The 566,331-nt window shown below is 51.7% G+C and overlaps 10 protein-coding genes, 1 long non-coding RNA gene, 1 other non-coding gene and 2 pseudogenes across 38 annotated transcripts; 8 read left to right on the plus strand and 6 right to left on the minus strand.

Moving 5' to 3' along the window:
• Positions 1-29,520: 29,520 nt before the first annotated feature.
• On the plus strand, positions 29,521-99,826 carry ZFYVE28 (zinc finger FYVE-type containing 28). Of its 2 annotated transcripts, XM_060089462.1 has the most exons (13): positions 29,521-29,595; positions 40,560-40,700; positions 48,798-48,935; positions 50,222-50,424; positions 51,542-51,631; positions 52,881-52,970; positions 59,717-59,818; positions 66,425-67,663; positions 93,877-94,010; positions 95,580-95,696; positions 96,743-96,847; positions 99,025-99,128; positions 99,695-99,826. In XM_060089462.1, the coding sequence occupies exons 1-13, from the start codon at positions 29,521-29,523 to the stop codon at positions 99,824-99,826; spliced, it is 2,670 nt and encodes an 889-aa protein (XP_059945445.1). The 2 variants fall into 2 exon arrangements, with proteins under 2 accessions (XP_059945445.1, XP_059945455.1); XM_060089472.1 differs by lacking the exons at positions 29,521-29,595; positions 52,881-52,970 and having other exon boundaries at positions 40,566-40,700.
• A 10,324-nt stretch (positions 99,827-110,150) lies between these two features.
• Positions 110,151-124,489, plus strand: MXD4 (MAX dimerization protein 4). Its single transcript, XM_060106900.1, has 6 exons — positions 110,151-110,306; positions 110,411-110,510; positions 114,089-114,118; positions 119,591-119,705; positions 120,725-120,887; positions 121,199-124,489. The coding sequence occupies exons 1-6, from the start codon at positions 110,243-110,245 to the stop codon at positions 121,351-121,353; spliced, it is 627 nt and encodes a 208-aa protein (XP_059962883.1). The 5' UTR covers positions 110,151-110,242; the 3' UTR covers positions 121,354-124,489.
• Positions 124,490-129,139: 4,650 nt separating this feature from the next.
• HAUS3 (HAUS augmin like complex subunit 3) lies at positions 129,140-141,569 on the plus strand. Of its 3 annotated transcripts, none has more exons than XM_060106926.1 (6): positions 129,140-129,168; positions 129,820-129,877; positions 130,252-131,302; positions 132,286-132,725; positions 134,272-134,500; positions 141,250-141,569. In XM_060106926.1, the coding sequence occupies exons 3-6, from the start codon at positions 130,397-130,399 to the stop codon at positions 141,481-141,483; spliced, it is 1,809 nt and encodes a 602-aa protein (XP_059962909.1). In that variant the 5' UTR covers positions 129,140-129,168; positions 129,820-129,877; positions 130,252-130,396; the 3' UTR covers positions 141,484-141,569. The 3 variants fall into 3 exon arrangements, with proteins under 3 accessions (XP_059962909.1, XP_059962917.1, XP_059962924.1); XM_060106934.1 differs by lacking the exon at positions 129,140-129,168 and adding an exon at positions 129,261-129,286; XM_060106941.1 differs by lacking the exons at positions 129,140-129,168; positions 129,820-129,877 and having other exon boundaries at positions 129,886-131,302.
• POLN (DNA polymerase nu) lies at positions 129,262-322,112 on the plus strand. The gene is made up of 26 exons (XM_060106912.1): positions 129,262-129,286; positions 129,820-129,877; positions 143,325-143,469; positions 155,691-155,770; positions 157,718-158,221; positions 171,887-172,083; positions 175,501-175,613; positions 185,732-185,889; positions 188,454-188,522; positions 189,756-189,816; positions 190,510-190,574; positions 204,369-204,452; positions 204,763-204,858; positions 213,216-213,272; positions 214,170-214,223; positions 214,836-214,901; positions 246,477-246,534; positions 247,486-247,560; positions 248,706-248,820; positions 298,180-298,262; positions 303,501-303,632; positions 308,582-308,692; positions 311,174-311,252; positions 317,409-317,476; positions 320,818-320,879; positions 321,933-322,112. The coding sequence occupies exons 3-26, from the start codon at positions 143,331-143,333 to the stop codon at positions 322,110-322,112; spliced, it is 2,706 nt and encodes a 901-aa protein (XP_059962895.1). The 5' UTR covers positions 129,262-129,286; positions 129,820-129,877; positions 143,325-143,330.
• Positions 322,113-328,346: 6,234 nt separating this feature from the next.
• NAT8L (N-acetyltransferase 8 like) lies at positions 328,347-332,683 on the minus strand. The gene is made up of 3 exons (XM_060089485.1): positions 332,308-332,683; positions 330,794-330,958; positions 328,347-328,714 (listed from the first exon to the last, which is right to left on the minus strand). The coding sequence occupies exons 1-3, from the start codon at positions 332,681-332,683 to the stop codon at positions 328,347-328,349; spliced, it is 909 nt and encodes a 302-aa protein (XP_059945468.1).
• Positions 332,684-339,139: 6,456 nt separating this feature from the next.
• NICOL1 (NELL2 interacting cell ontogeny regulator 1) lies at positions 339,140-340,995 on the minus strand. The gene is made up of 4 exons (XM_060089499.1): positions 340,923-340,995; positions 340,479-340,643; positions 340,191-340,279; positions 339,140-339,247 (listed from the first exon to the last, which is right to left on the minus strand). The coding sequence occupies exons 1-4, from the start codon at positions 340,993-340,995 to the stop codon at positions 339,182-339,184; spliced, it is 393 nt and encodes a 130-aa protein (XP_059945482.1). The 3' UTR covers positions 339,140-339,181.
• A 9,387-nt stretch (positions 340,996-350,382) lies between these two features.
• Positions 350,383-350,853, plus strand: LOC132483782 (small ribosomal subunit protein uS17m-like; annotated as a pseudogene).
• Positions 350,854-360,618: 9,765 nt separating this feature from the next.
• Positions 360,619-362,815, minus strand: LOC132483791 (uncharacterized). 5 transcript variants are annotated; one of them, XR_009531117.1, is made up of 5 exons: positions 362,528-362,815; positions 362,287-362,369; positions 361,909-361,992; positions 361,506-361,666; positions 360,619-361,228 (listed from the first exon to the last, which is right to left on the minus strand). It is a non-coding gene; the product is annotated as an uncharacterized LOC132483791 (long non-coding RNA). The 5 variants fall into 5 exon arrangements; XR_009531118.1 differs by having other exon boundaries at positions 360,619-360,931; positions 361,142-361,666; XR_009531114.1 differs by having other exon boundaries at positions 360,619-361,666; positions 362,664-362,815.
• A 150-nt stretch (positions 362,816-362,965) lies between these two features.
• Positions 362,966-386,652, plus strand: NELFA (negative elongation factor complex member A). Its single transcript, XM_060106954.1, has 11 exons — positions 362,966-363,252; positions 378,408-378,579; positions 379,924-380,085; positions 381,517-381,606; positions 383,086-383,216; positions 383,306-383,375; positions 383,563-383,651; positions 384,455-384,566; positions 385,334-385,617; positions 385,706-385,805; positions 385,916-386,652. The coding sequence occupies exons 1-11, from the start codon at positions 363,043-363,045 to the stop codon at positions 386,098-386,100; spliced, it is 1,605 nt and encodes a 534-aa protein (XP_059962937.1). The 5' UTR covers positions 362,966-363,042; the 3' UTR covers positions 386,101-386,652.
• Positions 386,653-387,204: 552 nt separating this feature from the next.
• NSD2 (nuclear receptor binding SET domain protein 2) lies at positions 387,205-464,403 on the minus strand. Of its 7 annotated transcripts, none has more exons than XM_060106997.1 (23): positions 464,297-464,381; positions 440,210-440,758; positions 438,279-438,320; positions 437,487-437,649; positions 430,156-430,322; positions 429,174-429,656; positions 420,875-421,019; positions 418,421-418,539; positions 416,133-416,214; positions 414,903-415,027; positions 404,939-405,070; positions 404,660-404,783; positions 404,054-404,254; positions 403,048-403,227; positions 402,513-402,669; positions 402,176-402,381; positions 401,128-401,231; positions 399,467-399,736; positions 398,335-398,451; positions 392,846-392,987; positions 392,451-392,557; positions 391,450-391,654; positions 387,205-390,707 (listed from the first exon to the last, which is right to left on the minus strand). In XM_060106997.1, exons 2-23 carry the CDS (start codon positions 440,738-440,740, stop codon positions 390,454-390,456), a joined length of 4,056 nt encoding a protein of 1,351 aa, XP_059962980.1. In that variant the 5' UTR covers positions 440,741-440,758; positions 464,297-464,381; the 3' UTR covers positions 387,205-390,453. The 7 variants fall into 7 exon arrangements, with proteins under 7 accessions (XP_059962980.1, XP_059962949.1, XP_059962986.1 ...); XM_060106966.1 differs by lacking the exon at positions 464,297-464,381 and adding an exon at positions 463,704-464,004; XM_060107003.1 differs by lacking the exon at positions 464,297-464,381 and adding an exon at positions 463,690-463,742.
• Positions 393,094-393,221, minus strand: LOC132501748 (small Cajal body-specific RNA 23). Its single transcript, XR_009534306.1, has one exon. It is a non-coding gene; the product is annotated as a small Cajal body-specific RNA 23 (non-coding RNA).
• Positions 464,404-472,940: 8,537 nt separating the features above from the next.
• LOC132483804 (small ribosomal subunit protein uS12-like) lies at positions 472,941-473,427 on the plus strand (annotated as a pseudogene).
• Positions 473,428-479,594: 6,167 nt separating this feature from the next.
• On the plus strand, positions 479,595-510,325 carry LETM1 (leucine zipper and EF-hand containing transmembrane protein 1). 4 transcript variants are annotated; one of them, XM_060107043.1, is made up of 14 exons: positions 479,595-479,888; positions 483,817-483,877; positions 489,967-490,378; positions 494,170-494,313; positions 494,988-495,125; positions 495,785-495,988; positions 501,102-501,221; positions 502,603-502,734; positions 503,049-503,192; positions 503,613-503,747; positions 506,741-506,875; positions 507,708-507,889; positions 508,910-509,048; positions 510,029-510,325. In XM_060107043.1, exons 1-14 carry the CDS (start codon positions 479,810-479,812, stop codon positions 510,188-510,190), a joined length of 2,187 nt encoding a protein of 728 aa, XP_059963026.1. In that variant the 5' UTR covers positions 479,595-479,809; the 3' UTR covers positions 510,191-510,325. The 4 variants fall into 4 exon arrangements, with proteins under 4 accessions (XP_059963026.1, XP_059963016.1, XP_059963006.1 ...); XM_060107033.1 differs by having other exon boundaries at positions 479,596-479,888; positions 503,616-503,747; positions 507,699-507,889; XM_060107023.1 differs by having other exon boundaries at positions 479,597-479,888; positions 507,699-507,889.
• Positions 510,326-516,137: 5,812 nt separating this feature from the next.
• FGFR3 (fibroblast growth factor receptor 3) lies at positions 516,138-531,586 on the minus strand. Of its 11 annotated transcripts, none has more exons than XM_060107120.1 (18): positions 531,490-531,586; positions 530,910-531,120; positions 525,271-525,441; positions 525,057-525,110; positions 523,273-523,445; positions 523,066-523,189; positions 522,799-522,989; positions 521,841-521,991; positions 520,388-520,578; positions 519,893-520,041; positions 519,422-519,543; positions 519,234-519,344; positions 518,970-519,160; positions 518,766-518,888; positions 518,616-518,686; positions 518,268-518,405; positions 518,001-518,106; positions 516,138-517,886 (listed from the first exon to the last, which is right to left on the minus strand). In XM_060107120.1, exons 2-18 carry the CDS (start codon positions 531,019-531,021, stop codon positions 517,740-517,742), a joined length of 2,325 nt encoding a protein of 774 aa, XP_059963103.1. In that variant the 5' UTR covers positions 531,022-531,120; positions 531,490-531,586; the 3' UTR covers positions 516,138-517,739. The 11 variants fall into 11 exon arrangements, with proteins under 11 accessions (XP_059963103.1, XP_059963093.1, XP_059963085.1 ...); XM_060107110.1 differs by lacking the exon at positions 521,841-521,991 and adding an exon at positions 521,024-521,168 and having other exon boundaries at positions 519,893-520,038; positions 523,273-523,442; positions 525,271-525,537; XM_060107102.1 differs by lacking the exon at positions 521,841-521,991 and adding an exon at positions 521,024-521,168 and having other exon boundaries at positions 523,273-523,442; positions 525,271-525,537.
• Positions 531,587-566,331: the final 34,745 nt, after the last annotated feature.

The raw sequence follows: 566,331 nt of genomic DNA on the forward strand, positions 1-566,331 counted from the left end.
AAAGGGGCTTCACACCAGGGGCCTCCGCTGTGCCCACGTTGTTTCATTCCATTTCTAGGAGAGAAGGTGGGCCCTTCTCCAGCTGGATGAGGTTGGATTCTGAATGGGAAGGTCAGAGAGGTCAGGAGGCTGGCCTTGCCCTGGGCATAGAAGAGTTTCCCAATCTTCACTGACCAGTGCCCGCCTGCTGGCACCTCGGCTGATGTCAGAGCCGGGACACCCAACGTGTGACTATCCCCATGACTGCAGATCCCGTGTGCCACCGTCCAGACACCGGGCCCCTCTGCGTGTGGACCGTGGGCTGGAAAGACTCGCCTTTGTTAGAAAGACAGTGTTGGTACATTGAGAACCCCAGGTGCACCAGCTGGAGCTCCCGTGACCTGCATGCAGGTCTGACCTGCTCAGGCAGTCAACCACTCTGTGAGGGGAAGCTCAGCACCGAGGGGTCCTGGGTCCACAGCGAGATGCCACTCACCCCATTCAGCTGCCCCGCGAAGCCATCCTCCGCCCGGGGGGTTGGACAAGGTGGTCCTGGGATCTGAGACTCGGCTGCTGGGCGTGAATTGGGGCGACCCAGAAATGCCACAGAGAAATCGGGATCTCTAGAATCTGGAAGAGGCAAGGAGACATTCTCTCCTAGACCCTCCAGAAGGAACAGCCCTTCTGACCTCTTGATTTTAGCCCACTGAGCCCCAAGATGGGATGCTGCCCTCCAGAATTTTCTGTAAGATACTACGCTTTGTTGTTCTAAGCCACTGAGTTTGTGGACTGGTTAGAGCAGCTGCAGGACACCGATCCCTGTGTCCCGGGGCTGTGCCCACCTGGCCGGGACACTCTGCTTACCAAGCGGAACCCAGAGGAATCCGTGTGGCTGAGGACCCTGGGGACAGACTCCACACGTGGGGCCGTGGTGGGACTGTCCACGGAAGGGCAGAGCGCACAGGATGTGACAAATCAAAAGCCAGTCCCCAAATATCACATACGCGTGACGTCCTTTTTATAGAGTTAAGAACAACCAAAAATATATTTTAGGACAACGTATGGCAACAACAAGCTGTGTTAAAGGGGCCCTGTGAGTCAGCAGCCGGGTGCAGGTAGCTTTGTGGGGAGGCGGGGCGATGGGGCTGCGGAGCTGGCGGGGTTCTACCTGCGTGTCGGGCGTCGGGCTCCTGGGTGCCTCCTACTGCACTGCTTACCTTTTGTGCGTAGTTGAGAAATAGCCCATCTCTGGGGCCTGTGTGGCTGGTGGCTTGCCTCCTTCTGGAGAATCCCAGCCCAGGAGTGTCACATAGCATTGCCAGTAGCATTCTGTGTGACCAAGCGCGGGCTTGGTCAGATGGTCTGTGCCAACGAGGGGAGGGCGTGTTCTGGGTGCAGAAGACAAGGTGAACCAGGGGCCCGTTTCTGCAGCAGGGCTATGAGATTTGAGTGCCCGCCCTCAGCCTCCGGAGCTGCGCGGTCTCCCCGGACTCTGTGAGCGAGAACCCATCCACTCCTGTGGTCAGGATGACGACTTTGGTGGCGAGAAGGACACAGACTTTGTTCCTTTTAGGGCAAGCTTTGCAATTTTGCTTCCTTCCAGGATAGGAGCAAAAGACCCCATCTGTTTTGCCTGGATCTGGAAAGGGATAAAGCCTTTTCTTTTCCGGGAACAGCAGGGTCGAATCTTCGTTGCATTTCTGGAAATTCCTCACGGCTGAGGTGTGTGCCAGGCGGTTCTCATTACACTCATGGCCAAAGTCTTCTCCGCGGTGTCGGCTCAGTGGCGGGTAGGGAGGAGGGGGTGGGAGGGTGACAGAGGAATTAGGAGAGCATGATGTTCCCTTTGATAACGTTTGCTTTGAGTTACGTGAGGAATTAAGTGAAGGGAAGAAAGGCTATAAAGGATGCATTGTGTGCAGTAAAATGGAGTTGTATTTAAGTGACCCTGTAAGGTGAAGGGTCAGTAAGACGCCTGGTGTAGTAGTCCTCTTAGTAGCCCTAATTTACTTTCATTCACCAGAAAGGATAAATCTATCCAGACTGGCTTGTAAACACTGGCTTTGAACAACCTCTTGCCCAAATTACACACACGATAAGCCTGATGAAGAAAAAAAAAATATGAACTTAATGCACTTTTTTTGAGAGTCCTGCCTATTTTATACATTTCAGCCATTTTTAACGGTCATTTGTTTCCAGTGTAGGAGATACTTAGGCATTAGATTCTAGGTCTGGCCAGAAAGCAGTCGCTGAGTCCTGGTTTCTTAGGGGAGAAGCTAGAGGTCTGCAGCGTTCGAGTTGGTGCGTGCGGTGCTGGGCCAGCCTAGCTGCAGGTGAGGGCTTCTCCCTAGGATGCACTGTGCCGAGGTGCTGCTTTTTTCCCTCAGGGACGTCCTTTTTTTTTTTTTTTAAATTAAGTTGAAATACAGGTAACATAAAATCACCCATTTTAAAGCGAACGATTCAGTGGCACTTCATTCCTTCACAGTGTCGTGCAGCCACCACCTCTGTCTCATTCTTGAACCTTGCCGTCATCCCAAGGAGACCCTGTGCCCACCACCCCTCCCCTCTGCACTCCTGCCCCCGCAGACACCGGTCTGCTGGGGAGCTGCCGTGGAAGGTGAACACGGAGCTGCTTTCAGTGATTAAATTTGGTTTTGTGATGACTCATCGCTAGCAGCATATTTAAAACAGTGAAGGTGCACGGCACTGGGCGCTGGGGCCTGCAGCATCACGTGCTGCTCTGTGACCTGGACCTGGCCTCTCTGTGCCTCAGCTTCCTGTCCTCCGGACGATGCAGGCTGGCATCGTGTTCAGGGCTGTGGAGAGAGGAGGGGGGACGGTGCTTACGGAGCAGGATGGAGCCCTACCCACCGCAGGGGCAGGGAGTTCAGCGCGAGGACTATGGCTGAGATGTGGATAAACCTATACTGTTAGGTGCCCAGCCCAACAGCGTAAAGACTGATAACCTGGGCTTCCCTGGTGGCACAGTGGTTGAGAGTCCGCCTGCCGATGCAGGGGACACGGGTTCGTGCCCCGGTCCGGGAAGATCCCACATGCCGCGGAGTGGCTGGGCCCGTGAGCCATGGCCGCTGAGCCTGCGCGTCCGGAGCCTGTGCTCTGCAACGGGAGAGGCCACAGCAGTGAGGGGCCCGCGTACTGCAAAAAAAAAAAAAAAAAAAAAAGACTGATAACCTGCAGCCAGGACTCTTCTTGGCTGGAGAGCTGAGTCACAGGGGGTTGGTAGTCTGGTTCGAAGAATGGCCCCCTAAGCTTCCCGGTCCCAGACCCCCAGGATATGGTGGGTTTCACGCCCTCGATCGTGTGTGTGGCTGTGAGTGTGGCTCACAGACCTCAAGGCAGGGGGGTGTCCGGGCAGGCCTGGGCTGGTCTCGGCAGCCCTCGAAGTAGGACTTTCTCTGGCTGGTGGCAGGACAAGCACTCGGATGGGGATTCCACGTGCTGTTGCCGCCTCCGTGATGGAGGGGCCGGGGCCACATGCCAAGGATGTGGGCGCCCAGGAGCGGAGAGGCAGCCAGCAAGGATACAGGGCCTGTATCTGCCAGACCCTGAGGAGCTGGGGCGCCTATTCTTCCCAAGGCAGAGGCTCAGCCAGGCCGACGTCGGGGTTCCAGCCTGGAGAGCCCCTGGGTAGAGCGCCTTGCTGGGCTGGATGTCTGATCACACAGCTGGGGGCTGTGGTTCTGAGCTGCTAAACTTGGGCTAACTTGTTTGCAGCCCGGAAAACTGACACTGGGGTCACAGGGGAACTGAGCTCCCAAGGAGACCAGCCCCCAGGGAAAAGCAGGCCTCTCTCCTAAGCTCCTGGGCGGCTGCAGCCTTCCTGGGCTCGTGGCTGCATCGCGCCAACCTCTGCCTCTGTCATCGCGTGGCCTCCTCTGCTGCCTCTCTTGGGACACTTGTCACTGGATTTAGGCGCCCCCCCTGGGGGGGGGTCTGATAATGCAGGATCTCATCACTGGATCCTTAACCTAATTACATCTGCAAGGACCCTTTTGCCAATAAGGTCACATTTGTAGGTTCCGGGTGGACCCGTCCGGGGGGCCACCATTCAGCCCATTACAACACCACTGTGGGGCAGGGAGAGGGGGATCTGCTGTGGATGGCAGGGTGCACATCTGAGGCTGGAGGGGCAGAGGGGCTGGGTGTCCCAGTGCATGGCCTGCAGTGCTCAATGGGGGTGTCTCAGTGCCACCTCTCCGTGTGGACTCTGGCTGCTTTGTCACTCTGGTTCAGTTGCTGGGGTCCCCTGAAGAACAGAGGTGTCCTGAGGGGGCTCCCAGGTGCAGTCACACCCTGAGAAAGATGGAGGATCCAGATGGGGGAGGTGTGTCTGCGCCACGGCTGCCGGTGCCCAGCGTCCCCTGTGAGTGCTGCAGGGAGCAGCCTGCAGCTTCTTCTGGGTCATGGGAGACCGTGGGAATCTAGCAGGCTGAGGTCCCCGTGGGGCTGGACGCCGAGGCCAGGGAAAGGTCGGGCAGTGCGTCTGCAGGCACACAGCACAGGGAGCCTCAGGCGGGCTGGCCGCATAATGCACGACGCTGCCCCCTGACCTGGCAGCCTGGCGTGAGACCCAGTGGGCCCTGGGTGCTCCAGAGCCGTGGAGGCCAGAACGCCCTCTGGTAGGCGTGTGAGCAGCCCCTGGCCTGATGGCCTGGCTGGGCGTGGATTAGAGTGGGGGCTGGCTCTGGCCGCTGGGACTGTGGGGCACGGGAGCCATGCTCTGCAGGAGGAGACAGTGCTGGTGGCGGGAGATAATGGTGATCCCCAAGGAGGGATTCGTGGTCTCCCGGTTCCTCCCTGCAAGAGCGAGACTGTAGAAAGGGAAGCAGCACGGCTCCCCGAGGGGGCCTGGGGCCTGCCTGCCCCCACTCCTCACTCTGTGGCCACTTCCTTTGCTCTCCACGCATATTTTCCCAGGATAAGTCCCTTTCCTAAGTTGGAAATTGAAAACCCTAAGCTCCCTGCTCCCACCGGGGTGAATCCTCTGGCTGGGCAGGGCGGGGGGTCTGGGTTCCCCTGAGTTGGCCCCCCCGGGAAGCCGAGCCCTGAGACCTTCACTGCAATGTGTCAGCATCCAGGCACATCTCAGCAGCAGCGGCATTTGGTTTCCTAAGTGTGTTCCTTCCTCCAAAGCCTTCCTCTCAATAAACTCCAACGGTCCCATGAGCAGAGGGCCAGCTTTGGCGTGACGCTTCCCGGCGATGCTCTGGACTGTCCCTCCTGCCTCTTCTGTTCCGGTGTGGAGACATCGCGGGGACTGGGACGGAGATTTCCAAGCAATGTGGGAGCTGTCCGTTGGCAGGCGAGTCCTTGGCTCTTCCTTTGCCTCTAGGATAGGTTCCGGTGGGGTGATTGTGCTTGGGGTCAATGTTACTAGGAGTGACCTTGAGAAGCTAATTGGGAAATGGACGTTTTGAAAGCCTTTAATTTGCCTCTCCCAATGGGATCCATGTCTAATATGGTCGTAATTGCCAGTTTATGTGTGTCTCGATGTCTTACATTTATGCTCAGGCTTTGGAGAGAATTTACGGGAGCAGCACTGTCAGATAAATTACGGGAGGCCTGCAGTGAGGACGGGGGCCCCCGGGCGGGTCAGTGGGTGCCGGTAGGAGCGGTGGGTGCCGTGTCCTTCAGGGGTCCCATCCTTGCTGTGCCCAGGGTGGCCTCGCGGCCGTCAGCTCACACTGCAGCAGAGCTGCGTCCAGGCGGTGGGTGTCCAAGGGGCCTCTCTCCTGTGGGCACGTCGGTTCTGCTAACACCAACACCCCACTTCTGTTCCTGGGCAGCTCTGAGGCCGAGGTGAGTGGGGAGCCAGGTGCCCCCGACATGACAGCCTGTCGTGAGGGACACTCACAGAGCCATTCCTATTATAGCAGATGTGGGAACTGTCAGCCCAAGGTGTGGGGGGGTCCTGGCCCCGGTGCTTTGCTGTGTGGGGTTCTTTGAGGATGGCCGGCCTACCCTGACCAAGACCCTGACGGGTGCTCCCAGGATGCTAGCAGACCCCTCCCCAGTGGGCCTGGGCTAGACCCAGGGGGCAAGCAGAGGGGGGGCCAGAGAAGGGCTCATCCCAGGGGGGGTTGGACCCAAAGGGGGAGGGGGAGGGGACGGGGAGGGGGAATGACTCAGGGGGCAGAAGGGGGAGGAGCCATAGGGGACGGGACGAGGGGAGAGCAGAAGGGGGGCTGAGGGGCAGACTCGGAGGAGGCCAACGCAGGAAGACCCGGGGAAAGAACTGGGGACAGCCCTGGGGGTACAGGGGGAGGGGAAGTGTATGCTGCGGTGGGGTACAGCGCTGTGGGGGGCCTTCAGGGAGGTGAGCCCCACCCCCAGCAAGGATGTACAGACGCTGGGCTGCTGCTGCTTCATCCTGGCTTGGTTCTTCCTCTGCCCGGTTGCCAATAGCTGTCCAACCCGGCTCTGTGCCGCAGGGCCCAGTGGATGGCTGGTGGCCTCAGCTCTGCTGTATCTGTTCCGAGACTCTGAAGCTCCCTCTGGCTTGTGGTCCCCACAGTTTCTGTTGAGACGAGACTGGACTCTGGGGGCTGCTTGGGAAGGTGAGATGGGTCCCTGCCAACTCCTTAAAGGAAAATAAATTCTAGGAAGGTTAAACATTTTACTGTATGAAAGAAACCATAAAGATGCGGGGTGTAGACAGATGTGTCTGTATCCTGCAATAAGGAAGGCCTTGGAAGGTGTGGCATTAGGGGCAGGAGGCAGAGGCGGCTGCAGAAGTGAGATTCAGCATCTTAAGAGCTAAAACATTTCCCCGTGGAGAAGACTACCATCAAGTCAAAAGACAGGTGCCAAAGAGGGGAGTGTTGGTGATGATACGGCAAGCAGCTTGTTGGCTTTGGTAACATACAAAAGCTATCACAGCACATCCCACCCACGGGACGGCCGCTATCAAAAAACAGAAGACAACAAGTGTTGGCAAGGATGCAGAGAAAGTGGAGTCCCGTGCACTGTGGGTGGGAACGTAAAATGGTGCAGCCTCTGTGGAAAACAGCAGGGAGGTTCCTTAAAAAACTAAAAATAGAGCTACCGTATGATCCAGCAATTTGATTTCTGGCATATATTCTAAAGGATTGAAAGCAGGGTCTTAAAGAGACATTTGTAGATCCATGTTCACAGCAACACTGTTCACAACAGCGAAGACGTGGAAGCAACCTGGGTGTCCACTGATGGATGAATGTGGTCCATCCACGTGATGGGATATTATTCAGACTTAAAAGGAAGGAAATTCTGACACCTGCTACAACATGGATGAACTTTGAAGGTATTATTAGGCTGAGTGAAATGAGCCAGTCATGAAAAGACAAATTCTGTATGATTCCACTTATATGAGGTACTTAGTTAAATTCATAGAGACAGAAAGTAGACTGGTGGTTGCAGGAGGCTGAGGGGAGGGGGAATGGGGAGTTAACTGTTTAATAAGTATAGAGTTTCCATTTTACAGGATGAAAAGAGTTATGGGGATGGATGGGTGGTGGTGATCACTGCACAAAACGTGAATGTACTTCATACCACTGAACTGTACACTTAAAATGGTTAAGACGGTAAATTTTGTTGTATGTGTTTTAACACAATAAAATGCATACTGAATGATAAAACAAAACAAAACAAAAGCAAAATCTTACCACAAATCACTTAGAGGAAGAGAATTGCTCCAGGGAAATATGGACAAGGGACACCGCACCCATTAAGGTTGGTGTGAGTGGCACACCACACCAAACTGGAAGGTAACCCAGGGGCAGTCGGGCGGTGAGGCCCACATGGTGGCCCTGCTCTGCCATCCTCAGTCTGTGCCTTACATTTCCTGAACCACGATGACTGCTGAGGGCCAGCCATCACATCTGCACTCCAGCCTACAGGCAGGAGGAGAGAGGAAGGCAGGCTTGCTCTCCCTGCTTATAACCCATTGGCCAGAGCCTACATCTCAAGGTGGGAAATGCTGTGTTTCTTCCAGGGCACCATGCGAGCCTCTGAAGATTGGAGGGCTTTGCTCCCACAGGAAGAAGAGTGGAAGAAAGGTTATGGGGCAGGTATAGCCTCTATCATAGACACAAACAGGCAGGTAGTACACGGTGACGACCGCCAACCTCACCAGCACTCGGGGGATCACAGAGTCCCAGCAGCCTTTTCACCTGTTGGTGACTGTGTGGGTCCCGGGCCGTGTCCTCTGACCCCTTCTCAGCCCGCCCCCTGCCCAGCTGTGCGTCTTGGGTGGGGACGCTGACCCGCATCAACTGTTTCTCAGGCTCCTGGGTTGGTGGGCTCCCACCCGGCTTCAGCCAGCGGGAGGCTGTGGCGGGACGCGGGCTGGTGGGGAGGGTACATGTGCCCCTGTCTGGGTTCCACCTCCGGCCGAAGCTGCTGTGGTTCCTGCCACCGCTCCAGCCCCCATCCCCTCCCCCGGCTTCCTCTAGTGACCGCCCCACCCCACCCCCTGAGCTGCCCCTCCAGCCTGGCCAGATCTTCAGCGGGGTTGTGCATTTCTGGGTCTCAGCCACCCTGAGATGCTCTCTGTCCGTGTGGCCAGCCAAAAATAAAATAAATTTTATAAATAAATAAATATTGATGGGTGATCAATAAAAGACTTTGAAGCATAAAAATATAGTCCCTGTGGATACATCACACGAGGAAGTGGGGTGGAAATGGGCCTTCAGGAAGGCAGGAGAGCCGTTTCTTGCGCAGTGCTCTGTCTGTCTGCTGACCAGGGGCAGTCAAGTCAGAGCTGTTTGGAGGCCAGGAGTGATGGGCTCATTTTACTGCTAAATGTCAACAGTTACACTGTGCTGGCAATCCCAACCTCTGGACTCTCGTAAACTGTAGCAGCAGTTTTAGCTGTCGGCTTGGTTTTTCCTGATTCTCTTGAGAGGAGAGATCTTCGAGTTTGAGGCCCTGGGATGGGGGGCCCCTGCCCCTCATAGCTCCTCCTGTCTGGACAGAGCCTGGGGTTCTGAGATTATCTTTATTTGGTCGGCGAGGAAACTATAGTCCCATTGTGGCTGCTCTATGATCTTTGAGGGTACTGCCTCTCCCTGGAATTCTCCCCCCACCTGCACAGCTGCCCACTCTCTGCGTAGACCTTCAGCGGGGTTGTGCATTTCTGGGTCTCAGCCACCCTGAGATGCTCTCTGTCCATGTGGCCAGCCCTCATCCAACCCCTTGTCCTTCTGGGACAGCTCAGCAGCCTCCCAACATGGGCCAGATCTTGCCAAGCAAGTGGGGCAGGTGGGCTGGCCATCTTCCCAGTGGCTCACCAGGACATCACCTACCCCTGGAGGAAAAGCCCTCTGCTCAGAGCACCCCTGCACCGGCTCCCTCCCTCGTGGGGGCCCAGGATGGGGTGGGCAGGGGCAGGTGGACCAGGCAATCTGACTTGGTTCAGCTTGTTGGATAATCGGGATTGATGGTGCTCTTGGGGGAATGAAAGGCTGGGTGTAGAGTCTGCGGCTCCAAAAGGCAGTTGTCTGGCTGGTCCCAGGATGCAGGGCTGAGTGAAGGGATGGAGCAGGGGTGGGGAGGAGCTGTGGGAGCTTTGCGGGGCCTTGGCTGGACCTGCTCGTTCAACAAACGTTTCCTGAGCTCCTGCCACGTGCCCGGCCCCGAGACAGGGGCGGCCTGGCCTTCTTGGACCTTGCCATCAGCTGGGCAGAGACCCGTGCTGCAGTCAGTCCTGGGGAGAGCACAGAGGAACGTGGTGGGGGGGGCCTCCCGAGGACGTACAAGGGCCCAGGGGTCGGCGGCTGCCCTAAGGTGGACATGGAGAGATGGAGCCCCAGCTGAACAGAGAGGCTCCAGGGAGTGTCTCAGAGGAATCGGGACAGGAAGGGGGAGAAAGGAAGGTGGAAACAGTATTTGAAGAAGTCATAGCTGAGGATTTCCCCCAAATGAAGAGAGGCCACAGTCCTCAGACCTCAGTCCTAGACTGTGAGTTCCAGGTGGGATAAATAAAAATAGATCCAACTGAGTTGTGTGGGAAAACTGCAGAACATCGAGGTAGAGAGGAAACCTTAAAAGTTAAGAGAAAAGACAGTGTAGCTCCAGAGACAGGAAAAGTCGGGTGGACTCTCTCAACGACCCCAAGTGCCACAGGACATAGGGAGGAAGAGCCTCAGTGCAGAGACGGTGACCGCAGCCCGGCTTTCATGCTGATGAACCCCTGCAAAGGGTGGGTTTCACCTTCTGTGGACCCTCCTTATAAGACTCATCATCATCGGATCTGTGTCGGCAAAAGGAAAAGAGAACTCAGGGTTCTCCCTCAGTGGAAGGGACAGCAGAAGCAGCCACGAGGATGGAAACTGGCAAAGGGTTGACAAGTGTCATCAGGTGTTGATGGTTTGAGAACATGTGTGTCTAAAACAGAGGTGACAGTAAAGCTCTAGAAGCAGTGTGAGCTCCGGGCACGAGCACATATGAATTGTAAATTTTCTAGTATCCACATTAAAAGAAATAGTAAAAAGAAACAGGAGAGGAGGACTTCCCTGGCAGTCCAATGCAGGGGGTGTGGGTTTGATCCCTGGCGGGGGAGCTGGGATCCCGGGTGCCTCCCTGCCAAGAACCAAAACATAAACAACAGAAGCAATACTGTAACAACTTCAATAAACACTTTAAAAATGGTCCACATCAAAAAAAATCTTTAAAAAAAACAGGTGAGATTAACTGTAATAATATATTGTATTTAATCAGCTAGATTTAAAATATTATGCTTTCAGCATATAATCAACATGCAGACTACGGGACCCAGTACCTTCACGCCACAGGCTTTGATGTCAGAGTGTTTTTCGCGCTGAAACCTCTCAATTCCAACCGCCCCTTTGCAGAGGGTCTCCAGCCCCTGGGGCAGTGGCTGCCGCTGTGGAAGGGGAGCCTGGATGGCAGGACCAGAGGGAGGGTTCCGGGCTGTCCGCGGGCTGCCGTTGAGCCTGGGGATGTGCTGGCCTTGGCCTGTGACAGCAGGTGATGGGGGCACAGGCGTTATTCATACCTTGTGGATTTCCAGGCAGATCTGAAGGTCTAGTGTTGGGGCGGCCGCCGTGCCCCACCTGGGGTGGCGTCTCAGCCCACGGGGGGATTCGTTCCACACGGCCTCCAAGCCATGACTTCATCTGGGGCCCAGGGGTTGGGCATTGGCTCTCCGGCTTGGGGGAGAGTCAGGCGGGTCCCTTGGGAGGTGGCCCTGGGGTGCTCCCTCAAGGTCAGCCAGGGTGACCGGGCCTTGTGGGAACTTAACCCTCCGTTTGATGCCAAGTTGCTTGAAATGAGTAGGAACGACTTGATTCTAACATTTTCCTGTAAAATCAGTGCTTGGGGATGAGAAGAGAAAGCCACCTTCCTGGAGGCTTTGGAAAAAGGCCGGGACAAGCCCCTCCTCATGCTTTGCCACCGCAGCAGCGAGGGCAGGGGCCGCGTGCCAGGGGCCTGGCATGGACGGCGGTGCCAGGGAGAGGTCACCCGGCAGACAGCTTGGGACAGATGCGCTTTGTGGATGAATACTGGTCGTCTGAACTCATGTTCATGTCGTTTGAATTAACGTTTTCATAAGCAATAGAGAAAGACAAAGGTTCTCGAGGAGAATTCCCTTCTGGAAGCCCAGAATCTCCTGTGGGAAGAGTTGGGCCCTGTCCTCGGCCACCCTCCCACCTGAAGCCTGTCCGGCTCAGCAGACGCTTCAGAGCCCCACGTGTTCGGTGCACGTGGCCGTCCGCTCCTGACTGTTGCTGAGACCCTTGACAGAAAGGGGTTCAAGTGCCTGCCGGGATGTGAATACAGCTGCTGCATCTGCCGTCTGGGTGTATGTGGGTATATTTAAATTTCAGGTCTGTGCATAGATACTTTGGGCGTCTTTCCTCCTGAGCAGACAAAGAGTTACTTTAAAACATAGGTTTCTGACAGTTGTCTGTTCCTGTCTTAGCAGCTCTCAGCTCCTAAAAAATTAGAAGGCTTTTCTTTTTTGACAGATCTTTGCATCAGTTCTGGCTCTTTCTGTGTAATTGCACTCCGGTTATCCCTGTGGCTTTTTCTAAACGGAAGGGGCTGAACTACAAACAAGAAGGGCTACACGTGACTGCATATATCGTAATTGTAGGGTGAAAACACTGCCTTCGCTCTTGACGACCTGTGGGCAGGAGGGGCCCTTCACAGCCTTGTTAGAATCACTGCCAGTTTTTAGGATGAATCGAATACATCAGTGTTTTTGAGGGGTTGTGTAAGGAACATGAACTTCTTTCTTTTTTTAAAAAATATTTAATTAACTAATTTATTTGGTTGCGCCGGGTCTTAGTTGTGGCATGTGGGCTCCTTAGTTGCAGCAGGCGGGCTCCTCAGTTGCGGCTCACAGGCTCCTTTAGTTGCGGCTCTCCGCCTTCTTAGTTGTGGCATGCGAACTTTTTAAATTGCGACATGCATGTGGGATCTAGTTCCCTGACCAGGGATCGAACCTGGGCCCCCTGCATTGGGAGCACAGAGTTCTAACCACTGCGCAACCGGGGAAGCCCCAGGAACGTGAATTTCTGCCAAGACATATGCATTTGCATTTACCACTGCGTGGGTTTGAGAACCTCTGCTCGGGGTCTGGGGTGATGAAGAATTAATTATATTCAGTTCCAGGAGGTATTTATTTTCCTCTTTTTTTTTTTTTTTTTTTTTGCGGTACACGGGCCTCCCACTGCCGCGGCCTCCCCAGCCGCAGAGCACAGGCTCTGGACACGCAGGCCCAGCGGCCATGGCTCATGGGCCCATCTGCTCCGCGGCATGTGGGATCTTCCCGGACCGGGGCATGAACTCGTGTCCCCTGCATCGGCAGGCGGACTCCCAACCACTGCGCCACCAGGGAAGCCCCTATTTTCCTCTTTATATATTTCAGAGCTTCTGTACTTTCTACAATCAAAAATAATATTTAAAAATCATTTTGTGGGCTTCCCTGGTGGTGCAGTGGTTGAGAATCCACTTGCCAATTCAGGGGACACGGGTTCGAACCCTGGTCCCGGAAGATCCCACATGCCGCGGAGCAACTAAGCCCGTGCGCCACAACTGCTGAGCCCACGTGCCACAACTACTGAAACCCACGTGCCTAGAGCCCGTGCTCTGCAACAAGAGAAGCCTCCACAGTGAGAAGCCCACACACCGCAATGAAGAGTAGCCCCCGCTCGCCACAACTAGAGAGAAGCCCATGCGCAGCAACGAAGACCCAACAGTCAAAAATAAAAATAAATAAATAAATTTATTAAAAAAAATCATTTTGGGTTTAATACACTCTATCAAGGCATGTCATTCCTTAGAAGGTTGGAGCCTGAGTTTAAGTGGAATTTTCTAGTTCACCTTTTTTTAAATTAAATTAAATTAAATTTATTTATTATTTTTGGCTGCTTTGGGTCTTCGTTGCTGCGCGTGGCCTTGCTCTTGTTGCAGTGCGTGAGCTTCTCATTGCCGTGGCTTCTCTTGTCGGGAGCACAGGCTCTAGGCGCACAGGCTCAGTAGTTGTGGCTTGCGGGCTCTAGAACACGGGCTCAGTAGTTGTGGCGCACAGGCTTAGTTGCTCCGTGGCATGTGGGATCTTCCCGGACCAAGGCTTGAACCTGTGTTCCCTGCATTAGCAGGCAGATTATTAACCACTGAGCCACCAGGGAAGCCCTACCTTTTTTTTTTTTAACTTTTTATTTTATATTGGAGCATATTTGACTAACAATGTTGTGTTAGCTTCAGGTGTACAGCAAAGTGATTCAGTTATACATATACATGCATCTATTCTCTTTCAAATTCTTTTCCCATTTAGTTGTTACATAACATTGAGCAGAGTTCCCTGCGCTATTTGTTGGTTATCCATTTTAAATACAGCAGTGTGTACATGTTAATCCCAAACTCCCTAACTATCCCTTCCCCCCCACCCCCCCACAACCGTAAATTCCTTCTCTACGTCTGTGAGTCTATTTCTGTTTTGTAAATAAGTTCATCTGTATCATTTCTTTTTAGATTCCACATATGAAAATTTCTTTTTCTCTGACTTACTTCACTCAGTATGACAATCTCTAGGTTCATCCACGTTGCTGCAAATGGCATTATTTCATTCTTTTTAATGGCTGAGTAGTATTCCATTGTATATATGTACCATATCTTCTTTATATATTCCTCTGTCGATGGACGTTTAGGTTGCTTCCATGTCTTGGCTATTGTAAACAGTGCTGCAGTGAACATAGGGATGCATGTATCCTTTCAAACCATGTTTTTCTCCAGATTTATGCCCAGGAGTGGGATTGCAGGATCACATGGTAGCTCTATTTTTAGTTCTAGTTCACCTTTTGGTAATCGGAGAATGCTGCCGCCCATCAGCCACCCTAGCCAGAGCCTCCGGTCTCTGTTGGGGGGCTTGTCTGGGGGAGGCACTAACCTGGGGGAAGCCCTGAGTGTTGGCCCGGAGGTGAGGCTCGATGCTGCCCTCAGGGGGCCAGGGAAGCCTGGGACATGCGACCTTTGGGCAGAGCCCTGAATGGAGGAGTGGGCCAGGGGTTCGGGGACGTGAGGGCAGAGGTCTGGAGGCTGAGGAACAGAAGGTGGGCCCAGCGGGGGGAGTGGGCCCGGGGCTGCAGGCAGGGGTGGGGGAGAAAAGGGGACCAGCGTTGGCTCCAGCCAGAGCAGGCAGGTGGTGTCTGCCGAGTGATGACAGGAGGGTGGCTGAGGGTGGGGCAGGGGTGCTGAGTGGGCAGCACACTGAAGACACAGCCCCTCGGGTTTGCTTGGGGAGGGGCAGCCATGTGGGCACAAGAGGAGGTCACAGGGCAGTGGGCCTTCCTCTGCCAGCCCTGCTTCTTCTTCTTTTTAATTGAAGTATAGTTGATGTACAATATTATATAAGTTACAGGGCACAACACAGTGATTCACATGTTTTCTAGGTTATACTCCATTTATAGTTATTATAAAATATTGGCTGTATTCCCTGTGATGTACAATATATCCTTGTAGCTTATTCTGTACATAATAGTTTGTGCCTCTTAATCCCCTACCCTTATCTTGCCCCTCCCCACTTCCCTCTCCCCCCTGGTGACCACTAGTTTGTTCTCTGTATCTGTGAGTCTGCTTCTTTTTTGTTATATTCACTAGTTTGTTTTTATTTTTTTGATTCCACATATAAGTGATATCATGCAGTATTTGTCTTTCTCTGTCTGACTTATTTCAGTTAGTATAATACCCTGCACATCCATCCATGTTGCTGCAAATGGCAAGATTTCATTCTTTTTTGTGGCTGAATAATATTACATTTTATATCTATTTCACATCTTCTTTATCTATTCCTCTGTCGATGGTTGCTTCCAAATCTTGGCTATGGTAAATAATGCTGCTATGAACATTGGGGTGCATGTATCTTTTCAAATTAGTGTGTTTTCATTTTCTTTGGATATATACCCAGGAGTGGAATTGCTGGGTCATAGGATAGTTCTATTTTTAGTTTTTTGAGGACCTTCCATACTGTTTTCCACAGTGATTGTACCAATTTACACTCCCACCAACAGTGTACGAGTGTTCCCTTTCCTCCACACCCTCTCCAGCATTTGTTATTTGTATTCTTTTTGGTGATACTCATTCGGACAGGTGTGAGGTGATATTTCACTGTGGTTTTGATTTGCATTTCCCTGATGGTTAGTGGTGCTGAGCATCTTTTCATGTGCTTCTTGGCCATCTGCATTTCCTCTTTGGAAAAATGTCTATTCAGGTCTTCAGCTCATTTTTTGATCGGGTTGTTTGTTTTTTTGGTGTTGAGTTGTATGAGCTGTTTATATATTTTGTATATTAACCCCTTATCTGTCATGTCATTTGCAAATATTTTCTCCCATTGAGTAGGTTGTCTTTTCATTTTGTTGATGGTTTCCTTTGCTGTGCAAAAGCTTTTAAGTTTAATTAGGTCCCATTTGTTTCCTTTTGCCTTTTGCCAGCTCTTGTTATAACCAGACACACCATTAAGGCTGTCCTTCCCAGTCTGAGATCTCTGTGCTTTGGAGGGCTCTTTTGGTTCCTCTTGGTCACGAGAACACGCGACAGCAAACGAAACGGTCGCGTCCTGTTCTGCCAGGACACATGGCCTTTTTCCTGGGCTTCCTTCTCTGCATAGGCAGTGTCCCGCCAAGGTCAGGCCTCACCTCAGAGCCCCCCCCTCCTCCTTAGGCCCCCCCAGGCTTCTGCCGCAGGTGACCAAAGGGTCATGTGTGGTTTTGTACCCTGCTGTCCCCCTGCCCCAGTGGGCTAAGGGCTGGGGTCTGTGGTCGCTGGGTTCCCGTGTGGCTGCCCAGACCTGGACAGCCTCCTGCTCTGGACCATGCCAGGACATCCTCAGCCGCTGGCCCGGCAGCCCCACCTGTGGCCCTGTCACTGAGCAGGCCTGGCTCCTGGCTCCTCACCCTGGCGGGGGGACGGGCAGGGGCTGACAGCTGCTGGGTCGAGGACTAGCCTCCTGGCACGGCCTTCCCGAGTGACCATCAGCAGCTCGAGTGCAGCCTCATCCCATTTCCACGTGGGCCCTGAAAGGCGGTGACAGCTGCCTGTCTCCCTGCCCAGTCCTGCCTCCTGTGCCATGGTGGTCAGCCCGCGGTGGGCTTGGGCCATGGCCAGGGACCTGCCAGTGCACCCCCAGGGGCATTCCAGGCATAACTGCCACAGGGGTTGGCCCTCTTCCTCACAGAGCTGGGGGCGTCCCTGGCAGAGGGGTGGCAAGAGCACAGGGGCAGTGGGTGGGTGACCTCTAGCCACATTGTCACGTCCTCTCCCTGGGCCTCCTGGGTTCACCCCGACTCTGCCCCTGGGCATTCTCGCTGACCCCAGGCTGGACACCCAGCCCCTCACTGAGATGGTGCACTGGCCTGTCACCTCTGTCCCCAGGCAACCCCTGATCTGTATTCTGTCATTACGTATAGATTGCATTTTCCAGAATTGTGTATAAATGGAATCAGTCTATCTGGGTCTGGCTTCCAGTCAACCTAAATATTTTGAGACTCATCCATATTGTAGGGTGTCAGTAGCTCACTCCTTTTTATTGCTGAGGTGTGTTCCACTGTGTGGACGGAATGCAGCTTATTTGTCCATCGCATGTAACGGACGTGTGGGTTGTTTCCAGGTTCTGACTGTTACAAATAAAGCTGCTCCAAACATTCGTGTACAAGTCTCTGTGTGGACGGGGGCTTTCACTTCTCTTGGGACAACTGGGTGTAGAACGGCTGGTTCATATGGTTGGTGAATGTTTACCTTTTTGAGAAAACTGCCAAACTGTTTTCCAAAGGTTGGACCACTTAGCATCGCTACCAGCTGTACAAGGTTCTAGTCGCTCTGCACCCTTGCCAGCACTTGGTGTGGTCAGGTTCTAAACTTCAGCCCTCCTGGCGGGTGTGAGGTGGTAGGTCACTGTGGCCTGAATTTGCACTTGCCTGATGACCACGTGTTGAGAATCTTTTCGCGTAGGTCTTCTTTAGTTGTGTCTGTTCAAATCTTTTGCCCATTTAAAAATCCAGTTTTCTTCTGACTGAGGTGTAACAGTTCTTCTGTATCTCAGGTGTAAGTCCTCTGAAATAAACATGTTTGACAAATATTGTCTCCAAGTCTGTGGCTTGACTTTTCATTTTCTTAACAGAGCAAACTTTTGAATGTTGGTGAAGTCCAGTTTATTTATTTATTTGTTTGTTTGTTTGTTTGAATAGTTCATGCTCTTTCTGAACTAGTTAAGAAAACTTTGCCAAGCCCAGGGTCACTAAGATTTTTCTGTTTGGGGGTTGATGGTTGTGTGTGTGATGAGCAAGGTTTGAGGGTCATTTTTTTGCACATGGCTGTCCAATTTTTCCAGCACTTTGTTTTTGTTTTTGTTTTTTTGCGGTACGCGGGCCTCTCACTGCTGTAGCCTCTCCCGCTGCGGAGCACAGGCTCCAGACGCGCAGGCTCAGCGGCCATGGCTCACGGGCCCAGCCGCTCTGCGGCATGTGGGATCCTCCTGGACCGGGGCACAAACCCGCGTCCCCTGCATCGGCAGTCGGACTCTCAACCACTGCGCCACCAGGGAAGCCCTTTCCAGCACTTTTTGTTGAAAGGATTCTTCTTCTCCATCGCATTGCTTTGGTGCTCTTGTCAAAAATCAATTGGCCGTGTATGTGTGGGTTTATTTCTGGACTCTCCATTCTGTGGCATCCCCAGCCACGGTAACAGCCTAGACCATCCCTCTCTATACCCAAACGCCCACTTGGGTGGGCACTGACTGTAGGCTGGTTCTAAACACGGGAACCCAAAGTGCACCATTCACACCGTTGGGAGGATGTAACCAGGTAATGAGAAGAGGAAACACCGCCTTGTGACACTAAGTCTGTGCCATTGAGGAAGAACATTCCAAGCATCCAAGGAGAAAAGGACTCTTCTTTGGGTAACCATTCTGGTCTGGATGGCCCTGTTTGCCCTTCCTCCCTGACTTGGGCCACCTTCTCACCTGATCCCTCAGGTGGCCCCTTGTGGACACAGGCTGAGGGCTTGTCCCAGATGCTCTACCCTGCCTGCCTCCCAGATGGCCCAGCACTTATGACCTGCCCTGCCCGGGCCCCCACTTCAGCCCAAACCTTCAGGAGATGGCCGCTGACTGGCGGGTGGGCCAGCCTGTCTGCAGGAGCTGCCCAGGCTCCTGCCTCTCCCCACCTCGAGGGAGTCGGGGTGGGCACACGGCGGGGGTGGGGCGTCCAGAGTGGGAGCCCACGGGCTGTTCAGCTTTTGCCACTGTTGTGGATTCACGTGAAGAGTTTTAATTATCTGTCCACTATTGCTGAAGGGAGTCTTTTTATTTTGTGTGGTGTGCGGTTTTGCCCTGACCTGAGAACCTGCATCTGAATTATTTCGCCGCAGACCCTGTCCTTGTTCTTCTCTGAGCAGACACCCAGTTGTTTCTCTTCTGCCATATGTCAGAACATCCGCCTGTATTTTTTCCTCTAAAAATGCATAAAAACCAAATACAGGCTCTTGCTGGACTATATTGCAGATAATTTTTATCCTCTGGGGAAACGGCACATTGGTGAGAACAGGTGTTCTGTTAGGATGGCTATTTTTAAATGGTGAGAGCTCATTGTCTCTGATCCGTGCTTTTAGTGATGAGCAACCTGTGAGTCAAGTGCTTCTAAGTTTTATTTGATAAGCTCAGCAGCAAGCATAATAAAAAGGAGAATTTGCCAAGGGAGCTCGGTGTGGGCCCCGGCGAATCTGCGAGCGGACTGGACGGCCTGGAGCTAGCTGCGCCCACGGGTCCAAGGGCCCCTCTGCCCTCTCCCTGCCATCACCCCATTCCCCACTCCCTTTTCCCCACTCAACACCCCAGACCAGGCCCCTCCCCCTTCTTTCTGCTCCAGGTCGCCCCCCTGCTTCTCCCATAAGGAGTGGGATCCCAAACCTAACAGGTTTGAACACGAAGACCCAGACTCCAAATCCGTGTTGCGAACACTTCCCCCCGTGTTATGTTCCATGTCAAGACCCTGTCGCCTTTCCTGTGCAGCACTTTGGTGGAGAGTGGGCACCGTGTCCTCTTGTGGAACCATCTGGAACCCTCCGCATCACACAGAAAGGTCGGCGGTACTGACACCAGCCCTGCACGGACACAGGCCAGGGCACGGTGCCCATCCTGCTTCCGTGGGGCCGTCAGAGGAAGGCCATCAGAGTCAAGGGCGGGGCAGGGGGATAGCCGCCAAGGGATGTGAGCCGGTGCCCTAGGCAGGCACACCACAGGGGGCCCACAGTAGCACCACCATGACGAACAGAGGCGAGCCCTCCCTCTGGGCGAGCCGTTCACCAGGCCCCTCCCGCATCCCTCGGGACTCGGCCAGCAGCATTCGGGTCTGGGACCGCCTCTGTCCTGCAGGTGTGTCCCCTGCATTGACGGAAGGCTTGTGGGAAGAGAGTGTCCAGAACATGGGGTGAGGCTTGTTCTCGGAGGCACAGGAGGCGAGTGGGGAAACTCTCGGCCCCCTCATATGACCCAGGGCGCATGAACCTGACTCCCTGTCTGCGGCCTGGGGCATCTGGGCATGCTCTGGAGGACCCAGAATTGTGATCATTTTTACCTCCGTGTGTCCGTAGGGCCTTGGGCGGAGCTGCTGCCCAGGGCAAGTTCACACAGTAAGTGGACAGAAGCTGGAAAAAGAAGAGGGACTTCCCAGGCCCCCCAAAACAACCGGGACACGGTGGTCCCCTCTCCTGCCTGCTTGTGCTGTGGTGCACCTGGTAGTCAGGGTGGGGGCAGGGAGGGTGTGTTCATTTCTCATGGCTCCTGTGACCACAAAGTAGGTGGCTGAGAACAACAGGAACGTATTCTTTCACAGCTCAGGAGACCACAGTCTGAAAGCGAGGTGTTGGCAGGGCTGGTTTCTTCTGGAATCTCTGAGAGAGAGTCTGGCCCTTGTCTGCTCCAGGTTCTGGGGGCTCCAGGCGTTCCTTGGCCTGTAGATGCGTCACTCGGATCTCTGCCTGTTTCTCCCATGGCCTCTCCTCTGTGTGTACGTCCCCTTCCCTTGTAAGGACACTTGTCATAGGAGGTGGGGTCACCTGGGTAATCCAGGAGGGTCTCATGCCAAGACCCTTACCTTCCTTCCATTGGCAAAGACCAGTTTTCCCTTTCAAAGAAGGTCACATTCATAGGTTCCGCGTGGACTTTTGAGGGCCACCTATCCCACCTGCTACAGGTGAGTAGGGAACACCTCGGGGGTCCCAGCGCAGGTGATGGGGAGCCCCTTCGTCTTGTCCCAAGGACTCTCTGTACAGCAAGTTGGGTCCTGATCCTGGCAAAGCTGCTGCACTGCACAGTCCACACCTGCCCACGGCTTTGGTGAGGTCGTATGGCGGTGGCAGAGACGACCCTCGTCCCTCCAGACAGTAGGCCCAGTGTAGACCGTGCGTTTGTCTAAGGGGCTGTGGAAGAGTAGATTTGGTCAGACCCGAGAGCGCCTCGGCAACTTCACTCATGTATGGAAAGATGGGAGCAAAGGACACTTACAGATAGACGAATGGCAGCACACAGAAGGATGCTCCACAGCGTCGGTCACCAGGGAAACGCAAGTCCAAATGACATAGCACTTCACACCCACCGGGACGGCTAGAATCAGAAAGCCAGACGGCAACAAGTGTCGGGGAGGACATGGAGAAATTGGACCTTCAACACTGTTGTTACATGATCAGTTTTATTGAGATGTAATTGACATGCAGCGCAGCATGAGTTAAGGTGCGCAGCATGAGGAATTGACTTACACACATCCCGAAATGGGTATCAAAGTAAGTTCAGTGAACATCCGTCTTCTCATATAGATACAACATTAAAGAAATAGACGACATTGTTTCCCTGTGATGAGAACTCCTAGGACTTTAACTTTCATGTATAACACACAGCAGTGTTAACTGTATTTATCATGTTGTACGTCACATCCCTAGTACTTCTTTATCGTACAATGGGAAGCTTGTACCTTTTGACCCCCTTCGTCCAAGTCCCCCTCCCCACACTGTCCCGCTTCTGTAACCACAAATCTGATCTTTTTTCCTATGAGTTTGTTTTTGAAGTATAATTGACCTACAACACTATGTTAGTTCCTGTTACACAACATAGTGATTTGATATTTCAAAATGATCACCAGGATAAGTCTAGTTATGATCTGTCACCATACAAAGATATCACATAGTTATTGGCTATATTCCCCACACTGTACATTTCATATCCATGGCTCATTTATTTTGCAACTGAAAGTTTGTCCCTCTTAATCTCCCTCACCTATTTCTATCCTCCCCTCATCCCCGTCCCCTCTGGAAACCACCTGTTTGTTTTCTGTATCTGTAACTCTGTTTCTGTTTTGTTATGTTTGTTCATTTGTTCTGTTTTTTAGATCCCACATATAAGTGAAATCATACAGTATTTGTCTTTCTCTGTCTGACTTACTTCACAAAGCATTATACCCTCTAGGCCCATCCATGTTGTCTCAAAAGGCAAGATATCATTCTTTTTTATGGCTGAGTAATATTCCATTTTGTATATGTACCACATCTTCTTTATCATTCATCTATGGATGGGCTCTTAGGTTGGTTCCATATCTTGGCTGTTGTAAATAATGATGCAATGAACACGGAGGTGCAGATATCTTTTTAGATTAGTGTTTGCATATTCTTCAGATAAATACCCAGAGGTGGGATGGCTGCATCATATGGTAGTTTTATTCTTAAGTTTTTGAGGAAACTCCATACTGTTCTCCACAGTGGCTGCACCAATTTACATTCCCACCAACAGGGCACAAAGGTTCCCTTTTCTCCACACCCTCGCCAACTCTTGTTATTTGTGTTCTTTTTGATGATAACTATTCTGACAGGTGTGGGGTGATATCTCATTGAGGTTTTGATTTGCATTTCCCTGATGATTAGTGATGTTGAAAATCTTTTCATGTGCCTGTTGGCCATCTGTATGTCTTCTTTGGAAAAATGTCTATTCAGATCCTCTGCCCATTTTCTGAGATGTTGAGTTGTATGAGTCTTTTGTATACTTTGGATATTAACCCCTTATCAGATATATCGCTTGCAAATACCTTCCCTCATTCAGTAAGTAGCCTTCTCATTTTGTTAATAATTTCCTTCACTGTACAGACATTTTAGTTTGATGTAGTTCCATTTGTTTATATTTACTTTTCTTTCCCTTGCCTGAGGAGACAAATCCAAAAAAATATTACTATGACCAATGCCAAAGAGCATACTGCCTAGGTTTTCTTTTAGAAGTTTTATGGTTTCAGGTCTTACATTTAAGTCTTTAATCCATTTTGAATTTATTTCTGTAGATGGTATGAGAGAGTAGTCCAGTTTGACTCTTTTACACATAGCTATCCAGTTTTTCCCAACACCATTTATTGAAGAGGCTATCTTTCCCCCACTGTATATTCTTGCCTCCCTTGCCGTAGATTTATTGCCCATATAAGTGTAGGTTCATTTCTGGGTTCTCTATTATGTTCCATTGATCTGTGTGCCTGTTTTTGTGCCAATATCATACTTTTTTGATTACTATAACTTTGCAATATAGTTTGAAATCAGGGAGTGTGATACCTCCAGCTTTGTTCTTCTTTCTCAAGATTGTTTTGGCTATTCAGGGTCTTTTGTGTTTCCATACAAATTTTAGAATTGTTTGTTCTAGTTCTGTGAAAAATACCATTGGTATTTTTTTTTTTTTTTTTTTTTTTTTTTTTGCGGTATGCGGGCCTCTCACTGTTGTGGCCTCCCCCGTTGCGGAGCACAGGCTCCGGACGCGCAGGCTCCGGACGCGCAGGCCCAGCGGCCACGGCCCACGGGCCCAGCCGCCCCGCGGCACATGGGATCCTCCCAGACCGGGGCACGAACCCGCATCCCCTGCATCGGCAGGCGGACTCCCAACCACTTGCGCCACCAGGGAGGCCCACCATTGGTATTTTGATAGGGATTGCATTGAATCTGTAGATTGCCTTGGGTAGTACGGTCACTTTAACAGTATTAATTCTTTCAGTGTATGAACACGGTATATCTTTCCATCTGTTTGTGTCATCTTCAGTTTCTTTCATCAGTGTCTTATAGATTTCTGAGTACAGGTCTTTTACCTTCTTAGTTAAATTTATTCAAGTTATTTTATTCTTTTTGATGTGATTGTAAATGGGATTGTTTCCTTAGTTTCTCTTTCTGATAGTTCCTTGTTAGTGTATAGAAATGCAATAGGCTTCTGTATATTAATTTTGTATATGGCAACTTTGCTGTTATATGATCATTAAATGGTGCAGCCACTTTGGAAAACAATCAGTTCCTCGAAAAGTTTAACACAGTTACTACATGACCAGGAATTCCACTTCTAGGTTTATGCCCAAGAGAAAACATATCCACACAAAAACCTGTTCATAGTAGCATTATTCATAATAACCAAGGTCGAAACAAATGCTCACCACTTGATGAATGGATGAACAAAATGCAGTCCATCCACATGGTGGAATATTATTCAGCTATAAAAAGGAATGAAGTACTGACACATGCTACTACATGGATTAACCTTGAAAACACACTATGTGAAAGAAGCCAGACATGAAAGGTCACATCTTGTATGATTCCATTTACTTGAAATATCCGAAATAGGCAAATCCATAGAGACGGTAGATTAGAAGCTGGTGGAGGGATGACTGGAAATGGGTGTGAGGCTTCTTTTGGGGGCAATGAAAAGGTTCTAAAGTTAGATCCTTGTGATGGTGCAGACTCTGTGAATATACTAAACCCTCTGCACTGCATACTTTAACCAGGAGGATGTTATGGGATGTAAGTCACATCTCAATAAAACTGTTTCTAGAAGCCAGGATTACACTCTTTGGAGACAGGGTGGCTGGGCTCCTCTCAACCCGTTGGAGCCGCCTGTCCACAGAGCAGCACCACCCAGGTGGTCCTGGGTGAGGTGCGGTCAGAGGGTCTGGGCCCAAGGTGGCAGCAACCACGCTGGGTTTCTAAGTCCTTGGGTCCCTAAGGGGTCTGGAACTGTGCATCACCCCCTCCTGCTCACCAGGGGCCTCCCTCATGGTGGCTTCCAGTGACGTCCAATCTCTTAGGTCCTCCCATCGGGACATCCCTTGGGATTCCATGTTCCTCCCCAACCAGCGTGTCCCTAGGACCCAGGCAGGAATGGCCTCTGCCAGTCCACTTCATCCCAGCTTGGTGGGGTGATGTGCCCAGGAGTTGGGGGGACCCTCATGGGCCCCAGCCTGGGTCGGCAAAGCAGAGATCAGGGTGACCACCTGCAGTAATCAACGTGGCCCGGAACCCAGGACCCCTGTTCGGGCCTTTTGATTGCTCCTCTGATTAAACAGATAAGTTCAGTTCACATGCATTCTGATTAAGTCACTCAAATCCTTTTTGAAGGAGAGGAATAATTCACAATAAGCAATTTAAATTTCCACTTCCCAAGAGCGGATTTCCATCCGTCCTAGAAGCTGAGAAGATTGCGACCTCCCCTCGGCTGTTTCCTGGGCTGCTGTCAGCCAGGCCGGGTCAAGCCCAGGACTTGTCCCCACAATGGGGCATGGCCAGTGGCACCCCGAAGGCCCAGGGCCCCTGGGACAGTGTCCTGTGGCTGTTAGCAGAATGGGAACAGAATTGATTGGCATCCTAACAGGTTTACTATGTAATAGTCTTAAAAATAAAGTGCTTTTTAAAGAATCTTAAGCCTATTGAAATTCAAAGACAAGATCTCCTGCAGTGTGAAAGCCCAACTGTCAGATACCATTTGTTCCATTTGGTGCTGCGGTGACACTCCCCCTCGAGGTCTGTTGCCACCCTGGGCTCTTTTCCTCTGTAGTTACGGAAGAGCTTCTTTATGACCCACTGCAGCTGCTGTGGTTAAATTTCTTGCAATCAGTGTTCTTGGCGTGTCATTATACGGCACTTGATTGAGAGTTTTATCTAAGAATTCACTCTCCTGAAAACCCTTCGTTAGATGCTCAGTTACCTCCAGGCATTGTGTCTGCAAATACTGCAGCCAAGGCAAGTGTGGTCACCTGGGGGTGTTGCAGGGCCCCGAGCCCAGGTGCTCCCCTGGAAGGGGGGTGTCCATCCCGATAGGGGACACCTCATCCTCACAGGGCCAATCCAGCCTCCTCCCAGGGGGCTTGATATTCTGGAGAACTTCCTCCCATGGTGGGGGTCCGTCTCCAGACAAGACTAGAGCAGAATTATAAAGGGGCTCCTCGCTGTGCCCCACGGGCAGGGACCCTCTGCAGTCAGAGGGTTTTCTCCTGAGCTGTTGCTGGGCTGCTCTCCAGAGTGGCCGGCAGTGAGGAAGCTGCCCCCTCAGAGCTGGCTGTGGATTTCACTACAACTGAGACCAAGTCAGCTGGGAGGAGCACCGCTCGGTGAGATAGCAGGTGCAGGGAACTGACTGACTGGATGTCTAAACTGGTCCCAGAATCTAAAGCTTTCAGGGTACTAATTTAGCAGCCCATCTGGGAAGCTGCAGAAGCCTGGGCTTGCCTCAGGGCAATCCACGGTCAGCTCTGCATAACAAGGTTCTTATAAAACATCATTTTCATTTTGGACAACACTGGTTATAGCAATAAAAGTATTTGAAACAAAAATTTAGTGAGGTTTAAAACTGTCTCAGGGCTTCCCTGGTGGCACAGTGGTTAAGAATCCGCCTGCCAATGCAGGGGACACGGGTTCCAGCCCTGGTCCGGGAAGATCCCACATGCCGCGGAGCAACTAAGCCCATGTGCCACAACTACTGAGCCTGCGCTCTAGAGCCGACACACAACTACTGAGCCCACGAGCCACAACTACTGAAGCCCGCCCGCCTAGAGCCCGTGCTCTGCAACAAGAGAAGCCACTGCAATGAGAAGCCTGTGCACCACAACGAAGAGTAGCCCCCACTCGCTGCAACTAGAGAAAGCCCACACGCAGCAACGAACACCCAACACAGCCAAACATAAATAAAATTAATTAATTAAAATAAAATAAAACTCTGTCTCAGAATTTACGTGAATCTCTTAGGTGTGGATAAGATTTCAGGACCATTTTTTGCTGGAGTAACTGGACCCTAGATGTAATTACATTTTGCATCTCCCCCCTCCCCCCAGATCTCTCTGAGATGTGGTGCCTTTTGGGTGTCCACGTTCAGCCCCAGGCTGTGTTGGGGGAGTGGCCTAGGGCAGTGTCTGAGCTCACTGTGAGGCTGGGTTACTTCCACTCACCTGGGCTTCCTGAGTACCACTCGACTGGTGTGGTGTTTAAGTCCTTGCCTTGCCCTGCTAAGGAGGAGGTGCCCCTCCCACCAGAAAGGGACTTGCCCTCTCACAGGCACCCCTCCTGTGGAGTAGCGGGGAGCATCCCATTCTGTGTCTGGACCATGTGTGTCCACTTTTCCTCCCAGAATTCATTCCACAGCTGGGTCAGTGAAAGTTTTCTGGAGTGGAGGTGCCTCTCCAAGCCCCCTAACCCAGACTCCAGCCCAGGCCCTGAGCTGGAGGGCTTGGGGAGGGCCTCCCCTGGCCCACTGGAAACCAGGCCCATCCAGCCAGCGCTGCGCCATTTTTTTTTTTCTTTTGTGTGTGTTACGCGGGCCTCTCACTGTTGTGGCCTCTCCCGTTGCGGAGCACAGGCTCTGGACGCGCAGGCTCAGCGGCCGTGGCTCACGGGCCCAGCCGCTCCGCGGCATGTGGAATCTTCCCGAACCGGGGCACGAACCCGTGTCCCCTGCATCGGCAGGCGGACTCTCAACCACTGCGCCACCAGGGAAGCCCGCTGCGCCATTTTTGAGTCTGAGTCTGGAGAAGTGCTTCCCACCAGCCAGGCCTGGCGCTGGCCATGTGTCCTCAGGTCGGGGCCAGGGTTCGGGGCTCTGAAGGGTCAGAGACTAGGGATGGGCCTGCTCTGGGTGCTGGACTGTGGGCCAGGGCTGGCAGGCCGAGGGGCCAGGTCCACTTCTGCAGGCGGGCGGTTGAGCGGCCCAGACCCCCAAGCCCGTGCCGGCGTGCACACACACACACCCCGCAGGTGCACACAAGGGCAGTGGGTGGTTCAGCGCCCCCTGGCGAGCCCTGGAGAGGTGCCGGCGTCCTTACCCTCGTGCTCGCCTGCGTTTCTGGGGCTGCTGGTCCTTCGACTTCCCCGCCTTCAGGGGCAGCAGCCCCGAGGACCCCCTCACTGCTCCTTCCTGGCCGTCGCGACTTGGTCCTGCCCTGCGAGATGTGGGGGGCCCTGCATTTGGGGCCCCAGTCTCTTCCTCCTTCCCCTCCCGCGCTCGCTCTTCCGGGCTCACCTGGACACCTGCGCCCCAGGGCCCCTCCGTGTGCCCCGCCTTGTGGGCAGGGGCACGCGCGGTGGCTGCGCCTGTCCCCGACCTGGGACTCCGGGTGGAGGGGTCGCTCGCACCCTCGCTGTGGGTCACGCCGCCTCCTGGGGTTGAGGCCCCCTTGGGGCTCTGCCGGCAGGACGTCGGGGCGTGTTCAGCCGAGTTCTGGGACAGGGCGCTGGGGGTGGCAGCGATGCTCTCAGGAATGACGTGGTTCCTTAGCGTCTCATTTCTCACTTATCACGGTCAGTTGACTCCACCGCCGCAATGACCGCACCAGGTGCAGACCCCCCGGACGCCATGCGAGGTACCCCGTGTGCTTTAAGCCCACTTTGCAGATGATAAACTGAGGCTGGGATAAGGTCACCGCCGGGAAGGTACTGAGCGGGACTTGAACCTGGAGCCCACCCTGGACCCGTGCCCAGCACGCATCCTCTATATTCGGTGCCCATCTGGTTCCTCTTGCCACCTGAGCCTCAGACTCTGCTCCCATGCTCTGGAGGGCCCTTGATTCCTCTAACCAAAATGGCTTGTTTTGTTATTATACCATATGGGTAAAATATTTATTGATGCAAATCGAACGTAAAGCCATCAGCCTTTCCTGGGCAAGCACTTGGGAGTGTTTTGCGGCAAAGGGCTGTGCCCTTGAGGCAGCAGGGTTCACAGTGGCCTGGCTGGCCTCCGCACAGCTAAGGACAGGCCACCTGTGGTGCCAGGTCAGGCTGCAGGCAAGTGTGGGGCCAGCTGACTGTCCACAGGCACCTGCCCAGGGTGGGTGGGTGAGTCCCGGGGTTCAGAAGTGATCTGGTCTTCAGCCCAGGACAGGGCAGCCTCCTGGGGGGATGGATGCTCCCCGGGCATACAGAGTTGACACGTGCTGTCTGTGCAAGCTGACCCACTGTGGGCCCACGAGCCTGAACCCTGAGCCACAGAGCCTGAGGCCTGGTGGGACCGGCCGGCTCTCCCTCAGGTCCACACGGTGCCAGCTGGGATGATGGCTCTGTGCTCTCTTGTCCCCATCACCCAGCAGGAGCCAGTAGGGAAACTGAGTCACGGGAAAAGGCCTTCCTCTGTCAGGGAGGCCGAGTGACAGGTGAGACTGCTTATTGGGTATGGGATACTGGGTGGATTTATGAATCTTGCTCTCTGAGTCTGAGTTTTCCCTTCTGTAAATTGTTGGATTAGGGGAGTTAGATGACACACATTCAGCGCTGGGTGGTTATCGTTGTGATTAAACTGCACCCGAACCCTGCCCACCAATTCCTACAACCACCAGGGATGGGCCCCCCTCGAGTCTCGGTAGGAAACAGCTGGCTGCCCCAGGGGCTCCCTGATGGGGGGTGCTGGGCAGACTAAGCAAACTACGGGCGTAGTGATGTGCCTCTGGTTGGTTCAGTACCTAGGCCTGAAGGCCACAGGGAGGGCAGGTACCTGAGTCCTGAGAGAGAGCAGGGGCTGGAGGGGCACCCAGCGGGAGCCCTGGTGGAGGAGCCTGGGCGGGGGAAGGCGGGCATTTGAGTGGGGGTGGGGCAGGAGTAACCAGCCACCAGCCATCCACGGGCCAGATGGCAGGGCTGCCACCATGTGACTACAGGAGTGTGTGCCTATCTGGGGTGCCAGATCCGCTGACAGTGGCTGGTGGTGCCGCCAGGTCAGCGCCGGTGTACTGATGCACTGATGTGGACAAGGCCAGCCTTGGGGATATGGGTCATGGCCACCCGGGCACTCCAGAACTCAGAGGGGACAGAAGGGTGGTGGAGACTTGCAGGAGGGTCTGGGTGAGTGTTTGGAGGAAGTGAGGGGTCCCAGCCCTGGTGACCAGTGGTCAGTGGGTTTCCTTGGCAGTCCAGTGTGGCCTGGTCAGCTTCTCCTGTGCCCAGGGCCTGAGGATCAGCAGGTGGTCGGACACACAGCACAGCGAGCAGCCAGATCCAGAGTGTGTGTGACTTGAGGCTTTTCTCTGGTTTCTCTGTGATGCTCTTGGATTTGGGTGTTGCAGTGGGGAGTCTGAGGCTTTACTGGAAAACTGGTCCAAGCAAGGCCCAGGGCCTGGGCTGGCCTCTTAGGCACCCAGCCCTCACGCCTGAGCTCCCTGCACTCTGTCCAGCTGAAAAGCCCACCTGGGGGTCCAGCGAGATCCGCAAGGCTCTCTTCTGCTGAGTGTCAGGGTGGTGGGGGTCCCGTGAGGTAGTACATCTCGGTAACCAGCGTTCGGAGCCCAGGTCGTGTCCTGGGACAGCTGCTGGGGGGCTGCTGGCGGGGCAGGGGGTTGGGACTCTGCGCAACCGGGGCTGCACTCCATTGCTGAGCTTGCGAGGCGGGTGTGAGGGGGCTGGTCCTTTCTGACCTGGCCGTGCTGCCTGTCCTGCCATCTGTCCCGCCCACCTGTCCCACCATCTGCCTTCTCTTCTTGTTCCCTTCCTGGAGCTTGGCTGCGACTGTGCTGCTGCCCTGCAGTGACAAGGCATCCTTCTAAGGTTCTTCCGCTGCAGTGTTTACTTCCTATTTGGGAAGCAAGATGCGTGAGAGGGATCGTGCCCTGGTCACTCTTACCTCCTCCTCTCTCCTACATGGGCTCCTGAGTATCCTGAGAGGAAGACCTGGGCTGGCTGCCAGCCCTGCCGTGTCCATTGATGTGACCTTGGCCATTAGTCTTCTACGTCTGGGTCAGTATGGGGCCACCTCACAGAGGGGTCTGGGTGGTACCTGCTGAGGCACAACCAGTGCTCTGCACCGGGCTAGGGACACTCATGGTTCGTGCCACATTCTGCCGCAGCCCAGTTGGCCAGCCTCACAAAGGCTGGGTCTCTCCAGCATTGTCACATGCCTGGCTCAGACGGGCTCCTGAGGGTGGGGCCTGAGCTCACACCCAGCTGCATCCTGTATCCCACATCTGCATTCACATCTGCATCCCCATCTTGCATCGCAGAACAGGTGTTTGAATGAATGGATAATTTCATCAGCTTTACAAAATTAGTTCTGAATTAGTCAACTTTTGCACTTTGGATTCAGTACTGCTGTGTTTTTGGGTGTTTGAGGCTTCTTTGGGGCTACTTGTTCACTACTCTTCTAACATCCTAAGCTAAATGCTACCTTCATTAATTTTATTTTTGTCTTGTAACAGTGAAATCTGTCATTGCTATGAATTTATTTTGAGAAAATACTGACATCGTGTGCCAAAAAAGACATTACTACTGGGCTCTATTTTATTCTCTCATAGTTTTTATTTCAAAATTGCGTGAGTACTTCTTCGTATTTATATCAACTGATTCTCTTTGCTGTGGACATTTTACTTAGGGACATTTAAAAGTCTAATTTAGGGGCTTCCCTGGTGGTCCAGTGGTTAAGACTCTGCGCTCCCAGTGCATGGGGCCCGGGTTTGATCCCTGGTCAGGGAACTAGATCCCACATGCTGCAGCTAAGAGCCCGCACGCCGCCACGAAGATCCTGTGTGCCTCAACTAAGACCTGGTGCCGCCAAATAAATAAATAAATATACAATAAATAAATAAAAGTCTAATTTATAATTTGATTTTAAATGTTGTTGAATGAGGCTGGCTGATTCAAACCAAAGAGAAAGAGTTCCTGTTCCTGATCTTTACCTTCCTCCAGTCGGCAGGCCTTCGAGCTGGCCTGAGGGTGACCCTGCCCTGCTGGACCGATTTAGTTCTGAGTGCTGAGCCGGCTGGAGACTGCTGTGTTTGCTTCATTCTCTACATACTTAGAAATGGAAATGTAGCACCAAAATTTTCTTTTGGATTCTGTTAATCAGCACAGATTGAGTTTTGTAAGTTGTGTTCATTCATTTCCTGGACTTCTGCCCGGAGGTTCTGTCTCCCTGGCGTCTGGGGTTTCCGGGTGAGTATGACGGCCGCACTCAGTTAAGATTCTCCTGCTGCTCCTCAGCACCCCCGGGAGAGACAGGGAACTTTTGATTCTTCTTTGGAAATACCAGTCCTGAGGGGGCTGGAAAGCTGGCTCGGAATATCACTTAAAATTTAAAAATCACACAGGTCTTTTGTGTCTCAACAAAATAAAGATAATTGTTAGGTTTAAAAAAAATTTTTTTTTTATTCTCTAGTTTCTGCTGTGTGTGTGTGTGTGTGTGTGTGTGTGTGTGTGCTCAGCTCTCTTTTTGCTAATGGTCAACACATTCGTAGGTCTGCTCTTAAGGTCTTTGATTTACTGAAAGCAAAGCAAGGTGAGCCCAAAGGGTTTGTCTCTGTGCATCGGTTCCAAGGTGGCAGATTCCACCACGCCCACCCCGTGCCCTTCACAGGGAGAGTGGGAGGCTGTTCGTGGTCATGGAGACGTTTAGCCCACACAAGGCTTGTGGGGGTTGGCTGGGGTCCTCCAGTACTGGGTGCTGTTGTTTTCTTCCCTGGCCTCTCCCCAGGCAGGCAGGCCCTTTCCAGTTCTCCACAAGCTCCACTGATCCCTTTTGTCTTCTCCCCCATGTAGGTGTCCGCCCGGCCCTGAAGGCACGAGATTGAACCCTGGTTGGGGGGTCAGAGGGCAAGGGTGTCTCTCCCTCCTCCCAGCTTCTGAAACTAAGAGGAGGCTCCAGGGTGGGAAATGGGTCCAAGTGAGCCTTAATGGAGGGATGTGGGTCGGGGTGGGGGGAGCTTGACTCAGCGTGGCAGGGACAGTGGGTGAGGGCACCATTCAGAGAGTCAGCCGGCTCCCCACCTCCTAGACCCTCTCCTCCCGTCTTTCCTTCCGGTCAACAGGAAAGGGGCAAAACTGTACTGCCAGCCCCTGACCCCAACGTGGTTCCTGCTCATCACAGAGGGGTCACTGGTGGCCGCCCTGGGTGTGAGTCAGCTGAGCCCATGGAGGGGGCCAGGGTCTGGACCTGCCCCATTCCTGGCCGTGTCCCCAGCCCTGCATCCTTGGCAGTGGGTGCTCAGGTGCCTTTGCTGGGTGTGTGCACGGATAAGTGAATCCTCGCCACTCTCCTGTGGAAAGTCCCAGAGAGGTCTCCCATTGGCCCTGCCTGGGTCACATGTCCGCCTCCTGGGCCAATCACTGAAGCCCCCCTCCCCCCTGCCCGAGGTCGGCTCAGCCTCCCTGAGGGCCTTACTCACCACCCCAGGGGTTTGGGCCAGCATTGCGAGTGACCCAGAGTCAGGCACTGATGAATGACCAAGACCCCTGAGCGGAGGAAGAACCATCCTGGGACGGGCCATGTAGGGGGAGGGCGCGGAACACGGGCTCCATCGAGCAGTGAGCTGAGAGAAATTACAAAAATAAGTTACCTTATGTTCAAAAAAATGTAGGGCGTGAGACTTCCGGGTAAGATGGCGGAAGAGTAAGACGTGGAGATCACCTTCCTCCCCACGGATACACCAGAAATACAGCTACACATGGAACAACTCCTACAGAACACCTACTGAACGCTGGCAGAAGACCCCAGACCTCCCAAAAGGCAAGAAACTCCCCACATACCTGGGTAGGGCAAAGCGGAGAGATTCCCGCACAGAGGATCGGTGCCGAGCGGCACTCACCAGCCCGAGAGGCTTGTCTGCTCGCCCGCCGGGGCGGGCGGCGCTGGAAGCTGAGGCTCGGGCTTCGGTCAGAGCGCAGGGAGAGGACTGGGACTGGCGGCGAGAACTCAGCCTGAAGGGGGCTAATGTGCCACAGCTAGCCGGCAGGGAGTCCGGGAAAACTCTGGACCTGCCGAAGAGGCAAGAGACTTTTTCTTCCCTCTTGGTTTCCTGGTGCGCGAGGAGAGGGGATTAAGAGCGCTGCTTAAATGGGCTCCACAGACGGGCGCGAGTCACGACTGAAAGCGTGGAGCCCAGTGACGGGCATGGGACGCTGGGGCTGCTGCTGCCGCCGTCAAGAAGCCTGTGTGCGAGCGCAGGTCACTGTCCACACCGCCCTTCTGGGAGCCTGTGCAGCCCGCCACTGCCGGGGTCCCGGGATCCAGGGGCGGCTTCCCTGGGAGAACGCACGGCGCACCTCGGGCTGGTGCAACGTCACGCCGACCTCTGCCGCTGCAGGCTCGCCCCGCACTCCGTACCCCTCCCTCGCGCCCGGCCTGAGTGAGCCAGAGTCCCCGAAGAGGCTGCTCCTTTAACCCTGTCCTGTCTGAGCGAAGAACAGACGCCCTCCGGCGACCTACACGCAGAGGCGGGGCCAAATCCAAAGCTGAGACCCAGGAGCTGTGAGAACAAAGAAGAGAAAGGGAAACCTCTCCCAGCAGCCTCAGAAGCAGCGGATTAAAGCTCCACAATCAACTTGATGTACCCTGCATCTGTGGAATACATGAATAGACAACAAATCATCCCAAATTGAGGAGCCAGGAGTCAGTGCTGTGCCTCTGAGGTGGGAGAGCCAACTTCAGGACACTGGTCCACAAGAGACCTCCCAGCTCCACATACTATCAAACGGCGAAAATCTTCCAGAGATCTCCATCTCAACACCAGCACCCAGCTTCACTCAACGACCAGCAAGCTACAGTGCTGGACACCCTATGCCAAACAACTAGCAAGACAGGAACACAACGCCACCTATTAGCAGAGAGGCTGCCTAAAATCATAAAAAGTCCGCACACACCCCAAAACACACCACCAGACGTGGACCTGCCCACCAGAAAGACAAGATCCAGCCTCATCCACCAGAACACAGGCACTAGTCCCCTCCACCAGGAAGCCTACACAACCCACTAAATCAACCTTAGACACTGGGGACAGACACCAAAAGCAACGGGAACTACAAACCTGCAGCCTGCAAAAAGGAGACCCCAAACACAGTAACATAAGCAAAATGAGAAGACAGAAAAACACACAGCAGGAGAAGGAGCAAGATAAAAACCCACCAGACCTAACAAATGAAGAGGTAATAGGCAGTCTACCTGAAAAAGAATTCAGAATAATGATGGTAAAGATGATCCAAGATTCTATTTCCCAGATCCAAAATCTTGGAAATAGAATAGACAAAATGCAAGAAACAGTTAACAAGGACCTAGAAGAACTAAAGATGAATCAAGCATCGATTAAAAACACAATAAATGAAATAAAAAATACTCTAGATGGGATCAATAGCAGAATAACTGAGGCAGAAGAACGGATAAGTGAGGTGGAAGATAAAATAGTGGAAATAACTGCTGCAGAGCAAAATAAAGAAAAAAGAATGAAAAGAACAGAGGACAGTCTCAGAGACCTCTGGGACAACATTAAACGCACCAACGTTCGAATTATAGGGGTTCCAGAAGAAGAAGAGAAAAAGAAAGGGACTGAGAAAATATTTGAAGAGATTATAGTTGAAAACTTCCCTAATATGGGAAAGGAAATAGTTAATCAAGTCCAGGAGGCACAGAGAGTCCCATACAGAATAAATCCAAGGAGAAATACGCCAAGACACATATTAATCAAACTGTCAAAAATTAAACACAAAGAAATCATATTAAAAGCAGCAAGGCAAAAACAACAAATAACACACAAGGGAATCATTAAACAAGATGGACTTAATTGATATTTATAGGACATTCCATCCAAAAACAACAGAATACACATTTTTCTCAAGTGCTCATGGAACATTCTCCAGGATAGATCATATCTTGGGTCACAAATCAAGCCTTGGTAAATTTAAGAAAATTGAAATTGTATCAAGTATCTTTTCCGACCACAATGCTATGAGACCAGATATCAATTACAGGAAAAGAGCTGTAAAAAAAACAAACACATGGAGGCTAAACAATACACTACTTAATAACAAAGTGATCACTGAAGAAATCAAAGAGGAAATTAAAAAATACCTAGAAACAAATGACAATGGAGACACGACGACCCAAAACCTATGGGATGTAGCAAAAGCAGTTCTAAGAGGGAAGTTTATAGCAATACAATCCCACCTTAAGAAACAGGAAACATCTCGAATAAACAACCTAACCTTGCACCTAAAGCAATTGGAGAAAGAAGAACAAAAACATCCCAAAGTTAGCAGAAGGAAAGAAATCATAAAAATCAGATCAGAAATAAATGAAAAAGAAATGAAGGAAACGATAGCAAAGATCAATAAAACTAAAAGCTGGTTCTTTGAGAAGATAAACAAAATTGATAAACCATTAGCCAGACTCATCAAGAAAAAAAGGGAGAAGACTCAAATCAATAGAATTAGAAATGAAAAAGGAGAAGTAACAACTGACACTGCAGAAATACAAAAGATCATGAGAGATTACTACAAGCAACTCTATGCCAATAAATGGACAACCTGGAAGAAATGGACAAATTCTTAGAAATGCACAACCTGCCAAGACTGAATCAGGAAGAAATAGAAAATATGAACAGACCAATCACAAGCACTGAAATTGAAACTGTGATAAAAATTCTTCCAACAAACAAAAGCCCAGGACCAGATGGCTTCACAGGTGAATTCTATCAAGCATTTAGAGAAGAGCTAACACCTATCCTTCTCAAACTCTTCCAAAATATAGCAGAGGGAGGAACACTCCCAAACTCATTCTATGAGGCCACCATCACCTTGATACCAAAACCCGACAAGGATGTCACAAAGAAAGAAAACTACAGGCCAATATCACTGATGAACATAGATGCAAAAATCCTCAACAAAATACTAGCAAACAGAATCCAACAGCACATTAAAAGGATCATACACCATGATCAAGTGAGGTTTATTCCAGGAATGCAAGGATTCTTCAATATACGCAAATCAATCAACGTGATACACCATATTAACAAATTGAAGGAGAAAAACCATATGATCATCTCAATAGATGCAGAGAAAGCTTTCGACAAAATTCAACACCCATTTATGATAAAAACCCTGCAGAAAGTAGGCATAGAGGGAACTTTCCTCAACATAATAAAGGCCATATATGACAAACCCACAGCCAGCATCGTCCTCAATGGTGAAAAACTGAAACCATTTCCACTAAGATCAGGAACAAGACAAGGTTGCCCACTCTCACCACTCTTATTCAACATAGTTTTGGAAGTTTTAGCCACAGCAATCAGAGAAGAAAGGGAAATAAAAGGAATCCAAATAGGAAAAGAAGAAGTAAAGATGTCACTGTTTGCAGGTGATATGATACTATACATAGAGAATCCTAAAGATGCTACCAGAAAACTAATAGAGCTAATCAATGTATTTGGTAAAGTTGCAGGATACAAAATTAATGCACAGAAATCTCTGGCATTCCTATATACTAATGATGAAAAATCTGAAAGTGAAATCAAGGAAATACTCCCATTTACCATTGCAACAAAAAGAATAAAATATCTAGGAATAAACCTACCTAAGGAGACAAAAGACCTGTATGCAGAAAATTATAAGACACTGATGAAAGAAATTAAAGATGATACAAATAGATGGAGAGATGTACCATGTTCTTGGATTGGAAGAATCAACATTGTGAAAATGACTCTACTACCCAAAGCAATCTACAGATTCAATGCAATCCCTATCAAACTACCACTGGCATTTTTCACAGAACTAGAGCAAAAAATTTCACAATTTGTATGGAAACACAAAAGACCCCGAATAGCCAAAGCAATCTTGAGAACGAAAAATGGAGCTGGAGGAATCAGGCTCCCTGACTTCAGACTATACTACAAAGCTACAGTTATCAAGACAGTATGGTACTGGCACAAAAACAGAAAGATAGATCAATGGAACAGGATAGAAAGCCCAGAGATAAACCCATGCACATATGGTCACCTTATCTTTGATAAAGGAGGCAGGAATGTACAGTGGAGAAAGGACAGTCTCTTCAATAAGTGGTGCTGGGAAAACTGGATAGGGACATGTAAAAGTATGAGATTAGATCACTCCCTAACACCATACACAAAAATAAGCTCAAAATGGATTAAAGACCTAAATGTAAGGCCAGACACTGTCAAACTCTTAGAGGAAAACATAGACAGAACACTCTATGACATAAATCACAGCAAGATCCTTTTTGACCCACCTCCTAGAGAAATGGAAATAAAGACAAAAATAAACACATGGGACCTAATGAAACTTAAAAGCTTTTGCACAGCAAAGGAAACCATAAACAAGACCAAAAGACAACTCTCAGAATGGGAGAAAATATTTGCAAATGAAGCAACTGACAAAGGATTAATCTCCAAAATTTATAAGCAGCTCATGCAGCTCAATAGCAAAAAAACAAACAACCCAATCCAAAAATGGGCAGAAGACCTAGACATTTCTCCACAGAAGATATACAGACTGCCAACAAACACATGAAAGGATGCTCAACATCTTTACTCATTAGAGAAATGCAAATCAAAACTACAATGAGATATCATCTCACACCAGTCAGAATGGCCATCATCAAAAAATCTAGAAACAATAAATGCTGGAGAGGGTGTGGAAAAAAGGGAACACTCTTGCACTGCTGGTGGGAATGTGAATTGGTACAGCCACTATGGAGAACAGTATGGAGGTTCCTTAAAAAACTACAAATAGAACTACCATATGACCCAGCAATCCCACTACTGGGCATATACCCTGAGAAAACCATAATTCAAAAAGAGACATGTACCAAAATGTTCATTGCAGCCCTATTTACAATAGCCCGGAGATGGAAACAACCTAAGTGTCCATCATCGGATGAATGGGTAAAGAAGATGTGGCACATATATACAATGGAATATTACTCAGCCATAAAAAGAAACGAAATTGAGCTATTTGTAATGAGGTGGATGGACCTAGTGTCTGTCATACAGAGTGAAGTAAGTCAGAAAGAGAAAGACAAATACTGTATGCTAACACATATATATGGAATTTAAGGAAAAAAATGTCATGAAGAACATAGGGGTAAGACAGGAATAAAGATACAGACCTACTAGAGAATGGACTTGAGGATATGGGGAGGGGGAAGGGTAAGCTGTGACAAAGTGAAAGAGCGGCATGGACATATATACACTACCAAACGTAAGGTAGATAGCTAGTGGGAAGCAGCCGCATAGCACAGGGAGATCAGCTTGGTGCTTTGTGACCGCCTGGAGGGGTGGGATAGGGAGGGTGGGAGGGAGACGCAAAAGGGAGGGGATATGGGAACATATGTATATGTATAACTGATTAAATTTGTTATAAAGCAAAAAAAAAAAAATAAAATACACTTAAAAAAAAGAATAGGAAGAGATACATATTAACAATCAATATTATTTATAAAGTCATAATAATATAAATAATACATGTTAATTTAATTAAAATGAGACAAAAGTTGCTGCTCTTGGAAAACAAGACTCAAGAATTGATCTTGGTTGTTGTAATAATAACCCAAAAGTATTGTTTGGCCTCATATGCTGTGTTCATGCATTACAATGACAAAACTGAAAACTATTTTAAAAAATTGTCCTTCAATTATTAACAATAGACAAGACATGGAAACAACTAAGTGTCCATTGATGGATGAATGGATAAAGAAACTGTGGGGTTTATATATATATATATATGCACAATGGAATATTATTGAGCCATAAAAAATGAGGAAATCCTACCATTTGTGACAACAAAGATGGATCTTGAAGGCATTACGCTAAGTGAAATAAGTCAGACAGAGAAAGACAAATACTGCATGATCTCACTTATATGTGGAATTAAAAAAAAAACTCATAGAAAAAGAGATCAGATTTGTGGTTACCAGTGGGGAGTGAGGGGACTGGAGAAAGGTGGTCAAAATGTACAAACTCCAAGTCATAAAATAAGTAAGTATTAGGGATGTAATGTACAAATGATGACTATAGTTAACACTGCTGTATGATATATAGGTAAGTTGTTAAGAGAATAAATCTTGGGTTCTCATTACAAGGAGAATTTTTTTTCTTTGTTTTTTTCTTCTTCTCTTTTTATTGTACCTGTATGAGATGAGATGAGAAGATAATAGCTGAACCTATTGTGGTAATCATTTTACAATATATGTAAATCAAACCATCATGTTGTATGCCTTAAACTTACACAGTGATGTATGTCAATTATTTCTCAATAAAACTGGGGGGAAAATTGGGCTTCAAAAAAAAAATGTAGGGCGTAAAGACAGCCATGTGCTGATTCTTAGGTAGAAGAAGGAGGGAACCGAGTGTTGATTGGGTGTCTTTCCTTCTCTTCTGTCTTTCTCTGTCCCATGAAGGGCACCTTTTATAAAAACATGTTTGAGGGCTTTGCCACCCTTCCCGTGGGCTTGTCCTAATCCTGGAGACTCAGATCCAAGGGGACAGCCCTTGGCACCTCGGCTGGAGGGGGCACAGCGCGGAGGCCTGGGGTGGGCGTTAGCCTGTGGACAGGACAGCACGTGGCCGGCGGGGCTGGAGCTGGGGACAGACCGGGGCAGTCAGGTGGCCGGCAGGACGGGCGGAGGCGCACGGAGCTGGGCCTTCGCTCCAAGGGTGGGGTTACGCCTGAAGACCCAGAATTAGAAGAACGCCCCGTGCCTTTCGTGGGAGGTGAGCCTCTGGGAGAAGCGTTTCCCGCCACGAAGCCCCGCACCTCCTGGGTCGTGGAAACTGGGCTGAGCGCTGGGAGGAGGCTGGGGAGCGGCCGCGCCCTTCCTGCAGCGGCCGCCTTCATCACTTCAGTTTAGTTTAGGACTAAAACTCTTTTCTGAGTGCTGATTCCACCGTCCCGCGCCCCGGCCCCTCCCCAGCCCTCGTCTGGGGTCCTTCTCGCCGCCCCCGGGGCCTCAGGGGAGCCGGTGGGGTGACAGGCCCCGCCCACGGTGGGGACAAGGCCAAGCCCCCCCCGGGGCGGCGCTCACCCCTCTCTCCTCGCAGCGGTCGGACCCTCAGTTGCTGGCGCAGTTCTACCACGCGGACGAGGAGCTGAGCCAGGTGGCCGCCGAGCTGGACAGTCTGGACGGGCGGAAGGACCCCCAGCGCTGCACGCTGCTCGTCAGCCAGTTCCGCTCCTGCCAGGTGAGCAGCGGGACGGAGGGGCAGGAGGGCGCGGGGCCAGGGGAGCCATCTCAGGGAGGGAAACCGGACCGGAGTGGGGCGGGGGGGGGACATCCCGGGGACAAGAGCAGGTTGGAAGGGGCGGGTTCGCGCGACACCCTCGGAGAGGAACGTGGGAGGACGAGGAGCCGGCACGGGGAAGGGGACGACGGCCCGCGGGGCCGCCGCAGAGCTGGCAGGGTGGCGACCTCCTGCTGTAGGGTTCAGCTGGTCCTGGACACCATGCTGGGAATTCCTCTCGGTTCCCTGAACCCAGGAGGCTTCACCAGCACGGGAACACGTGGATGAAGCAAGTTTTGTCAAGTGACCGTCTGGGTCGTTCACCAAGTTCCAGAACCTTCTCGGTGTATTCAGCCCACCAGTCTGAGTCTCTCCACCGGGGAGGTGAGGGCTGTGCGTCCTAGATCACAGGGGCGGGTCCGGGGAAGCAAATGTCCCATGGTGTGTTTCAAGCATCAAGGGTTCTTACAGAATCCTTGAGGGGGCAGGAAGAGCACACCCCATCCCATTCCCATCTCTCAGGAGGGTCCAGGGACCAAGGGGACAGGAGGGTATCCTGAGTGGCTGGCTGTCGATGCCCTGCTTCCCCACTGGAGGATGTCCTTCCTGTGCCCTCAGCTTGCCCACCGCTGGCAGCGAGGAGGCCTCTCTCTGCCTCCTCCCCCCACCACAGGGTGGGGCTCCCTGCAGGGGACTGTGTTTACTCCCAAGGCCACTTATGCCCGCTCACTGGCTATTGTAACTGCATGTTACACAGAGTGACCGAGTGGGGTGACACTTGGCTTGTGCCTTGCAGAGCCTCGGCAGGGAAGATCAGAGAGGGAGGATGGCCCTGGGACTGGATGCGGGTGAGGCCGCTTTAAAAAGGTCAAGAAACGAATCATAAAAATCAGCTAAAGTAGTTCACGCTCACATAGCGACACAAGCATCTTTCACTTCTCACTCCTCTCTGAAGACCCCTGTGTCGGGGTCCCCAAAGCCACCCTGGGCTTCCAGCAGGAGGACACACAGGGCTCACATATACTCAAGGCTCTGATCCATCACAGTGAAAGGCTGTGAAGCAGAACCACCGAAGGGAGAGGGCCTGGGGTCAAGGTCCAGAGGAAACAGGCGCCAGCTTCCAGAACCCCGTCCCGTGGTCACATGGGCCGCATTCCACCCCCAGCGGCACGCTGTCCCCAGGGAAGCTCATCAGAGACGCAGAACCGGGGCTCTCACTGCAGGCCCGCAGGCTCCGCAGGCCCCTCTGCCGGGCACACACTGAACTCCAGCCCCGGGGAGGAGGGAAGGGTGTCAGCACAGACACAACAGGGGAGGCCCAGGGAGCCCCCCATCCCGACACCCCAGCTCCCGGATGCCAGCCCAGGGCCAGCCTCACACGCAGGCCTCGCAGAGGGCAGCAGCCAGGCCCGCTGGGAGGACTCCTCTCCCCACAAACGCATGGCTCAAAGTTATGGCTGAGACATCCTGGGTGCTGGCTCTGTACTCAGCTGCCCGCCCCAGGAAAACGGACTTAGAAGAGGTGCCAAAGTGAGCCTCCCCGTGTGTACCGTAACTTCATAAAGGCTTGTCACTGTCACATTTGTTTCACTGGCCAGTTACTGGGGCTCCTTGTTTTGTCAGGGGCTCCCACTACAGTGAATTTCTACAAAGCTCAGCTATTTAGGTTGGAAAGTCACTTTTATTTCTAACATCTCTCTTGAAACAGGCTTTTTTTTTTTTTCTTGGCTGTGCCGCTTGGCTTGTGGGATCTCAGTTCCCCAACCAGGGATTGAATCAGGGTCATGGCAGTGAAAGCCCGGGATCCTAACCACTAGACCACCAGGGAACTCCCCAAAACAGGCAATTTTGCCATTTCTAATTTTCATTGACCTTCATGATGCTGCCAGTTCATTTGTTCATTCATTCATTCATTCATTCAACAGTGCTCACTTGCAGAGGTGCCCCTGGGCAGAGGGTGGATGATGTCATAGGAGGGAGCCAGGCAGGCGCAGGGGAGGTGGGCATTTGGCAGGCCGTTGTGGTCAGGGAGGGGCTTCAACAAAGGCCCAGAGCACGGGGTGATGTGTGTGATCACAGCACGAGAACCGAGATAACGTGCAAGTCTGACGGAGGCGGCTGGCTGCAGCCCACTCTGCCGGGTCACTTGCTGGCCTTGATTTTAGAGCACGGTTGCCCTGGGGAGGTCGGTCCCTCATCCCCTGAAGTTCCCAGCACCTGTGAGTCAGTTCTAGAGGATGTGGATGCCCCTGCCAAGTACCCAAAGGTCATGAATTTCTCGGCCCTGGGTAGTGGCTCAGCCCCCTGTTGGGGGCACCTCAGGCCTCCCAGGTCCCATCAGACCAGGTGGACCCTCAGCTGAGCAGGGGGCATCTGTGCAGAGCGTGCATGGCAACACCAGCCTGGCCCGGCTCTGCTTTCCGGGGGCCCCTGCGGGTCCTCACGTTGGTCTCAGGGCTGCTCAGGTCATACCTTCTGGCTGGGGTCAGCCAGACAGGCTGGTGCCACGCTGGGTGTGGTGTTTTGAACCTTCAGGCACTGTGGAGGGTGAGGCAGGTGCATTGCTGTCAGCCTCGCTGGGCTGACTCTCATCCCAGTTAGAAGGAATCTAAGTAATGCGCCTTTACATAAACTAAACTTTCTTCAGGAAAATTGTGGACTAGGGCACACATGAGTATGCAGGTGGTTTCTGATGACTTTTGCACGGGTTTTCGTTTTCCTTCTTGCTTCAGAAAATAATAAAGGATTTAAGAAATCATGCTGATGGCGCAGTAGGATGAAATGAATTCTGGGTTGTTGTTATGCACTGAAGTGTGCCCCCCCCCCCGCGCCAAATTCATGTGTTGAAGCCCTAACTCATAGCGCCTCAGGTGTGACTGCATTTGGAGATGGAGCCTTTCAAGAGCTGATTAAGGTAAAATGAGGTCACTGGGGTGGGCCCTGATCCAATCTGAGTGATGTCCTTACAAGAAGAGGCAGTTAGGACACAGACAGTCGCAGAGGGATGACCATGTGAGGACACTAAATCCCTTATCAGACGATGATTTGCGAACATTTTCTCCCAGTCTGTGGATTATCTTGTCATTCTCCTAGCAGTTTTTTGAAGAGCCTAAGTTTCAAATTTTGATGAAGCCCAATTTACCTACTTTTTCCTTATATAGATCATCCTTTTGGTGTCATATCTAAGAAATCTTGGTCTAACCCAAGGTCATCAAATTTTCTCATTTTCTTTCAGAAAGAAAGAAAGGTTTTATATTTATTTATTTATTTGGCTGTGTTGGGTCTTTGTTGCTGTGCGAGGGCTTTCTCTAGTTGCAGCAAGCGGTGGCTACTCTCCCTTGTGGTGCATGGGCTTCTCACTGTGGTGGCTTCTCTTGTTGCGGAGCACGGGCTCTAGGCACACGGGCTTCAGTAGTTGTGAGGTTTTATATTTAGGTCTCTCATCCATGTTGACCTAACTTTAGTATATGGTGTGATCTTTCAACCAACATTCATATTTTTTTTGCAAATGAATTTTCAATTGTTCCAGCATCATTTGTTGAAAGACCATCCTTTCTCACTGAAAAGACTGTCCTTTTTGTACTAAATTGTTCTTGCACCTTTGTTGAAAATCATTTGTCCATATCTGTGTGGGTCTATTTCTGGTTTCTCTAGTCTGTTCCGCTGATCTGTCTTAAGGCCAGTATCACACTGTCTTAATTATGGTAGGTTTAAAGTAAGTTGTAAAATCAGAGGGCGTCAGTTCTCCAACTTTGTTCTTCTATTTCAAAGTTGTTGTGGCTATCCTAGGTTCTTTGCATTTCCATATGAAACTTAAAAACAGCTTGTAGATGTCTACAAAAAAGCCTGAGTTTTTGATTGGGATCGCATTTAATCTATAGATCAATTTTGGGAAAAGCATTGAGTTTTTCACCAGTCAGTGTGATGTTAGCTATCATAGGGTTTTCATAGATGCTCTTTTTCAGGCTGAGGAAGTTGCCGTCTATTCATAGCTTGCTGAGAGTTTTATCAGGAATGGATGGATGTTGGATTTTTTTCAAATGCTCTCTTTGTGTCTGTTGAGGTTATCGTGTGTTTTTCTTTCCTCTTAGTTTGTTGATATGGTAAATTACATTTAGATTTTATTAACTATTTTTATTACTGTCCGCCCCATCACCCACAGCAACAGCAGCAGTAACAGCAGCTGATCCGGAAGGGACAGATGGGATAAAAGCCCCTGTAAGGTTCTTACTGTATGTGTGAGGTGGTATTGAACTCTTTAAAAGTAGTCTATGTCTTTATGTCATACATGTTCGTCTTACATGTGTTTAGACTCACACTATATTGTCAGTGTTTTTGTTTAAACAGTCAAATTTTTTGTAAAGAAAATTAAACAATAATAAAGGATCTTGCATTTTTCCCATGCAGTTGCCCTTTCTGGTCTCTCTGTTCCTTCATGAAGATCTCAGTTTCCATCTGGTGTCTTTTCCCTTTTGCATGAAAGACTTTCTTTAGCATTTTTTTGTAGTGCGAGTCTGCTGGTCATGAATTCTTATCTTGCCATCAATTTTGAAAGCTATTTTTGCTGGGTTTAGAATCCTAAGTTATCATTTTCCCCTCAATACTTGAAAGATGTTCTTCCACTCTTCTCACTTGCATTGTTTCCAGTGAGAATGCTAATGTCATCTTATCTTTGTTCCTTGTATGTAAATTTTTTTCTCTTGCTACTTGTGAGGTTTTCTCTTTTTATTAGTTTTCATCAATTTGATTATGCTGTGACTTTGTATCACTTTCTTTGTGTTTCCTGTGCTTAGGGTTCATTGAACTTCTTGGATCTGTGAGTTTATAGTTGTCATTAAATTTGGGGAAAAAATTAGTCACTATTCCTTCACATATTTTTTTCTGTTTCAGTTCTCCTCCTTTTGGGTCTTGAATTATACATATTTTGACATGTTGAGGTTGTCCTAGAACTCACTGATGGTCTTTTCTATTATCATTATTGGTATTTTCTCTCTGATAAATTTGGAAAGTTTCAATTGCTATGTCTCCAAGTGTATTGTTCTTTTTTTTTTTGACCTGTCTAATCTGAGGTTAATCCCATCTGGTGTATTTTTGTTTTCACCTCAGATACTGTAAGTTTTGTCTCTGGATCAGTTTGAGACCTTTTTGTTTCTTCATTGAGTCTACATAACTTTCTGAACACACAAAAGTCAGTTATGACAGCTGCCTTCATCCCCTGTTCTATCACCTCTGTCAGATCTGGGTTGGTTTCGATGGGTTGCTTTTTCTTTTCATCATGTATCATATTTTCTTAATTCTTTGCAAGCCTGGTAATTTTTAAAATAATTTTAAATTTTTTATTTATTTATTTTTGGCTGCGTTGGGTCTTTGTTGCTGCACACGGGCTTTCTCTATTTGCAGCGAGTGGGGGCTACTCTTCCTTGCAGTGCGCAGGCTTCTCATTGAGGTGGCTTCTCTTTGTTGTGGAGCACGGGCTCTAGGAGTGCGGGCTTCAGTAGTTGCAGCGCGCAGGCTTCAGTCGTTGTGGCTTGCAGGCTCTAGAGCGCAGGCTCAGTAGTTGTAGTGCATGGGCTTAGTTGCTCTGTGGCATATGGGATCTTCCCGGACCAGGGCTCAAACCCGTGTCCCCTGCATTGGCAGGCAGATTCTTAACCACGTGCCACCAGGGAAGCCCAAGCCTGGTAATTTTTTAATTGGATGCCTGACCTTGGGAATTTTACCTTGCTGAGAGCTGAATATTTTTGTTTTTCCATAAACTTTTTTGAGCTTTGTGCTGATACAGTTTGGTTACTTAGAAATGGTTTGATCCTTTTGCATCCTGTCTCTTTAAGGTGTTAGGCAGGATCAGAGCTGTGTTTAGTCTGGGGCTAGGAATAGTCTGCTACTGAGGCAAGACACGTTCGGGTATCTACCCAATGCCCTGTGAACCGTGAACTTCTCTACTCTTCGGTCCTGTGCCCAGCTGAATACTCAGGGGCCTCCCCAGAGGCTGTCTCCCTGGGCAGCTCACTTATGTCTGCTACTCTGTCCTCCAGATTCTGGCTGCCTTGGTCTCCCCAGGCTCTCAGCTCTATCTCTTCAACTAGGGAGTTTGCTGGGTCCCCCGTGGGTACCCTGTCTGTGCCACGACCTGAAAATTCCCTCCAGGCAGTGAGCTGGGCAGTCATAGCTCCCACCTCATTTGTTTCTCTTCTCTCTGGGATCACTTATTGCCTGACATCCAGTGTCTGGAGAACCGCTGTCTCATTTGCTTCCATTATTGTCGTTTGAAGAGGTAAATTTCATGCATGTTGCTCCACCGTGGCTGGAATCTGACGCCTCAGTAAACGTCCGCTGAGGGACACTGTATGTTCAGCACTGCTCTATCACTGGAGACCCATCAGTGCAGGAAAAAAGACCTCGCCCTCAGGCAGCTGCCGTCCTGGGGCTGGGCAGGGTGGGATCACTGCCACTAAAAGGCCACACAACTTTGGGTAAGCCCTGCCGCCTTGCTGGGCTAAGATTCCTGGCTCTCAAAACCAGCTGACGTTTCCTGAGCACTTGCTGTTATTTTTGCCATTATTTGTTCATTACTTTGCTGAATCGTGAGAAAGAGACCTGCCCACCCAGAAAACCTTTTAAGCAGAGCTGACAGTAGGACCACTTGATGTTGGTTGGATTTATTTTTATGTTTTGTGCGATTTCCTTATGGTGCAGAATTTCCTTCAGAGTTTAGTACATCAGTTGTTTGCATTAGAAAGTCATGCTTCCCGCTCACATCTACTGCCTAAGAAAAATGAAACTCAAGCCTCAGAGGGTGGAGAGGAGGACTGTTGAGATACAAAATTGCTGAGGGTGAGGGTGTGCTGTCTTTTTTTGGAAAGCAATTTGGTGGAATGTAATTAAGGCCTATAAATGCACTTAACACTCTTTTAACTTTGTAGTGCTACTTCTAGGGATGAGTGGATTCTGAGGGACTAACCCAAAATTCAGTGTCAGGCACCACAGTGGTGATTACGTTACTCACAGTAAATTAGAAATGACGTAAATGTCCAGCAGAAGAGGAAGCAGGGAGTTAAAAGGATGGTCCATGTGCTGGAATCTTAAGTGGCTCCCTGTCACAAGGTGGATTTGTGGAAAGTGATAATAACACGTCCCAACAGTACATGACAGCAGCAGAGTACAAAATTACGTCCACAGATGATCCCAACCGTGCTGATGGGAAGCAGCCCACGGGGACAAGAACTGGAAGGAAGCGTGCCACCTGCAGTCACTGTCCCCACCTGCAGTCACTGTCCCAAGGACGTTCCCTGCCCCTCCACTTTCCCATGTTTCCAGTTTCTCTAGGATGAATGGGTATTAATCTTACCTTTAACAAATTAAAGAAACAAACTAAACTTTCAACATTCTCACAGTTCTACTGAATGGATGGTAGACGTTTAAAGAACAGGACAATTTTGAGAAAAGAATGGGATGTAATTTAAGATGCAGTAAAACAGGTTTGAGAAGACCAGTCTTACATGTGGTCTCCTAGTGATGTCTGTCCTGACAGCCGGTCTTGCCTGTGTCGCGATCATGCCCAGGGTGACACAGGCTTATATGTTAATCAAAGCAGCACAGCAAGTGGGCAGTGAAAATCCACTTTTTGTGTGTCTGTCCACCTAGCAATTCCATTTCTCCAGCTCTCTCCTAAGAAATTTGTGTACGGGAGTTCAGAGAGATGCTCGGGGCGGTCATCGTGGCTGAGGCTGCAGGGAGCCCAGGTGCGCGGGTCAGCAGGGAAAGGTACAGCCGTCACAAAGGGCGAGGCACCATGAACTTGGTGACTGATGTGGGAAGCGCCCTCAGCCCTCATGGCGGGTGCTCTAGACACCTGGACGTGGGGAAGGGTGTGCTCTTCACTCTGGATACTTCTGGAAAGTTTGAGTTCCTTGTAGCAGTTGCAGAGCAGGCCCACGTGTGCTACCACATCACCTCGTCATCCTAACCTGCACTGGGCTTGCCTCTCCGACTTTCCAAGCAGTCCTGCCAGCCGCCAGCTGGAGCTGCATCTTAGCGCACTTCCTGTTTCTGTTTCAGGACAACGTGTTAAACATCATTAACCAGATCATGGATGTGTGCATCCCCCAGGACCGCGCCCCACGGGATTTCTGTGTCAAGTTCCCCGAGGAGATCCGGCACGACAACCTGGCCGGCCAGCTCTGGTTTGGCGCCGAGGTAGTGGGTGGCTGCTGGGATCCGGGGTCACGATGCTGGGCATTGTCCAGCTGTTTCTCTACGATGCTCACCTGTGTGCACCTACAGGTGCAGGGCCTGGCGTCTCCTTCTCCAAGGGTTACAGATGGTGCTGAACCTGTAGGGTCGCGGGGAGGCGAGAACACGCTCCCTGGAAACTATACACAAGCAAATATAGACACGAGGCCTAACATGTGATTTCTATGAGGTTCTCAGGCCCCCAGACACGTAGGGCCTAAAAGCAGTTATTACAATAATGCTGGTATTCGGAACAGCACTGCCCGTCCTGCACCCCCAGGACTGTTTCTTTTTGTGGGGCGGGGCGGCTGCGCCCTGGCCCACACTCCAGCCGCCACTCACATAGCCCCTCCGATCTTGGTCTTCACCTCCCGAGGAGCCTGAGACACGGGAGGGAGGTGCCCGCCCGGGGAGGCAGGACCAGCCTCACCCCAGCCAGTGGTGACCCGTGGGACACCCAGACGACCCCTTGGCCTTGCTCTCAGGACCCTAGGGGTGTGCACTGCTCGGTCCTCCCCGCCTCAGCTCTGCAGGACTCCTGGAATGCCCCCTCCCCCACACTGCCAGGCCCTTGAGCCCACCGGCTCCCCCGTTTCAGCCCATTCCACCTGGCTCCTCTGAGCCGCACCTGGTTGGGCGTCCCTGCTGGGGCCCTGGGTAGGCCGTCTCTCCCCCCAGCCTCAGTGCTCAGCTCCGCTAAGCGGGTCCCAGGGGCAGGGGCAGCTGTGCAAGCCATGAGGTGATGCAGGGAGCCTTTATGGACACGAGGCGTCTGCTTCCTAAAACGCCTGGATTTCCTGGGGAGCCGCGGTCAGCCCCGGTGCGGTGGACCTGGAGTACGGCCGGAACCTGGCGTCTGTGGGCCGGGTGGGGAGGGGACAGGGGTCACATGGCCCGGAGGTCCCTGCATGGAGCCCCCAAAGCCGAGGATATTTGTTCTAACCGCCATGATGGCTCTGCATCTAAGAGAAACCAGGAGGGAGCAGGATCCCCAGAGCAGATGGGGGAGGGGGGCAGGAATATGAGGGAGGGGCTCCCGGAAGGGAGGCCTGGGAGGCGTCTCCGGGATGAGGCGCCCCAGCCCCGCCGTTGTTCTGCCCTCCGGTCCCACCTCTAGCTGTACAGTCTTCTCGGGCGCCGTTGGGGGGGGCCTTTCTCAGCGCCCGCTGTCGTGGGTTCCGGAAGCCCGCAGGCTCCGGGCGCCGAGGACACGCGGGTGGGGCCTCCCTGACGCCCTCTGCCGCCCGCAGTGCCTGGCCGCCGGCTCCATCATCATGAACCGCGAGCTGGAGAGCATGGCCATGCGGCCGCTGGCCAAGGAGCTGACCCGCAGCCTGGAGGACGTGCGCGGTGCCCTCCGCGACCAGGCGCTGCGGGACCTCAACACCTACACGGAGAAGATGCGGGAGGCGCTGAGGCACTTCGACGTGCTGTTCGCCGAGTTCGAGCTGAGGTGACCGAGGAACCCTAACCCTTTGCCCCGTGGGGAGGGCTGGGGGCGGCCAGCTCCGCCGGGCTCTGCGTCTGCAGCAGGAAAACTCCGCCGGGGGAAGGTGCGGTCTGGTTCCGGGCCATCGCCGGCCGGGGGGGGGGGGTGGGGCGGGCAGAGGCGACAGAGGGACGCAGGGGATGCCGGTCCCGCCCAGCACCTCTGCCGCTGGTGGTCCTGCGGGTGAAAGTCACGCTCAACACAACGCCCCGCCCCCAGCACGTCTCTGTGCCCGGACGTGGGACGCTGCAGGAGCCGGGAGAAAGTGGAGGCCGCTGGGGGGCCTGCTGGCACCCCCAGCTCCGTGGGGTGAGGGGGGCGCCTCTCCAGCTCAGCGGGTCTGCCCTCCGCACCCCCACTAGCTCCCTGGGGCGTGCCCGCCCCCCCCCCGCAGCAGAGGACATGGCGTGGTCCCTGGGGCCCTCACAGGACGGGCTGTGGAGGACCCGGGACTGCGGGGAGGGGCCTGCGCGGTGTCCACAGACACGGAGACGCTGGAGGTAGATGAGGAGCAGGACCCCAAAGTCCGTACACAGTGGCCCGGTGAATGAAAACTGTCCGGCCTGTGCCACGTGGGCCCCAGGAGGAAGTCAGGCATTCCAGCCGGTTCTCTAGGGAGTGGGCGCCACAAATGAGCTTTATAGCTTCGGCCGGTTCTGTCTGCTCCACATCTTTCCAACTGAGCTTTCGTAACAAGAAAAACTAGTTAGTGATAGAAAAATGTTCTCACCTGGGAGTGGGTGGAGCCCCCTGGCCCTGCCCTGCGTGGGGGCCCAGGGGTTGTCCGCCTGCCCTGCACAGGGTCATTCACTCCCTCGAGGCTGGGGACCATTGCGGCAGTGGGCAGTGGCGGTTCCAGGGTGGGCAGGGCTGTGGGACCCAAGGAGGTGCTGGTTGAGGCCTGACCCTGGGAGGAGCTTTGGCTCAAAATATAAACGGTGATGCTGGGTGGGGGTGTGTTCATGAAGCTGCTGAGATGCGGCTGGGCTGCAGTTGGAGGGACCATATTTGGTTGCCAGTTAAGACACCCTTGGTTCCGGGAGACACCAGGTGGCCTTCACTCCCTTCGCTCTGTTTGCAGCTACGTGTCGGCCATGGTGCCCGTGAAATCCCCGCGGGAGTACTACGTGCAGCAGGAGGTCATCGTGCTGTTCTGTGAGACGGTGGAGAGGTGAGGCCACCCGGGAATGGCAGGGCTCCTGCTGCCCTGGGCGTGGGTGAAGGCTGCACCGGGACAGGGGCACCATGTGCATGTGCCACGAAGCCTCCACACACACAACTGTTCCTCAGCCCCAGCGTCCCCTTTCTCTGGGCCCAGACCCTGCAGGTGGAGCTGACGTGGTTGAGAAGGGCTCCATGTTCACCTCCCTCACCTCCCTCACCTCCTCACCTCCCTCACCTCTTCACCTCCATCACCTCCTCACCTCCATCACCTCCTCACCTCACCTCCTCACCTCCCTCACCTCCTCACCTCCTCACCTCCCTCCCCTCCTCCCCTCCCTCCCCTCCCCTCCTCCCCTCCTCTCTCCTCTCTCCTCCCTCCCCTTCACCTCCTCACCTGCATACCTCCTCACCTCAACTCCTCACCTCCCCACCTGCTCATCTCCTCACCTCTTCCTCTTCTCATCTTGGTTCCAGGAGACACCAGGTGGCCCTCACTCACCACCTCCTCCTCTCCTTTCCTCTATTCTTCTTCCCTACTGGCCAGAATGGAACCCTTGCTGAGCTGGGTTTTGGAGGTGTATCATCAGTATTCTCATCATGGCTTGTATGGGGCGTGTGGGGTCAGATTTGAAGTCAGATTTTCTGAATAGACTTTGGGACTAAGATTTAACTTAAAATGTTCCTTGTATGTGACTTGTGCTTCAGTAGTAGATAAGTTTTGAAGCTGTCTAATATCACATCGTCAGTTTGTTAATTTTAAAGACAGATTATTCACTGTTATATGCCGAGAGATATTTCAAATCACCCAAGAATAAGATGACAGGAAATACCCTTTATTTAGAACATGATGATGCCAGCAGCGCTTGCTCACGCAGGTAGAGAAAGCGTTTCGTATACCTGCAAGAGGAAGAAATCCAGGAGAGCAATTCGGGTTTCTTGGCCGTGTTAAATGGTTCAGAGCAGTGTTTCTGCTCCACGTTTATTCTCTGCTTTGGGTGCCGGACAGCACAGCTGTCCTCACCAGCTCCCCTCAGCAAGCACCTCTCACTCACCCCTGCTTCTTCCGTCAGCCATGGGGTCGGGAAGTGGGAAGATGGGGCAGGCTGAGCATCAGCCACCTGCGCTGGACCTTGCAGAGTAGGGCTCGTCCAGCAGCTGGCCGCCAAGCGCCGACGTGGGTGAGGGTTGTGCAGCCGCCTTCCCCTCCCCCGTCTGGCCGTGGGTCGCCCCTGCTCACTCTCTCCCTCCCCTGCCAGGGCCCTGGACTTCGGGTACCTAACCCAGGACATGATTGACGACTACGAGCCAGCCCTCATGTTCACCATCCCCAGGTTGGCCATCGTGTGGTGAGTGTCCCCCTGCCTGGGACTGTCGTTTCTCAGAAACCTGGCAAGATTGTCGGGTCCGTGGTGCCAGGCCCTTCTGGGTGGCGGTAAGTGGTACTTGTACCCCGAAGGTGGCTGCTCAGCCACCCCAGAGCAGCTGCCAGGTGGTCCTGCCCTTGTCCCAGCAGACGAGGAACCAGGTGTTCCGAGTGCCTCCCGCTCAGCCAGCCTAGATGGTGCGGTGCGGGTTAGCATGACAGCCATGTGCACTCCCAGCCCTGGGAGGAGGCCCCCGCGCTTAGGCACAGGGGACCCAGCAGGGGCTGTGGGAGCGGCTCTGTAGGGATGAGAGGCGAGGTGCCCCTGGTCCCCGCAGGAGGATGTGTTGGGCGCGTTTGGAGGATTCATGGGCTGGCAGGGAGGTGCAGCCTGTTGGGTAAGGGGCAGGCGGGCGGCAGCCGGCCTTGCGATGGGGTGGGAGCACGGCTGCTGAGAGCAGGGGAGCGCTGGGTTAGGCCTCTGGGGTCTGTGGCCTCAAAGGTGTCACGGCAGCACGTGGGGTCGGTCGTCAAGCACGCTTGACGGGAAGTATTCGGTCATGTGCTGAGCCTTGCGGAGCCTCTCAGAGCCAAGGTCAGATCCCAGCTGTTCTGGGCTTGGTCCACTGCTGCTCAGCTGCACCCGGACTCCCAGACACAGACTGCCTTCCCTCCCGCCAGGTGAGGGAGCGTGGGGCGGGTGGGCACGGGGGCCTGGGGGGCAGCTGGGGTGCAGCTAGGCAGGGAGCCAGTTGTAGGTGTGGATGTCAGTGGACTGGCCTGGGGAGCGTGGTGGGGACACAGAGGCACAGGCCCTGGGGAGAACTCGCTGTGGGTGAGCACCTCCTGCAGCAGGTCCATGGGGCAGTGGCAGCGCTGCAGAATGGGCCAGCCTCTGGGACGGAGGGGCGTCCCTGGACCGCAGGGAGCTGGATGAGTCGTGTGCCGCGTGCAGGAGGGGTGGGGAGCAGGCCGGGCAGACGACCCTGGGCCGGGCCAGAAGCGTCTTCCACTGCCCAGGACTGTGGAGGTGTAATGGCAGGGAGCCTGACGTGCCGTGAAGCGCAGAGAGGACTTGGCGACGAGGGCCCGGGCAGGCGGGCAGGCGGGGTGGGGCTGCCAGTGCCCAGCGTTTTGGGGAAGCCTGAGCGGCCGCCTCCAGTGTGCAGGGTCAGCTCCCCACCCTTGCGTCTTCCCTTGGGCTTGGGGACCGGCCTGGCCCCCACCTCGCTCTTCCTGGCCTCACTGCTCCACAGCTGCCTTCCCTCTGGGAAGTTTCTGCAGTGGTCTTGGGAGGAACCAGAACCTTTCCAGAACCTCCCATCAGTTTCCACTGTCTTAGAGGGAACCTGTTCTAAATTTCAGGGGGGAGGGCCAGAGACTCTTAGACAGCATGCCCGTCTTAAGATAAAAGCGAGGACGTTGAACAGAAACACATGTTTCTGGGTTTCCGTGCTCGAGTCCGTGGTGTGTGCTCAGCTCCTTGCGGCTCCCCAGTGCCGGCGGCCCAAGGCTAGGGTGTGCAGGATGGTGCTGTCTGGCCTCGCCATGCTCGCCGAGCTGGCCTTCCAAGGCCACTTCTCCCTGAGTGGGGTCACTGGGCCCTCTCTGCTGACCTCAGGCCACCTTCTGACACCTGAACTTGTCTGGGTCCTTGTCCTGGGAGTGCCCTGGGCAGGGCCTTTTTCCTGTCGGGCACCTCCTGGAGGTCTTGCGTGGGGTCCTCTCCAGCTTAGGCCGGAGGGAGGCCTGGAAGCAGAGCCGCGGGACCTCCGAGGTCATGAGGGGAAACTCTGAGTCACAGCAAGAAGAGGCTGGGTCTGAAGTTGAAGTGGAGGTGGGGCAGGAGCCCAGAGTCTGGGGGGGCTTCATTGCAGCCACTGAGAAGCCCTCAGGCCCCCTAGGGCCCCCAGTCCCCCATCAGAAGCAGGTCTCCAACCTCGGAGCCAGGCTGTGGGTCTGAGGATCTGAGGAGCTCCAGGCTTAACCAGAAGGAGCGGGGAGAACTGGCTTATAAGCAGCTGGTCCTGGAGCCCGCCGCCCCCTTCAGGGACGCTCACGGGGTCCCTGTGAGACCCACAGTGCAGCCACCCGGCTCCCTCTCTCAGTTCCTCATTGTCCACAGTGGCCACTGTGGGCCGGGCAGGCAGAGGCCACTGCTGCCCAGGTTGGGGCCCAGACTCACTCCTTCCTGGATTCACCTGTGAGCAGGTATTAAGCGCCTACTGCATGCCAGCCCTGTGCTTGTCCCCAGAGATATGGGGATGACCGTGAGGGAGGCGCACACGTACACAAGATAAGCAGTTGTTATGGAGTATTCTGGATGCTGGGATGCAGTTGGAGGTTTGGTGCAGGGACCCTCTGGGGTGGATCTCTTCTCCCAGGCCAGCGAAGGTTCCCGTGCAGTCCCCTGGCCCACCTGCTTCTTGGCAGCCGAGGGCTCGGGCTTTCCTGTGGCTCCAGCCCGTGGGAGCAAAGGCGAGTGTGGACAATGCCCCCTGCCCGACCCTCCGCAATCTCAGGGTCCCCTCCAACCTTCTCTCCCCGCCTCACCTGCAGCCCACTCCCTTCCTTGGTGCTCACCACTTCCTGCACAGGGTGTTCCCATGTTTCCTCCCAGGAGATTACTTGTAAGCCATGTTATTGAGATAAAATTCACATACCATATGACTCACCCATTTGAAGTGTACAATTCAATGGTTTTTAGTCAATTTGCAGAGTTGTGCAACCGTCACCACTAATTTCAGGGCATCGTCGTCACTGAAAAGATACCACTTACCCCTCAGCCATCACCTCCACCCCTGTAATCCCATCTCTCTGTAGATTTGCCTGTTCGGGATATTTCATGTAAATAGGATTTGGGTGACTTTTGTGTCTCCCCCACGGGCCTATAAGTGTCATGGGGCGGGGTGCTCACCTGCACTCGCTCACATGTCCTTAGTGCCTGGCAGGTGGTAGCACGGTGAATTTTTGCAGAGTTTTGTTGTGCTGATCTGACAGGGCACAAATATGAATTTGTAAAGTTTTTCACTTAAGTTTTAATCATAAAAATTTGATGGGGGGGTATAGACCCAGAATTAAGGGATTGATTAAAAATGATACTCTAGCTGTTTAAACAACATTAAGGATGAATCCCAAATGTCAGGGAAGAATTTCTAGTGTATCAAGTACAAAAATCGCCACCAAACAGTGTGTCTCTACTAAATTTCTGAACATGATAGGTATAAGTTTTGTAACAGAATTCAAAGCAATAAATGTTACTTTTTTTTTTTTTTTTTTTTTTTTTTTTTTTTTGCGGTATGCGGGCCTCTCACTGTTGTGGCCTCCCCCGTTGCGGAGCACAGGCTCCGGACGCGCAGGCTCCGGACGCGCAAGGCTCAGCGGCCATGGCTCACGGGCCCAGCCGCTCCGCGGCATATGGGATCCTCCCAGACCGGGGCACGAACCCGTATCCCCTGCATCGGCAGGCGGACTCTCAACCACTTGCGCCACCAGGGAGGCCCAATGTTACTTTTTTATTGTGATAAAATATGCATGACATAAAACTGACCATTTTAACCCTTTCTGAATGTGCACAATGGCATTAAGTACATTCACATCGTGCAACCGTGTGTATGTGTGTGTGTGTGTGTGTGTGTGTGTGAGAGCACGCGCATGCGCGCATGTGTGTTGGTCGCGTTTCTCTGGAGAACTCTGACCAACACACAGGTGAATCTTTCTCTTTTCTTTTTTTTCTTATTTTTAAATTAATTTTTATTGGAGTATGGCTGATTTACAATGCTGTTTAGTTTCAGGTGTACAGCAAAGTGAATCGGTTACACATATACATATATCCACTCTTTTCTAGGTTCTTTTCCCATATAGGTCATTACGGAGTACTGAGTAGAGTTCCCTGTGCTCTACAGTAGGCCCTTGAGTTATCTATTTTATATATAGTAGTGTGTATATGAGGAGGTGAATCTTTGTCTTCTGAGATTTGGTGGTGGATTCTTAGATTTGACACCAAAAGCATGAGCAACAAATTTTTTAAAATAATACATTGGGGGGCTTCCCTGGTGGTGCAGTGGTTGAGAGTCCGCCTGCTGATGCAGGGGACACGGGTTCGTGCTCCTGTCTGGGAGGATCCCACATGCCGCGGAGCGGCTGGGCTCGTGAACCATGGCCGCTGAGCCTGCGCGTCCGGAGCCTGTGCTCCGCAATGGGAGAGGCCACAACAGTGAGACGCCCGCATACCGCAAAAAAAAAAAAAAAAAAAAAAAAAAATTATACATCGGACTTTATCAAAATTTAAAATCTGTGCATCAAAGGACATTACCAAGAAAGTGAAAGACACCTAAAGAGTGGGGGTGGGGCGGGCCCTCCCTCCATGCCTGGCGTGCTCCCCCGGCCCACGCGAGCTGGACCTGGGCCGACCCCTCACCGTCCCCCACATTATGCCGGGGCACCCCCGGGCCCAGCCACGTGCCTGCCAGGCTCCACTGTGGGGCTGCCTTGCATGGACGCGGGCTGTGTGGGCTGAGAGGGCGCGATGCCTGGGTCACCAGCCCTGTGGGGCTGAAGCTCTCCCTCTGATGGCTTGTTTGCAGGCCTGGTTCCCCCCATCTCCCCTCCCCACCCCAGCCCGTTGCATCAGCACCCGGGCCAGCTGGACACTGAACAGGTGTCTGCTGAGCTCCTCCTGAGACACGAAGACCAGCCTCACCCTTGTCCGCAGGGGTGCCCGTCATGGGGATGCAGAAACGTGGCCACCCCACGACGTCCTCTCTGCCTGTCCTGGCAGTTGGCGTCACTTCCCGGAGCTGCTGAGCGGGAGGCAACCCTGGGTGCTCTGGCGTGTGCGAGCACTGCTGGACAGAGCCGCGGGGACGGCCTAGGTCCCCCGGTCTCCCACCAGAGGGGGTGGGCACGGTGGCTTTAGGGGTCTGTGCACGGAGCTCTCCTGCTGAGTGGATTCTTTTCCGGGGCTCACAGCTCCATGGAGGCCGTGCTGGGCAGAAGGGCCCCTGCTTGCTCATTGGGGGGCAGCCCAGGCCTCCACAGGACCCAGGAGAGGAGACAGGGTCCCTCCCTGCACCCGTCGCTGCTTTCTGAAAGAGGAGATGGCCAGGATTCCCCAAACTCGCCTTTCTTCTGCCTGTTTTCACTCTGCCTTTGCGCTGAGACCACCGCATTTACCCACCAAGTTAAGGCTCTGTCTTGGGAAATCGTCCCTCAAACATGGTTAATTGAACCATGACCATTAGCTCATGGGAGATCCGTGAAACAGCCCAGAAGGAATGGAGGCCGGCCGTGCCCTCTGCCCTCTGCTGGCTCAGGACACAGGCCCTTCAGCTGGCCTCTCCGCGGGGCCTGGAGGCCGCTGGTCATGCTGGTCACGGCCAGGTGTGCCCCAGGGGGGCCTCACAGCCCATGTTTTTCCTGTTTTTAGAAAAAAAGGAAATCTGTTTGCCCATGAAACCAACCTTTTCTTAGGGGAAAACAGTCTCCTCATTCAACTTTGTTTATCAGTTTTTCTCACTGAACTGGATGTTTTCCAGAACTAATGGCGGCTCCCAGCTGGATGGGTGACCGGACCCTGAGGCCTGAAACAAGATCCTGTTTATCCTCAGAGATGTGCCAGCGGCTCCTCATTTACACAAAGAAGCCCCCAAGGCGCCGACCTATGCTCCATGGGGCCGTGAGGGGACAGGCCCGTGTTCATGGGTGGACGGTCCCTGGGCACCCAAGAGGTGCAGGAGGCATCCAGAGAAGGGTCCTCAGGGATAGGTCCTCTCTCTGAGAGATGGGTCTGGAATGATGGTCACGCGCCTGGAGATGGGTGGGGCTGTGGCTACGGAGGTGAACACGGGACCCCGCCCCCATGGAATTGGGGCGCCCGGAGCTGGCATCTGGGCAGAGTCAGACAGGCCGTGGGACCCAGTCCTGCAAAGGGGGTCCTCTTGAGGCACGGGGACGCCCAGCAGGAGGGTCCATCCTGCCTGAGGGGTGACAGGAGGCTGCTCCCATCTTGAAGGGTGCCTGACCATGGGGCAGAGTGCTGGGAGGGGAAGGGGGCTTTGGAGACAGCCTGGAAAGGGTGGGAGCGGCCAGGACACGACATTCACAGCCTGGCTGGGCTGGGAACCGGGAGAGCCTGTGGCCAGTGTGAGTCGGAAAGTCTCGGGCAGCCCCCGGACCTCGGGCGTGTGGACGGAACAAGGGAGAGGTGGGAGAGCTGGGAGGATAGCCTGTAGGGCGCCGTCTGGAAAATCTCGCCCTGTCTGTGCCGTGCTCCTGCAGGACCCACACCCCCAGGGGCCAGCCCTGGGGTCAGGGCTCCATGCTGGTGGAGGGCTGGGCTGGGCTTCACCTCCAACTCCTGTTTCCCTTTTGGAGTAGATGGTTCCAGGGCCAGTTCTCACAAACCTCTGCATCTGTGGTATATTTAAACACAAATCCAGTATTTCCATTTTCAAGGAGGCAGATTTTAGCAGCAAATCTTGATGCTGATTTATCTGATTGCAGCTGGGAGGTGTGCAGCCATATTTTTATCATTATTTTATGATCCCTCAAACGAACATAGGCTAATCAACTTCGAAAGAGGATAAAATCTGGGAAATAACTTTCACTGCTTTTTTCTAAACTTATTTACGATTTGATCGCAGAGGGGAAGCCTGTGCGGGATGTGGTCTGGGCTGGCCACGTGGCTGCAGGACTTGACGTCAGGCTGGCTTTCTGTCTTGGATGCAGTGGCCTTGTGGTCTATGCGGATGGACCCCTGAACCTGGACCGCAAGGCAGAGGACATGTCCGAGCTCTTCCGGCCCTTCCACACGTTGCTGCGGAAAATCAGGTTGGCGGGGGGTGGGGGTGTGATGGAGAGAGGGGAGGGCCTCTGAGTGTTTGCCTCTGAGCCCCCTCCCTTCTGTGACTGGTCTTGGGGGTTGGCAGTGACCTCTCTGGACAAGGCTGGTCTTGCTTTGCCTTTACTGGACACATCAAGGGTGGGTAGCTTGTCCCTGCCGAGCTTTAGAGGGTGGTAAACCTCACACTTCTGTATGAGCTAATTCTTTACCTTCTGTCCACCTCGGGGGTGCTGGGACCTTGGTCTCTGTCGTCGGCTCCTGGTTTCTACTGTTCGGAGCTCCTTTAACCCCACACCCTTTCTCCCTCACAGAACAAGTTCTTTGTTCTTGGCGTTAAGACCTTTACGCAAATGTCCGGTCCTAAGACAGCAGCTGCCCTGGCTAATAGCCTGGAAAGCAGGCCCTCTTCTGGTTTCTCACAGAAACGTCTCTGTGGCCCCGTGAGACAGATGGGGCCTATCTTACAGGCGAGGCCCTGAAACTGGGGTGGTGTGGGCCAGACCAGGGCCACATAGCCTGCGAGGGGAGGATGTCCCCCTGGGCCAGGCCATGCCCTCCACATTGGCTGGGGCTGGTGCCCAGGTTGGGGGCTGTTACTAGTTCTTTGACTAGTTTAGGGGGTGAAGTGCTCAGTTCTCTTGAGTGACCAGTGGGCACCCGCATGCTGTGGCTCATCCTGCCCACCCCCCGACCATCCCTGGGTGGCGTTGGCACCATCTGTGCTGTCCTGTGGGCTTGTGACATCTGGCCTGGGTAATCGAGCTCTGTCCTGAGGGCCTCCCTTGCCCTTCAGCAGCCGGCCCTCCAGCCAGCACCCCTGACCTCAGCCTTCCCTTGAGAAACCTCACGTCAAGTTGTGTGGAGCCCTCACTGCTGGTGACCTCTGTGAGCTGACAGGGCTTGGCTCCTGCGGGGATGGAACAGCAGGGGGCTGTGGCCGCATGTCCTCTGAGCACCACCCTGGCCCCGTGGTCTCAGTTGCCAAGGTCTTTCCTACCATGGTCCCTGGTCTCCGAGAAGCCCCCTTCCCAGGCTGTCAGTCCAGAGCTGACCCCGTGGACCCCTGCCACGCCCTTCCTGGGTCTGGCAGGACTTCCCAGCCCAGGGTGGCTTTCCTCTGCTGGTGCCTGTCCTTTCTGGGGGCCAGAGAGCACAGAAGCCTGCTCCAAACTGCCCTTTGCCCCATCACGAGCCAAACGTGCTCTGAATCCAGTGAGGAGTGACCCGAGGGGTCCTTGGAGGGTCAGTGGGCACAGGGTGGGCGAGCCACAGTTGAGTGTCCCTAGCAGGACCTGACCCTGGACCCAGAGGCCGAGGCTCCTGCCCTCTCTGGGTGTCCAGCTGGGAGAGGAGACAAGGAAGGAGGGGAGAGGATGGACGATGCTGGGCCAGGAAGGGAAGCGTGTGGCCTGGGCCATGGCTGGGAGTGGCCATGGGGGGAGGGGGAGATGCCACATGCTGGGGGCTTGGGCAGGGGAAGAGTCCAGAGTGTCAGAGATGTGTGACATACTCAAAAGGCTGACGCACATCACTGGAATCGGAAGGAATGGAGAAAATGGGCAGAAGCAGTATTCAAATAAATAATGGCCAAGAATTTTCCAAAATTGAAGAAAAATCTCTGTCCACAGATTCAGGAGACTGTTAAAGAAAACTACAAGCAAGATGAACACAAAATACATCTGGGTATATCACAGTAAAATTGCTGAAAACAAAGAAAAAACCTTAAACACAGCTAGAGGAAGAGGACATATTACTTTGAAAAGAGTGTACATCAACAGCTGTCTTCTCAAAAACAATGGAAGCCAGAAGGCAATGAAATGATATATATTTAAAGTGCTGAAAGCGGGACTTCCCTGGTGGTCCAGTGGTTGGGACTCCGCACTCCCAATGCAGGGGACCCAGGTTCGATCCCTGGTCAGAGAACTAAGTCCTGCATGCATGCCGCAACTAAAAGATCCTGCACGCCACAACTAAAGATCCCTCATGTCGCAACTAAAGATCCCCTATGCCACAACTAAGAAAAAGATCCCACATGCCTCAACAAAGATCCCACATGTGGCAACGAGGATCCCTCGTGCCACAACCCGGCGCAGCCAAAATAAATAAGTAAATATTTAAAAAATAATAAAGTGCTGAAAGAAAATAGCTGCCAGTCAGGATTTTACAACCAGGAAAAATATCCTTCAAAAATGCAGGTGATACAGTGGGTTATTCAGAAACACAAAGCTGAAGAAATTTGTTATGAGCAGATTGCACATAAAGAAAAACGAATTGGAATTCTTCCTGCAAAGGAAAAAAATCTCAGATGGGAATATGGAAGCACAGGAGAGACTTAAGACCCTGATGTGAATGAACATAAATGAATCTGGGCTGTACAAAACAATAATTGTCTTGTGGAGTTTAAATTATATACATCATAGTTTAACATTTGAAAATCAGTTTTTCTGTATTTTTTAAAAAGGAAGAAAAACCAAATCATTTTGAAAGTTACAGAATAATAATTTGAAAGATTAATGCCTATTTTATGATGAAAACATCTCTTAGCAAATTAGAAATAGAAGGGAATTTCCTTAATCTGATAAGAGATACACACATATGCACACACATATGAAGCTGGACCCTTACCTAACACCATATAAATATGAATTAACTCAAAATTAATCAAGGACCTAAATGTAACAGGTAAAACTACAAAACTCTTAGAAGAAAACATAGGACAAAAGCTTCATGAGATTGCATTTTGGCAGTGATTTCTTGGATGTAACACCAAAAGCACAGGTAACAGAAGAAAAAAATAGACAAATTGAACTTTGTGAAAATTTCAAAATTTTTCCATCAGCAAACACTACAATAGAGTGAAAAGGCAACCCATAGAATGGGAGAAAATATCTGCGTATCATATATCTGGTAAGGGGTTAGTATCTAGACTATATAGAGAACTCCTAAAACTCAACAACAAAAAGCTTAACAACCTGATGCAAATGGGCAAAAGACTTGAATAGACATTTCTCCAGAGAAGATATATGAATGGCCAACAGCACGTGAAAAGTTCCTCAACATCACGATTGTCAGGGAAACGCAAATCAAAACCACAGTGAGACACCACCTCACACCCATGAGGAAGGCTACTATCAAAGAAATAGAAAACAAGTGCTGGGGAGGATATGGAGAAATTGGAACTCTTGTGCACTGTTGGTGGGAATGTAAAATGGTGCAGCTGCTGTGGAGGTTCCTCAAAAAATTAAAATAGAACTACCATATGATCCAGCAGTTCCTCTTCTGGGTTTATACCAAAAAGAATTGAAAGAAGCATCTTGAAGAGATATTTGTACACTCGTATTCATAGTAGCATCGTTCACAATAGTTAAGACATGGAAGCTGCTATTGACGGCTGGATGGGTAAGCAAAACATGGTCCAGCCATACACGGGGATATTATTCAGCCTTAAAAAGGAAGGAAATCCTGATGCATGCTGCAATGTGGATGAACTTTGTGGACATGCTAAATGAAATAAGCCAGTCACAAAAAGACAGATAATGTATGATTCCAATTACATGAGGTCCCTGGAGTCCTCAAAATCATAGAGACAAAAAGCATAACTGTGGTTGCCAGGGGCTGGAGGAGAGGAGAACAAGGAGTTACTGTTTCATGAGGACAGAGTTTTAGTTTTACAAGATGAAATTGTTACAGGGATGGATGGTGGTGACAGCTGCACAACCGTATGAATGTACTTAATACCACTGAACTGTCACTTAAAATGGTTAAGATGGTAAATTTTATGTTATAAGTATTTTATCACAATAAAAAAATTTAAATATCATCTACAGTGGTGTCAATAAATATTAATTAACATAAATCTGAGATGTCTAAGACCTCTACTGAAAGTTACAAAATGTTTTTGATACAAAATTTTAAAGACCTAAATAAATAGCTATTCCATATTCAGGGAGTGGAAAACTTAATATTGAGAAGATATCAGTGATTCTTAAATTAATCTATGAATTCAATGCAACCTCAATCAAAATGCCAGGAGGTTTTTTCTTTTGCAGAAATTGACAAACTAATTCTAAAATTCCTATAGAAAGGCAAGGGGCCTAGAATAGCCAAGAAGAAAAAGATTGCTGGAGAAAAAGGACAAAGAAGAAGAATATTATTTATCTGTTCTGCTCTTGATGGTTTTTGGGTAGTTTCCAGACGGTGCTGGTGTGACCAAGCTTGTGAACGTATGTGTGCATTTCTGCTGGGTGTGCTTCATTAAAAAAATGAGCAGAGTTGGAGACACTTCCTGCCATATAGCTGTTGTCGTACTGGCAGAGATGTAGTGCACGGGGCGTTCAACGGAACAGAGGGTCTGGAGCGACCAACACATGATTCATGACAGAGGTGACAGAGCAGAACAGTGGAGAATGGTTGGCTTTTTCCAGTGAATGGCTGAATCAGTAAATATCCATATGAGGAAAAAGATCCTTAATACACTCATATGAAAACATCAATTCTAGGTAGACTGCAGATACAAACGTGAAAAGTAAAAGAACGTTTTCAGAGGGAAAAATCGAGTACATCTTTGTGATCTTGGAGTAGGCAAAGATTTCAACAGGGCACAAAAGCACTAATCACAGAATAAAATGACATTTTGAACTTTACTGAAATTTAAAACTTCAGTTTGTCAAAAGACACCTTTGAGAGAGTGAAAAGTCCACAGAGTTGGACACAACATCCAATAAAGAACTCAAATCCACAATACATAAAGAACTCCTGTCAGTCTGTAAGAAACAGACAGTTAACCCAATAAAAAATGGGCGAAAGTCCTGAACAGGCACTTCAGAGAGGCTGTCTACGGGTCCATCAGCGTATAAATGGGTGCACAACCTCCTGAGTGAGCAGGCTAAAGCAGTTAAACCACAACGAGATACCACTGCACACTCACCAGAGACGATGAAGTGGAAAAGTCCAAGTGCCCATGAGGGTGTGGGGCATGCAAAACTGTCAGCAGACCCTGTGGGCTGTCGGCGGGAACACACCCCTCACCAGCACTCAGCATGCGTGCTTGCAGAAACACACCCCATGCTCCCCAGGACAGGGGCTCAAAGATGTGGGTCCCTGGCAGCCAGGGCCCCTCCAGGGTGGAACAGCTTCAGAGGTGAACTGTGATGCGTTTCCACCAGGAGACGGAATAGATCTACAACGACCGTGAATCTCACCAGAGAGGGTTGTCAGAGCTGGCAAAGGGAAACAGAATATGCGATTAAGGGGAGTTCTCTGGTGGTCCAGTGACTCTGGACTTCGGCTGCCAAGGGTGCAAGTTCAATCCCTGGTCAGGGAACTAAGATCCCACAAGCCGAGCAGCCAAAAAAAAAAAAAAAAGCATAGGAAAAATAAAATGTAATTGCACATAAAGGTTAAAAAAAGAGTGTGCAATTAAATTTAGATTTCAGATAAACGATAATATAGTGTAAATATGTCCCCAGTGGGGGCCATTTGGGACATACTTACTCTAAAAAGTATTTGCTGTTTATCTGAAATTCCAGTCTAACTGGGTGTCCTGTGTTTCATCTGGCATCTCTGCACAAACATAGCACTGGCAGACATGCCTGCCACGGAGGAGTGCAGACCGCAGATTGTCATCTATCTAGAGAAGGAGGACAGGGGAGACCACCACTGTGGTGACCAGGAAGGCACGTGGGGGGCGCCTGGGAGCCCAGGTAGCGCTGTATTTCTTGATCTGGGTGCTGTTTGCAGGGTGTGTTCAGTGTATGAAGATCCACAGCTGAGCAGTTCTGAGAAGTGCACCTTTCCATGTGTTTCCCCGACTGCACTGGGATGTTGAACCAGGCGCTGAGACCTCGGGCCTGAGCTATTCCCAGTGGAGAGCAGCATATACACCGGCCTGTGGGACCCGCTTTGGGCTCATCCCCGTCATTGTCATTAGAGTGACTCCACCTTGGATGTCGGTTCAATGCCGCTTCCCCCAGGGAAGGCACCCTGCTGTGCCCTCCTTCTGCTGGGCTCCTTCCTTTGCTGCTGTTGTCATCATTGGACTTCAGTCTTCCCTCATAAATATTTGTTTATTTAATCTGTCTCTTCCTACGGAACCTGCACAGCAGGGACCATGCCAGTCTTCCTGTGTGTCACCCAGGGCCTGGCACATAGGCAGTGCTCAGTAATATTTGTTGAAGCAAAGGATGAAAATCTATATATAAACCAATATATATCCTTTCACTCCTGAAAATTCTTATTAACTGATTTAATAATTTATAATTTTATTAATACAATTAATTTTGTTTTATTTATTAACATTATTATCACGAAGAATCAGGGCTTTCTTGTTTTCAGCAAGAGAGTTCAGAGTCTCATTTTTAAGGCAGAGCACATTCTAGAACCACAGTCAGCCACCCACATGCCTGTTGTCCTGACCCGCGGCACGGCACGGGGTATCCCTGGAGACGCACCTCTTTTGGTGGAGGAAGCGACATGGTGGGAGGTTAATTGCAGGCTGTGGACACCGTGTTGCTCTTCTGCTGGTGCCGAGCGTACTCGGCCTGGGGGCTGGTGTGGCCTCTGGGACCCACACTCTTCTGTCTTGACCCTTGTAGGGATTTGCTGCGGACCCTGACCGAGGAGGAGCTTCACACGCTGGAACGGAACCTCTGTATTTCCCAAGATGTGGAGTTCCCCATCCGGGCGGACACCCCGGTGCCCCCTGCCCTGGAGCCCGCTCCGGCCGAGCCCAGGCACGCGGAGGCGGAGCTGGCGTGCTCCGTGCAGAACGACGACCAGGAGCTGGAGCAGCTCAGCCGCATGGTGCACAGGGCTGGGGACGCGATGTCCTCCCTCCTGTCCCCGCCCAATGCCTGCCAGTCCCCCGCTCACGGGCCGGGCGCCGAGGGCGGTCCCCTCGGGCAGGCATCCCCGGGCTGCCCACGGCTGCCGCCGGGCAGCGACGAGGAGGAGGGGAGGGTGTTCTTCATGGAGGATGTGGACGGGGCGGCAGCGCCCCCGGGCGGCCGGTCTGGGCGGGCGGGCGACCCCCAGGAGAGAGGGCGGGGCGGGGAGAGCCGAGGGGCGGGGGTCGGAGCAGCCGCCGCAGCCGAGCTGGAGGACTTGAGCAACAGCAGCACCGAGCAGGGCGACCAGACGCGGGTAGTGGGCCCCGGCTCCTGCAGCTGCCCGGACTCCCAGCCACAGCTGGATGGCTGGGAGGCGAGTGCGGAGGACGCCCAGACGGCCGAGCTGATCGCCCACCGGACGGGGGGCATGAAGCTCTCGGCCACGGTCATCTTCAACCCCAAGTCGTCCACCTCCCTGGACTCTGCCCTCGCCAACCCAGAAGTCCCCGGAAACGGCGTCTCCCCAGGGGAGCCGGTGGCCGAGGGGACGGAGGGCGGCCCCCACAAACTCAGCGCCACGGCTGCCAACAGCCTCCTGAACTCCTGTGTGTGCTGCAGGGGCTGCGCGGGCAGCAGGGAGGACGCGGCGGAGAGCCTGCGGGGCAAGTGCGGCTCGAGGAACGTCATCCGCTCCTCTTACGTGGGCTCCACCAAGGCCTGCGCCAAGGGCTCGGCCGCGGGACTGCTGGAGGCCCGGCCTGCTCCGGAGGCCTTGCCCACGGCACTGGGCGCCCCGGACCCCCGGCCCTCGGAAGACGCCCCTGGCGGGCAGGAGCCCAAAGCCCCCACTTCCGACAAGTGCCTGGCACACACCTCAGGGCCCCAGGTGGACGCGGCAGACGGGCTGCCTGGAGGGGGCGGCGGAGCGAGTGAGCAAAAGGAGGCTGAGACCGGGCAGCCCTCGGAGGAGGCCGGGGAGGAGCCCCAGCACCTGCCGGGCTCCAGGTAAGAGCCGCTCTGGCCCCTGGACTCACCTCTAGTCGGTTTAGCTGCTGGTCAGGCCCTCCTGGACCCAGTTGCCACATCCAAACAAGAAGCGTCCCCTGTAGCCCCGACCGCCCTGTTTCTGGCGTGACGGGCACCTTCAGGTGAGTGGGCGCAGCGCCAGGCCCTCGGTTCGCCACTTCTCACTGCTGTGGTGTGACCGGCGTGTGCGGACCGGCCGGGGCTGGGGCCCAGCACCCACCTGACCGGCGTGGCAGCTCCCGTGGGCCGCGGTTAGCCACACAGACCCTCAGCCCTGCCCCGGGGGCAGCGGTGGGATCCCGAGACCACCCTGGGGCAGATTCTCGGTCAGTGCCCCCAGGACCCTGTTCTCTCCCCCAGAGGCAGCTGAGCGGGCAGGGCGGGCTGGGCCCTGTGACACCCTGGCTCCTACACATCTGCCTCACGGCAGCTCTTCCTCCCCTGCCCCACACCCGGGGCTTATCCTGAATGAAGCAGATTCAGCCAGCACTGCCCCGGCACCCACCACATGTCCCCGGCCCCCATCCTGGACATGGGAAAGGAGGAGCCGGGCCCAGCCTTGGGGCTTCACACGCGACTGTTGCACTGTCCTCTCACCAGACCCTGCCTCGCAGGCTCCTATCCTGGCTTCACTGTGTGCAAAGGGAGGTGGGAGGATGGAGAGGGGAGGGGGCTCAGCCCGGAGGCTGGACAGGTCCCTGCCCGCAGCCACGGGAGCTGTGCACAGAGGGGCGGTCAGCAGGGAGGGGCCATCTGGGTGCAGGGGCAGACGCCTTGCAGGCCTGTGCAGCCACTGCCACCTTCTTCCTGGAGCAGCGTGTGGCCAGCTCCCCCAGCAATGGGCAGGGGCTGGCCGGGAGCCCGTGGGGTTCAGGGCTGCTCTTTCTTCTCGAGCTGAACTCCGAGGCGCCACCGCAGCCTTTTCTGTGTGGGTTCTGTAGGCACTCCCCAGCCTTTCGCAGCCACGAATCTACTTTCTGGCTCCGTGAATTGCCTATTCTGGACATTTCATATAAGTAGAATCACTCATTATGTGACCTTTTGTGTCTGGCTTCTTTTGCTGAGCATCGTGTTTTCAAGGTTCACCCACCTTCATGCAGGTGTCAGGACTTCCTTTCTATGGTGAATAATATTCCACTGTACGGATAGACCACATTTTGTTCATGTGTCGATGGGCGGGTGTGTTGTTTCCACTTTTTGGTTATAATTGAGTAGTGCTGCTGTGAACACCTATGCACAAGTTTCTGTGTGGTTGTGAGTTTTCAGTTCCTTGGGTGTCTCTCTAGGAGAGAATTAGTGCTTCACATGGTGCCCCTATGTTCTGAGGAGCTGTCGCCGGCAGTTTTCATCCCTGGTTGTGTGCGAGGCTCCTGTTTCTCCACGTCCTCACCAATACTTGTCATCATCTAAGATTTTTTTTAACAGTTCTTTTGACCTTCGGGCATATCCCACTAGAATATACAGCTGAGTGACTGCTTTCAACTCACTTGAAATCATTCTGTTTCTGAGGTCATGCCCAAGTTTTACCCACAGCAGGTTAAATTGTTCCATTTAGCATGAGCTGTATAGAGATTGCCATTTGCATTTAATTTAATTTTATGATTATGTGAAAAATTTGCATGGTTCCTGGCCAAATCTACAAAATAAGATATTCCCAGAGAAATCTGTCTTTCTACCTTATTCTACTCCTCTGCTAAAGTTACAGTTTTCCAATTTTTTATAATTTATCCTTCAATTTAAAAAGTAGAAGCAAGGATGTACACACACACACACACACACGGACACACACACGAGCACACACACACACGGACACTAAAAAGTAGAAGCAAGGATGTACACACACGGAAACACACACAGGCACACACACACGGACAGACGGGCACACACAGGCACACACACACGGACACACACACGGGCACATGTTTTCCGCTCCCATTCTTTGGCAGAGGACCTCATCCTTCTCTGCCTTGCTTTCCTGACCTTCTAGCCTGAAGGCCTGTGGCCTGTCCATGACAGTTTCTAGAGATGTCTCCACTGTCAATTTCAGCCACGTGGGACTGCACTGTGTGGCTGGACCACCATGCAGTCAGGCCCTGCCACCTGCCTTGTGGCTGTTTCCAGTCTTGCTCTTACAGACGTTGCTGTGATGAGCAGCTATTTTTTTTTTTTTTTTTAAATTTATTTATTTATTTGGCTACGTTGGGCCTTAGTTGCGGGACGCGGCATCTTCCTTGCAGCACGCGGGATCTTTCGTTGCGGCGAGTGGGCTTCTCTCTAGTTGTGGCACGTGGGTCCAGAGTGTGCAGGCTCAGTAGTTGCAGCACGCAGGCTTAGTTGCCCCATGGCGTGTGGGATCTTAGCTCCCTGACCAGGGATCGAACCTGCGCCCCCTGCATTTGAAGGTGGATTCTTAACCACTGGGCCACCAGGGAAGTCCCAATAAGCAGCTCTTTTTGATGAGGCCATTTTTTAGGTGCAAGACCAACATCATAATGTCCAGTGGAATGAATTATTGTCCACAACCTAAGGAGCGGCTTCCTCCCTCAGGGCCTCCAACTCAGTGGCCCAGAGTTGATTGGTAAGTGGATCATTTTCCTACAAGGCTGATACGAAACCATCACAAATTCTTTGACCAGATACTTCGACTTTCAGCTTTTGACCTGCCCCCCTTTTCTTGCTCTGTGTCCAGGTGACAGCCAGTGGACACTTACTCTGTCTGGAACCCCCTCCTGCTTTCCTGACGTGTCCCGCCGTGGACACTGTTCATTCACGTCAGGCCGGCAGCTTCCCAGGCCTCCTCTGGCTTAGCACAAATACAGAAGCTGAGCTGAGAAAAGGAAACAGCCTCCGTGGAGGCCTCGGGAGATGCTCCCATCTCCCAGGGAAGCATTTCCAGAAGGTGCAGAGGGTCTGAGGGTGGCCAGGGGATCAGGGCAGCCAGGCCTTTGGGCCAGGACCGTGGACAGCGGCGCCCGGGGCCCAGCACTGCGCCAGGAGCAGCTGAGAATCAGGTCAGCAGGTGGCGCCCATGCCCTCCGCGGGCAGCGCAGACGTGGGGAGCATCATCCCTTCACATCGCACGTGGGTTCCTAGGTGGCTGAGCAGGGTGCGGGAGAGGCGGCCCAACTTTGCAGAGCGTGATCTAACACGAATGGAGGGGCGAAAGCAGCCTGTTGAAACAGACACAGAAGACCAGCCTCACACAGGCAGCAAGTTCACCAGAACTCGGACGGCGAGATCCCGGGCATCGGTTGGCATTGTTAGTATCATCTGTGCGCAGCTTCCCATGAACACAGCCAGGCTTGTGTCGGGTGCAGGTGACCCCCCGCCCCTGGCAGACGGAGAGACGGACCCCGGAGAGGCTGGCACCCGCCGTGGCTCGAAGTGCCTGGAGGGGCCGGCATCACCCTTGACCTGCCTGAGCGAGAGCCCGTCTGTCTGGTGACGTGCTTGGTCATCACTTGGCCGTGACGAGCCGACATCCTGAGCTGACCATGAGGCCTGCCTGTCCAGCAGGTCCCCCTGTGGCCCCTGTCATGCGTGGGAGGAGGAGTGACCGCACGTGTGGCCCCATGCGTGAGTCAGACGGGTGCAGCCTCAGACCTCTGTGCCACCTTTGAGTCGGGTGCCATGAAAGGGACGCACCAAGCTGCGACCACGAGTCTGCTTTTGGAGCCACGTTCCCCGGGGACACCTGGAGTGTCACCTCCCACTCAAGCAGCACACAGCCTCTGGGTGGAAGGACGGGGCTGCTGGGGTACGGCGCAGGCCGGAGGTGGGTCCTGGAGCAAGGGCCCGGGCAGGAAGAGCCCTGCACGTTCCCCCAGGCCCAGCCTTCATCCCGCTGTACGCAGGCCGGTTCCAGCCGTGCTGTTGCCCGGGGTGGGGGACGTCGCCCCAGCACAGTCCTGGGCAGAATGTTTCAGAACCAAGTGTCCTTCAGATTTTTTCTTTCTTACCTTTTCAGTGCTTGAAGATTAACCTTTTTTGGGGAAAACTTAGCATTTTTAAAAGCTTCCTGTTTTTTGCCTAGACTCACCTCATCATCCAAAACTGTCCACACTCTTGAGGCTGGCTGGAGAGCTCACTTGTCTAGAAGACAGAAACTCTCCCCCTCTTGGGTCTGTTTGGTCCTTTCTGTGGACATTTTACTAAAGTGTGTTTCCAACCTTCTTGAAAAAAATAACACTGACTCTTGCTTTTTTCTAATTATAATTGTGGTCCCCATTCATTGTAGAAACTTATGAAAACATAAAAAAGAGTAAAAGAAGGAAATAAAAACCATCCCAAATCTGATGAGCAGTTTTATTATTTTTTTCACTTTTATTTTTTTCACTGAATATTATTTAATGATCATTTATCTGCAAAATTCATTAAAACACAGTATTCGTAGGACTTAAGGCTAACTTGCTGTACGTTTTCCCATTTCTGTATTTTGTCGATTAGCCTTGTGGTCCCTCTCCTTATGGTTTTGTGTCTGTCTCTGGGAATCCACCCTTAGGAGTAGAGACGCCCCAGCGAAGGCATGACCCTTGCCGTCACACTCGCTTCCTCAGCAGTAACCACCCCCCCACCCCCACTCCCACCCACCCCCCACCCCCCCCCACCCCCCACCCCCCCGCCTGGGCAGCACTGGCTGCATTGACTCATCTGGGAAGCAAAGTGGAGTACGGCTGCTCTGCTTTGTGTTTCTCTGGTGATCGGTGTCCCTGGGCATTTCCTCCTGATTCTTCTGCAAATTGACTCTGCCTGTCTTTTGCCTGTTTTTCAGTTGGGTTTTCGTGTCTTTCTTGCTGACTTGGAAATGTTCCTTCTGTCTGGTGTCTTTGTTGCAGGTAGCTTTCCCCAATTTGTTATTTGCCCTTTGGTCTTATTTGTTGCCATCTTCTGATTTACAGGTGTCTTCGGTTATGTTTTGTGTAATTAAATTCATGAGCATTCTAGAGACTCGGGTCCTCTGCCTCTCGTTTCCTCCAGTCGGTCTGCGATGCTGTTCCTCCCACCCCAAGGCCAGGAAACATTCCCCTCACTGCCTCCTGGTGTCCCAGGGTCTCCTTCTTTGCCGTTAACTCTGCTCTGCCCTGGTGCATAGTGAGAGGCCCAGGCCGGCTTGCCTTCTGAGGCTGTCTCCGCCCACTGGAGGGGGCCGGGGCCGGGGCCAACGGCCGTCGTGACGCATGGGCAGGCCTGCCCTGGGCCCTGGCTCAGGGATCAGGAACCGTCACCACTTGTGCCAGCGGCGGGCTTGGCCTGCTCTGTGTTACTCAGCTCCGCGGCTGGCCGTGCCTTTGCCTCCCCACTCGGTGGGCCTCCCTGGCTGTCGTTTTGGTTAGAATGATAGGAACCTGGAAGGGCACGGGCCTCTGAGCTTCTGCCCTTAAACTGGTGACCTGTGCTCGACCACGTGCTCCTTCCTTGCTGAGCGTGGTGGTAATGGCAAAGGGGGGACCTTGGGGACATCTCCTTGAGGGGACTTTCCGACGTGCGGTGCTTCCTCTCCTGCCTGAGGGGTGGCACTGGAGCATGTGTTCCTGCCACGCGAACGCAGCGGGAGGGGGTCCAGGGGAGGAAGGGCGCCCGTGGGCTGGTGGCCACTTGAGGAGGAGCCAAGGGGCCTCTTGCTAGCGCGTGCCTCCGTTCCTTGTGGCTCCTCCACGTCTCCCCCGCCCTGGCCCTTACTCACCACTGCTGTTCGGGGCTGGTCCTTGCCTCAGCCTTTGCCGCTACCAGTCCTGAGCCGCCTCCCTGCCCCATCACCGGTCTCACTGCTTCCTGGCCTCACCTCCACTTTCTCACTCCCCACGCGTGGGGTGGCAGCTGGACAGGGTGGTCGCAGACGTTGCAGCGTTGCTTAGTCCTGGGCCGACAGCTCTGTGCTTCACTGACTTTGCTCTTTGCCCGCCTGGCTCCGACTCCAGTGGACGGCCCCGCCTTCCTGCTAGCCGCGGCGCTCCGGTGCTTCCACCCAGGCTCCACTGTCCTTTGCCGGGGTGGGGACCCCAGGGACCTGGGGATACCCTGGGTCCAGCCCTGAGCAGCTGGGGCTACAGAGAGGAGGCCACATCCTCTGTTCCTTGGAGCAGGGCTCTGGCCCCCCGAGGCCACTGACTGCTTCCCTGTATGGAGGGGGCTGCTGGAGATCCTCCTGGGCCCCTCCAGGCTGCACCACGAGTGCCCGTGGACCTCAGCCTGGCCTTTCTGCCCAGCGGGGGGAGGCCGGATGCACTGGCACTGCTGAGCTTCCTCGAGCAGCATGTGGTGAACGAGTCTCTGTCACTGGGAAACCTTCCCAGAGGCCCAGGACTGCACTTCTGACCTGCTCTGTCCACACTTCACTGAATCCACTTTCCCTCCAGCAGATGGAGTCAGGGGCCGGTCAGCCCCTGCCCTGTCCCAGGACCACTGCTGTCCACCAGCCTCCATGACCTGGAAGGATGTGCATCCTTTTCCAGTGTATGATCAACACCCACAACCTCTGGTGCTGGCCGTCAGGACTGTGTGGGGTGTCCTGGGGTGTGCGTCCTGAGCTGGCACCCCCAAGGGTAAGGGGGTGTGAACCAAGACATGGGAGTGACAGGGACAGGGCACTGCCTGGACTGACTGACTGCTCAGTGAGCCGAGACTCAGGAGCCGCTGGCTGGCCCCGCCTGCCCCGTTGCTGGGGGCTGCTGGGGGCTCCGCAGGGGACCACCTCCGGGATTCGGTGACAGGGTGGGGCTGGATCTAACCCTAGCCCCTTCCTGGTGGCTGTGTGACCCTGGGCACCAGCTCCTGCCCCACCCCCGCCCCTGCCCGGTGCCCAGTTCCCTCCCCATCGGGGTGGACACATCGTGTCTGTGTCACCAGAGCCTTTCTGGGGCCAGGCAGTGGGCGCAAGCCATTGTCCCCGTGACAGTGTCCCGGCTGCCACATGGAGCCCCGGGGTCTCCCACCCATGTCCTGCCCCAGGAAGGAAAAACGAGAATGATTGAGCGGTTTAAAAATAGAGGAGAGGGCTTCCCTGGTGGCGCAGTGGTTGAGAATCCGCCTGCTGATGCAGGGGACATGGGTTCGTGCCCCGGTCTGGGAAGATCCCACGTGCCGCGGAGCGGCTAGGCCCGTGAGCCATGGCCACTGAGCCTGCGCGTCCGGAGCCTGTGCTCCGCAACGGGAGAGGCCACAGCAGTGAGAGGCCCGTGTACCGCAAAAAAAAAAAAAAAAAAAAAAAAGAGGAGAACTTGGAATTAATGAGACGCTTGAAAAACAGATTAGGCCTAATGACTGTCATCAGATCAACCGTTCACGAGTGACGGGGCTCCCGCAGGGTGAGAGAGAAGCCAGGCTGAGTACCGGCTTGGGGTCAGAGGGCAGGGCTGGGTCTGGGGGTCCTGGGAGGGGTGCTGCCCTCCTCCTAGATGGGCCTCCCCAGCGTCCAGAGTCTTTCTAAGTCACAGCTGGGTGTTGAGCTGCTGTGTTCTGGGCCGGAAGGACGGCTTGGCCGGGGCAGTGGCCACTGTTTTGGGCAGGGGGGCAGGTGCAGGGGCGCTGAGCCCAGCACCCAGGACAGCTCCTGGCCCGGCTCTCCCCCAGCGTACCCACCCCACCTTGTGATCCCACCCAGTGCCGGTCTTCAAGGCCCCTGGTCCCGGAGAAGATAAACTTGACTCCTGAGACGCAGAGTGCGGGCTGGGTGCAGGGCGGCTCCTTCAGCGAGCACCTGCCCTGGCAGTGACTTCACTGAGACCTGAATAGAGGGGCCGAGGGGCCCACGTGCCAGAAGGAGCAGAGGGGGCAAGAGGAGGTAGGGGTGGGGAACCCCAGAGAGCTTTGGAGGGCAGCAGGGCAGGTGATGTTTTTCTGGGAGGAAGGCCCAGCATCTGAGGCGGTAGCATGTAAGCACAGTGAGAACACAGTCTGGTATTTTAAAGTTGTTTTAAACAGCTTTATGGAAGTATAATTGTCATACGATAAACTGCAGCATATAAGAGTTCCAGTTCCTCCACAGCCTCGCCAGCCCTCAATGTGGTCAGGCTTCTTACCTTTAGCTGTTCCAGTGGTGTGAGTAGTGTCTCATTGCAGTTTTAATGTGCATTTCCTTAAGGACTCATGACACTGAGCACCTTTTCATGTGTTCACCTGCCATCGGCCTGTACTCTTCAGTGAAGTGTCTATTCAGATCTTTTGCTGTTTCTTTTCATTGTGTTGTGTCCTTATTGAGTTTTGAGAGTTCTTTATTTATACTGTATACAAGTTCTTTATCAGATATATTATTTGCAGATCGTTTCTCCCAGTCTATGGCTTGTTTTTTCATTCTAAGAGTATCTTTTGAAGAGGAATATTTCTTAATTTTGAGGAAGTCCAATGTATCCATTTTTCTTTCATGGATTGTGATTTTGAAGTCATATCTAAGGGTTATTTTCATAACCTAAAGTCACAAAGGTTTTTCTTGTTTCTTCTAAAAGTTTTATACTTTTAGGTCTATGATCCATTATGAGTTAATTTTGTATATGGTGTGAGGTATGGATCAAAGTTTTATTTTGTTTTTGCATAAGGATAGCCAATTATTCCAGTATCATTTGTTGAAGACTACCCTTTCTCCACTGAATTGCCTTTGCACCTTTGTCAAAAATCAGTTGACCATATATTTCTGTATTTTCTAGTCTGTTCAATTGATCTGTTTGTCTATATTGACACCAACATCACACTGTCTTGATTATGGTAGCTTTATAAGGAGCCTTAAAGTCAGGTAATATAAATCTACAACTTAGTTCCTTTTTTTCAAAGTTGTTTTGGCTCTTCTGGGTCCTTTGTGTTTCACATGAATTTTAGAACTAGGTTGTCAATTTCTACCAAAAAAATAAAAAATAAAAAAGCTTGCTAGGACTTTGCTTGGAATTGTGTAATCTATAGATCAACTAGGGAAAAATTAACACTTTAGTAATACTGAATCTTCAAATTCATGAACACAGTATATTTCTCCATTTATTTAGGTCTTTAATTTCTCTCAGCAAAGTTTTATAGTTTGTGTTGTTGAGGTCTTGCACATCTTTTGCCAGATTTATCCCTAAGTATTTTATATTTTTGATGCTATTGTAAATGGTATTGCTTTATAATTTCAGTTTCCAATTGTTCATTGCTTATATAGAGATACTTGATTCTTGTATATTGATCTTATCTCCTGCAACCTTGCTAAACTCAGTTTATTAGATATGGTAGTTTTTATGAAGATTTCATCAGAGTTTCTACACAGATGTTGTCATCTGTGAATAAAGCCAGTTTTATGTCTCCTTTCTAATTAGATGTCTTTTACTTTTTTTTCTTGCATTTTTGCACTGGGGAGGACCTCCAAGTACAACATTGAACAGAAGAGTTGACACAGGACATTTTTGCCCTGTTCCTGCTCTCAGAGGGAAAGCATTCAGTATCTACCGTTAAGTGTGATGTTGGCTGTAGGATGTTTATAGATGCCCTTTTTCAGGTTCAGGAAGTTCTATTCCCGGTTTGCTGGACTTTTCTCAAGTACTTTTTCTGCATCTTTTGGGATTGTCATATAGTTTTAATTTTTTAGTCTGTTAATGTGATAAATTACATTGATTGATATTTAGGTGTTAAGCCATTGCATTCCTGGGATTAACCTTACTTGGTCACTAGGTATTATCCTTTTTATGTATTGTTGGCTTCAATTTGCTAAAATTTTGTTAAGGATTTTGCATCTGATTGTGAGGAATGTTAGGCAGTACTTTTCTTTTTTTTGTAAATGTCCTTTTAAGGTTTGGGTATCAGAGTAATGCTGAGATGCTCAAATGAGTTGGGAAACATTCCTGCTTATTCAATTTTCCAGAAGATTTTTTGTATAAGTGGTATTATTTCTGACTTAAATATTAGGTAGAATTCATCAGTGAAGCCATCTGAGCCTGGAGTTTTCTTTATGGAAAGGTTTTTAACTGCAATTTCAATTTCTTTACTAGATATAGGTGGTGGGTGTCAGCAGCTGCTTTGGGGCCCTGCCCAGCTCTGCTATACCCCCCACCCCCTTGAGCCCTGGCAACATTGTAGCCTCATGAGTGGACAAAGCTGGAAGAGGCAGATGTGCCAGGGACTGGTAGACACGTAGGACCTGCCAGGGCAGCTGTGGGATCCATGGAGGGGTCGCCATAGCAACACAGGAGGCCACCTGCTAGGGCTGCCACCCTCCAGTCACATGGCACCATTGCATCAGGCCCTCCCCAGCCCTGGAGGAGGAGCTGCCCCTTGTCTCACAGACCCACCTCTCGGGGGGCGGGTGGCCAGCGGATGAGATGGACCTGGGAGCCGCTGGCTCTCCCTGCCTCCGGACTCCAGGGGGACCAGCCTGAGTGGCCTCCCTCCTCTGAGCACAGCCTGTGGCCTGTGACAGGGGAAGTGGCTCTGACGGAGCCCAGGTCCACCCTGCTGGCTGAGGCCATGCCATCAGTCAGTTGCCAGGCCAGGATGGCTCAGAGAGGACAGCAGTCACCAGGCAGGGTGTCTGCTGTCTGTCCTCCCCGTCTGGGGAAGCCGCAGGTTCCCAGAACTTCCTCAGCCCTCAGGGCTCTGCAGAGTGTCCCTGGTGACGAGGGGTGGCTGCGGCTCCCTGGCTGTTCCCCACAAGTGTCGCAGGGAATGTTCCTTCTGGATCACCACAGTGATGACCAGAGACTCCAGGTGGTCACAGTGGGACGTGTGCCCACAGACCAGCCTGGGGCAGACCTCGGGCACTCCTGGACTGGGCCCTGCTTGATGCCCAGCTCCTGCATGACCTTCTGGGGCTGGCTTCTTGGACCACGGTGGTGGTGGGAGCCTGTGGCCCTGAGGCCACTCCCCCACCCCCAGCCTCACAGCTGGCACCCCCGGCCCTTTGCAGAGGCTGTGATTAGCCCCGCGTTACAGACCCAGGGCCACACAGCACAAGGCAGACACGCGCACCCACCGTCCCACCCCCACTGTGAGTCCTTCTCCAGAGGACCGTGGGTGGTGGTACTGTTTTCCCATTTTACAGACAAGTAAACGGTGGTTCTGGGAGGTTACATTCTCCTGCCTAGACAGCAGGGGACTGATGCCCGAAGGCCCTCAGCCTGAGCTGTCTGACCTCTCCTAACTTCCCAGCCCCACCCTGGGAGCCCTCCCCACGGCAGGGCCTCCCCTCCCTGCCACCAGCCCAGGGCCCATCGAGGGCAGGTGCACCCAGCTAGGGCCTCATGTGCCCCCACCCCCAACCCCGTAGCAGGTGCTCACCTGACTTCACAGACAGGGGCCTGACCTCCTCAGAGCCAGGCCCTCTTCCAGGCTCCCGGTTGGTTTTCCTGAGCGCTGGCCCTGGGGCCAGGATGGGGGCCGGGGAGGCAGAAGCCCTTGCCCCTGGGGAGGGAGGCCTGCACTTCTCGGATGCTGTGATCAGCAGCTCTGTGGGGAAGTGGGCCCTGAGGCCAGAATCTGCGAGAAATGCCCCGCCCGGGGACAGGCAGGGCTACTGGAGCGTGTGCAGTGGACAAGCACTGCGCCAGGAAGGTGGCGGGAAGGTGGGGAGGCAGGGCGCCGTGAGGGTTCCGGTTCTGCAGGGCTCGCAGGCAGCGGAACCAGGTCGGAACTTATAGGTGGCAGGCGCCGGGTGGGGCTGCCCAAGGCTGGGGAGGCCGAGTCCTCGGGCACTATGGGCCCCATGTGCGGGGCGGCTGGGGTCTTCATGGACTTATAGACGGTAGAGTCACACCTCTTGCCAGGCCGTGCTTCCTCCCCCAGGAAGCCTTCCCTGCTGCCTGGTGACTGTCCCCAGCTGGCATAGGCACTGGTGTGATTCTGATGACACTATGCTTCTGTCTCCCCAGATGGGAGCCCTGATGGGTCTGCGCAGGGCAGGAGCCTGTGGGCTCAGACAGAGGTGGGCAGGAGACAGTCTGGAGAACACAAAGGATGCTTGTTCCCTCCAACCGGCTCATCTCACGGGACATCCGTGGTCGTGCTGCTTAACTAGAGGAAACGGGAAATGAGCTAGTTTTCAATGTCTTGTTTACATTTAGTATTTGGAACCAAACTGCAGTCTTTGCTCTTGTCCTTCAGTGATCTCCCTGGGGGCCTCAGAGGTCCTGCTGACCTTGTGGAATGGGAACAGCAGCTGTGAGGGCCCCAGGGAGGGGAGGCAGGGGGGTGGGCTGCACCCCAAGCGCCACGGGATCCCACAGTGCAGATCTGTGTGTGACGGTGCCTTGTTAAAACCCTGTGTTGTTGTTTTGGCTGTGGACTCACTGCTCTATTTCCTTAATCTCCAGTCTTGTGGGAATCCAGTGGGAAAGTACTGCAGCTTCCGGAGCATTTGTCTTAGGCCAGGCACGTCCGCTTTCAACGCACTGTCCCTAGTCCTTGCCATGTGGGTGTAATTATTCCCCCCCCTTTTTTTTTACATCTTTATTGGAGTATAATTGCTTTACAATGGTATGTTAGTTTCTGCTTTATAACAAAGTGAATCAGTTATACATATACATATGTTCCCATATCTCTTCCCTTTTGTGTCTCCCTCCCTCCCACCCTCCCAATCCCACCCCTCTAGGTTGTCACAAAGCACCGAGCTGATCTCCCTGTGCTATGCGGCTGCTTCCCACTATCTATCTACCTTACGTTTGGTAGTGTATATATGTCCATGCCACTCTCTCGCTTTGTCACAGCTTACCCTTCCCCCTCCCCATATCCTCAAGTCCATTCTCAAGTAGGTCTGTGTCTTTATTCCTGTCTTACCCCTAGGTTCTTCATGACATTTTTTTTCTTAAATTCCATATATATGTGTTAGCATACGGTATTTGTCTTTCTCTTTATTCCCATTTTATAGAAGAAAATGATGAGGCCTGAAACCATCCCTCGAGGGACAGCATGTGAATGAGACCCCGGTGTGCACGAGTGCGGCACGTGGAGACCACTGCTGTTCCTGTGGTCACGGGAGCCTGAGCGTGTGTGCTCTCGTGTCACACTCGTCCCCACACCCACACGTGCCCCGATGGCTGTGCAGCCCTCCACCCTTAGGGGCCTGCCCACTCTCTCTCTGTGTGCATGTCACTGTCCTGGCCCCCACCTTGTGGCCACAGGGACTGACCAGTGAGGACCAGGCTCCTTCCCTGGGCCTCCCAGGGGCCTGGTGGGGGACCCCAGTGGTGCAGGCCACTGGCTGCCCTGCCCTCCCCAGGACAGATGGCGCTGGCCCGCGGGGAGGAGATGGCTGAGGGCACAGCTCTGCTCAGTAAGTGGATGGTCCAGCCTGACAAGTTACAATGCTTTCCCATAACAACGGTCTCTCTTTAGCATGTAACACACCTGGGATTTCATTTAAAGTCCTTTTTGGGACTTCCCTGGTGATCCAGTGGTTAAGACTCCGCACTTCCATGGCAGGGGGCGCAGGTTCAATCCCTGGTCAGGGAACTAAGATCCCGCAAGCCACACAGAGTGGGCACCCCCCGCCAGAAAAAACCTTTTCACTTTTAAAACATGACAGAATTCATTTTTAAAGGAATGCACAGATAATATGCAAATAAATTATATCTTCTAAAAATATGAGCTCTAGCGCAATGTGTCTAGAAGTGGGTTTGAAAAGCACCGTAGAACCAGGTCTGGTTACAGGTAGGCGGGGCTGGAATATGTGAACTCGAGGTTGCAGCTGGTCCTCAAATGAGATGAAAGTCAGGGCTTATCTGGGCAGAATACGTACTGGGTCGCTCTTAGGGATGGTGAGCCCTTGGGGTTGTCCTTGTGAGCCCCATGGTCTCTGCTCGGAACTTTGGGGAAGATGCAGCTGTGATCTTCTGGGAAGCTGTCATCACGGTTCTGACCAGCCCCCACCCCCCTGCCAGTTCAGGGCCCACTGGCTGAGGGGAGACCCGGGTGGGGAAGGGCCGTCTCACTCCCAGAGACCCCTGAAGGTGCCCCATCCGTAAATTACGTCAGTGTGCCCGCTTCTTTGGACACTTTGTCACTCGGGCCCCCTCGCTGTGGCCTCACACTCCCCCACCAGCACTCGGGCACCGAGGCGTCCGCGATGGGCCCGCCCTTCAGACGTGGTCGTCCTTGTCCTCACTGCACCCACCAGCGATTATTTTACTGCCCGTTCTGGGCCTGAGCAGCAGGGTCTGGGCCACGTCACCCCTTGGGTCGCCCGGCGGGTGAGGGATGGACTCAGGACTAGACCACAGCCTCCCCTCTGGACTGGTGTCCTGTGGTCCCATACAGAGCACTACACACTGGGCAGCTTCAACAGCAGAGATGTATAGTCTCACAGTCCTGGAGGCTGGAAGCCAAGCTGCGGGCTGGGCTGCACCCCTGCTGGAAGCTCTAGGGATGGTCCTTCGTCACCTCTTCTGGCTCCTGGCGGCTCCGGCTGTTCCTGGGCTCGTGGCTGCGTCACACCAGTCTCTTCATCATCCTCGCGTAGCAGCCTCCCTGATTCTGTCTTCTCCCCTTTCCCTTGTCAGGATGCTTGTCATTGGGTTTAGGGCCACCCAGATAATTCAGGATGATCTCATTTCAAGATCCTTAATTTACTTACATCTGAAAAGGCCTTTTTTCCAAATAAGGTCACGGTCACATGTCCTGGGGATTTGATGTGGACATGTCTTTTGTGGGGGGGCCCTCGCGAGGAGTCGTTCCGTCAGACACATTTTCTGGATGCAGCAGGAGAGGAGGAGAACGTAGAGACAGAAACCTCCAAAGCTGTGAGGCTTCAGGAGGCCCTGCGGGTTGATTTTTTCCTGAGTCCGCTTAGCACTCGATCACAGGAGAAAGCCTTTATTCCCACAGACAGCCCGCACCTGGTTTTCCTCTGCGTCTAAGGAATTTGTGCCATGTGTTCAGTGGATACAGATTGGAAGGCTCGCGGGGTGCGGGGTGGGATGTCTTTGATGCTGGGCGCAGAGCAGTGAACAGACAGACAGAAGTCGCTGCGTGGCCGGCCCCGCTTTCTCCGGAGCGAGACTGCTAGTCGGCACACACGTGCTGCGTCAGGGAGACAAGCGCCCCAGGAGCAGTAACGCAGGGTGGGGGAAGGAAGTGGAGGTTCTGTTGGTGGCCAAGGAAAGCGTCTCTGTGAGTGGATGCTGGGATGGATCAAAAGAATGGGGGCCTCTGGGGGTGTCCAGACAAAGGCATTCTGGGCCTAGCGATGTCCATGCAACGCCCTGTGGCCGTAGCGCGCTTGTCTTGTCTGTGACAGCGAGGGCACGGCTGAGAGGCGCCTACAAGCAGAGAGTGGGAGAGGAGGTTGACAGAGAGAGGTCCAGAGCACGCTGGGCGTCTCGAGCCTCAGGAAGGCTTTCTGGCTTTTACTCCAAGTAACCTGGGAAGCAGGGAGTGAGACGTGTCTGCAGAGGAGGGGTATGGTCTGAATTTCGGTTGAGAAGGTTTTCTGTCCAGGGCCTGTGGGGCCTTGGTAGGAGCTGCAGCTCCTGTGGCAGCCCCTGACAGGGTCAGGGGAGTTGTGCCTGGCGGGTCCTGGGTGCTGGGCTCCCCGCCAGGGGCCGCCCCGTGTGCACACCGCACCGGGAGGGGCTCTGTAGCAGCCCTGGGGCCTGGCCTCTGAACAGCTCCCCCTCTGGCGTTCAGTCCAGGTCTGTGGTCAGAAGCGAAGCCCCAGGCTGCCTGGGCCTTCCCCACCCTCAGGCCCTGCTCAGAGGTGAACACGCCCGCACCCTCAGAGTCCCCAGGCTGCCTGGACCCCCAGCAGCCCTCATCAGCCTCCTGCCTCGGCTGGGGTGGGGACAGGCCCCGGCAGATGGTGGCGCGTGTGGAGACCGGGCGTCTCCCTGTAGATGTGAGCGCCCCTCTGTGTTTAGCTTGCGTGGTGGCCACTAGAGTCCTGTGCCTGCCATCGGTCAGCAGTGGGGGTGGCTCTGAGACCAGCCCCTGTCCCCCAGTACCACCCTGCAGTGCCCTGAGAGGGTGTCTGGGTGGCGGCCACACTTCCTCCTGCTGCTCCACAGGACCTGGGCTCTGGTGTGGCGACTTGCACACACTCAGGTGAGCCCCGGGGATGCCCCGAGCCTCCCAAGACAGGAGCTGTTACTGGACGTACCCGCCAGGTCAGTCTTCTCTGCACCAAAGTGGTTTCATTTTGCTTTCAGTCCTGACTCAGTGTGCCAGCCTCCACTTGGTCACTCAGTTACAACATCTGCCCAGTTGTATTAGTCAGCCATGCTGCATAACAAATTACCACACACTTAGTGGCTTCTGACAGCACCCGTTCATCATCTCACAGTGTCTGTGGGTCAAGTGTCTGGTGTGGCGAGATGGGCTCTCGGCTCAGAGTCTCACCAGCCAGGTGTCGGCCAGGCTGCGTTCCCATCTAGAGCTGTCGGTGTTTCTGTTGGCCGTCCCTTGGTGAGAAGAGACTGAAACAGCCCCTTTGGGTTGTTTCCTGGGTCGGCGCCAGCCCTCCTGGTCCCAGTCATTTCTTCTTGTTCTCTTGTTCCCTCTGTGGACCTGAGCCGTGTGCTGTGGTCTCCTTGGGGAGAGGGGTTTATCCTACCTCCCCCTCCCTCCCAGCCTGTGCTCACCCCAAGGGGATGTTGCACTGGAGTAAGTTGTCTTCCTTCCAAACGCAGAGTCACTCATTAAAACCACTAGAAGGGGGCTTCCCTGGTGGCGCAGTGGTTGAGAGTCCGCCTGCCGATGCAGGGGATACGGGTTCGTGCCCCGGTCTGGGAAGATCCCACATGCCGCGGAGAGGCTGGGCCCGTGAGCCATGGCCGCTGGGCCTGTGCGTCCGGAGCCTGTGCTCCGCAATGGGGGAAGCCACAACAGTGAGAGGCCCGCGTACAGCTAAAAAAAAAAAAAAAAAAAAAAAAACACTAGAAAGACTTTGCAAGTGGCTGGAGAGTAGAGGAAACAGGGAGATCTGGTCTGTTCACAATAAATTAGCATATTTGCTGCCCCAAAGATATTTGTGCAGACACCCCCTGGGCAGCCTGGGCCTGTCAGCTTTGTGCCATCACGTTTGCATTCGTTTGTAGGGTTGCTGTAACAAACTACTACAAACTGGGGGGTAAACCATAAAAATTGATTGTCTCAGTTCTGGAGGCCAGAAGTCCTGGATCAGGGTGTCAGCAGGGTGGTTCCTTTTGAGGCCATGAGGGAGGATCTGTCCAGGCCTCTGCCCTCTCACTTCTGATGGATGCCGGCAATCCTTGGGGCCCCTTGGCTTGTAGATGCTAAGCTCTGATCTCTGCCTTTTCTTTACATGTCATTCTCCCTCTGTGTGCACCTGTGTCCAAAGTTCTTATTTTTTGAAGGACACCAGTCATATTGGATTAGGACCCACCCTAATGACCTCATCTTAACTAATTACATCTACAGTGACTCTATATCCCGATAAAGCCACGTTCTGAGGTACTGGGGGTTAGCACTTCAACATATGAATTTGGGGAGGCACAATTCAACCCATATCAGCACACACATACACCTCCCTGCTAAATCGTCACCATACTAGGATGAATGGACGGATGGATCAATGGATGCATAGATGGATACATGGATGATTGGGTAGATGGTTGGATGGATGGATGGATGGATGGGTCGATGGATAGATGAATGGGTGGGTGGTTGGGTAGATAGATGGACAGATGGATAGATAGATGGATGGATGTGTTTCGTAAGAAGGAGCTAGCAGGGCCAAAGCTGGCTCATTAGACTTGGTATGTGGTTGTGCAAATGTCCAGACTCCATTTCCCCACATCCAAGCATAAACCTTGCTTCTGGATTCCATCAGTCCCTCTTGTTCCTCCTTGTTTTTCTCTTACTTAGGCCTTTACAAAAGGTTTCAAAGGCTCACAGATTCATCCATGTGATGTCATAGCCAGAAAAACCTTGTGATGCTATTAGTTTTTCCAAGTTGTATTATCTCTTATTTCACAGACCCCTAGAACTTCAAAATGACAAAGTCCTTTTCCTGTCTAAAGGCCATTTTTTCTACTCTGACCATGGAATCAGATACTTCGCCATGTGTGCCTTTCGAGGATGCCCTTTGGAAAGTTTGCCACTATGCCGTGCCCTGACATGGACCGTGGCCAAAGACACAGGCTGGACAAAACCTTTGGTATTAATGTAACTTGAGAATTGCATTGTCTTTTGCTACTAGAAAATTGACACTTCCTAGTAATTCAAACCTAAGTGGAGTTGTTACGGGGAATATGTGTTGCCTTCAATAAAAGAGAGTGGCAGGAAACAGAATCCAGTTGGGCATCGGTCACAGAAGGTGCTGGATTTTTCGACATCCAGGTGACCATGCAGATTTGAAGTTGAGTGCCTGTGTAGATATGGCTGGTGACAGGAGCTCAGACTGCTTGGTGAGGCAGAGGGAGCCCTTGGCAGGTGGGCGCCCCTCACGCCTTCACCCTAGCCTCTCTCACCCACTTTCCCTCTGCGTCTCAAGTTCCGGCCATGTCTCACCCTCACTGTTCCTGCCTTCACCATAGACCTGGACCACTGGGCGCCAGCCGGCCTCTCAGCTCTGTCTTGTTAAAGCGTGTGGCTCCCCCACTAGACTGGGCTCTTGGGGGCCACACACAGGGTCTGATTCATCCTTGGGCCCCTCTTCCATGTTCCCAGCCTGCTGTGTAGCAGGTGCCCATGGAGGACCAGCACCCTTCCAAAAGGGTGGCCCTGGGCAGTGTTCCTGGGGCCCCCGGTGCCCAAACAATGCCCATCTATGTGGCCCCTAGGACTGGGCTGACCCGGCCGGGCCCCAAGCTCAGGCCCCAGGTGACATTCCAGGCCCCACCCCCAGTGTTCTGTTCTTTTGCTCCCAGTGGCCCTTCCAAGCCCAGCTGGGTTGCCCGTGGGCAGCACCTTGTTGGTTCTTCTGCCTAGGACCAGGCTCTTTATGGAGCCTCTGGCTCTCTTTCCATCCACACCCGCCCCCAACACACACACACACAGACACACACACACACACACACACACCCCACTCTGCAGAGCAGCAGGAGAGGGCTTGAGGGCTTGGGGTTGAGACCATGGTTGCGATCTGACCCACCCACCACCCGTGAGCCAGCCTCGGTCTCAGTCTGCTGGGAGGGTTCACTGCTCTTTTAAGGCACAACATGAACCGCAGGCTTCATAGCTCTCAACGCTCAGCTGACAGTCAGGGCCCTTCCCCTGGTTTCTTGCAGGCGAGCTGCCTGCCAGCCGCAGCACCTTGTCCAGAAAGGCTTCCCCACTTTCAGGGCTTTATCTGAGGGGCAGGGGCTGCGGGGCTGAGCCCCAGAGCATGCGTTCCCTCCACTAAGAAACAAACTCTGTGCCTCAGGAGGGCTGTGGGCGCTGCCTCTCCTCAGCCTAACGGTTATTCTTCTGGTCGTAGAAGTAATACTCAATCTTAGAAGATGCTCAGAAAATAATCCATCGTCCTACTATTCAAATAAATGTAATGTTAATGCTTTGCCTTGACTATATTTCCCCAAATCTCATTTATGTACATATGATAGCTCTAATTTTTAAAATGCTACCTTTTTATTTAATATTTTAGAACTTCCAGCATCATTAACTGTCCTTCGTGGAAACTATGACTGAGCTAATTTACTGAATCAACCCACTATTGACGGGCATTTAGCTTGAGCTCTTTCTTGAATATGGGTTCTCTAGATGATTACAAGGAAAACATCCTTTTATTCTTTTTAAAGTGTACAATTCAGTGGTTTTTAGCATATTCACAGAGTTGCGCAACTGCCACCAGTATCTAATCTCAACATTTTCATCACCCCATAAAGAAACCCCAAACATCCTCCCCTCCCTTCTGCCACTGGCAACCATTAATCTACTTTCTTTCTCTTGGGTTCGCCTAGACTTTTCTAGACTTTTTAAAGAAATGGAATCATACAATAAGTGACCTTTGTAACTGGCTTCCGTCACATAGCCTAATGCTTTCGAGGTTCATCCACGCTGTAGCACCTGTCAATACTTTCTATGGCCAAAAATGAATCCCATGTGTGGCTAGACCACATTTTGTTTATCCCTTTATTTATGACTGACATTTGGGTTGCTTCCATTGTTTGGCTAGTATGTATGAACATTCACGTACAAATTTTTGTGTGAATCTATGTTTCAGTTCTCTTGGGTAGATACCTTGAAGTGGAATTGCTGGGTCACACGGCACGAGGAACTGCTGAACTGTTTTCCAGAGTTCCGGTAGCATTTCAGATTCTCACCAGGGATGTACAAGGTTCCAATTTCTCCATATCTTCATCCACACTTGTTATTTTCTGTTTTCTTTTTAAACTCTTATAGTTAACGTAATGGACATAAAATAGCACATTATCATTTTAATTTGCATTTCCTAAATGACTAATGATGGCATCTTTTCATGTGTTTACTGGCCATTTGTATATCTTCTTTGGAAAAATGTCTTTTCAAATCCGTTGTCCATTCTTTAGTTGGGTTATTTATTTTTTTATTGTTGAGTTGCAAGAGTTTTCTGTATTCCAGATACTATACCCTTGACAGATACATGATTTGCAAAAATTTTCTCACATTCTGTGGGGTTTTTCACTTTCTTGAAGGTACCTTTTGAAGCACAGAAGTTTTTAATTTTAATTTTTGTGTGAATATGTGTTTCAGTTCTCTTGGGTAGATACCTCAGAGTGGAGTTGCTGTGTCATACTGTTTGAGGAACTGCTGAATAAGATATTTGGTTTTGGTTGCTGTGTTTTTGGTTTCACACCTAAGAAACTGTTGCCTAATCCAAGACCACAAAGATTCCTGTTCTTTTCTAAGAATTTTTAAGAATTATTTTAAAGAATTTAAAATTCTAAGTTTAAGAATTTTAGAATAGATACAGGCCTTTGATCTATTTGAGTCAATTTTTGTATATGGTATAAGGTAAGGTCTAACTTCATTCTTTTGTGTGTGGAAATGCAATTCTCCCAGAAAAAAAAAATTTTATTGAAGTATAATTGATTTACAATATTGTATTAGTTTCAGGTTGTACGACATAGAAATTCAATATTTTTATAGATTATACTCCATTTAAAGTTATTCTAAAATACTGGCTGTATTCGCTGTGCTGTTACAATATGTCCTTGTAGCTTATTTATTTTATACTTAATAGTTTGTACCTCTTAATCCCCTATCCCTATCATGCCCCTCCCTCCTTCCCTCTCCCCAGTGGTGACCACTAGTGTGTTCTCTATATCCATGAGTCTCCTTCTGTTTTGTTATATTCATTTGTTTGTTTTATTTTTTAGATTTCTGCATGTAAGTGATAACAAATAGTATTTGTCTTTCTCTGTCTGACTAATTTCACTTAGCATAATACTGTCCACGTCCATCCATGTTGTTGGAATTGACAAATCTTCATTCTTTTTTATGGCTAAGTAATATTCCATTGTATGTATATACCACATCTTCTTTATCCATTCATCTGTTGATTGACATTTAGGTTGCTTCCATGTCTTGGCTATTGTGAATAATGCTGCTATGGACATTGGGGTGCATGTATCTTTTCTGTTTTCAGTTTCTTTAGATATATACCCAGGAGTGGAATTGCTGGATCATATGGTAGTTCTATTCTTAGTTTTTTGAGGGACCTTCCATACTGTTTCCCAAAGTGGCTGCACCAATTTACATTCCCACCAACAGTGTGGGAGGGTTCCCGTTTGTCAACATCCTCAGCAACACTTGTTATTTTTGGTCTTTTTGATTATGGTCATTTGATGGGTGGGAGGTGATATCTCGTGGTTTCGATTTGCATTTCTCTGATGATTAGCGAAGTTGAGCATCTTTTCATGTGCTTTTCATCTGTATGTATTCTTTGGAAAAATGTCTATTCGGGTCTTCTGCCCACTTTTTTTTTTTTTTTTTTTTTTTTTGTGGTACGCGGGCCTCTCACCGCCGTAGCCTCTCCCATCACGGAGCACAGACTCTGGACACGCAGGCTCAGCACCCATGGCCCACGGGGCCAGCCGCTCCGTGGCATGCGGGATCCTCCCAGACTGGGGCACAAACCCGCGTCCCCTGCATTGGCAGGCGGACTCCCAACCACTGCGCCACCAGGGAAGCCCTCTGCCCACTTTTTACTCTGTTTTTAAAAATTTTTTTTTATTGAGTTTTATGAGCTGTTTATATATTTTGGATATTAACCCCTTATTGGTCATATCTTTTTCAAATATTTTCTCCCATTCAGTAGGTTATCTTTTCATTTGGTCGATGGTTTCCTTTGCTGTTGCAAAAGCTTTTAAGTTTAATTAGGTCCCATTTGTTTATTTTTGCTTTTGTTTCCTTTGCCTTGGGAGACAGATCCAAAAAAATATATTGCTATGGCTTATGTCAGAAAGTGTTCTGCCGGTGTCTTCTTCTAGGAGTTTTATAGTTTCCAGTTTTCCATTTAGGTCTTTAATTCATTTTGAGTTTATTTTTATATGTGGTGTGAAACAAATGTTCTAATTTCATCCCTTTACATGCAGCTTCCAGTTTTCCCAGCAGCACTTATTGGAGAGACGGTCTTTCTCTATCTCAGCACCATCTTTTGCAAAGACCCTTCTTTCCTCATTGGATGATCTTGGCACCTCTTTTGAAAATCAGTTGCCCACAAATGTGTGGGTTTATTTCTGGCCTCGCAGTTCTCTTCCATCGTCATGTGTCCTATGCCAGTGCCTCAGTCTTATTTACTGGCATTTCATACTAAAGTCCACGTCATGAGTGTGAGTCCTCCAACTTGTTTGTTTCTTTTTCAGGATTGTTTTGGCTGTTCTGAGTCCTTGCATTTCCATATGAATTTTAGGATCAGCTTGTCAACTTCTGCATGGAAAAAGAAAAGGCGGCTGATATTTTGATACAGATTGCATTGAACTTATTGACCAGTTTGGGGAGTATTGCCATCTTAATGATATTAAGTCCTCAACCATGAACATAGGATGTCTTTCCATTTATTTAGGTCTAATTTATTTCAGTGATGTTTTGTAGTTTTCCGTGTGTAACTCTTGCACTTTTTTGTTAAGCTTATTCCAAATATTTAAATCTTTTTGATGCTATTGCAAATAGGGTTGTTTCTTAATTTCATTTTCAGCTTGTTTATTGCTACTATATCTTAATATAATTGGGTCTTTAACAGTAACTGCTTTATTGATATATAGTATATATACCATTCAGTTCACCCTTTAAAAGTGTATAATTTTTGCTGTACACCTGAAACTAACACAACATTGTAAATCAACTATACTTCAATTTTTTAATTATTAAAAATATTACTATAAAAGTGTATAATTTAATGGTTTTTAGCATGTATTCACTCTTAACCTGTTGTATTGATGCCAAATCCATCAGCTCTCTTCGCTACTTAGACTTTTCAGTTCCCTTTCCTCTGCGCTCCCCTGTCCTAAATCTTTTTTTTCCCTACTTTTTAATTTTGGCAAAATACATATAACATAAATTTTACTATTTTAACCGTATTTAAGTGTACAATTCAGTGGCATTGTACACATTCACAATGTGGTATAACTACCACCACTCTTTATTTCCAGAACTTTTCATCATCCCAAACTGAAACTCTGTCCCCACTAAAGCCCCCTTTCCCAGCACCCGGAGCACCCGGCACCCACCATCTGCTTTCTGTCTCTGTGAATGTGACTCCTCCAGGGACCTCACATAAGTGGAGTCACACAGTGTTTGTCCTTTTGTAACCGGCTTCTGTCACTGGGCATAATGTCCTACAGGTTCATCCGTATGGTAGCTGGTGTCAGAATTTTCTTCCTTTTCAAGGCTGGATAATATTCCATTGTATGGAGGGACCACATTTTGTTTATCCATCATCTGTTGATGGGCACTTGGGTTGTTTCCCCTTTGGGCTCTTGCGAATAATGCTGCAGCGAATATTGTGTATAAATATTTGCTTGGGCTCCTGCTTTCCAATCTTTTGGGTGAGGCTGTGAACTGAGACTGGGGGTGTTGATGGAAGTTGACACCCTGGACAGTGATGGTCCATCCCCTTTCCTTACTCAGCTCCCAGGACAGGGGCCGCCAAGTCCACACCCCCCAGGCAGAAAGTCAGGGGCTTCGTCTCTGGAAACCTGGCAGGTGGTCTGGGAGGGCAGAGATGTAGATCATCACGAGGGTCCCAGCCTCGCCCTCAGCCTCCCACCACTCCTCCACGTTCTGGTGAAATAGTACTTATAAGGGCACTTCCCTGGTGGCGCAGTGGTTGGGAATCCGCATGCCAATGCAGAGACACGGGTTCAAGCCCTGGTCCGGGAGGATCCCACATAGCATGGAGTAGTTGGCCCCTGCGCCACAGCTGCTGAGCCTGCGCTCTGGGACCCGCGAGCCACAACTGCTGAGCCCGCATGCCACAACTGCTGGGGCCCGTGCGCCTGGAGCTTGTGCTCTGCAACAAGAGAGGCCGCCGCGGTGAGGGGCCCGCGTGCAGCAACGAAGACCCAATGCAGCCAAAAATAAATAAATAAAATAAATAAATTTTTTAAAAAAAGAAATATTACTTATAAGCCAATGTTCACGTCGCTAGGGTGTGCCAGTCAGACGTGCACTCGTGCATCTCTGCTTGGCTGAGCAGGGGGAGCCCATGAAGCCAGTCTGGGGCCCTCTCCAGCCCCAGCTCCCCCTGCACTGAATTCTCAGGCGCGTCACATCTCCGAGCTTCCTGATGGTTTGACACCAAGGGACGTACCCCTAAGTGAGACATCGGGCGGCTGTGTGCGTCTCTCTGCCGTGTCAGCGAGGGTTGTCCACATCCCCAAGGGGCCAGGGCTGCTCACCCCCTACGATCAGGCGGGCCATGGCGTGACAAGATGACAGTGGATTCTCCTCCTCCATCACTGGTGGATTTTACTGGAACTTCCAGAACTGCCCTGAAGATTCTGCCACATTTGCAGTTGCACAGGGCAGGGTCTTGGGTGTGTGCCGACCATGGCCCCTGGGCTGAGGAGTGTGCCAGCTTCACTGAGATGGTGCCAGAGCACCTCCCCAAAGTCATCCACCAATTTACACTCCCACCAGTGATGCGAGGGCGTCCGTTATTCCAGCCATGCCAGGAGGCCACTCCAGGGCCTCTCTCTGACAGGGGTCTCTGCATTTGAGGCAGGCATGAAAAAACCCAACTCCCCCACAGAAAAGCAGAAACAGAGATAGGGCAGGCCACTGAGGGCAACTTTTAAAAATTATAATGAGGGACTTCCCTGATGGTCCAGTGGTTAAGACTCCACCCTTCCACTGCAGGGGGCACGGGTTCAATCCCTGGTCGGGGAACTAAGATCCTGCATGCCTTGCAGCGCAGCCACAAAAAAAAAAAAAAATCAGAAAAAAAATTATAATTAATGTTTCTAGATAGATAAAATATTTCACATCCATGAAACAACAGAGAGAGCAGGAAATTAAAAACCTGGTAGCAAAAATGTCAAGGGGAAAGTCGGAGAAAAAAAGAGGAAATTTCCCAGAAAGTGGGACAAAACGGCCCATAGAAATAGAAGATGGGAGATAAATAATTTAAGAACAGGACAGTCAGTGGACGCCCTAACAGTCTAGGCTCAACTGCGGCCACTACTTAAGGCCGCAGGGTGACCCCTGAACAGCAGAGCTAGCAGCACCTGCAGCAGGACCCCTGGGCCGTGGGAAGGGAAGTGCATGGTGGGGACGAAGGACGGGTCTTAGTAAAAGGAGCACCACGACCTGGGGGCTTAAAATAGCAGAAATCTCTTCTCTCACAGGCGGGAGGCCAGAAATCTGAAATCTGACAGGGCTGCCCCTGCTCCGGAGGCTCTGGGGGAGGGTCCTTCCTGCGTCTTCCAGCTTCTGGTGGCTCCAGGCACCCCCAGGCTTGTGGCCACATCACCCTGATCTCTGTGTTGTGGTCACTTCGCCTCCTCCCCTCCCCCGTGTGTCTGTGTGTCCTCTTCCGTCTCCCACAAAGACATTTGTCCTTAGTTTAGGGCCACCAGATAATCCATGATGTCTCCTCTCAAGATCCTTACCTTGACTGCAGCTGCAAAGACTTTTCTTCCAAACAGGTCCTGCTGGCAGGTGCAGGGGTTGGGGTGTGGACACATCTTTTGGGGGCCCATCAGCCCACTGCAGAGGGTGTGAGTAGGGGCAGTGACTCTCCCACAGGAGGAACTCAGCACGTGGCGTTAGCCCCAGTGCGCTCCCGCAATGAGGGGGCCTCCGGGCAGAGATTTTGCCTTCCCTCGCCCCTCCACCTGTGCTCCTTTGTTTCCTTCTCTGCACAGCGGCTTCACAGCTGGCTCCTGCCCCTCAGACGAGATGGGGCTGGACGCAGGCCCCGTGGCCATCAGAGAGAAGATCCGGTCCCGGTTCCACGGCAGCCACGACCTGATTCACCGCCTGTTTGTCTGCATTTCAGGTGCCACTTCTGGGCCTGGGGCGGGGCGTGGGCTTGGGGACACACGGGGGCAGGGGGGCGTGCTTTAGGGGAGCGGCTGGCCCAGGTGCGGGAGGTTCCCCACTGATGCTGGGTTGCTGGGGTGTCGGCCCTGCCTGGGGCCTTCTTCACCGCGTCACTTCATCGTTCGCCTGCGAGCCCTGCCATGAGCCCGGCCCGGTAAAGATGCAGGCGTCGTGCTTCGCCAGGCCCTCCCGTAGTGGGTGGAGGACCCCATTCTGGTCCCAGTGGCCCCTCGCCGCCCACACAGGGAGACTGTTCAATTTGTAGGTCAGAGTTCATTGTGCGTCCTGTCCCGACTGATGTTGCTTCCTTTCCTCTCTTGGGGTGGCAGACAATGGGGATGATGACTGTTTTGTCTCCCTGGGGAGTTCAGTGAGGGGAGTGAGCACAAATGGTGTCTTCTTAGCAGCGCTTTCCCTAGGTTTGTGTGTTCTGAATAGCTGCCGCATTATCATGGTTTAAAAGTATGACAAGTGTGCAGTGAAGTCCGCCCTCTGGGCCTCCTGCCTGCCCTTGCCCGACACCTCCCCGGGGCAGCCGGGTTCAGACAGTGCCCGTCCTGCAGCCCAGCTCCCCTGGCCTGGAGTTTCCGCGGCACTCCCGGGCCCCCGGGTGGAGGGGCAGCCACGGGGCAGCCTGTGGACTGGCGGATGCTGCAGAGTCAGGGTCATGATTCCCCGGGGTCACTCCGCACTGCTGAGGGCCCCTCAGGCACAGCCCCCAGCCAGGCCAGGTGGGGGCACGAGGACCTCAGAGTGACTCTGAGCTTCGGTTCAGACATCTGCTGGAATCCACTACACGGGTTTGTTTAGAGGTCTGGGGAACATCATGCCAGCTGGTACTCAACACGGCCGCTGGCACGCAAGGAAGCCCCCGGAAGCACCGGCCACGGTATCAGTGCAGTGATGGGTCCCAGGGCGCCCATGTGCTGCTGGGATGTGCACGGTCACTCCCTGGCTTTGCTGTTAATGGCAGCCCCTCGTGCCCATGAAGAGCTAGCAGCGCTCTTCACTGAGAAGGGCCGAGTCCACCTAATTGAGGGACAGAGGAAACCTCTGCAGGTGAGGGTGGGAGAAGCCTTGTCCTGCCAGGGAGCAGGGGGCGGCTGGCGGGGGGTGCCGAGGAGCCGGCGCTGGGCCCCATGTCTGGGCAGGGTCCACCCTCGGCCCCCCCAGCCACGTGGAACCTCACTGCATCCCCGCAGTTGAGGTGGCCGTGAGCGGAAGGTGCTGCCATGTGGGTGGGCACAGTTGGGGGCTCTGGGGTCGTCCCTCAGTGAGGGGCCAGGATAAAAGCCTGAAGGCGAATAACTGACCCCTGGGGGAGGGCTGCTGGGTAGTTTGCCCCCCTCCGCCACCTTCCCTTGACTCCTGAGCTTTTGCTTCTGCCAAAGGAGATGTCACGGGGGCGGGGCAGCCTCTTCTCGCGCCCACTCACCCGAGGACATGTTGGTCTCTGACCATGAGTCCTGGCTGGGTTCACCAGCTGCCAGCACCTAACCCCCCCTCCTCGGGCGTCCTCACCCAGGCGTGGCCGACCAGCTGCAGACCAACTACGCCAGCGACCTCAGAAGTATTCTCAAGACCCTCTTCCAGGTCATGGCCACCAAGCCGGAAACGGACGACAAGGAAAAGCTAAAGAAGGGTGAGTGCCAGCTCGGGACAGGCTCTGAAGCCTAGGCTGACCATCGTGCCCACCGCCCCCTGGATGTGGTGGGCCTGTGGAAATCTGCACCCCCAGACCTGGCATGGCACCGCCACCCGCCTTTTGTGGGCAGAGGGGCACAGGCCCCGGATACCCTGAGAGGTGGGCTTGGGGACGCATGGGGGTCACAGCCCCATGTGCCCACGCCCCAGCCAGGCCACCCCACTTCCGACAGCTGACGGGCCTGGAGACGGGACCTGGAAGCGGTACACTGTCACTTCTACCAAACTCCGTCTGTCAGAGCAGCCAGAGGCCAGCCAAGAGCCAAGGAGGGGACGTGGGTGCCCTGCTCGGGGGAGTGGCCGTCTGTGAGCTGCCTCACATACTCACACACGCATGCACACACACACGCACACAGAACAGAGTTACTTGGTGAGGGAGCAGGTGTCAGGGAGGGAATGCTAAGGCACAGGGAGCTTGGCCCCTGGCTCCCTGGAAGGAGGTGGCAGGGTCCGAGCGTGGGGAAGGGGCCCGACCCCTGCTCTCCCACCCTCTGCTGGGCTGAGGCTCCCATTCTGGGCGAGTGGCCTCTCATCATAGGGGCTTCTGCTCAAGAATGTCTGGACACACAGGGCAGCCGGCCCAGCCCTGGAGGGCACGTCCTCGCCCACAGGGAGGAGAAGTCTGTACTGTGTGTCGACCCAGCTGTGCCCCCCAGGGTCCACACCACTGGACCACACTGCCCCCATCTGCCAGGGAATTCTGGGCGGGGCTGCCTTCTGGGGCTGCCTTCTTGCTCTGCAAGCAAGGACGGTGGGCCCTGGGGCCAGGGGCCCATAGGCAGAACCAGCTGCACACCTGAGGGCACTTGGACGGAAAGGCCTCCCGCGGGGTCAGCACCCAGCCTGCAGGGACGGTGGGTGAGGGCTGCGGTGACCACTCCGCATGCAGGACTATGGGTTGTTCGGGGGTTACTCCCTGCTGGCGGCACCTCCCAAGGACAAGCGGTGGCCCATTGACCCCAGCGGCCACCCTCTCTCTTCTAGTCACCCAGACCCTGCGGAGCGCGGCCTTGGAGGACTGCGCTCTGTGCCAGGAGACCTTGTCATCCTCCGAACTCGCAGCCAAGACCCGAGATGGAGACTTGGAAGGTGCGTGAGGTGCCGGGAGCCGGGGGCCAATGCACTGCGTGCTGAGCAGAGAGCAGTAGCCCTGTCTGGATGTTTCCACCGCTCTACCCTGGACTGCAGGCTTGGGGCGGGCAGCGCTCCTCCAGCGGGGGCCCCTCCCCAGAAGCCTAGACGTGCCGCTTCCCAGGGGGTGCAGCCTCTTACTCCAGCTTCCCTCCTGGGCTCCCAGGTTGGGCACAGGTCTTCTGAGCCGCCGCCACCTAACCTCAGGCCCGTTACTGAACATCTCAGCCTGGGGGGCAGGGGGAGGGCGTGAGGAGCAAGGAGATGCTGGGGTCCAGGCTGTTGGCCACAGCTGGAAGTGGCTGGTCCCAGGCCACAGGCACACTGCCGACCCCCCAGTGTTCACCTGCCCCGCAGGAAAGGCCTCCCGTAGCGGCCTGCTCCCCCATTAGCCTGGAGGTCGGCCGGCTGCAGGACCGGTGGCTTGGCAGTCAGGGAAGCAGCGTCCAAGGTGGGCTGGGGGCACTGGCAACACATCTGTGGGGAGGGGGCCGCCCAAGGCCTTTGGAAGGGGCTGGAGGCCTGGAGAGATGCTCAGACGGGCAGTGGCAGATGGGCCTGAGCGAGTGTCGAATGCGACTGGAGCTGAGAAGGAGGCGGCTAGCCCCGGTGTGCCTGGCCGGCGGCGCTGGTCCCGGCTCAGGGCCTCCCTCGCACTGCCTGGTGACCCGGGTGTGCAGTAGGGCTGCCTTGGCCGGGATCCCCTGGGGGCAGCCGCACAAGCTTCCCTGCTTCCTAAACGCCCTGAGCCCTGGTCTTCTCTACCCTCCTGTGAAAATCGCACACGGTGCCATAAATAGAACGCCCGCCGGGAACTCGAAACCCCCTGCTCGAGGAGCGTGCGGGTGGTGAACTGCGAGGTCTGGAGGGGCCCAGCCCACAGCCAGGGCCATGTCCCCCCGTGGGCCGCCAGTCCAGCCCCCTCCTGGGAGTGGCTCGCAGGGCAGGGCCTGGACCCAGCAAGTCCTCAGGACCCTCACCATCCTCCTCGGGCAGGGGTCTCGACTTGTGTGTTGGAGCTGGCCTCTTGGCCCGGCATGGCCCCGGAGCTGCCGGGCGCCATCCAGGGCGTCACTGGGGCCGGCCAAGGATTTCACACGGGGGCGGGGGCAGGTGGCAAGCATGAGAAGCCATCTCCCTGCAGTTAGGGGTGAGCTGATGGGGTCTAGAGCAGAAGCAGGAGAGCTGGGTGGGAGGGGTCGGGGGGAGGGGTGGTTCTGTGTGCAGGCAGGGGAGGGGCAGGTCCTCAGGTGCAGGTTGGTGAGGAGAGGGGGCGAGAGGGAGGCGAGGAGACCCCGGTCTCTGGTGGGCGGGCGGCCTTGCTGAGTTCCCTTGGGGGTTGTGTGAGAGTGGACGGGAGACCCCTGAGCCCACGCTGTGGCCCCAGGGAGCCGTCCAGTTGTTCGCTCCCCCTCTGGGCGGCGGTACTGGGCTCAGGGTTGGTACGCAGTGGGCATTTTATGTCTGGGGTGGGAAGAAAGGCATGTCCCCCCATGCAAGATGGCTTCTCCCAGCGCCGTCACACACCCTCCCACCCAAATTCCAGAGCAGATGCCCAGAGGCTTCCCCCAGTGATCGCCTGGAGAAGTGACATGGGACAGGCCCACAGGCAGCTGCCGGGCTGCACAGGTGTCAGAAGAGGCCAGGGCCAGCCTCGGGCTCTATGAGACGCCCTCAGCACCCTCTCCTCAAGAACCCAAGAAGAGCTCTGGGGTGGGCGGGGCTGATTGACGGAGGGGTCCACAGGGGGGGCTGATTTCTTCATTTCTCAGCCCCCGTTTGTGCCCAAGGGCCCTGCCAGGTTGGGTGCCGGCTGGGAGAGGGTTGTCCGGGTGGACGCTCCCTGCCCATGCCCCGAGTCCTGGGGCGAGGTGCAGGCCTCAGCTGGGGTCCGATCGATGAGCATGGCCGACAGCTGCAAAGACTGACCCGTCCATGGGACACCGTCAGTTTCCTGAAACCGCAGCCGGTACCGAGCCTCAGGGAGGACCAGAAGGGGGAGTGGGGGACAGGCTGCCCCACTGAAGGCTCCTGCACACCCGCCAGCCTCCAACCCCCACCCCAGCCACCGGTCCCCACTGCTGCCACTGCACGGGTCCCTCTGGCTGACATGTCCCCCCCTGTCGTTGTCATAGACCCGCCCGAGTGGGTCCCGGATGAGGCCTGCGGCTTCTGCACCGCGTGCAAAGCCCCCTTCACCGTCATCCGCAGGAAGCACCACTGCCGGAGCTGTGGGAAGGTAGGTGGGGCGGCCAAGGTCGTCTCGCGGCCCCTTGGGCTGTTGCTGCGGGCATCCCAGGGGCCGTCACAGACGTGGCGCCTAGGTCCGGGAGTCTGGACCGATGCCCCGGGGTCCTTGTGCAGACACCCCTGAGCCCTGGGCCCTGCTCTGCCTTGGCACAGGGTGTGGACTCCAGGCACTCCGCCCACTGGTTGCGATGGTGCAGTGCCCAGTCCCGGCCACTTCAGACCTGGGGACGGGGAGGGGATGGAGGGTCTGAGTAGGAGCCTGTGGCAGCCTGGGTATGGGGCCAGGACCCCCTCCATCGGCCCAGCCTCCTGGCCAAGACCTGCGCCAGGTTTTCCTGAAGGTTCCAGCCCCACAGGGGGGCCGGGAGACACCCACCCGCACGCCTGGGCTGCTCTGGGTGGGAGGAAGGGCAGGAAAGCCGGCGGCGCCTGGGGCTCCGACTCTGTCCTTGCTGCGCGCCCCTGAGAGGCCAAGGTCAGGAAGGGGTGAGGCGCAGGGGCTGCTGGGAGCCCTGCCCAGCCCACCGGCCCCGCCTCCCACCCCTCGCCTTCCAGATCTTCTGCTCCCGCTGCTCTTCACACTCAGCGCCGCTGCCCCGCTACGGGCAGGTGAAGCCCGTCCGTGTGTGCACGCACTGCTACATGTTCCACGTCACGCCCTTCTACAGCGACAAGGCGGGCATCTGACATGGTGCCCCAAGCCCGTGAGGGCCCCAAAGGACACCAGGGAGGAGGTGCCGAGGAGGAGGCCTCCGGCCATGGGAGGGTCTTCACCGCATTTCATCCAGCTGCCGCCACCACCGCTGCCAGGGCTGCAGGCCGCCCTGACTTCCAGAACGTCCAGGGCCTCCGTCCCACCCGCCCTGGCCTCCGCATCCGTGGGGACCTCAGGCCAGCCGCAGGGGCCAACAGGAGGTCACTTCAGCCAGTGGGGGGACCTGGGGGTGCCAGGCGGCTGCCTGGTCAGGGTGGGCTTTCCTCCTGCCCATCCGCCTGCCCCCCTGCCCTGCTGAGATGCGGCCTTGAGGCTGAACTGTGGCAGAAGGTCCGCCCTGGAAGGGAAAAGTGGGGATGGTGTCTGAGCTCAGGGCAGCCTCGGCCCCTGGGGCTGAGTCTGGGGAGATGGTGGACACCTTTGGGGGGTGGCGGGGGGCGGGTCCTGGGGCACTGCAGGGCTTCCCCACATGCTGGCCAAACCAGGAAGACTAGGCTGTCCTTTCTCTCTCCAGGGCCCTGAGCCCACAGCTGCCCACCCCCTGCTCCCCTCAGGACCTTGTCTCAACAACATGAGTCTCATTTCTTGTCGGAGAGGGGACTTGCAGAAGCAGGCCTGGTGGTCCTCTGGGCAAGCAGGCGTGCCCCTGCTGCGGTCTGCCCACCCTGGTCTGCCAGCCGACGGCGGGGTCAGGCGGCAGGCAGAGGTTTCCCAGCTTCCGAGGCCAGGGCTCTCCAGGGAGCTGAGGACCCCCGGATGTTGCCCGCTTGGCTGCCACTTCCCCCTTCCCTCTGCACCCCTGGGACCCTGGCACACCTCCTCAGACCCCAGAGTGGCCCTGGGCCCCAGCACGGACACCTCCTCAGGCTTAAATCTCAGGCTTCACATTGCAATGACGATTGCAGTTTTATTTTTAGAGAGATGACACACCTACTGCTTCTTTTATAGGGTAAAATCCAATTACTATTTGACACTGGAATACACACGCACAAAATCAGCTTCTGTGGGAGAAGAAAAGCATATAATGGAGGGTATATTATGTATGGAGATTATTTTTATTTTCTAAATGCTGTAATTCAAAACCATTTCCATAAATCTATTTAAAGATTGCAGACACTCTTATTCCTCATGTCAACATGGATGGACTCCTTTTTCTCTGTCTGGCAGGTGACGGGGTTCTTGCTAAAGTTCATTGTCCTCTAGGAAGCTGGGGGCTTCTGGACTCCTGGGGCAGTCGAAGGGCAGGACTTGACTTCCCACCAGCCCCCAGGAGAGGGGTGGCCGCTCCCCGCCAGCTCCCACTGCCTGTGCTGGCTCCAGCCTCCCCACTGCCCACCCACCCTGCCCAGCTCCTCTCCTCATGTGTCTTCAGCTCAGACCCCTGGCCTCTGCGTGCATTGGGGTGGGCAGTGCTCTTGGACACCCCACCTGGGGCCCTGGAGAGAATGCAGGAGGGCAGACCAAACCCTGGGGTTCCCAAGGCGATGGGGCCTTCCTTTGGGACTTGGGTGCCCAGTCCCTCTGAGGTGGGCGTTGGGAGGCCAGAGAAATGGGGGCATGGCTGCAAGGGGCCCCAATGGCCACCACACCCATTTTCTTTCTGGTAGGTGAGAAAGTGTTTCAGAACACAGGGGCTCCTCTGAGCAGCGCTGAGTCCTTTGGGAGCAGAAGAGAAGTGGCATCCAGGCAGACCTGTGTTCTTAGCTGCCCAAGACCAGGCCTGCCCACCTGTACAGAGTCCCTCCCACTCCTGTGGATGGCGGTGCCTGTATCACTGGCTGGACAGGAGTGCCTTCAGGAAGTCAGCCCCCTGCAGGAAGCCCCCGTGAAGCTACACTCTGGGGGTCCCCCTCCCTCTACTCTAGGTACCCACAGTTGTCACCTTCCAGACCTGGGACGTGGTGGTCCTCCTCACTCACCAGGTCGGGGTGGGAGAGGGAGTGGAGACCCAGGAAGGAGGGTCTGCCCCGATGCTCACCCTCAGCCCAGACACAGCTGCCCTCCAGAGGGACGGCCTAGACCCCAGCGAACAGAGGGGTGGTCTCCAAGCCAGCCTTGGGCCGCTTTTGTGCAGTGGGAGGGGACGGCAGCCCACACCCCAGCTGTCCTGCAGGAAGGCCTGTGGCAATGAGAGCGCCAACGAGGGTCAGTAGCCGTCCCACCTGCCCAGAAATTGGGATTTTCCACGCTCAGTGGGGGACGTGTGGTCACTCTACCCTTCTACAGGGCTGTCCCCACCCCAAGGGTAGATCCAGGACCTGGGGGTGGGGAGGGGTTGGTCCAAGGCAGAGTTCCCCACTCAGGAACGATCTAGAAGGAATGACCTGCTGCCCACCTACAGCAGGGGCTCGGGACTGGTGGGGGCAGGGGTTTGGGATCAGCCCTTGGGAGCCAGCCTTGGACCTCGAGCAGGTGCCCTTCCGGAGCCTCAGCTTCCCCGTTGTCACCATCGTTGTCCTCGTTCCTGTTTCTGTTTCCTGAGGGCCGTCCCCTCCACTCCCCATGACAATCCTTCGAGTGACACTCCCTTGAGGGGGCAGGATCCCATGTCACAGATGGGGAACCGAGGCTCACGGAAGTTAGCAGGCGGCCCATCTGGGCCACGGGCCTTTAGGAGGGTCACGCGAGAGGCAGAGGGAGCCCTGTGACCTGGGGGTGCTGGGAAGCACCGGCCCAGCTGGCTGGTCCTGGAGGGCCATCTCCAGGGAGGGCAGCTTGGACACACAGCGCCCATGGCACACCGTGGGCTGGTGGCAGGAGGGGGGCTGGGGAGCTGCCAGGACCCCGCCCCACCCCCTTTCGGGGCAACACACAGGTCTGGGGAGAAAGCCACGGGAGCGCTCCAGCACCTCCCCCCATGAGCTTCCGGTGACAGGCGGGGGCTCCCCCACAGGCTCTCAGGACCCAGACGCAGGCTGCAGCATCCCCGCAGGGCAGGCCACCAAGTCCAAGGAGGGAGGGTGTAGGGTGGGAGCACCCAGAGCTCTCTGTGTCCCAGCGGTCGGGGAGGCCCTGGGACAGGAAGAGCCCCTGAGCCTGGTCCCCGGGGAGGTGGGGAGAAGGCCGCCTCCTCTCCCGGTCCTGGTCCTGCCCCCTTCCACCGCAGGCTCGGCTCAGGCCACTCCCGCACCCACACACCCTGGCCTCTGGAGGTGCCCCTGCTGCCGGCCCCCACCCATGGCTCATCTGCCCCACAAATATGCCCGCATACAGCCTCCTGCCCCCAGGCCCTGTCCACCCCACCAGGAAGGCAGGCAGGCGGGCAGGTGGACACCCACACGGGGCTGGGGCGCGGAAAGGAGAGGAGAAAGACTGTCAGTGCCCTGGAGGCTGATGATGCTGGTGGGGCACTATCACCCCGGAGGCGGGTGGGTCGGGCAGGGCTGGGGGACACTACCCTTTCCCCACCAGGGCACCGGGTGGGTTCCTCCAAGGTCCCTGCTGCAGCCCCTAATGGCCACCAGGGGGCGCCCCGCCCAACGCCTCCTCCCCCACTGTGGCCCGGCGGCCAAGGCGTTGGGGCAGCTGGAGCGCTGCCTGCAGGAGCTGCCCCACTGTGGGTGGGCACTCCAGGTCCAAGCAGGGCCCCCCGCACAGACGCACCCGGCGGCCAGGCCCTAGTCCTCCAGAGAGCGTCCTGGCCCAGCAAGGACCACAGGCAGGGCAGACCACGCCCCAGACGGCTGGGGGAGTGGGGAAGATGGGTCCTGGTCTGAGCTGGGCATTCCAGACCACCGGGGCTGGGGGTGGGGACTGACACCCCACGGCGGGGGGTGTGGCTTCCCGGCCATTCCCAGCTCTTCCTGTTCTCTGGACTCTGCAGTGGAAGCTGGGGGAAGGTGAGCAGGACCCAAAGTGCCCACCCTAGGCCACCGCCACGACCTGACCCAGAGTCCTGGCGGCTATTGTCTCCTCTTAGGCCCACCCAGAGCCACCTCCTCCAGGCAGCCTTCCCAGACAGGGGCGCCCCCCAGCCCACACCCTCACACACATTTTCAGAGCAGAGTCTGGGACCCTTTGCAGGAGTCAACGAACCTCTCAGAGCCTCTCCTGCCTCTGAGACTGGGGAGGGGCGGATTCCAGGCCAGCACAAGCTCAAACTTAACCTCACCCCAAAGACTTAACATGTGGCTTGGGTTCTGCTGGTGTGTTCATTTGCTTCCAGGAGTTCAGGACAGTTCAGGGCTGGATCCTGCACCTGAACTGGGCAAAGATGAGCACCCAGACCCTCTAGACCTGCCCTAACCCTAACCCTGGGGGGCTGAAGTTCTGGGAGCCATGCAAGCTGGCTGAGCTGACTGGGCCTTGGCGGGCGGGCAGGATGTCAGTGGAAAATGGGGTACCAGAGCTACAAAGACACAGCTTACTTAGAAATGGTGATGATCCCATTGGTGAGGGTGAGGGTGGAGCGCAGATGGGGAACAGGACTGGGTCCCTTCAGGCACCAAATGCTGGGCTTTTGCTGAGCAGGGGAGGACATGGTCAGATTTGTGGTTTGGGCCCCTTGGAAGGAGGATGAGTTGGTGGGGCCGAAGCCAGGGCCCCACTGCTCCATCAGAGGCAGTAACACGGCTTAGCCAGGGTCACTGCTCTGACCTTGCCATCTCCCCCACCCCCATCACTCAGGACCCTGTTGAGCCACGTGGGCTATGATCTGAGAGGCCTCTTCACCCTCCGACGGAGGCGGCTCAGGGCACACTCGCCAGAGCCTGATCTGCTGCCCTCTGGGTCTAGAAGCAGCTGATGACTGACAGAGGGCCTCAGCGTGGGGGGAAGGGGTGGGTTTCCCGGGCTCAGGCCCTCAGGGCATCCAGCCTGAGACTAGGAGGTCTCCAGCGTATGATTGTGTGTAGCAGCCAGGGACAAGTGAAGGCCACCTGGGCATGGCCTGGAAGGCCCAGAAGGCTTCCTGGAGGAGGTAGGGAAGCAGGCCAGGAAGGCCTAGGCCAGAGAACCCTAGATGGTAGGACTGGGAGAGAGGTGTTGGGGTGAGTCCCGAAGCACCTATTGTTCAAGGAAGGGAGATCTGCCCATTTATTCCAGATTCATCCTCCCCAGGCCTCAGGGAAGAAAGGGCCCTTAGAAACAGCCATTAGGGCCCCTGGAGCAGCAGCAGGGCCAAGCTGGGCCCCTTGTCCTGCCCCACCTGAGCCTGGGTCCAGTCCCTGGGAGTGGAGGAGGCCCTGAGCTGTCAGAGGTCCAGACCCTCTCATTTTTGGAGGCCACACCTGACACCACAGCAAATGCCTGAATCTGCATTACATCCCTCTTCCATAACTTTTTTTCCTGTAAAAAATTTTTGAAAGAAAATTTCATTGTCTTGCTTTTGGCTACAAGAAATTAATTCAATTTGTCTAAATTGTCTAAATTGTTCCAGGGTCATTGAGTAAAGTGGGAAAATCTTGTAAAGTGAGAAAAAAATCTACCCCACACATTGTTCACAAGTATAATGAACTTTTTTCTTATTTTAAATTTAAAAATGGTATTGACATTATGTTGACTATGCAGACATTTATTACATCTTCATGTATCCTGATTTTGCTGTCTTCTTGTATTCTGGAGACAATTTTTCCTGAGTGTTAAACTTTTTAGAAGGCCCCCAAATGCCCTTGGCTGGGTGGCTTGGGCGCTCTTTGACGTGACTCTGATGCTGACCGATGGTGACTGGACAGGCCCTGCCCCACTTCCCCATGTGGAGGGCCCGGGTTAGAAGCACTTGCTGATTTGGGGCTGACATTAATATCCCTGCCACTTCCTTCCCCCACCCAGGGCCCACTGCTCCCCAGGGCTTAATACACATCCTTCATCACACCCCACAACCACCCTAAGAGGTCGCTACTGCCAACTCCATTTTGTAGCTGGGGAAACCGAGGCTCAGGTTTAAGGGACTTGGCCAAGGTCTTGTGGCTAGACTAGAATCCAGGGCGGCTTTGGGGGAGGAACCCAGTGACAGAAGCCCCCAGAACTACCCCTGGTCCTTGCACACACCAGGCCATCTCAGTGCAGGGGAGCCAAGGCTTCTGGGATGCCGGTCGCAATGCTGAGCTAGGCCCGGCCCTCTAGCACCTGATAACCCGAGAAGTCATCTGTCCCCAGGCTCCACAGACCCAGAACCTGCCGGAAGGGAGCTGTCTGAACCTGCCACCGCCCCGGGTCTGAGGAGCGGCAGTGTCCGGCTGGGGGAGGATTCCAGCCCTGACCCTCACTCCCAGCCTCCTGCCGCGAATGCTGGGCCTGGGGACGCTGGTGGCAGCAGGAATCCACCCCAGTGACCGACGACGGGGCAAGAGAGGAGGCAGGGCCAGGGCCAGGTCATCCCGGAGGTGTGAGGGGCGTTCTGGAGGAAGAAGGGCCTCACACACCTCCTCACCCTGGGTAGTGGCGGGGGTGCTTCCTGACGCCGCTTGGAGAGCCACGGGCGTGTCCCCAAATCAGCGTGTGTGGTGGCCAGGTGGGCGGGCGGGGTGGGATACGGGGTCCGGAGAAGGGAGCCCAGGCCCAGTCAGCATGGGGGAGGCTAGGAAGTAGTCTCCCAGAGGTTTCCTTCCCTCGGGCCTCCTCAGAGGGATCCCTGGCAGGCTCCTGGGGGTGGGGAGCAAGTCAGCCTTTCCCAAGCTTCCCACCAGAATCCTTCCCCCAGTGCCCGGAGCTGGGCACTGCCGTTCTCATTTGAGGGCCAGGGAAGCTGAGGCTGGGGTGGGCGGGTGGAGGAAACGCCGGAAGCAGACCCCGCCTTCCCCCAAATCCCTAAGTCCCTTCTGGATTCAGGCCCCACCCCTTCTCCCAGAGCCCCTGGCTGGGAGCTCGGGGATGAGTTGGGCTTCCCCAAAGGTCAGTGAGGGAGAACAGTCCGGGAGGATGGGGCAGTAAGGGGAATGCGGGCTGGTCCAGGAGGGATGCACTGCAGGGGGGGCCCTAGGAGCCTGGGTGCACGAGAGGGGATTCAGGGCTGAGTGCAGGAGCGGCCCAGGCCCTGTCTTCGGCTCTAAAGGAAGGGAAGGGTGGGGTCCTGGGCTCCCAGAGGGAGGATGCCTGAGATGCCCGTCTCCTCCCGCCCCGGCATGGCCTTTGCCGGTTCCCACTCGGAAGGTCCCCGCACAGGAGAAGGGGCAGAGTAAGAGCGGGGTAGGCGAGGGGGTAGGCGAGGGGTCAGCAGGCCCAGCCTGGGCTCCGAGAAGTCTTCCTGGAGGAGGTGATTCGGCCCTGTTGGAGACCTGCCCTATGGAACAGGTCCTAGGGGCGGTACCTCGCGCTGTCCTCGGGCCTGGACCAGCCAGCGCCGACCCAGGGCCGGCAGCGGCGCCCACGTCGCCCCTCCCACCTGGGGGCAGGGGCTCACCGAGGCTTCGCTCGTGGAGACTTGACGGGTCCCGGGCAAGGCCATCACCCCATATATCCTCCCCCCTCCCAGCACCCCAACCCGCGGTTCATCGTCCTCCGGAATCTCCCCGGGAAGCTCTGGACTCGCTCACAGCTGCGCGTCGGGCCGGAGCGAGGTCCAGCTCGAGGACACGCCCGCTGCTCCCGCGGCCTCTCTCTTCCCCACATCCGCCGTCCGGCCCACGCGGCGCCGCAGGGCTCCCCTCAGCGCCGCAGGGCTCCTCTCGGCCTGGGACCCCGACGCTTCGCTCACGTCGTCGGCCCCGCCCACTTCTCCCCGCACTTCTCGCGGCGCGGTGGTGCCCCCACACACAGGCAGTGTGGACCCCGCGGGCACCGGGAAGTGGCCCGTCCCGGGTGTGGCTGGGGGAGGGGTCCCCCTAAAGGCCCAGATGTAGTCGGAGGCAAGGTGGGGACCACTCCCCTCCCCTGCAGTCACACCTCAGCACCAGCACCTGTGCTGTCCGCTGTGGCACAAAGCGCACCTCCTGCCCCGCGGCAGGAAGGACGGTGGGCGTCCAGCAGGTGCACTCACACCGGCGTAAGTGCAGGCCTTAGGACTGGGGCCAGCAACCCACCCCTCACACAAGCAGGGATGGAGTGACCTTGCAAACACCAAGTGGTGAGCCAGGGGTCCTGCCGCCCACACCCCAGAGCCCAGAATGCACCCAGCCCTCCCCAGAGCTGGGCGCCCTCCGTTACCCGCACAGCCCTGAGCAGCCCTCCAGAGTAAGCTGGATGGGCACAGCACCCAGCCCTTCATAGGGCTCTGCCCTGGCCCTGGGGTGATTGTGGAGCAGGGGCAGAAAGGGCCAGGGTTAACGTCGAGGTTTTTGTTTTTGTTATTTTTATTTATTTTTAAAATTTATTTCATTTATTTATTTTTGGCTGCGTTGGGTCTTCGTTGCTGTGCGAGGGCTTTCTCTAGTTGCGGCGAGTGGGGTCTACTCTTCGTTGCGGTGCGCGGGCTTCTCATTGTTGTGGCTTCTCTTGTTGCAGAGCACGGGCTCTAGGCACGCGGGCTTCAGTAGTTGTGGCCCGCGGGCTCTAGAGCGCAGGCTCAGTAGCTGTGGCGCACGGGCCTTGTTGCTACGCGACATGTGGGATCTTCCCGGACCAGGGCTGGAACCTGTGTCCCCTGCATTGGCAGGCGGATTCTTAACCACTGCACCACCAGGGAAGCCCTGGTTTTGTTTTTGGGTTTTTTTTGGCTGCGCGCGGCATGCGGGATCTTCATTCCCCGACCAGGGATTGAACCAGGGCCCTCTGCAGTGAAAGCGCAGAGTCCTAACCCCTGGACCACTAGGGAATTCCCTTGAGGTGTTGTTTTAATGTCCACGCAGAGCTGTCTAATGCAAGTTTCCAAGTTCCTCACTGGGTCCTGACACCCTAGGGGGGCACACATTCCTAACCCCATTTCTCAGATCAGGTTGTGCTGGTCCAGGAGGTGATTTGGTCTCCACGCTCCTGTGTCACCAGCCCTGGGTCACGTGTATGACAGCACTAATCTCCATTCCGCTGGGACTGCTGGGAGACCCTGGTGAGTCCCTAAACCTCAGGATTCCCAGCTTCTTGTCTGTAAATTAAGGGTGTGGAAACCCAAATAGAGCAGTCAATAGGTCCTAGAACTGAAAGTGTTTGATTTTTAGTTTTCGTTCTGTTTTGTTGGCAGCAGCAGTGGGGGTGTGGTGTGGTGGGTGGGTACAGTCACTTATACCCTGCACTCTCCAGCCTGAAGGTCCCCTCCACAGGAGCCCCCAGGCCATCAATCTCAACAACCTGTGAGAGGGAACATCAAGGGGGACTGAGGCCAATCCGGGGCTGCCCCCAGGCTGCCAGTCCTGCTCCTATGGGCCAGCTTAGGGTCAGGGGTCACCAGGGCCAATGGCCAGCCAGCCAGCCGGGAGCTTGATGAGGAGCTCTCTCCCCTCCCAGGAAGGGCAATTCTCTTCCCTAGAAAGCGCTTCTGTGGCCAGAGGGGACAAGTGCTAGCCTCTTGGAATGTCTCCACCCTTCGGGCCAGACGTGAGCACGAAGTCCTCCACTCACAGGAGCCCTTCTGGACTGTGGCGGCAGATCTCTGTCCCCTTCTCTTCTCAGACCCTTCCTTCCACTGGGCAGCTCTGAGGCATCCCTCCTGCTCTGGGCCTCAGTTTCCCCACTGAGATCCTCAAGGAGGCCTGGCTCTTAGGCTCAGACCGTCTACGCCCCTTCTCCAAGCCCCAGCCTTTCCTGGGGTCGCGCTGTGTCCGGCGGGGAGGGTTGTAGTTTTGCAGCCCCACGGGAGACCCCGAGCTTCCGCGAAGCCAGTGTGGCAGCAGGCCCGGGGCGACAGGTTCCTGCGTAGAGGGTGCAGACCCGGCGGACCGACGAGGGTGTCCGGGACTCTCCCAGCGCCCTAACGGGCCCTCGCACAGGGCCCGGCGGCGGGCTGTCCCACCGCGCTCCGCTTCCTCTCGGCAACGAGTCTGGCCGCGGAGCCCTCATTGGCCGCGCGCCCCGCAGCCGGCCATTGGTCCGCCGTACCTACTTTACATAGACCGCTCTGGGCCAATCGGCGCGTGTCGCCTACTTAACATGCACGCCGGCCGCCAGTCAGCGAGCGCGGGGGCCGGGCCACCACGTGCTGTTGCTAAGCTTGCGCTTCTAAATTGTTACTACCGCGGCGGGCCTATTGGAACCGAGCTTCGCATCTGTCAACATTCTCGGCCCGGCCCGAGACGTTCGGCCAGCTCCCATTGGCCCCGGCCCAGCCGAGCGCCCGCCCCCGAAGCCGGAGTGCCGGTTTCCATTGGCTGCACCGGCCGTCGCTCGCCCTTATGTGTCAATTTGAGAGCCTGAGGCGGAGGGTGGCGGCCGAACGCACAGCGAGTCCGCGGGAGTCGGGGAAGTGGGGCCGCCGGGCGCGCACGGCGGGCGGCGAGCGGAGCCGGCCGGAGCGGGCCGGGCAGCGGCCGCCGCCGTCCCGGAGCGCGCGCGTGCGCGCGGTCGGGCTGGTGGGCGGGAGGATGGAGCTGAACTCCCTGCTGATCCTGCTGGAGGCGGCCGAGTACCTGGAGCGCAGGGACCGAGGTAGCTCCCGCGCCCCTTTGTGCGCCGGGCCGCGGGCGGGCGGGCGGGCGGCGGCGGGGCCGGGGCCGGGGCGGGGGCCCGCTGATCGCGCCGTCTGTCCGCAGAGGCCGAGCACGGCTACGCCTCGGTGCTGCCCTTCGACGGCGACTTCGCCAGGAAGAAAACAAAGGCGGCCGGCCTGGTGCGCAAGGCCCCGAACAACAGGTACCGCCCCCCGCGCGGCTTCCCCCGCCCCGGCCCGACACCAGGGGCTTACGCCCCCGGAGCGCCCTCCCCAGCCCAGACCCCAGCCCGTAGCCCGGCTGCCGCCGCGCGCCCCGGCGGCCAGCCTGGAGGAGGAGGCGCGTCCGGGCCGCGGCAGCCCCGCCCGGCCGGCCCCGCCCGCGCCGTCGCCATCTTCCCGCGGGCCGCGCCTCCTCGGCCTCTCGCGTAAACAGTGCCACGCGTACAGCGCCCGCCGCCCGGGGTCTCCTCCCGCAGCAGCTCCCCGCCCCCAAGTTGTTCTGGACTTTTCCGGGCAGGAAAAGTGTTGTCAGGGGCGCTGGCCGGTGCCCCGTGGGTCTGGGTAAACTGAGGCTCGGGGCAGAGCAGCATGGAGCCGCCCGCCCTGACCTCTGCTCGCCACGGGCGGGTGGGCTGCATCTCTCCGACTGTCTCCAAGGGCCGAGACCCGCTACTGGGCTGAGTCCACCCACCACCAGGAGTTTGCACGAAGAAGGCAAGAAGGAGCGTGGAGGCCCTGCCCTGGGCCCCCACCCCTCGCATGGTGCCCACCGCTCCCACCCAGCCTCCTGACACAGTGAAACTCCAGCGACCAGTGTAGGGGCACCCTTCTTTGGGTCAGAAGGCCTTTTCTAAGGGACCGGAAGAGGCTGCAGGCTGCTGTGCAGCAGCCTCTCCTGGTGCCAGTAACCCACCCCTTCCTCTGGCCTTGTACCCAAGCTGTGGAATCCCGAAAGCCGGCGTGCACATCCCTGGGTGGGAGAGAGGACCCTCAGCTAGGGCTCCCATGGGATTCCACTCTCCTGGCTGCCGTGGGGCCCACAGCACACCTGGCACTGCACAGGGGCCCACTTTGGCCCTGGACCATGTCACCAGGCTGGGAGCTGTACTTTCAGGGGCTTTGGGGCCCCTTGGCAGAGGGTGTGGCTCATTCCTGTGGCCTACTTGTTCTTGGGAAACAGAAAGGCTGGCACAAAAACCCATCTCCTGTGACGTCCTGGCGCCCTGGGCCTGGCAAGGAATTGGTTTAGTCTCCATCTGCTCTGGCTGGACATGCCTCTGAGTCCCAGCCCTTGGTGCCCTGCTGGGGACAGTTTGGGAAAGGACATGCATGGGTGGGGGGACACCACTGCCTCAGGCGTCCTTAGTGAGTGAGCTGGGCCCCTGCTGTTGGTTCGCACTTGTTGGTCCCAAGTGCCCTGCCACCCGTGGAAAACTTTGGGCTGTGACCTTTTACTTCCGTAGTATAGGGTACCCAAAGCTGATAACCAGAATCATAGCTAAGGTTTTCACACGTGTGCTAGTTAATAGTCACCCCACCGCCTGAAGGAGATGTTATTTTTATCTCTACTTTAGGGCTGAGGCACAGGGAGATTGAACTACTTGCTAGGGCCACCCTCCCATCTCTAGGGCTCCTGTTCTGAGGTGGGATCCAGGCCTCCTACATTCTGCTGGGATGGAGACCTTGAGGGCACCGCGGAGGGACCGAGAGGGTCTCCCAAGCCAGGGTGCACCTCCCTGCTGCTCCTCTGGGTGGAGCCCGGCTCCCCCAGTGCTTCAGGAACCCCACGGCTCACAGGCGGCCCTGCGCGGCTGTCCTGGCCCAGCGGGGCCTCAGCCAGCCCAGCCCAGGGTCCAGGGTGGTGCAGGGTCCAGAGGATGCAGAGCCCTGACTTGGCAGGGCAGCTCCACACCTCTAAGGCTCTGTGTCCCCCTGCGGTGAGGGGAAGGAATGGGCACAGCAAGGACCAGGATGAGGCGTGAGTCACGGGGCAGAAGGGCGACCTGTGTTGGAGGAGACGGCAGCCTCCACGGTTGCCAGGGCTTCAGCAAGGGCTTTTGGGGGGCAGTGGTTCAGCAGGAGGGGGCTGGAGCCAGCCTGCCAGGTATCAGGTCCTGCAGGGAAGTGGGCAGAAGGGTGCCTACTTCGAGGGGTTGAAGGCATGAGTGAACGGTGAAGCTGGGAACCCACTTAGCACGACCCTGGCCAGGGAGTCCCTCCCCTCCCCAGGCCACTGTGCTCCTGGGACCTGAGTGACCATCTCCCCACAAGGCTCTATGAGTGTCTGGACCAGGGGAGGGCTTCAGGAGGGCTCTGGCCCCTCTGCGTCCCCCGGCTGCCTGAGCAGCGCCCCGTCCATCCAGGATGGGGTCCAGCCCAGCCGTGAAGGGCAGGCTGGCAGGCTTCTCTGCACTGAGGGACGCTCGCTGCCCCTCATATGTCAGCGCTGGGCTGCGGTTCAGGCCAGTGAGGAGCCTGATGGCTGTGCCCCCTCCTGGCCCCAGCCAGCGCTGGCAGAGGTTCGGAGGCTCCTTGCCCAGCCCATGTGACCAGCAAGGCCCTCGAGGCCCTGGAACCTGGGTCTGGAGGTTCTGAGGCTGCACAGGGCAACCCGGGAGCCGGCCGCCCTGCTGGGAGGAGGGGAGGCCTCGGGCCCCCCTTGGCTGTAGTGGGACCGTGAACCGTGGCAGGTGCACAGGCAGGCAGGATGGGCAAGCCCGAGGTAGGGATGCGAGACACCTACTCCTAAACTCCTGTAGCAGGAGAGAGTGAGGGCAGGTAGGCAGAGGCGGCAGAGTCTCTGGGAAGGAGTGCGGGGTAGGGGTCGCAGGGCCTGCTCTGGTGTGCTTGAAGGGGGCCTGGGTCCTCTGCTCCCATGTGAGGCAGCCTGGGAAGCCTCAGAGCCCTGGCAGGCCCACAGGATTCCTGCCTGGACGAGGAGGGTGACCTGGAAGTGGGAGCTGGGCTGCATTGCCTCCCTGTCACCGTGCTCCTGCTCTCTGTGGCACTCAGACTCTGTGCTCCTGTCTGCAGGTGGGCAGGGCTTGGGCAGCAGGTGGGGCCGCCGCCCCCAGAGAGGCCAGTCCTGCCAGGCCCTGGCCCCTTAGGGAAGCAGAGGGGCCAGCCTCGGTCTCCCCACTGGCCCAGAAGCATCCCTGTCCCAGAGGCCCCCTTTGGGGCTGATCCCTCATGGGCCGGGACCACTCTGTTGCCAGGTGTCCCCGTTGGCATGGTGGGCTATGATCATGCAGGTGTATGAGCCGGATGGGGTGGGAATGGTGCTCTGGCTGGTGATACTGGGCCAGGACGCTCGTGTTCTGAAGTCCTGGCCTCTGTGGTCACCTACCTTTGGCCTTCTGTGCCAGCCCAGGTGGCTCCCAGGACACCACTAGCCTCGGGGACTGGGGAGCTGAGAAGGCAGGTGGCTCAGTGCCCAGGCAGCCTTGGAAGCACTGGGTGGCTCAGCCCCAGGACCGGCTACTGCGGCTCCTCGGGTCCGGCCCACCCCTTCTGAAAGGGAACTGGACCCTCCTGCCAGCCGGGCACCCCTGGACACGGCTGCACCTCTGTCTCTCTCATGTTTGTCATTGGGTGTGAGGTCCTCCAGCTTTTGGTCAGTAACTACTCACCTGCCCCAGCCCTGCCTGTCTTGGGCCATCCTGGGGCCCAGACCCTCCCCACACTGTCTGCAGGTCCCCGGGCCCCTGAGTAGGGCCCTCATCCTGTGCTCTGGTGGTGGGCAGCGAAGTGAGCTCTGTCTTTGTGTCTCTCTAAACAGGTCTTCACACAATGAACTAGAAAAGCACAGGTAAGTGATCTCCTGTTCCCCACGCTCCGCCACATGAGCCGCCTGATACATCCCACCCACCCTTCTGCTGCGGGGATGCTGTGGCCAGCCCCCACCCCCTCTCCTTGCCTCTGTGTCCTGGCTATGGCTCAGCATGCTGCTGGGCTGTGCCCTCATCTTGGGAAGGGGCCTTCTTGACGGAAGAGGCCAGGCTCTGCTCTCAGGGACTCCCATGCTAGCAGGCAGGGGTGGGGGGGCCAGGCCCTGCTCTTGGGAGCTCAGCCTGGGGTCTGGAGCCAGGTGGGGGTCAGCGACTTGGGGCAGGGCCCCTTGTGCTGTGTGTCATTCAGGGCCGGCTCCCTGGAAGAGGGGCTCCATCTGTTTTGGGGTATCTGAGCCCTTTTGGGAGCAGGTCCTTAGCCCTTAGGATGCTGGCCTGCCACCGGGAAGGTTCAGCCCTCTTGGTCTGGGACCCCTTGTGCCCTGGGGCCTGCCTTCCAAGGAATTCCCAGTAGAGTCTTGTCCACGAGCAGTGGGATGGGCAGCCAGTGCCTGGCCACGTGGGCCTGGTGGGAAGCTCTGGCCCAGGGCAGGATCCAGGGGAGTCCACTTCATGCCCACCCATCGACCACAGGGATGTGTCCATTCTGGTCCTCCTCTGAGGAGTTGGGGGGCTTGCAGTGAGAAGGAGGAGGGGCAGCATGGCTGCCCGAAGAACCTCTGCCCTCCAGCCCTAGTTCGCCCCAGGGCCCTGTGCTCTTGACTGCCGTCCTCTCTCCCTGGCTGGCTCAGCCTGCTGCTCTAGCTCCAGGCCTCCCTCTGCAGTGGGGACAAGGTACGGTGGACAGGTGTCCTCATGGCCGATTGCAGCCAGGCTGGTGGGAGCTGTGTGTGCGTGCAGGAGCTCTGAAGCCAGGCCCAGGGGTGACTCCCAGAGGGATGCTCTCGGTAGCTTTCTCCTGACCTTTGCTCCCATCTCCAGAATGGGCCAGTTCTTTCCTCCTTTCTTGGCTTGGGATGGGGTGGGGAATGGTGGTCTGCACACAAGGTGAACTCTCCCAGGCTGCCCTGGAGCTCGGCCAGCCCTGTGTCCCCACCCCCCATGTCTGCACCCACGGCAGCGCCAACTGCTTCTCCCTTGGGATCAGGGCCTCTGCTGGGCGGGCGCTGAGCGGGGACAGAACGCTCTGTTCTCTGGAGGAGCCGCACTTCCTGGACTGTTCCTGTGCGTTTGGGGGGTTCCTGAGAGAGCATGGAGGTGGGGCAGGTGCAGGGGCCTCTGTTCCTGGCTGGCCCATAAGCAGGTGTGGTCCGCCCTGAGGAGCCCACAGACCTGGGGCTTGGGACCCCGTTGGGCCCCTCGGTCACGGCTGTACCTGTGGCTGCCTGATGCTGATGCCGGACGCTCTTGGTTGTTGGCTACAGGAAGGGCCGTGTGCCGTCCCAAGGAAGGAAGGAAGCACCTGGCTGGGTCACCCAGCCGGCCCCAGGGAGGTTGGCCCTGGATGTCGCCTTCCCCGGGAGGCATGCCATGTTGGGCCTGCGGGACTTCCCCTTGCCGGTGCTCGGAGCTCGGAGCCAGTGGCCCACCCTAGGCCCACCCTAGCCTCCCCTGTTCCTCCTCCCCTCCCTCCCCTTCCCCTCAGAGACAGCAGCTCCAGCTGGTCTGCTCAGGCCAGTGCTTGGCTCCTGACCCCTGGGGTTTGTGATAGCCATGTGTTCCTTGGCAGGATGCTCCTGCCCAGGCTCAGCTCCAGGCTTTAGCTTTTGTAGGGGGGAGGGGGCCCTCAGCATCCCCCTGGCGGGGCAGGACCTATCACAAAGGCCAGCCCAGGGCCCTCAGTGGAGCTGCCCACCTCTCCCCAGCATGGAGATGGTTATTCGGGTCCTGGGTGGATCCTTCCGAGGGAGGCCTGCGGTGCAGCTGCCCCGTCTGCCTGATGCAGCCACACGAGACCTCACAACAGCCAGGAAATACAGGGGGACAGGGAGGACCGGGCTACCTCGCTCCCCATCCCACCCCCTGAGGAACCATGGGTGGGTGTCCTTGTCGCCTCTTCCCCGAGGCCAGGCTTGGGGAGTTTCAGAGCGTGGTTTTGCCTGACGGCTGGGGCACCTGGTGTGGGAGCTCTGGGTCCTCTTCTGAGGAGCAGGGGGCTCTTGGTGAGAAGCTGGGTAGGCCTGCGTCAGGGCTGGGCTGTGGCCAGACGCACGGGCAGGAGCTGCCATTCACAGCGATGCAGGTCTGCACAGGGTGCCTTCAGGAAGTGGCGGGTTTTCAAAGCTCCCAGGAATGCTGGGTGCAGCCGAGGGGCACTGGCGCAGGGCTTGGGCACTGTAGCTGCTTCGGAGGAGGGCCGAGCGAAAGCCTAGTGTAGCCTGGGTCCTTGGCAACCCCCTCCAGCTCCAGGGAGGTGGTGGCGATGCCCACTCCCCACAGGGGTGGGACCCTGGGGCTCAGATGGGTGGGGGCCTGCCCGGGGCCCCACCGGAGCTGGTTCCCAGCCCTGCAGCCCTGCTGGATGCTCTCCGGGAGTTGGCTTGGCGTGTGGTCCGGTTTTGAACATAGCAAGGCTGCAGCCGGCGGCCTCTCTTTGTCTCTTGAGAAGCCTCTGCTTTATGACTTCTAACGCGGTCTGTTCATGGACGTGCGAGGACCCCCGTGCCCCACCCCAGCGACAGCATCCTAGGCAGCTAGGGGGCCAATCCTGCACCCTCCTCCTCCTCCTCCACGCGGGTACTGAGGGACAAGAACAGAACTTCGTTACCTGCTATTTCCTAACTGGACCTTTCCCCGGACACCCCACGGGCCCCATCCGCCTGTGTCCATGCATTCTCCTCGTCTCCTAGGCCGGGTGCCTGCACAGGACATGCAGCTGTACCGCAGGGTTCTGAGTGATGGCTCTCCAGTAAACACAGACGGTGCTGCAGTCCGCTGGGTCTGGTGCTGGCGGGTAGATTTGTGGGGCCAAAATCCTAGACCTAGAAATGCCGGTTGAGGGCTTGAGTAGCCTTGGTGGCACTTCAGAACTTCCATCCCACCGGGGAAGCCGGAACTGCCTGCTGGCCAGCACAACAGCTAGTCGCACCTTTTCATTTCAGCCCAAATTACCATCTCCTCAGTAAGCTTTCCTTTTCTAGATCGCTGCCAGATGGAGTTGGTTTTGTGTTAGGTTAGCTGTTTGTGTTCTGCAACTTGCCTGTCTGTGTCCTTTGCCTGTTTTCACGTTAAGACACTCCTCTCTTTAATTTTGGTGTGTATGAACTCAAAATGGCATGAATACTAACCATTTGTCTTTCATGTGTATTGCAGATTTTTTTTGCTGTTATCTGTCTTTTACCTGTGTTTTTTCTTTCATGTACAAATACGTCTTTTTCTGATTGTAAAAGTAATATGTGGCTTTTTTAGCATAGAAAATCTGGAAAATAGAAAAAACGCACAAAGCTAAAGAAATAAACGTTGCCAACCACGTCCCGTGGAGACGCGTGCTTCCTGCCCTTCATTGTGTCCTGTGGAGTCTCTTGTGTGCGTGCGTTTGTTGCTTTATTTTTGACCCTATCTTGGGTCAGCTGTCACATAGGTGTTTTGTATCCTGATATTTTCACTTCTGTTCGTGATGTGAAAATGTGGAATATACTGAAACGATGATATGCTTGCCTCTGGGTGGTAGAATTTGGGGGGTACTTCTCATTTATTTTTTTCTTTTGATTTGCATCTTCCAATTTTCCACAAAGATCACGTACCGTGTATGTACTCAAATGGTAGATTGTAAGAATTGCCACTCGTAGATGAGTGGACAAGGGACCCCCGCTTGTGAACTTGGTGCAGGTGGTGGGTCGGGGGTCTCTAATTGTGAGCTGTGCTTGAGCACATAGTGCCATTCGCTGGGGGGGGCTTTGCGCCTCCTGCCCCACAGTCCCAGCACCTTGGAGGTGCGGGGGCTGAGGCTGCCGGACCCTGGGGGCCACGCGGCAGTGAGCCCCCTGGTGTGCCCCCTTCCGCAGCCCTGTGTGAGCGTGGGGCAGGGCTCCTCTCTGAAGATCCTCCAGCCTTGAGGTGGACCCTGGGTCCTGCTCGGAACGCAGATCCCTGGTGTTCAGGCTTCAGGCCCCTGCTCTTGCCTGGCCTGGTGGCCGAGTGCAGCCTCAGTCTCGTGTTCTAGATGTTCTTTCTAAGGTGAAACTCAGGTTCACCAGGAAAACTCTAGGCCCCGGGTGCCAAGGGCTGGGGTGCCGGGTGGGGAGGAGCTTCGTCAGCAGGAGGGTGCTGTGTGGACGTGGGTGGCAGACGTAGGGCCCTCCTCCCGTCGGGTGGGGCTGTTATCGCTGCTCTGCACATGGGCTGCTGCCCGGCACTGAGCTGCCCACTCCCTCCCTGCGCTTCGGGGGGCCCCCTCTGTCCTAGGGACATGGCCATTGCTGCCCGATTTCCTTCCAGAGTCTAAGGGAGACTGGATTTGCCAGGGCTTTGGAACATGGGGGATGACGGGGGCCACCAGGGTTGGCGCCCTTGCAGGAAGGAGCGCGCCGACACTGGTGATGGGGTGCAGCGGTTCGTCAGAGCCTCGTGGGGAAGCCTGCCGTGTGCCCTTGGGGTCCTCTTCTAAGAGCTTCGCCTAAGCAGGGCATCTTTGTTTGGAAACCACCTGGGCAGCCTGCAGGGGCTCCAGTGGGTCACATGCCATCAGCATGCTTTGAGGGTGAACCTTAGCCGCCCTGTGCCCCCGGCCCCCGTGGCCTCTACCACCCACTCTCCCCAGACCAGATGAGCCAGGGAAGAAGGGCACATCCAGGTCACAGCTCCTCGCCCTGTATGTGAGCAAATGCTGTTGAGTCTTATGGTTCCAGTTCCGTGGGAAAACTGCATTCATCTGCGTGGACACGGGGACTAAACCTAGAACGAAGCAGTTTCCAAAGGGGTCCCAGACTCGGGTAGGAGGGGTCTGTCCTTGGCCTTCCCTGACTTGGATGGGCTCATGTTTCTGTGGTGACGACAGTGAGTGACCAGAGAGCACCCTGCACTTGGTGAGGTGGGGGACGGAAGGCTTGTCTGGGGCGTCCCTGATCTCTGCCTGGGACAGCATGACAGAGCCCTGTGCCTCTCCCCCTCCAAGTTTCCCCCCACCGCCTTCTGGACCCCACTGGAGAGGGTGGGAACAACAGGGTGAGCTGGGGCTCTGGGAGCCTGGCTGTAGCACTCGGAGGCTCTGGGGGCCATGATGGGCTGGCTGGCCACACGGGCCCAGCCACAGGCCCCACCCTTTTACTGGGGCTTCTGGAGGGCCGTGGGTACCAGGCTGCTCCAGGGGGCTGGGGGCGCTGCCTGCCGGGCTGGGAGGGGAGCCCGGGGAGGGACCCTCAGCAGGTCCGTGCGGGCTTCTGGCTGGCCGCCCCCTGCCCCCGCTTCCCGCAGCTCTTGGGCTGCTCTGCCGCACTGCCACCGTGCCGGGCTGTGCCACCCCCGCCTGACCGTTCTGTCTCTGGTTCTTTCAGACGAGCCAAACTCCGGCTCTACCTGGAGCAGCTCAAGCAGCTGGTGCCTCTGGGCCCTGACAGCACCCGCCACACCACGCTGAGCCTCCTGAAGCGTGCCAAGATGCACATCAAGGTGAGCAGGGCTGCGCCCCCATCCCGGCCGGTCCCCGTGCACCCTGAGGAGTGGCCAGAGGGCCTGAGGGTGGGGTGGGGAGCCTGCCCTGCAGGTGCACAGCGGGGCCAGGGTGGGGGGCACTCTGGTGGGTGAGAGGCACGGCAGTGGGAGCAGCTGAGGGTCGAGGTAGCGGCAGGCGCAGGCTGGGTTTTGTGGGGTGGGGGTGGGAGGTGGGGGTGGGCTGCACGTCGCCCCCCGGGCCCTGGGGTGTGAAGTGGCAGCAACTGGAAGGAAGGCTGAGGGGTGGGTGGGATGGGGCTCCCTCCATGCCGATGCCATTGTTGGAGGCTGGTGGGAAGCAGACGGCCCCGGCGTGTGGGGAGTTTCTGGGGCGGGGGGGTAGGGGTTGCTCTCCAGGGGCTGGCGGTGGGGTGTAGACTGAGTGAGACGCTGCCTGGGGCTGGCCCCCTAAGTCTTAAGACTGAGACCTACTGGCTTGGGGGTCTAGGGACACTTGGGCCAACCAGGGAAGGTCTCAGTCCTCCCGCCAGGCCCCCCTGAGCCTGCACAGGTGTGGGCTCCCCAAGGCAGGGCGGCAGGAGCACTGAGGCGACACAGCCAGTGCCCTGGGCCCCTCACGGAGAGGCCGCAGCTCAGTCCCTGGGAAGGTGTGGAGCAGTTGGGCAGGCAGGGCGGCCGGATTGTGCAGGGAAGAACCCCTGTGGGCAGGGCTGTTGTCTGGGACGGGTGCCAGGCCACGGCTGGGCGGCGCTGTCCCAGGGCTTCAGGCCCACACGTGACTCCGTTTGGCCAAGCTGGCTGGTGGCTGTAGGCCTCTGGAGCTGGTCAGCAGACGCAGAGCACGAGGCTGGGAGGTGGCACCTACATAAACTACCGGTGGGCGCGAGGAGGGGGTGCATCAGGCCTTTGGGGCCCAGGCCAAGTGGGGGATGGGAACCTGCCCTGGCCCTTGTGCCCTGGCGCGTCCCGGTGGCCGGGGGTGCCCCGCCCCGGGCTCACAGCTCCCGTGCCCCCAGAAACTGGAGGAGCAGGACCGCCGGGCACTGAGCATCAAGGAGCAGCTGCAGCGGGAGCACCGCTTCCTGAAGCGGCGCCTGGAGCAGCTGTCGGTGCAGAGCCTGGAGCGCGTGCGCACGGACAGCACAGGCTCCGCCGTCTCCACCGATGACTCGGAGCAAGGTGGGGACGTGGGGGCCGCCTGCAGGGGCTTTGGGCATGGGTGTCGTGCAGCCCTGGGTGGGAAGCTGGGAGGGTGGGGCCGGCCTGGTGGAGGCCCGGGGGAGGATGGGTCGAAAGTCCCCGGCATGTCAGAGGCACATCAGGGCCCCTGTGTGAGGTGGCAGAGGGGCTGGGATGAGGAGGGTGAGGCGTGGAGGCCAGGTGACCTGCCCACATGAGGGCCAGAGCTAGGCTCGGGCCCGGCAGTGTGCCTCGGGAGGCCTGGCTGGCACTGGCATGGCGTCTGACCCCACCCCGTCTGTTCTCTGCAGAAGTGGATGTAGAGGGCATGGAGTTTGGCACCGGCGAGCTGGACAGTGTTGGCAGCTGCAGTGACGTGGACGACCACTACAGCCTGCGTGGCGGCTGCAGCCACGGCAGCTACGGGCCCCCCTGCAGGCGGCCTGGCCGCCCCGGCCTCTCTTAGGCCCTGCCCTCTGCTCCTCGGCCCGCCTGCCCGCCCAGCCGAGCGTGTCAATCCTCCGGTCCTTGAAGTCTCTCCACGGGCCCACTGCAGTGCCATTCTGGAAGCTCCGGCTGCCGCCTGGGCTGCCCGCCTCCGCCTGCCTGCCGGTCAGGGCCTGCCGCGCCGCCCGCTCCTCCCACCTAGGCAGGGACCCCTACGGGGAGGCGGGGCCCAGCTCCCACGTCCTGGAGCCCAGCATAGCCGCCCACGGTCTGTTCTCAGATTCCTAATCATTCCAGAAGTATTAAATGTCATTGCTGCAAATCTCGGCGGGCGCCGTGTGAGGGGCTTAATGACCACCACGGGGAGCTCAGACCCCAACCCCGGATCCCAGGAGAAAGGAGTGGACCGAGGAAGGAAGGAAGGCGTGGCTCTCCGTCCATCCGTCCATCTATCTGTCGGTCCACGTAGGCTCCTGAGGCGTGGACAGAGGGATCCATGAAGGGCGGGACTCGGGTGAGCACCCTGGGGCAGGTGGGCGGACGGGGGCCTTGGCACCCCCAGGTGTCAGGAGCCAGGGCTGGGCTTCTGGGGGCTGCCAGGCTACCCCACTCTGATCTGGGCGGCTTCTGCTCTGTCGTTAGATCCCTCAGATGTACACACGCATGCACCTAGGCACACACGCCTGCCTGCACACACGTGCACACATGCAGACACATGTGGTCACTGGACCCAGAGGTCCTTGGGAGCCAGAGGGCACATGTCCTGGGGCCTTCAAGGGTCAGTTGGGCAAATGCTGGCCCGCAGCCTGTGCCTGGCTCCTCCTTCCACACCCCGGTTCCCCTGCCCAGTCTGGCCAGGGAAGGGACCTCTCCTCCCAGCAGGGGCTGAGGAGTGCTGGGGGCTACGAGTTGAAACCATTGGGTCCTCAGAGGGCTTGCTTGTCTCCCTTTAAAAGACAAAAACAAAACAAAAAGTTGCTGCACTGCCCAGCAGCCCAGAACGAGGCTCCCGGGAGAGAAGCTTTTCCCAAAAAAACAAGGAGAAACATTTTTAAAAAGAGAAAGAGGCCGTGATGCCGGTGTGTGCCGCCTATTTCCTGTATGAGATTTTTCTACTCTATTTTCCTAGCCGTTATCGCGTCCTTGTTTGCTGAGGGGTGGGAGCAACCCAGCGTCTCAGGGACTCGTCTGTCTGTCACCGTTGTCCAAGCGTGCCTTGTGTCCCGTGTCTGGCTCCACCCGACCGCCACCACCAGCATCTCCCACATGGCTCACGGGATGCCCCCAGGTGCCCTCCTGGCCTCCTCCCCATGGGGCACCCCTCCTGGCAGCCAGGCCAGGTCAGGTCGGCGGCTGTGCAGCAGCAGGGCGGCGCTCTGTCACCTGGAGGGAGGGGCAGTGACCCGTGCAGCCTGGCCTCCTTGGGGCCGGGGGTGGGGCGGGGGTGTGGGTGCGTCTGCTACCAGAGAAATAGGTTCCTCCCTGCACCTAGCTTGAAGCCTGCCTCCTCCCGACCAGAGCAAGGGCTCCAGGTGTCAGGCGTCAGCAGCTGCTGAGGACAGCCATTCACCCTGGGCAGTCCAGCCTGGGCATTAGGAGGCTTCTCCTGGCCTTTTGTCCCTGAGTCTTTGTCCCCGAGGACCACACAGCAGCGTTCAGGTGGAGGGCTGTTGGGCTGACTCACAGCAGCATCGGCCTCCCTGTCTGGTGCATTGCAGACGATTTCCAGATCGCAGGGGGAAGATTTGTGTTTATCTTTGTCACGCCGACGGACACCCCAGGTGGGTGGCCTGCTGAAGCAGAAAGGGATCCCTGGAAACAACTCTGGCACAGAACCTGCCCTCCACAGGCCGGGGATGGCGGTGGAGAGCAGGCTTGTCGGGGGGCGGTGCACGCGGCCGGGGAGACCATCTGAACGTTTTGCTGGTGGTTGCAAGGCAAAGCGTTGTGTTGGCACCTCCTTCCAGTGCCCTCGGGGTCCCCTGGGGTCCAGCGTGCCCAGAAGGGGCTTCCGCCGTCTGCCAGAGCACGCCCACTGAGCGCTCCTTGCGAGGACCCCGCACCACCTGAGCAGGGCAGGAACACCCACGTTTAAGAGCCTTCTTCAGGAGATACAACTCCAGGTCCCCGGGATGGTCCGTGTTCTGAATTCTTAAAGCATCCGTTCTCCAGCCAGCCCCGACACATTGGGGAGGTCCTGCTCCCCTCTCTGGCCGGCAGAATCCACCCAGGTGACTAGCTGTGGTCCTCAGCCGACCTTCCGGGCAGCTCAGCCCATGGCTTTTCAGGCCTCGGTTCCCATGTGGACCGGGGAGTTCGCCTCACTGGCCATCCAGAGGTGCTAGGGTCCCAGATGCCACTCCTCGCCACCAGCAGACACCAGTGAGGGTCTGGTGCTAGAGCTACTCGCATACCCACACCCCCCTTCCCCGGCCGTTGGCACAGCCCCTGCTGCTGGCCAGGGGGACCCAGAGGGTTGTTAAGAGCAAACCTGAGTGTTGTGGGGTCCGTAGAGAGCCAGCGGGACCAGAACAGGGCCCCGGGCATCCTGTGCCCTCTCTGCGTGTGCCCTCCCATGCCCACCTGGGCCTCGGTGGCCGAGAGCTTGGAAGCCCAGGCTCAGGTTTGGGTCCGCGCCCTCACTGTGAGGCGGCCCTCAAGCCTCAGTGCAGGCCCAGCCGGCTGGGGCGGCTGCAGGAAGGCTCCTCCCCACCCCCACCCCACCGTGGGCCCTGACTCTGCCCGGGCAGAGCGGGTCTCAGAAACACGGCGCCCAAGCTCACGTCCTCGGGCGGATGGAGCCATGAGCCCAAATATGGCCCCGAGGGCCCTCGCCCTTGTGTCTGCCCCAGACAGTCCCCACCTGCTGGGTGGGAAGGCTCCTGCACTCTCCCACTCTGTCTCTCTGGGCCAGCCCACCGGGGCCCCGCCACTGCCCTGCACAAATGACTCTGACCACACGCAGCCACGTCTTGGGCGGTAGGGCAGGTTCTGCGCCAGAGTCTGGGGCCGCCCAGGGGGCCTGGTGCTGGCCAGGTGGGCATGTTACAAGAGCCACGCTGGACAGAGGTGGGCCACCCACCCGCCTGTTCACTGGGAGGGACTGTGCTGTACCGTTCTGTCTTTGTAACATAAATACAGATTTTTATACCTCACCTCTCTGGCTTCTGGTTCTTTCCATTACCGTGTTGGGCTCCCGTCCCCTCGGCCTCCATAGGGAGCCTGAGCCCACTGGCGGCCTTGGTGGTCCTCAGCACCCTGCCCATAGCCTCGGCTTTCTGGGAGTCCCAGGAGACCATGGGCTTCCCAGAGGGCTAGGTCGGGTCCCAGGAGACCTCCTACTAGTCGGCCACCAAGACCCCACCATCACAGCTGCCTCTCTGGACAGTCACCTGGAGATGAAGGTGGGGGTCAAGGTGGAAGCCCTGCCCCTCCAGCCTTGGCCTGTTTGCCAAGTAGGAGCTCTTGCCGGCCTCAGACTTTGCCTCTGGGGCTGGGGCACTGCCCCATGAGGACAGCTAGGCCCTCAGTGAGCTCCGTGCCAGCCAGGTGTCCTCTGCTGGTGCCCGCAGCCCACCCGCGTGTGCCTGTTCCCTTTCTGCACAGCATCTGCTGGCTCTGAGGGCTGCAGCGCGAGAAACCCTCCTTGTCCCCACAACGTCCTGTTGTGCAGGGTAGGGGTGTGAAGCGGTGTGGCCCCAAGGGAGCGCAGCCTGGGGAGGAAGTGCCCACCCAGAGAGTCGGGCAGCCAGGACGGGGCTTTCCTGGGAACCGGGACTGCCATGCTGGGCTCAGGCACAGCACACACAGGCGGCTCCACGAGACCTGCCAGCGGGTTTGGTGCACATCTGTGGGAGAGGACCTAGAGGGACCCTGGGGCCTCTGACTTCGTCCTCCCTCCCCCAGCAGGAAGCAGTATTCTGGCCTCTTGAACCTTTGTGACTCCCCTGGGGGGACCTCTAGAAAAGAAGGGAATCCTACTTGGAATGGAGCTGGGGCCTTGAGCTGCCAGGACTTGGGCATGAATGTAAGTGGGAGTATTTGAATCTAAATATTACTGTGGCTTTAAATCACCATCACTTTTTATTGAGGGCGTCAGGGCTAAACACTTGAGGTAGTTAGCACCTGAGGTCCTCACCCTGGGCCTGTCTCACAGGTAGCTGAGTCTCAGGGAAGGTGCCTGCCTTCCTCAGGTCGCTCACTGGAAGGTGGTGGCCCTGGGACCCGACCTAGCCCTCTGGGAAGCCCTTCCACAGCCCAGTGCCATCTCTGAGTGTCAAGCCTGGATTATAGCAAGCACCACTCACGCCCCAAGCGGGAGGACTCCTGCCTCAGTCTCACCCTTCCCGCCCACGCTCTCCTTGGCAGCCAGAATGGCTTCTGGTGGTCCTGTTGCCCCCATCGCCTCCAGGATCAAACCCAGGTGCCCTGCCCTCTCCCCACCCACTCCTGTGCCTTCATCTCAGCCCAAGCCCACGCCGGCTCCCTCCCCCGTCCCTCCACACTCACCAACCCCTCGGCTCCCAACTCCTCTGGGAAGTGGGTCTTCCTATCACACAGCCAGGCCCTTTTCAGGCTGTTTCCTTCCCTCCTTTCCCAGCTCCTCACCAGGCCAAGCCTCAGGGCTCACTAGCCTCACAGGGATCTTTCCAGAATGTCAGTGGGATTATCCTCTTACCTGTCTAGTTTGTGGTAGCTCTCAACCCTTCTGTCCTCTTGCCTGCTGCCTCCTCAGCCTGTCCTGGTGCTCCTTAGGAACCGCCAACCCCCTCCAGGTGCCTCGCTGCTCCCCTGCTGGGCCATCTCGGTCACCTCCTCACCCCCAGCCACTCCGGAGTTTGAGGACTGAGTTTTCACCTTCGCACATGATTGTCAACGTGATGGAGGACAAACACGCTCTCCTCCCACCCTCCTCCAGCCCCACAGTGTAAGGTACACAAGTGGTGTTCTTCTGAAGGGGAAGGACCAGGAGGGAGAAAAGGAACAAGAGCCACTTCTTGCTCAGCTGCACACGGACAGTCATCCAGACTCTGGCTCTCCCTGGCCATCAGTCTCCAGGCATCTGCCCTCCAGGCTGCTCTCTGCCCTACCTGCCCCCCCACCCCCCGCCAGTGCACAGGATGCTCCCAGCATCTGTCTCTTGCCACCGATGGTCACTTTTGTGACTGCAGAATCGAGCTTCTAGCACTGAGAGTGTCACTTCCCCACCTGAAGGATGGACTCCCACCGCCTTCACTGAAAGCTATCCACACATCTGAAAACAAAAGATCTTCAATATCAGACTGCAGTTTAACGTATCTGAAAAGAAATCGTCCAAAACCTAAAATTCTTTTTAATATCAATAGGGGAAAAAAGATTTCCACAGGAAGGAAGGAAATAACAAACACACTCACATTTTGGTCTGTTTAGTCCAGCTGAGTCTCACGGGCTTTCTCAGGGAAGAATCATTACCGGTTCCCTTTACCTTTTGACTCCCTAGGTTCCCCACTAAAACCCCAAATGATTTTGATTGGAGGAAAGAAGTAAGTAAGCTTACTTGTAAGCTTACAAGTAAGCTTGTCCTGGAAGTAAGTGTAACACCCTTGCTTTCTTAAATTCCGAGTGCAACCTCAAGTAAAGAAGTGCCCTAATAAGTCAACTTCCCAAGGAAAACTTTCTGAGTCTGGGTAGCTAACCCTCTAGTATTTGTCATTTGTACCCTGGAGGCTAACACCGTTGTGATTTTCACTTTATATTTTTAGGGCTTTTTATTTTTTATTTTTAATTTTGCTCCACGAACTTCTTCCAGGCAAATAACTGCGGTCAGCAATTCAAAGTCATATGTGGAATTTTGTGGGCCCAGGAAACGACGCAGGAGTCACTAGGAAAAGTGAGCTTAGAGTTCAGCCTCCGTGTGCTGGGGTCTCACCCTCCCACGTCCCAGGAATCTTTCATGAAAGCAGCCCTTTTCTTTCTGCATCCTTACTTATGTCTCCTCTGAGTTCCTCCTCACAGTCTATAAATATCCCCAAGTTCCTCCCATCTTAAAACAAAACAAAACCCAAGCCCTCCCGCCAGCTCTGCATTCCCACCCCCTCATCTCCTGTCGTCCTGCTGCTTTCTCTCTCCCTCAGTCTTTGCCTCCTCAGCAGAACTTCTTGAAGGCGCTGCCTCCACAGCCTGCCCTTCCTCCGCAGAAAGCTGCTCGGTTCCTCTCCCCGCAGCTCGCCCACATCCCCATCGCCATCCCCATCTCCATCCCCATCCCCACGGCTGGGCAAAGGAGTGAGTCTTCCCGGTCCCGGGGCTCTAACCCAGCCTCCCAGCTCACACCAACAGGACCGTTCCCCGCCCGCCGGGGTCCAGGCCCCTGCATTCAGGCCGGGCACTGCTCTGTGAATTTTTTCTCCTGTAATGCTTGTTTTTCCGATCACTCTAGGCTTTATCGTCTTTTAGAAGAGGAGGATTAAAAAAGTAAAACAAATGAATTAATAAATATGTTCAAGTCAAGATTAATTTCATGGTATCTGCCCCAGAACATTATTCTTTTTTTTTTTTTTTTTTTTTTTTTTTGCGGTACGCGGGCCTCTCACTGTTGTGGCCTCTCCCGTTGCGGAGCACAGGCTCCGGACGCGCAGGCTCCGGACGCGCAGGCTCAGCGGCCATGGCTCACGGGCCCAGCCGCTCCGCAGCATGTGGGATCTGGGGCACGAACCCGTGTCCTCTGCATCGGCAGGCGGATTCTTAACCACTGCGCCACCAGGGAAGCCCTATTCCTTCTCTTCTTAAAAATACTAAGAAAAATTATCCGGAAAGACTTTTGCCCTTCCGATGTCGCACTAGACAAGGACATTGTCTAACAAGCCACCTTAGGGCCATTTGATGCTGGGGGTGGGTGGGGGGGTATTGACTATGTAGTAATGACCAGGGCCCCAACCTTGCACATTTAGATGTTAATTTGTAGAAGACTGGTAACTTAAAAATGATTTGTGTCTGGTAGAGATGCAAATGAATTCTGCCCAATACAAATGATAACCCCCAAAAGTCTGGTTTCATTGGACGGTAGGGCGTCAACCAGATTTGCATCAAACTCGGCAATCTTATTTGAGCACTGCTCCTTTCGCTGACCATACATCTTCCGTTTCCGGCATCCTCCTTGGAAACTGTCTCCATCCCGACACATATCCACTGTATGTCTATATGAGTTATAGTTTCCACTTTTATTTAAAAGTCGTATGTGGAAAATGGGATTGTCAGGTGAGGGCTTGGTAACTAAGCGCTCTTGCAAAACAGCGTTCATCATAAAAGGCTGTGGGGCGAGTAAGTCCGCTCCGCGAGCTCGTCCACGCGCCCTCCGGAGTGGAGCGCGGCCCCGCGGCCGGGGAGGACGGGACACAGAGGCCACGGGGCCGGGGCTGTCCGGTCACGGGGCGGCCGGCAGGGCAGGGCAGGGCGGGGCTGGCTCCGGTGCGCGCTCCCGACCCAACGAGGCTGCGGCTGAAAGCCCGCTGCTCAGACGGTGCAGACGGGGTACTTGCGTTCGGGCCCAGCGACTGTGCGAGGCCGGACCTCCCGCCTAGGAGACCTCCAGACCCCACCTCACCCCTCCCCCTCGAGCGCCCCGGCCCCGCCCCTGAGGCAGGGAGTCAATCAGCTCGCTCCCTGCTGGTAGACGTCAGGCCGGGGGCCCGCCCCAGCCAGCCCCGCCTCTTCCGACCCTGCGCCTGTGCAGAAGGTCGCCCCGCGACCCGGCCTCGGCTTTCTGCGCGCGCGCGCGCGCGCGGGGCGGTGTTCCCGTGAGGCTGTGCGAGGCGCGGCGGCGGGTTGTTGAGGGGCGTGAGGCGAGTTTTCTGAGGTATGTGGCGGCTGCCACGCAGTTCTGTCAGGCGGGAGGTGGGGCTGTGGGAGCGGCGCGGGTCAGCGGGCTGCGTCTTTCTTCCGGGCTTCCCTGGGGACGTCCTTCAGGCGCGCAGGTACTTGCTCGCGCGGCGCAGTCGCTGTCCGCAGGGTGAGGGGCCGGGGGTGCGAGTGGGGGCCGGGTGGGCGAGGGGAGCGTCCGGAGCTTGGCGGCTCCAGTGCGGTCGGGGGGCGGCGCCCCGAGGGTTGAGGAGAGCGGCGGGACACTGGGGGCTCCCTCCGGTGCGGGGGCGGGGGCCGGGGGCGCGGCCGGAAACGGGGGGCTCCAGTGCGGGCGGGAGTGGGGGCGCCCGGGGCTCCGTCCGTCCGGGCCCGACCCTGAGGCGCAGTTAGGACACGGGGCGGCGTACCGCGCGTACCAGTCATCGCTGAATGCATCACCCCAAATCACCGAGTGCCGCAGATGTGTTACTGGGGCCCTCCTCTGTGCCTCCTGTTTCCGTCCCCGGAGTTCGCAGCGTGGACAGGTGGTCCCTGTGCTGAAAATAATAATGCCTGAAGTACCTTTACTGAACGACTGCTCAGTCCTTTGGCTCTTCTCAAGTCGGGGGTGGTTCTTAAACCTTAAGCCTGATTTTCTCTGCACTAGGTTCGTCGTATCTGACTTTGGTTCTTGCGTGAATGCGGATGCTGACTGAGTCATTCAGGTAAATATTTAGTTTACTCTTCCTCAGAAATCTTACCATATTTATTTCTATATTCTCAGGAAGAACAGGGAAAAGAGGCTGCTTAGCCGCGTGATGGCTTGGACATATTTATATCCATGTATTTTGAATTAAAAACTGAACTGCTGCTCTATAAAATACAACGTATTTTAAACCGTGTTATCTTTGGAAAAAATAGGATTTCCTTGTTAATTAGGTTTTCATTACTGTTGCATTGTTCTAAGTAATACCCTAATTGTTTATCTTCATCAGACTTTCCAGCTACAACTTTATCTTGTGATGTTTAGCTGTATCATCCTTTCAAAGATATAGTAGCCCTATTTGTGGTCTAATACTTGTTTTTTTTCCCCCCCCAGGAAAAATTATTATAGAGTCTAAAAATATCTTTCTCCCTTCTCTATGGACTTAACATAAAATTAGTTTTGTATGTATTTGGATTCATTTTCTAAATATCAACACCATAAAGCCTTATCAGTTACAAAAAATTTGGGTAGTTAAACCATGAGTTGTGGAAAGGAGTTTGTGGAAACGTTAAAAAAAATTGATTATCCCAAAGCTGATATTCTTAATGGGGAAGATTTTGACTGGTTGTTTGAGACTGTTGAAAATGAATCATTTTTGAAGTGGTTTTGTGGGAATGTGAGTGAACAGAACGTATTATCTGAAGAGGAATTGGAAGCTTTTAGCATTCTTCAGAAATCAGGCAAGCCTATCCTAGAAGGAGCAGCGTTGGATGAAGTTCTTAAAACCTGTAAAACTTCTGATTTGAAGACACCTACCCTGAATGACAGAGAGTTGGAGAAATTAGAGGATGAGGTTCAAACTCTGCAGAAATTAAAGAACCTGAAAATTCAGCGACGTAATAAATGCCAATTGATGGCTTCAGTAACTAACCACAAATCTCTGAGGTTAAATGCTAAAGGAGCAGCCAATAAAAAGCTGAAGCAGAGTCAACGAATTCTAAATGCTGCCAATACTAAGATCAGTAATGAGCTTCACGCTCTTACTGATGGAGTTGCAAAATTACTGGTGTTCTTCAGACATTCGAATTTGGGTCAAGGGACAAATCCACCGGTGTTTTTATCTCAATTTTCATTGGAAAAATATCTAAGCCAAGAAGAGCAAAGCACAGCAGCATTAACCTTATATACCAAAAAACAGTTCTTTAAAGGTGTACATGAAGTAGTTGAAAGTTCAAACGAAGAAAATTTTCAACTTTTAGATATACAAGCATCCTCTATTTGTGATAATCAAGAAGTTCTTGAGGAGAGACGGCTAGAGATGGCTAGGCTGCAGCTGGCATATATTTGTGCACAACATCAGTTAATTCACTTGAAAGCAAGAAATTTGAGCCTGAAGTCAAGTATAAAATGGGCAGAGGAGAATCTTCATAGCCTCACTAGCAAGGTAAACATGAGAAATGAGACTGGATTCATATTGAAATTGTTGTTGATAATGGAGTAATACTGATAGTAAAGTCTTTAGAAAGGGGGATATAATAAGGAATCACAGTCTTTTATTTTCTGTTTGTTCAGTGTTTAGTTGTGATCTGTGTCATTGTTTCGTACAAATAGATCTTCATAGTAGCCGAGGGCAGAAATAGTAATTATAACCCGACCACATTATCTAGCTCATTTTAAACAAAAGTACTTTTGCATTCTGTGTTGGTTCAGATACAGATGACCCTGACATTTCCTTTTTTATGATGAATGGGTAGAGCCTTATTGCTGTGCTACGGGTTTTCTGCCTTGTTTGTGCTGACCAGAGGATGGTGCTAATGAAGTTAGAGATCCAGTTCAGTGGATTGAAACCCTGATTCTTTTCTAAGAATGTATAGATGTATTATAGTTAGCCATCTGCACTCTTGGGAAGCTTGCTTTCTTGGTAATGTAACCACTAGATAGTTGAGTAAAAATAACAGCTTTTCTGAAGCTGAATACCTACAACTGACACAGACTTTGGAATGATGTGTGAAGTCCTGTTATTCTGTAGAAGTGCTGAAATCAACAGGCAGGCTGGGAGAATAGCTACTGAGATTATTTTAATTTTCAGAAAAACTTAAATAGTATACATTAGCATTCGGTGAGTAGTGTGATTTTTATCAAGACAGACATGACAAGATGTCTGTTTTGTGTCTGGACAAGATGTCCGTTACTGTGTCTAGTATTTTACATGGTAGTAATAGCATTAAAAGTTAGCAGTTCATGATGGCTTTACCCTTGGCTTAGTCTACACTTTTCTTTTTTAAACTGTGATTTTGGCTTCTGCTAATATGAAATAAGTTTTTATTAGTATGTTATCTGATAACCTAAAATGGAAAGTGAAAATAATTTTAAAACTATTTCAACTTTATACTTACAGTTTGAAATGTAATTGTTTTCTTTGTGTAGGCTTTTGGCAAAGATATTTTGGATGCTAAAATTTCTAGCTTGAACAGTGAGATTCTGAAACTTGAAGAACAAATCACTCATATAAAAGACAAAATTTTGCCTGCTGTGGTAAGAGAGAATGCCCAGTTATTGAATATGCCAGTTGTAAAGGGAGATTTCGATCTGCAGATTGCTAAACAAGACTATTACACGGCAAAACAAGAGTTAGTTTTAAATCAGTTGATAAAGCAAAAGGCATCATTTGAACTTGTACAATTATCATATGAAATTGAATTGAGAAGGCATTGGGACATATATCGTCAGCTTGAAAACTTGGTTCAAGAACTTAGTCAAAGTAATTTGATGCTCCACCACCAATTAGAAATGCTGACAGACCCATCTGTATCTCAGCAGATAAATCCAAGGAATACCATTGATACCAAGGATTATTCTACTCATAGGTAGGCTTCATTGTTTCTTTAGTGAATAATTATTTTTCCATTCGTTTTTGTAAAATACTAGAGCTTGAACTAAAATTGTGGATGTTTAAAGAATTCTTTGCACTCCATTTTTGGCCTTTGTATTCTTTTCTTCCACCTTTCTGTTATATTCTTATATGTTTTTCCTTTTTAATTCTTGCTCTCTTTTTCATTTATGTTAAATCTGGAAGTAGCTGGTTTAGAGGTGAGGTGGATGGGTTGGAGGATTGAAAATATACAAGGTCTTTTTTCATGTTTAGGCACTATTTATTGATAGATGTTTTTAGATTTGGGGCAGGAGTTTAACTTACAGCAGGAAGTTTGAATACAGCTGGGTGTATAGCAAGAATTGCAGAGCAGAGAATTGACTTCATGTGGAGAAGGCAGCAGTAGAGAGGAGAGAAGACTTCATTTTTGCGTCTAGTCAGGTGAATCAGCAAGAATGAATGCTAGCTTCCAGTCTTTTCTGGATGTCTAAGCAATTGATGGTATGGGGATACTGAAATTGGAGGGCTAAAGTAGTCAAAGGACTCAAAAATCTCGATCCTACTCCTGATTTTTCTCTAGGCTAGAAGAAAATCATCTAATACTTTGTGTTCTTATTAATGAAATGAAGGGCATGGATAGGGCTGCCTCACTGCACACTTTCAGAGGTGGCATTGACCTCATGATTCTGTGTAAATGGTGCCCCCTGGAATTGTGTAGTGATATTCCACAAGAACAGAATTAGCCTTAGGCTTTAATCTGTTTTAGGAAACCTGTTGCAACTTGTTAAAATAATTAAAATAATACATTTTTTAAAAAATTCTAAGAAAAAGAGCAGACACTTTTTGTCATAAATATGTAGAAGGTGCTGCCTCACATTTTTTCCATTAGTCTCGTAGGATATTTCTGCCATTAATGTTTGAAGTGTTAAAGTGACCTCATGGTTCATTAGGAATTGAATTTGTCAAGCAAATATGGACATGACTGGAGTAGCAAGTTTACTATTACTATTTACGTAGCTCTTTACTGTTTACTTTTTTAAACACTTTACGTTGTTTTTATTTTCCGTTTTTCTCTTTTAAGTTTACCACAGTCCTTTAAAATTAGGTAGGTATTATGATGTGAAAATTAAGTCTCAGAGGTCGACTTGACTTAGGTCTCACATGACAGCCAGAACTCAGATCTAGGTCTTCTGTTTCAAGTTCTTTCTGTTTCTACTACATCATAGTTGTGTTCTGTGAATTGTTTTCTAGGGAGGTATCTCTGAAACGTTTGTTTGAAGCAGGTTAATGGCAGTTAAAGTCAAAAAGAATTTTTTGTCTAAAACTTGGAAGATGGGAAAACTGGGGATTCAGATACAATAATTAGAATACATATTTCTGTAATGAGGTAGTATTTTAGTTGGAATGTTTTTAGTTGTTTGATTAATATTTATAGGTTGTTAGCTTTCCCCAAAGATGCCCCAATATATAGTGGATTATAATTTTGAAAACTGTACTGACTTGAGAATTTTTTTCTATAATTTTTAATCTTCACATTTTAGGCTTTATCAACTTTTAGAAGGAGAAAATAAGAAAAAAGAATTGTTTATAACCCATGGAAACCTGGAAGAAGTGGCTGAGAAATTAAAACAGGATGTTTCTTTGGTACAAGAGCAGTTAGCAGTATCTACTCAAGAGCATTCTTGCTTTCTGTCCAAACTAAATAATGATGTGGACATGCTTTGTGATGCTTTGTATCAAGGAGGAAATCAGCTTTTGCTTAGTGATCAGGTAGGTGCTTGCCATAGTAATTAAAAATACTTTAAAAAATAATGTTCAGGTCTTCCCTGGTGGTGCAGTGGTTGAGAGTCCGCCTGCCGATGCAGGGCACACGGGTTCGTGCCCAGGTCCGGGAGGATCCCGCGTGCCGCGGAGCGGCTGGGCCCGTGGGCCATGGCCGCTGAGCCTGCGCGTCCGGAGCCTGTGCTCCGCGGCGGGAGAGGCCACAGCGGTGAGAGGCCCGCGTACTGCAAAAAAATAAAATAAAAATAAAAATAAAAAAGTGTTCATTGTACAAGATGCTAAAGAAAATGTTAACATGAGGAAAATATTACTCCATATCCCATTGCCCTAATAATAACATTTTCATATCTCATTTTTATTCATATAAAAACATGTAAATATATTTTTCAGATAGTTTTGATCACTGTACACAGAATTTTAAAAATTTATGAAATATTTCAGATGTAGAAGGATATGTAATGTTTATGCTAAGAATTAAGAAAAATAAAACCACCCCTGTATTTTTTTCACCTATCTTAGTAAATAGAGGTTTGCCCTTATATCTCTAAAATCCTGTGTACACTTAGTAATAGCGGGCTCCTCCTAATAGCATTCCCCTCTCTTCTTCAAGGAGTAACTACTATGCTTAATTTTGTCATTTGCTTTCTTTTATTTATAATACAGACCATGTGTTATTTGGTTTTTTATGTTTCTGAACTTTATATAGATTGTATTCATGTATTCTTTAGTAACTTGCTTGTTTCTTAATATGATTTTGAGATTCATCCATGTTGATATTTGTAAAGCTATAGCTCATTTATAGTTTTCTCTTTTGTATAGTTAGTATTCTCTTATGTGAAATTCCACAATTATCTGTTCTGTTGACAGACATTTAGATTATTTCCAGTTTTTGCCGTTGTAGATCATACTGCTATGTATAGTCTTGTTGCATGTCTTATAGATGCTTGCCTACACACACACACACACACGCACACACACACTCACACTCACACATCACTCGCTGTCCCCTCACACAGGCGTGGAATTGCTAGATAACAGGTTCAGTTTTACAGTGTACATCAAACTGATTTCTAAAGGGGTTGTACCATATTGTACCAGCGGTGTTTAAGAGATGCTATGTATCCCTATCCTTTTCATCACATAGCACTGTCTGATTTATAATTTTCTCTCACTCTGTAGAGATGTAAAATAGCATCCCGTTGAGATTGTAATTTGCATTTCTCTGATGGTTAGGGAGGTTGAACCCCTTTCAGTAGGAGTTATTTATGTATTTCAAATGCCAGTCCTTTGTCAGTGATGTGTGTTATGTATATTTGCTCCCTATTTGTGGCTTGTTTTTTTCTTTTTTACTGTTTCCTGTTAGTTTATTTTTGGCTTTTTTTTTTTGAGATTTTAATGTCATGTCATTTATCACTCTTACGGTTTGCCCTTTTTTATATCTTGTGCAGGTTTGCCCTTAACATCATAATGATAGTCCCCTTTACTTTATCTTAAAGTTATGCTGTTCAAGTTCAGTTCTTTAATCCACCAGTAGTTTATTTTTATGTATGACATGAGAGGTAGAGTTCTCATTTTGTTTTTATTTTTTCCCTATGAATAACCAAATTGTCCCATCACCATTTATTGAGGCATACAAATTGAAAATCAGTATCTTTCTGGTGAAGGGACCCTCTTACATTATGAGATAAAGGATCCTTAAATGCCTTCTGCCTTCATGTATGTTTTGTTAGATATTTTGGGCACCACCACTTCTGAACCATAAACTGGGTTCAAACTCTTTTCGGAGGACCCAGGTGGCTCCTCTCTGGGCTGTAATTCTAACCAAGGGCTCTTCCACCTCTGGCCATCTTGATCTTAAGATTGTTGGTGTCCTTTGAGTCCTTAGTTTATTATGAAGAGAGTCTCCTGTTTGACTTCCCACCTTCTGTGGACCTTGGACTTTGATTTTTCTCCCACTCATCTTGTGAGTCTCAGGAATCATGGATTCTGATTTTCCAATATTGGCAATTGAGTAAAGCACCTCCTGGGCTCCCTTACCAATCTGCATTGTTTTATGGACTTGTAGTTTCTTTTAATGTCTTGTTATCTCTTTGTTGCTTTTAGGAAGCTTTTGTTTTGTTTGACTCTTTAAGTACTTCATTTCACCTTTCACATTTTTTCCTATGGAAGAATTGACCTGAGTAACTAGCTTACTTTTCTTGAAATAAGAAGGCTTATGAATCGTTTTTTTAAGTAGTTTTTTTTACTGTGGTAAAATACACAAAGTGTAAAATTTACAATTTTAACCACCTTAAAGTGTGCAATTCAGTGACATTAAATACATTCACAGTGTCGTGCAACCATGACACCATACATTTCCAGAACTTTTTCCTCATCCCAAATGGGCCAATCTCTGTGCCTGTTAAATATTAACTCCCCATTACTCCTTTCCCCCATCCCTGGTAACTCTATTCCAGTTTGTCTCTTTGAATTTGCCTACTCTAGGTACTTCATATAAGTAGAATTGTATAATATTTGTCCTTTTGTGTTTGGCTTATTTTAGCATAATGTCCTTAAGTATCATCCATATTGCATGAGGTGTGAGAATTTTATTCCTTTTTGGGGCTGAGTATTCCATCGTGTGTATACATCACATTTTATCTGTTCATCTGTTTAATAGACACTTGGGTTGTTTACACCTTTTGGCTGTTTTGAATAATGCTGCTGTGAACATTATTGTACAAGTATGTGAGTCCCTGTTTTCATTCCTTTTGGGTATATACCTAGGAGTGGATGCTGAGTCATGTGGTAAGTCTGTGTTTAACTTTCTGAGGAACTGCCGAACATTTCCACAGCAACTGCACCAGGGTTCCAGTTTCTCCATGTCCTCGCCTACACTTGTTATTTTCCCTTTTTAAATATATGTAACAGTCATCCTAATGGATGTGAAGTGATATTTGTGATTAGTTTTTTAAAGTCTCCTATTAGTGATTTTTATCTTCTTGATCTTTTAAACAAGTATGTAGAAATCCCATGATGGTGGATTTGAAAATTTCTCCTTGTAGTTCTGTCATTTTTTTCTTTATATTTGAGTTTATTTTATAAGTTACATCCAAATTTAAAATCGCAGTGAATTATTCTGGTAGACTTAAATTGCAGTGAATTGAACCATTGAGCATTATATAATGACCCTGTGTTGTGTTTTTTGTCTTAATATTCTCGTCTGATATTAATATTCCTATGCTATCTTTCTTTTGGTTAGTATTTGCAAGGTGGATGCTTTTTTCCTTTACTTAATGTAACTTTCATGTTCTTCCTTTATACTTAGCATTATGAAATAAACATTTCCATGCTAAACGATTTTAATTTTTAATGTTTATAATACTCTTGATTTAATTACTGTGTCATAATTTGTGTAACCAATCCACCATTTTTGAGTATTTTGATAGTCTTCATTTTTTTCTTTTGTTTGCTCTTGAATGAGATCATGTATATCTTGTGTATATAGCTTTTTATTGTTGGATACTTTCTTTTTTTTTTGATACATTCATTTGGATGAACTCTTAGAAGTAGAATTATTGCATTTCTTGGGTATACACATTGTTTTTTGGCCTTTGATACTGCCATATTGCTTTTCAAAGGAGTTGTACCTACTTACAATGCCACCAGCACTATTAAATGTCTGCTAGACACCACTTGTCATATGATATACCATAATTTCATGAATTTCTAAGAAAGAAAAAACTTTTTCAGTTAAACTGACACAGTACTTCCTTATTTAGAATTTTTATTTCATGCCTATTAGAAGATACCTTTTAGGTGTGGGTACGCATAGGTTTTTATCATATCACTTTTGAATATACATTAAAAGGGAAAAAGCCAACTAAAATGGTTAAGGTGTTTCTAAAGCTTCACATTTAGTGTCCACTTCTATGTTATTTCTTGACTCAAAGTACTTTTAATATTTTTCCACATTATACATCAAGAATGTTGGTGATAGCAGAAAACTTAATAACCTGATTTTAAAATGGGCTAAGGACTGGAATAGATATTTCTCCACAGAAGAAATACAGGTGGCCAACAGGTTTATGAGTAGATGTTCGATTATCTAATTATCAGGGAAATGCAAATCAGAACCACAGTGAGATAACACCTTATGCCTGTTAGGATGACGGTTATCAAAAACCAAAAGACTAGGATTGGTGAGGATGTGGAGAAATTGGAACCCTTGTACGTTTTTGGTGGACATGCAAAATGGTGCAGCTGCTGTGGAAAACAGTATGGAATTTCCTCAAAAATTTTAAAAATAGAACTACTGTTATGATCCTGTAATCCTACTTCTGGGTATATATCTAAAGGAAATGAAAACAGGATATTAAGGAGATGTCTGCACTCACATGTTCATTGCAGCACTTACTCATAATAGCTAAGCTGTGGAAACAACCTAAAAGTCCATCAGTGGAGGAATGGATAAAGAAAATATAGTATACACATACAATGGAATATTATTCAGCCTTAGAAAAAGAGAACTGCAAAATGCCACAACATGGGTGAACCTTGAGGAGATTATGCTAAGTGAAATAAGCCAGTCACGAAGAAATAGTGCATGATTCCACTTATATGAGCTATCTAAAATAGATTTATTAGAAGCACAGAGTAGAATGGTGGTTGCCAGGGATGGGAAGTTGTTGATCAATAGGTATAAAGTTTCAGTTATGCAAAATGAACAAGTTCTAGCAATCTGCTATACAACATTGTGCCTGTAGTTAACACTACTGTATTGTACTCCTGAATTTAAGAGGGGAGATGTCATGTTATGTGTTCTTACAGTAATATAAAATTAAAAAAAAAATTGGTGAGGGAATTCCTTGGCGGTCCAGTGGTGAGGACTCGGCGCTTCCACTTCAGGCAGCACAGGTTCAGTCCCTGGTTGGGAGAACTAAGATCCTGCAAGCCTAGTGGCATGGCAAAAGTAAAATATTGGTGATAAAGTGCTTCTAATGAGTGTCTGGTCAATAACAGTTACATGATGCTCTTGATTGTACAGTGCATGTTGATTTCAGTCATATTAAAATGTGAAAGATTCCATCCTAGAATCACTAAAATATGGTGATTTCACTATAATGTCATTGGGTATCATTATTTAATGTTTTTCTCTATCCCAGTGAGGTATAAAGTATCATCCGTATTAATTTTAACTTGCATTTTTACTAATGAAGTTGAATATTTTTCAGTATTTGTAGGAGTATTATTTTAGTAACTGTTAAGGTCTTTAGTACCGAAACTAAAGGTTAGATATTTCTCATTGTATTCAAGTTTACCGAGTTTTTCCTCAAAGAGAGACTGCTTAATGTGGATATTACTTGATTTTTTTTTTTAATGTAGTTAGTTTAAGAAATACTCTCTGGAACTGGCATTTATGACAGGTGTGAAGCTGTTATTCATGAGCTTGTACGTTAGAATCACCAAGGAGCCTGTTGAAATGTAGCTTCTGGCCCTGTTGCAGAGTGATTTAGTGTGGAATGAGGTGCAGGAAACTATTCTTAACAAACTCCCCCAGGTGATTACCATGCTGTGGACCATGCTGAGAGGCTGTGGAAGGTTGAGGTGTAGTTACAGCTACAGATTTTCTGAGAACCTCTTTGGTAATACTGGCTGAAAAATTATAGGAGTAGAATACATGACTAGAAAGCCATGGAAACGTGTTAATAAACTGCTTTTAATGTTAAGAAGTGAAGAATTTCAGTTATTAAATGTGAAGGGTCCAGCATGTCTAGGTTTTTGAGAAGAATTACATGGTAAGCCAGGATTGTTGAATGTCACATATAGTTCCATCTTCTGTAACAATGTGAAAAAAGAAAAATGAGATTTTTGTTAAGGTAATTCTTTTATATTGGTAATTGCTTCATTTCAAGGTTTTCTCAGTACCTGTGATGTCTAGAGTAAACACCTTAGGCTAAAACAAGGTTTGATTACTTAAGCAGAATGTAAGTTCCAGGAAGGAAATGGTGCTCATTCTTCTATTTGTAGACTCTAAAACAGTGCTTGGTGCGTGGTGGGCATTCAGTAATATTTGAATGTATAAATATGCAGAACAGTTTACATATCAAGTACTCTTCAGGGAGTAGGAGTTTGCTTTGAATCACTTAAAATTGCCTATAGGAAGTTGTTGCAATGGATCTTATCAATACATAGACTTTTTATTAATCCTGCTATGGATTTTTTTTTTTTTTTTCCCGGGGCCCATGGCATGTGGAATCTTAATTCCCCGACCAAGGATCGGCCCCCCGCACCCGCTACAGTGGAAGCTCGGGGTCTTAACCACTGGACCACCAGGGAAGTACCCCCTGCTATGGATTTTTTTTTTTTTTTTTTTTTTTTTTTTTTTTTTTTTGCGGTATGCGGGCCTCTCACTGCCGTGGTCTCCCCCGTTGCGGAGCACAGGCTCCGGACGCGCAGGCTCCGGGCGCGCAGGCTCAGCGGCCATGGCTCACGGGCCCAGCCGCTCCGCGGCATATGGGATCCTCCCAGACCGGGGCACGAACCCGCATCCCCTGCATCGGCAGGCGGACTCTCAACCACTTGCGCCACCAGGGAGGCCCCCTGCTATGGATTTTTAATTGAGGTTCATTTATTGTTGAGATTGTGGGAATAATCATTATATCATTTAGATTCCTCTTTTGTAAATTACATTTTAAATTTATAATTGGTAGTATGAATAGAGCTCTTGAATTAAAACATTACTATTTTCCTTTTAGGAGTTAATGGAGCAGTTTCATCAAGTTGAATCTCAACTAAATAAGCTAAATCATCTTCTTACTGATATTCTTGATGATGTGAAGACAAAAAGAAAAATTTTGGCGTCTAATAAACTGCATCAAATGGAAAGAGAATTATATGTATATTTTTTAAAAGATGAAGATTATCTGAAAGATATTGTGGAGAATTTAGAAAACCAGTCAAAGATTAAGGCTGTTGGTCTTGAAGATTGAAAATGAAATCTTTACTGCACGTGCTGTGTTTTAATATTTTATATATTAGGAGGAGAATATAGCTAATAAACACTGAAAATTCTAAATTCGAGGTCAATGGAACATTTCATTTAATGAATTCAAGTATTATATCAATTTGGTTTATTATATGTTTGTTCAAAGTACCAGTGCTTTTTATGACTTGAATGTTTGCTTGGTGGCACTTAGTCCTGGTAACTTTTAAGTTACAGGGAAAAAGCATTATTATATAATGCAGATATTTTTTACAGAGTTAATTGTGTCTCTCATTTTTTTTTAGAGATAGAAATTTCTGCTGTTAAATATTTTAAAAATTTGTAGGACTTTGAATCAACATTGTTAAAGCTGTAGACCTTAATAAATGGAATAGTTAAGTCCCCTCATATTTGTCTATGAAGTAAAATTCTGCCACTCAAACTGTATTCACCCATAATTCCCTGCTGTAGACTTCGAGACTATTTTAATGTTCCTGCTTGTACCACAAAGAATGTCAAGTCTCCATTGGCCACTGCTCATTTTAGCGGTTGGGTCCTAGGGATTCAACATATCTGCAGGACAGATCTCAGTAGTGCTTTGACTTCAGTCTGCCTTACATATAATGAATGTCTTTCAAAATGAAATTTCAAAATTCCATAGAAGTGGTGCTCAGATGATGTATAACACTATTTTAAATCAATTTCTTAGGAGTGAAAATACCTAAGTGTTGGATTCTATTGGTTGGGATACAAATGTAGTATTTGGGCAATTAGAAATTATTTTAAGAGTTGAGGTAAAATAATTTGAAGTAACTTATTTATCAGTTATTACATCAAATGATTCTTGAGTGCCTGGTTTATATGTGACCTCTGTCACATACTAAGTAAGCTTTATGGAGAAAAGAGAAGATTTAGACACTACTTTCAAGAAATATTACTGCTCCAAAAATGTATTACCTGCTTGTAATGTGGAATGCCTGTCTAAAAACTTCACATTTTAGGTGATCTTTATGGAGTTTTTTAGCTATAACCATCAGAAAATGGGTATGCTTAGGTGACATATGGGCCTTGACAATTTTGAACAAATATGTTTTGCTAATTATTGTATTTGTACATTTTTCAAATTTTGTATTTGTTAAGTAGATCTTAATATGCTTGAAAAATTTGTAGCAATACGTTTTGCCTAAGATTTTGTTATTAACTCTTCACAGGTGACCTTTGTTTGTTCCTGTTTTTCCCTCTGCCCTACCTTGGAATTGAGAATTTACTTGAAATTTTTCTCCTCTCCAGTAATGTAGGAAAATGTCACCTGGTTTTCTGGTTCATGAAACAGCAAATTCTGTTTAGATTAGTGCCAAATACGTTAGATGTATTACCAGCTACTCAATGATTTGTACTGTCCCTTCTAGACCTTCACCTGCTCAGCCCAGGGGACCAGTACAGCCCAGCAGTGCAAGTGAAAGGATGTTAGGTTATGTGTCTGTCATAATAACCCAAGTCAGTTAAAAATAATTTTTATGTTACTAGATCTGTATGTTTGAAGATTATAATAGCCATTTGTTTCAAACCTCAGGAAGTAGGAAATGTTTGAGTAGATTGCTTGCTTCAAATTGGAGATACGTTCTTTACTTTGTTGTCTATTTACCATGATACCCAGTTGAGCCTCTAAATGTTTCACTTTCTTCTTACTATCTTATCTATATTATGGGGACAATTAATACCTATTTCCTGTAGTGGTGAATATAGTAATTTTTATGAATGTCTCTACATAAAAATTTTTACATGACTTGTTTCTTTTTTTGAAGTCTCAAAATTAATATATGGGTATTATGTTTATCTTATGTTTAGGATTTTATGAAAATGGAAAATTACGAGGCATTTGTAGGCTTTGACCTCTGTAAGATACCACTCTCCAGTGTTGCTCAGAAGATTATGTCTGCTATGCATTCAGGTGATTTAGTGGAGTCTAAGAATTGGAGAGAGAGTGAAAAGAGTGAGTAATTTTTATGAACCTTCATATTTTTTGTTACCTTGAGTCTTAATTATTCTTAAGACTAAGTTTTGAAAATCATTGACCTTAAAAATGAGAAAGAGTTACTGTACCAGCAAAAATGGGTTTACTCGAGAATAGCAGAGAATTGCAATTTGGGACAAGCATGCTATACAAAGGACAAAGGCAAGTCTAACAAAGGAGAGGAACATTATTTTATAGAGAAAAAGGTGGATGTTGGCAGGGGTTGTTTTGAATCAAAATCCATTGGAGAAAAGTGAGAGTTCAAAGTGCTGGTGGTTTCTGGCTGAGTTGCTGGGGAAGTGGTTTTCTTGTAGGAGATGCCCTGTACATCTTTTCCTGTGGGGACCTGTAATTGATGATTCTTTCCTGTTGATTCTTCCTCCTGCTGACTTTGAGTGGTACTGCATGAGAGCTCCCCCTTCTGGCCTCCCAACTCCATTTTAGTGAGCCTTCTTATTAATTTTCACAAAACAAAATGTAACAGAGTTTTTCTATAGAACTTTTTATTGCGTAGGGAAGTTCCTGCCTACAAACAGTCCAGCTTCCCCTTGTTTTACTCTCATTCAGTGATGACTGAGCTTCTGCTCACTAAATTTTATATTCTCTTAGCCCTTACTGCTTTGAAAATGTGATACTCTCTTCGTTGTTTCAGGCATTTCTGCCAAACATTCCCTTAGAATCTGGATCAGCTGTTTAAGTAACTTCAGAAGAGATGGGCTCTTTCATAGTGCCGGTTTCTAAACCCTTAGCTCTCAGGTCATTGAACCTGTATTTGCTTATTTGTGGTGGACAAGAGAAGTGTTCTGGACAGTATGTGTATTATACCGCTGTAGAAATGTATAAACTGTTACGTGACAAATCAGTGGATCTGTGTACATATGTTTATGACATATGATATAATAGTAAAAGCAGTGACATATGCTCACAAGTGTGACTGAAATGGTTGGAATACCAGATGTGTTTTTTTGTTTTGTTTTGTTTTGTTTTACTAGCAAAGCAGTTTTTATTTTAAATTGTAAGTCTGGACCAATAATTTGTTTTTCTCTTCTACAGAGTAGGTTATAAGTGAATGAGATATAATTAATTATATTGAGATGAAATAATTGAGAAGTATTAACAAATAGTGCAAAAGCTGTTATAAATGCAGTTTGTTGATTAAGATACAGTAACGCTTAACATTTAAGTCTATTCATATTCAGGCATCTGTTGCCCTTGTTATGGAAGTCAATAATGAAGAGTAAGAATTTTGGGGTATGGACTACATACCTAGCAATTGATAGTGTTTTAGGGGGAGTGTTGGTGCTGGGGGAAGTAGTAAAGAAAGTTAACATCAAACATCAAAGAGCCGGGACTTCCCTAGTGGCACAGTGGTGAAGAATCCGCCTGCCAATGCAGGGGACATGGATTCGATCCCTGGTCTGGGAAGATCCCACATGCCGTGGAGCAACTAGGCCCATGTTCCACAACTGCTGAGCGCACGTGCCACAACTACTGAAGCCCACGTGCCTAGAGCTTGTGCTCTGCAACAAGAGAAGCCACTGCAATGAATAGCCCATGCACCGCAATGAAGAGTAGCCCCCGCTCGCCACAACTAGAGAAAGCCCGCGTGCAGCAACGAAGACGAAGACCCAACAAGGCCAAAAATAAAAAAATTAATTAATTAAAAAAAATCAAAGAGCCTTCTCCTTTATTCTGTATACTTGCTTTCCAAAATAAAAGAGCAGTGTGCACTTGACAGAGTTCAAAATATACTTACCTTCAAAAACTGATAAAATAGGGGCTTCCCTGGTGGCGCAGTGGTTGAGAGTCTGCCCTGCCGATGCAGGGGACATGGGTTCGTGCCCCGGTCTGGGAAGATCCCACATGCCGCGGAGTGGCTAGGCCCATGAGCCATGGCCGCTGAGCCTGCGCGTCCGGAGCCTGTGCTTCACAATGGGAGAGGCCACGACAGTGAGAGGCCTGCATACTGCAAAAAAAAAAAAAAAAAAAAAAAAAAAAAACCTGATAAAATAATAAAATGCCTCTGGAAGCAGTAATGTGAGTCTCTGTTGAGAAAAATTTATGGCAGTCAGCCCCTGTCATGAACTGTCTTGTCATGCTCTTAAAATACCCTCTTAATAAATTTATGAAAACTAGGATTTTAAGAAGATAAGGTATTTTCTGTCAAGTGTTCTTGGATTTGGAAAATGGAATTTTCACAAAGATTCTATCTGTTCCTGTGTCACACTCTTACTATGAACTTAGTGAGTTAAAACAACACACATTTGTTACCTCATAGTTGCTGTGGGTCAGGAGCCTGGGAACAGCTTCGCTGGGTCCTCTGCAGGGCTGCAGTGCAGGTGCCAGTCAGGGCTGGGGTCTCATCTGAGGCTCGAAATGGGAAGCATTTGCTTGTAAGCTCATGGTTGTGGGCAGAGTTCAGCCCCTTGTAGGCTCTTGGACTGAGGGTCTCGGTTCTTGGTGATGGTTGGCTAGAAGCCACCCTCAGTTCATTTCCACGTGATTCTCTCCATAGGCAGCTTTACATTATTGCAGCTTTTTCAAAGCCGGCAAGAGTGTGTCCCTGGCAAGACTGACATTACATTCCTATGTAAGGTAATCACATTCTGTCACCGTTGCTGTATTCTTTTGGTTAGAAGTAAGTCCCACCCACACTCAAGGGGTTACACAAGGGCATGAATACTAGAAGGCAGGGGTCGTGGGACCACCTTAGAGTCTGTCTGCCACACAGTCCCACCAGTTTTATTCTTATTTCATACAAATCTGAGTTATAAAGTTGGATTGCTGGTGGGTTGTTGGTGAATGAATGATGCTGAACCTGAATTGATTCCCAGACTCTTGTCCCATGCTGAGCTGTTATGTCAAATCCTTCTCTCTTATAAATAAAATCGTAAATCAGCATTTCATTTCTGAAAGCCCATTTCATACCAGATAAATAGTGAAATTGAACTGAGAAATCAATGGAAATAAACTACAAATATTTGCTTTTACAAAAATGTATTAAGTAAAACCAAACAATGTTATATGTCACTTAAGGATCTAATTTTCTGATCTGCTAGACTGACTGAGGTATACACACCCAGTAAGAATTGGACAGTGTGTATCTTCTTGCAGCAAGGTTGGTCTTTATTTAAAAACCCTTTGCTGTGAAAAGAAGATGCAAAAACTTAAATACAACTTAATGAGTTAATATAAAGAGGACATCATGTAACTACCACGTACATTGCCAATATCTCAAAATTTCCTTCTCAAAACTCTTCCTGCTCACAGGTAACCATTATGCTGACTTTTATGGCAGCCACTTCCCACTTCCTAATCATATGAGGGAGTTTTACATTGCTCCAAAGGCCTTTTTGGCAGAGATTACTTGTCCGCCACACCAGAGTCCATCCATCCTCCTTGGAGGCATGCCAGCAGATGACGTGGCTCAGTGTCCTTGCAGCCAGGTGTGGCCAAGTGGCAGGTTCCTGTCAGCAGGGTGTGCTGTTGCCAGGGCAGTCCCAAAGGCACCTAACTTGCTTCGCAGCTGGCCTCTTTCCTTCCATCCAGTTGGAATCTGAAATGACTCCTTTCCAACCTACAAATGATAAAGTGTCCTAGAGGACTGTGGACCAACTGGAGGGACCCCGGGTCCAGAGTGACTTCATGAAACAGCTGCTCCACCAGCTGAGACCACTCACCTCAGAACAAGAGAGAGAAATAAACTTTTGTGGTTTATTTTATTATTTTTATTTTTTTCGGTACGCGGGCTTCTCACTGTTGTGGCCTCTCCCATTGCGGAGCACGGGCTCCGGACGCGCAGGCTCAGCGGCCATGGCTCACGGGCCCAGCCGCTCCGTGGCATGTGGGATCTTCCCAGACCGGGGCACGAACCCGTGTCCCCTGCATCGGCAGGCAGACTCTCAACCACTGCGCCACCAGGGAAGCCCACTTTTGTGGTTTAAACCATTGTATGGGTGGGTCTTTTGTGACTGTGGCTTAGCTTTTTACCTTAACTCTTACACCTTTAAACTAGATTCAGAATTGGGTTCATCTGACTTGAATTTACATTGTCATTTTAGTATTTAGTAATGCCACTGAAAGTCTTTGGGAAATACTGGGGGAGGAAGATTTTTCAGGGTGATTTCAAGGTTGTCAGCTGACCTGGTGCTATGTATAACATGCATTTGATTAAGCACATGTTTATTAGACTACATCTCTATTTTGCTTAAGTACCTATAGAAATCAAATAACGTTTTCTAGTACACATTTATCCAAAACTGTTTTTAACTTAATAGAGCTTAGGGGTGAATATGGTTTTTTTCTAGTAAAATAAGAATAGTTTTATAGACATTACATATTTTTCTTTAAAAGGCCATTTTATTTAATTAATTTATTTAATTTTTGGCTGCGTTGGGTCTTCGTTGCCGCACGTGGACTTTCTCTAGTTGTGGCGAGCAGGGGCTTGTTGTGGAGCGTGGGCTCTAGGCACACGGGCTTCAGTAGTTGTGGCATGTGGGCTCAGTAGTTGTAGCCCGTGGGGTCTAGAGCGCAGGCTCAGTAGTTGTGGCGCACGGGCTTAGTTGCTCCACGGCATGTGAGATCTTCCCAGACCAGGGCTCGAACCCATGTCCCCTGCATTGGCAGGCGGATTCTTAACCACTGCGCCACCAGGGAAGCCCAAACATTACAAATTAATACAGGTGTTAGACTCCTCAAGGTAAATATTTGTCAAAATCCAATCCATTAATGTGAAGTGTGTCTTTAGTCCCACCATCTAGTGGAAATCTTTGCAATTTCAAGGACAGATAACATAAAGCTAAATGACAAAATATATTTATTTTGATTATATTCATTCTAATCAAGAATAATGTGGATAAACATTTTTATTTCTATCAAATAAACATAAAATCCTTATGTCCAGTCACTTAGCAAACCCTGCCAGGTGTTGGATTCCAATTCCCACCGCTCTAATTCAAGCCTTCGTTCCTTCTCACTTGAAAATTTGCAGAAGTTTTCTAATTGCTGTTTGCCGTCAATTTATTGCCACTTTGCTCCTGCCTTTGCACTGTTGCTGGGATTAGCTCAGCTCTTGTCCTTGCTGTCTGCAGAATTTATCTGTAGAAACATCCCCATGTGTTCCTACAATGCAGCCTGGCCCTTGCCTGCCCTTTAAGTCTTAATGTCCCATCACTTTCCTTCTCTTTATGCCCCATTCAGATTTTTAAAAATTAATTAATTTTACAGCAGGTCCTTTTTGATTATCTATTTTAAATACAGCAGTGTGTACATGTCAATCCCAAGCTCCCAATCTATCTCTCCCCCCACCACCCTTCCCCACTGGTACCCAAGGCAATCTACAGACTCAATGCAATCCCTGTCAAATTACCAATGGCATTTTTCACAGAACTAGGTCAAAAAATCTTAAAATTTGTATGGAGACACAAAAGACCCTGAATAGCCAAAGCAATCTTGAGAAAGAAAAACTCAGCTGGAGGAATCAGGCTCCCTGACTTTGGACTATGCTACAGAGCTACAGTCATCAAAACAGTATGGTACTGGCACAAAAACAGAAATATAGATCAAAGGAACAGGATAGAAGGCCCAGAAATAAACCATGCACCTGTGGTCAATTAATCTATGACAGAGGAGGCAAGACTATACAGTGGAGGAAAGATAGTCTCTTCAATAGATGGTGCTGGGAAAACTGGGCAGCTACATGTAAAAGGATGAAACTAGAATATTCTTTAACACCATACACAAAAATAAACTCAAAGTGGATTAAAGACCTAAATGTAAGACTAGATACTATAAAACTTAGAGGAAAACATAGGCAGGGCACCCTTTAACATAAACTATGGCAATATCTTTTCTGATCCTTCTCTCAGTAATGGAAATAAAAACAAAAATAAACAAATGGGACCTAATTAAACTCAGGAGCTTTTGCACAGCAAAGGAAGCCACAAACAAAACAAAAAGACAACCCACAGAATGGGAGAAAATGTTTGCAAATGATGCGACCGACAAGGGATTAGTTCCCGTTCAGATTTGACTCTAACTTCCAAACACGCGTCGTTTCCTGACTTCATCCTCTGCTTACCTTTTCTTTCTCTCCTTCGTACATGACTCTGAGTGGTGAAATCAGCATTTTACAAATTTCTGCTCAAATGATACTTCATTACCAGAATGCATTATTGGAAGTAAACTGCATTTGATTCATTTGCAACTCAGTTTAGAGAATTTCCTGTGTTGTAGTTTTGGGTTATTTGCATAATGCTTTAACTCTTGATATGTTTTGAGCTTTTTGAAGGCAGGCAAAGGTGGTCTCATCTTTGATGCTGCCACAGGTGTGTTGATCTGTGAATTCAGCTCTTACCGATTTGTAAAAGCTTTCTACAGACATATAAAACATATATGAGGGACTACTATTTCATTATTTATGTTGTATTTTCCTCAACATTTTGGGGAGTCTTTTTTTGTTTGTACTACTTCAGAAAAAGTTTTTTTGTTGTTTTTTAAACAGAAAAACCAAAAACAAAGTCCATAATCCCACATTAAAAAAAAATTGGGGGTGGGGGACTTCTCTGGTGGCGCAGTGGTTAAGAATCCACCTGCCAATGCAGGGGACATGGGTTCAAGCCCTCGTCCGGGAAGATCCCACATGCCGCGGAGCAACTAAACCTGTGTGCTGCAACTACTGAGCCTGCACTCTAGAGCCCGCGAACCACAACTACTGAGCCCACGTGCCACAACTACTGAAGCCCGCATGCCTGGAGCCTGCGCTCCACAACAAGAGAAGCCACCACAGTGAGAAGCCCGTGCACTGCAACAAAGAGCCCCCACTCGCTGCAACTAGAGAAAGCCCACACGCAGCAATGGAGACCCAAAGCAGCCAAAAATAAATAAATTTATTAAAAAAAAATTTTTTTTTTACATATTCACACACACACACACACACACACACACACAGCGAAAGGGTTTATATGTACATTGTTTTCTTAGTTCAGGCTTTTTGTTTGTTGAAACATCTCCCCTTATTGCTTCCCTGTGTTAACAACTTAGCGTATGCCTTTTATGTTTTTGTTTTCATGATAGTAATTATAGCTTGTGTGTGTGTGGCTATGTTGTGCCACCCAGACCTCCGCCTCCTTGGATGGGATTGGCTGAGGGCTTTGTTGCAACTGTATCACATTTGAGCTTCCACTCCCTCAGTCCTTCTGCTCCCCAAGAGCATCCCCAAATAAACGTTTGCAGGAAAATCTCAGTCTGGTCCCCAGGGAACTTGATCTGTGCAGTGGGTGCCAGTAGTGGTCTGAGAAAGCAGACATGGCATTTTGGAATTGGTCACCCTTAGGTGGGCTGGCACTGATGACTTCATCACAAGTTGTAGGTGAAATACGGATGGCAGCGGTGCAGTTAAAACTTTTACTAGAGGTGGCTGGTCTGGCATACCAGTGCAAGCAGCTGTGCAAGCTGCTGGGCAATACTATGTATTTGAAAAGAATAGGGCAATGGAATAGAATGGCATGGGTGGCTGTGGCTGGGTCCTTTGGAAAAAGACAAAGGCCAAGGGTGGTTAATTAGCAATTAAAGGGTAAATGTGATAGCCAGAGGGCTCACCTGCTAGCCTGTGAAGAGACCACCTGCAGTCACAGCCCCCCACCCCAACAGCCTAGTAAGGCTGGTGGAGCTCCAGAGGAGGTTGGATGCTCAGCCCTGGCGGGTGTTCTACCTCAAGGTCAGGGCCTTGACCAGGAAGAGGGACCTGACCCTGAGATGCAGGATGGGGACGTCTCGATTGGTGCATTCAAGTCTTGAATCCCTGGTACCTCTGGGACCTGCAGAAGTAGCTACTCCTCTCTGTTAAAGGCCAGCCCCCTTCTCTCTACCCGCCAGTCCCCCACCTTGAAGACAGTGCAAGAGGGTTCTATCTTGAGAAATAACACATCCTCCCTCAGGAACTGCCACCTCCTCTTTTGGCCATTAAGTCACTACATAACCTGGCCAAGAGGTACCAGGGCCTGTTAAGGGAGTGGATGAGACACAGGCTGGTCAGGGAACAGAAACGCTGTAGCCATTGGAACAGGGAAAGTTTAAAGCATTATTAACTAGTAATGGGATTAGCTGACAAGAAGTAAAGAAAACTGAAGATTACAATAATAGCAGACGCAGAGAGCATCTACCTGCGGCAGTGTCGAAGGAAGGAACAAAACTGGAATGACCTGGCCAGGTGACGTCCACCAGCCTCTGTCATCTGTTGTCCCTGTACGGGCAACTTGGGCTCTTTAATGGAGTGACCATGGGGCTGGGGTGGAGGCTACGTGTGTGCCCAACAGCATGGCGCTCCCACTCACCAGGGCCGATCTCGCCATTGCCTCTGGTGAATTTCCAATGACACACTGAACTCTGGGTCCACAATAGTACTGAACTTTGAGAACAGTCACTTGGGGGCTAGTTGGCAATACTGGACCCCTTGTACCCCCAGAGGTGCCGGGATTTGTCTTGACTAGAATCCACACCTATTCCAGGCACGGGTTTGCCTTTCCCATACGCAGGGCCTCAGTGAGCTCCGTAATACAAGGCTCACAGAGCATTTGATCCCCTGACACAGAATCCTGTATAGCATCGCCCTGGATATAGGGACCCACTTTACAGCAAAAGAGCTGCAGTGGGCACATGATTGTGGGACCCACAGGTTCCGTCACGGCCACACACCCAGAAATGCCAGCCCAACAGAGTGGTAGAGTGGTGGGTAACAGGCTGAGCTCAGGTGACCTCCAGGCTGCAGTATACACTGTACATCAGTGACCATTGCAGGATGCAGTGTCCCCAGTATAGATAATTAAGGGCTCTGGGAGCCAAAAGGGGGCAGTGGGAGTGGCCCTGCTTACCATCACTCCCAACGCCCCTCCCAATAAATTTGTGTTTCTCTCCTGACACCTCTGGGTTCTGCAGGTTTAGTCTTGACTCCCCAGGGGAAACCCACCAGGGGCAAAGGAAGAGTACTGTTCGATTTGAAGCTATAGCTGCTGCACAGTCATTTCAAGTTCTGTACTCCAAGAGACTGGCAGGCAAGTGAGGTACTCTCCATCCTGCTAAGGGTGACTTCCTGTTCACCAGAGGTCAGGGATGCTGTTACGTAATGGGGCAGGAAAGCATCTACGTGGCATCCAAGTGACGTGATTGGACACCTCTTGGTCCTCTGATCAAATTTGCTGGTAAATGCAGTGGCCATGGCCTGGGAAGGGCATGGTGACCAGGGACTTAACACCCCTCAGGGATGAGGGTTTGGGTCACGATCAGGCAAGCTACCTAGACCAGCAGAGGTGCCAAACCAGGGTAAGGGGACCTCAGAATGGGTAAGAGAGGGAGGTGAACAGCATTTGCAGCTTTGAGACCAGCTGCAGGACAAGGACAGGCAGTTCACCCCATTAACCTTCCTCTTAAATTCCCTCAGGAAGAGGCCGAGCAGAGTCCCGAAGGAGCTACTCCTAGAACATATCTGAGCTGCACAGTGTAGTGAACCGTAGGCAGGACTGTAGTGAACACTGTGGGTGCCCCGAGCCCCCCATTCATCACCCCAGCTGCTGCTCACCACACATCCCCTCCTGATGGTTGCCTCAGCTGCAAAGAGCTTCTTTGCCCAAGGGCACACCCTTTTCCCAGAAGCAATCAGGTAATGACTGGTGGGTGCTGGGGAATAAAGGCTCAGCTCCCTTGACCCTGTCGGGGACAGCTATACAGGACCATGTCAGGTCCAGAGCAGGCCTTTGTAGCGGCTGCATCTTGGACCAGTCCTCCCTCCTTCACTCCCCTACAGACGTTGATCCTGAGAGCACTACCCCCAAACTTTTCTGAATGCAAGCCTTCTTCTCAGGGTCAGCCTCCCAGGGACCAGACCTGTGCCAGTGTATGGGTGTAACATACTTATGTACCTAAATGGGGAGATTTGGTCATTGTTTTAAAAAATAGGATCATATTTTCACAGACCTCTGCATCTTCAGGTCAACTAATACAGCTCATTCTTTTCAATGGCTCTGTGCTTCATGGTGTGGATGTTACATAATTTATTCATCGACTGCCCTCTTGATTGGTATCTCCTTCGTTTTCAGTCCTTTGCCATAAAGCAATACTGTCATAAATGTTTTGCTTTAAACCTATTTACTGTTCCACGTATTTCTATGAAACAGATAGCCAGCAGTGAGGTGGTTTGGTTAGATGATTTATATATTTATATCTCTTTGTTTTTACTGAGGTTACAACACACACACACACATACACACACAGAGCACAACTATCCTAAGATTATAGTTCAAAATTTCACAAACTGAACACCCGTATAACCTTCACCCAGACCAAGAAACAGAACATTGGTAGCATCTCGGAGGCCCATCTTTCCTCCCTTTGGGTTCGTCCTTTTCTTCCCAACTCCTGAGAGTGATGTGTGTATTTTTAATTTTAATAAGTATTGACACTGTGCTTTCCAAAAAGATCCTAACCATTCACATTTTTACCAGCAATGAGTGAGACTACCTCTTCTCTTCCATCTCCAATTATATTTAGTTTGTGTTTCCCTGACTACTAGTGAGTTTGAGTATTACATCATGTTTGTTTGCTTTTTGGATTTGCTATTTTGTGTGTTGCCTCTCCCTATCTTTTGCTCACTTTTCCATTGAATTGTTTCTTTTTTGGTCAGTGTAACTTGTATAATAAAAATATTAACCCTTTGTCTTTTTTGTCCCCAATAGTTTTCCCAGTGTATTATTTTCTTTCAGAAGTGGTGCTAGCTGTACTATCCCTATTCATTAATCTGCCCTTCTCTACTGCATTAAAATACCATCTTCGTTGTATATTAAATTCTCATAAGTCCTGGGGTCAGTTTCTGGATTGTCTGCTCTGTTTTAGAGATCTTTTGTCTATTCCTATTCAAATACCTTGTGGATTTGATTACAGTGACTTTATAGTATGTTGTGATAATCTGGCAAAGCAAGTCTTCTTTTATTTTTTTAAAAAACTTACCTTTCTGGGTCCTGCCTGGTGGTCCAGTGGCTAAGACTCCACATTCCCAATGCAGGGGTCACAGGTTTGATCCTTGGTCAGGGAACTAAGATCCCGCATGCTGCACGGTACAACCAAAAAAACCCCTTACCTTTCTTCTCTATTTTCAGACATTTAATATTTCATATGTACTTTGAAATTATTATTTTTTTCAATTAAAAGAACCCTGTAGGGTCTCTGATGAAAATTACATTAATTTAAAAAAATATATTTATTTATTTATTTGGCTGTGCCGGGTCTTAGTTGTGGCACACGGGATCTTCATTGCTGCGTGCAGGATCTTTTAGTTGTGGTATGCGGGGTCTTTAGTTGTGACACACGGACTCTTAGTTGTGGCATGTGGGATTTAGTTCCCTGACCAAGGATCGAACCCAGGCCCCCTGCATTGGGAGCGTGGAGTCTTAGCCACTGGACCACCAGGCAAGCCCCTGCATTAAATTTATATTTAGGAGAATTAAAATATTTTGTTCATATCTCAGTGCTATGTTTTTCCATTTGTATAGATCATGCTTTATGCCATTTTATAAGATTTTAAGTTTCCATCATTGAGTGCCTTGTGCTTTTCTTGTTAAATTAATCCTGAGTATAACTTTCCTTTATCGTAAGTGAAAGATTTCCCCCACTTGCATTTCATCGTTGTTATTGTTGCTATAGAGAGAACGTACATCCCAGAGGTTACGAGCGGAGACTTGAGTCATGTTGCCTGGGGTTGAACCCAGGTTCCATCACTTCCTGTCCAGCCCAAGCTTATTAAAATTAAAACAAAATCTAAATGAGAAGTTTGTATTAATGATATTTTACTGAAGTTGTAATTGTTCCATTACAATATTATTCAGTCTAAGAATTTCTTCACCTTTAATACTTACAAGCTTTCTGTAAAATGGTGAACTTGGGTTTTCAGAATCAAGTATTCAAAGGCAAACACCAAGTATACTTGTTAATAAATACTTCATGATTACATAGATCTGTCTCCAGTTAATTTGAAGATACTTTGCATAAATGTTTATTACAATGGTAGTATGCATTTTGGTTGTAAATTTTACTACATTGTTTTAATTAAGTAAATAATGAGTAAATGATTATAGAGGCTATTTTCAATGTTTAGCTAATTATATGATTTAATTTCTTTATTCCCTCATGCTTCCTTTCTGTGTCTTTTAAAGCTGCAGAAGTGGTGGACAAATCCAGTGTTAGGTATTCAGTACTACTTGAAGATGGGAAGAATCAATCACTGGAAAAAAAGGTGAAACCTTGCAAGTATGACTAATTCTAAACAGATAACTTTCATTCATTCAATAAATACTTATCAAGTGTATACTATATGCTAGGCACTGTGGATGCAACCGTTAAAAAACCAAAAGGAGTTCTTCTCCAGAAGCTGATAGTTTAATTTGTATGAGGGGACTAGGAAGACAGAGAAGCACAATATTTCTCTATGATGAGGTGAATTAGTGTCACAATAGGAGACAGAGCCAAGTGCTTTGGGAACGATAGGGGAGATGGCTAACCCAGTTTTTGTGCTGTTTCGTTCTGCTTTTTCTGGGAGGTGGGGAGAGGAATCTGGGACATTTGTCTGAAGTATGAACACTCTGACTTGAGGTCTAAAGGATGACTAAGAAATGGTCAGTTTAAAGATCCTCACCTTTAGAGAGTGGGGGAAGGACTTTGGGAAATTTTTTTAGGTTAGGGGAAGAGAGCTTGGAACTTTGGGGTAGTGGAAATAAAGAGAAGTTCAGAAAGAAAGGTATAAAATTTACAATGGGTGAGTTACGTGGTTTGGGCTTGGGAGAGAGATGAGAAGAGGTCATGTTATTACCCAAGACCTTCTATAGGAAGCAGTGGTGGAGGTGGCATAATAGTTAAGAGAGTGGGCTCTGGAGCAAACTACCTGTGTCCAAATCCAAATCTAACTTAGTCTATTGTAAGCTCCCTTAGTAAATCCCTGGATTGAAGGGATGGTTATTTGCCCCTGAAGTGGAAGGAGCGGCATCTTTGACAGGGAAGGGACTGTGCAGCCCTTTGAAGGTGAATGGAAATTCTCTCTCCCAAAGGTGTTCAAACTGTGCTCCTTCGATCCCTAAGGCAGAGGTCTTCAAATCGTTTTGCTCCCTTTCTCACAAAAGACTTTTGAAAAGCCATGTATCTCCTGACATATTTTTAAGTTGACGTTTAAAATATTTATCACAAGTTTAAAAAGTTTCATAGGACGTGATTTCTGGTGTATTAATAATATTGACGTTTAAAAAACTGTTATATCACAGTTTAAAATACGTCCACTAATATCTAAATACTATACTCCGATAACCTGATATCTACAATCATTCCTTTAAAAAATACATGAGCAGGATATTCTTCAACAATCTGAATTTTTATATTTTCCTTTTCCTTCTTGACTCCTTTTCTTGTATCCTCCTCCACAGAATTTTTATTGTGATATAATTTTATGTTTGGAAGTCTTTTCTTAAAAAGCATATAATATTTCTCTGCAATAAAAATGACTATAAATTTCAATTTTCTGTGATCCTGTGACTGTGTTAAAACATCTTCTTTCAAAATTATTTTTAAAGTATTATTGGTATACGTTTGTTCAGAATAGCATAAATATATCATAAAATCTGAAAAATAGACATAAAAAATAAAATTTTATTGTAAGTGAATCCTACAATGAAACGGAGAAATGCTTTTTCCCCCTCAGTCTGTGAACTGATGAATGAATATTGTACATTGCTAGATTGAAACAGGAAGAGGATTGCTGCCGAGCTGTATTTTTTAAGAAATTTTAGTAGGTAGATTAACATATTATCGACTAGTTGTGGTGATTTAATTTTCTCTATAAATGGCCTTTGGTTGGAAGTTATCAGTGATTCATCCTCACTCTTATGCACATGTGCAGCACACTCCCCTCCACAGCATCTCCTGTTACACGCATGGTGCCAGCGCAGGGCCGTGGTGGGAGACTTTCTAAACTAACTCTTGCCTATTCCAGCCCAGGATGCAGATATGCACTCCTACCTGGTTGAGAAAAACCACTGCTCTGGAAGACACTCCATAGTTCATTAGAAAGTTGGATCATAGTTAATGTGAAGCTGTGTTTCCACTTTACCTTAGATGAGTTTTATCAGATTTTACTTTGGTTTAGACCTGTCTTATGAATCCATATTCTAGTGAAATATTTTCCATTTTTCTATAGAATCTTAATTCTCTTACGAGCCAGACATCAAGAGTTTCCATCAAGTTCTCTTCTCAGTCCTCCAGTATCAGACTCACAGATCAACTGTCTACTGACCAAAACCAGAAGAATATCAGCTCATTGGCTTCTTCCAGGTGTTTAATTCCACAGTGTGACCAAGAGGCTTCAGTTCTACAGAAAATGGAACATAAAAGAAAACACCTACCAAAGGAAAACATAAATAATGAAAACAATGAAGAAAGCATGAGTCTTAAAAGAAAACATATCACATGTAATAATTCATCAGAGAAAACAAGTAAACTTACGGCATTGGAAGAAGATGCTGATGAGGTTGAAACCTACCTAAATTCTAGGAACTCAAAAGCATTCACAAACAATTTTTGTGATATTAGGTATTTGGATGCTTTGGAGAAAAGCCAGCTGATTGAAATGCTCAAACAGGCAGTAGCTCTGGTGGTAACTCTGATATATAAGGATGGCTCAACTCAGCTGAGAGCAGAACAGGTTAGTAAACGGTGTTGGTTTTTGTTTGTTTGTTCTATTTTGTTGGCACCATAAAAGAAACCCATTTTCTTAGTGTCTGATTTTGATAGGAGAGCAAGAAGTAAGATTTTAAGCCTTCCCCTTACCCCCAGGGGTGAGTGACTGATACTGCATACTTCTCATGAGGTTGTTAAGAAACTGCTGAATGTTTTCCAGAGTACTTGTACCATTTTATATTCCACCAGCAAAGTGTGAGTTTCCAAATTCTCCACCTCCTTGTCAATACTTGTTGTCTTTTTTATTTTAGCCATTCTGCTGTGTGTGAAGTGGTATTTCATTGTGATTTTAAATTGTATTTCCCTAATAACTGGTGACATTAAGCATCTCCTCATATGCTTACTGGCCATTTGTGTATCTTCTTTGGTGAAATGTCTTGAAATTCAAGTCTTTTGCGCATTTTTAAATTGGGTTATTTGTGTTTTATTTTGGATCTGTAAGGGTTCTTTATATATTTTATTTTATTTTATTTTATTTATTTATTTATTTTTTTTCTTTTTGCGTTAGGCGGGCCTCTCACTGTTGTGGCCTCTCCCGTTGCGGAGCACAGGCTCCGGACGTGCAGGCCCAGCGGCCATGGCTCACGAGCCCAGCCGCTCCGCGGCATGTGGGATCCTCCCGGACCGGGGCACGAACCCGTGTCCCCTGCATCAGCAGGCGGACTCTCAACCACTGCGCCACCAGGGAAGCCCCTCTTTATATATTTTAATACCAGTCTCTTGTCAGATATATGGTTTGCAGTTCTCCAAATCTGTGGCTTGTTTTTATCAACTTCCTGACGGTGTCTTTTGAAGCACAGAATTTTTTAATTTGATGAACTCCAGTTTACCAAGTACTTTTTTATTGCTTCTGCTTTTGTTGTTAAATTTAAGAATGCTTTGGGACTTCCCTGGTGGTCCAGTGGCTAAGACTCCTCACTCCCAATGCAGGGGGCCCGGGTTTGATCCCTGGTCAGGGAACTAGATCCCACATACTGCAACTAAGAGTTCGCATCCTGCAACTAAAGGTCCTGCATGCCGCAACGAAGACCCCACACACCTCAAGGAAGATCTTGCATGCTGCAACTAAGACCTGGCACAGCCAAGTAAATAAATAAATATTTTTTTTTAAAAAAAAAGAATGCTTTGCCTATATCAGGTCATGAAGATTTACTGTATTTTCTTCTAACAATTTATAGTCTGAGCTCTTACATTGAAACCTGTGACCCGGGACTTCCTTGGTGGTCCAGTGGTAAAGAATCTGCTGTACAATGCAGGGGACATGGGTTCGATCCCTGGTCAGGGAACTAAGATTCCACTTGCTGCGGGGCAACTAAGCCCGTGCACCACAACTACTGAGCTCGTGTGCCTCAACTAGAGCCTGCGTGCCGCAAACTACAGAGCCCATGCACTCTGGAGCCCGTGCACCACAACTACAGAGCCCATGTGCCCTGGAGCCTGTGTGCCACAACTAGAGAAGAAAAAAAAAAAAAAACCCACACGCCACAACTAGAGAGAAGCCTGTGCGCCACAACAAAAGATCCTGCATGCCTCAACGAAGATCCCGCATGCTGCAACTAGACTAACTATGGCATACCCCACCTTCCAGGTTTCCATCTCTAGAAAACTGCTCCCATCAGTAAATCACTCAACCTCAGGGCTGTCAAGAGGCTCACCTAGAAGATCAGGCCTGCTGGAGTAAGTTTGCTCTCTGGTCTCTATACACTGATGCACTAAGTCTCCATTCTTGGCCACTGGAAGCAGAGTTGCTGGGTTCAGGGTTTGGCACACCTTTAAGGGAATGTCGGGTGTTCCATCAGGAGGGCCTGATATCTTGTTAACCTTCCTCCAGTCAACTAATGATGTCCTTTGACTTCTAGCACAGATTGTACCTGATGAAGGGTTAACACATCTAAGTGTTGTCCTAGGGTGAGCTTGGAAGCCTCATTAACCAATAGAGCCATGGCTGCTACTGCTCACAGGGAGTTTGGCCATCCCAGGGCCACTGAGTCCAGTTGTTTTGAAAAGTAAGCCACCAGTCTTTGATCTGGCCCCAGCTTTCGGGTCAGAACTCCGAGCGCTATCCCTGACCTCTCGTGGAGTATAGGGTGAAGGGTTTGTCTGACGTTGGAAGCCCCCATGCTGGTGCCCGACTCAACTCAGTCTTTAGAGTCTCAAAGGCCCACTGGTGGCCCCTATTCCCTTTCTTTCTCCTTCAGAGCCTCATATAGGGGTTTTGCTGTAAGGCCATAATTTGGAGTCCAGATACAATAGAACCCAGCCATCCTGAGAAAGCCTTGGAGTTGTCTCTTCGTGGTTGGAGATGGTAGTGTGCTAATTGCTGTCTTTCAATCCATGGCCAGGACTTGCACTCCTGGGGTCAAGATAAATCCTAAATACTGAGCACTGTTGTGAAATCTGAGCCTTTGTCAGAAAATTAGGACCTTAACAGTATTCTGATCTGAAACTTGCTTTGTCTCACTACTTATTAGCAGATCATCAATATATTGTAATAGAGTTCCATTTTTCAGTCTTAGTTCCCTCAATTCTTTTGCTAATGAGTTTCCAAAAAATGGGGACTATCCTGAAAACCCTGCGGAAGCACTGTCCAGGTGTATTGAGTAGCCTCCAGAGGGTCAGGGTCCCTCCATTCAAAGTCAAAAAAGGTATTGAGGGACTTCCCTGGTGCTCCCTCTATATATATATATATATATATATATATATATATGTATATATATACACACACACATATATATATGTATGTATATATACGTATATATATATACATACATATATATATACGTATATATATGTATATATATACACTTTCCTCCCTTTCCAGAAGAAATTTTTTTAAAAATGGTATTGAGATTCTGAATGTAGAGAAATACAGAAAAATGCATCTTTGAGGTCCAACACAGAAATACTGAGTGCTTCCTGGCACTTGGGCAAGGAGGGTGTGTGGGTTTTGCACCACTGGGTGAATAGGGATGACTGCCTAGCTCACTGCTCATAAGTCTTGCACAAACCGATACTCCCCATTAGGCTTCTGAACAGGGAGGATCGGGGTGTTACAAGGGGATTGGCAGGGCCTAATGACTCTGTGTTTTAGGAATTTGGTGAGCAGCTGTTGGATCCCCCTCAGGGCCTCAGGCTTTAAAGGATATTATCGCCAGGAGCTGGAGCCAGCTGGGGTTGTCGTTTGGGCATCCCACAGGAGGGTGCTCAGGACATTCCCTTTCCCAGTGCCCCTCCTTCCAGAAAAAGGCACACTGATTCCTGCCCATGTTGTTCGTAGGCTGCTGGTCTGGTCTTCTCAGCTGTCTAGTGTCCCCTCAAGATGGTGGGTGAATCAAAGCAGCTAAGAGCTGTGTTTTCTTTGTTAATCTCCTATTCGTGTTGGCCTCCTTTGCCATGTCCTCGTTGTTATAGACCTTGAAGGCCTCCTCTACCAAGGTTGACAATGGGGTTTGGGGCCCAGCTTCAAGCTTTTGTAATTTCCTCCTGATATGAGGAGAGGACTGGGTGATAAAATGCATGGCCAATAGTGACCTCCCTTCTGCAGACTCAGGGTCTGTATTGGTGTACTTCCTGAATGCCTCTGTCACCCGACTCAGGAAGACTGCTGGGTTTTTATCTTTTTCCTGTGTAATCTCTTGGACCTTATCATAATTTACAGGCTTCACCATACGCCTTTTCATTCCTTCTGATAAACAAGTAATATAGTGTCTCATCCTGGCTTGGCCTACATGATCCTTACAATCCCAGTGGGGGTCCTGTTTTGGGATTGCGTCACCAGTTCAATAAATCTGGTGCTGCGTGTTGGTGGCCACTAGGCTGTCTGTGTGTTCCCTGGCCTTTCTTAGTATACATTCCTTCTTGTCCAGGGGGCAACAGTGGTTCAGAATAACTGTAATTCTTGCCGTGTCAGGGAAAACATTAACCCCAGCATGGTAAATTTGTCCCTAAACTTGTCAGGGTTCTATGAGAACCTGCCAAACCCCTCCTTACGGATTCATAAGTCTCCCATCAAGAAGGAGACATGCACTCTAGTAATTCCCTATTCCCGTCAGCTACTTTCCAGAGGGGGTAAAGGCCCTGTGGTGTGAAAGTGGGGGCTAATTTTGAACCTGATCATGGCCCCACTGGGGACAGCACTGGGGGCTCTGGTTTCAGGGCTCCTGGCTAAATGGGGTAAGGTGGGGGTCGAGGGACTGAAGGTGATGTTAAAGGGGAAGAAGCCCAATGAGAAAGAGGCCAAATGTGCCAATGACTAGTTGGCGGTTGAAAGGGGATCTGTGAGAAAGTCTGGCTCTAAATCTTCTGGGGACAAAACAGAAATAGAGGCCACACACACAACAGGGATCCCTCAAACCGGGGTCTTGATAAAGTTTCATAAAGGCCTACACGTAAGGGACCTCCCCCCATTTTGGGGACTGCTTACAATATTTTGGTCCAGTTGTAAAATGATGCTAAAGTTAAGGGATCCATTCTGTGGCCATTTCTTCCGGTCACCCAACGCATATTGGGGCTAGGCTGTGTTGCAAAAGAAGATGGTTTTTAAACCATCTAATTTAAACTGTCCCGAATTTTTAAGAATTTTAATCTTTGGGGGCATTTCCCATGTTTACATATAAATCTGGCGGCTAACAAACTGAGATCCTGGAGCTGGATGGAGTCCTCAAGACCCGGCATAACAAAACCAAAGGGTGAGATGACAAAGGAGATCTCAGAACTCCCTTCCCCACAGTTGAACACACAGGACAGAGAAATACTGGGGGGTTGTGTAAAGTTCACCTCAACAGGGGCCTCGGGGGCTGGGGGTTTAGATGTATGAATTAAGGAAAAAGAAATAGGAGAAAGAGAGAGAGCCTGCTGTTTCAGCCTGCCCCTCTGCGTGTGTCTATTCAGGCAGTTCCAGTCAGCCGTGCTCTTCCATAAGGGCCAGTGGAGGGAGGCACTCCATCCACCACCCACCAGGGTGATCAGACCCAGAAACCAGTGCTAGTGGGACACTAACCCACAACTGGGACTTTAAACCAGGAAAAAGAAGTTGAGAAGTTTGTGACAACTGGGCTTCCAGCCACTACACAGTATGAGGATTGAAACTCTGTCAGTCTCAGAAATCTCCCCTCAAGGAAAGCCCACCGGACCAAGATCTGCACGGTATGAGGCAAGCCTCTCCCACCTCTGTCACCTCTCGGTGAGCCGGTGCCAGCCAGAGGGAGCATGGTCTCCCCAACTAAGGAGTTAGGTTGTAGTTGCCCAACACTCACTTCTCAGAAGGATGTGACAGAGAAGTAGGAGAGGACAGAGAAAGGAGTTGTAGAGAGAGAGAAAGAGATCAGAAGAGGGAAAATGGACAAAGGGAAAATGGAAAGTTGCCTGAATGAGGATAGTGAGACCCCTGGGGCAACGAAGGCAGACTTACCAATCCCTGCAGCACTGAAGCAAAGATTCAGGTGACCACTTGTCAGCTGCAAGGAAGCTGCAATCAGCTGTACCAAATGGGCCCAGATCCTCTCTCAGAGGGGCAAGGAAAAAAAGAAAGCCCCACAGGTCCCAGCAGAGTTGCCAAAAACTGTTACCAACCTGGGCCCTTGGACTCTTTAATCAATAGAAATTGACAAGAGGCCAGATGAGAATTTCAGGCAAGGCTTTATTGGGGCTCATGCTACAGCACAAAGGAACAAGAACAAGAAACAGGTTCCCTTGCCTGCCCCTTGAGAGGACCTACTTGGGTCCTTAAATGGGGTAAAAATGGGGGTGGGTCTGTGGGTTGGGCATAAGGCACAGCTTAGGGGTCTGTCCACCCCCTTGGTGGTGCCATGTGCAGAGATCATGCACTGTGTGCTGCTTTTGCTCCCAGCACCTCAGAAATGGCAGTTTGTTTGTGGCCTTTTTGTATCTTATTGCTTATTATTGTCCCAGCTTGCCCATGCATGCAGTTATTTTTAGTCACTTGTAGTTTCTTGGTATCCTGTTGCTCAAGGAGACATTTGTCCAGGTGCAAGCACTCTGGTAGAGGACCCCAAGTCCCGGCCTGGCTCAGTTTTGCCATCTTAGCAGTATTGAATTTTCTGATCCATGAACAGGGGGTGCCCTTTCATTTATTTAAAACTTCAATTTCTTTTAGCAATGTTTGTAATTTTCAGTGTAGTGTATAAATCTTGCTTTACCATTCACTTTTGAAAGGCATTTTTATGAGATAAAGAATTATAAGTTGATAGTTTTTTTCTTTCAGTAGTTTCAAGATGTTATGCCACTGTCTTCTAACTTGCTTTGTTTCCCATAAGAAATCTGCTATCACCCTTATCTTTGTTTCTTTCTAGGTAATGTGTCCCATCCCCCCTCCCCAGCTTCTTTTAAGGTTTTCTCTTTATCACTGCTTTCAAGCATTTTGATTATGATGTAACTTGGTGTAATTTTTTTCATGTTTCTTGTACTTGGAATTTATTGATCTTCTTGGTTCTACAGCTCAGCTTGGGAGAATTGACATTATTATTTTGAGTTTTTTAGTCCTTAAACATGTATGTGTCTCTGTTATGGAGGTCTTCTCTGATTTCTTTCATCAGTATTTTATAGTTTTCAGTATACAGATCCCGTACATGTTGTATTGATTTCTATCTAAGTATTTAATTTGGTGGAATAGTTATTATAAATGGTAATTTCTTTTTTAAAAAGTTTATTTGGGTGCAACAACTCCTACAGAACAACTACTGAACGCTGGCAGAAGACCCCAGACCTCCCAAAAGGCAAGAAACTCCCCACATACCTGGGTAGGGCAAAGCAGAGAGATTCCCGCAGAGAGGAGCGGTGCCGAGCGGCACTCACCAGCCCGAGAGGCTTGTCTGCTCCCCCGCCAGGGAGGGCGGCGCTGGAGCTGAGGCTCGGGCTTCGGTCAGAGCGCAGGGAGAGGACTGGGACTGGCGGTGAGAACTCAGCCTGAAGGGGGCTAATGTGCCACAGCTAGCCGGGAGGGAGTCCGGGAAAACTCTGGAGCTGCCGAAGAGGCAGGAGACTTTTGCTTCCCTCTTGGTTTCCTGGTGCGCGAGGAGAGGGGATTAAGAGCGCCGCGTAAAGGAGCTCCAGAGACGGGCGCGAGTCGCGGCTGAAAGCGCGGAGCCCAGAGACGGGCGTGGGACGCTGGGGCTGCTGCTGCCGCCGCCAAGAAGCCTGTGTGCGAGCGCAGGACACTGTCCACACCGCCCTTCCGGGAGCCTGTGCAGCCTGCCACTGCCGGGGTCCCGGGATCCAGGGGCGGCTTCCCTGGGAGAACGCACGGTGCGCCCCGGGCTGGTGCAACATCACGCCGACCTCTGCCGCTGCAGGCACGCCCCGCACTCCGTGCCCCTCCCTCCCGCCCGGCCTGAGTGAGCCAGAGTCCCCGAAGAGGCTGCTCCTTTAACCCTGTCCTGTCTGAGCGAAGAACAGACGCCCTCCGGCGACCTACACGCAGAGGCGGGGCCAAATCCAAAGCTGAGACCCAGGAGCTGTGAGAACAAAGAAGAGAAAGGGAAACCTCTCCCAGCAGCCTCAGAAGCAGCGGATTAAAGCTCCACAATCAACTTGATGTACCCTGCATCTGTGGAATACATGAATAGACAACAAATCATCCCAAATTGAGGAGCCAGGAGTCAGTGCTGTGCCTCTGAGGTGGGAGAGCGAACTTCAGGACACTGGTCCACAAGAGACCTCCCAGCTCCACATAATATCAAACGGCGAAAATATTCCAGAGATCTCCATCTCAACACCAGCACCCAGCTTCACTCAACGACCAGCAAGCTACAGTGCTGGACACCCTATGCCAAACAACTAGCAAGACAGGAACACACCACCACCCATTAGCAGAGAGGCTGCCTCAAATCATAAAAAGTCCGCAAACACCCCAAAACACACCACCAGACGTGGACCTGCCCACCAGAAAGACAAGATCCAGCCTCATCCACCAGAACACAGGCAGTAGTCCCCTCCACCAAGAAGCCTACACAACCCACTAAACCAACCTTAGCCACTGGGGACAGACACCAAAAACAACGGGAACTACGAACCTGCAGCCTGCAAAGAGGAGACCCCAAACACAGTAACATAAGCAAAATGAGAAGACAGAAAAACACACAGCAGGAGAAGGAGCAAGATAAAAACCCACCAGACCTAACAAATGAAGAGGTAATAGGCAGTCTATCTGAAAAAGAATTCAGAATAATGATGGTAAAGATGATCCAAAATCTTGGAAATAGAATAGACAAAATGCAAGAAACAGTTAACAAGGACCTAGAAGAACTAAAGACGAATCAAGCATCGATTAAAAACACAATAAATGAAATAAAAAATACTCTAGATGGGATCAATAGCAGAATAACTGAGGCAGAAGAAAGGATAAGTGAGGTGGAAGATAAAATAGTGGAAATAACTGCTGCACAGCAAAATAAAGAAAAAAGAATGAAAAGAACAGAGGACAGTCTCAGAGACCTCTGGGACAACATTAAACGCACCAACATTCGAATTATAGGGGTTCCAGAAGAAGAAGAGAAAAAGAAAGGGACTGAGAAAATATTTGAAGAGATTATAGTTGAAAACTTCCCTAATATGGGAAAGGAAATAGTTAATCAAGTCCAGGAGGCACAGAGAGTCCCATACAGAATAAATCCAAGGAGAAATACACCAAGACACATATTAATCAAACTGTCAAAAATTAAACACAAAGAAATCATATTAAAAGCAGCAAGGCAAAAACAACAAATAACACACAAGGGAATCCCCATCAGGATAACAGCTGATCTCTCAGCAGAAACTCTACAAGCCAGAAGGGAGTGGCAGGACATACTTAAAGTGATGAAGGAGAAAAACCTGCAACCAAGATTACTCTACCCAGCAAGGATCTCATTCAGATTTGATGGAGAAATTAAAACCTTTACAGACAAGCAAAAGCTGAGAGAGTTCAGCACCACCAAACCAGCTTTACAACAAATGCTAAAGGAACTTCTCTAGGCAAGAAACACAACAGAAGGAAAAGAACTACAATAACGAACCCAAAACAATTAAGAAAATGGGAATAGGAACATACATATCAATAATTACCTTAAATGTAAATGGACTAAATGCTCCCACCAAAAGACACAGACTGGCTGAATGGATACAAAAACAAGACCCATATATATGCTGTCTACAAGAGACCCACTTCAGACCTAGAGATACATACAGACTGAAAGTAAGGGGATGGAAAAAGATATTCCATGCAAATGGAAACCAAAAGAAAGCTGGAGTAGCAATTCTCATATCAGACAAAATAGACTTTAAAATAAAGACTACTAGAAGAGACAAAGAAGGACACTACATAATGATCAAGGGATCAATCCAAGAAGAAGATATAACAATTGTAAATATTTATGCACCAAACATAGGAGCACCTCAATACATAAGGGAAATATTAACAGCCATAAAAGGAGAAATCGACAGTAACACAATCATAGTAGGGGACTTTAACACCCCACTTTCACCAATGGACAGGTCATCCAAAATGAAAATAAATAAGGAAACACAAGCTTTAAATGATACATTAAACAAGATGGACTTAATTGATATTTATAGGACATTCCATCCAAAAACAACAGAATACACATTTTTCTCAAGTGCTCATGGAACATTCTCCAGGATAGATCATATCTTGGGTCACAAATCAAGCCTTGGTAAATTTAAGAAAATTGAAATTGTATCAAGTATCTTTTCCGACCACAATGCTATGAGACTAGATATCAATTACAGGAAAAAAGCTGTAAAACATACAAACACATGGAGGCTAAACAATACACTACTTAATAACGAAGTGATCACTGAAGAAATCAAAGAGGAAATTAAAAAATACCTAGAAACAAATGACAATGGAGACACGACGACCCAAAACCTATGGGATGCAGCAAAAGCAGTTCTAAGAGGGAAGTTTATGGCAATACAATCACACCTTAAGAAACAGGAAATATCTCGAATAAACAACCTAACCTTGCACCTAAAGCAATTAGAGAAAGAAGAACAAAAACATCCCAAAGTTAGCAGAAGGAAAGAAATCATAAAAATCAGATCAGAAATAAATGAAAAAGAAATGAAGGAAACGATAGCAAAGATCAATAAAACTAAAAGCTGGTTCTTTGAGAAGATAAACAAAATTGATAAACCATTAGCCAGACTCATCAAGAAAAAAAGGGAGAAGACTCAAATCAATAGAATTAGAAATGAAAAAGGAGAAGTAACAACTGACACTGCAGAAATACAAAAGATCATGAGAGATTACTATAAGCAACTCTATGCCAATAAAATGGACAACCTGGAAGAAATGGACAAATTCTTAGAAATGCACAACCTGCCAAGACTGACTCAGGAAGAAATAGAAAATATGAATAGACCAATCACAAGCACTGAAATTGAAACTGTGATTAAAAATCTTCCAACAAACAAAAGCCCAGGACCAGATGGCTTCACAGGCGAATTCTATCAAGCATTTAGAGAAGAGCTAACACCTATCCTTCTCAAACTCTTCCAAAATATAGCAGAGGGAGGAACACTCCCAAACTCATTCTACGAGGCCACCATCACCTTGATACCAAAACCAGACAAGGATGTCACAAAGAAAGAAAACTACAGGCCAATATCACTGATGAACATAGATGCAAAAATCCTCAACAAAATACTAGCAAACAGAATCCAACAGCACATTAAAAGGATCATACACCATGATCAAGTGGGGTTTATTCCAGGAATGCAAGGATTCTTCAATATACGCAAATCAATCAATGTGATACACCATATTAACAAACTGAAGGAGAAAAACCATATGATCATCTCAATAGATGCAGAGAAAGCTTTTGACAAAATTCAACACCCATTTATGATAAAAACCCTCCAGAAAGTAGGCATAGAGGGAACTTTCCTCAACATAATAAAGGCCATATATGACAAACCCACAGCCAGCATCATCCTCAATGGTGAAAAACTGAAACCATTTCCACTAAGATCAGGAACAAGACAAGGTTGCCCACTCTCACCACTCTTATTCAACATAGTTTTGGAAGTTTTAGCCACAGCAATCAGAGAAGAAAAGGAAATAAAAGGAATCCAAATGGGAAAAGAAGAAGTAAAGCTGTCACTGTTTGCAGATGACATGATACTATACATAGAGAATCCTAAAGATGCTACCAGAAAACTACTAGAGCTAATCAATGAATTTGGTAAAGTTGCAGGATACAAAATTAATGCACAGAAATCTCTGGCATTCCTATATACTAATGATGAAAAATCTGAAAGTGAAATCAAGGAAACACTCCCATTTACCATTGCAACAAAAAGAATAAAATATCTAGGAATAAACCTCCCTAAGGAGACAAAAGACCTGTATGCAGAAAATTATAAGACACTGATGAAAGAAATTAAAGATGATACAAATAGATGGAGAGATGTACCATGTTCTTGGATTGGAAGAATCAACATTGTGAAAATGACTCTACTACCCAAAGCAATCTACAGATTCAATGCAATACCTATCAAACTACCAATGGCATTTTTCACAGAACTAGAACAAAAAATTTCACAATTTGTATGGAAACACAAAAGACCCCGAATAGCCAAAGCAATCTTGAGAACGAAAAATGGAGCTGGAGGAATCAGGCTCCCTGACTTCAGACTATACTACAAAGCTACAGTAATCAAGACAGTATGGTACTGGCACAAAAACAGAAAGATAGATCAATGGAACAGGATAGAAAGCCCAGAGATAAACCCACGGACATATGGTCACCTTATCTTTGATAAAGGAGGCAGGAATGTACAGTGGAGAAAGGACAGTCTCTTCAATAAGTGGTGCTGGGAAAACTGGACAGGGACATGTAAAAGTATGAGATTAGATCACTCCCTAACACCATACACAAAAATTAGCTCAAAATGGATTAAAGACCTAAATGTAAGGCCAGACACTATCAAACTCCTAGAGGAAAACATAGGCAGAACACTCTATGACATAAATCACAGCAAGATCCTTTTTGACCCATCTCCTAGAGAAATGGAAATAAAGACAAAAATAAACACATGGGACCTAATGAAACTTCAAAGCTTTTGCACAGCAAAGGAAACCATAAACAAGACCAAAAGACAACCCTCAGAATGGGAGAAAATATTTGCAAATGAAGCAACTGACAAAGGATTAATCTCCAAAATTTATAAGCAGCTCATGCAGCTCAATAGCAAAAAAACAAACAACCCAATCCAAAAATGGGCAGAAGACCTAAATAGACATTTCTCCACAGAAGATATACAGATAGCCAACAAACACATGAAAGGATGCTCAACATCTTTACTCATTAGAGAAATGCAAATCAAAACTACAATGAGATATCATCTCACACCAGTCAGAATGGCCATCATCAAAAAATCTAGAAACAATAAATGCTGGAGAGGGTGTGGAAAAAAGGGAACACTCTTGCACTGCTGGTGGGAATGTGAATTGGTACAGCCACTATGGAGAACAGTATGGAGGTTCCTTAAAAAACTACAAATAGAACTACCATATGACCCAGCAATCCCACTACTGGGCATATACCCTGAGAAAACCATAATTCAAAAAGAGACATGTACCAAAATGTTCATAGCAGCCCTATTTACAATAGCCCGGAGATGGAAACAACCTAAGTGTCCATCATCGGATGAATGGATAAAGAAGATGTGGCACATATATACAATGGAATATTACTCAGCCATAAAAAGAAATGAAATTGAGCTATTTGTAATGAGGTGGATGGACCTAGAGTCTGTCATACAGAGTGAAGTAAGTCAGAAAGAGAAAGACAAATACTGTATGCTGACACATATATATGGAATTTAAGAAAAAAATGTCATCAAGAACATAGGGGTAAGACAGGAATAAAGACACAGACCTACTAGAGCATGGACTTGAGGATATGGGGAGGGGGAAGGGTAAGCTGTGACAAAGTGAAAGAGCGGCATGGACATATATACACTACCAAATGTAAGGTAGATAGCTAGTGGGAAGCAGCCGCATAGCACAGGGAGATCAGCTCGGTTCTTTGTGACCGCCTGGAGGGGTGGGATAGGGAGGGTGGGAGGGAGACGCAAAAGGGAGGGGATATGGGAACATATGTATATGTATAACTGATTAAATTTGTAAAAAAAAAAAAAAAAGTTTATTTGTACATGTTCATTGTTAGTGTATGGAAATATAATTGATTTTTGCCTTTTGATCTTGTATCCTGCAACTTTGCTAAACTCACATATTAGTTCCAGGAGGTGTTTTGTTTTGTTTTGTTTTATAGATTACTTTGGGTTTTCTACACAAACATTTATGTTATCTGTATATAGGGACAATATAGTTCTTCCTTTCTAATTTATATGCCTTTTATTTCTTTTTCCTGCTGTATTGCATTGGCTAAGACTTCCATTATGATGTTGAATAGGGAGGAGACCAGATTTAGAGAGTGGGATCATGGGTTTGGCTTTTGACCTTGATTGTCATTAAAAGAGGTATCCATTTTCAAATTTTAATTTTAGGCCTTTTCTTTCTGCTTAATTAAAAAACATGACAGATCTTTCTTGAATAAATGCATTGTTTATGTTTGATTTAGAACTTTATTTTATTGTGTATTCACAGGCTCTGGTTTCCTCTGTTGAAGGCATTGTGATGTTACCAAGGAGCCATGCAGAGAAAGGCAGTGGTCCCCTGGCTGCCCCAGCCTCTGACAGTGTTGTGGAGAAAGGCTTCATGCCCAGTGATCAGTGTATCTACATAAAAACTGAGCCCTCTTCTATTTGGGGCCAAGAACAAGAGGCACATCATCAATTTGCCAGGTAAGAAATCTTCATTAATTACCTTAAATCCTACTTATTCACCTGCTTTATCCTAATTTAGATTTTCCCAAGCTTCGGTTTTAGTTATTTAAACTTTCAGAAGTTTTGTATGAGCACATGAAAATAAAATGGATCTAAATGACAGAAACCGCTACAAACACCCTCTCTCCCTCAAAGAGCTTCTGGAATGGAGGGTCTGTCCATGGGAACCTGCTCCGGGATTTGAGTCAACATCGCCTTGAGAGGTTGGTGAGAAAAGCATCATCTTAAGGCGTGAAAACCTACTGTCGCTGCTGGAGCCCTGGCTGATTTCCTCATTACACTTGTTCTCTCACTCACGGCCTTAGAAAATTAAGTTAACACTGCCTTCAAAGAGTAAATAGTCCTCAATACCACCAAGATATTACTAATTTCAAAGCTTCATTCTGTGAGAATAGACAAGAATTGTCTCACTTGTATTTGCCTTCCTAGAATCTTCGAGTTTCAGAACAGGCAGGGATGCTTCTGCTGCCCCTTCTCAATCCTGAAAAATCTTGTCGTGGGTTGGAGCCTGTGCCTCTCATCACTGTTTGTTTGCTCACATTTGTCAGCCTGACTCACTTCTGCTTTGGGTGGGGGCATCCACTTCCTGTTTGCCCAACCCTCTGAACTCAAGTCAGTTAGGTGCCTGGAAGGAGCTCCTTGAAGCCACTGCCCTGAAGAGGCGTTCAAGGAGGTTCGGGGTGAGAAGGTGGGGGACTGGTCCTGGCCCTTCCTGCCTAATACATTCTCGCTGGGCTCTGGGTGGGTTTTAGGTAGTTGTTGTGTTGGTTCCAGCCTACAGATAGTGATGCTCTCTAGGCTGGGAGTGCCTGAGGCACTGGTTCCGCCTATATTCCTCACACCAAGCCCCCACAGACATTTCCTCCATAGGGGCCAACTCTGTAGCTGGATCAGCCCTTGTGGTTCTTATGATCATAGGACACGCTTCAGCAAAAACTATTAGGGAATTTGAGGAACAAGATTTATCACTCACAAGTTCTGGAGAGTACACAGAGAGGTTATGGGTAGAAAGAGAGAGAGAGAGAGAGAGAGAGAGAGAGAGAGAGAGAGAGTGCATGGACCTGGGCCTCTGCCTTTATTCGGGTTTGAAGGTGGGGTGTCTAGGTTTTCACAGATTCACTCTTTACTGACTAATTTAAAGCATAAGAGCAGGAATTAGAGCACAGGAAGGTTGAGAAGCTGTGTCATCACACAGTTATCTGGGTTACCCAGGGCTTTCTGGAAGAGGGAGCTTCATCTGGTTCCTTCTCTGGTGGTTTTGCCAGCAGCTGTGTTGCATAGCTGGCAACATGTCTATTCAGGATGGATGTCTTTGAAGTGGATGCCTTGGCAATCAAAGCATGATGTCAGGCATGTACACCATAGTGTGTACATGGGGTGATGTTTGACAGTAGAGCACTCTGCTCCCAAGAACCCGTAACCTTTTTTTTCCATAATTTTCTTTTGAAAGAACAATCGGGCAGGCTTTCTATGGAAGACCTCTGTGAGAATAGGGCCCTAATATTTGGACAGCCCTTTCTGAATTCTGGATTTATGTATTCTACTCGACATCCTCCACTTGGACATCTGATGGTCACTTCAGCTCCGATCCTTCCTGTGCCTTTTGTTTAGCAGATGTGGCATAATTGACTTCTGTAACTGACTTAGAAAATAGACTGTGTTTTAGCCACTTTGTCTTACAAGGTATTCTTTGTGTCGCATGTCCTTTCTTATTAAGCTAGAAATCAGCTAGGGCTTGTCTCTTAGTGGGAGAGACCATAGTTGTTAGATGTCCTTATTGAGAACTTCTGGGTTTCCAGCTACAAGAGCATCAAAGTGGGAGGATGCTCCAGTAGTCCCAGCTTAACTCCCTCATAAGCTGTCCCCACTCCTACACACCTCTCCGGGTCCAGCAGAGGCAAGACCTGAAGCTGTGCTGTCAGCAGCGGCCCTCTTCAAGGAAAACCAAAGTGAAAGCACACAAAAAAATGCAAAAAGCCTGAAAATGTCAGCCTGTGGAGCAAGCAGAGCTAATCGGACCCCAGGTTGAAGACCCTCATTGATGTATTAATAAGCAGTTACCATAAAGGGGGATTAATACCTTGGGCCCTGGCAGCAGCAAGATCGGGTCTCACACCTCAGCTTTGCCACTTCTCAGTTGTGTAAGGCTGGGAAAATTGTTTCATCCCTCCAAGCCTCAGTTTCCTTATCTGTAAAATGGATCTAGTGCCTGCCTAATGGGATTATGATGAGGTTTCAACACAACAATCCTCGTGAAGTGTTTAGTGTGGTATTCACACATGGTAAGTGTTTGATAAATGTCAAGTATTATGAATCCCATATTCAAGGAGCTCATGATTTAATGGGCCAAGATAAATTACAGTATCGCAGATGTGGTCCCTGCTGTAGCATGTGTGTGGCCAGGAGTACTAAAGGAACCGGGAACCAGGCAACTCCCTGCCCAGGGAATCAGGCACCTGCGCAGTTTGTAGAAATTGTGGGAGGGAAATTTTAGGCAGGAATACAGCATGTGCCTGTGGCCCTGGAGTGTGAGAGGACGTGCACAGTCTGGTGATGGAGGAAGGAGAATCCAGTGTGGGCAGAGGGTAGACTGGGGGTGTGCTGGGAGCACAGGCTGGGGCCAGCTGGGAGGAGTCCAGGGTGCGTCAGCTCTGCTCAGGAGCTGGAGGCTGAGTCTGTAGGTGGTTGTACTGCACCCAGGGATTGGCTCTGAACAGTTGTGTGAACTTCAGTTCATTACTAGCCTCTTTGTGTCTTGGCTTCATCATCTGTAAATTGCAGATAATAAGTAACACCTACAAAAAACGTAGGAGACTGCATATAAGAAGTTTATTTGGGGTCTTAAGAATTGCAGTTCAGGAGACAAAGATTCAGGAAACCCCAAAAGAGTGTTCTGGGGAAGAGAAAGAGTCAGGGACCTCTAAAAACAAAAAGCCACAAGATTGTCAAAAGTTGCCTGGCAAGAATTGGGGATTGACTCTGATACAAGTCAGAAAACATTTGTCCTTAAGGAATCATGAATTGTTTCAGGGTAGGGGTCTGACAAGTAGATAGGGTGTCCCGGGTTTCTGGAAGAGGTTCTGGATACCCTCACCAGGTTGAAAGGTCAGATTCCATCCAGGCTAAGACACACGAGTCCCACTTCCTCAGAGGCCTCCTGGCTCCATTCTGAGGACTGAGCAATACCGTCCCTGTTTCGATTTTCCTTCCACACCTCTTAGAATTTGAGTTAATCTGTGGAAAGCTTGCAGAAGAAGAATGTCTGCCCATACAACCGCATAAGTGACAGCTGTTAGTGGAGTAGTAATAATACTTTCCCAAGGTGAAAACCTCCAAATTACTGTGTCAATCAGTGAATGTCTTTTCATCTTCTAGGAAGGTGCTGCTTCAAACACTGAAATGTAAATGTCCTGTTATTTGTTTTAACGCCAAGGATTTTCTGAGAACAGTGATGCAGTTTTTTGGTGATGATGGCAGTTGGAAGTGTGGTATGTTTTAGTTTTTATAATCTCCTAAACTTAACTTTCCAACAGTGATTCCTCCTGGGAATGGGAGCACGGCAAGGGCTGCCGTGTTGCACAACTCGTGGGTTGGGGGTGGAAGGGAGGTCGCACAGCTGCGATGCACTACCTGTGTGGCCACGGGCCCTGAGCGTGAGAGGCACTTTCCCTGTGTTTAGATTATTTGAATTTTTTCAAGTATATGTTACTTTTGTAATTTAAAACAAGAAAGAAGTAAATTATGCAGCATGGGCAGATGGGATTTGTTGTTACCACAAATAGCTTATATATAAACTTTCTAAGAAACTAAAGTCCAGAGTAATTAACATCAAAACAATATAAAACACGTTTTTTATCTTTCATTTAAAATTGTAAATAAGAATTTTTAAAACCTTTTTTTATTAGATGGACAGATATGTAATAAAGCAAGTATTGAAAGAATGTTCATTGTAGATTCTAGGTAGTAGATATATGAGTGTTGACTGTACAATTCTTTTCAAGTTGAATGTTTGAAAATATTCATATCAAGATACTGGAAAAAATCTTTTTATTGTACAAAATTTCCAACACATACAAAAGTGCCTGTGATACGACAAGAAATGTATATTTGGTCTTTGTCCCTGGTTCCCAGCACTCAGCTCCCAAAACTCATATGGTCTCCAGAGTGAAGAGTGTCTTTTGTATGCTGATGGAGGACTGGTGCCTCGAGGCCCCCATGGCTTTAGGGTGGGCGTGGTCAACAGGAAGAAGAGGCACCATTAGAGGAGTGGTGCTCTCCGTCCCACCTGAGACCTCCAGGAAGGGGAGCAGGGCTGGAGAGCAAGTTAATCACCAGTGGCCAGTGACTTAATCAATCATACTGATGTAACGAAACCTCCATAAAATCCCCTAAATGGTGGGGTTCCTAGGTGAGCTCGTCAAGGTGCTGGGAGCGTTGTGCACCTGGAGAGGGTGTGGAGGTTCTGCACGCCCTCCCTATGCCTTGCCCTACGCATCCCTTCCACCTGGCAGTTCCTGTGTTGTAGCCTTTATGATAAACGGGTGTTGTAAATAAGGTGCTTTCCCGAGTTCTGTGAGCCATTATAGCAAATGATGGACCCTGAAGAGGGGTTGTGGGAACCCCCTAGTTATAGCTGTTTGGTCGGAAGTACAGGAGGCCCTGGACTTGGGGCTGGTGCCTGAAGTGGGGCCATCTTGTGGGGCTGAGCCTTGACCTGCAGGGTCAGCACTAACCCCAGGTAGTTTGTGTCAGAATTGAATTCAGTTGTTGGACACTGGCTGGTGTGTGCAGAGAACAGCAAGTGTGTGGTGGGGAAAACACAATAGAGTACACAATACCCAATTTCAACAGCTATCAACCATGTCCAGTCTTCTCTCCCCTATAACTTCCCACATTTCCAAATCTCCATCCCCTGGGTTATCTTGTAGCAAATCCCAAGCGTCATATTATTGACCTATAAATATTTCAATTAGATGAGTAAAATATGAGGATTTCATTTCAGATGATGCCGTCATCATCTCCCCACAAAATTAGCCATAATCTTTTCATATTATTAGCTATCCAGTCAGTGTTTGTACTTCCCCAGTTGTCTTTAAATATTTTTGTTTGTTTGTTTTTGTTGTTCACAGTTTGAATTGGGATCCAAACAAGGGTTAGTGTTATCCTATACTTGGGTTGGGTGTTTCTTTTACTCTGTATTCTCTCCGTCTGTTGTATTTTCTTGCAATTATTTCGTCGTTTTTAACATACCAGGCTTTTGTCCTGTAGGATTTCCCTTTCTTGGCATTTAGCATGTTCTCTCTCTTCTATTTCTTGTAAATTGGCAATGAGATTCAGTGGCTTGATCAGATTCAGGCTAGATTTTGGGAGCGCAAGACTGCTTCATAGTCCTGACCCTAACTCTGAGTGGTGTTGTGTCCTTCTGTCAGGAAATACAGAATGTCTGGTTGTTTATCTTTTTTGTGATGTTTGAATTGTTATTGTGACTTTGTATGTTGAATCTTCTCCATCTTTCCTATTTATCACTTTATCTAGAATGCATTTTCAATCTCTTCATTTTTTTAATTTAAAAAAATTTCCTCTTTCCCATCTTCATTTTAAGAAAACTTAAGGGAGTTCCATGATGCTCTAGTGGTTAGGATTCGGCACTTTCACTGCCATGGCCCAAGTTCATTCCCTGGTCAGGGAACTGAAATTCTACAAGCCACGCGGTGTGGCCAAAAATTTAAAAGAATGAAAATAAATTTAGGAACTTCCCTGGGGGCACAGTGGTTAATAATCCACCTGCCAATGCAGGGGACATGGATTCGAACCCTGGTCCAGGAAGATCCCACATGCCATGGAGCAACTAAGCCCGTGTGCCACAACTACTGAGCCCGCGTGCCACAACTACTGAAGGCTGAGCGCCTAGAGCCTGTGCTCCTCAACAAGAAAAGCTACCACAATGAGAAGCCCGCACACCACAATGAAGAGTAGCCCCCACTTGCTGCAGCTAGAGAAAGCCCACACGCAGCAACGAAGACCCAAAGCAGCCATAAATAAATAAATAAATATTTTTTAAAGAAAAAAAGTTTTAAAAAACTTTTTTAAAAAATAATAAAACGTAAGGCATTATCTATTGCACTTATTTGCTTTTGTGTATTGCCAGTTTAGTTTTTATTTCAGAAATTTTGTTTTGTTTTGTTTTACTTTGCTTTCCTGAATTCTTTCATTTCTTCATTAAGCTTTTCTTTTACTAAGTCACCTAATCTCTAAGTATTTCTGAGTTCTTTGTTTTTCATAACTTCTATCATTCTCTTAATTTTTCTTAGCTCATTTAAAATCTGTTTTGTTCGCACTTCTTTTTCAGTTACTGCCATTCTCCCCAGTGTGAGGCTTGTCCTGGTGGCTTCAGTTTATTAGTTATAAGAGTTTATAGAGACCAGCCCCCAGACCACTCCAGTGCTATCAGAACTTCCTCACGGATTTTTCAAAAATATATGTTGAGTGGGAGTTCTTCTCGCCCTGCCCTGGACAGTGCCCCTGGAGCATCTAGGTCATCCCTCAGGTGCCCAGGGCTGAGCAGCAGCATCATTTCCTGTTCCCAGTGAGCCCCTTGGATCCCCACTGTGGTGGTGCATCCAGTGAGCAGCTTTCTTGGGGATCAAGATGAAATGTGGCTGACAGGGTCTTGGTGCTCCAGCTGGGTGTCAGGCCTGAGCCGCTGAGGTGGGAGAGCCGAGTTTAGGACATTGGACCACCAGAGACCTCCTGGCTCCAGGTAATATCAATTGGCGAGAGCTCTCCTAGAGATCTCCATCTCAAAGCTAAGACCCACCTCCACTCAACAACCAGCAAGCTCCAATGCTGGACACCCTATGCCAAACAACTAGAAAGACAGGAACACAGCCCCACCCATTAGCAGAGAGGCTGCCTAAACTCATACTAAGTTCACGGACACCCCAAAACACACCACCGGACACGGTCCTGCCCACCAGAAAGACAAGATCCAGCTTCATCCACCAGAACACAGGCACCAGTCCCCTCCACCAGGAAGCCTATACAACCCACTGAACCAACCTTACCCAGTGGGGGCAGACACCAAAAACAACGGGAACTACGAATGTGCAGCCTGTGAAAAGAAAACCCCAAACACAGTAAGTTAAGCAAAATGAGAAGACAGAGAAATATGCAGCAGATGAAGGAGAAAGGTAAAAACCCATCAGACCAAACAAATGAAGACGAAATAGGCAGTCTATCTGAAAAAAGAATTCAAAGTAATGATAGTAAAGATATCCAAAATCTTGGAAATAGAATGGAGAAAATACAAGAAATGTTTAACAAGGACCTAGAAGAACTAAAGAGCAAACAACAATGATGGACAACACAATAAATGAAATTAAAAATTCTCTAGAAGGAATCAATAGCAGAATAACTGAGGCAGAAGAAAGGATAAGTGAGCTGGAAGATAAAATGGTGGAAATAACTGCCAGGGAGCAGAATAAAGAAAAAAGAATGAAAAGAATTGAGGACAGTCTCAGAGACCTCTGGGACAACATTAAACACACCAACATTTGAATTATAGAGGTCCCAGAAGAAGAAGAGAAAAAGAAAGGGTCTGAGAAAATATTTGAAGACATTATAGTCAAAAACTTCCTTAACATGGGAAAGGAAATAGTTAATCAAGTCCAGGAAGTGCAGAGAGTCCCATACAGGATAAACCCAAAGAGAAACAGGCTAAGACACATACTAATCAAACTATCAAAAATTAAATACAAAGAAAAAATATTAAAAGCAGCAAGGGAAAAGCAACAAATAACATACAAGGGAATCCCCATAAGGTTAACAGCTGATCTTTCAGCAGAAACTCTGCAAGCCAGAAGGGAGTGGCAGGACATATTCAAAGTGATGAAAGGGAAAAACCTACAACCAAGATTACTCTACCCAGCAAGGATCTCATTCAGATTCGATGGAGAAATTAAAACCTTTACAGACAAGCAAAAGCGAAGAGAATTCAGCACCACCAAACCAGCTTTACAACAAATGCTAAAGGAACTTCTCTAGGCAGGAAACACAAGAGAAGGAAAAGACCTACCATAACAAACCCAAAACAATTAAGAAAATGGTAATAGGAACATACATATCGATAATTACTTTAAATGTAAGTGGATTAAATGCTCCAACCAAAACACACAGACTGGCTGAATGGATACAAAAACTAGACCCATATATATACTGTCTACAAGAGACCCACTTCAGACCTAGGGACACAGACAGACTGAAAGTGAGGGGATGGAAAAAGATATTCCATGCAAATGGAAATCAAAAGAAAGCTGGAATAGCAATTCTCATATCAAACAAAATAGACTTTTAAATAAAGATTATTACAAGAGACAAAGAAAGGCACTACATAATGATCAAGGGATCAATCCAAGAAGATATAACTATTGTAAATATCTGTGCACCCAACGTAGGGGCCCTCCATACATAAGGCAAATGCTAACAGCCATAAAAGGGGAAATCGACAGTAACACAATAATAGTAGGGGACTTTAATACCCCACTTTCACCAATGGAGAGAAAAACCAAAATGAAAATAAATAAACACAAGCTTTAAATGATACTTTAAATAAGATGGACTTAATTGATATTTATAGGACATTCCATCCAAAAACAACAATACACTTTCTTCTCAAGTGCTCATGAAACATTCTCCAGGATAGATCATATCTTGGGTCACAAATCAAGCCTTGGTAAATTTAAGAAAACTGAAATCATATCAAGTATCCTTTCTGACCCCAATGCTATGAGACTAGATATCAATTACAGGAAAAAAAAACTGTAAAAAATACAAACACATGGAGGCTAAATAATACGCTACTAAATAACCAAGAGATGACTGAAGAAATCAGAGAGGAAATAAAAAAATACCCAGAAACAAATGACAATGAAAACACAACGGCCCAAAACCTATGGGATGCAGCAAAAGCAGTTCTAAGAGGGAACAATACAATCCTACTGCAAGAAACAAGAAAAATCTCAAATAAACAACCTAACCTTACACCTAAAGCAATTAGAGAAAGAAGAACAAAAAAGCCCCAAAGTTAGCAGAAGGAAAGAATTCATAAAGATCAGATCAGAAGTAAATGAAAAAGAAATGAAGGAAATGATAGCAAAGATCAATAAAACTAAAAGCTGGTTCTTTCCAAAGATAAACAAAATTGATAAACCATTAGGCAGACTCATCAAGAAAAAAAGGGAGAAGACTCAAATCAACAGAATTACAAAAAAAAAAAACTACTGGCCAATATCACTGAGCAAAATCCTAGCAAACAGCATCCAGCAGCACATTAAAAGGATCATACACCATGATCAAATGGGGTTTATCCCAGGAATGCAAGGACTTTTCAATATATGCAAATCAATCCATGTGATACACCATATTAACAAATTGAAGGATAAAAACCATATGATAATCTCAATAGATGCAGAAAAAGCTTTCGACAAAATTCAACACCCGTTGATGATAAAAACTCTACAGAAAGTAAGCATAGAGGGAACTTACCTCAATACAATAAAGGCCATATATGACAAACCCACAGCCAACATTGTTCTCAGTGGTTAAAAACTGAAACCATTTCCACTAAGATCAGGAACAAGACAAGGTTACCCATTCTCACCACTATTATTCAACATAGTTTTCGAAGTCCAAGCCATGGCAATCAGAGAAGAAAAAGAAATAAAAGGAATACAAATTGGAAAAGAAGAAGTAAGACTGTCTCTGTTTGCAGATGACATGATACTATACATAAAGAATCCTAAAGATGCCACCAGAAAACTACTAGAGCTAATCAATAAATTTGGTAAAGTAGCAGGATACAAAATTAATGCACAGAAATTTTATCTTGCATTCCTGTACACTAATGATGAAAAATCTGAAAGAGAAATTAAGGAAATACTCCCATTTACCACTGCAACAAAAAGAATAAAATACCTAGGAACAAACCTACCTAGGGAGACAAAAGACCTGTATGCAGAAAATTATAAGACACTGATGAAAGAAATCAAAGATGATACAAACAGATGGAGAGATATACTATGTTCTTGGATTGGAAGAATCAACATTGTGAAAATGACTAGACTACCCAAAGCAAACTACAGATTCAATGCAATCCCTATCAAACTACCAAGGGCATTTTTCACAGAATTAGAACAAAAAATTTTACAATTTGTATGGAAACACAAAAGACCCCAAATAGCCAAAGCAATCTTGAGAAAGAAAAATGGAGCTGGAAGAATCAGGCTCCCTGACTTCAGACTATACTACAAAGCTACAGTAATCAAGAGAGTATGGTACTGGCACAAAAACAGAAATATAGATCAATGGAACAGGAGAGAAAGCCCAGAGATAAACCCACGCACATATGGTCACCTTATCTTTGATAAAGAAGACAAGGATATACAATGGGGAAAAGAAAGCCTCTTCAATAAGTGGTGCTGGGAAAACAGGACAGCTACATGTAAAAGAATGAAATTAGAACACTCCCTAACACCATACACAAAAATAAATTCAAAATGGATTAAAGACCTAAATGTAAAGCCAGACACTATAAAACTCTTAGAGGAAAACATAGGCAGAACACTCTATGACATAAATCACAGCAAGATCCTTTTTGACCCACCTCCTAGAGAAATGGAAATAAAAACAAAAATAAACACATGGGACCTAATGAAACTTAAAAGCTTTTGCACAGCAAAGGAAACCATAAACAAGACCAAAAGACAACCCTCAGAATGGGAGAAGATATTTGCAAATGAAGCAACTGACAAAGGATTAATCTCCAAAATATACAAGCAGCTCATGCAGCTCAATAGCAAAAAAAGAAACAACCCAGTCCAAAAATGGGCGGAAAACCTAAATAGACATTTCTCCAAAAAGACATACAGATGGCTAACAAAGGCGTTAGGATGCTCAACATCACTAATCATTAGAGAAATGCAAATCAAAACTACAATGAGGTATCACCTCACACCAGTCAGAATGGCCATTAGCAAAAAATCTACAAACAATAAGTGCTGGAGGGCTTCCCTGGTGGCGCAGTGGTTGAGAGTCCGCCTGCCAATGCAGGGGACGCGGGTTCGTGCCCCGGTCCAGGAAGATCCCACATGCCGCGGAGCGGCTGGGCCCGTGAGCCATGGCCGCTGAGCCTGCGCGTCCAGAGCTTGTGCTCTGCAACAGGAGAGGCCACAACAGTGAGAAGCCCGCGTACCGCAAAAAAAAAAAAAAAAAAAAAGCCCCCAAACAATAAGTGCTGGAGAGGGTGTGGAGAAAAGGGAACCCTCTTGCACTGTTGGTGGGAATGTAAATTGATACAGCCACTATGGAGAATAGTATGGAGGTTCCTTAAAAAACTAAAAACAGAACTACCATATGACCCAGCAATCCCACTACTGGGCATATACCCTGAGAAAACCATAATTCAAAAAGAGATATGTACCACAATGTTCACTGCAGTACTGTTTACAATAGCCAGGACATGGAAGCAACCTAAGTGTCCATCGACAGATGAATGGATAAAGAAGATTGGCACATATATACAATGGAATATTACTCAGCCATAAAAAGAAATGAAATTGAGTTATTTGTAGTGAGGTGGCTGGACCTTGAGTCTGTCATACAGAGTGAAGTAAGTCAGAAAGAGAAAACAAATACCATATGCTAACACATATATGGAATAATTTTTAAAAAAAGGTTCTGAAGAACCAAGGGGCAGACAGGAATAAAGATGCAGAATTAGAGAATGGACTTGAGGATACAGGGAGGGGGAAGGTTAAGCTGGGACAAAGTGAGAGAGTGGCATTGACATATATACACTACCAGATGTAAAATAGCTGGTGGGAAGCAGCCGCATACCACAGGGAGATCAGCTCGGTGCTCTGTGACCACCTAGAGGGGTGGGATAGGGAAGGTGGGAGGGAGACGCAAGAGGGAGGGGATATGGGGATATATCTATACGTATAGCTGATTCACTTTGTTATACAGCAGCGACTAACGCAACAATGTAAAGCAATTATACTCCAATAAAGATGTTTTTTAAAAAGTAAATTTTAAGTCAAAAAATGTTGATAAGAACCCTTAATTTTGGAACATTAGAGCTTTGAAAAGGCAAATAGAATGAAATAATCTGGCTCAGTCAGTGTTGGCAGACATGTTTACATGAAGTCATGACGGCTGACTTGGGCAGCAAGTAGCCAGAGTGCCTACAGACTTCCTGTCAACCCAAGTTCCATATCTGCCAACATAGGAAACGTCCCATGCATCAAACAAAAAAGCGATGATACTGGCTGCTTTAGTAAATATAAATCTCTTAGACTACTATGATTTAAAGATGCCAGAAAATATATTTAGTGTGATGTGATCTAAGATTACAGTTTTATTTAAAGTCAGAGTCCTTGTTTTTTGTAAAGCACACTTCAAAATGTTAAAGTAACTTCAGAAAGCAGTCACTTAGGATTCAGACTTACATCTTAATTTATCAGCCTCCCCATCCTTTTATAACTCCTCTCCATGTCTAAAATACTCTGGTACTAAAATGTATTTAGCAAATATCACTTTATTTTTTTAATAATAGTAGGACATACTCTTATAGGGCTCTTTTTTTTTTTTAATTTGGTTGCACCAGGTCTTAGTTGTGGCAGGTGGGCTCCTTAGTTGCAGCTTGCCAGCTCCTTAGCTGTGGCTCATGGGCTTCTTAGTTGCAGCATGCATGTGGGATCTAGATCCCTGACCAGGGATTGAACCCGGGCCCCCTGCATTGGGAGCGCAGAGTCTTATCCACTGTGCCACCAGGGAAGTCCCCATCACTTTTATTTTTTGAAAAGCACCTTCATATGTGTCCCATGGATACTTACAGTGATTTTTCTCCCAGTTTTCAGATGAGAAAAGTAACACTTAAGGAGTGATGTGGCCTCCCAGGCTCACGGGCAGCCTTCTACCACCACTCTTTTCACACATCACGGTGCAGCACACGAGCTTCTCACAGGGTTTCCTCACCTCAGGGTGACTGCACAGAATGTCTGGTATCTTCACCCTCGCGTACACTGCCCACCAGCCGCTGTGTGCTCAGGCGGCTCCACCGCTCCTCCTTCACTCGAGAGATTTTTTTCCTGACACCCCGATGCAGGTTAGGGGTGGCCTGGGAGGCAGCCCAGCAGGAGGGTGGAGGAGGAGAGGCTTGGAAAGAGTGGACACGGGGACATGTGTGGTTGAAAAGAGAGGTGTGTGGGGCAGAGAGAGGCTCCAGAGCAGGGAGAAAAGTAGGGAAGAGAAGACAAGGGTGTGGCTTAGGATTCTGACTTCCATCTCTTTCAACATTTTTGAGAGAGTTACTTTGGGATGGATTCCCCATGGAGATTGGCTGTGTGGGACCCGGTTTGTGGGGGCCACTCTTATCAAAGTTTCAGCATTCTTTAGGAGTGAGGGAGCATCACTTTGGCACTTAGGTCTGTGATTTGAGGGGATGGTAGTACCATAATTATTAATTTGAACCTTGAGAACCTTGTTAAAGCAGGGAAAAGTATAACTATTCATTTTTCTTAGAATGATTAAATGATCTTTTTCTCTGTAGTTGCTGGTTTTGTAGGGCTAGATCCCAGAATTGCTGCATGGCTTATAGACCCTACTGATGCTGCACCCTCTTTTGAAGATTTAGTGGCAAAATACTTTGGAAACTCCATCACAGTTAAGGTGAATAGCACATATGGAAATTCCTCAAGAAAGACTGTGGTGAGTTGTTTTAAGATAAGGTTTATCAACCTTAATACAACCCAGATTTTCCTCTAGGAACTTCTACTTCATAGACAGTCCAGTAGTAAAAAGAATATTGCTGTCATTCATTTTTACTTATTCAGCAGAAATGCTGTTTACCCTGATATTTCTGGTAGAGTATACTGAATAAAGATGGGTGATTTCTGTCAACTGTTCCTGGGAGGTGCCATTCACAGTGTGATTCTTCTGAATGGATTCTTTGTGTCAGAGAGTCGCCAGCTCTGTGAGCAGAGAGCTGCTTGTTTATAAATTCTTCATGCTGGTGACACAGCTGCTGTGGCCGAGGACTGGGAAGGCCTCTCCTCAGTCCCAGCGGGGAGAATCGTAAGACTGCCCAGGTCTGTCTCTCTGAGCCCCCTCTTTCAATATGCACCCAGTTGTTAGGAACCACTGTCTGGAGAAGCACGGGTGCTTGCAGCTCCAGAACCTGCCTGGAGCCCAGCGAGAGGGAGACTTGACATGGCCGCACAGCAGGGCCAGAGGAAGCGTCCCAGCGGGAGCAGCGCCGGCCACCATCAGGCCACTCTGTTCAGACTTCCTGGGTGTGAGTTAACAGGCACATGTTTACAAGCACGACTAGAAGGCCACGCAGGAGGCCACATGAGCCTGCCCTGCGCGCCTGGGCTGAGCTGGGGCTGGTCGCTGCTTGGGGTGCTTGATCCTACAGACCTGCAGCTGGGGAGGGATCTGTGTCAGACAGGGGCTTGGGGTTGGAAATACAGAAACTCATTCTCCCTTAATTCAAAAAGAGATTTGTCAGAGGAATGTTGGGTAGCTCAGAGCCTCAGAGGAAAAGCAGAACCAAGCTTTGGGAAGACAGGCGTCAGGCGGGTCTGGGGACCCAGGCAGCAGGAGCCCACGGGCCGGGGGCCAGCAATGAGCAGTGATCATTTTCTCTACACGTCACTTTTGTCCAAGATTCAAAGTTTTAGCACTTAGAGTCTCCTTTCCACGACTGTGTCACATGTCCGCCCCTCGGCAGGGCAGGCAGGGCGTGGAGATTGGCAGTCTCCCCAGATCCATGCTGCTGGAGTGGGAACTTCCCCAGACACAAGCCGAGATATCATTGCTGAAGGAGGGAGCTGTCTGCCTCTGTTAGCCCAGGTTTACAGAGGAGAACCCAGGTGCAGAAGGGTTCATGTACATGCACCTTGCCAAAGCTCATGGTTCAATTCAGAGTTTGGACTCTAAAGTATAGTTTCTTTCCAGTATACACACGTGCAAGTTAGGGATGGGAGTGGCTGCACGGAACAAAGCACCAGCTCCAGCGGGTGTGTTTTCTGCCTGGTGAGAAGTCAGAGCCCCTCACCCAGGCCGAGCAGCTGCTCCCAGAGCTGTGCGACTCAGTCGCTCCCCAAGCGCCCTTGCTTTATGGTCCCACCGGGAAACTTCGCCCGAGGCCCTCCTCCACACGCCAGGCGGGAAGGAGGCTGCCTGGGATGAACTTCGGCTGGTCTCTTGTTAAACAGGCCAGCAATGCGTCTGCTGGAGGTGGAAGGCAGCCGGCTGCTCCGCAGGGTCTCCTGCTGCCCTGGAGCAGTGGTATGAAAGGAGGGGAAAGGAAAGCGCGGTCCCGGTCTAGGAGCAGCAGGGAAGCAGTGAGGACTCATGAGAGTGTGGCTCCTGTCGGGGAGGCCGTAGACCTCGGATGGCGAGAAGGAAGATGAGACCGTGGGGAGACGAGCTGCGGTCGGGCTGAGCCGCGAGGGGCCGGAGCTCCGCCACCGAGCGCGAGCCGTCCCAGGGAAGCCTCGCGGCTCAGCGCTGCCGTCGGGGAGGCGCGTTCAGGCAGCAGGGCGGTGGCCGTCTGCCGGACACAGCCGACGCGTTCACGTGGACGTGCTCGTGGTGCCTCCCAGCTAGTGGTTCCCGGGAGACCCAAGACCCGGGATGGCGGCAAAGACAAACGCGGGGTGCACAGCTAGCCGCCGATCATCGTGGCGTGGGTGGCGGTGTGTGTGTCTCTAAACTGAGGCCGGGCGCCTGGAGTCTGGGGGGCCGTGTGGCAGCGGGAGGGGTGCAGTGGGGACGCAGGGCTCCGCGCAGGGGGGCAGAATTCGACTGACTGTCGGGAAAGCGGCTCACCACCGCCCTCTTGGTCAGCTGGACACAGACGCTGTTGGCCCACCTCCCAGGATCTCTGTGTGTGTCTGGGACGGGGACCGGCGGTGAGTGTGGGCGAGGCACTGGCTCCCAGACGCCCACGGTGGGTAGAGGGGCAAGCCGAGGGGCCAGGTCTGTCTCTACCACCATGCGATCTTTGCACCTTGGGCACTTAGCTTCTTTGTGGGTCATTTCCTGTAAAATGAGGAAAACTGGGTTGGGGAGAAAGTAAGAAAGCAATAGGTAGCTTGAATTTGCCTGAAGAGTATCTTCCGAAGTGTGGGGACTGCTCTGCTTGAGGCAATGGGTGGTGGCACCAGACGTGTGCTCTCTGCCGAGCAAAACACTGCCGCCTCCTAGACTGTGATGACCGTTGCTGCCAAATGCGCCTAATGTTTAATTCTTTTGATCTTTTAAAGAATCAGAATGTACGTGCGAACCTGAGGGTGCTCTACAGACTTACGATGGGCCTTTGTTCCCAGCTCAAGGCAAGGCATTTCATTGTGACTTCACTGTCCAAGGGCTGTCTTTCATTCACAGCCATGCTCACAGGAAACAGTACCCTCAGTGTCTTTGTGCAGGAAACGGGGTTCTGAGGCCAAGTGAACCTGCGCAGCACTCATAGAAGGGCAGTCCAGATGATAAGACCTGACATTTTTAAAATGTTTTCTATAGGTTGACAACAGTTGTAACATTTTTTTTAAAGACTCAATTCAATTGGAATGTTTCTAACTCTGCAGTTAACATAAACGCTAAGAGTTTATTTCAGTTAGTAGTGATGGACACAGCTCCACTCAGAGTCTTATTGGGAAGCAGAGGTCATTTGAAGGACCTGTCAAGAAGGGTTGAATGAAGGGACTGTGAACCACAGCAAGGGCAGGAGCCAGGGGGCCAGAAGAGACGGAGAAACCTGCAGGGGCAGGCACTGGCTGGAAGCTTTTCCACCCCTGGGCTCAAAGGGTGGGCTGTTACAGGGACCCTGGGAAAGCAGTGGCCCTGCAGGGGGCTGCTGGCCAGGAGCTGGGTGCCAGAAGTGGTGGATGCAGGCCAAGGACAGGGGCCAGAAGTGCACTGTGGGCTGGCGCAGGGGAAACCCGCTTCCCTCTCCTCCTGCCCCTGAATGGGCATAACCAGCCCGAGGGCAGAGAAGGAGCCCGGCTGATGTGGCCTGGAGGGCATCTACCCTTCTTCCAGGGCCAAGAGCAGGACAGAGGATGGGTCCTAGGGGCAGCCGAGAAGGTGAGGGCACAGCAGAAGGACAGACGAGGCAGAGGGCTCTCAGATGGAAACCCTGATAAAGAGCGTGGGAGGTGATCCGAGTAGACGAAGGTTGGTGCACTTCTCCCCACATTAATTTATAAAGTCTGTGCAAAATCGATGAAAATTCTAGTTACATTTTTGGGAATTCAGAAAACCTATTTTGAAATTAAAATGGGAGACTAAAAGTCCACAAATACCTAAATCACACTTAAAAATGAGAAAGATTAAAGAAAAGTGGGAGTGGGACTTGTCCTACCAGGTATTTCTGAATATCTCTACTAGGGCTTGGTAATAAAATAGGATACTTGACAAAAATAGGAGCTTTATTAGGAAGGAGGATAGGGGAACCAACCATGCCCACCAGAGGAGTTGCTCAATGAAATTAAGTAGGCTGTTCAGCAAATGCATGTAGAAATAATAGTTTAAAAGTAACACTGATGTCATTTCTTCCTACGAAACAGGTTTATGGTTTATGGCAACTGTTTTGTACTTTGGAGCTTCCTCTGATACCAATTTTGGCAGGTAAGGTACGCTAAAGATGATGCCCAGTCATCCTTCTAGAGAGTTCTTTGTACCTTTTGGGAAGACTGTTTTCTCTTGACTTAGTTTGGGGCGGGCAGTGCATCATATGGGCACCGAAGAGGTAGTGAGCCCTTAACTTTCCCTTTCTCTAACAAGAGGGATTGGACCGCATCACCTCTTGGTCTAGAAAGACTCTAAGGTTCTAACATCTGGGTCACGTGGTATCGCTTCTGTACTGCCTGTTCTGCAGGTGTCCTGCCGGACTCCCACAGCCCTGAGAGCAGTGGTGGGGGGAGGAGGCCTGTCTGGATGTTTTCCAGGTCAGCACTTGTCCTGGTCCTGGTGTGATGGACCCTTCTGCTTTGTGAGAACGCCCTGCAAGCACTGTTGCAGGCTCTGCTCTGCCTTTGCTCTTAGCCCCTGACCCGCCCTGTCCTGCTGGGCACCTGGGAGAGCAGAGCCTCACCCAGCGTGGCAGCTGAGCGGCCGGGGGTGACTCTCCATCCAGAGTGTCCCCATGCCCACTGCCACCATTGCTGGGCTCCAGTACTGACCCTCATGGACACTGCCGAGCTCGCAGTGTCATCTTGGTCCTCATCGGGGGGTCAGGCTTGCTCCTGGCACTGCAGTCTTTCTCAGAAATGATTTGTTGCTGCAGTACAGATTTTTATCTGCTTTGGTTTTGAATCACAGTGATGGAAAGCCACAGCATTCAGGTGAACAAGGAAGAGATGAAGAGGACTTCAGCACTTCTTGGGGTACATTCTTCTGTCAGACTGTTTGCATGTGTTAGCTCTCTCCTGTCTGATGAGTCGGTCCCCTTGGCAGTTCTAGGGTGACTTTCCTTTTCTTCCCTTCCTTGTTTGCCCCAGACTGATGTTGGCACTGTTCCTCCTATCTCTGACTCCTGCAGGGGAGTACCACGCTTTGAAAGGATTGAAACAAGCATCACATCTGGGTGCTCTCCATGTGGATGTGTGCATGGTTTAATGGATACCCACTGACCTTCTCCAAACTTAGATTCTTGCAAGGACATTGCCCCTTGTAGTTGGTGACGTTTCTTGGATTCTTTAAAGAAGCAAAATCAAAGTTTTCTAACTGAAAAATAAAAAATACTGAGCGATGCATAAAGATGCATGAAAAAGATGCATTAAATGTTCCACTTAAGTTATTTTAAAGGAAACTCTGGTATAACCATCACTTAGGTCAAAGCAGAGAATTTCCAGAAGCCCTGCTTGCCCTCCCCTATCAGAACCCTCTTCCTGCTGCCAAAAGCAACCCCCGTCCTGACTTTTATAGTCGTTACGTTGTTGGTTTCCTTTACAGTTTTCCACTTCAAAACCTAAACAATATAGTCGTCTCTCCTTTTGAAGGAGCTGTAAGTTAACGGTTGTGTCTGACCTCTCTCACTCAGCCCCTGTGTCTCAGCTTCTAGTCCATGTCCTTTGGTGCCTTGCCTCCATTGAAGGACTCCATCCCACTGTTGATGGCATCAGGGTCATTTCCAGTTTGCAGGCATTACAACTGTGCTGCACCCTTGAGCACATCTCCTGGGCCCGTGGGCACATGCTTCTTGGGGTACAAGGCAGGGTGGGCTGCTGGTGCAGCTTTGTCAGACAACACCGAATTGCTTTCCAAAGTCACAGCTGCCAGAAGTGCACACGGGGTTCTGTCTTTGCGCATCCTCCCTCGCACGGGTCCACCAGCCTCTTAGTAGAGCCATTTTGGTGAGGACGTAATGGTATCTTGTTATGATGTTGGTTTCTATTGTCCTGATTACTGAGGAGGTTGAATAGCTTTTACTTCATCATTGGCTATTAGGAGTTTCTCTTTGGTAAAAGATCTGCTCAAAATTTTTACCCTTTTTTTTTTTTTTTTTTTTGCGGTACACGGGCCTCTCACTGTTGTGGCCTCTCCCGTTGCGGAGCACAGGCTCCGGATGCGCAGGCTCAGAAGCCATGGCTCACAGGCCCAGCCGCTCCGCGGCGTGTGAGATCTTCCCAGACCAGGGCACGAACCCGTGTCCCCTGCATCGACAGGTAGACTCTCAACCACTGCGCCACCAGGGAAGCCCTTTACCCATTTTTATATTGAGTTTTTTGTCTATCACTTTCTGATTTTTAGGACATCTTGATATATTCTTGTTACAAGCCAGTTACATATACCTTTGCCCTCTCTGTTTTACCTTTTTATTCTCCTAATGGGGTCTTTTGACCAACAGAAGTTCTTAACTTTTAATGTAGTGCACAATTTATCAATCTTTTTCTTTATGGTTAGTGCTTTTTGCATCTTGTTTAAGAAAGCTTTCCTTACTTCAAGCTCATGAAATACTCTCATGTGTTATGTTTGAAGCTATTTTCATTAGCCTTCACACTTAGGTTTATAAACCTGCAACTGATTTTTTCTTTTTATGTAATTTTTTATTGAGAAAGAAATTACACACAATTAATAGTGCAAATCTTTTAAAATTTATTGTGATAAAGTACACTTCACATAAAATTTATCATTGTAACCATTTGTAACTACACAGTTCAGTGGTATTAAGTACATTCATGTTGTGCAGCCATCACCACCATCCGTCTCCATAAATGTTTTCATCTCGTAAAACTAAAACTCTATACCTATTAAACAATGACTCCCCATTCTCCCCCCCATACCCCCACAGCTTCTGGTAAGCACCACTCTTCTTTCTGTCTCTATGATTCTGACTACTCTAAGTGCTTCATATAAGTGGAATCAGACAGTATTTTTCTTTTTGTGACCAGCACATTTCACTTAGCATAGTGTCCTCAAGGTTCACCATGTTGTAGCATACTGCAGAAATTCCTTCCCTCTTGAGGCTGAATAATACTCCATTGTAGGGACTTCCCTGGTGGTCCAGTGGTAAAGAATCCGCCCTCCAATGCAGGGGACGCGAGTTCAATCCCTGGTCAGAGAACTAAGATCCCACATGCCACGGGGCAACTAAGCCTGCGCGCCACAACTACTGAGCTCGCGCGCCTCAATGAGAGAGCCTGCATGCTGCAAACTACAGAGCCCACGGGCTCTGGAACCCGAGCCACAACTAAAGAGAGAAAAACCCCATGCCACGGCTAGAGAGAAGCCCGCGCGCTGCAGCGAAGATCCCGTGTGCCGCAACGAAGACCCGATGCAGCCAAATAAATAAATATTAAAAAAAATACTCCATTGTATGTATATACCACATTTTGATTATCTGTTCATCTGTTGATGGATGCAACCTAGGTTTTTTCCGTATTTTAGCTATTGTGAATATGGGCTATGAAAATGGGTATACAAATATCTCTTTGATATCCTGCTTTCAGTTCTTTTGAGCATATAACCTGAAGTGAATTGCTAAATCTTGTGGTAATTCTGTTTTTAATTCTTTGAGGAACTACCATACTTTTTCCACAGCCCCTGTACCATTTTACATTCCCACCAACAGTGCACAAGGGTTCCAATTTTTTCTATATCCTTGCTAACACTTACAGTTTTCTGTTTTCTTTTTTCTTTTTTTTTTTTTTTTTTTTTTTGTGGTATGCGGGCCTCTCACTGCTGTGGCCTCCCCCGTTGCGGAGCACAGGCTCCGGACGCGCAGGCTCCGGACGCGCAGGCTCAGCGGCCATGGCTCACGAGCCCAGCCGCTCCGCGGCATATGGGATCCTCCCAGACCGGGGCACGAACCCGTATCCCCTGCATCGGCAGGCGGACTCTCAACCACTTGCGCCACCAGGGAGGCCCCAGTTTTCTGTTTTCTGATAGTAGCCATCCTAATGTGTATGAGGTGGTATCTCATTGTAGTTTCGATTTGCATTTCACTAATGATTAGTGATGCTGAGAATCTTTTAATGTGTTTATTGGCCATTTGTATGTCTTCTTTGGAAAAAATGTCTATTCAAGTCCTTTGCCCATTTTTGAATTGGGTTTTTTTTTCTTACTGTTGAGTTTTAATTCTTATTTTGAATATTAATCCCTTATGAAGATAATATGATTTCAAATATTTTTTCCCATGCTATGGGTTGCCTTTTTACTCTGTTGATACTGTCTTTTGATGCACAAAAATTTTTAATTTTCATAAAGTCTAATTTAAAATTTTTTTCTTTTATTACCTGTGCCTTTGGTGGTGTATCCAAGAGGTCATTGCCAAATCCAATGCTGTGAGGCATTTTTCCTCTCTTCTTCTAAGAGTTTTATTATTTTAGGTCTTACATTTAGGTCCTTGATCAATTTTGAGTTAATTTTTGTATATGGTATTAGGTAAGGGTCCAGCTTCATTTTTCTGCATGTGGACATCCAGTTTTCCCAGCACCATTTATTGAAAAGACTGTCCTTTCTCCACTGAATGGTCTTGGCACCTTTATCAAAATCATTTGACTATATATGCAAGGGTTTATTTCTGGGCTCAGTATTTTATTCCCTTGGTCTGTATGTCTGTCTTAACGCCAATATCACACTATTTTTTATTACTGTAGTTTTGTAGTAAGTTTTGAAAGCAGGAAGTGTGGGTCCTGCAGTTTTGTTCTTCTTTTTCAAGATTGTTTTGGCTACTTGGTGTCCCTTAAGATTCCATATGAATTTTAGGATGGATGTTTTTATTTCTGAAAAAAAAGTGTCTTTAGGATTTTGATAGGGATAGCATTGAATCTGTAGGTCACTTTGACTAGTACTGACATCTTAATATATTGCCTTCCAATTCATGATCATGAGACGTGTTTCCATTTATTTATGTCTTTTTAAATTTCTTTCAGCAGTGTTTTGTAGTTTTCATCATATAAGTCTTTCACCTCCTCGGTTAAGTTAATTCCTAAGTATTTACTCTTTTTGATACTATTGTGAATGGAATTGTTTTTGTAATTTCCATTTCAGATTGTTCAAGTGTAGAAATGAAACTGATTTTTGTGTGTTGATGTTGTATCCTGCTATTTTGCTGAGTTCAGAAAGTTCTAACGGTTTTTTTTGTGGACTCTTTAGAGTTTTGTACATATAAAATCATGTCATCTGCAAACAGGGATAATTTTATTCCTTCCTTTCCAATTTGGATGCCTTTTATTTCTCTGTCTTACCTAATTGCTCTGGCTAGAACTTCCATACCATGTTGAATAGAAGTGGTGAAAGCAAACATCCTTGCCTTAGAGGAAACATTTTCAGTTTTTTACTACTGAGTATGATGCTTGCTGTGGGTTTTTTATTAATGACTTTTGCTATATGGAGGTAGTTTTGTTCCATTTCTAGTTTTTCTGAGTGTTTTTATCATAAAAGTGTGTTATATATTGTCAAATGCTTTTTCTGTGTCATTTGAGGTGATCAAGTGTTTTCCCCCATCCATTCTGTTGATATGGCATATTACATTGATTAATTTTCATATGTTGAACCATCCTTGCATTCCAGGAACAAATTCCACTTGGTCATGGTGTATAATCCTTTAAATATACTGCTGAATTCTGCTTGCTAGAATTTTATTGAGGAATTTTGCATCAGTGTTCATAAGGGATACTGATCGGTAGGTAGTCTTGTAGTGTGTTTGTCTGGCTTTGGTGTCAGGGTAATGCTGGCCTTATAAAGTGAGTTGGGAAGTGTTTCCTTCTCTTCAATTTTTTTGAAAAAATTTCAGAAGGATTGGACTAGTTCTTTCTTTAAATGTTTGCTGGAATTCACCAGTGAAGCCATTGCATCCAGGGCTTTTCTTTTTTGGGAGAGTTTTGATTACTGATTCAGTCTCCTTACTAGTTACAGGTCTATTCAGTTTTTCTGTTTCTCCATGATTTAGTCTTGGTAGGTTTTATGTTTCTACGAATTTGTCTATTTCATCTAGGTTATCCATTCTGCTGGTGTACAGTTGTTCATAGTTCTCTCTGATAATCCTTTTTATTTCTGTAAAATTGATAGTAATTTCTTTTTTTTTTTTTTTTTTTGGCCTCACCATGAGGCTTGTGGGGTTAGTGCCCTGACCAGGGATTGAACCCAGGCCCTTGGCAGTGAAAGTGCAGAGCCCTAAACACTGGACTGCCAGGAAATTCCCTGATAGTAATATTTTTCACTTAAATTTCTGATTTTTGTAATTTGAGCCTTTTCTTTTTTCCTTAGTCTAGCTAGCTAAAGGTTTGTCAATTTTGTTGATCTTTTCAAAGAACCAAATTTTGGTTTCATTGATTTTCTTTATTGTTTTTATATTCTCGATTTCATTTAACTCTGCTCTCATGTTTATTATTTCCTTCCTCTGCTATCTTTGGGTTTAGTCTGTTCTTTTTCTAGTTCCTTAAGTTGTGAAGTGAGGTTATTGAGTTCAGATTTTTCTTGTTTTTTAATATAAGGATTTATAGCTATAAATTTCCTCCTTAGCACTGCTTTTGCTGCATCCCATATGCAGGTATGTTGTGGTTTTGTTTTCATTCATCTCTAAGTAATTTCTAAATTTGCTTTTGATTTCTTCTTTGATCTTTTGGTTGTTTAAAAGTGTGTTGTTTAATTTATACAATTTTATGAATTTTTTAGTTTTCCTTTTGTTATTGATTTCTAACTTCAACTTGCTGTGGTCAGAGAAGATACTTTCTATGATATCTGTCTTTTAAAATCTCTTGAGACTTAATTAGTGGCCTAACATGTAGTCTATTTTGGAAAACATCCCATGTTCACTTGAGAAGAATATCCCATGCGCATGTTATTGGTTTTTTTTTTTTTTTTTTTTTTTTTGCGGTACACGGGCCTCTCACTGCTGTGGCCTCTCCCGTTGCGGAGCACAGGCTCCGGACGCGCAGGCTCAGCGGCCATGGCTCACGGGCCCAGCCGCTCCGCGGCATATGGGATCCTCCCAGACTGGGGCACGAACCCGTATCCCCTGCATCGGCAGGTGGACTCTCAACCACTGCGCCACCAGGGAGGCCCCATGTTATTGTTGGGTAGAGCGTTATGTACATGTCTGTTAGCTCTAGTTGGTTTATCATTGTTTAAGTTCTTATTTCCTTACTTACCTTCTGTTTGGTTGTTCTATCCATTATCATGAGTGATGTATTCAAGTCCCCAACTATTATTGTAGAACTATCCATTTCTCCCTTCAATTCTGTTAGTTTTTCTTCATATATTTTAATGGTCTGTCATTAGGTATGTAAATGCTTATATTATATCTTCTTGCTGTATTGAAAATATAATGTCATCCTTTGTCTCTTGTAACCAGTTTTTTTTTAAAGAATATCTATTAGAGAAATCTATATTCTTTTTTTTTTAAATTTAGTTATTTAGGGCTGTGTTGGTCTTCATTTCTGTGCGAGGGCTTTCTCTAGTTGTGGCAAGTGGGGGCCACTCTTCATCGCGGTGCATGGGCCTCTCACTATCGCGGCCTCTCCCGTTGCAGAGCACAGGCTCCAGATGCGCAGGCTCAGTAGTTGTGGCTCACGGGCCTAGCCGCTCTGCGGCATGTGGGATCTTCCCAGACCAGGGCTCGAACCCGTGTCCCCTGCAGTAGCAGGCAGACTCTCAACCACTGCGCCACCAGGGAAGCCCTGTAACCAGTTTTTATTTAAGTTCTATTTTGTCTGATATTAATACAGCCATCCCTGCTCTGTTTTCATTAATATTTGAATGGAATATCTTTTTCCATCCTTTCAATTTCAACCTGTTTGTCTCTTTGAATTTAAAGTGACTCTCTTGCAGACAGCATATAGTTGGACCATGTTTTTTATCCATTCTGCCAATCTCTGTCTTTCAATTGGAGAGTTAATCCATTTTTATTTAATTAATTACTGATAAGGAAGGACTTACTTCTATCATTTTGCTATTTGTTTTCTATATGCCTTATAGCTTTTTTGTCCTTCATTTCCTGCATTACTGTCTTCCTTTGTGTTTAGTTGATTTCTTGTAGAAATGTTTAAATTCCTTTCTCATTTCCTTTTGTATATATTCTATAGCTTTTTTCTTTGTGGTTACCATGGGGATGACATCTAACATCCTAAAGTTATAACACTCTAATTTGAATTTATATGAGCTTAACTTCAATGACATACAAAAACTGTGCTCTTTTACAGCTCTGTCCCCCCACTTCCAGTTATTGATGTCGTAAAATTACATCTTTATACATTGTGGGTCCCAAAATATAAACTAATAATTTTTTAAAATTATGTAGAAAGGAAGATTTGGAGTCACAAACTAAAGTTATAGTACTACTAGCTTTTATACTCATAATTGTTTTTTTCTTAAATCATATAGAAAACAAAAAGTACAATTACAAATTGTTATAATACTGGCTTTTATAATTCACATATTTACCTTTATTGAGATCATTATTTCTTCATTTGGCTTTAGGTTATTGTATAGTGTCCTTTCATTTCACCTTGCAGGATTTCTTTGAGCATTTCTTCCAGGGCAGGTGTAGTGTTCACATCTCCCTCAGCTTTTGTTTATCTGGGGATATCTTAATTTCTCTCTCACTCTTGGAGGACAGTTTTGCCAGATAAAGATTTTTGGTTCACAGTTTTTTCTTTTAGCACTTTGAATATATTAACCTACTGTCTTCTGGCCTCCAATGTCTCTGATGAGAAATCTGCAGATAATCTTATTGAGGATCCCTTGTATGTGATGACACTTTTCTCTTGTTGCTTTCAATATTCTCTTTTGTCATTGTCTTTTGAAAGTTTGATTATATTATGTCTTCATGTTCATCTCTTTGAGTTCATCTTACTTGAAGTTTTTGAGCTTCTTGGATGTTTGTATTTATGTATTTCATCAAATTTGAGGAGTTTTCATCTTCAGTTTTCTAAAGATTCTACCAGAAAACTACTAGAGCTAATCAATGGATTTTGTAAAGTAGCAGGATACAAAATTAATGCACAGAAATCTCTTGCATTCCTATACACTAATGATGAAAATTCTGAAAGAGAAATTAAGGAAACACTCCCATTTACCATTGCAACAAAAATAATAAAATACCTAGGAATAAACCTACCTAAGGAGACAAAAGACCTGTATGCAGAAAATTATAAGACACTGATGAAAGAAATCAAAGATGACACAAACAGATGGAGAGATATACTATGTTCTTGGATTGGAAGAATCAACATTGTGAAAATGACTATACTACCCAAAGCAATCTACAGATTCAATGCAATCCCTATCAAACTACCAAGGGCATTTTTCACAGAATTAGAACAAAAAATTTTACAATTTGTATGGAAACACAAAAGACCCTGAATAGCCAAAGCAATCTTCAGAAAGAAAAACGGAGCTGGAAGAATCAGGCTCCCTGACTTCAGACTATAGTACAAAGCTACAGTAATCAAGACAGTATGGTACTAGCACAAAAACAGAAATATAGATCAATGGAACAGGACAGAAAGCCCAGAGGTAAACCCACGCACATTTGGTCACCTTATCTTTGACAAAGGAGGCAAGAATATACAATGGGGAAAAGACAGCTTCTTCAATAAGTGGTGCTGGGAAAACGGGACAGCTACATGTAAAAGAATGAAATTAGAACACTCCCTAACACCATACACAAAAATAAATTCAAAATGGATTAAGGCCAGACACTATAAAAGCCTTAGAAGAAAACATAGACAGAACACTCTATGACATAAATCACAGCAAGAAATAGATAGCTAGTGGGAAGGAGCTGCATAGCACAGGGAGGTCAGCTTGGTGCTTTGTGACCACCTAGAAGGGTGGGATAGGGAGGGTGGGAGGGAGGCTCAAGAGGGAGGGCACTTCCCTGGTGGTGCAGTAGTTAAGAATCTGCCTGCCAATGCAGGGGACATGGGTTCAAGCCCTGGTATGGGAAGATCCCACATGCCACAGAGCAACTAAGCCCATGCACCGCAACTACTGAGTCTGCGCTTTAGAGCCCATGAGCCACAACTACTGAAGCCTGTGTGCCTAGAGTCCGTGCTCCGCAACAAGAGAAGCCACCATGATTAAAAGCCTGTTCACTGCAACAAAGAGTAGCCCCCACTCGCACAACTAGAGAAAGCCTGCACACAGCAACAAAGACCCCACACAACCAAAAATAAATAAACAAATAAATTTATTTAAAAAAGAGGAAGGGCTTGGGGGACATATGGATACATACAGCTGATTCACTTTATTATACAGCAGAAACTAACAGAACATTGTAAAACAGTTATACTCCAATAAAGATGTAAAAAAATTTTTGAGGGGTTTTCAGCTATTATATCTTCAAATAGTCTTGCTATCCTTTTCTTTCTCTTCTCTTTCTGGGGCTCCCACAGTGTGTATATTGGTCTGCTTGATGGTGTCCCACAGGACCCTTAAGCTCTGTTCACTTTTCTTCAATATTTTTTTCTTTCTGCTCCTCAGCCTCAATAATTTTCATTATTATCTCTTCAAGTTCACTGATTCTTTCTTCTGCCTGCTCAAATCTGCCTTTGAACCCTCAAGTGACTTTTTAACTTCAATTATCATACTTTTCAGCTCCAAAAATTTCTTTTTTAGTTTTTTTACATTTTCTGTCTATTAATATTTCTATTTTGTCCACACATTGTTTTCTTGACTTTCTTCACACCTTTCTTTAGTTCTTTGAGCATCTTTAAGTTGGCTGTTTTAAAGGTGTCTGGTATATATCTGCCATTAGGTCTTTTTTTTCAATGATAGTTTCTGTTGGTTTTTTTTCCTTTGAATATACCATATTTTCCTGTTTCTGTTTGTCTTGTGATATTTTTGTTGAACATTGGACATTTGGATCTAATAATGTGGTAACTCTGGAAATCTTTCCCACAGTTTGCTCTTTCTGTGTGTTATTGTTTCTGTTTATTGTTTTGGGTTTTTTTATTTGCTGTGGGTTGTCTCTATGTTGAGGATCAACCTAAAGTATAAACCTAAGGTCTTCACAGTTCTTTTCTGAGCCTTTTCCTTGGCATGTGCAGTCACTTTCTAATTTTCCCCATGTATGTGAAGTTATTTTTGAATGTCCTTGTCTTTAATATCTGGCTTCAAAGGAGAAAAAGCAAAAAATGCAGAGGGGTTAAAAAGGGCACTGGCCCTTTAAGTCCCCTGGAAGTCAATTCAGCTGGAGGGGGGAGGGTCTTGCAATAAGGGGGGAAGTGCAACAACAATGGCCTGTTCATCTGCACCTCTGTGATCAGAAGCAGCAATCAGTGATCAGAGCAGAGGCCCCCAGTATCTGTACAGGGTTTTTTTTTGCCCCACCGTTTCCTGCAAGCTGTGGTCAGGCTGCTCCAGAAACAGGTGCATGGCCTCCTGGCCTCGGGCCTCCTGTCTGGGGGAGGTGGGGTGGGTAGCTTCTATGGTACTAAGAGCTGAAATTGACCAAAATGAACTGCAGTTTACCATCCAAGGCTTCCCCTGGAAGCCATCAGCAGACTCCAGAGTTCCCAGATGGTTACATCAGAGGGTTCTTCCCCTGCAGTTGTTGTCCAGGTGGGAGATGGAGTCTCACCTCACAGGTGCCTCCTACTCTGCCATCTTCCCTGAATCTGCTTGGTACAAATCTTAAGTGTACAGCTTGACGTATTTTTATATATGTACACATCCATTTAACCTCCACCCAGATCAAGGTATAGAATATTTCCAGCACCCGGAAGTCTCCTTCCTGTCCCCTCCCAGTCTGTACCCCCAGAGACAGCCATTCATCTGACCCTGTCCTTGGTGATTCTGAGCTTCATGTAAACCACACAGCATGGGCTCTTTGGTTCTGGCTCCTTTTGCTCACATTCTATCTGTGGGATTCACCAATTTGGTTGAATGTAGCAGACGTGCATGCCAATAAAAATTGCTTGTAGCACCTATTGTAAAAAGGTGCCATAATGCCCTTACACCCTCTCCCATTGTTGGGCACTGTGATCGCAGTGGCTGCGACTATTCATGTGGTGTAACTATAACCTGTGGTGGATAAGAGAGCTCTTGTCTCTTGGTTTTTTCTATCCAGAAGTGGAATTGCTGGGTTACAGGGTATGCGTATATTTACCGATAGTAGGTACTTCCAAATAGCTCTTCGAATTGGTTATAACATTTTCTAGTCCCATTTGCTACATCCTCACCAGCACAGTACTGTCAGTCTTTTTCACTTTAGCTATCCTGGTGGGTCTGTAGTCGCATTTCATTGTGGATTTAATTTGCATTTCCCTGATAAGTAATAATAGTGAGCACCTTTTCATATGCTTGATGGTATTTTGGATATATTCTTTTTGTGATCCAATTTTTCAAAGAATTTGCATATTTAAAAGTTTGTGTCAGCTTTTTCTTATTTACTTATAGGAATTGTTTATATATTCTGTATGTGGGTCCTTTGTAAGATATATTGAAAGTACTTTCTCCCAGTCCAGAGTGTGACAAACAGTGGTCTATAGGCCAAATCCATCCTGTGGCCTGTTTTCATATGGCCTGAAATTAAGAATGGTTGTTACAATTTTTAACAAACAAACAAAAGTAGAGAAGAATATGTGACAGAGACCATATGTGACCCATAGAGTCTAAAGTATTTACTGTCTGGCCCAGTCTTTGTCTACAGCTTGTCTTTTTACTCTCTCAATAGCTATGTCCTTTGATGAACAGAATTTCTTCATTTTCATGAAGTCCAATGAACCATTTCTTAAATGTTTGAGAATTTTTGTGTGCTAAGTACTCTTTTTCTTCCCTCTAGTAAAGATATTTTCTTGTATAAGCTGTATTATTTTAAGCCTATTCTCCACTTCAAATTAATTTTTCTGCATGGTATAAAGTACAGTTAAGATTTTTCCCAGATGGATTTCCATTCATTTAAGCACAATTTATTAAAAGTGCCACTGTTTCCTGCACTAAGAATTACAGTAGTGTCTTTGTCATAAATCAGGTCACTGTGTATGTGTGGGTTTTTTTCTGGACTCTTTTCTGTGTTTTGGTTTTGTGTGTCTGTCCCTGTGCTAATGCTCCCCTGGCTTAGTTACTGTAGGCTTATAATATGTCTTGATATCCTACAGTCTTCCATCTTTGTTCTTCCACATGGTATTTATCAATCCAGGTTCTTTACATTTCCATATAAAATTCTCTGATTTACTTTTTAAAAACCAGCTGGGATTTTGATTGTACTTTCAATGCATGTGATAAAGGACTCATATGCAGACTATATGAGAACTCCTGTCAATAAGAAAAAGCCACTTAACACATTTTAAAAATATTTTATTTATTTGGTTGTGCCAGGTCTTAGTTGTGGCAGGTGGGCTCCTTAGTTGCAGCATGCGAATTCTTAGTTGCAGCATATGGGATCTAGTTCCCTGACCAGGGATCAAACCTATGCACCCTGCATTGGGAGTGTGGAGTCTTAGCCACTGGACCACCAGGGAAGTCCCCATTATCTGTCTTTTCTTTTCATCATTTGTTCCTTTGACAATAGAAGTCTGGCATACCTTAACTGAGGCCGTTGTCTCTGGGTTCTTCTTTTTGCCTAGTGCTAGTTTTTTGTATTATACTTGTCCTGCTCCTATTTGTAAACATCTTTCAGTATTCCAGCCGAAAGGCAGTTCTTGTCTGATAAAGGTAGAGTGCAGATGATGTTTCCTCAGAGTTGGTTGAATCAGACTCTGCTCTCTCTTTTCTTTTATAATAATTTTTTTAAATATATAAATCTGTATTTATTTTTGGCTGCACTGGGTCTTCGTTGCTGCATGCGAGCTTTCTCTAGTTGCAGCGAGCAGGGGCTACTCTTTGTTGTGGTGCACGGGCTTCTCATTACGGTGGCTTCTCTTGTTTTGGAGCACGGGTTCTAGGTGCGTGGGCTTCAGTAGTTGTGGCTTGTGGGCTCAGTAGTTGTTCATGGGCCTAGCCGCTCCGCGGCATGTGGGATCTTCCCGGACTGGGGCACGAACCCGTGTCCCCTGCATCGGCAGGCAGACTCTCAACCACTGCGCCACCAGGAAGGCCCTGGCAGGTGGATTCGTAACCACTGCGCTACCAGGGAAGTCCCTATAATAAATTTTTTAAAGTCCTGGTCATGTTCTACTTTTCTTCTGACCAAAATGGTGAGAGGGTGAGGGGTTCATAAATTCAGCATGTCCTACTGCTCTGCTCAGCACCGTATTTATCAGCTGTTTCATAAGGTACCTTTGTCTTTTCCCACCTGGGCCTTCCATGCCACCCACCCCTCGCCCTGGGCTGTGCCCCAGTTCGTGTGGTTGTTCAGAGAGTTGTTGCTTGTTTCCACTGCAGCTGCTCCTCTTTTGGGAGGGAATGTCCTACATCATGATCACTGTGGTCACCATGCAGTTTGGTCCTAGCTCTTCTGCCTTGGGATACTTTGGAAGTTTTGAGGTTTATGGTTTGATGCTGGATCCGTTTACTTGTCATAATGTTGCTGGAGAATTCCTTCTTCTTTCCCTCCTTCATTTTGGTGTGTTATTTCCTATTTTTACTTCTTTAAGTTTGTTTCCTTGTGTCCACTGCACTTAAGAGAGTGATTCTGAGCCTGAGTATTGCATCATGAGTCAAAATATGTATTTTGTAATGTCGATTTTGGTAAATTTTAGATTATTTTTATTCTTACAAGATCTCATGTTGAGAAAAATAATCTTAAGTTGTGAAAAATATTAATAAGATTGTGTCTGTCACATTCATAGTCTCGTCTCAAGGAACTGGAACAAGAAGCCCATTTTGTTGCAGGAGAACAGTTTCTTATAAATAGCAGTAACCAGCTTCAAGAGGTAAAGCTAAATTTCAGTTCTTTTATAAATATACTTTCCATTCAGGGGTTAAAGGGAGATTTATTCTGATTTTATAAACATTATTTTATGTGATCATCGAAAATTATGTAACTTGTTCATGTCTCTCACACTGAGATTCATTACTTCAAAGGCTTTACATCTAAGAAAAGTACTGAATCAGAATCTAAGCATTTTGTCACAACTAGCCAGGTGTGTCCCCTCTGGCTGGTTGCTTTAACTCTGTTATAGTGATGTTCAGGTCCTCTCAAATCTGGGACCCGTTCATCACGTGAAATGGCTTTTGTTGCAGATCCTGTTTGGCAAACTGCAGCTGCACCTGCTGCGTCCACAGGAGACTCTTCCCAAAACTGGGCTCCGGAGACACCTGTCCACATCAGAAGCCGTGGTAAGGGTCGACAAGTGTCCCCTCACCCTCCAAGACAATAGCACCTCCCACCACGTGCGAGTCCCTTGCAGAGCCCCGTGCTCCTTGTGGTGGCACAAGCCGGCAGCAACCGCCACAGAGCATTTCCGTTCCATCACTTCTTTTCTGCGGCAGGAGAGGTCCCCCACCCCAAGGTTGCCCTTCAGTTATGAAGGAAGGACAAAGAGGCTTATGGTACAGTTTTCCAGAGGCAATAAATTGCCTTGATTTCCTGCAGAGGATAATTTGATAGAATTTTGTTCTGGAAACCAAATTCTTGACAACGTAGTCATGACTTCTTTGTTTCATGCCCTCATAAGAGACTGGAAATAGGAAAAGTCATCAGTCTTCTCCTTTCCCCAAGTTTGTTTTAGAAAAATTTAGCTGCCCTTCCCTTGAGAGGAATGCATTTTTTAAAAGACAGGGAGTAGTGAGATGCTGCTTTAACCAAATGGCAGAGTGTGAATAGATATTCAGAACCCCGTGAGTATAATGATACCGCTGGAAGCCTGCAGCGAGGAGCTTGGCCAGTGGGCGAGAGAACACGTGTTGCTCTGGTGAGGGCCAGCTGTGGAGGCTCCAGCTCATCCTTTCTGTGCCTTGTTCAGCGTTGGATTTTGCAGCCGAGGAAAGCTTCCCTCCAGACTCCTCTGTGCACATCGCCCTTCCAGCCCTGCACTTCCTGCTCGTCTCAGCCCTGGCGGGGCACCACGCTTGCCAACTGTCCCCACACCTGGCCCTCAGGGGGCCCAGGCATCAGTCACCAAGTGAATGCCCACCCCTGGGGAGTGCTGCTCCCTGAGAGGGACTCGCATCTTCCCTCTTCCCCAAGTCTTCCCCACCTTGGTCAGTGTCCTCCTCCTGGTCCTTGGGAGCCAGCAGTGAGCTTACCCCTGCTGGTGACTCATCACATCCAGGCAGAATGATCTTTTAAAAGTGTTAGAAAAATCTTGTTGATCCCCTGCCTTCAACTTCAATGGCTTTCTTTTTTTCTTTTTTTTGTTTGGCTGTGTTGGGTCTTCGTTGCCGTGTTGGGCTTTCTGTAGTTGGGGCGAGCGGGGGCTACTCTTGGTTGCAGTGCGTGGGCTTCTCATTGCGGTGGCTTCTCTTGTCGTGGAGCATGGGCTCGAGGCTCGCGGGCTTCAGTAGTTGTGGCACGTGCGCTCAGTAGTTGTGGCTCGCGGGCTCTAGAGTGCAGGCTCAGTAGTTGTGGCGCACGGGCTTTGTTGCTCCGTGGCATGTGAGATCTTCCTGGACCAGGGCTTGAACCCATGTCCCCTGCATTGTCAGGCAGATTCCCAACCACTGTGCCACCAGGGAAGTCCCCCAGTGGCTTTCCATGCTACTTAGAATAACATCCAAGCTCTCGAGTGTGCCTCCCCCAGGCTCTGGGTCTGGACTTGGCCCTTCTTTGACCTCCCTCGCTCCTCACTCCCAGCACCCCACTGAGCACACTTCTCACAGGCTCCTTCCTCAGTCTGAAAACTCTTCCCACAGAGTATGCTCAGCTGGCTTCTGATTGTCAGCTTAAGTATTGCTTCCAGAAAGGCCTCCTCTGGTCTCAGGTGACAGTAAGACCCCCAGCCACAACCTATTCCTTCACCTCGATTTGTTTTCTGCACACAACTTGCCAAAATGCTGGAGAGGGCGTGGAGAAAAGGGACCCCTCCTACACTGCTGGTGGGAAGGTAAGTTGGTACAGGCACTGTGGAGAACAGTATGGAGGGTCCTTTAAAAACTATAAAGAGAACTACCGTATGATCCAGCAATCCCACTCCTGGGCATCTATCCAGAGGAAACCATGGTTAGAAAAGGTGCATGCATCCCAGTGCTCATAGCAGCACTGTTTACAATAGGCAGGACATGAAATCAACCTAAAAGTCCATCAACAGAGGAATGGATAAAGAAGCTGTGGTACATATATACAATGGAATATTACTCACCCATAAAAAAGAGTGAAATAATGCCATTTGCAGCAACATGGATAGACCTAGAGACTATCATAATAAGTGAAGTAAGTCAGACAGAAAGGTATATATCACATGATATCACTCATATGTGGAATCTAATTTTTAAAAAATGATTTAAATGAACTTAATTTACAAAACAGAAACAGACTTACAGATATTGAAAACAAACTTATGATTACGTGGCGGGGAGGGATAAATCAGGAGCTTGGGATGAACATACACACACTACTATATATAAGATAGAAAACCAACAAGGACCTACTGTATAGCACAGGGAACTCTACTCAGTATCCTGTGATAACCTATACGAGAAAAAAATCTAAAAAAGAAGGAATATATGTATATGTATAACCGAATTACTTTGCTGTACACCTGAAACTAATGCAACATTGTAAGTCAACTATACTCCAATAAAATTAAAAAAAATAAAAATAAAGTTACCTAGTCACTTGTTTGCTTGTTCCAGTAGGATGTAGGTTGCACAGATCAAAGACTTCATCTGACTTGTTCACTACATCCCCAGAACCAAATGGCCTAGAACTAGCACTTGCTGGGGCTGAACTGTCAGCTGTGTGTTCACAGAGCACAACGAGGGCAAGAGGCAGGACCCACCTTGCTGGAGAGACTCTGGAGTGGGCTTCAACACCACATGGCAGTGTGCCCTCAAGTCCCAGGGGTGGCAGAACCTGGGAAAGCACACATTCCCCCTTGGACTGCACCTGAGCTGGGGGTCTTGGCCTGATTTATTCTCCATCTGGACACCAGCTGGCAGTGTTGCCCTTCCCTTTGCTACTCCTTAGCTCTCCCAGACAACCAACAACAGAAGAGAGGAAATTTGATTCTCCTCTGGTGTCGAGGTGCTTCACTGTGCACAGAATTCAGACAATGCCCTGAATTTTTCTTCACAAAGACATAATCAACATGAATCATATTATATTAACTTTAATCTCTTACTTAGCTGAACCAGTCACACTATTCTGTACATTTAAAAAGATGAACCTGCACTAGGCAACATGTGCACATGGTTCTCAATTCAAAATTAAGACTCCTTCTTCCTACTTCCCTTCACCCTCCCTGTTCCCCTCCCCGCAGGAAGGGATGTGGTCTTCTGGTGAGATGGACAGCCTGGAACAATTCAAGTAAGGGCGCAACTATGAGCTTAGATATGATTTTATTAGACTTTGTTTTTTAGAGTAGTTTCAGGTTCACAGCAAAATTGAGCAGAAGGTATGGAGAAGTCTCATATACCCCCTCCCCAGCCCAAACACACACAGCCTCCTCCACCATCAACATGCCCCACCAGGGGCTACATTTGTTACAGCTGATGAACCCACACTGACACATCATCATTGCCCAAAGTCTGTAGTTTGCATTAGGGTTCCTTCTTGGTGTTATACAGGCTATGGGTTTGGTCAAATGTGTAATGACATGTATCCACCATAAGAGTATCGAACAGAGTGGTTTCACTGCCCTAAAAAGCCTTTGTTCTCCCTATTCATCTCTCCCCTCAACCCCTGGCAACCACTGTTTTTACTGTTTCCATGGTTTTGTCTTTTCCAAAATGTCATATAGGAATTACACATTATGTAGCCTTTTCAGATTTGATTCAGCTAGCAATATGCACTTAAGTTTCTTCCACGTCTTTTCATAGCTCATTTCTTTCTAGCACAGAATCATATTCCATTGTCTGGATGGACCACAGTTTTGTTTTTTTTTTTTGTTTGTTTGTTTTTTTGCGGTACGCGGGCCTCTCACTGTTGTGGCCTCTCCCGTTGCGGAGCACAGGCTCCAGACGCGCAGGCTCCAGACGCGCAGGCTCGGCGGCCATGGCTCACGGGCCATGGCTCACGGGCCTAGCCGCTCCGCGGCATGTGGGATCTTCCCGGACTGGGGCACGAACCCGTGTCCCCTGAATTGGCAGGCGGACTCGCAACCACTGCGCCACCAGGGAAGCCTGGACCACAGTTTTTTTAATCTATTCACCTATTGAAGGACATCTTGGGTGCTTCCAAGTTTTAGCAGCTATGAATAAAGCTGCTGTAAAACATTTGTATTTAGGTTTTCACGTGGACATAAGTTTCCATCTTATTTGAGTAAATAAATAGCCTGATTTCTGGATTGTATGGTAAAAGTATATTCAGTTTTGTAAGAAACCACCAAACTGTCTTCCAGCGTGGCTGCACCATTCTGCATTCCCACCAGCGGTGATGAAAATTCCTGTTGCTACACATCCTCGCCATCATGTGGTGGTGTCAGTGTCCTGGATTGTGGTCGTTCTGACAGGCGTTAGCTGTGTTTTAAAAAGACCCCACTCGTCACTGGTTGGAGAATGGAGGAGTCCAATTAATAGGCTGTCACTGCAGTGTGGGCACTGCTGGCTCAGTGTCCAGGCGACGGCAGTGAGGATGGAGCAGAGCAAACACATGCTCAGAGCATTTTGAGAACAGAAAGGAGCTTCTCTGAGTGTGAGTTCACATGAGTGTGAATGCAGAGTAATTCCTGGTTTCCTTAGTTGTGCACCTGAGCAGATAGTGATGGCTGCTGTCCAGGGAAAACCAAGAGAGGTTTTCCTGCACCGAGAGAGGAACAGTTTACGGGGGCTGGGGGTCAAGTGTTCAGCCTTGGACATGTGAAGACAGATGTGTGCACAAAACATCGATACAGAGCAGTTGGGTCTGTGAGGAGAAGTCCTGTGCTAGAGATGCACACCTGGAAGTAGTTGGCCCTGGGATGGTGGTCCTCTACCCTGGCAGGAGCTTTGGAAAAACACTCATGCTCAGGCCCACAACTGATCCACAAAATCAGAGTTTGTGGGCTGCGTGGCCCAGTCTGGACATTTTTTTTATGGATTAGTCTTGCTTAATAATGTCTTATTTATTTATCTATCTATCTATTTATTTATTGCTGAGTTGGGTCTTTGTTGCTGCACGTGGGCTTTCTCTAGTTGCGGCGAGTGAGGGCTACTCTTTGTTGTGGTGCATGGGCTTCTCATCTTGGTGGCTTCTCTTATTGCAGAGCACGGGCTCTAGGCGTGCGGCCTTTAGCAGTTACGGTGCGTGAGGGCTTCAGCAGTTGTGGCTCATGGGCTCTAGAGCACAGGCTCAGTAGTTGTGGCACATGGACTTAGTTGCTCTGTGGCATGTGGGATCTTCCAGGACCAGGGCTCGAACCCATGTTCCCTGCACTGGCAGGCAGATTCTTAACCACTGCGCCACCAGGGAAGCCCCGGACATGTTTTTGAAGCTCCCCCGCTGATTCTAGAAGCAGCCAGCACTGATAACCACAGAACTGAACTCTGAGAAACTGACATTTAGGGGTCAGAGAGAGAAGAGGTGCCAAGCAGAGGCTATGGAACGACCACAGAGAGAGAAGGGAGCTGAGAAGAATGTGGGGTCAGGAGCCAACAGAGGGAGCGTTTGATAAAGCTTGTAGAGCGGCAACGGCCACGGCACTCCGCCTCTGATCATGAACCAGCGCGGCAGGGCTTTATCCAAAGCGTTATGAGATCAAACACTTCATCCTTTTCAAGTGTTCTCAGACAGCTCGATTCGAGATATACAGGGAGACTGTGGTTAGAAAGTTATTTTGTGAGTAAGGTATCAGGATAAAGAGAGTTAGTTGATCTTAAGCAGTTTTCTTGGCTGAGTATTTTCGTGCCCTTTCATCCCACTAGGGATAGCTTTTCTGAGAAACTGCAGTTCTGGATTACACTGAGGCAGGAGTCCTCCCCCTGGGTAGAGCCCTGCTCCGAGGACACCAGTGTTGTCCCTCCTGCTTATGTTCCTATGGCTGGACAAGGCTCCATGACCTCAGTCTATTAAATAGAGAGTGATGCAGTTCCGTGGCTCATGCTAGTACATTAAAGTTATGTCATCAGTTCTCCCCCAAGTTGATTTATAGATTCAAAATGATGCTAACTAATACCCTAGCAGGAACTTTTGGTAGAAATTGGCAAGCTGAATCCCAAATTTGTAGGGAAATGCAAAAAACTAAGAAGAGCCAGGATAGTCTTGGGAAAAAGCACTGTTGAAGGACTTAGTCTATTGGATATCAAGACTAATCATGAAGCAATAGAAATTATGAGGAATTAATTAATCAGTACAAAGTAGTGTCAATTCAAGGATAAGCAAATAGACCAATGATCCAGGATAGGGAATCTACAAACAGACCTGCACATGTGTGTATAAAGTGCATGTTCTCTGAGAGGGAGGGCTCATTACATAAGGGGCCAGTGCATCTTGACCCCTGTTTCACACCATATACAAAAATAAATTTCAAATGAATTGTATATCTAAATATAAAAAGTAAAACAAAGATTGTAGAAGATACCATAAGAGAATATCTTCAAGGCCCTGAGGTAGTTAAACATCCTTAAACAGGACACAAGATGCATCAACCATAAAGGAAGAGATTGATCAGTTGGGCAATAGTAAAATTAAGAATTTCCATTTATGAAAAGACACTATTGGACTTCCCTGGTGGCGCAGTCGTTATGAATCTGCCTGCCAATGCAGGGAACACGGGTTCGATCCCTGGTCCGGGAAGATCCCACATTCTGCAGAGCAACTAAACCTGTGCACCACAACTACAGAACCTGCGCACTAGAGCCCACGAGCCACAACTACTGAGCCCGCGCGCCACAACTACTGAAGCCTGAGCGCCTAGAGCCCGTGGTCCACAACAAGAAAAGCCAACGCGATGAGAAGCCTGTGCACCTGCAACGAAGAGCAGCCCCCACTCGCCCCAACTAGAGAAAGCCCTTGTGCAGCAACAAAGGCCCAATGCAGCCAAAAGTAAATAAAAATTTATAAAATAAATAAATAAATAAGACACTATTAAACAAATAAAAGAGCAAGCCACAGAGGGGTAGAAGATATTTCCACTAAATATAGCCAACTAAAGAAAACCTTGTCCAGAAAAATGAATTCCTACAAATCAAGAAGAAAAAGACATACAAACCAACGTTTTAAATGACAAAAAAACATGAACAGGGTTTAATGAAAGGAGATGTACAATTAATCAAGAAACATTTGAATCATGTCTGACTTTATTAGTCAGGGAAATACACACTAAAACTACATTGAAATGTCACTTCACATTTGCCAGAATGGCTAAAATTAAGACCTAGGAGAACATGTGTTGGCGAAGATGTGGAACAAGGAGAACTTTCATGCCCTGCTGTTGGGGACAAAAACCATTGTTTACCTTGGAGAACTGGCTGGTATCAGCTCTGCTACAGGTGATCCAGCGCCTCTCTCCTCTTTACGTACATGTTCAACAGAACTGTGGACGTGTGTTAACCAAAATTTGTGTACCAGAATGTTCACAGCAGCACTCTTTGTAATAGCCCTGCAGTGGAAACAGCACACATGTCCATCAGGGGTGGAATGGATAAATAACTGTCCTGCATTCAAATAATTCCATACAGCAGTGCAAGTAAATCATACAAGGACCAACCTTAAAACCAGAATGTTGAACAAAAGAAGCCACACACAAAGAGTACCTATCCTATTCCATTGATACAAAGCTCAAAAACTGGAATAAGGGCTTCCCTGGTGGCACAGTGGTTGAGAGTCTGCCTGCCGATGCAGGGGACACGGGTTTGTGCCCCGGTCCGTGAGGATCCCACATGCCGCGGAGCGGCTGGGCCCATGAGCCATGGCCGCTGAGCTTGCGCATCTGGAGACTGTGCTCCGCAACGGGAGAGGCCACAACAGTGAGAGGCCTGCGTACCAAAAAAAAAAAAAAAAAAACTGGAATAAGTGGTCTTGCTGGTGGAGGCCAGGGGGCTGGTTACCTCTGGGGGAGGGCCAGAGGCCTGCTTGGGTACCTGGGATGTTCCCTCTGGGTGGCAGTACCCAGGTGTGTTCATTTTGTGATAATTTAACAAACTGTGTTTACATGATCTTGTGCTTTATGTATGTTGTATTTTGACTTTTTAAAATTAAATTTAAAACCCATAGTCATATTCCAGTGTTACCTCCCCGACTTTATGCTCAGATAACTGTGATTCAGATGTTGGGTGTTCCTAAACTATTGAGTTACACATTTGTAGGCATTTTCCTAGTTTACTGTCCTACATGGTATTCTACATGCCCTGGATTTAGATTTCAGGAATTTAAATCTCAAGAGGAATCTTATTTCCAAGCTCACGTGAAGTGCCTTTAGCTCCCAAGTGTACCATAATGATTCTGTAAGGGATTAAAATTAAGACACTTGATAAACTGAGTTTATTATGAGTCTTCATTTTGGAAAATATGCTCAAGATAGACCATTTATTATTAGGACTTTTCCAGCTGAAAGTAAGTGTTTGAAATGTTAAAATTAAATGAAGGAATTATATTGGTGATATTTATTCTTATTTTTTAGTTAAATGCTCTGCAAGACCTTCATCCATTACCCAAAATAATTTTGGAATATAGGCAGGTAAGTTAGATTTTTTTTTTTGTCAGTAAGTTGGTAATGAAGGGGGCCCATATGGCACCGTCTCTGTTCACAAAATCCATCATCACTGAAGTAGCCCTGACAGTGTCCTAAAGGGAATGCAGTTTGTTCACGTTGACCTCATATTAGCACTGCTTCTTGTACCCAGACATGATATTCCTCAGGTCTACAAGCAGCCCTGCTGTGAATCAGAGGAGTCGTAAATGGAAGAGGACAAACAAAAATTCTGAAGGAAGTATTTGGTGTGTCATCCTTGTGTGGCCACAATGTGACTTAGGCTTCCATCAGCGCCGAGTTCAGAAGCCTGTCACACAAGCCTCCTCCCTCTCCCGGCCTGGTGGTGTTTTATCACCTCGCATTGACACTTACTGACTTATGGACATGCCCCTCTCTCTAGCTATGCTTCTAGCTCCTCCTCTTTTCCCCGTTCACATACCTGCCATCTGTTCACAGGTATGACTTGCTGCCGCTCAGACCATCGTTATTTACTGCTGTCCTTGTTAGGGCTGGGCAGCTGTGTGTGCGTGGGGTTGCGGGGGTTGGGTGTGTGGGTAAATGGTAGCACCTGAACTGAAAGAGGCCCCATGGGGGACACTGGGTGCCGGGACTCGGGAACTCTCCCTTTATCTTTGCAACTTTTCTGTAAAAAGTATTATTCCAGGACAAAGTTTATTTTAAAAGAGGTAGGGTGATGTCTTTCTCTGTTGGTCATTGTTATTTAATTCTGGGCACCACATAAGGCCATTTCAGGGCCTCCTGGAGTCACCTGAGTTGACATCAGTGACACTTGCCCAGCAGTCTGTGAGACACTGCTTTGACACTTGTTCCTAATTTAAACACTTAAACACTGAAAGTGATTACTTTTGTCTTGTAATCTAGGTTCACAAGATCAAGTCAACCTTTGTAGATGGATTACTAGCTTGCATGAAAAAGGTAACTAAAGCTAAGAAAAAAGATATGATTGGGAATATGGCTTACACATGGGTTCAGATACATGTAGAATTTCTTTAAATAATCTAATATTCTTGAAACTATGAACCATGATTTTGTTATCATTTAGGTCTATAGCATAAGTTGACATTATACCTTAAAATCTCATATTCATGTGGAAGCTCTACTGCTGACCACGTGCTTTCACATCTGTTATTGCATCTCTTTTCCGTAGTCATTTGAGGGACATGTTGTTTTAGTTTATGCATGAGGAGTCTGCAGTCAGAGGTGTTCTGTGACTTGTCTGCGGCCACACAGCAAGTGACAGCCCCGGTCTGGGGTGCACAGCCCCACCTTGAGTCCACGCTGAGACCCCCACGGCACGTCAGCCCACGTGTCCTACTCCAGCTTCTTCACAGCCTGGGGGAGAATCTCCTTCACCCTGATCACGTGCAGGAGTTTGTAACCCCAAGGATATTGGGTTGGGAGTGTAGGGCCCGTGGCTCCTGGTTCTCTGGACGGGAGCAGTGAGCATTGTGTGCTGAACGGGCCAGCGTGTTTGTGACTTCACACGGCACTGTCAGAGCATAAGCTGATTCTTTCCAACTGATAAAGGGCTCCGTTTCCTCCACGTGGAACCAGACTGGAACTGTGACCGGAAGACTGTCAGCCAAGCATCCTGTAAGTTAGCTCTTGTTAAATGCCTGTTTCTGTGTTGGGACTGCAGTTTTGCCTAGATGTGTGTTTGTGTACTTTTTGTTTGTAAGAGGAGACCCCATACTGATAGGCTGTGGAGTTTTTTCTGTTTATTTATTCAGCCAATGTTCATTTAGCACATACTATGGGTTTTTTTGTGGGTTTTTTTTTTTTTTTTTTTTTTCTTTTTGTGGTACGCGGGCCTCTCACTGCCGTGGCCTCTCCCGCTGCGGAGCACAGGCTCCGGACGCGCAGGCCCAGCGGCCATGGCTCACGGGCCCAGCCGCTCCGCGGCATATGGGATCCTCCCAGACCGGGGCACGAACCCGTATCCCCTGCATCTGCAGGCGGACTCTCAACCACTTGCGCCACCAGGGAGGCCCTTTTTTGTGGGTTTTAAAAAAATTTTTTATGGTAGTGTATATATGTCCATGCCACTCTCTCACTTTGTCCCAGCTTACCCTTCCCCCACCCCGTGTCCTCAAGTCCATTCTCTAGTAGCATATACTATGTTTTGGGCATTAGGTGGGGGATCAGGACACTACACATGTGAAGTGTTGAGTTAGTGGGGGGGTCTTCACGACCAGAGAGTCACGCACTCTGGTGCTGAGGGCAGGAGGGATAGACACCTCTTCCCACCCCATTCTTCATTTTCAGATCTGTACTGGACAGGTGGCTTCCCCAGATTATCTCTCTTTTTTTTTGGCTGCGTTGGGTCTTTGTTGCTGCGCGGGCTTTCTCTAGTTGTGGCGAGCGGGGGCTACTCTTCGTTGCGGTGCGCAGGCTTCTCATTGCAGTGGCTTCTCTTGTTGCAGAGCACGGGCTCTAGGTGCACAGGCTTCAGTAGTTGTGGAACACAGGCTCAGTAGTTGCAGCTCACGGGCTTAGTTGCTCTGCAGCATGTGGGATCTTCCCGGGCCAGGGCTCAAACGTGTTCTTTCCAGATTATCTCTTGCTGAGCTTTATTCTCTTCCAGAAATTTCTCACGTCTCTGGCTTGCAGGTAGCACTCCTCCCAGGTTTTCTGGAATGCTGTAGTTTTACTTATTTATTTTTCTGTTATTTTAATTGAATTTTTTGAAAAAGGAGATAAACATCATGTGTGCATTTGGCCTTCACCTTTGACTCAAAGTGTACATCATCATTTTAACAGCTGCATTGTACTCTACTTAGTAGCTGTCCCTATTGAGGGTCATTTAGATCGTTTTCAGTTTTAATTATTTTATATGTGCCATAAACTTACTTGTACAAATATTTTTGGTATTTTTTTCTGTTGATTTCCATAGCATAAATTCCTGGAGATGGAACTTCTTAGTCAAAGTATATGTGTATTTTTAAGGCTTTGCATTGCCAAATTGTCCTCCAGAGAAAAAAATAGTTTTACGTTCCCAATCAATTTGTAAAATGTTTGGTTCCCTACGTCCTTGCCAGTACAGGGAGTCTTCATTTTGATTACTAGTTCATGGCTTGATCTTTAAATATCTGTTCCTTTAAACATTAAGTGAGGTTGACTATATAAAAGTTATTCTTCTGTGAGTTGTCTGTTCATGTCATTTTGCATGTCTCTGGAGGATGTATATTTTTTTCTATAGGTATGGAAAAGCTCTTTATATAATAAAGATCAACCCTTTGTAAAATACTGAGTTCTTTTTCTCTGTTTTTCTTTTGCCCCTTAATTTTTAAAATATATAATGTTTGCTATACTTAAAATGGCTTTTTCATTATACAAATAATATATAATTCTAAAGAATTCAAACAATAGATAAAAATATAAATAACAAAGTAAAAGTTACCTGAAATGCCACATCATTAACATTTTAGTGACCATATTTAGAGTCATATTTAGTGACTCTATTTCTTTATGCACACACGTATGTGCATGCACTCACACGTGCACATACATTTACATGACTGGGATTATATATGTTTTTTTAATTGCAGACACTCCCTCACCACACCCATATCTCAGCCCCTTACCCTCAGGCCCAGTGCCATTGGAAGCTCATGTTAGCAGCCTAGAGTGTGTACATCCGTATTTTCCTCCAGATTTATAATAAAATCTTATACAGACCCATATGTATCTATCTATCCTTTCTGGTCTTTATGATTTGTTCGGCAGGCCTATATATATATATATATACAGGGACATGAAATGACTTTGTCATTCTTATTTACAGAATTAGATTTTATTTTTCTGCCTCTCGCTTTTCTCTCTCAGCAACAGCTCGTGGAATCCCTGCAGTTCCTCTGACAGGGTCCTGTTTCACCTTTTTGTTAAATTGAAGTATAGTTAACTTGCAATATTATATTAGTTTTAGGTGTACTACATAGTGATTTGATATTTTAACATTACACACCATACAGCGTTATCAAAATATTATTGACTATATTCCCTGTGCTGCACATTACATCCCTGTGAGTTATTTTAAAATAAATGTCCTGTTTCTCCATGTCCCGCTTGGAGTTGGGACCATCTTTCTTCTTTCCTGATGTCAATGGAAATAATTAATTAACAATCTAAAATAAGATAGAAAAGAGTTTTATTTGACCCAAACTGAGGACTATAGCCCAGGAGACACCGATTCAAGAAGCACTTGAGTTGTGTTCTGTCAGACTACAAAATGGGGGAGGTGTATGAAGGCAAAAAACTCAAGGTTACAGTAGGTTACATGAGTTGTCTATAGGGAATTATAATTGGATGTGACAAGAAGTAAGGGTGCTTGTTACACACGGATTAGTTGGGGTCTGAAATGGTTGCATAGTTGCAAGCAGGGGTAGGGGGGGACCTTGAGACCATAAGGTTGCAGCTGGCAGCTGCTAGCAGATATGGTTTTGAGGATGGCTGGTGGTGTCCTTGAGCTTTATACAGTTCAGGAAATTCACATTCTCAGTGATGTAGGAATGTGTCTGAAACCACATCCACACTGGCCACCCAACTTCATCTTGGATGCCTGAACCACAGTTGCCCCATTTTGATTTCTAAATGCATTCTTTTCTGTACTGGTTAAAGCAGATGTACAATGCCTATTTGACAGGCTGTGCTAGTTAGCATAAAGTTCAAGCCAAATCATGTGTAAGCCAGGATGACTTCTTCAAACCTCAATATGTGAAAATTTCTTCCATCACCTGATATAGGCATTCAGTGATATAAATTTACTCCCAGGTACTGCCTTCTGGCATTCAGTAAATTCTGATATGTTGTATTTCACTTTCATTTAGTTCAGAATCTTTTCTAGTATGTCTTCTTTGACCCATGGGCTATTTAGAAGTTTGTTACTTAGTTTCCAAGTAATTGGTGATTTTCCAGTTATCTGTTACTGATTTCTAATGTAATTTCACTGTGGTGAAAGGATATACTCTGCATGACTTGAATCCTTTTAAATTTATTCAGACTTGTTTTCTTGGCCAGAAAATGGTCTATCTTGGTAACTGTTCCGTGTGCACTTGAAAAGAATGTTCATTCTGTTAATGTGGGTGGAATGTTTTATAAATACCAATTAGATCAAGTTGGTTGATGGTGCTGTCCAAGTCTACTATATCCCTGCTGGTTTTCTGTCTGATTGTTCAATCCATTGTTGAGAGAAGGGTATTGAAGTCTGCAGCACAATTGTGGAATTTTCTTTTTCTCCTTACAGTTCTACCTCTTCTATATCCTTGTAGTTTTTGCTCTTTTATAAGGAGCAGAAACATTAAGGATTTTGTCCGCCCGATGAATTTACCCTTTTATTTCTATGAAATGCCCTTTTTATACCTGGTGATATTTATTTGCTCTGAAATATATTTTGTCTAATATTAAAATATTAATTAAAAAATAATTAACAAAATACATCAAAGATAATTTTAGAAATAATAAAATTAATAAAAATGTAATTTAATATTAATGTTAAAATAACCACTGCAATTTTCTTTTGACTAGTGTTAGCAGGGCATTTTCCATCCTTTTACTTTTAAACTATCTCATTATATATAAAGTACATTTATTGTAGGAAGTATGTAGTTGGTCTTGCTTTTTTATCCATTTTGATAATATCTGCCTTTTGATTAGGATGTTCAGTCCATTTACTTTTTTTTTAATTTAATTTAATTTTTTTATACAGCAGGTTCTTATCAGTCCATTTACATTTATTGTGATTATTCATAGGATTAGATTTAAGTCTATTATCTTGCTATGTGTTTTATATTTATCCCAATTGTTTTGTCCCCCTTTTCCTCTTTTTCTGCCTTCTTTTGGATTGAGTTTTTTAATGATTCTCTTTTATCTTTTTTGATGTATTAGCTGTAACTCTTTGTTTTGTTATTTTAGTGGTTAATTTAGGGTTCACAGCCTACAACTTTAACTTACCACAGTCTATCTTCAGGTAGTCGTGTCATCCCACATATAGTATTGTATAAGAACCTTACACTAGTACAGTCCCATTTCTCCTCCTGGCCTTTGTGCTATGATTGTCTTTTATTTTACTTTATACATAAGTTATAAATTCCACAATATATTTTATTTTTGTTTAAATAGTCCATATCTCTTAAGTAGATTTAAATAATAAGAAAAATCTTGAATATTTGCCCATGTAAATTTCCAGTGCTCCTCATTTCCTTGTGTACATCCAGATTTCTACTTGGTATCATTTGCCTTCTGCCTAAAGGATACCCTTTAACATTTCTTATACTGTGGGTTTGCTGTTGATGAATTCTTTCAGCATTTGTAGGTCTGAAAATATCTTTATTTCACCTTTGTTTTTAAAAGTTATTTTTGTGAGGTATAAAATTCTCAAATTCTCAGTTGAAAGTTTTTTCTTTCAATACTCTGAAGATGTTACTTCACTCTCTTCTCTCATTGTTTCTGCTGAGAAATCTGTCATCATTATCTTCGTTTCTCCATCTGTAATGTGTCTTTTTTTTCTGGCTGTTTTTAACGTTTTCTCTTAATCACTACTTTTGAGAAATTTGATTATGATGTTCCTTGGTGTAATTTTTTCATGTTTCTATGTTTCAGTTTCTTGGATCTGTGGGCTTATAGTTTTAATCAAATTTGTAAAATTATTGGCAATTATTTATTCACGTACTTTTTGTGTTCCTTCTCTCTCCTCTCCTCTGGAAACTCCATTTATAATTACATATAGTAGGTCACTTGTATTTGTCTCAGAGCTCACTGAAACTCATTTTTCCTCTTTTCCTTGGGTATTTTTCCTGTTTCAATTCGGATAGTTTCTATTGTTATATCCTATAGTTCACTAATCTTTTATTTTGTCATGTCAAATCTGTTGTTAATCCCATTGAGTATCTTTTCCACGTTAATTATATGTTACAGTTTTCATTTCTAGAAATTTACTTTGGATCTTTTTTATGCCATCCATGTCTCTACTTCATCTTTAATATATTGGATACAGTTGTAATAACTGTTTCAATGTCCTTGTCTGTAATTTCAACATCTGTGTCCATTATAGGTCAGTTTCAGTAGATGATTACTCTAATTAGGACTCCATTTTCCTGCTTCCTTGTATGCATGGTCATCTTTGTTTGGATACCAGACATTGTGGATTTTACATTATTGGGTGATGGAACTTTATGCATTCCTGTAAATATCCTGAGCTTTGCTCTGGGTTAGGTTACTTGGAAACAGTTTTTTCCTTTCTGGTCTTGGTTTTATGATTTGTTGGGCAGGCCCAGAGAAGTGCTTCTTATAAAACTAATTATTCCCCATCCCTGAGGAAAGACCTTCTGAGTATTCTACCTATTGTCTATAGATTATGAGTTTTCTAAGAATGGCTGATGGGGGACTTCCCTGGTGGTCCAGTGAGTAAGACACCACTCTCCCAATGTCGGGGGCCAGGATTCAATCCTGGGTTGGGGAACTAGATCCTGCATGCATGCTGTAACTAAGAGTTTGCATGCTGCAACTAAAGAGTCTGCATGCTGCAGCTAAGAAGTCCACATGCCACAACTAAGAAGCCTGTATGCCTCAACTAAAAGATCCCACGTGCCACAACTAAGACCTGGTACAGCCAAAGTATAAATAAATAAATAAATAAATAAATAAATAAATAAATAAATAAAAGAGCTTAAAAAAAAAAAGAATGGCTGGTGGGAACAGGAGACTTTCCTGTCCCTGTGTGAGTGCTGTACACAGTTTCCAACCCCTTTAGATGGCTTTTTCCCAGCCTCTGGTAGTTTGCTCACAGGCGTGCACTCATCAGTTCTCTGCTGGATACTCAGCTCTCTGCTGGGCTCAAGAAAATGATGATTTTATAGATTATCTGTCTTTTCTAATTATTAGGGTGCATTTCAATTGTATACTTCCCAGCTGAAAGTAGAAGCTCCCATCTAATAATTTTTAATCCATCTAAAACCCTGCATTCTTTCTGTCCTCTTCACCTCGGAGGGTACATTAATCAGTATTTGTTTTATCAGAACCTCAGTCTTGTGTCCCTCTGAGATGGTCCCCAAACTCCCCCGTCGTGATGCTTATGACATTGTGTTTTAACTGCCTGTTTACTTCTGTGTACCTCACTGGACTGTAAATTTCATGAGAACGGGGACCTTTCCCGCCTGCTTCACTGACTATTTCCAGGCCTGGCTCTGTACCTGGAACACGGTAGGCGCCAAGTTTTTATTGAATGAAAAACTGGATGTGTGATCCACTCTCAAGTCGTCTTCCAGTGTCTCAGGGTCACCTGGTTCAGGACATCATCGAGATGGCAGCGTGTTGACGATGGGGGCCAAACCCTTCCCCGTGCTGGACCATCATGCCTTCATCCCTGGCCTGAGTTGGTCATGGGTCTCCTGTTGGTCTAGATTCCCCTCTTCCCCTGACTCCGATACTTCAGGGGTCACTCCTGTCAGTCTGTTTCGTGCATCCCTCTCATGCCTATTGTGTTTTTACAAGACCTTCTCCTGGGAAGGTGCCGAGCACCTGCCAGGAGCCACATTCTTACCATCTCTTCATCATCTAATACCTCCTTATCAGGCATGGCTTTAGATGTCCCTTCTAATGTTTCCACGTCGACAAGGCCAGTTTTTGTCAATGCCTTCATTTCACTGCAGTGCCATTCGCGGTACTGGCTCAGAATTTATCAACATTTTGTAATTCAAAATATCTGACCTTTCACATTGTATTTTTATGAATTCTCTAGTATCCAGAGTCCTCATTCTTCTTCTAGGTTAGTGTTTAAAAAATTTTTTTTAATGTTACAGTTTTAAAAATGTATTGATTGGAAATGTTAAAATCCAGCCATTATTTAGCTAGATTTTTGCTTTAGTTCCTTTGTGAAGCTTTTTCTTTTTTCACATCTTTATTGGAATATAAATGCTTTACAATGTTGTGTTAGTTCCTGCTGTATAACAAAGTGAATCAGCTATACGTATACATATATCCCCATACCCACTCCCTCTTAAGCCTCCCCCCCACCCTCCCTATCCCACCCCTCTAAGTGGTCACAAAGCACCGAGCTGATCTCCCTGTGCTGTGCAGCTGCTTCCCACTAGCCATCCAGTTTACATTTGGTAGTGTATATATGTCAGTGCTACTCTCTCACTTTGTCCCAGCTTCCCCTTCCCCCATGTGCCCTCAAGTCTGTTCTGTACATCTGCATCTTTATTCCTACCCTGCCACTAAGTTCATCAGTATCGCTTTTTAAAATTCCGTATATGTGTGTTAGCATACGGTATTTGTTTTTCTCTTTCTGACTCACCTCACTCTGTATGAGAGACTCTAGGTCCATCCACCTCACTACAAATAACTCAATTTTGTTTCTTTTTACTGATGAGTAATATTCCATTGTATATATGTGGCACATCTTCTTTATCCATTCATCTGTCTATGGACACTTAGGTTGCTTCCATGTCCTGGCTATTGTAAATAGTGCTGCAATGAACATTGTGGTACATGTCTGTCTCTCTTTTTTTTTTACATGTATCTTTTTGAATTATGGTTTTCTCAGGGTATATGCCCAGTAGTGGGATTGCTGGGTCATATGATAGCTCTATTTTTAGTTTTTTAAGGAACCTCCATACTGTTCTCCATAGTGGCTCTATCAATTTACATTCCCACCAACAGTGCAAGAGGGTTCCCTTTTCTCCACACCCTCTCCAGCACTTATTGTTTGTAGATTTTTCGATGATGGTCATTCTGACCGGTATGAGGTAATACCTCATTGTAGTTTTGATTCGCATTTCTCTAATGATTAGTGATGTTGAGCATCTTTTCATGCATTTGTTGGCCATCTGTATGTCTTCTTTGGAGACATGACTATTTAGGTCTTCCACCCATTTGTGGACTGGGCTGTTTGTTTTTTTGCTATGGAGCTGCATGAGCTACTTGTATATTTTGGAGACTAATCCTTTGTCAGTTGCTTCATTTGCAAATATTTTCTCCCATTCTGAGGGTTGTCTTTTGGTCTTGTTTATGGTTTCCTTTGCTGTGCAAAAGCTTTGCAGTTTCATTAGGTCCCATGTGTTTATTTTTGTTTTTATTTCCATTTCTCTAGGAGGTGGGTCAAAAAGGATCTTGCTGTGATTTATGTCATAGAGTGTTCTGCTTATGTTTTCCTCTAAGAGTTTTATAGTGTCTGGCCTTACATTTAGGTCTTTAATCCATTTTGAGTTTATTTTTGTGTATGGTATTAGGGTGTGTTCTAATTTCATTCTTTTACATGTAACTGTCCAGTTTTCCCAGCACCACTTATTGAAGAGGCTGTCTTTTCTCCATTGTATATTCTTGCCTCCTTTGTCAAAGATAAGGTGACCATATGTGCATGGGTTTATCTCTGGGCTTTCTATCCTGTTCCATTGATCTATATTTCTCTTTTTGTGCCAGTACCATACGCTCTTGAGTACTGTAGCTTTGTAGTATAGTCTGAAGTCAGGGAACCTGGTTCCTCCAGTTCCGTTTTTCTTTCTCAAGATTGCTTTGGCTATTAAGGGTCCTTTGTGTTTCCATACAAATTGTAAAATTTTTTGTTCTACTTCTATGAAAAATGCCATTGGTAATTTGATAGGGATTGCATTGAATCTGTAGATTGCTTTGGGTAGTATAGTCATTTTCACAATATTGATTCTTCCAATCCAGGAACATGGTATATGTCTCCATATGTTTATGTTATCTTTGATTTCTTTCATCAGTGTTTTATAGTTTTCTGAGTACAGGTCTTTTGCCTCCTTAGGTAGGTTTATTCCTAGGTATTTTATTCTTTTTTTATTCTTTTTGTTGCGATGGTAAATGGGATTGTTTCCTTAATTTCTGATCTTTCGTTGTTATTGTATAGGAATGCAAGAGATTTCTATGCATTAATTTTGTATCCTGAAACCTTACCAAATTCATTGATTAATTCTAGTAGTTTTCTGGTGGCATCTTTAGGATTTTCTATGTATAGTGTCATGTCATCGGCAAACAGTGATAGTCTTACTTCTTCTTTTCCAATTTTTATTCCTTTTATTTCTTTTTCTTCTCTGATTGTTGTGGCTAGCACTTTCAATACTATGTTGAATAAGAGTGGCGAGAGTGGACATCCTTGTCTTGTTCCTGATGTTAGAGGAAATGCTTTCAGTTTTTCACCATTGAGCATGATGTTTACTGTGGGTTTGTCATATATGGCCTTTATTATGTTGAGGTAGTTTCCCTCTATGCACACTTTCTGGAGAGTTTTTATCATAAATGGGTGTTGAATTTTGTCAAAAGCTTTTTCTGCGTCTATTAAGATGATCTTATGGTTTTTATTCTTTAATTTGTTAATATGGTATATCACATTGATTGTTTTGTGTATATTGAAGAATCCTTGCATCCCTGGGATAAATCCCACTTGATCATGGTGTATGATCCTTTTAATGTGTTGTTGGATTCTGTTTACTAGTATTTTGTTGAGGATTTTTGCGTCTATGTTCATCAGTGATATTGGTCTGTAATTTTCTTTTTTTGTGATATCTTTGTTTGGTTTTGGTATCAGGGTGATGGTAGCCTCTTAGAACGAGTTTGGGAGTGTCCCTCCCTCTGCAATTTTTTGGAAGAGTTTGAGAAGGATAGGTGTTAACTCTTCTCTAAATGTTTGATAGAATTCTCCTGTGAAGCCATCAGTACTGGACTTTTGTTTGTTGGAAGATTTTTAATTACAGTTTCAATTTCATTACCTGTGATTGGTCTGTTTATATTTTCTAATTCTTCCTGGTTCAATCTTGGAAGGTTGTACTTTTCCAAGAATTTGTCCATTTCTTTCAGGTTGTCCATTTTATTGGCGTATAGTTGCTTGTAGCAGTCTCTTATGGTCTTTTGTATTTCTGCGGTGTCAGTTGTAATCTCTCCTTTTCATTTGTAATTTTATTTATTTGAGTCCTCTCCCTGTTTTTCTTGATGAGTCTGGCTAAAGTTTTATCGATTTTGTTTATCTTCTCAAAGAACCAGCTTTTAGTTTTATTGATCTTTGCTACTGTTTTCTTTGTTTCTATTTCATTTATTTCTGCTCTGATCTTTATTATTTCTTTCCTTCTACTAATTTTGTGTTTTCTTTGTCCTTCTTTTTATAGTTGTTTTAGGTGTAATGTTAGATTGTTTATTGATTTTTGTTGATTGAGATTTTTCTTGTTTCTTGAGGTGAGCTTTAATTGCTATGAACTTCCTTCTTAGAACTGCTTTTGCTGCGTCCCATAGGTTTTGGATCGTCATGTTTTCATTGTCATTTGTTTCTAGGTATTTTTTGATTTCCTCTTTGATTTCTTCAGTGATCTCTTGGTTATTTAGCCTTCATTATATGTGGTTTTTTTTTTTACTGTTTTCTTCCTGTAATTGATTTCCAATCTCATAGCGTTGTGGTGTCCTTCCTTATCTCTTGTAACAGTCTTTATTTTAAAGTCTATTCTATCTGATATGAGTATTGCTACTCCAGGTTTCCTGTGATTTCCATTTGCATGGGATATCTTTTTCCATCCCCTCACTTTCAGTCTATATGTGTCCCTAGGTCTGAAGTGGGTTTCTTGTAGACAGCATATATAAGGGTCTTGTTTTTGTATCCATTCAGCCAGTCTGTTTCTTTTGGTTGGAGCATTTAATCCATTTACATTCAAGGTGATTATCGATATGTATGTCCCTATTACCATTTTCTGAATTGATTTGGGTTTTTAAAAAATAAATTTATTTATTATATTTGGCTGTGTTGGGTCTTCGCTGCTGAGTGCGGGCTCTCCCTAGTTGCAGCAAATGGGGGCCACTCCTCTCTGCAGTGGCCTCTCCCATTGTGGAGCATGGGCTCCAGGCACATGGGCCTCAGCAGTTGTGGCTCACAGGCTTCAGTAGTTGTGGCTGGCAGGCTCTAGAGTGCAGGCTCAGCAGTTGTGACACACAGGCTTAGTTGCTCCACAGCATGTGGGATCCTCCCAGACCAGGGCCTGAACCCATGTCCCCTGCATTGGCAGGCAGACTCTCATCCACTGAGCCACTAGGGAAATATCTGGGTTTGTTTTTGTGGGTCTTTTCCTTCTCTTGTGTTTCCTGCCTAGAGAAGTTCCTTTAGCATTTGTTGTAAAGCTGGTTTGGTGGTGCTGAATTCTCTTCGCTTTTGCTTGTCTGTAAAGGTTTTAATATCTCCATCGAATCTGAATGCGATCCTTGCTGGGTAGAGTAATCTTGGTTGTAGGTTTTTCCCTTTCATCACTTTGAATATGTCCTGCCACTCCCTTCTGGCTTGCAGAGTTTCTGCTGAAAGATCAGCTGTTAACCTTATGGGGATTTCCTTGTATGTTATTTGTTGCTTTTCCCTTGCTGCTTTTTTTTTTGTTTGTTTGTTTTGTTTTTGCGGTACGCGAGCCTCTCACTGTTGTGGTCTCTCCCGTTGCAGAGCACAGGCTCCAGACGTGCAGGCTCAGCGGCCATGGCTCACGGGCCTAGCCGCTCCGCGGCATGTGGGATCCTCCCAGACCGGGGCACGAACCTGTGTCCCCTGCATCGGCAGGCGGACTCTCAACCACTGTGCCACCAGGGAAGTCCTCCCTTGCTGCTTTTAATATTTTTTCTTTGTATTTAATTTTTGATAGTTTGATTCATATGTGTCTTGGCCTGTTTCTCTTTGGGTTTATCCTGTATGGGACTCTCTGCACTTCCTGGACTTGATTGACTATTTCTTTTCCCATGTTAAGGAAGTTTTTGACTATAATGTCTTCAAATATTTTCTCAGACCCTTTCTTTTTCTCTTCTTCTTCTGGGACCCCTATAATTCAAATGTTGGTGTGTTTAATGTTGTCCCTGAGACTGTCCCTGAGACTGTCCTCAATTCTTTTCATTCTTTTTTCTTTATTCTGCTCCCTGGCAGTTATTTCCACCATTTTATCTTCCAACTCACTTATCCTTTCTTCTGCCTCAGTTATTCTGCTATTGATTCCTTCTAGAGTATTTTTAATTTCAGTTATTGTGTTGTTCATCACTGTTTGTTTGCTCTTTAGTTCTTCTAGATCCTTGTTCAGTGTTTCTTGTATTTTCTCCATTCTGTTTCCGAGATTTTGGATCATCTTTACTATCATTACTCTGAATTCTTTTTCAGGTTGGTTGCCTATTTCCTCTTCATTTGTTTGGTCGTGTAGGTTTTTACCTTGCTCCTTCGTCTGTAACACATTTTTTTGTCGTTTCATTTTTTTGTTGTTGTTTTGATGGGTGGTGCTGTATTCCTGTCTTACTGGTTGTTTGGCCTGAGGTGTCCAGCACTGGAGTTTGCAGACAGTTAGATAGAGGTGGGTCTTGGTGCTTAGATGAGGACCTCCGGGAGGCTTCACTCCAATTACTATTCCCTGGGGTCTGAGGTTCTCTATTAGTCCAGTGGTTTGGACTTGGAGCTCCCACCACAGGAGCTCAGGCCCTACCTACAACATGGGAACCAAGATCCTGCAAGCCATGTGATATGGCAAAAAAAGAAAAAGAAAAAAAAAAGGAGCAATACAGTAACAAAGAATAAAAATAAATAAAATTAGAAAGATAAGAACTATACTAGGAAAAATTAAAATATAATTGAAACAATTGCAACAAGGTAAAATAAAACCACAACAGAAAAAAGAAAAGGGGGGGAGAACAAGCCAAAAGGAGCAGAACAATAACGAAGTATAAAGAATAAAATAGGGGCCTCCCTGGTGGCGCAAGTGGTTGGGAGTCCGCCTGCCGATGCAGGGGATGTGGGTTCGTGCCCCGGTCTGGGAGGATCCCATATGCCGCGGAGCAGCTGGGCCCGTGAGCCATGGCCGCTGAGCCTGCGCGTCCGGAGCCTGCGCGTCCGGAGCCTGTGCTCCGCAACGGGGGAGGCCACAACAGTGAGAGGCCCGCATACCGCAAAAAAAAAAAAAAAAAAAGAATAAAATAAAATTAGAAAAATAAAAGATTTATTAGAAAAAATAAAAATATAAATGAATCAACACCAGTGAACCAACAAGGTAAAACGGAACCCCAATCTAAAAGAGGAAAAAAGAAAAAACAAAAGAAAGCCTTGGTGATGGGGGCGGAGTTTAGGCAGGGTTTTAACTTAGGCAAGGGTGGGCTTTAGGGTGGGGCAGGACCTAGGTGGTTGGGGGGTGACGTTCAAGCGTGGGGTGGGGCCTCTGCTTAGGACCTGCTCATGGAAGGGGAGAGGCAGCATGTGGAAAGGAGGGCCTCTGAGTGTGGAGTTCTGGAGTTTGGAGGTAGGGCCCTGAGTGAGGGTGTGTGGGTGGGGTTTAGGCCCAGCCGTTCTAGGGGGTCTCAGAGGGGGTCTCCGAGTGTAGACGTGGGGCCCCGGGTGGGGGTGTAGGGGCGGGGCTTGGGCTCTGCATGTGGGAGGGAGGCTTCGAGGGCAGAAGATTAGTCCCTGGTGCCCAACAGGCTCCCGGGTGCCTAAGTGGACAGGGAAAGCTCAGGGCCCCGTTCCCTTCCGTTCCTTCACGCCCCTCCCCCACTGTCTCCCCTAGGGTCTCCCCCGTCCCCGCTGGACCCCTCACCGTGGGTGGGTCCCGCTGGGTGTAGGAACCCCTCCCCTCCCCCAGCCACCCCTCAGGGGTGCTGGTCCTGGAGGTCTGGCCTTTACTTTTGCTCCCCCTTCCCTCCCTCCCACTCCCTCAGGATTTGTGTGGCTGGGGGGGGGGCCTTGATGGGCAGAGGATCAGGCCCAGGATCTCAGCAGGCTCCTGGGGGCCCAAGTGGGCAGGGGAAGCCTGGCCACACTCCCTTTGGACCCTCTGCCCTCCCAATGGTCCCCCAATTTCCCCCTTCAGGTGTGGGATCCCCTCCCCTCCCCCAGCCACCCCTCAGGGGCACCAGCCCCCTCCTGCCTCCACTTCTCCTCCCTCCTCACTCCCCTTCATGTCCCACATCCTACCTGGTCGCTGGGGGTTCCTCTGCCCCCTTAGGTGTCCATGGTCCCCCACCAGTGCCTGGTAGGTGCCCTAGTTGTGCGGAGACGCATCCTCCTAGTCCACTATCTTGACTCCACCTCTCCTTTGTGAATCTTTTTTCCTCTTAGTTTTCTTTATTTTTCTAAATATATGTCCAATATTTTATTAGCACATTTGTACTAGCCTTTTGGTATGTGAGTCGGAGCCAAATTAAGATTTTGTCATACTGTGGGTAATAACTTCAATATGGTTGATGGTTGCTTGACCCCTCATGCTTCCCCCTGCCTTGAGCCTTTGTTCTCGTTACCTCTGTTAGATACCTTTTCCACCCCTAGATCCCTCAGCATATCCTCCTCCAGGTATGAGTGGCAATTTAGTTTTTGGGGTTTTTTAAATTTATTTTATTTTATTTTTTTGGCCGCGTTGGGTCTTCATTGCTGCACTTGGGCTTTTCTCTAGTTGTGGTGAGCGGGGGCTACTCTTCCTTGTGATGCACGGGCTTCTCACTGTGGTGGCTTCTCTTGTTGCGAAGCACAGTCTCTAGGCGCATGGGCTTCAGTAGTTGTGGCACTTGGGCTCAGCAGTTGTGGTGTGTGGGCTCTGGAGCGCAGGCTTAGTAGTTGTGGTGCATGGGCTTAGTTGCTCCATGGCATGTGGGATCTTCCTGGACCAGGGCTCAAACCCGTGTTGTCTGCATTGGCAGGTGGATTCTTAACCATTGCACCACCAGGGAAGTCCCAGCAATTTAGTTTTGAAGACATCTGTGGTTTTCCTTTTTTTTTTTTTTTTTTGCGGTATACAGGCCTCTCACTGTTGTGGCCTCTCCTGTTGCGGAGCACAGGCTCCGGACACGTAGGCTCAGCGGCCATGGCTCATGGGCCCAGCCGCTCCGTGGCATGTGGGATCTTCCCGGACCGGGGCACGAACCCGTGTCCCCTGCATCAGCAGGCGGACTCTCAACCATTGCGCCACCAGGGAAGCCCTCCATGTTTTGGCTATAATAAATAAAGCTGCTATAAGCATTGATGTACAGATTTTTGTGTGAGCTTAAGTCTTCATTTCTCTGGGACAAGTGTCTAGGAGTGCAATTGCTGAATCATATTTTTAAAAACTATATGCTGAATTTTATGTGCTAATATTTTTAAAGGATTTTTGTGTGTTTATTCATGAGGGATATTGATCTGTTCTTATCTGGTTTGGTATCAGAATAATACTAGTTTCATAAAATGGGAAATGTTCCTTCCTCTTGCATTCTCTTGAAGATATTGTGTGGAATTGTGTTAATTCTTTCAATATTTGGTAGAATTTGTCAATAAAATCATTTGGGCCCAAAGATTTATTTTTGGAGAGTTCTAAAATTATGAGTTCAATTTCCTTAATATTTATTGGCTTATTGATATTATGTTTCATATTGGATGAATTTTTATTGTTTGTACTTTTTGAGAAATTGGTTCTTTTTTTCTGAGGTGTGAAATTAATGTGTGTGTAATTGTTCATTAGCATTTCCTTATCCTTTTGATGTCTGTAGGGTCGGTAGTGATGTTGCCTATTTCATTCCTGACATTGGTAATTTGTGTCTTCTCTCTTTTTTCTTTGTCAATCTAGCTAGAGTTTTGTCAATATTGTTGACTTTTTCAATGAAGCAGCTATTTGTTTCATTGGTTTTTCTCTGTTTTCAATTTTATCAATTTCAGTTTTTCATTATTCCCTTTCTTCTACTTGATTTGGGTGTGTTTTGCTTTTCTTTTTCTAGGTTCTTAAGGTGGGATCTTAGATTATTCCCTTGAGACTTTTCCTTTTTTCTCATGTATGCATTTTTAGTGCTATAAAATTTTCTTCTCAGCATTGCTCTAGCTGTATCCCACAAATTTTGATATGTTGTATTTTGTCAAAGAAAAAATGCACCAGACAGAGTTAAACAGGCAAGGAAGAGTTTATTCAGGATTATTGCAATAAGGGAGAGAGATTGAACTACTCCAAATGCAGTGAAGACAGCTGGAGATTTATAGCTAATGGGGAGGGGAAGGGGTCAGTGGGTGGAAAATTACTAAGAAGAACTTGGTGAGGTACAAGGGGTTGGGGGGATTCTTGCTAAACTGCTTGCTAAGCTTGCTAAACTCAGCCACAGTTTTTGTCTGTGATATTTGAAATAGTACAGTTCTTGTCTAAAAATTTCCTATCCTGCTAGAGAGTGCAGGCCTTTGTTGGGGCTTTTGGTCAGTGGCCATCAGCATGTCTAGGTTACTGGCTTCTTCAACACCCAGTCTGAGACTTGTGAAGCAAAAAGAAACCCTGGGCCTCACCTTCGTGTAATCCTTGGTCCTGTGGTCCCTAGCCAGTCTGCCTTACTCTCTCCACCTGCAGAGCTATCTTGTGTTTGTTTTACACATAATGGTTAGGGTTTTAGTTGTACCAGTGGGGGAATAGGGAGAGTGTCCATGCCATCTTCCTGGAAGTGTAGTCTCCTTATTGACAGCTTTAATGGAACAAAAGACTTGGTTGTACAAGGATGGTTTCAAAACAGTGTCTGCTGTGTATTGCATTCCCAGCACCCCTTGCTCCTATGAGACTGCCCACCCTTGGGGCTGAGGCCTCTATTTCTTCAGAAGGAGAGGGGGATACAGCTAAGGATAAAGAAGTCTGTGTTCAGCTCTGGCTTTCAACACAGAACGTGTGAAAGAGCACAGCAGAAACAAGGAAGTATCAGAAATGAAGATCAGAAAGTGTTTGGGGTGTGTTTTTTCTTTTTTTTTTTTTTAAATTTCAGAAGCTTCCCTTTAAATATCAAGGCTCAGAGACTTGTATTTTCAGAGTTTATAAGGTAAGGTATGCAAGATATGCTGTATGGGCAGGTCCACTTCACTGGGAGGCATAAGAATGACTTGTGGGCTTGGAGGAAATGCTGAGAGGGAGACAAGCACTAGTGAGTATCTCCAAAAGGGCTCTGGCCTGGCCCCCTGGGGGAGAAGCCCAGAGGAGGGAATAGACCCCTGTAGACTATAACCCATGGGGATGAGGCTTGGCTTCTAGCCCAGAAACCTGGGAGTTCCGAGCCAAGACAGGGCATGGGCATTGAGCAGGGACCCTGAAGTGGCTTTCTCCTGCCAAGTCTCCATGGACCCCAAGGGGCGTGAGTGAGAGCTGGAAAGTTCCCATGGCCCCTTGGTCCTGTGGTCCTCTGTTGTGGAAATGCAGGACCACCATATTTGTCTTGGTCTGACTGGGCCACAGAGTGGGGCTGTGAGGTGGACAGTCCAAGGTCAAGTCCACACGGAGGAGGCATTTGAGTTTCAGCGGATCAGCAGTGTCCAGCAGAGCCAAGGCTAGGACCAGGTCATCAGGGGAGGGGCCGTTGGATGCTGGCCATGGTGTGATAACAGGCTTCACCAGCAGAAGCAACAAGGGCAGCTGGCCCCAAGCTGGTGACGTAGGACCCACCCCTTCCTGATACCATGGCGTTTGTGGGCTCCTCCCTGCAGACACAGCCTGGGGAGGGAGGAGCATGACTGAGAGGGAAGAAAGGCTGGGCTTTGAGGACTGTGGGTCCTACACTGACTGAGTGCTTTCCCCCAAGAGTCTAAACTGGTGATTAAAATACCTCTAATCCACATATTCATTCAAATACGTTCAGCTGCAAATGACAGAAAATCAGACTAAATTGATCTAAACAATTAAGGTATTTCTTAGCATACCTGACTTAGAAGTCCAAGGAAGGGCTAGCTTCAGGCAAGGTTTGATCTATCAGTCAAGTCATACAGGCAGGTGCACCTTCTGTCCCCCATCTCTCAGCCTCTCTTCCTCAGCTTCCCATCAGGTCTTGGGGATACCTGCTTAGTTTCTCTCCATGTAGCTTCCATGAAAGGAGGGGGAAACATCTTTTGCAGATGCCCTCAGCAAGCATCTCCTTGCATCTCTGTCTGGAACTAGGCCATCCTTGAACTAGTTGCATGGCCACAAGATGGGCTCTGCTGGCTGGCATAAAGAGGGGAGAGCCGTAGTGAAAATCTGAGTGCCATTTTCTAAGAAAAAAGAAAAAGAGCATGCTTCAAGGCCCAAAACAAATGGCAAGATTATGATATTTTTCATGCTATCAGCAGAAATAAGGGTTACAAATTTTAAACCTACTATGTAAGATAAATTTAACCAATATCTCTTTGGATGCACTAAAAGAGGGTAACGGATATTTATTACATATCTTTTTAGTTCTAGCAGCAAATGTTCTATTCTGTCTTCCTCTGTGCCAGCCGTCCTTACGTTGTTACTTGGAAAAGAGCCTTAGGAAAATTGTCTTCAGACTCAGACTGTGCCACCAAGTGTAGAGGCCTGGCTTTCCTGATATAATATTTAAGCCCTATATTCATCAGTACCTACATAATGTTACAGTAGCTAATTTGGAAAAATTCTAATCATGCTCTTTACATTGTTGGCTTGTGAATTTTTCAGCTTTGCTTATGAATATCCCTCCTACATGATACCATTTAAATATCAAAATATTTATTAGCAAGATTTTTATAAATCAAATAATTATTGCTAAATCTGTGCCACTACTTGAAACCCAAATGAGATTTTTAAACCTCTGTACTGTGTCATTTTAGTGATGTATTACTTTCCTATTTCTATTTAGAATAAAATGAGCAGTCCCCTCGTTGTCCACGGACCACGTCACAGCACTTTTCGTGCATCTCCTTTTGATGGGGACCTTAGCAGCTAGAGGGTACCAGGAACGAGTACCACTGTGAGAAATGCACAGCGCTTCTTTATCCTATTCAATTTCATCTTCTTTTTAAATATTTATTTATTTAGTTAGTTGCACCGGGTCTTAGTTGCAGCAGGTGGGCTCCTTAGTTGTGGCTCGCCAGCTCCTTAGTTGTGGCACACATGTGGGATCTAGTTCCCCAACCAGGAATCGAACCCGGGCCCCTGCATTGGGAGCATGGAGTCCTATCCACTGCACCACCAGGAAAGTCCCTCAGTTTCATCTGTTAAAGCACTGGTGGTGACCTGCAGCTAAACAGACCATCAGAGCTCAAGAGCCAGCAGGGAGAGGAGCCTGTTCCTGAAGCCACTCTGCCCGGACTGCATCTCGGCCCCACTGGGCCCAGCCTCCTTCCCTGCTTAGCAGAGGCTCACCCTTTCTCTGGCGGCCTCTTGCTCCACCTGCACGGTCCCGCCGCTGTTGCTGGGCCGGGCTGCTGCCTAGTTCTGTCCTTCCTCCTCGCCTGGCTTGGTCCTCCCACATCTGTCCCCCCTCCTCCAGGGTGGCCCCTCAGGGGCCTGTTTCCTGCTCCAACCCCCTCCTCCTTGCTGCTCTCATGCAGCCTGGTGCTCCTCCCTCCTCTGAGCCCACCGCACATGCCACTCCTTCACCAGCAGCTTCCCACTTACATGTTTATGATGCTTGCATCTCTCTCTTTACTTAGCTCTCCTTCAGGTCTCTCAGACAAACAGTCACAGTCCCTGTCTCGGCTCCCTGGTAACTCAGGCAGGACCTGCATGTCTAGCTGATCACCAAGTACGTGGGGTCTGCCTCCTGGTCTCCTCTGCTCCCCACTGCCTTCTCATTCCCCCTCCTAGGTCTCCACGCTCTAGTCCGTCCACCAGCTGCCTGTGCAGCAGCCAGGAAACCTCTCAGATGGTAGCCTGATGCTTCTTCAGGCTTCAGCCACTGCCAGGCCTCTCGGGGAAGTCTGGAAACCCTGCCTCCTTCTCAGCCCATTTCCTGCTGCTCCCCACTCACTGATTCATTCATGAGCACGTCCTGTGTGCCAGGCTGTTCATGGAGCTTGTGCTGAATGGACCAAAACCTCTGCCCTTGTGGAGTCTGGGGGGCTGGAGGGCATGAGCCAGACAGCAAACATATTAAATTAGTCATGATGTGGAAGATGATAAACACTGTGGACAACACAGAGTCGGGAAAGGACCCAAAGCACAGGGGAAGGTGGTGTTGGCCAGGGCAGTCAGAGCAGGACTGATGGAGTAGGCTGCGTTCTGAGGGAGCACAGCTGTTCATTTATTCCCGACGGCCCAAGGTGTCTCACACAGCACTCAGAAGATGCTGGAGCTGCTGTCATGTAGCGACCAGGACAGAGGAAGCCAGCACGCTGGCTGTGGCCCCACTGGATCATCTGAGGACCCACCAAAAAGATGGGGCTGCCGTCACGGTGCCTGTCCGTCTGCAGCCTCCTCCGTGTTTTGCCTCCAGTGTGGCGACTTTGGCCAAACTGAAGGTGGCTGATCCCCGGACCAGCCATTCTGCCCAGGCCACACATCCTGAGCAGAGACGCTGTGGACCAGGGCCCATGGGTGCACCTCCTTCCCCACACTTCAAACTATTGCCTGCTTGGCATTTTCACTTACAACTATTGACAATCAAGCAGATGCCAAAGTATAGACTTAAAACGTCACCTCTGCACCTTGCCTTTTGCTGAATGTGAAGCGAAGGCCGTTAACATTGAATTTTTCCAGATCAGTTCTCTTATTTTTTCACACATGCCAGAGTTCACCATGAAAACGAATGCTAGGAGTGTGCCCAGTCTTCATCACTCCAGACACCAACGGAGCCTTGGGCTGTGCAGAGCAGTTGACGGAAGCTGAGAAAAGGGGCTTGCTGCAGAGCACAGCACATGTCCTGCAGTGGGTCTCAGCGTCCTGGAGAATCTGGCTGAGTTTGTTACACAAAGGACTTGGAAGTGGTTTTCATACGTTTAAGTGTCCACATTAATGGCAGAAAATTTTATAGCCGACAATTTGCTTTCAATTTCCACAGTTTGAGTAAGTCTCAGAACAGTCCCCCTGACGTGTGGTCACATTGCTGTGTGCCCACACTGATGCTCACTCTAGAGAGTCCGAGAGGCTCATGGACCTGGTCCCGCCCACTGCACCTTGGACCCGGGAGAGTAACGTCATCACTGATGATGGAGCCAGGTTTCTCATGTTGCAGTAGAGGAGGTTAGAACGACCCATGTGGTGGATTAGAGTTGGAGACAGCAGTGTGGACTCATGTGTGGCTTCACACAGACACAGATGGCTATACTTAGAAACGTTTATAGGTACGGCTACACACACAGGGCAGCGTACATGCACATATCTCCTTGCTCTGTCAGCCGAGAGGACCTAGAAGCAAGGACACCCCCTAGCACCCAGATCTTGGCTTCTGATACCATCTCCAGTAAAAGCAACCAGGGCTCCTTGAGAAACGGCTGATTCTAGGACTGTGGCAGGAAACACACAAGATGAGCCTGGAGCATCCTGTAGTGCCAGAGGGTAAGGAAGTGATAAACACACACACACACACTGAAGAGGTTAAGTCAAAGGAACACAGGAGCCAAGTGAAAGAGCTCCTACTGGCCAAAGCCGGAATAATGTGAATAACAAAATAAATAACGTCATGTTGGATTATAACCCAAAGGATAGAATAATTGTCCATGAGTTCATACGGATATAAATAAGTGACTGAATAAATACATAAATAAGGGAGAAAAGATGAATCCCCCATGTAGAATAATTTATGTAGGTATTAATACTTTGCCCTCAAGAAGATGGAGCATAACTCCCCACTCTCTAAGCATAGGGACTCTTTCCAAAGAGCATTGTATGAAAAGAGGAGAAAAAGGTAACTTTACAGTGGAGAAACTGAACAAACACACCTCAGCCAAGTGATCAAGGTCAACATCAAAAGTGATGTCATACTGCTAGTAAGAACCCTTGTTATTATGATGTGATGAAACACAATTTACCTCTCCAGCCTTCCTCCTCAAAACCCATATCCCCATTCTAATCATGATAAAAACATAAGACAAACCCCAATTAGGAATATTCTACAAAACTACCTGACCAGCAGTCCTCGTTTTTGTCAAGGTCATCAGAAACAAGGAAAGTCTGAGAACCTGTCACAGCCCAGAGGAGCCTAAGGGGACATGACAACTAAATGCAGTGTGGGATCCTGGAACAGAAAGTGGACATTAGGGAAATATTGAGGAAATATAAATAATTTATGGACTTTAGTTAATTATAATGTATCAGTGTTGGGTTTGTTAACTGTGACCAACGTACCATACTAATGTAAGATGTTAATAATAGGGAGAACTGGGTGTGGGATATATTGGCACTCTACTAGCTTCACAATGTATCTCTAAATCTAAAACTTCAAAAATTAAAATTTCATTTTTTAAAAGGTCAATATTCATTTATGATAAAAGCTCAATAAAGTGAGTATAGAGGGAATGTATCTCAACATAATGAAGACCATATATGACAAGCTGACAGCTAACATCATACTGAGTGGTGAAAAGCTGAAAGTCTTTCCTCTATGGTCAGGAACAAGACAAGGATGCCCACTCTCACCACTTTTATTTAACATTATATTGGAAGTCCTAGCCAGAGCAATTAGGCAAGAAAAAGAAATAAAAGTCATCCAAATTGGGAAGGAAGAAGTAAAACTGTCATTATTTGCAGATGCTATGATGTTATATATAGAAAACCCTGAAAACTACACACACACACATACACACACACAAACTGTTGGAAGCAATAAATGAATTCAGTAAAGTTGCAAGATACAAAATCAATATTAAAAAATCTGTTGTTTTTATACACTAATAACAAACTATCAGAATGAGAAATTAAGAAAATAATCCCATTTACAATTGCATCAAAAATAATAAAATACCTAGGAATAAATTTAACCAAGGAAGTGAAAGACCTGTCAGTGAAAACCATAAGATGATGAAAGAAACTGAAGAAGGCACAAATAAATGGAAAGATGTTCCATGTTCATGGATTGGAAGAATTAATATTGTTAAAATGTCCATACCACACAAAGCATTCTACAGATGCAGTACAATCTTTATCAAAATTCCAATGGTATTTTTCCCAGAAATAAAACAATCCTAAAATTTGTATGGAACCACAAAAGACCCCAAAGAGCCAAAGCAACCTTGAGAAACAAGAATGAAGCTAGAGGCATCATGCACCCTGATTTCAAACTATCTTACAAACCTAGAGTAATTAAAACAGTATGGTACTGGCATAAAAACAGACATATAGACCAATGGAACAGAATAGAGAGCCCAGAAATAAACCCATATATATATGGTCAATTAATCTATGATAAAGGAGCCAAGAATATACAGTGGGGAGAGGATGACAGTCTCTTCAATAAATGGTGTTGGGAAAACTATACAGCTGCATGCATAAGGATGAAACTGGACCACTATTTTACACCATATACAAAAATTAACTAAAAGTGGATTAAGACTTGAATGTCAGACCTGAAACCATAAAACTCCTAGAATAAAACAGGTGGTAAGCTCCCTGACATCAGTCTTGGCAATGATTTTTTAGATCTGACACCAAAAGCAAAAGCAACAAAAGCAAAAATAAACAAGTGGGACTACTTCAAAGTAAAAAGCTTCTGTACAGTAAAGGAACCATTAACAAAATGAAAAGACAACCTACCAAATGGGAGAAAACATTTGCAGATCATATACGTGATAAGGGGTTAATATTCAAAATATATAAAGAACTCATACAACTTTATAGTAAACAAGCAATTCAATTTTTAAAATGCACAGAGGATCTGAATAGACATTTTTCCAAAGAAGACATACGGATGGCCAACAGACACATGAAAAGATGCTCAACATCACTAATCATTAGGGAAATGCAAATCAAAACCACAATGAGATATCACCTCACACCCGCTATGATGGCTATTATCACAAAGACAAGAAATAACAAATGTTGGTGAGGATGTGGAGAAAAGGGAACACTCATACATCTTTTACTGGGAATGTAGATTGATGCAGCCACTATGGAAAACAGTATGGAGGTTCCTCAAAAAATATTTTTTTTTAAGATTTAATTTTATTTATTTTTGGCTGTGTTGGGTCTTCATTGCTGCACACAGCCTTTCTCTAGTTGCGGTGAGCGGGGGCTACTCTTCATCACAGTGCACGGGCTTCTCATTACAGTGGCTTCTCGTTGTGGAGCACAGGCTCTAGGCGGGCAGGCTCAGTAGTTGTGGTGCACAGGATTAGTTGCTCCGTGGCATGTGGGATCTTCCCAGACCAGGGATTGAACCCGTGTCCCCTGCATTGGCAGGCGGATTCTTATCCACTCTGCCACCAGGGAAGTCACCCTCAAAAAACTAAAAATAGGGCCTCCCTGGTGGCGCAGTGGTTGAGAGTCCGCCTGCCGATGCAAGGGACACGGGTTCGTGCCCCGATCCCGGAGGATCCCACATGCCGCGGAGCGGCTGGGCCCGCGAGCCATGGCCGCGGGGCCTGTGTGTCCGGAGCCTGTGCTCCGCAACGGGAGAGGCCACAGCAGTGAGAGGCCCGCGTACAGCAAAAAAAAAAAAAAAAAAAAAAAAAAAAAAAAAAAAAAAAAAAACTAAAAATAGAACTACCATATGATCAAGCAACTCCACTGGGTATTTATCCAAAGAAAAAATTAAAATTAATTTGAAAAGATATCTGCACCCCCATGTTCATTGCAGCATTATTTACAATAGTCAAGACAAGGAAACAACATAAAGGTCCATCCATGGATGAATGGGTAAAGAAAATGTGGCATATATATACAATATAATATTATTCAGTTATAAAAAGAATGAAATCTTGCCATTTGTGACACATGGATGGACCTTGAGGGCATTATGCTAAGTGAAACAGATTGGGCAGAAAAGGATAAATACCATATGATCTCACTTATATGTGGAATCTTAAAAAACAAAAACAAAACAAACGAACTCATGCATATAGAGAACAGACTGGTGGTTGCCTGAGGCGATGAGTGGGAGGTGGGCAAAATGAGAGAAAGGGGTCAAAATGTACAAATTTCTAGTTATAAAGTGAGTAAGCCATGGGGATGTCATGTACAGCATGGTGACTATAGTTAATACTGTATTGCATGTTTGAAAGTTGCTAAGAGAGTGGATCTTGAAAGTTCTCATCACAAGAAAAAATGTCTTCAACTGTGTGTGGTGATGAATATTAAATGGACTTTTTGTGGTGATCATTTTGCAGTATATACAAATATTGAATATGTTGTATACCTGAAACTAATATGTTATGTCAATGACACCAAAATTTTTAAAAGGAGGGGAAGGGGAGCCAGGATCACCAAGGGGGGCAGATAGCATGCTGCACTGAGGAGACTGCAGGGAGCTCGGGTTGGTTGAAGCTGGCGTGTCTGTGGGGCAGTGGTGAGAGATGGAGTTGGCAGTGGTGATCAAGATCAAATCCTAGGGGCACGAACTCTACCTCTGGGATAGTGGAAGACCACTGAGATACTTGAAGCCAAGGGGTGAAAAGGTTGGTTTAGTGTTTTTGCAAGCTTACCCTAGTGGTAACCCTGTTCCCAGCCTGGGTGACTCTGCTCTGAGGGGTGCTCTTTTGTTCCCCCTCCCGGTCAGAATGACAGCACCCTGTTATCGTCCTGCATGGGCACAGTTTGTAGTGATGTGACTTCTCTCTCTCTTTGTTCTCGCTAAACTGCAGTGTAAGCCCCTCAGGGCAGGAGCCATGTCTGTCCTGTTTTATTTATTCTTTGCCTCTCCCCACTAGGATGGGAGCTCCATGGGAGCAGGGACTCTGCCTGCCATGTCCACCACTTGTTTTCCCAGCTCCTAGCAGAATATCTGGAATAAACTAGGAGCCCGATAAACAGTAGTTAACAGAGGGAATGATAGAGTTGCTTCACTCGTGGTTGGGAGAGTGTTGTTAGAACCCATGTAAGATGTGACCAGGACACGGGCAGCGGAAAAGAGGCAGAGAATGTGGAAGGGAAGGCGTCCAGGAGGAAAAGCAGGTCTGGGCTGTGTGGGGAGGGGGCCAGGGGGGAGGGTGCAGGGAGTGGACAAGAGCAACACATCTGTGGGGCTTGGGAAACCAGCTGGAATGGAGGCACCATTTGTTAGCTGGTTCATTCATTCACTCATTCACTCATCTTGGGGGGCAGGTGGACCATGGCTGTTCAGATACATAACACATTTACATTGTGATGAGTGCCAAGGAGAAAATAAACAGGGAAATGGGAATAGAGAGAGGGATGGTGGGGGGTACTGCTTTGGCTTAGATGTTCCAGGAAGGCTTCAATGAGTAGGTGACATTTGAGCTGTGGCTTCAAAGCTGAGAAGGAGCTGGGCCTGCTAAGGTCTGGAAGAAAGACCATCTAGTCAAAGGCTCCAAGTCAGAATCAGTTCCGGAGGATATGGCACCCTGTGCAATGCTAAAAGGCATTCTGTGAAAGGGGTTCCATAGCCGACTAAATCTGAGGTATGCTGCAGGCCAAGCTCCTTTCAGGGCTTTACTTCACAGCGTAGTTGAACGATTACCTGGTAGGGAATTTGCACATCTTGAGTTGCAGCCCCAACTCTGCCTCTTGCTGGCCTGGATCCACCTTTTGCTGCTGCAAAGCTCACCTGTCTCTGTCCACGCCAGCAGCATCCATGCTGCGTCTGACATCAACCCTCCCTCCTCTGGCACTGTTGCATGGACTTCAGTTTGCTGTTTGGTCAGTTAATGTTCTCCCCAGATGGTAACCTTTCTCACACCACCACCCCTCTCACTTTGTCTTTGTCATTGCACACAGAAAAATGCTTTCTGTGATCACTTCCCACCCCTTAAGTGAAGGCTGTGCTCAGCAACTTGATTTCAAAGAGTACAGCATAGAAAGGGGGAAATAAAAAAGTAACTTTTCAATGGAGAACTTAGCAAACACCACCTGAGATCAAGGTCAACATCAGCAGTGACAGGTCATGTCGACAGCAAGTGCCCTTGACGTGATGGGGCACTTTATCTCTGGGGTCTTCCTCCCCAAACCCGTAATCCCAGTCTAACCATGAGAAACAACAAGCAAATCCCAACTGAGGGATATTCTGCCTGACCAGTGCTCCTCAAAACAAGGTCATAAAAAACAAAATCTGGGAAACTGCCACAGCCAAGAGGAGCCTAAGGAAACATGATGACTGAATGTGATGTGGTGTCCTGGATGGGGTCTTGGAGCAGAAAAAGGACATTAGGTGAAAACTGGTGAAATCCAAATAAAGTATAGAGTTTAGTTAATAATAGTGTATTGATGTTGGTTTCTTAGTTGTGTGAAGGATACCCTAGAAACGTAAGATGCTAGCAATATGGGAAATTGGGTGAGGGGCATATGGGGACTCCCTATACTATCTTCCTAACTTTTCTGTAAAAGTGTTCTAAAATAAAAAGGTTATTTTAATTTTTAAAAAAACATTTAACATAATAGAAGATTCCATAGATGTTTTTGGTCCTCTCCATCAAAATATTCTGGTTCCATTTTTATCAGCTGATTTATTTAATTTTAATAACTGTTTATCTCTAGACATATTTGGGACACTTCATAAAAGCAATTCTGATTGAAAGTAATTTATTTTTTCTTATTCGGTGATTGTATGTTCCTCTAGTCTCCAATCAGTGTGCACAACATTTTTATCTGGCTTGTTTAAGGTTGGCTTATGGGAACTACTGTTCCTCTTCTTTCCCTGCAACTTGACAGTGAAAGACAGTGTTCAGGAGTTCCTTGGAAGCCTAGTGGTTAGGATTCTGGTTTTCAGTGCTGTGGTTCAGGTTCAATCCCTGGTTGGGGAACTGAGATCCCACAAGCTGCACAACGTGGCCAAAAAAACACAAAAAAAACCCAAAACCATATACAGAAAGAAAGAGAGTGAGAGAAAGGAAGAAAGGAAGAAAGAAGGAAAGGGAGAGAGGAAAGGAAGGAAGGAAGGAAGAAAGAAGGAAAGGGAGAGAGGAAAGGAAGGAAGGAAGGAAGGGTTCATGGTTGAGGTTCTCTGCTGTAGTCAGATGCCAAAGCACTCATTCATGCCTCGGCAAGTCACCATGAGCAGAATGGCCACTGTGGGATAATAGAAAAGAAGATGCCATTTGAGATTAATGTGAGTGCCTGGGAATTGGGCTAATGTCTATCAGCAACGGTGGAGAAAAAAAAGAGCTAAAACCTTCAAGTGCCTTCTTAGGATGCATTCTTCCATATGGTCGAAGGATAAAATATACCTTTTAATTTTCCTTAAAATGTTCAAATTGGGTCTTCCCTGGTGGTCCAGTGGTTAAGAATCTGCCTTCCAATGCAGGTGACACAGGTTCCATCCCTTGTCGGGGAACTGAGATCCCACATGCCATGGGGCAACTAAGCCCACGTGCCACAACTACTGAACCCAAGCACTCTGGAGCCTGCACACCACAACTAGAGAAAAGCCCATGTGCTGCAATGAAAAGACCCCACAGGACTTCCCTGGTGGTGCAGTGGTTAAGAATCCGCCTGCCAATGCAGGGGACATGGGTTCGAGCCCTGGTCCAGGAAGATCCCACGTGCCCCAGAGCAACTAAGTCCATGCACCACAACTACTGAGCCTGTGGGCCCTCATGCCACAACTACTGAGCCCACACACTGCAACTACTGAAGCCCACGCGCCTAGAGCCTGTGCTCTGCAACGAGAAGCTACCTCAATGAGAAGCCCACGTGCCACAATGAAGAGTAGACCCTGCTCACTGCACCTAGAGAACGCCTGTGCACAGCAACAAAGACCCAACGCAGCCAAAAAAAAAAAAAAAAAAAAAAAAAAAAGACCCCACATGCTGCAATGAAAGATCCTGCGTGCCGCAACTAAGACCGGACGCAGCCAAATAAATAGATAAATATTTTTTTAAATGTTCAAATTGTAGAACATATTTAACAAAGTGTGCTATATAGGTTAGATATTTAGTGAAGTTATTTTATTATTTGTTATATTGTAAAACATAAAAAGTGGCATTTAATTATTAAAAAGCTTCCTTCATATTCTTCTGAAGATAATCAATTTAAACTTAGCATTTCTGCTTTCTCAGGACAAGTAAGAAACTTATTTATCCCTCTTTCCATTGGTAAAGGAACTTTCATTAAAACTGATGTTTTATGTGCTGTGGGAGGGAAATGATTTCAGGAATCATGCCAGATGACCCTGACACCACGCTGTGCTTACCAAGAGCTTCTAGCTGGGCACGTTAGTTACAGTCTGGTCTGATCCTGATTTGACATGCTATTGGATAGAGAACACATTCTGTTTTATACAGCTATAGACGCTGACATTACTCAAAGTGAGTAAATTTTATAGATGTTCTTTTATTAGTTTGAGAAAAGTCCCTTCTTTTCCTAGTTGAGTTGTTTTAATATGAATAAATGTTGGATTTTGTCGAATGCTTTTAATATTCCGTTGTGGTGATGATGTGCTTTTTGTCCTTTATTCTACTAATCTGATGTATTATATTAATTATTTTTGGATTTTAAACCAACCTTGTATTTCTGAGATAAATCCCACTTGGTCATGGTGCATAACCCTTTTTACATGTTGCTAGATTCAGTTTGCTAATATTTATTGAGGATCTTTGTGTCTATTTATGGAGGATGTTCTATTTGGTGTCTGGCTTTAGCATCAGGATAACACCTCATAGAATGAGTTGGCAATCTCCTCACTCTGCCATTCTGGAAGTACCTTTCATTGCTGAATTTTTTGAGAGTTCTTTATATGTTTTGAATCCAACATGATTTGCAAAAAAAAGTTTGATGGAGTCCAGTGTTTCACTGTTTTCTTTTATGGACCATGCTGATGGTGTGTATCTTCATCTAACCCAAGATTACAAAGATTTTCTCTTAAGTTTCCTTCTAAAAGCTTTAGAGTTTTACATTTTACCTTTATGATCCATAAATTATAGAATCAGCTTCTTGATAGCTATGAAAAATCCTACTAGTATTTTGATTGGGACTGTATTAAATTTATAGATCAATTTGGGAGTCATTGGCATATTAAGGTTGAATATTCTAATCCATGAACATGGTATACCTTTCCATTTATTTAGGGCTTTTAAAATTTCTTTCATCAGAATTCTGTAGTTTTCAACATACAGATTTATACCTAAATATTTTGGGGTGCTATTATAAATGGCACTGTTCATTTAATTTCAATGTCCAATTATTCATTGGTACTATGTAGACATAGAATCGATTTTTGTATATTGACTTTATGTTGGTACTTTGGTTAACTCATTTATTAGCTCTGGAAAGCTTTTTTGTAGTTTCCATGGGTTCTACATATGAAATCACATCTTTAGTGAATAAGGGTCATTCTACCTCTTCCTTTGTACTGTATGCTTTTCATTATTTTTTCCTTCCTTATTGTTCTGGCTAGGACCTCCTATATTATGTTGAATAGAAGTGTTGGAAGTGGACATCCTTGCCTGCTCCTGATTTTGAGGAGAATAGACTGAGTTTTCCACCATCAGGATGATGTTAGCTTTAGGTTTTGTCACAGGCTCTGCTTATCATGTTAAAGGAGTCCCTTCTGTTCCCAGTTTGCTGAGAGTAGTTTTTGTCATGAATGGATATTTAATTTTGTCAGATGCTTTTTCTGCATCTATCAAGATGATCATGTGACTTTTCTTCTCTAATCTATTAATATGCTGAATGACATTGATAGATTTTCAAATGTTGAACCAGCCAAGGCTGGGGTTTGGGGGATTAACCCCACTTCGTCATGACGGATTGTCCTATTGTTGGATTTGATTTGCTAATATTTTGTTTAGGATCTTTGGTGTGTATATTCATGAAGGATATGGGTCTGTAGTTTTCCTTTCTTGAAATGTCATGTCTGGTTTTGTTATTAGGATATTATTGACCTCATAAAATGAGTTAGGAAGTATTTCATCCTCTTTTTTTTTCTGGTAGGGATCGTGTAGAACTGGTACAATCAGCAAGCACTAAGACCAAGGCTGGTGCCAAGTGCCAAGAGCAATAGCCTTGGTTAGAGTGGAGAGACCCAAATACTCATCTTAAAATACCTTTTTAAAGGAAAGTACAGTGTACAGATTTCACAGAAATCTACACTAGCATATTATGTAGGAATTTTAAAGGTAACTAAATTCATAATTCAGGCTGCTGATGAAAGAATTACTGTATATAATTATGATAAGGGTCACACAGGCTAAAGTCAAAAAGAATTGTTCTCATATTTGCTGATAATACCTAGTGGTATACCCACCAAAATTGTGTTTCAGTATTAGTTGTATTAAGTATCAATACACTTATGCATAGTACATTGGCATTAGTTATTTTGTTAATGTTTAATAAAATGTGACACATTTTAAATACCGTTAAATAGTACAGATTAATTTAAGAGAAGATATTTCAACTAAAGCAATTTCTCTCTTACTATTCACAGAATATCCAAGGCATCTCCAAGCACCCAATTCAAATAACTAAACCTCAAAATTTTCAAGGTAACACATTTCTTTCTACTTTGCAGAAGTCTTGGGTAACATTTTCTAAAAACCTAGAGATGTTGTAATTGTTTTTCTGTGTAACTAACTGCTTTTCTTTCCTGAAGTTCTCCTCTGTATTTGCATGACCAGGATTTAAATATACATTGAAAAATAAAACACAGCTAAAGTGATATGGTACCTCCCCTTTAGCACTTTATAAGTTAAAATACATGATAATTATACAAGGGAAGTAGCTCCCCTCCTACTATCTCTCCCCCACCAACTTCCCAACAAAGAAAAAACAAACAGACATACAATAGAACTGGCTTTTATTAAAGTATGAAAATTACTGGAAATGTTTATGAAAGCATAGTAACACTCTTCTTTCTCTTAAGCTATTCCACTGTACTGCTGATGGTTACATTTCTAAAAAAGAAAAAGGTCAAATCTGAGCAAGGTAGGGCTCCGTGGCCCATTCCCAGTAAACTCCTGCCCCCTTTGCTTTGGGAACTGCTGCTTCCAGAAGGTCAGGGCCAAACAATGAAGCGCGATGAGCAGTCCTTTGTAAAGTACACATAATCGTGCGTGAACACAACGCATGGGAGGTGAGCAGCAACGTCACCTCCTCCAGCCCCGTAAAATACACTCAGTGGGGAAATCTTAGAACTTGTGCTTCCACAAAGGAGATCTCAGCGGTGAGGCCAGAGGGTCTCTAGGTGGCTCTTACTGCAATGTTTGACCTTTTCTTCATTAAGAATTCTACACAGAACAGGAGATTTTTAACAGCAGAAAATCTAGTTTACTTTCAGTAGTCTTATGATGTTTTAAAATTACATTAAAAATATTAAGAAAAATCAGAAATCTAGACTCTTCTGACTTTAGAATGATGTTAAAATAACTTTGTATGAGGAATAGCTATGAATCAGCTCATGACCAAATTCACCAAGTGCTCTTGAAATAATGATTCAGGTAAAGACGAACTCCTTACCATCTCCCCAAGGACCATGTTTGTTTCATCCGAAGGCCACACCTTCCTAGCAGCAGGTATGTGTGGGCCATGGTAGAGACACCGTGTCACTGGATCCCATGTTATGCGTTTCATACAGTTCAAATATTTAGAAATTGAATAATCCAAAGGTGCTTACAGAACTCATTCTTTAAAATAAGTCCTGGCAAATATTTATATGAAGCAAAGATTTCTTATGCACAGTAAGTGAGAGCAGCTCTGCTTCCTGGGTCCCTTCACTTTACCATGACTAAATCCCAAATTCCTCTGCCTGGTCCCGCTCAGTCTGCCCCACTTTCTCCTCTCTGTCCCCATCACCCATGGCGCTTTGCCTTGCTCGCTTGCTGCAGTCCTGCTGGTCCCTCTGCTGTCCCCCAACAACCAGCCAGCTCCACCTCAGGCCCTGCATGGAACCCCCTCCCCAGATGTGGTCCTGCTCCCTCCTCCACCTCATACCTCTGCTGGAAGGTCACTTTCTTTTTTTTTTTTTTTTTTTTTTGCCGTACGCGGGCCTCTCACTGTTGTGGCCTCTCCCGTTGCGGAGCACAGGCTCCGGATGCGCAGGCTCAGCAGCCATGGCTCACGGGCCCAGCCGCTCCGCGGCATATGGGATCCTCCCAGACCGGGGCACGAACCCGTATCCCCTGCATCGGCAGGCGGACTCTCAACCACTGCGCCACCAGGGAGGCCCGGAAGGTCACTTTCTTGATGACACTTTACTGCAGCTCCCTACACACACTGACTCCAGAAGCTCCTTCCCTTGATCCATCTTTTCCATTTCATTTCTCACCTTCTAACACGCTGAATAATTCAAATTGCCTCCCTCCCCTCAAGTATAAGTTCTACGCAGGAAGGGATTGTTGCCTGTTTTGTTCACTAGCATATCCCAAACACACAGCCTGGCACACAGCAGGCCTTTTAAAATTCTGATGTTCCAATGAACTGATGAATGAATACAGCCCACCCTGGAGGCATGGCCAGTCTCGCAGAAGAGGTCTTGGGACTTTTAGACCCAGGGATGGCCAATAGACCCGAGGCCTAAGGACCCTGGCATATAAGAGGTGGGCACATTGACCTTGATTCCTCAGTGGGGAGGGAAGATTGAGGGTCCCCTGGGAGTGGGTAGCAACAATGAGGGACATTGTTCCTAGATTCTGAATTAATGCAGAGCTCTATCTAACAGACTTTTCACAGATTGAATTGCGCATTCTTGCACACTTATCTGGGGATCCAGAACTTTTGAAGTTATTCCAGGAATCTGAAAGAGATGATGTATTTTCCACCCTGACTTCAGAGTGGTAAGATATATGAGCTCATAATAGTATCAGATCCGCAGGAATGCTGACACGATTTTAAAAGCCTGAAGCTGTTCCAAACCTATTTTCATAAGAAAGAAATTATACTTTTCTCTAGTAGTTAATCTCTTTGAAAAGAAGAGTAGGTAACGAGGATGCCAAGAGTTTCCTAATTATGAAAGAAATGGTAATTCTTCACCACTAGAAAGGAAGTCCATTGCGAAAGAATATAATAGAAATATGAAAAAATCAAAAGTGAAAGTCACGCATGCCCTCCATATGAGTGTCACTCAGAGAAGACAAAGCCCAGTGCCTGAAGGCAACCTGAGTGGCAATCCTATCTTCAGCCCCACTGAAGCCCTCGTTTACTGTTTGGGTACAAAACAAGTCTACACTTAATGCTATTCTTTCTCACTGCTGGCTCATCCTTGCTTTTTTGAATAAACTTTCATTTTGCCTACTTAGGCTTTTCTTCTTTCTATTTGAAGCCTGGAACTCCTCCTATCTAAGGCCATGAATGCCTTTCTTCAGGGTGCAGTTGGTCCTGAGGTCCAAAGCCAGCAAGAGCAGGCTCAGACCCTGCCTGCCCCCTCCCTGCCCACCCCCCAGCTCAGCAACTCTCAACTTGGGTTGACGCGGTGCCGCCAGGTCCCGGTGCTTTTGCCCCGCCCGCCGCTCCCAGGGAGCAGCTCCCAGCTGCTCCCGCGGCTCCTCCCTTCTCCTTGGTGTGCACCGTTTATTCTTCTTAAAACTGAGATATAACTCACAGACCATAAAATTCAGCCTTTCAAAGTGTACAATTCAGTGGGTTTTAGTACATTCACAAGGTTTTGCAACCATCATCACTGTCTAATTCCAGAACATTTCCATTACCCTAAAGAGAAACCCCACACCTAGTAGCTATCATTCCCCAGCCTTCCCTCCTGCCCGGAAACTACTAATCTATTTTGTCTCTATACATTTGTCTATTCTGGACATTTCACATTAATGGGATCATACAGCATATGGCCTTTTGTGACTGTCTTCTTTCACTGAACATAATGTTTTCAAGGTTCATCCATGCTGTAGCATGTATCAGTACTTCATTCCTTTTCATGGCCAAATAATATTCCATTATATGGAATAATGTATTCTGTATATTTCAGTATAAACAAAAAAATAATATTCCATTTATTTATCCATTCATCAGTTAATGGATATTTGGGTTGTTTCCACCTTTTGGCTGTTATGAATAATACTGCTGTGAACATTCATGTACAAGTCTTTGTGTGGAAATATGGTTTCATTTCTCTTGGGTAGATACCTAGGAGAAGATTTTCTGGGTCATATGGTAATTCTATGTTTAACTTTTTTAAATTGTGGTAAAATAACATAATATAAAATTTACCATCTTAACCATTTTAAAATGTACAATTCATGTCACAATAGTGGCAACTATATTTAATTTTTTGAGGAATTGTTGAAACAGTTTCCAGAATAACTACACCATTTTACACCCCACAAGCAGTGTATGGGTTTCCAATTTCTCCACCTTCTTGCCAATACTTTTTATCCTCTGTCTTTTTTATTCTAGCCACCCCAGTGGGTGTGAAGTTGTAGCTTTGTTGTTTGATTTGCACTTCCCTGATGACTGCCAATGTTGAGCATCTCTTCTTATTCTCTATCTTTGCCTCTTTCCCTCCTCTACACCTTTACACAAGTGCACCTGGGTGTTTTGCTCACCCCAGCTTTCTCTGCATACTTCCTCCCAGAAGATGGTCTCTCTTCTGTTTCAGTTCCTGTCCAGTTAGGATATAAGATAACATAGAATTTTTAAGGCATGTGATAGATTTAATAATACCCCTGCCCTCTCTCCCGAGGTGTGGAAAGTCTTAGAAGATTGTTTCTACCTAGGCAGGAAGAGTATTTTGCTTATTTGTTTCACATTTGAGCTTTGTTGCCATCTTATTGCTTTGGTGGAAGGGTGCTATGGATATTCTCCTTGACAGTGTGAAAGAATCTATCTGTGATTCAAGGTGAGTGCTTGTGCGTAGATCACTAAGCGTGTTTTTTGTTCAATGGGCCCAAAGCTACTCTGGCTGTTGCTGACCAAGTGTTACAGAAAAATATTTTTGTCAAAGTATCAGGCAAAGGATGCAACTAAAGCAGTGCCAAGAGGGAAGTGTACAGCACTGGTGCTTACATCAGAAATGAGGAAAGAGCTCAGATAAATCATCAAACTTTCTGTCTCAAGAAACCTGAAAAAGATGATTAAGAAGGAAAAAGGAAGGAAATAGTAAAGATAAGAGCAGAAACCTATGAAATTGAAAAGAGAAAGCAATAGCAAAAATCAATGAAACAAAAGTTGATTCTTCAAAAAAATCAATAAAATTAATAAACTCTAGCAAGACTGAAAAAAATAAAAATAGAGAAGACACAAAACACCAATATCAGGAATAGAACAGAGGATATTAGTACAGATTCTGCAGACATCAAAAGGATAATTAGGGAACACTATGAACAACTTTATGCTCAAAAATTCAACAATTTAGAAGAAATGGATCAATTTCTTGAAAACCACAAACTATCAAAACCCAACTATGATGAAATAGATAACCTGAATAGTCCTATAAACATTAAAGAAATTGAATTTTTAGTTTAAAATCTCCTGAGAAGGAAATTTGCAGGGCCAAATGCCTTCCATGGAGTATTTTACCAAACATTTAAAGAATTAACACCAGTTGTATACAACCTCTTCCAGAAAATAGAATAGGAAGGAACACTTCCCAATCATACAGTGAAGCCAGTATTACCCTGATACCAAAACCAGACAAAGACTGAAAACAAAATAAAACAAAACACAATCCCATGCAGACCAATATCACTCCCAAATTTAGATGTAAAAACCCTCAGCAAAATATTAGCAAACCAAATCCAACAACATCTTAAAACGTTGTACGGGTATAATTATACACCATGTCCAAGTAGGATTTATTCCAGGTACGCAAGGCTGGTTTAACACTCAAAAATCAGTGTAGTCCACCATGTAGTCAAGCTAAAGAATAAAAATAATATGATTTTATCAATTGACCTAGACAAAGCATTTGACAAAATCCAATGCCCATTCATGATAAAAATTCTCAGGAATTTAGAAATAAAGGGGAGCAACCCCAACTTGATAAAGAACATCTACAAAAAAACCTACAGCTAACAGCATATTTAATGGTAAAAGGCTAAATGCTTTCCCCCTAAGATCAGTAACAACTTACTAATATTGATTATTGAAGTTCTGGCCACTAAATAAGGCAAGGAAGAGAAATAAATGGTATATAAATTGGAAAGGAAGAAATAGCACTGTCTCTATTTATGGATGATATGATTGTCTATATAGAAAGTCTCAAAGTATGTATAAGAAAAAAACATTTTTTAACTCCTAGAACTAATAAGTGAGTTTAGCAAGGTTGCAAGACACAGTATCAATACACAAAAGCGAATTGCATTTCTATAAACTAACAACAAACGCAGAAATCGAAATAAAAAATGCAATACCATTTACATTCACTCCAAAGATAATGGAATACTTAAGTATTCAGTTAACAAAATATGTATAGGATCTGTGTGTCTAAAACTACAAAATGCTGATGAAAGAAATCAAAGAAGATCTGATAGATGGAGTGACATACTGTGTTCGTGGAATGGAGGACACAACATAGTAAATATGTCACTTCTCCCTAAATTGATCCATAAGTTTAATGCAGTTCCTATTAAAACCCAAGCAAATTTTGTAGACATAGACCACCTCATTCTAAAATTTAAATGAAAAGGCACAGGCCCTAGAATACCTAAAACAATCTTGACAAAGAAGAAAGTGGGAGGAATCACACCTGATATTAAGACTTAGTACATAGCAATTGGGAACTTCACTGGTGGTGCAGTGGTTAAGACTTCGCCTTCCAATGCAGGGGGTGCAGGTTTGATCCCTGGTTGGGGAGCTAAGATCTTACATGGCTCAGGGCCAAAAATCCAAAACATAAAGCAGAAGCAATATTGTAACAAATTCAATAAAGATTTTAAAAATGGTCCACATCAAGAAAATCTTTAGAAAAAAATACACAGTAATCAAGAGACTGTGGTGTTGGCAGAGGAACAGACACATAGACCAATGGAACAGAAAAGAGAACCAGAAATAGATCCACACAAACACGCACAACTGATTGTCGGGAAAGGTATAAAGTCCCAGGCAGAAAATAATTCTCTTCAGATTCATTAAGCTGATCACTCACAAAGCCAGCTTGGGAAGTTCGTTTCTGCATTGGATATTGTATATGTCTTTCCCACATTTTTTTATCTTGTGGTGGTTTTGAGGAGAACTTCAAAAATAAGAAGCTTCTAGTATTTGCATGGTGGTCACTTCTAATTTCCTATCAGCAGTAGTAATCCAACACTTGTGACTTATACTATAATTAGTTGCTTTGGAAATGATTTTTATGTTCCAAACAGAGGACTAGAATAGCACATGGTGAAACAGCAGCAAATGCACTCTTAAAAATGTTTGTTTCATGTAAATGCCTTATTGTTTGAAACACAAAAAGCACAAAGACAATTCGATGTACTCTGAAATATTTAGTAACATTTTCAAAGAATAACAATTTTCTTAAAAAAACCTTCAAGAATATGTAGATCATGTATTAAAATGGAGACTTGGAAGAGGTCTTGGAGATCATCTGTAAAGCTATGATGTGACTGATGAAAGTCTGACCCAGAGAGTGGGGCCCTGCCCACGGGTGCATGTCTGAGCCGGGTCAGAGCTGCCTCCTCCAGCTCCAGTGTTTTCACCTGAGCTCGGAAGACAACCATTCTGCCCGGAGGTGACTTCCTTCACAGTAATCACCACACATGTGCCTGATTAGGTGGTTTCCTAAAAGTTCTACAAGGCAAATAAAAAAGCATTTCTTATCGGTTGTACATTCAACTCAACATTTTCAGACTGAAACTTAAAAAATAATTTTTCACTGCAGAATATATTAGTTTTTCTTCTGCTTAAGGCTTTTCTTGAGTGCTTTTCTGAGATATTCTCTCGTAAGGCAGGTGTGGTAGATAGTCTTGTGGGCCTCTCTCCTTCTCTGGGGGAAGATGGTGCTTCCCTACCTGTTAGATGTCAGACTTGGGCGTGTGACTTGTTTTGGCTAATAAAACGTAAGCAAAAGTGACAAGGGTCATGCCTAAGCTGGGGCTTTAAGCAACTGCACACGGTTCCTCTTGATCTCTTTTGTCTCTATTTTGACAAAATTGACAGAGGCTTCTCCATCATCCTGCATTATAAATGGTGGACGAGACTGTGATGGAAAGGTGGTGAAGAAGAGAAATAAAGTATTCTTGCTGTAGGCAGTAAGGTTTCAGAGTGATTTATTATGGCAGTATAACTTGACCTATCATAGCATCTACAGGACTGGGTGCCAGGACTAAGAGGCTGCTGTAATGAATCCTAAAACATGTGGCACTGGCTTTGGGGCCAGGTGGCAGACAGTGAGATATTTATTGGAGGCTGGAGGATGGCACTTGGTAAATGGTATAACATTTGGCAAAACTGTCACCTGTGATAACTTGTGAAGCAGATAATACCCTAATGAGCTGAGGTTTGGGGCAGAGTGGGCCAGCAGAATGCTAGAACATGCTTTGGTTGCTGTTGTCTGCATGTGACAAGGTACCATAAGAAACAAACTCAGAGAAGAACTGGCCAGTGTACAGGTCGGAATGAAAAGAAATAAGAAGATTCCAGAAAATTGGAGTTTTACATATTTGAATATAGAAATGATTCTCATCTCCAACCAGTAAAAGATGAATCTGGAGATACACCAGAAATACAGCTACACGTGGAACAACTCCTACAGAACACGTACTGTATGCTGGCAGAAGACCTCAGACCTCCCCAAAGGCAAGAAACTCCCCACGTACCTGGGTAGGGCAAAGCGGAGAGATTCCCACACAGAGGAGCAGTGCCAACTGGCACTCACCAGCCCGAGAGGCTTGTCTGCTCTCCCGCCGGGGCGGGCGGTGCTGGGAGCTGAGGCTCGGGCTTCAGTCGGAGCGCAGGGAGAGGACTGGGGTTGGCGGCGTGAACACAGACTGAAGGGGCTAATGTGCCACAGCTAGCCGGGAGGGAGTCCAGGAAAAAGTTTGGACCTGCCGAAGAGGCAAGAGACTTTTTCTTCCCTCTTTGTTTCCTGGTGCGCGAGGAGAGGGGATTAAGAGCGCTGCTTGGAGGAGCTCCACAGATGGGTGCAAGCCGCGGCTGAAAGTGCGGACTGCAGAGACGGGCGTGGGACGCTGGGGGTGCTGCCGCCGCTGCGAGGCCTGTGTGCGAGCGCAGGTCACTGTCCACGCCCCCCCTTCCGGGGAGCCTGTGCAGCCCGTCACTGCCGGGGTCCTGGGATCCAGGGACGGCTTCCCTGGGAGAACGCACGGCGCACCTCGGGCTGGTGCAACGTCACGCCGGCCTCTGCTGCTGCAGGCTCCACCTGCACTCCGTGCCCCTCCCTGCCCCCGAGCCTGAGTGAGCCAGAGTCCCCGAAGCGGCTGCTCCTTTAACCCTGTCCTGTCTGAGCGAAGAACAGATGCCCTCCGGCAACCTACACGGAGAGGTGGGGCCAAATCCAAAGCTGAGACCCGGGAGCTGTGAGAACAAAGAAGAGAAAGGGAAATCCCTCCCAGCAGCCTCAGAAGCAGCAGATTAAAGCTCCACAATCAACTTGATGTACCCTGCATCTGTGGAATACATGAATAGACAATGAATCATCCCAAATTGAGGAGCCAGGAGTCAGTGCTGTGCCTCTGAGGTGGGAGAGCCAACTTCAGGACACTGGTCCACAAGAGACCTCCCAGCTCCACATAATATCAAACGGCGAAAATCTTCCAGAGATCTCCATCTCAACACCAGCACCCAGCTTCACTCAACGACCAGCAAGCTACAGTGCTGGACACCCTATGCCAAACGACTAGCAAGACAGGAACACAACGCCACCCATTAGCAGAGAGGCTGCCTAAAATCATAAAAAGTCCACAGACACCCCAAAACACACCACCAGACGTGGACCTGCCCACCAGAAAGACAAGATCCAGCCTCATCCACCAGAACACAGGCACTAGTCCCCTCCACCAGGAAGCCTACACAACCCACTGAACCAACCTTAGCCACTGGGGACAGACACCAAAAACAACGGGAACTATGAACCTGCAGCCTGCAAAAAGGAGACCCCAAACACAGTAAGATAAGCAAAATGAGAAGACAGAAAAGCACACAGCCGGAGAAGGAGTAAGATAAAAACCCACCAGACCTAACAAATGAAGAGGAAATAGGCAGTCTACCTGAAAAAGAATTCAGAATAATGATGGTAAAGATGATCCAAAATCTTGGAAATAGAATAGACAAAATGCAAGAAACAGTTAACAAGGACCTAGAAGAACTAAAGATGAATCAAGCAATGATTAAAAACACAATAAGTGAAATGAAAAATACTCTAGATGCGATCAATAGCAGAATAACTGAGGCAGAAGAATGGATAAGTGACGTGGAAGATAAAATAGTGGAAATAACTACTGCAGAGCAGAAGAAAGAAAAAAGAATGAAAAGAACTGAGGACAGTCTCAGAGACCTCTGGGACAACATTAAACACACCAACATTCGAATTATAGGGGTTCCAGAAGAAGAAGAGAAAAAGAAAGGGACTGAGAAAATATTTGAAGAGATTATAGTTGAAAACTTCCCTAATATGGGAAAGGAAATGGTCAGTCAAGTCCAGGAGGCACAGAGAGTCCCATACAGGATAAATCCAAGGAGAAATACGCCAAGACACATATTAATCAAACTGTCAAAAATTAAATACAAAGAAAACATATTAAAAGCAGCAAGGGAAAACAACAAATAATACACAAGGGAATCCCCATAAGGTTAACAGCTGACCTTTCAGCAGAAATTCTGCAAGCCAGAAGGCACTGGCAGGACATATTTAAAGTGATGAAGGAGAAAAACCTGCAACCAAGATTACTCTACCCAGCAAGGATCTCATTCAGATTTGATGGAGAAATTAAAACCTTTCCAGACAAGCAAAGGCTGAGAGAGTTCAGCACCACCAAACCAGCTTTACAACAAATGCTAAAGGAACTTCTCTAGGCAAGAAACACAACAGAAGGAAAATGCCTACAATAACGAACCCAAAACAATTAAGAAAATGGGAATAGGAACATACATATCGATAATTACCTTAAATGTAAATGGACTAAATGCTCCCACCAAAAGACACAGATTGGCTGAATGGATACAAAAACAAGACCCATATATAAGCTGTCTACAAGAAACCCACTTCAGACCTAGAGACACATACAGACTGAAAGTAAGGGGATGGAAAAAGATATTCCATGCAAATGGAAATGAAAAGAAAGCTGGAGTAGCATTTCTTATATCAGACAAAATAGACTTTAAAATAAAGACTATTAGAAGAGACAAAGAAGGACACTACATAATGATAAAGGGATCGATCCAAGAAGAAGATATAACAACTGTAAATATTTATACACCCAACATAGGAGCACCTCAATACATAAGGCAAATACTAACAGCCATAAAAGGGGAAATCGACAGTAACACACTCATAGTAGGGGACTTTAACACCCCACTTTCACCAATGGACAGATCATTCAAAATGAAAATAAATAAGGAAACACAAGCTTTAAATGATACAATAAACAAGATGGACTTAATTGATATTTATAGGACATTCCATCCAAAAACAACAGAATACACATTTTTTCTCAAGTGCTCATGGAACATTCTCCAGGATAGATCATATCTTGGGTCACAAATCAAGCCTTGGTAAATTTAAGAAAATTGAAATTGTATCAAGTATCTTTTCCGACCACAATGCTATGAGACTAGACATCAATTACAGGAAAAGAGCTGTAAAAAATACAAACACATGGAGGCTAAACAATACACTACTCAATAACGAAGTGATCACTGAAGAAATCAAAGAGGAAATTAAAAAGTACCTAGAAACAAATGACAATGGAGACATGACGACCCAAAACCATGGGATGCAGCAAAAGCAGCTCTAAGGGGGAAATTTATCACAATACAATCCCACCTTAAGAAACAGGAAACATCTCGAGTAAACAACCTGACCCTGCACCTAAAGCAATTAGAGAAAGAAGAAGAACAACAACAAAAAAACCCCCAAAGTTAGCAGAAGAAAGAAATCATAAAGATCAGATCAGAAATAAATGAAAAAGAAATGAAGGAAACGATAGCAAAGATCAATAAAACTAAAAGCTGGTTCTTTGAGAAGATAAACAAAATTGATAAACCATTAGCCAGACTCATCAAGAAAAAAAGGGAGAAGACTCAAATCAATAGAATTAGAAATGAAAAAGGAGAAGTAACAACTGACACTGCAGAAATACAAAAGATCATGAGAGATTACTACAAGCAACTCTATGCCAATAAAATGGACAACCTGGAAGAAATGGACAAATTCTTAGAAATGCACAACCTGCCAAGACTGAATCAGGAAGAAATAGAAAATATGAACAGACCAATCACAAGCACTGAAACTGAAACTGTGATAAAAAATCTTCCAACAAACAAAAGCCCAGGACCAAATGGCTTCACAGGAGAATTCTATCAAACATTTAGAGAAGAGCTAACACCTATCCTCAAACTCTTCCAAAATATAGCAGAGGGAGGAACACTCCCAAACTCATTCTACGAGGCCACCATCACCTTGATACCAAAACCAGACAAGGATGTCACAAAGAAAGAAAACTACAGGCCAATATCACTGATGAACATAGATGCAAAAATCCTCAACAAAATACTAGCAAACAGAATCCAACAGCACATTAAAAGGATCATACACCATGATCAAGTGGGGTTTATTCCAGGAATGCAAGGATTCTTCAATATACGCAAATCAATCAACGTGATACACCATATTAACAAATTGAAGAAGAAAAACCATATGATCATCTCAATAGATGCAGAGAAAGCTTTCGACAAAATTCAACACCCATTCATGATAAGAACCCTGCAGAAAGTAGGCATAGAGGGAACTTTCCTCAACATAATAAAGGCCATATATGACAAACCCACAGCCAGCATCGTCCTCAATGGTGAAAAACTGAAACCATTTCCACTAAGATCAGGAACAAGACAAGGTTGCCTACTCTCACCACTCTTATTCAACATAGTTTTGGAAGTTTTAGCCACAGCAATCAGAGAAGAAAAGGAAATAAAAGGAATCCAAATTGGAAAAGAAGAAGTAAAGCTGTCACTGTTTGCAGATGACATGATACTATACATAGAGAATCCTAAAGATGCTACCAGAAAACTAGTAGAGCTAATCAATGAATTTGGTAAAGTAGCAGGATACAAAATTAATGCACAGAAATCTCTGGCATTCCTATATACTAATGATGAAAAATCTGAAAGTGAAATCAAGAAAACACTCTCATTTACCACTGCAACAAAAAGAATAAAATATCTAGGAATAAACCTACCTAAGGAGACAAAGGACCTGTATGCAGAAAATTATAAGACACTGATGAAAGAAATTAAAGATGATACAAATAGATGGAGAGATATACCATGCTCCTGGATTGGAAGAATCAATATTGTGAAAATGATTGTACTACCCAAAGCAATCTACAGATTCAATGCAATCCCTATCAAACTACCACTGGCATTTTTCACAGAACTAGAACAAAAAATTTCACAATTTGTTTGGAAAAACAAAAGACCCCGAACAGCCAAAGCAATCTTGAGAACAAAAAACGGAGCTGGAGGCGTCAGGCTCCCTGACTTCAGACTATACTACAAAGCTACAGTAATCAAGACAGTGTGGTACTGGCACAAAAACAGAAAGATAGATCAATGGAACAGGATAGAAAGCCCAGAGATAAACCCACACACATATGGTCAACTTATCTTTGATAAAGGAGGCAGGAATGTACAGTGGAGAAAGGACAGCCTCTTCAATAAGTGGTGCTGGGAAAACTGGACAGGGACATGTAAAAGTATGAGATTAGATCACTCCCTAACACCATACACAAAAATAAGCTCAAAATGGATTAAAGACCTAAATGTAAGGCCAGAAACTATCAAACTCCTAGTGGAAAACATAGGCAGAACACTCTATGACATAAATCACAGCAAGATCCTTTTTGACCCACCTCCTAAAGAAATGGAAATAAAAACAAAGATAAACACATGGGACCTAATGAAACTTCAAAGCTTTTTCACAGCAAAGGAAACCATAAACAAGACCAAAAGACAACCCTCAGAATGGGAGAAAATATTTGCAAATGAAGCAAGTGACAAAGGATTAATCTCCAAAATTTATAAGCAGCTCATGCAGCTCAATAGCAAAAAAACAAACAACCCAATCCAAAAATGGGCAGAAGACTTAAATAGGCATTTCTCCAAAGAAGATATACAGACTGCCAACAAACACATGAAAGAATGTTCAATGTCATTAATCATTAGAGAAATGCAAATCAAAACTACAATGAGATATCATCTCACACCAGTCAGAATGGCCATCATCAAGAAATCTAGAAACAATAAATGCTGGAGAGGGTGTGGAGAAAAGGGAACACTCTTGCACTGCTGGTGGGAATGTGAATTGGTACAGCCACTATGGAGAACAGTATGGAGGTTCCTTAAAAAACTACAAATAGAACTACCATATGACCCAGCAATCCCACTACTAGGCATATACCCTGAGAAAACCATAATTCAAAAAGAGACATGTACCAAAATGTTCATTGCAGCTCTATTCACAATAGCCCGGAGCTGGAAACAACCTAAGTGTCCATCATCGGATGAATGGATAAAGAAGATGTGGCACATATATACAATGGAATATTACTCAGCCATAAAAAGAAACGAAACTGAGCTATTTGTAATGAGGTGGATAGACCTAGAGTCTGTCATACAGAGTGAAGTAAGTCAGAAAGAGAAAGACAAATACCGTATGCTAACACATATATATGGAATTTAAGGGGAAAAAATGTCATGAAGAACCTAGGGGTAAAACAGGAATAAAGACACAGACCTACTTGAGAATGGACTTGAGGATATGGGGAGGGGGAAGGGTAAGCTGTGACAAAGCGAAAGAGAGGCATGGACATATATACAGTACCAAACGTAAGGTAGATAGATAGTGGGAAGCAGCCGCATAGCACAGGGAGATCAGCTTGGTGCTTTGTGACCGCCTGGAGGGGTGGGATAGGGAGGGTGGGAGGGAGAGAGATGCAAGAGGGAAGGGATGTGGGAACAGATGAATATGTATGACTGATTCACTTTGTTATAAAGCAGAAACTAATAAAAAAAAAAGAAAAGAAAAGAAAAGAAGGCAAATTAGAATGAACCCTTTTTGTTAATTCCAAATTAGAGTTACCAGTGTTAACTCATGATTTTCAATATATATAGAACTAAAAAAAAAAAAGATGAATCTGAAAAGGGCTTTGAACAGCAAAGGCCAGTTAAAACACTGCCTTTAACAAATGAAAGGTATGGCTTTGATGTCTACTGTTAACATCTCTGAAAGGAGGTGGCACCCATAAATCCTTACAGTTAGACAACACAGTGCTGAAAAAAGAGACTAAATGCTAGCTTTCCCCCAAGTTCCTGATAAGCTGCAAGCACCTGCGGTGAAGTCTGGAGAGAGGATGCATCTCTAAGCGAATTGTGGGAATGTCTGTTGGCACATGGAACTGACTGAAGTAAAATAGGACTTATTGTGTTTCTGAGCACTGTACTTACCAAAGAACCTCCAGTCTGGGCTAAAGCAGACTGTGATTGCAAACCTGGGGCCCCACGTATTCTACAGCCAAGAAGCAGTCCGGGAAATATGCTCATTCCCCCAAGGAAAGAAAATCCTTCAGTGCCCTCTTACATGTAGCCAAGAAAGATAATGGAAAAAGAAAGATAATGGAAAAGGAGTGGAGCAAATGGCCATGGTAAGCAAGGGACTGAGCAAGGGTCCTTTTGGAGAAGGGCTCCTTCAGCACCTACCCAGTGAGAATTCAGAGTTGCTGTGGACCAATGACGCCCATGTGTCTCCCACTCTTCCCCTTTCCACATGGGAGTGCTTATTGTGGGCATCCTGTCCCTGCCCCACCGTTGCACAGCACATGTGTGGAGTGAAAGGTAGACCTGATTTTTTAGTTCCTTGGCCTCCAGATCAAGAGGAGCCCCATCAAGACCTGATATAAAGATGATCACAAAATCCTGATGCCCTATCAGATGGAACTTGGAATTGTCACTCTTGTCAAGGGGGAGGAAAGCCAATATGTGTGATCAGAAGGGCGGAGTGTGGTGGAATGTATTATTATTCAAGCATATTTGCTATCCCTCCCTAGAGGAAGAGTGTACTTCCTTGCCCATTGACTCAGGCTTGGCCATGTGACTTGCTACCAATGACATGTGAACAGAAATGACATTTGTCACCAATGGGTAGAAATTTTAAGAGCCAACACATGGTTATCCATATTTTCTTCTTCCTCTGCCATGACAAGCATCATTGTTCCAGATGTAGGCTAGACTCTGCTCCTGAATCACAGAATGCAGATGACATGGAGCAGAGCCTCAGCTGACCTGTGTTGGCCATGTTGCATGAACAAGAAATAAGCCCTTGTTTTTGTAAGCCTCTGAGCATAACATAGCCTGTCCTTACTGTACAGCAAAGGTGCAACCATTTGTGTTGTCAGTATTTGGGTATGTCTCTCTTAAAAATGAGCTTAAATACCACGTCCTATCTGCTTCATCTTTGAGTTGTACAAGGCTTCATTAATCTCTGGGTAAGCAGGTTAGTGTTGAAGAGAATTATGTGAGTGCTCTGGGTACTCTAGGCTGACTTTTGGTGACCACCTGAGAGGGTCTCTGCCTGGAAGGCCAAGAACAGCTTTGGAGGGGAGCTCTTTTGGGTTGCCACTAACAGTGATGAAAAGTCTCCTTGGGACCTTGTGGTTGAGGGTCCTGGGTCACACTGCCACATGATAGTGAAACCAAGTTCATAGGCCACATGCCCTTGAAAGTTAGCATGACCTCCCTTACACCTTCCTCTTGATGCACTGTACTGGATTATATGTCCTGAAACATAGCTATTTTAGTTTATTTAATTTGTAATTTATGAGAAAATTAAAGGATGAATTTCTAGTTAAGAAATAAAAAATCATAAGAGACTATTGCTCTAACCCTAACGATCAAACCAAGATAAATAAACTACAAAATTAGTTTTTCTATACTTACCAGAAATCTGAGGATACAGCTAAGTTACAGAGCTCCAGAAAGTGATGAGCCCTTCACAGAAAAGAAGAAACCCCTGGCTTCTCTCATCCCTGGTGGAGTGGCAGGAGGAGGAGGAATCTGCCATAGAGGGGATAGGAAGAGACCATCTAAACCCTACTTGCACATGGGCTAGTGTGACAGAATTCTAAAGAGAACCTTGAAAGCCACCCGAGGGAAGAAGACATTATATACAAAGAACAACACAAAATACAGCTGACTTTTTGCAGAGACCAGAAGACGATGGAACAAACATCCTTACCGTGCTGAAAGAAACATTCAATCTAGATTTTTAGATCCAGAAAATTATCTCTCAAAAATTAAGGCAAGGGGCTTCCCTGGTGGTGCAGTGGTTGAGAGTCCGCCTGCCGATGCAGGGGACACGGGTTCGTGCCCCGGTCCGGGGGGATCCCACATGCCGTGGAGCGGCTGGGCCCGTGAGCCATGGCCGCTGAGCCTGCGCATCCGGAGCCTGTGCTCCGCAACGGGAGAGGCCGCAACAGTCAGAGGCCTGTGTACCGCAAGAAAAAAAAAAATTAAGGCAAAATAAAGACAATTTAAGATTTACAAAATCTGAAGGAATGTGTCTTAGTAGACCTGCTCTACTAGAAATGCTAGTAGAAGTTCTTCAGGCTCAAGAGAAATGATACCTCATGAAACTCTGGATCTTCAGGAAGGAATAAAGAACACCAGAATGGGTCAATACCAGGATAAATATAAAAAACATTTTAATCTTTATTTTACATAGTTTATTTTATATATATATTTATATAGTTCTATGTATAGTTTATGTATAGTTTGAATTCTTGAAAAGACTAAGATTTTTAAAAAGTTTGTAACATAGATCTAAAATATAAGGCATTAAAAAGTACAAAGGGTAGGAAAGGGAGTAAATGGAATTATACTATTTTCAGGTTCTTACACTGTGAAGTATTACAATATTATTTAAAGGTAGACTATGATGACTTAAAGATGCATACTGTAATTTCTAGGGCAGCCTCTAAAACAATACCAAAAGAAGTATAGCTTAAAAAAATCAATGGAGGTAGGGTCTTCCCTGGTGGCGCAGTGGACTCCACACTCCCAATGCAGGGGGCCTGGGTTCCATCCCTGCTCAGGGAACTAGATCCCACATGCATGCCGCAACTAAGAGTTCACGTGCCGCAACTAAGGAGCCCACTTGCCACAACTAAGGAGCACACATGCTGCAACTAAGGACCCCACCTCTTGCAACTAAGACCTGGTGCAACCAAATAAATAAAATAAATTAAAAAATAAAGTAAATTTTAAAAAAATCAATGGAGGCAATAAAATGGGATGTTAAAAAATATGCGATTCACCCAAAAGAATTCAATGAAAGAGAGACAGAACAAAATGCAAATGGGGTAAATGAAAATCAAATACCAAGATGGTATGCTAATACTGCAAAACAAAGAGTGTGCCCAGAAATAAAGAAAAACATTTCATAATGATGAAAGACTGATTCATCAAGAAGACACAACAGTCCTAAATTTGAATGTATCTAATAAGAGAACTTCACAATACTTGAAGCAAAAATTGACAGAACTAAAGAGAGAAATAGAATTTACATTTAATTCATTCATCCACTGAAAAAGTCTTACTGCATTTCCCAGAAGGGAAATTTATTTTCAAATGAGGTTTATTTTATTTTTTTATAAATTTATTTGTTTATTTATTTTTGGCTGCATTAGGTCTTCATTGCTGCACGCGGACTTTCTCTAGTTGCTGTGAGTGGGGGTTACTCTGATGTGGTGTGTAGGCTTCTCATTGCAGTGGCTTCTCTTGTTGCAAAGCACAGGCTCTAGGCACACGGGCTTCAGTAGTTGTGGCATGCGGGCTTAGTTGCTCCACAGCCTGTGGGATCTTCCCAGACCAGGGATCGAACCCATGTCCCCTGCATTGGCAGGCGGATTCTTAACCACTGAGCCACCATACATAATTAGGATGTCATGTTGTATCATTTGGATTATTGCTCTTTTAGGATACAATTTATGGCACTGATTTCAAGATACAACCATTGTTGAACATTTGATGACCACAGATTATTATTTTTTTCCTAGATCCTGTGCAGTGCTTCCATAAGAAATTTCTGCCATAATGATTAATTATAACAAAGGACTCTTCTCATGATTAGCTCTGCTTCAGAGGTTTTGTTTTGTTTTGTTTTTTCTTATCCAGTCACTTTCTCCTTAGTGGTATTGCTTAATCTTTTGGATTCTTCTATTAAAAAGTTGATCAAGGACTTCCCTGGGTGCAGTGGTTAAGAATCCACCTGCCAATGCCGGGGACAAGGGTTCCATCCCTGGTCCAGGAAGACCCCACATGCCTCAGAGCAACTAAGCCCACATGCCACAACTACTGAAGCCCGTGTGCCCAGAGCCCATGCTCTGCAACAAGAGAAGCCACCGCAGTGAGAAGCCTGTGCACCACAACGATGAGTAGCCCCTGCTCGACACAACTAGAGAAAGCCCGCGCACAGCAACGAAGACCTAATGCAACCAAAAGTAAATTAATTAGTTTAAAAATACTACCAAAAAAACTATATAAAAAAAGTTGATCAGATCTCTGACACATTTAATTCCTACCAATATTCCTACAAGCGCTGGCAATTTTAGAACAATTTAGTGTTTTATCACCTCTCAGAGCTTCCTAAGGTTACATATTCTCCCAAACAGGACAGTAGCGACATGCACAGGTTAATAGACAAAGCAAAATCGCCAACGCCTGTTGACAAAGAGCCACCACTTTCAGTGGAACGGGGTTATTACTATTCTTCTTGTCATAGAGGAGAGAGTCCTGGCCTGCCCGGTGACCATAGCCATGTGGCTGATTCCCCACAGAGGTGCCGAGAGCTGTGTGGCTCGGAGAGGGCCACCCCCAACCTCTATCCCCCGGGCAGCTCTGATCAGCACAGCCGAGTCTCAGCATTTGGGCGACAGAGTCTCACTGCACCCCTCAGGGTGGAAAAACTGGGACAAAATCACCTGGAGAGTTTTCTCAAATTGTAAAGGACTTCAATACACATAATGCAATGAGTACCTTACTTTGGAGCTGTAATAGAGATTTAGAAGAAAAAGCAGCAGAAACTGCACTTTGTTCTGACTGCCTGTGCCCAGGAGGTTTCTCTCCCTCTTTCTTCTCTGCTTTCTATCCCTTTCACGGTAAAAAAAAAAAAAAAAAAAAAAAAAAGCATGAATTCTTGCTGATTCTTACTGTATGCCTTGTGTTGTTTCAGGCACATCTCATTTAATGCCTGTGACACTGTTATTCCCCATGTTTTGGATAAACTGACACAGAGGTTGTTAAACTTGCCAGAGGTCACAAGATCGCCGCCTTAGCAGCACGATCCACATCCAGCAGGATGGGTTCTAGGGCCGTGGTTCTTAACCCTTAGGGTTTCAGGTAGTCCGTGCCCCACACCTCTTTCTCAGCCTCCTACGTCTAGAACTGTGATAGTCAGAGCCTCCACCAGGATTTCAATTTCAAGAGGGGCCATTTGCAGAGGTGTGGCTGGGCGAGCAGCTAGGAGTGCTTGGAGAAAGGCAGTCCTGGAGCCTGGTGAGCGACGGAAGGGCCCGGGCAGCTGGTGATGGAGCCTGGAGGTCACATGAGGTCACAGATGCTGTCAAGGCAGCAGCAGCCAGGTGAGGGGCAGGAACACTTGGCGCCTCCTTCTCACCTTCCCATCTGCCAGTGCCCCTGTTGGCCTAACCTGTGATGCCGGAGGGCACCAGAGCCATCTGCGGAGTCCGGTCCCTCAGGACACAGGACAGTGCAGGGATTTAGGGAGAAACCCCACTCAGAAGGATGTCCAGGGAATGAAATCCAAACACTGCCCGCTTTATTCTGATGAAGCCGATTGGAAAGCACGGCTTGCACCACGGTCAGATGGACTGGTCCCTAAACTGGACCCAAGTCCACACTGCAGAAGTTGCCCTGCAAGGGCAGGGCTCACCACATGGGAGGACAGACCAGAATGCATCCGAGCTGGAGCCACCTGGCCAACTTGCAGGTTAGCCAGGCCGCCCTCCCACAGGGATAAGAGAGGAGGCATGGGGGTGGGGCCTGCACCTTCTGCTCCCAGTGAAGGGATTCCCAAGGCTTTATCCAGGGCCCTTTTCCCTCTCCTGGTTCCATCTGGGCTCCAAGTCCACCTGTGCCATTGGCTACTGGGAATAAGGACGCCCAGCTCCCGAGATGATCATCCAGTTGCCCACTCAGCAAATAACTGAATGTCAATCACGCGTTGATATAGCTGCGAGAAGACGGCGGCCATGCCCACAGAGCCTGCAGAGGACGTTGCACAACGCGGACGAAAATTTCGTTGCAATGGTCTAGAGGCCATACGGGTGAAGTCCAGCGTGCTGCACAGTCAGGAAGCCTTCCTTGAGGAGGTGAGGTGGCACTGGGCTCTCGGGAGCGAGGAGAAGGCGGGGAAGGAAGGTGGCTGACGGCACAGGGAGCGTGGAGACCTTGGAAAACGGTGGCGCGTCCTCACAGCGCCTCTGTCCTGAGCTCCAGGCCAGTGACTCTGGGTCTCAGCGGCGGTTTCCCTGGCTGTCCCAGGACACTTCAGACATGTCTGGAGAGAGCTTGGCACCGGGGCCCAGTCCCCGCAGGGGCCATCCTGACTCTTGCCTTCCTCCCTCCCAACCCCCCTCTTCCAGCCAGGCCCGTGGTCCGCTTACTGGGCCTCTTAAGTCTGCGACCTCAGCTCAGGCCTCGTTACTTCCCACACAGCTTCCTGACGGCCCTGCTCCACATCCACCTCCAGCTGCCTCCACCTTATCTCTCCGAGATGCAGTCAGACCATGTGGCTCCTCTAGGCCTCCCCGGCTGATGAGTCTCATCCACCCCAAGCCAACAAAGCACAGCAAGCCAGGCATGAGCCCCAGAGCAGCCCTGTGAGACCCAGGACCCAGAGGAGCCGCTGTCACCACCACTCTCCACGGTCGCTCTGGTTGGTGTAACAGAGGAGAAGCGTAACAGCTGGAAAGGAAGAGGCAAAAGGATCATTTTGGGGCAATGGTGGGATGGCCTGCCTGGGAAACCAAGAGAACAAACTGAAAGAAAAGGTTGGTCCTAGGATCCGGAAGAAGACCAGGTACAAGTGGACCTACAGAAATTGCTTCCCAAATATAAACAACAGCCAGTTAGAAAATGTAATGGTAAAAAGCATGCAAAGAGAAAGACATAATACCTATGATAAACTTAAGCAAAAATGTGCAAAATCTAGATGAAAAAAAGTTAAAAATAGAGAAACACAGAAAAGATAGGGAATCTCATTTTTATAAAGATATTATTTACACTAATGTATAGATATAGAAATGTCCTAATAAATGTGCCCAAAATACCAGTAGGATTTTTTAGTAACTAGACAAATTAATCTGTAGTTTATGATACAAAAATAATCCATAATAATCATGAAAAATTTTTTTAAGAGGAACAATAAGGAAGACCAAGTCCTACGAGATATTAAGATTTATTATAAAGCCACAGTTACTAAAACATTATTATAGGATACAAAATGGGATAGATCAATTTGAAAACAAAGTCCCAGAATAGACATACACACACACACACACACACACATATATAAATTAATACTTGATAAAGGAGACGTTAAAGTGAAAAATGGGCTCTCAAATGATTTGTTAAATAATCATCTGATGGCTGTGGGTTTTTATTTAACCAATATTGTGTGTATTGGAAGAAGAGACTGCCAGTAACACTTTTCTTATTTAACAGCCAAGTCTTATAAGTATTTATACGAATTAGGAACACAGACATGCCAACTTTAGCATTATTCCCAGGGCAAAAATATGATCAAGCAACAACCTATCAAAATGACAGGGGTCTTTTGAGATGATTCTCACAGGACCCAGCAGCAGATTGTGAAATCTGGGGGCCTTTCGAGACTTCCAAGGGGAAATTCATGAGAGAAAATGGAAGTTTGCTGCTGTTGAGGGATTCATGCCAGATTTCATACTTCTTGGGAAACCAGGAAGGACATTCATGTGGAATTCCCCATTTAGCGTCTTTTCAAATCGGATCTATGAATGCTGTTTCTTCCTCCACAGCTGCACAGAGAGAACATCTCCTTCATTTCTTTCTTAGATGCTTTTTTTTTTAATTGTAGAAACTTGCACTTTTATGGCCAGACTCGAATTTCTTTAATTAGCATTGTGAGCACAAAGCAGACCTGTAGGGATGACCTTGGTGAGAAGAAATGCGGAGGAACCTGAGGAGGGTTTTATGCACCTAAGTGTGGGTTTACGCACCTAAGTGTCTTCTTCAAGGTCGTCCACATGCACCCAGACTAAGGGGCTGCCCCGTTCGGTCACACGAGGGTCGTGGGAGCGCGTGTGGAACCAGCTTCAGAGGAATGGCAGGCAGACCTTGGTGACGCACTCATCCGTTCATAGTTCAGAGTGACATGAAAGAGTTGGTCAGAGCTCTCTGTTCAAGAGCGGAGTGTTGGCCTGTGGGCCTCACTTCACAATGACCAGGCTCTTGGACACAACACGCACCCAAATACGGAGGTCACTTTTCTAGGGCCTTCCATTTCTGTAGAGAGTTCTCTGGTTCATTTTACTCATCATCATCATCTCTCTGGGGGAGCAGATGCCCGGCTAGACTCATGTTGACCATGTGGGGTTGGGGGTGATGGATGGTGAGTCAGAGAGAGGGCGCCTGACCATTCTGTCCCCCTCCTGCCTTCAGCCCCTTGTCTCTCTACTGCCTGGGACTGTACCTGACGGTCCCAGTTGCAGAGCCTTCCTGGGCTCCGCTGGGCCCAAAGCTCCCCCTGGGCTGTCACCCCTTGTGCACGTTCTCAGATGCAGCTGTGCCTGCTGATAGCCCCTCTCCCATTCTCTTCTTTCTTGTAGATTTAAACCTTTTAACTCCTTTGCTCTATTTTAGTGGAATCTCAGGAAGGAGCAGGTAGACATGTCTGACTAGTGTGCCATCTTTAACTAGGACCTTATCAATTGGTTTTCAGCAAGGAAGCGTTTACATTTCACTGTGGCTCTTGTTGGGGGGAGAAAGGCAGAGGGGCTGTTTCGTCTTCTGGGCTCGTGTTGGGGAGAAGTCAGTAGAGGTGGCAGAGCCAGCAGGTATGGAACTGACCACACCTGGGATGTGGGGAGGAGGAAGGTGAGTCCAGGGTGAGCAGCTTGGTGGATGAAGGGCAGGTGAGAAGCCGGTGTGGCTGGTGGAAACAAGAGTCCAGTCTTGAACGTGTGGAACTTGAGCCGTCTCTGCAGCATCCACGTGGAAATACCAAGAGGGAAGTTACAGGACCAAAGCCCAGAGGGAGGCCTGGGGGCTTGGCGGACGCTCAGCAAATTGTCACTGTGGGACCACGTGTGCCCTGCTTGTGCACATATCTGAGGGGGGCCAGTCTGATTCACTGTCGCCCTAGCAGCCCCTGAATGGCCCTCATCTCACCTAAACAGGGGTGAGCAGGCGGAGGGGTGCAGGCCGCATGGGGGTGGGTGGGAGGGGTGGCAGTGAGGCCTCACCTCTGGCCAGAGCTTGGAGTCAGGCTGGAAGCTGAGGAGTGGATGGCCCTGATCCATGACCCGAGGCCATAATCTGCCATCAGGGTTCTCTTCTTCCCCAGGCCACAGATGAAACTGCCACAGCTCACGTGGTCTGACGAGGCAGTAGTAACCCCGTGGCCAGGCTCAAGGGCAGCAGGGGCCTCTGCTGCTCAATCAGCTCTCCCTCTGGAGAGTGTGGCTTACTCATTAAGGGCTCTAGGAGTGTGTTTTCTGGGGCAAAATTTAGTAAAGAGCTCAAGGACTGATCTTGACTTCTGCTTTCCCCGGGATAAAAGTCATCAATTCTTTTTTTTTTCTTTTTTTTTAAAATTTATTACAGGAAATCAGGATTTTTTTGGCCACATTGGGTCTTCGTTTCTGTGTGCGGGCTTCCTCTAGTTGTGGCGAGCGGGGGCCACTCTTCATCGCGGTGTGCGGGCCTCTCACTGTCGCGGCCTCTCTTGTTGAGAAGCACAGGCTCCAGACGTGCAGGCTCAGTAGCTGTGGCTCACGGGCCCAGTTGCTCCGCGGCATGTGGGATCTTCCCAGACCAGGGCTCGAACCCTTGTCCCCTGCATTGGCAGGCAGACTCTCAACCACTGCGCCACCAGGGAAGCCCCAGTCATCAATTCTTATACATGGCTGGTGGGTAAAATACTGTGGAAAACAGCCTGGCACTTCCTCAATAAAAGCAAATGTAAAGTTACCGTATGACCCAGCCATTCCCTCCTAGGCATATGTCTAAGAGAAATGAAAACATGTCCACCCAGAGACGTGTACTTGAATGTTGGTACAGCACTATTCACAACAGCCGAAAGCTGGCAACAACCCAAGTATCCACCAACAGCTGAATGGAAGCCACAGTGTGGTCCACGCACATGGTGGACTGTTATTCAGCCATAAAAAGGAACAAAGCACTGACGCATGTTACTACACAGATGAACCTAGAAAGCATGCTGCATGAAAGAGGCCAGTCAGGAAAGAGCACATGGTGTAGGAGTCTGTTATATGAGATGAGATGTCCAGAATAGGCAAGTGTATATGAGATGAGATGTCCAGAATAGGCAAGTGTATAGACAGAAAGCAGAGCAGTGGTGGCCAGCAGCTGGGGTGTGACAGGGATGGAGAAGGACTGATTACTGGTATTGGGTTGGTTTTTTTTTTTTTTTTTGACTAATGAAAATATTCTGGAATTAGATAGTACTCATTGTTGACAGAGCATTGTGAATATACTAAAAACCACTGAATTGTGTGTTGTAAAAGGATGAGTTTTACAGTATGTGAATTATATCTCAATAGTAAAAAAAAAAAGGTGAAAATAATCAGTTCCTCCCCCTCACAATATTTTTAATTATAGTGAGAAATGAATGGAAATCTGGGTATGGAGTTTCAGTTTGGGATGATAAAATAATTCTGGAAATAAATACATAGTAGTGGACTTCCCTGGTGGCGCAGTGGTTAAGAATCTGCATGCCAATTCAGAGGACATGGGTTCGAGCCCTGGTCCGGGAAGATCCCACATGCCGCGGAGCAACTAAGCCCGCGCACCACAACTACTGATCCTGCGCTCTAGAGCCTGTGAGCCACAACTACTGAGCCCATGTGCCACAACTACTGAAGCCTGCACGCCTAGAACCCGTGCTCCGCAACAAGAAAATCCACCGCAATAAGAAGCCCGCGCACCGCAATGAAGAGTAGCCCCCGCTCACCACAACTAGAGAAAGCCTGCGTGCAGCAACAGACCCAACGCAGCCAAAAAACAAAAGGCCAAATAAATAAATGCATAGTAGTGATTCACAACATTGTGAATATACTCAATGCCAGTAAAGTGTGCAGTTAACATGGTTAAAATGATAAATTTTAAATTATGTATATTTCATAATGACTCAACCGAGGGAACCATTCCTGAGTTGAGCACAAGCCATTGTAAATGAGAGCCTTCGGACACAAGGAAATTCAGAGGCCCTTACAAACGTCTGTAAGTCCTGGCTCAAGTGGGGCCTGGAGAGGACAGCTCCCGCCTGGCCGCCCTGCCCACGATGGCCACCTGCTGTGAGCCTCTCGTCCCCTCTCTGCAGTCACACTAGTTCTCTGCCTGCCTCAGGGGCGGGGGAGGTGCAGACGGGCCGGTGGAAAGCGCAGCCGCGATCCGAGGTCTGGGTGCGCCCTCAGGCCTGGCTCTCAGGCCAGCGTCAGATCCCCAGGAAGTTCGCTTTGGCTGGAGGCCAGTGTCTGTCTGCTTCCACGAGCTGGACGGTGGGTTCGAGTCTGCCCTGTGCCCCCCGCAGCTGAGCCCCGCGCTGCACCCAGAACCTGTGTCCTCTGTCCTGGCCACTCCTCGGTGTGGGCAGACTTTGTGTTTGCCAGTGTCTTCTGTGGAAAGTGATGTCTTGTGATCTTTTTTTGCATTTTACAGGACTAATAAGGTTTTCTTAATTAGCCTTTCCAATTTCTACTTTTAGAAATTATTTGTTTGTATCTTTTGCCCAATTTTCTATTAGATTCTTTTTCTTAATGACTAGTAGAGGTTCTTTGTATATTCTGGATATTATCTTATTTCCCCAGTGTATAATTTTTAATTTTCTCTTAACTTATGATGCTTTTTGTCATAGAGGATTTTCAAATTATGATGGAGAGTACTTTATCATTATTTCTTATTATGGTTTATATTGTTTGTGTCTTTTTATCAATACTCTTCTATTTGGGGAACTTATATTCTCCTTTGTTTTCTTTAACTTGATTTAAAATTTGCTCTTTTTTTTTTCATGTGTAGGCTTTTAATCCATCTGGACTTGGATTTTTTGATTTTGTGATACATGAAAACAAAGAGCTAATTTGATCTTTTCAAACAGGGCAAGTCAATCGCCCCAGCACTATGTGTGGGCATGTCTGTGCTGTACCCACGGCCGGCCTCTGTCATGCACCAGGGCCCTTGGGCTACAGGCCTGCCTCTATGCTTTCCGTGCTGTTCTGCATACATGTTTATCTTCATCTTTTCTTGATACCTTCATTTGTCTCTAGCTTATTTTTGTGTATGATATGAAGTAGGCATTTAACTTTATAATTTTCCAAGAGTTAATTAATTCCAACCCAATAGAGATTTGAAATGCCAAATCATGGACTCTACTTCTATATACACTATGGCCTGCTTGGGGCTTTTCGTTTTCTTCTGCTCACTTGTGTGTCTTCCATCAGTATCAGTACTGAGCTTTCCCTGTCGTACACAACCGCCATTACCATTTGTTTACCCTTCGTAACATCATCAGGACTGTTCTCACTTGGGTTGTTTTCAGATGGACTTTAGAATCACTTTATAAAGTTCTCACTTTATAGTCACACTGATACTCTAATCATAAAACTTGCCATGAGGACTCAGCGTCTTTTCAGTGTCTTTTCAGTGCAGTGTCCCATCTTCAGGAACGTGGCCTGCTCTCCATGCACCCCGTGAGGTCCCCTCCTTCATAAAGAGCTGGCACATTTCTTCTTAAACTTACTGTCAGATATTTGGGGGTTTTTTGCTATTGTGAGGGCTGTCCTTTTATTACATTTTCTATCTCAGTACTGGTAGGAAAGTTGCTCATTCTTTTGTATTTATGGTGAGATTTTTTTTAATGGCCTAATTTTTCTGTAGAATTATTATTAGTTAGAAAAAAGTTTAATTGCCAAATGTTTAAAATAACAAGAACCAAATAGCCATAAGCCCACTAGAGTTCCTCTTGTTTTTTCCCCACATATTTGTCTACAATTTTGATTAAAGAAACCAATCATACTATATATGCTATTTTGTAAACTAGTGTAGTGTTATCTATTTTTTAAATAAACTTTTTATTTATTTATTTATTTATTTATTTTGGCTGCGTCGGTTCCTTGAGGCATGTGGGATCTTTCGTTGCGGCACTCGGGCTTCTCTCTGGTTGTGGCATGTGGGTTTTCTCTCTCTAGTTGAGGCGTGCAAGCTCAGTAGTTGTGGCATGCAGGCTTAGTTGCCTCGAGGCATGTGGGATCTTAGTTCCCTGACCAGGGATGGAACCTGCGTCCCCTGCATTGGAAGGCAGATTCTTTACCACTGGACCACCAGGGAAGTCCCCCAAAATAAACTTTTTATCTTAGAACAGTTTTAGATTTACATAAAAATGGCAAAGATAGTACAACAGGTTCCCATATGTCCCACACCTAGTTCTCCCTATTATTAATCTTGGATTAATATAGTACATTCGTTACAGTTAATGAACCCAGTGCTGATACATTATTATCAAGTAAAGTCATACATTATTCATATTTCCTCAATATTTCTGTAATGTCCACTTTCTGTTCCAGGATCCCATACTGCATTTAGTCGTCATGTCCCCTTAAGCTCCTCTGGGCTGTGACAGGTTCTCAGACTGTGCTTTTCTTCAATGACCGTGACAGTTCTGAGGAGTGCTGGTCAGGTGTGTTGTAGAATAGCCCTTAACTGATATTTGTCTGATGTTTCTCTCGTGGTTAGACTGGGGATATGGGTTCCAGGAAAGACCAAAGAGATGACGTGCTTTCTCCACGATCACGGCAAGGATTCATACTGTCAACATGACCTACCACTGTTGGTGTCAACTTGATCACCTGGCCAAGGTGGTGTTGGCCAGATTTCTCTACTATAAAGTTCCTCTTTTATCCCCCTAGTCACTAACCACAGCCCACCCTTATGGAGTTGGGAGTTAGGCTCCATCCTCTTGTGGACTGAGTATCTATGTGAGTTATGTGGGATTCTTCTGCATGGGCAGTGTGTCTATTCTCCCTTATTTATGTATTTATTCAGTCACTTATTTATATCCGTATGAACTCATGGACAATTATTCTATCCTTTGGGTTATAATCCAACATGACGTTATTTATTTTGTTATTCACATTATTCCGGCTTTGGCCAGTAGGAGCTCTTTCACTTGGCTCCTGTGTCCCTTTGACTTAACCTCTTCAGTGTGTGTGTGTGTGTTTATCACTTCCTTACTCTCTGGCACTACAGGATGCTCTAGACTCATCTTGTGTGTTTCCTGCCACAGTCCTAGAATCAGCCATTTCTCAAGGAGCCCTGGTTGCTTTTACTGGAGATGGTATCAGAAGCCAAGATCTGGGTGCTAGGGGGTGTCCTTGCTTCTAGGTCCTCTCAGCTGACAGAGCAAGGAGATATGTGTGTGTACGCTGCCCTGTGTGTGTACCCGTACCTATAAATGTTTCTATGTGTAGCCATCTGTGTCTGTGTGAAGCCACACATGAGTCCACACTGTTGTCTCCAACTCTAATCCACCACATGGGTCATTCTAGCCTCCTCCCTTGTTTATCTATCTGGCATAAATTTAAGTTTACCAAGACCTCTATAGCATATTTTCATTTCAGTAAATATTCTTCTACAAAAGTGTCAAATAGCTATATGGGATTTCACTGTATAGATATGCACTAATTAAAACAATTTCCCAAATGCCTTCTTAATAAATATCTTCAAACCAAATCTATTTCCTCAGGATAACTTCCTAGAAAAGGAATTTTGGGGTCAAAGAGTATATGCTCATTTTAAGGATTTTGATGTATACTCCCCAAATGCCTTCCAAAAATGTTGTAATAATTTACTCTCCCATCAGAAGTATATCACAATGCCCTTTACCCTGCACCTGTGCTAACAGCACATATTTCAGTTTTGCTTAATGTTTGCCAACTTGCTAAGTGAAAAAGTCTCTTATTAATTCATTTAATTGCATTTTCTTAATTATTTTTTTGAATTTATTTTATTTATTTTTGGCTGCGTTGGGTCTTCATTGCTGTGTGCGGGCTTTCTCTAGTTGTGTCGATGGGCTTCTCATTGTGGTGGCTTCTCTTGTTGCAGAGCACGGGCTCTAGGTGCGCAGCCTTCAGTAGCTGTGGTGCGTGGGCTCAGTAGCTGTGGCTTGGGGCTCTACAGCACAGGCTCAGTAGTTGTGGTGCACAGGCTTAGTTGCTCTGTGGCATGTGTGATCTTCCCGGACCAGGGCTTGAACCCGCGTCCCCTGCATTGGCAGGCGGATTCTTAACCACTGTGCCACCAGGGAAGCCTGCATTTGCTTAATTATTAATGGAAGCTGAACTTTTATTTATTCATTGACCATTTCTTTTTCTTCTGTGAATTGCCTGTTCATATCATTTGCCCATTTATATCAGGATTTCTTTTTCTTATTACTTTTCAGGAGCTCTTTCTGTAATAAATGTATTAGCCCTTCAGCAATTATGAAATAAACATTTATCCATTTTTTTATTGGCCTTCAATTATGTTAATTCTTTTTAATGTTCAAACATTTAAAATTTTACACCATAAAATCTATTAGTCCTTTTGTTGCTTGTTTTTGATTATCATCTTTAAAATACTATATCCCATCCCAAAATCATATAAATAGTCAAGTATATTTTTCTGTCCTTGTGATTTAATTTGTTATATTGAAAGGTTTGATCCATATGGAATTTACTCAGCTTACGGTGATTTGTAGGGGGTCTGCCTCCATTTTGTGAGTTTCAGGTTTACAAGGTTGAGATAATCATACTCAACAGTTAATGACACATTATCATATTTGGTCTTGGAAAGGCCCCTTGGTAAGAGTGTAAACAAAATAATATATTATAAAAATACCCTTGGTGTTAAAAAAATTCATAGGAAATTAAGAAATGTTTGGAAATTAATGATAATAAAAATACAATATGTGAAAACTTTTGGGACACAAAAGCAGTAGAGGGAAATTTAGTACTTTAAATACATTTTTCAGGAAATGGAAAATAAAAACAAATGAGATAAGTATTCAACTCAATGACCTGGAAAAAGAACAAGTCCAAATTTTTCTAACTACACAAAAAAGTAATTTATAAAGGGCAGCAATTTTAAAAATCAAGAAGAAAATAGAAAAAAAAAGAAAATGCTAATTATTATCCTTTTATTATTAATTTATTAGTGTATTGTAGTATAGTTAAGAATATAATTTGTGTAATATGGATCCTTTGGTAGTTAATGAGGCTTCATTTTTGGCCAAGTATGCATCCTTACTTTATTGGTTGTGGAGTTCTATGTATGTCTCACAGCTTGAGCTTATTAATTGCTCTGTTCAGGTCTTCAATTTCTCTGCTTTTTGTTTGCTTGCTCGCTTGTTTGACCTACAAGTTTCTGAGAGGAGTATGCTAGAATATCCAATTTTATAATTGTTGATCTATCTGTTTCTCCCTGTGGTTTTGTAAGGTTTTTTTTTTCTTTTTTTTTTTTTTTGCGGTACGCGGACCTCTCACTGCTGTGGCCTCTCCCGTTGCAGAGCACAGGCTCCAGACGCACAGGCTCAGTGGCCATGGCCCACGGACCCAGCTGCTCTGTGGCATGTGGGATCTTCCCGGACTGGGGCACGAACCCGTGTCCCCTGCATCAGCAGGCAGACTCTCAACCACTGCGCCACCAGGGAAGCCCTAACCTTTCTGTACTTTTATATTTATGGTGCATCTTTCCTAGGCAGTGGGTTTTTTTAAATTTCTTTTATTTATTCATTTATTTTTGTCTGTGTTGGGTCTTCATTGCCATGCACAGGCTTTCTCTAGTTGCAACCAGTGGGGGCTACTCTTCGTTGCAGTGTGCGGGCTTCTCATTGCAGTGGCTTCTCTTGTTGCAGAGCATGGGCTCTAGGCACACAGGCTTCAGTAGTTGTGGCACATGGGCTCAGTAGTTGTGGTTCGTGGGCTCTAGAGCATGTGGGATCTTCCTGGAACAGGGCTCAAACCCATGTCCCCTGCATTGGCAGGTGGATTCTTAATCACTGCACCACGAGGGAAGCCCCTAGGCAGTGTTTCTAACATGTAATCTGTTCTGCCAATCTTTCTTTCTAAATTGGAGTATCTTTCTCATTTACATATAATTGCTGATACATTTAGGTATAAATTGCTCCTTTTAGTGTTGTTTTCTATTTGTCCTATTTTTTCTGTACTTCTTTTTCTCTCTCTTTTTGCCTTTCTTGGGCTTAAGTATTTTTTGTTATTTCATTTCCCCTTCTATTACCTTGTTAGTTATATATTCTTTCACTATTCTTTTAGAAACTATTCTAGAGACTACTACAAGCAAACTTCACTTATAAAAATGTAATATAAAGTCGTACTTTTACCCCTTCTCAGACTATATAATACTTTAACTCCATTTATCTCCCACTCCTGCCTTTTGTACTATTGTTTTCATTTACTTTTAATTCTGCATATATTTTGAACTACGCAAAGCATTACGAGATGGTTTTGTACAGTCAATATTCATTTTAACTTTGCTTATAAGATCCCTTCCATTGCTCTTTATTCCTTCCTGCATATCCGTGCTTCCACATGGAGTTGATTTTCTTCTGTCTTAGCATTTCTTTTAGTGCAGGTATTCAGTTGACAAATTATCTCAGTTTTTGTTCATCCAAAACATTTTTTATTCTGCCTTTATTTTTGAGGAATATTTGTGCTGGATGTAGAATTCTAGTTTGCCACATTTGAGCGGGTTTTTTTTTGGTTTTTTTAGTATCTTTATAATTTCATTCCATTTTTTTCTATTTTCCGTTATTTTTGTCAAGAAGTTACTGTTGCTTTTTTTGGGGCAATCAATCATTTATTCTAACTGTTTTTTAGATTTTCTCTGTTGTTGGTTTTCAGCAGTCTTTTTTTTTATATCTTTATTGGAGTATAATTTCTTAACAATGGTGTGTTAGTTTCTGCTTTATAACAAATTTAATCAGTTATACATATACATATGTTCTCATATCCCCTCCCTTTTGCGTCTTCCTCCCACCCTCCCTATCCCACCCCTCCAGGCGGTCACAAAGCACCGAGCTGATCTCCCTGAGCTATGTGGCTGCTTACCACTAGCTATCTACCTTATGTTTGGTAGTGTATATATGTCCATGCCTCTCTTTCGCTTTGTCACAGCTTACCCTTCCCCCTCCCCATATCCTCAAGTCCATTCTCTAGTAGGTCTGTGTCTTTATTCCTGTTTTACCCCTATGTTCTTCATGACATTTTTTCCCTTAAATTCCATATATATGTGTCAGCATACAGTATTTGTCTTTCTCTTTCTGACTTATTTCACTCTGTATGACAGACTCTAGGTCCATCCACCTCATTACAAATAGCTCAATTTCGTTTCTTTTTATGGCTGAGTAATATTCCATTGTATATATGTGCCACATCTTCTTTATCCATTCATCTGATGATGGACACTTAGGTTGTTTCCATCTCCGGGCTATTGTAAATAGGGCTGCTATGAACATTTTGGTACATGACTCTTTTTGAATTATGGTTTTCTCAGAGTATATGCCCAGTAGTGGGATTGCTGGGTCATACGGTAGTTCTATTTTTAGTTTTTTAAGGAACCTCCATACTGTTCTCCATAGTGGCTGTACCAATTCACATTCCCACCAGCAGTGCAAGAGTGTTCCCTTTTCTCCACACCCTCTCCAGCATTTATTGTTTCTAGATTTCTTGATGATGGCCATTCTGACTGGTGTGAGATGATATCTCATTGTAGTTTTGATTTGCATTTCTCTAATGAGTAAAGATGTTGAGCATCCTTTCATGTGTTTGTTGGCAGTCTGTATATCTTCTGTGGAGAAATGCCTATTTAGGTCTTCTGCCCATTTTTGGATTGGGTTGTTTGTTTTTTTGCTATTGAGCTGCATGAGCTGCTTATAAATTTTGGAGATTAATCCTTTGTCACTTGCTTCATTTGCAAATATTTTCTCCCATTCTAAAGGTTGTCTTTTGGTCTTGTTTATGGTTTCCTTTTCTGTGCAAAAGCTTTGAAGTTTCATTAGGTCCCATGTGTTTATTTTTGTCTTTATTTCCATTTCTCTAGGAGGTGGGTCAAAAAGGATCTTGCTGTGATTTATGTCATAGAGTGTTCTGCCTATGTTTTCCTCTAAGAGTTTGATAGTTTCTGGCCTTACATTTAGGTCTTTAATCCATTTTGAGCTTATTTTTGTGTATGGTGTTAGGGAATGATCTAATCTCATACTTTTACATGTCCCTGTCCAGTTTTCCCAGCACCACTTATTGAAGAGACTGTCCTTTCTCCACTGTACATTCCTGCCTCCTTTATCAAAGATAAGATGACCATATGTGTGTGGGTTTATCTCTGGGCTTTCTATCCTGTTCCATTGATCTAGCTTTCTGTTTTGGTGCCAGTACCATACTCTCTTGATTACTGTAGCTTTGTAGTATAGTCTGAAGTCAGGGAGCCTGATGCCTCCAGCTCCATTTTTTGTTCTCAAGATTGCTTTGGCTATTCGGGGTCTTTTGTGTTTCCATACAAACTGTGAAATTTTTTGCTCTAGTTCTGTGAAAAATGCCAGTGGTAGTTTGATAGGGATTGCATTGAATCTGTAGATTGCTTTGGGTAGTAGAGTCATTTTCACAATGTTGATTCTTCCAATCCAAGAACATGGTATATCTCTCCATCTATTTGTATCATCTTTAATTTCTTTCATCAGTGTCTTATAATTTTCTGCATACAGGTCTTTTGTCTCCTTAGGTAGGTTTATTCCTAGATATTTTATTCTTTTTGTTACAGTGGTAAATGGGAGTGTTTCCTTGATTTCCTTTTCAGATTTTTCATCATTAGTATATAGGAATGCAAGAGATTTCTGTGCATTAATTTTGTATCCTGCTACTTTACCAAATTCATTGATTAGCTCTACTAGTTTTCTGGTAGCATCTTTAGGATTCTCTATGTATAGTATCATGTCATCTGCAAACAGTGACAGCTTTACTTCTTCTTTTCCAATTTGGATTCCTTTTATTTCCTTTTCTTCTCTGATTGCTGTGGCTAAAACTTCCAAAACTATGTTGAATAAGAGTGGTGAGAGTGGGCAACCTTGTCTTGTTCCTGATCTTAGTGGAAATGGTTTCAGTTTTTCACCATTGAGGACGATGCTGGCTGTGGGTTTGTCATATATGGCCTTTATTATGTTGAGGAAAGTTCCCTCTATGCCTACTTTCTGCAGGGTTCTTATCATAAATGGGTGTTGAATTTTGTCGAAAGCTTTCTCTGCATCTATTGAGATGATCATATGGTTTTTCTCCTTCAATTTGTTAATATGGTGTATCACGTTGATTGATTTGCATATATTGAAGAATCCTTGCATTCCTGGAATAAACCCCACTTGATCATGGTGTATGATCCTTTTAATGTGCTGTTGGATTCTGTTTGCTAGTATTTTGTTGAGGATTTTTGCATCTATGTTCATCAGTGATATTGGCCTGTAGTTTTCTTTCTTTGTGACATCCTTGTCTGGTTTTGGTATCAAGGTGATGGTGGCCTCGTAGAATGAGTTTGGGAGTGTTCCTCCCTCTGCTATATTTTGGAAGAGTTTGAGGATAGGTGTTAGCTCTTCTCTAAATGTTTGATAGAATTCTCCTGTGAAGCCATTTGGTCCTGGGCTTTTGTTTGTTGGAAGATTTTTTATCACAGTTTCAGTTTCAGTGCTTGTGATTGGTCTGTTCATATTTTCTATTTCTTCCTGATTCAGTCTTGGCAGGTTGTGCATTTCTAAGAATTTGTCCATTTCTTCCAGGTTGTCCATTTTATTGGCATAGAGTTGCTTGTAGTAATCTCTCACGATCTTTTGTATTTCTGCAGTGTCAGTTGTTACTTCTCCTTTTTCATTTCTAATTCTATTGATTTGAGTCTTCTCCCTTTTTTTCTTGATGAGTCTGGCTAATGGTTTATCAATTTTGTTTATCTTCTCAAAGAACCAGCTTTTAGTTTTATTGATCTTTGCTATCGTTTCCTTCATTTCTTTTTCATTTATTTCTGATCTGATTTTTATGATTTCTTTCCTTCTGCTAACTTTGGGGATATTTTGTTCTTTTTTCTCTAATTGCTTTAGGTGCAAGATCAGATTGTTTATTCAAGATGTTTCCTGTTTCTTAAGGTGGGATTGTATTGCGATAAACTTCCCTCTTAGAACTGCTTTTGCTGCATGCCATAGGTTTTGGGTCGTCGTGTCTCCATTGTCATTTGTTTCTAGGTACTTTTTAATTTCCTCTTTGATTTCTTCAGTGATCACTTCGTTATTAAGTAGTATATTGTTTAGCCTCCATGTGTTTGTATTTTTTACAGCTCTTTTCCTGTAATTGATATCTAGTCTCATAGCATTGTGGTCGGAAAAGATACTTGATACAATTTCAATTTTCTTAAATTTACCAAGGCTTGATTTGTGACCCAAGATATGATCTATCCTGGAGAATGTTCCATGAGCACTTGAGAAAAATGTGTATTCTGTTGTTTTTGGATGGAATGTCCTATAAATATCAATTAAGTCCATCTTGTTTATTGTATCATTTAAAGCTTGTGTTTCCTTATTTATTTTCATTTTGAATGATCTGTCCATTGGTGAAAGTGGGGTGTTAAAGTCCCCTACTATGAGTGTGTTACTGTCGATTTCCCCTTTTATGGCTGTTAGTATTTGCCTTATGTATTGAGGTGCTCCTATGTTGGGTGTATAAATATTTACAGTTGTTATATCTTCTTCTTGGATCGATCCCTTTATCATTATGTAGTGTCCTTCTTTGTCTCTTCTAATAGTCTTTATTTTAAAGTCTATTTTGTCTGATATAAGAAATGCTACTCCAGCTTTCTTTTCATTTCCATTTGCATGGAATATCTTTTTCCATCCCCTTACTTTCAGTCTGTATGTGTCTCTAGGTCTGAAGTGGGTTTCTTGTAGACAGCTTATATATGGGTCTTGTTTTTGTATCCATTCAGCCAATCTGTGTCTTTTGGTGGGAGCATTTAGTCCATTTACATTTAAGGTAATTATCGATATGTATGTTCCTATTCCCATTTTCTTAATTGTTTTGGGTTCGTTATTGTAGGCATTTTCCTTCTGTTGTGTTTCTTGCCTAGAGAAGTTCCTTTAGCATTTGTTGTAAAGCTGGTTTGGTGGTGCTGAACTCTCTCAGCCTTTGCTTGTCTGGAAAGGTTTTAATTTCTCCATCAAATCTGAATGAGATCCTTGCTGGGTAGAGTAATCTTGGTTGCAGGTTTTTCTCCTTCATCACTTTAAATATGTCCTGCCAGTGCCTTCTGGCTTGCAGAATTTCTGCTGAAAGGTCAGCTGTTAACCTTATGGGGATTCCCTTGTGTATTATTTGTTGTTTTCCCTTGCTGCTTTTAATATGTTTTCTTTGTATTTAATTTTTGACAGTTTGATTAATATGTGTCTTGGCGTATTTCTCCTTGGATTTATCCTGTATGGGACTCTCTGTGCCTCCTGGACTTGACTGACCATTTCCTTTCCCATATTAGGGAAGTTTTCAACTATAATCTCTTCAAATATTTTCTCAGTCCCTTTCTTTTTCTCTTCTTCTTCTGGAACCCCTATAATTCGAATGTTGGTGTGTTTAATGTTGTCCCAGAGGTCTCTGAGACTGTCCTCAGTTCTTTTCATTCTTTTTTCTTTCTTCTGCTCTGCAGTAGTTATTTCCACTATTTTATCTTCCACGTCACTTATCCATTCTTCTGCCTCAGTTATTCTGCTATTGATCGCATCTAGAGTATTTTTCATTTCACTTATTGTGTTTTTAATCATTGCTTGATTCATCTTTAGTTCTTCTAGGTCCTTGTTAACTGTTTCTTGCATTTTGTCTATTCTATTTCCAAGATTTTGGATCTGGGAAATAGAATCTTGGATCATCTTTACCATCATTATTCTGAATTCTTTTTCAGGTAGACTGCCTATTTCCTCTTCATTTGTTAGGTCTGGTGGGTTTTTATCTTGCTCCTTCTCCGGCTGTGTGTTTTTCTGTCTTCTCATTTTGCTTATCTTACTGTGTTTGGGGTCTCCTTTTTGCAGGCTGCAGGTTCATAGTTCCCGTTGTTTTTGGTGTCTGTCCCCAGTGGCTAAGGTTGGTTCAGTGGGTTGTGTAGGCTTCCTGGTGGAGGGGACTAGTGCCTGTGTTCTGGTGGATGAGGCTGGATCTTGTCTTTCTGGTGGGCAGGTCCACGTCTGGTGGTGTGTTTTGGGGTGTCTGTGGACTTTTTATGATTTTAGGCAGCCTCTCTGCTAATGGGTGGCGTTGTGTTCCTGTCTTGCTAGTCGTTTGGCATAGGGTGTCCAGCACTGTAGCTTGCTGGTCGTTGAGTGAAGCTGGGTGCTGGTGTTGAGATGGAGATCTCTGGAAGATTTTCGCCGTTTGATATTATGTGGAGCTGGGAGGTCTCTTGTGGACCAGTGTCCTGAAGTTGGCTCTCCCACCTCAGAGGCACAGCACTGACTCCTGGCTCCTCAATTTGGGATGATATGTTGTCTATTCATGTATTCCACAGATGCAGGGTACATCAAGTTGATTGTGGAGCTTTAATCTGCTGCTTCTGAGGCTGCTGGGAGAGATTTCCCTTTCTCTTCTTTGTTCTCAGCTTTGGATTTGGCCCCACCTCTCCGTGTAGGTCTCTGGAGGGCGTCTGTTCTTCGCTCAGACAGGACAGGGTTAAAGGAGCAGCCGCTTCGGGGACTCTGGCTCACTCAGGCCGGGGGGGAGGGAGGGGCACAGAGTGCGGGGCGAGCCTGCAGCAGCAGAGGCTGGCGTGACGTTGCACCAGCCCGCGGTGCGCCGTGCGTTCTCCCAGGGAAGCCATCCCTGCATCCCGGGACCCCGGCAGTGACGGGCTGCACAGGCTCCCCGGAAGGGGGGCGTGGACAGTGACCTGCGCTCGCACACAGGCCTCTTGGCGGCGGCAGCAGCAGCCCCAGCGTCCCACGCCCGTCTCTGGGCTCCACGCTTTCAGCCGCGGCTCGCGCCCATCTGTGGAGCTCCTTTAAGCAGCGCTCTTAATCCCCTCTCCTCGCACACCAGGAAACAAAGAGGGAAGAAAATGTCTCTTGCCTCTTTGGCAGCTCCAGAGTTTTCCCGGACTCCCTCCCAGCTAGCTGTGGCGCATTAGCCCCCTTCAGGCTGAGTTCTCGCCACCAGCCCCAGTCCTCTCCCTGCGCTCTGACCGAAGCCGGAGCCTCAGCTCCCAGCCCCACCCGCCCCGGCAGGTGAGCAGACAAGCCTCTCGGCCTGGTGAATGCCGGTCGGCACCGATCCTCTGTGCGGGAACCTCTCCGCCCTGCCCTACCCAGGTACGTGGGGAGTTTCTTGACTTTTGGGAGGTCTGAGGTCTTCTGTCAGTGTTCAGTAGGTGTTCTGTAGGAGTTGTTCCATGTGTAGCTGTATTTCTGGTGTATCTGTGGGGAGGAAGGTGATCTCTGCGTCTTACTCTTCCGCCATCTTCCCCGGAAGTCTTCTCAGCAGTCTTATATTATGCTTAGATGTGGTTTTCTTTGGATCTGTCTTGCTTGTGGTTTGTACCGTTCCCTTTATCTGTGGTTTTATGTCTTTCATCATCTTTGGAAGCTTCTTGGTCATTATCTCTTTAAGTACTGCTTCTCTCTCCTGTCTCCTCTGCTTCTGGAACTGAGGTTACACCTACATTAGAACTTTTCACCATATTCTGTGTGTCTCTTATTCTCTTTTCTGTATTCTCCATCTTTTTTCTCCACATGCCTCAGGCTGGACATTTTATCTAATCTTCTATTACTTTGTCTACCTTCCACCCAATAGCCTTTTCTACAGGCATGACCAATAGGCTGTTAAAGTTAAACCCTATTTGAGTAAACTTTTGAGCTCTTAATTTTATTTACTGTATTTTTCAGTTGTACAACCTGCCATTTAATTACTTTGTGTAGTTTTCAATTCTTTACTTAAATTCTCAGCTCATCATCTAATCTCTGAAACATGTTAATCACAGCCACCCTAATGTCTATAACTGATAACTGCAATATCTATGTCTCCCATAGATCTGTTTCTATTGTTTCTCTCTTGGTTTTTAGTCATTTGATCTTGTTTCCTGGGATGCCAGGTGATTTTGGATCAAATAGTGTGAATGAAAATGAGAGGTTACAGCTATGAATAGTGTTATCTTCCTCAAAAGATGGTATAGTCTTGCTTCTGGCAGACAGTCAGACTGAGGGCAGATTGCCTTAGTCCAATCATGGATTGATCCATTGGGAAGATGAGCTTCAGTCTTTATGAAAGCTAGTAAATTTCAAGATCACATTTTCCCCTAGAGTACCAAGGATCCTTTTTCTTTTTTTAAAAGATTTGTTTATTTATTTATTTTTAATTTTTATTTTTGGCTGCGTCAGGTCTTCACTGTGGCACACGGGATCTTCATTGCGGTGCACGGGCTTCTCTCTAGTTGTGGCATGCGGGTTTTCTTTTCTGTAGTTGCAACATGTAGGCTCTCTAGTTGAGACGCACGAGCTCAGTAGTTGAAGCATGTGGGCTTAGTTGTCCCAAGGCCTGTGGGATCTTAGTTCCCTGACCAGGGATCAAACCCTCATCCCCTGCATTGTAAGATGGATTCTTTACCACTGGACCACCAGGGAAGTCCTGAATCCTTTTTTTTGATAAGCCCTGAACCTCAAGTTGTTCTCTAGTCCCATAGACTTCAGGAAGCTAAAATCAGCCTTTCAACTATCACTTCAAAATCAGCAAATTCCTCAAGGGAGAGTGTGGCCCCAAACATCAGGCTTACATTTCTACATGTTCCTTTCTCTGAAGCCATAGCCTTTCAAGTTCTTACTGCCTTGGGCTTTTTTCTTACTGTTCTTTCATGCCTTCAAACAGATGCTTTTTAATATTTTCTCCAGCAATTATAATTGCTCTACATGGAAATTCATCTACAACATGCTAGTCTGCCACTACCAAAAGTAGACAACTCTCCAGATTGTTTAAAAGTTATATATTTAAAACTTGTTCTTATGCTTTTTGCCCTTAAGAATCATACCTATTCATTTCTTAGCTCATTCACTCACTAAATATTTATTGAATATTTTCTGTGTTCCAATCACTGTCTTAGGTGCTAGGGTAAATACTCACGTTCTTTTGTTCGTCTTTTGATTATTTAAAATGATCAATATTTACATCTTCTTTCTAATAAAACACATAATTTAGCATGTCCTTATGTCCCTTTAATATCCCCTTTCCACTCCACTCCTATGTTAACATTGTCTAGAATTTCTGTCTTGCAGTTACAGATTTCTCTGTTTCATTTGATCTGAGCTTTTTTGAGAAAAAGAAAAGCCAACAATGAATCTGCCAAAATATTGTATTCCCCTTACTTCCCAGATCTCTTATAGCAACTCCTGAAGTTGTTTATTTTATTATGGAATACTCCTTCTGAAGTTTTCTCTGAGGAGCTTTGTATGGCAAACTTTCCCACCCATTAGGTGTTTATCAAATTCAGTTTCCTGAAGAAGTTCTTTCTGAAGCCTCTGCCCTGTTCCATCTGGACTGATTGCCCTCTAGGCCTGGCGTGTACCGTTAGCCTGTGCTGCTCTTCACCATCCTCCAGGGCCCCTCTGCTCCTCTTCTGTACTGGACTCCCTTTCTTGGGTTACTCCATTGTCTTGGTGGAGCATATCCTTATTTGGCTCCCTCAGAAATGGTACATGGAAGGTTAATTTTTAGAGAACTTACCTGTCTGAAAATGTCTCACATTTGGTTGATAATTTGGCTGGGGATAGAAATCTATGTTGGAGATGGTTTTCTTTCTGATTTCTGAAGGCAGTGTTCCATTATAATATTGTGTGGGGTTTTTTTTTTTCTTCATTTGCCAGAAGTTTTTCTTCTTAACAAGTCTTTTCCAAGTTCTATCTCTTGCAAAAAGAGAGGTTACCATGTACAACTCTCTGCTAAATAATGTGTAAGTTTTAATGATATAAATGATTTTCTAGGAAAATATAAATTACCTACAAGGATCCGAGAAACGGCAGAAAGCCCAAAAGACCAATAACCTTTTCAGAGAAAACAGAAAAAGAAGGAAGAACTGAAGTTCCACAAACATCAAAAGAAAAAAGCATCCAGGCCAAACAGTGCTTTCAAACCTCCAAAGGATGGATGATTCCTGTGGTTTAAGCTGGTCCTCAGGCCCAGAACATGGAACAGGCCCACCCTTCTCTCTATGGCTGGTCAGGGGAGTTGTTTCAGGAAGGCAGGGTGGCCGCCTGTAGGAAAGCGGCTTGGCAGAGTCAAAGGCAAGCCCACAACAGGGTCTTCCGGCTCCTTTCTGTCCACTGCATCGCCGCCCAGTTCACAATCGCAACCCTAACAGCAAGTCTGCCTCTGGAAACCAGCCTGTCCCGATTTCTTGTTACTCCTGTTTCCTCCAGTTGCCAGCACAGGAACTGGGTGCTGCTCTCACCCCAGGGACAGAATTCACAGAGAGTGGCTGCCTGCGATTGTGAGGGCTGCACGTTCTCTCTTGACAGTGTTTGCCCGGCCCTTTCTAGCTTTGGGATAATCCCCTTTCACCAAGGAAACAAAAGCCATAAGGAGCCCGTGTCCCTGAGCTCTCCCATGTCTGCGACCTCTGGGTGGAGGAGGGGGGCCATGTCTGTGCTGGGTCGACCCTGACCAAAGAGCCTGGCTGGGGGGCGGTGGCAGGGAGCTGGGGGAGCGGGGACACTCCCTCGGTGGTACTGAAGCAATCGGGCTCTTCCGTAGGCTTGGGGGCCACCTGCAGCTGCCGCTGCCCTGGCACACATCTCGGGCCACTGCTCCCAGGAGACAACCAGGTGGGACCTTAGAAGGGGACACCTGGGAGCCCATTCCTTCCAAGCTGGTCTGCTCTCCCTCTGCGCCTGGGCTGTTGACCACCTCTGCTGGCCACGCTGTGGGGTGCACACTGGAGGCCTGTCTTAGCAGCCATGATGCAGGCAGTGAGGTGCTTTGGCCTCCTTTTCCCTGTGGGATTCTGACTTACCTGCCCTGGCCCCTGAGGGGCCACTTGTGAGCTTCTTGTGCTCGCGGGTGCAAAGCCGGCCCCTCTGTACTCCCTGCCCCGTCTCTGCCTGGCACTCGCAGGCCTGACTGCAGTGTCTCCCCTGCTTCTCAGCTGCCCAGGGGCGGCCTCTGGCATAGCTGCAAGGTCAAGCATAGGTTTGACAAAGATTTAGATAGAATTTTACTTACATAACTTTTGTACAGATCTCATTTCATTTTTCTATTTCTCACTAATGAACTGGAATCCAGGCTTGGCCTCATTGAATTGGGGAACCTCTGACCTCTCACACACCCTGGCCTCTGGACCACCCACTGTGACTGCATCCAGCTGTCGTTCATAGGCCATGGCCATGTATGGGGGGCACTTCGTTCCTCACCCCACATCTAAGTCACTGTCTCCACTCAGCTTTGTCTTCCTTTGCCAGATTCCATTCCTGTCCATTCTTAGTCTCGGCCTCTGTCTCTCTTGTACACACACTTCTGTGCTTTTGATTCTTATTCCTTTGTTTTTTGTTTTCAAAACCTGGATCTCACTGTGTAAGCATTTTAAGTATTTTAAGGTTCATATGCTGTGGTAATCTGAATAATGGCCCCCAAAATATATCTGCATCCGAAACCCTGGAACCTATGAAGGATGCCTTATATGGAAAAAGATCTTTGCAGCGTGATTAAGTTAATGATCCTGATATGAGAAGATTATCCTGGTTATCGGGGTGGGCTCTAAATGCTGTCACAGAGCCCTTATAAGAGCTGGATGAGAGGGACTTGACACAGAGAAGAGGAGGCCCCGCGACCACAGGAGGGAGTCTGGAGGGATGTGACCAAAGGCTGGAAGAAGCAAGGAATAGATTCTTCCCCTAGAGCATCCAGCAGGAGCAGGACCCTGCCGACTCCTTGATTTTGGCCCAGCGGTACTGATTTCAGACTTCTGACCCCCAGAACTGTGAGGGAATAAATATCCCTTGTTTTAAGCCACCAAATTTGTGGCAATTCATTACAGCAGCCACAGGAAACTAATACATATGCCAACCTCTCAACGATTCTTTCAAGCTCCAGGTTTATGGAATATCTGCTCTGTATCTACTTATTAGTGGCCACTGCAGCAGGTAAATGGAATTAATGAAAAGTTTATACTTTTCTCCTTGTATGCAGTCCCACGAGAATACAGGTGGCTTCATTCCCTGTCATTGTGTCTGAGGACAATATAAGGAGCCAGAGAAACGTGTACTTCACAAAGGCCCCCAAACTCTCCCTAAACCTGGAACTGGTAACGGGAGACACAGTGTGCAGTTCAGTGGGTGAGAACATAGACTAAAAACCAGGATATCAAGACTAATCAGATAAACATTTGAATGGCTGTTTTAGTACCAGACAATTAGATTTCAGGACAAGGACTATTACTAGGGACAGAGAGGGACACTTCATAAAAGGGCCAATTCATCAAGAAAACATAACACTTCTATATAGGGTGCATCTAATAGGACAGATTCAGAATACATGAAGCAAACCTGATAGAGCTGAAGTGAAAAATGCACAAATCCACAAGGCCAGTTGGAGATTTCAACACTACTTTCTTAATAATAACAAGTACAAGGAAGGTCAGAAAGTATATGGAAGACCTGAATAACATTATCAACAATTGCAGAATATACTGCATTTTACATGCACAATAAAGCATTCATCAAGATAGACCGCATGCTTGGCCATAAGATGAGTGTCAATAAATTTAAAAGGACTGAAATCATAGAGACTATGTTCTCTAATACAGTGAAATTAAATATGGAATCAAGAAGAAAAATATGTACAGAAAATCCCCAAATATTTGGAAATAAAGATGACATTTCTTTTTGTTCTTTTTCTTTTTTTTTTGCGGTACGCAGGCCTCTCACTGTTGTGGCCTCTCCCGTTGCAGAGCACAGGCTCCGGATGCACAGGCTCAGCGGCCATGGCTCACGGGCCTAGCCGCTCTGCGGCATGTGGGATCTTCCCGGACTGGGGCACGAACCCGCGTCCCCTGCATCGGCAGGCGGACTCTCAACCACTGCGCCACCAGGGAAGTCCAAGATGACATTTCTAAATAACCCATAGGTCAAAGCAAAAAGTCAGAAGGGAAATTAGAAAATATTTTCAGCTAAATGAAAATGAAAACACATGTCAAAAAATTTGGGAGACAGCTATAGAATCACTTAGAAATTTATGACATTACATGTTTATAATAGAAAATAAGAAAAGTCTAAATAAATTATCAAAGCTTCTAAGCTTCCACCTTAAGAAGCTAGAAAAATAAGAGTAATTTAAATCCTAAGTAAGTAGAAGGAAGCTGGGAGGAGTGGAAACCAACTTAATAGAAACAGAAAAATAGTTGAGAAAATCAAGGATTTTCCCACAGAAGCAGGATTTTCGAAAAGATGAATAAAATTGATAAACCCCTGGAGAGACCGATCAAGAAAAAGAGAGAAAACCCACAAATTACTAATATCAGGAGTAAAAAAGGGTACATCAGGGGACTTCCCTGGCGGTCCAGTGGTTGGGACTCTGTGCTTCCACTGCAGGGGGTGTGGGTTTGATCCCCGGTCGGGGAACTAGGATCCCGCAAGCTGTGCAGCGTGGCCAAAAAATAGTACATCAGCATAATCTTTACAGATACTAAAAGAATAATGGGGAGATGTAATGAGCACGAAGACACACACACACAACAGATACGTTGATTAACTGTGTGGATGACAATGATTCACTGTTCAGTGAGTGGAGGTGGATCATCACAAGGTCTTCGTCCTCATCGTCCTCACGCTGAGTGATGGGCGGGGGGTGGGGAGGGTTATCTTGCTGTCTAGGGTGGCAGAGGCGGGGGGGGTGGCGAGAGGCAGGAGAGGCAGGTACACCCAGTGTAACATCATGGAGATACATCGTAATCTCTGCCTGACTTTCCTGCTTTTTCATTTCTCTAAAGATATTTCTATATGGCACCAATCCTTCTTCCAGCATTTGCTTCAGTTTCATAGAGGGGTTCACATCACGAAAGAAGTCAAAAGCAGTCTGGAATATCAGAGCCCTTCTGCCAGGTCATCTAATGTCAGTTTGTTCCCGGCGCTGCTTCTTCTATGTCCTCCTCTTTGGCTGGCGCTGGTGGGGAAGCTCTCATCTTCATGGAGTTATCTTCTGTTCACTTCTCTGGTGTGGTGTCTGTCAGCTCTTGAATTTCTCCAAGATCCATATCTTGAAACCCTTCACCCCACCACCTTTTTTTGCCCGGCTCACAATTTCTTTCATGATTTCCTTGATGGGCTCCATCATAAATCCTGTGAAGTCATACACAACACCTAGTCACAGTTTTTTCCAGCAGGATTTTATTGTTTGGGGCTTGATGGCTTTCACAGCTTTTCTGTAACAATGATGGCATCTTCAATGGTGTAGCCCTTCCAGGCTGTCATGATGTTGTCTCTATCAAGGTTCCCTTCCATAGCATTGACAATCCTTTTTATAGAACACCGTGTATAATGAGCCTCAAAGGTCCTTATGGCCCCTGATCTAGAAGCTAAATAGAGACGTTGTTGTGTCCGGGGGCAAGTAGACCACTTTGACACTTTTGGGGTTGCACCCATGGAGTTCTGGGTGGCCAGGAGGGCATTGCCCAGTATCAAAAGAACTTTAAAGGCAGTCCCTTCTTGGCAAGATACTTCCTAACTTCAGGGACAAAGCATTGATGGAACCAATCCAGAAAAAGGGCTCTCATTGTCCAGGCCTTCTTTTTGTCCAACCAAAAGACTGACAGCTGCTGTTCATCTTCCTTTAAGGCTCGGGGGTCAGCAGCTTGATAGGTGGAGGGCAGTCCTGACCATAAACCTGACTGCACTGGTACAAAACAGGAGTCAGCCCTTCCCTTCCTGCCTTAAATCCTGCTGTTCACTTCTTCCTTACTGGTGAGTGCCCTTTGTGGCACTTCGTTCCAGAATAAGGCACTTTCGTCTGCATTACAAACCTGTTCAGGCAGATATCCTTTTCCCCCAGTGATTTTCTTAGCAGCGTCTAGGACCTCGTCTGCTGCCCCTTGGTCAGCAGAAGCTGCTTCTCCTATTGTCTTTATATGTTTAAAGCCAATCCTTTTACTAAAATTATTAAACCATCCTTTGCTGGCATTAAATTCTCTAGCTTTAGATCCTTCACCTTCCTTTTGCTTTAAGTTGTCATGTAATGACTTCACTTTTTCTCGAATCATATTAGAGTCTATAGCAATCCTGCACCCACATAAAAGGTGCATTTTCAATACAAGATAAAGAGGTATTTTGCAAAAAGTCCGAGGTTTTTGTGCCTGCTGGCATAGCTGCAGCAACTGCTTCACGAATTTCCTTTTCTTTTCTTACAATGGTCCTTACGCTGAATTCATTTATCTTGAAATGGCGGCAACCACAGCTGCAGACCTCTATCTACTCTACATATCATGCAATTCAACGTTTTCTCATAACGTCACGACTTTTCTCAGCTTCTTGGGAGCACTTCCAGCAGCACTAATGGCACTTCGTATGGGCTCCATGGTGTTATTGAAGGTTTACGATATTGCACTAAACATGATGAAAAATGTGTGAGGACCATGAGAGATCACTTCTTACTGCAATTCCTGATTTACTGGAGAGACAAACTCCTCACATGGAAATGACCAGCGTCATGGGGCATTTTAAGTGGACACTTGAAACACTTGAGTAGTAGCAACACAGTAGCAACAGGAGGAGACTAGGAAATCGTTAATGGCAGCACAGGGTGCACTGCAGTTCATTCATACAGGGATGATTTCATACTGCAGCTTCACGTTTGTCTGTCAATGGCACCGTGTACGTCTGTGTTTGTGTGCTTAAGTTTTGATAAATTTTAACATTTTATAATAGAGTTGTGTCCATTTTATGGTAGTAAATGATAAACTAAATTATTATCTACATGTATTTTATGCATTCATGACACACCTAAACTTTTCTTAATATTTTTCAATATTCAGGCTACAAAGTTCATCTCTGAGTTTTTTCAAATTGTTGCAAATCTCCAAAAAAATTTTCAATCTATTTATTGAAAAAATATACATATAAGTGGACCCACAGAGTTGAAACCTGTGTTCTTTGAGGATCAACTATACTTTCAGAACAATGTTAAATAGTGGAGGTAGTGGGCATCCTTGCCATGGAGCTTCCTCATGATAAGAAGCTAGCTTTAGGAGTGAGGTGTATTGCTTTGTAAGTTTAAGGAAGTATCCAGCTATTCCTGTTTTCTCAAGAGTTTTTTTTTTTTTTTTTTTTTTTTTTTTTTTTTTTTGCGGTACGCTGGCCTCTCATTGTTGTGGCCCCTCCCATTGTGGAGCACAGGCTCCGGACGTGCAGGCTCAGCGGCCATGGCTCACGGGCCCAGCCGCTCCGCGGCATGTGGGATCTTCCCGGACCGGGGCACGAACCCGTGTCCCCTGCATCGGCAGGCGGACTCTCAACCACTGCGCCACCAGGGAAGCCCTTCTCAAGAATTTTTACTAGGAGTAGGATTGGATTGGATTGGAGTTGGATTTTGTCACGGGGTTTTTTTCAGCAACAATGTAGATGATCATGTAGTTTTCTCCTTAGTCGTATTCATGTGGTGAATTATATTAATGGACTTCCTAACACTGAACCAGCCTTGCTTTCCTGGTATAAACTCTGCTTGGCTGTGAGGTGCTATTTTCTTAATGTGGAGTTGGACTCTGTTTGCAAATATTCTATTTAAGATTAGTACATCAATCAATATTCATAAATTTTATATTTTGAATAAATTTTAAGATTTTTAAAGAAAGTCAATATTCATAGGTAGTATAAGTCTATAATTTTCCTTTTTTGTGCTATCTTTATCATGTTTTGGTATAACTGTTATACTTTCTTAATAAAATTAATTTGGAAGTTTTTGTCCATTTTCTACACTCTGAAACAATTTGTACAGCACGGGGACTCTCTGGTCTCTAAAGGTTTGATAGAATTCTCCTTTGAAACCATCTGAGCCTGGTGATTTTGTGGGATAGTTCCTTAATAATTTTCTCTATTTCTTCTATAAACATTGGTCTGTTTAACTTTCATCTCTACCAGAGTCAGTTTTTTTAACTGTGTTTTCTTAAGAAATTGCCCGTTTCACCTGGGTTTTAAAATGTACTTGCATAGCATTGTGCAAAATAATTTTTAAGGTTTTTTTTTAACTTCCTACATATCTGCTGCTACTTTCCCCCGTTGTTTCTTATTTTGTATATTTGTGTTTGCCCTTTTGATTAAACTAGCTAACGGTTTATTTATTTTCTATAAGAACCAGGATTTTTATTTACTAATGATCTGTTTTGCTGTTCTCTACTTAATTTCTTTTCCTCATTAATTTCTGCTCCCATCTTTTTTCTAGCTTTATTATTTCACTCCTTGTGTATTCTTTTGATTTTCTTGTTTTTTCCCCTTGTGTTTATTTCATTCATATACTTTTATTCTTTCATTTTTATTAATATAGGCATTTAGGGTTATGAAATTTCCTCACTGTTTTAATGTAATCCATTGTTTCTGACATAGGGTGTTTTCATTAGAAACTATGTGATTTCTGTTTATATTTCTCTTCAATCAAAAGTTGACTGATAGAAGTATTTTCTGATTTATTTCTAGCTAGATGGGCTTTGGGGATTTTGTTTTTGTCTTTAATTTCTAGTTTTCTTAGACTGTGATCAGAGTGTTATTTTAATATTCCTACTATGTGCGGCCTTTTGAGGTTTTTTGTGTGCCCTGGTCCATGATGTGTTATTGTGCGTGTGCCCCACGTGCTCAAGGAGAAAGCATGTTCTCTGTTATTGGAACATGATGTCCAATATATGTCCCTAGCATCTATTCATTCTGTCACACTTTTGTTCTGGGAAGAAGCAAGTCCCAGGAGAGTTAATGCTGCTCCCTCAGACAACTTTCCAGCCCTGGACAGAGCTAAGGGGGTCCCTAGTATGGTTTGGTTGAGGGGCATCTGCTCCAAAATGCCTCCCTTGTCCCCTCCCTGCAGTGTCGCCAGACCCATTTGTTTGGGCCAAGCCCTCATCTGCAGGTGGCCCTGAGCAGGTAACGGGGAAGCTAGTCTTAGGTAAGCTTTTCAGCAATGTCTTTCCTGAGCAGGTTTGGAGCGCCTGTGGGATTTCCAAAATAAAGGGAGTTCAGTGAGGACCAAGGGTGGCTGGTGGCGTAGGGGTTGACACACATTTGTTCTGGGCTTGGGTGCATTTTGGTGTTTTGCTTCTTATCTAAATACAGCTGTTAACAACACCAAGTTCAAGAGTGGGATTTTAAAAAGTAGGCAAAATAGCTGAACACAGAAGGAAAAGGACAAAAAGAAATGCATCAGTACTTTAAAATCAGGTGGTAAAATGAATGAACTCTAGGACATCGATGAAAATGGTGAAGCAGGCAGCTCTGAGGACCTGTCCACCAACAGAGACATCCAAAAATCAAGCAAAAACTGTTAGAACCAACTTTGTCAGAACACTGAAAAACAGTCAGCAGTTTACAGCAACCAAACAAGTTCTGAATCAAGAAGAAAGCAACTGAAAACAGTTAGGAGGGCTCTGTGGTGTTTTCATTCGGCCCACACCACTCCCACGACTCAGCAGCCTCCTGCCCAGAGTGGGACCCTGTCCCTGCTTCCAGGCACAGACCTTATTCGCAAAGAATAGTGTTTGTCTGTCCTAATTCGTCGGGGGCTGCCCAAAGGACTGACACGGGCATTGTTTCCCCATCTCGGAACTGTCTCCAGTCAGAAAAGTGGCCGTGTTGCTGGAAAACATCCTAAGGTCAACCACAGAAGACCTCAGATAACAGAGCCTGAAAGCTTGGGAGGAAAAGCTGGGGAGAGAGGGTCTTTGGGAAATAGGGCATTCAAAGCCCTGTGCATACCGGGAAATCTAGAAGCCACATGCAGGCCCAGGGCAGCCCATACACTCCAAATCCCTGAACAGATCCTAAGCTTCACCCCGTGGCCATGCGTGAAGGCCAGCACTGCAGGAGGGCCCAACACAGAGCTGCCCACAGTGGTTGGACAGGCTCCTTTTTCTGGCTCCCTTTTCTTCCTTTTCTCTCTCTCTGTATCTGCTAATCTGATGTGCTCACTCCATCAGGGAGACTTGGGGTGTGCGCATGGCTAGGCGAGGATGGCCTAGCAAGGAGGAGGGGCCCTGGGTGCCCACTGGCCCCTGTGCTTCTCAGGCTCAGCTTTAATCTTTGGAGAGTGGCATGATTGCACGCTGTTGGGTGTGGAGTTGGTTCTTATTCTGTCTGAACGCCAGGACAGGGCCTTTCCTTCTGTAGGAGGCAAGGCACAGGCTGCTTATCCAATCCTGCAGAAGGTCCAGAAGTCAGCCCCTACTGCAGCACCCACAGGCAGGCCCCAGGCCCCAGGCCTCCTCCTGTCTGCCTGGCACTCCGGTGGTGGAGCCACTTTTTGGTTTTGGTGTGGATACCCCAGAACCTGGCTGGCATCTGTTCGGAGGGGCCAGGCTGACACAGATGTCTCCCCTACCATACTACAGGCCTGACCTTGAAGTGGTTCTTGGGGTGTGAGGGGATGCATGTGGTTTGGACCCTTGAGGACCTCTGCAGACAGGTGCCAATGTGCCTGACAACATGTCATCTTTCCACATAGGAAGGACATTTCCCCAGAACGTGTGACGCACGCAGACAGGGAGCAGACCAAGAAGGTGGTGTACTCGGTGGTCTATGGAGCAGGTAGGCTGTGGGTGGGCCTAAGGCCTTGGTGTCACCTGTAGGCCAGATGGAGGTGGCTCTAGCTGTGCACCTGCGTTGAAATGTGGCTGTGACTTACAGAAATCACTCTCAGCCCATGGAGCTCATTTTGTGCATCCCTGTGTGCTGCTATTTACACACATGTTGATGTTATTTGTGATGCACCAGACACCAGTCAGACCACTCACGCCCTTAACCCTCAGGGCTCCCAGCAACCTTTGCACGGAGAGTAGACGTGCAGAAGTGAGGGCTGACCAAAGCCTCCCCCAACCCCACATCACACCACCTGCTGGGGGCCACTTCTGTGCTTTGAGATGCTCCAGGAGCCCTCTGTCGTCACCCTATTGCCCTCCCCTTTTCCAGCCCCAGGACCCAAGACAGAGCAACCTGCTCCCCTCCCCTCTCCCACCCTCTCCTCTCCCTTCCTGACCGTGGGCTCTCTGAGCTTTTTAAATTGTTTCTCCCTCTCGGTCTTGCTGCATCAGTGGGCCTAACACCCCTCGGGAGTTGAGGGAGGGGGTCAGGAGAGGCTGTGGCCTGGTGGCCAGGCCCGTGTAGGCCCCTCCTGGTTCAGTTCCACTTTGAGGAGAGGGGCTTGTGTAAAGACACGGAGAAGAGGGTCCCTCCCTGCCGTAGAAACCCTGTGTTCATTCAGGGAAGAGCTGCCAGTGCAAAACTCTGTGCAAACATGTAGTCAGCTGTAGGTAGGAGCCACCTCGGGCTTCTCCAGTGTGACTGTGGTGCTGTATGACCTGATTCCAAAGCGCCTCTTCCCGGACCGTGAGTGACCGACCTGCTTATGATGAGTCTGGAACCCGCTTCAAACCTGCCAGGGCTGTGGTCTCAGCCAGGACTCGGGCAGGGGCACTTCGGCTCCAGTCTCTGGCCGGCGGGCCTCCCCCGCTGCCCCCGCTACCCGGTGCACCCAGAGTCAGTCTTCGCTCCTGTCGGTCTGGCACCTTCTGGAGTATTCACTTTGTTATTTTCTGGAGAGGAAAAGAGCTCCACTTTATAAATAAACAATGAGTCATTAGCCGCTGCTTTGAGCCCTAACGCTGAGACAGGGTTCCCACCCCGAGCCTCGTGTCTGCTGCTCCCGTCGCCACCTGACAGCCGGGCTTCTGTGCACCTGTTGGGCTGCGTCTGCCTCGTGCATGAAGCAGGGCCTTTGTCTCCTGAAGGGCCGGGCGTCCTGGGCTGCTGGGGCCCTTTGGAAACTCAGAAGAGAAGCTTCCAACTGCCTGGCTCCTGTGGGTTGCAATGCTGTGATTTCACCTAAACACAAGGGGTCTGGAAGCAGCTGCTCTGGGTGCTGGGGGCACATGGCCCCAGCCTGGCTTTGGGGTCGTGGTCATTGTGAGGATGGCAAAAGACCGTAGAGGGAGAGCAGGACCGGGACAAGCGAGAAGACGTACCCACAGCCCGCGGGCAGCCTGGTCCCCGCACCTCCCTCAGCCCCTCTCCCCAGGGCTTGGGAGCCACCAGGCCTCTGCCACCAGAGACCTGTCCCCCCCGAAATGGGAGTGCCTGCCCGCCTGCAGGCCTCGGCCCGGAGCGCAGGCCCTGGGCTCACTGCTGCCCTCAGCCCACTGGACGCAGCCGCCTGCCCAGCACTGTGCCCCCCCAGGCCCGCTGGCAGCAGGCACCTCCTCCGGGAAGAAACCCCTGCTCCCCCATCCTTCCCTGAGCTCCTGCTACTCTTAGTGTCAGCTTGACCCTTGACTCTCCTCGCTGCGCATCTTAACTTCACTCCACGTCCCGTTGCCGGTGCGCACCGATTGCCGGGCTCCAGGCCTCCTGCTCCGAGGGGCCGGCGCTTGTCCGATGAGACACATGAGCAGGCCTGCGGGGACGGCACAGAGTGATCGGCGACGTCCAGTACGACTGCTGAGCCCAGGGGAGGCCCCTCGCCAGGCCGGGCTGAGTTTAAGGGATGTGCAGGAGCCGGTCAGGGCTGCGCCAGCATCCCTGGAGGCCCACGAGTGCCAGGCTCTCACGAGGCCCTGGAGCTGTGAACAAGAGTGAGAAGCTGTTATAGTTCAGCATGGGACGAAGAGCACATGGAGGAAAGGGAGTGAAGATTTCCTTCCTAAACTTAAAATTGCAACACACACACACACACACACACACACACGCACACACACACACACACACACGGGAGGCAATTAGCCCTCTGTGGGGAAAGCCAAACTGTATGTTCACGTGGGATCTATGAGGTAGGGTACCTCGCGCTCCCGCCAAGGGGATCCGTGCTCCCAGGGGTGCACCTACGGAGATAGGCCTGCATTTTCACAACTGAAACAGCAGGAACCTGATCAGTTGAATCAAAGTGTGAAGGGAAGTTGTGTCGGAAGTGGGGACCCATGAATACGAAGCACGGAACAGAAGCCCTCACAGAGCCAAACATTGTCCTACTTGGGAGGCAGGGGCACGGTGGCCTTAGAGTGTGACAGACCCCTCGGCAAGGGCATGGGGAATGAGGACCAGGGCCTGGAGAAGTGACCGGACCCTCAGTCTCCGGCTCAGCCCATCTCTGCTTCTCTCAGAGTTGCCACATCACGGGCTTCTCTCAGAAGCAGGCTTTCTTCCTGTGCAGAGACCCTGGGATATCCCAACAGCTCTACAGAGGAAGGGAAAGGAATTCCTTCTCAGCCATAGACACAAAAAGAGAAATGTGACTTCCGGCAGTGGCCGTGGCACTCCGATCAGACCACCTTCCCACAGATATCAACTAGAAAGTATGCTAAAGTATAATAAACAACTACCTAAAGGTACCGAAAAGTGACCAAAAGCAGACAGAAATAGGAGGTGGGTTAACACTTGGAAGGAAGGAATAGCACAGGGTGAGTTTCCCGTTTTGTAGCTCTTCACCTGAAGGCAAGCCTCTGTCCGTGTTGTGTGTGGCTAAAACTCTGACAGAAATCCAGGGTCTTACTGGCTTCAAGAAGCAGAGGACAGGGCCTTCCTTCGTGGCACAGTGGTTAAGAATCCACCTGACAATGCAGGGGACATGGGTTCAAGCCCTGGTCCAGGAAGATCCCACATACCACGGAGCAACTAAGCCTGTGTGACACAATTACTGAGCCCACATGCCACAACTACTGAAGCCCACGCACCTAGAGCCCATGCTCTGCAACAAGAGAAGCCAGTGTAATGAGAAGCCCACGCACCACAATAAAGAGTAACCCCCGCTCGCCACAACTAGAGAAAGACTGCGTGCAGCAACGAAGACCAAAAGTAGCCAAAAATAAAAATTAATTAATTAATTGGGGAAAATAAAAAGCAGAGGAAAGAGGTCAGGGCAGCCAGTGAATCTGGAAAGTGAAGGGAGAAATCTCAGAAAGAGGAGAGTCAAAGGAGAACCCCGAATTCTGGACTTGAACTCTGCCCAGATCTCTGGCTGACCCCTGACTGTATGTGATAAGGGCAGACTTCAAACAGCCCAGCTACTGCTGAAGGGACTGATGCGAGCTTTCAGCTACTGCTGACTGCAGGGGGACAAAGTTTGAAGTTTTGTTTTTTTTTCTAAATCAGCACTGCTGAGAGAAACATAACAGAATCTAGAGTGTCTACAACATATCATTTATAATACAATAGCCAGAATACAATCCAAAATTACTAAACATATGAAGAGGGTAACCCGATCCATACTCAAGAAAAAAGATAGGTATAACTGAATCACTTTGCTGTACACCTGAAACTAACACAATATTATAAATCAACTACACTTCAATTTTTAAAAAAGCAGCAAACTATTGATACAGCTGTCAACATGGATGAACCTCAAAACATTATGGCAAATGAAAGAAGACAGCCAGATACAAAGGAGTATTTATAGTAAGTAATTTATTACACCATTTATATGAAATTCTGGAACACTCAAAATTAATTTACAGTATGGCATACTTTGTGTTGTATATATTTTACCACAAAAAATAATGAAAAGAAAATCTGCACTGATAGAAAGCGAACAAGTTGTTTCCTGGGATCTGGAGTCGATTGCAACTTGCGTGTCATCCTGGAACTCGGGGTGCTGTCCTAGAACTCGGGGTGCCGGCCTAGAGCTTGGGTGTCATCCTAGAACTCGGGTGCCATCCTGGAACTCAGGGTGCCAGCCTAGAACTCGGGTGCCATCCTGGAACTCGGGGTGCCAGCCTAGAACTCAGGTGTCGTCCTGGAACTCGGGCTGTCATCCTGGAACTTGGGTGTTGTCCTAGAACTCGGGGTGTCATCCTAGAACTCAGGGTGTCATCCTAGAACTCGGGTGTCATCCTGGAACTCGGGGTGTCATCCTGGAACTTGAGGTGTCATCCTGGAACTCGGGGTGTTGTCCTGGAACTCGGGTGTTTCCTGGAACTTGGGGTGCCATCCGGGAACTCGGGTGTCATCCTGGAACTTGGGGTGCCATCCTGGAACTGGGGGTGCTGGCCTAGAGCTTGGGTGTCATCTAGAACTTGGGGTTCCAACCTGGAACTCGGGGTGCCGGCCTAGAACTCGGGTGCCATCCTGGAACTCGGGGTGCCGGCCTAGAGCTTGAGTGTCATCCTAGAACTCAGGTGCCATCCTGGAACTCGGGGTGTCATCCTGGAACTTGAGGTGTCGTCCTGGAACTCGGGGTGTTGTCCTGGAACTCGGGTGTTTCCTGGAACTTGGGGTGCCATCCTGGAACTCGAGTGTCATCCTGACCAGAGATCTTGCTATAAAAAGCTTGTCCAGAACACCTGCCTCTTCTAGGAACCAAATATTGTTCTGGACGAAAAGTTTTTGTCTCAAAAAAACATTCCAAGGATGGGAGCTCCTCATATTTTGGCACTGGAAACTTCCCTTCCTCTTTTATTCGCTGCCCCTCTCCAGCCTCCCCCAGTTCTAGAAACAGGCTCCCTTCTGGACAGGCTGCAAGCAGGGACTACAGCTCCTTCATCCAGGGCTTCACCTGCAGCACCTGCCAGGCCCTCAGTCAACATTGTTAAATAAATAAATGTTTAACAGGCTCCCATCCAGACTGGCCGGCACTGAGCACTTGGTCTGTAAAGCCAAAGCCAACACCATCCTGACCAATCAGAAGAGACCAGTGGTGCCAGTTGGGCCTTGACGCACCGAGTCTTCCAAGATCCCTCCTGTGGGCTCACTTCCACATGTGGTGGTCACTGCTTGGTGGCTCGTGTCCTTGGAACCTGCTGGGTGAGAGGCTGGCCTCTGATCATGCTTCTGCTCACACAGGGAAGGAGCGGCTTGCTGCTTGCCTTGGAGTTCCTGTTCAGGAAGCTGCCCAGTTTTTGGAGAGTTTTTTGCAGAAGTACAAGAAAATCAAGGACTTCACCCAAGCAACCATTGCCCGATGTCACCAGACAGGTCAGCCAGCTACTGCCAAAGCCATCGGCAGGTCCCCCTCCCTCTCCCACGCCCTCTCTACAGTAGCCAGGTGGTCTTCCAGGCCCTGCTCCTCCAGTGGATGGGTGAACAGATGGGAGGGTGGTGGGTTGATGGGGGCGGGGTGGGTGGGGACTGGGTGAGCATCCAGCCCCTGCTGGATAAATGGGACCAAAAGGCTCCACGTAAGGAGGGTCCAAAGCCAGGCTCTTCTTGAGGCAACAATACTAAGCTTGAGTTAGAAATGATAGATGGATAGATACACAGAGAGAGAGATCCTGCACCTAAAAATGGAGAACTATGTTCTTAGGAAAAGCATGTGGTATATCTACAAAATTTCACCACAATTTGCTCACAGATTTCAAGGAATATCAAATAGAACATGTTCTGTGACCACAGTGGAATAAAAAGGTAGTTTATATCAATATGTGTGGCCATCCATCCATCTGCCTATTTGGAAAAATCATTGCACTCCTAAATGGTTTAAGATTTTAAAAAGAAGTCCCAAGCAAATGACACGCATTTTAGCAATAAATGACAGTATAAGTATCTCAATGAAAAACTGTAAGACATGGCCAAGCTGACCTTCACTTAGAGATGAAGGAATTCTTTAAAAGAGTGTTTTAAAAAGAAAGAAAAATTTCTGAACATAAATGACTGTATTCAACACAAGACATTTGGGAAAGAGCAGCAGAGTAGATTAAAGAAACAAGAAGGAAGGAAATCAACGTAGGAGCAGAAGCTCAGGAAACAGACGCAAAACAGAGAGCAGTGGTCGCCACAGAGCAAGCGGAGAGTCAGCACACGTGGGAAGCGGAGAGTCAGCACACGTGGGAAGTGGAGAGTCAGCACACGTGGGATCACGGAGGGTTGGCACATCCCGCAGCGCCCGGGATCCTCCCGGGGGCTCAATGATGACCTTTCTCTCGGGAGCCCGTGAGTGCAGGGCGGCCCCACAGGCTCCCCTGGGCCTGGCCGCACATCCCGACAGCAGCCTGTGCCGGGTCAGCGCTCAGCTCCTGCAGCCTCCTGGGGGCTCGAGAAAGCCGGGAAACCGTTTCTATCCCCCAGTGAGCATCTCACAGGCCTCGGCTCCTGGGCCTGGGGGTGAACCGTACGGAGGCTGCACAGCCCGGGTCGACGCCTGCAGCCTCCTCGCTGGGGCCCCACACTTGGGAAAAATAAAATACTATCAATTATGAAATGTGAAAACAGTGATAGAACCCAGCGCTGCTGAGTGCACGGAGCCAGGGTCACTGCAGGAGGAGGGACAATCAGACGCAGGCCCTCGTGCCACACAGCGTGGCCAGGCGTGGTGTCCACGGCTGCCCATAACTGCCTATGTCATCCTCACTGCAACTCAAAAGCTTGGGTCGCATCGTTACCCTGCTTTACAGGTGAAGAAAATGAGCCCCGAGAGGTCAAGTAGCTTCCTGAGTTCACACAGCTAACAAAACAGGTGGTGCCAGGCCGGGACCCACCCCCATGCAGCTTGGCCCAGCCAGTGCCTCTCTGCTGCACGGCTCTGCATCCCTGCCCTGCACTTAACTTTCTCTAAGGGCCATGGAGCTTTACGCTTGCCAGTGTGAAGCATGCGTGTCCTTTGACGCAGCAATTACATTTCTGGGCAGACGCTCAACTGTCATTAAATTATGCTACAGGCATTTGTTGGGTGACTACCCATGTCAGGCACTGTGTTGGCACCAGGGATAGGATCTCCTGGCTCTCCTGGAGACACAGTCCAGGGAAACGTAACCCACAAGTGAGCAAGTACATCCAGACGGTGTCAGAAAGATGGGATCCTGAGTGGGGAAGAATCCTGGGGCACTAGGCAGAGAGCAGCAGAGGGCAGCCCTGGGGACTGTCAGCCTCAGTGACATAAAAAGAGGTGACACCTGAGCAAGACCAGGTGAGAGGCCAGGGAGAGCCGGCAGGGAGGGGCGGGGGCCAGGAAGAGGCAGGTGTGCGCCCAGACTCTGCACAGCACTACATAGGTCACGAAAAGAACCTGGGTTTCATTTTTCGCAGATTGTTCCAGCAAGACTGTGGAAAAGAGATCGGGAGGGGAGCTGATCAGAGCCAGCACCTGCGAGAAGTGACGCAGCTGTTAGCTCAGGAACTCCCGGGAGGTGGGATGGAGGGGGACCACTGGTGAGAGGTAGACAGCAGGGCAAGGAGGGAAGGAGGTGGTGTGAGCCTGCGCTCTCCCTGCAGGCTCACTGACCTGCCCGGGGGTGGACAGGTGGGCCAGGCAGGTTGACCATAATGTTGATGAAGCTGTAAGTTCAGGGTCCTCCTTGTGTGGGCCCGTCCTCCCAGGCCCCGGGAGAGGCCCTGCAGTGTGTTCACGTGGTCACATCTTTTGTAAAATTGGCAAAAGCAGGGTACTTTAACTGCGATTGACTAAGACGCTGTCTCTTCCCCTCCACCCTCCTCCACCGTACTCCTTTCCATGGTATGTAGCATTGCTGTGGCCACAGCTATTTTTTGAATCCGGCCTAAGGGGAAGTCAAATTGGTGACTCATTTAGTTCGGATCTCAGTGTGGGTATTCCTGAGGTTTGTTGCTCTTTCCATGCATGGTTGAGGGGTGCTAGCCGTCCTGGCACAGGGATGGCTTCCGGGAGCATTCCTTCCATGCCTTCCCACTTCCCGAGTGCAGTAACAGGAAGGTGCAGGGCCAGAGGTCATCTCACAGTGTGAACAGGAGCTATAATCGCCAGCACCGCAAGCCTTGGAAACAAGATTTGAAATGTATGGAACCAGGGGCTTCTACTTCGGGCCACAAAGAAGTTCAGACTTTTCTCCCACCATAAACAACTAGAAAACTGGGCAAAATGTATGAAGCAACTGTTCCAGACACTGGATCATAGGCAGTGTATTACTCTGGTCTCTGATAGAACAGAAGCAAAGGAGGGGAGCCCTCTGACACCCTGTATCTAGGGCCACTGACCATAGTGCAGGAGGGGAGCCCAAGCAGATTACAGTGGCCTCGCTGAGTTGAGGAGACAAGGATTGGGTTTGGGAGGCAAAGGCAACTGGATCTTGCAAGGTAGACTATCAGAGAGGAGGAAGTTATAGAGAAAAAGTCTCCATGAAACTTCAGAGGAGTCCCCCGTCTGTCCTTAACGCTAAGATACGTGTGCAGAGAGTGAAACTCCACAGGACTAAGCAGAATCACTTCTGGGGAGCAGCAGGCTGAACAATCTCAGAGTGCACACAGGGCCAGGAGATGTTTGGGTTCTGACCATTGGAATGGAGGGTGCTCAATGGACATCTGAGACGTTCACCCAGAAGGGTAACACTTTAGCAGTAGGTCTAAACTAGCCCTAGATTAAAACTGCTCTAAACCCACCCTAACAAAGCTTAAAAGTGGGCCTCAAAAGGATCAGGCAATCTGCAAGTACCTTAGGCCTGCCTAACACTCTTGAAAGGAAAACACCAGGGGCTTCCCTGGTGGTGCAGTGGTTGAGAATCTGCCTGTCAATGCAAGGGGCATGAGTTCGAGCCCTGGTCTGGGAAGATCCCACGTGCCGCAGAGCAGCTGGGCCCGTGAGCCACAACTACTGAGCCTGCGCATCTGGAGCCTGTGCTCCGCAACAAGAGAGGCCGTGATAGTGAGAGGCCCGCGCACCGTGACTAGAGGGAGCCCTCGCGCAGAAACGAAGACCCAACGCAGCCATAAATAAATAAATTAATTAAAAAAAAAAAAGAAAGGAAAACACCAAACCCCATCACTGAACAACATAAAACGCACAATACCCAGCATCCAGTCAAAAATCACTAGACAGGGCTTCCCTGGTGGCGCAGTGGCTAAGAATCCACCTGCCAATTCAGGGGACATGGGTTCGAGCCCTGGTCCAGGAAGATCCCACATGCTGTGGAGCAACTAAGCCTGTGCACCACAACTACTGAGCCTATGTGCCACAACTACTGAAGCCCACGCACCTAGAGCCGGTGCTCTGCAACAAGAGAAGCCACCACAATGAGAAGCCTGTGCACCACAACGAAGAGTAGCTCCCGCTCGCCACAACTAGAGTGAGCCAGCATGCAGCAACAAAGACCCAACGCAGCCAAAAATAAATAAATAAATAAATTTTATAAAAAAGGAAAAATCACCAGACACACACAGAGACAGAGACTGGAATGTGCCAGTCAGAAGCACGGCTCTCCCTGTTCTCGCTGCCTATCACAGTTAGGGGACTTAAATTATACGTTGCCTGGCATTGTAGCAGGTGCTTAATACACTGTCATTTTTATAATTATTGCATATGTGAGAAATTCTTCCAATCCTCAGACACATAACGTGTAAGTTGGGGATTTAGTTCTTGCCAACACCTAGTAAAACCAAAGTTCTCACTGGTCAGGAACATAACCATTGAAGCACCTCTGCATTCATTCTCTTAAAGAGGACCCCAAATTATGGAAGCTTTGGGCACCACAAAGCTTGGATGTGCCCTCATGTGTAGGGATGTGGTCTCTGACGCAGACCATCAACCCCTCCTTGAGTGAACTAAGGATTAATGCTTTTCTCCCCAATTCCAGCTGCCACACTGTCCAGAATTACTTCTGTCCCCAAGAACCACAAGTGGTTTTTCACCTTTATAGTGTAAAAACAGCCCTTCCTGTCCTACATCAGATCTAAGCACAGCTAGAAGTTAGAAAGTGTGCAAAACATGCCACCAGGCAAGCAAAGGCTACTCTGCTGCTGTCCTTGCTTTCCCACCACAGAACCCACCTGCCCTAGAGACAGACCCAGAGGCCTCAGGGCGGAGCTCTGGCACTGTTGCTCCGGCTGCAGCAGGGAGGGTTCCCGCGGGGCCCCAGGACCTAATCTGAGAGCAGCTGTGCCCACAAAGGGGAGGGTGCAGCAGGGCGTCGCGCCGCCCGCTCACTGCTGCTCTCATCTTGCTCTTCCTTCATGTAACGCAGGCTGTGTGGTGTCCATCATGGGCAGGAGGAGGCCGCTGCCGAGGATCCGTGCATGCGACCCGCAGCTCCGGGCTCAAGCAGAGCGGCAAGCGGTGAACTTTGTGGTGCAAGGTGCCAGAGCCCCTCTGCTTCTCGGTTTTCAGCCCCAGGAGATTGGTGCCAGGCTATATCCTGCTCTCGTCCTCCTGGCGGTTACTGCTGGGAGCCACAGGGCAGGTGCTCAGCACCTGGTCCTCTCCTGATTGCGACGCACCCCACAAGGCCAGACGGGAGACAGGCTCCAGGAGGTCATCTGGCCGGCGCCAGGGTCAGACCTGGAGCTCAGTCCCTTGACCCTCGGCCTGGTTTCTCCGCCACAGCCCTCATCCTTGGCAGGCATCCGAACCCCAGTGTACCCACCACGGATCCGTCAGTCTTCCTTAGAATGGCCAAAGCAACAGTCTCTGCGTGGAGGGCAGGTGTGAGGCGGCGCTAGGCGCTGTCCTGATGAGGCCTTGTGGGCCTGGGGGTCGGGCAACGTCCCCACCTATGACCCCAGTGGTCATGGATGGAGAACAAAGGTCCCTGGGCCCAGATACGAAGACTGGAGGTAGGACCCCAGCCCCAGAGGGGTTTCTGCAGCAGGAGGGTGGCCCGGGCCCAGCAGACGCGGAGTGCGAGGCATGGATGGTGGAACAGGAAGGTCAAGTCCTCAGTGAGTACTGCACAGAGGCCGGTGTGGCGGCGCTGCCCGGCTAAGCTCAGCCTTGGCGAGCAGGAGAGGCGGTGGCAGCTGTGGGAGGACGGCTGGGACCGGCTCTGGGCTCATGTAGCATCTTCCCGGGTCCTGGCCGGTGTGACCACCCAGACGAGAGCAGAGCACAGTGACAGCCTCCAACCCTGAGAGGGCTCTGCGTCTCAGGCCGGCTCTCTCACGCGAGGCCGTGGTTGGCTCACGACCACCCGCCTCTGTCCCTGAGGCATGTGCAAGGCGGCCTTGAAGCTGGTTTGGAGAAAAAACTGCACGCAGACCTCTCCACACGGGAAGCTGACCAGGAAGCCTGGCCACGCTTTGAGCTCCCCCGGAGAGGTGATCTCCCAGCTGAGCCGGGACAGCACGGGACAAGTGACCTGCCGTTGCCCGTGCTGAGCCGAGCCGGTTCCCACCAGGGAGCTGTCCCTCCACCTGGGCAGACACAGGGCCCGGCAGGCCTGTTCCCTCATCCCACCCCACCCGTGCTCTGCTCCCCCCGCCCCTCACCTCCTCTCTCTTGGCTCTGCCCCTCCTCCTAAAGTAGCAAGCCTCCCGACATCCCAGCCCCGGCAGAGGGTCCCCGTGGCGCTGAGACCCCTCGCGGCCGACAGGTCAGTCGCAGAGACCAGACTTGCACGTCCAGCATTCCTGCCGCGCTCGTGGGAAGTGTGACCCTGCAGTGGAGGGAGGCGGCCCACTGACTGGGACCTTTTATTTCTTCGTGAACCTCAGGAGCCTTGAACAGCTAGAGCAGCTTAAAGCCAGGAATGGAAACCTGAACTTCAGTCTGTTTCCCATGATCCGAACCGTTTTGTTTTTTTTTTTTCGGTACACGGGCCTCTCACTGTTGTGGCCTCTCCCGTTGCGGAGCACAGGCTCCAGACATGCAGGCTCAGCGGCCACAGCTCACAGGCCCAGCCGCTCCGTGGCACGTGGGATCTTCCCGGACCAGGGCACGAACCCGCGTCCCCTGCATCGGCAGGCGGACTCTCAACCACTGCGCCACCGGGGAAGCCCTGAACCGGTTGTTGAGACACCCATTGTTTGCCTGGCGCTGGAACAAGCGTGTCCCCTATGCTGGCCAGCACCTCCAGAGTGCCTGACTGACCATGTGATTGATCCCGCCCAAGTCCTAGAAGCCCATATCATAGCTCCACTCCACACACTGGGAGGCTAAGGTTCTGCCAGCTTCAAGGGCTTCACAGCGGGAGGGCTGAGGGAGTGGGGGCTGAGCCCATGGCCGCCGTCCGGGCTCCATCATCCTGTCGGCTGGTGCAGCGGGCACAGCCCAGGTGTGGTCAGAAACTGTGAGCATGCTGAGACACTGCTCCAAGGGGCAGGTCGTGTTATACGGCAGGTGTAGGGTCCCCAGTCAGCTGACTTGAGCGTATCAGAAGGGGACATCCCAGGTGGGCCTGAGCTGATCAGGTGGACCCTTGAAAGAATGTTTAGGGGTCAGAGTCAGAGATTCTGGCCGTGGAGGGGCAAACACGCTGGAGAGAGGGCCCGTGGCACAGACCTGAGGGCCACAGCCACCAGGAAACGGGAACCCCAGTCATGTGACTACAAGGAAATGAATTTTGCTGGCAACCTGTCATCTGAAAGTGTGCCTTCCTCAGTGGAGCCCCAGATGAGGACACAGCCAGGTCCACACCGACCTCAGCCTGCGAGACCCTGAGCAAAGGCCCAGCCACACATACAAGAACTGAGAGATGGTAGATCCCTGTGGTTCTCACCTGCTGGGTGTGGGGTCATGTGTTACACAGTGTAGAAAATTCAGACAGCCCTCCTGGGCGGGCAGGGCTGCGGGGCCCCAGGCCTCACACTGTTCATGAACCAGCGCCCTTTGTGCCTCACAGGGTCGGCCGCGGACCTCTGCAAGATGGCCATGATCCACCTCTTCACAGCAGTGGCCACGTCCCCCATCCTTACGGCCAGGTCAGTGAGTGAGCGCCAGCCGGCCCAGGCCCAGCCCAGGGCACGGACCTGCCCTCCGCAAGGCTCGGGTGGGCGGCCTGCTGCTCTGCGCCTGGCCCGCGGGCAGATGCCTCCTGGATGCGAAGCCACACTGGCCACTTCCCTCCGGGGCTCGGACCGGACAAGCTCGCTGACCCCCACGGAGGGACCCGCTTCAGCCAAGGTGCTCCCAGCACTCCCAGGAGAACGCTTTGTTCCCAGCTGGGGCTAAGCAAGGCGTCCAAGGGCCCACTTACCCCGGAGCACGCTGAGTCTCCCCAGGTTGCCTGGTGCAGAAATGTCTCCCCTCAGTGAGCCCGAACCCCTTCGGGCACGTCCCCAGGGGTACACACGCAGCTGCCCACCTCAGAGTTGGGTGGGCCCCGCGGCCCCTCAGACAGGACACAGGGCTCCACACTGCGTCCGCTCCCAGCCCCTGATAAGCGAGCCAGAGGCCCGGCTTCTGCTGCCATCCCTGCCCCGAAGGCTCTCGCCAGGCTCCACGTTTGCCTCGGTTGCTCTCCTGGGTACACACCCCGAGCAGAGGGAGTGTCCGGGGGTCTGGGTGACCAGGCGTGCTCGTCCCAGGCTCTGCTGGCCCAGAACCACCCCTCGGCCCGCCCAAGGTCCTGGCCTGGGTGCAGGTGGGAGGGGGTGGGTTCTCCTCCCGAATCCCAGGATCCCCTCCGGTCGGCCCACCTGGGCTCCCCAGAGAAGCGAGTATGTCTGACCCCAGGAGGTCTGCCTCCCTCCCTCTTTGGTCTCCAGGTCTGTTTGCCACCCCTCTGGGCCCTCTTAGGCTCCACGTGTGGGCCAGCGTGGGCCTGCCTGCTGAGGAGCCCTTCCCGGGCGTCAGCCTGTCTGCACCTGGGGAGGAAGCTCAAGGTGGGTTAGGTGGTGAAAATTTATGAAGTGTTAAGTGGTCTCACGGGCCCCACCCTGAGGGGTGTCTGCTCACTCCCCCGCATCCCTACGGGGCATCACCAGCACAGAGGACAGCTGGACCCTCCTCCCGCCACCTTTGGGACACAGGGGCCTGTTGGCCTGTGGCCACCCTTTTCCATGTGAGCTTATGGTTTTCTTTTGGCTTCTGATACTATTTTACATCCTCAAGGCATGGGATTTTTTCCTTGCCTGAGATCTTTCATCTTTGCTTAACAAGCTTCCACCTTTACTTCTTCAGATGTTTCCTCCTGTTCATTTTGATGTTTTAGCCTACGTTCTTTTGGCAATTTCAGCAACTTTGTAGAGAAGTGTGTCCGGGGCAAAGGCCCTGGCCTGTGGGGTCGTGTCCTAGTAAAGGAGAGGGGAGAAGACTTTCCCAGGCTCCACCGCTGTTGGCCTCCGCCTTTGCAGCCCCTGCACCGGGCACTTCCTCTGGTCCGTGGTTCACCTTACATCCCTGGGAAGGAGCAGCCACACCCCGGGCTGTCACCCCAGGGCTGGGAGGAAGGACAGAGGGTGAGAAGCCTGAGACCCGGCAGGATATAAGCGCTACCCCAGGTGCCCTGCGGTAGCTGCACCAGGGTCTGGGCTGCTGTCTCTGGTTTCTGCAGCAGCTGTGGGAGGGGAGGGGGCGGGAGCCGAGTGGGAAATGCTCCCAGTCGCCGGGACACGCACACGCGAGGCCAGATGTCTCTTCCATCCGGGGTTCCTCGTGGCTTTCTGCTTGGCTCCCGAATCTGTGCATCCTGGTCACCTGTGTCTTTTCTGAGGGTAAAACGCGCGAGGGTGTGTGGGGCCCGCGCTAGCGCCACTTGTTCCGTGTCCGCGATACCTTACGTCTAGGAGGTCTGGTCCATCTCCAGTTTCTGTGGGATGGGTAAGGGAAGTGGCATATGAGGGTCTGGGGCTTTTTGGTGACAATCCTCATCCAGGAATTCAGAAACCCTGTGGCCATCCCTGTTGCCAGCACTGTGTTGTCTTCAGGAAACGCGTTTCATAACAGAACACGTTAACCGCTTCGTGTCATTTCAGAAACCGAAGCAGGCCTATGTGGAACACGGCCGTCCACACTGTGCGTGTGAACTTGAGTTGTTCTCCCTGGAGTGGCAGGAAAGGTCTAGGATGACGTTGGTCGGGGGGGCAGGCAGATGCGGGCCACGCGTGAGCTGGTATCTGCCTGAAGCAACGTGACTGGAACGCATCCCTGGGGCTCCTGGCACCTGGTCCAGTCACCCCAAAGTGCCCCACGGGCTGGACCCACAGGACGGCCTCCACTCACTGCCCACGGGCTGAGGAAGGAAGGCCAGGGGGCTCGTGACCCCAAGCGCCGGCCGAGAGCTCACTTGGCCTCGTGCTGAGCTGTCGGGGGGGCGACCTCCTCTCTTCCGACGTGGGACCCCCATGACAGGCCCTTCCGGGTTTCAGACCATGTTGGGGCTGGAAAGAAGCTTTGGAGGCTGTCGATTCCAACACCTGCATGTAGAGAAGGGAACCCGAGAGCATGGTGCAACACGGCCCAAATCACCAGAGCTAGACCAGCACCGGGCCCCCCCGGCACGCTGCAGACTCTCCTTGCCCTGGGCTCGTGCAGAGGACCGCAGCCCCACTGCTTCCCCACTGGACGGCATGGCAGCCTCAGAGGACACTTACCCTGCTCCTTTGCCTGTGGTTACAGGACAGCAGGGTCATCTCACCACACAGGCAGCCCTCTGCCCACCTGGCAGCAACCCGAGGGCATCTGTGGTCAGGCTTAGCCCGGCATGTGGGCTCTTGCTCTCCCCATCTCAGGAAGGGGCAGAGAAGGTGCCTGGGGCCCAGGGGAGGCGACAGGACCAGCCAAGCAGCGAGGAGCGGCCTCGAGGGACATGGGGGCAGCAGGCCCTGGACTTCCCACGGTGACAGGGCAGCAGGTGGAGAGGGCTCTGCAGCACCTGGGCCCTTGAGGATGTATGGGAAGCAAGGCTGGGGCAGCCAGCAAGCCCCTGGACCATAGCCTGGACCACAGCAGCCACTGGCCGGAGTGGACCTTTGGGGGCGGGAGGACGCCACGCTGGTCCAGCAGGAAGGACGCAGAGCAGTTAACGAAACCTGACCTTGACAGCACAGAGGAACTGCGGGGGCACAGAGACCAAGCTCCCCAGAGCGGCCGTCTGTGGTCACCTGCACAAGTCAGGACGACAGCATAACGGCAGGGGCGTGGGGCCTCGCCGTGTCTCTCAAGGACTGTGGTCAGGCCACGGGAAGGCCTGGGGTTCAGCCACCGTGCGCCTGTGCTCTCAGATGTGTCCTCACGATGTGCTCAGAGCTGAGGGCGCCTGGAAGGGAGCTACCCCAGGCAGCCACGGCCAGCCGGGCCACAGCTGGGAGGTGAGGTGAGGCTCTCCTGGGGTGTCCCCACAAGAGCGCGGTTATGTGCGGCCTGTCCGCGCAGGACAAAAGGACGGGAAGTTCCTCAGCCATCAGCTCGCTTCCTGGGAAACAACGGGTCTGACACCTGTGTTCACCTGCCCCACCTGGGCGCCTCCTGTGCATTTCCTATGCCCCAGTTTCCAACTGGAGATATGGTAATGTCGCAGTCAGCTGTGAGAGTGATGTGTGAGCGACTAACGATTCAAACCTATTCTTAGGTTGCTGCCACACCAGCAACTCAGAATTTCACAATGTAATTTCAAAAAGTATGAAAACTCTCGGGAGCCTAAGACCCCGCCAGAGGCCTAGAAGTCAGTTTAAGAAAGTAAATGCCAATGCTGCCAGCCTGGTCTGGCTGCCAGCCCGGTCTGGCTGCCCGGAGGATGGTGCCGAGAGCCCTTGGCCAGAGGCTGCGCACAAAATACAGGCCCCCTCCTTGGGGGGACTGCGGGGTCTGTCGGCCAGCAGCCTGCTGCCTGGGCTGGACCCAGCATGCCCTGGGGATTCACTCCCACGAGCAGGATGCGCTGTGCCTGCTCACAGCAGCTCATACTCAAAGGTGGACTTTCCCCCATTGTGAGGAATCCAGTTGCTGACTTTGGTTCAGAGGCTCAGGGCGACAAGACTGAAGTCCCTCTGGCTCCCTGGCCGTTTCCCTCTTGGTGCCTTGATGGAGGTGGCCACTCCAGCAATCACAACGCATAGTAGGCAAAAGGAGAAAGTAGTGGTGATAGAAAGGGTACCAGCCCCCGTCCCTCCACACGTCAGCCCTTTCAAGAGCCTTCCTGGGAGCTGGGGGGTACCCACCGCATGTGGCTGGGAACACAGCCTCATCTCACCCTGACCCAACAACAGAGAAAGGGGGAGAGTGGTTCGGGGTAGAGTCCTGTGCTTCTCGGTTACAAAGTCCTGCACAGCTTCTGAAAGCACCGGCACAATCCGTCTCTGCACTGGGCTTGAAGACTGTTCCCTGCCCCTGGCCGGACTCACCATTGTGGTGACCCCTGTCCGGGGGCCTCGCCTCACCTCCCTGTGCAGCCCCAGCTCCCTGGTGCCCCTGGGCCCACAGCTCTGCCAGGCGCTGCCTCTGTCTGCAAGCCCTGTGCCTGCTGTGGACAGGCAGTACGGTGACAAGCGTGCACACACAGTATGGTGACAAGTGTGCACAGGCTGTACAGTGACAAGGACAGGACATGGCCCCTTCCCTCGGAAGCAGCGTCCTAGAGGCAGAGACCAGGTCACACAGAGGGCAAAGCACACGCCCCCCCACCCCCCCACATGCCTACCCTCCTTCCCTGAAGGCTACAGGCCTTCAAGACCATCCTGCACCACGCCTCCCCCCTCCCTGAGTGCACAGGGCGCGCCTCCTTCGTCCACCCCAAGGAGGGGCTGGCACAGGGCCTGGGGTCATAGCCCCCAGCAGGTGTCAGAAGCCAACCCAGATCCTACCTTCTTTTTTTAAATCAATTTATTTATTTTATTTATTTATTGTTGGCTGCGTTGGGTCTTCATTGTGGCACGCGGGCTTTCTCTAGTTGCGGTGAGCGGGGGCTACTCTTCATTGCGGTGTAGCAGGCTTCTCATTGCGGTGGCTTCTCTTGTTGCAGAGCACGGGCTCTAGGTGCGTGGGCTTCAGTAGTTGTGGCTCACGGGCTCAGTAGTTGTGGCTTGTGGGCTCTAGAGCGCAGGCTCAGTAGTTGTGGTGCACAGGCTTGGTTGCTCCGTGGCATGTGGGATCTTCCTGGACCAGGACTTGAACCCTGTCCCCTGCATTGGCAGGTGGATTCTTAACCACTGGACCACCAGGGAAGCCCCCAGCTCCTACCTTCTAAGCATGGGGCACGCCTGGCCCATGCTGGCCAGATCCTTGCAGACTGTGTTCCGTGCGGCCAAAGAAGAGCTTCCAGGGCCGATCCCTGGGGTGTCCTCCTCCTCCATCCCCACCCCTTGCACACATGCACACCTGCCAGTCCCTGGCTCTTGAGTCTACGTCCCACCAGGAGCCCTGCCCCTCAGCAGCACCTTTGTTGCCTACACATCTCCTTCCACTGCAGCGTCCACACCCCCCCTCTTCCTCACCCAGAGGCAGGAGGGGACAGACACCCCTCAAGGGGGTGCCTGAGGGGGCTCAGAGAAGTAGGGCACCGAACAAGGACTCCCCCAGCGGAGGGGGCTGGAGTGAGTGCTGACTCCTCCCCTGGAGCTCAGCCCTGGGCCCAGACCCAGGCGGGGAGCGTGGTGTCTCTGGGACGGGGAGTGGCCAGGAGGGCAACAGCAAGGTGCCCAGGCCGTGGGTCAGGACCCAGGAGCAGGGACATGCTGGGGCCTTGTGTCTGCAGAATGGCCTCGAGTAGAGCCTGTCAGGGACCCTGCCCCTGCGATGGTCCAAGGGGGGCTCTTCTTCCTCAAAATGCTCAGCCCCACCGTGTCCTCGTCAGGCTCCCCAGGTTGGGGGGTGGGGGCAGGGGGTCGCCCGGACCCTCTTATCCTGGGCCCTCTGCCTCCAATGCATCATTCTAACCTGTGTTCTCCTCCTCCTGCAGGCTGTCCTGGTGACGGTGCCTTGACCCCCAACCCACCAGCCCCTGCCTGGGTCCTCCCACTCCCCACCGAGCCACATCCTCACGGGCACCTTGTGCCAAAACCTAGGTGGATTGGCCAGCACCGGGCAGCGCCCCACGTGCCCCTGTGCACATGCCCCACCCTGCACCCCTTGTCACAGGCAGGGACAGAGCACAGAAGGCCCACGCACGGGGGCGACTCCCTCAACCGCATGTCTTGCAGGTTGGTTGCCCAGATTCACGACGAGCTGCTGTTTGAAGTGGAGGATTCACAGATTCCTGAGTTCGCAGGTGAGCCCTGAGGAACCAGGGTTGTTTCTATTTCACGAATAGTTACAGTATCTCCCTGGGGGCTCACAGGCCCGCTCCCTGCACCTGCTGTGTGTCACCTGCAGAAGGGCCAGCCTTGTTTGGGGGCCCTTGAGAGGTCTGGACGGCCACTCCCTGGCCAGCAGCCCTTGGGGAACACTAAGTGCCCTACTGGGGGCCCTGCATCAGCCCCAGGGGCCCCAGAAAGATGGGGGTGGCATTGGGACCCCAGGCTGGAGGGAGCCAGGCGGTGGGGCCGGCAGCAGGGTTAGTGCTGGAGCATCGGGGTGGCTGAGGCCCACAAGCTGAGCACAGACTCCAAGCCTGGGTCCCACCCTGCCCCCGCGACAGGCACCACCCGCTGTGAGCCCTCCGGGATTCTCTGAAGCTAGAGACCACCTGTCCCCTGACTCAGTCCTCAGGTTGGGCAGGACTCCTCCCCTAAACAACCACCACTGCAGTGGGCATGGGGGCCTCTCTTCTGCCTCTCTAGTGAGAGCAGGAGCCCTAGGGCCCTGGTCCCTCTAGGCCCTGCAGGGCCTGTGAGGGAGGTGGCCGAGGGTGGAGAGAGTACAGGGCTGGGTATTAGGGCTGGGCGCCAGCCTCCCAACCAGCTCCCAAGTGACAACTGGCCGAGCCCTCCCCTAGCTCCGCCACCACCTGCAGAGACCTGCCCTGAAAAATGGTGAGACCACTATCCTCAGCACCCCAGCCTACACACACCCCCATCTTACAGTTGGGAAACCAACCCATGGCAGGGCCCCATCCTACACAGGGCCCCATCCTACACGAGGCTTAACCCTACATGGGGCTTAACCCTACACGGGGCCCATCCTACACGGGGCTTAACCCTGCACAGGGCTTAACCCTACACGGGGCTTCATCCTACACGGGGCCCCATTTTACAATGGGCTTCATCCTACACGGGGCCACATCCTACACAGGGTCCCATCCTACATGGGGCTTAACCCTACACTGGGCCCATCCTACACGGGACCCCATTTTACAATGGGCTTCATCCTACATAGGGCTTCAGCCTACCCGGGGCCCATCCTACACGGGGCCCCATCCTACAAGGGCTTCATCTTTCACGGAGTCCTTTCCTACATGGAGCCCCATCCTACACAGGGCCTCATCCTACCCAGCGCCCCATCTTACACAGGGCTTCATCTTACACAGGGCTTCATCTTACACAGGGCTTCATCCTACACGGGGCTGCATCCTACATGAGGCCGCATCCTACATGGGGCTGCATCCTACATGGGGCTCCATCCTACAAGGGCTTCACCCTACACAGGGCCCCATCCTACACCAGGCCCCATCCTACACGGGGTCCCATACTACGTGGGCTTCATCTTTCACGGAGTCCCATCCTACATGGGGCCCCATCCTACATGGGGCCCCATCCTACACGGGCCCCCATCCTACACGGGGCCCCATCCTACAAGAGCTTCATCCTAGGGGCCTCCCTGGTGGTGCAGTGGTTGAGAGTCTGCCTGCCGATGCAGGGGACACGGGTTCATGCCCCGGTCTGGGAGGATCCCACATGCTGCGGAGCGGCTGGGCCCGTGAGCCATGGCCGCTGAGCCTGTGCGTCCGGAGCCTGTGCTCCGCATCGGGAGAGGCCACAGCAGTGAGAGGCCTGCATACTGCAAAAAAAAAAAAAAAAAAAAAAAAAAGAGCTTCATCCTACATGGGACCCCATCCTACACGGGGCCACATCCTACACAGGGCTTCATCCTACAGGGGGGCCTATCCTACATCATCATTTGAAATCTGTTTGGAAATAATGGGCCTGAAACAAACGATTTGATGGGATTGGCTGGTGCTCAGCTGCTGGTTAAAAAGGAAAGAAAAAGTTCTACATCTGGAGGGAGCCCTCTTAGGAACAGTCCAGTTCCCGTTCATCCTGGGGGCAACTGCTAACTGTTTCTGGCAGGCATTGAGGCTCTGCTCCCTGTGGCTCCCTGAGGGATGCAGGGGCCTCGGCCACAGGCCAGCACTCAGAGGCACCACCTGGCACTGTGCTGGGAGAGCTCTGGGGTCTCGACCCAGCCACGGACCACGAGACAGGTGAACCCAGTGGGGGCCGGGGCTGGCTGCCATCTCTGAAATGCTGGGTGGTCAGGACACACCTGATGGCGGCCCACAGGGCAGACCCAGGATGTGGCTCTGGGGCCCCCAGCCCAGGGACCCTGCCCTCATGGGCCATATGGTGCAGGCCGGGGACACGGGTCACCCCAGGGAGAGGCCTGGGAGAGAGCCAGCTCTGCCCGACCGCCACCGCCCCTCTGCCCAGTGGTTACTTGGGGTCACTCGTTTAGTCAGTCGCACAAAGGAGGGGATACACAGGAGGACCTGGCATTGTCTGCACACCCAGTGAGGGGGTGTCAGGGTCCGACTCCTCCCATTAGAAGCACCTGGACACCCCTGCAGCTCCCCAGGGAGGCCGGGCCCTCTGCAGGGCTCCCCTAGAGCGGGCTGGGCCCACGCTGCCCGCCCACCTCCCCACAGCCGGACCCAGGAGCCACAGCAAGTGGCTCCCCACTCCCCGGCCACACCAGTGTCCCTCTGCAAGCACAGAGAGGGTAGCGAGGCCTTCGGGCAGCCGCTGATCCTGCACCAGACACCCCAGGCCCCGTGCCCCTGCGAGTCAGCCAGGGACCCCTGGGGCCGCAGAGGACAGAGAACAAGGCAGCCTCCGCCCATTCCTTGGGCGTTCTTTTGGCAATCTTTGTACTGAAATGTCAGATAACTTAGGGTGGAATGAAATATTCATTTATCAAAGGGGCAGAAGGGTTTGGAGCAAACCCTGAGGAACAGAGCCAGCCAGCCCCTCCCGCCGGGCTGCTCCCGGCCCGGCCCCCAGTGCCATGGAGCTGTCCTTGCAGCGTCACGGGCATGTGAAACTTCACAGGGGTTTCGGTGGAAGCACAGGTCGTCCTGCCTGGGCTGCTCGGCCCAGCAGGATTGCCTGGCCTGGCCACCCGGGGCGGGGTGGGGGGCGCTGGCACGGGGCGCCCACAGCTGCAGACAAGCGTGTGGCCGGGGCTACAGCAACGCTTGGGACCCGAGGGCCCTGCTCGCGGCACCCACTGTTGGGGCCCATTAAGGCGCCTTCAAGCACATGCCAGTGGGAGTTGGAACTAGTTGGGGAGAACCGCAGTGGCTGCCAGAGCAACCAGTACAGGTGACCATGACTGTGTGGACTTGGGAGAACCGGGGATCCTGGGGGCTGGGGTAAGGCTGGGGCCCGGGTGTCCTCCTGGCGCCAGCTCTGCCAGGCAGGCTCGGGCTGCCCTTCTGTCTTGCCTTTGTGCCAGCCCTCGTCAGGGGAACCATGGAGGCCCTGCAGCACGTGCCGGCGGTGGAGCTGCAGCTGCAGGTAAGGGGGCGGGGCAGGAGCCAGGCAGGGCCAGGCTTGGGGGAGGAATTCATCAGCCCTCCCCCCAGGCCACCCTCACCTGCCCCAGGTGCACCTGGGCGTGCCAAGCCAGTCCCAGCCAGACTGCTGGCTGTTGGCTCTCAGACGGGGCTCCAGGTCCTCACCGGGAAGACCTTCGGGCCCAAGCTCCCCCAGGGTGGTGGGGAAGGTGGAGGAGTAATAAGGAGGTGAACGTCCTTGAAGTCCTGCACATGGGCCTGCACAGGGTCAGCAAGCACCTTGGAGACCCTGGAAAGACTGCAGGGAAGGATGGCTTGCCCCTCGTCCCATGGTCGCTCCCTCCTCCCTGCCGTGGAAGCAGCCATGCTCTGTGCCCCTGGGGCCTCTGCACCCATCCCACCGTTAACTTCACCCCTCACCTCGCCCTGCGGGGGGCAGCTTGGCAGCATGAAGGAGCGCCCACGCAGGCCCAGCTGGGGGCGGGAACTCCCGTGTTCTGGAGTGGTTGGCGTTTGCTCCTGTGGCAGGTGGAGACGTGGGGGGCCCCGAGGTCCCCAGCAGCCCAGGAAGCCCCGCCTCACCCCACTAGTAGCCCTGCAGGTGGCAGGGGGCTGCAGCTGTGAGTGGCCCCCTCCCGTTGAGAGGGAGCTCTTGAGCCGTGGTCAAGGGCGCCCTCAGGATCAGGTCCCTAGGAGGGCTCTCCAGACCCCTCTGCACCTCTTGAAGTTAGCTGATCCCCCTGGGGGACCACAGGTGGCCCCAGGACACACCTCCCTACGCCAGAGCCCCCTGCCTGGCCAGCCCCTATGAGCTCCTTGCTACACAGGGGCCCTGGCAGGTGAGGGGGGCTCAGCCAAGGCCGAGGCATCGTGACAGGGTGGGTGTGCGGTGAGCCCGTTTACCTGTTGCCGCGTGTGTGTAAGTGTGCGTCTGTCCGTAGCTGAGCTGCTGTGGCCGTGTCTAATCGTGTGTCTTGGGGCAAGTGGCTGTCCGCGTGGGGGTCTGGGCAGTGGCTGGGAAGGCCTGGCGCTCACCTCTGGCTGCCACCCGCAGGTGCCCCTGAAGGTGAGCCTGAGCGTCGGCCGCTCGTGGGGACACCTGGCACCACTGCAGGAGGCCCGGGCCCATGACCCCACCACCGTCCTGCCGAGTTTCCAAGCAACCGCTCAGCCACCGCAGGCCCCTGAGCGCCTACCCCCGTGCACGCATTTTTCGCCTTCATTTGGTCTGTAGCCCCAGGCAACAGCGGGGAAGAGAACTGGTTTCCACCAGCCCGCTGTGTGGCCTTCCCCAAGGTCAGAGTCAAGCACTTGGTACTCGGTTAGGGCCACCTTCCCACTGGAGCTGGGGCAGCTGGGTGCCCCCTGGAGTAAACGCCTCTTGTGAAAGTGCTCGGGCCTGTCCGCGTGAATTCTTCCCGTGGGTGGGATACACCATGTACGCAGCCCTCAGCCACTTGGGCACAGCCAGGGCAAGCACCCCAGGCAGGAGTGGCCCAGCCCTAGGTTGCCCCAGGCTGACAGCTGCTCACCACCTCGCGGGTGCCCAGGAGCTGCCAGCCATCTGGCTCCCAGGGCCTCCAGGGCCAGGGCAGTGACGTACTGGCCAGAGATCACAGCCTGACCACCCTCCTGAGGGCCAGAGGGGCCCGTGCACAGGTGCTTGCTGGCCAGGTGTCCATGCGAGCCGGTTCTCACAGACCCCCAGGGCCGAGGGAGGGCATGGCCCATGCACCCCTGGAGCCTCACAGCAGCCTGTGACAGAGGTGCCACCCCCTGGCATGGTGGGGACACTGAGGCACGGGAAGGTCACCTCACTGGGACAGGTGTCCCAGCAGGACTGCAGCGGGGCTCCCCCCGACCCTGCCCCGCACCACTGCCCAGCCGCCTGTCTCATCCCGGGGCCCCATTCCCAGACCACCCTGGTCTGGGTCCAGGCTCTGCATGCCACCCTCCAAGTGGGGTGCAGCGCCTACCCAGGGCAGGGCGAGCATGTTGACAGGGCCCAGATGCAGCTCCAGGAGTGGGCACGGGTTTCCCCCCCGCCACCGGCTGTGGACTCTGCTCCTGTCTAATGGCAACTAGAGCCCACGGGACGTGGCATCATCTTTTCTGAGTGACGTGGATTGTCACAGTTTATCATGCCCAGGCCCGTTTTTCTCATGACTTCAAGATCTTGTCACTGGTCTTATGGAGTGTGCAGGGTCCAGATGGCCAGGCCTGACCGCCATGTGATAGAACATCCCAGAACCTGGAGAGCTGCCAGGGCCCTCCACGCCACTGCCTCTGTAGTGTGTCCGTATGTCTGAGTGGCAGCCTGTCTTCATGCTCTGTCACCTCAGAAGCAAGACCACTGCCGGGCTTCACAAGGAGCATCTCACTCAAGCAAACGACCGTCCTTGGGAGCTGACATCTCTGGGCCAGCGCAGACCGCCATGTGCCTTGTGGGGGGAAGCTACGTGGGGTGGGCACATCCCAGAGCGTCCCAGTCAGACCCGCAAGAAGGGAACACGCCTGACACCCTCGGGGCTGAGGGGTGGATGGACCCTGCGAGGACGTTCCTTCCCACCCAGAAGCCGGGCCAGGGCAGGAGAGTGCAGCCAGGGGAAGGCCTGCTGTGGAGAGCCGTCCACGCTGGGTGGGCTGCAGGAGCCTTTGGACACGGATGGGTGTATGTCCACCCTGAGCCTCAATGTCCCTGCCCCACCCCCATGCCCTGCTCTCCAGCTGGACACCCCCATTCCATCACCCTCCCTTCCTTACAGACACTGGGGGTCCCACTGCCCCTCCCACCTGGGTCCCACACCTCGTGCCATCCCTCAGAGCCGACGTGCTCCAAGGAGGCGTCAGACAGACGGGCAGACCCCCAGGCCTGCAGGAGAGCCCTGACTGACACAGAAACGGGGGCCTCTCAGCCCACAGGTCACCCAGGCACCTGGTCCGGCCTCCGGGAGGAGGGGCCCAGCATCTCCAGGAAAGCAGCCCTTCCTGGCCCAGCGTCGCGCAGACGACACCTCAAGAAAGCATGGAGCCTGGTTCCATCAACTCCGGTTTTATTGAAAAACAGCAGCATTGGGGTCTGGGCAGGTGGAGGGACACTGCTCCCGGCCCCTCCCATCGCTCACACACGCACAGGAAGCCTGGGACCCTCTCCCCAGCCCTGCAGCCTGTCTCCTCTGGACGCAGTGCACGGCCCCTCCGGGCCCTCTCGGGGGCTGTTTGGTACATCCTGGGATGTCAGGACAGACGCCACAGTCCTGGGCTCACTAACGGTAAACACAGTAAGTGAAACCAGCCACCATGACACGTTCCAGGCTCTGGTGCCCAAGGACACTGCGTCCACGGCAGCTGTGGTCAAACAAATCTGATCTCGGCCAGTCTGGCTGAGTGTCACTGCCCTTGCCACCCTCCCCATACGGCCAGAGAGCTGGGCAAAAGCTCATCCTGGTCACCCTCCTTCACACAGGTTGTCGGCACCCTTGGCCAGGGAGGAAGGAGCGCTAGATTCAAGGTCCGCTGGGTCCGGAGGAGGAGCGTGAACGAGGCCTCAGGCCAGCCGCATTGCCGAGCGCCTCCCAGCCGCCCCTTCCCAGCCAGAGTGGGCCCTCGGGCCCCAGGCTCCCTCCCTGCACACACACACACACACACGCAGAGGCACACGTGTGTGCACGTACCCACAGGCACACATGCACACACACAGGCACACCCCTTTTCCAAAATGGCTAATTATTGCTGTTAAAAAACCACATCCAACAACAGTAGCTTGGGGCTCCCCCTCCCTGACCCCGGGCAGCCCACTTGTCAGTGGACCTCACGCCATCACTGAGAGCCTGTCCTTGCCACCATGGAGCAAACACAGTCCAGGATCTGCCCCACACCCAGCCCAGAACTCGAACCCAAAAGCCTCGGCCAGAGGGCCACCAGCACAGGTACACAGCCTGTGGCCAAAATGATTCACAGAAGCGGCTTCAAACAGACACAGGAGCAGCAGGAACACGGAAGACATGGCCAGGGAAAGGCAGCAGGCTCCCAAGGCCTGGGGGCCACTGTCCAGCCGTCCCCCAGACACTGACGGGAAGGCGGCCCCAGGGATGTGCCCAGCGCCTGAGGACGGGCAGAGACCCACATCCACAAGTGTCAACATGCCTCCCAGAGGCCAGAGCCAGGCCCTGTGGCCCAGAGAGCCTCCTAAGCACTTGCCCGATGCCAGAGGGGCCACCTGAGAAAGGACACCCAGAGCAGGGTAGGGGCCGCCCCAGGACCGTGTGGCCTCCCAGCCCAAGCCTTCTGGCCCCCGTCCCTCCCCAATTCCACCCAAGGGCAGCAGGGGGAGGCCAGGCCGGACACGATGGAGGTACCAGGTGGGAGACACTGCCCCGGCCCTTCCTGGGGCCGGGCCACCTGGCTGGCCTCAACACACGCACACCACCCACCCTGGCTGCCCATCCTCGGAGGCCAGCTGTCTGAAGAGCCCATACCTGGGCAGGGGGAGCTACCCCTGGGACAGCCCGCCAGCCACATGCCAGGACCCTGGTGGCACTGGGCCATCCAGAGGTGCTGGAGCCTTCAGCTGCCCTGGATCTCACTGCCTGGAGGTGCCCATCGGGCCTGTGTTCCAGGTTCATCTAACGTAGACATCCTGAGCGCTCTGCCTTCCGCTTTCTGCTCCAGAAACAGACAACAGAAGCCCTGGAAGCCCAACCCCTGAGCACAGGTGCCGGGCCCAGGGCTGGCTTTCCAGTCTGGGGAGGCCCAGGAGCCAGTAGGGAGGGGAGGGGGCCCAGGGCTGCCCAGTGCAGAGAAGCTGCCCAGACACATCACTGGGCAGGACCCCAGGAGGACGCTTCACAGAGGTAGAAGAAGTAACATCAGAATTTCTACAAAGGTATAAAATTCACATCTCAGTGCATGTTTGTGGAGCAGTTAGCTCCCAGGCTGGAGGAAGGACGGGAGACCTGCGCCCCGTGCTCCTCAGGAGCTCAGGAGCCGCACGCTGGCCGGGCAGGGGTCCTGACCTGGGCTCAGCATGCCCCCAGCCTGGGGCACATGGGTGCCTCTGCCCACCTCAGGGGCCAGGCAGCAGCTGGACAGCAGAGTTCCGGACACATGGCCACCCTGCCACACCCCTCCTGGCACTCTCCTGGCAGCAACAAGAGGGCATAAGGAAAGGTCAAGAGCCCAGCCAGCACCCACCACCCTCTGGGCCACCGACTGGGGCGTGGGGAGGACACAGCATCGACAGACACCAGCAGGACAGGAGGGGCCACACCACTGCCAGGAGCAACACCAGCGAGGCACTTTGGTCGATGCCAGGAGACGTGGGCAGTCCCGGGGGCTCCAGCGGCCCCACCCACGTGCCCCACCCCAGGGACGGGAGGTCCAAAGGCACAGGATCAGAGGAAGCTGGCAGCGTCCCAGTGCCACCACCTGACACCTGACAAGACACGACCCACCACGTGGACTTCACGGGCCCCCACCTGCCCTTCCCACCCGGCCAGGCCTCAGGCCAGCTGCAGCCCCAACTCGCCCCATGCCAACTAAGGCCACCCCAAGCCGACACCGAACCAAACAGAAAGAGGAAAAAGGCACAACTGTTTGTTTTCCATTTTGCTAAAACACTTTACGTCTGTCTGTATAATCCAGATTAACAAAATCTGAGAGCTGCAAGAAAATAGGGTGCCGATTTCTGTACAGTCTACAAAATTCCCATCCCCGAGTAGGGACCGGGCGCCACCAGGGAGAAATGTACAGGGGAGCACGGGGTCTGTACAATGTTCTGCAAATATCTCAGTTGCTGACAGCACAAAAGGCCCCTCAGGAAACTAGGCTTGTTCCGTCCATCTGCTTATTTCCAAAGCGCCTCTTTAAGAATGCTCCCTCCACGGTCCCGCACATGGGACCCAGCTCAGTGGCCCGTGACGCCTGCCACTTTCCCCTCCCCCAAATCCCCAAATAAGGGGGTCTTGTCGGGCATCTCTGCCCTCCTGCCACCAGGCGAGGTCTGGGCTTACAGCTGGACATGCAGGCACTGCCAACCACCACCTTCCTCTCCCCCTCTGGGCCGCCCCCGCACCCAAAGGCCGCTGCCTGAGACCTCAAGAAGGAGAGGGTGGAGGCACTGGTCCCCCAGAGCCTCCTGCCCTGGAAGGCCACCAGGAACTTGCTCCCATCCTGCCCTCCGTCCTGCAACACGAGAGCTAAGCTCGACAGAGGTGGCCCGGAGCCTCCTCACAAAGCAGGAATGCTCTTTGGCGGGAAATTATGTTAAGTCAGGGTCTCCCTCCAGATTCCAAACTGAAACCCTCCACCCACCCGGCCACCCACCCCACCCAACTGGGCCAGAAATAGTGCATTCTAGACCACACAGATGTGTGTGTGTGTGTGTGTGTGTGTGTTAAGGTATAAACTACCGTTTTGTCCCAAGAATTAAAGTCATGCAGAGTGCTATTCTGTCTAAATAACTTATTAAAAAATAGGTCGGCTTCAGGCTGGGAGAAGCTGTGGGCTCAGTGGTACAGGCAGCAGCCTGGGTTGGTAAGATTCACAGGACAGAGCCCGTCAGCCGCAAGGCAGGAGGTCCTCAGGGAGGTCTGGGGGAGGCCACCAGGATCAAGCTGGCACTGGGGGAGAGATGACCCCATGACTGCCTCCTACCCTGCTCTCCTGAAGGGCCCTGACCACAGCTGTACAACATGTTGCCATGGGAACCACACCTGGGCGATGCCACCCATCAGCAAAGCCCGGGCAAAGGAGGGGCAGGTACCAAAAGGAAAGACAGGTGATCCGATGTCAAAGCAGAGCTGAACTGGGTGAAGCAAGGGGCAAGGTGGACAGTCAGGCCTCCCAAGAGGCTGGGGGTGGGGGCGCTCACCAGTCTGGGTCCAGTCCAGGCAGGGCAGGGGGCGGGAGGCTGTGGGCATGCGGCATGCTGCGGCCAGGCCACATCCTCAGCATGCACAGAGCGAAGCGGGCCCGCAGCCAGCTCAGCGCCCCGTGGGGCAGTGGCCGACTGGTGCAGCAGGCCACGCCTGCTGGGGACTGATGGCTGAGCCACCGCCTGGCTGGTGGCCAGGGGTCTGCTGAGCGGGGGCCTCGCTACAGAGGCTCTGTGCTTGGTGGGCAAGGCTGGGCCCACCCCCACCCTGGGGGTGGGCTGGAAGGGGCCCCTCGCGCCAGAGCCGGGCAGCTGCGTGGGCTCACGGTGGTCCACGCTGTCACTCCTCAGGACGCGGCCCCGGCAGACTGGGGAGGGCAAGGGGCGTGGCTGGGAACAACCCACCTCGCCAGGTGTTACGGATGAGCAACGGCCCCGCACCCCCCCAAGAACCAGCCAAAGAACCGTGTGGTGCCGAAAAAGGAAAAACCCAACACAAACGCCAAGGTGAGCGTCTGAAAGCAGCCCGGGCGGCGGGCAGGAGGGCACAGGTGGATGGGGCGGTGGGCGGGACAGCGGGCAGGTTGGTGGCGGTCACTCCTCGCGCAGCTGCAGGCGGTAGCGGTGGTAGCGGACCTGGAAGAAGAGGCGCTCGGCCAGCGAGAGGGTCATGCCAGGCATCACGTAGCGGTCACTTGAGCCCATGTGCCTGAAGCCCAGCGACTCGTACAGCTTGTGGGCGGCCACCTTGACGGCTGTCGTGCCTAACACTACGGCAGAGTAGTTGTGCACCAGGGCGAACTCCAGCACCTTACGGCCCAGCGCCTTGGCGATGCCCTTGCCACGGAAGCGTGAGTCCACCGACATGCGCAGCAGCTCCACCGTGTTGTCCGCCGCGTGGGCTCGCGCTGCCACGATGCCCACCACGTTGCCATCCAACACGGCCACCCAGAAGCAGGAGCCTGCGGGGAACGGGGCGGTCAGGGCCACTGGCGCTACTGCATGACACAGCCACCCCGGCAGAGCCCTCTGGGCAGAGGGAACCAGGCCCAATCTGCCTGCTGCCTGCAGCAGCCCTGGAGCCACCCTGACCCTGGGCCTGAGGCTGGGCAGCCAGCCCTGTGGTCAGGCCAGCCGTCCCCACCCCCGGCCCAGACCAATTGCGGCCCCACGCAGGGCAGGAGGAGGAGGAGGAAGACCTCAGGGAGATGAGGGAGCAAGAGGGACAGAGGGATGAAGACCAGAGGGGAGAGGCCTGCAGGGCACAGGCCACGGGGAGAGCCATCTCCTCTAGGGACCCAGGGCCAGAGGCTACAGGAGGCAAGTCCAGGGGGCAGTGCCTGCTCCGAGGAGCCCAGCCTGCACACGCCGTACCCGCAGCCACGCCAGCCTCCACTGCCATGTCCTCCCACCAGCCACCCCCAGGCCCCCGCCCCAGCCTTGCTCCTGCAGCAGCCAAACCCTCCCCGGCTAACGCTCCTTCCCCGGACCCCAACCCGGAAGAACTCTTCACTCTACCGCCTTACGCCTGGGGGTCCTCCTCTACCACATCTGCCAACGCGGCCCCCATCAGCCCGTCAGCTCTGCCAGGCAGTCTCCGGTCTCCTTCACCGTCAGACCCCGAGACTGAGACCGGACACGTGGCCTGAGCTCGGGAAGGAGCTGACCGCCCCCTCCACCGGCGGACCTGCCCACTGTCCGGGAGTTCGGGCTCTCCCCACCTGCCCAGGCCCAGGTCAGAGGTCAGCACAGTCCTGGGAGCCTCGTGCCTCCCCAGGCCTCGGTTCCCCCGTTGCGGAAGCAGCTCCCACGAGTCCAGCACGGCCCCACCAGCCGCTGTCCAGCCTCTCTGCCCCTGCAGGATCTTCCTGCACACCCACCAGACGTCTCAGGAGGGGCGAGCAGGGCCCTGCCCCCCATGTCACACCCAAGGACACTGCACTCCAAAGAGGGCAGGGCCACGCTGGGCCCCAACCCCTCTTCTGCTCCTGCAGCCTGGGCTTTGGTGCCCGGTGGGTCTCACGCTTCTGTCCCCTCCCGTCCTGGGGGGAGCCAGGCTGAAGCCAGAGCTCCATGGAGGCTGATAAGATGCTTTGTTTGGGCTTGGGAAAGGGTCAAGGAGAACCAAAGGTGCCCAAGGCCAGCCAGGCAGCCTCGGGGCGGGGAAAAGACCAGCCACCAGAGCGCAGGAGCTGGCCGGGCCAGAGCGCGTCACCCCTGTCCCGGGATGCCTTGCCTCTCTTGTCCCCACTGCCCTTCCCTGGCACTCACCAGGATGCTGCTAGACCCTAACCAACCAGGGGCACTCTGTCCCTCTCCTCAGGGACCTTCCTGCACCTGGAAGGCCCTCATGCCCCAGCTCCAGGCATGGAGAAAAGCAGGACCCTGCCTCCCAGGACCCACCCTGCCTCAAGGCCAGCCTGGAGAGTAAAGAATGGCTCCAGACCAGGTCCCAGCCCCTCCCTCTACAGAAGGCCAGGGCGGGACCCTGGGCTTACTAAGTGGCCCAGAGACCAGAAGTGGGACCCCTGTTCTCCTAGGGTCCTCATTCCCCCAGAGTGACCTCTGCCCTCTCCCCACCATGTGGTCCTCTGCCACACAGGGCCCTAGCATTCCAGGCCGGCCCAGGATCCAACAAGGCACGCCCAACAGGACCGGAGAGAGGTGAGAAAGACCCTCTTCCCCCCATGAAGCACTAGGGCAGCACAAACAGCAGGGCCAGGACACCATGGCCCAGGGCCAGCTCAGGCCACTCAGAGCCCTGCCCTCAGAAGACACAGGACGGAAGCCCGGCCATACTCAGCGGAGAGGGCCTAGTCCTGCCAACCCCAGCGCCTGCCAGCCTGCGGCCAGAGCCCTTGGGCACCCAGAAGGCTCAGGTCACGGGGGTGCCCCAGCCCAGGCTGACCTGTGCCCAGCCCCTGCCCCAGGCCCGCCCCGAGGTTGCTGCGCTGGGGGCAGCTCTGCCAGAAGGAGGGGCTGGGGAGGAGGGCAGGAGGGAGAAGGGGGGAGGAGGAGTCCAGAGACCCCCGGGGACTCACCAGGGGGCTTCATGTAATACTGCTCAATGTCGGCCATGTCTGTGTGTAGCGCGCAGTCCAGGTAGGCGAGGACCACCTTCCGGCTGTAGTAATAGCGCAGGCCCAGCAGCCCTGCTGGCACCAGACACGTCAGCAGCAGCGAGCGGGTCAGGGCAAAACAGAGCGCTGCGGGGAGAGGTGGCGCCCGGTGAGTGGTCGGTGGGGCAGAGCCTGCAGGGATAGCCCCACAGACCAGCGCGGGGGAGACGGACCCAGGCCCACCAGCCCCCTGGTAAATAAGCCAGTTAGGGACATGCGCAGAGGAGAGACCATGCCAAATACGCCAGGCCTGTTTTCTCCGGAAGAGCAAAGAACATCACAGCTGCTCCTTCTACTTTTCCCTATTATCAAACTTCTCACCATCGGACACGTTACCTTTATAACCTGACATCATAGAATTTCTTAATATGCTGAGCACCGCAGTGGCCTCTCGGCAGGCTGCCCTCAATAGCTGGCGGGCACAGCCCAGGACAGGGCTACTGAGGGGTGGCCCCTGCCCATCGCCCCGGCCCGCTAGCTGGGGAAGGGGCTTTGTCCACAGCCTGGCCCACACGGGGCGGGGCGGGGGAGGGTGCCAAAGAGCTGCCTGGCCAGGCACCTGCAGGCCGTCCCACCCTTGGGAAGTGGGGGCCCCGCCTTCCAGCAGGAGGGCCCCAGCCAAGAGCCCTCCCTGGGCCAGCCTCTGGGTGCTGCGAGGACAGGGGCCAGGGGGAAACTGCTTCCAGCCTAGGCTACCGGGATGCAGACGTGCCTGCAGTGAAAGTGCCTCTGCTGCGTGACCTTGGGAAAGTCCCACCCCCCAGCCTCAAGCTCCTCACTTCTGAAATGGGGAGAACCACCCTCCCGCGACAGAGCCTCAAGGGGCAAAGCCCCAAGGCCCCTGTCGGGGCCGCCCACCGTGAGGGCCCACTGCCCCTCGCTCTGCATCCTCAGCGCACACCCTCCCCCGGAACCCCAGGGAGCCGGCTGTCTTCCCCTCATAAATTAGCGCTCAGAGCCGCCGAGGCAGCCTCCCCCGCCCCACGGATTATATATAGTTACACGCGCCAGGCGCTGGGCCTCGGCAGCGGGCGCTACCTGCCGTCACCCCGCCCCCACCAGGGATGACCAGGAAGGGGACGCAGCTGGAGACCCCAGTTCCCCGCCCGCAGCCCCTGCACCCGGCCCGCACTGGTTCCCACGCCCCCGCCCGGCGCGCCTTGGCCGGGAGCCCGGGCCGGCCCCAGCGCTGGGGGCCACCTCGCCCCGGGCCTCGGCAGAACGCGCGGGTGCGTATCCGCGCGCGTACGAGGGGGGGCGGGGGTCCGCTTCCGTCCCAGGACGAGGCCCCGGCCCGAGGCGGGGGCGAGCGGGCCGGAGGAAGTCCCGCGCGCGTCACCAGAGGGCCGGGCGGGCGCAGACTGCGGCAGGTGGGGGTGCGCCCGGCCGGCCGCGGCCCCGACCCCGCCGTCCCCGCGGGGTCCCCGCGCACTGACCGGCCAGCAGGGCGTAGAGCAGCTGTGTGCGCGGGTGGTGCCGCAGGCCGCGGAAGGCCGTGTTGGGGATGCGCTCCATGATGCCGTCGTAGAAGATGCGGCGCGCCGCCTCCTGCTCCGCCGCGCGGATCTCGCGGATGTACACGCCGCGCCCCTCCGGCAGCTCCGCGCCCCCCGTGCCGCCGAGGGGCTGGGGGCCCGGCGCGGGTGGGGGCGCGGCGGGGGCGGCGGCCGGCCCAGGAGCGGCGGGCAGCGGGGGCCACATGGCGCCGGCGGCGGCGAGCAGCGCGTCCTTCTTGGCCCCCGGCAGTGCCTCATGGTCCTCGGCGGCCACGATCTTCGTCTCGCAGACCATGTCGGGAGGCCCACAATGCATGCACCCGGCCGGGTGGCGCAGCGCAGGGACGCGGGCCGGGCTGCGGGCGGGCTCAGCCCGGGCCCAGGGCAAGGGCGCGGCGCCCTCGGACCCGCGGCGGCGGCGGCGGCGGCGGCGGCGGCGGCGGCGGCTGTTCAGGAGCGCGGGGCGGAGGCGGCGGGCGGCCGGGGCGCGCGCAGGGAGCTACGCCGCATTTTGGAGAAGTATTTATAATGCAGCGGCGCCGGTGCAGTCGCGGCGCCCGGGGTCCCGCAGGGTCCTAGCGTCCACTGCATTGGCTGCCGGGGGTCACCATGTGATCTCGAGGGTGGGAGCAGACGCCGCCTCCGCGCCCGCCCGATGGCACACTTGGTCGCTGCGCGGCGGCCGGGCGGGGGCGGCGCGGGCGGCCCGGGGAGCGACGGAGCGGCCGAGCCCCGCGAGGTGGCCGGGAACGAGCGAGCGAGCGAGCTTGCGGCCGGGGTCCCGGCCCGGAACGGGCGCTCCGCGGGCCTCCGGGTTGGGCGCCTCCCGCCTGGCCCCTGCGTCCCCGCGCCGCCGCCGCTCAGCGCGGGCCTGTAAGCGCCCGGACCTGGGGCCGCGCCACCGGAGCCCGCAGCCCTCGTCCTCCTCCTCCTCCTCGGCCGCCGGGCGCTGTCACGGAAGCATCTCCATCTCCCGCCCCTTTGTCTGAACGCGGCGCCTGGCCGGGGTCCTGGGGAGGGGGCGCCCCGGCTTCCCCCGACCGGCGCCCCTGGGAACCTGCGCCCGGGGCCGCACGGGCTGCAGGCGCGGGGACGCTGTCAGAGAGGGGTCTGATGCCCACGTCGCCCGCAGCCCAGCGCGTCCCCACGCAGCGCAGTACGCCCCACTCGGATACCGGATCCCCACCGCCAGCGCGGGGATGTGGGACCCACAGGACCCATCCCGGCTCGGCCCCCGCCCTCCTTGGTCCGCGCATGCGCCCCACGATCTCGGTGCAGGTGCAGGGGGTGCTCTCGGCGCGTGCTCCGGGTCCCTGCGAGCCCTACCCGCTGAAGCTGCGGGCCGGGGGCAAGGGGGAAGGTGGAAGTGGGAGGACAGGTAGTCCCAGGCCCGCCCCCAGCACTTTACGAACCCAGCCCCTTGCATCTCAGAATCCCCTTCCCCGCGTCGCCCCAGTTCTCCGCAGGTGACCCCCACAGGGCAGCCTGGAGCTGAGTTCATACCCGCGCAGGTGGAGATAGGCTTAGGGGTCCAGGCCTGAGGACCCTCAGCCCCCGTTGGGGCCCAGCGAGGCAGCTATGGTCACCTAGAGGACAGGAAAGGGACTACCCCTCGCGGCGTCGCGCTGAGGGACCCAGGCAGAGTGAGAAGAGGGAGGATCCCGGACCCAGGAGCTGATCTGGGCCACAGGCCGGACCCTAGCGCTAAGTCGTAGGGGGAGGGCCAGCCAGCTGGGAAGTCACCCCCACGCTGTGCTTCGGAGATGCCAGGATTTGTCTGGGCCTAGATTGTGACCTTCCAGGAGAGCCAAGGGGGATCACAGAAAATCTCAAAGGCACTCATCCGTCCATTCAGAAACCCCTCCACGTGCTGCCTGGGGGCCGAGTGACACTGACCAGACACAGCGGGACTAGGCTCTGAGGCGTCCTGAGGATGGCCAGCTGGATGGCAGGAAGCATGTTCGATCGGAGAGGACAGCATGCAAGGGGTCCAAGAAGGAAACACCCAGAAGCGGGGGTGGGGTGGGGTGGAGGGGCGGTGATGGCAGCTGGTGGCCTGGAGGGGTCAAGGGGTTTCCAAGAAGGCAAGGCTGGGCTCGAGTGCCAGACCAGGGGTCAGGAGGACACTCTTATGCTCCCTGATGCGGGCCAGGAGGGAAGAGAACCAGGCCCACTGTCCAGGAGCTCTTGGGCAGCATCCTGACCCCAGATCCAGGTGTGAAGGGGTCCCTCAGAGCAGAGTGGCCCAGTCCCTACAGGGCCACAGCCTCTGCTGGCTATTACCCACCCCATCTAATCTCCAGCCCTGAGCAGGAGGCTGCCCCTCCTCCACCCCCAACAGCCAGGCCCAAAGACGGAGCGAGCGGCTTGGGGTCCCACTCAGCCTGACCTTGTGGGGCGCCCTCCCGTCCAGGTGGCCTGACCTCACCCTGCAGCCCCCAGAAGTCCCTGAGAGCCCCCGAGGCCTTGAGGCAGTGGTCCAGCCCCTGGTCCAGAGGGTCCTGGAGAGTGCCAGGACCAGGTGGGGAGGAGGAGCCAGACTCAGCTTGGAAGGGCCAGGGCTGGGCCCCAGGGATGGCCACCTGGGGGCTCTTGGAGCTCTTGGTTCTGGACTTTAAGGGGCTGTGAGTTGGGGGTGGCCTGAGTGGGAAGAGGTGCAGGCAACAGGGTGGCCCCAAGCCCCGCCGATGAGCCTCAGTTTGGGGCCCAAGGAGGTGGCTGCAGTCACCTAGAGGCCAGGAAGGGGACTGCCCCTCGCAGCATCACGTGCTCAGGGACCCAGGCAGAGTGGGAGCGCCGGGAAGCACGCCCTGTGCTGCCATCAGGAGCCCATTTTACAGAGAACCTGGGGGGCGAAGTCAGGGGTCTGGTCTGTCCTCCCAGTGCCGGGGTGCCCACCCCGCCCTGCCCCGCCGAATTCCGCACACTCCTCTCGCTTTGGCTGCCCCCACCACCCCGAGATTCCCTGGCCTGATACCACTGCCAGAGCCCCGCAGGTCCCTGACAGAGGTGGCAGGGGTCCTTCGCGCAGCGGCGAGACCACCGCCCCCAGATCCCAGAGGCCAGAGTGGGGAGGGTGCCCTACACGGGCCGGTTCATTTAGCAAAACAGCCCTCCACCCCAGATGAAGAAAGGGACCCGCAGGCAGAAAGGGCCTCTGGGGTCACAGGTCAAGGGGGGCCTGAGGAGGGACTGGGAAGGACGGCAGAGGCGGTGGGAGTACAGGAGGGAGTGGCCAGAAGGCCAGAGGATGGGAAGGAAAAAGAATCAGGGCCAGATCAGAGGCAGCTAACAGGAGCTCCTCTAAGAGAACATGAAGGGGAGGAAATAAGAAAATAAAGGTTATTATCAATACTATTTCCCCAACTGAAGGACAAAAACTCCTGATTAGAACCTGTGCAGCACCTGGAGTGGACCTGAAGTTCTGAGAGCCTCCTGAGGGCAGGAAAGAAGCGAGGCTCCCAAGACCCACCTGCTGTGGGCAGCTGCCGGCCGCTGGACCCAAGCTGCTCACCTCCTCACCAGGAGTCTATGACCCACCCCCCCATCCTTCCCTTCAACACAGGTTGGGTGAGTGCCTACCCTCTGTTGGGCCCTGAAAAGAACAAAGCTCGTTCTCCTGGCACTTTACAAGCCAGGGGGTGGGGTGGGGCAGGAAATAAGCCAGTAACAGAGATCAACACTCCAGTATCCCTTTGGGACAAAGAAAAATAAGTTGGGATAAGGGGCTAAAGAGTGAGGTGGGTGGTGGAGGCCAAGGGGGGAACCCCATGGAGAGGGGACAGCATGTACAAAGGCCCTGGGGTGGCAGGGGCTATGAGTTGAACGTGCCAGCAGAAGATAACGTACTTTCAGACAGGCCAGCTCAGAAAGTTTACTTACCACACTTTTCTAGGAAGCTATCTGAAGGGATGCCACAGGAAGAAGATGGCATGGAATCTAGGAAACAGTGGCTCCAAACTAGAAGAGTGCAAGGTGGGCAGTGGGCAGTGGGAATGCCCAGCTGGCGAGGAGCAGGAGGGCATGGGCCAGGGAGGGGACGTAACGGGAATGACTTGACTGCCAGAAAATGTCAGAACGTGATAAAAGCAGACGAGGGGAACAATAAAGCAAACACAATCTCTAGGGAAAACAAACGCTGTCCCAAGGATAATGCATTCCCAGCATGAAAGATGCTCTTGATCCAATCAGCCAGAAAGCAGTACGACAGCTCCAGGACAGAACCTGAATGCCATGGGCCTTGACCACACACAAGGCTAAACTCTTTGCCAGAGTCATCTGTGCTGACTCTATCTACTTCTCTAGTGACAACCCCCTTCAGGCCTTCCCCGCCCCCAACCGACCCTGTTCTTGTCAAGGTTGACGATGACCAGGGCTGCCCAATCCAGGGGTCCAGCCTTGGGCCTTGCTTGACCTCAGGAGCATGAGACACGCTGACTTCTTTCCTAAGCCCTAGCCAGTCTCAGTTCTCTTCCTGTCTCATGAGAGCCTATCTCCTCGGGGGTCTCTCTTCCCCCTGCCCCCTCAGCACATCGCTCCTCTGTCCACACTCACCGCAGGGCTCTCAACCAGCACTTGTGTCCCAGCCTTCTCTCTCCAGCCTCTTTCCCAGGTGTGTCTGTCCGGTAGCCTCCTGGACCTCTCTGCTAACTCCATCCCTCTTCCCCTCACACCCTCATCCCTTTCTCTCAAAACACACCCGCAGTTCCCACTGGCTCTACTTTCAGATACACCTGGAGCCCAGCTCCTCCTCTCACTGCTGTTCCCGCTGCCACCGCCCAGCCCCGGGCCCTCTTCAGCTCTGATGGCTGCGTCACATCCCCACGGACCCTGATTCTGCCCCTGCCCCTGAGTCCATCTTCAACCAGCAGCCAGAAACGTCCCGTTCCAACAGACATGGGCTTGCCCAGACCCCCCAGGGCTCCGAGGAGGCTCTGTCCCTCACGCTGCCCACTGCCCTCCTGCCTGACTCTGCTGGGCAGACCCTACACAGCAGCGTCCCCGGCCCTTCTGCCTGTGGTTCCACACCCGTCCGCCTGGGCTGTGCCCCTACTCCCTCCCAGAGGGCAGCTCCCCTAAGAGGCTTTCTACGGCCACCCTCGGCTGCCCCCATCATTTATGGTAACAGGAACCCCAATCCGAGCAAGGGTTCATGGCTGCCCACAAAATACACGATGCCCAGTTAAGCTTCAATTTTGGATAAACCAATAATTTTTAATTTAAGTACGTCCCATATTGCATGGGACATGCGTATACTAAAAAGTACTTATACTAGAAGTACTTGTACTTTTCATACTGAGAAGTGCTCACTGGTCCTCTGTGTTTGTGAATCTGGCCGCAGGCCAGCAAACACAGGCTGCATCCCGCCTGCCTGGCAGCCAGGAGTGGCCACATGACAGAGGTCAACCAATGGGACACGAGCACCATCTGGCAGTGCCCTGATGGGAAGGCACCTGCCTCTGCTATGCTCCGCTCCTTTCCAGGGCCCCAGGACAGGTGGATCCTGAGCCCTGCCACTGCACCTCACTCACAGCCAGGCCTGAGGGCCGGCCCTAGGCCTGCCACGGCTTCAGCAGCCCCCAGCGCGGGCTTTCTCTGGCCAGATGTAAAGCTCACAGGCTTCCTTGCCACCAGACACCTAGAGCTCGGCCTCCCACCACAGCCAAGGTAGGAATCTGGTTTGTTCACTGTGATCCTGACACCTGGATCGGCACCTGCACGCCGGGCGGTTCCAGCGGAAGAGAACCGAGGACAGAAGAGGTCAAGGTCAAGGGTTGGGAAGCCCGTTGGGGCAGGGAAGGGCCTGCGGCAGAGGGTCTGAACAGATACGTGCATTCAGATCATAAAGACAGGCCAGGCCAGGCTGGGCTGGGGACTGGTGCCGTCTTCCAGGCAGTGGACCAGGAGTGTCCAGCTCCACCCACCTGAGACAGCAGAAGCGGGGTGGGGGCAGGGGCATGTTGCACTGAGGCAGCCACAACCAGGGAACTAAAGCCCTTGAGAGGCCAAGTGTCCCATGGTGGTCACTTCCAATCGCAGCCCTGCCGCGTTCCTGGATGTTTCTTACAGTGTGCATGCGTTACTTTGAAAAAAAGGTATTAATTCTTACTTTAAAAAACATTCCCAGAATGAACAGAGGGAGGGAGGGAGGCCTCCCACCCGGTGCTGTGAGGACACGTGTGTGGATGCGTGTCTGAGCCAGGAGCTCCTGGTGCCCAGGGTCCGGGCGGGGGTGCGCAGGAGGGACCCAGCAGGCAGGGTGGAAGCTGGGGGGAGGACCCAGCCCTCTCTTCCCAGAGGAGCCCTCCCCCGCCACCCAATCGCCCCTCTCCCGACACCCTCAGGCTTCTTGGTCACAGTGGCCTTGCCGTGTGGGGTCCACCAGCTGGACTGCCAGGGAGACCCTGACCACAGGCGTCCTCACTGTGGTACAGAAGAGCCTTGGGAGGGTTGGCGCCGGGGCAGCTGCTCTAGGGACCAGGCCGCCTCTACACCGCCCCCCTCCCCCCACCTCAAAATAAGTGCAGGCAGGCAAGGAAAGAGGTCCTTGGAAGGCAGACTCGCCGTGGCCACCATGCCCGTGGGTACAGGTTCACAATTGTGGCCGGACATGCATACCCTCAACTCTGGCACTGGTGTGGGACAGGTGTCCCGAGGGCCTCAGCCCTCACGGAACAGCTGCAGAAACCTAGGCCCAGAGAGAGTCCCAACTGGGGACTCCAGGAGGCGGCGATGGTAGCCAGAGCAGGGAGACAGGACACAGGCATGCCAGGCCAGGTGTTTATTGGTGAGGAAGCAGTCTGGCTGAGGGTCCTCAGCGGCCAGCCGGCCAGCAGGCACACAGGGCCCGGCGCTCGGCCTGCAGCAGGAGGGTCTCCGTCTGAAGAGCAACAAGGGGCCATCAGGGCACCGCCCGCTGCCCCCCGCCTCCCAGCTCCCGAGGGCTCCCGGCTTCCCCCCAAAACCCACTGGCAGTTCTGTCTCCACCCATTCCCAAGACTCTCAGAGCCTGAACTGGACTATGTGAGGACACCCCCAGCTCCAGCTCTGCAGACTTTGATGGCAGGGGACCCTCTGCTGCCCTCCAGACGCCCCCCTCCCGGCCCAGAGCTTCTGCAGTCCTGGGCCAGTTCTGCCCTCCTCAGCCCCACACCGGGACGACTTTTCCCAGCTTCCGCTCAGCACTTACACCGGCTCTCAGGGGCCCCTCTCACCCCTCCCCCGACCCCCAGGGTGAGCTGGGGCTGCTCCTCTCAGGAACCCAGCTCCAGACTCAATGAAACTCAGGCCCCTTGGCCCCCAGGGGGCGCCACAGGTCTCAGGCCGGGCCCTTGGGAATTGGCCAGAAAAGGGGAGCAGGGTGGGATCTCCCGTTCTTTCTACTTCTAGGAATGCTCTCCCTTTCTCAGAAGGAGTGTATATATCTGTCACAAATGGAAACTCCGTCGGCTGACGGGGCTGACCCCTGGCCCCTGTGCACGCACCCGTCCCTCCCCAGGTGAGGCCGGGGGCAAGGAACCCCCCAGACAACTGCGCCCAAGCTAACGTTCCGTGCCCAGCAAGCCCTACGCACCCCCTTCCGACCACCTCTTCCCCCGCCTCTGTTTCTCCCCTCCCACTGGGCCTCAGCACTCCACCCGGGGCAGGCTGGACTGGGATTGGCTGTCCTTCCCGGTGACCCCCGGGAAAAGTGCCAGCGAGGCCCTGGGGAGGAGGGGAACTGGACTGCCCCCGCCTTCCCACACTGGGACCAGAAACAGAGTGTGGCGGTTATTTGAGAGGGGCGTTCCTCCTCCCCACCCTCCTTTCCTCGGGAGGCTCACCCGCGCGTCCAGGCTGCAGGCCGTCTTCCGCAGGTCCTGCAGGGCACGCTGCATGAACTCGAAAGCGTGGCAGTCCACGCACGGGCGGCCTGTGGGGGACGCGGGTCAGGACGCGGGGCGCGCCCCCAGCCCGGACCCACCGGAGCAGCGGCCTCCGTGCGCCCCACACCTCCCACCCGAGGGGGCGCGGGGCCCACCCTAGGAACAAAGGCGAGCCACGCCCCTCCCGCACGCCCGGGTGCGCTCAGGGCCATGGAGGAGCCCTCCGCAGACGCGCGCGTCACCTACTCTGCGCGGGGACGGCGCTCCCGGCGGCGGGTTCCGCGCGGGCCTGGGCGCCCAGCAGCGCGACGCTCAGCAGCAGCAGCAGCAGCGGCGGCAGCGGCGGCGGCGACCGAGGGGGCCTGCACGGCGGCGAGGGGGCCATGGCCGAGCGGAGGGAGGTCGGGCGCCCTGCAGCAGCCGAAGGTCAGCAGCGCCCGCAACTCCGGCCAGCGAACACCCGCCCCGGAACCCGGCCTCACGACCCCCTACCCCACCCCGACCTCCGCTGACCAGCGAACCCACCTCCAGGGCCCGCCCCCCGGGACGAGCGAACCCCCCACCCGGCCCGCCGGGTCTCGCAGCTCCCCATCCCGGCCCCTCCACCCCCGCCACGCCCCCCGGGCCCAGCGACCCCTTCCCTCTCCCTCCTCCCCACCCCGGCCCAGCGAACCCCCACCCCGCCTTTACCGCAGTTGGGGACGCCGCGACAGCAGCGCCGGCGACTCGGGAAGACTTGCGGCGTCCGGCGCGCACCGCGCATGCTCCCCGACCCCGCCCGGGTCCCCTATCAGACGTCGTCGTCATGGAAACCCCGGGACTGCGCGAACAGCTAGCTTAAAGGGACCGAGGTGGCTCCTGAGCTCCGTGTGCCCAGCCCCGGGCGGGATCTGCGCCTAGAGCACCGTCAGGCCCACAGGCCACGGAGTGGGGAGGGCTGCTTGGAGGAGGCGGCGCCTGGATAACACCTCCAGAGCCACTGCCGGCCGGAATTAAGCCAAGGAAGCGGGAAATCTGCCGCGGGAGCTCGGCGGTCCCGGGGTTTGGGGTGTCCCTGGGCCGATCCTGAGGGAGGGGCTCGAGGCACGCCAGGGACTAGGGGCCAGTGAATGCAAAGGCGCGGCCTCTGCTCCCGGGCCAGGGGTGTCCAGTCGGCTCGGATTCCTCGGGGGAGATCGGGGCCAGGAGCGACCCAGGCCCGTGGGCCGGTGGGGGATCCGCTCTCTCCGCTCCTGACTCGGGCCCAGCCTTGCCCCTGCGCTTCAGGGGAGAGGGACGGGTGAGAAGCCCATCGGCCTGCCGGGTCCCCCCTCCGCCACTCCGCGCCCTGACACCTATTTGCCACACACCCCCACCCCCGCTGCATGACCTCGGAGGGGTCACTTGGCCTCTCTGTGCCCTTTGCTCCCTCGTGACCACACAAGGTTGTTGGAAGTAAAGAGCCGAGTGTGGCCCCCGCGGGCGCCCCGATGCGCGCAGGTTTCAGGTCCCCGCCAGGCCCACGCGTGCGGGGGAGACCCGGTCCCTCTGAGAGGGAAGGTCTCCACTTGGCGTCTACTTGGTCTCTACGAGGCGCAGCACTGATGCAGAGGCCGCGACCTCTGGAGAGTGCGCCCAGGCCCGCGTCCCCGCCGGAGCCCGCGCTGTGCGGGGCAGCGCCCGGCCCCCTTCCTGGTGGGCAGCGCCGGGCCAAATGCCCTCTGCCCCACCCCCGGGCCTTGGGTCAGCTGTTGCCCCGGCACGGGATGGGATGACCAAGGCCCCGACCGGACGAGGGTTTGCTGACCTAGGGGAGGGGGCAGTGCTCGCGAGCGCCACTCTCTCCTCTCCGTCGGGCTCAGGGTCAGGCTCGCGCTGCAGCCCGGGCCTGGGCTGGGGGCCTCCGGAAACGTGGGCCGGCCTGGCGCAGGGGATGGGGGGCCAGCGGGCGGCATTCCCGGACGTGCGCATTTCCGCGCCCTTTATCCGGAACCCAGTGCCCGGGTCGCAAGGTCACAGCCACCAAGTGGGGCGGGGCGCGGCGGCCGGCCTGAGCAACAGCCCCGCGGGGCCACTGGGTTGGGACGTGTGGCCGGAGGGCGCCACACGGCACGGACTTTTTCTACCTGTCGTCCCGTCCCGCTGCCTCCGGATCGCGCGCCGGCTCCTGCCCCGCTGTCCCTGCGCGCGCACGGGCAAGGCTCAGGGAGACCTCGGCGGCGGTGCGGTGGAAGGCACAGCTGCGGACGCGTGGATCCATCAAAGTGTCCCTTCTCCCGCTTCCCCGGCGCGGCCCAGCCAGACCATCCCTGCCCCGCACACCCTCGAGCCCCTGGCCGCAACCTCCCCGCAACTGTGCTTCTCTACCGAGGGGACCGCGCCACCGGTCCGCCGGGCGGAACCGCAGGGCTGCCCGGGTCCTGAGTGCCTGGCCACACACTTCTTCTCCGCACCCCCACCCCGCCACCCCTGCCAGCGCCGTTGTTCCCTCACCCTAGCCTGCTTCCTCCTCCCTCTCCCCTCCCCAGGGGTACGGATTTTCCTTCCCCACTGGCTTTTCAGCCAGCAGGCTGTGATTTCTTTCATATCCAAATAAGACAAACTTCGTAAGCCCCTCGCCCCGCCCCCATCACCTCTCCTGGCTGTCCAGTTTCTCCCCTTCTCTCTTGAGCGCACACCTGTCCAGCTAGCGTCCCGGCACTGCCCTGACCCACCTAAAGCATCCAAGGACCAGTCCTCAGGCCTCCCCACTGGCCATCAGTGGCCCCATGGCCCCTCCCCTCCTTGCTCCATCTTCGCTCCCCACCTCTTCATGCCCCCTCCTCAGGGCCATGTCCTTTGTGACCTTGTCCAATCGCAGCTGTAAAAACCAGCCATGAAGTTCCAGGTGTCCCATCCAGCTGCCCTGGACACCTCCACTTGGAGAATAGACTTCTCAAGGTCAGCATGTCCAAATCTGATGTCCTGACTTCACCCTCCACCTGCTGTCCCTCTTCCCCCCAGAATAAAACCCAACAACTGCCCACAGCCTTCCCCATCTCTGGTGAGGGCAGTCCATCCTGGCAGATGCTCAGACCAAACCCACAGCAGTCCTTTTAGAAATCCTGTGCACTCCACTCTCAGAGCCACCAGAATCATTCTCTGAACCAGGCTCCAGGCCTCTGGTCCACACTGCCCCTCACCTGGACTATCAATCTATCTATCTATCTATCTATCTAGATATTTATTTATTTATTTATGGCTGCGTCAGGTCTTAGTTGCAGCAAGCGGGATCTTCATCGCGGCATGCAGGCTTCTCTAGTTGCTGGGCACAGCCTCTCCAGTTGTGGCATGCAGGCTCTTTAGTTGTGGCACGCGAGCTCTTCAGTTGCCCCACGGGCTTAGTTGCCCTGTGGCATGTGGGATCTTAGTTCCCCGACCAGGGCTTGAACCCGCGTCCCCTGCATTGACAGGTGGATGCTTAACCACTGCGCCACCAGGGAAGTCCTTCACCTGGACTCTTGAGCTCTCTCACCATCTCTGTGTAGCTCACCTCCTTGTGGTCCAGTTGCCCTAAGACAGCCAGAGAGACCTTTCTTATTTTCTTTTTTAAATTGTGGTAAAATAAATATAAAATTTACCATCTTAACTATTTTTAGGTGTACAGTTCAGTGGCATTAAGTACGGTTCACAACATTCACCATATTGTGCAGCCATCACCACCACCCATGAGTAGAATTTTTTCGTCTTCCCAGACTGAAACTCTGTCCTCATTAAACACTAATTCCTCTCTCCCCCAGTGCCTAGCACCCACCATCTACTTTCTGTCTCTGTGTATTTGACTCCTCCAGGGACCTCATAAAAGTGGAAATGCACAGTATTTTGTCCTTTTGTGACTGGCTTGTTTCACTGAGCAGAATGTGCTCAAGTTTCACCCACATTTTAGCAGGTGTCGAGATTCCCTTCCTTTTTAAGGCTGAATAATATTCCACTGTGTGTATGGACCACATTTTGTTTCCATTCACGTGCGGGTGCTTCCATGCTTTTGCTGTTGTGAATAGTGCTGCTATGACAGAGGGACCTTTTAAATCATCATCAGATGCTGCCCCCTCTCTGCTCACAGCCCTCCACGGATCCTGTCTCACCCCAGTGATAGTCCAAGCCCTGACGTGGCTGGGAGGTTGTCTGCCTGCCAACCTTCCCTCCCACCCCTTACCTGCCCACGCCATGCCAGCCACATAACCTCCTTGCCAGGCCGCTGGGGACACTCTGCTGCTCCTGCCCCAGGGCCTTTCCTCAAGCTGGGCCCACCTGTTTCCAAGGATGCCACAGCCTTCTTCCTCTCTCCCTTGAGGCTCTGCTCAAGTATTTCCTTCTCCATGAGAGCCAGCCCACCCATCCTGTGTACTATAGCAACCTACCCCACATGGCTTAATGGGCTCAGGCTGCCGTAACAAAAACAAACTGGGTGGCTTAAACGTCCTCAGAGTCCTGGAGGCTGGACGTCCAAGATCAAGGTTCTCACCAGTTTGGTTTCTGACTCTTCCTGGCCTTCTCCCTGTGTGCTCACAGAGGGAGAGAAAACAGAGGAGAGACATCCAGGGAGCAAACATCTGGTGTCTCTTCCTAAAAGGACACTAATCCTATCAGATCAGGGCCCCACCCCTCTGACCTCATTTAGCCTGTTTTCTTCCTTAGGGGCCACATCTCCAAATACAGGCACCCTGGGGATTAAGACTTCAACACATTAATTGTGTGGGAGGGATGGGAACAGTCCATAACACCATCCCATCCTCTCCAGTCCCTCTTACCCCATCCTACATTTTTCCTTTTCCTTACACTCTCACCTGACTCACTATGTACTTTATTAAATACGTTGATCGTTCCTTGTATCCAGAGCTCTCGGGGGGTGGGGGGCAGTTTTGCCCTCAGGGGTACTTGGTATCTGGAGGCATTTTGGACGGTCGCAGCTGGGAGGAGGGGTGCTACTGGACCCACTGGGTAGATGCCAAGGGTGCCGCTAAGCATCCTGCAAAGCAGGACAACCCCACAAAGGATGATCCGGCCCAAACTGTGGACAGAGCAGCAGTTGAGGGGCCCCCGTCTGTATCTTCTCGCCAGAAGGCCAGGCCCTCCCTACCGGGTGCTCAGAAGATGCACAGGAAGTGTGACTGCGTGAGCACAGGCCCAGGTGAGCAGGAGACGGGTCTACGCATGCAGAGAGGTGCTGGCTGTGCAGCCCAGGCCTGGGAGGAGCTGCTTGGCCAGGGCTTGGACCGGATAGGACAAAGGGGGCAGGAAGTGGGAGGAGGGCCGTGTGGGCAGCTGGGGAAAGGAGAAGCCCTCGGGGTGGGCAAGTGAAAGGGTGCAGGGTGAACGCCTTGTGAGGCCTGGGTTCCGAGCCGCTGTCTATCTGGAGATTGAAGCACAGATGTCAGCATGAACGTGGCCTGCACAGTGACGCCAGGACGCTCTGGGCATGAATCCCTTTCACGCCCCAGAGCCCTCATCCACTCCAGACTCTCCCTGGCCGCCACCACTGTGGGGCAGAGGTGTGGGTCCAGGGGCGTCTCCTCAGGCACTGGGAAGAGGCTGCTTGTGCTTGCCATGGGCTCTGCCCAGGACAGCCTCTCGGGGACCCTCTCCCCTGTGTCCAGAGCAGATCTGCCCACTGCCCCCAACTCTCAGCACTCAGGTTGCCCTCACTTCTCCCCGCCAACCCTCACCTCCCCCTTCCACTTACCTCCCCCACCAAGGGAAAACCCAAATGGGGAGGTGGAGCCCAGGGGAGTTGTCAATGACCCCGGAGGAGGTGGGGAGGGACTGGTGGGGGTGGGTTCAGGGGGCAGAGGTCATCAGGTTAACTCTGCCCAGGCCCTGCCAGCAAACAGAGCTGGGAGAAGAGGCATGAGAGTCTGAGCTTCGTGGCTCCAGCGTTAGCGGTTTAGGTCCAGAGTGAGTCTGATGCACACACACCACTCGTTCAGCAGGGAAGAGACACCAGAAGTAAGCCCAGGCCTCCTCTCCTGGCCTGCAGGCCTGGCAGTGAGCTGTCTTGATATTGAGGGTGAAGGGAAGAAGGGTTGTAACACAAGAACTGGCTTCAGCATGAAGCTGCAAAGTCCATGCTCCGGGATATGCCAGGAAAGTGTAGACAAGGAAATTATTTGGAAATGGTTCTGGACTCATGATGATTCTCGTGGCAAGTGGCAGAAGAAAATTCAAATGATCCCTAGCAGGAGGCATCCTCATCTTAAGCCTTGGAAAACCCGAGCAGAATGGATAAAAACACATGATCTACCCTCTATGCTGTCTGCAAGAGGCTCGCTTTAAATCCAAAGACACAAATAGATTGAAGGTGAAAGGATGAAAAAGGTTATTCCCTGCAAATAAAAACCAAAAGAGAGCAGGGGTGGCTAAACTAATATCAGGCAAAATAGACTTCAAATCGAAAAAGTTTACAAGAGACAAAGAAAGACATTACATGTTAATAAAAGTTTTGATATGGCAAAAAGATATGACAAATATAAATGTTTACACACCTAATGACAGACCATGAAAATATATGAAGCAAAAACTAATGGAATTAAAGAGAGAAACAGACAGTTCTACAATAACAACTGGAGACTTCAATACCCCACTCATAATATTGGATAGAACAACCAGACAGAAGATAAGTAAGGAAACAGAGGACCTAAGCAACACAGTAAACCAACCAGATATAACAGTCGTGCCCAGGACACTCCACCCAGTGACAACTGTACACACATCCTTCTCAGGTGCACATGGGACGCTTTCCAGGAGAGATCATATATTAAGTCACTAAGTCTCAATAGTTTTTTTTTCTTTTGGCCGCGCTGTGTGGCCTGCAGGATTTTAGTTCCCTGACCAGATATTGAACCCGAGCCCTCGGCAGCGAGAGCACAGAATCCCAACCGTTGGACCACCAGGGACTTCCCATCAATAGATTTTAAAAGCTAGATACCATAAAAAGTACATTCTCTGACCACAACAGGATGATGCTGGAAATCAATAACAGAAGGAAAAGTGGAAGACTGAGAGAGAAGACTCAATTTACTAAAATCAGACATGAAAGTGGAGGCATCACTACCAATTCAACAGAAATAAAAAGGATTACAAGAGAGTGAACAATTGTACACAAACAAATTGGATAACCTAGATGAAATGGACAAATTCCTAGAAGCACAAAACCTACTAAGACGAAATCATGAGGAAATAGGAATTCCGAATAGACCCATAACTCGTGAGGAGATTGAATCAATAGTCAAAAATCTCCTAACAAAGAAAAGCCCTGGATCTGATGGCTTCACTGGTGAATTCTAGCAAACACTTAAAGAAGTATTAATCCAATCCTTCTCAAACTTTTCCAAAAAATTGAAGAGTATGAAATATTTCCTGACTCATTCCGTAAAGCCAACATTACCTGATACCAAGGCCGGAGAAGCACTAGAAGAAAACTGAAGACCAACAGTCCTCACGAACATCGATGCAAAAATCCTCAACAAAATACAAGCAAACTGAGCAGCAGCATGTTAAAAGAATTATACTGGGAGGGGTTCAGGGGTGACTCCAAGGCGTGGGTAATGCTCTGGTTCTTGACTCAGATGTTGGAGACACAGTGTGTTTACTTTGTGGAAGTTCAATTGTATATTTATGATTTCTGCACATTTCTGTATGTATTTACTAAAAAAAGATTACTTATATTTTTAAACAAAGAATGAGACAAAATAAACACACGTTTACTCAGAGACAGAATGTCCTTAGGAAGGAAATTCTAAAGGATGTAGCTCAGGCTGAGATAAAGAGCTCCTAGATAGAAGATCTGGAACTAACTGGGGGGCAAAGTAAGAGGAAAATCTGGGGGTAAATACAGTATAAAGAAGCCATGACTCCACTAAACAACAATAAAAGGATAGAATTAAAATATGTGGCAACATATAAATCAGGAAGAGGTTAATAGAGTTAAAGTGCTCTGGATAAAATACCCAAAGGGTCTGTATTTCTGGTAGGAGGGTGAAAGTATTATTAAATATATTTTGTCACCCTTTTACAGGTTCATTCAGGTGTGATTGACATGCAATACACAATTAGATCGATTTTGATGTATACATGTGAAAATTAATAAAGGGAAACCTCACTGAAATGGAGTCAGGAGGCCAGAAGGGGGAGCTCTCATGCAGTACCACTCAAAGTTGGTCACAGGAAGAATCATCAATTACAGGTCTCCACAGGAAAAGATGTACAGGGCATCTCCTACAAGAAATCTACTTCCCCAGAAACTCAGCCAGAATCCATCACCACTCTGAACTCTCACTTTTCTCCAATGGACTTTGGTTCAAAACAACCCCTCCCAACTTCCTCCTTTTTCTCTGTGAAATAATGTTCCTCTCCTTTGTTAGACTTGCCTTTGGCCTTTGTGTAGCATGCTTGTCCCAAGTCGCAATTCTCTGCTATTCCCGAGTAAACCCATTTTTGCTGGTAAAACTACTGTTTCATTTTGAAGGTCAGCATGCACCTGTGATGCCATTACCACCATGAAGATAAGGAACATACCCACTGCCACCCAAACACCCTCATCTCTCTTTGCAGTCTCCCCTCCTGCCTCTCACTGGCACCTCCCCTCAAGATAACCAAAATGCTAGTTTGCATTTTCTACAATTTTATGTAAGTGAAATCATACAATATATTCTACTTTTTGTCTGTCTTCCTTAAATTAGTAAAATTATTTTGAGATTTGTCTATGTCATTGGGTGCATCAATAGTGCGTTCTTTTTATTGGTGAGCAGTGTTCCACTGTGTGGAAAAACCACAATTTGTTTGTGCATTCACTTGTTGATAGACATTTGGATAATTTCCAGTATTTGGCTATTACAAATAAAGCTGTTCTGAATATTCACATACAAGTCTGTGTATGGACATGTATTTTCTATTTTATTATTTATTTATTTATTTTTGGCTGCTTTGGCTCTTCGTTGCTGCGTGTGGGCTTTCTCTAGTTGTGGCGAGCAGGGGCTACTCTTCATTGCAGCACTTGGGTTTCTCATTGCAGTGGCTTCTCTTGTTGTGGAGCATGGTTTCTAGGCATGAGGGCTTCAGCAGTTACGGTGCTCAGGCTTAGTAGTTGTAGCTCACGGGCCCTGGAGTGCAGGTTCAGTAGTTGTGGTGCACGGGCTTAGTTGCTCCTCGACATGTGGACCAGGGCTCGAACACGTGTCCCCTGCATTGGCAGGCGGATTCTTAACCACTGTGCCACCAGGGAAGTCCCTGGACATGTATTTTCATTTGAGGTCTTTTATAGCCCTACTTAACATCTTTTAATCTTTCTCCTACCTTCCTGGATATTTCAGATAGTTATAATAAACTTTAATGCCCTTGTCTACTGATTCTATTATCTGTCTCATTTCTGGTTCTGTTCCAATTGATTGATTTTTTTCCCCTTTATTATGAGTTGTATTTTCCTGCTCCTTTATGTTTATGGTCATTTTTATCGGATGCCAGATATTGTAATTTTTATAGTGTTGGGTCATTGGGATTTTTTTTCTTTTTTATATGTTTTTGAGCTTTGTTCTGGAATGCAGTTAGTTATACTTAGAAATAATTTGATCCTTTTGGGTCTTCCTTTTAGGTTTCGTTAGGTGGGCTCAGAAAACTCCTTAGTCTGAGCCAGTTTGACCTTAATACTAAGCAACAGCTTTCTGAGCGCTCTACTCAATGCCCCGTGGCCATTGGGAACCTCTTTCCGGCCCGTGTGAACTCTGAGGATTGTTCCACTTTCCCTACTCCAGGGTCTTTCCCAGCCTCGGGACACTTCTGTACATGCTGAGAACTGGAAGGGACACACTGCAGAGCCCCAGAGCCTTGCCTTTTCCCTCTGCAACCCTGCCTGAAAAGTTCTAGTCACCTTGGGCTCCCCAGATGCTGAACTCTGTCTCTTCAAGCCACGGGCATACCCAGCTTTATTTGGGTTCTTCCTCCGTGTCCTGCAGCCTGGGAAGTTCCTCCAGGGGCAGGCTGGCCAACCATGGAACTCACCTTGCTGTTTCCCTTCTCCCAAGGATCACTGTTCTGCAGTGCCTGTCTTCTACTGCCTGAAAACCTTTGTTTCATATTTTGTCCAGTATTTTTAGATATTTAAAATGATAGACTGCCATGTGGGAGCCCTCCAGGTGACCAAAGCCACATAATGTCAATAGCTCGTTCATCTGTCCATGCCAAGTGCTGTCATGGGACAGCAATGCAAAAAACTGCTAAAGTGAGAGTGACCAGACTTGTTCTGGATCCCTGTTTATTAAAGGTTGCTGAAGGACAGCATTCTTGATTACATAAGACAGTTGAGCTGAATCTACGAAAGGATTTTATCCAGAGGACCAGTATCATAATAAGCAAAAAACCTACTTTGCCCACGATGCTCTCCAGCAGTGCACCGTGGGGGTATTGTGCTTCTCAGAGCTCTACCTGTCCCGCGAACAAAGCATGTGGAGTGTGAACTGGCTGAGACCATTTTCAAGGTTGGACAAGTCATAGATCCAGTGACCGGAAAGCGCTGTGCAGGAACCACCTAGACCTGGAGAGTCTGGTCAGTCTGGAAACCACCCACCTAAGCAAAAACCTGGAAGAACTTGATCTCTCTTCAACACAGTGAAGGCGGATCAGAAAACGGAGCCAAAAGGGAAGGATTTCTAAATTTGCTTTATGGAAAACTTTTTCTCTTTCCTCACAAACCATCCAGTTTCTCTTCTTTTTTTTATTTATGTATTTATGACATAGCTAAAAGTAAATGAAATAAAGACCTTATTATAATTTCTCATAAAGGTTTATGGTCATGTTTCAAAAATTAAAAATAAAGTGGTAGGCCATATGACCATACATGGAAATTGGTATTATTCATTTCATTTTATTTATTTTTTTAAGATTTATTTATTTATTATTTTAAAATATATATATATTTATTTATCATTTATTTATTTATTTTGGCTGTGCCTGGTCTTAGTTGCAGCACACGGGATCTTCAGCTGCGACATGCGGACTATTTAGCTGCAGCACACGAACTCTTAGTTGCTGCATGCATGCAGGATCGAGTTCCTTGATCAGGGATCGAACCCAGGCCCCCTGCATTGGGAGCACAGAGTCCCACCCGCTGGACAGCAGGGAAGTCCCTTATTCATTTATTTTTATTTTCTTATTTTTGGCCGCATTGGGTCTTAGTTGCGGCACGCAGGATCTTCGTTGAGGCATGCAAGATCTTTCGTTGCTGTGGGTAGGCTTCTCTCTAGTTGTGGCACACGGTTTCCAGAGCACGCGGGCTCTGTACTTTGCGGCACGCAGGCTCTTTAGTTGAGGCACACGAGCTCAGTGTAGTTGTGGTGCATGGGCTTAGTTGCCCTAAGGCATGTGGGATCTTAGTTCCCTGACCAGGGATCCAACCCACGTCCCCTGCATTATAAGGAGGATTCTTTACCACTGGACCACCAGGGAAGACCCAGTGTTATTCATTTTAGACTGTAATAAGTGAAACAGACCCATTGTGACTGCTGGTGAAACTACTCAAAATATATATATATATATAAACAGAATGAATAACTTTTAAACTAATGTGTATGATAAAATGAATGGTAAAGAATAATCAATCCAGGGGCTTCCCTGGTGGTCCAGTGGTTAAGATGCCATGCTTCCAATGCATGGAGCATGGGGTCGATCCCTGGTCAGAGAAGATCCCACATGCCACGTGGTGCAGCCAAAATAAATAAATAAGTAAAAATTTTTAAAAAAAGAATAATCAGGGACTTTCCTGGTGGCACAGTGGTTAAGAATCTGCCTGCCAATGCAGGGGACACGGGTTCGAGCTCTGGGCTGGGAAGAGCCCACATGCCGTGGAGCAACTAAGCCCATGCGCCACAACTACTGAGCCTGTGCTCTAGAGTCCACAAGACACAACTACTGAGCCCACGAGACACAGCTACTGAGCCTGTGCACGTAGAGCCCATGCTCTGCAACAAAGAGTAGCCCCCACTCTCTGCAACTAGAGAAAGCCCACGCGCAACAATGAAGACCCAATGCAGCCAAAAATAAATTTTAAAAAAAAGAAGACTCAATCCAAAAGAAGACACAAAAAGAGAGAACCAACATATTAATGATTTTTATTCAACGATAATGGACAAAATGTTCCACTTAACAGACAAAGATTGTCACCCTAAAAAACAACAACAAAACCAACACAACGATATGCTGTTTATATGGGACACAACTACATCATAAGGATACAGAAAGGTTGAAAGTAAAAGAATGGACAAAAGGTATATTATGTAAATACTCATTAAAAACAAGCCCAGTATCACTATGTTAATATCAGATAAAATAGATTTTAAGGCAAGAACAAAAGAAACATAGATGAATCCACTATAATGGTTGGAGACTTCGATACCCCTCTATCAGAAACAGGCAGATCCAGCAGGCAGAGGTCAGTAAGGACGTGGTGACGTCAGCAGCACTATCAATGAACTGCATGACAGGGACATCTATAGACTGCGCCATCCAACAACAGCAGGATACACATTCTTCTCAAAGTCACTGGAAACAATCATCAAGACAGACCACATTCAGGACCATAACACACTCCTTGACAAATGTAAAAGTATAGAAATCATACAGTGTCTGCTCTCAGACCACAGTGGAATTAAACTGGAAATCAGTAAGAGAAAGATAGCTGGAAAATCTCCAAAAACTTGGAGATTTAAAAACACACTTCTATGGATGCAACTAGAGATGATCATACTGAGTGAAGTAAGTCAGAAGGAGAGAGACAAGTACCATATGATATCACTTACATGCAGAATCTAAAATATGGCACGAATGAACCTATCTATGAAACAGAAACAGACTCATAGACGTAGAGAACAGACTTGTGGTTGCCGAGGGGGAGGGGGGAAGGAGAGGGATGAACTTGGAGTTGGGGTTGGTAGATGCAAGCTATTATATAGAGAATGGATAAACAACAAGGTCTTACTGTATAGCACTGGGAAATATATTCAATATCCTGTAATAAACCATAATGCAAAAGAATATAAAAAAGATTGTCTATATGTGTATATCTGAGTCACTTTGCTGTACAGCAGAAATTAACACAGCATTGTAAATCAACTGTACTTCAATAAAAAAACAAACAAATAAAAGAAACCCCACACATTTCTAAATAACACATGAATCAAAGAAGAAATCTCAAGAGAAATTAAAAATAATTTGAACTAAATGAAAATAAAACAACTTATCAAAATTTGTGAGATTCAGCAAAAGCAGTGCTTAGAGGGAAATTTATAACATTGATTGCATATATTGGAAAAGAAGAAAGCTCTATAATCAACAATCTAAGCTTCTTCCTTGGGAAACTAGAAAATGAAGAGCAATCCAAAGTAAGCAAAAGAGGGGCTTCCCTGGTGGTGCAGTGGTTAAGAATCCGCCTGCCAAGGCAGGGGACATGGGTTTGAGCTCTGGTCCGGGCGATCCCACATGCCGCAGAGCAACTAAGCCCATGCGCCACTACTACTGAGCCTGCGCTCTAGAGCTGACGAACCACAACTACTGAGCACACGAGCCGCAACTACTGAGCCCGCGTGCCACAACTACTGAAGCCCACGCACCTAGAGCCCGTGCTCCACAGCAAGAGAAGCCACCGCAATGAGAAGGCCGTGCACCGCAATGAAGAGTAGCCCCCGCTCGCTGCAACTAGAGAAAGCCTGCATGCAGCAACGAAGACCCAATGCAGCCATAAATAAATAAATAAATAAATAAATAAATAAATAAATAAATAACTTTAAAAAGCAAAAGAAAACAAATAATAAAAATTAGAGCAGAGGGCCTCCCTGGTGGCGCAAGTGGTTGAGAGTCCGCCTGCCGATGCAGGGGATACGGGTTCGTGCCCCGGTCTTGGAGGATCCCATATGCCGCGGAGCGGCTGGGCCCGTGAGCCATGGCCGCTGAGCCTGCGCGTCCGGAGCCTGTGCTCCACAACGGGGGAGGCCACAACAGTGAGAGGCCCGCATACCGCAAAAAAAAAAAAAAAAAAAAAAAAAAATTAGAGCAGAAATTAATGAAATTGAAAAGAGAAAATAATAGATAAAATCAATGTGACAAAATAAAATTTGTATTTTATGACAAAACAAGAAATATTTATTTATTTTTAGCTTTTTTTTGTTGTTGAAGTATAGTTGATTTACAGTGTTATGTTAATTACTGCTGTACAGCAAAGTGATTCCGTTATACATATATATTTTTTAATATTCTTTTCCATTATGTCTTATCATAGGATATTGATATGTGCTATACAGTAGGACCTTATTGTTTATTCATTCTATATATACATAAAAGCTTACATCTGCTAACCCTGACCTCCCACTCCATTCCCCCTTGGCAACCACCAGTCTGTTCTCTCTGTCCGTGATTCTGGATGAAACAAGAAATATCTAAACATAAAAATTTTCTCAGCCTATTTGGGCCTCCTCCCTCCCCTTGAGCGTGGGTTGGGCGTCTGTGTTAACCAAACGTCCTCAAGAGAGAACCTTTCTTCTTACTGTAGTAAGGAGTCACGATGACCCACTATTCGCTTTGTATGTGCAGACCTGGATTGTGTAACCTGTCAGTATGTTATTTGACGTACAGCCCTTTGTCTCAAAAACTTATATACCTGTGCTTTGACCTCTAATGGGCGAAACAGTGCTGAGAACTTTCTGAAAGACTGTCTCCCAAGTTATAGTCGTCAGGTTGGCTCAATTTCCCTTTCTTTCTTAGATCAACTATTGATGAATTTTTTTGTCAACATTAGCATGGTGTATCAGAGACACCCACCAGAGGACACATGGAGTCTCCCCCAAACCCGTGCTCAGTACCAGCTTGGGCCCATGGACCCCACTGGTTTCTCCATACTCTTCAGGTGTTCTGGTGAGTTCTCCTGATATCCAGATCTCACTGCTTTTAAGGGATGATCCTAAAAATTTTATTCAAGCTATTTCTACTTGACTTGGAGCCTTAAGGGACACCAGTACATTTCCCAGGCAGGGACCTAGGAGGATCTGGAAGGGAGGTCCAGGGAAACATAGGTGGCTGGGTTTTTGTTAAATTTGGCTTAAAACAAACAAAAAACCACATTGATATATGGTCTGAATAAACCCTTTGGTAGAGAAAGGAGAGGCTGAATTAATCCAGCTCCCAAGAACAAGGGACATCTGCTCCGTGAGGCCACAAGGTATTCCCAGGTGACTGAGAACCTCGAGGAAGTGTCTGAGGATCCATCCTCCAGACGTGTATCAGTCCCACAGGGGGTCCCACGACAGCCATTAGGTAAGTACTGCTCGGCCAGGGACACTCAATATAGACTGATCATCTAGTGGCCCGAGCACCCACGGCAGTTTCTGCCAGAGGGAGAAACCCAGACACATAAGATGGTCAACCGACCCAAGGGTCATTCCTTGGGGAGCTGGGCTCAGAAGCAGCACACAACACTGTCCTCAGAAAGTTGTTAAGGTCACATCTCACCTCTGTATTAGGCGACCAAATTGGACATGGGAAGTTGTGACTCAAAGGCCAAACAGCTCTTGTGCAGACAGCCACCTGTGGAGATGCCAGCTGGGCTTACAGATGCTTGCATTTGTATGTATGCCTGCATCCTTGACCAGGAATTAAAGGAAATCGGGCCCTGAAGTGGCCAAGCTGGGGCTCTTTTGGCATTCCAAAACTGATTTTTGCATGCACAGAGAAAGCCAAGCAGAGGGTAAGTCCTTTCCCTGTCAGTCAGTCTCCTGGACCCCTGCCCACAGCATCTACTGGAAACAAGGGTGATAAGAGCTTTTCTCTTTTCTAAAATTAGATGAGCAGGAGAAAATGCTTGTAGGGCTAGCTTCTTGGATCTTTTGAATTGGAAAGACTTCTAAATTGTTAAAAAATTTAGAGGGCTCTCAATTTATTATTGTACCTATTTTAATTGGTATGCAAAAGCCCCAAAAGCCTTCAAAATTCCAAAATAGCTCCATTAAAGGATGTTGTAGAAGACTAATGAAAAGTTAATGATATAAAACGTGCCTACAACAAACAAACAAAAACCCTCTGACTCTGGCTGGCTACTGGTCCCCTCCGTGCTCCTTTGAGTGCTCATTTTCATCCTCTGTCTGAATTGCTTTCCACTCTGAAGACGCTATTCAGTGGTCACCTTTAGAAATGGGACCACCTGAGGCTGTAGGCAAGCCTCTTTGAGTCAAAGGTGGAACTGAGGGCCACAGTTAAAGAATTTCTTAAACCCAGGTAGGATCCTCCAAAGTTTTTGTAAATGGATTATCAAGATTAAAGGCCACTGGTCTGACGAAACTAAACATAGCTGATATTCAGAGCCTGGTAGGATTTTTTTTTTTTTTTGACTTCTCCCCTAAGCTAGATGAAGGAAAGTAAAACATTCCAACAGGTGAATGGGTATGTCAGTCCTTTGATATTATTGTCATGGAGGTGGCACCCAATTCTTTGAGGAATTGAAAACAGCTGCCCTTGTTTCACAAATCTAGTCTTTACAGGACCAGAGGTGTGGCTTCAGAAACAACCCAAAGTCCACTAATCCTTTTAACGCTCCCCAAACCTCCCCTATTTATCTTGAGGCTTATAAGAACATATATATTTTTAAAAATCTGGCCTTAAGGAAACAGAAATTCCTCCTAGGAGAACTTGCCTTTCTCCTCCTATGCTTTTGAGATGTAAATGTTCTACCTGGTCTTCTCCAGGAACACTTATCTAGGCCATCTTTTGAAATTGCAAATTTCAGGAAGGTAACTCTTATCAAAAGGAAAAACAGGGCTTCCCTGGTGGCGCAGTGGTTGAGAGTCCGCCTGCCGATGCAAGGGACACGGGTTCGTGACCCGGTCCGGGAAGATCCCACATGCCGCAGAGTGGCTGGGCCCGTGAGCCATGGCCGCTGAGCCTGTGTGTCCGGAGCCTGTGCTCCACAATGGGAGAGGCCACAACAGTGAGAGGCCCGCATATAGCAAAAAAATAATAATAATAATAAAGGAAAAACAAAAGGGAGTTAGGTAATTTGGAACTTGTCAAGGACAGGACAAATCTTAAGTGTCTTCTCCATAAGTATTAGTAAAAAGCGTTTAGCCATCTAAACAGGTGACCTTGATTTGTTCCATTGGCCAGAAAACCAATTTGAATCCAACCTCTTTTGTTGGCCGCACCGTGTGGCTTGCAGGATCTCAGTTCCCTGACCCAGGATTGAACCTGGGCCACAGCAGTGAAAGCCCAGAATCCTAACCACTAGGTCACCAGGGAACTCCCCTGAATCCAACCTCTTCTGTAACTGATGGGTTTTGTATTACTGTACCTGATTCATGGCTGAAATTTTGGAATGAGAAGTGATGCCAAAACTCGGTCTCTGTGCACCGGAACTGAACTGAATCTCGGAGACAGTTTTGGGTGAAGTAAAAAAGAATAGCTTTATTGCTTTGCCAGGCAAAGGGGGCCACGGTGGGCTAATGCCTTCAAAACTGTGAGTCCCATCCCTGGGGGGGTTTGTGAGGCATCTTATAGTCAAGGGGTGGGATTGCTGATAAGGATCAGGGTGCGTGCAGGGCCTGCATTCCTTCAGTCCAGAGACCATCTGGCATCAGGGGGTCTCATGATGGGCTTCTGTGGATCCCGAGTTTATTGAACTGTGACCTTCTCTCTGGAATGAAGAATGCTTCATCAGGTAGTTAACATCTTCCATTTGTTGGGGGGGTTTAGTTCTGTAAGAAGCTCAAAGATATTGTTATGTGTATCCCTTGAGAGGGAACCAGGACCCTGCCCCAAGGCTGCACTATTGTTTGAATGCTCCTCCCTTGTCTCTGCATCCCCTCCCTTCCCTGATTAGCAACTGCTTGGACCTGCCTTTTAGGACTCAGGGAAGGTGGTGGAGGCTAAAGTCTATTTCCTACAAACAAGAAATGGGGGACACAGAAAGGCTTTCATGCCCAGGAGCCTCACAGGGTCCTGCTTGGTTTCAGAAGCACAGGGTCTCTGTTTGTATGTATCTATGCATGTGTGTTTTGTGGGTGTGTGGTATTGCCAAAACTAATTTGTAAAAGAGCTCTATTTAATTGGCTTAAGGGAAATTAAGTGCTTATGTAGATACTCAGAAATATAAGACTAACCTAAATGAATTTCAGGATCATATCATCTAGGATTAATTTTTAATGAATGAAAACAAGTTTGGTTTAATTAATACAGACATGTCTTTAGACTCATCAGCATTAAGTGTAATACTTTTATTGTACTTAGCTTTATTACAAGTCAAATTAAGATCTGATTATTCCTGTTACAAAACTTGTCAGCAAGAAAAATAACTTGATATGATAAAACTGAAACAGAGCAGGACCCTGTGAGACTCCTGGGCATGCAAACCTTTCTTTGACCCCCATTTCTTGTTTGTAGGGATCAGACTCCAGCCCCCATGACCTTCCCTGAGTCCCAAGGGGAAGATTTGAACAGTTGCTAATCAGGGAAGGGAAGGGATGCAGAGACAAGGGAGGAGCGGCCAAGAAACAATGGTGCAGCCTTGGGGCAGGGTTCTGGTTCCCCCTCAAGGGATACACATAACAATATCTTTGAGCTCTTTACAGAACTAAAACCCCCAACAAATGGAAGATGTTCGCATTCTTCATTCCAGAGAAGCTCATCAAGAGACCACCTGAGGCCAGATTAAAGGAACCAGAGAAAGTCATCAGGAGATCACCTGAGGCCAGATTAAAGGAACCAGAGAAGCTCATCAGGAGACCACCTGAGGCCAGATTAAAGGAGCACAGGCCCTGCACACACTCTGATCCTTATCAGCAACCTGCCCTTGAACCATTGCTATAAAACGCACCAAATCCTCCCAGGTTGGGACAGTTTTGAGGGGCAGGAGCCCCTGTGTCCCCCTTTGCCTGGCAAAGCAATAAAGCCATTCTTTTCTACTTCACCCAAAACTCTATCTCCAAGATTTGATTTGGCACTGGTGCACAGAGGCCAAGTCAAAACTTTTTTTTCTTTTTTTTTTATTTAGTCAAAACTTTTAAGTAAATTAAATGTACATGAGGTAAGAGTTTTTAGATGAACTCTTTAGGAATAATTATGTTCTAGGACTGTCTTCTTAAAATGGTTCCTCCAGATTTTTAGTAACTTGGAACTGCTAAATTAAGTTAGATGGTGTAGACTGAAAAAAAAAAAAAAGCACATCCTAAAAGTTGAGTTGTTTTATTTGGTGGACAAAACTGAGGACTTAAGTCCAGGACACAGCATCTCAGATAAGGCAGAGACTGCTCTGAAGAGGTGAGGGAGGGGCCAGGATGCAGAGGGGTTTTTGCAACAAAGACCAGGTAGTCGGAGCTTCAAAGGATCACTGTTTTTTTTTTTTTTTTTTTTTTGCAGTATGCAGGTCTTTCACTGTTGTGACTTCTCCCATTGTGGAGCACAGGCTCCGGACGCGCAGGCTCAGCGTCCATGGCTCACGGGCCCAGCCGCTCCGTGGCATGTGGGATCTTCCCAGACCGGGGCTTGAACGCGTGTCCCCTGCATCAACAGGCGGACTCTCAACCACTGCGCCACCAGGGAAGCCCAGGATCACTGTTAATGAAATCATTCCTTTGCTACGCATCGTAGCCATCTGGGGCCAGTATCCCATGCTCTGGCAGCCTGAGTTTCCTCTGGGCGCACTGTGCAGGGCGGGGCAGATGCAGCGGCTGACAGTTTGATGGTGGCGTCCTGTCTCCATCCTGAGCTCCCTTGTGGCTCACCGTCGGGGATGCGGCTGTAGTGACTGATGGCTACAACATCCTTTGTTTACTGACATGAAATATTGATAGGCAATGTCTTCCATTCACAGCGGGAATTCCTCGAGTACCCAGGTCATTCCCAAATAAGACACTGGAACATTAACTGCTAAACAAGCCTAAGTTTTGCTACTTTTGCTTTTCATTAGAGAAAAACTAAAGATGTTTGGGTTCACTGGACATGTACTCCACTGAGGAAAGAAATTAGGTTACAGAATATGTTTATACATCGCGTGTGTGCTATTTACAATGTAATGACTATGGACACAACATACTTTTAAGTTTAATCTTCATTGTTAGCATTCTATCACTTTAAGTCTAGACAATCAAGAAGACAATCAGCCCTGATCAGTAGCATTTGCCAATATCTGTGGTGTAAGTACCCCCACTTTTGCTGCGTTCGAGCTGCCAGTGTGTTATCTGTGAAAGTGGGGTTGGATGAGAAGTGCGGTATACAACGTTATACAGACCTCCGCCATCCCAGTCAGTTACAACAGACAGACAGAAATGGGTAATAGTGAATGAATACAATAAAATGAAGTTACATTTAAAATTTTTTTTATTTTATTTATTTATTTTTGGCTGCATTGGGTCTTTGTTGCTGCGTGTGGGCTTTCTCTAGTTGCGGCAAGCGGGGGCTACTCTTCGTTGTGGTGCATGGGCTTCTCATTGCAGTGGCTCCTCTTGTTGCGGCGCACGGGCTCTAGGCGCACAGACTTCAGTAGTTGTGGCACACAGGCCCAGTAGTTGTGGCTCACGGGCTCTAGAGCACAGGCTCAGTAGTTGTGGCACACGGGCTTAGTTGCTCTGAGGCATGCGGGATCTTCCCGGACCAGGGCTTGAACCGGTGTCCCCTGCACTGGCAGGCGGATTCTCAACCACTGCACCACCAGGGAAGCCCTGGAGTTACATTTTTAACAATGGCAGTGTTTAATGACAAGCTTATAAAATTCCTGAAAATTCAGCAATTGGCTCTCGCAAGCCTGTGTCATCTGTGGGAGGTGAACCAGCACAGTCCACCTAGAGAACTTTTAGCAGCCCTCTTTAACACTATCTGGTGACCTTTGGCTAACACCCCAACTCTGGGGCATGCACCTCCCAGACTCTTACATGTAGTCCGAGAGGGCCTTGTAGGAGGGTCCTCACTGTAGACTGTCCATAGGGTGGGGCAACTGGAAGCAAGGTGAGGGTTTCATCCTAGGGGGATGGAAAGCTAAAATGTGGATACAAGATCAGCACAATCGCACCTGTCCACCGAAGACACCAACATACACGTAACAATACTTTATGTCTGACACACACATCAGGACACAGTTTCAACACATCGTAGTGTTGAGCTTCGGGATTGGTGGCGGATGAAAGAAAAACCGACTCAAGTAAAATAAAAGCAGAGTTGGGCCTCACTCCAATCTCGGAGGACAGCAGGCCCTGATGGGAAGGGTCTGGACTGCTGACCTCTCCACCGCCCAGGTACCTGAAGACGGGTGAGGCACTGGGTGCTCCCTGACCTTCTCCCCTCACAGGGCTGGATGAAGTGGAAAGGTTGGGGACCTGTGGCTCTGGTGGCAGAGGGGGACCTGAAGGGGGGCTCGTGCACAGGTACTCTTTCCGGAGATGATGAGGTCCGGGTCCAAGCTGTGAGCGGGAGGGGGCAGAGGAAGAGACATAGCGGCTGGGACGGGAGGAGCCAGGAGGCCGGGCTGGGGGCCCCTCCTGCACCACTGAGCTGCTCCCTGTCTGGGGCACCCTTCCTCCTGCTCACTGCATGCAACTTCTTTTAACTTGAGGGGCAGCGTGCCCTCCTCGGAAAAGGGCCCCGGCCACGCCTGGTACACCAGTCCCCACCCCTCTCGGTCTGCCAACAAGCTTGGGAGTACCTCCAGGTTTGCTGTCCTCATCCACAAGAGGTACTAGCCCGGTTGTAGGCGCTGGCCCGATTCTGGGCGCTATGACACAGATCGCTGGGCGCAGGCAAGGAAGCCGGCCTCGGGGGGCGGGGGGAACAAAGGGGTGAACAAAGGGGTCGGCCAGGCAGGAGCTCCCTCCCTCCAGGGAGAGGGCACCCGCTGTGGGCTGAAGCCCCGGTTCTGTGCTGTCCTTGATTATGCTCAAGCCTAGCTGGGGTCTGTGGCTGGTAAGAACCGCCCCCCAAGGCAGGGCTGACTCCCTGGGGGCCGGACCGCTGGTCCCCCTCCACCCCGTTCTGGCATCTGGAAAGGGCAGGCCCAGACCCGGTAGGGGCGGGGCCACGGTACCTGGAGAAGGCCGCCTGCAGCTGAGCCCGAGGACGTGGAGCAGCCGCGGGCATCATCACTCAGTCCTGTCTTGGGACAAAGCACTGGGGACCAGAGAGGTTGCCAGGCTTGAGAAAGCTCGCCCAAAAGCCTGCAGGCCTGAGGTGCAGCGTATGCGGCACTCCCGTCACTCGGTCCCCCCGCCCGCCTCCTCTGGATCGCCGACCCCGCAAGGTCGAAGGTTTGGGCCCAACTCTCTCACCACTGTGTCCCCAGCAACTGCAACAGTGCCAGGCACGTCGCAGGTGGTCAGCGCACGCGGGCTGTATAGGGAACGGACGAGAGCTGGACCCCACCCGACTCTATTTGGCAAATATTTCCCTAAATGTCTTTCTGACCTCGACAACCTCGCTCCCAGCGGCGCGGGACCCCGGCGGCCGTTCGTGGAGGCGGGGAAGGCCCTCGCCAGCCGGCACGTCGGGGTTCTGTTCACTTCAGGGCCGAAGGGGGCGTAGGTCGGCCAAGCCAGCCCACCCCTCTGCTGACGTTATCTTCCGCGGCCCTCGAGATCCAGCCATGGACGCCGCCATGTTACGTTACGGCGGCCGGCGGCCGGTCCTCGCGCCGCCGCGAAGCGTCTCTCCGAGGCCCCGCCCCTCTGGTGACGTCACCGCCGCTCGCCCTGCGGGCGCCGCCATGTTGAGGGTCCTTGCCGCAGGCGCGTAGGTGTCCTCATAAGATGCCGGCTCGGCGGTGGCCGGCTTTTTCCCCCTCAAGATGGCGTCCATGCGGGAGAGCGACACGGGCCTGTGGCTGCACAACAAGCTGGGGGCCACGGACGAGCTGTGGGCGCCGCCCAGCATCGCGTCCCTGCTCACGGCCGCGGTTATCGACAACATCCGCCTCTGTTTCCACGGCCTCTCGTCGGCCGTGAAGCTCAAGCTGCTGCTCGGGACGCTTCACCTCCCGCGCCGCACGGTGGACGAGGTGAGGCGGACGGCGGTGCGGACGCGGGGCCGGCCTCCCCCTCGGGGCCGCGCCTGCCCTGGACCCGAGACCCCGGCCCTCGCGGACCCTCCCCCGCTCCCCTCCCCCCTCCTGCCCCTCGGACCCTAGCAGTTCGCGGACCCGTTCCCCCTCCTCACCATCCCCCCGCGGTGGACGCGAGCCCTAGCTGCCCGCCTGCACCTGTCGGAGCCGCGGGCGAGGTGCCCGGACTGGGGGAGGGGGGTCGGGCTGTCGGGGGCCCGCCTCGGGCTCAGCGCCCACCTCGGTTTTGTTGCTTTCACCTGTCGGGGTACCCACCCGGTTCGGTCACCCTGCGCTTTGGGTTCTTGCCACACGCTCGTGTTCTTGCATCGTTCTCATCAGTGGGTCTGTCCGACTTGTTCTCTTCTTGTTTTCCTTAACGGTAAATTGTGTCGCTTTTTGCGCAAAATAAGTAGTTTTTCAAAATGTTGAGGCGCCGTAGTTGTTTAAACGTTCCCCAACTACTGTCGCAGTGACTGCCCTGTTATTATAGTTGATAGTTGTTTTTTATATATAACGTGTACAAGAGAAACAGAATAAAACTGTGTCCAGAGGCCTCCCCAACCTGTTCCGGATCACAACCCTTGCCCTCTCCCCTCGCTCACTTTGGGAGGTGATCATTTCTCTGCCATTCCTTGTGATTTATCAGTTGTATAGGCATTTTTCAGCAGTACAGTTTGGTTTTGCCTGGCTTGAACTTAATGTTACGGTATCATATCGTGTGTTTCGCGTGAGTGATGTGGGTGTGTCTGTCTTCTTCGTGTTGACACCTTGACACATTCATCCAACCTGCAGCCCCGCTGTGGTTTAATTTTCACTGCTGAATAGTGTTCCATTCTCTGAGTATGCGTATGGTTGGGCATCTTTTCATGTGCTTATTCATTATTTGATGTTCTTTTTTGTTAATAATTCAAGAAAAAAATTTCCCCCGATGTATTTTTTTCATTGCTTTGTAGGAGTTTTATTTATTATTATTTTTAAAATATTTATTTATTGCTGCACTGCGTGGCTTGCAGGATCTTAGTTCCCCGACCAGGGATTGAACCCTAGGAGTGGAAGCGTGGAGTCCTAACCACTGGACTGCCAGGGAATTCCCGCTTTGTAGGAGTTTTTAAAAAAATAAAATTTGAATAGCAGCCTTTTTTCAGTTGTGTATGTTGCAGATTTCTTCCAGTTGTGTCTTGATTTAGCTTTCTCCATGGAGCCTTCAGAGTCACAGAAGCTCTTAGCTGTATCTAAGCAGGTGTACTCCTCTTAGGGTATGCTTCCCTGCTGGGGGGCCGGGGGAGGGAACTCCCTGTTGTCTCGTCAGAGATGTCCAGTTTTGCCTTTCGCCTATACAGAGTCTTTCTCCTGTGCAGAGTCCTCCAAGAACCTGGCCTGGGGTGGGTGGAAGTTTGTCTCCCCCATAACCTGTTTATTAACCATACTTGTCCCGAGTTCATGGCCAAAACTTTAAATAAGAAAAAGCCATTTTTGGCCGAAGTCATGTTGGGATCGAAGCCTGGCCACAATGCTTGCCCTTGAACAGGTCTCAGTAATTAAGGATCTTAAGGGACGTGAGAGAATGCAGGAACAAAGGAAAAGCAGTTAAGAAATGGTAGTTCGGCGATAAAGCAGAATCCTAGCTCTTCCTCCAGGGACATAACAATCTGATACAAATCTTTTGAGTTCTGCAAGAACTAAGACCCCCACCCAGGTGGATGATGGAATGATGATATTGACCCATGTGACTTCGGTCAACTAAAGCTTGGACTCTGTCAACCACCAAAGCCCCTCATGAATATGCATGTACCCTTAGCTTAAAACTTCCCCACTTCTGGTGCTGGGGAGACACAGCTTTGGGAAAGATCCTGCTGTTCCCCTTACTGGCTGCAAGGAATACATCCTTCCTTCTTTTTGGCTTGGTTGTGTCTTTTGGCTCAATACTCATCAAGAGGTGAACCCAGTTTTGGGGTAACAATTGTAGTAGATGTGAACATGAATGAATATTGAATTTTATCAAATGTTTATAATGTCTATTGACATACAGTTTGCCACATTTACAGAATAGCATTGTGTTTTGGTTTTTTTTTTGGCTGCCTTGGGTCTTCATTGATGGGTGGGCTCTCTAGTTGCGGCGAGCAGGGGCTACTCCTTGTTGCGGTCGCGGGCTTCTCATTGCGGTGGCTTCTCTTGTTGCAGAGCACGGGCTCTAGGCACGCGGGCTTCAGTAGTTGTGGCTTGCGGGCTCTAGAGCACAGGCGCAGTAGTTGTGGCGCACGGGCTTAGTTGCTCCGTGGCACATGGGATCATCCCGGACCAGGGATGGAGCCCGTGTCCCCTGCAATGGCAGGCAGATTCTTAAAGACTGCGCCACCAGGGAGGTCCCAGAATAGCATTAGCTGTTAACCAACCTGGCATTCCTAACTTGGTCATTTTATATGTAGGATTATGTTGTCCTGATATTTTGTGTAGGAATTTTGTATCTGTGTTCATGGGTGAGATTAACCTCTAATTTTACTTTCCCAGACTGTCTTTGTCAGATATTGGTGTTGAAGTTATGCTACCCTTATAAAAGGAATGGTAATGTATCTTCTATTTTCCTCTTCTTTGGAAAGTTTGTTTAACAATGGAATTACTTCTTTCTAAATGTTTGGTAGAACTTAGTAATAAAGCCATCTAGGGGACCTGGATTTTCTTTGTGGGAAGATATTTGAGTATTGATGCTTGGTTTTATGTTCTTCGTAAGTAAAATTTTCTGGATATTATATATTTTCTAGTGATTTGGCAGTTTCTATTAAAACTTCAAATTATTAGCATAAAGTAGATAATAACATGCTCTTATTTTTTTTTTAATGTTCATTTATTTATTTATTTTAGCTGTGCTGGGTCTTAGTTGCGGCTTGTGGACTCTTAGTTGCGGCATGCATGTGGGATCTAGTTCCTTGACCAGGGATTGAACCCGGTCCCCCTGCATTGGGAGTGCAGAGTCTTACCCACTGGACCACCAGGGAGGTCCCACAGGTTATTTTCTTTATTTATTTGGTTGCACTGGGAGTTAAGTTGCAGCGTTCGGGCTCCTTAGTTGTGGCATGCGAACTCTTAGTTACGGCATGCATGTGGGATCTAGTTCCCTGATCAGAGATTGAACCCAGGGTTCGAACCCTGACCAGGGATCGAACCCAGGCCCCCTGCATTGGGAGCACGGAGTCTTATCCACTGCACCACCAGTGAAGTCCTGGTTATTTTCTAATCACTGCACCCTACGAGTTTTGATAGTGTTTTCATTACCAAGTCACAATATTTTGTAATTTCTACGATGATTTCCTCACTGACCCCTTTGTAATTTAGAAATGTTTCTTAATTTCCATACATTGGAGGGAGGGAGGTTTTAGTTATGTTTTTACTAGTGATTTCTAGCTGGATTGAGTGCTTGTCAGCGAATATAGTCTATATTATTTCAGTCATTTGAAATTTAAGATTTGCTTAATGGCGAAATATATGGTCAGTTTTTGTAAACATTGCAAGTGAGTTTCAGAAGCATTTTATGATCTAGTTTTGTGATCCATTGCCCAGTATATGTTCATTCGGTCAAATTTGTTTAATCGTGCTGTACAGGTCTACTGTATTCTTACTGATTTAAAAAAATTTATCAGTTAATGAGGAGGGGGTATGTTTATCTCTGTTATGATTATGGATTTGTCTAGTCCTTATAGTTTTATCAACTTTTGCTTTCTACATTTTGAGGTTATGTTATTAGGTGCATACAAGTTTAGAATTGTTATTGTTGCCTTGTGAACTGAACCATGGATCTTTATATAGCGGTCTCTATAGTTGGTAATGTTTTGTCTATTTTTGTCCAGCATTGATATAGGTATACCAACTTTCTTTCACTGATATTTTTAAATATATAGTTTGTTCTTGGATTCTGTCTGTATTACAAGAAATTATAATGAAGAACTTGCTTAGCTAGGTTGAAAATGAACTAGGCCATTCTGGATAATTTAGTTTTCTGAAAGGCATTTTTATTATATATTCAGTGTTAAAAAACAAAACAAAACAAAACAAACTTTCCAAAACATCCCAATTCACTTAGCTATTTTAATTATCTTTCTTTAGTTATTTAAGGGTCTGATACCTTAGGGGATAACATTCTGAAGATTAAGCTTTTTTACATAGGACCATAGATACGGGGGACTAGATGGCTGGGCTGTGTGTGTTCTGCACGGTATTAGCCAGGGTTCTCCAGAGAAACAGAACAAATAGGATGCGTGTGTACCTTATGTATACCTATATATAACATGGGGGGGGCGGGGAGAGATACTGGTTTTTATTGAAAGGAATTGGCTCACAAAAGCCTCCTGAAAAGTTCCAGGAGCTACAGCCAGAAAGTTTGAGACCCAGGAGAGCTAAAGTGTAGTTCCAGTCTAAAAAGCCAGCAGGTCGGAGACCCAAGAAGAGCCAGTGTTTCATCCAAGTCCCAAGATTGGAAAAGACCAAAGTTTCAGCTCAACAGTCAGGCAGGAGTTGCATCTTACTCAGCCTTTTTGTTCTGTTCAGGTCTTCAGTTGATTTAATGAAGGACATCCACATTAGGGAGGGCAGTCTGTGCAATTCAGAAGTTCATCTCATCCAGAAACATCCTCACAGACACACCAAGAATAACTTTTGACCCCTTGGCCGGGACATGTAAAAGTAAACATTGTACACAGCGTCTGCTACAACTTGTGTTTCTTAATGAAATCTCAAAACCAGTTCACTTGTTTTGTGATGCATCTATTTCTCTTAAAAGCTAAGTCAGCAACAGTTCTTAACTAATAGGAGGGAAGAGGAAAAGAGATTTTAATGGTCCGGCATTTTAGTTTATTCAGTAAGGGGTACAGAAGTGATTTAGGGCCCCTGCTCTCAAAGAATTTAGAATTTGGTCCAGGAAGTAAGAATGATGTCAGGAGGCAATGTACATGAGGTGTTTTGCTAACTACAGAGTGTTGTAAAATGTAAATACTGACTTCATAATGTTTTAGCTATATTTGAAAGGACTTTGAGGAAACTGTAAATGCTGCTACTGATAAAGCCAGTGACCCCTCTTATCCAAGTCCTTAACATTGCCACCAAAGGAAGTTTTAGGGAGAGTTTTAGGGCTGCCTGAGGTAACTCTTTAATATGTAAAATTATCCAACTCATAAGACTGCTGTGGGAAGCCTAGGGATTCCAGTGATCAGTGACTGGGATAGCTACATATTTATCACCTGGGGTAACAGATCAGGCCAGCTGCCAAGTGAATAAGAAACTGTTTCCCCAAGGACATGTCACAGTTGTGAATTGTCACAACATGCCCTTTAATCACTATGGCTGCCTTATTCACTGAGAAACTCTGTTGTCTAAAAATCACAGACTTGGGCTTCCCTGGTGGCGCACTGGTTAAGAATCTGCCTGCCAACGCAGGGGACATGGGTTCGAGCCCTGGTCCGGGAAGATCCCACATGCTGCGGAGCAATTGGGCCCGTGTGCCACAACTACTGAGCCTGCGCTCTAGAGCCCGTGAGCCACAACTACTGAGCCCACGTGCCACAACTACTGAAGCCCATGCGCCTAGAGCCTGTGCTCCGCAACAAGAGAAGCCACCCCTCACCACAACTAGAGAAAGCCCGCGCACAGCAGCAAAGACCCAACTCAGCCAAAAATAAATAAATTAAATAAATAAATTTTTTAAAAAATGAAAATCACAGACTCTCGGAAACTGCTGTTTAAAGTCATATCGGTAATAGTGAAGCATCCCACTTTTGCTTGGAGGATCTAAGACACTTTGACACAAAGAAGCAGCCTCAGTTTCCAGCCCAGGTGCAGAGGCTTGGATAAGGAGTGTGTGAGCATGACACCCACCTCTCTCACTGTTGTTGTTTCTAAGGAAACTGGACCCAGGTCCACCTGACAGTTCTGACACTGACCTTTTACACACAGACTCGCCACTTCATTGGAATTTTACCTAAACTCCACTGTCCCCCAGAGTCACGTACCTCAGTCATTTCCTTTCTGTGGTCAGGTGCCCATAGTGCCTCTGGCGTGGGACTCTGTGGTCCCAGCGAGTCAGTAACTTGACGTCAGGCCATAGGATTGCCCCTGAGGGCCTTGGGCCCATTGGCCCAGGACAGTGGCTTCACTCTGTAGTTCTGCAACTTCCTAGGATGTGTTTTGGTGAAGAAATTTTAAAAAATTTATCCTACAAAGTTTGTTGGGCTTCTTGAAATTGTGATTATCTTTCATCTGTTAATTCTTAACAATTTCCTCTATAGACCTTTCCTTGGTCCCAGTTTCTGTTCCCTTTCTCTCTGAATCTCCAGTCAGGTGTGTGGGAGACTTCCCTCTGTTTTCTGTGCAGCCTCTTTGGTATTTTCAAACCATTTTTTTTTCCTGCCTGTTATGATCTGGGTAAAATCGGACTTATTCCGTCTCTTTCTTATTCTGTTGTTAAACTTATTTACTGATTTCCCTTCAAAGTCTCTTCTGTTTAACTTCTCTGTTTTATTCCCACATCCTACTCCACTTTCCCCATAGGTAGCAACTTTCCCTGTTCTGTTCTATTACGTGTTTTTTTGTGAGTGTTCTTTAAAAATGTGTATTGTTTTTAGGGACTTTTTTTCATTTGAAGTATAATTGACATAAATATATTGAAAGTGTACAGTGTGACATGTGCACACCTGTAAAACCATTAAAATGAAGATCACATTCTCCTGCCTCTTTGTAATCCTCCTGCCCCTCTCCCTGTGCTAAGTAATCACTGATCTACTTTCTGTCTCCATAGCTTAGTTGGCATTTCTTGGAATGTTAAATTAATAGTGCTTTTTTGGTCTGGCTTTCACTCAGCATCCTTATCTTGAAGTCCACGCTTGTGTTATGTATATTAGTAGCTCGTAACTTTTCCTGCTGTGTCGTGTCCCTCTGAATGGACATGTTTACATGTATGGACAGGTCCTTGTGTGGACTGTCACCATTTCTCTAGAGGAAACACCTGGGAGAGGATGGCCAGGTTCCGTGATAGGAAACTGCCAAACTGCTTTCCAGGGTGCTTGTATCATTTCAATATCCGGAGAGGAGTGTGAAGGTCATGGTGGTTTTTTTTAATGCAAACACTCTAGTAGGTTTCAGTTTACGTTTCCATGGTGACTAACGGTGTTGAGCCTCTCTGGTAAAGTGTTTGCTCAAATTGGGATGGGGGGGTGCATGTATTTTTAATTGATATAAATTCTATTGTCTTACATATCTCAGTTTTTGTAAACAAAATGTGTTTTTAATATTCACTTGTGTTGCTCTTCATCTAACCCTAGGGTTGGCAAACTGAGGCCTGTGACTTGTTTTCTGTAGTCTGTAAACTAAGAATGTTTTGAGCGTTACTAGAGGGTTAGTGAAAAAAGATGAGACAGAGCTGCGTAGCCCCCAGGGCCTGAAATAGTCTCTTGCCCTTGACAGAAAAGTGTGCCAGCTCCTGACCTGCTCAGCTGCACCCCGACTGTTGCCACCCCCATGCATGCCACCCTCCAGCACTGATAGCAGGCTGCCCCCAGCTCAGCCACAGCAATCATGCTCTGACACAAAGCTCCTTACCCGTGGATTGCTGTGAACATACACTTGGACTCTATGCCCAGGGGTGGGATTGTTGGGTCATAGAAGGTATTTGTGTAAGTGGCGGCATTGAGGTGCCCACACTCCCACGTGCAGTGCCTGTGGGCGCCTGTGCCATCTCCCTCACCCTCCAGCTCTTGGCCTTGTCCACTTTTCTGCTTTTGCAAATCAGTGGTTGGAAAGTGCTGCCGTGTGTTCATTTGGGGTGTATCTGCGGCTGGGATTGTTGCCGTCTCTTTGTACGCTGCCCATTAATAACACCTGCCTGCGTTCTATTGGGGTTGCTATCCTCTTGTTGATTTGCGGGGGCTCTTTGTATATTTTAATGTTAAACACTGCTGGTTTTGAACATTACAGATCGCATCTGCCTGCTAAATTTTCCATTTGCTCATAGCCTTTCATTTTAATGCACAGTAATACGTTTTTTGGCTCATGGTTTGTGTTTTGAAGTTTTGTTTAAGAAGTCATTAAATGTGCTTCTTTTGTTTCTCCTCACTTCGTAGCTCTCCTGTTCAGAGATCCATCTCTAATGCCTCAGTACTACACCTCATTTGTGTGGTTGGATGGGGAGAAGGTGTTATTTTTCTCTGTTCTGAGCCCAGGGTTCCCAGCCATGCGTTGAAATGCAAGCCAACTCTCCTTTTCTTGTGGATTTGTGCCACGTGTGTCTGTGTGTGTGATGTTCCAGCAGCCCACGCCAGTCTGCCCTCTTGGCAAGAACTGAAAGCCCCTCACTTACTCTGCATCTGTCTCCCCCCAGAGACCCATAAAAGCTTATTACCATGAGAGTGCTGAAGGCAGGATTCTCACTGATGATTTTATTTAATGTAAAGGCTCAGGCTGCCATAACAAAAATACCATAAACTTGGTGGTTTACATAATAGACATTTATTTTCTTACAATTCTGGATGATGGAAAGAAAGCCCACGATGAACTGTTCGTCTGAGCTGGCTGATTCAGTTTCTTGTGAGGGCCCTCTTCCTGGCTTGCAGATGGCTGTGTGCTCAGCTGTGGCAGGAGAGAGCGGGCCCTGCCCTGGGGGCTCTGTTATAAGGACACTAATCCCATCCATCAAGGCCCAGCCCTCACACCTAGTCACCTCCCAAAGATTAGGGTTTCAGCATATGAACTTGAGGGGGGACACAAACATTCAGCTCATACCAGTGGTCGTTTTTGTCTTTAATTCCCCCTTTTTTTCTCCTCAAACGTTTTTGTAAAATATTGTCCAGTTGCCTCATGGTAGTTGTATTAGTTTGCAGTAAAGTACCACAGAGTAGATGTCTTAGAACAACAAAAGTGTGTTGTCTCACAGCTCCGAGTGGCCAGAAGTCAAATCCGTGCCTCTCTCCGAACTTCTGGTGGCCTCAGGTGTTCTTTGGCTGGGGGGTCATTGCTCTAGTCCCGTGACTGGCTTCTCCACGGGAGCCTTCACGTCGCCTTCCCTCTGTGTGTGTGCATCTCTGTCCAGATATCCCTTTCTTATAAGGATGTTAGTTGTGTTGGATTACGACCCATTTGAATGACCTCATTTTAACTCGATGACCTCCATAAAGGCCCTGTCTCCAAATAAGGTCAGATTCTGAGGTCCTGGGGTTAGGACTCCAACAAATCTTCTTGAAGGGGCACAGTTCAACCTATAGCAGTAGGTTTTTGTGAACACAAGTGAGTTCTCGGTTTCTTTAGTGCTCACCTGTGAGCTTTTTTGAGACCAGGTCCTGTGTCTTGTGTGTCTCTGTATCCCTAACACCCCACTTTGCCTGGCCCTTAGTGGAGGGGGCCCCCGTGTTTGTAGGATGGATGAGTTATAGAGATTCACACTAATTGCAGATCCGTCTTGGTGATGCTTCCGTACCAGTGCCCACGCTGTAGCTGCATTCTTTTTCCTGCCTCACAGGACCTACTTTATCTACTTGGTCTCCCGTCCCGTTGGTGGACATGCAGCTGTTTCCTGTCTTTTGCTGCAGTGAATTCTCTCAGGTGTGCAAGGTAACTAGAGGATAAATTCTTCTTCTTCTTTTTCTTTTTTGTAGTTTTTATTTATTTTTATTGAAATATATTAATAATTGACTTAACAGTGTTGTGTTTCAGGTGTACAGCATACACACATACATACATATTCTTTTTCAGATTCTTTTCCCTTATAGGGTATTACAAAATATTGAGTATAGTTTCCTGTGCTATACAGTAGGTCTTTGTTGGTTATATCTTTTATAATAGTAGTGTGTATATTTTAATCCCAAACTCCTAATTTATTTCTCCCTCCCCTGCTTTGGTAACCATAAGTTTGTTTTCTATGTCTGTGGGTCTGTTTCTGTCTTGTGTATAAGTTCATTTGTATCATTTTTCTTAGATTTCACAAATAAATAATATCATATAATATATGTCTTTTTTTGACTTCACTTAGTATGATAATCTCTGGGTCCATCCATGGCATTATTTCATTGTTTTTATGTCTGAGTAGTATTCCACTGTATATATGTACCACATCTTCTTTATACATTCCTCTGTTGATGGACATTTAGGTTGCTTCCGTGTCCTGGCTATTGTAAGTAGTGCTGTGGTGAACATTGGGGTGTGTGTACCTTTTAGAATTAGAGTTTTCTCCTTATATATGCCCAGGAGTGGGATTGTAGGATCATATGGTAGCTCTGTTTTTAGTTTTTTGTGGAACCTCCATCGTGGCTGTACCAGTTTACATTCCCACCAACAGTGCAAGAGGGTTCCCTTTTCTCCACACCCTCTCCAGCATTTATTACTTGTAGACTTTTTGATGATGGCCATTCTGACCAGTGTGAGGTGATACCTCATTGTACTTTTGGTTTGCATTTCTCTAATAATTACCGATGTTGAGCATCTTTTCATGTGCCTTTGGGCCATTTGTATGTCTTCTTTGAAGAAGTGTCTATTTAGATCTTCTACCTATTTTTTGATTGGTTTTTTTTTTATATTGAGTTTTATGAGCTGTTTGTATATTTTGGAGATTAATCCCTTGTTGGTTGTATCATTTACAAATATTTTCTCCATTTTGTAGGTTGTCTTTTTGTTCATGGTTCCTTTATTTTTGTTTTTGTTTCCATTACTCTAGGAGATGGATCCAAAAATATGTAGCTGTGATATATGTCAAAAAGTGTTCTGCCTATGTTTTCCTCTAAGAGCTTTATAGTATCGGGTCTTGCATTTAGGTCTCTAATCCAGAGGATAAATTCTTGGAAGTGCTAATTGCTCAGGCAAAAAGCACATACGTTATAAATTGTGATGAGTATCAGTAAAATAAAGTTAGTAGAGGGAATTCCCTGGTGGTCCAGTGGTTAGGACTCCATGCTTTTGCTGCCGAGGGCGTGGGTTCGATCCCTGGTCGGGGAACTAAGATTCTGCAAGCTGCGCGGTGCGGCCAAAAATTTAAAAGAATAAATGAAATAAACTTAGTAGAGGTTATACCCATTTAAATTCTTGTCAGTGTGTGGTCGCCTGCCCCCTGGGGGGGCGTTCTCGCTCCTGCCAGACGCTGCTCCGAGTGCTGAATCCTCAGGATGACCGCGAGCCACTGCTGCTAAAGCACTCCCAGGCTGTCCTGGGAGTGGTGACAGATTCGGGGTTTGGCCTGAGATGGTTGGACTCAGGAGCGTGTGCCACAGAGCCCTTCGCCATCATGCCCGTCCTCCCAGGCGGGCCAGCAGGGGCCACCCCGCTCCGCCCTGCCCATCCCTGAAGTGGGAATTGTATCTCCTTCTACGTTTATTTTGCATTTCTCTTATGTTGAATGAGGCCGAGCATCCTTTGCATTTTTTTTAAGTTTTAAATAATTTTTCTAATGATAAACTTTTATAAAATTGACATGTAAGATCAATCTCTATATATGTGTTTTTGTTCTTTATATATATAGACATCTATAAAATATACACACTCATATATATGTGTGCATTTTTAAAAATTGCCTGTGATAGGAGTTGCAAAGTATTTTTTTCACCCAGTTTGCCATTTCTCTTGATTTAATATAGGGAATTTGGAGCTTTTTGGTGGTTTTCCATGGGAAAAATACTTAAGTAGTAAAATTCAAATTCATGTCTTTTACGGCTCCTTGGTTTAGAATCATAACTACAGGGGACTTCTTCCTTAGCAGTCATACAAAAGAAAGACTTCTATGGTTTCTTCTTGTGCTTTTACAGTCTCATTTCTCAAATTGAAATCTGATCCATTTGAAGTTTATCTGGGAATAAAGTGAGAGGTAAGGAACATATTTAATCATGTGGCATTTGTAATTTTAATATCTGGTAAAATTGATCTTTCTCTTGTTACCTTAAAAAAATTTTTTTTTCATATTTTTGTTTATTGCTTTTCTCATAGGAAGTTTAGAATCAGATTATCCAGTTCTGTGAAGAAAATATTTCTGCAACTTGAGTGGGGTCACCCTAGACTTACAGATTACTGAGGGAAAGTGTCCATCTTTATGGTATTGAAAGCTCCATACACCTTGTCATCCATTCAAGCATTTTGGGGGGCTCCTTGTCATTGTAATGCATTCTTAGAGATTTAATGACGTCTTAAGTCTATTTTGAGGTATGGTCTTTTTATTGATTTTGTTACCTCTTGTTGCCTTGCTGTGTCTTGAACTCATTTCTCTGCTTTATGTCCTTATTTTAGAGAGTTTAAAAAATTCATGGCTCTATACCTGGTCATAAACATCATGTGCTCAGTAGAAGCATGTCTAGCGGATATTGGTGTTTTCTGTCCTGTCCTCTTTCCGTTTGACGCTTGGTTCCTTGTCTTCTGGTTCCTCCACTATTGTGACTCCTCTGGACTGAAGCACATGCTTCCTGGCCCAGCTTTTACAGGAGCTCTGTGTCAGGGAGGGCCAGAGCCGTGTTCCAGGTGACAAGGACCATCCCTTGGACACAGGCCTGTCCTTGTCCTGCCCAGTCCCTGTCCTTGCCGGCCCACAGCCAGACTGCCCCCTCCTGAGACAGCTCACCTGTGCTTCCTGGGCACCTGGACTTCTGACGTCTGGGAACATGGTGCCCAACTAGGGCCAGGGACACTCCCGCCTCCAGGCAGGAGCCCAGGTGTGACGCCAACTTTGGAGACATCTGCAGGCTTTGGCTAAGCTTGCCTTATGGCCCCGTTTTTTTCCTCATACAGTTTTTCAAACTGAGATATTCACAGAGGATTCATTATTTTAAAGTGTACAAATCAGTGGTTATGGTACATCACAGAGCTGTGCAGTCATTGCCACTATCTGATACCAGAACGTTTTCGTCTCTCTGAGAAGGAAACCCCTAGCTCACTGGCAGTCACTCCCTGTCCCCGCTCCAGCCCCAGGACCACCGTCCCACCTCCCGGGCCTGTGGGTGACCTGTCCTGGACGTTTCAAACGCACAGAGCCACGTGGTGTGTGCTCTCTCAGGTCTGGCTTTCACAGAGCTTCATGTTTTCACAGTTCACCATATTGTCACGTCGTGTGTCTTTTTATTGCCAAATAATGTTTCGTTGTATAGATAAACCACATTTTGGTCGTCCATTCATTAGATGATGGCCTTGGAGTTGCTTCCACTTTGGGGTTGTTACAAATACAGCCAGCCATTCACGTATGAGTTTTTGGGTGGACATATGTTTTCAGTTCTTTTGGGTCTGTACCTGGGAGTAGAGTTGTTAGCTCATGTGGTAATCTGTGTTTGTCATTTTTTTTTTAATTTTGGCCTTGCAGCCTTGTGGGATCTCAGTTCCCCGACGGGGGGTTGAAGCCGTGCCTCAGCTGTGCAAGCACAGAGTCCTAACCACTAGACCACCAGGGAGCTGCCTGTTTGTCTTTTTGGGGAAGTGCCAGATGGTTTCTCTAATGGCCGCACCATTTTACAGCCTGCGCCCTGCCCCGGGCAGCGTCAGAGGGCTCCAGGTCCCCTGCCCCATGGCCGTCTCTGCAGTTCTGGGCTCGGGCGTGGGAGGTGGCACCTCCTGCTGGGCCACCTCAGTTCCATTTGCAGACTCTCCTCCCCATCACCTGGGTGTCCCCTCACACACAGTGTGTGTGTATCTCTCGTTCCTAATGCTTTGGGGTGACTGCCGAGGGCACAGCCTGCCATCTGTTTGGAGCTACTTAATTTGAGACTTAGGTATGAGGGGGGGCTTCTTTGTTATGTTTTTTACATAACTTTAGTTTGCCAGGGACACGTTTTCACTCTTTAACTCATAGTAAGTGACAGATAAAATTGTTTTTCATTTCGTGCCTTTTGTTTTTTGGTTTTTTTTTGTTTTGTTTTGTTTTTGCGGTACACGGGCCTCTCGCTGTTGGCCTTTTATTTTTAATGTAGGAAAGAGTTGATAGCTCAGCTAAATACAAGCGGGAAGGTGGTAGACGGGCTCATTCTTCTAAAACATCAAAAAAGCCCCCAGCACAAATGTTAAAAAATAAATAAGCGTTTACCATTTTTGCCACACGTCAAAAGAACTTATTTCCATGGATTTCAAGAGACAGCCTTTTAGAGTTGGGTCAGCTGGCATCCGGCCCTGTGCTTGGCCAAGGGGAGGCACCCAGCCTCAGGCGGGAATGCCAGAGCCTTGACGCTTCGACCTCGGCTGCGTGTGCGCTTGGGGGGATGCGGGTCTCAGCCAGGCATTCTTTCTGGACCACCGCCGGCTGGGGCCTCCGGGGCAGATGAGGGGATCCTGATTCCTGAGGGCGGTGGGAAGCTGGGGATGAGGGTTAAGCCAGAGTGTGAGGGGATGGATGGGTCAGCGCAGGTGAGGGGGAGCTGCCAGGTGAGGGGTGACAGGTGGACCAGGAGCTTGGGTGGGAGAGGGCAGGCGTGAAGGGGACCGTGTTCAGGCTTGGGCCCGCGTCTGGGCCTTAAGCAGCGGTGACCGCGGGCCGCCGTGGCCACTCACACCTGTGGGAGGAAGCGACACCTTGCGTGTAGCAGACACGCCGGCCACGCCTGTCCCCGGGAGCCAGGTCCCCCTGGTCCTGGGGCGGGGGGACCGGCCTCCTGCGGGCTGTCCTCTGTCACGTGAGCCCGTCACGTGGCCGTGGGGCGTGCGGGGACTTGCCCCTGTTCTCCCGGCGGCCTTCCGGACCCAGTCCCTTCCCAGCCGCCATAGGTGCCGAGCCACAGCATTGGCCTGCCCACCCCGGTGCTCCCCGCACCCCAGACGCCTCAGTGGCAGGTTCCCCAGCAGGGGGCGGGAACGGCCCCCCGTCCTGGGCGGCCCTTCTGTTTGCCTGGCCGGTGCGCCAGGAGGCGATGGGGAGATGCGCGGGCAGCTGGCGAGGTGTGGGCACTGGGTGGGGCAGGGGAGGGCTCTCCTGAGGGCGGGGCCGGCATGGGGGCAGTGGCTGAAGAGGCTGGGCCCCGCCCCGTGCGCGCAGAAGCTCCAGTGGGCTTGAAGGGGGCTCTTTTCTGTGTCTGAACGAGCAAAGGTGCGCTCGCGCTCCTGCTCAGCTGCAGCCCTGCAGGCCTGAGCCAGGGTTGGCAGGGTGGGGTCGGCGACAAGGACTGCCATCTCTCCTCTCCCGGCAGATGAAGGGTGCCCTCACAGAGATCATCCAGCTCGCCACCCTGGACTCGGACCCCTGGGTTCTCATGGTGGCCGACATTCTGAAGTCCTTTCCTGATACCGGATCTCTTAACCTTGATCTGGAAGAGCAGAATCCCAACGTTCAAGATATTTTAGGAGAACTTAGAGAAAAGGGTAGGTTGGGTGTGTTTGGTTTACGCTGGGAGGAGGGAGATGGGTTTTCTTCCTTTAAACCCTCTTTTGTAACATGAGTTTGACTTTGAGAGTGTTGCACGCTGTACTGTGCAGTGCTGGCTGTATCCGTACCCCACTGCCCCATGCACTGCTGGCTGGCTTTTTGGCCAGTCTTTGTCTAGAGCAGCCCAGAGGCTCCCTCCTCACTGTACGTGCTTTATCTCAAGTGCGTTATTTACCCGCTTTCACATTCACGCACCCTTCTCCCCACTCAGCTCCATGAGGGCACAGGCTCTGCCCATTCAGAGCCTAGAACATTCCCTGGCACAGAGTAGATGCTCATAACTGTGTGTTGAAAATATCAGCAGTTTACTTGTCTAGAGCACGAACTGAAAACCACTTAGAAAATATTTGCAAATGGAGTAAAAGAACATATAAAGACGGGAAGGTCTGTTCCTCCTTGAATTCCTCTCCTAGTTTGGAGAATTGGAACTGCAGCCCTTTAAAGATGGTGCCTGTGCCCCTGCGGTCCCGCAGGGACGGTGGCCGGGCTGTCCCCAGGGGTGGCTGCCAGTGCCTCTTCTCAACTGCGAGGTGACCGCTCTTGCTCTGTAGGCCTTCGCTTGACTTGTAACTGCCCACAAGCTACATGGATGCTTCCAGAGCATTGGAACGCAAACCCAAGATGTTTCTGTCCTGGTGATTAGCTTGATGAGGGTCCAGACAGGTCCACACCCTCCTGGGTGTCCTCTCTCTGGTGGGAGTGGCCTGCTCTGTCTTCTGCCCAGGGGCTTCTGGGCGGGCCTCCCGGGGGCAGGAAGAACAGCCGTGGCACTGGTCTCTGCTTCCCACCCAGGGCCTTCTCCTGAGCTCTAACTGCCTGGTAAACCCACAGACCTGGGGAACGCGCCTGGGTGCTTCTTGTGAGGGCCAGGATTCAGAGGGTCCAGGAGAAACCATCCATGGGGGCCGTGGGGACTCGGGGAGATCCGGGATGGTCACGGGCTTCCCCTTCCTACGGCTTTGCTCTAGGGGTGCACAGAGCCCCTTCCAAACGTAGCTGTGCCGATGAACATCTGTGGTGGGGCCCGGGTGCTTCTGCCTTTAAAAAGCTCCACAGGGATTCTGCTGAGCCCTCCTGTCCTGTCCTTGACCTTTGGCCCAGATTGGTGGCCTTGATTGCTGGTCTATGGCAGGCAGGCAGTGGATACTTGTTTTCTGTTTTGAGATCAAAGCAGAAGCTCCACTGCTATAAACAGGAAACTGCGTTTTCATATTAGCAGTGAAAATTGGGCCTGTGTAAGGGAAATGCACCTCCTAACATGTTGGTTCTCCAACGAGCAGTGAACGAGTGTGAGGCGTCGGCCATGCTCCCGCTGGAGTGCCAGTACTTGAATAAAAACGCCCTGACGACCCTCGCTGGGCCCCTCACTCCCCCAGTGAAACATTTTCAGTTGAAAAGGAAACCGAAGAGTGCCACACTGAGGGCAGAGCTCCTGCAGAAATGTGAGTGCCCGCTGTCCGCATGCGGGTCTGGGGGTGGGTGCACCTGGCCTAGGGGGCGCACTGGGACTTGTCGGGACCCTCCTCAGCGGGGGCTGCCTTGCCTGGCCTGGAAAGTCCAGCAGATTTGGGAAAACTGACTGCCGAGCAAATCATGCTTTTGTCCTATGTCTGTAGTTCTTGTTTTTAGATTTCTTTTAGGTTTTATGGTACCTAATTGTCTTTTAAAGACAGAGTTCTACGTAGTTTTTTTCTTTTTTGTTAGAAATTTATTGATTGCTATGCTAAATTGTGTGTTCTAAAAATCTACTTTAGAAACTTCCGAATTTTCAGGTTAAAGTATTTGTAATCTTTGTTCCAAAAATGAAATCTGTACCAACGGAGTCACACAGGTGATGAGACTGGCAGCCTGGAAGAGATTGGAGAGGCTGGGTCCCAACTCCTGTAGCCCTCCCTCATTCTTGCAGATGATCTCAATTTGACTTGAAAGATGTTTGGTCATTTTATTAATGTTTTTTTAAGTAGTGGTTTCTAAAATGTACATGGAAGATACTTGCTCGGAAAAAGGCCAGGAAATTGATTCCTTTGGCTGATAGCAGAACTTTTTTTTTAAGTGGTTATGGTATTGGTATTAATAACCTATATAAATGCCCTGTTTTCAAAGAATCCAAATAAAACACAGCAGCCATCGTGACTCTCGGTTCCAAATGGACAGCGTCCTGGGGTCAGCACTACGCTGTGGCTTCATGGAGCTGGCAGTGCGCGGCCCGGGCCCCCAGCCCCCTGGGCAGCTCCCAGGCCCCTCCGTGCAGTCAGCAGTGGCACCTGCCCCCAGCTCCCCACGGCAGAACCTGGTGCCGGGTGGGCGTGGGGCTCCGTCCCTCCCCAAGCTTGTTTCCTGCCTCGCGTTGATGCTTCTGTGAAGGGAAGGGTGAGGTTGTGCCAGACGACCACCCACCAGTGAGGACGCTTCATCGGGGCCCCTCCCACCCCCCCACCCCGGAAGGTGCAGCCGCCAGGGCCCTACTTGCTGCAAGTGTAGTTCTCTACACCAGGCGTCCCCAACCCCGGGGCCACGGACCGGTACCATGGGCTGTTAGGAACCGGGCTGCACAGCAGGAGGTGAGCGGCGGGCAAAGGAGCGAGCGGAGCTTCATCTGCCGCTCCCCGCCGCCCCCCGCTGCTCGCATTACCTCCTGAACCATCCCCCACCAACCCCAGTACAAGGAAAAATTGTCTTCCACGAAACCAAAACCGGTCCCTGGTGCCAAAAAGGTTGGGGACCGCTGCCCTACACAGAAAGCGTAGCTGTAACGTTTGAAAGCAGACGAGCGGGTGTTTGTGCTCGAATCCTTACAACTCGACCTTTGTAAATCCCACGGATGGAGGCGCTGTCATCGGGTGGGCGCTGACGCAGCCCACCTTGTCTTACAGCCACCGAGACCGCCCAGCAGCTGAAGAGGAGCGCGGGGGTGCCCTTCCATGCCAAGGGCCGGGGGCTGCTCCGGAAGATGGACACCACGAGTAAGGCCGGGCCGCTGCGGGGTCGGAGGGGAGGGCTCGCCCTTCCTCGGGAGCCAGTCGTTGAACTTTGACCTGACTGGGCCACGGGCCCTGCGGTGCTGCCGGCTCTGTTGTGTGAAATGAGGGGGGCTCTTCCGCTTACCGAGGGTCCAGAAGGCTCCGCCTGAGATGAGGAAAGACCGGGATTGGAGGGAGACGCTCAGTCTCGGTTCTCGCTCGTCCTTATGGCCATGGAGGGCACGGGCCGCTGCCTCCGCCCCAGGTCCTGCCGCCTGCCAGCCCCGTGCCGGCCCCAGGTTCTCCGTGGGGCAAGGGCTCTACAAGCTCGAGGCTGACCGGGCCACCGTCGTGTCGTCGGGTCTGCTCCCTCGTCCCTCCCTCGGGGCCGGAGCTCATCTCTTGCTCCCTGCCCACCCCATGCTGCCCAGGCCCAGGGCTGACCGGACAGGGCAGGTGGGTCGGTGAGAGCAGCAGCCGGGCTGCCACTGGAGCCTGAGGGGGCTCGTGGGGCTCCTCCCTGTGGGGCCTACAGCCCACAGCACTCACGTGGGAGCTGCCGTCTTGGTGTCGGCCGACTCGGCACTGTGGGGCGGGGCAGCCCCTTCACCTCAGGGCCGGCTGTTGCCCTGGGTGGCCCTGGAAGTGAATCAGGTTGACATGGGGCCCTCACTGTAATGTCCCTGCCTGCCCCCCATGTGCCAGTCCCCCTGACAAAGCTCCCCTCACCTTCCTTTCCACACCCCGGCCAGGCGCCCTGACCCAGCGTGCCCACGGTGCGGTTCAGGGGTGCTTCCTGTTTCCTTGCCCTGTCCCATTGGCTGTGCCAAGGGGCCACCTGTGCACCGGGCCTGGGACACCGTACATGATCTTGGTGTGAGTAAGCCCTGGTGTCTGCACGCTGAGCACTGGGTCCCAGTGGCAGGAATGGGGAGGCACTGGATGCCTGGGGAAGGGGCCAGGCCCCCTTCAGAAGGAGCCATTCCTCACGTGTCAGGTGCCTTCCCTTTGAGAGATGAGGGACCAGGCCCAGGGGAAGAGGGAGGGTGATTCTGGCTGCAGCATGTGGGCCTCTAGCCTGTAACACATCTGTTAACCCCGAGGTGCAAGAAAGAAGTGGAAGCTGAGTCCTGTCCGTGGCGATAAAGGACTCGGTGTGTTAGGGTCGATGGATGCAGGTGTGGCGTCTTTGTTGGTTTGGCGTCTTGGGCAGAGACGTCAGTTTGGCTGTGGTGTCGCTGGTTGCCACAGTGTGCCCTTCTGGGCAGGCCGACCCGATGCCCCGGTGCTTGGGCACAGGGAGAGGGCAGGCCCCTGGCCTGGGGGCGTCCCCAGCACCTGCCCTCGCAGAGGCGCAACCCTTCTGGGGGAGCACCTGGCAGGCCAGCAGGGGCGGCTCTGGCGGAGACGGGCAAGCGAAATACGCAGCGGTGGCGGAGGAGCCGCTCCGCGAGGCCCCCTGACGGCCCATCCTCTCCGCAGCCCCGCTCAAAGGCATCCCAAAGCAGGCGCCCTTCCGAAGCCCCACCGCCCCCAGTGTCTTCAGCCCCGCGGGGAACCGCACTGCCATCCCGCCGTCGAGGACGCCCCTGCGGAAGGAGAGGGGTGTGAAGGTGGGCATGTCCCCTGGCAGACCCGCCCGCGCGGGACCAGCCGCGCTCCTTCCATGGGGCTGAGAGTGGGCTTCTGTCTGTGTCGGCAGCTCCTCGACATCTCCGAGCTGGACATGGTTGGGGCCGGCCGGGAGGCCAAGAGGAGGAGGAAGACCCTGGGTGCGTATTGGGGGCCGTCCGCCTGCGGAGGCCCTGGTCTCTCGTCTGCCGAGACCGAGACCGCCTCCGGCTGGAGAGGGGCGAGCCTGCGGGACAGCCCTGTCCTCAGAGTCGCCGCCGCCGCCGCTGCCTCCTCGGGCCGGGAGGGCCGCCGCCCGGGGCGCTGAGGCCCGTGCTCTGCCCGCAGACGCGGAGGCGGTGGAGAAGCCAGCCAAGGAAGAGACGGTCGTGGAGAACGCCACCCCCGACTACGCGGCCGGCCTGGTGTCCACACAGGTAGGGCTGCAGGGCCACGGGCGGCCGGAGCACGTGCCTCCATTCCCATCGTTAGCCACGGAGGCGCATCCTGTGGGAGCACACGCGCGGACGCACACGTATGTACGTGGACACGCGCAGAAGAGGTGGCGCCGGCGGGGCGCCGGCGTGCCCGTGGGCCCAGGTTTGGACAGCGCCACGCGCTCGGGGCTCCTCGGCGTCCCCTGTCCCGCAGGGGTGGTGGGGTGGCCTTGCGGGAGGGCGCGCTGCTCGGAAGGCCCCTCTCTGCCGGTGCTGCCTGCCTGGAGGGACTTGGCAGCCAGGCACCGTGTGTTGCCTTGTCCCCATCGGTCATTTCTGGGTGGTGGGAAACTTCTCATTGCAGAGCTGTGTTATCTCACTTTATTGAAAGGAGTGTCTTCCTTTTCTCATGCTTTTGTGGTTTAAAAAAAAAAAAGTTGAATTTCTTCTTACCTCAAAGATGGCTGGTTTGGGAGGGTCCCTAACCAAACAGGGACAGCCCCGCCCCGCCCCCTCCCAACAAGGCAACTCCAGGATGGGGGTGGCGGCAGGGCCGGACACTTGGGGTCTAGCACTGCCGAGCGCGGGGGCCCCTGGCCTGGAACAGTCTCCATCCCTGAGGACAGCAATGCCCCCGGTCCTGCTCCCGGGGGTGGGGGCCCTCCTGTGGGGCTGGAGGTTCGGGTTTGCGCTGGGCTGAGACGCTGAGGCCCACAGAGGAGCCGGCCCCATCCAGGACTGGGAGAGGCTCACGCTGAGCCCCCGGGCTGCTTTTGGGAGGAACCATGGTCTCTGTCTTCCAGAAACTCGGGTCTCTGAACAATGAGCCTGCGCTGCCATCCACGAGCTACCTGCCGGCTACGCCCAGCGTGGTCCCTGCCTCATCCTACATCCCCAGCTCCGAGGCCCCGCCAGGTGAGTGGGCACCCAGAGCGGGCAGCACCCACCAGGCAGGGAGCAGCATCGTCCCAGGACTCGCCCACGTGGTGCTTCCTTGGGTGTCAGGACCTCTGCTGGTGCCGCCGGGGCTGGAAGACCCTCTTGCCCAGCACGAGCTTCGAGAAGTAAACCCAGGGGTTTCAGCTGCTTTGCCCTTCACGGGGCCAGACAGGCAGCGCCCCTTGTGCGGTGCCGGGTGTGAGCCCCAGTTTGTGAGCGGGAGGGGGGCAGCTGCGGTTACAGCGCCTCAGGGTCCAGGGGTCCTCATGTAGCCCTACAATTTGAGAAAGAAGGTGCGGAAGGAAAGGTAGAGGGGGATCTGAGGGTTCTGCTCCGAGGCGTTTGCTCCCTGGGCTCAGCGTTGCCTGCCGGGGGGGAGCTTGGCCTCGGGGAGGGGGTGGCCAGAGAGGGCCTGGGGGTCAGGCAGGCTTGCTGGGCTCCAGGAAGCAGCCCTCCGTCCCCTCGCCAGCGCCCAGGAGCCCACTAGTGCCTGGACGTCTTACCTGCTGGTCTCAGAAGGCCTCAGCCCTCTGGCTCTTGGCTGGGGCTCTCGGGGACGTGTGCCCCGCGCCCAGAGGCACTGCCCGGGGCTCGCACCCCAGCTGCGGACAGGAGGGCCCCCCCCGCGCCCTCGCCCAGCGGGCGGCGTGTGGGCTCCGGGGCGGGGCAGGGCCTGGGCACTTCTCTCAGAGGCGGGGTCCCTGGCCCTGCCGGCCTCCCCCCAGGCCTCGCTCTGCTCGCAGCCCCGCCTGCCCGGGAAGCCAGCCTGCAGGCCAGCCGGCCCCCCGAGGAGCCCAGCGCCCCCAGCCCCGCGCTGCCGGCACAGTTCAAGCAGAGGGCGCCCCTGTACAACAGCGGCCTCAGCCCCGCGGCGCCCACGCCCGCGGCGCCCACCTCGCCCCTGACACCCACCACGCCCCCGGCCGTCGCCCCCACCACCCAGACGCCTCCGGTGGCCATGGTGGCCCCCCAGGCCCAGGCCCAGCCCCCCGCCCAGCAGCAGCCCAAGAAGAACCTGTCACTCACGGTAGGTGTGCGGGGCGGGGCGGGGGGGGCCCCGCCCACAGCAAGGGTGCCGGTGGGGCCCAACACCCAGCCCTGCTCCTCCACCGCAGAGAGAGCAGATGTTTGCCGCGCAGGAGATGTTCAAGACGGCCAACAAGGTTACGCGGCCCGAGAAGGCCCTCATCCTGGGCTTCATGGCCGGCTCCCGAGGTGGGTCCGCGGCTGGCCCTTGGGGGTGGGGGGAGACCTGGGTCCTGCGGGGGTTGGGGGACGACCCCGCGCCCCCAGGCCCCCCGCCCAGCGGCCCCTGCCCCCCTCAGAGAACCCGTGCCAGGAGCAGGGCGACGTGATCCAGATCAAGCTGAGCGAGCACACGGAGGACCTGCCCAAGTCGGACGGCCAGGGCAGCACCACCATGCTGGTGGACACGGTCTTCGAGATGAACTACGCCACGGGCCAGTGGACGCGCTTCAAGAAGTACAAGCCCATGGCCAACGTGTCCTAGGGCCACCGCCCTTGCTGGCCTGACTCGGGCTCCAGGGGACCACCGGCCCCCAACGTGCCACCGAGTCCCAGCCCACTTGAGCTTTAGATTCAGTTTCTCTGGGGTGTTTTGGACTTATTTTCTAAATTTTAATATGGGTCCCTTTTGTGTGATTTAAGACACTTTTTTGCATTCAGTGTTACAGTTCTGAATGTTAAACTTAGCCCCGAAAGGTGTAACTTCCTAATCTTGGCAACAGCTCTGCCTGTTAGACTTCTGTCTTTTCTCATTTTTTCTTCAGTCCCACTGACCGCGAGAGAGGGTTTTTCTTGCTCGTGCAGCCCTCTCCCCGCCCACGCAGCTGAGGGACCAAAGGTGGCGCCTGGTGTGTCTGAGAACAGGGCGGGGACGGCCACCAGTTGCCAGGGATGGGGGATGCCAGGACACGCTGCTCACCACCCACAGGTTTTGTATTTGTCTTTTGTACCGTTGTGAGCATTTAAGACCAGTCCTTGGGTACCTGTTTTCATTGTAAAAACTACCTAATTAAAGTTTAGCTTTTCTAAAGAAAAAGCACCAGAGCTGTGTTTCCAGCCAGCTCGACCTCTCTGCTCTGGGGCCCCAGCCCCTCTCTGGGGTGGGTGATGTTGGGGTCAGCCCAGGGGTCACTCCTGGACGATGAGGGCGTGGGGAGCACGTCAAAGGGGCCTGGGGCTCAACCACCTGCGGGGCTGGGAAGAGTCTGCAGCTTCCTCTCCCGTCTCTGTCACCTTCAAGGGGGCTTTGGGAACCAAATTATAATTAACAGGAAAAAAAAGCCCTTTCCCCAAATCGGAACGACACTCACTGCCTACGATACTTGTTATACTTCCAAGGCCACGTTGGCCTCTCCCCATATGTCAGGGGACTGTGCCAGATGCTTCAGAGTGACAGACAAAGTGACTGGGAACGGGACTTCCCTGGTGCTTCCACTGCAGGGGGCGTAGGTTCCATCCCTGGTTGGGGAACTAAGATCCCGCGTGCGGCACAGCGCGACCAAAAAAAAACAAAAAAAGAAAAGGGACTGGGGAAATGGAAGCGAGCCCCAAACTTCAAAATGCAATCCCACATAAAGAAAAAAGCCTTTAAAATTTTTAATACAAAAATACTCATACACAATCTTCCAAACACAACTTCCGACCTTAAATCCTATTTCCCCACAACCAGCAATTCTCAAATCTACATTTCAGTATCTTCCCCCAGAAAATTTCAAGTTTTTTAAGTCTGTCAAAATTGGCGGTAGCACCTGGTACACCCCCCCAAAGGCGGAGCCTGGCCTCGTTCCGTGCGACGCTGAGACACCGTAGGCACGTTGAGGTTTCTGTTTGATTTCACATCTCGACAGTGCGGCGGACGCGACGCCCACGAACACAGCACTTTACTCATTCATCAAACGCTACACGTCTCACAGGATCCAGAGTTCGGCAACTGACGGTCGTCTGTGTTACCTTCCATCAAAACAGGCTTATCTTTTCTTATTCCTGGACATACGGCAGTTCTAGAAGATGGCGCCGCACACACTGCAGTTTATGTGTCAAGGGAAACACTGGGAAGGTGCCGGGGCGCAGACCTGAGGGTGAGGCAGGGGGTCCCGAGCATTCTCGGAGGACGGGACCCGGGCGGGGGTGCCAGGCGGCCTCCCCTTGGTGCTCGCAGCTTATCACCCGCTTTGTACGTGGGCCTGCGACCCCCACGGAGAGAAGCGTCCCCGTGTCCAGAGGCCCACACTGGCGTCGACGCAACACACGAGGGGTCCTGGTCAGCTCCTGATGCGGAGGAATCCTGAGGTGTTTGGGCGGTTTTCATTGTGTTTCTGCTTCACATTAACGACAACGGGCTGAAGCTGACATTCAGGAAAGCCCGACTCCCCTGAAGCAAGCTCCCCCCAGACTCGGAGCAAAGGCCTTGGCCCCGTCGGGAAGGCCCTTCCAGCCCCACGGCTCCTCCGATGCCTTGCTGTGCTCATATCCGTAAACTGGTTTTCTGGAGATGCTCGGAGTTAGTGTTATTTGCTCATTAGTTTAACAGTTTTTGGAAAGAGGGCAACCATATCTAAAATAAGTTTTCCAGTATTTCCTTCAGAAAGGTTATAAAAGAATTTGGAAGTAATATCAAAGCGACTCCAAAATCACACACAATTTTTACTACTGTCAAATACAAAAATAAGTTAATCTGCTCCCCAAAGTGCGCTGCAAAACCACTCCTGATGATCTGACTCGGGTGGAAGTCCCTTCCTGGCAGGAAAGGGTGAGTGACATCGGCCCGCACCGAGGCCCCTGGCTCTGAAGGGCGGGGCTGTGACCGCGGCCGCTGTGCTGGCACCAGGCCTCGGTGCCCCTCGTGCCCAGCCCCAGAGCGCGCAGGCGCCAGGTTCAGGGCCTGAGGAGCATAAATCTACGTCAATCCAGTATTTTCTTAAAAGACCATTTGAGAGAAACGAGAGTTCTGAACTGAAATACCCCACGGCCCCTGCGTCTCACCGAGCAGGTGCGTTTCCAGAGAGAACCGAGCCGCCTGTGGAAGCACCAGCTGAGGACACGGCTTGTTTTTCCTTTGGTCCTACGTCACTTGCCCCAGGGTCACCAGAGAAGGGCCAGTGGGACGGCCTTGGTCAGCCGACTCTCCTAGTCCGTGCTCAGGGGGGCCCGGGCGCCTTGCACCTGGAGCAGGTGCTTCCCCGGGGGTCCCGGCCTGGCCAAGACTCCTTCCCTCCCCCCACAGCTCCCATCGCAGGACCACGGAGCAGTAGTGAACTTGGGTCCAAGTGTTGGTATATCCTGCAATTCTCTGAGGCAAAAACGGTTAAGAGAGAGACAAACAGGAGACCTCAGTGGCAATTTTCAAGAACAATTGTGTAAACTTTTCTGCAGAGCAGATTTCTCCTCACGTTATTTTAAGAAGAAAAGGCCAGAAAAAAGCACCTGCTGCTGAGTGTCCCCTTCCCTCCCATCGTGAGTGGAGACAGGCAGGCACACGGGCTCCTGGCAGGGCGCTCCCAGCGTCCCAGGGTCCACGGGGAACGCTGTGCTTTGCAGAAGCTTCTCCCTGCGTGGGGCTAACGGTCCATGGAAATCTCCCAGGGGACAGTGACAGCCGGGCTGTCCCAAGGCCAGGTGCCCACGCCCAGCAGGCCGGCCCGAGTCCCAGGACGAGCGCTCCTCCGAGGGGCCCTGGCCAAGGGCGTCTGCCCAGCACGGCTCAGGCTTCCCGGGAACAGGCCCACAGCACGCGTGGAGTCACTTAGGGTGACGATGCTCCTGAACTCGCTCTTTCCTCAGCCCGGAGGAGTGCCTGGACGCACACGTCCCCCGCGAGCTCCACGTCCCAGGGTGGGGGTGGGGGGCACCTAGCAGTGCCCTGCTGCGCGGCGGTCACCCGAGATGCCGCTGGGCAGAGCGCCGGACAAACCGTTTCCCTAAGTTGCCACGTCACACAGCTCAGCGGGTCACACACGCATCAGTAAACACGCATTTCAGTCGGTGGTAATTTGTGAAACAAGTTTAGCAAAAATATATTGAGAATAAAAGCCAGAAACTGGTAAAGAAAAGCCACCCGAAAAAATGTACAAACTCTTCCCCCAAGTGATGGGACCCTCCGGGGAAGCTGCCCCACGTGAGCCTGAGCTTTAAAGGCCGACGTGGCAGCAGTGCTTGGTTCAAGTCCACGGAGAGAAAAACTACCGGGGAGATCCCACCACAACACTACACTAGTCACCGTGCTGGGGCCGGCTCCTCACTAGGATGGAAAAGAAGCATTTTGAGGAAAAACTTCACATTAGTACAAGAAAGAAATCATACAGCTGTTTCATAAGAGCAAAATCATCAAAACCATGGTTCCCAGGGCACTCGGGGTCTGAGTCCTTGCCCAGGCCCCACCCTGGTCTCCTCTCCTGAGTGATGGCAACGGGGAAGCAGGCTGGGTGATGTTGTCAAGATTAAAAGAGGTAAGAGTGATCCTCCGAAAAAATACTACTCTATACATCTCAGGGGAGATAAAAACATTTCATATACCAATTACTTTTCCATTGTAACTTTAACCTAGGAAAGTAGAGCGGGAGGGCACCTTGACGTTCTGAGATTCAAGTGTAGCTGTAATGCTGCGTAGTCAGGCTTGTCTGTCCTGGGGCGTCCACACCTCGCAGCTGGAACCACGTGGCTCGGACGGTCAGTGCGGCGCAGCGGGCGCTGCTGGGATGGCTCAGTGACGGGAGGAGCCCCCTCCCGAGGAGGCCTGTGCGTGCGTCCCGGGGGCTGCGGGCGGCATCCTCCGGCCCTCTGCCCGCAGGGCAGGCCGGCCACCCGGGGCCGCCCGATCTCACCCCACCCCGGCCTGGCGCTATTTGCCCTCTGTGACCCTCCGCCAGCACCTCCTCTTCTTCCTCCTCCCCTTGGACTTGGGCTCCGGGCAGGGCTGCTCGGCCGGCTCTGCCCGCAAGTCGTGCTCGCCACAGTACGGCCGCCCGTCCTGGGTGGAGCTGAAGGCTGCCCCGTCCTGGTGTTCCTTGCAAAACGAATTGGGGCAAAAGTGGCAAAATGAAGTGGAAGGTTTCCCACACACGTCACAGTGATGCCAAGGACATTCCCACTTCCCTGCAAGGAAACAAAGTATCACCAGACAGAAGAGAGGAATGGCAACTTGTAACATTTTCGTGGTTGAAAACTAACTTTAAAACAGTCTAGTCAGATGAACACAAACTAAAACAAGACACTGCTTTCCAGGCAAGTGTCAAAAGGTAAAGAGAAGCTAAAGCTGGTGCTCAGAGGCCTGGGGGTCGGAGGGCGGCGAGCAGGCCCCACCTCCGAGCCCAGATGGCCCAGTGGCACCGGGGGCCCTGCCGCCCCGGCTGCTCTGCGGCGACGGGTGTGCAGCCGGGCCGAGTGTTTTGGGGGCCCCAATCTTCTGGGATCTTTCTGGTGTCCCCCTGCAAAGTGCGGTCTGGGAGAACCAGCACGCCTGCCGTGAGCCTCTCTGCCGCCTGCCTGCTGGCCCTGCTGCATCATCTTGTGCCACACACAGCGTTTCTGCTTCTGTTTTACAGTCAAACACATTTGACTTCTCCTTTTCTAGCTTTTCCGCTTCTGTCTTTGGGTGAGGGCCTCTCGGCTTCCCTCCGAGGTGACACGGCCGCTCTGTGCACGCCGGAGCCTGTCATCTCTCTGAAGGGCAGAGCCCAGCCCCAGCCCCAGCCCCTCCCCGTCTTCCCAGCTGAGACCCAGGGGTGCGGGCCCCTCGCTCCCAAGCAGCTCCTCCCGGCACCTTCCCCCAGCCCCTGCTGGCCCCCAAGGGCTGCGCTGGGTGGTCTGGCCTTGGCTGCCCGGGCTGGGGACCCACCGAAGGGCCGCTTGCCCAGGCCCAGGCAGGGCAGGTGGTAGGCCTTGGTGCAGGACTTGCGGTCACACAGCACCAGCTGCCCACCGTCGCCACAGCGGAAGCACTCGTCCTCAGATGGCTTCTTCCCGTCACCTTTCGTTCGACGCCTCCTGGTTTTCTTCTTGGTCTTTTTGCCCTTTTCCTCAGAGGAAAGGGATGCTGAGGTCTAGAATGAATAAATAAATGCAGTTCACTCAAGGGAACTGCGTGCACTGAGGCCAGCTGTCCCGAGGGGTCACCAGGGCCAAGGTCGAGGTCGGGAGCGCCAGGGACCCGAGGGTGGTCTCACAGGAGAAGAGTGGGGGTCTGCAGCCGACAGGGAAAAGGCAGGGGCCCGACCTGTTCCCGTTCACTGCCTGTAGGAAACAACACAGGCCGCCAGCCACAGCGCTGCTCAGGACGTGTGGCCCAGGGCAGGCTCTTTCCCCACGCGGCGTGTCTCGTGAGAACAAATGAAAAAAGCCAGGTGAAGCAGCAGGCCCGCTGTGGGCATCCCACCTCTGGGTCTGGATGCCTGCGGCCGTCCAGAGGCTTCAGGCCCGGGTTTTACCCAGCACAGGGAAGGGGCTAAGTGTGCTGGGTGGAGCCACGTCCCCCACCGCAAAGCCATGTCCTTCCCGGAACCTCAAATGTGACTTTGCTTGGAAGTAGGATTGCTGCAGATGTAAAGCAGTGGGCCCTAACCCTGCACGACCAACCAGCGTCCTTGTGAAAGAGACGCGGAAACAGACACGCAGGCAGAACGCCACGTGCCGCCAGGCGCTGGGGGCAGACCCGCCCCAGGGGAATACGGAGGCTCTGACTTTGGATTCCCGGCTCCAGGCTGTGAAGCCCCAGCACCCTGTGGCCTCTGCAGGGGCAGCCACAGCCCGCGAGCGCAGCAAGCAGCCACGGAGTCTCGCGCCTGGCCTCCCCTGCCGTCCTCGCCCCGCCCGGCAGACTCCGCTCCCACCACCGCTCACCTTGGGCCTGTCCCCAAGGAACCCGCTGCAGTTGGAGGCCCCGCACCGGCAGACTGTTTTCTCGTTGCCCAGACAGTCGAGGTTGTAGTTGAAGGTCAGCTCTGTCCCTGGGTGAGGGAGACAAGCCACACTGGGACACTGCCCTTCTCCCGACCCTGCCAAGAAGCCTGCATCAGGTCTACGAGCCCTGCGCCTGTCGGCGCACCTGTACTATCCCCACATGGCTTTCGATTCCACGCTGCAAGGTGCACGTTCCAAACAAAACACAACTTCCGAATCGCCAGCCGCCCGCCCTCCCCGAACCCGGCGGTCCGCCCACACGCAGCATCAGACAAGGGCCCCTCCACCTGCCCGCTCGGCTGGGAGCCCTGTGGGGAGCCCCGGAGGCACTGTACCTGCAGGAATGTCACACACGGCAAACAGGCCCACGCGAGTGTCACCGTTCACTGTCCACTTGAGGGTCTCACAGTTGGGCTGGCAGCTGTGATTCATGAACCGGGAATAGTTTCCTTTGGGGCCAGCATCGATTATACGGTCCTGTAAGGCACAACTCAGGTTTCAAGCAGCATCTACATACGTGGTCAACTCTCAGCCATCACGTTCTCATTCAAACGGAACTGTCACCATCGTGCTGGACAACTGGTGTTGTACTGAGAACCGTGGTCTCCCAGGTCCACTCAGATGGGACACCCCCAAACCAGTCCTGTTTCTCTTGCTCACAGAGGGCAGGGAGGTCAGCACCACATGGAGGGACCGAGCCCTGGTGAGCGGGGGGCGGTGAGCCGAGCTCCCTGGCGTCAGATGGCAAACGAGGGAGCCGGACACCAACGGCCTGACGGGACAAGACTGACCGCTTATGACACAAACCAGCCAGGAAGTCGAGACAGACCAGCGGTGGAGGAAGCAAGGAGAACGTCCGGAGGCCATGAGGCCACGCCGGCTGATGGGAGGGGGGCCAACCCCCGCGGCAGAAGCAGTCTTGAGATGCACCCGGGCAAAGCGATGAGGGTCCCACCTTCGTGCTCCCGGGACTCGACCCCCCGAAAGGCAAGCGCCTATGTGTACGTGGAGATGTACTCCTATTGTGGCAAAACCCAGACGATGCAATCGCCTGGCATCAGGGAGCGGTGACCTCGGCTTCCTCACCCTAAGGGTCTCTCGTCGACCGCATGACCGGAAGGGACGGGAGAAAGACGTACCGGAGGCGGAAGGGCACTTAAAACTAGGCCACAAAGAGCATCATGGGCACGTGGTAACGCCACACGGTGTCTGTGAGTGGGGGACAGGACGTGTGTAAACACAGGTACCCCAGGAGCGAGGCATCGAGATGCCTGCCAGGCTCCCCTGCCCTGGACGGGCGGCCCCAGGCGGGGGCCTCAGCCACATGCTCACACCCAGACGCTAGCTGCTCTTCTGAAGGTGGACACATCTCAGAAGTGCGTGCTCTGCAGCGTGCTCCTGCCTCGCTGAAAGGAACCGCTGAACTTGCTCTGAGCGGCTGCACGGCTCAGTGCCGAGATGCTGGTGCCCGGCTGTCCTCTACTGATGAACCTGACGCCGTTTCCCGTTCCCGCTGTCACACCACTGCGGCCACGGGCTCTCTGCACAGCTGCTTCTCTTTTTAGTTGGTGCTTAGTCCATGCTGACTCTCTGCCTAGGACCTCTTGTTCCAAGAGGTGAATCCACAGTAGACTCTCCCTCACTTGGCTGTCTCCTGTGCCTCCCCGAATTGTGGCTCTGGGGGTGCAGCTGATCTGTTACTTGGGCACATCCTGTAGGATGTGTCCTGGTCCCTGGCGGCGCTTTTGACGTTAAAAGGCCTTCCTCTGTCTCACTGAATGCACTGGGGCCCAAGTTTTGCCTTGTCTGAGAACAATTCTTTTTTAATTTGACTTCACCTGACACACCTTTGTGCACAATTTTATTTTCAACTTTCAGGATCTCTGTTTCTTAGATACAGCAGAGAAATAGGCTTCGCTTTATGAACCAATCTGGAAATCTTTTAATAGATGAGTTAATCCAACTCCCTTTTACATATATGACTCATATGTTGGGCAGGATTCTATCAATCTAATTTGCTTGTTTATTTGGGTTTTAAGCCTTTTACTATGAAGTAATGGGGTTTTTTAAATACTGATGTTCCTGTTATGTTGGGAACTTTATTTCCCCTGCTGGTTGCCCTTTATCGAGGGCATCTCTGCCTGCATACGGCACCCACACCTCCTCTTGCAGTGGTCTCCCCCGACCCACCTCCGTCCTTACAGCCCAGTTCTCAGTAGCATTCTTGCCTTAATACTTAACAACGCTGAGAACCACTCCTACTCGCTGTACCAGCTTGACTCGGGGGCATCACCATCAGAGGTGAGTTCACCCCCCTCTGGCCTCCCCTCTCTGTCGCTGTCAGGAGTCACAGTTCGGCACAAGTTCCCGATACCTGTACCACCACCAGTCGCTTTGCGGGGTCGCCTGGAACCCATCCTTCAGCAGCTTCCCCCAGGGGACCGGTGCCCTTAGCTCCCGTGTCCACACCTGTCACTCTGACATCCACGTCTAAAGAACCAGTCGGCTGGAGAGAAAGTCTCCAGTTCACACTTTCCTTGAAGACTTTATCAGTGCTGCTCCTCTGTGCTCAGGCACTGGATTCTGCCATGAGAAGCCTTGAGACGGCCTTTCTTCCCCTTACAAGTAACTCAATTTTTTGGCCGAGCTAGCCAGAGGGTTCCTTGTTATGTCCAGTAATTTTAATAAGATATTTATTATGTTGACCATTTTGGATGGACTGCCCCTGAAACACAGGGTATTCTTTCAACACCTAGACTCCCATCACGCAGAGAGACCCTCGTGGCCTGTCCCCCTGGCCACGCCTTCTTTCTGACCTTCCTCTCTGCCCGCCGTGCCGTGTCCGTCCTGCGTCTGCTCAGGCGCCACTCCAGGCGGTTTAAGCTCTGGCTGCTGCTCATTTCACTCTCAGGGCTCCAAGTTCGAGGTCCAGCTCGGCGTGCTAACTGGCCGTCCCGAACCCCTCGTGCTTGAGAAACACACGTTGACCGCTGGGGCGCGATGGTCCCAGCTCTAGCCGTGTTGCCCCAGCCACAGGGAGGTTCTGTGGCCCTGTATCGTCAGGTTCTCCCGAAACGAGCTGGGGTTCCTGGAGCAGCTGCTGGCTGCGTGCTGGCTGTCCTGTCTCTGGGCTCCCTGCTCTGCGGTCACCTGATGGCCCATAGCTCCCCAGGCTCTAGAGCCTCGGGCACCCTCTCTTTGCCTCACAGAAAGCTGCCTTACTTTGGAAGACGGTCCTTCCGAGGCCTGTCACCACAGGTCCCTGGGACCCCACCCACCCTTCTTTCTCTGAGGCCCCCTTCTGAGACCGCTGGATATACGTCTGCTAGTTCATCCTCTTGTGCGACCGTCAGCAGTGAGGAGGTGAGTCGGGACTGCTCAGTCCTGCTGGAGGCAGGCACCTCGGGGGCGGGGGGCCTAGAGGCGCCAGCTCTACAGCACCTCAGCCTCCGAGTCCTGCTCTCAGACGGCGTCTTCCGTCTGCTCGTGGGGGACGAGGCCCTTAGTTTCACTGAAGATGTACTTTGTGTATCTTTTTGTTGCTGCTTTGGAATTGAGCACCACCATCTTCTACCAAGATCCTATGTATAGACTTTTTAATTTTTATAGATCAAGGGGTTTTTTGGCAGCGCCTTGTGGGATCTTAGTTCCTCGACCAGTGATCGAACCAGGGCCTTGGGCAATGAGAGCTGAGTCCTAACCACGGGACTCCCAGGGAACTCCCTACCTCGTGTTTTCTGATTACTATCTTTTCTCCTTTTTTCCTCCCTCTCCCTCCCTTTCTTTCTCTGATTGAGACTTTTCTTTATGCCCTTTTCCACTCTCTCATAAGGTGGAAGTTACACTTTCCATTTCTACTCATTCAGTCATTTCCTGTGTATGCCTGAAAAAGCACGAGTTAGTGAAGTCTCCCCTCCATCCACACCAAACACGCAGCTCACACTGGCCTCGTCTGATGCCCTCTGTGACCGCCATCCCGGCCCCGCTGCCCCACATTCACCAGCAATCGGCACCTGTGACAACCACACCCACACGTGCGCCACCTCTTGTCCACCATCCTTCTCACGCCTCACACGTAACTTCTGAAGCCCTTGAAGAACCTCCTTTACTATCTCCTCCGCCACGTGACGCTGATGGTCAGCTCGCTTGGTCCCAGTCCGGAGGGTGAGAGGTACAGGGTCAACGGTTTTTTTCCCTGAGGAGCAGGAGTGTCCCTGGTTTCCATCATACTTGGAGGAGGCTGACCATCCAACTGTCGTTCCCTGGAACATGCTCTATCTTCTTTTTCTGTTGCCTTTTTCTTTTTTTTTTGGCTGCACTGCGTGACTTGTAAGATCTCAGTTCCCGACCAGGGATTGAACCTGAGCCCTCAGCTGTGAAAGCACTGAGTCCTAACCACTGGACCCCCAGGGAAGTCCCTCTCTGTTGCTTTTCATCTTTGTAGTGTATGGCATCTTACAGGCTTTTTTTTTTTAAACAACATACCTAGGTATAGATTTATTTTTATCTATCCTGCACAGAACTTGTTCAGCTTCATCCATGAAATGATCCATGTCACAGAGATTCCATAAAATTCTTTTTCCACCTCGCCTCTCCCCCAGGTCTCCCGTCTTCCTTCTGGAACATCTACTGAACGTCTGTCTTCCCACCTCTCGGCCTCTTTCTCCGAGCCTCATCACTCTATCTTCCTGTGCCGCGCGTCCTGACGGATTCTCGGATGCTCCTTCTACTGCAGTCACTTCCCTGCTGCGGTCTAACTTTTCTTAACCCATCCACTGGGTTATTTTCAATGACTATATGTTAACTCCCAGTTTTAACTGTTGGTTCAAATCTGCCTGATTTATCCCTCAATGTCTTGTTCCTGTATCTCTAAATCTCCTTTTATGGCTTTAACCGTCTGTAACATATTTAATCCTTTCTTTCAGATTTAATCTTATTCCCTCAGATTCTCACCGAAAGCTAAGCCTTCTATGTGAGGGTCTGCTTACGGAGATCCTGTTCTGTTGCATTTGTACACGTTTAGGGAGGTATGGCTTATCTTTTACTCTTGCAGGAAATGGATGAGGTATGAATTGTTTCAACGTCTCATGCATCATGGACTTTATCTTGGCTTCAGCCAGGTGCCCTCAGTGAATTATCATTTCAGGGACTAATCTGTATGTTAAGTGATCAACCTGGCATTTTTCACAACATGTAAGTAGTTCAAATTTAGACGCCTAAACACAGGAAGGCATAGGCCTAGGGTTCCCATTTCTAATCAAATAACCCCCCTCACCACCACCCCCCAAAATGAGGGGGGATGGCAGAGGGTACGTAAACTTGCCACCTCCTGGGGTTGTGTCTCCTTGGAGCGACCAGAAGGGGCCTGTCAGCTGGGCACCCGGTGTCCCGGATGTGCCGGCTCTTCTCCACCTGCACTCGTGACAAATCGTCTTACCCACCTGCTGAGAACGCTGACCCCTCCAGCAGACAAATGTTCACAAACCTGGGCTTCAGGCACCTAACAAGCACCCCAGAAGACTCCATTATGTACCCAGAAGGATGTGCAACTCCCCTAATCTTGCTCTTCCCTGACCCTGGGAAAGACTGTTCAGTGTGCCCGTCACGCGTCAGAGGGACACGTGACGCTCCAGGAGGCCCCACGCCGAGAGCTGCTCACCCTGGCCCTCGGGCAGTGGCCAAAAGACACTGTGCTTGAGGAGACAAGCACAGGTGCCCGAAACACACCTACGCAGACGACACGACAGCACCACCTGGTGTGCAGTCCGACGCCACGGAAAGCCCCGTGCAGACAGACACGGACCCTGAAGACGCACCACGTTACCTTGTCTATGGTGAGCATGTAGAAGTGGGTGATGTCGTTCTCATGTGCACGTCGGATCCTCGCCATGCACTCCTCCTCGTCGATGAGCTCCCCCACGTACTCGTTCACGAACTCTCCCTGGAAACCAGAAGAGCGCGCTGCTGATGGCCAACAGCCCAGCCGAGCCTCGGCACTGGGACCCAGAGCCCACAACAGGAGCAGGCATCGGGCAGGGGCTCGCCAAGTCCCTGGACGTTACGGCCAAGGCGGGCGGTTCTATGCGTGTTTCGTGAAGGCTGTCACTGAAGCCTGTACCTGAGCCTTCTTCTGGAAGCAGCAACACGCTAACCCTTGCTTCCCAGCACTCCCGTGTCTTTGGGGCGCTTGTAACCGTCAGCCCCCAGCTCCCACAGAACCCGCCCTCACCGCTCGACCTCCCCAGCAGAGACAGAGCAGGGCTCCTGCAAGAGCCTGGATGAACCAGCAGGCAAGGCAGGTGCAGGAACAGGGCTGCTGGGGTTTTTCTCTTTCAAAGCAGCCTTCTTGACGCTGCTGGGATCAGCCGAGAACAGTCCTGGGTCTGAGGCTGCCCGCGCTCGCTGCAACAAGCACGCAGTTCCGCCATTCAGCCTGCAAGCGGAGACAGGCTGTGCGTGGTCCCTGTCACCTCCCGACAGCCTGGTCCCGCACTGTCCCGGGACGGCCCCCACGGAAGCCGCGTCCACAACGCTCTGCTTGGTGACCCTTCTGGCTGCCCTTCTAAGCAAACCTTTCCCTTCCCAACAGCAGCCGTCAGAATTCTGACTGAAGGCGCGTTTCAAGGAATTTAAGGGTTTCACTCTGATAGATATCTTTCACGTAATGTTTTACAATCCTCAGTTGTAACAACTCAAAAACCGTTTTTGAAATACTGTTCTCACATGAGTGCAAAAGCACCATGGGCAAAGCCAAGTCCGAGGAAGCAGCGAGTGAGCCCTGGGGATAGACACACACACACACCCCTTCCCGATGTCCCTCTTGGACACACACACACACACACACACACCCCTTCCTGATGTCCCTCTTGGACACACACACACACACACACACACACACACACACACACACCCCTTCCTGATGTCCCTCTTGGACACACACACACACACACACACACCTTCCTGATGTCCCTCTTGGCCACCAGGCCCCAGCCTTTGCCGTCTGTCTTGATGATCTTGGTCTCGGGGTACTGGCGCTTGGTGAAGCACTGGTTCTGGCAGAACGCACCCGCCGGGCACACCTGCGGATGGCACTCGAACATCAGCATGCGGTTCAGACACTCCGAGTCGGAGCCACAGGGGTTCTCGTCGGTGGGCTTGCAGTTGCACTTGGGGATCTCGGACATGTCCGCCGTGTGGATCTGCACTTTCCCATAAGGCTTGTTCACCTGCGGGCGAGAGCCGCCGCCTCAGCCCACTCGCCCTGGAGCGCTGCCAGGGTCCCGGCTGCCGCTCCTACCCCACCCACCCATCCAAGCCTCCCGGTGGCCTTTCAGACTCAGGCCAAGCGGGGACACGGCGGGGAGGCAGGTGGAGGCGGGCCCAGCCCTGCGCTGGAAGCTTTGCGAGGTGGGCGGCAGGGCAGTCCCCGCAGCACCCCATGCTGGCTCATCTCAGCACTGTGTTCTTCGTTCATCCGAGAGCCAGGCAGAGGAGAGAGACTGCGTGGGACTGCTCAGTGACGCGGGGCACCCAGCCAACGCCACGAGACCTGATCCCCTCGCAGACCCCCTCACCCAGCACACAGAGGCGCCTAAGGAGGCGGGCACACGGCAGCCCCGCCCTTGTCAACTCACGGCTCCTTGTTAAGAAACCAGAGCAAACAATAAAGCAGCAGAGAGAATTGAAAAGAAGAAAAATAATTGAAAAGAACTGAATTGAAAAGAAGAAAAGCAGAAATGAGCAGCTCTAGGGAAACCGTGGTGAGAGACGCCCTCTTCCCCTGCTGGGGGAGAAACTGCAGTGATGCCAGCGTGTTGGGGGAAAATCTGGAATAGGCCTCAGGAATCCCAGTTTCATGCTCTCTGACCCAGTAATTGCATGGCTGGGAACTCATCCCAAAAAAAAGACTAAACACACATTAGTACAGGGAATGCTTCCTTCACACAGACATTGACCGCAGTCCAGATTTTAGGAGCAAAGACTGAGCCCTTGAGCTGCCAGAAGGTGGCCAGCACGCGTCGAGAGGCCGCAGGGCCCCGGGCGACAGGGTGCGGGTGCACCGGCTTGCCGAGTGCGGTCGGCTGCGGAGCGCCAGGTGCTGGCACTTCCTGCGGTGCTCCAGGCCCACGCACTGGGGAACACGGCCCCTGCCTGCCCTCCCCACACCCCGAGGCGGAAGAGCGCTCTGTCAGGGGCTCCGGCCGCACACTGGCCTGGGGGCGGCCACCGCTCCTCTGAGCCTGTCTGCAGCACTTGGTGACGGCGTGCGTGGTCCGGGGGCTCGGCCTGTCCCTCTGCTCCTCCTGCCCCAGGCAGCCTGGCCAAGACTGTAGTTCTAGCCCCCGCTGACCAGCAGGCTGAGCCTCACCCGGAGGCAAAGCAGAGACCGCCTGGGCAGAAACCCCTGCCCACACCCCGTGCCGCCGCATGGCAAAGGTCACACTGGGTGACAACGGCATCTTCTCCCCGCCTAGGACACCTCGTGCAGCTGTCCCGGGCAGAGACCCTTGCTTGTGGCCAGCCTCCTGGCCGCCGAGCCCAGCCTGGGGAGGAAAAGTCCGCGGGCCTGAGAGCGACTCACTCCCACCCCCTGCCCTAGCCCCGCCAGGACGGTCACCTTGATGTGCTTGTAGGGCGGGGGCCTGCGCGCGCTCTCCTGTGTTTCTCGGGCTTCCCTTTGAAGTTTGATTTCACGGAAACGAGCTTCGGCTTCTTGCAGTGCTAAAAAGTCAACAAAGTGTGAGTGAAAGATTTTAGCAAATCGACACATCCGCCCTTTACGCTCTGTATTTTAACGGTTTAGTCTAAACTTCCATCTCACTGCTAAGTGTTGTCTGCGGTTTCCTTAAGACCAGAGGTGGGCCGCACGGCGTCCACACAGACGGGAGCTCGGAGACGCCCACTGGCTAGAGAACCCGGGGGCAGCTCGGTGGGGCCTCTCGGCGAGGGAGCGCAGCGCGTCCGGCCTCCGCATCTGCCAGCCAACCCTAAGCCACCACGCGTCCGCGTCCGGCGACCTCCCTTTTGTAACAATCCTTGAGAAAGCTGATGGGTCAGCTGTGTGCGGAGGCCCCAGGCGAGCAGAGGGCCTGCGGCCACCTCCCCGGAAGGGGCGAGGGCACAGGCCCCACTTCCCCGCCGTCCTCACTTGCCGCCCGTCCCGTCCCCTCTGGTCGCCCGGGCAAGACCTGCGTGCCATCTTCTCTGTCCCCACCCAGGCTGTGGAGTCGGGGGCAGGGCATCCTGTCGACCTGCCCACACCTGCCCCTCGGGGCACCTGAGTGTCTGCTCATGGGCAAAGGGAGCCCGCAAGCCAGTGCGCAAGGCCCGGACCGCAGGCCAGTTTCCTGCACGCCGCCATCTCACGTAAAGGCAAGCGGTAAGGGATTCCTGGAAATTAGTACGCAGATAATTTCTTAAAAATAGCTTTAATGCGTGTTAGTGAAAGTCACCACAGACCAATGTTAGAAAAGTCATTAAACAGTACCTCTTACCCTCTGCTTCAACAAACCAGTCTACAGACCTACTTTTTTCTAATGTAAAGTACAGCTGGAATGCCGAGTCCAGCGTTTTCTACAGAGGTCAAACATTTGGAAGCAGAAATCAGGACTAGCAAAGGCACCCGAGCGCGCTGTCTCCGACCACCTGGGAACCAGCCTCCGTACCGTTTTTGAAGACTCTTCCGATCCCTCTGACCCCCTGGTAGCGGCTGCCCCGGTCCCCCTCCATGTACGGGAACACTCGCGCCTGATGCGTCCAGTAATAATCTTTAGACCCAAAGAAAAACACAGGGAATTCTCCAATCTCGTGCTTCATTTTCTGAATATTTGGGGGAACATTTTTGGGATGGCAAACTTCTGCCGGCCACCATCTATTATAAATATTAAAAACAGGATTCACAGACTCTTCAGAGAGAGTGACAGTAATTTCAATGCGTTAAGTTCTGTAAAGTAAAAGAAGACATTTGAACAAGGAAAGAGGAGCAGGTGCCTCCTCCCACACCTGTAGTTCCCCAGCTTCACCCAGATGATGTCCTGGAAGTGCAGCTTCTTCCCGGCCCTGCAGTCGTTGCAGAACCAGCTGCCGTCGGGCATCTCGATGTTCAGGCAGTCGGGGTGGAAGGCCGCCGGGCAGGACTCGCAGCACAGCAGGCTTCCCCCTGCACAGAGGGCGCCGTTTAGCCCCACCCGCCCGGCTCAGCCCCATGGCCTTCCCAGTCTACAGCTCTTACCCTCTGACCCTCAGACAGTAGCTTAAAAAGAGTCACCTGCATGTAAACACAAAGCACGTTTTGTTTTCACCACTAACGAAGTCCCATAAGCCTGTGAAACGGTCACGGTTAACTCAGAGGTACCACGTATGCGACTATGTGTGCAAGCAAGCATGGGGCGGCAGCAGGAGGGTGGAGAGCCAGAGCCTGAAAGGCGCTGCAGCCGGCCCCCCACCCTCGGCCCTGGGAGTGCCTGGAGGAGCAGTACTCTGACCATCCTGATGGACCCGACGGAATCACAGGGCTGGACGCTGGGGGGCTCCTCACCTTTGGAGCACACGAAGCACCAGCTCACGTTGACATGGGCGTGATGCCTCTTGCCCTTGCGGGCGGTGAAGTGATTCGTGCAGATGACGCTGTTGGACGCGATCACCGAGCAGCCCGCCGCCAGACACGCGTCCCCACCATGGTAGGCGACCGGGCATCGGACACACCGCATCATTTTACCTGGAGAAGGGGAGACACCCCAGAGCCCAAGGCACTGAGCAGGGCACCCCAAGGAACCAAGCCTCCACAGGTTTGCAGGGCTGCTGTGGAAATACACTGGAAGCAGTTAATGAAAAAAATAACTAGAGTGGGAGGGTAAGGATATTTATTAGATGTCATGAAAACACATTTCCTTAAGGCGATGGTGCTTCAAAACGATGTCAGAAAACCGTCAGGCATTTAAAACGCTGTTTTCTAAAATGAGGTCAACCAGGGTTTCTCGGCCTGGGCACTGCTGGCCCAGCGGGGGCCCGCGGGGCCGTCCTGTACACGGGACAGTGTTTAGCAGCACCCCGGCCTCTACCCGCTAGGCGCCAGCAGAGAGCCCCCAGCATCTCCAGACATGGCCGTGTGTCCCCTGGAGGGCCGGCTGAGAACCGCTGGCGTCAGGAAGCAAAGGTCACCCGCCACCCCGAAGCCCACAGACCTAACGTGACATAATGTAGATGTGACTGAACTTTAAAATATTTTTCTCGCACGTGAAGGACCATTAAAGCCAGAACAAATAGAATCCATCAAAATGGCTCAAAGGCCTCCCGCTCCTAAAGCCAGGGATCTTTAAGACGACATTTAGGGCAGGAAGGAAGGAGAACATCAAGAAAGACCCTAACCACCAACCCCCCATCCCCACCCCGTGTGGAGTCAGTGACAGAAGAACCACCAACCGTTCCTCCAAATCCACATCAGAGGCAAAGCTCTCTGGTGACAAGCCTGACAGCCACTGCCTGCCCTCTATGCGCCCGGGACCGTGTCAAACCGGCATGGAGGCTCTCGCTCGCGTCTGTACCTTTCGACGGCCTTGGGTTCGAGGGGTTGGAAGCGTGGCAGCTCAGGCAGCTGTGCAGAGGGCAGCGGAAGCCCCGGCTCTCGAACACCGTCAGCGGGAACTTGCGCACGCAGGCCTCGTGGTAGAACTTCCCGCACTGTGACACGACGCAGCGCTTGACGTCGGTCTTGCTCTCCTTACACACGAAACACGAGTGAATCCCTGACGGGTTGGAGGGGTGGAGAGAGGGGCACAGAACAGGACTTGAGCTGCAGCTCCTCGTGGCTAGAGCACTGGCTCCTCCTTCAACCCCGCCGGGATCTGAGCCCCGGCTCTGCCGCAGGGACAGGCCGGTCTGACCAGGCGGCCCAGGCGGGGCGCGTCCTCAAATGAGCCAGGAACTCTGGGGAAGGGGCTCCTCCCAAGAAAGGCTCCCACCCTCCCTCCGAGGGCAGCAAACCAACTGCGGAGGTGCCCCACAGCCGGCCCCGGGGGCTTCCGGGAAGGCTCCGGGTGTACTCCTGACACAGCACCAGTTGTGAAGAGTCCGGCCAGGGGACAGGAGGTGGATGGTAACCTCGGCCGAGAGCCGGAGCGCACGGTGGGGCGGGGCGGGGCGGGGCGTACCTGAGGTGCACTCGCTGCACGTGAACCTCCCCTCCGGCCTCCGGGAGAGGCCCAGGCAGGCCAGGTGGAAGGCGCCGCAGCAGGGGCCCTCACACAGAACCAGGCTGCCCGGCTTCTCGCACAGCTGCGGGCGACAGGGGCGTGAGACCAAGTGTGAGAAGCAAAACTCCACACGATCCCCCAACCCCTAGGGCTCTGGGGCCCTGGCTGAGGGGAGGGAGGAGGGCCGACGAGGCCGGGCTCCCCAACCGGCTGCGTCGGAGGCCGCCCACCCCTCACCTGACACACGTGCTCCTTCTTGGCGGTCACTCCTCGTTCAGACCTTTTAGACGAGACGGACACTTCGGTCTGGGTTTCGTCCGCACTCTCGTCTGGGGACTCCGGGGGCTCGTCTCCGGGGCCATCTGAGACCTGGGAGGAAGGAGGCGGACGACAGTTCACAGTGGCCGCCAGCAGCCCCGCCAGCTCCCCTCACACGCGGCACCACTGGTGCCCGTGACGACACACTTGCCGATAAGCTGTGTACAAATTCGGAAACGGGCTCCAACCCGCTTGATTTTTGGTACACAATGTGCGCAAGGGGCACAAGGCTTAACAGCCTCTCCCCATTCCTTAAAAGTGAAGTAACTTTTATGAAAACCCAATTTGGTCTAGTAGGTGACCTAAGATGGGCTTGGGGACCCAGAATCTTGGCTTTTCTTACCCGATCTGCTAAAGGTTCAACCACCTTAAGGGAAGGGAAACAAGTTAACCCCCAACACGCTTTTGTGTCAAGTGCAGGCCTTGGTGGCGCGATTGTGTCACTCCGGCCGTGGTCGGACGGTCGGCGACTCGGGACTCGCGTGCTCACCGAGGTCAGGAGCCGGTCTTCCAGACTCATCGCACCCGTAACTGACCACCCGCCCGTTCACCTCCCCCCCACGGGGCCAGGTGGGGAGGGGGCACAAGCTGCCGCCTGTGCCCACGGCAGTCCGCGCGACAGGCGGAGAGACGGGGACTCGGAGCAAATGCAGTGACTCACGGGCCGTGTTCCGTCCGTCTCGCCTTCATTTACCAGCGATGAGTGAGGCCGGGCTACAGCCTCCCCTCATCACTGTACACAGCTTTTTCCCTCACTTGACCAGCAATAGCAAATCTTTAAATAGAAATCAATAAATCTTTAGTCAGAAAACTTTCTCATATATCAAATTCAGGTTTGTTTTAAAGCCTAAAAACACATTTGGTATTTATCTGATGTTTATCAAATCAATGTTGAAAACTGAATTTTTCAACAGAGCGTATAAGCTACATTTCCTATACACCTCAATAATCACAGCAACCAGTAATTATGATCTAGGCTTGCTGCTTGCCAGTGAACACAAAGCTAGAAATTGAATCGGGCCACACTGTTTTTTTAAAAAAACCACCAAAAAACAAAAGAAACCCCAGCAGGCCATTCACCCAATTCTGTAGCCTCACCAGTGAAATTTTCCCAGATTTACCTCCCTGACACTACAGGGAGCAGCAGAAGGAAAAAACCCTGATAAACAAAAGGGTTTTTGCTGACGTAAAACCTGGTGTTAAAGTGGGCTGACTTTTTCGAGGGATGTGTTGCTGCTGACTTGGCACCGGTGGCAGGGTGACGGGTGTGTGAGCCACCGTGCCAGCCTGGACGCTCTCCTAGGCTTGACAGCATGAACAGCACTAAAGCACAGGTCTCAGCCCGCTGCCGTGAGGCTACCCAGTGGAGCCCTCCCCTACGGCTCACCTCCTAGCCCTTCACACTGACACCCGAAAGAAGGCAGTAAACTGGAAGAATGCTCTGAGTTCAAATCCCAATTCAACGTGTCCGTCAGATGCAGGGTCACAGATGGGGGCGAGCACCTGAGGCGAGTCTGCAGCAGGTGCTGGGGCAGCCGGGCACCGGGAAGGGCAGCAGCCCCGCTGGCCCCGGTCCCACTAGGCCGCCTGAGAACCGAGGCCCAAAGAAAGGGCCTTCACGTGGGCTCCAGGGAAGAGCCCGGTGCCCGACCCACCAACCCAGGTTCTTCCCTCAACGTGGCTGCAACAAATTTAAAAGCTAAAAAAAGAAAAAAAAGAAAAAGAAAAAGAAAAAAGAAAAAAAAAAGAAAAAGAAAAAATGCACGGAGAGAAAGACAGAAAACACAGACCAGTCCTGGGTCAAAGGAAGGAACAGCACCTTTTATTTAAGATTTACAGAAAAAGTGAGCACGTTTCCACTTGGAGATATTTCCTAAATTAACAAAGTCTGGTTTGAGGAAATAAACACTGAATACATATTTTGAATGGAAGTATAAATGTTCACGACACACACGAGGCGCATGTCCTGATGGGTCTAAGATACACACACAGCATCAGACCTTACAACAGCACAGTCCGTGACGGGTGCGGGAGGGTCCAGCTTCCATCCCACCGCAACCCTTCCCCGCGACTCAGCGGACCCCTAGCACACGGCCGGCCGGGGGTCTGAGGGCAGAGCGGGCGGGCACCTGGCTCCGGCTTCAGGCTCCACCTCCACGTGCACCAGGGGCCGGTACTTACTCGGAGATGCGTTTGTGAAAGCGACACATTCACCTGCACGGTCCCAACACAGTCCCAAATCTCAGGCTACGACCTCTACGGTCTATTCCATATCCAATAGGATGCATTCGGAAAGAGAAAAACGCAGTGACTGAGTGGACGGACGCGGACTGCCGGGCACTTCCCGCCGCACCCGAATCCACCAGAGCCATGCCTGCGGCTGCTCGACCAGCAGCTTAGCTCCTGACTTTCCAGCTTCCTCCAGTCTGAAAATACTCTACTCTACTCAGTATGTGACAGCACGGAACTGCCCGTTTGCCTCAGAAATACATTCCTCTACGGGCAGAGAATGTGGTCTCCGTGATCATTACAGGGATTTTTCAGGATGATTATTAACGAACATAATGTAACCTAGTGAACACATTTAAACCAACTTCGAGAAGCGACTTATGCGAATCCCAGGCAGGTCCCTCCCTGCCGGGGCTGGAGAGCAGTCCCCTACGCCTCGGACAGAGTTACAGTGAGGTTCAAATCTTTTAACAAAACACATCCCTTCACAAGTTGAACACTACATCATTTTAAAAATACAATTACAGACCTTGAACAACAGATATTTCTATAAACCAACATTACTTTTATGTTTAAGTTACGCTTTTGTAAAGGAAGAAATAGATAACTAGAAGTGTGTTCACATAGGATTTTGGATTGACAAATGATACGAATCCTGTGCCCAGGAGATTTAATGAGCTTAAAGTCAAAAGACTAATCTCAAACAGGTCTTCCAAGTTAATATCACAGTGAAATACTAGGGTGGAATTAAAGTAATTTGTAAATTAGTCATTCATCACCTGAAATACTACAATTCAAAGAAAAGTTATTGAACTTGTATTAAAGCAACCCCTCTAGATGACACAGCTCGACCCTTCCTAGCTGCCCCCGAAGTCCAGGTCTGAGTCGTGGGAACACACCCTGGCACTATCCTCACACCCACCTTCTAACCAGGCAGCCCCAGGAGGTGCCAGTAAGACCCACGTGGTGGCCAGGCAGGCCGTGGGGCTGCTGTTCCAGACGCAAGGCCAGCCCTCGTCACAGATAAAATGAGTCTCTAAAATGTCCTATCAACCCAACGTTGTCCCAACTGTGTCCCCAGCGGGGGCTGTCCCACAGAGAGTGGGCTAGAGAGGGGAGCTGGGGAGGGGCCTGGCCGGTGGCTGCAAGTGCAGCGCTGAGTGACCCACCCCACCCCCACTGATAGGCCGGGCTGCCCTCCCCCACCTCAGCCGTTTCTGGAAGGTGCAATATGCCCTGGACGGTTAGCACATGCTTCAAAACACATGCCAAAGAATTATATGCAAAACCCCAATACCTACATTCAGGCCAGAAAAAACTGTAGCCGTGGATCTACCAGGTAACCAGGTAGCTACAAAGGCATCTCACAAGATGAGGCCTGTCTGGTTCCTAAACAGACACTGAGTAGGCGGGAGGGCCCCCCAGGGTGTCCTCGCTGGTGGAAATGCCCAAAGCGAGTGGCCCCTGACCCCGGCAGTACAAGCGACAAGATGGAGGGATGCAAGGCATGTGTTTGTTACCTGCAGAGGACACCCAACTTTCCATCACTGGCAAGTACATCAGTACTAATTTCTAATATTCTAGGTAAAACAGCAGAAACAGTACTTAAAAGGATGAAAATCAATTTCACTGACCAAAAATCCTAAAATATACAGGAGTCAGCATATTTCTTAAAAAAAAAATGGAAAGCCAATCATAGATTTGAGAGCATTTTGAGAAACGTTTTCTAATAAGATAGTGATACTTCAGTTCTTTCAGCAGAAGACTATAATTTAGATTCATAATCTAAAAGATAAAACTGAGTCCTCAACAATTACTACTCCTGTTCACAGGTTTCTAAAAGCTGAGGTGATGAAGCTATTGATTTTAAAAGCATAAATGCTAGTTTCACACTAAGTCAAGGCAGCTCTCACCCGGTCCACATACAAACGACTAGCTGACCAGAACCACCTTAAACGTGAATCAATACCTGAAAGGAGCAGATGCGCTTCAGAAGCGAGCTGAGTTAGAAACAACCAAATGGAAAAGAGATCAGGCACACTTGTCAAAGTCACAGTGACCGTACTCTCCAGTTCCCCTTTCAGACAGGAGTCCCTCCTGGGCGGAGGGCGGGGTGGTGGTTCTCACCCACCTGGGCCCGCAAGAGGCCTCGCCCAAGCCAGCCAAGAGTCACCCGCCAAGCAAGCACTGCTCCTTCTACTGGACTCATCAAATGGATGGAGGACGCTCCTTTATTTAAAACACTTACACTGCTACTGAAATGATGAACAAAATCTCAGCTCTTCATCTGCCACAGCGGGCCCAACGTCCAGGCTTTTGGTGGAGAACCCTAATTTTAAGCCCACACATGGACACCTTTTATGTTTTCGGAAGTAGATGCTAATTTACAGTCTGACTTTTCGTTAGAACATTTCTAAGACAGACTCAATAGGTATGAGAGTCGCCCCCAGTCTGGCCACACTCACACACCCCAGACCTAACCCTGGGCGAGCAGACCAGGGCCCAGGAGAAGAAGAGGGGCGGCAAAGCTCGCCTTTCCACTGTCCCCTCCTCCGGTGTGTTCAGCTGCTCCTGTCCCCTACCACGGCAACCTCTTGAAATGGCCACCCCCCCCGCCCCCACCGTCCCACTCCCTGGCCCTGAGCGCTCCACTTGAAACGTTCCTGTGGTTTTGCGTGGACTTCCCATGAAAACCACGGCATCAGGCACAGCTAACGCTGGGACGGGGACCTCACAGAGACCACCCTGGGAGCAGGCTAACCCTCCCACACTCACACACGGCAAAGAGCCACCCTTTGCCTTAACGTTTCTGAAACTTTGCTTCCTTGTGAAACTTCACTTAGGTTTATTGTCGGTTTTTAGGAATATCCTCTTTAAAACAGCGAGGTTACTTTCAGTTGGGAGGTATAAATGTGCGAGATACTGAAGAGAGGACTCAGAGGCAGCCTCACCTAAGTCCCCCACAGCTGAAGACTCTGGGAAAGGTGCCCAAGGAGACAGGAGTCTGGGGCGGCAGTGGGAGCAGCTCTACCCGACGCGGCATGGGCCGGGGCCGCCGCTCCGGTACCGCGGGCTACCTTCGTCTCTGGAACAGCTACCATCTCAGCTTCTGTACACTCAGACAAGTCCGCCTGTGGCCTCCCGTTTTGTTCCAGAGGCCCTCCTCGCAGCCACCTCCCCACCAGGCCCTAGTGTGGCATGTGGAAGGGGCGGTCACGGCAGTGACTCTGTGCATGGCATAGCCAAAGTCACCTCAACAACTGTCAGCTCCAATGACCAAAGCCCAGGGTGAATCAGCATTAGTCTGACCTTAGGAAATGAAGACATCCCGCGATAACAGCAGCATACTGAATCTGTACTCCTGCAGACAGACTACTGCCTGACCCTACGCTCTTTCAAAACAGGAGCCCCTTCCACTCCCCTCCTTCAGGAAGCTGTGGGCAGGCCCTCTTGGGAACTCTGCCCCCCAGCAGCGCTCCTCAGCGAGACCACAACAATGCTGACTACATCTGCCTCTGCCTGCTGGGCACCTTCCTGCCTCCCATGGGATGAGGCCCCCCCGACCCCAGCGCTGAGACACACTGCGTCGCCCCCTCCCCCTCTCCTGCACACACCCCTATTTACTCAGCTGAGGCTAAGTCTACGCTGCTCCTGTGGACATGGCATCGAGTCATCCCCATCAAAAAGGAAGGCGCCCCTTTCTCTGCTGGCTCCTAACGCACCCATCACGTGTCGGTCGCTGGCTGGCTACCAACTCAAAATCCATCATGCCATAATTTCAAACAAGTCTCCTAATCCTGACCATCAAAGACCTTCCAGGCTCGAGTCTTTACTTTGGGGAATGGCTTCTTGAACTAGGGTCACTTTTACACCACCGTTTTTCCACATTTTAAAATTTAGTGACTGGTGCTTTGAGAACCCTCATCAGTCCCGAGCTCCTCCACGTCCCTTAGGGACAGCGTGACTGAGGCCGTCCTGGAGGCCCCGTGTCCACGGAGTGTGAGCAGAGTTGCACCCCCAGCCACAGTCCAGTACCCGGAAGCGTCAGTCAAGCCCAGCGTGTGCCGCTTCTAGGGTTACTTTATCCCCACGCGCACAGTGCAGTCAAGAGGATTGCTTTTCATGCCGAAGCAAAATTTATACTTTTGGATAAAAATGGAATGATGGTGATTTTATTATTTTTATTGTTATAACCATTACTGTCACAATAGCGAACCACTAAGTCCTTGCAAGGCGCCAGGCACCCCAAGTGTTTTACATGCGTTACACTACTTAATGGTTTAGAACACAAGTATTAGTGAGAAACTCTCATTAAAGGAAAAACACACCTCAAGAGTCCACTCGGAATGAACCGAGTGTTACCGGCCTGGTAACTTGAAGAGCCCTCCCGCCTCTATGACCTGAAGGGCACGGAGGCCTTTCCTCACCATGCAAACATGCGGACACCCTGGGGCACACCACGTGGTCACCCAAGATTGAGACATTTAATATAATGGCTCATGTTCTACAAAAGCAACCAATGAAGAGGTTGGTGTAAATAACCTGATTATAGGACCCCCCCTAGATAAGGGTTATTGAATCAAAAGAGTTAAATGGTTCACAATGTTACTGTAAATGACATTTTTTCCCTACAAATTTACTATAGCTAGTGTCATAGTAAAACTGTTTAGTAAAAAAAGACAGAATCAAAAGTCTTCCTGCCTTTTATGTTGGAAATTAGTTTACTATCTACAGGATTGAATACATTCCGTTAGCAATGAGAACAGTCGACGAGGACTCTGTTTAATGTGTGCTGTTTGTTCTTTGTTTTTGAAGGTACAGGTGCTGACATTTTTTTCAATAAAAATTCAGTAAGTTATGAACTAGAGGAGAACAATGACCTCTAACGGGATGGACCTCTTCAGTGTGCTGTCCTTGTCACACGCCCAGGACAGCCCCTGATTGAGGGCATCCTTTCAACTTGAAATCTACATTGACCACTGGAATATGAATGTGTTTCTGTTATGAGATGAATGTGATTGGTTAAATGGCCTTGATTAGGTATCTTACCTTGGTCTTAAAATTTGTTATCTGTTTTCTTCATTGTATGTGCTATTAAGACCAGTAAAAACAGATTATCACACATCTTCCATAACTGATTGTGAAAGCAATGCCACTGAGTGTGCACGATGACACGCCGCCTGCAGCAGACATCTTGGAAAATTACATCATTTTAAGTGCAGTACAGAGCAGCTGAGTTCAAATCCAACTTGGCTGATGTGGGCTCCCATAAAAGCTGTTACCAGTAAAGGCGAAAAAAATAAGAATTTGCTCTACTAAGGGAATAAGAAATGAAATTACAAAACACTTAAATCACATTAATTACTTCCCAGGCCTTTGTCATGCAAGTGTGTGATTTTAATCTGTCCTCCTCATTAGGGGATGCAGTACTACTGTGGAATAACTATTCTAATGTAAGGTTTTATTGATCACATATACCTTGTTTGAGAGGAATTTAGACCACAACACGACCTAAAATGTCTTGAAACACCAACCCTATGAAAATTCCTTATTTTAATCAATGGTATTGAAAGGAGAGAATATAAACATGCAAAGGGTATGCGACTCACCCCGAATAAGGGGCCAGTCTGAGCCCTGCAAACAGCAGCCCCATGGTCGCCCAGTGCCCACCAGAACCGGACCTAGCGGCTTCTAGAATGTTTCTTTATAACACTACGCTTTGTCTCTCGTGCTAAAAGGCACTTAGCCTGGCAGGCGTTGTAAATGTGCACTGTAGTTCAGTAGTGTTAACACAGAAACAGACAAGCCTTCTTGTTCACCTAAAGCGGTTTTAATAAAAATGAACTCTAATGTGAGATGTATATAAGCCGCACAAAAGTGGCCTGATAGAAAAAGCCTAGTAATTTAAATGTTTTTTACGTAAGGAACAGAACGCACACTATGGAATCTATGTATCACCTTCAAACTGCAAAATGGTGTATGATTTTAACGTATTTAATATATAATATAAATGTATTTAATAATCTATTTCTGAAGTTCTAAAGAATTAAAAATCAATTAAGCCTAATGATTGTAAAATGCTTCATCTAAGTCTCCCCAAGTTCAGAACAAAGGTCTAAGCCAGGAAGATGAAACTCATCCTGGTCAAAACCAATGTCAGACCGTCAGGTGTGTCTGACAAACATGTTTTACCCTCTACCCGCCATACTGGCCCCGCGGTGAGCTGCTCTAGATTCACGTCTCTAACCCACACGACTCATGACCAGGAACAACAGACAAGATCTCAGCGGCCTCAGTGTTTTTCTTTTGATGGTATCTGACAACAGTGGAAGTAAAAACTCCACCAAATAAGTGGGCCAAAATATGATGCTAGAAAAACTCATTAAAAAGTGTTTTAAACAAACTGCCTTAAGTGAAAGGGTCTATGGAACTGAAACTTTTAGTATTCCTCTTTAGAATTGCAGACCACCTTTTATTTAACTTTTTAGGATGTTAATCTGAACTTGGACAAGAAAAATAGGAAAAATGTTTTGTATAGAATTTGCCTTTTCATGTTTCAGTAAGCTCCCAGGAGCTCAGCAAAGAATTCTTCCTGCATTGTCTTGACCATGCCCAAATTTAAGAAATGTTCAGTTACCTACACCCACTAAGACTGGCCGAGAGCCCCACCCCACACCGCCCCGAGGCCCCTGCACGCCTGCGAGAGCAGATGCCCACCCCCAAAGGCCTGGCCCCCTCTAATGGGCATAAGCACCTGATGCTGAGAGAGCAGGGGACGCCCCGTCCCCACCACGGACCACAGTGGAGACCGTGTCAGAAGTACCACCTTCTGACCCACTCCCTGCCTCACTACCCTGTTCCGAAAAAGCCCAAGGTGAGCATCTCTTCACAGATAGTCTAAAAACAGGACTCACGTCTACAATGAGAAAAAGAATCACAGGGAACAAAATAACAAGAAATTAAGACTCGACAATAAGCTCCTTGGGTAGTCTCTAAAGCTGGGAATCCCAGACTCCCTCTGGACAAAAAAGGGTCATACCTACATTCTGAGGCTGTTTTTCATTTTGTTTTTATTAACGGCAAAGACTTCAGATTTGATGATGCTCTAGATGTTACGATACAGTGATGTGTGAGAGCCTCAAACAGCTACAATTTCACTAGCGGATACTTTCCGAGTCCAGAAAAGAGGAGTCACATTACCACGGCAGTCCTGACTCACCTCGACACTCAGGGACCTAAAAACATGCCAGAATTTAAAGGACCAAAGCTGTGGACCCAAAGTCACGGAATGCACAAGGCATGTGCACAGCATGTGGGCCCTGCCATCCCGCTGTGTGAGCACACCAGCCCCGTGGGCAGCCCCGCTGACGCTGTCAGGTTAGGACCGGGTGAAAAATCACAGAACCAACATCTTGAAGACAGATTTCAAGCACAATTAAAAGCATCAATACTGAAGTACAGCCACGTACATTTACGCATACACCGTGTGCGTATTTCTCTCTGAAATAGACACAGCTCAGAGCACCTAACCTCCCTGTGTCTGTGGAGAACACCCGTGTCACGCTGATTAAGTCTGACCTTTATCACACTTCAATGTGGGTAACTAAACGGCCTTTGTGTGAGTGCGTGATGATCACTATTATTATGATTTTACCTCATTCTCAGTTAAGGATGCAGAAGGAGAAGAGCTTTTGCTAAAGGCGAGCGACGCAGACGCCGCTGCGGGGGCCCGGTGCCGCTTCTTCAGGGGTTTGCAGGCGTCAGACAGATGTTTTGTGGCTGTAAGATAATTTTGGTTTATAAAGTAAAGTTTGAAACCTTAAACCCTCAACCTCTTTCCTGCTTTAAAAGTACCCCGCTAATAAATGAAGTTTCTGAAGATGGATTTTCTGGGCTTAACTTTTTGTTGTGGAAAAATCAGGGCTGATGAGCTGGACAGTGAACTCCCATGTCCCCCTGCCCAGACCCCAAAGCCCCGCCTGGGCCACACCAGTCCACCCACACCTGGTGCCACGTCCCCCTGCCACTTCTTCTGCAGATCCCAGACATGTCATTTTACCCATGGGAAGCTAGAGCACCTCTGCACGGAAAGTTTGAATGCAGCCACAATAGCACTATCACACTTAAAAGTAACAACCCTTTCTATCATCAAATGTCCACTCAGTGTTCAAATTGTTCACAAACGTCTGTTTTTTTAAAACAGTCTGTTCAATTAATTTTTAAAAACCAGTACAGCTCTTTGTGCAAAATAAGGGAAACAGAGCCATTTCCAATCTTCACTTACTCTGATTTTTATTTTCCTTTCTTATTACGATTTGGAGATGGTAAGCTTTCTTTAATGAACTACCAGACAGATACATCAAAAAGATAATTAATGAAAAGGTAAAAAGTGACCTGATGCCCCCTTCATTGTTTTGACAATTATTTTTCACAAACATTTTAAGCTCGTTTCTTCAACATGTAAAACAGAAATAACCAGTCATTACTTTTACTTTTTAGCTAATATACATGGAGAATTGGGTACTAAAAATAGTGGAATTTACAGCAACAACTGGTATCATCAAGTCAGAAACCTGGACATTTGTGATTCGAATCACTTCTCTAATATAATTTAAACTGAAAACAATAAAGCCAAGTAGAAGTCAGCAGAAGAGTGACTTCAATGACACTTAGCTGACCATGAAAACAACTTCACACTAAAGCAGTTTACCTTTAACTGCACGAGAACCTCCTCCCCACCTCACCCTCTAGGTTCCAGCTTCCTGCTCACACGCTCACCCCTGGCTCCACCTCCCCCCCAAAGCGGGGTGCTCCCCGAGGACAGGACCAGGCCGGCCGCCCACCGCCAGCCCAGGGGACCTGGAAGGAGTGCTGACCACATTACCTGCCTGGCTCTTGAGCGAGGAGGCTGCCTCGATGGCCTTGCAAGAGCCTGTGCGGGATGTTTTGTCTGTGAACGTCTCTCTCTGTTATAAAGGGGGGGGGGGGTGCGGAGGGAGGAAAGAAGGAAGGGAGAACAAAGAAAAAGAAAAAGAAAAAGGAAAGAAAGGGGAAAAGTCTCCAATGTGAACTCACACAGGCTGCTGAAAAGCCGTGTGACAGAAACGTCTTCCTGCGGAAGCATGCTCTGCGCAGACAGTTGGCGGTTGTGGCTGCCCAGCTGACACCCTCTTCGTCACTGGGCCGATTCTCCCCTGCCTGCCCCCACCCCAACTCTGACAGCCGCTGGGAGGGAGGGGCAGGGGCCGGGCCAAATCTGACCTAACCAGCCACTCTGAGAACCTCAGATGCGACTCCTGGACAGGCTACCAAAGGTCCTCTGGGTTCAGAGCACAGCGACCTGGAGGGAGCCCAGCCCATGAGAAGTGCGCCCGGTTCACTCCAGCCCACCAGGCAGACCATTTCCAACCCTGAGACAAGCCCCAGACAAAGCTCACAAACAAAGATCATCCGAAAGCACATTTCACAACAGAAAAAGAGCACACACACAAAAATATCATGAACATTGGTCTGGCGCTCAGAATTCAAATAATGTAGTCTGGACAGCACTGGGGCACCCCTGCCTCACAGCCACCCTGCTTCCCAGGAGGCCGAGTTTGCCCCGGACTCCAGCAGGGATGGGTCACAAGACCGTGGACAAAGTAATAGGTGCCCAGCACTGGGAATGCTACCTGGCCCATCCAAGTGCTCAAAGCATATTAGGAATTATACCCGATATGGCTTACAAACTTAGGTTTATAAAAACCAAAACAAACACTACTCTCTTTAAAAATCATCTGCTATTTCCTGAGCTACTAGTTAGTAAAATTTCTAGCTACTTAATGTGAATTTTGATATTTCAAATGTCCAGGGTCACACACATTTTTTTTTTTTTAGGTAAATCCTTTATACAAATATTTCAAAGCAACCAGTGTCAGCATGACTGTCAGTAAAGGACCACTTCAACGGCAGGCGGCCAGAGGAGAAACTGAATATGTGCTCCCAGGTTATCTGCACACATCAGTGTTACCTAGCTCATTGCTGGACACCTGACAGGTGCCCCGGGAGAATGCTCTCCTGTCCATGAAAATGGGGTGGGGCCGCCTGCTCTCCTGAACTGCAAATATGCCTTTAAAGAAATAAGACAGATGACGTGATGGCCACATATTTATGCTTGAGCAATATGTGAGATTTATTTTCCATTCTTCGAAATAAAACAATAAAAAGAACTTCTTAATTTAGATCACTAAAAGATAGTTCAGGGAATTCCCTGACTGTCGAGTAGTTAGGACTCCACACTTTCACTGCCAAGGGCCCAGGTTTGATACCTGGTTGGGGAAACTAGGATCCCACAAGCCGCACGGTGCAGCCAAAAAAAAAAAAAAAAAAAAAAAGGGAAGAGTTTGAAGTTATAATCAAAATCATAAATCAGAGTACAGCTACACTGCCAGAACGACTATTAAATAAACATAAACTCAAATGTAAGGTACAAAGTCTAACCTCTCAGTTCACAAAGAGGTTAACCGGCATCCAAATTGGAGAGTGCACCGGCAGAGCCCACATTCTCTACACACAGGGGCACGCACGCCAGACACAGGTCCTCTGAAGGTCTGACCCTTGGTCAGTTTCATGCTCCTCCAGGTACCAGGCAAGCTCTGCCCCTTGACACTGGCTGGCACCAGCTAGAGCTGTGAGGTCCCGTGGCTGCCTTTACAAAAGCTGGGCCTTTATATCAATACTTTTTTGTTGTATCAAACAGGCCTACACAGCCTGCTTAGTATTCACATTAAGTAAATAATAATATGAATTACTAATAAATGGAATGAGTTCATAAAACCTATTTCAATGCCTTTAATGGATTTTTTAACTTCTTATGAAGAATAACATATAGTGGATTTTGATGTTCTCCTGACAACTCATTACTTACACACTGAATAATATGCCCTACATTCAAGAGTCATTTTAAGTATACAATTTTGTTGAATCTAAACATCAAGAATTATTTAGTGTTGGGATGTGTTAAATTCCCTGGCAGATAAAAACTCCCCCTCCTCAGCGGCCTTCTCGAAGAAGCTCCAAGGGGAAAGCCAGCCCCAGCCTCCACCTGACGCCTGCAGAGGACGCCTCCCCGCATCCCGCCTGCGGCCCGGGGGAACTGGTTCCTGCAGCCAGGCCCACCCAGGACGTAATTACCTTCCGAAGACTGTGCCTGTCGGTCCTGAGTCTCTTCCTGGGAGCGTCCTCAACTTCAGCATCTTCTATAGGGTCCTGTGTCCTCTTCGTGTGGTTTCTTTTTTTCCCATTTAAGTTACCTTGGAATGGGGATGGGGGAAACTTACATGAAAAACCCTCCACAAGCTGTCCTCTAGAGCACTGAGCAGCTGCCCAGCGCCTTCAGCATGTAGATCCAGCAGTGATGGGCCTCCTGAAACCCTGTTCATTTCCAGGGCCTAAGTACCACAGGTCAAATCTCTCTGCACTTTCCAAATGGCAAGTAGAAAATCCTTATCTCATCTAGGGATTATTATATTGGTATCTGTTACATTTTAATGTACTATAGCATTAAATCTAAATATAACCCAGTATTTTTACAAAATCCGTTAACACATTTCCTTAAAGAAGCATCTTAAGTGAAACAATCCATGTGCATCTGCAAAATAAGCACCTTCTACATGTTTGCTTAACTGTGCCACATGTTAGGTGTCCTCAGGGAGACCACCTAATCTGAGACTTAAGGTGTCTGAACAGTACTGACAGAAAAACAAGACGTAAAGTAAGAATGCAGATTCTAGAGAGAGAACTAATTTGAACACGCCAAGGTTTATTTAATACAAATCCAGTGTCTCCATTTGCAGGACTGCTTTACAGAGGTTCAGGGTTTGCTCCTGGACTGTTCACCAAACATCTCCTGGGAGGGCAGTGTTGTCCTCAAACCCTACGGAGGGGGGTGGAGCACGCTGGCCAGGAGGCTCAGTTCCCTGCATCCAGCAGCCCTGGGCTGACACGGGCCCGGGGCTCCGCCTCAGGTCCAGGCCCAACATTGCAAGAGAAGAGCAGAACCGGAGCGCTGGCCTCACCAGCTGCCAGTACCAGACTGGCGTAAGCCGGCCTGAGAGTGGCCTTCACTAAGCTCTGGGCCGGCCTCAAGGGAACACCAGGAGAGGCCTGTGGAGCGGTGGCTGTGGATCCACGGACCTGCCAGCACCTCCTCGGCACGTGTGCACTAGGTAGAGCCCCCAGGGGAGGTGAAGTTGCAGTCCTTCGCCCTTTACGTAAGGACCTCCCCGTGCCAGGATGAGGCAGTGGTCATTTGTTACAGAGATGAGCAAGATGGGCATCTGTCTGAATTCCTAACACCGAAAGGATAGGACAGCTGACACCATGGCCTGACCCATCATCTTGGGGTCCCTGAGAGGGAGGGCTCGAGGCCTGCAGAGCAAACACACAGCTGACACACACTGGGGGCAGGGACCACCCATGCTCCTGTCTGCCAAGTACTCGGGGACAGTGACAAAGCGGGACACACAATCAAGTCACACTGACTCTTCAAGGGTAAGGTGAATCTGGCTTCAATAAAACCTGACTATTCTTAAATCAGCAGTCACTGAAAAGGGACACTTCTCTGGATTTAGCGTACTGATGAAGAGTCTGGTAAACTTTTGCCTTTTAAAGAAAATACACAAAATCCTAAACATCCTCCCTATTCTAAATCGTAGTATTTGCAACAAACCCTGAACAACTTGAATGAAATTCACTATTGATATCATTAGATGGTTGCTGTGGAGTTCTAGAAAGCCCTAAAATCAAGATGGGAACACGTGTGAACAGAACAGGAAGGCAACACGGATGGAGGCCACCTCGGTGCTGACCAAGCTCGTGCCCACGAAGCTCGTGCCCATAAAGCACCCTGTCAGGCAAGTCTGGAGGCCTCTCCACAACTCTTCAATGACGAGCCTTGAGAGATGCAGAATTCTTTTGTATACCCAAACTGATACCCAAACACATCACACTTATCTTCCCATTACAGGTGTCAGTTTCCCACAGGCACAGAGGACACACCCAACCGTGGTGACCTGTCTTCCCCAGAGCTCACAGCATTAAGCTTCCCTTCTCTTACCATAGCCCAGGGCAGAGCGGCACTTTTTGTTTTTTCGCCCTGAAGGCCTAAGAACCAGAGGCTACCCACATTCAACGTCAGTCCACAGTCACCCTCCTCACGCTGCGAGCTCTCAGGCCCACAGGCTGTGAACGGCCAGCCCCAGGGCCAGAGCCCCTGCCCTCGGTGGGAAGCCCCCCACAAGGTGCAGGCGCAGCCCCAGCCGGGATGGCAGCCTCGCTGCAGGACAAAGACCTGAGGTCTGACCCCGGCCCGTCACGGAGCCTCCGGCCCTGGAGGCCGCCTGGACTCTGTGCCTCCCTTCTGCTCCCTCACCGCACCTCCCCCACTGGCTGCAGGGGCAGGAGAGCGAGGGGCCCGGAGGGCCACAGAGGATTCCACGGAACAGCTCTGGCGACAACGAGCAAGGAGACCAGGCAGCAGAGGTTGCTTTACTGTGACGGCTGCACTCGGGTCAGAGCCGGAGCGCAGGCCGCCACACGGCACACGCCACGGCTACGCAGAGGACATGAGCACAGAGCTACGGTTACCAGAGTCTTCTTCAGACGGGGACGGGGCCACGAGGGCGAACTTGGTGTGATAGCGTGCTTTCTGTTTCTCATTGAGCATGTTCCACTGGGACCCAAGCAGCTCTTCGATCTCCTCGGCGGGGGCGTCCGGGTGCTCAGCGACAACCTGCGGACACAGGAAAGGTACGATGGGAAGGCCGGACGCCCGAACTCACACAACGCGGCGCACGGCCCCTGGCTACCCAGCACGTGGCACTCTCACTCCCACGTCATGGAACTACGTCCCATAAAGGCTTCAAACTAAAAATAGTGTTTAACTGATGTTGTAACTCATTGAAAACAGCGCTGGTGGAAACAATTCCAGCTGTATTTGTGTAAATGCGGGAAATGATAAGTGGTAAGAGAAAAAGTACACTTTTCCAAAATCACTAAACTGTTGGTAACTTGCAATTTCCTAGGCACCCTTGAGTAGACAGCAGGAGGAAACAAAGCCTCTGGGTACAGGGGCGAGCCCTTGGCTGGCTTTCTCGCCGGCCGTAGCACCAACCCTCCTTCTTTCGGGTCCGTGTTCAGGAGGGCGTAGACGTGGCCGAGGAGCCCCGCCCCGCTGCACCCTGAGACAGCCACTCCTCACAGCCGGGACACAGAGCTCCCCGGCCCTGCAGCACACGGGAAATGCAGATACTCAGGCCCCACTCCAGGGACGCGCATCTTCACAAGGTCTCCAGAAGAGCCCCATCACTGGGTTGTGAGGAGTGGGTCCGGGCCGTGCACTGTGATAATCGGGTGGGGGGGTGTAAAACTAGGGTGCTCAGGTCCCTGCCAAGGTCGCTCCAACCCAGCGGGCCCGGTTCTGCTATTTTAAAGGCTTCCCATGGGTTTCTAATGTGCCCCGACTTTGAGAACCACCAATAGCAGGGTGCGAGGTCCATAAACCACAGCCACAGAGCAGATCTGACCCACCTTCCTGTTTCATATGGCCTATGAACTAAGAATTGAGTTAACATTTTTAAATGTTGAAAAAAATCGGGGAATCCCCTGATGGTCCGATGGTTAGGACTCAGCGCTTTCACTGCCGAGGGCGCAGGTTCATTCCCCGGTCAGGGAACTAAGATCCCGCAAGCCACACGGCGTGGCCAAAAAAAAAAAAAAAAATCAGAGGAAAAATATTTCATAGCACCTAACAATTAGAGGAAATTTGAGCATCAGTGTCCACAGTAAAATTTTCTCTGAACTCGGCCGCAGGCATGAACTCCCAAGTCCTCCGTGGCTGTTTTCAAGCTATGACAGCAGAGCTGAGGAAGTGCAACAGAGACCTCTGTGCCCCAGGCCCTTCCAAGAAAGCTTTGCCGACTGAGTCAGAGCACTGGCTGCTGGCTTGGGAGCCAGACCCCAGGTTCAATGTGGCTCATCCGCCACAGCTTTGAGAAGTAACTTGGGTAAGGGAAGGTGTGTCTCCACTGCTCTCTGTGATGGACTTATCGTGACACTTCATCAGTGAGTTCCTGTCACCACCTGGACCTACTATTTGCCCAGCCAACACGGCAAGCTCTGCCCCCAAATGCAAGCCCCAATCCACAACTCCACCCCACAGATGGCTTCGTACGGCCTCCAGGGTCCCCGCGCCTCACCATGCCCACCTTGGCCTGCCGGACACCAGCACCCCAGCAACTCTGCACGTCGAAGCCCGGCTCCGGCTCCCGCGCTCCCCCGGGGTCTCCTCGGCATCCCTGTTCCCATCCTGCGCCTGCCTGGGTGTCTCCAGCCCCACACACGCCTGCTCCCTCCTCTCAACTTGGGGCACCCTCCCCTCCCGCCCAGCCTGCCTGCCACCCCTCCCGCGGCCCCCAACACTTCCAGCATCAAGGATCTGAGACCCTCGCGGCAAAGGCTTCCGTGCAGAGCTGCAGATCCAAGACTCCTGGAGCACAGCACATGCATCTGCGGGGCTGTCGCCCAGCCCAGGCCACGGCGTCCCCGATCAGAATGAAGGGTAATGTAAGTGCTCGCAGCTGCTTCCCCAAACAGGACTCCGAAGCCCCGGAGGTCACCCTTCCCCTCACACCTGAAGCCCGTGCCAGGCTGGCCAGCTCCGCTCCTGCACGTCCTGTGCCCGCCCACCCTTCCTGGCTCTCCATCCTGTCCGCTCCCTGCTGACACTCCATCCCAGAGGGCCTCCTTCCTGCAACCAGAGGGCCCCCCGCCCAGGCCGCCGCAGGTGGGACTCCTGCCGCCACGTGCCAGCCAGGCAGAGGTGCACCCACTCCTGTCAGCCCGCGCCCGTGCACATGAGCCACACGCCGGACGGCCCCCGCAGGCTGGGCACACAGCAGGTTGGACCCCCTGACTGCACAGGCCCACGCTCCCAGAGACCTCCCCCTCCGCATGCCGGCTGCAGGTATCCTTTCAGCTCTCAGCCCGGCGCTGCCCGCTTGCACCCTTGCAAGCAGCGCTCCGCCAGGACAGGAGATGCGCCGGCCACAGCCGCCGCCGGCCCGCGGTGCCCGCCTCCTGGGAGCGCCCAGGCGTTTTCACCCTCACCTCTGCTGGGACCACGAGGGCTACGACTGCTCACCCCAACGCACAGGTCTCATGAGGACGTCACACAGCACAACCGCTACAGGCTCTGCACACGGGCACAGTCGGGGCCGGGTCCCGGTCTGCTTCCCGCCTGTGTCACTTCACCGCGGAGGGGTGGCTTTACCTCCTCGCGCTCAGCCAGGAGACAGGGTTCGCTGTGCCGTCACGAGAGCCGAACGGTTCCTCACGACAGCGTACTGGCAAGGTCTCCGACACGTGGAGCACTCCACCGCGGCCACCGCTGTGTTTCTGACAAACCGTTTCAGACACGCGACAGTATGGACAAGCAGCCTGCACCACGGCTGGCGCCCCGCAGGGGAGGAGGGGGTCGGAGGAAGCAGGCCCCGCATGCAGCAAGGCGGTGAGGCGCCCGCGCGGCGGGGGAGGCGGCGGCTGTCCTGGCAGAACGCTTCTGCAGGCAGGTGTCCAAGCGCAGCCTGGTCAGGAGCAAGAGCAGCTCCCGGAAGATGCCTCAGAAAGAGCTCCACCGCGTGCCGACAGACTCGGCGGCCCGCGAAGCTGCTCACAGCTCACCCAGAACCTGAGCACCAACTGCGACGTGCGCATCTGCTCCGACAAGTCCTGGACCCTGACAGGCAGCATCCCTAGCCCCGCTGCCAGCCTCTTCGCCAGCAGGAGCTGCAGGGCAGCAGCCGGAGGACCCGTCCACCACGCCCATGCCTGCTGCTCTTCCTCGGCTCCCTCGCAGCCTCCTCTGCTCACCCAGGCCCCTGTCCTCTCCTGTCCCTCAGACCTTCTCCTGACCATTGCTGAACAGGCGGAGGGGGGCTGTTCCTTTGTGAGGGTCTCGGTCCCTGGAGCCAGCAGGCCCTGGCCCCTCTGTGACGATGCTGTTTGGGGACCCAAGAGCTGCCCCTCCTGTTCAGTCCATCTACCCTTCCAACCTCTGACTCCCCTGCCTGATCCTGGGCCTCCCCTGACCTTGGAGGTCGGCTGGCTGCCTCAGGCCTCCCGGCTCCAGCAGCACTCAGCCCCTCTGCGGGGAGGGGAGACGTGCAGGGACCGCCCTCCAGCTGCCCCTGGGCCTGGGAACAGCTAAGCAGGGTGGAGCCCCTCCCTCCTCCTCAGCCACTGAAATGGGCAACAAAGGCTGGATTTGGGGTTTGTGTCCCTTTGTTATGTTCATTAAAGCCTTTCCACTCCTTGGGAAAAAAAAATATGGAAAACCAAATACCCACAAACCCACACAGCTAAAATGTCACCAGCACGACCTGGGACTCTGTGGGCTCCTCAGAGGTTGCTCTCCCTACCCCCGGCCTCTCACACGTCTTCTGAGAGCCTCCCACAAGCCTCGCCTCCTAGTCCTCAGGCCTCCCTCCTGCCGTCCGGCAGAGCCACAGGACGGTGCAGACACGGCCACACAGGACTTCCAAGTCTAGGGCGCAGAAGGCCTCCACCCTGCCTGCTGTGACCACCTGCCGGGAGCACGACTGGCCCCTGAGTGGAGTGCGGCACCTTGCAGGAAGGTCCCCTGGCCCACTCCGGCCTTCAGATGAGGCTGCAGCCCCAGCTGACACCCTAACTGACCTCATGAGAGACCCTGAGGCAGCACCACCCAGCTAAGCTGCTCCCCAACTCCCGACCCAGCAATGCGTGTTGTTGTCTTAAGGCACTAAGCTTTGCGGTGACCTGTTACACAGCAACAGACACCTAATACAAATGTTCATGCAGAGCTGAGACCTAAAACAGGGGTGCAACTCTAATGAAGCTGTAAAAATCAGGGTCAGAGAAAGTGGGAAGAGGCTTCAGAAATCGGAAACAGGCAAAAAACATCTGCTGGTAAAAGTGCTACCAACACTGGTGCCTTAGTCAACTCTCTCCCCTCGCGGGAGGCTTCACCCAGCCGCTCTCACCTCCTTGTGTGCAAACCACACACGGGCATGGCACAGCTGCTGGCAGCTGTCTACCAGCCCCGCCAGCTCCTCACGGGCCATGGGCCCATCTCCCAGCATGTGCCTCTCCCCCACCTCCATCCCCTGGAGCGGGATTCAGGAGCAGAGGGAGTTGCACGTCCAAGCTAAGCCTGCTGGACGAAGACGGACCATCAAAATGTGTTAACAAAGAGCTCAACCCGTTTCAAGAAGCTCTTCATTTGCAAGAAGAAAGCTGGAAATGTACAGCAAAAAAAAGTCGGCAAGTGGCAACCAAATGTCCTTGACAGTCACAGTCTTCTATCTAGTAACCCCAGAAAAGGAGGCTCCATCCACTCTGTCCCTCAAGGGCTGGCCAAGCTTTTAACCAATTAACAACCAAACAGAAACCATCCTTGGGTGCACCACCACTCTCCAAAAAGAAAGAAACCCCTAGAAAGACCCAGATTATTCTACAGGATGGAATCAGGGAGCAGCTCCCTCAATTCAAGTCTAGAATTACTCATTACAGAACCAGCGCAAACACACTTGTTAATAACAGGTAAAGAATCCTAGTAGCCATCACTTTTCTGACAACATGGAATTATCAAAGCCCACCAGCACCCAAACCCAGACAGGAGGGGAAGGGCTCATGGGGCTCGCCCCCCACAAAGACTAGGGAGAGGCAGCAGAACTGAACCGTAACTGTGCACCTTCAGTTTGGTGTTTGAACTGAGCATGATGCCCACGGCAAAGCTGTGCAGAACAGGCTCTGGAGGGATGCTCAAGGGCAGAGAGGCCGTGCTGTGAGCTGCAGGGGGTCTGGGTGCACAGCACAGCCCCACGCTGCCGCCTCTGGCGTACAGCTTATCAGCAATCTCCGCAGCAATAAACTCCTTGGTACGTATCGCAGTGCTGGAAGGGTTGATGGAGAGCAAGTTGGTTCCGCAAAAGTAAAAAGGGTGGTGGTCTTTGGAAAGTGGTCTGAATTCTCCTTCACACTTTCAACGAGTGGAGATTGCGCGGAGATACGAAGGGACCAGGAAGAGGCCGAGTGCGCCGGCTGGCGCTGCTGAGCTGTCACGGCCACGCCCTGCTCCCGGCGTCTGAGAGCAGGGCTCCTCCCCAGGCGTGATGGGGGTCCAGCTGCAAACACGGGCGTCACACAGCCTGACCTTACAGCTCGCACCTCACCCACAGTAGGCCCAGCGCGGTAAGTGTACGCTGCTCCGTGCTCCAGCTGGTCCCCACCCACAGACCCCCACCAGGTGTCAGCACCTGGACAGAGGCACGGACCTGGAGCTACACCCAGACTCTGCGTGGATGCAGGTAGGCAGGTAGGCAAAACAAAGCAGTAGGCACGTTGCACTTTTCACACTTTCGGTGACGGGATCTGCACACCCTTCAGCAACGTGCTCTCCTCCTGGACGCCCGGTAAGTCTAGAGTCAGGCGGCAGGATGCGCCACCATCTGCCGTTTACTTCCACAGCGTCGTATGGCTCTGCGCGCTGTGCTGCCTCCTTGGGCGCAAGGGCAAGACTCTTCAAGGGTAAATACCTTGCAGTGAACTTACAAAACAGAGAATGTGCACCTTCAATTTCACTAGATGTTGCTAAATTTCTCTTGAAACTAGGTGTAAGGAATGATCCTCTGCCAGTCCTGCATGGGGATTCCCACTTGCGGCTTCATCTCCTTGACCACAGAGGCGCTGGGCTTGTGTCCACTCGCCTCACTGTGACCGTGGCACGTGGTTCCCTGCTGTTCCTGGGCTCAGCAGCCTCTCTTTGTGGACTCGCTGGCCATCCAGGTTCTTCTGTAAACTGTCCTTCTCAAAGCCTTTCCACTCTGTCCTTCAGGGTCGCTTGAGCTCTGCACACACAGCTTTCATCTCATTTTAACGCAGCTCCTTTATGATCAGTCTGCCTTAAGAAACCCTCCCCTGCAAAGAGACAAAGCTCTTCTCCCATGGCGGCCCAGTGCTGACCTCACCAGTGTGGTCCCAGTGCCTGTCCTAAGCAGCCGGCCCACTCAGCTGGCCAGCAGTCCTTTCCCATCTGCCTCCACACGCTTGCGAGTCTGCTTCTGGATTCTGCTCTGTACAGTTTTCAGTAACAGAACTTCCTCTGTGTAGGGCAACTCCCCCAGCTGAGCTTCTCTTCAAACGTGGCTATGCTACCATCTACTTAAAAAGGCAAAGAAGTTCCCGTTGGGAGTTCTCCCAGGACGATCCTGGGTTTACAGTCTAACAGAGGAGAGATGACAACTTCCACTTCAGAGCACCGTTCTGAACACCGTGCCACCCCCTATTTACCTCTGTCTAGGTCTGCTAAAATATCAGCCATTTTTCTCCAAAGTTATACATATTCTGTCATATTGATCCCTTGGTACCTTATTTTGTTACTATCACAGACACTACATTTTTGGCGTTCCACCTCCTCTCTGTGTGTTGCTCTCATCTCTCCCGGTGCTGGGAACTCTTCCTGAGTCTCAAGGTCTCCTGTACCCTCCCCTGAGCCTCCACATGGACCACCTCCTTTACAGTCAGGCCTCTCTATTTTTTTCTCATCTTACTGTACTGCCAGTACTTTCACTACAACATTTAATGTCAGTGGTGACAGAAGGGTATCCTGCCTTGTTCATGATTAGAGAGAATGCTTCTACAGTTCCTTCAATACATGTGATGCTTAAAGTTTCTGATAATCACCCTTCAGCAGATTAAAGGAAGTTCCCTTCTAATCCTGGCTTGATGTGTATCAAAAAGCAATGACTTGGGACTTCCCTGGTGGTGCACTGGTTAAGAATCCACCTGCCAGTGCAGGGGACACGGGTTCGAGCCCTGGTCCGGGAAGATCCCACATGCCACGGAGCAACTAAGCCTGTGTGCCACAACTACTGGCCTGCACTCTAGAGCCCGCGGGCCACAACTACTGAGCCCGTGCTCTGTGCTCCGCAACAGGAGAAGCCACCACAATGAGAAGCACGTGCACCACAATGAAGGGTAGCCCCTTTCGCCGCAACTAGAGAAAGCCTGCGCGCAGGAACAGAGACCCAATGCAGCCAAAAATAGATAAATTAAAACAAACAAACAATGACTTCTGGAGAATTCCCTGGTGGTCCAGTGGTTAGGACTCTGCACTCTCACTGCCAACAGCCTAGGTTCAATCCCTGGTTGCGGAACTAAGATCCCACAAGTTGCGTGGCATGGCAGAAAAAGAAATGACTTTTATCAAATGCCTTTTCTCCACCTACTGAGATGATCATTTAATGTGCGACAGCAAATCACAATAACAGATTTTCTAACATTACACCTGCCTTACCTTCCTGAGAAAAGTCCCACCAACCCACTCACTTCAAGTAACAGTGAAGAACCAAAGATGGTGGCCTAATCCCTTTAGTTCTTTACAATGGAATCAAGCCCGGACCATGTCCAAAGAGACGGTTCAGCCTATAAAAATGATTAAGAATGCTAGTCAAATGTTTTCGCCACTGACCCAGTACTGCCCTTCAAACGCCACGGTGCCAGTGGCTGCGTGAGGTTCTATAAGTGCCTCCTGGAGAAGACGCTAGCCCAGGACCAGATGTCCAGGATAAGGCCGAGCTTCCAGCAACGAGCAGCCCGCCTCCCGCTGTCCCTGTGGGAGTATGTTCGTAACCCGGAGTGCAAAGGCAAATATCTTTGCTCCCAAGTGTTAAAATGGCCATTCCCTAACAACACTTGCTTATTAGATGTAAAGTCTACAGAGGGCTTGCTACAGACTGTGCTGATAATGCTGAGAAACAGGTGATTCTGCACTGCGAGGGATGCCCCTCAAATGCAGAAACTCCCCAGAATGAAAACACAACAACTTAGAAGCCATCACAACACCGACCTCGTCCCTGTGCTTTTGACAGAAGACCAGAAACTGGGACGCCGCATCGCCCTTCCTGCTTCTCGGAGTGGAGGCCATGGCCTTCTTCCTCCCTGGAGGAGACCCCACTCCTCGCTTGGGCTCGGCCTCTGCTGTCTTTTGAGGAGTGTTCTTTCCTGTCCCCGGGTCACTGTCTTGGTTCTCAGCAGAGCAGGACAGCTGGGCTCTCCGTCTCCTCTTGACAGGAATGCCCACTTCCCTCGTGGACTTGGGGCTGTCAGCAGCTTCTTCCCTGACTCCTGAGAACCCTACCATTTCTCCCAGAGACTCCACAGCAACGCCTGCCTCCTTGGCCACGTGGGGGTTGAGATGGAGCTGGTCCCCCACGTAAAGGAAGGTGAACTTGGCTTTCCTCTCCTCTACTGACATGCTTGCAGCTGCTTCTGCCTGAATGATGCCCATTGCCCACTGGGCCCTCAATTTCCCTGAAATAGGTTTCAACAGCTGAAAAGAGAACATAAGATATTGTAAGTTTCATTATATAAACATAAAAGTTAACCCACTTTAAAGAAGAATACTTTTAAAATTTCAGATAAATATAGAAATCAAAAACTACAAAAACCCATTAACTCGAAGGTTTTTGACAGAGTTCAGACCAGTAAAACTCTACTGTTTCTTTAAACTAGAAATCAATTCCAATTACATTTAACTAACACTCGTATATAATATTATATACATGTTTATATATAGATATATATAAAGGAAAACAAAAATTATAAAACAAATTATCTTTGGGAGTCATCAAAGGAGTAAAAAGGATAACCTGTGTCTCTAAAGAAACCTGCCATATTGTATAACACAGCACACTTGGCAAAAGTAAACAGTGACAGACATAAGAAGCCGTTACAACATTTCAACCAACCACAAGTTCAAAACAAGATAAATAATTAAGAATAAAAATAAAAGTTTTGGTCTAAAATTATACTTAAGGAACATCTATCACCTTAATTTTCTCAGCTTTCGTGGGTGCCTGCTTGGCACTTTCCTGGCATAATTTTTCAAACTGTCCTTCTCCTTCAAAAGCTACAAGGCTCTTCTCAAATATCCAAGCTCTTTCTGGGGCATCACCAAAGAACTGTACGTGATACTGGCGTGCACTCTTTTTCTGACCTAGTTTTTAAAATAAAATGTTAGAACTTGAAAGTTGGAATTTGGGATGAAATTAGGCAAATCTATTAATAATTACTGATATAAAGTTAGGAGCTGCTTTGAAGTTGTTTTATTGGGTGCTGTTGGAATCCGTTAACCTCAAAATAAACCCTGCTCTTTTTCTCCCCACCACACTCCACCCCAAAAGGGGAAACACATTTACGAGACTGAGATGAGGTTCAAAACCGACTGGGAAAGAATGCTGACCAGATTTACTCCTCATCCCCTCCCTTCCAAGAGCCACTGAAGAAGACCCCAAATAAATAAGACGAGAGAGGACAATAGCAAAAGGGGACCGGGCAGCAGTGAGGGGACACAGGCTACTGTTCACAGCCTGGGTTCAAATCCCAGCCCTCCCACATACCAGCCGGGTGGCCCTGGGCCGGCCACTCACTCACAGCGCTCAGAGGGGGAATAAGGGCATCGATGACCTCCCAGGGCAGCCAGGAGGCCACAGAGTAACCCCTCATATGTGCACCGCTGTTACTCTTAGCAGGAAGAAGCCACATCCTCAGTGCAGACAGAAGGAACCTGAGTGAGGAAAGTGTCTACCTGGTCCCCAAAAGGAGGAGTGCCAGATTTGGCTGGGGTGGAGTGAGGTTGAAAACAGCTGGTTCAAAGGTCAGATCTCTGTGCCAAGTTGGGAAAGAAAGGCAGATCTCCATTGGGGAAATGCCAGTCCCTGTTCCCTCACACAGAGCACTGGCCACAAAATATCACAGGACACTCCCTAGAGAACCAGCGCACCAGAGGAAAAACCTCTCCACTGTGTCTTTTCTCCAAAAGTTGGAGATTCCCCCAACTAAGCGACCACCAGCCAGCCAGACCCCGTAAGATAAGCTAACAGTCTCCCTACACACGGGCTGCAGGCAGCTGAGTGTAGCCCTCTCAGACACAAGCGCAGCACCAAGGTCTGCCCCCGCAGGACCCAGAGAAGCCTCTAACATGAATGATTCCAAAATACACAGAAATAAACAGTCTCTGCAGGACCACAGACACTACGCCAGGAAGAGATGACACCTGACAAAGAAGAACTCTAGTTTGCTATGAGAAGAGAACAAAGAAAAAGAAAGCACTATGAGAAATTTTAAAATACAGTCATGAAAATAAAACTCAAGAAGAAAGCTTGGGGCTTCCCTGGTGGCACAGTGGTTAAGAATCTGCCTGCCAATGCAGGGGACACGGGTTCAAGCCCTGGTCTGGGAAGATCCCACAAGCTGCAGAGCAACGAAGCCCGTGCACCACAGCTACTGAGCCTGCGCTCTAGAGCCCACAAGCCACAACTACTGAGGCCGTGTGCCACAACTACTGAGCCTGCGCTCTAGAGCCCGTGTGCCACAACTACTGAAGCCCGCGCGCCTAGAGTCTGTGCACTGCAACGAAGAGTAGCCCCCGCTTGCCCCGACTAGAGAAAGCCCACGCACAGCAACAAAGACCCAACGCAGCCAAAACTTAATTAATTAATTAATTAATTAATTAATTAAGGGGAAAAAAGAAGAAAGCTTGGATGGAAAGTTAAGAATAAAATAACATTAAAGAAAAAAGAAGTTAAGAAATCTCCCAGAAAGAAGAAAAAGATTAAAATGAAAAAATCTACTCTCATAAGAAACCCACAGGGTCAATCCAGGAGGTATGATACCCAAATAACTGGCCTTTTAGAGAGAGAAACAGAGAAACTCATCAGAGAATTAACAACACAAGAGCACGTCTCAGAACTAAAACCCCCCTAAGTGCCTCATCCAATGGGTGACCCACATCAGGGCACATCTTTGTGACATTCAAGCTATTGGGGGAGGGGAAGAGAACAGCTTCCATGTTCATGAAATGAGAAATAGAACGGCAAGGTACTTCAGGAGCAACTCTGGATGCTAGAAGGAAATGGAGTAATACCTTCAAAATTCCTAGAAGAATTATTTTCAACATAAAATTCTACACCTAGCCAAACCATTAATTGAGTGAGAGGATAGTGAAGTAGCATCCTCCGAACCACAGGAACTCAAATTTATCAATACCCACCATTTACACTTTCTTAGGATGCCAAAAATGTACTCCAACAAAAAAGGAAAACTGACCAAGGAAGAGCACAATGTGGCACCATGGAAAACAATGCATGTAACTCAGTAAAGCATCTTAAAGAAAGTCTAAGATTACTACTATGCAAAAGACAGAGTGCCAGTAATACAGTTAGGTAGGAGAAAGGGAGATTCTAGGAGAGAGCTCCAAGGGAAGAAAAGATGAGAGGAAAGAATTCTTCCACACTGAAAGAAAATCTTGGCAGCAAGGAAAAAGGTTAAAAAATGAGATCCAAGAAGCAGAAAAGGAACACGGGAACCAAACATAGGTTTTTATTTTTTCCCCCAATCGGAAAAACTAACTACATAGCAGGATGAGTTTTAAGGACAAAGAAATAAATACTTGAAAAAAATTAAAGCTGTATGGACAGCAAAGTATACAATTTTAAAAGAAAGGCAATAATTAACTCCAGGAAAAACAAAAGGTTGTATAAGAAAGAAAATGCAATTAAAGAACACAGCTCAGTTTTTCACTGAATGATACTTACATAGTCAAAATTATGTGAACAACTACGTTTGATGTAATAAAAACAGTGAGTTAATTATATGGGGAGGATGAAAGGGAAAGAAACAGGAAATGATTGAAGAGGTCAATCTTCATTTTCCATAACAGAAAGTCAAAAGAAAACACCTAAATGATAAATCAAAAAATAGTTCAAACTGGAAGAAAATGTTTACAGTTAAAAACAATTACTTCTGGGGAGGGAAGGGGACTGTTTTTCACTATTAACCTCTCAGTACAATCTGACTTGTTTATAAGTGTGTATACTTCTTTGATTTTAAAACAGCTAAGATTCAAAAATATGTCAAGAGATTTATGTCTGCTTCAATTATTTTAATACTTTGAAAGAACTTCCCTTGGTCATAAAAATGAATATAAATATATGTCATAGCAGTTTGCAAAATGAAGAAAAACCTATTACAGTACACATGATGAAATAATATGAACGCACATCATTTTTTAAAATAAATAGTTAATGACACAGAAAAAATGCTCCTTACATGTCAGCTGGAAAAAAAAGCAGAGGAGAACATGGTAGGCTGATCCTAAGTTTATAAAATTAATTAAACGTTTCTGAAGTTCTTTCCTGCCTGGAAATTTGGTAACACATGTAACCCAACTTTCTTGTATTTTTAAGGTTTTTTTTTCTAATCCATATGAATTTTCTTTTGGTCCAAAATTGACAGGTGAATCACTCATTTTTACCACCGTAATTAACCAACTGTCCCAGCACCATTTATTAGTAACCCTTCCTTCCTGTGACTTCTGATGTTCATCAATCATGGTCGGTATGAAAACATTTATCACTGATGCCCCACCCACACTCCCTTCTAAGAGAATGTGGCCTCCACCAATAGCCCAGGAACCTAATTTTGTACTATGTTCGTTTCCTCCCCAACACAGCACATTAGACACAAGGTGGCCCCTTACCCCCTGGGCTAGACTGAGCCAGAGTCTCTGTCCAGATTCTGTGGGGCCTTTGAGTTGACAACAGCCATTCATGCATGCAGAATGGACCCCACAAAGAGATAAGGCTGCCTCAGCGCTGCAGATACAGAGAGGAAGAGAAGCCACAACAATGCAACCGAGGCCAGGTGTCTACAGAAGCAAGGGTCAAAATCACAAGGACAAAAGGCCACAGAATTCCACAGGAAACAAAGAACAAGGATCACCACCTGAGTTTCCTGGTTCAGTCCCTGGGGGTCCAGAGCCCCCAAAATAGGCAAAGCAGAAACTGACAAAATTTCAAGTAGAAAAAGGCACATCCATTATCACAGTGGGAGATCTTAACACACCTCTCTTCGTAGCCGACAGAAAAGCAAAAAGGAAAAAATCATATTACAGTGTCTAATAACCTAGAACATGAGAAAATCAGAGTACCTACAATATTTTTAGAAAATGCTGGAAGTTAGAAAAAAAAGCAATGAGGGTTCCTTTCCATAACACAGAAAAGGTGAAAACAAAAATCTCCACAACAGAAGATAAGTTGACTCGATACCCTGGTACCTGAAGAGAAGACTAGTAGGATCCAGGTGCACCAGGGAGATGGTGACGTTCCCAGCTGCAAAAGAATCCAGTCTTCTTCATAGTATAATACCCAAAACACACATTTATCTTGTTTCCAGCTTAAGGGGTTAGGCCTCAAAGCTGCTGGTTAATCCATCTAGATGCCCTGGGAGACAGTCACCAAGACAAGTTCTGCTGCTACAAATCACGAAAATGCTATTAGATTTTCAAAGGAAACCTGAACTCTCCAAAGAGCTGTGCTCTCTTCTGCATGTAGATTATACTTAAATTTTTAAAGCTTAAGTGCACTACTGCTGATCCAGATTTAAGTAATCCCAAGTATGATAAATAAAAAGAAGTACACATATGCAAAGAGAAAAAAAGAAAATCAGGGGTGGGAATCAGGGGTAGGGTGAGGGAGTTCCATCTCACAGGGAAAAAAAAGTTCCTGCTTCCCAAAACCCCCTGCTCAGCCAGCCCCATGCCAGAAGCCGACCCTCGGCCACAGCCCCGTCCTTCCCCAGCGAGGATGCCTAGCCCCTCAGGCACGCCCAGCACAGGGTGCTGCACAGGGAGCCGGGCTCAGCACCGCCAGGAGACCTGCCTCACACCCCGGCACCCCTGTGTCTCCCGTGGCCTTGGACACAACCAGAGCCCAGACCCGAGCTTCCGTACACCACTCTCTACTAAAAGGACCCAGGTTTCTTCTCAGAAACAGCTGGTTCCAGGACTGGGGCAAAGAAAGTTCAAAATGAACCCGGAGTGTATTCAGTTGGGCGACACGTAAGGAAGTGCTCCAGGACGGATGGAGATGCGTCAGAAGGACACGGCTGAAAGGGACTTCACGGGCTCCCACCGGCCACATCTGGGACGATCTGCGCATTAAGAAGAGTGAAGGCTGTAATCCTAAGTAATTTTTTAGGAGGGAGCTCACCTTCACAGAACAACGCCAGCTCCTTGACCATGAAACGCATGGTAAAAACGAAGAGCTAGCGTTCAATAAGTCGATGGATCCTCAGGGAGGAGTGAAACCAGAGCACGCAAGGCTGTCAGGGAGCCCGGTCCCAAGCGTGGCCATTGATCATTCACCAATGACAAGCAGGGCCGTGCCTTCCCACTGGAGAGCTCTTGGCCACCACCTCCTGGGCGGGCGCTGGCTGCACGTGTCCTTCTGCCATCCCCAGGTACACACAGGTTCCTCTGACCCTTTGCTTTTCAAAGGTCATCTGAATCCCCTTCCAGCTGCAAGGCCTGCATCCTGGCTCTCTTCCTACTGAGCTGCTTTTCAAATGCACATCATCAGTCTTCAGAAGTTGATCTGTGATTAGGAGGCTGTGCCTCCCAGCAACCCAAAACCATTCCTAGAGAAGCACACTGTTGGGCTGCACCCCTCCTTCCAAGTTTGGGCACCTTCCCACAACAACTCCTGCCTGGCCGTGCGCCCCGAGTCTGATCACGAGGCCAGAGCAGCCTAAGAGAGTGGGGCTGGGCGGCAGGTGCTGCTCGAGACCACAGAGGCTGGGAAGAGCACCCTGATTCAGCCTCAGGGTGAACACAAGAGCAGGGGTGCACCCTGGGACCCCTGAAGCCCTCTGGCAGGGACTCCCTGATGCTGGCAAGCTGAGGATGCTAAATGCCCTCCACTGAGTCAGAGCCAAAGCCAGCCCACAGGCTCCTCTCCAGCCACCGCCTTCCTGCAGAGTGCATGCGCACGCCTGAGCCTCGGGGCAGGGTCCAACCACCCAGTGGGCGGGAGGCCTGGCGCCTGGGGCTGAGGAGAGGTCCTCTTCATCCCGAACCTGCACCCCCTCAAGCCTGTTTGCCAGGGAGCCACCAGTGTACCGCACTCCCAGCAGCGCTGCCCCGGCGAGAGCTCAGGCCTCCATCCAGAGGCCAAGAGAGGCCACGCACTCATGCTGAGGCCATGCAAGGCCAGCCCACAGCTCCAGCCACCCATGCTTCTGGGGGGCACAGGTCACTTGGGCACCAACTTGGTCACCTCCAGCTCTGTGTTACCACCTCTCACCTCCCTCAGACCAAATTCAAACTTTAGAGCAACTCTTCAGGAGAATCTCAAACCACCTGATTTTGGGGTTTTTTTCCCTCCAAAAACACATGAATTTTTATGTGTTTCATGAACTGTCCAATTATTATTTAAATTAGCATCTGCTCTAATCTGTATCAATAACATACTACATTCTTAATATGTTCTTAACTGTTCTGTGTACTGATTTATATTCCCAGGTTTGATGACACCAAAGATGATCGTTTCTAGTTTTTTTCCTTCTTCCCACAGACCTAATAAAATAAACTAGGACTTTTTTTTAAACTAAATCTTAGTATAAAATACTAATTCTGAAAATCATGCTGAAGCAGTCACTGTATATCTAAGTAATAATAAATTATTTATCATAAAACCTGAAAAGCAATACAAGGCAAAGACTGCTTCTCTTTTAATACTAATTCAATCAGATAAAGTACGTATCTAATTTGGATATAAAAAGAAAAGGCAATGTGTCACGTGTGAATCACTAACTTTAGCAAAGTTGCAAAATGAGCCACAAAAAACTTAACAACCACCCACCCCACCTCCACCTCCAAGCCAATTCAAACCTTGTTGTATGAATGGCCACTAAGCACATGAAAAGATGCTCAACATCACTGATCACTAGGGAAATGCAAGTTCAAAACCACAGGCAGCAGCAGATAGAAAGTAGAGCGGTGGCTGCCAGGGGCTGGGGAGGGGGCACTGAAGACCTGCTACTTAACAGGGACAGAGTTTCAGATTTACAGGATGAAAAGAACTCTGGGGATGTATGGTGGTGACGGCTGCACGACAATATGAATGTATTTCATACCACTCAACTGTGCACTTAAAAATGGTTAAGATGGTACGTTTTATTTTTGTGTATTTTAACACAATAAAAAAAAAGAAAAAAAGAACCACAGTAGGGCTGTTTAAGGAAGAGTAATAAAGAAGTTTGGAGATGAAAACAATTAAGTGCAGAAGATAAAGATGGAAAAACAGCCCCCAAAACACAATACCTTTCAGTTTGGTGTAGCTGTGCAGGAGTGGATCATCGGAGACCATGCATGGCCACCAGGGGTAACCGGACACCTTGGACCACACCAAATCCCCGACATTGTACTTCAACAGCTGGTCTTTGTCTCTGCTGCTATTTGGACAGGATTCTTTCTTAGCTGGAATCTGAAAATGAATAACAACAAAAGGTACATCTAGTACCTACCCTGAAATCCAGCCTCCTATCCATAGAAGACCAAGGATTAGTCAGACAAGAAATTCAACACACACACACACACACACACACACACACACACACACACACTCCTAAAAAGAAGCATGCTTTCCCTCACTGTTTTTCAGGTAACAGCCCTGCTATCACTTCATCAAAATCGTTCATCTCTTGCCCTCAGCTAAAAGGTCAGCAAGTACCTAGCATACTGTAGGTGCACATTACAAAGATCTCCACATAAATCTATTTCCTTGGCCTGTGGGTGATCTTTAATGGAGCTTATTCGCAGGTCGGAGAAGAACTGTCATGCAATTCATACCCTGACCCTCCCGCCCCTTCTGAGCCCTCGTCTGACAGTTAACCTGCTGGAGAGAGGACCCGGGGTGGCGAGGACACGGGGGCCTGGCAGCAAGTCTCAGCCCCACCACCCACCATCCAAGGCCTGGGGCTCTTGGAGTCTCGGTCTCTCCGACTTAGAGCCCAGGCCAATTAGGAGGCTGAAGGCTGGCCAGAACAACCTCCTCTCCCGGAGGACGAGCCCAGTCAGCACGGCCCCAGGCCTCCCCCTAAGACCGCCACCTACTTGAGCAAATCGCTGAACTTCTTTGGGCCTCAGTTTCCGCATCTGTAAACCGAGGAGAACCCCGGTTGTTACACACATCAGGTGCTGAGGGCTGACACAGAGCTGTCACATTACATGCTTTTGTATATGTGCTGCCAAAGCGAGCACTCATTACACGCTTTTGAAAAATCCTGGCTCTCACGTTATTCCACAACATCCCAGTTTTACACTGACGGTGTCATCAAAGCCACGTGACAACCCTATCAGGACAAGTATAATATTATCGTCCCCACTCCGAAGAGTCAAATGAGACTCTGAGAGTCAAAATCAGGTGATCTACCCAAGTTTTACCAAAATCAAGTGGCAGAGAGCTAGGGATAACTTGCACCAGCCTCTTCCCCCATAAAAGAGTGAGGTTCCCCACACCATGGGTGCTTCAGAAAAACCACTGTATCAGCCCAGGTCACTCAACTAGGCTTTTTTTTTTTTTTCTTTTTGCGGTACGCGGGCCTCTCACTGCTGTGGCCTCTCCCGTTGCGGAGCACAGGCTCCGGACGCGCAGGCTCAGTGGCCATGGCTCACGGGCCCAGCCGCTCCGTGGCATGTGGGATCTTCCTGGACTGGGGCACGAACCCATATCCCCTGCATCAGCAGGCGGACTCTCAACCACTGCGCCACCAGGGAAGCCCTCAACTAGGCTTTTAAACAATTCACCATTATGATTACATTAGAGCCCTTGAGCAGTCAAAAGACATTTTTTTAAACCCTCCAAGTTCTTCATTATTTTAACTATTCAGGGAAATTTCAGTCCTTTCCCCTCCCACCTGTGGGGTTGTAACCAAGATTCCTGAACTGTAATGTTACACGAATTATTCCAACCTTAGTGATGATACAACCCAAACTGGTCTCGAGTCCCCTCTCCCCACTCCTGCAAGTGGGCCAGGAGCTTTGGCTGACCAGTGAGCACAGGACGTGTTCCAGACCCTGTTAATCTAGACCATCAGCCCCTCGGTGAACAAGGGCGGCTCCAGAACCCTCCCCAGTTCCCTCTGCCAAGGTCAAGGTTCCCGAGTGTCATTTAAGACTTGGTGGCATAAACCACCACGTTTGTCGTCCTACGTTGGGGGGTCTCCACCCCGGCCTTTGGTGAGTGAACACTCATTCACGCGCACTCAAGTGATGGGCTCTGCCCTGGAACCAAGAACGTGAAGGCCTGAGGCGCAGCCCCAACCCTCAAGGCAGCGGCCCATCTGCAGGGCCACCGGGGGAGGAGACCTGGGAGTGGACAGTGAACCGCAGGGCGGGAAGGTAGGAGCACACCTGCACAGCGCGGCCCGCTCCCCTCCTCGGGCAGCACAGACTGAGGAGGCCCCCACTCGATCCCCACGCTCCTCCACTGACCAGATTCAGGCTAAAGGGCATCTCTGGAGAGGAGATCCATGAAAACAGGACAGCCTGAAGGTCAAGGGCTCTGAAACGGGCCAGGCCTGGGGTCAGACACTCATTTAATCTTTTTTTTTTTTTTTAATTAAAGTTTTTGTTTTTGGATGTGGACCATTTTCTGAAGTCTTTATTGAATTTGTTACACTATTGCTTCTGCCTTTTTTTTATGGTTTGGTTTTTCGGTCCCGAAGCACGTGGGATCTTAGCTCCCCAACCAGGGATCGACCCTGAACCCCCGGCACTGGAAGGCAGTCTCGACCACTGGACCACCAGGGAAGTCCCCCTGTTTAATCTTTATGCTTAATCTCTAGGCCTCAGCACTGCTCGGCAGGCTGCTGTGAGTGTCTGCCGTTACCACAGCCAGGGGCCCGAGCTGCAGAGCAGGCCTCGGGGGGCTCAGCCCACCTCCTCCTGCCCCCCGCGCACCGCGCGTCCTTTGGGGCCCTCCTGTGCCGGGAGCCAGGGCCGCCCTCTACCCCGGCCAGCCACAACTCCTCACTTGCAGGTACCTTTTCAGCCGAGGGGCTCGAGGCCCGGGACGCCAGGGCCGCCTCGGCGAGGCCCCGCTCCAGCAGCAGCTTCGCGCTCCTCTTCCTGGTCCGCCTCGCTTTGCTCGCTGGTCTCTGTCCATCGTCTTCCGACTGGGACACGGCGGCAGCACCATCGCCACATATGGAGGACTCAAAGAGAGGCTTCCCGTTCATGTATGTTTTGGTGATCTTCAGCTTGATCTCTGGAGAGCCATTTTTGACAGGGGTGGTGTCAGGCGGTGTCCCCAGTCCCTTCATTTCCTGGGACTCCAAGCGCAATCTGGCATCGCGAGCACCGGGGTCTCCGTTAAAGACGCGGGAGGTGAGGTCCTTCAGCCTCTCGGCCGGGATAAAAGGCAGCGCGTCGTGGCCGTTGAACTTCTGCACAGCTCCCTCCTGCAGGCCAGCGGAGAGCTGGGCTTTGCTCAGGAACACGGAGCACTCGCGACTCACTTCGCAGTTCGGAGTCTTTCCGTTCGCGTTGCCAAGGATCTCCGGTGCCTGCTTCATCTTCACGCACTTTACAACCTTCGGAACAGAAAGAGGACTTTTTTTGATGCTGAATTCCATTCAGCCTAGACGCCTCCGTTCTTAGAACACTGCAGCATTAGAAAGAGAGAAAGAAAAGAAAGGTATTACATTTCAAACCTAAGATGAGTATGCCAATGAAGCTCTCTATCGGTTTGTAGAGTTTGTGGGGGGGGGGTTCTGAGGCAATTTATGATGTTTCCTATAGTGATTTAGGTCACAGGAGGCAGTTCTAATATCACAAAAATGACAGGAATCACAAAGTGATAAAGTGAAAGGAACAGGACTAGTTTCTAACAAGAGAACACAAGAGTCAAGCAGGGACCGCCACTAATAAACACTAATAAACACTAATAAACTGTGTGGCCGTGCCCCCCTTGACCTCAGCCCTCGGAAGCTCGGAGGTCGCCCCCTGCCGCGAGGGCAGCGCCCAAGGTGGCCAGCACAAAGCCAGGCCCGGGCAAAGGACAAAAGGGAAGCACTTGAGACACAGCTGAAGAGGACCCTGGGCAGGGGCTCAGGACATACCCGCGATTACTGGTAGGCAAAGCTTCAGCCCAGACGGCCGGAGAAGGTGAGAACTGGGCCTCTACCGCCCCCCCGCCCCTCCCCACCCAGGCCCAAGTTAACTGCCTGTGACAAGCAGCAGGGCAGCATCATCAAGTGCAGTCAGCTCTCCGGGACCGCACTAGTTGGGCAGCAGGGCCAGGCCACAGCACACCACCCACAGCGCCCTCCACAGGATGGCCGCCCGAGGTCCGCATGCAGTGGGGTCTCCTCCCCACACAGCCGCAGCCCCTCGTTGGGGACGCCCTGTGAAGGCGGCTCAGAACAGGGAACGGGCAGGCGCCCACTCCGCTGGGAAGACGTCCCAAGAGTTCACCATGGCCCCGAGGGGGCCAACGGTGAGAAAGCAGGGAGAAGTGGGGAGCCGGGACCGGGAGCCCAAGGACGTAGGTGCTCAGCCACTGTCACTGCCTGGGGGCCCGCTGGCTACATGCCCTGGGGAGGGGCCAGGGATGCAGCCCTGGACAACCCTCCCAAGAGAGCCTCAGTGGAAAGGGCCCAGTCTCCGAGGACGCCAGGCTGGGGCGGGAGCCAGGCAGTGGTAGAGGGTTGGCCCCGGACACCTGGAACACCGGGCACACACCAGAGCATTCGGTGTTCCCCACACGGTGTTTTTTTCAGGTAAATCAGAGTGGGTTCCCAGTCCCGCTTGCATCAGACCAACTGGACAAAAAGAGAAGACAATGACCTAAAGGCACTGGAGAGAGCCCAGAGCAGGGGGCGCGGGGGCAGCTCGGGAAAGCACCCAGCAGGCCAGGAACCAGGTGAATAGGGAAAGGAGAGCCTTCAACGGGGGCCCCCGTGCACCGCAGACTCCCCGCCGAACCCTGGAGTCCATGCAGCCCAGCCTACAAGACAGCTGAAGCGAGAGAAACAAACTGCAACACCACTCTGAGGATGAGAAGCAGACTTCCAGGGCTAGCCAGCAGTTAAGACTCCGCGTTCTCACTGCCGGGCCTGGGTTCAACCCCTGGCCCGGGAACTAAGATCCCGCAAGCCCCACGACAAGGCCAAAAAAAAAAAAAAAAAAAAAAAAAAGTATCAAAACCACAATGAAATGCCACCTCACACACACCCGAGGATGGCTACCTACTACAAAAAACAGAAAACAGGGCTTCCCTGGGTGGTTGAGAGTCCGTCTGCCGATGCAGGGGACACGGGTTCATGCCCCTGGCCGGGAAGATCCTGCGTGCCGTGGAGCGGCTAGGCCCGTGAGCCATGGCCGCTGAGCCTGCGCGTCCGGAGCCTGTGCTCTGCAACAGGAGAGGCCACAACAGTGAGAGGCCCGCATACCGCAAAAAAACAAAAAAACAAAAAACAGAAAACAGGGGTTGGCGAGGATGTGGAGAAATTGGAAACTTCGTGCACGTGGGTGGGAATGTAAAATGGTGTGGTTGCTGGAAAATAGCAGGCGGGGGGGGGGTTCCCCCAAAGAATCAAAAGAACCCAGCAATTCCACTCTGGATACATACCCCAAAGAACTGAAAGCAGGGACTCACAGAGGTATCTGTACCCAATGTTCACAGCAGCATGTTCACAACAGGCAAAAGGTGGAATCCACACAGTGGAATATGATTCAGCCTTTAAAAGGAAGGAGATTCTGACACCTGCTATAACATGGATGAACCCTGAGGACGTTACAGTGAGTGCAATAAGCCAGTCACAAAATACTGTAAGACTGTACTTTTATGAGTAGTCAAATCCATAAAGACAGAAAGTAGGATGGCGGGCACCAGGATCTGGGGGAGGGGAGAACAGAGAGGTGTTGTTTTAAAGGGGGCAACGTTCCAGATTCGCAAGACGAAAAGAGTTCTGGTGATGGCTGCAACAGCATGCATGTACTTAATACCACTGAACTTCACACTTAAAAATGGTTAAGATGGTAAATGTGATGTGTATTTTAACACAATTGAAAATAAAAGACCACTTAAGAACATAACGGAATAAAGAGTGTCTACAGCACATCATTCACATTATCCAGAAAAGAAGTTACTAAATATATGATGAAATAGGGAAACAGCAGAAACCAACCCCGAGATGGCCCAAATATTGAAATTCAGCAGGATTTCAAAGCATCTATTATAACCATGCTCAAGGACATAAAGGAAAATATACTCATAAAATAATAAATTGGAAATGGCAGCAGAGAAACAAAAACTATGAAAAAGAGTCAAATGGAAATTCTGTATCTGAAATTTTAAAAAAATCATTGCATGGCCTTAAAAGCGTATTAGATATGAGTCAGGAAACTTGAAAATAGATCAGTAAAAATTATCTAAAAAACAGAGTAAAAATTATTAAAAATAAAAAGAAAGAAAAGAAACTGAGCCTCAATGATCTATAGACCAGCATCAAAAGGTCTGGGTTCCCACTCCCACCCAGAAGGAAAGGAGAGAAACAATGACACAGAAAAAATATCTGGGGGGCTTCCCTGGTGGTGCAGTACTTAAGAATCCGCCTGCCAATGCAGGGGGCGCAGGTTCGAGCCCTGGTCGGGGAACTAAGATCCCACATGCCATAGAGCAACTAAGCCCGCCCGCCGCAACTACAGAGCCCACGCACTCTGGAGCCCACGCGCCGCAACCTGAGAAGCCTGCATGCTGCAACAAAAGATCCCGCACGCCACAACTAAGACCCAATGCAGCCAAAAATAATATAAAAAATAAATATTCTTTTTAAAGTTAGTCATTTAAAAGAAAAAAAGAAAAAATATTTGGGAAAAAATAACCAGAAAAACTCCCCAAATTCAGTGAGATATCAATTTACAGATTCAAGAAGCTCAGCAAATCTCAAGCAGGATATATATAAAAGAACCTACACCCAGGTACACATCAGTTGAAATGCCTAAAAACCAAGATAAAGAGAAACCCTGGAAAGCAGTCAGAGGGAAAAAAGACCCATTACATACAAAACAATGATATGGATGATTATTGACTTCTCATGAGAAACAGAAGCCAGATATGATTTGAGTAATGGGGGGAAAAAAACCCAACTGTCCAACCGGAATTTGATATCCAGAAAAAATATCCTTCAGAAGTGATGACAAAATACATTCTAAGAGAAATACAAGCTAAGGAATTGTTGCCATCAGATCTTCACTATGAGAAATGCTAACAGAAGCTCTTCAGGTTGAAGAGAAATGACACCAGAGACTGAAACTGGGATCTTTAGGAAGAAATGAAGGGCACCAGAAATGGGGAATATATGAGCAAATATAAGAGACTACTTGTTCCTCTTAGTTTCTTTAAAATTCAAATAATTAAAGCAAAATATATAACACTGGAGTTATAACTTAATAGATGTAATACATATGACAACTGCAGCATGGGGAAGGGAGTAAATCAATCTAGACAGTTGCAAGATGCTTGTATTTTATACCCAGTGGTATATTAACTCTAAGTAGCCTGTGGTGAGTTAAGGATGCAAACTGCAGCCCTAGTTAGAGCAACAGCTAAGAAAATAATATTAAGAAGTAGAGCCAGTAGACAGATAAACAAGACACTTTAGTTGCCAACAATTAAAGTTTGGGACATTTTACACAAAAATTCAGATTTCTGGCTTCTCTTAAAACACACCCAGGGTCACGGGGTTAGGATCTAACTCCAGGACTAGGTCCGTGGTAATCATGACCTGTACGTGAACCACATTTTCAAGGTTGCTTGTCCCTGTTGGAATTTTCAGGTTTCTTTTAAATCTTTGAATATATTAAACATAACTGTTTTAAATATCTGGTTTTTGCAGGCCTGTGTCTACTGCTGTTGCTTTTATTTTCATTCATGGTACCTGTTTCTTTGGGCGTTTGGTCTTTTTTCCCTTCCTAATCTGACTGTGGGCTGCTTACTTTCCAGGGTTCCACCTGCGACAACCCTTGAAGGCAGGGGCCCCGCAGAGAGGGTCCACCTTGACTTCCAACACGGCACTGCACGCCACTGACCATTAATTTGATCTTTCTAGGAGTTTTTGGTTTTTTTAATTAAGGTTATACCAATAAATCAGAAAATCTTTCACTTTGTCTAGCATTTCAAGAAAAATATAAAACCTAACCAAGAGGTAGAAAACCTACAGAGCCCACAATAACCATAAGAGAAAGGCCCAGAGGGCTTCACTAGGCTCATGTGAGGATCTCTCAAAGGCCAATCGTCCTTATACTGGGTAGCGGGCGGGGGGCAAGTTTCAAAAGCAGAAAAGTGCAAAGAACAACAGGACACACTTGTATACTCACCACTCCAAAATGACAGTTTTCAGCATGTTGCCACACGTGCTTCATGTCTTTTTGACATGAAAAAAAGAAGACCTCCGGACAATGGCAACTGCAGATACATGAGCCGAGGACGGGCACGGCTGGCGCACGGCACCCGAGGGCTCCCAGACGGGAGAAGACAGGCTCACCCCAACAGGCCGCCCACGGCTCACCACATGCCCGCAGCAGCATCCCGGGATTCTGGTTCTCCACGCCCACAGTACCCACTGGGAGCCCCAAGTCCAACAGTGAGAAGCCAAACACAAGCTCCCGCTGCAGCTCCCACCTCCCGCAAGCCTTGCTCCGGGTGAACGAGTAAAACAAGGATGACACCTGCCTTTCAGGAACCCTAAGTTCCACTTACTCTCCCCGTTGCCAGTTGACGACGCATCCTTCCAGTCCATGGGATGTACCCGGGAACAGAGAACTGCTGTATGGGGTCTGCATGCCAAGCAGCAATGCTACCATACTGGACTTGTGCTCTGCGATTTCATCAATCAACACAGCTTGATTTCCCCCATGTTGATATAAACAAGTGTAGCTCAGTCTTTCCAACTGCTGTATATTATTCATCACATAAATACAGCATTCCTATTGTTTAAATTATTCCAGAACATGGAAAATGATGGAGAGTTTCCCAAACATTATATAAGGCTGGCATAACCCTCACACCAAAACCAGGAAAATGAGTACAGAAAAGAACTACAGACCAAGATCAGTAGAGTATGATTGTAAAAAAAAAAATTACAAAATAGAAATAAATCAAACCCAGTCATTACCATATTAAAATAAGATATCACAGCTAAAGAGGGTGTATCCAAAAATGAGGATTCAACATTATGGGCTCTAGTAACGTTCCATCACCATTTTAACACATTTCCGAAGATTTCTGGTGAAGGTAGCCAAATTATTATTTTTTAACAAAAAAAGTTAGCTACATCACTTAATTCAAAACAGGAAAGGGCAATCTCCAGGTCCAGAGATGAAGAGGGAAGGGCAGTCAGCCTTACAGGGCACGGGCTGCACGGGACAGGAAGACAAGCTTCAAGAGCTGGGCCTGGCAGCCAGAATGCAGAGCTGAGGCAAAGCCAGGGCCTGGCCTGCCTGGGCTCCCGCACAGCTGCAGTGGGCTGGAGGGCGTGGAGAGCTGCAGGGTCCCGAGCACAGAGTGTGGAGGCCACTGCTAGGGTTGGAAGCTGGCCCTACCACTTACCAACTGTGGCAAATGACCACACCCTCTCACCCACACTCCAGCTCACAGGCATCACCCAAAGCAGACCAGAGTGTCAGCTGTGACAGCGCTGTCACCTGAGCCACACCTCCAGCCAGCCCAGGGCTGGGCCCTCAGCAAACACCCACCAGAGACCACTGGGAAGACAGAATCACCTTCGAGAACTCTGCCTCAGAGGCTGTGGTGCCCCAAATCCTGAGCCAAGAAACATACATAAAAATGGGTCTAGCATGAGTGACGCTGGTAGAGCCCTGCAAAGGCAACTGGGAACCTGCTCAGGGGGCGGTTCTACAACCCAGAGCCCTCCCGCAAGACCTACTGTGAAGGCACGGTAATTAAGACAGTCACTCCACACCTGTCAGAGCGGCCAGGCTCCATAACACGGACAGCGCCACGTGCTGGCGAACCCTCATCACTGCCGGTGGGAACGCCGAATGGTGCAGCCACAATGGAAGACAGGTTGGTGGTTTCTCACAAAACTAAACATACTCTTACCATATGATTCAGGAATCCCACTCCTTAGTATTTACCCAAGGAAGGTGAAAACTTATGTCCACACAAAAACCTGCACACAGAGGTTTATAGCCGTTTCATTCATAATTGCCAAAACTTGGAAGCAACCAAGCTGTCCTTCAGCAGATGAATGAATTGATAAACTGTGGTAGTACCTCCAGATAATGGAATATTGTTCAGCCTTAAAAAGGAATGAAGTATTGAGACATACTGCAACATGGATGAACTTTGAATACATTATGCTAAGTAAAAGAATCTGGTCACAAAAGGACAAATGTGTATCATTCCACTTTTTTTCTTTTTGGCCTCGCCACATGGCATGCAGGACCCTAGTTCCCTGACCAGGGGTTGAACCCACGCCCTCGGTAGTGAAAGTGCGGAGTCCTAACCACTGGACCACCAGGGAACTCCCTGATTCCACTTATATGAGATCCCAAGAGTAACCAAATTCACAGAGACAGAAAGTAGAAAGGTAGCTGCAAGGGAATGGGGAGGAGAGGATGAAGAGTTAAGTGTTTAATGGGGAGTTTCAGTTTCACAAGATAAAAAAATTCTGGAGTGGATGGTGGTGACGGCTGCACAATAATGTGAACGTACTTAATGTCACTGAACTATACACTTAAAAATGGTCACGATGGTGATTTTTCATTATGTATATGTTATCACACATACACACACACAAAGAATACTCTGCCCTCAGGGAGTTTACATTCCAATGGAGTTCCAGGAGAAACTAGGGAGGATGGGGGTAACGTAATTTTCAAAGGGATAATAATGGAAATTTTCCAGGGATGAAAGGAAACTCAAGTATTCAGATTTAAAAGGGTACCCAGGGTTCTGAGCAAGATAAATAAAAGCAATCAATACCTAGACACATCATTTCTGAAACCACATAACATAAAGGATAAAAAGAAAATCTTAAAACCTAAGTACCCATAAAGAATAAGTTAATTCACAGACTTCAGCATGAGAAAAGAAACAGAAACACAGACCTCTGTGCAGCCTCAACAGATAGGAGTAGATGACGGAGCCTCTCTAAAGTGTTAAGGGAAAAAATAATTTCTCATCTAAATTATCACTGAACATGAGGCAAAATGTATTTTCAGACATGCAAAAACTAAGGGAGTTTAATATACATATCCCTTTCACAAATGAAATGCTAAAAGAGGTACTAGAGCAAGAATATAAACCCAGAAGAACAGGATGCAAAAAATAAGGGGAGAGTGGTAATTCTAAAACAATTTTTATATTTAAAAAGAATGTGAGGCCTCCTTTCTCACATTTACCTACACTCCGTGCAGAAACCCCAATTAAAATGATAGTAAGGAATTTCAAAGGAAGGGTAAACCCGCAAGGACAAAGACAACAGAGGAATGAGTTAGAGACGCCAAACGCCAACCGTGGGGAAGCCGACCGGGAAGAGTCCCTCAGCGAGAGGCATGCTGCTGCAGGAGTAAGGCCCGTGGCTCAGGGCTCCTCTTGTCCACAAAGCCTTTCCCTCTTAAAATGTCTAAAATAACAAAAGGTGGGGGCGTCCCTGGTGGCGCAGGGGTTAAGAATCCACCTGCCAATGCGAGGAACACGGTTCGAGCCCTGGTCCAGGAAGATCCCACATGCCGCGGAGCAACTAAGCCCGTGTGCCACAAACACTGAGCCTGCGGTCTAGAGCCCGTGTGCTGCAACAACTGAGCCCGCGTGCCACAACTACTGAATCCCATGCACCTAGAGCCCGTGCTCTGCAACAAGAGAAGCCACCGCAATGAGAAGCCCGCGCACAGCAACAAAGAGTAGCTCTCGTTTGACACAACAAGAGAAAACCCGTACGCAGCAACAAAGACCCAACACAGCCAAAAATAAATAAATAAATATTTTTAAAAAGACCCAATGCAGCCAAAGAGAAATAAATAAATATTTTTTAAAAACTAAAGGTGGGGCTTCCCTGGTGGCGCAGAGGTCAAGAGTCCACCTGCCAGTGCAGGGGATGCGGGTTCGAGCCCTGGTCCAGGGAGATCCCACATGCCGCAGAGCAACAAAGCTCGTGCGCCACAACTACTGAGCCTGCGCTCTAGGGCCTGAGAGCCACAACTATGGAGCCCGTGTGCCACAACTACCGAAGCCCATGCGCCTAGAGCCCGTGCTCCGCAACAAGAGAAGCCACTGCAATGGGAAGCCCACCGCACACCACAACAAAGAGTAGCCCCCGCTCACCACAACTAGAGAAAGACTGTGTGCAGCAACAAAGACCCAAAGCAGCCAAAAATGAATACATTAATTAATTGATTTTTAAAAAATAAATAAATATAACAAAATGTAACATACAATCATTGTGAAAAGGAAAGAAAACACTGACACACTTAAAGTGAAAAATGAAAATGTGGAAGTTAAAACAGAAAGTAACAGCTCAGAGTTATCAGTGGTTTTCCAAGGGGAGCAGGAACAGGGTGGGGAGAGCCGAGCATCATCTTGCTGCTTCCTGTAATAAGCTTTAAGAACTATATAATTAATCCCTTACATTTCACAGGCCTCCTACAACATGAGCTGACACAGTAAGTGGCTGGGGGGGCTAGGCAGCCCCTGCAGGGCCACATGGAACAGAGAGGGGTCTGCAACATAAAGGGAAAGGCACCATTCTCAAAAGAAGGGAAAGGTGACCTGAATGACAACACTCAACCCTGAAAACTAGTCAGTGAGCACAGGCCCTGTCCCAACATTTGGAGACAGAGCAGTAAACAAAGCATGTACCTTATTCTTGTGGAGCTAATATTCCAGAGGGGAGAGACAGAGATTTTAAAATACAGATATAACATTAGGGAAAGAGGAAGGAGAAAGATGGGGTGGAGGATGGAAAAGTGGCAGGAAGGGTCACTGGAGCAGCCCCCAAACTCCTTTCCCCGGGGCTCCAACCTCGGGCACACGAGGCCCCACATTCTCTCGGCTGCTCAGAAATCCAGCTGCAGCCCGCTGAGTCCATCTGTGAATCTGAGCAGAGTCACCAGGGAGAAGTCTCAATGCTGGGACAGCAGGAAGGGCTTCAGGATGTCCCCCAGAGCCCAGCCAGGACAGGGACCAAGCTCCAGTCCTTCTTCCGGAGGCAGAAGAGAGACTTAGATGGAAAAGTCAAGTTTGCAAGTATGGTTAAAACACACACACACATTCCCTAACATTCCCTTTGTTTCCAACATTTCACACTAATCTACCTGGAATAGATCTTGGTCCCACCTTCACTGAATGATGACAGGACCTCCAGTCTTACAGCAAAGAGCTCTCTGTGAAGAACAATGAGATCAGTACAGAGTCTGCTACAGAACAGGGGCTGAGGGCAGTGATGGCTCCATTACTCCATAAGAACTCTCTACTGAGAAGCTTTATTTTATGGAATTTAGAATTGACTCACAGCAGAAGTCTTGCTTCTTCTGCAGAAATGCACCTATGACAGTAAAGAATTTATAACTGACCTGTTCCTTGTTTTGTTTTGTTTTCACTGCAAAGAAGCTTGGAACCACAGATAAGCTTAAGGTCAGCCTCGGGCCCACCACCTGTGTGGCTCTCTCCCCACGACCCCAACCTTAACCTTATGATGATGCACGAGTTGTTATCTTCCCTGACTCCATGCCTGTCTGTTCTCTCTATCTTCTCAGTGTAATATGACGAATCTTTGGACCCCTCACACACTGCCGGGGGTATGGAAAGTGGTGCAGCTGCAGCGGGAAACAATCGAGAAGCTCCTTAGCTGCCATGTGACCCAGCAATTCCACTCCTAGGATCTACCCAAGACAGAACTGAAACATGTGCACACAAAAACTTGTACAAGAATTTTCACAAAATTATTCAAAAAAGCAAAAAACAACCCAATGTCCAACAACTGATAAACAGATAAAAGAAGAAGAAGTGATCTGGACTTCCCTGATGGTCCAGCTAACCGATGGATACACCTAACCACTGGTTAGGACTCCGCACTTCTACCGCCAGGGGGCCCAGTTTCAATCCCTGGTGGGGGAACTAAGATGCCACATGCCATGTGGCAGGGAAAAAAAAAGAAGTGTGATCTATCCGTACAATGGGAATATTCAGTCATAAAAATGAATGAAGTGGGCTTCCCTGGTGGCGCAGTGGTTAAGAATCTGCCTGCCAATGCAGGGGAAACAAGTTTGAGCCCTGGTCCGGGAAGATCCCACATGCCTCGGAGCAACTAAGCCCGTGCACCACAACTGCTGACCCTGCGCTCTAGAGCCAGAGAGCCACAACTACTGAGCCCGCGTGCCTAGAGCCCGTGCTCCACAGCAAGAGAAGACACCGCAATGAGAAGCCCACGCACCACAACAAAGAGTAGCCCCCGCTTGCTGCAACTAGAGAAAGCCCGTGCATAGCAACGAAGACCCAATGTAGCAAAAACTTTTTAAAAATTTTAAAAATGAATGAAGTATGGAGACATGATACGACATGGATGAACCTTGAGAACACTGTGCTGAGAGAAAAAAGCCAGTCACAAAAGGCCACATACTACATGATTCTATTCATATAAAATGTCTAGAATAGGTAAATCCAGAGACAAAGTAGAAAGGTGGTTGCCAGAGGCTGGGGGACAAGGGGAAATGGGAAGTGACTGCCCAATAGGTACCAGGCTTCTTACTGAAATGATGAAAATATTCGGGAATTGGATAGTGGTGATGGTTGCATTAACACTCAGAATGTACTACAAAACCAATGAATTATATACTTTAAAATAGTTTAACTGATGAATTTTATGTTAATCTTATCTCAGTTTGTAACCTACCAAATCTTCTGTTGAATAGGAAAGGTATTAAACATATTAAGTTGTATCACTCACATGTCTGTAATGTATTTTCCTATTTTTATTCTAACACATGCCTAATGCATAACGGTAAGTCACTGCACATAGCAGGAGCATGTGCTGCACACACTGGGAACCCTAAGTCAAAAGAACTGGATCGAAGTCCACATAACGCGCAGTCACGGACCCACCCCACCCATGGCCTGGCAACCAGCCCCACCCCAGCGGGAGAAGAACCGGAGTGTAGTCTAAGGACAGGGCACACCGTAGGGGGAGCTCAAGGCAGTGAACTACAAGACACAGCCAGCAAGAGGACACGTGCCAAGATCCAGGGAAAACACCTGCTGATACTGACGGTGGGTCCTGACCAATCGGCCCTCAGTGAAGCCTCCACCCAGGACCTGCCATCAGCTCCCAGACCTCCATCTCAACAGTGGGCCTGCAGTCGAAGGCCATCAGACGTGTGAGGAAAACTTACCATGAGAGATAAGAATTTAAAAGCAGGGACTTCCCTGGTGGTCTAGTGGTTAACAATCCACCTTTCAATGCAGAGGACGCGGGTTCAATCCCTGGTTGGGGAGCTAAGATCCCACATGTCACAGGGCAACTAAGCCTGTGCACCACAACTACTGAGCCTGTGCTCTAGAGCCTGAAAGCCACAACTACTGAGCCCACATGCCGCAAGAAGATCTCGCATGCCGCAACTAAGACCCGACACAGCAAAATAAATAAATATTTTTCAAAAAGACGTTGCAAGAAGAAAGGCAACTGGAAATTCTAAAAAGTAAAAAAAATAAATAAAGATGGCCAAAAATTCATTGCAATTCCCCCACCAAGAGATAAAATCTATTTCTCCACATTCTTGATTCTGGCCTGGGCCTGTGACTGCTCCCATCAATTGAATACGGTGAAAGTGATGCCAGGTCAGAGCCAGCCTCGCCTTTAAAAGGACTGGCAGGGCTTCCCTGGTGGCGCAGTGGTTGAGAGTCCGCCTGCTGATGCAGGGGACACAGATTCATGCCCCAGTCTGGGAGGATCCCACATGTCGCGGAGCGGCTGGGCCCGTGAGCCATGGCCGCTGGGCCTGCGCGTCTGGAGCCTGTGCTCCACAACGGGAGAGGCCACAGCAGTGAGAGGCCCGCGTACCGCAAAAAGAAAAAAAAAAAAAAAGGACTGGCAGACAGGGAGTTCCCTGATGGCCTAGTGGTTAGGATTCCGGGCTTTCACTGCCATGGCCCAGGTTCAATCCCTGGTCGGGGAGCTGAGATCCCACAAGCTGTGCGGTGTGGCCTAAAAGTAAAAAAATAAAAATAAGAAAAAAAATAAAAGGACTGGCAGCTTCACTTCCTCCTTCAGGAACCAGCCACCATGCTATGAGGAGGCCCAAGCAGCCTCATGGGAGGCCTATGTTGGGGAGAATGGTGGACCGTGGCCAACAGCCAATTCCAACACACAGCCACAGGAATGAAACAAACTGACACCACAAGAACAGAAACAAGCTAACCCTGGAATACTACGTCCAAACTGCAAAACTGTAAACAAGTAAATGTTGTTGTGCTTTCAGCCACTAAGTTGTGGAATAGCTTATCAGGGAGGAATAGATAACCCAGACACCACAACACTGGGAAGAACTGGGGAAGGGGAAGGGGGAGGCCAGGGGGCAAGAAAGCTAAATCCTTATCTCCTGTAGACAGAACTTAACACATAACATAGAAACCACAAAGTTCTCAACTCAGCAAAATTAGAAAGTTATTTTTTTAAAGTACAGATAGATACCACAAGAAACAGCTGAAAGAGTAGAGCAGTTGTCTCCTTGGAATAGTTACCTAGACTGTTACCGTTTGTTATGACCCTCACAGAGGAAACTGTCTTTAGGGCACCTGGTTCAGTCTGACGAATGAAAAGGTAAACTGGAAATACACCTTAACATTTGGTTGGTAAGACTGTAGTTATTACAGATTTTCCATAAAATGTACTTTCTGATTATAAAATTAATAATTAAGCTTTCTATTTTGCCTTGATGATGTATCAAGAAACTGCACATCCTTGAAAATAAGATTTCTATAAACTCTAGGCTGGAATTCACAACTCAGTTTCTACCACATCATTCCCGTGCTGGGAACTCACAAAGGGAGAGAGGTGAGAAGGTGCCAGGATCTGGGCACCAGCTGAAGAGACCTCCAGCCAACAGCAGAGACCAAGAGAAGCAGCTGGTACAGACCCCAGGAAGCAGCAATGGCTTCTAGGAGACAAGGACAGCCCACAAAGAGGGCACAGCCAAGAACAGGGGCCAGGCTCCACCCCAACACCCAGGGTGCTGTGCCCGGCCCCAAGGAGTTACCTTGGAGTCCTCGAGAGGCAGAGCTGTAAAGCCAGGGCAAGGTCCTATGAAAACACGTTTCATTCCTAGTGGGCCATCAAGACACAGATTTCCTCTATCTCAGAGGTCTTTCAACCTACGAAAATGAACAGGGTCCCTCTCCAAAGGAAGTAGAGATGTGTTCTGACCCTTTGCTGATATAACTGCTAATTTACAGAAATCCCTAAAGCAGCCAAGAGCATACTGGTATCTGAGAAATGCACACAAGCTTAGCCTCCACATTGGACAAACAAGAACCACCAATATTTTTTTCGAAGAAGTTATAAGAAGTTGAATTTTAAGAAATAAATACTTTTTTATATAGATTTCAGAACTCAACAGAAAAGAATCCAAAAAGCTGTTAACATGATGCTCAATCCCAACTCATCTTCCACAAATAAGGTACACAACTTCAGATGCAGAACAAAAGGGAGAAAACCCTAACACGCACCGTCCTCCATGCCTCCCCTGCAGCTCTCCTTCTGGGCGGTGCGGCTCCCCCAAAACAAGCCTTCCCTCCGCACCTGAGGAAGAGGAAGCAGCCTGAAGCCCGCCAGCTCCTCCCCGCGCTCAGGCCAGCTCCCACCTCCCCCCGCCCCAGAAGGAATCCAGCAGCTGAGAAGCCAGGGGCCTGGGGCAGGGCCCAGCCCCCAGGTCACAAGGACGGACCGCACACCCCTCCGCGCCACCCGCAGGCCAAGAGCGGGCTGCCTGCTCCCCGACACGGCACAGGGGCGGCCACGGTGCCGACACGCGGGCCAGTCCAGGCGGTGGAGCGCGGGCAGGAGCCGCGTAGTCCTGGGGGCACCGTCAGGAGCAAGAGCTTCCACTCGAGTGGGGGCAGGTGGGGGACAGCAAGACAGGGGGTCAGGAAAGCAGAAAGGGCACAATGACAAGTGGGGCGATCAACGTAAGAAACTGATATATGAGTCAAGGACTCAATGAAAATTTTTTTAATTCCTCAATAGGCTTTTCCTTGCTCCCAAACCTCGAAACCCAAGTAAATGTAACGCTTACAAAAATATTGTCTAGACGGTGAGTGGCGCTTCTACCTGTCTGCTTTCGTCAGACAAAACTCAGGGCCGTCACCGACACCCTCCCTGGGGGCCGTCCCTCCCCCCTAACCCACAGGCCTCAGCCCTTTTCCTGCAGAGCTCTTGCCCCAGCTGACGAGGCTGGGCTCCTCCTCGTCACAGCCAGAAGCCCATCGCTGGCGGGCCACCTCCACCTTGCACCAGCACCACAGGCCCCAAGCCGGCTGACCAGCCAGCAAACGCGAGGCAGCAGCGCTCCACGCCGCGGGCATTGGAGGCCGCCAGCCCCACCCCAGAGCTTAGGGCTCAGTAGGTCTAGGGTGGGCCCGAATACGCATTTCTAAGAAGTTCCCAGGTGACAGATGCTGTCAGTCTGGGGACCACTGAGAACCACTGGACTAGGTTATGGGGCCGTAACCTGACTCAACCCAGAGGTTTCCCTCTTGCTCACAGTGTGTATCTATGCGCTTCCACAATGAGAAGGAAAAAGGGAACATCATGAAAGCACACGACTCTTAGAGCGCCCAGTCAGAGATGACGCGTCACTTTTCATTGTCCAAAGCAAATCACATGGCCACACCAAATTTCAAGGGGGCAGAGCTGTTCAGTCCTACAAGGCACCCAAAGCAGGGACAGCTGGAAAGATTCTAACCCGAACACACAATGAGCACAGGCCGGTCTCCTGCACCCTCTTCCCTCTCCAGAATCCTCCCACCACCAACTTACAGAGGACTCCAAGAAACGCACTTCCCAAAGCAAATAGATTCATGTCAGTCTCCCTCTCCCTCTCCCTCTCCCCCTCCCTCTCCCTCTGTCTCTCCCTCTCCCTCTCTCTCTCTCTCTCACACACACACACACACACACACCCCGCTTAAAACCCTCAAGGGCCTCACGTTGCTCTCTGGACGAAAAGCCTTACTACAGCCTCAGAGAGCCTGGCCCGCCCCACCCCTGCAGCCTGGGTCTACACACAGCTCCCTCACCCTCTGCTCCAGCCTCGTCAGCCTTCTGTCCACTCCCGTCACAAGCTCTCTGCACTGCCTGCTCCCTCATCTAGAACAGTCACACCACCCTTACCAAGCCCACCCTCTACCAAGGCCTCTTCTGCTCTCTGCTCCAGCCTCAGTCCCGTCAGGAAGTCCTTCCTGACACCCAACCCACAGTTAGGCATAATCTCCTTATAGATGTACTAAACATACCCAACCTCTCCTTCATGACTTTTCTTCCTTCGTTACGGAGAATTCTGAATACACATAAAGGTAGAGAGAACAAGCAGGGCCCTTGTACCGCACCACCATCACCCCACACCAGCCCTGATCCAGCCACACCCTCACGGCTCCCTTTCCACAGAACTGTGAAGCAAATCGCAGATGGTGTATCATTTCTTTGATAAACTCTGTATGCATGCCTACAAGGTACAAATTCTTTTCTTAAACAAAACCAAACCACTATGGCAGCTAAAAAAATATAAGAATTCCTTAATGACAAATTGAGTCAGTGTTCCAATTTCTAATTGTCCCAAATATCATAAACAGTTTAGTCACATCTCTAACTAACTGGCCCGTCTTGGATGCACATAAGCCCTCCGTAGTGCCGTCAGCCTCTTATCCACATCCCCCTTCTTCTTCCTGTGGAAGAGACCTGGTCACTGGTCCTGCAGGTTCCCACGTTCTCAGTTCTGCCGGTGGCAATCCCACAGTATAGTTTAATGTGTTCCTTTCCCCACCCTGTATTTCCTGTTAATTGCTTGTGGGAGGTAAAGGCCTGATCAGCTTCAGGTTCAGTTATTTAGCAAGACTATTTCACAGGTTTTTCTTTTTTTTCTTTTTATTATTTTTTAAAATAAATTTATTTATTTATTTATTTTTGGCTGTGTTGGGTCTTCGTTGCTGCACGCGGGCTTTTCCCACTTGCAGCGAGCAGGGCTAGTCTTCGTTGTGGTGCGCAGGCTTCTCATTTTGGTGGAGCACGGGCTCTAGGTGTGCAGGCTTCAGTAGTTGTGGCTCACGGGCTCTAGAGCACAGGCTCAGTAGTTGTGGAGCACAGGCTTAGCTGCTCTGCAGCATGTGGGATCTTCCCGGACCAGGGATCGAACCCATGTCCCCTGTTACAGGTTTTTCAAAGGTGCAATCTTTCGTCCACCGTCTCTCCTGTTTCATCCCTCTCACAGGTCTGTCAAGTCCATGAGACCAAGGACGTGCGTGTTTTGGCTCGTCACTGAAACACAGCTAATTTCTTAACTCTCAGTGAATGAAGAAATGTCGCCAGAAGTACAGTGCCATACTAACAAAATACACTGGCCCACCCTCCTATTTGTATAGAGACAGCACAGACAGTCTTATGTGCAACATGCTGCCATGACAGGGCCTGGTGCTCAGAGGAACAACCAACCTGGGAACAGAAAACCAAACACACCTAGTGCCATGGGCGCAGCGTCGGCAACACTGGAGGAAACAAATGAAGGTGGAGCTGTAAGAGCAGCTCAGTAAGGCCAACCGGGACGCCTTAGGAAGGAGCCACAGCAATGCAAGGACCGTGAGATGGAGCACAGTTCATCCAAGAGGGGCAGCAGCACGGCGATGAGATCTCAGAGCAGCTACAAGGGGCCAGGCAGCAAAGATGCTAGAAAACACAAGGGGCCACATGCCACGCTCAAGACCTAAAGCTTCCTCTTCTGGGTGAACAGGAAGGCACCAGAGACACATTTTCAGCTGGTAGGTGACATCAGTTTCTTTTTGGAAGGAACCAAGGTAGATCAGAAACAAGGTCCACCTTCGGTTTCACTAGTTCACAGGGAGATAAAAATGGTGCCCTCTCCACCCAATCTTTCAAATTGTGAATATTAGGGTCACCTGGGCCAACCCTCCCCTTTTTAAATTTTATTTTATTTATTTATTTTTTGGAGGTGTTCAGTCTTCCTTGCCACGCACGGGCTTCTCATTGTGGTGGCTTTTTCTGTTGCGGAGCACGGGCTCTAGGTGCACAGGCTTCAGTAGTTGTGGCACGTGGGCTCAGTAGTTGTGGCTCTTGAGCTCTAGAGCACAGGCTCCAGTAGTCGTGGCACACGGGCTTAGTTGCTCCACGGCATGTGGGATCTTCCCGGACCAGGGATCGAACCCGTGTGTCCTGCACTGGCAGGAGGATTCCTAACCACTGCGCCACCAGGAAATCCCCAACCCTCCCCCCTTATTCTGAGCCCCCGTGCTGTACCCCAGCCCATCAGTGCTGCTCCAGCCCTCTCTCTTGCATCTGTCCACACTTCCTACCCCACCTCCTGTGCCTGGGTAAGGCCACCGCTCTCTAGCAGTGGTCTGCGAGCCTCCTCTCTGACCTCTCTCACCTGCCCATGGCCCTCCACCTTGCCAACCTCACACTAGGGCAAGCACGCCTACGCCACTCCCCTTCATCCACACCACTTCTTATACGTGAGCCAGCACACAAGGGGCTGAGAGTCTGTTCATGCAAGCAGTCACTCAATGTCTGACAGTCATTCGGGTACTTTGTACTGAATGGGCTTCTCATTGTGGTGGCTTCATTGGGGGTATCATAGTAATTAAAGCCAAAAGGAGAAAAATCTCCACCCTTATAGGTATCTTGATGCAGTCAGGCAGGCAGACAAATAAGGAAAACACCCAGAATGTCAGAGGATAAGAGTTATGGAAAAGAAGCTAAGGCAGATGGGCAGAGCCAGACAGCAAAAGGGTGTCTTAAATCAGTGGTCAGGGATGGTGCCTGAGAAGGGGAAGTTTGAGCAAAGACTTAAAGGCAGGTAAAGAGGAAGCCAGGCAGGTGTCCAAGTAGAAGGAATAGCAAGTACAGCAGCATGGCTGCAGTACTTGAGGCAGGCCAGAGGCCAGAATGGCTGGAGCAGAGTGAGAATGCAGTGTGTGAAGGTGAGCGAAGCACAAAGTGTTCAAGACATACCTACAAGGGCTCCCAAGACTGGCAGGGAGTCTGGGGTCGCTTTCTAGGAGTGAGGTGCAAGCTGAGAGCTGAATGAGAAGGAATTAATACGAAAAGCCAGCTGTGCCCACACATGCACTGAAGTGTGTGTAAGTGTGTGTATGGGGGTCACAGGGGAGAGCAGGGGCAAAAACTGACCATGTAAAGGCCCAAGGAAAAAGCATGGCAGCAACAGATGGGCTGAAGAGGTCAGGTGAGATCAAAATAAGAAGTGCAGGGGACTTCCCTCATGGTGCAGTGGTTAAGAATCCGCCTGCCAACGCGGGGGACACAGGTTAGATCCCACATTCTGCAGAGGTACTAAGCCCAGGCACCACAACTACTGAGCCTGTGCTCTAGAGCCCACGAGCCACAACTACTGAAGCCTGTGCACCCTAGAGACTGTGCTCCACAACAAGAGAAGCCACCACAATGAGAAGCCCATGCACCGCAATGAAGAGCAGCCCCCGCTCACTGCAACTAGAGAAAGCCCGCACGCAACAATGAGGACCCAACACAGCCAAAAATATATATATAATAAAATTTTTAAAAAACATAATCTTAAAAAAAAAAAAGAAAAGAAGCGCAGTGAGGGAATTCCTACCGTCGTCCAGTGGTTAAGACTCCACGCTTTCACTGCCGAGGACCCAGGTTCAATCCCTGGTCGGAAAACTGAGATGCCGCAAGCTGCGCGGCATGGCCAGGAAAAAAAAAAGAAGTGCAGTGAGAGGCAGAAAACCCAGTGAGAGATTGGTCTTGAACCCCAAAGGGCACTGGAGCTCCTGGAGGAGGGGCCTCACATGATCACACGTGCATTTTAAACAGACTAGGCAGGGTGTGGAGAGCTGAGCGAGGGTAGCACAACTGGAGTCAGACACGCTTTCTGATCTGTCCGCCTATGTAACCAGCAGCACAGCCCAAGGGAAAAACTCACCAAGATGTGAAAACTGCTGACATAAACATACCCTTAACAGCATGACACACTTCATCCATATCATCAATTCTTTCTATGACAACCCAGTCAACTTAAAAATTGAGCTCCCAGGACTTCCCTGTGGTCCAGTGGTAAGGAATCCACCTTACGATGCAGGGACGTGGGTTCGATCCCTGGTCAGGGAACTAAGACCCCACATGCCGCAGGGCAACTGAGCTTGCGCGCCTCAACTACAGAGCCCGCGAGCCACAAATTACAGAGCTCACACACTCTGGAGCCCGCACGCCCTGGATCCTGCACACCAAAACTAGAGAAGAGAAAACCTGCGCACCATAACGAAAGATCCTGCATGCCTCAGCGAGGATCCCATGTGCCACAGCTAAGACCTGAGGCAGCCAAAAATAAATAAAATAAATAAATAATAAATAAATCTCTAAAAAAAATTGAGCCCCCAACTCCTCCAATAAGATAAAATATTGTTTCTCTACACACCCACTAGGGAAGTCTCACTACTGGGGCTTTTGAGCTGCAGGCCAGCACTCAGCTCAACCACTACTTAGCCGTTTCCATCCTTGTATGTCTTGTTGAAACTATTAGGTATTACAGACATTAAGATGCTTTGAAAACTCATCTTTGGCCGTTTGTTTCCTGGAAGACAGACTCAAGAACAAAACTACTTCAAGACAGCTTGAATTTTTAAAGTAGCAAACCAAATCTCATCAAATCAATCAGTTTCTTCACAAGCTATATTGCAACCAACAGACAAATGCAAAATGCTGTCGAGTCCCTGGGGTAACTAATTTAAGTCTTTTTCTCCCCAAAAGAAATGTTTTATGTAAATAACAGTTCCTAAAAAAAATGAAATTAACAAATCACATAAAGGCAGTTTGTAAAGTATAAGCATAATCCTGGGGAATTTCCATGTCACCTCTTGCTTTTGTGTACTTTATATTCTTTTTACTTTGCCCAGGGATACAGAGAAGTACAGTAGAAACATCACTGCTTGATTCATCCTGGTGGTGGATACAGGTCTACTCTATTATTTGTTTGCAATATTTCATAGTTAATTTTTATTTAACATTTGAGTTACCTATGATGAGAAAAGGAAAAGAAACAGCACTGCCTAGCAAACAGTGTCTCAGCTCCCCAATTAAAGTAGGGTGACCTTAGGCCAGCCCCTTACTTTCCATACTCAGCTTCTTCCAGAGGGTCCCTTTCTGCTCCAACATGACTTACAAAAAAAGAGAGGCAAACAGGCCACATGCTGGCATTGAAATGGGTTGCTTATCCCAAGTCATATGCCCATTTATTCAGCATTCACTGAGTGCCTGACATGAGAAGGCACCAGCAGAGGCCAGGCTGCCCAAGGCTATAAGAGTCCTACCTCAAGAGCTCTCCAACAGGGGAGAAAAGTCACATATGGCCATTGAAGGGCTGGGTCCTCTGTGCTCAAAAGGGAGGACAAGCAGTGGTCCACACCCAACAACAGTCCATGCAGAGGCCTGGGTCAGTATAGGGCACCATATATTTGGGGAACAAGGACACATTTAGTGCAGTCCAGCAGAGATAAGAGTGAAGCTCAGAAGACTAAGATGCTTATCCAAATCTGCATACATTCTATAGCCAAGCAGTCCAACCAAAAAAAAAAAAAAAAAAAAACCACCAACCAAAAACTGTATACTAGAATATGTATGTAAAAAGCCTTATATCTTCAGTTCCCACTGATTAATTAAAGTGTTTACTTAGAAAGGTTATTTGTGTAGATTAAAAAGGGCAGGGCAAAATAAATTTGGAACTTCAGCATCATCTTAGCACATCCATTTGTGTGTGCTCAATGGCAATCCTATATCTCATATAGCACACATTTTATTAGTGTTTTCTATCCTCTCACCAGCACTTCTTAGTAAGTATAATTCCACCTATTTTTACATGTTTTACACTGACACATCAAATCGTAAAAAATTAATTAGTTTATATTCTGCCATATGAGTAAACCTTTTAAAATTGTACTACTTGTAGGAGGAGAAGTCATCCGAATAAATGGAAGGCTTGACCCCCTCTTCCATAACTAGGCCACAGGGTCTCTAATTCCTAACTTCTAATTCTCACAATTCTGACTTAATTCTTCCCATTTGAATCTTCACATTTGAGCAGGTACTATTTTAACAGCCCTGTTTAAATAAGCTGAATAAAAACCATAAGCCTAGTAGCCACACGTGGTAGCCTGTTTACCTTACTGTTTTGTTCTGTATCTCCACAAATTTCAAATTATGTTAGTTTAGACGTTACATATGAATATATCATAAAAGTGCACACAGAATAAACTGCCATCACTTTTTATTTATTTACTTTTTTGGCCGTGCCACACCGCGTGCGGGATCTTAGTTCCCCGACCAGGGATTGAACCCGTGCCCCCTGCACTGGAAGCACAGAGTCTTAACCGCTAGACCGCCAGGGAAGTCCCATGCCCATCACTTTTTGAAACTCAGAAAGTTATTTTTCTAATACTCTTAAATTGGAATGTTTACCACTGGAATCCCAGGCCAGCCTGATCTGTAGTAATGCCGTCAGGAGGGGAGGATTTTTGTACTACATAGATCACAGTTCTTCACAAAAGCTTACGCAAACTCACAACCCTGCAGAAAGTCCTCACTTTACCAACCACTGGCCCAAAAATGAAGGCTGCTGGGCGTCTGAGAAAATGGAAGAAAAGGAAAGGAAATGACTCAAAGTAATCGTGCTTAAGGCATGAGTCCTCTTCACTTCCAGTCGGCAGTTTAGATTTGAACTACGGTCGGTGGTGAGGCACAGGAGCACACACCAAGCACACCAGGAAAGGACTGTGCTCCCAGGACTTGTTTCCTTCGTGGTACTGATTAGAGTTGTGCTTTTTTTAATGGTGCTCTCGTCACATTTAAATATGTAACGAGGATATTTAAAACATTTGGGAAAATAAAAGTTAAATTCCCAACTTCATACATGAGATGGCTCCTAACTTATTTTCCATCTTGATAATATCATTTTAAAATACATAAAGTAGGAGTCGGTATAATCGACGCGTGGTAGCAACGTGAGGTTTTTAACTTGTTTAGTTATTAGGGAACACACATCTTGGCGTTTAAGTCATTTAAAAGTCAAGGCCTTGAAAGTCTGAGCGCGGGCTGTCAGTCCTGAAGAACCTCCCTAACCTCGCTCTGAAGTCACCCTAACCGAATGGGTCCCCTGTTCTGCTACACGCGCACACACCCCGGAGCCCTAATTACCTGCCTAAGAATGATTAACGTCCCAGTGAGACCAAGTTTCCCCCCGCATGTCAAACCTGTGACCACTCACGTCCCGGACCGGCGAGAGGGAGAAAAAACTAAGGCTGCACCGGGTCCTGCGCCTTCTGCCCAGACTCGAGACCAGCATCTCTTAAACGCCGAGATTTTAAACCGCCCTTCTGGCGAGTGGGGAAGAGTCGGCCGTGCGGCCGGGCCGCTCCGCTGCGCGTCCGGGGCCTCGGGGCCGCCGTCTGGCCAAGCTTGGGGGCCGAGGGCCGGCAGCCCCGGGCGGGGTCCCCGCGCCTCCACCTGCCAAGGCCCGGGGCTCCGGGCGCCCGCGCTGACCAACGGCCGGCGTCCGAGTGTCACCCGGACCCTCCGCAGACAAAAAGCGCCTCCCCGGCCCCGGCCGCCCCTCCCACCGCCGCCCGGCCCCGGCCCCGGCCAGCGCCTCACAAAGGCCGGCCCGGCCCGCTGGGCGCCGCAGCGAACAAAGGCCCCGGCCCGCGGGCCGGCACAGGTGCAGCCGCCGGCCGCCGGGCCCAACATGGCCGCGCCCGCCCGCCCGCCCGGCCCCGTTAGCCCGCCCGCCCGCCCGGCCCCTCAGCCCCTCAGCCCTCCGCCCCTCAGGCCCGCGGCGGTTGGGCCGGCGGCGCCAGTGACCTGTTGTGCGGCGCATCCTCCGGCGGCGGCGGCGGCGGCTCTCCGGTGCGGCGGCTCCGGCGGCGGCGGCCGGGGAGGGGGCCGGGGCCGGGGCCGCGGGGGAGGGAGGGAGGGAGGGCCGAGGGAGGGGAGGGGGCGGCGGCGGCGGCGGCGGCGGCGGGCGCAGCGCGGCCAGGCCGAGGCTCTCCGCGCGCGGCGCCGACCCCGCCCCCGCGCCTCCCGCCCGCCGCCGCCGCCGCCGGGCCGCCGCCGCCTCGCAGAAGCCGCGGGAAAGTGCGCGCCGCTGATTGGCTGCCGCGCTCGCGGGGCTGCGGCCGGGCTTTTCAAATCCGCGAGGGGCGGGCCGGGGCGGTGGTGGCGGGTCCGTGGCGCGGGCGTGGGCCGGAGGCTGGGAGTCGGGGGCGCAGGCCGGGGCCGGTGATCGAGGGCACGGGCCGGGGCCGGGGGCGCGGGACCCCGCGGGCCGCCTCAGACTGGCGCCGGGAGCGCGCCCCGCTCCCGCTACTCGGCCGGGCACGCGCCAGGCGGCGGCTCAACCGAAAGCCCGGAGCCTGGAGCCAGAGTCCGGAGCGCGCGCGCGTGGTGACGTCACGGCCATGCGCCCAATCGCCGCCGGCGAGGCCGCCCCGCGCGATCGCGGCCCTGGAGCCGGGAAGTGGGAGGCGGCTCCCTGCCGGCCGCACCGCGGGCCCTGCGCCCGTAGCACCACGCGCAGGGTCAGCCCGCGCTGGCCGCAGGGCCCTCACCCAATTGGTCACCCACGCCCCTGCCTCGGGGCGGAGAGAAGGCTCCCGGGTCAGGAGGCGCTCTGCGCGGGGCCTGGTCGAGCCGCTGGGATCCGGGAAGGCGGAGGTCAGGTTGAACTGGCCCTGCACGCGAGGCCCAGCTGGAACTCGCAGGGGAGCACTGTGGAGGGAGCTCCAGGGACTGCCGAGCAGGGTGCAGAGGTACCCGCCGTGTCTGTACTCCTGGAACGCACATTACAAACTTGGCATAGATGGTCACAAACAACGACAGGGAGCGGGGATTGCAGGCCGGAGAGAGACTGGCCGGCGCGGTGCGGGCAGGGAGGTGGGGCGTCTTCTGCAGAATATCTGCAGGGCGAGGATTCAGCCGTTTCCCCACCTCCCAGGCTCAGGTCTGGCCTGGATCTGGGAGCAGTGGGGTAACCGTGGTCAGAGGCAGGGCTCCCAGGCCCTGAAACTGCTGGGGCTTGTGCCATTCTAGTGAGGCTGGGGTGGGGAAGAGGGACAGGGCAGGCCCAAGAGTGCCAGCAGCTGCAAGCTTCAGCTGCTTCCCACCAGAGCAGGGGGTGGCCTAGGGAACGCTAGAGCCAGGGGGAGACCCTCCCCCGTGTCCAGCTGAAAGGGATTACAGAATTTTTCACCCTTCCATCCAAGAGCTATACGGTGAGGTCCTACTGTGTGCTGCACCCTTGCAGCATTCTGGGGAGCCTGAGCAACCAGAAGAGACGCCCTTCCCCCATCATTCAGTGCCAGGACTCACCTCTGGCCGCCAGGAGCCCCTGGAAGGTGTCTAGCTGGGTGCTGGCCCATTCACATTTGCATTTTGCCATGTCTCTTGGCTGTGGGGAGGAGAACAGGTGCCCTTTCTGGTCCCGGGATCCCTCTGGGGCACAAGTCTGAAAACTGTCTCCCTCCCCAGTACCTTTAAATCCCTGCAGTGCAAGACAAATACCACCATATCTCATTTGATTTCACAGATTTGGAATTAGGGCTCCTCTTCAAAACCAAAAAAATCTGCATTTAGAATAGTGCAATCAACATGTAAATTTATTCAAAACATGAAAGTGTGTGTTTGGATTTTCTTGAAGAAAGTTATTTGGGGCAGGCTGATCTTTTCCCGCCCAGGGCAGGCCTCCCTGGGCCCAGCCCTGCTGTCTTGTGGGGTCCTAAGCCCTTTTCATCGAGTCGGCCAGCTGGACAGCCCCAGTCCCGCACACACTGGGGGTTTCTCCCGTGGAGAGTGGATTTCCAATGATTGGGTCTCCCTCAGTGCATAGGAAAAGAGGTCCTCACAGGACTGAAGGAGGTCCTGGGCATGTAGATTCCTGGGTGGGGAGGGCCTCATCTGCACGTTTGCGCCCCTTGCAGGTTGGGGAGGGCCATGGGAGTGGAAGCCCCAAGTCCGGTGGGCCCAGAGGGCTGCGGGGCACTCAAAGACGTCAGCAGCTGGGGCTGAACCTTGTTTCCATCTCTTTGAGGCTCTTATCACTTCTCTAAATGAAACTCTGCACTCAGAGAGGAGAGACTGCAGAAGACCAAGGGACTGGGAGTCTACTCCCGGTATAAAGTAGTGAGCACAGAGGAAAGGCGTTTCAGGGGGCAAGGGCAGCCTGCCGGGGTTCAGCTGCCCTCCATCTCAGCTCCCCACTGCTGCCCCCCACCCAGCCTCTCAGGCCGAGGCTGGACTGGGCAAGGCATTTAGGACCAGGGTATCCCAGGCCTTCCTGCTAGCTCGAGGACCAGCCTGGCAGCCACAGATCAAGGGGTCAAGCGGAGCTGGGAGTCCCCTGGCCGAAAGGTCTGTAGCCACGCCACCTCTGGCTGCCTGCCGTCTGTTACCAGCCATGGGGCATACGGCTCTAGGAGGCACGGCCCACTCCATGATCTCTGTGTGGCCCAGGCTGGAGCCCACTTTGCCGCCCTGCTCCCCATCGACACAGGTCCTGCAGCTCCTGGCCCAGACCTCCCTGTAAGAGCTGCTGCCAAGGCAAAACCCAGGCCCCTTAGTCAAACGAGCCCCCGAGCTCCGGCTTGGCCTCCGAATCCCTCACCAGGGCCGGGGTCCCCCAGGGGCCAGGCTCATCGCTGTTTCCATGGGGATGTATGCACTCTGACCCCAGCCTTTCTCCATCCCTGGCCAAATAAAGAGGGCTTCCAAGTGGAAACCAGCAGTCTCAAGCTGCCCCTCCTCCCGTGCCCCAGGTGGCCCCTCTCTCCAAGGGAGGGAGGAGAGAGGCCCCCCTTCTCAGCCCAGGACAGGCCCAGAGCCAGGCCTAGCAGTGGCAGGGGCCTCCCACCCCCAGACCTTCTCAGCAGCCCCTTCCCAGCCCAGACCGCTCTGTTCCCCAGGCTGGAAACTTGCCTTTCTAAAGGCCCAGCTCTGCCTCAGCTCCTGCCCAGCCCAAGGACGACTGCAGTTCACCGGGCCAGCCCACAGGAGCCAGCAGGCTGTAAAGCCCCTCAGGTCACATGGGCCGACCCTCCTCTGAGCAGGGCTCCCTGTCAGGCTGGGACATAGACCTGGAGACTGAAGCCCTGCTGAGAAGTCCCCCGTCCAAGTGCTGGCTGGGAGGCCTGAGCAGGAGGCCTCCCCACCTTCTCTGCCCACCCCTCTCTCCATCCGCCTTGGGGCTGACCTACAGGAGCCCCTGAGAGGCCTGAGGTGTCTGTCATCAGTCTTGGTGGTCACCTGCAGGAACAAACCACAGCCCAGGACCATGGTCAGGTCCTGAGGGCAACCTCAGGACCATCTTCCCCACCTCCCCCGCCCCCACCAAAGGCTGCTTCCTGGAGATTCCACCCAAGCCAGCCTAGGGCTCACCCCTCCTCAGGATTCCACTTCCTAAACCCTCCTCTAAGCCAGCCTCTCCTTCCCTGTCATTCTGCCCGCCCCCCCCCAACCAGGGCCTTAGTTCAGCTTCTTACTTGGAAATAAGAGGCAGTTTTGGGGGGCTTCCCTGGTGGCGCAGTGGTTGAGAATCCGCCTGCCAATGCAGGGGACGTGGGTTCGAGCCCTGGTCCAGGAAGGTCCCACATGCCGCAGAATAACTAAGCCCGTGCGCCACAACTACTGAGCCCACGTGCCACAACTACTGGAGCCCGTGCTCCGCAACAAGGGAAGCCACCACAATGGGAAGCCCGCACCCCACAACGAAGAGTAGCCCCCTCTCATCACAACTAGAGAAAGCCCGCATGCAGCAACGAAGACCCAATGCAGCCAACAATAAATAAATAATTTTTTTAAAAAAAGAGGCAGTTTTCTACTCACTGATTCCCCGCCTGCTTTCTCCCCCTTTAGTTCATTCTCCGCACCCAGCCAGGGGAATTTTTCTAAACCACAAAATTGACCATGTCACCCACCTGCTTAAAATTCTGCTATGGCTGCCCAGCGCCCCTCACACCAATCCCACTCCTCAGTGAGACTTGCATCCCACTTTCAGAAATGCGGAGGCCATCCAGCTCTGCCTCTCCAGCCCAGCCCTCTCCCCAGAGCTCCTGGCCAATAAAGTTGACTCCTCACTGGATGTGTCCCCTTGGACAGCCACATGGACCCACCCCTGGACAGTTACCAACTTGAACTTCTCCCCTTCTCATCCCCATGCCAGGTCTTAGCAGGGATACTACTTTCTCCAAAAGCCTTCCCTGATCCCTTCTCAGGCTGGCTGAGTCCCCTGGGGGTACACACAGCCCATGTTCATCTCCAGGTGCCAGGGCTGCCTGGGATGGACTGCCCGGCCTCCGGTCCTGGTTCCCCCTGTGCTGGTACCTGAGGACTGCTGGTAAAGTACCACAGAACAACACAAAGTTGTTCTCTCACAGTTCTGGACGCCAGAAGCCTGAAACCAAGGTGAATGCACGGTCATTCTTCCCTCCAAAGGCTCTCTGGAAGAATCTCTCCTTGCCTGTCCCTAGCTGCTGGTGATGCCGCAGTCCTTGGTGTTCTTTGGTTTGAGTCAGAATCACTCCACTCCCAGGCTCTGTCTTCACAGGGCCTTCTCCCTGTGTCCACTGGTCTCTGTTTTCTCTTCTTGTAAGGTCACCAGTGATTGGATTAGGGCCCACCTGATGACCCCGTCTTAACTTGATAACATCTGCAAAGACCCTGTTTCCAAATAAGGTCACATTCACAGGGCGGAAGTTTATGAACACACCTTTTGGGGGGGGGACACAGTTCAACCCACAGCCCTTCTCTTCCTAGTTGCACGACCTTGGGCAGGTTGCAAGGCCTGTGTGTGTGTGTGAAATGGTGACACTGCTAGGGCAGTGTCCCCTTTGGGAGAGGCTGCTAGGCAGGAACGGCTGCGCCGGGTTAGAGCCCGCCTCCCCGGAGGGCGCGAGCTCGCACCTGACAGGCTGCCCTCCTCCGGAAGCCGCAGGGTGGGGACAATGGGAACCGGGCGCGGCAGCAGCTGGGGCTCCAGGGTTAGGGACCTGCGGGGCCGGCGGGCCGGCCCCAGGGCTCCCTCCGCCCTGGCCCCGCCCCCCGCAGTCCCGCCCCCGCATTGGCCACGCGCCGCGAAGCCACGCCCGCCGCCCCCGACCGCACTCCACCCGGCGGCCAGCCGGGCTGCTCGTGTTTTGCAGTTCCGGGTCTCTCGGAGCGGAGGAAAGGACACCCGAGAACGGAGAGCGATGGTGAGAAGACGGGTGACCTCCACCTTGCCCAACACCCCGCCTGCGGCCCCTGCACCCCCATTCTCCACGGGACTGCCCAGATCCAGGACCAGCCAGGGCAGGGCCCTCCGCCAGCGCTCACCACTCGCTCAGGCTTCGGCTAAAGAAACATTGTTTTGTGCTAAAGCAGCGCTTCTTTTTCTAATTGTGAAAATTGCATGAAATTAAAACCCAGAACAGCAGAAAGGAGAAAATAAAAGCTCTTCCTAAGTCCTGGACCTGCAGCGAGAGATATAAGCGCTGGTAACAGCTTGCGGAGCGCTTTGGACCGCTTCTGTTCTGGACAGATGAGGGGCTTCACCAGCCTGAGTTGGGGACTGACCAGGAACAGCAGGAATGGCCACTAGGAGCCACTCTCCTTCCCCTGCCGCCCAACCAGAGAGGTCCTTTTTATTTATTTTACTGGAACAATTTTACATTTACAGAAAAGAGGCAGATATAGTATAGAGTCCCCCCCACCTGCTTCCCCTAGTGTCAACACTTTACATTTCCACAGCTTTGTCAAAACTAAGACACCAAAATTGGTCATTACCGTTAACTAAATCCCAGACTTGAGTCAGAGCTCACCAGTTTTCCCACAAATGTAGAAGACTCTCTTAAAAAGCAAATCTGATTGAGACTTCTGCTGTGGGCTATAACAGAGAAGCTGGGACCTGACTGCACCTCCCACTGTAAACAACCATAATACGGACAAAAGAGATGAGGCAACCGTTTTCAGGTGGTGGGGGAAGGGAAGGGCAGGACTGCGCTCCCCAGGGAAGAGAACTTTATGAGGCACACCTTGACCGCCCCCTGCCCGCCCACCCAGCTCTCTATCCCTACTGGCACAGAGGGACAGAGTCCAAGTGGGGCAGCCCGTACCACTGAGCCGAGGGCCAGTGACGCGCTGGAATCTGTGGGGAGGACACTGGAGGAGAGGCCACTGTGTAGAGGGGAGTCTAAGATGTTCCACTGCCCTTGGCTGGGGTGAGGACCCCAGACGGACCAGAAAATGACTGCTGTGGGAGCTCTGGCCCGGCCCGAGTGGGGACCTCATCAAGCCCTGTGAACGTCCCTGGCTGAGCCGCTGAGACACCAGATCCATGCCCTGGGAACTGGGGTTGCACCCTGGAGGAAGACATCCTCCAGTCTCACCCTGTCTCACTACCTATTGCTGCATATAACATGACCCCAAAATCCAGTGGTTAAAAACACCAGTGAACACTGATTATCGCATGCAATTGCTTTGTCAGGAATTCGGGAGTGGGGGAGCTGGAAGGTTCTGGCTCAAGGCTCAAGGTCTCCCATGAGGTTGCAGACAAGATGTCACCCAGGGCTTCCATCATCTAAAGGCTTGACTGGGGGGAATTCCCTGGTAGTCCAGTGGTTAGGACTCCACAATTCCACTGCAGGGTCATGGGTTCGATCCCTGGTTGGGGAACTAGGATCCCGCATGCCACGCGGTGAGACCAAAAAAAATTTTTAAATAAAAAATAAAGGTTTCACTGGGGCTGTGGATGGGCTGCTGAAATGCTTTACTCAGGTGGTGCTGGTCATTGGCAGGAGGCCTCGGTTCTTCCCCACTTGGGCCTCTCCGGGGACTGCTCGAGTGTCCTCCTAACATGGGGGCTGGCCTCCCCCAGAGCAGGAATCCAAAGGGGAGGAAAGCAGAAGCTTCAGTCTCTGGTGATCTGGCCTTGGAAGGCACATGTTTTCATTTTCAGAGGAAAATAACAGAATCTAGAGACTGTAACCTATCATCCACAACAACCAAAATACAATAAAACATCTCTAGGCATGCAAAGAAAAGAGAGAATGTGGCCAAAATCAAGGGGAAAAAGCAGTCAATAGAAACCACCCCTGAGCCCAGTGTTATTACATTTGACAGATAAAGACTTCAAAGTCATTGTTTTGAGATATTCAATAATTCAAAGAAAATTAGTGAGTGAGTGAAAAGGTCTAGTGAGTGAAAAGGAATCTATCTCAGTAGAAAAAATGGAAGCTGTTAAAAAAAAAGATGAAAGTTCTAGAAATGAAAAGTACATAACTGAAATGACAAAATCACTGGATGGGCTTGACAGATGATTGAAGGTGACAGAAGAAGGAGTCAGTGAATTTAAACACACACCAGTAGGACTTCCCTGGTGGCACAGGGGTTAAGAATCCACCTGCCAATGCAGGGAACACGGGTTCGAGCCCTGGTCCAGGAAGATCCCACATGCCCCGGAGCAACTAAGCCCGTGCGCTACAACTACTGAGCCTGCACTCTAGAGCTCATGAGCCACAACTACTGAGCCCATATGCCACGACTACTGAAGCCCGCGTGCCTAGAGCCTGTGCTCTGCAACAAGAGAAGCCACTGCAATGAGAAGCCTGTGCACCGCAACAAAGAGTAGCCCCCGCTCGCCACAACTAGAGAAAAGCCTGCACTCAGCAACAAAGACCCAACGCAGCCAAAAATAAATAAGTGAATAAATAAATTTTTAAAAAAGACAGACCAACAGTAATTATCCAATCTTTTTTTGGCACGTGGCACGTGGGCTTCAGTAGTCCTGGCACACTGGCTCAGTAGTTGTGGCACACGGGCTTAGTTGCCCCACGGCATGTGGGATCTTCCCAGACCAGGGAACGAACCTGTGTCACCTGCATTGGCAGGCGGATTCTTAACCACTGTGCCACCAGGGAAGTCTCAGTAATTATCCAATCTGAAGAAGAAATTATCCAATCAGAGAGGGAAACGTTGAAGAAAATAATCAGTCTCAGGCACTTGGCAAACAATATTAAAGGGTTTAACAAATGTGTGTTGGAATCTGAGAAGTAGAAAAAGGTAGAAATGGGACAGAAAAAAAATATTTGCCAAAATGATGACCAAAGGTTTTCCAAAGTTGACAAAAACATTGACTTACACATCCAAGAAGCTCAGTGAGCCCCAAGCAGGATTCAGCCTGTTGGGATGAAAACCACACGTAAGCATTTCATAGTCAAACGAGAGGGGCAGGCAGGAAGGAAAGAGACAGTGGACTTAAACAATAGCAATCCAAATATCACTCTTTTGCCCACTTATCCAAAAAAGAAAAGAGCCGTGTGAATACACTGACTTGTCTGGGTCTCATGCAGGGGCCTCCTTAGCTTCCGGGTGGCTGTGCCTCTGACGGGGACCCACCATGAGCAGCGTAGTGGTACAGGGAACAGCTGACCAATGAAAGAGAAGGACAGCTTTCGCTCAGACCCATGGCACCTATAGGATGTGCAAGTGTCGCGGTCTTCGTACCACCAGGAAGCTCCGTAGCCACCGACAAGACCAGAAGTGGCATGATAAACAGTACAAGAAAGCCCATTTGGGCACAGCCCTGAAGGCCAACCCTTTTGGAGATGCTTCTCATGCCAAGGGAGTTGTGCTTGAAAAAGTAGGGGTTGAAGCCAAACAGCCAAATTCTGCCATCAGGAAGTGTGTCAGGGTTCAGCTAATCAAGAATGGCAAAAAAATAAAAATAAAAAATAACAGCCTTTGTACCCAATGATGGTTGTTTGAATTTTATTGAGGAAAATGATGAAGTTCTGGTTGCTGGATTTGGTCGCAAAGGTCATACAGGCTCTTGGTGATATTCCTGGAGTCTGCTTTAAGGTTGTCAAAGTAGCCAATGTCTCTCTTTTGGCCTTATACAGAGGCAAGAAGGAAAGAACAAGATCATAAGTTTTGATGATGAAAGCAGGATAGTAATAAATTTCCATATGCCAAAAAAAAAAAAGAGAGAAAGAAAGAGAAGGACAGACGGAACTTGGGTACATGACAGAGGGCCACAGCCGACTGGGGGAAAGGAGAGACCATTCAGTAAGGAGGCCTGGGAAAATGCTGCATTATCTGTAGGGTAAGAAAAACGAAGTTGGGCTTGTACCTCACACTACATGCAAAATTTCCTGGAAACTCTTGATGGATCAAGGTATTAAATAGTAAAAGAAAATCTTTAAATCTTTTGGTAGGAGATATAAGCGAATACCCTTCTGACCTTAGGTCAGGGAAGATTTCGCTAAAAGGACAGGGGGAAAACCTGTTAGCTATCAAAGGAAAGATGTGACTGTACTAAAATGAAGAACTTCCGTTCATCAAAGGACGTCAAGAACATCCAATTTTCAGAGGGCCCCTTAAATATCTCAAAGAGAGATATTAAACTAATTAAGCTTAATTGGCATGTTAAATTACAGGGAAGCATTATCAAACAAGTGATAATAAAACTCCTAAAGTTATATTGCAGGACTTCCCTGGTGGTGCAGTGGTTAAGAATCCGCCTTCCAATGGAGGGGATGTGGGTTTGATCCCTGGTCAAGGAACTAGATCCCACATGCATGCCACAACTAAGCGTTTGCATGCCACAACTAAGGAGCCCGCCTGCTGCAACTAAGACCCGGCGCAACCAAAAAAAAAACTACTTAAGTTATATTGCATATATGAATGCTATTAATATGTGTTCTAAAAATTAAATTTATAAAATCTGATTTAAAAAAAAAACATCCAAAACAAGCTTGAAGAAGAACAAGCTGCTGGTCTGACAGCACATTTCAAGCCAAGTTATAAGCTACAGTAATTAAAACCACTTGGTATTGGCTCAAGTATCAAAAAGCCACAGAATAGGGCTTCCCTGGTGGTGCAGTGGTTGAGAGTCTACCTGCTGATGCAGGGGACACGGGTTCGTGCCCCGGTCCAGGAAGATCCCACATGCCGCGGAATGGCTAGGCCCGTGAGCCATGGCTGCTGAGCCTGTGCGTCCGGAGCCTATGCTCCGCAACAGGAGAGGCCACAACAGTGAGAGGCCCGCGTACCACAAAAAAAAAAAAAAAAGCCACAGAATAGAGTCCCATGCACACGTGGCCACCTGATTTATAACAAAAGTGCGAGTGTAATTCAGTGGGACAGATTAGTTATTTGCTTCTGTAACAAATTCTTGTAAATTTAGTGGCTTAAAACCACCCAAATTTATCATCGTAAAGTTCTGTAGGTCAGAAATCCGCTAAAAACTGGCTTCCCTGGTGGCGCAGTGGTTGAGAATCTGCCTGCTAATGCAGGGGACACGAGTCTGAGCCCTGGTCTGGGAGGATCCCACATGCCGCGGAGCAACTAGGCCTGTGAGCCACAACTACTGAGCCTGCGCGTCTGGAGCCTGTGCTCCGCAACGAGAGGCCGCCATAGTGAGAGGCCGGCACACCGCGATGAAGAGTGGCCCCCGCTTGCCACAACTAGAGAAAGCCCTTGCACAGAAACGAAGACCCAACACAGCAAAAATAAATAAATGAATTAATAAAATCCTACCCCCAACACCTTCTTAAAAAAAAATCTGCTAAAATCAAGGTGTCATCAGGGTTGCATTCCTTTCTGGAGGGTCTAGGAGAGAATTCATTTCCTTGCCTTTTGCAGCTTCTAGAGGCTGCTTGTGTTCCTTGGCTCAAGGCCCCTTCTCCATCTCCAAAGTTGGCAATGGCTGCTTGAGTCCCCTAATACCGCGTCACTCTGATCTCCTCCTTGTGGTCAGACCTCCCTCTGCCTCTCACTTCTTCCTCCCTCTTCCCTTCCTAAGGACGCTCATGGTTACATTGGGCCCAGCAGGATAATCCAGAGCAAACTGCATCTGAAGATCCTTCATATAATCCCTTTTTCTGTGTAAAGTTGCATAATCACCAATTCCAGAATTAGGATGGAATGTGGACATCTTTGAGGACCATTATTCTGCCTACAGAAGGGGAAGGAAGATAGTCTTTTCAATAAATGGTGCTGGATCTATTCTGTAACCACAGGGGAAAAATAATCCTTGATCCCTGCCTCACAACACACAAAACAAACACCATTCCAAATTATCATAAGCCTAAATGTGAAAGAGAGAACAATTAAGTTTCTAGAATAAAACATGAAAATATCTTCAGGACCTTGGGGTAACAAAGACTTCTTCAATCACAAAAAGCACTCACCATATAAATAAATAAATAAATAAATAACCCCCAAAACCAAAAAACAGAAAGCATTCACCAAAAAAGATATTAAAGCATTAAAATCAAGAGTTTCTCTGCATCAAAAGACACTATTAGGAATTTAAAAGGTAATCCTGAATGGGAGAAAATGCTTGAAATGCATATAATCTAAGGGTATACAGAGAACTCTTACAAATCAAAAAGAAAAAGGCAGATGACCCAATGGAGAAAGGGATAAGAAACTAGCCTTACACAGGCACCCCATGAAAGAGGAGGTCCAAATGTTCAAACGCAAATGAAAAAGTACCTCCAAATTCTCAGTCATGAAAGGAATGCAAAACGAAGCCACACTAGGCCCCCACCTTCGGGAGTGATTACCATCACAGTAACCACAGCACCAGGGTCTGTGGGGGTGTGGCCGAGTGCTGCTCCCGCTCTGCTGGTGGCCGGGTAAGCTGGTAGGAACACCCTGGAAACCACCTGTCAGTACTTACTAACGTTGAACTTCAGCACACCCTCTGACCAGCAGTTCTGCTATCAAAGGCATACGTGTGTGCAACAAAGCCACGTGTGAGAATAGTCATGGCAACGTTAGTCAGAATGGCCAAAAATGGAGGGTCCGTCAACCACGCATTGATAAACTGTGGTATAGTCATACAATGGGACATTGCATAGCAATGACGAACAGCAAACTACCGTTACCCAGAGCGCTGAAGAATTTCAGAGACATAATGCTAAGTGAAGGCAGCCAGATTAAAAGAAAAGTACACACTATTTGATTCCATTTATATAGAGTGAAAGAACAGGCAGAACTGATTTTTGAGGTGTAAGTCGTGGTAGAGTTTATCTCTGAGAAGGGGGGACGTCGTGGGGGGTGTATGGGGAGGCTGCTGGAGGGCTGGCAGCCTTCTGCTCTGATTGGAGTGAGGGCGGCATGGGTGTGTGTACAGTGGAAAAACGCTTCAGACTGTACACCTGGGACGTGGCCACTTCACTACACACACATTGAAGTAACATTAATTTTAATTTTAAAACTTTTAATTTTAAAGGTTTGCAAAAAGATTTTTCAGTAAACCCAGGGCTCCACTATGAAGAGGCAAAGAGAGGGTGGGTGTTGCTGTGAGGAACCAGTAGGCGCAACCTTGGTCCATGGACCCCATCCTTGGGTTCTCAAGACTCAAATGCATGTCCCTCCCATATCCAGCCCACAGCCACCATCTTGCTTGATCAGGGTGCTCCATGCACCAATGTGGTTGAAGCTGCTGGGGGAAGGCACGCCTCTCCCCGTGGTGCTCAAAGGCACCTGGCCCCTCTCCTCAAGGACCCTGCCCTCCAGCCTCACCTCAGGCTCTTCTCCTGGGCTCACACCCTACCCCTTGCCTCGGCCCACAGGTTCAAGCCACACTCACCACCCCTGTTGTAAGCATCCCTCTCTGGCCAGCTCACTTGCTCTGGTACCCACTCCAAACTCCCTTCAGGCCAAGCAGGCCCCACAGGCTGATAATCCTGCCACCTTCCACTGTCCCAAGCCGCCTCCACCTTCTCCCCCTTCCCCTCCTCCCCCGTTTGAGCTTCCTGATCAAGCCTTATATAAGCCACTCTATTGCACACACACCTTGACCCCACTGTCCCTTTCTTCCTTCATCACACCTCTGGGCCAAACCCCAACATGGTCCAATCCAGTTCTGCTTGCCCTGCATCTAGGTGTGGCTGGAGCACAGCACACAGCCCTGCCCAGGCCTCCTCTGGTACCCTAACCCCTAACCTGATTCCCTAAACTGATCTATAATCTGAACCCCCTAATCGGGTCCCTAATTTCATCCCTAACCTTACGTGATCTCTAACCTGACTCCTTAACCTGATTCCTAACCTGATTCTCTAACCTCCCTAACTGGGGCATTTGTGCTGCCTGGACATCCCACCTTGTTTCTCTCGACTCTGTCACTTGTGTAAATGCGCAGCGACTATAGAAGTTTATGTACAGTATGTGGGGAGCACAGGGAAGAGGAAAAGGGAGCCCCCCAAAAAGAGAGGGAAAAGAAAAGGCAGAAAGAGTTCATAATTTTAAAACAAACTCGCTTCACCATGATTCTGCCTTCTTGTACTGCGTTCCTCTTGCATGAAGGGACGCAGGGCAGGACGAGGGCACACCCTCGCTTTGAGGGTGTGCGTGGCAAGCCAGCAGGATGCCAGATTTCTACTCGTTTCTTTATACTTATTTTTATAGACCTGAATGGCTACAGCGAGCATATGTTCTTCTGATAACCAGGAAACCCAATAAAGTTATTGATTGTTGAAAAATGAATTTCTCTAAAACTCCACCCTGCCTAGGTTGCCCAGAAGCCCCAGACACAGCACCCTCACCGCTCTACAAAGACCCGATTTTTGGTTTCTCCTTCCCACCCCACCTGGCTGGGCCAGGGGTGAGTCACCCAAGGGCAGTGAGCAGTGTTGCTTATTCAAAGTCCTGCAAACAGACGGACACTCATGCCCACTGGTCCGTCACTGCCTCCTGCTCTGCCCTGTCTCGGGCCAGCTGGAACCCTGAAGTATTATCAGGGACCAGCTTTGATCCTCGGGCCCCCTGTAGGGCCTCCCTCTCTGCCTCTGGACAGCTTTGGGACAGAGCCCCCAGGAGCTCAGGGCTAATGTCAGTTACTAGTACTAAGACCAGCATACTCCTACACTTTGGGCATTAAAAGTCCCGTCCTGTCCAACCCTGAGCGCCTGTTGGCCCTGGCTCAGGCCTAGCCCAAGGACTGTCCTTCCTTGTGACCCCCCCTTCCCCTCCCTCTCCCGAGGCACGGGTAGGAGCCTGGTTTTATGGTTTGTTGGCAGTGGGGGCCTGGGTTTCAGGCATCTGTGAGCTTAGATTAGCCCTGCATTCTAAGTCTAGAGCGCTCACTGTCCAGGGCCAATACAGGCACTTCATGTCATCTTTAAAGTGCCCTGCACTGACTGGCGCCACCTGAGGCGGGGACTCTAGGCCTATCCCGGTCCAGCACCTGGCAGTCTGGTTCAGGGAGGTTCAGGAAAACCACCGCAGGCAGGCTACTTCCTCCAGACAGTGAGGGCTTAGTACTGCGGGAGACTCCTAGGGAGACTGCCATCCAAGCAGCCCCTGAAGACGGGCGCCTGCTGCGATCAGGAGTTCCACACTCCTGCACCGCACAACACAGATGCGCACTGAGTGTGCACTGCAGGACCTCGCCAAGCAGTGCCCTGGGGTCACATCCGCGAACAAGACAGGCAGAGGGCGCGAGAAGGACTGCAAAGCACTTCCAGGAGGAGCAGGGCAAAGGCCGGGGGGTGGGAAGTAGGGTGGGGAGTCCCGGGGAAGGATTGAGGTGCAGGCAGGTGGGCGTGACCTGCTGGGGAGGCGACCACGGGGCCCCAAGAGCCGCCGAGCCCCACATTCCCCCAGCCTGCTTTCCCTGCGTCACCTCATCGACCCTCCACGACCAACTGACCGCATTTAGGGAAGGGGAAGGTGGGGCCCAAAGGTCACGGCTGCCGGGTCTTTCCCGTCCGGGAGCAGATGCTCGAGCGGTCAGCGGCACTGGGGGCGCCGCCCGGGGGCCCTCGGTGTTGCGAGCGGCGGCCCGGGGCGGAGGCCGACCGGGGGCTCGGCCAGAGAGGCCCGGCCGCCGACGCCCCTCAGCCCCCGGCGGGGACGGTCCCCAAACGTCCCGGAGGTATCTGCCGCCAGTCGGTGCGGGGCTCGGTCCCGCCGCATGCTAAGCCTCACGCAGCCGCCGCCTCCCGGACGCGGCAGGGCCCAGCACGCATGCACCACCGACTCCCCGAGTCCCTGCGGCCGGCACGCGGGGCCGAGAGTCGAGCCGCGACCCAGAATGCAGCGCGCTCCAGGGGCAGCCGCCCGGGGCACGCCGGGACGGGCAGTCCGCGGCGGCGCGGGCCCGCCCCTCACCTGGCCGGCGCCGGGCGCCCTAAGGGTCCAATGGGAGCGGCGGCCAGGCCGCCCCGCCCCGCGCCACCGGATGTCGGCCCCGGGACATGGCCACCGCCGGTGCCGGTTCCTTGAGCTGAGCAGCCAACCGACGTTCTCATCCTTCCGCGGGCGGGCGGAGGCGCCGCGGCCGCCGCGGGGGAGGAGCAGCAGCATCAGAAGGCCGGCGGCCGCCGCGCAGGGCACATGGCGTCCATTTTACTGAGGAGTTGCCGTGGCCGGGGGCCCGCCCGCCTCCCACCGCCCCGCGCCGCCACTGCGAGGGGTAAGCGGCCGGCTCTCGGCCGACGACGCGGGCCCGGGGCCGGGGCCGTGTTGGGCGGACCGGGGAGGGTCTCGGAGCCGGTCCCCCGCCACACCCAGGTCCGGGCGACTCCCCGCTGGGTGGATCGCGGCACTCGGACCGAGCCCGGAGCCGGGGTCACGCCGGGAGGGGCCTTGCGCGGCCTTGCCCGTCCACCCCGCCCTGGCCGGCCAGTCGCCGGGGGTGGGGAGCGCCCGGGCCGTGGGTTCCCGCGGGGACCGCGTGTGACTCATTTGCGCCGTGACCTTAGTCGCCCTGCCGCCGGTCGCTGCTTCGGGAGCGGGGTTGGGAAAGTTTTGAAGGGAGCGCGCTGACAGCCAGCCCTGGGAAGGTGTCGGCGCTCCTCTCGTGGTTAAGCCCCGTGGACCTGGAGCCCACTTGCGAGGACACTCTTGCCCTCGGGCCACGTTTGGGGCTCTAGAGATGGCGGGGGGCACGGCGAGGTCTGGCACACACTGGCGAGCAGGCCCTGCCGGCTTGCAGGACGGACGACCCTGGGACCGATACCTTTATGGTGTTACGGGCGTCGTGCAGGGTCCCCAGGCCTTATCGCGTGGCCCCAGGCAGGTCCCGCTGTACCTGGAGCCTCAGTGACCCTAGCTGTGACACGGAGATCACACATAACGCGGAGCTCTTAGGGGCCCGCATGTAGGGTGCCTGCAGTGACCCTCACTCCATGTCTCTTTAAGTTAACCTTTCTGAGTTTGTGGCTTGTTATTTGTCCTATGAGATTGAGGTTGTCAAATAGAATTATGTATTTCAAGGTGTTCACAGTTTGTAAAGGCACCCTGGAAAACACGGTTCTTGTCATTTTTTAACAATAATGGTTGATTAGCTGCTTAGACTTTTGGAGCCAGGAGAAGGGCATGAAACAGCAAGCACTCCTGTGTGAACGATAGTCTGGGTGCCCAGTCCAACTTTTAGTCCTTCCCTCTGCTGTCAGGGCTCTCTATATCTCTTGCCTCTTAAGTATGGTGATAAAAATACTTTGGCCACACACGTTTCTTTTTTTTAATATATATATATTTTTAAATTTGGGTCTTCGTTGCTGCGCGGGCTTTCTCTAGTTGCAGCTAGCGGGGGCTACTCTTCGTTGATGTGCGCAGGCTTCTCACTGCGGTGGCTTCTCTTGTTGCGGAGCACGGGCTCTAGGCGCGCGGGCTTCAGTAGTTGTGGCACGTGGGCTCGGTAGTTGTGGCTCGCAGGCTCTAGAGCACAGGCTCAGTAGTTGTGGCACACGGACTTAGTTGCTCCGCGGCATGTGGGATCTTCCCGGACCAGGCTCGAACCCATGTCCTCTGCATTAGCAGGCGGATTCTTAACCACTGAGCCACCAGGGAAGTGCCGCCACACAGGTTTCTGTAGCATGTTTACAGTTTAAAAATCAGCTGAATTTGTTTTGTGGTTGTATCATTCTAGGAACACAGGTGTGTCCCGTAGTTAGCACTGTTCTTTATACAGACACTAAGGGGCTGAGTGTTGGTCAGATGGCTGATTTGCTGTAGGACCTACAGGGCATCCAGAGCCTGCAAGACCCAGGGCTGGACCGTGGGGAGCTAGTCCCTGAACCCTTGGAAATGATGCTCCCAGCTCGGTGTGGCAGCCCTTTTCTGGAGAGCATTTCCCCCATTATTAACATCTTACATCAATTTGGGTCATTGTCATAATCAGTAAACCAATGTTAATACATTGTTATTAACCGAGGTCCGCAGTGTATTCAGATTTCACTTATTCTGCACATACTTTATTCTAATCTCCTTTTTTTGTCCCAGGACCCCATCCAGAACACCCCATTACATTTAGTCACCATTTCTTTTTGGTCTCTTGGCTGTGACAGTTTCTCAGACTCTCCTTGACAGTTTTGAGGAAGACTGGTCAGATATACTGTAGGATGCCCATCTATTGGGATTTGTCTGATGTTTCTGTCATGGTTAGACTGGGGTTAAGGGTTTTGAGGAGGAAGACCCCAGAGGTGAAGTGTGTCCTTCTCATCACATCTGTCAAGGGTGCCTGCAGATGTAAGACCATGGCTGTGCTGACCTTGATCACTGGGCTAAGGTGATGTCTTCTCCAGAGTTAGTTCCTGCCCTACTCACACTGTACTCTTTGGGAGGAAGTTGCTATGTGTGGCACGGACTTGGGAGTGGGCTGGGACTAGTAGAGGTGGGCTGACCAGATTTGCCAAGGACTGGGTGTGAGAGCAGAGGGCCCGGCCTCTGGCCATTATTGAAACAAGGGAGCACTGGGGAGGAGCAGGCTGGGGGAGCTGGGAGTTCTTGGAGCTGTTTGAGTGCGAGGTGCCCATCGGACTTCTGGGTCTCGTGTATCCACAGGTGTTCAGGTACGGAGTGCCTAGGGAGGATCTGGAGGTGGGGCAGGGAGGATCCTGCCTGGAGCAGCTTAGGGAGGAGAACCCAGAGAGGCTGGTGTCCTGGAAGCCAGGTTAAGAAAGGTATGGGATAGGAGGAAATAAGTTTGGTTTCTTTTGCCCCATCCTGGGTTCCTGGCAGAGCTCCTAAAACCCTAGGAATTTCTTGAATGATAAGAATATCTTTTGTTATTCATAATGAGTCCCTTTCCCACACCCCAGAGTTTATGCTAATGAGGTACCTGTGGTTAGAGGATTGGACCTTCCAGACCCACACCCAAACTCCAGGGAGGGGAGGGGGTCTGGAGATGGAGTTCAGTTGCCAGTGGCCAAGGATGTAATCAATCATGCCTAGGCAGTGAAGATAGGAACTCTTGAACAGGGAGGCTTGGGGAGCTTTTGGGTTGGTGGCACATGCCAGTCAATGGGGACAGAAGCTCCTGTGCCCAAGGACTCTCCCAGACCTTGCACTATATACTTTTCCATCTGGCGGTTCATCTGTATCCTTTATAATAAACTGCAGTAGTGAATTGAGTTGCTTCCCTAAGTTCTGTGGGCCATTTTAGCAAATTATCAAAACTGAGAGGGTCATGGATACCCCGAATTTGTAGTTGGCAGGAGTGTGGGTAGCCTGGGGACCCCACTTGCAACTGGTGTTTGAAGTGGGGGGCAGTCTGTGGGCCCAGGACTAACTCTGGGGAGTTAGGGTAGCAGTGAGTTGTAGGAGACCCAGCTGGTGTCAGAGTTCAGGGTGGTTGTCGGGAAAGAGACACAGAAGGGCCTTGGGAGGAGGGGGTGGCACACCCACCACCTTCTGTGCCGGGGCGGGGGGCGGGCAGAGCCTGGAGCCCACCCCCGGGTTTGCTCTGCAGGCCTTCAGAGTGGGAGGGCATGGGAAGGGGCCGGCAGGGCGGCGTGTGGGGGGCAGGCAGGCCAGGGGGCTCTGGGCACTGCGGCAGCTGGTCTGGTTGCCACGGGGCCCATTTCTGAGTTAAGGTCTCGAGGTGGGGGCCTTCTGTTGGGGGAACAAGGAAGGCAGATCTGCCTCAGCTGGAGGAAGGGCTTGAGAACTAGCGTTAGAGAAAGCATCAAAAGCGCATGAAAATCCTGAAAACGTGCCGCGCACTCCTCAGTACTGTTTATCCAAGAACTGGTTCACTCTTGGCGTCAGTCGTCCTGGCAGTTCTCACGGCCCCCACCGCTCGTGTGGGCAGGGGGCGTGTTGGGACATTTGGACGGGGCCCTGGCTTGCTCTGTGTGCTGGGGATCACGTGCGCCCTGCGTCTGCCCGCCACAGGCAGCTGGGGCTGGTGGGGGGTGGTCCCAGCTGGGGAGGCCTGAAGGGCCGCCAGGGCCTGGGCCCCCAGGTGAGGTGCATGGGCCCAGGGACTGCCTCCAAGACACCGTGTTCCAGCTGGGGCAGAGCCTTCACTCAGCTTCCGGAGACTTAGCCTACAGAAGATGGTGCCAGTGTGAAGCTCCTGGTTTGAGGCTGACTTTTTTTTTATGTTTTCATCGCAGGTCGTGCGGGAGATCGTGCCTGCCTCAGTTGTGCCAGCACCGCGGGGTTGATGAGCTTCGTGTAAGTAGATAAACGTCACCCTCTGCCTGTTTGAAGGTGGGGGCTTGAAAGTGCTCAAGTGACGTGCAACTCTCGGTTTGGGGAGGTGGTAGAGCCTACGTTCCTGCTCTTTGTTCTTTTAAACCTGTATCTTTTCATCTTGAAATAACGTAACCACATACATTAGTGAATATTGGGAAAATAAACACTCGTAATCCCAGTACCTGTTACAGAAATTATTAGCCTTTTGGTGTATTTTATTCTGGTCTTTTTTCCTTAAGTATCTGTTTTTTGAAACATGCAGTGGTGATCACAGTCTGCATACAGTATTGAGTCTTTTCCACACTCACACAGCTGCCATTTCCAGTGGCTTTTCGTGTGAACACACAGACAAACCCTCCCTTGCACTGTGCTCGGTCCTTCAGAGAAGACCATGTGGATCGATCGCTGGCCACGAGGCTTGCCCTGCTGGTCCTGGGGACATATCTGGAGTGTGGTGGGAGGTCTGTGGTACTGCTGAGAGGCTGGAGGGCTTCCTGGAGGGAGTGGCACCCACACTCCCCTGTCCACTGTCACCCATGGACTTGAGCTTCGCGCGGGGCTGCTGTACTCTCCTCGCCAGCCGTCATCCCTGCCCACGCCCCTGAGCTTAGTCTCCTGACGCCCTCACCTGTGTGGTGGGGCACCCAGACTGCTGTCGGCACCGGGTCCATGTCCACCTGCCCCGGGTACCTGGAGTGGAGCTCGTGCCTCTCGACACGCCCAGTCCTTCCTGTGTGAGAGTGTTGGACCCTTACGACCCCTTGTCCATAGAGCTGTGGGCTCTTCGGATTTTCTTATTCATTTGAGATTGTTGATTTGTTGCCTCATCTTGGCTATGAAACTTTTCTGGAGGATGCTACCTGGGACAGATTTAATTCCCTAAAACAAACAGTACACAAGCTGTACATGAAAACTGGATTGCTGTTAAAGCAAAAGTGTGTGTAAGCGTATTTCCAGTTTTCTGGCTCTTATACAGTCCTAAAATGAGTAGCTGGACCCAGCCTTTCCACCCATGAGCAGGTGTCTTCGTGGAGGGGAATGGGCACGTGGGCAGTGTTTGGCGGGGACACAACAAAGTATTTTCAAAAGCCCCTCCCAGCAGCAGCCTCTGCAGGGCCCCCACCTGCTGCCAGAGTGCTCCCAGCCAGCTCTGGGCTTTGATTTTAATTAGGTTCCTCTTCTGATAGTCACCAGACTTTGTCGCCACAAAACCTCTTTTTGTGACGTGGAATCATTAATGTATGAGTGTAGAACATCTTTACTCTTGCTGAAGTGTGCTTTTCTGGATTTTAGAGTTCTAAGTGAACTCTAATCGGCGGCTGGCGTTTCAGGGGCTTGGGGCCCAGCAGGTGGCTGGAAACGGGTGACCAGTGACCTGGGGGTGCGGTCATGGTTGCCGTGAAGGATATGGTCCCACAGGGTCAGCTGTCAGGGTTTTTCAGGAGAAGCTGGAAGTCTGGGTCTTGGTGTGAAGTCTCTGGTTTTAAAGTACTGAGCGCTAAGGCAGGTTAGTTCTGCTGTGTGCCCTGGCTCTTCGGGTGGTGGGGCGGCGCCACGCGTGGGTCAGTGACACCGGCGCTTGCAGGGCTGGCGTGCCTGCCTCTCCTGCAGGGGACAGTCTGCACCTGTCACTTGTCAGGGGCCAGGCCTCCCCTGCCTCCTTTCTCCACAGTCCTTCTAGACCAACTTTTGTTTTTTTTTTGTTTTTTTTTTTTTGCGGTACGCGGGCCTCTCACCGTTGTGGCCTCTCCCATTGCGGAGCACAGGCTCCGGACGCGCAGGCCCAGCGGCCACGGCTCACGGGCCCAGCCGCTCCGCGGCACGCGGGATCCTCCCAGACCGGGGCACGAACCCGTGTCCCCTGCATCGGCAGGCGGGCCCTCAACCACTGCGCCACCCGGGAAGCCCTAGACCAACTTTTGAATTATTTCCATTCTAGAATGGTCTTTTGGGGATTGTAACTGGAATGTCGTTAAACCCATAACATCATTGTGGAATATTAACTTTTAAAATCACATGTGGTCTTTCCACCTGTAAGTTGTTTTCCCTCTTTCGGAAAAGGGTCTGTTGTGTTCCTTATGCAGGCCACGTGCATGGCCTTTAAGACAGTTCTCAGATGCGCTGTACTTGGTGGGGTTGAGGGGGCTCACTCTTCATTATCTTTTCTAAGTGATTGTTGGCGGCATGGAAGTTACTGATTTGAGTAGTTTCTCATGCCTGGCCACTTCACACAGCTCTGTTGATTGTTTTAGCTCGCAAGGTAGCAAAGTTTTAGTTAATTGGCTGCCTAGTGCACAGTAGTGATTTTTTGTCTCTTCCTTCCCAGTGCGTTTGCTTCAGTTTTTCAGTTTTTTTTCACCTCAGTAGCCAGCTCTGTTATCAGAGAGCTATAGTCATTCACGCATTATCACGACAGCAAAAAACAGAGACTCTAGCGTTTTCTAAGTTCACAGTGTTTAGAAAGTTAAACACTTTGTTTAGAAAGTGAGATAGTGAGAACTGTAAAGCTGTCATCCTGAACTCACACACTTCAGATTAGGAATTATAGACGAGAGTTGAAGTCTTATGTCAGTCTCAGCATCCAGGAAATTTTATTTTTTATTTTGATCGCACAGTATAAGAAATCTTGAGTCACACAGATAAGTAGTTGTAAGTGGTACTCATTTGTATTAGTTTTTTTTAACAGTCATTTTGCAATCTCAGGGTTTTTTAAATATATAAATTTATTTATTTAAGTTTTGGCTGCGTTGGGTCTTTGTTGCTGCACTAGGGCTTTCTCTAGTGGCGAGCAGGGGCTACTTGTGCAGCGCGCGGGCTTCTCATTGTAGTGGCTTCTCTTGTGGAGCACAGGCTCTAGGCGCGCGGGCTTCAGTAGTTGTGGTGTGCGGGCTTCAGTAGTTGCAGCGCACTGGCTCAGTGGTTGTGGCGCACGGGCTTAGTTGCCCCACAGCATGTGGGATCCTCCCGGACCAGAGATTGAACCCCTGTCCCCTGCACCGGCAGGCAGACTCTCAACCACCGCGCCCTCAACCACCGCGCCACGAGGGAAGCCCTGCAATCTCAGTCTTAATTGAAACAGTCCAGACCCCTGAAGGGTGAGTGGGGGAGAGTTTCTGATCCAAGATAACATCGTGGACATTGTCTAGCTGCTCTCGCCTCCCTTATCATAGAAACAAAGGCAGAGAGGAAGCACCCACAACTTGAATGAGCCGTCGGACCGTAAAACAGCAGGCAGTTCTGAGACCCTGCAAGCGCCGAACCCCATTCAGTGGGAAAACCTGAGCTAATGAGCTGCTTCTGTTTTTAAGTCTCCCTTAGCGGGAGCGTGTGGCTCATTGCGGAAATACTGAGCTGCTGGTGACGGGTGCTGCCCTCACAGGGATGTTCTATGGCCCCGAGGGCTCCAGGTCCCAGCTGAGGGGCATGTTGTCCTGCAGGCAATCATGGGGTCCCCTCTTCTCTCTGGGCACCTGCACTTCTGGAACACCCTCTGGGTCACAGTGCCTGTTGCACCATCCCGCCTTCCCTTTCCTGTTTGCCCTGAGGAGCTGAGGGGCACGTGGAGGGTCGGCGTCCTCCCTGGCCCAGGCTCGGGCTGCTGTCTTGGCATGCTGTCCCCCTGGGAAAGGGACGTTCCCACATGTTGTCAGGTGAGGGGGGCAGGCACTTCCAGGATGCTGATGCCTGGGCTCTGGTGGGTCAGGGCAGAGCAGGAGCTGCTTTCTCGAAGATGCCATCTGTCCCAGCTCCCCAAGGAAAGGCAACAGTGCCCACATTAGTTTTGTTTTGATGGAAATTTTTTAATAATTATGCAATTTTGTGCTTTTTGAATATAGCTAAATCTCTCTGGCTAGATCGTTAATAATCTCTCTAACATGCGTGAAGACAGCCAGATTTTGGGGCCCTGATGGCCCTCGCTGGATGCGTCCCACATTTCTCTGCTTGGTCTGTTTTCATGGGTCTCTGTCCTTGCCTCTTGGCTGCCCCTCGTGACTGACATCACACCTCGAGGAAGCCACTTGCTTCCTTGGTAACTGAGTTGGAAAACTGGATAATTAAGCTTGATGAAGACAGGAGGTGTGGGTGTGATCATCTCCCTCTTTGAGAGGTGAGACTGAGACACAGAGAGTAATGGCTGAGCCAACGGTGCTGCCGTGCCCTGGGCAAGGCTGTTCCCCAGCCTCTAGGACTCAGGACAGGGCAGGTTCAAGGGACCCGCCTTTCCTGGCTTAGGTGTTGACTGCGGGGCCCAGGGGCTCGGGACAGAAGAGAGGCTGGCGGGGGGTGCCATCTGCCAGCTATCTCCGCCCATACAGGCCAGAGCCAAGGTGCGCCATCCCTGCTTGTCCTTCAGTGTTCCCCGTGCATAAAAGGAGCAGCTAGGGCTTCCCTGGTGGCGCAGTGGTTGAGAGTCCGCCTGCCGATGCAGGGGACACGGGTTCGTGCCCCGGTCCAGGATGATCCCACATGCCACGGAGCGGCTGGGCCCGTAAGCCATGGCCACTGAGCCTGCATGTCCAGAGCCTGTGCTCTGCAGCGGGAGAGGCCACAACAGTGAGAGGCCCGCCTACCGCAAAAAAAAAGAAAAAAAAGGAGCAGCTAAACTAGACATTTCCCAGCTTTCTTCCAGCCCTGGCTGGTGGCTTCTCAACTGCTTTAATGGGGCTTGCTGTGCCCCAGGCACTGTTCTGGGTACTTCCTGTGTATTAGCCCGCACACATCCACTAGGGATGCTCTTGAAGCAGAGAGGTTGCTTGTCCAAGGTCACGCAGCAGTCAGTGGTGGAGCTGGAGTTTGACCTGGGATGGTCTGCTCAGAGCTCGGGTCCTTGCTGCTGGCAGCAGGCCAGGTGCGCAGGGATGACTGGACAGGTGGGAAGAAGCTGGGGTGTGTCAGTGATAAACAGCCTCTCAAGTGAGCGGGCCTTTGGCCACCCAGTGGTGGATTCGTGCGTGAGCAGGGAGAGGTTTCTGAAGGGACACGTGAGATGAGAAGATTGTGAAACACGGAAGGAGAATTGTGTGGGTAAATTGTTCCAGTGTTGGGTTGTAAATGGCCTTCCATCACGTGTTGCCATTGGAAGGGGACCTCTTCGTCGTGCCCAGACCTTGGGCTGTGCCAGGTCTAGTGGGCACCGAGAGCTGGGGAGGGCCGGGTCCAGGCTGCAGAAACTCAGGCTGCAGCGAGTGGCCCTCCTCGAGCGGCTGTCCTGCAGGCAGACACCGAGGACACAGCTGCCTGGGGCCCAGAAGAGCAGACTGGCCTTCTGTGGCGGCCGGGGGTCTGGGCAGCCCTGTAGGCCTGCTATGGTGCCGACGGAGAGGGCTCTGAGGTTCCCACTTCCAGAAGCCCCTGGCAGCTTCCCGCTGTGGTGTGGAGGCGGCTCCCCACTGGGCCTCATGGAGCCCATGGTCCAGTGGGAGATGGCCCGCGTGTGAGGATTTGAGAGGGGTGGGCACCAGGGTAGCCCTGCAGGTCAGGGGGCCCAAGGAAGCCCAGGGCGGAGCCAGCACCTGTGGGGTGTCCAGGCAGGCATGGCTGCAGAGGCTCTGGGCCTGGGGTCTGCCGCTGCGCATGGGCAAGGAGGCCAGTGCGGGAGCCGAGTGAGCCGCAGGGGGAGGAGAGGGAGGCCTGGGCTTTGGGCTGTACTCACCAGGTTTGTGTCCTTTTGCACAAAGGCCTTCGGTCAGCTGATGCACAGATCCGGGTCACCGTTGATTGGAACATCCTCCCTGGTTTTCATGACTGACTTGTTCAGGAACCGCAGGTCTTTGTAGAAAGTCATCTGCTAGGGGAGAGGGCTGGCCTGGGAGACCCACCCAGAGGTTGGGTCTGTCTTGTCTGGAGGTCAAGCCTTTGCCGGTTGTTTGTGTCTGACCTGCTCCTTTGAGGCCGTGGGGACTGGCTCCCCTGAGTGTGTTTCTCCGGAGTCAGGAAGGGGCAGGAAGTCTGTCCTACACGCTGGGACGTTGGGTGTGAGGTTTTGATCCAGCTGTGGTCTGTGCTGCTGCTGGGAGGTCATGGCAAGGCTGGCCCCTCACCACTGGCTTCTTTTTTCCCTCTTAAAGGAAACTTCCGTTTGGCGGCTGCAGTCCCATCCGCCCCGTGTACCTTTCCTTGCGAGGCGATCCCCTCGGCTGCTGGACTCTGAGGCCCAAGCACACGTGCGTGGTGGTCGCAGGGCCGAGGCTCCTTCCTGTGCGCTGCTGGCACTCGTCGCCCCCGCTGGGCGATGACTCTGTGGTGGAGAAGTCCCTCCGGTCCCTAAAGGACAAGAACAAGAAGCTGGAGGAAGGAGGCCCCGTGTACAGCCCCCCCGCAGAGGCGGCCGTGAGAAAGCCCTTGGGGCAGCGGGTCCTGGATGAGCTGAAGCATTACTACCACGGCTTCCGCCTGCTCTGGATCGATGCCAAGATCGCAGCGCGCATGCTCTGGCGCATCCTGCACGGCCACAGCCTGACCCGCCGAGAGCGCAGGCAGGTAATGGGCGTGTGCCCTGCTGGGGTCCCCTGTCAGTCGCTTTAACTGTCTAAAGTCACAGCAAGAGATTGTCCCGCAGTAGCTTTAGTTCTCACCTGAGTCAGCTGAACGTTTCTTTCAGACGCCTCAGGGTTCCTGATTTTCCACTGGGACAGTGTGTGGCTGACGCAGCTCTGTAGAGGAGGTGCAGCCGTAACCACGTTGGTGGGCTCCCCGGGGCTCTGCCTGAAGTGTGCTCACGGCTCCTCCTTTGGAGTTTGTGGGGGTTTTTTGTTTGTTTGTTTTTTAATAAACTTATTTATTTATTTTTGGCTGCGTTGGGTCACCGTTGCTGCATGCAGGCTTTCTCTAGTTGCGGCGAGCGGGGGCTACTCTTCGTCGCGGTGCGCGGGCTTCTCATTGCGGTGGCTTCTCTTGTTGTGGAGCACGGGCTCTAGGCGTGTGGGATTCAGTAGTTGTGGCTCGCAGGCTCAGTAGTTGTGGCTTACAGACTCTAGAGCGCAGGCTCGGTAGTTTTGGCGCACGGGCTTAGTTGCTCCATGGCATGTGGGATCTTCCCGGACTGGGGCTCGAACTCATGTCCCCTGCACTGACAGGCAGATTCTTAACCACTGCGCCACCAGGGAAGTCCTCCTTTGGAGCTTTAATTGCTTGCTTAAGGTATAGCATGTTGAAGGATTGACACCCGCACCATATAAGTGATTCTTTTAGAATGATTAAACTGTTAATCCATCCTTTTATGCCAAGTGCATTGTTGAAAGTTACCCCACAGTTTCTTTGAGTTGTCACAGACAAAGCTGTTGTTTCGTGACTTAGTTTCTGCCTTTGTTAAATTGCTCTCATCAGATCCTTGATCCTTCATGCTGTCAAACCTTCTGCTCCCTTGCAGTCTGGGGACCTGGCCTAGCAGCAGTGACACCCCAGTAGCAATGAGCACCCCTGACTCCCAGCCATGGGCATCTAACCACCCCCATGAAGAGGAACCGGGGCTGTTTGGAAGCATAACTGATCCAGGGCTGGGTCAGCAGTGGTACTAGAATAACCTGTGTCAGAAAATAAGAAAAGGCTGGAAAATAAACAATGGGGGTGCTTCTGGGGATGGCCAGTGGGGGATAAAATGGGACTTTTTCCATTTCCCTCAGCAATAGTGTGTGGCTTCATGTTTTTTATGGTATTGTAAATGGAATTTTTTCATTGTGGTAAAATACACAACCTAAAATTTACCCTTTTTAAGCATTCTAAGTATATAGGCTGTGGCATTAAGTACATTCACACTGTGGTAAAGTTGGTACCACCATCTGTCTCCAGAACTCTTCATCTCTTGTCATCTTCCTAAGCTGAAACTGCACCTGTTAAATAGCAGCTCCCCACGCCTTGGCCCCCAGCCCCCGGCATCCATCATCTACTCTCTGTTTCTCTTAATCTGAACCCTTCAGGGACCTCATATCAGTGGAATCACACAGGATCTGTCCTTTGTGACTGGCTGGTTTCACTGAGCAGAATGTCCTCAAGGTTCACCTTCGCCATAGCAGGTGTCAGAATCTCCTTCCTGTTTAAGGCTGAATGATATTCCATTGTGTGTATGGACCACAGTTTGTTTATCCATCATCCATATCCATGGACACTTGGGTTGCTTCCACATTCTGTCTGTTGTAGGTAAATAGAATTTTAAAACTTTCATTTTCCATTTGTTTATTGCTTGTATATAGAAATACAGTTGATTTTTATATATTGATCTTGTATCTTGCTGACTTACCAAACTCAGTTATTAGTTCTAGTATCTTTTTTGTAAATTCCATCAGACTTTGTATCAGGAACAAATTTTGGATTTTGTCAAGTGCTTTTTCTGCATCTATTTTTTTTACTATTTATTTTTAATTTTTTTGAATTATAGTTGATTTATGATATTGCATTAAAGTGTACAGCAAAGTCATTCAATTATATATATATTTTTCAGATTATTTTTCATGATACAGGTTATTATAAGATATTGAATATAGTTTGCTGTGCTATACAGTAAATTCTTGTTGTTTACCTTTTCTGTGTCTATTTAGATGGTCGTATGGTTTTTTCTTTTTCTAGTTTTATTAACTAAATGGTTGATATTGTCAGATTAAATAAAAAAGCAAGACTGAACTCTACAAGTAACACATCTAAATGTAAAGACACAAATAGGTTAAAAGTAAAAGAATGGAGAAAGGTAAGTGGTGCTAACACTAGTCCAGGAAAGCCAACGTTAATATCAGACAAAGTCGATGTTAGAGCCAGGATTACCAGGGCAGAAGAGGTCACTCATGGTGACGAGAGGGTCAGGTTGCCAAGAGGACACGATATTCCTAGACATTTATACAGTGGTAACAGAAGCTGGACGCTGGCTCTGTGTGTGGAAAATTTACAGAAAAAGCAAATTTGTAGAAACAAATCAAATCCCTGTTTGCCTAGACCCCAGAGTGGAAATGGAGGTTAACTGCAGATGGACACAGTGGGACTTTTTGTCATGATGAAAATGTTCTAAAACTGGATTTTAGAGATGGTTTCAGTCTATAAATTTACCAAAATTTATTGAATTAATACTTACAGTGAGTGAATGTTATGGTACGTAAATTAAACCTCGATAGAACTGCTAAAAATAATTTAATGGAGGAATGTCAAAAAACATAGGCACCAACTTGAAGGGTCATATCTGGGATCATTTGAGCATAAAAATATAAATGATAATGAATTATAAACAAATGAAAAACATGGGAATCCTTGAGTCCATTTTGATAATAAATAGAAGAATGAAGGTGCAAAGTGAGGTTGATAAATGGGAAGATGGGCTTGAGTTAGGAAATTGCTGTTTTGTGACCATCAGAGTAGAGGCTGGTTTGGGGGGAACTGTGATGAGTGTGCCTAGGGAGAGAGATGGGTGTTTATTTGCGTACTCTCAGGGCGTTCCCTCACCAGTGGAGAGAACACCCTGTCCAGGTGATCACAGTGACCACTGTCACAGGGTAGGTGACGCCTGACCCCCGGGGAGGGCAGCCATCATGGAAAGTGGTGCTCCAGCCAGAAACGAGGCCCTTAGTAGAAATGACATCACTCCTCCAAAGACAGTCTCGTCAGTCACGGTGGAAACACAGCTGGTGATGCGGGGAGTGTAGTCTTGGCTGCTGTGCACCCAGGCAGTTCCGAGTGGAAGGAGCATGTGCTAAGTAGGCACTGGTGCAGGGGGCAGGTGAGCTTCTGGAGACCTGGCAGTGATTGTCCACTGTTCTCAGGGATTGTCGATTATTTCAAGTCGCAAATTTCTTTAATGTCTTCATCAGTGGTTTGTTTACATCAGTGAGGCACTTGGATTTTTTCCCTGATCGTTGCTGTGTTACATAGTCCTAAATCTAACCGATTGTGTCAGGGAACACAAGAGAAGTGCCCCGCCAACAGTCGGCTCTCCTTTCCACAGAGCGTCTGGAGTGCGTGGTGTGGCCGCAGCCTTCCCCGGAGGCCCTCGCTGCTGCCAGCAGTGGCCAGTCCTCCGTCTGTCAGTCTTGTCCAGCTGTCTGCCAGGCCGGTGGGCACCTGGCAAATGCCCTGGGCGGCGGCTCACTGGCAGCATCCAGTGATGGGTGCCACTGCACGCAGGGAGGTAGCTTCCACCCAGCTTTTCTGAAGGCTGTTGTCACCTTGTGGTTTGGCCTCAGGGTGCCTCCAGAGCCCTGTCTGCTCCCTGCGAGGCGCCTGCTGTTGCTCCTGCGGACGACTGTGCAAGAAATGCTCCCCAGTCACCCTCTGGTCCCTCCACCCCTTTCCAGTTCCTCCGGATCTGTGCCGACCTCTTCCGCCTGGTGCCCTTCCTGGTCTTCGTGGTGGTGCCCTTCATGGAGTTCCTGCTTCCTGTTGCCGTAAAGCTCTTCCCCAACATGTTACCGTCCACGTTCGAGACCCAGTCCATCAAGGTGACCGGCTCGTTTTGACCCAGTTTGAAAGCAGTTACAAGGCTGCATTGTTTTATGACTGGCATTTCAGATGTTAGATGTTTTTAAATTTTATGTTTTCTTCATAATTCAGTCATGTTGTGCTATGATTATTTAATAGATGCTGGTTTCAGGTTTGCTTCTCTTTAAAATGTGTCTTAAATTCTAGTTTTTCTAGACCAGTGTTCCTTGAGCCACAGGTCGAGACCCATTCGTGGGGGATGAGACGGGTCTAGGGCAGGGTTGGCAGACTTACAGCCCACGGGCCATGCCAGCCCTGCCCATTTTAGTCAGTAAGGCCTTCTGGGGACATGCATGCCTGTCGTGTATGTATTGTCTTGTGGCCTTCGCGTTTCACATGGCTCAGCCCACAGGGCCTAAAAGCTTTACAGGCCAGCTCTTTATGGAGTTTGCTGGCCCTTTCTCTGGCGGGGGTCGGGGGAGGGTCACACAAATTTTTTTAAATTGTGAAATAGAAAGTTTCCGAACACAGAGCTCATGGGTGGAGGAAGCACTGTTCAGGAGGCATCTGGCGGCGCTGGGTTGGGTGTACATGTACTTCGTGCTGGGGCTCGAAGCAGCTGCCGGACCAGCGCCGTCCAGGAAGCTGTGTGGGGTGGGAGCCCAGGAGTGCAGTGCCCTCTCTGACTTCGCAGGAAGAGAGGCTGAAGAAGCAGCTGCGGGTCAAGTTGGAACTGGCCAAGTTTCTTCAGGACACCATCGAGGAGATGGCCTTGAAGAACAAGGCAGCCAAGGGGAATGCCACCAAAGACTTCTCTGTGTTTTTCCAGAAGGTGCTGTGATGCATCGTCCGTTGAGGCCTTGCCCTGTTGGCCCCCAGTGCTGGTTAGCACCTCGGGGCTGCCCACCTTATCTGGGGAGCGTGCCTTGTCTCCTTTCTTCCCTCCTTTTTACTGTGCACGATGGGGGCGGGGCTCCTGGAGGTCAAGCCTGCTGTTCCGAGAACGTGAACTTACGTTCACAAGCCCTGGCCTGGGTCTCCAGACTTTGCAGCAGCCGTGGGGGAAGTAGAGTTTGCAGGAACCTAAGACCCCACGGTTGTGACCAGCAGGGGGCTGGGCTGGGAAGGAGGGGCAGACTGCCCCATAGCCACGTCCACGGTGCGGGAGGAAGGCAAGGCTGCCCGCCAGCCCAGCATGGAGAGGCCCCGGCCTCCTCCTGGCCAGCCGCCTCGGCTCCGCTGGCATAGCAGACAAGGTCCAGGGACCGGATACCATCCCCTGCACGGACGCCTCGCTCACAGGAGCCCAGCCAGGCAGCGCTCAGGGCTTTGGGTCACAGGGCCACTCCTGGTAGGAGATGTGAGCGGAGCTGAGGGAGGGTGTGGGTGACCCCTTCTGCTTTGTTTCCTGACTTGAGGCGTGTGACCCGAGGCCATGGGGGTGTAGGGGACACAGCCCACCCGTGGTGACCCTTACCATGGCTCCCGCAGATCCGAGAGACGGGTGAGAGACCCAGCAATGAGGAAATCATGCGGTTTTCCAAACTGTTTGAGGACGAGCTGACCCTGGACAACCTCACGCGCCTGCAGCTGGTGGCGCTGTGCAAGCTGCTGGAGCTGCAGTCCATGGGCACCAACAACTTCCTGCGCTTCCAGCTCACCATGAGGCTGCGCTCCATCAAGGCCGACGACAAGGTGAGTGCCCACAGCCTGCTCGGGGCTCGTCTTTGTCTCCTGGGGTGAGTGCTGGGATCGCGCGGTTTCCAGCGCCGTGACAGCACACCTTCCCGTGGTGGGACATAGTCGCTGAAAAGGTGGAGTTTAAAGACAGCCTAATGTTTCATTATATGAACGTGTCCTAGTTTATTAACCGTCACTTTAGCTAATCTGCTACCCTAAAGAACCCTCTAATAAATACCTATTAACATGAATTTTGCCCTAGATCTTTGATAGGTCCTATAAAAATAGTGACCTAGAATTGCGGCTCCTGAGTAAAAAGGGCAGGAGGCCAAAAGCAAGTCCTGGCCCGTGACCAGATTGCTCTGGAGCTGTGCCGCCTGCCTGCCCCCATGCAGTGTGCACCCTGAGTGTGTGTGTCTCAAGAAGTCACGAAGTGTCCCTCGTTCTCCCTAGTGACGCTTCTTGCCTTGAAGTCTGTGGCGTCTGGTCTGCTGATAGCTGAGCCAGCTTGCCTCTGGGCTGATCTTCCCACTTGTTCCTTACAGGCTTCCTGAATCCTCTCGGCCTTGTGTTTTCTACTGTTTTAATCTGCTCTGACGACCCTCTGTCTTATGGTTGGAGTATTTAGTCCGTACCCTTTCCTGTTTGTCCTGTGTGTTTTATGTTCCACTTAGTCTCCTTTCTTACCTTCTTTTGGATTAATCACATGTTTACTCTTCCATCCCCTCTCCATTAGCTTGCTCCTTATTTATTGTTTTAGCAGTTTCTCTAGAGTTTACAACGAGCTTCCTCGACACACAGGAGTCTAATGGGAGTGAGTGCTTTTCCTGCCATGCGCCAGGTCCCAGCTGCACTCGCCGTCCCCCGCCTCTGCGTTGCACGCGCTTTTGCTCCTGAGTTGATGTGTGTGCACAGCGTATTTACCCTCCTGACCCCCTTCCTTCCTTCCTGCATTTCCACCCAGACTGTTTCCTCCACTTGAGGAGTCCCCTCAGTTCCTGTTTGTATGGATTTGTCTGTATTAACCTTCCATTCTGCAGGGTATTGCTAGGTATAGGACTCCAGGCTTACAGTTCTCTTTTCTACATTTAAAGATGCCATTGAGTGCATGTCAGCCGGCAGGCCTATTATTGTTCCTTTGAAGGTGTCCATCTTTCTCTGGCAGCATCCGAGATGTTTGGATTTTGTTACATCTTGTTTGGATTTTAGCAGCTACACAGTAACGTCTCTAGGCGTGTCTGTGTCTGTGCTTATCCTATTTCCTGGTTGTGGTGCTTCCATCATTTCATTAAATACCACCCCCCACCCCCCGACATGGTTTATGTTCCCCTTAGACCGCTCACGGTCCCTGCATCACATATGCTCTTCCTGTATTTTACATCCTTTTGTACATGTGGTTTACTTATCCTCTCTTCTTGGTCTGATCACTCTTAAACCCATCCTCCAAGATTTTCGTCTGCAGGTAAAACTGTCTCTCTTGTTCTCCAGAAGCAGATCATCACTGCATTTTGTAAGGATGAAGAGAAGTTGTCTCTCTGCTCTGCTGGAGAATTTGCAGTGCGGCTGCCCCTCCTCGGGAGAGGCAGCATGAAGGCAGGAGGCCTGGGTTGTGTCCTGGCCACTCACTAGCTTTGTGACCTTGAACAAGTCACCTCACTTCAGTGCTTCAGATTCCTATGAGGTGGGGCGGTGGCCAGATCTCTGCTGTTGAGAAGGTCGAGGGGGCATACTTTCCCCGGACGTTAAATGGTAAAAAACATACATAAGAAGAATCTGAAAAGTGGGGAGAAGCCTCTGGGACCCCAGGAATGACACAGGAGGTCTTTGTGCCTCATAGATCCAGCCATGGGGCTGAAGAAGCCAGAATTGCCAACAAGGACAGACTTTAGAATCCCATCCTATGGTCAAAGGAAAGGAACGGGGCCACCTAGCAGGATAGAAGACTTAAGAGAGTGACAGCTCTGCTCCAGCCAGACGCCACAGGAAACAGTGTCTCCCCAGCCCGACCCTCCCCGGACTCCCCCCGCTACACACACACACAGTGGCGGTGGGGCTGGGACCGCCACCCTCAGGCTGTAGCAGCTGGGATGGTATGGGGAAGGCCCCGAGGAGCTGGCTCATTCATCCCTGGCCACCTGCCCCCTGTGGTGTCAGTAGAGACCAGCAGGGGGCCTGGCCTCCACCTGCACCTGACAGTTCCAAGACACTCTCCATACTTCCCTGCTGGAGTGGTGTCAGGAGGGGCCAGTAAGAGGTTCTCCTGCCCCTCCCAGCCAGGGAGGCATGCGGAGCCTAGCGGGGAGGCCAGACTCCACCCACCCCTCCCAGTAGACTCAGAAGTACCTCTCCCCCAGGCCTCAGTGGAGGCCAGATCTCACCTGTTCCAAAACGTACCCGGGATGTAATTTACAGTGACTGAGTGATGTCCCAGAGAGCTCAGGGCCGTTGGAAGGAACCTGTGCTCACACTTCCCCAGAAAAGGGGACCAGGAAGTGAGGGGAGGGAGGAATCGAGACTCAGCCTTCATCACTGGTGCAGCGGGAGTGGTCAGCTGGAGACGTTTTTGACTGGGCAGGATGTGAAGCAGAGGTCAGAGTTTGTGGTTGGAGGATTTGAAATATGATTTTAGCACGCCCAGGAAAGCCAGGCTGCAGGGGAGATGTAAACAACTTTGTCCGTTAGTTTGGATCAGTAGATGCCAGATTGTCAATTACACAACCTGTAAATGTTGGGTAGTACACCCCCATGCCAGAGCACTGTCAAGAGGAAGCCAGTTAGGATAGAAGATTGAAGTGAGCTCCAGAATCTCATAGCATAATACCCAGAACGTCCAGCTTCAATTGAAAATCACTCCTCACGCTGAGAACCAGGAGGACCCCAAAGTGAATGAAAAAAAGACAAGCAGTGGGTGCCAGTGCCGAGAGGACCGAGAAAATGGATCCTTCTGACCATTGGCCACTTCCCAGATTCAGTAAAAGGCAAACATCTGCAGATTTAAGAAACTGAGCGAACCTCAGGACAAACACAAAGAAGTCCACACAAAGACACATAGTCAAATGAACAAACCTGAAGGACAAAGAAATGATTTTGACGGACTTCCCTGGTGGCGCAGTGGTTAAGAATCTGCCTGCCAGTGCAGGGGACACAGGTTCGGTCCCTGGTCCGGGAGGATCCCACATGGCGCAGAGCAGCTAAGCCCGTGCACCACAACTACTGAAGCCCTCGCGCCTAGAGCCCATGTTCCATAACAAAAGAAGCCACTGCAGTGAGAAGCCCACACACCGCAACGAAGAGCAGCCCCCGCTCGCAGCAACTAGAGAAAGCCCGTGTACAGCAATGAAGGCCCAACGCAGCCAAAGATAAAAATAAATAAATTTATTTTTTAAAAAAGAAATAATTTTGAAAACAATGAGAGAGAATGTCATCTTACCTGCAGGAAAAACAATTCAAATGACAGTGCATTTCTCATCAGAAACCATGGAGGCCAGAAGGAACTGGAAAGTATTTTTCGTGTGCTGAAAAAAAAGAACTCTGTCAATTCAATCCTAGATTCAGCAAAAATAAAAATTAAAGATAAAAACGAGGGAGAACTCAAGACATTCTCAGATGAAGGAAAACTACGACAATTTGTCACCAGCAGAGCTGCCCTAGAGGAACCTTGGGGTGTTAGGAAGAAAGAACACGACAAGCACAAGGCTTTGCTTCTGCTCGTGTGTCTTCTAAGTAAAGTGAGATGGTGGAGGCAAAAATGGGGCACTGTGTGATGTGGCTCTGTGTCAGTAGGTGACATTAGGACGAGCTCGACAAGTGGGGGAGGATGAAGGGGGGAGGCCACCACGTTCCCTCCATGATGAGGTAGGTGTGTCATGTGATACCAGAGCAGCCCCTGAAGATGGACGCAGAGATGTGCTCAGAAGCGCAGGAGAGAAGTGCAGATGGGATCCACGTGCCCCACGGGAAGATGGGGAAAGGAAACAAACAACCCAGATGTCCTTCACGGGGTGAACAGTAAAACCAGGACGTTTGTACCATGCAGTGTACTCACTAAGGAAAAGGAGTGGGTCATTACTACACACACTGCGTGGATCCTCAAGGAGTGCCAAAAGGCTACGCGCTGTGCAGTCCCATCCTTGTAACGCTCTTCAAGTGACAGAATCACAGGGATGAAGAGCAGATTGGTGGTTGGTTCCCAGGGGTCACAAGAGGGTGGGAGTGTCTGTGAAAGGGCGTCGTGAGGTCCTTGTGGGGACAGAGGTGTCTTCTGCCTGGACTGGCTCGGCATCGCATCCTGGCGGTGGTTTGATACTGCACATTGCAAGGTGTTAGCCACAGGGAGGAGCCGTGCGGCTGCACGTCCATCTACGGTTGTCCCAGAGTGGACGCAGGTAGCGGTCGTGTCCTCCTCGCAGGGTCACTGGGGGGTTTAAATGGGGGGAGCAGGTGGCACTGTTGCCATTTGTTCCTCCTCTCCCCTCGTCCCTGCACAGTGCAGGACGGGAGAAGCGTGGAGTTCAGGCAGCAGGGCTGCTCCCTGGGCAGAGAGCGGGCCCTGAGTGGGTGTCTTCGCATCTAGGGGTGGGTCCCACGGGTGGGTCCCATGGGTCCCACCCTCTGTCAGACGGTCTGATCACTGCAAACCTGGAATCGGGGCCTTGGTAGTGGGGGTTTATCTTGTGTTTGGCAAAGCATAGTAGGAAGGTGGTTTCTTTCTTTTTTATATAAATGTATTTATTTTATTTATGTATTTTTGGCTGCATTGGGTCTTCATTGCTGCACGCGGACCCTCTCTATTTGCAGCGAGCGGGGGGTTGCAGAACATGGGCTCTAGGCACGCAGGCCTCAGCAGCTGTAGCGCGTGGGCTCAGCCGTTGTCGCTCGCGGGCTCCAGAGCGCAGGCCCAGCAGCTGTGGCACATGGGCCCAGGTGCTCCGCGGCATGTGGGATCTTCCCAGACCAGGGCTCAAAGCCATGTCCCCTCCATTGGCAGGTGGGCTCTCAACCACTGCACCACCAGGGAAGCCCAGGAAGGTGGTTTCTAATCAGACACTTAGTTCCCAAGCATGCAAATGCAGACAGCACAGACCCATAGTGACCCTTCAGGAGGTAATTGGCTGGCTTCCTTTGACAGCTGATCGCTGAGGAGGGGGTGGACAGCCTCAACGTCAAGGAGCTACAGGCGGCGTGTCGAGCGCGAGGCATGCGGGCCCTGGGCGTCACGGAAGACCGTCTGCGGGACCAGCTGAAGCAGGTGCGTGCGGTGTGGTGGGGGCCCTTCCATCCCAGCAGTGGGTGGGAGGCAGCGCCGGCTCAGCTCCCACCTGGGCCCGGGCCTGTGTGCACTCCGCACACGGTGGCTGCCTGCCACTCCTGGGTGCCGCTCCGATCTCCCTTACCGGCTCTTGGTTGCTTTTGGTTTGCTTACTGTTCCCTCCGCCCGGTCTTCTGTGGACACACGAGGACGAGGTCAGCTTCCTTTGAAATTCCAGTACGACTCTCAACTGAGGCAAGGGGTGTTTGGGGAAGTAGGACCCAGGCCAGGCCGACCTCCGAAGCCCCTGCTCTTGGCAGCCTGGGTCTGAGTGACCCTGCCTTCTCCGGGCGCTCAGAGGGGCCCTCGGGCAGAAGCCAGGGGCCGGCGAGGCAGGGCCACAGGCCTGCCTCGCCGGCATGGGTCTGAGTGGATGCGACGATGGGTAGGCAACATTCACAGCAACTCAGCCTTCATATGAGAAGGAGCAGGGCGCCAGCTGGGCACCCGCCTCGGGTTGTCTTCCCAGTGTAGACAAAGATCTGTTGACACCCGCTGCCCCCCTGCTGACACAGACGGTGCTTAGTGGGCAGTACGTTCTTGTCTCTTGTCTTCACTGACCTTGTCTCTGACAGGGTCCCCTCGCAGACCCTCCTCTGTGTGGGGTGCCCTGGGTCTGCCTGGGCTGGAGCACACCTGGGGCACTCGAGTATGGGGCCCTGTGCCCGAGGGGGTGTCAGGAATCGGGGTGTTTCGGTTTCCAAGGGCTCAGGTGTCTTCCTTCTCTCATCGTTTAACCTGTGCTCGGCATTTTCTCCCTGTTCTAAGAGTTCTTCTCGCCCCATCTTTTGTCCTGTGTCTACTTTGTGTCCAAGCATTGTTGGGGTCTCTTTTGTCAGTTTGAACATTGTCTGTGTCACTAAAATAGCCTCAAACAGTGCCCAGCTCATGGTAGCTGTGCAAACCTCAAACACCGAATGAATTCACCAGTGCCACCTTTGGAGTTTCTGTGCCATTGTTAAGTGAAGAACTTTGGGAACAGGACCTGGCCGTCTCGCTCAGTGTTTTATGAGCCCTGCGGCCTTGCTGTGGGGGTGTCTCCTGCTCAATTGACTGAGGTGGGCAGTGGGCATTAGCACAGCAGTAAACAGGCCTTTCGGAGCTTGCAGTGTCTCTCTCGGGAGAACTCGCTTCGGGGACGTAGGGGTCCGCCCACTCAGGTGCCGCCGTGGCTGTTGCCACCGGTCTCCTCCTCCCCCCCCCCCCACGCAAACCAGAACAGAGAGGAAAGTTCCAGGGCCAGAAGCCCTTGCCCAGGTCACGGGAGACGTGGGTGGGACGAGGCCGGCAGGTGAGTTTGGGTCTCCACCTCCCACTCCAGTGGCTGGAGCTGCACCTGCACCAGGAGATCCCGACGTCTCTGCTCGTCCTGTCTCGGGCCATGTACCTTCCTGATACCCTCTCACCCGCCGACCAGCTCAAGTCCACCCTGCAGACCCTTCCGGAGATTGTGGTGCGTGTTGCAAGGCCCCCTTCTGCTGCTCACTCTGCCGGGGGCCCTCTCCCTTCTGGGGGAGCCCCTGGACCCGCCGCTCGCCCCCTCCTTTCGTGTCTGTCCTCTGCACACTGAGGGCCCTGCGGTGCGTGCAGAAGTTGGCCCTTGGGGTCCTCAGGGCGTTTCCCAGCAGCCAGGGTTCCTGCTCCTCGGAGAGCAAACCCTGATAGCCACGACGCCCCGAGACCCGGGCCGGGCGCCGCGTGGGCTGCTCTGGCGGGGGCGCGCCTGCCCTGCTTCCAAGCGCGCTCACAGGTGTCCCCTCCCTGAAGGCGAAGGAGGCCCAGGTGAAGGTGGCCGAGGTGGAGGGCGAGCAGGTGGACAACAAGGCAAAGCTGGAGGCCACGCTGCAGGAGGAGGCGGCCATCCGGCAGGAGCATCGCGAGAAAGAGCTGCAGAGGCGGTCCCAGGCGGCGGTGAGCGGGCAGCGGGGCGGGGGACGGGCTGGGCCCGTGCATGGGATGGGGCGGGGGCACGGTGAGGCAGACACACTCTTGCGGCTCGGGCGCCAGTGAGTGCAAGCGGCCAGCCCGGCCCTGGGGCCCTGAAGCTGGGGTTCAAGGCTGTGGCGACCTCACCGAGGCCTCTGGCAGCCCGTAGACACTGGGGCATGGATGCAGGAGCTGCGTGACTGCGCTCATCACGCGCTGGGCCCGCGTGGAGGGTCCTGCGGCGGAACCTGGCAGAGGCAGACCCCGCTGCCAGCCGGCTGGGCTCTGTATACCTTGCCCCTCGCTTGGCGGCCCTCTGGCCAGCGGCACGTCTGCTGGTGTGGATGCCTGGGAAGGCCACGGTCTGACGGGTGGTGCTGAGCTGGCAGCGGCCTTGCGTTTCAGAAGGAAGTGGAGCCTGAAGTGGTGGCAGAAGGTGCCCCTGGGAGGCTGGTGGTCGAGCCGCAGCCGGAAGAGCCTGATGTGACCCTGCCGTCCGAGGCCCTGACGGACAGCGCGCCCGTCCTGGAGGGCTTGAAGGTAACGGCGCCCGCCTGGAGGGAGCGGTGTTGGAGCCACGCCGCAGGGCCAGCGAGCCCGCCTGCAGGGTGGGGGCTCCCGAGGAAGCGGGGCCGGGAGGCCTTAGCCTGGCTTTTCAGGGTGACGGTGGATGGTTGAGGGGTGAGGAGAGCGAGGCCGGGGAGGGTGAGGCGGCCCTGCCCTGGCTCCGGCCCCTGTGCTCTGTGTGGCAGGGCGCCCAGCGGGGGAGCCCCCCTTGCTGTCCCCTTCCCAGCTGCCCGGCGCAGGGGCCCCGACGTGCTGTGCGCGCTGGGGGTGCTCGCTTCTGGCAGCCTCCCCGTTGTGGTTGTAGCCCATGTTCCTCATGAGACGCCTTCTGCCGGGGGAACCGCCAGGTGGCCCCTGACACACACAGCATGATGGGCAGAGCAGCTTCTGAAGGCGTGTTGAGGGGAGGAGGTGTTTACTAGACGGGCGGTGGCAGCGTCAGGCAGCTGGAGTAGGAGACAGAAACCAGGACAGCAGCTTTATGTCTGGGGATTCCCAGCTAGGTCCCAGGGTGGGGCGGGTGGGGGACCACCGCATTCAGAGGTCGGAGGGGGGACGAGGCTGTGGTGGGGGGTGCGTGTGATGTCGAGTGTGTTGATTGATACCTGGGTGGAGGGGTGGGCCTAGTCACGTGTCCTGAGGGCCGGGTGGATGGGGACTGACCCCTGATGGGCCCCGCGGGGTCATTGGAGGTGGAGGGAAGGGCCCCACTGCAGGGCCTCAGGGAGGAGCCTCCTCCAGTCCTGTGCGTAGGAGGGGACCCTGAAGAGGGTGCAGGGCCAGGGTGGGGTGGTCAGGTTTCGGGGAGGAGCCAGGCTCTTCGTATGAGAAGAGAAGCATAAAGCATCAACACCGGGGGTCTTGGTGAAGGGAGCTGTGGGCTGCAGGGCTGGTGTGGTGTGGTGGACAGGGGCTGGCGTAGCCTGGGATAAGCCCGGTGAGCCTCTGTTCACCCGGTGATGGCCCAGGAGACAGATGAAGATCCACACACTCTTGTCACTGATAGGAGGCTGGGAGGAGGAGGGTCCCGGGAGCCTGGGCTGACCTAGGCTTGAAGGGTGACCCTGGGAAGGGTCAGGAACCGAGGTACCAGGGTCATTTTGAAGGCAGTTTGGGGCTGAGGCCGGGAAGCTGAACAGAGGCGGGGCCTGGTCGGGCCCATGGAGCGTGGTCTGGGAGAAGGGATCACTCGTCAGCAGTAGGGCCAGGATGGTTGGCTGTCTCCATGGAAACAGATGCGTCCCATTTCCAGTGGATTCAAGACTTAGACGTGAAAGGACATTTAAACTCTCCGGAGAGCTTATGAGCTAAGGATCGCCAAGGATTTCTTAGCAAGGAGCACAAACCTTTAAAAACTTACACTGAAGAACCTTGGTTTGTTGGAAAGATGCCACAGAGAGTCGGGGCACCGCCGTTTCCTATTTGCAGCGCAAGCCTGGGTCTTATCGGTATTGACCATTTACTCGGACAGAGACCTGAATAGCTCTAGGAAATTGAGTTGGTAGCTGAAGAACCTCTCCACAGGGAAAGCCCCAGACCCACATGGCTTCAGGGGGGAAGTTGCTGGTGAGTCCAAACATGTAAAGAATAAACCCTTCCTGCGCTACACAAACCCTTGGCAGAAAGTTGAGAAGAGGATATTCTGAGATGAGCATCCCCTGATGCCAAAACCAGATGGATACGAGACAGCTACAGACCAGTATCTGTCCTGAACACAAGTGTGAAATTCTCAACAAGTTTCTAATAAGTGAAATGCAGCTGTTGTGTAGAAAGGATAATACGCTGTGACCTCGTGGGGTTTGTCCAAGGAATACAAAAAAATTAGTCAGTGTCATGAGCACATTAATAGCCTCAAGAGAAAAACCATGTATGATCATTTCAGTAGATGCACAAAAAGTGTTTGGCAGAATCCAGTATCTCTTCTCAGTTAAAAAGGTCTCTTAGCAAACCAGTGGGAGTGAACCTTCTCAACCCCACTTAAAGCAGCCAGAGTGGCACCTGTGGTCACAGGGTCCCTAACGGTGGCACAGGCGTCTGCTGTCACCACCAGTTCAGCATCGGACTGCAGGTCTGGCCAGGATGGTTAGAAAAAAACAAGTAAAATCACACAGAAGCGAAACTCTTTATTCACAGATGACGTGAGCACCTAAAAGGTCATTGTACTTCTTTGTACTAGTAATGAACAATCAGGCTGAAATTCTAAGAAGCATATCACACAATAGTATTCAGAAAGTGAACTACTTAGGGATAAATTTGAAAGTAGATATGAAGACCTGTACAGGATGCTGTAAAATGTTGCTGAGGTAGATTAAAGCAGTAAATAAATGGAGAGCTTCACTGCACTCGTGGATGTGAAGACTCGGTGTTGGTAGGATGTTAATTCTCCCCAGCCAATCTGTGGATTCAACACCATCAAAATCCCAGCAGGCTTTGTTGTTGACATTGACAAACTTACTCTAAAACATATATGGACATTCAGAGGACCTAGAATAGCCACGACGACGGAGAGAAGCAGGTTTGGTGTATCTGCAGATGGAATCGTACACGGCGGTCAGAAGGAACACACCGTCACGTGGGTGAATCTCAGGTTGACGGAGCTTGAGCCGTGTGACACCGTTTTTCAGAATTCCAGCAAACGAGGCTGTCATGGCAGAAGGCAGGCCAGTGGGGGTGGGGACGTGGGCACGAGGAAACCTTCAGGGTGACAATACTTCTCTGTCGGGTGGTGGTGGCTCCCTGGGTATGCACGTCTGCCGGACACATTTGTACAGGTGCACTCAGGTGCAGGAGGCCCCTCGGAGAGCGAAGACCGTGACTGCACGTGCCTGTTGCCTCTCCCAGAGTCCGAGACTGGCAAGCGCAGTGAGGACATGGGACACGGATAGAAAAGTGGCCAAGCCTTCAGGGGAAAGCCAGCTATTCCCCTTCATGTAGGGTTTCCGTTTGCTTGTTTATTTTCTTTCCAGGAAGAGGAAATAACTCAGGAGGAAATTGACATACTCAGTGATGCCTGCTCGAAACTGAAGGGGCAGAAGAAATCCCTGACGAAAGAGAAGGAGGAGCTGGAGCTGCTGAAGGAGGACGTCCAGGACTACAGCGAGGTGCGGCGAGGACGGCAGGGACGGTGGGGCGGCGGGGACGGGGCTGAGGCTACAGGCAGAGTAAACCCAGGCTGCATCGGCCCGGAGTATTCAGTGATGCCTCCATCAGATAAGGGATAAGCTGGCCAAATGGTCTTTGGAGAGAAAACTGAATTTAAGTAAATCTTATTCAGTAGCTTTTCTAGTCATCCCACTCTGTCACTTTCCCCTGGAATGCTGGCCATTTGCCCTTGTGGATGACACGCACATATCTTTTTAGTTTCTAAACACATGAAGGTATCAGATGAACAGTCTGGTCACTTGGTATATAAAATCTTATTTTTGTTCATGATTCCCCAAGAGAGACTTCTTTCTTACATACTAGTTATTTATTTATTTATTTTAAGATTGGTAAAAATAATCTGTTATTTTCTGAACTTTGTCGTGGCAGCCCTCTTGTGTGGGTTCTCTAGTCCCCACCTCACCTCCCGTTCTTCCCTGTAACACTTGCTCATAGGGAAAACCACAAGTTGGAATTAAAGAAGGCACTCACCATTCCTGGATTCTTTCACTGTCAGGAAGAAAGTCGGGGTTCAGGACAGAGTTCATTTCCTTTGCTACAAAAGCAGTGCTTGAGTTTACAAAGACAAGAACCAATTTGCATGATAGACAGCAGTAAGCCTGCTGCTTTGTGGCTCGGGTTAATGGGACTGCTCCGCCCACAGCCTAGACCTTTCCACCTTGATGATGGAGTCTGGGTTAATCCAGTTACTTCTGCAAGGTGAACTTAAGGTTTCTTTTTTAGTTTTAAGGCAGTCTTTTTACAAGCAAATAATTTTATTAGGACTTGCAGGAGATCAAGAAGGAACTTTCAAAGACTGGCAAAGAAATCTACGTGGAAGAGTCTAAAGCCAGCAAGAGGCTGACGAAGCGGGTACAGCAGATGATCGGGCAGATCGACAACCTGCTCACGCAGCTGGAGGCTGATCAGAAGGCTGGCAAGCTGGGCCTGGCCGCCGAGGGCTCGCCTGCAGGGTGAGTGTGCAACGCGGCTGCCAGGGGCCTGGAGCCCGGGAGGCCCAGGGCCTTTCTGACCAGAGCGCGTTTCTCAGCTTTGGTGACCAACTGCCCCGCCCCTCTGACCTAGCGGCTGCAACCAGAACCCAGGTGTCTCCAGTTCTCCACGACACTGTCACTGAAGTGGCCCCAAGTTGGGTCTTCCCTGCACGCGCACGTGCTCACACACATAAGCGCACGCACACACGGTGCAGCGCTGTCAGCCCACGTCTGGAGGACCTTGGCTGCAGCTGCCTGCTCTCCCTGTGTCCACTGCCCCCCCGCCCCAGCTCTCTCCAGGCTGTTGTCACCAGTCCTTTCAGAGTGTCCTTCGGATCACAGCTCCCTTGGGAACCGCCAGCCTCTCCCTGTCCCTTCTCCCCTCCCTCCAGCCTCCTCCCTCTTCCTGAACTCCTACACACAGGCAACTCAATAATGACCCCCTGCACGGGGGCCGGCTCTGCACTGGTGCATCCCACATGCCTGGGACAGCGGCCAGCAGGGGCCAGCGTCGTGTGAGTGGCTGCCGGATGCTCGGCGCTCCCGTGGGTCAGGCACCACACCACGAGTGCCCACATCTCCAGGGGGCAGGCAGGCAGGCTGGCTGCAGGGCCCCTGCTGTTCTCAGGTCAGCGGCCCTTACCCCCAGGCAAGGCCAGTGTCCCCTCTTGGATCGACCTGCTGTGCTGTGTGGGGCCACCTGCCCTCACTGGTCAGAGGGCAGTGTGGCCATACTCAGCTCCTCCCACCCTGACCAGGGCGCAGGCAGGCCTGCGGGACCCACTGGAGAGGCTGGGCTTGCTGGGCGGCTGCGTACGCACAGGAGACCCTGGACGGGGCGGTGGTTTCTGTTTCTGTGTCCAAGTTGGCTGGGTGTTCCCAGAGGACGGGGCGAGGGAGCTCTGGAGGGAGGGGCTGTCTGGGGCAGGTCTGACCCACGGGGCCCCAGTGAGGCTGTAGGGGGTGCCAGCTGTGCCGCACGCGGGCTGTGTCCCCCAGGGAGACCGTCATCAGCGTTGCTGAGCTCATCAGTGCCATGAAGCAAATCAAGCACATTCCCGAAAACAAGCTCATCAGCTTGGCCTCAGCACTGGACGAAAATAAGGATGGCAAGGTCAACATCGACGACCTTGTCAAGGTGGGTCGTGGGGGTCTTGCTGGGAGCCTTTTCCACCTGTGCGTCCACCCGAGAGGCCCCTGGGGCTGGTCTCGCCCTCACCACAAACACAGAGTGGAGTCAGGGCAGTGAGGCCATCCTTCCAGAGCAGGCCACCTGCTCTTGCCTGGATGCCTGGCCTCCCCGGGCCCAGCCCTGGCCGGGTCTGTGGAGCACGGTGTTGGGGTGGCTGGGCCGTGGCAGCCTGGAGGGGACGCGTGTGGTCCTCGGGGCTGGGCCTTGGGACCCCTGGGGGCCGCCAGAGGCCTGAGAGGGTGCCGGGAGCTTGGGCAGCCCAGGAGACCTGCACGGGGCTCCGCCTTCACAAGGACGGCTGTGGGCTCTGGCGTTCCTGTGGAGAGCACGCCTTCGCCAGCGGCTCTCATGGCTCCAGGGTCTCTCCAGCCCGTCGGGGACTTTCCACTCAAACGTCTACCCAGAATGTCAGCGGACGTCACTTTGGTCGGGAGCACGGCCTTTCCCGTTCGTGGGCCGAGCGCCATCACCCTAGCGGCAGCAGTGGCTGGGCGGGGCCCGTCATCTGGGGCCCCTCCTTGGTGCTCACGGCGCTCTGCCCGAGCAGGGCCCGGCCCGGCAGCCTCTCTATGTCGTCCATCCCACCTTCCTGCAGCCCTGGGACTTGAGGGAGGCACAGCTGGCGCCCTCGCCTGGGCCCGTGGACCGTGGGCCTCCTGCTCTCTGAGCCCCGCTCCCTGGCGGCTCATAGCCTAGTCTGGGGCTGTGGAGCCTGTTGGCTCCGTGTGGGTGGGGGTCTGGCCCTCAGAAGACCGGGGCAGATGGAGGACCCAGGGCCCCCAGCGGGACAGCGTGGCGTACAGGTGCCAAAGGCCATCCCAGCCTGGTGGCCGTGTGCCGTCTGCCCTCCATGTCCTGAGGGGAGATTTCATGCTGTGAAGGGGCAGAGCCACCTCTGAGGCCCTTGTCCCTTCCCGTGTGTGCAGGTGATCGAGCTGGTGGACAAAGAAGACATTCACATCTCCACCAGCCAGGTGGCTGAGATTGTGGCCACGCTGGAGAAGGAGGAGAAGGTGGAGGAGAGGGAGAAGGCCAAGGAGAAAGCCGAGAAGGAGGCCGAGAAGGAGGCCGCAGAAGTGAAGAGTTAGGGGCCGCCCGGCTCTTAGGTGCCTTGGTGGCCCTTCGTGCGTCTGCCGCAGCGGTCCTAACGTGACGGTGATTGCTTTGAAGTGATTCTTAGAGACATCTAATATTTTGTCTGGAATAAATCAGAAACTTCATAATCAGTGATTTTTAATTTTCATCATTCCACGAAGATTCAGTCAGTCTGGAATCCCTGAACCCTCCAGGGAGTCTGCTCCGGACTCACGCGGTGGCCAGTGCTGTTGTGGTCCCAGCTGGGGCAGGCAAGCGTGTGGCCTGCCGGCAGTGGGGGCTCGTGGCCCTCCACAGCCCCCCTGGGCTCCTGAAGCGGCTCGGGCCTCCCCGCATGTCCCCTGGTGGTGTCTGCTGCGGGAGGAGAGAGGACCGGCCGCGTGGACTCCCTGTGCCCGTGGAGCCCCAGGCGTGGGATTGGAGTCGTGCAGACACAGCCGCCTCGGCCTGGAGAAGACGCTTCGTGAGTCGTGGGCTTGGATTCCCACAGATCAGTGTGAATAGGAGCCACTTGTGTGCGCTCCCAGGCTCACACCTGTAGCGAGTGAGTGAACACACCCGTCCTCTCCGTGGCCTCTGGAGGGCTGCGTTCTTTGACGGGACGTCAGGTCTCCTGCAAGTTCGCTCTGACGTGTGTATCCGAGCTCTTTCTTGAGTTCTCTTTGATTCTCACCTAACCCTGACCACTTAACTGGTACAGAATTTCCTCACATGACAGTCTGCCCACCTGAGTAAATCCAACGTAAATTATGCCAGGAGAGGTGCTAATGAAGCCCTGGAAAATGAAGCGTCTCATGTGCAGTAATTTGTTGTGCTTTTAGAAAGTTTCCTCATTTGGGGTGTTAGCGCCTCACCGCCCCCGTGGGTGTTCAGAGTGGGTTTCGCCGCGTGTCCGGTGACAGGTCCACAACCGGCAGCTCGGGGAGGCCGGTGCTCCATGGCGGGAGCGGGGGGGTGCTGGGCGGCCTGCGGCCCCAGCTCTGTCTGGCTGCTCCCGCGAAGGCTGGGTCAGGTACGGCAGGAACGTTCTTTGGGGGAAAACAAACATAGGAATCAGAAGACGTGGGCCTAGAGTGGCCAGATGAGCTGAGGGAGGACGACAATGAGATGATAGCTTCCAAGTTACTTGAAACTTTTTACCCAGCCGCTAAAGAAGAAACTAGACAAAATAAGATTCTATATTCTCAGATGTAAACCTTCATAAAGGGACAGTGGGTTCTAAAGGGTTCCTAGTTCAGTTATTCCAGAGGCACGTTCCCCATGCTTAATTGATATTTATGAGTTATCTCACACGTGTTTTAGTGGCCTGGTTTTCCGCTGCGAAAGCGTGCTTGCTTGTGAACTTCGTGGTAACCTGCGTGCGCACCCAGGGCGTCCCCGTCGCTGCCGTCACACACCCACCCCGCCCGCTGCCCTCCTGGATCGTGCGTGTCTGCGCTCCCGGTGCAGCGGGACCCTTCGCTGGTGTTTGTACCATGGGCCACGGTCTGCTGCAGGCTTCCCCCTTCACGTTGCTTGTTTTTACTGTCCTGAACTTTATTTATTGCTGCTGACAGGGGTGCCGGGTGCAGGTGTACGGAACGCGGCTCTGGGAACGAGAGTCTTGTGTGACGAGCGAGGCGTCAGGGCCGCCGTCGATGCGGAATGGGAATTCTTCCTTTGCTCCACCTAAACATCCGTTTTTTCATTAGGGATTCAGGAAATTGGCACGTGGCTTCCAGAGTCGCTTTGGAATATCAAAATCCAGACTTTAAAAAGGAAGGGCACCTCGTAATTTGCAAAGAAGAACCTCCAGGCGGTAATCCTCACAGCCGGCCATCCTCACAGCCGGCCCTGGGCCGCTGGCGTCTCTGTCTCCATGTCCGCCAGGGGCCCAGGGCCGGCTTTGCCTGAGGGCCGCCTCCTCGGGCTGTGTGTAAACACCTTTTTTAGAAATAGTGTTTTTATTAAAATATCAAATTCGTGTTCCTGTAACAGCTCAAAACAAGATTTGTGAACCGTGTGGCCCACTGGCAGTCAGGGCGGGAAATGGCAGAGCTGTCTGAGCATCTGATCCCAGCCTCGCGGCAGGAGAGTGTGACGAGAGGGCCTCCCAGCGCTCTGGCCCTGGCCTCTGGTGTCCCCTTGTGCTGTGACCACATGCCCTGCCCGTCCCCTCCGACTGTGCTGGTGACTAGGCACTCGAGTTGATGTAAGGAGAAGGTTGAATAAAGCGCTGTCTTGATGGCCTGTCTGCCCTGTGATGGTCTCTCTGTCAGGTCGGCAAGGCAGCCACTGCCTGACCAGGTTCTCCTCTCCCCGACCCTCAGTGGCCCCAGGGTGGGGGGTGGTCCCTGGTGGGCAGGACTGGGACCCTGGCCAGCCCTAGGGGGTGGAATTCTGTTCTAACAGACTGAGGGACCCTGGGATCAGGGACAGCACTGCCTAAGGGCTGTGCCCTCCACTGTCTGAGGGGGCCCTGAGGAACTGCAGTCTCCCCGACACCAGGGCAGGGCCCAGAGAGCCGATGGGGTGTGCGGACCAGGGGCCAGCCCGCAGCGCCCCCTCCTCGCCCACTGCCTCCCCAGCCCTCATCTCTGGGCTCTGGGGGCGGGGGGGGCCCTACCTGGGGCAGAGAGCTGAGGCCCAGATGGGAGGGCCGCCAGGCAGAGGGTCCAAGCAGCAGGACAGGCACAGCGTCCTACCTCCCCATCCTCCCAGCATGGACCACCCACCGTGAGCTGGGATGTCCAGCCTGTCTCAGGCGGCCTCACCCCTGCACCGGCCCCAGGTCCCGTGGGGGTTCCTTCTACCCTCGCTGAGCCCCGACCCCCTGCCCAGGGACGTCCTCACCTGCACCCCATCTCTCCCTGAGCCTGGCCTTGGCCACAGTCTGCGGGCTCGCACGTGGGTCGTGACCTGTGTGGAAGGGAGATCGTTCCTGGGGGTGCAGGCACGGGCAGGGGGCTGCTGGGCCTCAGTGGCTCCTGTCCAGGTTCATCTCACCCCCGGCAGGCACCCAGTCCCCTCATGCTGAGGACTGAGTATGTCCACTGTACTTGGACCCTCCTCAGGCCGGGCCCCAGGAGAAGGTGGCCGGGGTCGGGGCCGTGCGAGTCTTCAGGTACAAGCCGGTGCCCCAGGATTCGAGGCTTCTCACTTCTGTGGTTCAGAAGGTCACATCGAGGGTCACCAAGGGCTCTGGCAAGGCTGACCCGGGGCGGGGGCGGGCGAGGGGGCTATATATAGTCCAGGGACACCACAGCCAACCTAAAGGGATACTTCCGGCCAAAGCGAGGACAGAATGGTAGCAAAAAAAGACAAAATCGATCATAAACAAAAATCCACACACCCCGCTGATCCTCAGGAAAGTCTTTCCCTGCTGATGGAGATTCCTAAACAGCAAGAACAGGTGACAGGAAAGAATTGGGGACTACCCTGTTTTCTCAGGAGGAAATAGAGCCCATCCCAGGAAGCTCTTCAGGGAGAATTCCAGCTGGTGGACAGACGGGAGAAACGCTGGAACCCACCCGGATGGCTGCCCTGGGGTCACGGGGGCGGGGAGCTGGGTGTGCGGGGCCACTGGCTGTGTGCCCCAGGCACTGCCCCAGACACCCAGCCGGGGAAGTCTGATGACCCCACAGGAGCCACCAGCATGTCCATGGCCGTCCCCCTCCAAAAGCCACACGCAGGGGGAGGAGGGACAGCCGGATGGGGTCCTGATTTAAAACCTTTAAAACCTGTGTCAACTGTGGTGGGGGGGAGACTGGGGACGTTCCGTTCCGGGTGGTGGCACGTGTTTTTACACGTGGTGATGTGCCCCCTGAAGACCATGGGGCCGAGAGGTAGATAGCTGCGTCAGAGTGTATTCAGGCACCCGCCTGGGGAAGAGGAGGACGAGAGGTGGCTGTCCAGCCTGGCGACACTAGAGGGTGGGAACAAGATTCCGGAGGCCAGGGGGCCGGGACGGAGGTGCAGACGCACACACCAGGTGAGTCACCCCAGGCCGCGAGAGGAAGGCAGAGGGCAAGGCCGGACCTAGAGGTCCGAGAATGGGGGCTCCGGACCCTCTGAGGGCGGACGGAGTGTTGGCGCCTTGCTCCCTAAGCCCCGCAGCAACCCGCCCCCGGGCCTGGGCCGGACCCCACCGGCTGGGGGTCTCTGAGAAGATACCGGCCGCGGGTAGAGGCGGGGCCGAGGTGAGGGGCGGGGCCAGGCGGGCGAGGGGCGGGGCAGTGGTGAGGAGGGGCGGGGCCGGGTGGAGGAGGGCGGGGCCGGGTGGAGGAGGGGTGGGGCGGGGAGGTTCCGGGGCGGGGGGCGGGGGGCGCTGAGCAGCTCCCCTGTCGGGCGTCCCAGCCTGCCCCCCTGGGCCCGTCCCTCTCAGACCAGCGCCCCTCCCCGGGTCTCCGACCGGTGTCCCGGAAAGCCGCGCCTCGCCCGCAGCCAGTCCCCTCGGTGTGCAGAGCGCGCACCCGGAGCCCCGCCGGGTCCAGGCAGGAGAGAGGCCGGGGGCAGAGCTGGGGCTCGGCCCGGCCAGCGGTAGAGGGCCCCGCACCACGCCCGCACTGCGCCTGCCTCGCCGCCTCCCAGCCTTGGCCTCCCTCCAGGCTCTGGCCTTCGCTGGCCTCCTTGCCATCCCCTTCACTATCGCTGCGTGTCTCCCGAGCGCTGGACACAAACACGGGGTCTCTGGCAGGCTGGAGGGGCTTGGGGACCGGGAGTGCTTTCCCGAGTCCGGTCAGGTATTGGGCGGCATCGTTATCCAGAGCCAAGCTCCTAGCAACCTCTCCTGCTCTCCAGAAAGAGGCCCCAGAAACCCCCTCAGCTGGAAGGTGAGTTGGACACAGCAATAAGGGGAGCGAGTTTCTTCGAAGCCAGAGTAAAATTCCACACCGTCCAAGACCGTGAGGCACGAGGGACAGAGGGAGGGGCACCAGGTGGCAAAGCAGGGGCTGGGTGGGGAGGGACAGCCAGCCCTGGGCAGCGCTGGGTCCCAGGGAGGATGTGAGTCTGCATAGCCACCTGTCCCTGAATCCACCCTAGTCCCCAACTTGGCCTGGGCACTGTTGCCTCCTCCACGAAGCCTTCCCAGATTTACTCCCACCACTGCTGGGTGGGTGCCCTGCTCTGTCCTCCCTCTCCCTCAGGCTGTGAACTGTGCAGTAGACGGGCCCAGATGCTGTGGCTGAGTCCTCAGCACCCCAACGAGCCGAGCATCAGCATGCAGCACCTGCCCAAAGTTGAAGGAGTGGTGGCAGCGGAGTGCAGGGGGCAATGGTGGGGCCCAAGGTGGATGCCAGGCCTGGGAGGGGGTGGGAAGCCAGCCAGGAGCAGGAGTGTGGCCAGGAGTGCAGACCGTTGAATCAGGGCGCCAGGTGAGGGCTTTGTCTACATGGGGCTCCATGGGGGGGACCCACCTAGAAACGTCCTCCTCCCCAGCTGACAGGGTAGGCAGACACCAGGGGGCAGGGTGAGGAGAGGGAGGCCTTGGAACCAGCAACAGGTACCTGGACATGACCCTCAGGGCCCCTGAACTCCACGAGCTGGGGGCAGGTGGGGGATGGGCGGGCCCAGAGCATTTCCCCCATCGCCCCCCCCACAAACACATCACCTGCATTCCCTGCCCTTGGAGACCCCCGACCAAGGCAGTGAAGACCACTGGTGACCCTGAGGTTCCACCCTGCCAGCGTCAGGCCCCTGTGCAGCTGGGCACACCGGATCACCCTCACCCTAGCTCTGCCCAGGACACGTCGTCTCTGAGCCAAAGATCTGGGCTGGAAAGCCTTGGAGAGCGCAAGACCCAGGCAGCCAGTCTAGTCTGGGGCCCCCACCCCTGCAGCTGTTGTTCCAGCAACAACTAGTGACCCCTCCCTCCTCAGGGGACAGATGACAGGACTTGTCCCAGGTGGGCAGTGAGCACCCGGGAGCTGCCCGGGACTCCAGGAAACAAGAAAGCATGTATCTGAACCAGTTGTCTGTTTATTTTTTGGAAAGCACGTCTGCTGGTTTGGGCCAACACCTTTGGCCCCCACAAGGCTGGGGGCCCTGAGAACCAAGAACACCCTGAGCCCGCTGACAAGCAGAGAATAGCCGCCCAAACTCAGGACCATTAACGGTACAAAAAGTAACAAAACTGAATTTGTGGCTTTCTCTCCCAAGCTTTGAAAGGTAGCAGTCCGGGCTACAAAAGTCTAGAAGCATTACGTAAGAAGTGTTAAATCTACAGCAAATACATCTTGTAAAAACTCAATAAATTATATATATAGATATATATAAACTTGTAAGATCTAATAACACCTGAACCTGCATGCAGGGCTGCCCCCGCCCCCCGAAACTGCCTCCCCGCCTGGAACACATGGCAATTAGAAGAACCTGTATGAAAATACCAGCTTGCTTTGAAGTCTAAAAAAATAAATCTCCTAAAGAAAAATCCTATAGAAATCTACTTCTCCTGCAAAAGAAGGCCAAAGGAAATAAAATATCCTCACGGAATCATCTCAAACTATTAACGACCCTTTAGGGTGCCAGGGGGCTGGCTCTGGCCTTGGGGTGTGGGCTGGACACACCCTCAGCAATGCCCCTAAACAAAGCATAAACCATCTCACTGTTAATAAGTTAAAACTTAAGCCTCTGCCGTGCAGCTGGCTGAATGCTAGGAGCCTGGGGAGGATGGGGACACGGGCTCTGGGGGTCGATAAATAGCTTTAAAAACATACAGGTCCAGGAACAATTTTTAAAACAAAACTGCAGTGCCAGAAAAGCCCCTCCAACCTCTGCTGGTTTTTGCGTGTGTCTCAACAGCAAGCCCCCCAGGGGGCCTCCCTCGACTAGGGCACCCCCGCCCCTGCACCATCAGGGTCCCGTGCCTCAGTTGTACCAGCCTTCCTTCTTCCATATAGATATTTATATATATATGTATGTGTATATCATATACACAGCATCTATTTATATAAATGTACACTCATTTCTGGAATAAACCTTTCGGATAGAAGTTAAAGGCTCCCGCCTTCAGGTACCCGTAATTTCAGTCTCTGAGGGGCAGGGTGGGAAGTGGGGAGGCCTGGAGGTGGGGAGCCGCTAACACTCACCCCAGGCGCAAGGTGCCACTTGGGTGGGAGGTGTGCCACATGGGGGCTTCCCTGTAGGCTCAGCTTGGGCACTTGGAGGGGATGCCTCAGCCCACTCTGGACACTGGAGCCCGGCCCGCCCTGATGCTCCCTGTGGGGTGGCAGCGGGGGTCAGGGGAGCCTGGGGAGGGGCCCGGCTCCCCGCCCTGAGGGGCCCCACAGGAGGAGCCCCTTACATTCTATGTCCGGTCCACCGGTGCTGCCGGCCCAGGTGGCCAGGAGGTCACCGTACAGCAGGGCGGGCACGCCGGGGACCCCAGAGGACACACGCATGCACACACGCACACACGTGGAAGTTGTCTGTCCATCTGTCCACCAGTTCCAGGTCTTGAGCCCAGGCCGGTGAGACCCGTTGGTCACGGCACACCTGCGGCAGCACAGCGGGCTGGGGTCCGCACTCACGTTGATGGGGGCTTGGCCCGCAGGCCGCGGCCCTTCACGTCCGCGAGCCCCCGCTGCCTGGTGGGGCCGGGGGTAGCAGGTCATGGGCGAACACGGAGTCGTCCCCTGAGGAGCCGGAGCTGGGGGTGTCCTGGCCGCCCGGCGAGTACTGCTCAAAGGGCACCGATAGGTCGAGGTACTCCTGCGGGCGAGCCGGGGGGTTGCGGTCAGTGCTACGCCACCTCCAACTCCTGAGCCATCCAGGCCCGGGGCGGGGGAGGGGGGGGCGGGGGGCGGCAGCGGGGCCTGCACTCACGTCGGTGGATGTAACGGTGAGTACGCGGTCCAGGTCTTCCACCAGCTGCTTGAAGGTGGGCCTCTGGGAGGGCACGGCATGCCAGCACTCGCGCATGATCATGTACCTGGGGGCGGCACTCAGGTGGGCCCTGCCCTGCGCCCGCACACCGGCGCCAGTCCCCCTCGCTTGGGAACAGCCTCGAGGCCGGCCCTCCCCCTGCCCGGGGGCTGGGGTCAGTGGGGGCCCAGCGGGGTCCCGAGGTGACAGGTGGGTGCGCGCACTCACAGGTCGTGCGTGCAGTTGGCCGGCTTGTCCATGCGGTGGCCTTCCTTCAGCAGCTTGAAGAGCTCCTCCACGGGGATGCCGGGATACGGCGAGCCCCCCAGCGTGAAGATCTCCCAGAGCAGGACCCCGAAGGACCAGCTGTGGACGGCGGGGCACGGCACCATCAACCCACCCTGCCGCCTGCGGTCCCCCGTGCACGTGGAAGCCCCAGAACAGACCCCAGTGGGGTGCAGGGGGCTACCGATGGTGCCCAGCTCTGCCTCACAGCTCCCCGGCCCCTGCCCTGGTGTGGCCTGTGCCCCGCCCGGCTCTCCACCCCACCCCCGCCCGGGTCTGGGGGCCACATACACGTCACTCTGGTGGGTGTAGACGCGGTCAAACAAGGCCTCGGGCGCCATCCACTTCACGGGCAGGCGGCCCTGGGAGGAGGAAGGGGGCTTGTTGACCGCCAGGCGCCTTCCGGGCTCGAGTCCCCCACCCTCCCCGGGCCGGACTCACATTGGTGGTCTTTTTGTAGTAGTCGAGGTTGTGCACGTCGCGGGCCAGGCCGAAGTCCGCGATCTTCATCACGTTGTCCTCGGTCACCAGCACGTTGCGGGCGGCCAGGTCCCTGTGGATGCACTGGAGACAGGACCGGGGTTGAGGCGGTCGCCACCGGCCGCTCCCTCCGCCCCCGCCCGGCCCGGCCCCGCCGGTGCTCACCTTCTGCGAGGCGAGGTACTCCATGCCCCGTGCCACCTGGTAGGCGCAGGAAACCAGGTCCTTGAAGGTGAGCTGCTCCTCGGGCAGCCGGCAAGTGTCGAAGGAGTAGTCCGTGCCCGGGGGCCGCCGTGCCCGCAGGTACTCCCGCAGGTTGCCCTTGGCCGCGTACTCCACCAGCACGTACAGGGGCCCTGCGGGCACGGGGGTCTCAGAGGGGGCTGCACCTGGGGGCCACCCGCCGCCCGCCGTGGGCCCAGCACCCACCGCCCTGCGTGCAGGCTCCCAGCAGGTTGATGATGTTCTTGTGTTTTCCGATCATCTTCATCATCTCCATCTCGGACACCAGGTCCGACAGGTCCTTATCTGTGGCGTCATCTGTGCGGGGAGGGGGTCTTATCAGACTGGGCCGCCCCAGCCTGGCCCAGGCTCCCCTGGCCACGTCCCTCCCTCACCTTTCAGCATCTTCACCGCCACCGTGACAGGCTTGGCAGCCCGGTCCTTGTCGATGCCGATGGCCTCTGCCATGACCACCTGGCCGAAGCAGCCCTCCCCGAGAGGCTTGCCCAGAGTCAGCCTGGAGGCAAAAGCAGAGAAGCGATGAGCACGCCCGCCCGCTCGAGGCACTGTCCCAGGCAGCCTGAGGTGCAGTGCCACTGCCTCCAGGAAGCCCGCCACCCTCGCCCCAGCGACCCTGCTCATGCTGGTGGAGGACCTCGCACCCCCCACTTCTGGGCCGGTGAGAGCACTTTTCCAGGGGCGGGTCTTCCCCACCACGCCCCAGCCCCATCTCCGGCAGTGGCCTACCTGATTCCCATCTGAATGCAGCCGGGTCTGAGTGGGGCCCCTCCCCGCCACTGGCCCCCACCGTGTGTGCGCCCCCTGTCCCCCTGGGCCAGGGCCCCAGGCCTTGGCACACCACTTACCGGGCCCGGGACAGCTCCCACTTGGGGTCGGCAGGCAGCTCGAGCTCAGAGACATTGGCCAGCGCGGGGCCCTCCCCCGAGGACAGCCGAGCGATCCGCACCAGAGGCGTGTTGGAGCTCATGGACGAGCTGGACTCCAAGGACACCTGCTTGGGTCAGCAGGGGCAGGTTGGTGCCGCGGGGCCGCACGACCGGGGCGCGGGGGCGAGGGTGCGGCCCCCTCGGACCGTAGGCCGAGGCCGGGCCTGGGATGGCTGCCTGACTCCTGCGCAGCACTGAGCAAAGACTTCTAAAATGTTGTGCCCAGAGTGACCCGGCTCTGTGCGGTGACCACGGAGACCAGGGAGGGCTCGGCGCCCCCCACAGCAGAGGGGCTGTCCCCGGGCAGGCCCCAGGCCCCAGGCCTTGACACTAGGAAGGGGACTGAGCGTGGGAGCCCGGGAGGCCGGGGCAGGGGCACGGGCGGCTCGGAACCTGGTATCTACTTTCTGTTACCTGTCGCTTGAGCGGGAAGCGGGAGACCTTGTGCACGGCGGGCGAGCCCAGGCCCTTCTTGGGGGGGCTGCGCAGGCGGCAGAGGGTCACAGCGGCCACCACCAGGATGAAGAGAAGGAAGCCCACCCCGTAGCTGAGGACACCTGCATACACACTGCCAGCCTCACCAGCCTCCACCAGCTCCTCCTCAGCTGCAAAGACACGGGCGTTGGGGGCCTGGCCCAGCCTCTCAGGAGCCCCCGCGGGCCGCCCTGGGCCGGGCCGGGGGCTCAGCTCCCCTGCTGCGGGTGCTGAGGCCTGAAGGGTCTACTCGTTGAAGGTCCAGCAGCCAGAAATGCCTGGGCCAGGAGGGGCAGACCCAGGACAGAAAGAGCCCAGCGGAGCCAGCGGCACCCTCACCCGCCACCCGGGAGACACCAAAGCCACCGTATCAGCTGCTGGGGACCCCATTGGGATGGGGCGCTTGAGGGAGGCCCTCTGGGCCAAGACAGGGCCGTGTGGGCTCTGTCCCCATACCAGGCACAGGGCCTGGCTCGAGGGCTCTGCAGTCCCCTGCCTGTCCCTGGCGGCGTTGGCGTGTCCCGAGCTGCAGCCCCGAGAGGACAGGCGCAGAGCGAGCGCAGCAGGAGCTGGTACCTGGCAGCACCACCAGCCACGCAGAGTGATGGGAAAACCCGATAGAATTGCCCGCCAGACACGTGTACTCCCCCGCGTCCTCAAAGGTGACATTGCGCAAGGACAGAACCTCTAGCTCCTTGTCGGTGGTGTTAGCGCCCGCCGTCTACAAAGAGAGAACAGAGCGCGATAGGAGAGCGCCAGCACCTCCCGCGGGCACCACAGCCAGAGTCCACGCGGCGACGATCCAGCCAGGCTGCAAGGAAAACGCCGCCACCGCCACCACGGCCACGGCCACGGCGGCCGAGGGCCCTCTGCCTCGTGCGTCCACACCGAGCCCGAAGCCAGTCCCTCCACCGGCAAGTCCTCTGTCCCAGGTGAGCCAGGCGTGCGACCGGCGGCACAGCAGGAGGGGTTAGCGCGCACCAGGAGGGGGCAGGCAGGCAGGCGGCAGAGAGACGGGCAGGAAGCAAGCAGCAGCGGGAGGCGGGGCCAGAGAGAGCGAGATGGAGGAAGAGCACAGAGCGCGAGCAGCGGAAGACGGGCTCTCCGGGCCCGGCCTCGGGGCTGAGGTCCTCTGGGGCAGGGGGGTGGGAAGGAGTGCACACGGGTTTGGGGGGGTGCAGGCAGGTCAGCACAGGCCACGGGGGCTCAAAGCAGGCGGTCACGGCGGAGGTCAGAGGGGCGGCGGTGCAGAGGCGGCGCAGATGTGGCCGCACCAGGAGCAGAGGGTGAGCCGGGGACGGGGCACGAGCGGCGGGGCGTGCAGGTGGGCGCAGGGCCAGGGCGTCGGAGCTGGAGCTCGGCGTGCCAGGCAGGCGTGGGACAGAGTTGTTACCTGCTTGGGGCCCGTGAACACGTAGCCAAAAGGCCTTCTCAGCCACGCCTATGAAATTGGAGGCTCGACAGAGGTACTCGCCCCCGTCGCGCTCGGACACATTGGCCAGGCGGAGGCGCGCGTCGGCCTCCACACTCTCACTGATCCACGACTGCAGGGACAAGAGACCCGGCTCAGGTGCGGAAGCCCCGCCGGGCATGGAAGTGGCCGCGCAGGAGCGGGCCTGTCTAGACCCCAGGCTCTGAGGCTCTGAGACCCCCAAGGAATGGATGGGCCGACTAGGCTGTGCCAGCTAGGAAGGCTGCCTGGAGGCGGCTTGCAGGCACCTCACAGCGGCGGCTGTCGTCTCGGCGGATGCGCCTTCCCCTCATCCACCCCAACAGCCCGGAGCACAGCCCTGGCTGGTGGCGCTCAGAGAGGCCCTCCCAGGGCACTGGAGCTGCCCACCGCGGGGGCCCCGGCTGCCACACGGCTGGGCCGAGAGCACCCGCCACTGCCCCGCGGCCTGTCTGGACCCCTGCTCCCGCCCCGCAGGCCCATCTCATCTCTAAACAGATGTTTCTCTTTGGGCTGCAAGTGTCGCAATCACCCCAACTCGGGGGTCCCCCACCCCCGGGGCTGTGGGAACAAAGCTCAGGCGGTCCTGCCCTGAGGGCCCAGCGAGGTGGGCGGGTGGCCATCTGAAGGCAGATAAGGGCGCAAGGACACAGGGCTCACTGTAGGTCCTGGCGTGCCGGGCCGGGCCCCACCTCCCGAACCGACCCCCCACTGCTTCTCCCCGCAGGTCCAAAGCCTGTGCCCCGACCCCCATCCCTTAAACACGACAGGCCTCCTGCCTGGGATGCCCTCCCTGTCCCCGGCGAAGGGGGCCCCTGCGGGGCCGGGCCTGAAGGCTCACCTGCAAGGAGCCCCCCACGCCCCAGCCCGCCTGCCCCACCCAGCCAGCGGCGGGACCCACCTTGAGCACCGTGACATAGGGCGTGCCGTCGGGCCCCACTTTGCTGCCGTTCACCTCCACATGCTTGAGCCACTGGATGTGGGGCTGCGCGTCGCTGTACACTTTGCAGTGGAATTCCACGTCGCTGCCCAGCACCGCCGTCTGGTTGGCGGGCAGCCCCGCCTGCAGGATGGGCCGGTGCGGGGAGCGCTCTGCGGGGCAGGGGGTGCTCAGAGGCTGCCTGACCCACGCCTGCTTGCCGCCCGCACCCGCCAGCCCGGGCCTCACCCAGCACGTCCAGGGTGTACGTCTGCCGGATGCTGCCAAACTTGTTCTCCACGACGCACGTGTAGTTGCCGCGGTCCGAAGGCACCACGCTCTCCATGACCAGGCTCCACTGCTGGTGCCGCAGCTGCAGGTAGACACGGGTGAGTGGACAGCGGGCTGTGCCCTGCTGGCCGGTGCCGAGGCCCCAGCGCCCCCCGCCGGGCCCACCTTGATGCCCCCGATGCGGTGCTCGCCTCGGAACTCCTTGCCGTTCTTCAGCCAGGAGATGGACGGGGTGGGGTTGCCGGCGGCTGGGCAGCGGAAGCGAACCGTGTTGGCCGCCGGCACCGCCAGCAGCTTCTTGTCCATCCGCTCGGGCCGCGTCCAGTAAGGGGCCCCTGCTGGCAGAGGGGCACGGGAAGGCTGTGACCAGGGTGGGAGTAGAGGCCTGCCTGCCCCGCTCCAGCCTCAGTCTCCCCTCCTGTGTAGGAAATGTTGGCCTTTTGAAGACCCCTGCCTGGGCTGGACAAGGCTTCGGTGGCCGCAGTGCCACCTCCCGGCATTCAAAAGCCAGGTCCCCTCCCTTCCCGTCCACTTCCCTCAAGCCTGCTCCAGCCAAGAGGGCCCCGGGTGCCACACCACGGCCCAGGAGCCTTCACGACGCAAAGGTGTCCTCCCAGGGGAGCACCCACCCACCCAGGCAGGCCCATCAGAGGGGAGATGCAGCCCGCAGAGGGACCAGGTCACGCTGGGTTAGGAAGCCCAGCTGGATGCACGGGCAGGGCCAGGCCTTGGGAGCTTACCGGGAGGCAAGACCCAGCCACCGGCAGAACCCGGAGCCTTGAGACCGGCCAGGAGCCGCTGGAACCTGCGAGACCCCGGACCACCCTCCGCACCCTGGGCACCAGGTGGGGACGCGGTGACAGGGTGTCTGGGAGGCCCTGCTCCCCCATCCTGTTTTCCAGGACCGTCCCACCCCCATCCTCACAGCCCAACTGGCTTTTCTCCCTTGGGGCTGGGGTGAGGCTGCATTCCCACCGCGGGGAGGCTGGGTGGGTGTCCCCAGGAGGGAGGGAGCCCTTCCCCGCGACCCTGCTGCCATCTCCGAGAGGGTGCTGAAGCCCGGGTGGGGAGCAGTGTGGGCAGGCGCCGGGGAGAGGCGCCTCCAGAGCTCCGGGGGCCGGTGTCAGAGACCCCAGGGTGGCCCAGGGAGCCCGGCAGGGAGGGGCTGTTCCCTGGGACTGGAGACCACGATGCCTTCAGGAAGGCAGCTCTGCCAGCAACCCTGCTCAGTGTCCCTGAGCCCACTCAGGAAGAAGAACGCCAACCCCCTGCCTGGGACGGCCAGACTGAGCGGGACACACAGGGGACAGGCGGGAGGCGGCGGGGCACCCGCCGGGGCCCTCACCCCCGTCTCGCATCTTGGGGCATCTCAAACTCAGCTCCTCCAAAGCCAGATGCCACCTCCCCGAACCGGCCCCTGCCCGCTGGGCAAAGCCCATGCTGCTCACTGTTCCAGGCCCAAGTACCTGGGCACTGTCACCCTCAGCCTGTCACCGGAAAGCACCGCCGGCAGCCCCTTCACAGTGAATACGCTCGGACCTGCTGTCCCTGGTGCTCAGCGCCACGCTCCTCTCCCACCCACACTGTCTCAGTCGCCCCCCACTGGCCCTGACCCCTCTGTCCACTGCCGCCTGCCCTGTCTCAGTCACACGTGGGACGGGCCACCTCGCCCACAGGCCTCGCTCCCCCAGCCCCGGCCACACGGGCCCCCCGGCTGCTCCTGGAGCCCTGGGCCCTGGTCCCCTCCCCACAGCACGGTGCCCCATCCCACCTGTCACCTGCCACCCAGAGCCCAGAGCTGGGCATGCATCGCTGCCACCCCACACTAAGGGGTCCCCACGGAGGTGGCCCCCAGACCTTGGTCTCTCCCCTGCCTGGTGAGCAGGGCCCCAGGTGGGAGGTCGGTCCCCAGCCCTGGGCAGCCCCGCGTGCCTGGAACCCGGTCTCACCTGTGTCTTCGGCCTCGTCCTCCCCATCTTCATCGTCTCCTGAGGACGGAGCATCTGTAGCGCAGGTGAGAGGGAAATATGGGAGGTGGCCCCGCAAGCAGGCAGGGGCCCCTCACTCCGACGGCGCCTCCTGGGGGCCTCCTCTCCCCCACGACCACCAGGACCCTAGGGCACGGTGCCGCTCGGGAGCGTCGTGGGCCCCAGCAGGCCCTACCTGTCACGCGCACGGTGAAGTGGCACAGGACAATCTGCGGGAGGCGCTGGCGGCAGCTGTAGGCCCCGGCGTCCTCATGGGAGGCGTTGAGCACCTGCAGCCGCTGCGGCCCCACCAGGATGCGGTCTGAGGGTGCCAGCCCCACGCCGTCCTTCACCCAGACCGTGGGCCCTGAGGGAGCCCCCGCGGGCAAGTGGCAGCTCAGCTCCACGGTGTCCCCGCTGCCAAAGACCAGCTCCTGCTGGCCAGGCTCAGGGCCCGGGACCTCTGCGGGCAAGATGGGGGCCCATGAGGCAGGCGCACCCCAAACCAGGGGCGCCGGGGGGAGGCCGCAGCCGGGGGCCGTCTGGGGCCTGGGGGTTCTGAGGTGGGCCCAGGAGAGGGAAGAGCCTGTGACCCCGCCGACTGTCCCACAGGGCCGGGGCGCGGGCACTGTTCAAAGTGCCAACAGGTCTCCGTCCCGAGGACGACCCTGCCATGGTAGCGCTTATGTAGAGAACACGCGAGGACACGGAGGGGCCTCTCCAGTCCAGCACTGTATGTGGACACGGACACTCCGATTTCAGAGTGTCCAGTTTTCCTGTGATTCTTTTCAGTGACTTAGAAATGCAACATCCGCTCCGACCTCACGGGCAGCAGCAAAGGAGGTGGGCGTGCTGTCTTTGGCCGACCTCAGCTAAAACAGAGGCTCAGAGGTGGGGATGACCGGGGTAGTGACAAGACAATTCATCCCAGGAGGGGGCTCCCACTTGGTGCCCCCCACCCCTCATCTTGGCTTCAAAACCGGTTCGGGACCTGCCCAGCACCAGAAGGGAGCACGGCAGTCAGACAACACCCCCAAGCCTTCCAGAACAGCTCCAAGCTGACGCAGGCAAGGCCAGCCCAGAGTGGAGGCTCTCAGGGGCATGAACAGCCTGAACCCCGACTCAGACTACACCTCAGCAGTAAATTAGAGAGAACACATACCCAGAAGGAGACTAGAAATACATAGACATGGTACCAGTTCTGGCCAATGGGGACTCACAGGCCAGTGGGGTAAGGGGACCTAGGACCCCTCATCTTACAGATGAGGACACAGGCGAGGGGAGGAAGACTGCAGACTCGGCTGGCGGCGAGGCCAGAGCAGGGACCGTCGGGCCAGGCTAAGGAGGCCCGGCCCACCTCTCCCTGCAGGTGCCGAGAAGTCGGGGTGGAGGGTCCTTGCCGAGGGCGTATGTCCACTGTGGTCCCTGTGCCCCTCCCCTGACCAGTGGCTGCCCAGATCCCAAGGGACCAACAAGGCCTGGGACCCAGGGGCTGATCAGCCCCCCAGGTCTCCCTGCCAGAGCTGGACAATGCAGGGCGCAGGCAGGCAGCCTGGGCTTTGGGCCCGGGACAGGGGTGGGTGGTCCCACCACGCAGACCCAGCTGGGTTGGTCACACCGTTACTTGTCATTCTGCCGACGCACGGCCTAGATTCGAGGGCCCAGCTGCCCATTCTGGCCACGCCAGTCCCTGGCTCCTCTGACGGGCCCCATTCTGCCCCCCACCTCAGGAGGTTCCACAAGCTCGGTGCCCACCAGAAGGGTCCCTGAAGCGCCCATGGGGTCTGCATCCCCAGGGTCCCCACAGTCAGGGGGCTCCTGGCCTGACTTCCAGACCCCCAGTCCTGGCCACGGTGTTATGTGGGGACCACCCAGTGCCGGGAGCCGGCTGAGGCCCCCCAGAAGGCCAAGAACAGGCTGGCTGTGGCTACCTCAGCCCCAGGCCCCGGCCCAAGGGCAACAGTGGTCGGTTCCGGTTTGGTCTGGGTGGCGAAGGCAGGTCAAGCCATCCGCACAAGTATTCGCTTCAACCTGGTCCAGCAGGGGGCTGGGATGACCCAGCACGGCCTCCGGGCCAGCCACGGCCGGCAGCCACTGGCCGGTGTTGGGGCACAGAGGGCCCTGCACTCTGCCGAGGGCCGGCCCCTGACCTGCCCAGCACCCTGCCCCACTAGGTGGCCGTAGAGGCCAGGGACCTCCAGACCAGGGCAGGGACGGCAGTAGCACCTCCACTTCCTGCAGATCCAATCCACTCTGTGCCACAGAGGACCCGGGGGAGACCAGGCAACGCCAAGGGGGTGGCGGCGGTGGCGTCAGGCAGGGGGACACAGAGTGATGGGCAGGGCCCGAGGGGGCACTCTGCCTAGGGGCGGTGAGGGCACATGCTGTGGGCTACTCAGCTCCCACCACAATGGCCTCAGGAAGGAGGCTTTCTTGATCAACAACAGGGGGCCCGTCCACACCCACACAGGCACTGGCGCCACACACGTCGGAAGACAAATGTCGTCTGTGCCATGGTCGGTGCCCACATGCCATGCGGGGGTGGGCAGAGGCGGAACGTCCGCCCCTGTGGGTCCCACAGCACCTGTTCCAGCCTGCACCCCCGCCAAAGGCCTGAGCTCGGTGAGAGGGCCGCCAAGGGGTACTGTGTCCTGGAGGGGCCAAGCCGGGCCTGCGGGCACATCTCCCGGGCCCAGAATCCTCCTGACTCTGCCACTCATGGGCCCCGTGACTCAGTTTCCCCCACTGGCGGGCCAGGGGGGCCACCCCAAGCAGTTAAAGCACTGGAGCCGGTGAAAATAGGGGGCGCGAGACCCCCCCTGCCCCGGGGCTACACCCCAGGATTGATGTCCACCAGGCCGCAGCCGGAGCGGAGCCAGTCTGCTCCAGAGGGCTGCGACCCCTGCTGGGGGAAACTCGCTCCCGGTTTGGGGTCACTACAGTTGAGACCCGCTCAATGCATGTGGGGTGTGCAAGGGTCGGGCCACCCTCCATGAGAGGGGCCTGGAGGAGACCCCAGGGAACAAGCATCAAATCCAGACCCGATTCAAAGGAGCCGCCTGGAGCTGATGACGGAGGAAGAGCAAAGCCCTCTGGTTCTGGATATGCGCGAAGCTCTCTGATGCCAGGTACGTGCTTTAAATAGCCGGGAGGCGCGCCCCAAAGGGACCCTGAAGTCATGGTCTTCCTGCCTCCCCAGTCACCTCCCACCCGGAAACGATATGAAAAGTTTCATAACAAAGTGAGAAAAAAAAAAGGGGGTGGGATCCGGAGACCTGGCGGACTAATGAGGGCTTACAGGATTATCCAGCCTAATCCTCCAACAACCCTTCCGTTATCCTGCACAGGGGAGGAAACTGAGGCTGCAGGAAAGCAACCAGAACCAGGGTGGGCAGCCAGCAGCCTCGGGCCCAGCAGGGCCTGGGGTCAGGGAGCCCCCTGGTCCCCCAGCCTGAAGAGGCTCCTCACCGTTCATTCACTTGTAAATCACTCAGGCCGGCCTGGCCACCCGCTCAAGGAGACCCCTAGCTCCTCTCTAGGTTCAACTGTAAAATGGGGCGTACCAGGCCCCAGATAGGGCCCCAAGTGGGACTTGAGGGCCTGGGGGGGCTGGGGCATCCTTGGCTCAATGCAGGGGCTCAGAGGCCAGAAGTCCAGCCTCAGGCTCAGCCCAGGTTAATGAACCACCCAGAGGCCCGTGGGGCTCAAAGTCCAGCCCTGATGAGGAGCAGGTGGGGGAGGGTGCAGCCAGTGCCTTCCTGGGAAGTGCCCTGCACCCCCCCCAGAGACCCCTCCTGGGTGGGTGGGTCCCCATCAACCTTCCTGCCTGGTAGGGGCCCCCGCCAGTGGCTTTGTGTGGAAATGGAGGCTGCCCTGGCGGGGCCTGGGGTGGCCAGGGCAGTCCAGCAGCGGACACCTTCCCCAGTGTCCGTGACCCCTACCAGCTCCGGCTCCGTAATTTATGTTCCCCGGGAAAGTGCCAGGCTGGGACCTTTGTAAATTTCACGAGGCCTTTGTATTTTTACTGCCTGGCCGGTGGCCCAGCTCCTTCAGGAACCGGATTAGGTTTATTGACCTATCAACTCACTACCTGTTTCACCAACTTTACTGCGGGGACAGGGGCCCCGGTGCGCGGGCACCCCAGCCCCTTGGTGGGGTCCTCAGGACGCTCTACCCCAGGCCCGCATCTGGTGGGGGCGCTGCCAGTTCCCCGAGGCGGGGAAGGAGGGGGCCACTGCCCCACCTCCGCGCCGCAGGGGGTCCGGGAGGTCTGGAGCTCCGCCCACCGCCCCTCCCCCGGGGCTAGTTGACATTCCCCGGCCGTAGGGAGTAATATCTTTATCTGAATGCGAATGCTAATTCGGGGCTCCCCCCGCGGCCGCCTATTCTGCGCCCCTGGAAGCGGGGGCCGCCCTAGCAAGCGCTAAAAGCGCGCCCTGACCTCCCGACGGCCTCTGTCACGCCGCTGAATGACACGCACATTCAAGCGCCGAGCCCACTTTCATTCATAAAAAAATGACATTGTTCCGGGAGGCCGCAGCCGCCGCCGGAGGAAGGGGCGCGGGGGACGCAGGGAGGGGCGGGCCGCCATCTGCCTCCGTCCAGCCCGCGGCCGCCGCCTCCCTGGCACTGCGCGCCCGCAGCCGCTCGACTCACACCTCCCCGCGAGGCCCGGCCGCCATCAATGCGCGGTCTGTGGCCGCGCCGAGGTACAAAGGAGCGGCTGTTCGGGTCTCGCCCGGGTGGGGCGTGAGCTCACCGGGCGAAGGCCTCCCTCCGCGCGGCCGCCGGGCTGGGGACAGCTGTGCGCGCAGCCCCCTCGCCCGCACCGGTCCTCGCCAGCGCCCCGGAGTTGGCGGTCTCCAGGGGGCGGGCTCCCTACGGCCTCCTACCCGGCCTCTCCTCTCTGCCCGGCCGCCGCCGGGGGCCTGGCAGCGCGTGTGCGGGGCGTGGGCACCCGGAGCGCTCGGCCGGGCGCAGCGTGGGGCAGCGCGCGCTGCACCTCGAGGGCCTTGTGCGTGTGCGGGGCAGGGCCCGATGCCAAGACGCGCTCCCGCCCCGCCCCTGCCCAGGCTCTACGGGCCCTCCTCGCAGACCCTCGACGTCCCGCTGGACCTTGACCGCCAGCGGGGTTCCGTGGCTCCACATCGCTCGGACATCCGCCCTCTCACCTCCCGGCCCCCGCCTGGCGTTCGCTGCGCACCCCTGGGGGCAGTCATCTTAACTCACAGGGCATGAGAGCTGGGTGGGGGGAAACGGAGGCACTAGGTGTCACCTGGTCATACAGGCCACTGAGGGGCTGGCCCCGGCCCCGGGCTGACGCACTCTCATACCCTCCCTCCAAAGTCCAACCTCTCGCTTTGGCTGAAGCTGGCCACGAACTGGGGCCCGAAGGGGGCTGGGGGAGAGGTACCAACAGCAGAAACTGTCCGTCAGTGCAGAACCCACGGAACAATCGGAATCGTGGAAACGCAGTCCCCGAGCCCTCCCGACAGCGCCCGGGAGCAGGCTGCGCCCCACTGGGGAACCGCTGGGGGCGGGGGTTGCGGACGCCACCGCGGTGCCCGGCTCGCCGCCGCAGCCTCGCACTTGGGTGGCAGCCCTGCGGCTCCAGGCGCCCCACAAACTGCCGCGCCAGCTCTGGCCCCGATCCCCGGGGAGGGAGGGCGGCAGAAACCCGGACGCTGGCCCCGCTATGCCAGCCCAGAGCAAGCCCTGGGGCCCACTCAGATCTCCGGCGCCCCACACCCACCCAGGCGCCCGTTCCCCGGCCTCGACGCTTCTGCCTGCCGGGGCCCCGTGCCCCTTCCCAGTACCCGTCGGGTCCTTTCGTACCTGCTGCTCTCCGCACGACGCGCTGCTCCATGCCCGGGGACCCGGAGACGGCGCCGGTCATCACGACTGCCACGGCCACAAAGAACGCGAGGGCGCAAGCCGGGGCGCCCATAGCTGGGGCGGGTGTTACGACGTCCTCAGGCGGCGCGCGCCAGCATGCTGCCCCCCATGGCCCGGTTCTGGCACCGGCGGGAGGAAGCCACTCGGGAGTCTGTTGGAGGAGGCAGGCAACTCGTTACTCGGGCGCGCAGGGGCGGAGGCGGCGGTGGCAGGGCTCCTGCGCCCTGGCCCCTCCGATCCCCGTCCGCCCCGCCCGCCGCCGCCGCCCAGGGCTCCCGGGCCGCCTGGCGCCGGCCGCCGCCTCCCCGCCGCGGTCCCTCCCTCCCCCTTCCCTCCCTGGCTGCTGCAGAGCCCTCCCAGGGCGGCGGCGGCGGCGGCTGCAAACTTTCCAGAGCTGGAAGCCCGCGCCCCGGCCGGGCCCCGCCGCAGAGACCGCTCGGGATCCGAGCCCGCCGCGCGCTCTGGACCTGCCGCGCGCCCGCCTGGACCCCTCGCGCCCGCCGGGTCCCCACGCACCGACCTGGCAGCAGCGGGCGCCCGACTCACTGAGCGCGGCTCTGGCTCGCGATCGCTGCCCGCCGACCCAGCGCCTGCGCCCCGTCCCTCCGGCCGTCGGCTCGGCGGTGCGACCGTGCGCCCGGCCGAGCTGGACCGCGCGGCGCCAGCTACCCGCGCCGCCGCCGCCGCCGCCGCCACCGCGCACTGAGCCCGGGCTGCCCGGCGCGCGGCAGCCAGTGGGGGCCGGCCTGCGCCCGCCCCGCCCCGCCCCGACCACGCCCGCTCTGGCCCGCTCGGGCGCGGGGACACGCCCCTCCCCTGGGGCGGTCCGGGGGCGGGACCGCGGCTAGCCTCGCCTCTGCCCGCGGAGGGGATTAGAGGGGGCGGGGCGGGACGGGGGCGCCCGGCGGTCTCGGAGGGCGTGGGAGCGCGGCTCCGCGGCGAGGCCCCCAGTCGCACCGCTGGGCCCTGCGCTGAGGGCGGCCCCGCGCGGGGCGGGCGCACAGAGAGCCCGAGCGCAGGCTTCTGTTTGCACAGCGCGCAGTCCCGGTTAGCACCCGGCCGCCCACCAGGGGCTCAGGCCCCGGAAGGCTGGGAGGGAGGGGGCCGTGTAGAGAGGGGTGGTCTCTGTGGGTGAAACGTGTCAGGGAGGCTTCACAGAGGAGCTGCACAGGCTGAGCCCGGAGGCGTGAGCAGCACAGAAATCCCGGGGGCGAAGGACACTTCTGCCTGCCCGCCTGGGGTTGAAACGCGAGGGGACTCCGGGAGCTGCAGGCTCACCCCTGCGTTTATTAAGCGACTGTTGTACACGCGGAGCTCAGCTGCGTGAGTGCCTCGCCAGAGAGGCTCACTTACCCCCACTACCCCAGGAGGAAAAAGTTTGGAGATGGGGTACTCGCAAGACATCAGAATGGAGAGCAGCGCTGGGGGGCCCTGGGTGGGGGATGCCAACCCTAGGGCTCGGAGGAAGGCCGAGGGGGGGAGCTGGTGGCAGAGCCTGAGCTGCCAGGGATGTGCAGGGTCCTGGGGCACTGCAGGGCAGGAGGACCAATGTGGCTGTGGCTTCTGTGTCCCCCTTCACAAGGAAGAGAGCTCTTCTCCCACTTTCAGGCAAGCCCAGGGGTGCGGGGACCTGCAGCAGCCAGACAGGGGAGAGGGTGACCTGGCTTGGCTCTGGGCTGCCCCAGCCAACTGCCTCTGGCCCACCTGGCTTGTGGCTTCTTGGACTCAGTTTGCCCATCGGGGAAATGGACAATGAAAGCCCCTCTGTGAACTGCTGCTCCTGCCATCCTACAGCTCCAGGTGCAGCCTGGAGACACACCAGCCTCTGAGGCTAGACTCAGGACCCCGGAAGATCCCACGCCTCTGTGCCCACCCGACAGATGAGCGCCTCTGCTGTATGCTGCCCGCGTTGCCTGCTCTGGTCAAACCCATGTCCCCCAGACTGGCCAGGGGCATCATCAGCTTCTGTGTGGGTCTGGCCAATGGGCAGCCCAAGCAGGAGAGGGAGACGGGCACTTCCACTGTTCCTGAAGATGGGCGTGAGCCCCCCTCTTCCTCCAGTGACAGGCTTCGGTTGACCCCTAGGTACTAGACACCCTCGATTCCTTTCCTAGGGCTGCTGTCACAAATTTCCACAAACTAGTTGCCTGAAATTTAGTCTTTCCCCGTTCTGAGGCCAGCAGTCTGAAATCAAGGTGGGGCCATTCCTCCCACCTGCTCCCCCCTCCCCCCGGCCCCGCCCCAGGCTCTAGGGGAGGATCCTTCCCGCTTCTTCCTGCCTCTTGTGGTTCCTGGATCCCTTGGCTTGTGGCTGCATCGCTCCAATCTCTGCCCCCATAGTCACATGGTTTCTCTTCTATTTTATAAGGACACTTGTCATCAGATGTAGGGCCACCCAGATAATCCAAGCTGATCTCCTGATTTCAAGAGCTTAACATAATGACTGCAAAAGACTCTTTTTCCAAATAAGGTCAAATTCCCAGATTCCGGGGGTCAGAACATGGATCTCCCTTTCAGAGGCCCCCATCCTGCCCTTCATACACCCCACAGTGGCTGGTTTCTTTGGTGCCGCCCACAGTTTGAAGTGGTCCCTTCACTACGGCCTGTTTCCAGTGGCACTGTCTGGTGGCATTTAGGTCAAAGTTCAGGAGCATTTGCACAGCTCTTGGCTGCTGACTCTGCCCAGTTGCTTCCAGAGGGTCTGAGCGCTGCCTCTTGCGAACCCCGGAGGAGTCGCTGCCCATTTTGTCCCACCCTCGCCACCGGGGGGAGGGAATTGCTTGAAGGCAGTTTTATTATTCTTGACAAAATAATTTTATTGTTCACAATTATTGTTTCCAAGTCAGCCCGTTCAGCTGGAGCCAGTTGTTCCGCGGGGCCTTCCCCAGATGCGGGGCGAGCCGTGTTCAGTGCGCCTGCGCCCTGTTTCCCAGAGCTGGGCGAAGCTGCCTCTAAAGGACCCGTTGGTAGTCACTATTTCATCATGGCCCTCTTGACAGAGCACTTCCCCCAAGACCCTTCTGGAATGGCCTGGTTCAGTCCTCCTGGCACCCCGGTGTGGTAGGCACTCCTCAGGCCCACTGGAGCCCGAGGTGTGGTGTTGACACCCCCCCACACTCCCTCCCGAAGTTCCCACTCCATCTCCCAAGGACCGCAGCACGGGGAGTGAAGGTGAGGCTGAGGGCGAGGCAAGAGTGGGGTCTGACGGGCAGCCCAGCCCAGCCCAGCCTGGTCGGTGAGTCAGAGCTGGGCGCCCAGCTTGCTGGGGCTTGTGCTGGTGAGCGGGCTGCTGTGTGCCCTGGGCGCTGGGATCACAGCAGGCTGTCAACAGCCAGCCCTGCATCTGCCCCTCCTTACCTCCCCTTCCAGGCCTGGGCTGATGCTAGGATCATGGCAGTGAGGTGCACTCAGCAATGGGGATGTTCCTGGTGTGGACTTGAGTCTCCACCCCACCTGCCATCCTCAGGACTCCTGGCAGTCCGCGGCTGCCACGGTGCCCGATAGGTGCCCATCGAGGCCGGAGCCAGGCCTGGGAACCAGGGCAGGGGGAGCCCTGGCCAGAGCTTCCTGCTCAGCCCCCCTCAGGGACTCAGGATGGAGTGCCTGGCCCAGGGAGGGGCTGCTGGTGGGAGCTTCTCTCGGCCCTGCCACAAGGCTCAGTGCAGGAATGGGGGAGACTCAGGCCCCAAGGGGGCTTCAGGTCTCCTGTGCCCAGTTCACTTCTCCAGGAGGCTCTTGGGACCCCCAGTGGGGGCTGCTTGGTCTTCCTGGAACTCCCCATCTCCCAACACATGTCCCCACCTTCTCTGGAAACCACTGCTACCCCTGCCTACTGTCAGGGTCCAGGAGTTGGGCCCCAGGGACCAGGGCAGGTCACCAAGGGATGGAGGAAGAGGACCTCCGGCTGAACTGGGCTGAGCTGGCGGCCCCCTCTCCACAAAGAAGAATGAGCAGGTTTGAGAGACACCATGGCTGTTGTGGATTGTGGGTAATTAATTTCTGCTTTTTAGATTCATTCTCAGAAAATCTGAGGAGGATTAAAAGAAAAAGCACAATTGATCTGCTCATTATAACAGACATTTTAAAGAACATGGAGAAGAGAAAATATTCCAAGGTCCGTTGGCCAACACTAACTGCTGTACAAGATCCTTAATTTTAGCTCTGAGCTTCCTGGCAGGCTGAGCAAAAAGGGCAAGACCATGAATCATGTGCTGTCGGGAGCCTGTCTTCTCAGATGTGCTCTGACAGCCCCAGTCCAAACATTCTGGCCTTTTTGCCCCTTGGTTCACTCAGATCACTAGACCTCAAATCCTGACTTTAGGTTTGGAAAATGTGGTTGCTCCCAGATGAGCAAAAAAAGACCAGTGCTGTCTGTAGACACAGGAGAGTGGTGGTGTGGGGGAGGTGGGGATGAAAGCTCAGGCTTCTCCTGGGCACCACCCCAGGCTGGGAGCAGGGGGCCCACCTCCTGGCCTGGAGCGTGGCACAGAGGGCTGCTCCCCAGTGCAGAAGGGCAGGAGGTGCTGGTGGGGGGAGAGTGTGGGTGGGGAGGGCCAGCCAGGGTGTGGGGGAGGCCCCCAAGGGGGTGGGCCTGGGAATGAGGGCAGTGGAGAGGCGGCCACTGCTGGCCAGGGAGGGGTTAAGGCCTCTACAGCTCCCGGGGCTGGCGGGGGCCAGGCCGGTAGCCGCTGAGCAGCTCAGAAATCTATTTTCCTAAGCACTTGGCATTTGCCTGAAACCTCAAGTGTATTTTCCCTAAGTTTTATTTTTTCTTTGACCCCAAACTCTGGTAAATTTAAGGGAAATTTAATTATGGTGTTTTGGGTCCATTTACACTTAAACCTTCTCAGCATTTTTTCCAGGACCCTTTTGGAGTTCAGCACATCTTGGGAGCCTTCTAAATGAGTGTTTTTATGATTATTATTTTTTGAAAAGGCTTTACCCGCCCCCCCCATCCCCACCCCTCAGCACCAGCCTTCCTGCCAAGAATAAACAAGGCTGACTCCACAGGCTCCAGCTGAATCAGGAATCCAGGCCTAGGCCACCAGGCCAACCCCACGTCATGCCCTCCTCCCCGCCACTGAGCAGCCTTTTACCCTTCTTGGAATGCCCCTTCCTCTGGGTCCTGCTGACCCTTCCAGGTGGGTGTCACCTGCTCCAGGAACCCCAGCGAGCTCTGCCCTGAGCCTCAGTCAGATGCCCTCCCCAGGGCCTCGAGCCCCTGTGCTTTGCCCCTGCTAGCCTCTGCACAGGTCACCCATGGACAAGCCTCAGCCATGCTTCCAGCCAGAGCCTGTGGGGTCAGAGTGGCCAGCTGGGTCCAGTGGATAGTGGGGGCCTCAGCGTCGGCTGGCTGGAGGCTGGAGACACCATCCAGCCCAGGCTGGGGCCAGGACATCCCCCCAAGGCTCAGGTTGGGGCGACCCACATCCTGTGGGTCTGGGAACAGAAAGACTGAATCTTCAGGTGATGGTGGCTCCTGACAAAGAACCCGCAGGGGCCGGATCCTCACACCAGCCCCGTCATCAGCCCTGTTTGACAGGTGGGGACACTGAGGCACACGGCCTGCCCAGGGACACTGTGACCAGGTAGGCGCAGCTGCCCTGTCTTGGGGAGGTTTCTGCTGAGCTTGGGAACGGTGGGTGTTCTCTGCAGTGTGTAGGGCACCCAGAGAGCGGGCTAGACCCTCCAGCCTCAGGCAGGTGCCCCACAGTTGTAGGGAGGGCCGGCCCACAGGCTGCACAGAGCTGCGTGGAGGAGGGGCTGTTTGCAGAGGGAACTTGCTGAGGCTGGACAGAAACCACAGGCTCGCCGGGCAGCCACTGTCTGGGGTCCCACTCTCCGTGTGTACCCCTCAGCCAGGCCCACCGTGAGCCACCATCCCTCCACTGCCACTGGCCGGGCCCTCTGCTCAGGAGAATGCAGCCTGGTGGACACTCCAGGCTGCCCCAAGGCCCAGCTGACACCACTGACGCTGGGTAGTCGGGCTGGAGGCTGTAGCAGCTCTTGGCCTGGGGGTGGGCTGGGGGTGAAAGGTCAAAGCCTGGTGTCTGGGGCGGAATCCTGGATCAGGCCCAGCAGCCCTGCAGCCCAGTTCTACGGTCTTGGGCAAGTGGCTGCTCACCCAGGGCCTGGTCTCCCATCTGTCCAGGGACACTAATAGCGCCTGCTCCGAGGGTGGCGGGGAGGAGGGAGGGGTGCTGGGCAAGTGCTCCGAGGGTGCACGGCCGTGGGGGGATGTGGGCCCGTGGGGTTCCTGGGCATCCCAGATGGGGGAGCTTGGCTCTGGGGGAGGGGAGGGCTCTGCCGATCCTGATCCCGGACCCCCATGGGACCCCATCTCCCACCTCCACCCCCTGCAAGGAGAGATGGGGGGTGGCTGCTCCCTGGGGACCTCCCCCCCGAGCCCAGCTGCGAGGGCTTTAAGGAGAGACACTGTAGTTCGTGTGGGGTCTTGGGTAGCACGGGCAGAGTGACGGCCCGAGACCACACTCCTGCAGGAAGGCTGCTCCACTCCCATCCTCCCGGGAAATTGGCGCTTCTCTGGGTACCCCCAGGCCCTGCCCTTCCCCAGACCCTGATGCCTGGAAGCCTGGGCACACGTGGGCACTGGGGTGGCATGTGTATTTAAGCCCAAAAGTCACCCAGGCCGTCAGCATTGCCCTGTCTTGCAGATGGGGACACGGAGGTACAGCATCCTGGAGCGCCTCACGAGGGGTCTATCCCAGCACTGCCTGCCGACGGTGTGCTCAGGCCCTGGGGCAGAGCGGTACCGAGGGCAGCCCCCCGCAGAGGGAGGGCTTTCAGGGCAGGGAGAGCAGGTGCCCTGACACCTAGTCACCACCCAGGCCCCAGCCTCCGTTTGCTCCTCTAATGGGCCCGCCCTCCTAGGGGCCGACAGGGAGCCCTGGTGGACAGTGAGCCCCCTGTCTGCCCTGAGCCTGAGGGCCACCTCTGCCCACGCTGGTCCACTCCTCCCAGCTCTCGGAGGCCCCGGGCAGGGCAGGGTCTGCGGCCCCTAATAGAGACGTCTTTGAGGGGCCTCCCGAAGCCCCCCTCCCCTGCGTGCCTGCCCCAGAGCCCAAGGCCGCTGACAGCTTTATTGTCCGGCTGGCCTGCCCTGCAGGGACTGAGGCCGTGGTCGGGATAGCTCCCGAGACAGGGGGGACACTGACCACCGCCCCCTACAGAGCCGTGTCCATACCTGTGCCCACCCAGGTCTGTAACCCAGGTCAGACAGGACCACCCAGCAGGCTCGGGTGAAAGTGGGTGGGAGCTGAGCAAGAGGCGGGGCCAGAGAGGGCTGGATCCCGTGAGGTCGGGGTGGGGGTGGCCTCGTGGGCCAGGTGAGGACCAGGAGGCTCCGAGGTGAAAGGGGAACAGCCCAGGCTCCCCTCCTGCTGCCAGGCCCACTCCATGGGGTCCCTGCGGCATCTTGGCTCAGGCCAACCCCACCCCAGCCTCCAGCGTCCCTGCCCTGAGGACCGGTCACCTTCTGGGCCAGGGTCAGCCCAGGGCTAGAGTGGGTGGGGGTGGGGAGCCCTCCAGAAGCTGGAGCCCCAGGGTCCCCAGGCCAAGGTTATCTCGGGACGAGGGTCTGTGTTGCCTCAGCGTGGATGAAGGGGGCTTATCGGGCCAGGGCTCCCTTCCCAAGCCACCGCTCCCCACACTCCCCCTCCCCGCCCCCCAGCCCTCTTTGCTCCCACAGTGGTCCTGCCGCCCCTCCCTCCCCTGCCCCTCCTCCCAGACATCTTTGGAGGCCTTCCAAGCCCCTGTGGCTCTCTGGTTTAGCCCCAAATCCTCAACCCACTAGGGTCCCGGTCTCTGACTAGGCCATGACTGGCCTCCAGGAGCGGGTGGCAGGGAAGCACCCTGCAACGTCAGTAGTGGGGGGCCACAGGGCTTGCTCTTTGGACCATGGTTCGGTTCATCCCCAGGTAGAAGACTGGGTGGGCAGCACAGTGGGTGACCACAGCAGGAGGTCGAGGCGCAAGGGCAGGACACAGGTGGGCCTGGAGGCGGTCTGAGTGAGGCAGAAGCGTCCCCTACCACACAGGTCCTCCTCCTGTGGCCTGGAGCCTTCAGGGCTTTTCACACGTGCACACGGACGCTTGCACACATCTGCATGCAAGCGTGTGTGTGTGTGCACACGCGCGCACGGTTCCCCAGGGAGCAGCCTGGGTCTGAGCCCTCAACCCGTCGAGCCAGTGGGTGCCCCCATCAAGCTGCCGTGGGCCCTGGGCCTCTATGTTGCCGACCAGCCCAGCTAGCTCCTCTGCCGGTGTCACCCGCCTGCCTGCCCAGGCACCGAGGGCCAGGCCAAGCCTGGGAAACTGGATCAGAGCAAGGCTGGGCAGGCCCCCCACACCTGCCCGAGCACGCGCCCAGCGAGGGCAGGGGCTTCAGATCCCAGCACAGCCTGGACCCAGGCCGAGCCTGGTGCACGTGTGTCTACACGTATGTGTGCACTCACACGTGTGTGTGCCCTGGGGGCATGGACTGGGTCTTCCGCTTTAGCTGGCAGCCTCTGCTCAGGGCTCTGGGCATCCCCATGCCCACAGGCCCCTGACCTGGCCAAGGGCAGCCTTTGGCCACTGCAAACTCCAGGCTAGCTCAGTTCAGCCATAGGTGATCCATAGGTGACTGGACACGCAGGGGAGGGGCTGGCCTCAGACCCTTCCTGCACCCCCTGCAGTTCAGCCCTGGAGAGATCGCTCCCATGGGCTAGACTCCAGACTAGCCCACAAAGGGCGGCCAACCCGGCCAGTTCAGGCAAGACCTCCCCCCCACCCCCCCGCCTCTTGGATCTCTGGGGCTAAGGAGATGAATGATCTCAGGTAGAGGGAATCTTCTAAGTTCAGAGAGGGCAGTGACCCACCCTGGGGCACACAGCAGATCCAGAAGGGCCACTCCTCTGCACGCCTGTGGCCATGACTTCCTGCTCCTCCCAGACTCCCTGCCCTGACCTGCACTGGCCAAGTCCCCTCTGATAACGCTTGCCCTCAGCCAAGTCCCCAGGGGTTTGGCCTTGGGGCTCGCCTTGGTGCTCAAGGGTTCTCCCCCAGGGGCGAGGGCTGCAGGTGTAGCATCACAGGCTCATCAGGGCTGAGGTCCAGGTGCCCGCCCCTGAGGCCAGCCCTACCTGGGTGAAGAGTCCTGGGCCCCAGATTGCAGAAGGAGAAGAACTGCAGCCGCTGCCCTGCCAGGTGCCGCCACTGCTCCCCGACTTGGGGCCCCCCACTTTCTGTCCTCACAGCCACATGGGGCTGGGGGACAAACTTCACCACGGCTGGCCAGGGGAGGGGGCTGTCTGCAAACCCCGCTGGGGTGGCTGCAGCCCCGAGTGCTTGGCCCGGCCCTCCCGTTTCCTGCACCCTCGCCTCATCCATCCCACTGAGGGTGGGGAAAGCAGCAAATCTTCAAAACCAAGAGTTGGTGTAGCCTCAACTATCCCTCCTCCACTGCCCCCATCCTTGCCCTCACCCTGTCCAGCCCGCAAGCTAAGGCAGCCCCTCCAGGGATCCCAGGCAGGTGGCAGGGCCACCGTCCAGCTCCGCTCGCAGGCTGACCCTGCCCAGGCTCCCTGCGACTCTGCAGCTAGCCCTCACCACTCCCGGGAAGCCCCTGGCCGCCTGGCGTTGCAGGACCTGGGGGCTCAGAGCGGCGCTCCTTCCCCTAAGATGTGTTCACCCGCACACACACAGACATGTGCGCTCACACACGCACAGGGCCCAGGCACTGTTCTCCTTGTAAATTGCTTAAAGGATTCCAGGCTACTTTGAGCTCACAGAACTGGTAGTGCCAGAAATCTGGCTGGTTGGGCAGGTGGAGACACGACGGGGTCAGCCCCCTCCCTGGGGCCTCTCTGCTCAGTCCTCAGCAGCCCCGAGATGGCCCTCAGGAGTAGGGAGCCACGCCCGTGACCACCTGCTGCTCTCCCACATCGCGCCTCTGGTCACCCACAGCCCCACCCTTCCCGTCCCAGAGGTGGTGCTCTGCTGGCACTTGGTGAGTGGCCTCAAGCATGTTTATGAAACGGGGACAGTAAAGGGGCGATCCATAGGTCGAGGTGACCGGACATGTAGGGGAGGGGCTGGCCTCAGACCCTTCTTGCACCCCCTGCAGTTCAGCCCTGGAGAGGTTGCTCCCATGGGGTCAGACCCTGCACACTGTCCTCTGCCAGAGACCCCTGGAGGTCCCTCAGCCCAGAGCTGGCTCCCCGAGAATGAGGTGGGCTGACTCAGAGACCCTGGCCAGGGAGAATCTGGGCAGGGGCCCTTGGGACAGAGCCTTTGCGGTCTCAGGGGTGTGTATTTGTGACCCTAGAGGGTTAGATCTGGGGGATCAGAAACCATCCTGGGGGTGGCAATTATATGGCATGCGTGCCACCCCTATGTGCCAGCCTGTTCCCTGGCAGACATTACTAGTCATGCTGCCATAGCTGCGGTCTTGGCCCCTGTCCTTCTCCACATGGCTGACCCCACCCATGGACTGGAAACCTGTGGCCAAGTGTGGGTTCAGCTACCAAGACCAGCCCTGGAAGAGGGTCTGTTCTGCTCCGGGGATCCCAGCCAGTCCCTCCTCCACCCACCCCATCCTGCCCCCACCCCCAGGTCTTTAGTGCTGCCCCCCAGGGCTCTATCCTCAGTCCCAGACTACTGGGACCCCCTTATCCAAGGTGGGGAGCCCCAGGTGCTGGGGGGCCAGGGGCTGGCCAAGTCTCCTGAGCCCCTGCCCAACCCAGCATTTGTGGAGGTGCTCTGGGGCCGTTGGAGGGGATTTCAAGCTGGGACAGGAGAGCTCTGGCCCCAAACAATCAGGACCTGCAGACCCAGGAAAAGGCAAGGGCTGCTCAGGCCAGGAGCAGCTGTGAGGCTATAGTCAGCCGCCGCCTGCCCTCCTGCCGTGGCTGGGAGTGTGGTCTTGACAGCTGGCCGGGTGCAGGGGTGGCAGAGTGCAGGGCTCACTCTCTTCTTGGACGGGGCTCCCAGAGCCCCCAGGATGCGCACCAGCCCCTGGCTGTGTGCGGCTGCCAGCTGCTGCCAGCTGGAGCTGGAGCGGGCCGGCAAGGGCACATCTGTCCTGCCAGGTGGGCAGGATTAGTGGAGCACAACGGCCCATTGACGGTGGCCTGAGCACAGCCATCTTCCCTGGGATGCCTGTCAGGCCCTGGGCCCACCAAGCCCCCAGCCAGCCCTGCCCTGCCCAGGGCCCTGCCCTCCGGGAGCACCCAGGCAGGGAGGACCTCAGCTAGTCCTGTGGGATGCCAGGCGTCAGGGCCACCACCCTCAGGGCCACACTTCACTGAGCCCAGCACTCGTCATTGCAGCTCTGCTGATGTCTCGGACGCTGGTGGCCTCGACTCGAAGCGTTCAGGAGCAGGGAGCTCACCTCTGCATGGAACACCACTTCCTAGGGGGCAGCTCAGGGCTCAGGTAAGTCCCTAGCAGGCAGGTGGCCTGTGTACTTGTGTGGGGACGGGACAGGATCTGGGCCTGACCTGGGGCTTGGGGGCTGGCTGGGTTTGAAGAACATGGGATGGCTCAGAGCCGCCCTGCCCCCAGCCCAGCTCGGATGTGGGCCAGGACTGCGCGGTGGCTCTGCTGGGGCTGGGGAGCTTGGGTCCTTATCTGGACCTTGGGGCTGAGACAGAAAGAAAGTACATCTGGTGGAGTAGGCACCAGGCATGTCTGCTGTGCAGATTTGAGCTTTAAGCTGCTGAGAGGGACTTCCCTGGTGGTCCAGTGGGTTAAGACTCTGCGCTTCCAATGCAGGGGGTGCGGGTTCGATCCCTGGTCGGGGAATTAAGATCCTACATGCCATGCAGTGCGGCCAAAAAAAAAGTGCTGCTGAGAAAACACACCTTTTTCACACTGGATTTTTTTTTTTTTTTTTTTGGCTGCTCTGGGTCTTCGCTGTTGCACGCGGGCTTTCTCTAGTTGCGGCGAGCGGGGTCTACTCTTTGTTGTGGTGCTCAGACTTCTCATTGCAGTGGCTTCTTTTGTTGCGGAGCACAGCCTCAAGGTGTGTGGGCTTCAGTAGTTGTGGCACGTGGGCTCAGTAGTTGCAGCACTCAGGCCCCAGAGTGCGCGGGCTTCAGTAGCTGTGGTGCACGGGCTTAGTTGCCCTGCAGCACGTGGGATCTTCCTGGACCAGGTATCAAACCTGTGTCCCCTGCATTGGCAGGCGGATTCTTAACCACTGGACCACCAGGGAAGTCCCCACACTGGATTTATTTAGGCCAAAAAAAGAGAAATACTCCTGAACCTATGGAGGGAGAGTTTTTGCACTTGACCCATTGCCTTTATCCTGAGTTCCCCAGCAGCCAGGACAAAGAGAGAAAGAAGATGCTGCTGTGGATTTCCATGCCCAAGAAAGCAGTATGGGAGAGTCTGGCTGGCAAGATGGAGGGTCCCTAGGCATCCGTGGCCATGTTTCCCCTCCCAGGACTGAGACCAGGGCCCCACCCTGCAGGTGTGCCCTTGAGGGGACCGGGGAGACACCTCAGTGACCCGATAACAGAGGGGCAGAGCCACTGTGAGGTCACGACCAGCTGGGGCCTGGACCCCACCCCAGGCAAGGGGAAGCTGAGGGGCACTGAGCAGGGTTGTCTGGGGCTCAGCGAGCTGGCCCAGGCCTGGGCGTGAGGGGGGCGGGGGGGGTGCTGGGCCTCCTGGATGCATCCAGCCCTGCTGGCTACTGTGTCTTCTCATCACCGCCTGACATGGACATCTGTGCCTCTTTGTCCCACCTTGGGCCCTGCCCCCTCTGTCCCTCCACCTCCCCAGCACCCACCTCACCCGCTCAGGGCTCTTCCAGGGCCACCTGTTCAACGAAAGAGGCCACTGCTGTTCCGTCTCAGCCCGGGGCAAGCGCCCCTGAGGACAGCTCACCTCCAGGGAGCCCCCTAACCCTGCCCCCTGAGCCTGGACACAGGGCTTGAAGTGGGGGAGGTGTGGAGCGGCCCTGAGGGTTGGAAGGGGCGAGGGGTGAGAGGCTGGCAGTGAGGAGCCCGGCTCAACCCTGAGGCGCCGAGCAGCGGGTGGGCCTCGGGCTGCGTGGGCTCCCAGGACAAGGTCCACCAGGCTGGGGCCCCTCAGGGCGGGCAGTGCCTGCAGCCCACCCTCGACCTCGACCTCGTCCTCGACAGACTGCCGAGGCCAGGCTGCCACCCCTGTGGCCGCCCGCCCGATGAGACGTGAGAGACAGAGGCCTGCAGGGGCCCCTGGGCAGCGGCTCCTGGGGGTTCCACATCCCCACTCTGCTGGCCCAGCTGGTCCAGGGCTTCCCGGCAAAAACAAAGCTGGTGGGGCTTCCCTGGTAGCGCAGTGGTTAAGAGTCCGCCTGCTCAAACCTAAAAACTAAAATGAACCGTTGGAGAACCTACTGTATAGCTCAGGGAACTCTACTCAGTGTTCTGTGGTGACCTAAATGGGAAGGAAATCCAAAAAAGGGGGGATGTATGTATACGTATAGCTGATTCACTTTGCTGTACAGCAGAAAGTAACACAACATTGTAAAGCAACTATACTCTGATAAAAATTAAAAACAGGGCCTCCCTGGTGGCGCAGTGGTTAAGAGTCCGCCTGCCGATGCAGGGGATACGGGTTCATGCCCCGGTCTGGGAGGATCCCATATGCCGCGGAGCGGCTGGGCCCGTGAGCCATGGCCGCTGGGCCTGCGCATCCGGAGCCTGTGCTCCGCAACGGGAGAGGCCACAACAGTGAGAGGCCCGCATACCGCAAAAAGAAAAAAAAAAAAAAAGAAAAAAAATTAAAAACAAAATACTTTAAAAAAAAAGAATCTGCCTGCCATTGCAGGGGACACGGGTTCGAGCCCTGGTCAGGGAAGATCCTACATGCCACAGAGCAACTAAGCCTGTGTGCCACAACTACTGAGCCTGCGCTCTAGAGCCCATGAGCCACAACTACTGAAGCCTGTGCGCCTAGAGACCGTGCTCAGCAACAAGAGAAGCCACCGCAGTGAGAAGCCCGCGCACCGCAACGAAGAGTAGCCCCCGCTCGCCGCAACTAGAGAAAGACCGCGCGCAGCAACGAAGACCCAACGCGGCCAACAATAAATAAATAAATATTTTAAAAATAAATAAATAAATTTATTTAAAAACAACAGCAACAACAAAGCTGGTGAGGGGTCCCTGGGCCTGTGAGGCCCGTGAGGACAGCTGGGCTGCCTGTGCAGGGTGAGGGCAGAGGCGACTGCTGCAGGACTCGGTGTCCTCTGGGCAAGGGGGCAGCGATGGGTCAGGCCTGGACTCACAGGCGGCACTGAGAGCTGCCCACTCTGTTCCACTCCCTGGCACTTCCTGCCTCAGCCTCAGCTCCAAACTTGTGAATTAGGAGTCGTTCATTCATTCTGTAACTACCCCCTGAGCACCTCCTGTGTGCCCAGCACTGCTTACGGCACTGGGGGCTCACACAAGCGACGTAAACCAAGGCCCGCCCTGCAGGGCTGGACAGTCATATGGGTGGCAAATTGCAGGACAAGCCCTGTGGTGCTGAGGGCAGTGTGGGGCTCTGGCTGCAGCCCAAAAGGAAGGTCGACACGCGGTGCTGACTACTGATGCCCACAGATGAGGGAGCAGAGCTCCAGGCAGGGGGACCGATGCAGGGCCGGGGGCCTGGGGCCAAGGGGTCTGGCGGGGCAGGGGAGGGGCAGGGCAGTGGCGGGCCCAGGAAGCCGGGGAGTTGGCTTCTTCCCAGCAGGATGGCAGCCATGGGGGCGTCTAGAGCTGAGGAGGGGCTGACGGGTGGTCTCAGAGCAAGGGCAGAGGCTGGAGGCTGGAAGGGCTGTTTTGGGGTGTGGGCTGCATTCTGGATGCATTGTGCAGGGGGGCCGGTGTTGACCCAGGCAGCGGTCCTCAGCAGGAGGGTTCCTTATCCTTTCTTCAGCTCTTCGGCCCTGGATCAGGCCTGGAGGGTGAGGATGACGTGGTCAGGCCACTCTGGGGAGCCCCAGGGGTGGTGGTCCGTGTCGTCAGTGTGGCCGGGGCCTGAGGGGATGCCTGCCTGGAAACCTCCCCTCTGTATCTCCCTGGAGGCACCCACAAAGCCCAGACCCTGCCCCCTGAACCATCACACCTTACTTGCTTGGGGTTCCCTGACACCTGTCTGGGGGAGGGGTTCCCTGTGCCCATGTGGGATACACGCCAGACCTGGCAGGCCGCCCATCCTGGCCAAGGGTACCTCCACTCTCTCTGGACCCCCGGCAGCTCCCCCACATCAAGGAGACAGGCGGGTGAGCTCATCTTCCCAAGCAGGGCGGAAGGAGGCGTCCGCACCATGCTGCCCGTGGGCACCGCGCCAGCCTCTCTCCGGCTCCCAAGTCCTCTCCAGGCGGGGGCCCGGCAGCCAGCGCTTTGTGCCTCCTGGTCACCCACGCCCCCTGGGACCACCCCTCCTGGGCTCAGGTTCCCTGGCATCCTGCCTGACATCCTCCCGCCGTGGCCTGAGACAAGGCCCCTGGCACGGCCTGGAGGGAGGCAAGGCTGTGCCCAGCCACAGAGGACAGAGAGGACCAGGGCCCCGTCTGGTGACCCTGTCTGGCTGGAGACGGACGCTGATGGACACCGCTTGGCCAGCACCTGGCCTCTGCGCCTCCGCGGGCAGACGGCAGATCCAAGGAGGGGATGGGATCAGGTTCTTGGGGGCCTTGGGCTGCCTGACGGGATGGACCTCAGACCTCAGCGCCCAAGGGGGGCCAGGACGGGGCTGCCAGCATGCCCTCTTCGCCCTCCCCTCCGCAGGGCTGCATGAGGGCACTGTGCCCCGTCTGAGGTCCTGGGGACGTGGCCGGCAGCCCGTTTGCACTGAAAACTGGATTCCTCAGATATGTGAGGACACCCCGAGTGCCGGGCTGGGGACAGGTGCTGGGCGCAGAGCACCTGTGGGGCTGGCAGTGTGGGGTGGCAGACATGAAACGAGTCCGTTCACACAGGGGAGATGGCAGGGCAGGATGAGAGCAGGTGACAGGCTGGGCAGGCAGGGGAGGCCTACTGGGTGCTTCCAGGCAGCGAAGGGGCGGAGGCCAGGGGCGGGCAGGCAGCTGGCCTGTGGATGCAGCAGGAGTGGGCCTTTGCTCCCTGGGGCACAGGGCAGCCCTTAGGCTCTAGAAAGGGGCGTGACATGGTCTGATTAAGATGCAGGCTCTCTGACTGTGGCAGGACCAAGGCCGTGCGGCCAGTGGGTCCCAGCCCACTCCCGCTCTGGGCCCAGGAGGGCGTGAGCAGGGTCCATCCCAGCAGCTGACGTTGGTAGCGCTGGGAGGGGGCTGGGACAGAGGAGGGGGGTCCCGAGTGGAGGGGTGCTGACGGCTCAATCCCGCCCGTCACCGCTCAATGGCCCCTTGTCCCTGGCCATTGAGTGCTGCGTTCCGGCCCCCTGGCGACGCCCGGCCACGGCCATCTCCGGGGAGGCAGGAATGCGGCGGGCGGGGCTCAGACTGGGGGTGGGGGCTCCCGTTCTCACGCCCGCGGCCACTCAGGCCGACTCAATTGGAATTTAAATGCTGGCCATTGTTGTCCCCAGAATGGCCAGGAGTCAGCGCTGCCCTGGGGCCTGGACCTGGCCTGGACTGGAGCAGCAGCCTACTGAGCAGGCCAGCCCCTTCTCTCCTGTAGCCCTTTTCCTTACCCTCTCCTCCAGGCAGCCCTCTTGGAGCCCTCTAGCCCTCTCTACCTGCCGCCCAGCTCCAATTCTGTCTGTCCTGGGGTGCGGGACAGCAGGATCCCCTACAGCGTCCCTGCCAGTGCTGGGACCTGACTGTGGCATCTATTGGCCTCGGGGAGCCTCACGCACAGGCTGCTTTCTCCCAGACTGGCTGAGCCAGGCCCCTCTGTGAAACATAGCTCTCACCCTTCCTGGGCCCCACTCCAGGGGCTTCAGGGGTCCGGGCAGGAGGGCAGAAGGGCTCAAGGCCATGCTCTCAGTTGGTGCAGCTTTCTGTGCACAAGTCCCCTTCTGGCCAGCATCCTGGTGCATAGTCACATGTCCCCTGAGCTCCGGATTTACGGTGGGCGGGAAGGAGGATAGTCCCAGGATTAGGGATGCCTCTCCAGTCTCCCACCCTGGAAAGGCAGCATGTGAGGGCCCCCGAATCACGAAGCTCAGATCCGCCAGCCGAGTCTCTCCTCTGCACTAAGGGTTGTCTCCGGGTCCAAGCTGGGGCCCCAAGAAGGTACACAGTCAAGGGTGGCACCCGGCTTGTGGGGATGCATAGGGGACCACATGTAGGTCTGCTACTCTCATCACCCGGGCCTGGGGCCTCCAATCCTGTCCTCCCCACAGGACACCCCAATCTCCAGACCGAGCCAGCCCCTAGCCTTTCTGTGTGAGACACCCCCGATTCCTCCATCTTGTACCCCCAGCCCTCCCAAACGCAGCCCAAGGCCCCCAGGCTGGGCGGGCATGTCCCCTGGCACTCCTGACCATCCTCTCTGTCCCCAGCCTGGGCTCCCTCCAAGGGCGGAGCAGGCTGACGGAGGATGCTGGCTTGCCCCCCAGCCCCTTCTCACCACCTCTTCCTCCGCTGAGACTTCATTCATTTATTTATTTGCTGAACCTCTGACGTCCCTGAAAGGGGCCTTTGTCCCCGCAGACAATCGATGGCACAAATGGAAATGAAGTTGTGTTTGAGGAAAGTCTAGTGTGTGTTTGTGGGGGAGTGGTCCAGGCCGGGGGCCAGGGGGCGGGGCACGCGGCCAGCCTGCTGGGGGGACCTCGAGCGTGCACACCCCAGGCCTGGCCGCGAGCCCTCTGAGAGGGGCAGACGCCCGTGAGCGGGGGCCACAGACCCAGGGGAGAATAATGAAGACCACAATCCTAGTGCCCACGGCCGCTGTGCTCACTGGGCCAGCCAGCCGCGCTGCCTTCGCCTTCCCAGCTGAGGGCGGGAGAGTGGACACTGAGCAACGGGCCCTTGGCCGGGTCCCTGACCACTAGTCGCACGACCCTGGTGTGCAGGGAAACTGCAAGGGCCCTGAGGCTGAGGCCCGGCCGGCACAGGGAGGGAGGCGGCGGCCCGGGGGTGGTTACTGTAATGACTTTTACTAGGGTGAGATGGGAGACCTGGGATTCTGTGGGGAGGAGAGGGCTCTGGGGCCAGTGAGGAGGTGAGTGCACGGTCCCAGCGGGAGGGGAAGGAGTCTTGGATCAGGAGGAGGCTCTGAGAGTGAGAGGTGTTAGATTCTGGAACATCTTGAAGGCAGAGCCCAGTGCTGCCGGCTTAGCTGTGGGTGTCAGAGAGATGGGAGCATGTTTGGGAGAAGGGGAGGGGAGGGGTTCCGGCTGGCTGAGCCTTCATTGCTGGCCTCCCCAGCTGCCCAGTGGAATGGAGTCTCTTGGTCAGGACCCCCCCACACACACACCGTGCCTGCTCAGATTCAGGGCTGACGTCGGACGAGGGCCTTGGAGGCCGCCGGACAAAGCTGGGACACTGAGGCCATCTTCTTCCTGGAGAGCTTCCTGGTGGAGGCGTCTGTGGCTGGATGGAGAAGCACGGCTGACAGGCTGGGTTGGGTGGTGTGTTGCCTCCCGGGCTGGGCCTGGGCCCGTGGCCCAGTGGGGTGGGAGGGGCCCCCTGCCTGCCTGCCCCGGGGCAGCCAGCGATGCTGACCCAGCAATGGCCACCTCATTCCAGGCACTGCTCCCACTGGTGCCTGCCCCAGACACAAACATGGCCCATTCACAGGCAGAAGAGGCCAGGAGTCAGACGGCATCAGTGTCACCTGGCTGGCCTGGCGGAGGGTGAGGGCAGTGGTGTGGGCCTGGGATGTCTGTCCAGGGTCCACTTGTCCATCTTGTCCATGGGGGGTCGTCCAGGCCCGGCTGGCACAGGGTGGCTGGACTCCAGCCTCGATCTCAGCCGCTGTGACCGTGTCCTCCGGATGGGCAGGCTGCATGGAGGCAGCAGGAGGAGGACAGGGAAAGAGGCCCTAGGTCCCTGGCTGGACCTGCTCCTGTAGAGGCGGCCATCTCGCAGGGGGTGCTGACCGCCCTCAGCATGGGCACAGCTCGGGACTCAGGCCCCGCTGGGCTGCCCTGCTGGAGGCCAGAGCCCCCAATTAAGTCCCAGAGGTCAGCTCCCTCTGGAGCACCCCTGCACCCCTGCGGACGCTGAGGCTGATGGGCCCGTCCGAGGACCTCAGGGGATGAGCCCCTCACGCACCAGCGTCCCCTGGACCTGCATGCTCGCGGTCACTCTCTCTCCGAGGGTATCTGCTCTCGTGTGGTGCGCTGACGTGCACAGCTGTTCCCTCCAGCAATGGTCAGCCCTGCGTCCACCCCAGGGCGTGGCTGCTGGCTATGGCATAGCCAAGAAACCCGTCTCAGACCCCAGGGGCCATGGGGGAAATGTGGGCACCGTCCCTTGGGTGACCTCCATAGGGTCCCAGGTGGCCCCGTCCTGACATGACCTCTACCCTCCAGAGCCCCTGGAGCCCCAGCCTGCCCCCTTCAGCCACAGCCTCAGCCCATCCCCTGATTTGGCCCAGGAGGCGCCTTCATAAAACCAAAGCCGGGTGGTTTTGATGTGCTCAGACTGGCATCCGGGCCCAGAGCCCAAGTGGGCCAGGGCTCTCGGGGATGCGGGAGCTGAACTGTGGGGCACAGGCGGGTGTCCCCTGGGCCTAGAAATGGCTGACAGCCAGTGGGACCCACCGCATGGGGCTGCCCTGGGTCCTGGGGGCAGGTCTAGGAGAGCCAGCTGAGCCCAGGGGAGACCTTTGGTCAACCTGGGGGCAGTGTCCCTAAAGCCCCCACTGGGTGCGTGGTCTAAGTTGAGGGAGACATTTGGGGATGAAGAGGAGGCATGGGATCGGCTCCCCGAGCAGAAGATGCAGCTGGGGCTGCATGGCCCCACGGAGGGCTGTCCCCTTATCGGCTGCAGGGTGTGGAGAAGCAGGGAAGACTCTGAAGCGCCACCCAGGTGGCCGGTGAGGTGGCCAGACCCAGGGGCCGGCGGCAGGGCTGTGGACGCAGGGCAAGTTGCGAGCATTCTAGCCTCGCCCAGGGAGGCTGCCCCTGGGGACGGAGACGCCCGGGCAGGTTGGGAGGCTCCAGGAAGACAAGCCCCATGGGCCGGGGCCCCTCGCCAGGCACACCTCACTCTATCCCCGGGCCCACCACCCCATGGCCCTCACTCGGCCATGGGGGATCAGAACCCACTCCCCATGCACGGGACCCCGAGATGAGCTGCCTTCCCCGGAAGCCCCCATGACGGGCAGTGAGGGCCGGGAGGTTGGGCCGGAGAGGCAGGGCCTGGCGTCAGGGGTTCAGAGCAGGCCACAGCTGGGCCGGGGTCTCAGAAGTGAGGATGTGTATGGTCAGCGAAGGGGCAGTGCCTGGGTGGGCAGCAGGGGTGATACCAGACAGAGGAGGGCCCCAGGCGGAGGCCACAGCTGGCCACAGGCCCTGCAGGCAGAGTGCGAGCTGGCCCGTCGTGGTCACCCCTGGGGACGGTCTGGGCCTGGGGTGCCCAGGGGAGACAGGTGTGAGAGCAGTAAGCCCACACCTCTGTGCCCCACTGTTCCCGGCCCCCATCCTGACCCAGATCTTGCTGCCATCTGAGCAGGAAGGGAGCTGGGATCTGAGACTGCCCCCCCCAACTCGGGTACTGAGAGTGAGGGCCCCTCCATGCAAACGGGGGACCGAGACCTGAGAGCCCCCTCCCTTCCCACTGCCTCTCCCCAGCCCACACCCAGCCCTGGAATTGACTCTAGGCCCCCTGGGCCCAGCCCCTGCCTGGATCTGGGACAGATCGACCCGGGAGGGGCCGGGACAAGGGTCCTGCTAGTCTAGTCTCTGGGGACCGCCGGCCAGGTTTGCAGCAGGTGGGGGGGCGGGCGGGGTTGGATTTCCAGTTGGCCCCCTCCCAGGCGCCGACACCTGCCCTGGGTGCGACGGGCCCATTCTGCCGCTGTCACAGATAGCACCTCCAGCGCTCACCGGCTGTCCGGGGAACAAGGGCTGGCACCGGGATCCAGCTGGGCAGGGAGGTGGACACAGTGGGCCAGGGCCCCAGGGAGGGGCAGTGGGAAATGGGAAGCCTGCCGCCTTCCCATCACCTCCACTCAGGGGTTCAATCCGCTTCTGGTTCACGGGTGGCAAGCCCCGAATCCTAGTGCCCCAAGGGAACTGCAGGGAGGGGCCCTCCTGGAGGGGCATGGGGCAGGGGGTCCAAGGGCGTCCCCTCATCTACAGAACACGCACCACCCCTGCACCCGACTGGCCCCAAACCCAGATTAAATGAAGTGGCCGGAGAGAGAAGGCAGGGGAGGCTCGGGGTGCCCAGCCCAGCTACAGCATGGCCCCCCGGTGGGCACCGCCCAGGCCTGGCCTGGCTCCCTGATCTGGCTCTTGTGATGCCAGCTAGGCCCTGCGAGCAGGGGACCACGGGGCTCTTTTAGTGGCTGCGGCACCCCCATAGCCTCAGTTTCCCGCCCTGTGAGACGGGCTGGCCTCTCCCTGCGGGTCCCACCATCGTTGCCTTTGGCACGTGCATCTGGGTGCCCACGCTCGGCATGGCCTAGAACTGGCTCTGGTAACGCCCCGGTGCCCGGGCCTATCCTGGGCTCTCTGCCTGGCTCTAGCTCTCCCAGCAAACGGGGGCATCGCACGGCCTCCAGAGCCCTCTGCACAGGCTCTCGGCCTCCTCCACGGCTGCACGCAACTCTCCACTGAGCCCCGACTCTGCCCCGGGCCTCTGCTTGCCCAGGGGCCACACGCTTACACATGCACACCCCCGTGTGCCTGCACGCCTGTGAGCACAGAGGGAGCAGGCTGCAGCCGGTGGTAGGACTTGCTGATCAGGCTCTGGGCCCCCGGGCACCCTAAGTGGCTGGGTCAGCAGGGTCGTGTTGCTGGCCAGCCGGGAAGCCGAGGCCTGTGCTCCTAATCAACCCCGCGCACTGCCTGTCACTCCTCTCTGGGCCTCTGTGGGCTGAGATGAGGCCTCTGCCTGCCAAGGCCCCATTCACCCCCCTGCAAAGTCTGGGCCCTGTGGCCGTGGTCCGCAGCTGGCTGGGGCGGGAGTGGGAGTGCGGGCCGCATGGCGAGCCAGACCGCGAGGCCCCAGCACTGAGAGCCCCTTATCTGGCAGGCTGGGGGCAGGGAGGAGATCTCCCGGCCTGCAGCCCCAGACCTCAGCTACACCTCACCTACACACCCAGCCTGGCCTTCAGAGAGGGGCCACCCCTCCAAGGTCACACAGCACGCCGGGGTGGGGGGCAAACAGGGTGGCGACTCCCCAGCCATCTCTCACGGCCCACCGGCACTCAGTCTGGCCAGGGACCATCCCATCCCCCCAGCCACGTGCTGTACCAGGACCCCCATCACCGAGGAGAGGGCCTCAGCTCTGAGCCAGGGCCGTGCTTGGGCCACCGCTCCCGAGTGACCTGAAGCCCTGGGTGGGAGGAGGTTTGCAAAACCCACAGAGCCCCCAGGGACCTCCCAGGGCCACCCTACCCAGTCTGAGCCACGCACCCCAGATGGGCCTTGGAAGTTTCTGGCAAATTCCTTTGGTCCTGCCACGCTGCCCCTCTAGTTCCCCTGGGCTGCAGAGCGTGGAGTGCCAGGGCCTTGGACCCTTTGGCCCCTTGCCCCCAGGCCCCAGGCCGCTCCTCTGGGTGAAATGCTGCCCCGTGTCTAAGCCGCACAAGGTGTCAGACGCCAGCCAGATGCCGGGGTGGGCACCTCCGTCACTTCTGCCCCAGGTTGCTGTCCAGGTGAAGGGTAGAGCAGTCAGGGCGGTATGACCTGGTCAGGCCACCAACCCCACCACTAATCCCTGAGGACCCCTGCCCCTGCCCGGCTCCTGCCCTGCACTTGGGCATCCTGACTTCTGAGTGCATTTCCCACGGGCTGTGGGCTGCGGGCGGGGGCGTGGCCGGGGGCAGCGGGTGCAGGGCGGCGAGTTGGGGGCTTGGGGGCTTGGGGGCTTGGCACCAGGAGGGCCCCTTCCCGCAGTCAGGTGTTTCTCCTTCTTGGGGGTGGTCATGGAGCTCCACTTGGCAGGTGGGCACAGATAGGGAGTCCCCGGCCTCTCCTCAGGAATGGTCCCAAGTCACCCCACCCAAGCCAGCTCCGCCCCCTCCTCCCCCGCCCCTGCGCCCCCCTGGCGCGAAGCCCAGCGGCCGCGGAGCTCATTAGCACAGCGGCAGCCCCGCCAAGCTCGCTTTAATTGGGGCCGGCAGGACGTGAGAACCCGGGGACCCCGTGCCCGGGCCGCGGGGGGAGGGGGCGCCCGCCCGAGCCGCCCGCAGCGGCGGCCCGGATTAGCGCGGCTCAATGGGCGCAGCCAGTGCTAATTAAAGCTGCCCGCCCGCCCGCCCGCCGGCAGAGTGTAGTGTGCGCCCCGTGCCCAGGGCCCAGGGCCGGGGAATGGCCGCACGCTGGGGCCTGCCTCGGTGTCCCCTCCTGGAAGGTGGGCTGACATGGTCTTTCACAGGGTGGCGGGGAAAGCAAGGTTCATGAGTGGACCTGGCTTCTGAGCCGGGAGTGAGATGCCAGCCGCTCCAGCACCCTCTGGGGACCCGCCCCCGCCTCCCAGCAGCTGCCCAAAGGCCTGGCTAGGCGGCTGCAGGACACCATGACCTTGGTTTCCCTGGACCTCGCCTGGGTTTCCTTCTGTCCCAGGCCCTCACCTCGGAGCCTTGGGGCCTGGAGGCAGCTCAGGATGGGACAGAGGGGCCCCACCGGCCCAAGGAGGGGTGCAGGTGACAATGCAGGGGCACGGCTTCCCCTCTGCAACGGCAACCCCCCTGGGGTGGACTCCGGAAGAGCTGTTCCAGAAGTTCCAGAAAGTTCCTGGGGGACCCTGCTATGGGCTGGCCCAGGCGGGCAGGTGGTCAGGCTGAGAGGCTGGAGGGCACAAGGAGGGCAAAGGCGGGGGCCGGGGGGGGCTGGTGCATGAGGCCTTGGGGCCTGGCTTCTGGCGTCCACTGTCCGTGGGAAGAGGAGGGCCCGGGGGTCCTCTGCTGCTGACAGGCCCATGGTGCGGTGCCTCCCTCAGCCGGTAACCCCCGCGCCAACCCTGTCATTACTTGATCGGGTTTCTCGCTGCAAACCCCAGGCTCCGTGTGGTTTCTCCAGAGTCATAGGATCTGGCCAGGCCCGTCCTTGTCCTGGCCTGTGAGGTGGGGGCCTGCCTCTCTCCTGCCTTTCCAGAGGCCAAGGGCTCAGGGTCGGTCAGAAACCCCTGCAGCCAGCAAAGGCGGGACTCCTGGACTCAGCGTCATCCCAGTGGGGCCTGGGACCCAGGGAGCTTCTGTCTTGGGCCTCCGCAGCTCAGGGTGCCCCACGCCTGCCCGAAGCTGGTTCTGAGCCATCTGGGGTCCGGGGCAGGGGGGCCCAGGGAGACAGCAGCAGAGCCGCGGGCCCACGATGCTGGTGGCCGGGTCTTCTCTCAGGCAGGATCCCAGGAGCAGACGGGGCGGCCCTGGGGGCCCTATAGGCCCCAAGAGTCAGCCCTCCAGGAGCAGGGTCAGGGAGGGACTCACAGCAGCCCACGTGCAGGGCACGCTCGGACCCCAGCACCTGCTGTGCCCGCCTCCCCAGCACCACGGTCTGCCCCACAGCCGCCCATGTGGGTGTCTGGCCCGTCGCGGGGTGGGGGCTGAGGGCGTCAGTGTTTTACCGCCAGACTTGAGAGGCCATCCCGACTCGGGGTTGGTGGCAAGAGTGGGGCCTACAGGCCGCCTGGGTCTGGTTTGGCCACATTTTTTCTCTCGGGAGACAGGCCTGTTGCTTCCTCTGCGAAAATGTTTACTCTTCCCAGGGCGGGGGTGCTCGCAGCGGCGCATGTGCCTGCGTGTGCCTGTGTGTGCCTGTGTGTGCATGTGTGTGCGTGCGTACCTCTGCGGGTCCCAGTGCTCAGGTCCCAGGAAGCAGGTAGGGTTTGAGCTGGCCCCCAGCAATGAACAGGAACGGAGGCTCAGAGAGGGGAGGCCCAGTCCAGGCCACACCCCGGGGCGGCAGGCCCCCCACCCCAGGCCCCAGTCATGCTGGGCAGATGTTGAGGCCCCGGGGCCAAGAGCTGCCCCAGACAGGCAGGTGGCTGGGTAAGAACGAGGAGTAGACCCTGGGTGAGGGGGCTGAGGGGAAAGTGCCCGCTCCACAGTGTGGCCTGGGGCTGCTTCCCCACCCTGAACCTCAGTGTCCTCATCTGTAAAATGGGGATAACAGTAACACCTCCTTGTAATTTAACCTGAGTCAGGTGTCCAGCATAAGGTTTAGCAGGTAGATGGCACTAAGCCACTATGTCCTACCCGAGTTCCATCTGGGGACAGTGTCCTCTCTACTCTGAAGCCTCCTCTCTGGCCCCCTCGGGAGTCACTGACCCCAGGGCCCAAGAATTCTTTTCAGAGAAAAGGCTGAGAGCCCAGCTGCGTGTCCAGGGAGGGATGCTAACCCAACCATGTGATCGCGGAGGCAGGAACTCCAGTAGGAGAAGGTTTCAGGGACCCAGGGGTGGGGAGCTCTGCCCCAGAAAATCCAGTCAGGCGGCTGGCAGAGGCAGTGCTTGGGGTGGTGGGAGTACGCTGGAAGCAAGAGCCTGGAGGTGGGTGTGGGAACGGCCCTGCGGCAGTTCTACCGAGCTCCGTGGGGACTGAGGGACCCTCCGCCAGGCCAGCCTGGCCCTCTACCATCCAGAGGCTTTGCTTGGGACTGGAAGGTGGCTGGGGCTCTCCCCTCGTCGACCCCTGGTAGTCACGGAGGATAAGGGGGGACCCTCCCCGTCGGCGACACCTGCCCCAGCGCTGAGCAGGAGCGGCGGCTCCGCGGGGTGGGCACCCAAGTCCACCTCCTGCCCCGGAAGCCCCTCGGTTCCAAACCAGGCCGGAGCCCTGACCGAGGCCGGACGCCGGGAGGGGGAACGCGGGCGAGCTGGCAGACCGCGGGCTCCGGCGGGGGCGGCTCCGCTCCCGCCCCGCCCGTTCTCCCCTCCCCGCCCCTCCCCCATTTCTCCCCCGCTTCCGCCCCCCCATCTCGCCGGGTCCCTCCCCCAATTCTTCCCCGCCCCCCCGCCCCTTCTCCGGCCCGCGGTCCGGCTTGCGCGGGGGCGGGGCCGGCGGAAGGGGCGCCCCGGGCGCCGCTCAAAGGGCCGCTAATGTTCGCTAATCCCGGCCTTTCAGGCGGCCGCGGCTCCGGCTGTTGGCCCAACAACAGGAATCTGAAAGGGGGGCGCGGAGGCCGCTGCCCCGGCCGCCCCGCCCCCGACCCCGGCGGCCCCGGGACCCCGAGCCCGCAAGACGGGGCGCAGGTGCGTCCGCGCCCCCGGAGCTCTCGCGCCCCGGGGGAGAAGGGCCGTCCCGGGCCGCTCCGTACCCGCTGGGGAGACCGAGGCGGGGGCGGGCGGGGGAGAGGGGGCTGGCCCGCCGCGGGGAGGGCTGGCCGGCCCGCCCCCTCCGGCGGCGCGGCGGTTCCCAGGCCCGGGAGGGGCGCGGGGGCCTCACGTCGCAGACGGGCCGGGCCCCTCCGGAGCGTGACCCCGGCTTTCAGCGCCGCCCCTGGCCCGGCCCCAGCGCCTCGTTAGGGATTTAATTAAGGAGCCGGCGGGGATTTGCATAATCTCCGAGCCGGGCTGGGAAGCCCCGGGCGGGGGGAGGAGACGGCTGAGCAACTCTCTGGGCTGGGGTCTCCCAGTCCACAGGACGGAAGGGGCCTGGAGGTGGCGAGGAGACAGGCCGAAGGCAGGAGGACCCTTTTGTATCGGAGCCGGCCTGGAATTCCCCATCTGAGCCACAGGGTCCCTCCTCCTCCTCCCCAGCTGACTGGAGCTGTAGATTCAGCTGGGCCTGGGCCCCCAGGCAAGGCGAGGGGAGGGGTGCCCCAGGAGGGGCCGCGGCACCCCCCTCAGGCAAACAGTGAATGCAAACATTCCAGCCCCGGCCCAGCCCTGGGGAGCAACAGGCCCCGCCCCTTCCCACAGGTCCCTGGCGTCTGCCCCCATCCCTGGTGGCAGCCCAGGTCAGGCCATCAGGGGGTCAGAGCAGAGTGACGGTGGAGGCTGCCCACCCTCCCGGGGCAGGGCATCCCCTCCCGGGTCACAGTCTCGGCGAGGGCAGGGAACAGGCTCAGCACCCCAGTTCTGGCTGCAGTTCCTGTGGTGACCACCAAGTGGTGTGGTGGTGGTGGCCCTACGACACGTCCTTGGACCCTGGACCTGAGACTGGAGGTTAGGGAGGGGCCTCCCGGGCCCCAGTGGTCAGTGAGGCCGACCCTGCAGGGCTGTGTGGCGAGCAGTCTTGCCCCACCTCCCCCTGCCCCTCGTGCTGCCGGAACCTGTCTCTCCTGGTGTTCCAGATGGGGAGACTGAGGCACTGAACATAGGGCTTGCTCCTGGCGGCTGGGTCAAGGAGGGTGGTACATCCCGACCCCCATTGCCTGCTGGCATCTCAGGCAGGACAAGGGCATGATAGTGTGGCCTCGGGAGGGTGGCCAGGGCTCAGCCAGGAGGCCTTTTGGGTCACAGCCACAGCACCAGTGGCCCCCCTCCCAGCGCCTGGCACTTGACTGCCCTGCGGGCATTCCCACAGCCTTCAAAGGGCACTGTGGGGCCTGCATGGGTAAAGGCCTTTCATCTCCTGGGTGGCAGGCTGGGGGCTGGATGGTCCCCGGGGGTGCGGCCACCTCCCAGCCCCTTCCCCTGGCACCCTGATAGGACTTGGCACCCCTGCCCAGCCTCGGTTCTGTCCTCTGCATCGGCAGTGGCTCCTGGGGCCTCTGAGTCAAAGCCAAGTCCCTGTAGTGCCCACGAGGCCAGGGTCCCTGGAGCCCTGTACCCCAAATCTCCCACGGCACCTCCGGCCACTCAGGCCTGGTTCCTCCTCATCATTCAGGGCTCAACCCGAAAGTGCCCTCCCCAGGGTGCCCTTCCTGACCCTCATTGCCCTCACATCACTACCTGAGACTGTACTCACATGGGGTCTTTTCACACGCTGTGGTCTGTCTCCACTGGGGAGCCAGCCCCACCCCCAGCCAGTCTCATTCCTGGGACTCCCACCCAGAGGAGGAGGGCAGATGTCAGTTGGTGCCCCATAGGGCTGGCATCTGCAAAGGGCTGTGTGACCCCTGGGGAGCCCATTTCTTCAGCTGGGGAGCCCCCACCTATTTCCAAATCCCCACAGAGAATAAGTGAGGCCTGAGTGAGCCAGGCACACAAGCGCTCATTCGGATACCGGGCTGCCCCATGCCGGCCTAGGTCGGGACAGAGTGGGGCTGCAGCGTGGGGACCACACCCAGGCCCACCGTGGGGTTTGCCTGCAAGGTACCTCCCCTCTGCCATTCCCCCGAAGGCAGGGTACAGGGACAAGGCCCAGAGGGGGGCTGTGGTCAGTATGAGCCTCGCTGCCCCATTCTGGCCTGGTCAATTCAGGGGGGCTTCCTCTGGGCTGGGTGTGAGGGTGAGAGGAGGGGGCAGTGTGAACCAAGCCTGGCAGGTGGGCTCGGGGACCCTGGGTTGTCCCTGGAGCTTTGCCCGGCCCTCTCCAGGGCTCCTGGAGATGAGGAGCTGCCTGGGCACATGTTTTGGTCCTGGCAGCCCCTCCTCCTGCAGGGCCCCGTCTTCATCCAGCTCTTTGTGCCCCTGAGAACGTGCGCTCACCTGAGAGCCGGGGCTGGGGGTCAGGAGGCTGCCAGCTGCAAGGACTAGAGGGGTCAGGGAAGCCAGAGGTGACAAGATTTGGCATGGTCCTAGGCCAGGCCTGCGGTGCGGAGGGCGGGCGTCTGGCTGAAGCAGGAGGACGTCCCTGCAGCCTGATGGGGACTCTGGAGAGAGGTGGGCTTCAGCTCACATGGAAGCCCACCAGGCCCTGTTTTCAGCCGAGGTATCTGGAAAGCCCAGAGGGCACGGACCAAAACCAGCGGCACCTTCACCAGAGACGCTGCCACCCCTCACCCCGGACAAGCCAGGCACTGTCCTGCGTGGGGACTCAGGGACAAGAGAGGCAGCTCAGCCCTGTCATCCGGCAGCGGTGCAGAGAGGCGGGGGGGAGGCTGGGCCTCAAGCTGCAGTCCCCACTGTGGCTCGTGGGGCTACAGGTGCTCTGGGGGGCTCTGGAGGAGCCTGGGAGCACAGTAGGTGGTGGGCAGAGGACGCCACTCGGCGGAGCCCCTGCAGGGGCAAGCACCGGGGGTGGCAGGGCCATAGGCCACCAAGGGCCCCCTTCGAAGGGTGACCTGTGATAGCAGAAGCCCCCACTCACAACCCCCGGGTCTCCGATTGCCCACCATGCCATGGTCTGCAGGACCCCGTGCCTCCTGGCTGTGCAGGGAATGGAGATAAGCCCCGAGTTCCAATTCATTTCCACTTAAATTGTCTAAATATTATTCCAGGCAGCTCCCACAGCCTCCTGGGTGCCCCCACCCCGGAGCTGGAGCAGCCAGGAGCGGGCGGAGGCCTTGCGGGGGTCGGGGGACACCCGAGGGCCTGTGGTCGTGGTCCCCGCGGGTGCTGCCGCGCCGCTGAGTGGGGCCTGACCCCGCCAGGGGCCGAGCACAGGGCCAGTGTCTCCCCTCCCGCCCTCGCCCGGCCCGGACCCCGAGAGGCGGCTTGCCCGGGACCCCTGCTCTGGGCGCAGACCCCTCGGGTGGGCGCAGGCCAGCTCAGGGAACCACAGGGGCCCTGGGCCGTGTTTCAGGGCTTGGGGGGCGAGGGCGGGCGAGGCTGCCCGGGGAGCCGCTGCGTGGACCCCCCGCTGGAGCCGGTCCCTCCTGAAGGGGCCTTTCTCCGAGGCTCGGGGTGCGGCGGAGCCCCCCGCCCGCCCAGTGCCCAGCCTGGCTGTCGGCGCCTCCTGGCCGGGCGGCCACAACGCTGATGTTGCTTTAATAAAACAAAGTTTTTCTTTCGTGCGCGGCCTCCAGTGGTGAAAGGGCCGATTTACGGAGCGCCGCACCCCCCTGCCCGCCCGCTGCGGTGGCGCTGGCCCGGCTGGGTAATTTATAGCTTCGACTTTGCGCACTCGCGCTGGGCCGCTGCTGCATGACTGGGGCCATTTATCCCGGCCCCCCCCGCCGGCCGGCCGCCCAGTCGCCTTCCCCATTGAGATGTGTGGAAACCCCGCGGAACCCTGGGGTGAAAACAAGCTGGGCTGTTTGTGCCTCTGGGCGCCCGCGGCCACCGCCCGGACGGCGAGACCCCCTCGGCACCCCCCCCACCCGTCCACGGGTGAGCAGACCCAGGCGGCGCTGTGAGGGCAGCGTCACTACTCTGTTCCTCCGGACTTCAGTTTCCTCCCGGGGATATGGACTGCCTGGAGGAGAGGGACTTGATCATATCCTGGTAACGTCGTCCTGTTTGGAAGCTTCCAGGTCCAGGGCCTGCTTGCCCGCAGCCAGGACACAGCTTCACTCATGGTGTGTTCACTGAATGGCTGGTTTGTGCAGGGCCCCCCGCCCATCCCAGGCCTCCCAGCCCAAGGAGGAAGGGGTGAGGGTGCCCATACGGGGCCAGGCCCCCCCTGAGAGGGATCGGGGGGCCCTAGAGACAGGCTGAAGCTCAGGACCCTGGTGACGGGGCGTGCTATAGTGGGCAGAACTCAGGGGCTCCCATGGAGGACCTGAGCTGTGACCGGTCCTTTTAAAGGGGGCTGCTGCCCCTGACCCACGGGCACATACTTCTGCCACACAGACCTACCGTGGTGGTGTCTGGGGGCCCAGGCCCAGCTCTGGGTAGGCACACACAGGCCCACGGGCATGCACACACGGCACGTGCACAGAAGGACACACAGACAGGCACATGGACATAGACGGATGTGTCCCTCCCTACTCATGTCTGCAGTTGGGCCTGCAGTGGACAGCTTGAATGGGCATCCTGAACCTGACAGTGTCACACCCAGCTCCTGACCCCAAGCCCTGCCCAGCTCAGATCCTGGCTCCCGTCCTGGCTCCCGTCCCAGCTCTCAGGCCCGACCCCGAGTCCTCTTTGAGTCTGGTCACCCTCTAACCACCAGGGCACCCGGCTGGCCCCCTCCACACTCTCACGGGCCATCGCAGGCCCCCCTCACCAGTCTCCCTGTGTCCACCTGGCCCCCATGGTCTGTTCAGTGGCGGAGCCCCGAGGAGATGTGCGTAGGCCACACTCTGCTGAGTGCCTCACTCTGCTGGACAGGACAACAAGCAGGGTTGTCAGGGTGTCCCCAGGACTCCTGCTGCCTAGGACCCCAGCCTGTCACTCACCAAGGAGTGTCGGAGACAGCCACCCACACCCAGCCTCCTCCCCGCTCATGTGCCCATCTTAGAGGTGGGGAAACCGAGGCGGGCTGGCGAAGAGGCCCCTGAATGGTGTGGAGTGAGCTGGTAGCTGGCATCTCGACTGTGTCACACCACGGCTCTGGTCCACGAAGGGCTCCACTTCCCTCCACCTGTGTGCGCTGGGGGGTTGTCACATGGGAGGAGGGCAGTCCCCATGCTGAAGGTGACGCCCGGCTGGGGTTTGGCCCCTCATCCGAGGTCAGGCAGCAGGAAAGCTGAAAGCGCAGGATGGAGGGGTGTTGCCGGCTACTGTCTGGTCCGTCTCACCCAGAGCGTCTGGCAGGGGGCTGGGCACGGGTTGCCCGGGCAGACGGCATCTGTGACCCGGGTCTCTTTGGGGAAGAGATTTTTTTACTTCGCTCCCAGTCTCGTGGGGTCAGTGATGGGGGCCTGGCCAGTGTGGGCGGCCCCGGGCAAGGGCCCCACAGGGTTAAGGAGCTGTCTCCACTCCCACCGTTATAGTTGGGTCATTAAAACCCCATCTCCTGCCTGGGTCCCAGCCCTCCCAGGGCCTCCCGGGCCTTTGTCTCACTTTCTAAGGCTCTGACAGGATCGGTCGGGTGGGGGCCCAGGAAGGGGGGGGCGGCCTCAGCGTACAAAGCCCCCGGCCCTGGAGCCTCCTCTGCCAGGGTGCCAGCCGGAGCCACTCCCAGGATGCCCTCCTAGGGGGCTGGCATGGGCCAGGCTGGGCAGGCGTCCCCCAAGCCCGGCCTGGGACATATGCACCCGGGCCGCACCCCTGACCACCCCTGGGCTGTTCCCAGGCCCGTGGCGGAGAGCCCCTGGCCCCCTCACATTTGCCCACGCTCCACTGAAGGTTGCTAGGAGCTGGGCGGGGGTGGGGGCGTGCGGCTGGCGGAGGACCGGGCAGGGGGGCGGACGCCCATGGACAAAGCCAGCCTGTGATTAAGTCATCTGCCCGTTGGCGCCACGCACGTCCCCTGGCCAGCTGAGGGCTGCTCTGGCCACACCCTGCGGCCACCGCAGCCCAGCCAGCCCCCTGCCCCCCGGCCAGGCTCGGGGTCCCCCACCATGGTCAGGGGCACCTGCCCCAGCCCATACCACCCTGCCGGGGGGCCTCTACTGCCCAGGTGCCCGTGGCATCTTCCCAGCCCTGCTGCTGGCCCACAGGGGACCACAGCCCAGGCCCCTTTGCCTCAGTGTCCCATCTGTTCTACAGCCCAGTGCCAGGGCTGCACTGTCCCCATATAACCCCCCGACCCTCTTCCAGCCCCACACCCTGAGCCTTGGTCTGAGCTGGGGGTGCTGCCCTAGGAACTGGCCGGGATGGGTAGGTGGGCCGCCTCGCTCAAAGGAAGGGAGTGGGGAGGTCCACGTGCCCCGCAGCTGCCATTCTTGCTGTCCCCAACGCTGGTCCCGATGTCTCCCCCCCCCGCCATCCCCCGGGGGCCTCCCCCTCCTCCTGGGGGCCTCCCTGGTGGGCTGGTCTCTGCCCGTCGCGCCTACCCGAGAGGAGGGGGCTCCCCAGTCTCTACAGGGCCACGCGGGACCTCCCTGCACAGCCCCCCACCACCTCAAGGGACGAGTCCAGCCTGGTGGGGACCTTGGGGTGCAGGGCCTCAGACTGGGACGGGGAGTGTCTGAGGACACAAGAAACCAGGAGTTGGCTTCCTCACCAAGCCCTCACCATGGGAGCCCGGTAGCTCCCTGGGCATTCACGGGTCCCTTGCTCAGCCACAGCAGGATCTGGGACCCCTCCTTGGTCTCCAGAGAACAGGTGGCCCCAGGGGAGCTTTCACTTGTTTTAGAGTGAACTTGGGGTGGGGAAGGCCCGTGGAGGAAGGGTGGGCCCCTGGACCCTGCGGTCTCCTCATCCCTAAAGTGGGCATGACACCCTCTGGGTGGGGAAGGCTGGGGCCTCGGGGGAGGGCGGCTGGGCATACCAGTGGAGGTGGCCTCTGGGGCCAGGCCTGCCCCGGATGGGTGGGATCACCGCCCCGCTGAGCCAGGCTGCAGATGGGGTTTCAGGATGGGGCGGGGACTTCCTGGGATTTGCCATTAATCAGGCCCCTGGGCGGGGAAGTTTATCTGTGCCTCAGTCACATGTTATCTCCGCCTGGGGAGAGGGGCACTGCGGTGTCCTGGCTGGGGTGGGGCCCTGGGGCCAGGCACAGTGGGGCGAGGCGGGGCCTGGACGGCCCTTCTTTCTCAGGCCTCAACCCTCCCCAGGGGTGAAAAGGCTGGTGGGCTCCAAAGGCCCAGCAGCCCCCTGCATAGCCCTTGCAGGGCCAGCCAGCCAGAAGGGTCCCAGGGCCCCCTTCTCCCCAGGTAGCTGCTCTGTGGCCTGGGGGGGCAACATGTGAGGGGGGGCTTCCCTCTCCCCTCCCCCGTGCTTACGAGGGGAGGAGAATGGGCCTGGGTTTTGGCTGGGTCCCGGGGTCTCGCCAGGACCCCACTTCCCATCTCAGGGACTTGCGGGTTACTCTGCTCCCCTGGGGACTTTGGCCCAGTCCCGGCTCAGGCAGAGGGGTGTTCCTGAGTTGTCTTTGGTTTAACCCTCTTTTCCCCGCTCCATCTAATGCGGGCCTGGGAGCAGAGGAAGGCCGAGAAGGGCCTCCTCACCCCACCTCTGCCTTGAACTCCACTGCGTGTCCACTTAGCAGCCACGCATGTGCCCTGTGGTCACGCGAGTTGGCAGCTCCAGCCCGGGTGCACCATGGGGAGGGCCCCCCGTGTCCACTGCCTACCCCCCGGGCCGCTTAGCTCTCCCGAGGTGAGGGAGCTTTCCTCAGCCAGCAACCTCGAAATCCATTTTTCGGGGGATCCCTTCAAACTGAATCTCTCCTTCTGTGCCCGGCCTGAAAGGTGGATCTGGGAATGGGCTCCGGCTCGGGGCCGGGGGACCAGGTTCCAGGCAGGGAGCGATGGAAGAGTTGGAGGAGGGCCTGAGGGCTGCGACTCAGGGCAGGGGGAAGGTGGGGGGTGGATGAAGATGTCAGTCCTCATGTTCACGGGGCGGGGGGTGGGGGTGGGGGCTAGCGGGATGGGAGCGGGTGTGCAGGCTCTCCAGGGTGATCCTGCACCTGCCGCCTGCCTTCCTGGCGCCTGCTCAGGCCTGTCCCGCCTGGGCCTTCCCAGAACCCGAGGCTGCGGTGCTGGGTCGGGGGTCTGTGCCGCCTGCCCTCATTCCAGCTGGGGCCTTCCATGTGGTCCCCCACCCCACGCTGGGGCTGGAGGCAGACACAGGCAGTAGGGGTCCTCTCAGGCCTGCCCAGGGCCCCTCAGCAGAGAGGGACACTGTCCCCTTCCCTCACCCCAGGCCCAGCCGTTCCAAGGCGAGCCCTCACTCAGCACCTTCCTCAGGGTCCCAGACTCTCCCAGTACACAGCAGGCGCTCACCACGTCTGTCCCAGGACTGGCTCTCACCACTTCCTCCTCAGGCCTCCCGCTCTGCTCTCGGCCCACAAGTCTCACCTGACTCCTGCCGTCTGTGCTCTCTGCCCACGGAAGCCCCCTGCCTGACTCCCCACCAGGGTGGAAACTCTGGTCCCCAACTGTGCCTGGGACCGTGGGCACGGTCAGCCAGTGTGTGTCAAGTGGACGGATGGAACTGGGAAACCCTCGATGGGTGATGGGTCCAGTGGCGGGGTGGGAGGATGCAGAGTGACGGAGCGGAGGCCAGAGGAGCAGGACGTGGGCTCCTGGTGAGTCTGTAGGTCTGTGCCGCCGCGTGGGGCACAGGTGGCTGAGCGCACACTACAGGTGAGGAGATGGGAGTGGCCGGGGGGCACCTGGGGGGGTGGGTTGTGGACGGAAGGTCAAAGGTTGAGTCTCTGCAGGGTGAGCACGTACGGTGTTCTGAGCTGTCAGGAAGGTGCCAGAGTCCCAGGGGAAGACAGGCTCGGCCTGATCCATCCTACGTGTGGAGAGCATGGCCGCGGCCCCTGCCTGGGCCGGGCGGGCCTTGTGCTGGGAGGCGGCCACCGGCGTGAGTGCAGGGGGTCCCGGGGAAGGAAGTGCCAGGAGGCCAGAGTCCCCGCCAGAGTCCCCGGCCTGGAGAAGGGTCGGGGCAGGGAGGTGGTGAGTCATCAGCCTGGGGGGGCCTGGTGCGGATGAGCGCCCACGCCTGCTCTGCT

The sequence above is a fragment of the Mesoplodon densirostris genome, chromosome 1, assembly GCF_025265405.1.
Source record: "Mesoplodon densirostris isolate mMesDen1 chromosome 1, mMesDen1 primary haplotype, whole genome shotgun sequence".
NCBI classification, from domain to species: domain Eukaryota; kingdom Metazoa; phylum Chordata; class Mammalia; order Artiodactyla; family Ziphiidae; genus Mesoplodon; species Mesoplodon densirostris.

Coding starts and splice junctions, on each gene's coding strand:
- MXD4 (XM_060106900.1), top strand. CDS start 110,243: ATGGAGCTGAACTCCCTGCTGATCCTGCTGGAGGCGGCCGAGTACCTG. Junction 114,119..119,590: donor AATGAACTAGAAAAGCACAG/GTAAGTGATCTC, acceptor TGGTTCTTTCAG/ACGAGCCAAACTCCGGCTCT. Junction 119,706..120,724: donor GTGCCAAGATGCACATCAAG/GTGAGCAGGGCT, acceptor CCGTGCCCCCAG/AAACTGGAGGAGCAGGACCG.
- FGFR3 (XM_060107063.1), bottom strand. CDS start 531,021: ATGGGCGCCCCGGCTTGCGCCCTCGCGTTCTTTGTGGCCGTGGCAGTC. Junction 519,544..519,892: donor TGGGAGCTGTCCCGGGCCCG/GTAAGTGGTGTG, acceptor TTTTGCCTCCAG/GCTGACTCTGGGCAAGCCTC. Junction 519,345..519,421: donor GGCGGTGAAGATGCTGAAAG/GTGAGGGAGGGA, acceptor CTCCCCGCACAG/ATGACGCCACAGATAAGGAC.
- NELFA (XM_060106954.1), top strand. CDS start 363,043: ATGGCGTCCATGCGGGAGAGCGACACGGGCCTGTGGCTGCACAACAAG. Junction 383,652..384,454: donor CCGGCCTGGTGTCCACACAG/GTAGGGCTGCAG, acceptor TCTGTCTTCCAG/AAACTCGGGTCTCTGAACAA. Junction 384,567..385,333: donor CAGCTCCGAGGCCCCGCCAG/GTGAGTGGGCAC, acceptor CTCTGCTCGCAG/CCCCGCCTGCCCGGGAAGCC.
- LETM1 (XM_060107023.1), top strand. CDS start 479,810: ATGGCGTCCATTTTACTGAGGAGTTGCCGTGGCCGGGGGCCCGCCCGC. Junction 495,126..495,784: donor TCTCTGTGTTTTTCCAGAAG/GTGCTGTGATGC, acceptor TGGCTCCCGCAG/ATCCGAGAGACGGGTGAGAG. Junction 495,989..501,101: donor CCATCAAGGCCGACGACAAG/GTGAGTGCCCAC, acceptor TTCCTTTGACAG/CTGATCGCTGAGGAGGGGGT.
- NSD2 (XM_060106966.1), bottom strand. CDS start 463,781: ATGCTGGTCTCGAGTCTGGGCAGAAGGCGCAGGACCCGGTGCAGCCTT. Junction 440,759..463,703: donor CCCTCTCGCCGGTCCGGGAC/GTGAGTGGTCAC, acceptor TCTGTTCCGAAG/GTTGTAAAGTGCGTGAAGAT. Junction 429,657..430,155: donor CGAAAGCTGAGAAAATTAAG/GTGATAGATGTT, acceptor TTCTCTTTTCAG/CTGTTGAAACCTATTTCAGG.
- HAUS3 (XM_060106926.1), top strand. CDS start 130,397: ATGAGTTGTGGAAAGGAGTTTGTGGAAACGTTAAAAAAAATTGATTAT. Junction 131,303..132,285: donor TTCATAGCCTCACTAGCAAG/GTAAACATGAGA, acceptor TTCTTTGTGTAG/GCTTTTGGCAAAGATATTTT. Junction 134,501..141,249: donor AGCTTTTGCTTAGTGATCAG/GTAGGTGCTTGC, acceptor TTTTCCTTTTAG/GAGTTAATGGAGCAGTTTCA.
- POLN (XM_060106912.1), top strand. CDS start 143,331: ATGAAAATGGAAAATTACGAGGCATTTGTAGGCTTTGACCTCTGTAAG. Junction 246,535..247,485: donor TAAACCTCAAAATTTTCAAG/GTAACACATTTC, acceptor ATAATGATTCAG/GTAAAGACGAACTCCTTACC. Junction 248,821..298,179: donor TCCACCCTGACTTCAGAGTG/GTAAGATATATG, acceptor CTTTCCACATAG/GAAGGACATTTCCCCAGAAC.
- ZFYVE28 (XM_060089462.1), top strand. CDS start 29,521: ATGGGTCATGGCCACCCGGGCACTCCAGAACTCAGAGGGGACAGAAGG. Junction 51,632..52,880: donor TTCTGTGAGACGGTGGAGAG/GTGAGGCCACCC, acceptor CTCCCCTGCCAG/GGCCCTGGACTTCGGGTACC. Junction 96,848..99,024: donor CCGAGATGGAGACTTGGAAG/GTGCGTGAGGTG, acceptor TCGTTGTCATAG/ACCCGCCCGAGTGGGTCCCG.
- NAT8L (XM_060089485.1), bottom strand. CDS start 332,683: ATGCATTGTGGGCCTCCCGACATGGTCTGCGAGACGAAGATCGTGGCC. Junction 330,959..332,307: donor GCTCTACGCCCTGCTGGCCG/GTCAGTGCGCGG, acceptor CTCTCCCCGCAG/CGCTCTGTTTTGCCCTGACC. Junction 328,715..330,793: donor GTATTACATGAAGCCCCCTG/GTGAGTCCCCGG, acceptor CGTTCCCCGCAG/GCTCCTGCTTCTGGGTGGCC.
- NICOL1 (XM_060089499.1), bottom strand. CDS start 340,995: ATGCGCGGTGCGCGCCGGACGCCGCAAGTCTTCCCGAGTCGCCGGCGC. Junction 340,644..340,922: donor TCGCGGCGTCCCCAACTGCG/GTAAAGGCGGGG, acceptor CGGCTGCTGCAG/GGCGCCCGACCTCCCTCCGC. Junction 339,248..340,190: donor CCTGCAGCCTGGACGCGCGG/GTGAGCCTCCCG, acceptor GTTGCTCTTCAG/ACGGAGACCCTCCTGCTGCA.